Source organism: Anabas testudineus, chromosome 2, assembly GCF_900324465.2.
Source record: "Anabas testudineus chromosome 2, fAnaTes1.2, whole genome shotgun sequence".
NCBI classification, from domain to species: Eukaryota; Metazoa; Chordata; class Actinopteri; order Anabantiformes; family Anabantidae; genus Anabas; species Anabas testudineus.
Genome location: NC_046611.1, coordinates 29,971,251 through 30,547,966, shown reverse-complemented (window position 1 = coordinate 30,547,966; position 576,716 = coordinate 29,971,251). Strand labels below are relative to the sequence as shown.

General features: G+C 40.5%; 11 protein-coding genes across 19 annotated transcripts; 4 read left to right on the top strand and 7 right to left on the bottom strand.

Annotated features, from left to right (window-relative positions):
• Positions 1-82,586: 82,586 nt before the first annotated feature.
• Positions 82,587-84,733, bottom strand: LOC113162929 (C-C chemokine receptor type 3-like). The gene is made up of 3 exons (XM_026361191.1): positions 84,627-84,733; positions 84,236-84,426; positions 82,587-83,678 (listed from the first exon to the last, which is right to left on the bottom strand). The coding sequence occupies exons 1-3, from the start codon at positions 84,645-84,647 to the stop codon at positions 82,634-82,636; spliced, it is 1,257 nt and encodes a 418-aa protein (XP_026216976.1). The 5' UTR covers positions 84,648-84,733; the 3' UTR covers positions 82,587-82,633.
• Positions 84,734-92,122: 7,389 nt separating this feature from the next.
• Positions 92,123-144,487, bottom strand: si:dkey-225n22.4 (collagen alpha-1(XXI) chain). The gene is made up of 31 exons (XM_026361108.1): positions 144,456-144,487; positions 138,547-138,656; positions 137,916-138,052; positions 137,482-137,601; positions 136,347-136,463; positions 136,071-136,257; positions 135,220-135,385; positions 134,906-135,128; positions 133,640-133,813; positions 132,962-133,039; positions 132,834-132,845; positions 132,494-132,583; positions 131,616-131,669; positions 131,461-131,514; positions 130,987-131,040; positions 130,844-130,897; positions 130,460-130,513; positions 130,095-130,148; positions 119,396-119,449; positions 114,552-114,596; positions 112,338-112,391; positions 109,736-109,780; positions 107,861-107,932; positions 107,491-107,526; positions 105,718-105,762; positions 102,602-102,634; positions 100,735-100,890; positions 100,430-100,484; positions 99,537-99,731; positions 97,869-97,946; positions 92,123-97,438 (listed from the first exon to the last, which is right to left on the bottom strand). The coding sequence occupies exons 2-31, from the start codon at positions 138,626-138,628 to the stop codon at positions 97,251-97,253; spliced, it is 2,766 nt and encodes a 921-aa protein (XP_026216893.1). The 5' UTR covers positions 138,629-138,656; positions 144,456-144,487; the 3' UTR covers positions 92,123-97,250.
• A 5,102-nt stretch (positions 144,488-149,589) lies between these two features.
• On the top strand, positions 149,590-168,766 carry zcchc2 (zinc finger, CCHC domain containing 2). The gene is made up of 14 exons (XM_026361927.1): positions 149,590-150,583; positions 153,311-153,431; positions 153,953-154,023; positions 156,043-156,114; positions 156,240-156,340; positions 157,830-157,933; positions 159,182-159,244; positions 159,857-159,917; positions 160,157-160,280; positions 161,520-161,587; positions 162,086-162,162; positions 162,473-162,589; positions 162,686-164,350; positions 165,651-168,766. Exons 1-14 carry the CDS (start codon positions 149,741-149,743, stop codon positions 165,695-165,697), a joined length of 3,534 nt encoding a protein of 1,177 aa, XP_026217712.1. The 5' UTR covers positions 149,590-149,740; the 3' UTR covers positions 165,698-168,766.
• Positions 168,767-168,775: 9 nt separating this feature from the next.
• Positions 168,776-181,474, bottom strand: ift74 (intraflagellar transport 74). The gene is made up of 20 exons (XM_026361925.1): positions 181,314-181,474; positions 180,429-180,562; positions 179,568-179,709; positions 179,207-179,255; positions 178,990-179,088; positions 178,113-178,173; positions 177,889-177,948; positions 177,682-177,743; positions 172,477-172,615; positions 172,086-172,148; positions 171,720-171,863; positions 171,481-171,521; positions 171,301-171,380; positions 170,966-171,019; positions 170,292-170,389; positions 170,088-170,214; positions 169,812-169,975; positions 169,605-169,730; positions 169,411-169,471; positions 168,776-169,242 (listed from the first exon to the last, which is right to left on the bottom strand). The coding sequence occupies exons 2-20, from the start codon at positions 180,555-180,557 to the stop codon at positions 169,127-169,129; spliced, it is 1,815 nt and encodes a 604-aa protein (XP_026217710.1). The 5' UTR covers positions 180,558-180,562; positions 181,314-181,474; the 3' UTR covers positions 168,776-169,126.
• On the top strand, positions 174,340-177,131 carry LOC113163374 (leucine-rich repeat-containing protein 19). The gene is made up of 6 exons (XM_026361926.1): positions 174,340-174,390; positions 174,510-174,787; positions 175,191-175,302; positions 175,542-175,632; positions 176,351-176,560; positions 176,692-177,131. Exons 1-6 carry the CDS (start codon positions 174,340-174,342, stop codon positions 177,030-177,032), a joined length of 1,083 nt encoding a protein of 360 aa, XP_026217711.1. The 3' UTR covers positions 177,033-177,131.
• A 1,209-nt stretch (positions 181,475-182,683) lies between the features above and the next one.
• LOC113164650 (microtubule-associated protein 4) lies at positions 182,684-200,282 on the bottom strand. The gene is made up of 11 exons (XM_026364036.1): positions 199,501-200,282; positions 198,254-198,505; positions 196,874-197,054; positions 196,641-196,703; positions 195,195-195,502; positions 194,326-194,382; positions 191,823-191,915; positions 191,067-191,148; positions 190,246-190,358; positions 186,953-187,133; positions 182,684-186,693 (listed from the first exon to the last, which is right to left on the bottom strand). The coding sequence occupies exons 1-11, from the start codon at positions 200,185-200,187 to the stop codon at positions 186,686-186,688; spliced, it is 2,025 nt and encodes a 674-aa protein (XP_026219821.1). The 5' UTR covers positions 200,188-200,282; the 3' UTR covers positions 182,684-186,685.
• A 192-nt stretch (positions 200,283-200,474) lies between these two features.
• On the bottom strand, positions 200,475-267,402 carry LOC113164651. Its single transcript, XM_026364038.1, has 8 exons — positions 267,290-267,402; positions 248,513-248,701; positions 246,534-246,590; positions 229,333-229,446; positions 228,704-228,790; positions 227,124-227,312; positions 223,360-224,827; positions 200,475-200,582 (listed from the first exon to the last, which is right to left on the bottom strand). The coding sequence occupies exons 2-7, from the start codon at positions 248,697-248,699 to the stop codon at positions 224,178-224,180; spliced, it is 1,284 nt and encodes a 427-aa protein (XP_026219823.1). The 5' UTR covers positions 248,700-248,701; positions 267,290-267,402; the 3' UTR covers positions 200,475-200,582; positions 223,360-224,177.
• A 1,095-nt stretch (positions 267,403-268,497) lies between these two features.
• On the bottom strand, positions 268,498-448,073 carry kcnh2b (potassium voltage-gated channel, subfamily H (eag-related), member 2b). 2 transcript variants are annotated; one of them, XM_026362964.1, is made up of 23 exons: positions 447,682-448,073; positions 426,151-426,381; positions 358,375-358,530; positions 357,388-357,601; positions 356,766-357,112; positions 356,472-356,683; positions 289,913-290,092; positions 289,186-289,289; positions 288,946-289,084; positions 286,053-286,207; positions 285,579-285,673; positions 285,245-285,385; positions 282,415-282,614; positions 282,218-282,280; positions 278,914-279,166; positions 277,939-278,132; positions 277,592-277,694; positions 277,270-277,421; positions 276,958-277,102; positions 276,676-276,865; positions 274,716-274,821; positions 274,451-274,552; positions 268,498-274,073 (listed from the first exon to the last, which is right to left on the bottom strand). In XM_026362964.1, exons 1-23 carry the CDS (start codon positions 447,755-447,757, stop codon positions 273,675-273,677), a joined length of 3,957 nt encoding a protein of 1,318 aa, XP_026218749.1. In that variant the 5' UTR covers positions 447,758-448,073; the 3' UTR covers positions 268,498-273,674. The 2 variants fall into 2 exon arrangements, with proteins under 2 accessions (XP_026218749.1, XP_026218750.1); XM_026362965.1 differs by lacking the exon at positions 282,218-282,280.
• A 2,587-nt stretch (positions 448,074-450,660) lies between these two features.
• scospondin (subcommissural organ spondin) lies at positions 450,661-507,403 on the bottom strand. The gene is made up of 117 exons (XM_026363287.1): positions 507,351-507,403; positions 506,680-506,889; positions 506,210-506,292; positions 505,898-506,068; positions 505,514-505,737; positions 505,241-505,343; positions 504,970-505,128; positions 504,497-504,582; positions 504,107-504,232; positions 503,416-503,572; positions 502,973-503,225; positions 502,754-502,895; positions 502,540-502,666; positions 502,083-502,255; positions 501,692-501,910; positions 501,426-501,591; positions 500,838-501,096; positions 499,424-499,631; positions 498,870-498,964; positions 498,523-498,779; positions 498,303-498,437; positions 497,934-498,136; positions 497,693-497,820; positions 497,408-497,517; positions 497,159-497,308; positions 496,966-497,059; positions 496,649-496,858; positions 495,821-496,026; positions 495,493-495,607; positions 495,103-495,224; positions 494,848-495,021; positions 494,535-494,768; positions 494,306-494,428; positions 493,917-494,014; positions 493,381-493,612; positions 493,125-493,277; positions 492,454-492,591; positions 492,151-492,333; positions 491,881-492,031; positions 491,578-491,737; positions 491,434-491,482; positions 491,099-491,203; positions 490,883-491,010; positions 490,594-490,714; positions 490,318-490,445; positions 490,070-490,211; positions 489,811-489,978; positions 489,466-489,628; positions 489,192-489,255; positions 488,875-488,896; positions 488,648-488,768; positions 488,300-488,513; positions 488,030-488,171; positions 487,715-487,891; positions 487,303-487,491; positions 486,989-487,051; positions 486,739-486,894; positions 486,154-486,312; positions 485,903-486,067; positions 485,621-485,812; positions 485,351-485,473; positions 484,704-484,833; positions 484,323-484,448; positions 484,084-484,175; positions 483,625-483,801; positions 483,380-483,550; positions 483,029-483,284; positions 482,859-482,905; positions 482,587-482,757; positions 482,310-482,444; positions 481,847-481,983; positions 481,677-481,771; positions 481,549-481,598; positions 480,980-481,150; positions 480,399-480,569; positions 480,216-480,295; positions 479,205-479,374; positions 479,062-479,108; positions 478,710-478,910; positions 478,249-478,419; positions 477,610-477,810; positions 477,352-477,442; positions 476,971-477,191; positions 476,724-476,876; positions 476,421-476,587; positions 476,043-476,188; positions 475,511-475,731; positions 475,393-475,428; positions 475,035-475,199; positions 474,612-474,824; positions 474,099-474,266; positions 473,712-473,846; positions 472,630-472,867; positions 472,406-472,558; positions 472,250-472,296; positions 471,954-472,124; positions 471,612-471,788; positions 470,633-470,788; positions 470,246-470,370; positions 469,111-469,250; positions 468,805-468,851; positions 468,480-468,719; positions 467,053-467,214; positions 466,770-466,886; positions 466,554-466,692; positions 466,241-466,437; positions 465,903-466,073; positions 465,651-465,778; positions 465,405-465,559; positions 464,114-464,160; positions 462,643-462,807; positions 461,867-462,078; positions 460,826-460,921; positions 456,970-457,030; positions 455,067-455,197; positions 452,395-452,545; positions 450,661-451,103 (listed from the first exon to the last, which is right to left on the bottom strand). Exons 1-117 carry the CDS (start codon positions 507,401-507,403, stop codon positions 451,081-451,083), a joined length of 17,145 nt encoding a protein of 5,714 aa, XP_026219072.1. The 3' UTR covers positions 450,661-451,080.
• Positions 507,404-509,684: 2,281 nt separating this feature from the next.
• aoc1 (amine oxidase copper containing 1) lies at positions 509,685-513,477 on the top strand. The gene is made up of 5 exons (XM_026364082.1): positions 509,685-509,688; positions 510,014-511,552; positions 512,341-512,629; positions 512,847-512,979; positions 513,208-513,477. The coding sequence occupies exons 1-5, from the start codon at positions 509,685-509,687 to the stop codon at positions 513,475-513,477; spliced, it is 2,235 nt and encodes a 744-aa protein (XP_026219867.1).
• An 11,401-nt stretch (positions 513,478-524,878) lies between these two features.
• Positions 524,879-574,126, top strand: slc12a7b (solute carrier family 12 member 7b). 8 transcript variants are annotated; one of them, XM_026361648.1, is made up of 27 exons: positions 537,049-537,134; positions 539,097-539,172; positions 554,086-554,180; positions 554,925-555,056; positions 556,574-556,720; positions 559,544-559,598; positions 559,900-560,030; positions 560,153-560,394; positions 560,597-560,808; positions 561,600-561,767; positions 561,889-561,987; positions 562,178-562,235; positions 562,805-562,979; positions 563,072-563,190; positions 563,342-563,440; positions 563,893-564,012; positions 564,507-564,611; positions 565,120-565,288; positions 565,780-565,975; positions 566,159-566,328; positions 566,532-566,663; positions 567,057-567,164; positions 567,436-567,552; positions 569,455-569,630; positions 570,272-570,286; positions 571,043-571,176; positions 571,355-574,126. In XM_026361648.1, the coding sequence occupies exons 3-27, from the start codon at positions 554,166-554,168 to the stop codon at positions 571,444-571,446; spliced, it is 3,186 nt and encodes a 1,061-aa protein (XP_026217433.1). In that variant the 5' UTR covers positions 537,049-537,134; positions 539,097-539,172; positions 554,086-554,165; the 3' UTR covers positions 571,447-574,126. The 8 variants fall into 8 exon arrangements, with proteins under 8 accessions (XP_026217427.1, XP_026217430.1, XP_026217428.1 ...); XM_026361642.1 differs by lacking the exons at positions 537,049-537,134; positions 539,097-539,172 and adding an exon at positions 524,879-525,198; XM_026361644.1 differs by lacking the exon at positions 539,097-539,172 and having other exon boundaries at positions 536,555-537,134.
• Positions 574,127-576,716: the final 2,590 nt, after the last annotated feature.

The following is a 576,716-nucleotide window of genomic DNA, read 5'->3' as shown; positions in this document are numbered from 1 at the left end:
ATACACATCCACTTTTCGTGTAAACTTCTATAGTTTCTTTGCTTTGTGACAATGTCAATTGTAAAAAGCGCTATACAAATAAATTGAATTGAAAAATCTGTTGCTTTCAAAGGGTATAGACAAAATCTACACCTGTCCTTCAAAAGATTTGGACCAACTTGAATGTATGCTTTGTACAGTATTATGCTACCACCACCAACTGTAGGACGAGTTAAAGGCCTCTACCTTTCTTCAGCAACACAGCTCCAGTTTAGTCTCATTAAATCAAAGGCGTTTCAAATGTTAATGATCAAGATTCAATCTGGGTTTGTTGTGTGAGCAATGGAGTTTTTCTAGGATGGTGAATTTAAAATCCACCACGATGAAGCACCCTTACAACAGGCTCCTGTGCAACAGGAGAGGCCATTTAAATAATGTTGGCAGAAATCTGACTCTGACACCTGAATGTTGTTTGGTTTGGACTTTTGAGGGAGTTTTGGACACATACCTCTGTCTAACTCTACTGTAACTATCTCTAACTGCAGCAGAGAGGCTTGTGGACTATGTAGACAATGATGCCCACTCTTGATCTACAGGTCAACCTGTTTGTATTCATTGGGATTTACCAGCACATTATCGGCACGTAAGTGAATAAATCTTTCTAACCAAGTAGTTAATATTTAACCAATTGTTTTATTTTCATTTGTATTTTAACTCACACTCTTTAATAAAGCACAGTTATTTACTTTGATGCAATTTTGGAAATAAATCAGGATTCATCGGTTATTTCAGGTCTGTGTCAATGCTGTCCGGTAAATTTGATTATTAGATGTTTGTGTGTTTATTTGGTAATGCAATTGACCTTGACCTTGAACTTGATATTTTAAAACTTTTATCCCTGTAAAATTAGACCTGCTATATGTTGACGAACTCTTTTGCTATTGTATGAGCTCCATGGGTCAGCAGCAACAAAAAAAAGCCGAGGCTTGGCGTGTAAACTCACCTCACCACATGAAATGTGTGGCCACAATACAGGATTTACAAGAGAGAGGGGAAACTTTGAGTAAGATGCAAAATGTGTCATCTGCTACACAGGCGGGAAAACTAACCTCAGCGACACGGTGTGAGCATGGAGGAATCTGCCAGTGGCCCTATAGCTCCTGCCCCAAGTTGGATTCATCTCCAGCTAGCACTTATAAAAGTATTACAAGTTTATAAGAGGCACTGCTGGATAATAGCTCCGGTAGTTAACATGCTTCCCTTTTGTAAGTAGATATGAAAGACCTGTTTGTGAAAATTTTTTTTTATTGTTTACAATATTAAAACCACATACCCATAAGTTGGTGTAACATTACCTGTGGCTTTAAATACTGGTAAGCAACAGCCACATAGTTTTTTTCATTTTGCACTGAATTGTTTGCTACCAGTTTGTGAAAGCGCTTAATGTTAATTGATCAGTAAACATTTAGACTCATTGAATTGCATAGCATTGTCCCTTTGCATTGTCCAGTCACATCATATTACTGTTAATTCAGATTGCATTGAATTAAGATAAGAAACTTTATTAAGCCACTAAGGGAAATTCAGCTGGTCTTTAAGATAATGATGGTGAAAGTAGTGAGAAATCATCTGCTGTTGGCTAGGGTGTTGTAGAGCCTGATAACTGTATCTTTCAGTTCTGAAACTCAGTGAGGTTTGTTTGAATCTTATCATGTCGCACTGGACATTGCTGCATGTGTATCTTAATGCATCAAATCTCTCCCCAGAGATGCCCAACCCTACTATGCCTTAGAGGATCGTCAGTCTTAGAAACTGTGTACTAAACCCAGATTGAGAGTTTTTAACATTTCACTTGACCTTATGGTTTGGTAACTTGCAATGCATGCATGCTTCAGGTTAAGAAACTTAAACTTACATTGTCATCAAAGTAGCTGGGAAGCTCACACAGTGAATGAGTATTTCCAAATGGTATTTTTGGAAGTTCAATATGAATCTGTTTTACACTTACAGCCTCCAGGAAATGCTCATATGCTCACACAGTCTGACTCTGACAAGAGCTTTTGGTTTTTCCCGGCAGCTTAGTTTTTATTTGTAAGTTATCCCAAGTGCAATCTGCATTTTAAACTGAAAAAACAAAGCTACAAATCATGTTTCACAGTATTTTAGGTTGTTTTAATGTTTAATGGCCTGTCCTGGGAATAGATCTGCAGTGTTTTATTGTGTACTGAGAGTGTACTCTAGACTTTTGTCTTAGTGGTATATTGTTGCCACATTTGTTCTGAGTCAAAGACAATTTTCCACTCTGGTGGATAATAAAGTTCAATTCGATTCTATTCTGCTCCAAGTCATACCTATTAAACTCATTCATTCGGACATTAATATACCCTTGGAGGCAAATGTATACATGGAACTTAATTTAATTCAAGCAAGCAACAAACAATTGCATTTAAAATAGTAGAGTGTGTTTATGAACTTGAGACACAGTGCCTCAGAGTTAGGGCAGCAGGGTGGTGGGTCATTTCCTGGTTTCCGTAATATCTGACAGAATTTGAGAAGCAAGAACATACTTTGAAATAAAGGCATATATTCTATTAGAAGACAGACTTAAGTGTTTTCTAAGACTTGATCATATTAGAGTACCATATATAGTAGAGACTGTAAACTAGAGTAGAGAGTAACCTCCTATGTCATGGAATAGAGAGAAATACGTTTTAAGAATTGAGAATAGCTTAATAATTGAAATGCTTATTAATTAAAATATCAATTAAACAAAAAAAGTTAAATGTCAACCTCCCAGATCCCTGAAGCATACAAATGAATTGGAGTAAGCCTTTGTTTAACAAGGAGACACAATTAAGACAGCCTGTGTGGGCAGTTACTGTGTTGGGCTATTGTCCATTTTCATGTTAATACAAAGTTCTGAAGCTGAGTAGGAGAGTTGCAGGTAAGATGTGGAGGGATGAGGGATGAATAAGATATTGATTTGCATCTAACTCAAACCTGTAGACAGACATAAAACACATATTGATACATTGATCAATATATTTTAATATATATAGATATCAGTAAGTATTATAGTTTCTTTTATAATGTAATAGCTCAACTGGCATCCTTCATTTTTTTTTATTGCCAAAATGTTAAATAAATAAATAAAACATAATTTAAAAAGACTACCTACCTATGGTTCCACCATTCACACTGCACGTCAGGACACAAACCAAGTCATCACATCCTAGGTACTCTCTACAGACCTCCATGATTAAATTTTGTAGAGAGGCATAAAGGAGAAGAGGATAAAACCATTGAAGCTCTGAGTCTTCCCAGGAGCACAGTGGCCTCAACTGTGAAATGGAAGATGTCTGGGACCAGAAGGACTCTAGGTCTGCAGTCTTACCTTCGAGATATGGCAGGCTATGTTCCATAAAATAGCAAATTACATTAGATAAGTGAGCCAAAACAGAAATGCAAAAGTTTCCACTTTTTGGAAACAGAGCAACTGGGCAAGAACGACCTTTGTCAGGTTGTAGACAAGAACCTAACAATGCCTCTAACACAACTGAGGTGGGGAATCAAGGCAGAAAAGTAGATAAAAGGAGGCATCTCAGCAACAGGGAAACCCGAGACCAGTCATAGCTGAAGGATAAAGAGTGCCAAAGAAGTCCTTGAAGAAAACTGCTTTCACAGTGGTTCCCCTTTCAGCGTGACAACTAACCAAAAGATAAGGCTGAGACTACAGCGAAGTAGCTTCAAGACAAGTCTCTGAGTGTCCTAGTTGTTTAGGCAAAGCCCAAACTTAAACTCTATAGAGCGTCTGTGGAGAGGCCTGGCACATCACAGACACTTCCCAGTCCTGAATCAGGACGACCGGGATAAACTGCCTCAATCCAGGTGAGCACAACAAAGAGAGTAGTGAAGAGGTCTTAATACTTTCTGAAGCCACTGTCAGTCAGTCCAGTGTTCAGTCCTCCGTGTTGCAAGCAGTCAAAGTCTGTGCTTGCTCTCAGGTGGTGGTAAGGCAGCATGAGGCAGGTTGGCCCAGACAGACTGAAGGCCCTGGCCCATTTTGATCTAAGTGACAGGCCTGAGAAAAACATTTGGCTCTGACAGAAAACACTAACTCAAGGAAAAGTGCACCTCATCCCTCCCGTTCAGTCAGAGATGTACAGTGGCTGTCTGTACGCTTTAACACGGCCTGTTCCCATCACCAGCACTCAGAAACCGCACGGTGAGTGGGGCAAAAGATTTCCTGTCAGAGAGAGAGGGAGAGAGAGGAAAGTGTGTGTGCAGGCATGCGCATGTGTGCACCTTTTTTCCTCACCTTGTGCCTCACTCACCCTCCACTCCAGCTTCTCAGGGATTTCTTAATGACATTCCACTTTAAGCTTTCCTGTGACTCGTCAATCATGAAAGTTAAAACAAAAGCACTGTGCACTTGTCGTTTAACAGCAGGGCTCTTAAACTAATGTTTTTTTTTTTCTACTTCCAGAAGCACTTTCCCAGCAGATAAATTCCTCTTTCAACTAAGCAGACGCATCTTGCAGAAATCACTTATCTATCATTCTAAAATAGCTATCCCAGTCTCACATACAGCAGTTGGCATCCTCTTATTAAACAGGCACGCAGTTGTTTTTCTTCCTCTTTCACCCCCTGTGGACCAGCAAACACTGCGACAAATGTCTTAATGGCTGCATTTGCTCACTCCACAACGTCATGAATGTTAAATGGCTCCTGTTTAATTTACTGCTGCAGAATGTCTGATATTTTGCAGAAAATAGTGAGGGCAAGCAGTCTCTCTGTGGACAGCAAGAGGCAAATTTGGAAGCCGCTTTATCACTTGGCACACAGAAAAATCTCTGCTATTTGGTAATCAGAAATGCTAAGAAAACCTGAGGCATGTGAAAGTATCTCAGAGGACGGAGTCACTTTGGGACCTCCATCTGGAAGAGCAGATGCTCCATGTGCACCTGTCAGCATTGGAAATAAGCAAAAGTCTTGGCGCTGCTATGTTATTATTCTTTTACTTCCTCGTTACATCGTCCACTCTTTCCATTTCCACAGCTGCTCTCTGGTTTCTTCTGCTACAAGTTGGATTTTGATCATATCCCAGGTTTCTGTTTTGAACTGTGAAGGTAGAGTTTACTCTAGGTTCTTTCTGGCTACAGGAACTAATAGCATTTGTGTAGATTTGAGATGGGATACCCCAAGACAGTATCCGCCATCTCATTAGGAGCATCCCCCTGACGTTGGGCATACAAGCACTTGGGAGCCATACAAACTACGTAGTACCATTTTGAGTTGCTACAATGACATTGAAGAATGGACTAACCTGACAGATGATTATTTCACTTTCATTCTAGGGTATCTTTGAATTCAGCTGTCGGTTGATAGATTTCATTTCTATCAAACCGTGTGGCATCCTTTCATTCCTAACAAATTACAAGAAATAGGTTTAGATGACTGCCGTCACCAGTCTCTGTAAGTTTAGGTACACATTATGTTCCTGGCTGCCCTCTGTGTTACAGCTATTCTCTTACAGGTGCAATTAAAAGTGCCAAACACCGTTTTTATGCAACAGTTCTCAGTGTGTAGGCACGTGTGTTCTTAGTCTGGATCCAATGTCCTATAAAGTCAATCCACACTCTTTAAGTTGTTCAAATGTCTTTAAACTTGTTTCTGTGTGTGTGTGTGTGTGTGTGTGTGTGTGTGTGTGTGTGTGTGTGTGTGTGTGTGTGTGTGTGTGTGTGTGTGTGTGTGTGTGTAGTCAGTCTTGAAAAACATGAGTGCATGGGAAACACCTGTGGGAGAATTACTAATGCACATGCTTGGCGAGATGCAAAAAATAGAAGCTAGAAATCCTGTTTGACATATACACTGTACAGCTAGGTGACTAATCTAATTTCATTCTCAATTATGATCTTTGCTTCCATCGATAAGGAAGATTCTCATGATAACATGATTATTAGGTGGCAATGACTGAGTGACTCTAGTTTTAATTTCGACACGGCTGCTGGTAAAGCTCGCTGTAGTTAGAGACCATTCAGGTAGCAGCTGCTCATCTTTAACTGGCTTAATGTCATTGTTAAAAACATTAGAGATCAACTGTTGCTTACTAATGTTATTTCATTATTGAAATTGATGACTGGTCCAAATTAAATATGTTGCTGTCTGTCTCCCAAATTTTAATCCTATTGTGTCAATAAATCAGTATCAGGTCAGTGTTTGACCTACTTACTGTGTTAATAAATAAATGTGATTTATTACTAAGCATCTTTGCTACAAACATTTTTTTGAGAATAACTCATTTTCGGATTGTAAACAATAAAATAGCTGCCATTAAAATCTCTATTTTCAAGCCGCAGATTTTTTGTGTCGTAACTTTGATAAGTCGTAGGGTAAAGGTAACTAGGTTAATAGCTTTGAAAGACATCAGATTAAGCAAATTCAGGTGAATGAACCATCATGTGCTGTTGCTTTTGTTTTAAATAAATGATTCAGACTCAAAACACAGTTTGATGTACATTGATCATCATAATGATTATGGTCACAGATCCAGTTTCTTGCAGCAATTTGTAGTGGATGAGATAAAGTTTGAGTTAGAGTAAGACTGACACTACCTCTCTAGGTGGCTTAAAGGAGGATCCACACGGACCCCCCCACACTGGCTTGGTGCATTTTATACAGCGCAGCTGGGCGAAATATTGACGCAGTGAAACCACCTTGAAGAGGTGTTGTAAAAAAAGCCACAAAAGCAATAGTGTTTTTTTATGTACACGGAGTCTCTTCTGCATTTACACAAATCAGCTCCTCCAGATTCTTGCCAACACTTTGGATCAGACAAGTCGCTTTATATATAATGCGACACTAAAAGAATAAAGATGCATTCTCTCAAATGCGCACACGTACTTGGCTGATCTCTCTCTCTCACACAGACTTTTCTCTCTGTATTGAGACACTTGATCCAATAGTAATTGTTTTGTCATGCTGTTGTACACTGTTTGGAAGAGCTGATTGATTTTTCATTTCCACACTTCTGAGAGCACAACTTGCTTGTCTCTATTTTCCCTGCCTTTCACAGATGCTGCACATTAAAAAAAATCTTATTCAGCCATATTGCCAGTTAGGTTGAGAGGGAAACTTTAGACCCTACTCACATATTCTCTGAGCATTTGTGGAGTTAGGTGTGATGAATGGTGCCTCTGATGTACCACCTATCTGTACTCACCCTGCACAACAGGAGAGCATTATCACTGTGTTCCTAGCTGGTTGAACACACTCCTAGTCTGTTCCAGACATCATTTTGCGAGGTGAATGCATTCTGTTCCATCACACTTGTTGTTGCTATCAGATAATAGGGCTTTCAGGTGAATCGCGTATTGGAATATCAAGGTGTATCATCTGTTTGTATGGACAGACTTTTCCTTGCTCCCACAGACAGAGCGAACACTAAAAACCCTTAATTTTTTCGAGCACTGTACAGTGATTCCATTTCACTTACAGTATCATTGCTGTCAGTAACTAGAATGTCAAAATAGTCATCTTTAGGAAGGTGTCATTGTCTCATCTAACGCTAATAACAACTGCAATTTGTTCCACTTCTCTTTGTCAACTGAAACCTTATTGACCCAGCAGCACAGACATTAACACCCACTGCTTCCAGGTAGGCTAACCCCAACAAGCTTCTCACTGATATTTTTAGGAACTGCAGTCCAGTCCAGTCTAGCTAGGAATTCATTTTGGATGATTTTTCCAATGCACAATTTTGTTTAATGTTAACTTTCAGCAGGTGTGTAAAAAGCAGCGTGCCCTTTAAAAAGTAAAGTAGAAAGTTGGATTGGTGGATTGTTATGTGGCACTTCTGACCAACTAGCTCTCTCTGATCCATCTTTATCATATTTTATTATACACTAATGAGCCAGTGCTTCTTTAATTTTTTATTCTTAATGTTTAGATCAATCCTGATGCTCGGTGGAATGGTACCGTTTTTTTCATGCCTTTATGCCAACTTGGTTAAATAGTTGCTCTTATGTTGCTTTGCAAACACAAAATACCACATACAATACAACATATCACAAGCAGACCAGAGTCACAGTAATTACTAATGTCTACTGGTACTTTTAGCATTGTATTCATCTCGATTACACACTGACCCTACAAAGCAGTTAACTCTTTAATGCATGAATGATGAGAACTGAGTTTTTCATTCCTTTCTAGGCATAAAAAAACAATGCAATTGAAATTTTTTGCACGAATTACATGCGTTTGACTTTTCTACGAACCAGTAGCAGAAAATTATTTATTGTGACTGATTGCGATGACCAGTACATTCTTTATCATGGATATTTGACAGATGACATGACCATATTCCAGCTCCTTCAGCATCCACAGATTCACTGTCACTACTGCTATCATTGACTAATCTGGCAGCCATTCATCATCACTTCCACTGGCATCATCCTCACTTGCCTCAGATGGTACATGCTCCACTATCCTGTAGGGCTTCCTATCACGCACTGTACTTGGGCTCTACAAAATATAAAGACACTAATTGTTGCTCACTTTATGGAGATGTGCAAAAAATATTGATTTTGTTTTCTAAAAAACTGTTAATTACATTCTAATAACAAATATAAGTGGGTTTACACCGAAAAAAATGTCAGTGCAGATCAGGTTTATTAGAAACAGTTAGTGTAATTGTATGATTTGCTGTTAAAATATAGTCAGTGATGCATGGCATCATGGCATCATGTGACATGATTAATTGCAAATTACTTCCTATATAAAATAAACATTTGGAAATTTTACCAAATATATTAATTCTTAGATGTTAATCTAGCCATAGGGGTTGCGACCAAGGAGGAGATATATGGATGTCTTAACAGAGGACATGAGGTTGGCTAGTGTTAGGGTAGAAGATGCCCATGATAGAGTTAGGTGGAGAAGGATGATTCGCTGTGGCGACCCCTGATGGGAAAAGCCGAAAGAGAAGAAGAATATTAATTCTTAGATGTTACTTGATGCTAGCCTACTGTTTTTACCTGCTGGGGTGTCCTGCTAGACTTTCTGTCGGCCATCTTGGATTTGAGTTTAAAAAAAAAAAAAGGTGGCAGTGTAAGGGATGATTCACAAGAGTCCACTGTGTTGGCTGATGTGGAACTATAACAACAAAACCCATGCATATATAAAATAGCAGCTTTTGAATAGCTGTCCAATATAGTAAGCACTATGTATGAATGGGTTAAGTCAAGCATATCTTAGCTTATCTTAAGCTTAGGAGCTTTTCTTAATGTATGACATTGTGTTAAGCCAGTGGACTGTTTGCCCTCCACCACACAGAAATATTTAAAAATATATGAGCCATAGAAATGATCATATGATCTATCCTGCAATGAGTGGGCTTCACCGCCAGTTCCAAAGAAACAGAATACAGTATAAGGTGCATATTGTATACGGTAACCACAGCCCTGGCATCCTGTGACACTGATTTTCAAAAGTCACATTTGCACTTTAATTTGTCTAGCAGACAGTGGACTTCTATCTACCGACTGTGTGCCAAAGGGGTCCTCAGATCATAAAAGACAGGGTGAAATATGATGACTGTGTAACTAAAAAATTCATTGGTACTCATGCATAATTTAAGTTTTGGGTGTGCCAACAGATCTTGAAAGTCCTGATTTAACCCATATTTCTGTGAAGTAGTTGGATGTGTCTTATCCCCGTTGAATGGCAAAGATAAAAATAAGATGAAAGTGAGGTCACATAAAACACACACATATGCAGACATATAGCGTAAGACTGGTTTTAAATCTTATCTTCTGTAGTAAAACTTGTTCGATGGTTACAAAATCAATCTGGACAAACCTGGAAACCTTACTTGTAGATTAAATGTGTGCTATGTTATTGTCTTGCTTGCACAGCAACAGGTGGAATAACCAGGCATGGATTATGTTGTCTCTGGGTTATCATATAGTTTGTATGTCTCTGACCTCTAATGATTTATAGCACTATAGCTTAAAATAGCAAATAAAATTAAGTCACTTTAAACTTTACCCTAATCCTAACCAAAACTTTGTAAAAATGTCCTGTGTAAAAGTGATAGCCGTACAAACACACACACACACACACACACACTCACACACAGACCTATCCAAAGTTTCAGGTATGTCAAATATGTCTGTTAATTAATATATGCATCAAAATACCAAATGTTATAATGAGACTGAAAAAAACTGTCAAGGCCATCAATGTAATTACAAATCAGTAAGCCGGGGTTTCATAGAAACGTCAATACTGCTGGTCTATGTAATGACTGAGCTGCTCACAACTTGTACCTCTTTTCTGTGTTTATGACTAAACACTCAAATTCATCACACAGAAGCACACATTATTATTATTATTATTCAGTAAATTTTGTTTTGCATTCTGCCTTAATTAACAGTAAGAGTAACAGTAATTTCTCCTTTCTGGCAATGTTCTTAAAAAGTTGCAGTTGTGTTTCTGAACGTACCCCAGCAGGACCTACAGTTATGTTTAAATCTATTTTGGACCCAGCTGGACCTCTTAATACAAGACCTTATCCATTATTAAGTATAGGCTCAGAGCAGCTGCTAGACAGTGAATCAGCAAGCCTGCACAGCTATGCACAGAAAAAGTCCACCAAGGTCTCAATACCAATGCAGAACCTTCATCGACTGGTTATTTCGAATTTTAAGAGTTTTACAAACAAGCTGTGACAACTTGATATCAGTCAGAATGGTGTCACAAAGATGAACACTGGTGCTAAAATGAACACTGGTCATGGAACAGCAGCTCAACAAATGACTGAATGAATTAATGTAATCTGAATTTCCCAATAAACATCATCACTCTGTTTTCCAGGTACAAATCATATGACTATGCACCATTCTCCTGTGGACCACTGTCTAATTTAGCGCATGAACTTTTTTTCATTACCAGCTGTCCCTGTTACTCCTTGTGGTAGAGAATTATATTGCTTTGAGCAACGCTCTTTGTTCCATGAACCAGTTTTAACAGATCACCACTTGTACTTTCAAACACAAATGCTCGATGTGCCCCGAGAAGCAGAACCACATCAAACGTTATTTAGACACTGAAACCTTGCTACCAACTCGAACAGCAGGTCATCTGCTTTGTTTATGTCTTTGAGGGCAACGTTCTTATTCAGTAATGACACAGATACCAGAAGGCCTCGGTGCCTGACAGTGTGGTTGAAGAACCCTATTTAGGATTGGCAAGCAGCAAAACAGAAGCCATGCTCACCACTCTGAGACTTTCCAGTAATTGATCTCGGCAAGTGGTCTGTGTAGTCGTGATGTCAGGTGTGGTGGCTTTATGTCCGGGAGCCTGTTGTCTAGTACTCTAATGGTGTTGGGACTCCCAGCATAGCAAGGTTGGTCACTACTGCTGATCAGAATCTCTGTCAGCTGTCTAATCACGCCAAGTAAGCATGCATACGGTCTGTGACACAGCCCTACATTATGTCACCATGAGGTATATTTAAGAACGATTATGGACCTTTCTCTCTTCTGAAATGTCTGCTTCTTCTGCAGCTCGGCTCTATATCTGCCAGTATGGCCACTTCGGATGATAGTTTTTGGACTATTTGTACACAGGCGAGCCAACAGAATTGGAATTAATTTACTTTCCACCTTATTTTAAAATTTTGATGCATTTAACAGAAGTCAAAACTTCAAAATAAGGTGAAAAGTAAATTAATCCAATTAATTCGAATGCAGAGATGACATATTTGTTCTCTGATATTTAGATAAACAACATTTGCATTATCTGTTAATCTGTCTATCAGATGAATTGTATGACATCACCTCCCATAGTGGAAATCTTAGTCTTGTTTGCTTAATCGTATCAAGTCCTTGAGGATGTTATGAACACTTATATTAATAAAACACTTACATTCATCAGTGCTACATGTAGTACAGCCAAGTGGGAATTTGTATTGCAACACAAACATGCAGACCAGATCTCACCCTCATCTCCAGTTCTTCAATCTGGACTGAGTTTGTCCTCTTGATCTTTGTGGTCATTGGTGAAGGACGAAGCCTGAAGACACTCAAGCAGCATTAATAAAACAAGATGACCAGGTCAATCCCGTTACCAGAAGCCGACTGATGTGCAAAGAGAAAGACGGCCGAATGACTGCTTTTAGTGTTTGCATACTGACAAGGACACATTTAAAAACTTTACTGCACTTAAAACAGGAGAGCTCTTCGTATTTCAGTGTTGAGAAATACGATGCATGCATCATGGAGGAGGATGGCCACGCTGCTGTCTGCAGTTTCCTCAAATCACACAGTCAGCAAGCTACGTTAGCTTTGTCTCTGGTTTAAAGAACACTGCCTGTCTGCCCTTGATCAGGTAACATTTGAGGGGTCACATTTGTAAAGTGCTTCTGTTGGTGAAAAACTACATGTGAACTTCAGAGTTGTTCCTGTGGCCATTTTTTACACACAGGTGTACTCAGACCATTTAAATGACAATTTCAGATCAGATCTCACAGGAAGATAAGTGGCTTACTGATATATATATATATAAATATACCCTTACCTTAGTATCAGAAACCCCTGATCTGGAATAGCCTGGAAATGCAGGGCTTTCACACAGTACCATTTTAAAAACAGCAACATGTCACAACTTACAGATGTGATTTTGTACATTAAAAGGTTCACCACATGAATTGTGTCATCTGGATCTCACTGATACAGTATCTCACTGACTAAGTTGCCAATGCAGATGTGGTCTGCACGGGATGTAGAAAACCTAGCACAAACAAAAATAAAACCCCTTAAGTTCACCTTTAGTCTGATGTTTCAGCTTCACAGTACAGAATAATATATGTGCAGATTTTACCACTAGGAGGCTGTTTTCCCATTCACTTGCTGAAAGATGCAAGTCTCTCTGCACTTAAAGATGTGAACAGGCATGATTCATGATATACCAGCTAGTCTGGAGCAAACTGTGGTCCAGTATGCAATTTACACAAGAAAATGTTGAACCTTGAGGTCCGTCACAGAGCACACACACTGTGAGAGAACGTCTCACTGAAGGAGAAATATTTTGTCTAGCACTGAGAGAAACATAAAGAGAGACATATATTAACAATTCATATGATTGTTTATTTTATTCTCTTAAAACATGTTGTCATATAAGCGTGTGTGTGTGTGTGTGTGTGTGTGTGTGTGTGTGTGTGTGTGTGTGTGTGTGATTGTATGTGTGTGAAGTTTAACATAATCCTTTGGGCCATTATGTCTTGGCCACAAATGTACAAAGTAGAATACATCCTCACATTTGTATCTCCAGGATTTAAATTTAAACTGATTTAATCTCTGGCATAATTGTTGACAAACCCTGAAGGCATTTAAAAACTGTTTTAACCATCTACATACGTTATGCTACATTTACATCTATATTCAAGATTTAGTTTTCTATTTTTCACAAATTTAAACCTGAGTGTCCTCTTTTAAATCTTGCATGGGATAACCGACTGTGGCTTTAGGCTCTAAATATGATTTGTACTTTCAATTTGACATTCTAAAACTGAACATGAACATGAGAGACTGGTTTGTGAATAATATCATGGTGATTTTTAAGAAAACGTCACTAAAGGGCAGAATCTATTCTTGTGTCAATATATATCAGTGAATCTAAGCTAAATAACAGAAACACACCTCTGTGTCATTTTCCTGTAATAGCCAATACCAATGCTTAGGCCTGATAAATTTGTCTTCACACCTATCTTGTGATGTGGTTAAATCACTTTCTCCCTTGGTGTGGTTCATTTTGGCAGCAAACACACTTGGGTGTGGACTGAAACAGCAACGCTGAAACTGGTCTGGTCTCTGGGAGTGGTTTCGCTTGTGGTGGGAATGTGATCCAACGTTGATGTAAACAAACAGAAAACAGCATTTTTTTTCCTAAATGTCTTGTCTGAATATCTTCTTTACACTGTGTAAAGGTGTTTTTTTCCAAGTACATTTAGCATTCAGGTCTAGTTAGACAGGAGCAAATGCAAAACAGCAGTCGCTCTGTAACTTCTTCTTTTTCCTGTGTTTTCCATATTTTCTTTGAAGTTCAGGATTTGATGCCTGCAACACACTCAAAAAAGTAAACTGGGACAGATGAGGATATAATGACCTACCATAGGCTCAGTCTCAATCTGCAAGCAACGCTGGGTCATTTTGTGCTCAAATGCATGAGAGAATTGCCAGTCAATTTGAAAAGAAGAATTGCAAAGATAAAGTCTTTACCATTTACAGTACATAGTATGAAAGGATTCCTGGACTCTGGGGAAATTGCAGTGTGTAAAGAACAAGAGCAGAAACCACTGTTGAATTTGTGTGACCTTCAAGTCCTCAGGCAGTATTGCATGATAAACTCTCATCATACCATGATGACAAAAGTCTCCTAGGTGCACAAGTACCTTGGAAAAACATTTTTACTTAACACAGTACGCCAGTGCATCTCCCAATGCAACCTTAAAGCTCTTTTGAGGAGGAAACCACACGTCAGTTCTTTGCAGAAACGCTGTCATGTTCTGTTGAGATGAAACTAACAAGTGGCTAGTTTGTTCACATATTCAGGAGTTGTTTTTGGAAGTAAAGTAAAGAGAACCCTTGTGTACATGTACTTCTGTATTAATAAAAAGGATAATCATAGAGCAAACATTCAGAAAATACAGTTAATTCTAAATCATTTTGAAACTGCAGAGCAGGAGTCAGTGTTGTCTTCTAGACTCCCTGGTTGGTTTGGTGTGATTGTGTATGTGTCCTGAATAGAGCAGCAATTGACCAAATGCTATGACTGGCTCCACTAAACCTCAGCAGGCTGATTATGTCTACTCCAAACAAAGCCTCCAGTTCTCTCTTCAATCCTACCAAATGCCACCCGATAAGAACACTGTACACTCAATGCAATACTCAAGGGCCCACATGTGAGGAAGAAAGATACACTGCATCTTATTGTCCTGGTGAATCTTAATTGTTCTACAACACTAACTGGTGTAAATGGTATGAATATGACACTGTTTTAAAAGTTTCATCATGTTTGACGTCTTTACACAATCTATTGGATCCGTTTTAGCAGTCCTATCCATCTCATCTCTAACAGCCAGCCCCTAATGTACACAACCTGCTTCCCTTCAAACAGTTAACAGATTAAATCGAATTCAACTAGGTGGTTAACATATTGGAGTATTTACCAGCCAGATAGGTTTGTTATTTTGAGTTAGTGGAGACCACTCTAAAGGATCAGTGAATATTGCACTCAACAGGTGCTTTAAATGATGCTCTAAAGCAGACAATGTCAAAATAGTCACAGTTAGGCATCCTTCTAGAGTGTTACTCACTTTGAAATGGCCATTTCCAAATTACTGAACTGATGAACTGTATTATGCATTATGTTCTACAGTCTGCTGTTGCTTATAATTAAAAATCCTCACAGTCAGCCTTTCTTTGCTTTGCTTTTATTTTCTTTTTTGGTTTAAATCTATAAGAATATTCTTGCTAACCACAGCTGCTAGCAACTCGAAGAAGTGTGTGAGGAAATGTGACAGCAGTGTGTCACTTCTAAGAGATCTGAGTTGGGTTGCATCCAAATTATTGTTATGTTTATTGTGCACTCATTGAGTATTTAAGTTCTAAAAAGCTGTTAATGTTCCTCTTTATCTGCTGGATAAAGTTTTGCACAACCTCTGTAGTGTTAGTAACCAGATTGCATCATCATCAACTGAAAACAAATGATGAACCTTGGAGATCAAGTTCAAAATTGGTTAAGTCGCCCTATAAAACAAACTCCTTTTGAACCAAAGAAACCACTAAACATAACCCTATATCCTAAACTCCTCAGTCAGTTATATTTTCAGTACTGTGATGCTCACTGGTGCTCATGTCTCATAAATAAGTGAGATGGATCCGTACATCTGGCTACTAGGTGACTGGAGTTGAGGACACATGTACAGGTAACCTGGATAGTTGATCATTGTAAGGTGTTCTCATTGAATGTAGATAACTTGGTCGGATCCATGTAGTTGACAAAGCCGTGCGACTACGTGCACTCGGAGAGAAAAAAGGAAAGGCCACTAGGTTAATGTTGGAACAGCAAGTGTCAGCCCCTAAAACGTGTTCTTCTACTGTCTGCCTCAGCATCAATACAAGTAGTTAAAAACACAAGTTCGGCTGTGTGAGGAAATGTTGTCAAAAGCTGTTTCAGTAGATTGGTACTGTGTTTCTCCTCATGCATCACTTGATCTACATCCAAATAGAGAAGATTACTTCATCTAGTGTTATACAAGTGTGAATTTTATACTGTACATAAAATGCCTACAGTATATGTATATAAAAATATATGTGTGTCATTCTTATAGGTATTCTGTACAAGTGAGTTTGCCAAGTTTGCAGTGTTGATTAATTTAGTTCTGCTGAAACAATCTAAATGTAAATTGGACCTCTCTATCTGTGTCTCCCAGACTATAATGAGAAGAGAATTTAAATGAACTGGTTGCTTTTCATCCATTCTGACGCAAAGTTGAAATTTACAGAGAGACGACTTCTGTGTAAACAAAAAGAAATTATGTATAGGAAGAAGAAGACGGCTCCCAGGCTTCACTGGAGGCTGTACAGTAGAAAGTTTTATCAGGGATGGTGGTACATACCAAGGACTCTGCACAATATTCAATTCATTCCAAATGTGTTGCTGGATTTATGTCGCGCAGAGGTGGTAAGTAACTAAATACATTTACTCAAGTACTGTACTGAAGTACAATTTTAAGGTACCTGTACTTTTCTCTTGCATAATAATTTTATATGACTTGTGCTTTACTGCACCGAGGACAATACTGTACTTAGACTCCACTACAATAATTTTAACATCAGTTAACCTTTTCGTGATTCAATTTTATAACGGCCATTATATATTAAAGAACTGTGATGTATCATTTATGTATTACCTCCTGTCACTATATATTTCAAATCAGCCTCACTGTTACCAACTGCTGTTGTTGTTCTACAGTCTGTAGTTAACAACGCATGTAACCTTTGAGAATTTCTCAAACAAACCTGGATCTTTTACAGCAGGTTTTGGATTATCGTCCTGTGAAAATGTGCCAGTACCATGAGGCTTCCATCTCCTAACTTCACTGTGGTTATGTTATTTCAGAGTCACATGAAGAATATTACTCTAGTCAACCGTGGAGTGTAGTATTATCAAAACATTTCATTTCTGTCTCGTCTGACCACACCTCAGACTTGTGGTAATCTTCTTCCAACACTGCAAACATTATGTCTGGACATGGAAACAAATAACAAAGCACTTCACTGTATGACTGGGTGATCTAGAAGCTCACCCTTACCCCAGATGAACCAGTTGCTGTCTTTGCTAAGCTCAGAGACGAGGGGGCCTACAGTGGAGTACCGCCCACCATGTTTGTTGCTGTTAGAGTATCTTGCAACGTCCAGTATGAATAGTTTAAGTCTGAGGTCTAGAGGTCAAGGTGGGTTTGATGAGTTGAGGTTAGGCCATAAGAGTAATATGTACCAGAGCCAGCTGTTAAACCATCCTTGTTTTATCATCCAGACTAAATTATTGAGTTGCAATATTAAAAACACCAGAATTAAAAAAGCAAAGTGGTGCATACTGAAATACTAAAATTACAATAATTGAAATGTGTTCTGTTGACTCAAAAAACATTTGGCTTCAAACCCCCTGCATTTTCTTACCTTATATTTGAAAACATTCATCTTTTTGTTGCAATTCGCTGGTGTAGTGACCCAGTTTCTCCACATGGATCCGTGAAGTTGCTTCTACGCCAGACCCCATTGTCATAAGAACTTCTTCTACACACACGGAAGCTCCCTATCATAGCTAGTGCTGTATTTTTTAACGGCGCTGATGAGAGGCCTCCTCCTCCTCCTCCGACTGGGGACGTTTGACTCTGGTTTGCTGATAAATTGCAGCTGCTATTTGCTCCCCTCTCTGTGGGAAGGGACTGTGAATTCACTTCATTAAAATTCCACCGGGGAAGATGACACCTTTTATTTAAGGTCCCCCATTCTCTCCCTCCCCATCTCTCTCTTTCTCTCCTTTTCTGTGTTTCTCCCTCCCTCCCTCTGCTCTTTTTTTTTATTTTTACACAGGGGGATTGATGTGAATTTTAATTCGCCAGCACAATGTCACAGCGTATGTTTGTGAAATGAGGTCAAGGAGTGTAAGATGTTTTACAGGATCAATACGAGAGGATGTAATGTAATAAAGCAAAAATGCTGGACCTCTCGGGGCTTTAGATACATTCTTCCTATGGAAATATTACCAGCGATAGCATGCTGACAAAGCTATGGTCTTTTCATTATGTGCCTCTTTTGTAAAAGGAAAGTCTCATTAATCGCCATATTTTATTCAGTCAATATGAGGTCAGTCCGTCTGAAAGGCAGAACCACACACAGGGAAAAGTACAGAGGAGGATTTTGGGGGGAAATAAGGGCCAACCACCTTTATATCCACCAGCAGAAACTCAGCCTGTGGGATGTGGTGTGCGTGTGTGAGCTGATGATTGAGACAGACATGCTCAGCTAAGCTTCTGAGAGCATCTGGCCAATTCACTTATTACTGACTTCATGAGGCTTTCAAGTCCCGCTTGACCTATGCTAGCAGTCAGCGTGTGCAGTACTCTGTGGCTTTGTCGCTCATTAAATGTGATCCCAGCTTACTCTTTTCTCCATGCTGTGACACGAAAAAGCAGTTGACCGAATGTAATTACAAGGCGCGCCACATTATGTACTTCTATCAAATAGAACCACCCTTTAAAAACACAAATTAGCATATGCTGTTTGTGTGAAGCAGTCTGAAAATCACAGACTGTAACATACAAGGTGGTTTTAGTGAGAGACAAACACGTTTTAAGAAACGTCCTGATTACACACACAGTTACTCAGTTACACACATTTATACTGAGCAGGCCCTTTGCCTATGTTTGGACTTAGTTTATTCTTAGGTTTTGCTTTCTTGTCTCCCTCGGCCCTGTTTTACTCCACAAATACAGTTTCCACTCACCTGTTTAGGCTCCGTCTCTCACAAATAGCATACTTGGGTAAAGTCCAAAGACGTTCAGGGTTTCAGACCATGTGTGAAAGCAACTTAAAAAGTCATTTTGTTCTTAGCAATGTTAATATTCAGACCTTCCAACCAACACTCTATATACTTATTTCGTTCTCTGTAACTAGTAGCCCATTGCCCTGTTCAAATACTTTCTTGCCCATATCATACAATACCTTACTCTTGTTTGTTATTTTTAGTTATTCAGGACCCTGACTGTGTTTTATCTTTGTTTATTTACCAGTACTTTTTGTTTTTTCACTTCTTTTCTACTTACTTTATTTTTTTGTGTTTTCATTTTGCCAGCCATTAGCCTGAAACTGACAGACGTTGACCTAACACCGTCAAGGTGTACATTTATTTGGACTAAGTTAAAGTTAAGTTTTTCCTATTCTTTCATTGCACCATATTTCATTAAAACATTTTGAATGGGTCATGCCACATGCCAATGTGAAGGGCGGAACAGCTTCACAGCCTTTCAGATGAAGACGATCCTTGACTCCAAACCCTAGTTTCTGGATTCGCTTGTTATCGCAGTGCTTGTGGGTCACATAGCTACTTCACTGAGAGATGTAGAAGATAACAAGCACCTCTTTCACATCCCAGTCTGCACCCTGTACAACCTGCCTGTTCGAGCCCCCACGGGGTAAGCACCCTTCCTGCAGGAGTCTGCTCATGGATCAGTTGACTCTCCACTTGACAATCCCCATTTGGTTACTTTCATGTTTACTGTACTACAACTCAGAGGGAAATATATTAAGCTTTACTCCACTACATTTGATGACTTGGGTTACTTTGCAGATTCTTAATACAAAATATAGTCATCAAATAAATGATGATAAATTATTTTGAATTAACTGCCCAGAAAAGACTTAGTAGAAGAGTAAAATTAGTACAATAATGTTACTTTACTTGTTAATGTGTACTTTTCTTTACTTAAGTTCATTTATTTAGTATATACTACAACTTTAATAAGGAATTTACTATCACACTCACACGCTTTGATGCATTGCACACTGAAACATTTGGACACTGCCTGCAGCATTAGCCTGCGTTTCAATATGTGAGGTGTACGTGCCAGAAATGAGAGAGCAAAATAAAAAAAAATATTCTGAAATATGAGATGAAAATAAAGCATGATTCATTAAAGAGAAAACAAGGTAGAATAAAACCAAACACGCTCATAAAATCCTAACACTTTAAGGAAAGTGTCATCTTATTTTCATTCCAGTCTTTTTACGTATCCCAGGTGCTGTTTTGATTTGAAACTTTATTACTTAATTGGTGAGAAGAAGAAAACTTTTCATCTTCGGTTCACAGCTGAGGTTCATCTTTCTCGGCTTGGATTGCAATTACTGAGTGATTGTCTGACAAAGTTATGATGTGAATAGTAAGCACCAGCTCATGCTGTCTATTATTGTTAACCACACTGGAGATTGACCTGGACAAAGATGGGCTGGAAAATATCCTGCGGCCTGCCGTTTGATCTTCACAGACAATAAACTAAAGTCCTGCTGGCAGCCCCTAGAGGCTGCAAACATCATTACACTCCAAAATCCTAAAGTGTTAGGTAGAGTGAGCAAAATGCTGATTGTGATCGCACCATTAGGGCTAAATGGTGGGTACTGTAGAAAACAGTGGTTTGTCTCCTGAGGCTGGTGCCACAGAAGACCAGGGTTATTAAAAAGAAAGGGTTCACATGGAACTGTGAGTCTCCTTGTTGAAGTCATCGTATCATCCATCTGACCAAAACAATGCAGAAGCCTTCCTTCAAAGCAAAAAGTTTTCTGGCAGATATAACAGCCCACCTCAGTGACCTCAATGTCACCTCAGGACAGAAACGACACAGCGAGTGACCTCATGTCTTCAGTGCATGTTCTTCAGAGGAAGTTTAAACCGGACATATAGAAAGGCATTTTCCAGAACTTTTGGATAAAGCCAAAGGGGAAAGACCTGCTTCAGAGTTGTGCTGAGTTCCTGGAGAATCTGATTGAAAACTTCCATACCTGCTTTGAGGACTTAGGAAAACAAGTTCTACTGTGCATTGAAAATCTATTACTTGTCAGAAATGTCACCGAATGTTCACTGGAAGCACAGACGATCTGCCCCGGGGTCAGTGTGGCTTCTCTTCAAAGTGAGCTGAATGAGCTCTGAGTCTGTTTCTGCAGGAATCTAACTGTGTCACTTTCAGAACAAAAAAAAACATCCCAGCTGAAGACTCTCCTTAAGTGCGGATGATTGGCTGTTCATATCTTCATACTGTTCGCTTCAACAAGCATTTTAAACTACAATACAGAGAAGCACTCCTACAGCAGCAGACTCACTAGTGAACATGAACATCATAAGTCTCCACCTTATGTGTCTGATTTGAAGCATTTGGCTCATACAGTACATACTGAATTGCTGTTTATGTACATAGTTTGAAGTTATTTGCAACTTAAATATCATTAGTTCATAGACCCATAATCCCTCTATAAGTAGTCTGTTTCTACCTCCTTCCACTCCAGTTTCTCACCAGTGCCTCAACTGGTCAATTTTTGTTGTTCTCTTCATCATCCACTAATCCAACCATTTTGCAGCCATTGATCTCTTAATCTATCCAGTCTTCCCAGAGTTATCCCTGCTGGCTCTAGTGTCGGGGAAGAGGTAACAGTGTTCCCTTGCAATGCCATTCAGTCCCTTCTTGTGCAGCAGCCATTGAGGATTATGAGGGCCCTCATTACAACATGATGGAAAACCACTGGAAGGCCAGAAGGCCATCTCTCTCTCTACAGTCGTCCCCTCACATACACACGCTCAATTACACCCATACTTCTCCCTTTTTTAATGCATCTTATAATCTATAACTTGCGTTTTTTAGTGGGACGTGGACAGTGTTGTACTTTCATTACGTCTAATATGACTGTGATGGTAAAGATCTTGAGCAAGCTCATGTACTGTGTGGCGAGTTACTGCTGGCACTAAATCAGTTCACAAGTCAGACATTAGTGTCGAGCTTTATTGGTTCGTTAGCACATTTCAATCAACATTTCAAATCAAAAGTGTCACTGTCAGGTTGTGCTGCATTTAAAATAGTTCCACTGGAGCTGACTTCTAACATGTAATGAGGATTCAGGACAAAGAGAAGTGTTAGTAGCTGACCTTGGCACTAAGTTTGGGGTCGCTGTGGCTCCTCTCCAAAAATGGATCTAATCAATCACAGTCAGATCAGGCTCCCTGATTATCAGTCTTCTTTATTTATTCAGTCTGTGTCATCTGTATGAGACACCCAGACAGACTGAAGCACAGTTTTGTATGAATTAATTTAACTACACCCTCCTTCAAAGGATAAATATAAGACAAAAGAGCAACACTTCAGCTTTCATTTGCAGGTATTTATATCTGGATCCAATATACAACTTGTAAGATAGCAGCTTTTGTTTGAACCCACCCACTTTTCATGTGAGCAAAGGTATTGGAACAGATAGACTTAAAATAAATGAACTTTAACAATAACTGCATCAAGCCAGTGACCCACTGACATCACCAAACATTCGTATTCTTCTTTTGTGATGCTTTTTCAGGCTTTCACTGCAGCCTCAGATCCTTTCTTTCTTCAAACTTTAGCCTTTCCATCACTCTGGTAAAAGTTAATATTTGTCTCATCAGTCCATAAAACTTTACATTCACACATCTTGTTAATGCACCCCCTTCTTTGAGTGTTTGTGCCCCATTCTGGCCCATCCATTTAAATATTTGTTGAGTCACCCCTGCCTTCCAAACACACCTATACATTTTTAATTATTGTAATATGCACATGAAAATGTGGTTTGTCTACATTTGTGCCCTCATTTACACAAGTCCATCAAAGCAGCGTCCACAGTGAAGTTGTTCATGGGGTAATAGACCTTTTTAACATCTGACACTTTAACTTGTCTCAGCAGTTAAATCACATATAAAACAAATTTCATTAACAATGGCTCAGTATCCTAGTAAGTCAGTAAGCCAGTGAGGCAGCAATCCCAAAGCACTAGCTCACATATTGCGGCCGTTAATGATGTCATTAGTTACATTTCCGTCTCTGACATGACAAATGCCTGCTGTGAAAACATCGATTAAGGAAACTGAATGTGCTAAGAAGAACTGGCAGCTGTACATCAATGACATTTGTATTTTATTTGACTTTGTTGAAATAGTTTGATTGTCTGCTCTGCTCACGTGTGTTCACCACATCTAATGACACATCCACATTTGTGGATGTAAACAGGTGGGGCTCTGGCAGAAAGTACTATATAGCAAGTCAACCTATAGTCATAGGTTGACTCAACAAGACAAACATAGATTAAATGACCCACTGACTTACTGTTATTCTTCTTTATTATATCTCATTCGACTGCTTGAAGAACAGAATGAATTCTAAGTTAAAACTGTTTTGTGAAACCAGCCCACCAGTGTTAAAGTGTATCTGCAGGTCTGACCTAATCTAAAATCATAACTGGCCTGGTCAAGGGTGCCCACACTCACTGTCTGAATAAAAATGTGTCTATGTTGTTTTGATAACTGTCTGACAAGGTAAAAGTTGTAGATAAGCCTGGCGTGTGGGGATTTTAACTTGTTTTGACAGATTAGGACAAGCTGCCTGGCAAGAATTGCCTTTGGTAAAGACGGTTCTGTCAGTAGACCCTTTAGCAACAAATGACATTAGCAACACACTGAACAGATACCCTCCTGGCCAGAAACACGGCGTAGATGCTGAGGCTATAGCCTGGGCAGCAAGTGACTCCACAGAATCGGAGAGACGACGAGAAGACATTTGTTCAGAACTGAGTGCTCTGATGAGCGCTCACCCTCCTTGTTTCCCGCTGCCGAGGATGTGATGTGAATTCAGACTGGTAAAAGGTGTGTTCATCGTTTATCCACAGTGATTATATTGAGGTCTGTACAACGCTGTACAATCCCAAAACCACAAGTAATATCTGCAGGGACTGGCTGATAGTATCTGTGGAGCTCCTCCTCCTCCGTCACCAGTTTGAAGCTAGTTATTGTTGGGCCCTCTGCCTAGGCGTGATGTGTGATAGTTGGAGTCAAAAAGAGGAGGAATAGGATCATTGAGTGTTTCAGCATTCTACCTCAGCTATTTTTACCTAAAGCATCCTTGGGCCTGTTTGCTGTGTCGTAAATGTGGTAGATTTTATATAAATTTATATGAGGTTGCTACAGTATATATAAATGTCCCTCAATTTAATAAACTGCACAAAGTCAGATTCCCCCTGATGTAAAACTGTCTCTGACAAAGCTGTTAATCCTCAACTATTACTATATGCTCTCTGGTGGCACTTGTAAAGGGGATTAGAGGAGCTGATGTGATTGGGCGTTACTGAAGCGTGCGCCAATGCTGATACTGATTTACTCCAATTAATAATAATTGAATAATAAGCTCAATTTCACTAAATGAGTTCCCACCATCTGTCCTTTGATTTGAACACCGTAGTAAAATGCTAATCTAAAATGTTGACTAAATTCCTAATTGAGTTTAAAAACTTGACCCAAAAACATGATTTTATGTTGAAGCTGTGACTACTGTTAGTGATGTATTCTGTCAGTCTTAGTGTTTCTTTAAGGGACAGTTCACCCATATTACAAAAGCATTTGCTCATTCACTTCTAGTCACATCTTACCATTCAGATGTTTTGATTTGATTTGCCCAGGTTTGAGATTTAAGTTTCTTGGGGACTATAAAGCTTTTTATGTTATGAATAAAAAACAATTAGACTGCAATTAATAACGTATTGGATAATAATAATAATTATTATAATATAATAATAATTATTATTATGTGTTCTATTATGTGTTCACTTTATGTTTTTGTCTAATTATATACATGACTTTTCCTTAGGTCATGACCATTATGTCTGAGTTCAGTGTCTGATTGTGTCATGCGTAGAAGCAACTTCATCAGGTCAAAATATAATTTGTCGTTTATGACTAGATTACTGCAAATAATTACGGCATTAATAGGTGCTCTGTAAGGCTCCACATATTTTCCATATGTGGAGCCTTACGGCGCTCCCAGCGTGGGTGCAGATGCTTTAGGCCTTTCTCAATACAGAATACAACAATTTGCATACCTTGGAATATGGGCCGGCAGAGGAGAGGACCCAGTACACAATTTTGTAAAATTACAGTCAGAATGTTTTGAAAAACTATGAAATACATACTTTACCCCACAACAGCATGAAGATGACTGAAGACTGATACGACAGCTAAAAACAACTATGAGAAATCTGCATTAGAGCCTTAGTGCCGTACAGGGGTAACACCTGATAAGATCCTTCTTACTCTCAAAACTGCAAACAAAACATGATGCTAACATCAAAGGGGTCTTATATATCAGCATTGCATGTGGTAGTTGCCTGCACAGCCGGCACTTCTCAGCTGCCTTTGTGCATCCTCTGTTGTGTTTGTTTTGTTACTTGGGAATACATTACATATTCACATTTCTGCGGCAGGAGAATCCTTTGAATATTAGCAAGGCATGGATCTGTCTGACTTGATCAAATATTGCCCTGCAGTCGTTTCTTTATACAGGCCAGGGGTTTATTTCTGATTCAGTCTATGTTTTTCAAGAAAGGAGCAGAAAGAGCATATGTACTGTACATATGTGAGGCCCAGAAAATCTTTCATCTGACTAATACATAATTAATGTCCTGTGAGTTTGCAGTAATTGTGGTACTGTAAATGTACCAAGCGTGAAAAATGCCTGTATGTCCCTTGGTATACTTTCTGCTGCCTCAAAGGTTTGTATGTTTTCCAAGCATCTGAGGAAGTGCGATATTTTGAGAACATCATAATATTAACTGGATGAACGCTGCAAAGAGCAAAACATTTCACTTTTGCAGTTTTAAAGTAAAAATCCATGAGATGCCTTTGCTTCTCTTTATTGTCCCCATTTTATCCTGGAGAACAGGTAAAGTGCAGCATTGATTTCTTGGTTGGTCTTCCAGATAATATAGACATTTATTTTTCTGCACATCAGTCTCTGTCTTAGTTCACAAGTCATACATTTATACATAATACAGTGGCAAGAAAAAGTATGTAAACCTTTTTGAATGTTGTGGTTTTCTGCATTAATTTGTCATTATTTGTGATCTGTTCCTAATCTAAGTCATGAGTAGAATACTAACAAATATGATGTGCCAAAAATAATAACACAAACAAAATGATTTTTTTTTTTTTCGGAAGAACCATAATAACCTCATAGTGCTAGTGCTTTTGCCCTCAAAAAAGCTAAATGGAGTCAGGTTTAGCATACCTAAAGTTTTGTTTAAAAAAATGGTTTGTAGGTGTGGGCTAGAGCTACTGTCACTAACAAAAGTAGTAAATACTCAAACGTTTTGAGTAGAAAGTGCTTATGTGAGCTATGCCTCACCATATCAAGAATTCATTATTTATATAAAGCTGGAAAGGATTGTGAAGTGATTTCAAAGACTTTAGAAACTCACCAGTCTACAAATAGAGACCCTATCGGACTGTGGCTACTCTACCGAGAAGTGGGTAAGTGGTCAAAATGACCTCAACAGCACAACAAACACACGTTAAGAAACAACCCCAAGAGACAGCCAAAGATTTAAAGGCATCATGGGAACTGGCTAACATCTGTGTTCATGCGTCTATGTTCTACAGTACATAAAACATTGAATAAGCAGGGTGTCTATGGCAGGACACCACAAAGGTTACTAAAAAGAACATTGCTGCACGCCTGACGTTTGCAAAAGAGCACATTGACACTCCACAGCAGTATTGGCAAAATGTTTTGTGGACTGGCGAAACTAAGATTGAACTATTTGAAAACAAAACATTACGTCTGGCAAAAAAGGTCACTGCAAATCATTATGAAAACATAATTGCAGTTGTAAAGTATGGCAGAGGAAACATCATGATTTGGGCCTGCTTTGCTGCATTAGGGCCTGAGTGGCTTGCAGTGATTGGGGTGAAGGATGAATTCCCAAGTGTTTCAAAATATTCTTTAGGATAATGTGAGAATGTCTGTACGTCAGCTGAAACTTTATAGAAGTTAGGTGATGCAACAGGACAACGACACAAAACATTGGGACAAGTCTACAACAGAATGGCTTCCGAAAAACAAAATATGCCTTTTGGAGTGGCCAATTGAAAGCCTAGACATAAATTCAATTGAGATGCTATGGAACGACTTTGAGAGAGCCATACACATGAGATGTCCAAAGAACATGACAGACATAAAATCTGCAGGTCTGATCCACAACTACACAAAGCACCTGGTTAAAGTAATTGCTGCCAAAGGGGGGTCGACCAGTTATTAATTCCAAGGGTTCACATTCTTTACTAGACTTTACTTTTCTCGAATGGAATTTGTTGGAACTGATCACATACAACATCCTCCAAAGGTAGTGGAACAGTGAGGCCAGTCCCAGTATATTATGATCTTTCACACTATTAGGAGAAACTACTTCTCCATATTTAGATTTGAGAACTGATTTTGTATTTGTTCTGTTTTAAAAAAGACATGGCGGTTATAGCAGTTGTGGAAATTATGCTAAGGAATTGTAGAATTGAACAATCTGGAGAAATCTAGATTTAGCATTCAGAACAAATACAAACACGGTATGGAACACCAAACAACTAAGGTTAGAGGTGAATTAATACTTTATCTGATCTTGGCTAAAAATAATCTCAGCTAATCGGAGATTGAAATTTGTAGGAACCTAAAAACTAATATAGAGTAGAAATACTACAATATGGGTTATAATGCAGAGGTGCAAATTGTATGAGAATCAAATCATTAATTAAATGTCCAACTTATTTTTTACAGTGTTATTTCTGAACTCCCTTTGAAGCCTCAACTTACCTGTTGAGGTCATTCTTTCTTTTTTGTGGCCAATGCATTAGTGGTCAAGAATCTCTAACGAAATGTGTCTTGTGGGGGTACTAGGATAATATTGGATGGCAGGACCTTTTGGTTCCAGTTGCTGTTGTACTAAAACAAGAGTAAAATGTGCTTTCTATCATGGGTCATTCTTTGCTCAGAGCATTTGCTTGTTGCCAATTTCGTTGGTAATTTTCATGACAGAATCTTCCAATAGTATCCTCACCTGTGGCAGGCCCTCAGGAGCATTCAGTTGAGCAGCTTGAGGATTACATCTTTGCTTTTAACCAATAAGGTTCTGACGGCTTCATCAAACTGAGTGCCTGTAGAGGTGCTCTGCAGCCCAAATGTGATATGGCTGGGAAATAATTGTCATGTGCAGGGTGTCTGGACATGTGGTATTCTTACAGACAATGTGAAGAGCTTTATATCTATAAAGCGCTTGACGCTGTCTGTGAGACAGTTCTACAGTATGATTAGAAGTGCAGTGTCCCAGCATTTAATCTTGTATTGTTCAACCTTTAAGTGCACATTAATACACCATCAAGTATTAGGCAGATGTGTCCCACATTTAAAAAATGACAACTAGTTTATTTCAATCTGCCATATTATGATGACATTATAATTATGACCACATTACATTTTCTATTAACATAATGAAGAAATAAGTTATTTGTTTCCTTATTTGGCAAGTTGCAAATAAGAGATTTTTTTTTTTTGCCATTGTCATGATCCTGCCCTGCACTTGGCCCGTGGCTTTTATTTTGATATTCTCTTCCGGTCCCAGCCCTGTTTTCCCCTCTCCAGCTTCACTTATGGATTGCACCAGGTTGTTCGCTGCAAATAATCACCCGATCAGTTTTAACTGCTCTCCCCTACTCCTTTTTAAGCTCACCTCAGGTACCATGACTCTGCCAGATTGTTGTTTCAGTTCACTCTAGTTACCTCTGTACTTATCAGCCATTGATCTTGCCTTGCCTCTAGTCCTGTTTTTTATATTTAAACTTTTTTTTCCCTAGTATCCCGACCATGTTTCATCCTGGACCTTGCCTTTGCCTTCACCTAGATCTGACCTCCCTGGTCAGGAGACCGCTAGTCGGTCATCAGCTGCTCTAGCTGAAGGCGCTCGTCCAGTTAGCACCAGGCCAGCTGACCAAGCCTTACTTTCACAGTTTTTCTTCCATGCTACCACTCCTGATCCCGAGACTCCCATCACCTTGCTCTGTGGGTGCCAAACCCCCAGGAATTCGTCTCTAGCAATCACTGCCAACCTCGTTAGGGACGGAAAGCTCCCCAGAGCCTTGGCAGTCACTGCATCTCCGGCCTCAGCAGTCAGGGCTGGATTTCCTGCTCCAGCCTATGCAGTCAGGGTTGGGTTTCCTGCTCTAGCCTCGGCAGCAGCTCCAGCTCAGGTGCCAGCATATCCAGCCATTGCAGCAGCTTCAGCTTGAGCACCCACATCTCCAGCTTTCGCCGATTTTTGACCCACCTCACAGCATTTGCCAACGCCTTGACCCCAGACACACCCCTTGTGTCCACTGCAGAATCCCAGTGTTTAGTCCCAGTGGCTCTTGCTCACTCCTGTCATCTTTCCGACAGTACCAGCTATATGGTGGGACGATGACAAGATCGCCACCGCTTTGCTCTTGGCTCCTTGGAGGGAGGAAAACGAGGATGTTGCCATTTTGTAACCGGTACCTTGGTTGGGCAGTGACAGAGCGGCCGCCCCCTCATATCCACTGCAGGCCCCAAATATGTATATTATCTCAGAACAATGCAGTAATAGCAGAAGATCTGTCTTTAAACTGTGAATCTATACAGAATATAGAGACACTCAACTTGCTAGTTTGTCCTTTTCTCCTTTTCTGTTCCCTCTATTTCCTCTCATCATCCATCTATTACTGCAGGCCTCTGATGGAGACCATTTAAATGCAACTAAAATATTTGTATCCCACTTTAGGGGTTCGTGCCTCAGATGGGGAACTGTGATGCTGTAAGTCTTGTTAGTGACTGACCCTCAGGGAGGCTCACACAGGTGGGAAGCCATCAACATGAATCTGTGGCAGCAACATCAAGCGTATAGCTGCGTGCTTGCATTCAATTTACATCTGCTCCCTGTTACTCTCCAAGCACAAGAACATAATGAGCACAAACAACTCAGAGGAAAATGAGATAAATGAGGGCTATAATTGTGTTTGGAATTGCAATTACTTTTATCACAGCCTTTTGTCGCAGGGATTTAGTGTATCCAGATGTGCAAATGGGAAAGATTGCCATTGTTAGAGTGTGGTGGATCAGCCCAAGTCTGAGCTTCTAGCTCTATTGACTTCTAATTACTGATTTTTATTGACCAATCATCATTGGTGGTGAGAAAAAGCAATCAGTCTTAGTAGTGGTGAGATGATTCATTTAGTCTCAACGTTAAGTAAAGCCCTAACAATAGCAGTCGCAGCTTGAGGTAAATAAAAAAATGGCTACTCTGGGAGAGTAACCATTTTGTCGTTTACCTCATTTACCCGCTGTGGCGATCGACATATTTTACAAAGGTAAATTATATATATCATATGTGATCATGCTTATTATTGTACCATAATTATTGAACCATTATTGTTTACTATCACTTTGAAATGACCCAACGTTTATCTGCACATGAATTACTTTATGTAGTGTTAGCTAGCTTGTTAATATTGCATTAGAGATCAAAAATCCTTTCTTAAGACTAACTTTTTAGATTTTGCGCTATAAAAATGAATCTAGTCAGTAAAGTTTGGATATTCATGTAATTGACTACAAAGTACAGTTTTTGATTTGGTATTGAATCTCTAATCTTATTTTGTATATGCTTTATTTAAATGCTGACCACAAAATCCCCAGATTAATAAGGTTTTTATAACTTCACAAATTTTACTTATTCTCCTGAGTCTTCTGCAATTGTCAAAAACAGCTGGAACAGTTTGCTAATATCTGAAAAAGGTAAGTGTTATTTAGCCAAGCTATGGGAATATGATTTATAAAGCAAGGGTCACAGTAATATTTAATAAGAAGAATATCTTATTCTTGTTGCATTGCTTTTCACTATTTGTTTAAATAATTCGTTTCACGCAATTCCCAATAATGTTTGCTTAGATGGATGTCTGCTGTATGTTATTAGTAAACCAAGTCTACAGAATGAGCAAAGGACCTGGCGGATGCTGACTTTGGTTCTGTTGATGGTGAATTTATTAAAGGTACAAACCCTCTTGTGAAGGGTTTGTACCTTTAATAATGAATGCATTACTGCAACAATAGAACACTGTTTGTTAAAGCAATGGAGACATGACCATAGTAAATACAATTAGGTTTATGCACAAGAGAACATCTTTTTCAAGTGCACACAGTGATTGCATACAAGTGCTCTTGAGCAGAGATCCCTCCTCCAAGACAAACAGACATGAAACACTAGCATTTTAGCAAACACAGCAGACACAGCATTCAACACAGAAGCACAAATCAAGCTTAAGCCTTGCAGTCAGTTTGACCTTGTGGCCAAGCCAAGTAAAAAACAAGTATACTTTACTTTTTGCATAAAATCATGAAGATCACATTTGTCCTACCATAAAACTTTTCCACATCCTATTTTTATAAGCATGATGTTAACTTATTGTAAAATATTATGTGAGGCCTTTAGGCCAGTTTACATGTATATCTGGTTTACCTGCAGTGAATACCACTAAACTGATCTGCTTTAATTATCCTGCAAAGCAACACTTACTGTACATGCAGCAACCAACGACAGGCAACTCCCTTTATCCCCAAAGCCGACCATCAGTCACCAACATGCTGTTAGCAACTATTGAAACTTGAGCTAAATGCTCTCTTTGCACTCAATGTGACATGATGCCACGTGACATGCTGCCAGAGGATGTAATGATGTAATAATCACTGTTACATATTTTATCATTAGTTATACCATGACAAATCAACTCCCCTTATGAATAATGGCTTCTTTTGTATCTGCTGTTTTGTTTCTACTTTTCTATTTTATACTTTTTTGTTATGTCTTTGTGCTGTATTGTCCTTTTGTATAGTAAATGTATCACAGTCTGAGGTGTACCACAGTCCAAACGGAACAACACTGTTCAGACACCTCTGATACCAGAAAATAGAGTTAGATCTCCTGGGCTGTTTATGAATCCAAGGGTCATTTCACAGGTTGCTGTTTTACACTGTGTTTTGTAAGTTCTGGGATCACTACCTGCTCTTGCAAGGTGGAGAAAAAAAAAAGCATCACACAATGAAAGTCTCCATACAGCGAAAGCACTGAATCTGCTGATCCCTGGGTGGAGACAGATAAGACAGGATGGATGGGTTCTGTTCTGTGTGTACATCTGTTTCAAGTCTGTCCTTCCTGGAAGACAGATCTCTCCTCAGATGCTCTTCTTCATGTTTAGTCCTTTTTGTTTGGGCGGGCGAAAGACAGTTTATGTTCTAAGATCTAAGAACGGAGAGTGTTGTATGCAGGTTATAAAACCTTCCCTGGGAGAAATTAGTGGCACTTAACCACATAAATATGGTTTCATTAATGTGGACTATAATGTTCCACAATTAAGAAGCTAACAAATACATACAAATTGACCCATATTTACCACTTCTATTGTGTGATCTACAATGCGACATCTTAAGTGAGAGCTTTGACCACTTTAATGTGAGCAGAAATTATATTAATTGATGATGTGATGAGATACCAGAGTCAATAATATGACCCCCCCAAGGGCCGCATTGTGGCTGCCCAAAGTCACCAGTTAAAATGCACTGAGAAAATAAATTGATGACAAAGTAGCTTGATTATATTTAATTGGCAAATTATAGAATTATGAGTATAAACAAAGTCAAGTTGCTCTTCTTAGCTTTACTTCATTGTGTCTCCACAATAGTCAGTTTTTGTTGCAGTTTTAGGTGATAATTGGCCGACCATTTGTTCAGCATCAACAAACAGTCGTCATCTAGCTCTTCCACGCTAAACCTAAGAACACAGAATGCGTTCGAATCAAAACCCAGCTTAATTAAAGCCGTTGTTGTAATTTTCACAGTGAGCAGAAAACCTTTCATCAAGATGCTTTTAATTTTCATAAAGAAAGTTATAGTCCTTTTGGATAAGAACCTCGCCTTCAAACACACTGCATGGAATACAGCTGAAAAAGAAACATGTATTAAATCTTCATGTATTATAGAAAAACAACAAAAGCGCAACTAGAATAATGTTGACATCCACAACTGGGGCTGTCTGTTGCTCAGTAGAGTCCTCCTTACCAAAGTGCTAACACACCCTACTGAGAATTGACCCATATCATTAAGGCGGCACCGGGAGTAAGGGAAGGATTCTCCAGAGATCACAAATTCTCTCTCAAGCTGCTGGGAGGGTCGGCCATCCAACTCTAACAGGGAGCAAGAGAGGGCCTTTCAGGGTTTTTAATGAGGGCCTTCTTTCACCACACACACACACACACACACACACACACACACACACACACACCTCCATGATGAAAGCTTTTTGGGAGACTGTTTCATCTTGCTGTGCCTTTAGAGAGATAGGAAGAACAAGAGTACGAGTCTGAAGATATCTTTTTGTGTGAGGTCTGTGCGAAATGCGTGTGTGGTTTATGTGTATGTGTGTGTGTGTGTGTGTGTGTGTGTGTGTGTGTGTGTGTGTGTGTGTGTGTGTGTGTGTGTGCGCCCGTTTTCCTGACGGCCCTGAGCTAGCTCCTCACCAGAGTATGAGTTTCACACACATTTCATTTCCTGCAGTCAGCATCAATTCAAACCCTCCAAGGAATTAACTCTATCTACCTGCTTGTCGTTTTCGCCTGTCTCTCCAGGAGCACCTCACACACACACACACACACACACACACACACACACACACACATATGCACTCACACTTTTTCCTTGAAAGATTTCAGTGTCAAGAGAACTTACACTGATGGATGGTGTGCACAGTTGCCACACAACACTGTAGTATTAATGCATTATTGACTAATGCCTGTCACCGGCCTCCCACTACATATAAGTAGCCACACATGATCCTGCCCAGCACCAGCTCCATCCCCATGCTATCATTAGCAACTGACACTAACTCACGCCTGAAGGAGGGCATGCCACGATGTTAAAAATAGCCTACGTGGGAGTCTATAGGCTTGTGTCTGTGTTTTTAAGCTGAAGCTGCAGATTTAGCTCAAAATCCTGCTGATATTTTGTATCACTATTTTCATTTTGTTATTCTTTGTACAATCTTTCATATTATTTCCTCTAAATGTAACCTATGGATACAGTGAAGCTATGACAGTTGGTCTCAACTGATCAGTTTCTCCACTGCACTTTAGGGGGAACCTGCAAGTTGTAATTGCACTGTAACTGTATTTCTGACCCATATTCGTCCTTGTTTATTTACATTTTATTTTTCATTTTATGTATTGACTGTGTCTAATTTTATTCTAGGTTTTATTGCTTGCTAATGTCTTTTTCTGAGTTCCCTTTGATTTTGATTCTTACAGTTTGCCACAATCTTTATTAAAGTGTAAGGCTGGTGATTTTCTATATTTTTCTAATTGCAAGCAAATCCCATAATAAGACTTAAGCCAACAGTCGTCGTTATGACTGTCATGATTCATTCTTTCATCACCATTTTGTTTCTACACTCTCCATGTTGTCCCTTGGTTGCAGATCTACTCACTCCCCCCTGTTGGCCATGCACTTGTTGCTCATTCCCAGCCTGCCGCTCACTTTCTACATCCTAATTGCCTTATTTGCATCCACGTTTCCCTCACTTGGATCGTTTCCTTGTGTCTCAGTCCCTACTATTCCAAAATACATAAAGGGAACAGCTAAAAGGTGCAAGGAGAGAGGAGAGAGGAACAGAGTAAATGGATTATCATGAGATGCCTTTTTTCTCCAAACTGTCATCTGCTGCTACGTCTGTTGACGGGAGCTTAGCTGTGGATCAGTTGTCTGATTTCTGTTTAAAAACACACTGTCCAGGTAATCCTGACGATGCACAGATAAAACCATCTGCACAGTGTTCTTTATTTATTTTAAGTAAACATTCATTCTGTTTTTTTTACTGTATTAGATGTGTGCAATTTATTTTAGTCAGTCGTCTGGTGCATTGTGAGCTCATGATTGTCGATGGAAAACATGTTTATTTATTATTTGCATTACATTTATTGGTATTCTGTTTTTAAGTTCATTACTCACTATTCCATCTATTTGTAGAAATACGTTACCTCAAATCATTTCAACAAATGGTATCAATATATTGTAGGCTATATTTATATAAAACCTTGGGTGCTATTACTCTTATTAGTATTATCTTATCAGAGAATGAGCAGAGGCCTACAACCACAGATTTACATACTGTTGTTGATAATGTTGTCAACATGCTAACTGCTGCACAGGCGTTAGGCAAATTGCATTTGTGCCGATTTTTCCACGATGATTCTCTGAAGGGAAAGTTTTCACTTTTTATATTCCTCCTTAATTAGACTTACTTTACATTACCGTGCACTATAGATATAAACTTTTGTGTGTGTACCATGTTTCAGCACAAGCATACTGAGGTAATCAAACATTTGGCAATAGAGAGGGGAAGCTTGTGTCATAACAAAATGTGTTGCGCCGCTGTAAAGTACACAGGCAGGACACCGAACCTTACATGAAGTTGTGACACAATGTGAGTGTGGAGGCGTCTGCCAATGCCCCAGCACCCCTTCCCTCAGGTTCGGATTCATCTCTGTAAAGCAGACATGAAAGGCTGTGAAAGGTTGATTCATTTTTTTATTGCTCATAATACTTAAATTGCTTTCTGCTGCTCATTGTTGAATTATCGTACCTGCTGCTTAAAACTGTTACCCACACAGTTTTTCATTGTGCACATAATAGTTCTTGTTGATGTTCAGCATCCTCTATTCTGTAAGTCAGGTTTGGTAAAAGTGAACTGTGATATAAACATGAAACAGACAGAAAACAGAAAAAGGCCAGTTTCTGAAATGTTAAGAATGAAACTCATTTAATTGCATTCTGTAGCATCATCTCTTTGTCCAGTCACATCACATAGCATTGAATTACAATGTGTTGAATCATTGTATTGTGATTGGGATGTTTCTTGCATTGCATAGTACTGGACGTTGTTTAATGTATCATATTGCTATATATAGTAATATGAATCATATCTGCATTACATCAGCGATGCCCGACACCACCTAGCACAGTCCCCCTCACAGAATAAAGCCTGACAGAAGATGTGGCAAAGGCTCTCAAGCAAACAAAAATGGCACCTAACATTATGTCTGAGGACCAGACACCAACATTGTCAGTGAGTGCTCCACTGCATTAGCAGCTGCTTCCTTACGCAGAAACAGGTTTTGGCACTGACACACTAATCATGAGGGAAATTAAACATTTATAACAGTTCGGCTAAGAGATACACCAGCATGCAGCATGCAGACTCTTTCATTCTTCAGTTCTGATACTATGATTGAAGACAGTGTTTTTTCTTGAACATGTATTCCACTGTTATTACTGAGGCTGCACCAATTAATGTGATTAATTATACTATTTTGATTAGTTTGATGCTGCAAACACACGGAAATACACAGATTTCAAATAAAACAGTTGTGTACTTTGACAGTTCACAAACTTTCCCTGCTTTATTTGTTCAGTGATTTTCAAGTTTTCATGTTTTATGTTTCAGTGGACTAAAAACAAAACTGAACAGTAGAGGTTAGTCATCCATGAACTGCAGGATCAGCGGTTCAACTCCCGGTTCCTCCTGGTCATGTGTCAAGGTGACCTTGGACAAGACAGCAAAAGTGTCTGTGGATGGTTCCTGTACATAGCCAGAGATTGTCTCTCTAAGTCTCCCCCCTAAAACTCTAAAAGTTTTCTCAACTGTATTCAGCATTATACCTAAGTTAATGAGCATGTGTATATCATATCACTACTTCATTATATCTCATATCAATAGATAGCAGGATGACAAATTTATAATTTGTTTGTTGTTTCTTTGTTTATAGGTGTTTATAATTAGCTTTTGATCAAATGACAAATATGAATGTTGGGTTTTCCTTCTGTGTTGACTTCATTGCTCATATCCACAAAGTTTGTTAATGAAACCTTATTGTTTAAATTACTCAAAACAGTTGGAGATGGAAATTAAAAAGGATCCCTCGTCACTGATGGGAGAGTTACCTGAATCCACTGAACTCCATTGCTGGGCACACTGGAGGTTTAGCATTTCATTTCATGACTGTCAGGATATGTAATAAGCCAAATACATAAAGGGCAGGATGGGGAAGATTGCTTTGTGTTAGTTTTAGTTTTAATTAGTTAGAAGTAAAGATGCAGTTTAGCCTTAGTACTCTAACAATAACACAAATTAGTCACATACCTTATTTTCGATTACAACTCTCTAGCCAGTTTGCTAATCCTACTACTGAAATACTCCTGTGGTGTTAAGACTGCCTTTGTAGTCAAATATTTACATTTCCCGTTGTGAAGCTTGTGGTTACCCTGTATTTGCACGCTCAAAATGGAGCAAAGCAAACATCGAAAGGATACATTTACATGTTTAGAAATAAAAAAATATGTGGACTTGTGTTATACATACTGATCAATGGCGTAGACAGCATTTTAAAAGTTATATTTAGTCTGAAAATGTCTGGTCAGCTTATGCTGCTTTACTTTGCCTTGACTCATCAGACTGGTCTCAGTTTTCCTGATGCCGTACCTTCTCCATCAAAATGGCACCTGTACATCTTGTCTGACCATTATGTAAGCCAGCTCCAGAACCGTGACACAATATCTTCAACAGACTGTATTACACCTGTGTAAATGTATCTCCCAAATAATGCAGAATCCATTGGTATCACTTATCACATATCATTGTTAAAATAAAAGTGATCCAGGCCACTCACAGATCCTCAACTGAGTTCCTTCAGTGTGAAGAGGATGATGATTCCGAGGATATCTCTGTAAAGGTTCGAAGGGCCTTCTGAAGTCTTAGGAAGAAAAGCCTTGTCAGCAAAGACTTGACTGCACATCAGTGCTTATGCATAGAAGTCCATCATCTTGTAGTTTGTGCAATACAGTATCTCGCAATTGCTCCACTCTCTTCAAGAAAAAAAAGCAGAACTTAGTCCTGGTTCATAAGATTTGTCACTGATTTAAAAAAAAAAACAAAACAAAAGGCAATGCCAAGATAAAAGTATTATACATGTGTAGCTGAGTGGAAAAAATTATTTGAGTAATGCATGTAATGAATTACTTGGATTATATTTAAATGTAACTTAAAACAAAAAATGCATAGAATGTTATTCAAATGCAGGCGGGTAACAGGCAGTAAAAGAAATTTACCAAGAAGCAGCTTCTTGGTGATTAACATATAACAAGTAATTTGTGTATAGTATATGTAGTATACATTTTGTGATGCCTATGACACAACCTTTGACCCCTCAACCACATCCAGTTAATTATGTAATAGGATATCACTTATTAGACCACGATTTAACGTTTTGCTAGCAGTCAATTAATCGAATGAGAGTACAAAAAGGCCATAACTGAGTTAGCAGTTAAACTTGTGTGCCAAAATAGTGTATATGACTGACAGAGGTAAAAACACTGCCCTTTGCATGGTTATATGGCTGAGTTGCACTGTACATGTCCTGAAGCTCCATAACACACTTGGAAAACCTGCTGATGAAGTCTTCAGAGTCAAACAAATCTTCAGAGACGTTTGGGACAAAAAATCACTGTAGTCATAAGTGTAGACATTGCATACAATGCTGGACTCTATTAGTAGTCAGCATGAAGAGATGCCTCTGAGTGTTTTTGTTGCATTTTGGGTGTAAGGAGGCTACCAAGGCCCTGCAAGCATTCATTCAAGCAACCATTCACCTGACCATTGTGTGGCTGGAGCACCTCAGAAGTGTAATAATTTAAAAAGGACCCAGTTAAATAGCCAGAGATCACTTCAAGAAATAAGATTTATTGTACAAAGGGAACTGTGAAGTATGAACTGGGTCTCTGCTTAAAGGGCCAGCGTGGTGGATCTGGAGAAGAGGGGTGAGTGAATATTACCGTTACAACGTGGAGATTAATTAGTCTAAGGCAACTTACTTGGATAGGAGAAGAAAGAAAGGGGTGCCCAAGCTTCCAGGCCAAGGTCCAATAGCGGACAGGGAGGTGAGTCCTAGGAGATCTGGTTCCGAGTTCTAAGAGAGAGAGCCAGGATCCAAACACAGGGATGCAAGGCAACATAGTCCTTCATTCAGGGGAAAACAAGGATGATCAGAACACACACAAGGTAAATCAAGGCTTGAGGCAAAAGGCTGGATAGAAGGACTAAGTCTTTCAATCTGGCAGTTGAGTACTGAATGGGCAAGGGTATAAGGACATAAATGAGGAACAGGTGGAGGTGATAACGATGATTACAGTAAGATAGAAAGTGAGGGCAAGGTGGAAAACTGGAAGCAAACCAAAATAAAAGCATGGGATTGTAGGTGAGGAACCAGGATCATGACAAGAAGATACCTGCAGTCATCTTCAACTCACTCCCAAACTGAAAAGGCTGACGTTGCTTGGTGATGAGGCTGAAGGGATGAGCGTAGAGATGTGGGATGTCCTGTTTGTCTATGAGCGTCTATTTTAGTGGTTTTCCATGTTAGATGTTCATGCAAATCTACTTCAAAACTCACTTCATTAGTTTGTGGTTTGTATCAGTGTTCATGAGTAAATAGGTACCAGTGACTGAGTAGGATCACCTTACTATACAACCCATTCAGGTTATTAACAAGACAACACCCTCCTTAAACCCTTGAAGACTGTACCCTGTGGCCAATAGTGCTTCCTTGATGACTGTACCGTGTAGTGTGGGGCACTGGGTTTTTGACAGCTGCCACAATATAGTCAAGTTCTTTATCTTTCATTTTAGAGTAGGCGTCCATAATTGATTGACAGATTTTTTGCAGCCAGACATCCCTAAGCAACAAGATGTTGGGTCATCTAAGTGTACTGTATCTAGGAGTATTGATATGTGCATGACTCGTTCAACATCAAGCCGAAGTCAATGGCAGGATGATTGATGAAGCCTCTCCAACATTAAATCCTGCAGCAGAGCCTAAAGAGAGATGACTGTGTCTAAAAGACTCACAAATCATTGTTTCAATTTATGTATCATGCCTGTGAGCTTTAAATACTACTGTATAATAACAAGGCTTATTATAGTAATAGGTTACAAATGCATGTGCTAAAGGGTTAAGAAAAATGTAACGTGCAAAATGACTGCATTAAATCATACTTAACATGCCCCACGGAGGGATGTAGAGGATAATACAGCATGTCATCTCAAGTACTGCCAGGCTTGCTTATGTACTGGTGTCTCAACTTTTTCTTAAGTTTGTGTGGCCGCTGAAGAGAATTACCAGGACCCCTAACAGAATCACCAGTTCTAGAACTAATAAGTAAATCGGCAATGAATGGCAACAAGATGTATTACAAAAATCAAAATTACAAAATCCCACCAAACAGTCATTTTACACAAGCACACAAACACTAGATGTGGATGGTGGTGCAATAGAAATGAAAATCACAGTTCAATCTTTTGGAAAACATTTCAACATCTAATTGTGAAGTAACACCGACAGTAACCCCCCCAAAGTCTCAGTTTAATTGACCTCCATCAGCCGACGTATTTTAAATCTACAAGATTTGGAGCCAGACTATGCGGATGAACATAATTTGAATTCTATTTGAAATAGAAAGGACTGTAGTTGTACCCTTCACTCTCTCCAGACACACACACACACACACACACACACACACACACACACACACACTTGTGTAAACTACTTCACAAATTCAGAAACCTGATGGAAATCATGGATGCCACACTGGGAGCTTCTGATATAAGCAACATCATCAACTTGGTGGCATGCACATGCATACACACACTTCTGTATCTTCCCTCCTGCTGCCACAAACACACCGCAATCCCATTTGCTTTCTCCCTTCAGGAGAGAGGATAAATCAGCTGGTTTGAACCTGGCAGTGTTGGTCCTAGAGTTTTCCCTCTTGTCCTGTTCTACTTCCAGCTCACAGTCTGTGAGCATGCCGAGAGAAAGAATACATTCGAGCTCAAGTTTCAACTATGAACAAACATCCAGTGCTGATTCTGGGAAATGTAATGTTGGCACTAAAACAGCAAACTTAATGAAAGTGGAATTCCTTCAATGTTCTTTCTTTTTATTAGAAGTCATTATCTTAGCACCAATATTTAGCTTGTTGACTTAAATATCATGATGCATGGTTTTCGTTATTTTACAGGATTAAAAAAAGTATAAATATGAATTACTAGACATGATATGTTACAAAATGTTAACTTCTGACTTTATCCCATTTATTATTCTCTGCACTTCACCCAGATGATGGACTAGAGTGTGACTTTTTGACACAGTGCCAAACTCCTATTGAAAGGACATAGACTCTGTATTGATGAGATCAGCTGACCAGGTGGAAAACGTCCACTTTCAAAAGGAGGAAAGAGCCTGCCTCTGAATAAATACTGCAGAGATTAATACGTTTCAGCTGACAACATAGTAAGGGCAGCTGATGACCTAAATGTACTGAATGAGCAGGTTTTTCCAACAATACATTTTTTCCTCCCTGATGGCACGGGCATTTTCCAAGATGACAATGCCAGGATTCATTGAGCTCAAATAGTGAAAGAGTGGTTCAGGGATTTTGAGGCAGCATTTTCACACATTGATGCGAGTTCAGACCTTAACCCATTCAGATTTTTTGAGATGTGTGCTGAAGAAGTCTTAATGTAGTGGTATCCCAGTGGATCCCATCACCAATCCATGATCTTGGTAAGAAATGTTTGTAACTCTGGACAGAAATAGGTGACATCGCATGAGCTTATTAAAAAATGGATTTGGATTAATTTGTTTATTGTACAGTAAAATGAGACCTCCTGTACATAACTAAAAAAGATTGGGTCGGATTCAGAACATCTTTTTTGTCATTGCACCATGCACAGTAAACATTCTCCTGCACAATGCCTTATTGCATTTTAATATTAATATTGTACATCAAGTTCAAATATTGCACATTTTAACTGAGTTTGGTTATTGCTGGTAAGTATAAACTGTTTTTCAGTCTCTTTGTCCTTGTTTAGATTGATCTGTACGGTCTACCTGATGGCAACAGTTCAAACAGTGAGTGTCCAGGATGAGAACTATTATTGTGTTCTGTGCTTTTTTGAGAAAGATGGAACTTTGTAGTTCTTCCAGTGTGGGTAGAGGGTAGCCTACGATCTTCTGGGTCATGTAATGATCCTCTGAAGTGATTTCCTCTGAGCCACTGTGCACCTGGTGTAGCACACACATACAGCACTTAAGTATAATCTCAATAGAGCACCAATATAAGGACACCAAAAGCCTCTGGGTGATGTTCTTCCTGAGCACCCTAAGAAAGTGCAGTCTCAGAAGTGTTCACACTCCAGGTTATGTCTTCCTCAATGTGGACAATGTGGAGATATCTGCCACCATTTCCACATAGTACCCACTGATGATTAGTGGTGGATTGTCCGTTTTCATCTTCCTGTAGTCTATTATCAACTTCTTGTTCTTTGATGTGTTGAGGAGCAGGTTGTTCTTTACACCAATTAATCAGCCGCTCAACCTCCTCTTTGTATACAGATTAATCCACTATAGAGATGAGGCCCACTACCACCATGGTGTTGTCCGCACCATGTAGTCACTGAGGGTGAAAAATTTGGGTTTCTTGTGCAGGGGAACTATGTAGGAGGACTTCAGACAGGATGGGACAGGGACTGGTTGAAGCTGCTGTGGGCCAAGGGCTGCAGTACAGCTGGGTCCTCCTTAGATCAGGCAAAGAAAATATTCAGCTTCTCTGCCAGTGCAGCATCACCCATCGCTGCTCCGTGGTCGGTCTTGTAGTTGTAAATCTTGAGATTTACGTTTAAATTTATAGTCATTTCGCAGACATTTTATCCAAAGTAAAGTGAGGTACAAGGGATGCAACATATATAAGACCTTTAAGGTAAGGTGCTCTAGGAAGAGCTGTTTTCTTGTAAGCACAGTGTAAGAAGTGCTAGATTATTTATTTTTTAATTTAAGATTTAAGTGCAGAGTTTTCAGCAGGTTTTTAAAAACTGGGAGTCAGGCTGCTGAGCAACAGGAAGTCAGTGCAGAGATCTGAAAAGTGGTGTAACGTGCATCCTTTTTTGGCTGATCAAAAATGAGATGTGATGCTGCATTTTGGATCATCTGGAGGAGTTTGATGGTGCAGCTGGTAACCCCATCAGTAAGACATTGCAGTAGCCTAGACAAGATATGACCAGAGCCTGCACAACGAGTTGTGTTACATAGTCAGAAAAGTAGGGTCTAATCTTTCTGTTTCTTTTCAGTAAAGCTCAGTTGAACATCAATGATAACCCCCAGGTTTCTGGCAGACTTAGTGGAGACAATCACTGAAGACCCCATGTTGTTGCATTGTATTGAAGGTCTGGCTGAAAAGACAAGAAAATCTGTCTTGGGAAGGTTGAGTTGAAGATGGCTTTCTCTCATCCAAGCAGAAATGTCAACGACAGAAGGCAGAGACTCGTTATGAGACAGTGGAGTCATCCAGTAGAAAGGACAGGAAGGGCTGTGTGTTGTCAGCATAGCAATGATAGGAAATGCCATGCGACTGGATAATGGAACCTGGGGATGTAGTATAGATGGAAAAATGTGCTAGAAATAATTATTTTTAGTGCCCATGAAGAATAATGAACAGTCAGTGCACAGCTTGACTCACGTATGCTAAAGACCATAAAGCATGTGAGAATTACATGTAGCCATGGATGCAGTCCTACATTTTAAAAGTAAAAAAACAGCCATATGTCTCAGCAGAATTTAGAAAAATACGTCCTTATATCTAATTTCACTTAATGTCTGTACTTTATTACTGGCTTTCACCACATTAGCCCACTTGTCCTTTTTTTTTTTTTCATCGTTATTGTGTATTTCACACATCTTATATCTTAATGCAGTTTTGTGTTATTTGAAGCACTCTTATTGGCCTTGCTGTTCAGAAGTGCTATAGAATTAATCATTTCAATTCATAACCTGAAACACACCCTGATTAAGAAAAGTCTATTTTCTTCATTTGATTGTACCCTTTTCATCAGCTCCTCTTCATTTTGTAATGTCACCTCCACCACTTGAGCCTAGTGCACGTTCCCAACGTCACTGAGCACATAACCCAACGCCTGCACAGTATCAACCTAATGCTTTGTATTGCACACCTACATTTTTTCCTTTTTAATAAAGCCTATATTGATGGAAGCCCTGTCAAATACTATCAGGATACGGCTCTCACTCAAAGCAGGCTTTCACCCTGATCATGTGCTGAGGGTCTCCATGGATTTTAGAGCCACTTTAAAGCAAGCCCCACATCTATATACAGACAGCAGAAGAGCAGAAGCATCAAAGACTGTTTTTCACATGAACCTAAATGAAAATATTATTCTTTTTAAGTGCTGTGCTTTCTCTTCAGCATGTGGTTTTAATGAGGTCAGGTCACCTCAGTAGAAAATAAATACACAGAATTGCTGCAGAATTTCACCAGAGCCTATAATTATCACATACTTTGTTTTGTGCTCATTTACAACAATGCTATACTGTATTTGTACTGTAACAGCTACAGGGTATGTAATCAATTCCTGTCCTGATGATGTAACCATGACAGTCAACGACATAAAAATAAACATATCATCTAAGCTAGTCATCTTCTCTAGGTACATCTCTGTTTAAACATTCATTTAGGGCGTCAACAGAGAAAACAAAGAAAAAACTTTAAGCACACAACAGGTGGAGGTTTTAATGATGTGGTGGACATGGATAAGATGTAATACTGGATAAACATTTGTCAGAACATGCATAAAGGTAAATAAAATAAATATTAAAAGGTACATAATTACAAAATCTTACTTTACTTTCAACGATTTTAACTATTACTAAAATAAAGGAAATTAATTTACCTATTATTAATAAATAATTTAATTCAATAATAAAATATCATTCTGCTTCCAGCTGAAAATCTCCTCCAGATACTTTGTATTTCCCACAGATTACCACTGCTGATCATGTGTTTGCTGCCAGAGGTGATTTCCTGTTGTATGTGACAACAGAGTCGAGTCTAATGCCACATGGTTCAACTTTTCAATCGCCATTTCATCCAAGTCACCCAACCAGCTAGTGTTATGAAAGAGTTAATTTTCACAGCTTCACATTCTCATGAAAATACCTTAAAATAAACAGCTTTCTTCCACGGGGATATTGAACGGCAAGACATCAAAGGAGTGTGATGCATTGAAGGTGAGCGTGCTCCACACATTAAATAATACAGCTATGAAGATCAAAATTTAATGCATCTCCTACTCATCAAGACTCATTTGTGATTTAAAGCACTTCTCCAGTAAATAAAAACAGCCTAATTTGAGAATGAAGAGCATGCCCAGATTGCCTGAAAGAAGACAGAGTAGGTTTGAACCATTTTTTGTAGCAGAACAAAGGTAAGATATTCCAAATCTATTTTAGCGTCTCTTTGAAATAAATTAAGGTTTATTGATGCAGAACTTTTTGCCCTCCATATCAGTGCTTATTTGATCTTACATGAAGGAGTTATCTCCCCCAGCACTGGCTCTGCTTACTTTTTTATGCGGGAAATCAACAAGTATATCAAACACATGAAGCTCATCATGGCAACTGTTTCAGCCATGCTAATGCTGTAATCCAATTAGCAAGGTCATGTTTGTAGATAATGTGCACTCATTGTCGACTTTCAAACCATGTCAGACTGCAAACACACACAGAATAAAAAGAATCTGAAGATGATATCAACACTCACATAATGTGATATTTTGGCCCCACTGGTGTATTGCTGTAAAACATGATGTTTAATGATTCAGAGAGCTCCATGCTCACGTGTTGTCTTTTGGGTTCATCTTTAGGTTAAACCATTCTTAAACAGGAGAAGGGAGAGGCACAGATAGTGTAGCTGCTGCTTCACTATACTGTGCCATTACTAGTGCCTAACATGCTTTTTGTGGAACACATGGGGGTAGCAGAACAAGCTGAAAATGCAATATTGGTTGAGTGCAACCAGACTCATCATTTGATATAATGCAACATAATGTTATTTGGCACAGTGCTTCAATAGTCACTTAAATACACACAGACACACAAGTTATTTTGTAGCTCATCTTGTGAAAACTTGTAAACAAATTATGTCTACTGTTTACGTTACCAAACCAATATTGTTCCGGAAAGTAAAAAACATAATTTCAGTGTTTTCACTGAATATCTTAATTGTATTTTGAAAACATAGGAAGATACAAAGATGTTTTCATGAAAAGATGAGACAAAGAAATGACTACATCTCTCATTCTTGGGAATAAAACCAGCTCCCACTAAAAGCTCAGTCTTTGCGAGTACTGATGCCAGACTTAAAAAATCTAATCCAGATGTGTCCAATGAGGAGAGGGACCCAGTAAGGCTATAGGCTTTAATCTTAAAGCCTACAGCCTTTAAGATGAAATCAGTCAGTTTACTGCAGCCAATACAACCACAAGGGGGCACAATGTGTCATCTTGAGCCAGTCCCAAGTCTGGATGAATGCAACAACAACAACAAACATGCAAATCATCAACACAACATACTGGATCGGTCGTGGTGTGGGTTAACAACGATCGCCACCGGTGCTGTTGACCAACAGGGTGCCAGTGGAAACGGGGCTACTGTTGTTCAAAGAAGGAGAGGAGGAAGGTGTGTTTGCAGGCAGAGAGAGAAGAGGAAAGGTAAGACAGTAGGGACTTTGAATGGTGGGACTATGATGGAGAAGGCTAATGAGTTTGTTGACGTGATGCAGAATAGGAAGGTGGACATACTGCGTGCCCAGGAGACCAGGTGGAAAGGTAGCAAGGCTAGAAGGTTAAGATCAGGTTTCAAGTTGTTTTATCATAGGGTGGATGGGAAGGGAAATTGAGTAGGAGTTATTCTGAGGAGTTTGTCAGGAATGTTCTGGACGTGTAAAGAGCATCAGATAGAGTGAAGCTGGAAATTAAAAGTGTGATGTTCAGTGTTGTTAGTGGTTATGCCTCACAGAGAGGATGTAACTTTAAAGAAAAGGAGAAATTCTGAATTAAGTTAGATGCTGTGATGCAGAGCATCATAATAGGGTGACTACATCTTGTGCCAACATTGCAATCTGAAAAATATCAGTGACTGCAAAGTATTAGTAGGAGAGAGTGTAGCCAGACAACACAGGGTGGTGGTGTGTAAAATGGCTATGGTGGTGAGGAGGCTGAAGAGGACAAAGTGGTGGAAGATAAAAAAAAGAAAAAATGGTGTGTAGTTATCAGGGAGGAGGTGAGCTACAACTACAACTAATGTGATCAGGGAGACAGGTAGGAGGGTACTTGTGTCATATTAGGGAACAAGGATAGAAGGAGACTTGGTGGTGGAATGAGGAAGTCCATGTGTGTACTGTATACAGAGTAAGAGGTTAGAAGAAGTAGAACACTGAGAGGACTAAAGTAAGTATACAGGAGTACAGGGAGGTGCAGTGTAAGGTGAAGGTAGAGGTGGCAAAGGCCAAAGAAAGGCCATATGATGACTTGTATGCTAGGTCGGACAGTAAGGAGGGAGAGGTGGATTTGTACATGTTGATGAGGCAAAGACAAAGAGATGGGAAGGATGTGCAGCAGGTTAACAGGTGCCAGGAGTGTGATGGGAAAATGGAAGGAATAGTTATAAAAGAGTTGATGAATGGGGAAAAGGAAGTCGAAGAGGTTACTGTTGTTGAGCAGAAAGTAGATAGGATTAGTAAGAGTGAAGTGAGTAGAGCATCGAACAAAATCTCACAGTGTACACCTGCCTTTACTATCTCTAATGATTTAGTGGCATTAATAACCTTTGCATTCTGGAGACTGTATTTCATCAATATTTAAAAAATCAACTGGAAAAAAATCACTAAGGCCAGCCCACTGTTCCATACAGTAAAACACAGCCATAACAACCTGTAAAAAGTAGACAGTACAAACCAGCAATGATGCAAAACATGACTGAGAGACCAGCTCAGCTGGCAAGTTGACCTTGAATATATACTGTAGCAGTTTGCATAGCATACATGTATTGGTTGTGCTAACATAACTGCAGAAGAGTTTTCTAATGATCAGTTAATGACCAGTCGATAAATTTGCATTAGTAAGTGCTCTTAAAGGCTAAAATTAATTCCTTGCTAAGTCCTTGAGGACTTAGCTTCAGTTCTCCTTTCTCCGAACCGCTACAAAAGAAATAGTAATACCCACCTTTGAGGAAGGGTCAAAAAAAAAGCAGATGTAGTGGTACATGTCTTAACCACTCAGCTACTACACACTAAAGATTAGTGTAGCTTTAATATTACTGTTTCTCATACAACACAAGTTACTAAACAAGTATATGTCACTATGGACCATCATGGAAGCCATTTGATCTGCACTCTGCAGTGTGAGATAGCAGTGTAGAGATGACAGCAGACAAAGACATGTAGATGCTGTAGCTTGTAATTCCGCACATTATTGTTGTCATGTTTCAGTTGTAATCAAAAGGAAACTATATTTTTCCTAGCTCTACTACTTTAATTTCTTTTTTAATGGCCTAACTGACAATACAGTATTTGGTTAAGGCACTATCTCCTTTACTTTGTTTCCACTTTTCTTAAAGATCAATGTCAACACTCATACACATTGTACATTTCCATTCACACAGTATTCCATACAAAGCTATACAGTTATTGTAGATATGGCCAAAAAAGGAAGTGACAATTTGATAATGGTGACAAACAAAATCAAGTCAGTGGGGGGAATACAATGCATACATATTAAGATAGGGGTCATAAATTAAAGACTGAGACCTTGAAATGCAGTATGATACTACTACACTACACTAAATAGCAGGGGATGCAGCAAGAGACATGCATACTGATGACACTGTCAGTGACGTGCTCGATGAGCTGAAGATGACTTTGACTCAGTCCAACTTGACATCTCGTCACTTCCAAATTCAATTCTGCAAAAATACATTTCGAAAAATAACATTATTTTGTTTGCTTGCAAAGATCCATCATCTTTTACCTAAATGTCAAGTGTCATTACAAGGATACAGTCTATCCAGTGAAAAACTGGAAAACGCCTGCTGCATGAGCAGTGTGTTTATCAGATGACCTACATCTTCACCATTTACTCATTCACAACTTCTAAAGAACCAATCTACTGATTTCTCTATGCATAAAAGCAACTCTTGACACTAACTGAACACTGATTGTGCATGGCAATAAAGACAAGATTGTGATAAGAATTAATTTTAAACCACTTGGAAAGTTCTGGCAAGCAGTCAAGCAACAGAGGACAGGAAAGCTTGGTTTGGTTCAGCAGGGGAGGAGAACTGCTCACTTTGACTGGGGATGTCTTAGGTTGTTGTATTGCAATGATCTATTCCCTACCTACTACTGATTACTTGGATCAGGTGTTTTTACCTAATCACAGTCATTTCTGTCTTTATTGTTGTGTTTGTGGTGAAGACAAGGTTCACTCTGGTTCAACATTGTTTCTCATGGCTGTTTTAACCTGAATCAATAAATCCTCACCCTTTCCTTCATAGCGTTGCCATTTGCTGTGAAACGTGTGATGCTCTAATTGAGTTTCTAAACATCACTCCCTGATTCAAAGGAAGCGAAAACATGTAGGGAGGATGAAAGCGGAGCAAGGAAAGTCAAAGAGAGAAAGCATGTAAAATGGCAATAGAGGCAAAGGAAAATAAAGAAGCTGAGTAAGAAGAACAGCAAAAATGTTGAGAGAGGAGAAGCCAAAGCTACAGAATCAGTAGAGGAGGAGGAGAAGAGATAGGCGGAGAATATGATGGAGGAATACGGGGGCACTGCAATAAAACAACTTTAATAAAGATGTATGAACACGAGGAGGGTTCCACTCAAATTATCACAGCGGCAGACGACTGTTACAGAATTTCTCTATTATTTTGACACAAGTACGCCTCATGCCACCACTGATACTAACACAGCCATGACAAGTCTCATTTTAATAGAAACTACCTGCTGCTATCCGTCCAGCACAGCAGCATTCATATAAGATATATGCAAAAGCTACAAATAGAAGCGACGGTCCTCATCTTTTACAGTGACATCATCGTCTCGAGAGCTTAACAACAAAGGAGTGAGGCAGAAAAACTGCAGGACAGTTAAATAAAAAGGCAGCAGGTGGAGGGGGAGAAGAGAGAGGGATATAAATAAGGTAAAAGCTATGTGTGGGGGGAGGAAAGAGTGGATTGATTGTTGCCCTGCAGCTCAGGAAACAATCATGGAGCAGCAGCGTTCATGACCTCCTGCAGAAGGCTTTATTACTCTGTGTTATCTGCCGTAGAGAGGACCTCCCTGTTGCTGCTGGTGAGGCCGTGCTGTTCATTTCTACAAAGCATGCTTTCCTGAAATGTACTACAACCATGAGTAAAGTGAGTGCTGGAGTGTATTTGTGGTGCCCATAACTCAGGAATCAGGTGGGTAGCACTGATAAGTCCACTAAGAGATAGTAATATTTGTTGCTGGATACAGCCATGTTATTCTTCTGACCCTCCCAGATAATAGAGTTGTTTCATCTCAGGTCAGCCAATGAAAATACAAGAAATCTGCACTTGACATTTTAATTTGCCATATAGCTTATTGATAAAATGCTAATTATTTTTAGATTTGTTTAACCACATGTAAACCCCCCTGTTGACCCGATTACACATCTGTCTTGGTTGTTTTGCAGAGAAAGCGTCAGTTCTACTCCAGGCTCTTCAAGCTGTTTCATAACTGCCAAAAATCATCAGTCTACTTCCTCTTTTCTCAACATCCTGTATTTGCTGTATGAAGCAGTATTCTGACATTATTTCCAAAACTCATAGAATGGTCTTAATATGAAATTCAGACATGCGGCTTCACTGGGGCCTACTACGCTCAGCAATCTGGTCACAGCTCTGTTCTTATGAAGCTGTTTTAAAGAGCCAAAATAAACTTCTGTATGATGATAGTTTTCACTGTCAATGTCTCTCAGGTCTGTCAGAACCTCTAAGGGCAAATTCATGCTTTCTGTGGAAGGTGGTGTGCGCCTCAATTATGTCATTGTAGCCAGTGTGATGGGCCTGATGCATGCCTCTCAACTGTTATTAGTGCCTGCCCCCCCTGTTGGCGAAGACTCACTTCCTCCTCTGCCTCTTTCCAACATGTCCTGATATCTTGATTGCTAACGTAATTTTTAAAGACCAAACACATGATATAAGCAAATAGAGGTAAACACTGATCTGTATCGTTTCTTCTTCTTCTGCAGCAGCATCCTGTGTGCTCTCACGTTGCAGGCTTAAGGTTCCAGGTTTTAGGTTTTAGGTACAACTATTCTATTTCTTAAGGCAATAGGAAGCTGTTTGTGCTAATGAGCTAACATTTCAGAATTACAGATAAATACTATAATCATGGCTTTGTGTCTTTCCCATGTTGGGCTCCTGATTACTTAGCTGCATTCTCCTCATTATCTCTCAAATAAACTTTGCAGGTGACGTGTTGTGACTGAGTTTCCCAATCTATAAGGCTGATGTCTGAAATTTAAAATAGGAAATCTATCGACAAGTGTTGTCTTTCTCTGCACTGATGGGAACAAGTTTTTTCATCGATTTCACTTAACGGCTAAATTAATAAATACTTCAAAGGTTATCTGTGGTTTGACCTTATGTTCAACTCATTAAGATATTTTGATGGAGTTTTAGTTCCTTGCGGTTTGAATTCTACAGAGTCTGTATTAGAGAATATGCCACCCCAACATTTTTGGGAGTTTCTGTCATGAAAATAATGAACTATAAAATATAATATCAGCACAAAATATTGTTTTTCAGCATTTCCAGTCCATCTGTTAATAACTTTAGCCAGAACACAGTTACACCTCACAGTTGGAAACAGATTTGTATAGCCAGTCTTTTGGGTCCCTCTGTTCTTTTAGCTTAGGAGAAAAACTGTCTGTTTTGGAGAGAGAGGGAGCAGTGAGGGGATGTGAGAGAGAAAGAGAATGAAAGTGATGATTAATCAAAGCCAACACGCGTCCTCTGATGTCACAGTGCAGCATTATAATCCTTTTCAATGATCCACAGCTAATGAATGACACTCCTGCACTTGTCTTCAGAAGTGACAGCTAATGGCAGCGGAGTCCCTTGCCAATAGTTAGAACGCAGTGTGGAATATTTCTCTCTCTCTCTCTCTCTCTCCAACATGTCTCACTTTCTTTCTGTGCTTATTGCTTCCATCCTCTTTCATTTTGTCTCAATTTTCCCTTTTCCTCCTGTCCTGGTTTCATCACGTGTGGAGGACATGATGGGCGGGTTCTGGCTCAGGTTTTTTAGGTTAAAGGTTAAAACGTTTTGTGGTCAAGTTGAGCTTAAAGAATTAAAAAATAAAATTTGGATTAAATTACTATTTGTTAGGTGAACAGAGCTTGCCACCCAGCTCTGTGCACACTGTATAAAGGACAGATCCATTCGAATCTATCTAATTTATAATAAGAATCTTTAGAAAACACCACATACTGTTTACTTCTAACCCACAAACACACTAATACAGATCCTCGTCTGCCCAAGAGACCCGATACCAAAAGACAATACTGTGTAGCATACTTGTTAAAATGCATAAAAATGAAACCACCCTGGAGGATGAATCCTGGGACTCGCTAACCAACTTTCCTCAGACTGAAGAAACTTTTCTAACAAGAAAGAAGTTCAGTTGCCATGACTCAGCCTCCAGACAACACTTGGATCACTGAGAATCTTCATCCAATTTAGGTACTTTACTTAAATCCTAGTTTGTCAGCAGGAGCGGCCCAGCACTAATTCAGCTAACATTTTAGTATCACCCGGTCCACAAATGCAGTCAATTAAAAATGAGAAAGAGTGATCAACTCACGGACCTGCCCAGTATAAAGTTTTTGATTTATAAGGAAGTTAAGTTTGATCTAATAAAAGTTCAAATAAGGCATTTATGTATGATGACTGCATGGTTCATATGTCAACTTCTTCTTCTTCTTGATTATCTACCTTAGTTCAGAGCTTGCAAGCAGCTCACTGAGGGATTATACAATACTTTAAAGAAAAGTTCCACTCCAATTAGTACATGTATTACAGCCATCAAGAAGCGATGTCATGGAACTATACCAGCATCAGCTGGAGGAGTGATGGCGTCACACCAACAGAGAGTGAATATGTGGATTCAGTCACTAACTGTGTATTTTGTCTTACCAACATGTGGTAATGAGCAGTAATTACAAAGTGCAGTTAAGGTTAATGGGAATGCAGATAAGTATTGGACACATTAAAATGTTGGCACCAGATGAAAAGTCAGAGGATCAAAGTTATTACATTCACTTCGAGATGAACACTGATTGCAATGAAATTTCACAGCTTCGCTCTGCCCAGTCTTCTCTCTCCCTGCTTCAGCGTGCTCTGCTACGCTCATGCTCTGCCAGCACTTTACATATTCATCAGCATGAAATAACAATGAATGAGAATCCTCCAAAAATTACTAATACAGCAGAAATAATTGAAAATTATCTGATTGTTAGAAAGCCAAGTGTTGCTCATTTACAAGGGAATAGCTCTGCCCTGCTGCCAGGCTGTTGAATGAGCCTGGTTTGGGAGGCTTCTCTCCATACCTCTCCATATTAAAACAAGTTTTAGAGCATATTTCTATTTTTAAAAAAATCCAAAAAGCAATATAATGTAGTTTTCATGCTGGATTATAAAAACCCTGGCACTAGCAGAACCTACATGAGACACAGGGTTTGGGCAAGGCTAGTATGTTATTTCCTTTTAGTAAACCTTTCTTCTCATGATGTAAAAAACACTCACACTGCAGCAGCTATTAATATTAACAACAAGGCATTTCTTGAAGAGGATGCTCAGGCCTTCATTCATGTGGATACAAAGTGTCCTGGGGATGCACTATGTCTTCTTTTCACTCTAAAGAGAGAGAGAATTTTCCAGGAACTCTCAAACACTACTACACCTCGCTTTTTATAAGCATGTGTAATGAATTGCAGCTGTACACAATGACCACTTACTCAACATATGAAGATTATTAATGGACACCATTAGCAGAGAAAGGGGTAAGTTCAGTTCAGCATCTTCCTCTTAGTTTTGACATTTCAGAACCTCTGTGAGTGGATAAAACCTAAAACAGGGACTTCCCTGTCTCTTATAGGCTGTGACCACTCATTCTCTATGCAAATACATCTGATCCCTCACTAGTGAGCTCAGTTCATCTATAGGTGTTAATGCATGTTAATAATGTTATTTGACTGTAAAATGTAAAGCAACAATCAAATCACAATTTGACACATTTTAAAGTTCAGAGTTGTTTGTTTTGGACAGTTGACTAGCATCTGTATATGTTAATACATAATTATAACTTTTTTCTCCTCTGATAAAATTGTTCCAGAGAGAACGGGCTTGTCACTGTGGTCTACAGGGGCACCGTGCCACTCGTGAGACTAAATGTTTACTCTTGCCTTCTTCACTCCTGACTTCTTCCTGCACCTACTGTCTCTGCCTTCACTTTCTTTCTGTTTTCATAAACCCCACCTCATTGGCCAGACTGTGATGTACGGGCTTCATTAGAGACGCTCTCTCTCTTCTCTACAATGAGACATCAGGAATAAAGAACCTATTTGTATCCATGATAATGAGGCTGAGTGAGTCCATCCCTCCTGGTGAGCGTGAAAGCACACACTTTTACACACATACACACACAGCACAGGAACCAGCTCTCTACGCAGTGAGTCTACAGACCAAAGGAATATAAAATTCTCTCTTTTTTTTTTGTCTATATCAGGCCAGTTGGAAGCTCTCCTCGCTGGTATTTACTTTAGTAGAGGCTTTTCAAATTGAGAGCTTTATCTGCTGGTGATGGAGCTATAATTACAGGGGCTCAGCAGTCACTCCGGAGAGAGGCCCACACTGTTTGATCATGACTACAAGACCGGAGACTGGTGAAGCGCATCAGTGGAAAAAAATGGAAAGAAAACAATTATTGTGTTGAAGCATCAGTGTTGTTAGAAAGCCAAGTGTTGCTCATTTACAAGGGAATAGCTCTGCCCTGCTGCCAGGCTGTTGAATGAGCCTGGTTTGGGAGGCTTCTCTCCATACCTCTCCATATTAAAACAAGTTTTAGAGCATATTTCTATTTTTAAAAAAATCCAAAAAGCAATATAATGTAGTTTTCATGCTGGATTATAAAAACCCTGGCACTAGCAGAACCTACATGAGACACAGGGTTTGGGCAAGGCTAGTATGTTATTTCCTTTTAGTAAACCTTTCTTCTCATGATGTAAAAAACACTCACACTGCAGCAGCTATTAATATTAACAACAAGGCATTTCTTGAAGAGGATGCAGTGTTGTACAATACAATTATTGTGTTGAAGCATCAGTGGGAGTTTGGTCTACAGTATATGATATACACAGAAACAGTTCAACTAGCTGTGTAAACGTCCAAAGGAAATATTTTGGCAATTTGGCAAAGCTGAACCACCACCACCACCAACTCAGGTGTCAGATCTGATCCTGAAGACAATTTCAAAGCGTTGGCTTCTTGTGACAGTCTCAGAAAATACACTGCTCAAAAAAAAAGAGAGAACACTTGAATCACATGAAGTTGATGAACAAGTTAGTTGTTACTAAATCTACATTGTATAATTTGTATAACAATGGTCAGTGAAAACCATCATCACCCCTTTGAGGGCTTTCATCAAATTCACACTGAAAATCTAAGCAAAAGATTTTAATCACAGGCTCATTCAAGTTGCATGATTTTCATCACAGCAACCCCGTGTTTCTGAAGTGTGTATGACCCCTCGTGTCTGTATGCACTCCCAATAAGACCTGGTTATGCTCAGTCAGTGGATCTCCTTCCAGAGCTAAATCAGCTTCTGGACATTAAGTGGTAGGACTACTGTAGGTACCATTAGATGTACCAAAAAATATTGTCCCATAAGTGCTAACACAGTTGGCATGTGAGAATATGTGAGGCTCCCGCATGCCTCTATATCTCAACATACTGTCTGACAATCACTCTGTGCACTCAGTGTACCTCTGACTATGACATACAGGTCTGTGTGGAATCCCAAGGAAATGCCTCCCCAGACCATCACTGACCCACTACCAAACCGGTTATACTCAGTGATGTTACAGACAGCTTAACATTTACCACAGTGTGTCCAGACACTTTCACGCTCTGTCACATGTGTTCAGTGTGAACCTGCTTTCATCAATGAAGAACGGGTGCCAGTGGTGGATCTTCTAGTTCTGTTCTCTGGTGAGGCCTTTTTATCCTGTACTTTCAGTCTTGTGACTGCATTTATGGATGTGTCGTCTTAAAGTAACCGAACTACACCAAACCTGAGAAGAATCAGTCAGGATAGAAAAGAAAAGAGCATTTGTCTGTCGCCACTACATGTAAAAAACCTTCCTTGTTGGTAGTTTCCTTGCTTTTGTCTCTCCATTCCACCTGTTGTAAATTTCATTTGCACCAAAACAGGTGAAACTAATTCATTTTTTGCTTCATGTACAGACAGAGTTACCTCCCTGAAATTATACTTGATTAAGTTTTCCATTATTTCTGTAGTAGCAGTGTGAAGTTATGTGTAGTTTTTTATGTTGTTTCCCTTCCTCTGTTTATTTTATGGTAATAATTTAATTTTCCAGCAGGGCCACAAACCTGGATGAGGACATTTAATTTAAAATATTAATAAATCCAAAATGCTATTATCCAATAATACATATATTTGTGAAACATCTAATTTTGCCTGTTTGACGTTCAAACGGTGAAATAAAATACAGTAAAACCATTTAGAACTTCTATCAACTCTCCTGAAATGTGACAAGAATGTGGAAATGTATTATATGGTGTCAAAAATCAAAAGGTTTGAAACCACAGATTTGATGTAAACTGAATGCATCTAATGTAAAAGCATGTAATGAAAACTAACTTGTAAGTAAAACTGTTAAATACATGTAGTTGAAGAAAAAGTAAAATTTTCCACCCTGACTGGGGTGAACAGAAATACCAAGTCACATAAAATGGAACAGCACTTAATGAAGTAGTTAATATTGTAATGTGCTCAATAGTTCTCTAAACAGTCAGATTCCATCACTATAAACCAGGATTTTCTGTAGCACGTGACTTCAAAATGTCAACACTACTGAAAGAAAGGGTTAGGGCAGTGCTTCTCAAATAGTGGGGTGACGCCAGGAAACATGCTTTTTGGCCTACGTGAATATGCGCGTAGGCGCACTGCCCAGAGGTTTGAAGTGTAGTGAACAAACCCTCAAGAGACACGAAGGAAAAATATTTAAGAAAAAAGAAAGAGAGAGGTAATGAGAGAAACGAAAGTTGCCCGAAAGCTAAGACGAGGAAATATGACGAAGGTCATTTAGCGGGGGAGACGGGGAAAGACCGGTGGGTTTGATGTGTCACGGCGGGTGGGGGGGCCGAATGTATTGTTCTTCCTGTGAGGGAAGAGAAGCACTGGGTTAGGAGGTTAGGGTTAGTCAACGCTACTAGAAGAAAGGTTGCGCTGAAGGACAGGTGGATTTGAGAGAACTTGTTTATTATTTTAACATGGGTTTTAACAAGGCTACTTTATGTCTGATGTGCACTGATGAAGCTGCCCAGCTATTCAGCTTAGAAATGATGATTTGACTGCTAACCCCACTTAATTAGACATAGTCCAAACATTTTGATTTCTGCTTACTTATTTCTCAGAGTCAAGCACCACAAAGATCACATTCCATCAATGTGGTAGATGTGTACGATATCCCACAACAACAAAGATAGTCTATAAAACCAAGATGCATGTGCATCCTGTTTTGTTAACATGTCACATAGCTAAGGCAATCTCATAAAAATGCTCCCAGGTTAGTATGAGTGTGCGTTTATACACTGATCTATGTTTTACTGCTGCTTTTCAACAACTTTACTTTATTGGCCCTCAGATTGTTAATCAATGTGAGATGTGGGTATCATGCTGAAAGGTCTTTATTGAAAACTGGCCAAACCGTCCTCTATAAAAGTGACAAGAAGTGAGAACATTAACATTGTCACCCCACTTCCATGTGTTTATGAGATAAAAGCATGAACCAAAGCCAGTAAAGTGATATTATCACATGAATCCTCATGGGGAGACATTATGTATATTAAAGTTCTATGATATTCTACCAAAGTCAGCTTAAAGCCACAATTTGGACATATTGGAGTGGTGGTGTTGACTTAGGCCCAACTGCATAAATAAGTTACTGAATCCTTATCAAAACAGTTCATTTCAGTGGGTAATTGCAGATTTCCACCCTTTGAAAACAACCAGGGTGAAAATAAACTTCTTTCAAAGTCTTCTGTGTGGCAGAGGAAAAATCTATTTTTATAGGCCTGGGTTTATAGATTGATTGTGCTTGTGTCTGTAAAAGGTGCTCTAAAGCTCATCATTGTACAGTTATCAGATGTTCGGGGTAAAATACAAGTAAGAAACCACTGTATGTCCAAAAAAAAAAAAAAAACAGGGATCCACAATGCATGTGGTTCCTTTTCAGCTTACAAAACTCATTAATATTTAACCAAGGTCTTCAAATCAATGGCTTTTGTGACTTTAATGAAATGATGATTTGACTGCTAACCCCACTTAATTAGACATAGTCAAAACATTTTGATTTCTGCTTACTTACCTTTCTTGCAGGTGAACTCCTGAGTTTTAACTGCTGAGTATCAGAAGAAAGTGTACAGAAAGTTGTTCATCATATTCCACTAGTCAAACAGTCCAAACTATTTCAAAGTGCTGATTGAGGGTAAAGACTTGGTCTTAAAGTTAAAGATAGAATTAGCTTAAGGTAAGTGTAGAGATCAGGCATGTAGGTGTGATGCTTGTGGTTATGGGCTATACAGTGCATGATGTCAGTAAGTGTCCTCACAACTATTGAAAGTCTAAAGTGTGTGTATGTGTGTATCGTGAACTTTTAGTGTGTTAAAGGTGCGGTGTGTATCATTTTTAAACATCTCTACATCACTGTCAGACTATAGTGCTATCTCAGTACATTTACTGTGAACAAATGGCACCACAGTGAAGAAGATTGCTAGTCCTCGTCTCACAGTGTGGTATTGGTAATACTATTGTGCTGTGTTAATGCTTTCTCAAATTATCACACCCCTATAAACCCTGTTTACAGGTTTAATCTTCAGTCATAAATTCAATACTAAGAACTCTGTCAAGCATTAAGTTACTCTGCTTCGTGCAATTAATTCATTCATGTAATTGTAACAGTCAAAAAGCAGAACAATAATTAAAAGAGCAAGAATTAAAACACTATTGGCACCAAGGTTAATAACCTAAAGACTAAATTAACAATTGTTATTTATTTAATAAATTACAGAGTAATTAAGTGTCGTAAAATGTTGAAGTGCTTTTGAATGATAAAGTTTTACTTTATGGTAGTTCATTTATTGTAGGCTACATTCTCATAATAAACTGAATTAAATATATTTAAGCAGAGCAACAGTAGAGACAGATTTAATATCATATTTTGGTCCACTGTGGCTCCATCGCTGTTATGACAGGTCTGTGTGCTTCTGTACACTGGAACAACTGCACAAGTGGGTTTTATTTTTGTCAAGTTTGTTGGCTGCTCACATAACATATCCAACTGTATGAATGCGCTGGGATTTAACATACACCGTGAAACAGCTGCAAATATGTACAAACAATGATTTCAAAGAGAATGTTTCTCAATGCAAGACTGTAATGAACTTATGTATCTTCACCTCATGATGGAAAACCACTGCTGAGCAGTGCATTATGTTAAACCTGCAGCAACACGACATGAGAATCTATCATGCTACTATGATGAAGATGATCTCGTTCCATCTTTTCTGAGTTTGTTGCACTCATTAAATTGAATTTGCCAGTATAGCTGATGACAAGTATCCACAATGGTTGTCTATTCATCGACAAAGTCACAGGGATAATATAGAGACTCCACACAGAAAGGCACCCAGCCTTGGTCAGGGAAAAATACTTTATTTTTCATTTTTATTTATTTTGTTTTATATTAAATTGATTAAAAACCAGAACAAAAGTTTCATTTTGAAAAAAATCTTTTTTATTTTCTTTGTTCTTAAAAACAAAAAGAGAAAATTCCGCTCAACTGCACTTTTATAACAGCTGGGGAAAAGAGCAGCAGAAGTTCAACAAATTGAAGACTCCTCTGATATTATTTATGACTAATGACAGGGAAAATTATTAGGCTCGAAGTGCGTGATCATTCTCAGTTTGACTACAGGTAGAAAAAAATGGAATGCAGTCGGAGGGAACTGGATGTGCGTCATTTCCAAACACACCCGCCGTTTTAAATTGCCGGTCACACATAGGCAGCATTTTGTGACACATCAAACCACCTGCAGGTTCTAAAAATGGACTGAATTTCTGAATTCACCATTAAACAGCCAGATCTGGACAACTGTTCTATCCAAGCTACATGGGAGTAGATAACAGACCAGGGAGAAGATAACACTCACTTTAGGGGTGGCCATGATAGCTCAATGTGCTGTAACTTAACAAAGCACATGCAATATAGGCGAAATACAATCAAAACAGCTTCAATCACTTGAAGCTACACTTTCCTCCAGAAGTATTGGAACAGTGAGGCCACTTCCTTTATTTTTGCTGTAGACGGAAAAGATTTGGGTTTGACATCAAAAGTTGAATTTAAGACAAAAGATCACCATTTCAGCTTTTATTTCCAGGTGTTCAGATCTGGATCTGGTAAACAACTTAGATGATAGCAACCTTTTGTCCAATGCTTTTGGAGGAGGGTGTAGAAACAACAGGAAAATAACACTGCAAGAAGAGAATACTCAACCAAAAAAGAAAACGCACTGCAAAAAGCATCTACAAGCTGTATTGTTTCTAGGAGCATCAAAACAGTGACACACATGTACATAGATGCCTAGTTTCTTGTCCTGTAGACATTTTTGTGGTCATCTGTGCTATTTGCACAATGCTTTGTTTTCGGTTGTGTTTTCTCTTCTCGCAGACTGGTTTTCTTTGTTCTCTGTCTAGTCTTGTGTGCCTCCTAAAGGTAGTGGTGTGTCAATGTATGACACCACAGAGAGTTTACTAATGTTTACTTTTCCTCTGTCTATGAACTTATTGTTCAGTATTTTAACCATAGGGAATTTACAGAACATGTTCTGCACTAGCCATGGACATTCAGCAGGGCTGGCTAAAAAAAAGAGCCAAAAGCCTCTTCAGTGAGCCACAGGACACTTGAAGATGAACGCTTAAAGCACACTGTAAATATAGACACATCTTTACAAAAGTCTGTGTTCCTCTGGTAACTTCAATCTAAAAGCAGCTAAAAACCTTGCCAGGTAACCTCAGGTTGTGATCTGCAAATCAAGCACTTCAAAATAAGTACGGTATCAAAAGTGAATTCTCTCATAATATACACTGCTCAAAATAAACTTTGAAAAGACATTAGTTCTGCATGGTAAAGAAAAAAATCGTGGATATATATACTCATATGGATTGGGTAATGTGTTTGGAATGAAAGGATGCCACATCATTTGATTGAGGTACTTTACAATAGCAGACCTTATATCTTTAGACCTTTGCATCAAATAATGACATACATCCCAAAAAAAGATTTAACAGGAAAGAAAGATGACAGAAATCTCAGGAAGGCTCTTTGGTTTACCTGTTTAATGGCGTTCTTGTGTTTTACTGTAAATTCCTGCCTGGATTTATGAACTTTGGCTTCCATGTGTTTGTTCACTTGGATGGCAAGTTTGTCTTGCACTTCATTTCCTGTTCGTTTTGCATGACTGTGTTCACTTAGAAACTATTCTTTTGACATCTGTCTGCCAGTTTGCCTTCATTTTTTTCTGCCTGCATTAGTGTTAAAGTAAAGTTTTGCATTTTCAGGACTGACCAGATTGTTTTTAAGATCGACCACCTAGAAGAATCTATGAGGATTCATGAAATACCTTGTGAATTTGGGTGAGTGTTGTAAAAACAATCACATTCAGTTAGAGACAGTCGCTATGTACTGCTTTACAGGGTATCCTGAGAGCTGTGACTCAGGCACAACTAGGGGCTGCCACACAGAGTGTTGAATTCAAATATAATGAAGTATGGTACAACATAAATATACCTCTATATTCTGAATAGTTATAAGCAATCGACACACAACACATAGACACAATAACCATTTGTGAGTGATTCCATGATGTGTTTTATATAGATTACAGAATACAAAAGTCAGACTCTAACACAATCACTCTCCTGCTTCTCAGCATGTCATTGAAAAACTAACTAATGTTTCACTTTTTATAAAAAGAGTTTATAAAATTCTTGTAATCAGTTACTAAGCAACAGTGTCATCTCAATGCCACCAGTATTATGTATTGCATTTTGATGTAAACAGCAGCAGGAGTTGAACTGAAAAGGACAGAACCTTCAGAGCGGTAATATCCACTTGAAGTGATATTTACTGTCCTCTCGTTTTCTCATACTGTACTCTGTGTGTGGTGCCGTGAAACTTGCACTTCTTGACTGATTTTACAGTTAGCCGTGAATAAATGAGCCAACATCACACACACGTTTACACACGTTGGCGCTGTCTCTTTGTCACTGCTGTGCAGGTTCCTCGTGGAACAGTCAAGATGGAGCTTGATCATCTCCAATATCACTGGCTGCCCGTGCTCTCCAAAGCTCTATGTTGAGGAAAATAACATAGATTTATGGGTGGGGCGCTAACAATATCCTCAGTTATTGCTAGAAGCAAATGAATAAATCACCATGCCAAGATGCTTCGGCTCCATCGCCTAGGCTCATAAGAATTGAGTGTGTGTCTGTGTGTGTGTAAGTGTATTTGTGCATGTCTGTATTGCATTGTGTGTGTGTGCAAACTCATTTGTGCCTTCTCACAGGCATGCATCGGTGTGTTTGTGCATTTCATTTGAAATGTTTTATGAACCTGAACTGCAGCCTCTTTAAAGCTTTCCCTGTGTGATTTATTCAGTTGATTGCTGTTGCTTCTCAGTGGCCTGATGAGGCCCAGTGAAATGCAGCCACTTGTAAAACTCAATTGCAGTAAACTAAATGTAATTCAGTTGAGAAAAATCCCCCTTTCCTTCCTCATTCTCTTATTTATCAAGACAAGATAAGCATTAGATTCTGCAAAGCTGCTTAGCCAAAATGTTATAGGTATAAATCCTACTGGAGGTATTTATAGTCAAACATAAAATCCAAACAGAAAGGGGGAAACATGCATAACATTCTATTAGCTGGTATAATTAGCATCGTATGTTTTGGTTTCATATTTTCCACTCAAAGTTAAAGTTGCTTGTCTTGTTGTTAAGAAATATGTGGCTCCAGATGTGAGCCCTGTAGCCTCTGGCAAACATGTTACACATCAGCAAGAGACCACAGCTGGTAGCAGTGACTGATTGTAGTGAGTAGCAGTAGCTTTAATGGTCTGGTTTATTTACTGCACTTTTGTTTCCTCTGTTGTTTTCAGGGTGACTTATAACTTATCACTGTAACTGCACTATAAAGTCTTTTTAGACTACTATTATCTTTATTTTTAATATTTATTTTTGTTTAATTTTATTGTATCTAATTAACCAATTTTCTATTGTATTGTTACTTATTAATTAATTATTTGTAGTGCTAATTAAGAAATTAAGAAATTAAGATGTGTAACTTAATGTGAAAGCTGCAATACTGTAAAGAGTGTTGGTGAAATCAAATGAATATCCTCTGAAGTTACAGTGACATACCCACTGTCTCTTCTCTGTAATTATTGAGCTGTATATTTTTATATGTACAGCATGAATGGTGATAATTTGAGCTTTGACAAATTATTTGGAATCATCTGAAAGTCTTTCAGGTTCTATTTCATTTTAAGATTTAGTGTTAAGTTAGGGTTCAGGCTTGGTTGAGGATTAGGAACTGAGTTTATGATGTGTAATGTCATTTGTCTTGACAAGCATAGGAATATGGAAAATTTGTTTGGATCTACATAACAGGAAAGCAAAAAATACCCAAACCTATTACACTTGTTAAATTGTGTATCTTTAGAAATCCGAGTGTAGCAGCACAAAATTAGCTTCTGGGACAAATGTGCTATTTTTAAACTGGGCTTCTTACACTGTATCTGTAGCGATGGTTTCACTCATTTCCAACAGTAACTTTTGGAACATTCTTCAAAGTATGTGTGAAACAGCAGGATTTGGAGGATGTACTTTAAAATTGCTTTAATTTATATTGTTTTATACAAAACATGGCTTGAATGTGTTGGAAAGAAAAGTCCTAAGAGTGTCTACTGTCTCGAAATAGCCTGTATTTTGAAAACTACTCTGTGGATGTGCTGTGGACAATGAATATGAGTGATTAGTTACAGCTAGCCCAAGCTGCCACTAAGTGCAACATGAGTAATAAATACAATGCATCCAGAAAGTATTCAGAGCACTTAACTTTTTCAACATTTTGTTTTGTTACAGCTTTTTTACAAAATGGAATCTTGCAATGTTATATATAAAAAAAAAAAAAAAGATGGATCACATCTAGATATGTATTCGCAGCCTTTGCCATGACACTCAAAATTGAACTTTTGGTCACTTTTCACTGATACAAAAGTTTGTAGCTTGAGTCATCTTAGTCGGATGGTGCTGGATTAAATTTGACCCTTTTAAGAAGCAGCTCTCAATCTCCTCTTTCCTCACTTGTGCTCATGTTATCGTATAAGAAAATTGGAAAGAAAAAGTATGTCAACCTTCTAGAATTGCGTGGTTTTCTGCATTAATTTGTTACAATACAAGACCTGATCTTCATCTAAGTCAAGAGTATTAACAAATGACACTCATCAATGAGGTAAAGAAACAACCCTGAGTGACAGCCAAAGATTTGAAGGCATCATGGGAACTGGCTAACATCTGTGTTCATGAGTCTTCAGTAGGTAAAACATTGAACTAGCAGGGTGTCTATGACTGGACACCATGAAAGAAGCCACTGCTTACTAAAAAATAACATTGCTGCATGCCTAAAGTTTTCCAAGAGCACATTGACACTGCACAGCAGTATTAGCAAAATGTTTTGTGGACTGATGAAACTATATTGAACTATTTAGAAAGAACACACAGCACTACATCTGGCATAAAAAGGTCACTGTATGGTGGAGGAAACATCCTGATTTGGGCCTGCTTTGCTGCATCATGGCTTGGCAAGCTTGCATTGATTAGGGGGAAGGATGAATTCCCAAGTGTTAAGTGTGTAAAAAAAAAGTCTTCAGGATAATGTGAGAATGTCTGTATGTCAGGACAATGACTCAAAAAACCAGCGCAAGTCCACAACAGGATGGTTTCAGAAAAAGAAATTCCGCGTTTTAGAGTGGCCAACTCAGAACCCAGACCTCAACCCAAAACCATTATGTTACAAATATACATAAAGTACGTACAATGAAATGGATATCGTCCCAGGAAAATCTCCAAATGAAACTCTTAGTGACGTCTCTCCCATGCCTCCCCTCAAGCTCTATAAGGAGAAAATGTTATCTGCTAAGGCTCAAAAGCACTTTTTGAATAGTGGCCAAGCTGCATTTGTACAACTGAAGTGTTCATTACACATTCCAAAAACACATTTTACCATACGTAGCCATAGGAAAAGGGAGAGGCAGTAAAATGTTAAAGCAACACAAACCCTGTGAATTGACGATTTCTAGTATTTGATGATTGAGAAAAAACTAGGACACAGTCTTAACATTGATATCCAGTTCTCCTTCATGCACACATGCTGTCTAAACAGCCTTCCTTCCTGTTTTTAATGAAAGAAGTTCTGTTTGTCCTTCATGCCTTACTCTTTGAACCTCTTGCCTTTATTCACATTTAGTTGCAACACTTGAATAAATGTGTCAAGAAAAAAATCCATATGAGCTGCCAAACTGCAGAAAACAGAAAACATGCTCTCCTTCCCCCCAAAGCCATTCTTGATAACATATTGATTTAGCTCTGTCTTAGGAAAGACAATCCACGTGTCATACTACTACATTTTTTATTGTTCACCATTTGTCTTGATATATTTGACTGCACCGTCTCATTGTACATTTCTTAATTACATTTTGATTGGTATTTGAACCGAGATTCTGGGTGTGTGGGTTGAGGCGTTATCAGCTCTAGCAGTGACTTATCACCACAACACTATCAGTAATGAGTAGTTTAGTTGCTGGTACTGTACACCTCCCTTTTTGGGTCTTGCAGTGGTCTGTGCTCACATATATAGCTGATATAGTACAAACTACAAGTTAGGATCACATTACATTGATTTTAGCTTCTTTAAACTGGCTACCACTGCCCAGGAACCTTGCTACCCAATAGGACAAAAGAACACTTCATGTAGTCTGATATATCTGAGCAGTGGCCTTTTAAACCACCATCAAAGTGAAGCTAAAGGTCAGGGATCTTTAAAACTTACCTAGGACACAGGAACAATCTGCCTGAGAGGATCCACTTACTAGTGATGTCACTTTCAAACAGTGACGGAAATGGTCAGCATCAGCTAAAATGTAAAGTTGGTTGAATTATATGCACAGGATTAGACGTTTAAAGGTGGATCAGTTTCTCATTTCAGCCATGGGTGGGTTCAAAGAGAAGGTGTCTTCTAAGTTGTGTTTTAGATCCAGATGTAAACACCTGTTAATAAAAGCTGAAACGTTAATCTTTTGTCTCATATTCATCTTTTGATGTCAAACTCAAATGTTTTCAGTCTACAGCAACAATAACAAAAACTGGCCTCACTTTTCCAATACTTTTGGAGTGGGAGGGGGGTGTATGTGTGCTAATCTACCCAGAGATGAATCATTTCTTTGATGAGATCTTAAGATGCATATGCTTTACTAAAAGCATCCCTTGCACATTTGTGGTGTGAATTTTTTTAAATTAGAATTGGAATATTGTGCTTTTCTTTGACAGTGGCTGAAAGCTGACGCCATTGCAGACTTCTCTTAAAGTGCAATGATGCTGACGGCTGCTGGATGCTGGCTACAAAAAATGTTGGCTCCAGTTGAATCCCATTCTAAATACATCACATTTTCTTTGGAAATACTGAATCTTTCTTCCATGGTCTTAGTCCCTTATTTAATGCGTGTACCGGTAGTTTTTATTGCATTTCTAAGATTTAAAGGTTTATAGATGGCTTTGATGCTATGTGGGTGTTGACTGGCAGGTGTGATTGGCACTTGACAGTTTGCCGCCTGCTGTTCTCCAGCTGTGGCACTGATTTAAAAAACATAACTGAAGACAAACATCTTTTTGAATACTACTGATACGTACACCACTGCTAGAAAACCATGTGGGTTTGAAGGTTTGCTGTGCTCTTTGTTCTTTGCATGTCACTGCATGTGCTCAGTAGACCTAGTATGTGTCCTTGAGTACACAAAGGTCTTCCAGACACGCAGCAAAGTTGTAGCTAGTTTGAGCACAGTTTTTCTCATTAGTTTTATATAGTTAACACCTTAAATGCAATATCTCCTGATTAACTACTGTAACTACTGCTGCATACAACAACCAATGGTTATGGTATGTGATGATTTCAACCTCTCTTCACTGTATTTTGCAGGATTTCATAAAAACCAATTTAAACTTGCAGCTAACTTTGACAATTTCTGAAAGCCTGTGTCCTCCTTCTCAGCACCTCAGGTAAATTTGGAAAGCAGTGTTTAGAGCAGCTAGCAGCTGTTGAGTCTCTTCTAAGAAACTTTGTGGTGGGAAAAAGATATTTGACTCCCCTCAGGCCGACCGTCACCAGCACATTCAACAATAAAAGAGCCAAATAATTACTGTGCCTGAGGAGGTGATGTGTCTGCAGCCCCCAGTGGTGTTCTGCACAGTACTGACTGCATACAGACCTGTGGTACAGAGAGATATGAGGGACTGATAAGAGGGAGAAAGTTTGTGAAAGTAGTGAAGAAAACAAGGAAGTTGGAGGCAAAGAAGTTAGAGTAAAGTCCTTCATTCAAAATTATAATTACAGCCACACTATCAAATTTTACTACTGTTCTATTTTACATATGCTTTACCTTTATTTCTGTTTGCCGTAAGATATTGTATCAGGGAATATTTGGATGATCCTTTTATCAGAGGATAGGCACTAACTTGTAAATACTTGATCTAACCCATATTTATTTCAAGAAAATCCCTGCTGTTATATTTATATGTAGTCATTTGGCAGATGCTTTTATTCAAAGCAACTTAAAATGAGGTGCAGGGTACATTCAAAATGCAATAGTTTTGCCCTAGTTTTTCCTTTAAATGGTAATGAACAATAAAATGTTTTTAAGAGAGATCCTAAGGTGAAACACTGTTGAGTAGGGAGGAGGACTTTTAAGATGCTTTTTAAGATCACTTCTTACATTTCTTAAGCAGGAGACACAATGGTGCAAGGACAGAGGTAGAAGAAATATTCTCCACTGAAAGAACACTGAATGACAGCGTAGCTCACATAGGGAGAAAGTTTGGTCGATCTCATTAGAGATGTGCTCATACTGTATAACCCACTCAACACAGTGTACACTGTAACGGCAGAAACTAAACTAAAACATAACACACTGACTTGTACCATCAGCAGAGTGATCCGACAAACTAATACAGCACCTCCATAGCTTCATACTGTGACATACATGTACCTCATTTATTTCCACACGTGCAGGGGGGACTCACCCATGGCCACATGCAACCATGCACCATCAGAAAATTAAGATATTATGGTCTAACATCTTTAATTTAATCTCTGCAACTAAAATAGACTGACTAGCAATCCCTACCACTTATAATAGATTCTCATACTTCAGAGAAGTGATGAGTCAGGAAACAAAGACCTCAGTTCTATGGCAATCTCCATTACCCACACAAAGCCATGTAATGTATATTAACATTACTTTATGTCAACATGAACACTGAGTGGGGGCCACTACAGTAAATGCTACAGGAACCACCGTCGACATCAACCAGTCAAAACACAGTCTCAACACTGACTGAACAACTTGGACCTACAAATAAACAGACCCCAGAGTTCTCACAGCACAAATCATGACCCCCGAACCTTACCATTTCTTTAGATTTCAAGTGCTACAGTTTCACAATCAATCATTTTATATCACCACTTTTTGCCATTGTTGACGCCAATGCCATAGAGGCGGGTGTTTCTTTTGAATCTGATGTTCTTTTTGTACCCTGGTATCATTTCCTGGGGGGTTCTTTTTAGTTTTAGTTGTTTTTGTTTTAACATTTTGCATCAGGGCATCAGATGTGGACTTATTAGCTGACTTGTTTGTCCAAAGTTTAACAATTTCTTTATAAGTTTTAAATTATAAGTAAAAACGTTTATCAAATGATTAAGTGAAAAACGATGAGTAATGATGACACAAAGGACACTGGAGTTTCTATCCTCAACAAATTAGGTTTGGCTAAGTGACTCAAGGAATTAGCAAAAGGTAGTGAGCTACCTTGTCATTTTAACCAGAGAACATGTCAGCATCAAAGTCAGAGTTGCTGCATAAATGTACACTGGTTCTTGCTACAAGAAAGAGAAGCTAGTGTTGGTGGTTCAGTGACTCTGTGTATATTGTCAAGTGTGTTTTGTCTGACACAACTTTTTCACATTTACAGCGTGTTCTTCTACATTTTTTCACTGTATCACTGTTTTGATGCATTATGTGTGAAGAACATGCAGTACTGTGTAAAGGGAACCCCATACAAACAGCAAACATCCCAAGAGTGAAGTACAGTGGCAGGAGCATCATTATTTGGGGCTAAGCTGCTGCCTTTGGCCTTGGACAAACTTCATCACTGAGGAGAAAAGGAATTCTTAAGGCATCCTGTGGGATAGTGTCAGGGGGGCTGTCCAGCTGAAGCACTGAAGCCTCTGGAAGGACAATGATCCTTAACACCAAACTAAATCTACTACCAAATGACTTGAAGCAAAGGTAGTCAGCCAGCTGAAGCAGTCCATGCAGATCCCAGTCCTCAACCCAATAAACATGCTGTGGAATGAGCTCAAGAGAGCTGTTCACCCCAGACAAACATACACCAGACGAATATGGCTGATCTGAAGCAGTTCTGTAAAGAAAATGGACCAAATTTCCACCTACGTGCTGTGTACAGATGTGATCTGAGAGTACTGGAAAAGCCGGTTTGAGGTTATTGCTGCCAAGGGAGGTTCAACCAGTTATTAAATCCAAGAGTTCACTTACCTTTTCCACCAATGCTGAATCTTTAATGGTTGTGAAATCACGAATCTCTCCAACATAATTCCATTTTCAGGGGGAGGGTGACCTCTCTTTCAGGAAAGAAATATTGAGTATGGTAACTGCACTGCAAATTGCAAACACCTCCACCCTGAATATTGTCATATCCTTATCTAGCCTCCATATTACAGATGAGGAAAGAGAGAAGATAATAAGAATATTTAGACCTAAATATTACAAACATTTAAAGCTATATCCTTGAATGTTGAAGAGGTGAAACAGTTTTTGATAAAACTCCAAACAAAGTGGACAACAAATCATTTTGTCTGAAAATGTGTACATAATTATTAATACTGATTATGTACACAGGAGCAGAATCAATGCATTAACAAACTAAATAGGATAGTGTGAGGCAATTAACATGTTCTGAGGCACATTTCACCCATCTGATTTATAACTATCGATGTATTCTTCTCCCCACATGTGAATGGATAGAACTGAAATCTGTTAAATGAACTAAAATCAGTGGTTAAAAAAACTGAACTGCATTTCTGTTTCAGTAATTGCGACATCTAATACAGTATCCTTGAAATCATAGGAAAAGCTGAACTGAACTGATCACTGGGCAGCCGGGGTACTCACCAGCTTTACCACAGATGCCCACTATTGATCCAGGAAATATTTATTATTCCCATCCATGTAAGTAGATTTACTCACCTGAAGAGGTGTGCCACAGAAGCAATGAAATGGTTTCTCCCATATGGTTGCTAGTAGTCTCCTGCATACTAATGTAGGGCTGTAATTAGAATGTGCAACCTATCAATGGTACCACATGCTGGGGCAAACCCCTGTGTCCTTTTATTAAAGGCATCTGTGGTGTGTGTTCTCAGAGGATTTTCAGCAGATAGAACACAGGAGTCTTTTCAGCATCAATAATCAGGTGCATATGTAACAGCATGTGGTGTGATACTTGGATATCATTAACCAAAACCCACTCTACATCACTGAGAACATTAACCGGTAGACAGCGAGTGTGTATATCACTTAATCCCAAACATAGGATGCCCTATAAGTGGCATATGTTTTAAATTGTATGGAAAAAAACATATGATTCCATTTTTGACCCATGCATTTGAGGAACTGGAAAAGTGTTGGGTAAGCTGAGCAGAAAGAAAACAGAGTGTCAAATTTGGTCATTTGAGGACACAACTGTTATATGGAATTTGAAGATGCTGCAAGTTTATTGCTGCTTTATTGTTCCATAAAGGAAGAAATAAAACTCAACTAAAAGTTGGCACATTTGAAATAAGTGTAAGTGATTTTTAGGTAAAAGACACATTTGAATTATGTTCATTCAGCCAAGAGATTAAGCCCCATACTGTACATGGAAATATTCTGTAATGATTTATTAGAAAGAGGAGAAAATGTATGAAACATCATAACAAAATGCTTCAAATAGAAAAAAATACATCCAAATATGGACATGCTGGAGGTTGTGTTATCTGTTCACTGCGTGTCTATGTATCTGCTTGTGTTTTCCTTCCTTATAAATCTTCATATTCCACATTTGAGCTGTCTAATTTTAGATTTGTCCTCTGCATGTGTCACGGGGTGAACAGATTTTTTATTTGTCTTAGCATATAGTTGTTGTTTTTTGTTGTGTTTCTCCCTGTTGTGCATGTGGGTTTATTGATTTCACCTGTTTACTGCATGAACTACATGCTTTAACCCACCTGTGCACCGTTAGTGATCAACAGCCTGGTGATGAGGGTGGTGAGTGGATTTGGAGCCTTAAGGACTGGAGCAGAGCGCGATGAGGTCTTACCTGCTGTACTACCCTCTGTTGTTTCTTTCTACACACACCGGAGAGGAGCGAATGGCAGAGCAGAGCTGGTGAAGTACGGTGGAGGGCACCTGTGAGAACGGGGTGCACGACCGAGAGATGAGTGACGGGAAAGAGGAGACAGGGAGCGAGGATTAGAGACAATCACTGACACAGAGCACAACGCCTGGAAGAGTGGGCACGGCGGGGAACCTTTCTCTGTCCCCTGCTCTTTAATGTTGTCTGTTCCCGAGGTTTGAGGACCTGGTGGCCCACGGCGCAGGAAGACTCTACTCCCGTCAGGGCTTTATGAGAAATAGTCTAATTTTGTTGTTTTGGAAAATTGTCTGGACTTTTTTTGTTTGTTTTTATTGTCTTGTAAATCTAATTTTAGTAATTGCTTTTAGATAATAAATTGTAATATACAGTATATATTTGAATAGTTTCTCCTGGTTTAAACCTGCAGAGCTGTGAAAGTTTACCTACTGGTGTAGTTGACTACTTTTTAATCCTTTTTTATTCTATCACAATCACAGTTACCAGCCCCACATCATCATATGTACAGTTTTAATTAACACTCGACTTGACTTTTAGTTGCTTTCATGCACACTGTAAATATTACTGTCCATCTAATCGCACAGGAACTTTGGGTCCCCTGTAGGGAACGTGCAGTCCATTCCCTTCATCACTATCTACAGCACAGTACAGTGACTTACTGAGTGGTATCCTGGCTGTGTAAATGTATGAAGCCCCAGCTTTGTAGTTCATATATACAGTTACGAAATATACATTATACAAGGACAAGGACTAAACCGTAAAGTTAGACCTCAACATGTTTGCTTTCAAAAGAAATTCAAGTATCTAATATTCGCTATTATTTCACAACTTTGGTTAAGGTCAAAGGTAAAAAAACAAGCTGCTAATGTTTCTATTTGAAAAGATGCTGACTTAAACAGGGTTTCACTTTCATAAGGAAATGGTCTGTTGCATTAGTGTGGACACATCTTCACCAGGAAAAGTGTGCACTGACTACAGAATAATTAACAAGTTAACATTTGCAGTCTTTCGGATATGATATCCTGGATATGACTAATCGTTTTGTGAAGAAAGTCATTTATCTTGTTTTGTTTGGGCTCTGCCTAAAGGTAAAATGATTGTTTCACTAGCTCCTCAATCTCTATGTTGGTGCAACTTTTAAACAAAGCCAACAGTTTTAGTTACAGTCATGGATTGCAATGCCATTTAGAAATTATTCAGAGAGAGATATTCTAAATATTGTTGTGAAGTTTGAATGTCATGGTGCCTCTGTATACCAGAGTCTGAATCTAAATGTTTCAAGTGAGTACTAGAGATCATGCTCCTCTGAGGAAAGAAGAGTTCGGGGCACCCTAACTTGATGAGGTGTCAGGTGGAGGTAAAATATCACTGTCCTGCTGACTGCAGTGCAGATGCAATAATACCAGTGTCCCACTGAAAATGTATGGCACATGCTGAAGAGGAGAATCAGGTAACGACAACAGCAAACTGTGCTGCAACTTTTCTGCAGCACAAACCAGCATCAAACTTGTATTCATGACTAGAACAGAATTAATAATTGTTGATTTTTCTCCAACCCTGATAAATCAAACGTGAGTTTAACTTTTAACACATTATATAAACAGCTTTCAGTTGCAGTGTCAGTGTTTGTTATTATAAAGAACTCTGACTCCTGTTCTCTGCTGTTTTACGTTTAGGTTTGCTAATAATAATATAGGAATATGACGTAATTATGGAACCTGCACCACCTCTACTGGTAAAACCTAACATCAGCTGGAATAAACTGTGTACTTGCTTCCTTACATCCCAGTCTATGCTGTCTATAACTGAATACTTTAATAAAAGTGAAGTTATTTTAACTCTGAAAAAAAAAACACTGAGATAACTTAATATAAACATAATTTCACATGTTTAAATTGAAAGTTATTTGTTTAGCTAGTCCAGTTATCTTCAAGAAGTCATCTTCCAAATGTCAAGAATAACCCAAGAAGAATAAGTGATTGACTTATTTCAGTTGTGATTCAATGTGATGATCAATGATTGTGATTCATTTTACTGTATAAACTGCTTAATTTGAGACAAACTATTGTTTTTTGCTAATTTAGTTTTAGTCTCTAATAGAGGGTTTTAATCCTAACCCTAGACAGAGGTGATACCAGCACCACTGGGAGAGATTGCTAGTGTACATACTTCAAGGGCCCAAATATAGAGGTGTGATAGTTGACAGGTTTTTTTTATTGTTTGTTCACTGCTGGTAAATTCAGGAAACCATGTAACCGTGAAAATTGTGTCTCGCGCACAGGAAGTTTACTTTGTACTTGTGAATAGGGTGTTTGAGTGTCTTGAACTGTATAAAGCTAAAGGAAAGTGTCCTGTCTCTCCAGTGCTTTGTAAGTTGCACTCAAGCATTAAACATGCACCTCATAGATTCCAGGAAATCATTCATCAGATGTAACCAAACTTCAAGGTAACATGTATAAAATAGAGATGTGAGAAAATGGAGCTATTTACTTCCTCAAGTCAACAGTAATAACCGGCCAATTCAGAACGCACAAAGTGTTTTCCATTTAATTTCAGAAACACAACAGCGTGCCTGGCATTGCAGCACGGGGTGGAGGAGTGGGTCAACAGACACTCCAAAGACTAAAGATGACAAATCTCTTTAGATACAGAGAAACAAGTGCACAAACAGCGACGGGAACATTCTGCTAAAGTTGTTCTCATTTTACAACCTGGTCTGGACAGTGCCATTACTTACTCACTCTCTGAGGAAGTTATAGTTCCTGTTGTGGAAGTATCATTGGACAATGTGTCAAAAGCTGACATCTGGATTCTGCAGTCCACTGCAGTGTATTTTTAACTGCTGAGTGGAATTCACATTTGCAGTTTGGGGGGGTTTTGTATACAGCAGTCGAGTGTGTCCATATATCACGCCCAACTAAGCATTTTGTGGTGCATTTCATTTGTCTGTCATGACCCTTTGCTTCTCCAATTCATATTTATTTCTCACATCTCAGCTTTTCCCAGCATTGACGGGGAAAAGAGACGTCCCCAGGTACGGCTGTCAAAATTAGAGTAGTAGCCAAACTACTGCTATTAGATGCTTTTTATGGAACCGGCAGGGCATCACAGAATGTTAGTAGGCCGGGTTTTTTTACTCAAGGAACAGATCGGACAAGAGCATGCAATGTTACAAGGCTGGAAAAATGTTCTAAATAAAATCTCCAGTCACAGTTCGGATGATATCTGACATCTGCTTTAATGTCCTCTCACCTCGTCTCCTGTGAGACACATTTAAGCGACTGGAACATCCTTGATGAGGGCAGACAGTTTCTGGGTCAGGGTCTGCAGGACAATCAGGCAAGAAGCCGATCAGCAGAATGGAAAACAGCCAGAAAACGGCAGATTTCCAAAGGTAAGACTGGCGTTTTGTTGAGGTCACCACTCAGTTACACGCTGGGAGAGGCCGAAGCGCTCTAATGACCAGAGCGTGGAATATTCCATTTCCCTTTTTTTCTTCCCTACCTCTTCTATTGAACTTTCACCACCATAAAACAGATTCCAGCACTGTTGTGATGAAAACCATTCAGCTGTGTTCACTAAGGGCAACCGAAGTAATGATTCACTATCGCCTCCTGTGTTGTTTACTCGTGGCATTGTTGCACATGCTTTCAGTTCGGTCGGCTCTTCAGTTTTGCAGATTTTTTTGAAAAAAGAATTTCGGTTTTCTCACATGTAAGAATGAAATAACCTTGCAGCTCTGTCCTGATTTATTCCGTGTTGAAATGTGGACTTCAAAGGGAGTGGCACATAAATTGAGAGGAAAAACAGTGGGAGAAGTTCAGAGTGAGAATATCAAAGCAAACTTTGAGATTACCAAAGCAGATAGTGTAAAATCAAATCGCACTGCATGGACCTCTTACTCATGGGCACAGATTGCAATCTGAGGCTAAGTCCTTCAAAATGAAACCGTGGTGGGGAATGTTAGAGCAGAGCACTGAAATTAAGTCTTCACAAGTTAAAAGCCCAGCGAAATAAATATAAAATGGACTGTAATTACACAATCTTTAATCAGCAGACTAATCAAAGCACTTAATATAATGCAGTGATGGAAAAAGTCTCTAGAACTTAAAATAAGTGATTCCTACAGGACATGTCCAACTCTAAGTTCAGTTGTTATATAGCTGAGGCCAGTTCATGGTCTTCAGCTTGCTCATGAATGTGCATATGTCTAATAAAACCAACACAGGGCAACCAGCCATTGTTCATTCTTCAAATGAGTTAGATGGCACAGACAGGATGTGAACTACGAGTTTTAGCTTGTGGAAACCTGCTGCGTAGTTCTGAAGTGCACTGTGCTGTGCCACTTGATTCAGCTTTGTTAAAAATATCAGGAGGTGCGGAGCTCGATAGAAGTGAACTTGCCAGACAGCATACATTAGCTGCCACTAGAATAACACACGAGAAGCTGCAACAAAACAGTCAGTGGCTGAACTGCAGACGCTTTAGACCTCCATCACAATCCAGTGTATACCTGGTGAAACCGCTGCTTCTGACGAACAATTGTAATGAAGCTGCATCTGATGTTACGAGAGCAGAGTTTGCTGAAGAGACGGCACACAGTACGTTCACCTCTGCATCGCTCACAATGTCAGCGAGAAAAAACAACTCTAATCTCTAACTAAACCCGTTCTTATCAAGCGTTTCCTTCCTGACAGGTCGGGGCACCTCTGGAGCTCTCCTTAAAATTGACTCAGATGTGATTTCCATAGTTCACAAAGTTGATAAAAATGCTTTTACTCATTTTCTAAAAGTAGGACCCAGAATATATGTCCCGGGTTTTAAAGGGAACACAGCACAGCAGTGAATACACTGTTAGAAATAAATGCAACAGAAATATTACACTAATGCGAGTGATGTATGAACAGTAATAATAAATGAAAGAGTCAAATGTGATCTTTTAGTTTCCTCCTGTGCAGTGAGTGACTGCCTGAAGTCTGGAAGCAGACATCACAGATGTCGGGATGCTTCGCTGGTGATGCTCTGCCAGGCCTTTTAATGGAGCTGTCTTCACTTCCACTGCTTGTTTTTGACTTATTTCCTCCTCCAAGTGAAACGCATGCTCACCTGGATTCAGGTGATGTGACTGACGTGGTCACTGCACAACATTAAACTGTTTTGACTTTAAAGAAAATAAAAAACAAACGTGGGTAATTGAAAACCCGGCCGTCCAGTTGAGAGTTTCCACTGGTTTCCAGCTAGAGGTAAAGTGAAGTCTTTGACACAGATATCAACCTTTTGGGAGGTGTTTTTGATGCGGCCGACTGTGGTAAAGGGCTTTTAATTCACCAGGGAAAGAATTCTTCTGCCATCGACCGCAGTTGTTTTCAGTCGTCTTGCAGCCTTTTGATGTTCCTGAGCTCACCAGGGCTTTTCTCTGTTTGCAGGAATGTACTGTACCAAATGGTAGATTTGGCCACATGTCATGTTTTTAGTCTCTCTCTGATGGATTTGTTTTGTTCTTTTCAGCTTAATGATAGCTTCCTTTCTGGTTGCAACAGCTCTTTGGACTTCAAATTGACAAATAACAATAGCAGGTTCCAAATGGGAAGGCAACACTTGAAATCCAGACCTTTCATCTCCTCACTTGTACACGAACTGAAGGGAGCTCAACACACACACACACACCCGGCCAAGGATGATTTGAGCGGCCAGTTGTCCAAATATCACCACATACTGTCATACTAACACCAAAACTGGAAGTCCATGAATTAAAGTGGCTGTAATTCCTAAATGGTCCAGCCAGTATTTCTAACAATAGCTACAGTATATGTTGAAACTGAAACAGTCTATAGTGTCATGGCCAAATATAGCACATTCATATCTGAATACATAGGAAACATTATACTGTACAAAATAAAAAAGATTATATCCAGCCATTCATCTTTCACAAGAAATACAAGTAATCAAAAAAATTACCTTTCAGTTAGTTAACAAACATGACAAGATTAACACTGTACTGTTTGTACAAAGTTGTACAAAGTCTTTTGTGTTTCCAGTGGGAGCTGTGTGAAGGGCATTTATTTCCACAGGATCCTCTTGTAACTAAGAGAAGACCTTTTGTAAAATAAGCCTGTACAAATACAGAAAGTCGTGCCTCAAATTGAAAACAACTGCCCCCACTGTTAGAATGAGGCCCCATTAACTTTTTTATGCAGCTCCTGTATTTACTTATTTTTACAGACAAAAAAGAAACCTAAAGTGGAAAATACCTCTGTCCCATAGTGATGCTGTCATTTGTCAGCATTAAACACATCAACTTGTAGTTTTCAGTTTAGATGCTGTTTCCCAAAGACCAGCTCATTAATCAGCACTGAGAATAATATAAAGAAATAATATATATTTTAATATCAAATGCAACACTGTAATGGGAGAGAAAGAGAGAGAGAGAGACTCAGAGTCAGCAGTCAGCAGTAGCAGTACAGCAGGGCCTAAAGCCATGTTAGAAGTCAAGACAGGGTGCAGGGTGCATGTAGTTCTAATCCTCCAATTAATTCTTATTCCCCACAAGTGGAGGACCCCTGAGAGCTTCTTGACACTTCTATTAAAAAGTAAAAATGAAGCATAGCGTGAAGGTGAGAGATCCTCCTTCTTCTGTCCATCTCCACGGAGAGCTTTACACACTCTACAGGTTTCACACGGTTCTCGTCGAACAGTGACATTTGAATTTGTCTTTTCTTCCTACTTGTTCTCAGGAGGGGGACGACATCAATAATTATGACACATTCTGTGCAGTATAAGGAGAATGATGTGAAGGAGGTGTGGTTCAGTTGTTAGTGTAATAGTTGCTACCCACACAGAAGAAGTGACTGTACATGGTTGATGTGGAATATAAAGCAGTCATCAGGTTTTATAGTCACACCCAAGGAAGAAATCAAAGAAATTATTTAAAAACTACACTTAACAGTAAGTGTAGGTTTACAACACCAAACTCAGCATAAACCACTCACGTTCAACTTCTCTAGTAATTCGGTCATATTTCGACATAACGACTTTTGTTATTGTTTTATGACAGTTCTGATTGGACTTTCTGAGGGTTGCGTTTTGTGCAACCACCACTAGATCGTCTCATAATGTACCACAGAAACCTTTTTCTACTTCCACAACAAACTCTAATGTAATCTTGATGAATTATTGTGCGTTTTTTTAACCACAAAGCGACAGATGTGACAGACGTGCATGTACTAAAGCAGCTTACTTACTTTTTAATGAGAAACTGCTTCATTTTCTGATCAAACCATTTAACGGTATTGGAAACAAAGGCCTCAAATATTCCACAAATCCATAAACTATTATCCCTTAACAAGAGTTAGTGTGTGTGTGTGTGTGTGTGTGTGTGTAAACTGTATCAGGCACCTCTCATGCTGCTAGAGAACAGCTGTGTCACCACACACTAATATTTGACTGTGCTGCAGTTGTTAAAATGCCTCTAATTCAACACTACTTTGCACAACACCAAATTCAACTTCCTGTCTTCCTAGTTGCAAAACATGTTTAATCTAATAATCTAAAGTACAAAAGAGTACAAAAATGTAGTTAGTTCATGATGTACTGTACTGATGGAAAAGGAAGGTGGGACCTCTTACCTAAAACACAGTCTTTTGCAGCCCCTGTTCAATCTTTACTAAAGCTTGATTTTTTCAGCAGATATTTTAGACCAAATGTAGTAAAAAATATGCATAATTGTGTTTTGTGGTCTTTGTGTCCTCAGAGTTCTGTGGTCAGCTGTCTTCAGGGACAATTCTCTCATGCCTCCTTCCTCTGGAACAACCTCCCTGCTCAGTTCAACTCAATATCACCTAGAGGTTTTGAGATCCAAACTTTTTCTTGAGAATCCAATGAATTCAGAATCCGATTAAACTAAGTTCAATTAAAATGTTTCTGTTGTACTACCTCAACGTTTTTTAACATTCTTCATCCAAAAATCTAATTTTGTGAAAAAGTTATGTAAAGATATTATTATAAATATACACAGCTAAATGTAGGGTTCAATACATGTCAATCAAATTCAGGTCAGTTTTAAACCTAAATTGACTCAAAAACCAGAGGCTGCTAATGACCTTAAATTGATCATTTATCCAAGGAAATTTTGTATTAAATACCCAGTGAGACTGGATGTAACATGGCATGTTATGATGGAGGTTAGTGTTTCTTTTTGCAACCTAACACTGGATGTCAATAAAGTACTTGATGACCCCTTCTCCAATCTCATCTGATAGGTAGGCTGCATGGGTCCAGTTGTCTCTAAATGAAGTCTGCACCTGACCCAACCCTCTACATGTCTGAGTGAAGGGGTATGGGTGGGGCCTAGCCTCTGCTAACTTGTTACACAGTAAATGAGCCACAACATTACCACCACCTGGTAGTTTTAATGTGGACTTACAGGATGACTTGTCCCCTTCAGATGCTTTAATGCTAAAAGGACAGAAAGATAAACAATTTAGCACTAAACATCTGTTCGCATATCCAGTTGCTGTGAGTCAGCTGCTTCTTCAATTGTAGAATGATAATAAGATGGGCTAAGAAAAACTTCATTTTCACGTCTTCTTTCTGTTTTACCCACTACTCACCCTCTCTTAGTCAATTGTCCCCATTTGAGCACCCGCAAGATTAATATTAATGATTCTTTTACCCATTATAAATGATTTTTGCAGGTTATTTGATGTAGGCTTCCTCCCCACAGGGCCCATTAGACTCTGTAAATATGCCATTTTTACATTTCTCTCCACGCCACCATTGGCATCTGTGTGTTTTTCATGCCATTGTCACTGAACTGCTCAGGCTTTCTATTCAGCTCATCAGTTTTCTACAAAAAGCAGAACTGCAAAGCTTTATGCATGCAACATTAGTTTTCCAAGAAATGTTCATTTTAAGCAGCATTTAACCACAAGTTAAAAATGTGACTGCACAAGATGTAAAGACAGTGACAGGTTCTCCCACCACCTTTGATACTTCAAGTACATTGTCCTCAGAACAGTTTTGTACCTTTGTTTCAATACACCGTCTTTCTTTCTTTCTTTCTTTAGGGCTGTGAACACTGCAGCTTGTGCAGACTGCCCTGCACAAGTGTGTTTGTCCTCTTTAAATAATTTGTTCATTATTCATACTGTATCAGCCACATCCTTGCTGCTGGTGAGTAGCTGTTATAAATGTGAAGTAAAAACAAAGCCTCCCTTCCCACAGCTTCTACTGAATTTCTGTTGCACAACACTTCACTCCACTTCCTCCGCCCCTTATTTGCAGAACATTTCCTCTAATCGTGCAATCTCAATATAAAAAGTTCCGACTCTTGACAAGCCAGAGGAAAAGATAAGGACAGGCTGCTTCTCTGAAAGCAACACTGTCTGCTCAAGTCCCGCTCTGAGGTCTTAGAGCAGGTACAGTATGTTGCTGTTACATTTCTGTTGCCTTTTTGCCGTCACTGTCAATTCACTGATTCGTTGTGTTTCAATGTTCTGTCCCATTATACTTGTAAATAGGTATGATAAAAATAGTAAACTTAACCACTATGACCTCAATAGTTTCTATATTTTCATGGCAACCCAAAAGCAAAACTTTCAACAGTGGCTTATTTACAGCAAGCTGCTGCAAATAGTTTTCGGAGCGGGAGGCAGAGGAATACTTAAAAATCAAAGTTATCTGCTCCTTTATAAAGTTGTTGTAATGGGTGAAGTGACCCTTTAAACTTCAGTAGCTGTGTGTCTGGGCTTCATTTACTGTCCATGGTAAAGAAAAACAGTTGAGGAAACCAGTCATGAAATACTGTTGTATTGCTCTTCTTTATTTGGAAGGCTCAACAGCTACTGTCTAACATGAAGGTTTACTTGGAAACAAGTTAAAGAAACGTCATGTTTTATTCTGACAAACATGAAAATATGTTCATTCAAAAAGCTTCATTTCATCAGAAAGCCGTGCAAAGCAAAACAAGCAAAAAAGAGCCAAACACACAACACACAACCTCACTGTTGTCGTTCCATGTCACGCGTTATATAAGAGGAATCAGCCCGTTACATTATCATCACAGCTTCTTACATCATTTAAATTCAGTTGAACAAAGTTTATATCTCATTACAAACACAAAATAAAAAATATTTCAAAGGTCAAGGAAGAGCATACAATTAACAAGATCAAAACAAATACAGACCTAAGCAGGGATTTGCAGGCTGGAGGTTATGTGAACGACGTATGCTGAAAGTGCACTATGTGGACAATCTATACAATCTATAGCTGGTATTTTGACTCTCTTTACTGCACAAACCTGTGCTAAACCGCTTGTCTTAGTGATGAATAGTTAACAGTATGTATGAGGTTGATTACTGTACCAACCAGAAACTATCTTTGATTGGATTGGAAATCTGTTGGCATTGTGGTTGATGCACGTTGGCTGCAGTCTGTCATGTACAGGTAGCGTCAAGGGCGGCAAATATGTGTCAGAGCTGAAATCAACAGTAGCTGAGTTGAGTCGAGCATTTGGGTTTCCAGTACTCGCATGTGTACCTTTTGTGGATATATTTGTTCTGCTGTTTTCACTGACAGAAATGTGCTTCTTTAACTTCGGGAAGCGTCTAACCAGCAGCTGCCTAAAGTGGTTTTGGAACTTTCTTCCAACAAATGTGTAGAAGATTGGACTAATGAAAAAGTAAAAGTAGGCAATGTTACGCGTGATGTGACGCACATAACCTCTTCTCTGCATTTCCTCACAACTGGAATTTTCGCTGCTCATCAGCAGATGTATGTTGTATGGAGCCCAGCAGATGAAAAATAGCAGGACAATGATGAATATCAGCCTGACTGTCTTGACTTTGATGACTATCCTGGACGACATGACGGTGATTGCAATCCTAACGTAGCAGTATACAATAACAACCAGAGGGAAGATAAAGAAAAGGAAAAACTGCATGTAATATGTAGATGTTCTCAAATGGTACACAAAAGTAGGATCTAAGTTGAAAGGATGGTCTTCACAGTAGGTTGTGTTGCTGATTCTGAAAACAAAAGCATTTTGGAGAATCATTGGACTGATGCATGCCAGGCCGCTGACCAGCCACACCACAAAGCATGACACTAACGCATAGTTTGTGTTCCTCACTTGTCGCAGTCCCAGTGAGTACACAACAGTAAGGTGTCGGTCAAAGGTCAGAAGAGCTAGAAAGAGGACGGAGCTGTATAAGCCCAGGTAGTAGACGCTGCCCACGAGCTTGCACATAACGCTGCCGAAGATCCAGTTTTGGAGCTGCATGTAGACTCCCAAGAAGGGAAGGCTGCTCATGAAGATTAGCGAGGAAAACACCAGGTTCAGCAGCAAGATGTTGCTCACAGTGGTCAGCTTCTCAAACCTAGGTGGTGGTCATAAGTGAGCACTATTAGTGATAAATAGCGCACTATATATGGTCCAAGCATTGTTTACAGTGACGTTTGATACTATCCTGACATGGCTTTAGTGCATGTGTTGATTGGTGCAACATGAATTGTCTGTATACAAAAGGTACAGGTGCTTTGAAACCCAATTATTGTCTTTCTTTCTAATGATAGAGAAAGTTCTAGTTTTACTGCAGGAGCTTTTAGTTCATTCTGTCTCACAAGAGTGTGGTAAGAGAGGAGTTTGTCACCATCATCTGATTTGATACCACAGCAAAACCCAGAACACTTACAACACAATATAGATTGAGGAAAATTATATGTAGCACGCCACAACACAACACTTTCCTAAACAGTGCTAATACTGTATACTGTGTGTGTGTATATGCGTCCTTTTTTATCAAAACATTACTGTCATCTTTTTTTTTTAAGTGTAGCAACAATTCCCAGCTATCCCAGTTCCCAATTAGGTGCTCCTGCATTAATTAGTCAAGTGTTTTGTCATTTAGGCTTAGAGGATTTTAGTCTCACTCACCGATAGATGATGAAGAGGACCAGCCCATTACCATAGAGACTTAAGAGAAACATAAAATAGTAAATGAAGGACAGCTGAGCTCCCAGAAAGTTGTCATTGTCCCTACTACATGGTGAAGCAGGTGTGACCGGCTCAACGCTATAGTCATAATAATCAGTTGTATTCTCCATCTTGAATGTTGGCGTGGAAATCTGTCAAAAACATAAATGCAGCTCTCAAACAAAACATAAAACAACCTGCACTCCATATGAACCTAAATAATAAAGAGATTGGTACTTTAAAATAAGAAGGGCTCATAGACAGAGTGTTTTACTGTGAACCTAGGAGGAACACAGGAAAGTAAAACAGATTTTTGTGGGTATGAGGATCATGGTAAATTGAGCTGACTTACCGCTTGTGAGAGAGGAAACATCTGTTTGCTGTCTGCCTCTGAAGGTCAGAGCTGACTGACTTAGTTCCAAGTTAACCCATGATTCACAAGACACTAAGCAAGTAGGGAAGTACCATAGCTGGGTGCGTGTGTGTCTCTAGTGTGTGTGTAAGGGGGAGGGATTGGACACAGCAAAACATAGCAACACACCCTCTGAATCACTGAGCTTTTCGGTTCTCACTTTGAGCTGTCTTCTCATAAACAGGTCAAGTGCATCTGTCCTTTTTGTGCCTTGGCTTAAATAGGCTACCTGACCCAAGTGAAAACAGCTGTGTTAGATGATCACTGTGTCACTATGATAGAATGCATAAATGATTCATGAGTTACAAAAACGCTGCACAAAAGTTAATAATGTAATTAAACATGCAGTTTTTGTGGCTATGGAGAATACCATGGTGACGATTCTTTTGTCATGTCTCTCAATGATATCCAGGTAATTTCCTTAGCCAGAGGTCTACAACATATATTACAGACGTTCAAGTGTCAGGATGCGCATTAATTGAAAGGAAATTTACAGAAGCTTTCGTCGTTCAGGCTTATATCAAAAACAGGGTTGGATATTCCTTTCAGAGAACCCGGGAGAGTTTGACATCCGATTATAGGATCAAAGCCTCTCCTCATGGGAAACTAATCTACCTGGCATAACAAATGAATAAAGACGGGCAAAAAAACTCCTTAGTGGAAGTCAAGAGCATCCTTAGATGGAGGCATGAATTATCTTTATTGAAGATGCTTCTGAACAATAAATGCATGTAAATTCCCTGAAAAAAGCTTCAGCTGTGAAGTTGTATAATGTCTGAACGAACAAAGTCTCCGCAGCATCTCATACTGTGATACAAGAGATGTTGTAGAGTGGTCAGCTGGTTAGTGCAGCAGCATCTAGATTTTACAGTCTCACCGACATAAGCTCAGCAATCTAATGAGAGCTGGGAGGTTGAGTTAGCTGATGATACATGGAAGGATATAACTGGTATGAACCACACTGTGATGTCACTGATTGTGACTTCAAAGGGCACCTGTAGCATCAGCATTAAAACTCCCAGTTGGTAATCATGCGATGCTGTGGAAAGAGAAAATGTTCAATGAATTTACAGAAATGAACCAGTATTTCTAGGCCTGTGAGAGACCGAGCTGACGGTCGACCAACATTAGACCATCAGTGAGTGTTAGTATAATGTAACAATACCAAATAAAGGATTATCTATCAAAAGACCGTGCTGCCAGGACACCAGCGAGTCTACAAATCTCTTGAACTCTCTAGAAATATTGAAACTATCGATACGATCTATTAAAAGAAAAGCACGGCCTTGTGTTGTATCTTTCTTTTACTTTGAATCACTGGCTCAGGTTAAGTGTGTGCCATTTACTCCTACTTTACACAGTGTTTCACACACAGCTGCTGAAGCTGTTACTGTAAGACGTTACATTGCAGTTAAATGTTCTGATGACTCACAGTGAGCTTACTGCAGGAGGGAAGACAGAACATGGATCATCTGGCTCTAAAGGGTGTTTCCTTCTGATCCTTTTGCTGTTTCATTTCATTTGCGTACATTGGAAATTGAACGTGGCCCGAACTCGAAGTGATGATAGTGAGATTCACTGATATAATATCTGGTTCACCAAGCACTAAAAATGCTTTGGAGAGCTGTCGTGTGTGGCCAAAGCCACCATTCCCACTATCACACTGATCTGCCAGCATCTGTACTCCCTGCTGCGATGCAAATGTTACATTGTTGTTCGGCTGGATATAGCGACAGCCTCACATGTTGGTTTGTGGAAACTCCATCAAGACAAGAGGTCAAAAGTAAAGTCATCACAACTTCTAGATTTTACAACTGATTTTCCAGTGCTAGTTTTTTTAATATGCCATCTGATTATGATCACTCACACATACTGTGGCAAGGCAGCAGTACTATGCCTGCAACTGCAAAGTTAAAAAACAAACAACGTCAGGTAATAACTGATTCAGAAATTTGCATAAGAAGCTTTCTTTCTTTCTTTCTTTTTGAAATACTAAATACACACTTCTATCAAGTTACTACCAGAAATGTGCTTTTATTAAATCGTTGTAATTCAAAAATCAAAACTATTACAAGTACAGTTATTCAAATAATTGCAGGGGAATATAAAGATAAGATAAATTAATAAAAAATCACGTTGTAAACATTCCTCCCAAAAAAAAAAACATCCTTCGAAATCTTAGTCATCTCAGATGATCTCAGATACTGTTTTATCTGTAGAACAAACATACTGTTCTCATTAAACATGTTCTACAGATGTTCACATTAGGGACACGGGAAGAATTTTTCTCTGTATGTAAAAACTTCAATAGGAACTGTTGACACTGAAATCATTTCTTAACTTTAAAAAAGTAAGGCTGCATTTTTCTGTGTAAACAAATTCTACAAAAAGACCAAAAACCAATCATTTCCACTCTGACATCACTTGCGGTGTCTGTAGCATTAATTCCTAATGAGGAAGTAACTCAATAAAAACAGTATTAGCAGTAATATATATTTTTTAATTTTGCTTCTTTTTTCTTATCTCTTTTAATTTCCAAAAACATTTAGTCACTGTATTGATTTAAAAAAAAAAAAACAACAACACTTTTCCTGGAAGAAAATAGCGCATTGGTTGGGGGCTACTTTCAGCGGTGGACTGATACACATTTGTTCCTTTGGTGCCACAATCATTGAGCTAGTACCATTCTACACAGCGTCAGCTGGACCGTGACCTCCCAAGATCTGATCACACAGTCCCTTTACAACTGAGCCAGTGTGAGCACTGAACAACAGGAGGATCGCAAACAGGAGCGTGCAATGAGATCTCTGAAGTAGACTGAAACTTTTCAGTCTACTTCAACCCACTCTTTCCAGTGCCTGTGTTCAAAAGGTCGAGGCGTTGGTTGAGTCAGCAAAGTCACCTTGTTTTACATTGACGCCCACTGAGTAATAGTTGAACAAATGAACCATTTTAATAGTTTGCGCAGCTTGAGATGTTGAAGAGGTGCCCATGCTTTCCCCCATATAGACAGGCATTTAAACTTACAACAAGAAAACATGTTCAAAGCTGAGTGTATGTAAGAGAACTGATGGTGTGGTCTGAGTATTCCAAAATAACCAAGTCTCTGTGGGAAAGAAAACACGCTGAAAAAAATCTAATTACACCATTTTTAGTTACTTTTAGCTATTTTTTGTCACTAAACTGTTTGACTTAGGCTACATATTGTAACCTGCTGAGCTGAAAGCTCTATCAACCTGTCCCCGTGGTTGAAAAAGCAAACTCATGACTTAGGAATGAAAATGTTTGGTAGCATCCCTATACACAGATCAGCCACAACGTTAAATCCACATGGTGGCTGTAATGTTGTGGTGGCCGCGATTGACAGGTGTCAGAACAAGCAGTGTGTTTCGTGTTGTGTCTGTGCAGCTGCAGTCCAGTCAGAGTGCCCATGCTGACCCCTGTCTGCCACAACATTAAATCTCAGTGTGCAACGTGTTCACATTCAAGTCCTCTTAAGAGCATACTGACCTGTAACATGGAGCTCTGCCATTGCTACTGCGTGCCCAGATCCTCTGTCAACGCACAGGAGTGCAAAACCTCATGCAACAACTCTGAGAGGTTTACAGCACCACACAGCTATGAAAAATTAGTGCACAGTACTGTATATCGCAAATAAAACAGTACATTGAAACTGTCCAAAAACAGTTTCCACTGTAAAAAAAAAAAACACCTTGAGGGAATTTCTTGGTGACATTTATCATAATTTCATTTCGACAGGAAATCTACACACCATCTCTGAAGAGATAAAGAAAAGAGCACATGCAGCATCTCAGACACCATCAACACTTTGTGTAGGCAACATGAACTCTTCAGGTTGACACTGGTAAAAATTATTTGGTGCAGTATGTAGCTTAGTCCTACTCTTGCTTGTATTTTACATTTCGTCAAGCAAAGCAGACGGATGCTGAATTGACCCCGGTGATGTTTAGAAGCGAAGCAGATTAAACGTGAAAGCCTCCCCTGTGAGTATCATGAACATGCCTTTCAACAGCCATTGAATTATTGAGAACACACTAATATCTGCAGCCAGTGTGTTTGAGTGTGCCTGGCAGGTTCAGTGAATTCAGACGCATGAACTGAGCTGCTGGGAAAATAAATGTGCTTCTTAAAGGCATATTAACAGACTTAAATGAGGGAGAAAGGCGATCAGTGCTCCCTCATTAATCCCACTCTGATCTCTGTCGGCGGATTTGGACCAACAACCACACTCCTCCATTCTTCACCCTCCCTTGGGATGAATATTAGCTTGGACATGATAGAATTACTCAAAGGCGTGCATGCTCATATTTAACTATACAGAAAATTACAGAAACTAAAGTAGCTGTGCTGAAGTGTGGCGCGTGAAATAAGAAGCTAGACAAAGACAGAGAATTATAAAATTTAAGGTTGATATTTTCCTACAAACACTCCGAACTGGTCCTGTGAAAGGCAGAGCACTGCATTAGTCCATTTAACTAATAAATTGTGGCAGACATTTAGTGTACATAGTTTACAATGTTGACACCTAAAGGAACAGATCCACTGTTAAAGTCAATATCTGCTGTAAAACACTTTCAAGGCTTTGCTCAATGCTGACATTACATCCTAGACTGCAGAGGGTACAGGCTACAAGTCAGCGTAAGACTTCATGGAAAAGTACTGTAAACAGCACATATGTACATATATGTACTCCTGAAGGCAGTGCAGTAATAACCACATCTGAGCTCCAATCTGAGCTTTGCGAGCAAGAAACAAGTGTGTGATTGAACGAGCACCTTTAAATCTAAGTATCCACATTATTGTGCACAGGAGATGAGTACATTTGATTAGTAGTGGACCTTGATTGCTGGAAAACATTATCTCCTTTAATTAAAACATGTAGTTCTCAAAAGCTGTCCAGGCAAGAAGGCAGCAAAATAGCCCCAAATCATGACTCTTCCTCCACCATACTTTTGGGATGGTGTTTTCACGATGGTTTGCTGTTCCTTTTTATGGCATACGTAGTGCTCCAAAGGATTCAACTTTAGTTTCACTCTACAAAACATGTACCTAGCGGCACTGTGTCTTTGGTGTGCTACAATGTATTTTTGTAAGGTGGACGAGGTTTCTTTCCTGAGTGACGCAACAAGACAACGACCCTAAACACTGAAATAAGTTTACTACAGAATGACTTTTAAAATTCAGCTTTTGAAGTGTCCCAGTCAGAGCTCAGACCTCGACCCATTAGAGATGTCTTGGAATGATCTTACGAGCCATTTACACCAGAAGTGTTATTAAAACACTTACTTTTTTCTTCCTTAATTCTGTATATTTAATTTGTGTGCTCAATAAAGATACAAAGATCATGACTGTTCACGTTTTATCAGCTTAGAAATATTGTTTCTCAGTACTTTTATTTAGGAGGCAACAGCTAAACAGCATGCACTTAAAACCCCTGTCTCTCATCAAGATCTGTTTACCAATCTGCCAACAAGTAGAGCAGGATAGTTTGGTGTGCAGAGTTTTATTTTCCAAGCCATACCATGAAACTATGGAAGCTCAATTTTGCAGGGAAAAAAAAGAAAAGGAAAAAACATAGAGGTTGGTTATAATAAAAAAAACTTTTAATCATCAAAAAACAGCCAAACAAAGCTGTGAATGTGCCTCAAGGTAACCACACCACAGTGGTTCCATAATTGTAACCACATGTTGAGTGTTTCATATCAATAAAGGTCTAGCATATCAGCTGATTTCAGTGTTTTGCAAGAGGCCATTAGGCATTAGGGTGATATTTCAAGAGCGATGCCATGGCGTACCGAAGTTGACTACCGAGTTGAAAAGTCTTAGTGTCTTCATTATGTATAAGTTTATCATTTTATTTTATCTGCTGTGGGTTACAGATAAAAGACACACAAATATTCTATCCCCACTCTCATTCGAAATGGTTATAGATTGATTTTCAAACTAAATCTATGATAAGAGAAAGGAGATGAGCAACAAGAGCAAAGATAAAATCCAAGTCATCTATGATCATTCTATTTTTGGAAGCAAAGGGGTGACAAACCCTAGACCTGAGGGAAAAAGTATTTGCCCCTTTAGATATTACTTCCAAAAAGTGCTTTGGGACTCCACAGATCTACATTCTTTGATCTCAATAAAGGTCAAATGTCCAACTAGATGATGGTTTGGGAGACTGTTTTATGGACTGGTACGTAGAAGTCTTCACAGAGCCATCAGAAACTGACCTATGAAAGGCCTTCACAAATCTGATGTGTACAAATTAATTTAAAACAAAACACAGACCCAACCCGACCAGGGCCCAAACACAACCAGACCTGGCCTGAATAGAGCTAATGTAATAATACCCAAGTATAGCTGAATTAGCCCAAACAGGAACACAAACACTGGCAGCACAGATATGCTGATGTGCCTGTTTGTTTTACCTCCTTGTAGCCATTTTCCTTTAACTTGTTACAAACAGTATGTCTTCATAAAACAGCTAGCAAGTTTAAACGTTATCACATTGGTTGCTTTTTGTTTTATGTTGGTTTTACTACTTTTTGAAAAAAGAAAACAGAAAAAGAGCTGCTGCAATAGCTTTCCATTAAATTGGCGCAAACAATCTTATCTTAGAGACAACTGGCCAATGGAGTTTGTAGAAAATTTTAGGCTGAATCTCTTGAAACCAGATCAAAAACATATATTTTAAATTGGAGTTGGATAATTTTGTACAGTAAGTTTCACATTGCCATGGACTTGTGAACCATAAAATAGACTGAATGAACTCTCGAGTACAGCAGGATACAAACACAACACCCTGGAGTTTTTACTGCTTAACTTTGTGACTGATCACGGAACATCTGACTTGAGTGTCGCTGTTACCAGGTCAGTGGTAAAACCTTGATGAAATGATGCATATCCACTATTACATCTACTGTGTACAGTGAACTTCCTTTCACACCACAAACCGAAAGCACCTTAACATCAAACATAGAGTAACCTATCGACAGAGGTTTTCTGAAAGCACAGACCTGTGATGTGTGTGATAAGAGGAGATATATGTGTGAAACTATTTATTGCTGATCATCTGCATCTGCTCTGTAAGCAGACCCATACATTAAAAAAAGTGCAGCTGTATGACAGTTCCCTGTGATTAAATGGTTTATCAAAACCCTGTAGTGACACAGAGGAAGAGATAATACATGAAAATTGCATTAAAGACAGTAAAAAGTCAGTCTCATATAATTTGAGTTTTATTTTATGTAAAATAGTTTTACAAAAAAAATAAGAATGCATTGTATTTTCAAAAGCATCAAATGATGTGTATAGAAATAACAGTAAACCCAGCAAACGTGTATGAATATTACAGTTACAATAACTCTATAATTATCTTTCACAGACAGAAACGCAAACAGATTGTTTGTGGGGATGTTGTATTAAGTAACAAATGATACCAGTTCAACTCGACATACCTTATTTGACAAGTAACATCACCACCTGAACTGAAATATTAACCCTAGCACAGTGTGGCTTTTACAGTGAAGAGTCTTATAGGTCAGTTCTCACAATGACAGATGATAAACAGCTAAAAACATAGTAACCACACACAACTACACTTGTCATACTGTCCTAATAATTATGTTTCTGCACAACTTAACTGCTATTGCTAATACATTTTGCAGGGAGCATAGTTGCAATGTGATTACAGTGCTTTGTTTGTATTTTGACAATTAGAGAAAATGGGAACTCACAAATATGTTAAGTGCGAACATTTCAATGAAATCTGTTCAGACTTTAACATAGGACATTAACATGACATCCAACATAGATGATTCTCCGCAGATTCTCCAGTCTTGTCACGTTATGACGCCACAGGCCATGGCCAGCTTCTGCTGTGAATCAACTGCTATGTTACTGTGTGTGTTTTGTCTTGCCCGTTTTCTTTAGCGTGAAATCCACTCATCCTAATGTCAAGTTCATGTCTATTTTTCTATCTTACTTTCATTCAGCTTTCTTGTTAGCCAGGTTTACCATGTTCTCTGTGCGGTGTATGGTAGTTTGTGCTCTCGAGTCTACTGTTAGATTGGTTTTCTCTTCCTTGTTACTCTAATTCCTGTAACAAGGCTTAAACCTCTCTCTCGTGCCTTGCTGTTGGGTCCTACAGTAAAACTTAATCATGATTGCAGTTTAGTTGCATACGAACTTTTAAGAGACATAATAATAGTAAACTGATAAGCAGCTGTCAGTCATGAAAATTCCATCTCTGCTGCTGAAGGGTTAAAGATGAGTAGGGTCAGATGCTTGTACTAGATTAGTAAATGGCCTCAATGGCTTCTTAAGCTGGATAAACAGGAGAGTGAGACATGTTGTAAGCTGACAAAGGGGATGCAGATTTCTGATTGGACCTTGCAGACATAGGTGTACTTATACTCCAATCATTGAAATGCATTTAGTGCACTCAGCTAATCTCCATTTAACTTCTGATACTAACTGGCTGCACGAGTGATGTTTTTTTTGAGTGAATGCTTTTATTGTCACTTATTTTCAGTTTTATATTTTTAATTAATGTCTAATTACTGAAAGCCCATTTTCCTAACATTTTTGTAATAAAGAAAGACACATTCATATTCAGTGTTGTAAAAAGAAAAAAGTCACTTCAAAGGGGGATGAAGACTTTTTATAAGCGCTGTTATTGCTGCCAAAGGTGCATATGCTAAACATTGAGTTGAAGTAGTTTAATACTTTAAAGTCTTTCTTGAAATTTATTTAGATTACTTCACAGAGATCTGTTTTCATCTGCCAAATTAAATTGACCATTAGTCGGTGTTGTAAAAAATGAAAGGTGAAAACTTTCAAGGGAGCTGAATACTTGCTACAGGCAGTAACATACAGGAAACATTTCCACCAGTGAAAAGACTCAATAAAGAGCAAAATCTTTAACAGTTTCTTTTAATCAACAGAGTACTGTTTGTAATAAACAATCCAACCTCCAAGAGCTGCAAGTAAACCATTAAAGTGAAATCCCATAATTGTTGTAAGGTAAGAAAGTGGAGTCAGAAGCTCAAGACTAAATTTGGCAACATACATCAAAATAGTGTGGCATCATCATGTAGTAACATTATATTTACAATAACTTGTTAATATAACAATAGTCTTAAATAGTAGGATATGGCACCTTTAATTGAGACTACACAGCTGGCTACTCTTGCAGCAAAGAAACTTTGAAACCTTCCAAATGACACATTGAGATCCACAAACAACAGTTTAGAAACTGACAACTTAGTCTCTATTTGAGTCAAGCACGACTTGCTGAACAGCTCTCTTGCACTTTGTGTGTAGCTCATAGCTGTAGTCTGAATTGTTTATTTATTTTCTTAAAACGTTTTTACAGTTTATTTTCTTGCATTTTAAATGCAATCACAGTGATTGTGAATTGGGGTGTGAGCGCTTCCAAGTTGAGGATAACACTGTGCTGTCCCTGAACAACTCCTGGAGCATGGAGCTCATGCTACACTATGTTTGGCTTCATAGACCTTTTGCTACATGGCTAAATTCCCTTTGCTTAATACTGTCAGTTTACTTTAATACATAAATGGAAGGCCACCGTTTTAATTATCTAGGCAGCACAATAAAAAATAATACATACTCTGTTGTGTCAACAGTATTTTCCATACCAAACTTTTAAAATATTGACATATCATTGTAAAATGAATCCATCCATTCACATTGTGGGTATGACCTCACAAAAGTAAATATGCTCAAATAAATAGTTCAATAGCAGGTCCAAAAAAAAAAGCTAACTTAAAAACTAGCAAGGTGAGAATAAAAAAACCAGCCACATAGGGAAACAAACAAACAGACAAACAAATAACAAACAAATCTCCAATGAATCTAAGGTGTCCAACTGTTAGCAGACTGAGTTAGCAAGATCATAAGTATAGTTTTTTTTTAATCATTCTACCTCATGGTAAAATAAATCAATGCGCATATGTTAATGCCCTTACATTAAGTCAAACTAAAGTCACAGAATGCTGAAAAGATTTGTGCAGATTGACTCCCACATGTGAGAGCTTTGATTGCTGCGAATCTGTTGAATTGAATGGATTTTGCCCTGACATTTTGCTGTTTTATGATATGTATGATATCTGTTATATAATCTGCATATTCCATATTGCCACTGTTAAGATAAAAAATGCCTTTCTGTGCTAATTTCTGTTGGGATTCCTAGAAAAACCTAATTTGGCCTTCATTAAGATTGGTATACTGTAATGATGAAAGACTGTGTCAACTAACAGTAAAAGCCTCCTACTTATGGGATGGATTATGCCTTGCTTTGAACCACCAGGAGGTTATTAATGTAAAGCAGCCGTGCATAGAATTCCATTTGAATAGTGGTAAATTAAAGGATGGATTCACATTTCTTCAAGTGTGTCCTAAAATAACTGTCAGGTGCCCATATGAACACTGAAAGAGGTATTTCGTGTTCAAACCATTCCTCCTCATTCATAACAGTTATGGATAGACCTATTCCTTAATGCCATTACAATGGAGGTCCAATATTCACAGTCCTTGTTCTGTGCAAAAACATTTAATCGTGTATATCTAAAAGTAATGTGAGGCTACACTTTGTGTTTTAGTTTGAGTTGCAATGGAAAGATATAAGCACAAAATATAATTGATAATTTTGTACTGAGAAGGTCAGAACTTTGAAAGATATCTATCTAAGGTCTAACATTGAAGTCTAACATAACCTTCAGCAAAGCTTTTTAATACATAATTGCACAAAAGGAGTAAGTAAGTCGAGGTTTTCACACATTGACAACTTTGGACCTGACCCAAGCAGACCCCAGGAAACTGATTAAACTGTGAACTGTGATTAAACTAAACTTTAAAAAAGAGACCTGAATATTAGAACTGATCCAATGTGCGGTGTATCCCAACACTATCAATTAGTCAGCAAGTAGCCACGATGGACGAGCACACCATTAATTAATTAATGATAGCACACTGTGCTATCGGCACTTGATAATGGGTAGGCTTAGATCCTCTTAAGACTTGGACGTAGTGGCAAACAGACTCAAGACCTAAGAGAGTAAAAGAAGCCAAGAAGCCAAGATCTAATTGGACTGAGCAGACTTTGCATCCGACCTGATTCAGGTCCCCAGTTGGCTCTTGCTTCTCAATAGACCCATGAAGACCTAAACTTTTAAGCATCTCTTCAGCCCATATTGAGTGAATAAAGCAAGCAAAACCTGTTTCAGTGTTTTTATGGGAAATTCACTGACTTGAAAAATGCTGCTCTATCCTTTAATCTAGCTCAAAAGAGTGGAAAATGAAAGTGACTGTTTACAGTTTGTGGTAGTGTTAAAATCAGTAATTTGGAGCTTCTTTCCAAAGTGTAAGTTGCATTTAAAAAAACTAGGAATATAGAATTAACCTCTGTTAATAATATATACCTGCTTAAATATGCAGCTGAGGTAAATAAAGGCCCGCTTTTTGAGTAATCCATGAAGAGAAACCCAATGGAAAATACAGTAAGTCTACATAATACCGATAAACAAAAAAACAAAATGATGTAATGGTACATGAATTCTTGCAACCATGTCTGTGACAGTGATAGATTAGCACAAAACCTTGTGATAGAAGCATGTAACTAAAAGGTCCTCAACACTAGTCACACTAGCAGCAGAGTTAGAGTGAAAAGTGTTGTGGTTAAAGTGATTTCATCTGAGTTTTTTTTTTTCTTCTAAGGTTCTCATCTCTGACACACCTCAATTTTTTTTTACCTCACAAATTATGTTAAAATGTGTCCCATTCATTCACACCTATCCCAATTCACCATCAAGGAATGTACAGTATGTGTAAACAATCTTTTCTCTGAGGCCGAGCTGCACTGCAGGCAAATTTAACCTTGATGTATATGTACAGCTTAAAGTTTGAAGACAATAGATCCACAGCATGTCCAAAGGAGATGTCAAATTATATAGGAAAGCTGAAAATCTTATTTGGCTTTATTATGCATTAAAACTCTGTGTTATACATTTTATTGACTGGATTTGTCTATTTCTGTGCATGCATATTGTTGAAGTCACAAAATATTGTCTTGTTAGCAAAGCCATAAATATCATTAAAAAAGAGTAACTCGGGTAAAAAAAAATGGAGGTAGATATTTTTAATGCTAATACAAATCCAAATTCTCTTGCTAGTTACACAAAAAAATTAACTCACAAACATTTTGGTGCTCATCTGTCTCGATCTGTCTCGTCGTTTTGCACTGTAAAACCAACCTGTTGTCAATCTTAAAGTAGCTGTGTTAGCCTGGTAAGCTTGTTCTCTACTGTTGTGGCCATATTCAATCATGAATACCATGATCCTGAATCAGCGCCATGCCCATTTCTGTTTTATCCAACTCACAAGGTTATATCTGCCTCCAGTGCAGCTCCACATTGTGTCATCAAGGAGTCAACAGTGACACACATTTCAGTAAATCAGTATTACAGTAAATCATTTCCTTAAACCACTCGGGCGTTTGAATAAAAAAGCCTCTCCCACACTGCTGTGTCATCAAACATTGGGCCCTTTGCTGTAATGTTCTCTGAGGTTGTACGTCTGATAACACATGGAAACGTCACAAACCCCTGGTAGCCCAGGGCTACCCCGTTTACCAGGATATCCCGGCAGTCCTGGTTTCCCTGGAATTCCCTGGTTGCCTGGATGACCGATTCCATCAAAGCCGCGAGGACCCTGAATGCCTGAAATGTATCCAAAGTGATAAAATCTTGATGATATCTTTGCCTAATTTAAGTCAAGCTCCATTCAGTTTATATAAAAAAAGGTTATCTTTCTAAGTAAAATAGCCTGTGAAGCATTGTACTGCACACGATGAGTTTGTAGACTATTATACCTTCCAGAGACAAATACTGCACTTACTGTCTGTAACTTGCCTTCATATCTCCCTCACCCACCTATCGAGCTGTCACTTAAAATGTATTGAAAATGGCGTATAAACAGGATCCACCCACACACATTTTAAATATGTACAGCTACAAACAGCACTGACGGCCACGTCTGAAAGCTCAGCTGTAGTTAGGTGGCTAAAACAGCTGAAACTCATGAAGGATAATGGAATAATGGATAACCATATTTCAATAAAACAAGCTGATAAGAGCGGTAGTTATATACCTGGCTGTCCAGGTGGTCCTTGAGGTCCTCGGTAGCCTTCTCCTTTGCTGCCTTTGAGCCCCCTTGGTCCAATGTCACCTAGGGGCATTTTAATGAATGCCATTAGACCTACTATAAATAGACTCTCAGGATCAGATCAGCAGGACGCTAAAGGCTTTAAAGCACCAGTGTCCAGTCATGTGAAGGCTTTCATTCAAGGTTTGCACTACAGCAAAGTATTTCTTATCAGGTATCACTTTATAACATAGTGTAATAGTGAGGAATTTTTCTCGTATTTCATAAACCAAAATTTTGGGCAAATGAAAACTGTTTATGACATTATAATAAAAGTCAGAGATCAACAAAGCTATTACAATTCATGTAGCACTATTCTTGTATGCTTTATGTGGGGAAGATGAATAGTAACAAAAATAGTGGTAATATTACTAAAAACCAAAAATGTCAACTTGATAATGTTGATGTAGAAAAGTCAGGGAATCACCAGAGTCATCTGAATTCATCTTCTAGGAATCATGGATATCTGTGCAATATTTCATGGCTATTCATACAACAGCAGTTGACATATTTCAAAAGTGGTGGACAGACAGACTGATCAATTAACACCATCATCCCTAGAGCCGTGCCACCTGCAAGGTTAAAATGCCTTTGTATGCAGTTTCCGCGAAGGTTCCCGTAAGTGTTGCCACTTCCCAGCATCTAAAGGATCCTCTTGGGCGAAAATCAATCCAGATGGCTGACCATAAGAAAAATACAATATTCTTTCATTTGGTTCCTTTAAACTTTGTGTTACAGACTGACTCTACACAGTCATCATTGATTACAACACACTGTTTTCATGCTCTGTCACGGAACTTTGTAGACATAACACCAGTTACAGAAATAAGCCTTCCAAGAAGTTAGAGCAATGGCTCTAACTTCTTGTAAGGCTTTTGAGTCTCTGCTTCCAGTTTTAGCATCTAAATGTAGAAAAATTCTTGTGACATCGTTGATCATCTGTGTTTCTCCACCACAGATACAGGAAAAATTATACCAACCAACAAGGCATCTGTAAATTACATCAGTGCAATTACCCTTGTATGAATTCTGGGATTGTATGCATGCATAAAATATCATCCAGGACATACAGTACATAAAACATTATTCATCCTTCCCTGCTGTCAGCTTTCAGTCTCCTCCCTCAGCTTGACACCTCTAAAATTGCTGTTCTCCTGACCTAATGAGCTGAAATGGTACATAGCAGTGAAGTGGTACAGTTTGGCATCTTTCACAGCTGATTAGCCACTCCCTGTCTTGATGCGGTGATAAATCACATACAGCTCATTGAGATACATTCAGTATGTGTTGTCTTTGCTCTGCTGACTTTCACTGATGTTCACTTGTTTAATGATCTTGTTTTATGAGGTACAGTGAACATCAACACATCCAATTTGTTCATCGTAGACACTGTTTGGATTTTAATCGTTGATGAAAGCAACAGTAAATTTTGCCCTTGCTCTTGTTCATGAAGTTGTGTTATTATTTATTGTCCTTTTTTCATCAGGGCATCAAGAGATTTTGCCACAGTTTCAGGTATCAGACACTTTCTTAAAATCAGTATTGACTACAAATAACATAAACCCATCCTTAGCTGCTGGTTAATCCATTTAAAAAATATGATATCATTATCACCTTTGAGTCCTGGGGGACCTGGCATTCCAGGAGATCCTGGATAACCGGGAGCACCACTCCTGCCAGGGTAGCCTGGAGTTCCCATTGAGCCTTTGGATCCAGGTGCTCCTGGCTCACCTGGCGGCCCCTTAACACTCTGGCAGTGTTCGCATCTAGTTGGGGGGGCGAGGGTCTGGAGCAGTGCCGGGAGCTGGTCTGCAAGAACACAGCCAGAAGGCGCTGAGTAATGCAATACCATATTAAATATCAAGCCAAAACTGCTTCATTAATAGGGTTTGACCACATAATCTTGCAAGCTTATGCAAAACGTGTCATCGTAGACATTCTCAGCTGTATAGAGTGGGTGACGTTAGAGAGACTGTACTTAGGATTTCAGAATAATTAGGGTTTCTCCTGTCAGTGTCCACATAGTTACAATAAACTGCTTCTATATACAGTAATGTAGTGCTCTTTCCTCATGTTCTTAGTTAAAAAAGGAGAAGTTCAGTACAGCATGAGTAACTTACTCACTAACTGTTTCTTCATCTTCAAAAAAAAGTAAGTAAAAAAGAATCATTCATCTAACAGATGCAATTTCTCCATTCTTTCAAAGCTTGTTTCATGATTAAGGTTAAAAAACAGCAAAGACTCATACATACATAGTTATTTGGTGATTGATTATTTCTATTCACATTCATGACAGTAAAGACGATGGAAAGATACAAAAAATCCCATACTGTATATCATCTAGCAGATTAAGTTATTTCACAACCGGTTTGTCACATCAATAAATCGATCAGTGCACTTGAAATGTAAAAATCTCCACTTCAGATATCAGTTTTACACTGACTGTTGGGCAGTGTCTTTTCTTCTCTGGTTCTCAGTAAAATTACATTAAACAAACAGATACTTACTACGCAGTACATCAGTGCAGAGCTTTAGAAGATGTTCATCTGAGGGAGGCTTGCCCTGCAACACACAATTACACTTTGATTCAGCTGAATCCACTCTGGGACTGGGAAAACAGGCTCAACTTGTGATTGAGTATGTCTGCCGATTTACAGGATCCTCTCAACGCTCCACTCTTTGTCTTCACACAGCCCACACACCCATAGCACCATTACTCTCAAGCTCAACTCTCCCAATCCAGGCAGGAAATCACTGACTGTATCTCTCAGCCTATTTTTAAACTTTTTAATCTGCAAGGAGGTTCACTCACAGGTTTTCCTGGATATCCTGGCTGGCCTGGTTGGCCCGGCAAGCCATCCTGGCCAGGAAATCCCCTGGGACCAACAGCACCCATGTGGCCCACGTGGCCCATGTCCCCTTTCTTTCCTTCAATACCCCTCGGGCCCACATCACCTGGCTCACCTTTCTAAATAAGCAGGAGGAAGAACAGAAAATGACATGTTAAGAGAAACTGGGACTACTTTGCAGCAGTAAATCAAATGGTGTGTCTCATGCATAAAGATCAACTGACTATTCGGTTACCACATCTCCTAAACATTGTCATACACCGCTTATCAAGTTCTATTTACGTTTCATGACGTGAGGATTGTGTTTGTGAAATAGCAGCCAGCAACTGGAAAACTGTTCCCAGGCTTGAACTCGCTTTACAGCTCACACAAACTGTATGCACCAGTACAAAAACTGGTACAGGAGGTAGTGCATTAGCAGTCTGTAATCCAGTCATATGTATATGAATGTTATTCAAATGTCCAAAACCGTTACTGTTCTCCAGTACATGTTAATGGTTTAAGCAACTTTTTAGCCAAACTACACAATAAGTATGTATATAACCCACGGTAACCACAGGAAACAGATCGGGTACCTCACGTTATGGCATCCCTGTCCTGGAGCATGATTTAACTTCACATGCTTTATTAGATAAGCAGGATTGTGTTTCAACAAAACAGCAGTGTTTCATTTCTTATTTTTGTTTCATACATAACTGAAGGGACAGCTAGCTCCAGGGTGCAAGTACGATGCTTGTTTCACCTGCATGGACCTTTTGCTTCACCTTAACTCTTCAGTCAACTGGAAAGACTAAAGCTGGGGACAACATTTGCAACCATCTCGTGGGCTTACATTAGCTCAATAAGTTGCTAGCTATTGGAAGCTATCACAGCACAGTTGTCATTTGGTAGACAGGCTTGGCATCATGTCACATGACCAACCAGCCAATATTCCTTGATCTGCTACATATTAGTATTATTACAGTATCACTTTAAACACATACATGTGATATTAATAATATAGGACTTATTTCTGTAGTGTACAAAGTAATAAATTACTTTTTTACTTTTTTTACATGTTTACTAAGTTATATCAGTATTACAGTTAATCACTCCCCTTGGGATGTAAGCTGTGTCCTCATGCACTGGTAATGAATGCCAGGGAGACTGCGTTTGCAAAAATGTCCACAGTCAGTGTTGTTTTTTGCTGCTGCTGTGCACTGTGCACAGCTTGCAAACTTCTTGGTGATACTGGCAGTTAAAACATAATACTTTACTGTCACAGCTATCACTGATATTGCTGCAGAAATGTACTACCATGCTGCATGTGCTGAAAGGAATAAATTCACTAGCTGGTTAATCATGCAACATGATGTCACTCCTCCCAATATTTAGGAACTCGCATCTAACGGTTTCAATTCATTGGCAGTATCCCATGTGAGAACAGACATGCATTAAAAAAACATTATACCTGGTCAATCTATATACTAACACTCCAATGTTTACTACACTGTCACTGTTTTTACCAGTGATAAAAACATGATGTACAGTGTAGACACATTAAATAATATCCTACAATTGATACAACACAGCTGAGAGAAGCTATACATCCATAAATTGTGATTCAGCAGACAGTACAATGTGTTTGATATTTCAGATGTGTGCCCCTTCAGAAAAGAGCGCTTTTGTGATGCATATTTTTGCCCAGGGGGCCAGATTTCCCCAGGCCTGGAGGTATTGGCTCTGTAAGTCTTCTATAGCAGCCGTGCAGGCTTGACAGGGCTTCTCACTGCGGTGCAGAATAAGACAGAATGGATTATATCTAATACCGCAAAGTCTAATTCGACAAACCTCTCCTTTCCTTCCCCTGGGTCCCTCTTCGCCCTGACGGAAGAAAGAAAAGAGAGCAGGGAAGGATGGGGAGGAAAGAGAAGAGGGAGAAATAGACAGAGACAGTTAGAAACTTCTGCTTACATATCAAAGGCTGAGACAGTATGTCAGAGGAGCTGTGCTCGCTGCTCTGCATTGCTGATGCAGAACTGCTCTCTTTTCTGTCAAAACGACTGGCTTACAAAACATTTTAGATTGGTTATTGTAATGCATTCTTCTACAGCCCTTTTTTAGCCTCTTGTTGTAATATGATGAAAAATGCACCTGCTAGTGCCTAAAAACAAAATTCAGTGGTAACACCTATTCTGCAAGGCTTTTTTATTGGAGAATTAAGTACTAGCTCGTATCGCTGCTGCTCCGGGTGTGTTCTATTTCTCTTAAAGTCATCCTCTATGTTAAGTTTCTTTTTCAATTATTACAGTCAAATGCCGTTGTTCTTGCTTCCCCCATTATTGTGCATTTGCTATCTTTTTTTTTATTTCTTGCCGCCCTGCAGCAGAACTTCAACTTTGTTGAGCCTAAGCTGCAAATCATCATTACACCCACATTGTCACTTAGGAGACAAGCAGGAGTGATGAAGGACACAATTTAAAGAGAACATATCCTCTCTTCTCCTGTATTGCAGTGCACCGTTGTTTTTATTTTACCCAGTAGGAATTAGGAAGTCTGTCTGAAGACAAAAATATGTCATAATCATTTCAGCAGTGACACACTTGTGAGTCACTGCTGATGCATTTAGCCTTGAGAGATTGTCACATGGAAGTTGGGCTGCTCTCAACACTGTGAAACAAGTGTGAACAATAAGCTGCATACTGAGAAATACAATTGTTTTACCTATCAAAGACACACCTACACAACTGTGTCTCCATGTGAGGCGATAGACATGCCTGTAGTACATACACACAAACACCTATCCAATCCTTTTCTAGAGATGGCAAAATTGATGCCTCTACAATCGATACTTCCTGATTGATTCTTAAATGCTCTTCATTTTGTATTGTTCCTATTAAAATATCAATTAAAAAGCTTGAAATTGCAGATCACAAAGCAATTTGGGTCATTTTGTTTCTTCATTATTGATCATGATGACAATCTCAGCGTGAATAAGCGTATTAAATCAGTCATGCTGTACTGCTCCTTTCACTTTATGAAACCTTATTTTACCTCGTTGCCAAGATCGGACCATTCCTCACTGCCAAGTATTTCACAATATTTTCCATTTAGATTATTGGAATTCCATCTTTTCAGCATTAGCAAATGTTCTTCCTCTACTTTCGTGCTGATACAAGCTAAAGAGAGGCAACAAGAGAGAATATACGATGATACTCGCTTCATGCTGTGGGCAACTGGAGACTTTACAATTACATCTAACATTTTACTGATCTTTCATTAAGTGGATTTTCTATTTATAGCACTGGTCTTGTCATGACACTTTTAACAATGATTCATTATGAAGATTTTTCTCTTCCTCATCGTACCAGTAGTAGCACCTCAGGTTTCACACTCCTGTCATCCAGCTCCTGCACGCCTGTTTCTCATTGTGTCATAAAAAACCCACACCTGTCCCTTCTTCCCTCATTAAAGGAATAGTTTGACATTCTGGGAAGTGTTCTTACTCGCTTCTTTGGCCCAGGTTTAAAAAGAAAATCAATAGAACTGTCACTGCAGGACAGTAACAACAAAGCTACAGCCAGCAGCCAGTTACAGTAGCTTAGCACAGGCAGAGGGATGCTGTCCTGAGGTAAAAAAGAATCTGCCTAAGACTAATGAACATCGTATATATTGTTTGTTTAAACGGGAGCTAAGCTGTCATCACCAATGTTGAACAGTAACGCATTACTAGTAATTATCACGAACACATTGCCGTAATATTATTACTTTTTTTAGGAAGCAGTAAGTAGGAATTACAATTTTAATGTCAGTTAAACAATTCAGAGTAATGCTCCATTACTTTATGTTTTTGTTGGCTTGTTTGCGCATTGCATTTCCCAATTATGAAATACTAAGTCATTATTTTGAGATCCGGTCTCCAATATTTCCAATTTTCTTTTTCCATTTTCTTTCCATTTGTTAATGTAGGTTAAAGTTGAGTGTTGACAGATAATAATATTATAAGTTACATTTAGTTAGCAAACTTGTTGGTTTACTTACTACCAGCACAGAAGGTTCACACAATGTATTCCTGAAACGTATTACTACCTGTCTGTCATATTCAACACTCAGGATTCCAACAACTGTATTAATCCCAAAGGGAAATACTTTAAATATGCTATCTAACAACCAATCCTCTTTTACGGAGTAGTTGAACTCCTAAGGCGAAACTGCGGGAGGGTGCAGGAAATAGCGGGAGTAGGACTGTAAATGCATTTTATGATGTTTATGAGATTCATTGCCTGGGTATTCATTCATTTGTATTTAGTCTCTTTTCATTTTCTTAAATTTTAATCAACTCTGTTCCGCTGTTTGCTTGTGTTTTCTGTTGAGCCCTTTATTGTATTTTTATGTGTTATATGCTGCCTGATTTTAATCTCATGAAGCACCTTGTAAAGCCACTTTCAGATTGGTCTTTTATTACCAGAATTCATTATTATCACATTTATATAGCGATAAACTTTTACTGTGACTTGCATTAGGGGATTTATCTAATTAACTACAGACAGACAAAAAGTAAAAATCATTTCACGGGACATATATATATATATATATATATATATATATATATATATATATATATATATATATATATATATATTGCTATGCTGAATAAATTCTGTCTTAATGCTGGTTTGGTGATATTTTATATGTTCTCTTGTATTGCCTAGATTCTATTAATTCTAACCCTTCATTTATCCAAATGCCACTGACATCTTAACCAGAATCTTAAGTTCCAGCCCCAAATTAGCTCCTTGTAAAAGGGGACTGGCCAAGATACCAATCCTCATGCCCTTGTGGGGGTATTTGTTCCTTGTAACTACACACTAAGACACAAACACCCATCTAAACTCAAGTCTCTCTGCTAAACCTTGGAAACTAAGCTTTGCTGCCATCCAGTGGAAGCATAATGACTGATCACTTACAGGCACACCAGGAGTCCCTGGATCTCCATCTCTGCCTCGCTCCCCCTGCAAATAGATACATCATGATTAACTGAAAATTTGTTTACATACATAGCGTGTCCTTGTGTGCACATGTGTGGTTGTGTGTGTGCAAGAGATTAAACAACAATGTAAGAATATAGTTATATGTGTGTACTGCTGTGTGCGGGTCCATGTCTTCATTCGGTGTGTGTGTCAGTGGAGAAAAGGTCATGATTACCACTAGCAGCCAGAGCGGGGATAGGAATTGGCTACCAGTGACCTTTAACAAACCTGACTTTTTTTTATCTTATGTGTGGCTTTCCAACTGCATCCTGCAGCAGTGCAACCCACAGGCTTTTCCTTCTCTGCTCCTCTAGCCAGTCAAACTGTTTACCATTAGTGCATGTACAGGGAATTGCAGCGTTCATCAAATGCTTTGATTGTCGTGTTTGTGATTGATGCTGTGCTCGCAATAGTAGAAAGAAGAGCGTGGCTGCATCATGTTGCTGCAATGTGGATATTTAATGGGCTTATACTGGGACAAACCCCAGCACCTTAGTGAAAATCAGTGTGCAAGTATAGCTTATGGATACATATTCAACAAAGCAATTAATAAAGTGTACAGATCCTACAGTCCACATTTCCATACATTTCTTATGGAGTTGTGTTATTTCAGTGTTAGTTGCATGCACAGAAAAGCTCACATGTGGCTGAGTTGACTGAGAGCTGCCATTTACTTTGTGATGGTAGTTGGTTACCAAAATAAACAGTTTGGATATAATTTTAAAAAAAAAAGCATGTGTGCACAGAAAAACATGATAAAGATATAGTTGACTAAATTTATTAGCTCAGCATATCAGGTTAAACCACTGATTGTTATGGCCTCTATTGCAGATGTGCAATGAAAAAAAATTAGTTTCTGAAGCCAATGACATGTTGATCATTAGTCGTTGACTCACTCCAAGCCAAAAATGTATTTGAATTGAAACATGTTTAAAATACTTTCACAATGATGCACAAATTTGTAAAGCTCCCAAATACAACATACTTATTTTATTTTACGGGTAATAGTTGAGGCTTTTCTTTTTACTGTAGATGTAGGTTTCCATATATTTGCTGGGTAAATGTTTAGTAATTAGGGGTTTTTAAAAGGAAGGTATTCAATGAATTATTCACATATGATGATTTATGTATTTTCTTTTAATTATTAATTAATAATTATAGTAATTAAGAATTATACCTTTTAGAAGCTACATGTGGGCTGTTGTCTGAGGTCTCTTTTGAGACCAACAGATTATGTTGCACAGAACAGACTAGCGTGAACACGCAAGATGGTGAAGTGTATGTAATCACTGCAATAAGTGTTGCCTGGTTTCTGTAGGCAGCCTTTCACATGTTTAGTACACAGCCACTTATTATCCCAGTGTCACTACGGTTTCTCTGTGGATCTGTCTGGCATCTGGTTCTTACTGGGAACCAGAATTCTAGGTTCTAAACCAAACTATTTTACACTGAACAGACAGAACTTGGTCCACAAATGAAAACAGAACCAGTGCTTTGTGCTCGGTCAAAACGACAGATGGAAGAGCTTTTCTCTGATCACTCCCCCGTAGTATTCTAAGCTGCCATGTCTGCTTTAGCAACTATTAATACAATTGTTAACACAAAAGAGTTAAGGTTTAATAATATTGAAGCTATGTGACTCAAACAAATGAGTTTCATGACCCATGAACATGATTTTCCAATAGAAATGTGAAGGAAAAAGTACAATACCTGGTTTCCTTTCGAGCCAGGCTCCCCTGTCTCCCCCTAAAAACACAGTTAACATTAGAACATGTCCAACTTACATTCAGTTTTTTGATTTAACATTGACACAGTGGTATGTGAACGCTAGAATACTGTTGGAGAAATTGATGACCAGAAATATAGCACCAAAACACAGCATGTGAACAGACTGGTCTGGAACAGGATTGTTTGTACTATGTTTTTGTGTCTGTGTGAAGAGCAAGTATGTATAATGTTAAATATTTCTACAGTTCAACATGTGAATTGTGTTGGATCATGACCAATAAAGGAAGAAATCATTCGTAGCATGTTTTTATGTTGGTATAGTTGTAATAGACATTGACTATGGCTACCTCACCTTGTGACCTTTGAACCCTGGCAGCCCTATTCCACCTGGTAGCCCTGGAAAACCTGACTCCCCAATAGAACCCTGGAAACGTGGACAGTTATTGATCTTTGGGAAACACTGCATGGCAAGAAACAAATTCAAGAGAAAAGCTTTGCTGGAAGTAATATTCCTCACACACTGGATGGAAAATGTAATACCCATCATGTCTTTGTTTGGATTCCCACCAAGGGAGCATCTTTATCTGGCAGATAAAAGAGTGCTAAAATAAATTTCAGGTTTGTGTGTGTGTGTGTGTGTGTGTGTGTGTGTGTGTGTGTGTGTGTGCATGTGTGTGTGTGTGTGTGTGTGTGTGTGTGTGTGTGTGTGTGTGTGTGTGTGTGTGTGTGCGTGTGTGCGTGTGTGTGTGTGTGTGTGTGTGTGTGTGTGTGCATGTGTGTGTGTGTGTGTGTGTGTGTGTGTGTGTGTGTGTGTGCATGTGTGTGTGTGTGTGAGACTATCTATTCAGTCCCCTGTGACAAGTCCCCACGTTGTTGCAATGAAAATGTTCTTAGCCAGTAATCAAGCCTGAATAAATATGCATTATAAAGACATTTGAGTGAAAACTTTTCAAGCACTCCACAAAATACCCATTTCCTAAAAGCTAATGTAACATCTGCATCAAAGGAGGGCACCTTCGAAATAACAAAGGGTTACCTGTAATTAAATTGCACCACACAGACAACTCAGTCTTTTTTAACATTACAATGGTCGACAATTATGGGCGTAATTGCTCAGAAACATGTCACTTAACAAACAAGTGTAAAAAATGCTGCTGTTACTCATCGGTAAGCTTCAAACTAGAAGGTGGTGAAATAAGACTTGGCTGACGGGATAGGAGGAAAGTGACGGAGAATAAGGTTGGTGGAGAAAAGAGAAAAGGCAAAAGCTGTCACCATGATCACACCCCGATCCCTCAGGGGGAATTAGCTGTGCCCTCACTAATCCCACCGCCATGTTGAACTCTCTCAAACTTCTACTTTTATGTGGGCGGCAGTGCAGACTTGCGGGAACTGAAGTGAAGGGGGTGCAAATAGTTTACAGATAAAAGTAAATATATTGCAGTATCTTTGGCACAAGTATCACTGATGTCTTCTTTACTGACACTGAGTTTTAAAAAACACTACTAACAAAGGTTTAGGATGATGTGACTAACTATTGTACAGTGTACCAGTGGTGTGTACTGTAAGTAAAAACAGAATCATACAGTATATTGATACAAAATACATTAATGCAATTTATTTTCTGCCAATATATTCAATAGAAAGCTATAGTAGATATCTTTAGTAGATAAAGACATTTTTAAGCAAGGTGCTCCCTTTCAGAGAGGTGTATCTATTAGACACATCAGGGTTTGATCATGGCTGTATGTCCCACCTTGGTAATGCTGGCAGCTTTATTATTATTCTTTACTATTTTTACTGTTGATTTGCTGAATCATTTAATAATTGCTTTTACAAGAGTAGAGAAAAGATACTTTTGGTATTACAGTACTGTACTTTTACAGTCCAATGTCTCTGACAGATAATCATTATCGTAATTCAGGGTTTGACAAATACACTATTTTGTATACTATTATGTCACAGCTCCATTTATTTTGGTTTTGCAATATCAAATGGTAGTGCTTTGGACTAGCTGGTGAAGATTAGTTTTGCACTAGTCATAAGAATGTGAAAGAATATTACTATAATATCACTTTGAGGATATATTGTAACATTGCACCTGAAAACCAGCCAATGGCAACACTGGAAAAATAGACACTAGCAACAAAAGGAAGGTGCAGTGCTGGTGAAGACAGAGGTTAAAGGAAAAGATGTAATCTGGTCGACAACCAGCTGCTCTACTCACCTTCTGGCCCGGTGGACCAGCAGCCCCTGGATCTCCACACTTGCCCTAAATGAAACATACACACACCACATTTGTCTGACAGTACTGAATCTGATCCTCAACATAAGCCTCAGGGCTGTGTTTAACCATGGCAGAGACCTGCACACAGGTCATTAAGGGTATGTCAGAGTGTAGCTGATATTTGCACTCTTATAGGCGCAGTGCTGCATGCACAAAGAAGTGGAGAGGAATATAAATGACAGTATGTGGTGAATAATCATTATCCTCTCAGCAAGTCATATTAGTGGTCTCTTCCCTGGTAAACAGCCATGGCAGTCACAGCAGCACATCACAAAAAGGGCTTAACACATTTAGAGGATAGAATCTGAAGCATTACAAATACAGAACTGCACCTACATTTGTGGAGATAATCAAAGTCCAGCCATGGATTTGGAAAATAAGATAGATTGTTTTTGTCTAACTAGTATAAATACAAGCAGAAATGAAAGTTTAAGTAGTGGTTAAATGTTATGTTCTTGTACAGTGTAATTTGCATTGTTTTATTACCCTGACTGACAGATTATTAATTTATAAATAAGTAGTAGTAGTATTTCAATTATTTACAACCGGTTTAAAAATCTGCCACTTATACTTACTTTAAACATTAACACCTGAAAGTTTGTGAACGGTTTCAAATTTTCTAAATGCTCTGTAATAATATGACTTAAACATAAACACGTTTACGGATTTCAGTTCAGTTAAAGAAGAAGTTAGAGTCTGGGAGGTCCTGACTATCTGGTCTTGTATGTGTGTAAGGCTAAAATTACCATAGAAGAAATGCTGTTGATTCTAACCACTCTGGAAAGGGTCACAAAAGAGTCTGGACTCGAGCAGTCCACTGTTAGGCAGATCAGGCACAAATTAGATGCACCAGAATATGATTGTTATCCTCCCCAGGCGTAGCCAACCAACAAAGATCCCATCGAGAGGTCCAGGAGGTCACAAGGAACCGCAGAGTAACATCTAGGATAATAAAGCCCCCTCTTGCAGTGGGTAACATCAATGATTATGAGGTCAGCAACAGGAGAACATTGAACAAGAATGGTGTATGAATGCTGCTCTCCAAAAAGAATCACTGCCAACTCTGCATTCCAGCATATAACCTCATCTCACTGTGAATGACAGCATCATGATGTGGGTCTACTTTGCTGCTTCTAGACCAAAATTAAAAAGCCAACCAACTTCCCTGAGTAGAAGATTTTCTACAAAACAACAAACAAAAAAAGGACTAAGTTACCTCCAAGCTCATGTACAAAGGTGATGAACATTAAGATAGTTTTGATTGCTGCAAAAGCAGGTCACACCAGTTACTAAAGGTACAAGTACAAATACTTTTGCTACACACAAATATTTAGGATTGGACAATAGGTATAATTTTGGCTCATGCTTTTTTATTTAGATTGTCTTTATTTAGTTTTAGGATTATATTTTTGCACAAATAGAGAAAATTCTCTTTAACCTTTTTAGTGTTTTTTCCAAAGTAAAGTAAAGTACACATATGGGTTTGCGAATGTGTAGACAGCATGAGGGAGAACTGTGCATGTAAACAGGTTCCAAGTTCTTGCCCACCAGACTGAAGTACACAGAAATGCAGTGGTTTTCATGGCTGCAGTTGTAGGTTTTAACAGTCTTTGTAGGGATTTAATCAAGTTTATGAGCAGGTGTGAATACAGTATATGGAAAATCATCCTGGAGTCCATAGTATTTAAGTCTTGTTTAAAATGAGCAATTGTATATTCAAGATATTAGTACAAATCTGCATTTTTAAATTCATTTACTGGTGAAATTAGAGGTGTTTTTTTTTTTTTATTACTGTGTTTATGTGAGTTTAGAGACTGGCTGAATTATCAAGGACCATGCTGCTGAAAACAGCATGCCTCCTCCCAACTCCCATCTCCCACTCATGCCTCTCCTTCCATTTTTGTGCTGTGCGTGCTGCGCTGAGTATACAGATTCCCAAGGGAGAGGAAATGTGCATTTCAAGGTCAGGGAAATATGAACATGTCCTCATGTCCCTTGTGCTAGTCTTTGGGAAAACAAAAGCAGAGCCCCTTAGGGGACATGCCACAGAGTTTACACATAAAGGTCAGCTTAATGTGATTTTTGCAGCTTTTTAGGGAGTAAAGTGAGAATATCACAGTCTCTGTTGCTTTGCTTTAAAATATCTTTTGCAAAGCGCAGTAACAAATATGTGCAGTAGACCTTTAATGTGTAACTACTTTAATATATAACATATATTGTAAAACCCTAAATGCATAAATATCTAGAAAGAGAAAAAGTTGGTAAACTAGCTCTTTGAAGGAGAGAAACATATGCATACATTCACCAACAGCACAAATATGAACTGTCCTTGGCAGGATGTCATTTATCACATATTCACAAACACCTACAATTTGAGTACAAACAAGTTGACTCCCCCTCAGCAAAATGCCAATTTCTCCACAGGAACATCAAGAGAACAGAGAGGGAGGGTACAACATTTGAACGAGCTGAGAATAGTCAAGCAGCTGGGGAGCAGCAGGCCATTAGCATAATAACTAATTATAACGTTCAACGCACAGACCTTGGGACCATCTTGGCCGATCTCTCCGGGCGGTCCCTGGGGCCCCTGGATTCCCTGGACAGAGGGAGATATTGGAGGAAAGAAGGAAAAGAAGAGGGAGAAGAGGGAATGGATGAGAGAGAAAAAAGGGAATAAGAGGGAGAGAGAGAGAGAATGAGATGAAAGAGACAGACACAGTGCTTTGGGCTGAATGTGACAGAGTGCGTGACGGCTTAGTCAGGAGGCACTGAGGGAGAAATGAGATGGCTCAGGTCCACACACACACACACACACACACACACACACACACACAGCTCGCTCTTTAGTTGTTTAGAGGCTCACTGGAATACATTCCTTATATCTTAATTTTAACTTTAACCAATTCAAACCTGAGCCCTAACACTTAACCCTCCAACTGCCCTTTACCAGCCAAAATATGCTCACGACGACCGAGCCAAAATAAAATATGTCCTCACAATCTTAGAAAGACATTTATGCAAACTCATGCATGTCCACATTTGCACACTTGCACATGATAAAAGACACTACGTTGGCATATTCACCAAAGCATTCTGCTGTATCAAGAGCCCAGCTTGAAGCTGCATGTTCGCCGCTCCACTATGTCCTTAACATTGAAACAGGTGATGTGAGGGTTTTTCAAAGCAGCAAAGCATTAAAAATATGAATAATCAACATGTAGTTGATATTAATCTATCAAATAATGCTAACAAATACAATTAGTTGTTGAAAAACTCCTTAAGATGAATTTGATCCAACTGATCCCAATTCTAAATAATATAAAAAATGTTTGTTGCTTGTTATAATATATTAATAGCAAGTAGTATTGACTGTATTGTCAGCCAGAGAAAAAACTAAATTAAAGCTAACTACCAACTAAAATGTATAATGGCATTGTTTAATAATTTCTTAAGGTTTTGTAAGGCTAAAAAATACCTCAGGTATACTTATATAACTCAACATGGAGAAACCTGCTTTAATATACTTCATTACAGCTGCTAAGCTAAAATAACAATCACAGTTGGAGTGAGCATTTTATTAAACTGTAAATTATATTTTTATGCAGGCAGTGTTTCCAAACTGTATTAGTTTGATAGACTCATTACATCACCTTATTCAAAGGATTATTCAACACCTGTAAATCTGTCCTTTTTCAGAATTAGTAAATGCTCCTCCACCATCGCTGAACCCATTTTTATAGTCTTTGTATATGTACTGTCTCTTTGTGACCACTAGAGGGGAGCAGAGCAGCGAACACAGTGTCCAATCATCACCATTGAGGACTGTGTGTTCACAGTGCTCGGCTGTAATTGGCCGTGTGTAATCTTGTTTACCAGAGGGAGGTGCCCTTACTGTGTGTACAGCCATAACCCCTCACTCACTAATCTGACTTTGGTTCTGAATTAACAACCACTCACCGCCTTAATGGCATTGCTAAATAAATCAAATGGACTCATATGGTGCCTGGGCCAAATTAATGATCTCATTATGAGCCCACTGCAGAGACAGTAATGTGAGCAGTTTTATGTGTAGAGTTTGCTCAAAGATGAATGTGAAAACAGGTGGACCCTGTTGCCCACTTGTTACAGTAGGCTACATACAGCTGGTAACTATTGGGAATATGCTTATAAAGTTGGTGCTGCCATGCAGGTTAAATGACAACTAATTAGACGTGGACTGGTACTAGGATCAGTAACGTGGTCACTAGCAAAGTCAGTGTGGATCCTTTGAATAAGGTTTCACTTCACAGTCAGTTGCTTGAAACAAGCTGAGTTGTTGTAACCATAGAAAAAAATATACAAAAAAAGATTTGACTGACTACCTCAACTCAATGGTTTCCTTCAAAGTTCCACCTCACCAGTTTGCAAGTGCCTTAAAAAACAGCGTGATTATCAAGTCTAGCAACACCAGATGTGAACCTCTGCAAGCTTTCTGCCTGCAAACTGCTTCCTGAAAATAAATGAGGTACAGACACTGGGAATCAAAACCTCAGGTACAGTACCTGCAGTGGTGCTTCCTCTTAAAGTTCAAACTTAATTCAAGCCATGCTGCGTTGGCTACTAAAAACAGGTTTATGATTCGCTGACATCCTTGGACACAGTATAAAAGAATGTATGAATTTCTCTTCTAAAGTTTTCTGTATCTTTCTTGATTCTTGTAGATCAGTGTTGGTGGACTTCAGATTTTAAAAAGAGTGATGGTACAAGCCAGTGTTACCTTTATTCCAGGTATTCCTTGTGGCCCGGGCAAACCCTGCTCTCCCTAAAAAGACATGGAACAACACACAAAATAAACAAAAAAAGAGTAAACAGGTGAAAAAGATTTAAACACAGACGAGATTTTATTATGATTTCTCCTTTAAAAAATATAATAAAATCCAACATTTATTCTTGAAATATAAACAAGCTCTAATTTTATGTGTAGTGGTGTCTTGCTGGTGACCTAGTGATGCTTTCCTTTGGGACACTGAGGTTATTTCCTCCATTACACTGGTCTAACATCTTGATCTGTTTGGACTGTTGGATGTTTGTACATTCACATGTTGTTCTCTCTAACTTTGCAAAGCAACAAAACAGCGAGACATAAGTCACTGGCCTGTTCCTCTCATTTCTGAGGAAACAAAATTTGCAAAACAGCAACACTACAACACTAAGTTATTTAATATTACAGGTTTTTCACCTGCCCTATTTATTTAAATAAACTTACACAGCAAGAAAAACAAGGGCAACACAATTTGTAAGCCATACCCTGGCAATGAAAAAAGGAAAACAGTGAGGCCAATGATGTTGTTAACTGAATCACCTGCTGCTTAAGTCATTATTCTATTATCAACAGAGCCATGAGAGGACGTAGCTGTGTGTGTGGATAACACAGTGTCAATATGCAAACCATAAGATTCTTAATAGAATGTGCATTAATGAATTAAGTAAAAGCAAAAGTAGTGGGTTGAAATTATCTATTTCTGCTCCCATTAGAGTGAAAAGTATCCTGCTGTCAAAGTGTAGTACAGTAACTGTAACTTCCAGCTGCTATAGTTACCAAATAAATGCAGTGGAGTAAAAGCAGAAAATTTGACTCTAAAATGGTTTCACCACACATACTGAGTGTAGTGCTCCCTCAGTCAGTTTCCTAGGAAGTGGGAGTCGTCCTCAGCTTTATTACTCTGTGTTCTCATCGGGAAATGAGCTCGGAGAGAGTGCAGACAATGGGATCGAGCAAAGGGAACAGAGCAGCTCTGATACAGCAACTCACTGTCAGATATTTGTTACAGCGAGACCACTAGCACTGCAGGGCTTCATTTAAACCATATAGAGAAAAAAATGCACCACTGTAATCCCTCACGAAGGCGATTTCTCTTTTAAAGCACTTTCACTCCTCATTAGATTCTCTGATTGGTTACAGCTGTTCCCATCATTAATGTGATATTAACAATTCAGACAATTTCAAACTGTAAAACAGTCTTTGAACAGCAGACAAAAACAGACATAGTTAATGGGAATAGTTAAACATTTAGCAGCTAAAGAGCCACTAATTTTTCTGAGGAGTTGATTACAACCAAAGTCCAAGGAAAGTTGAACATGCAGCCAGTGGTGAGGTTATGTAATCTTAGTTTCCATAGAAACACAGTAATATGGTCCATTATTTCATTAGGTTTAGTAATATTGTTAAAGTTTTTTACCGTACAACTAAGGTAAGTAAGTTAGTCAGTCAGAGCATAAAGAGGGGAGTTATTAACTAGCTAGCCTTAGCTCAGAAAATACTATCACTTAATTAACATCAATAGTTTGTGTTTATTAATGGAACTGGATTAGGTTAAGGCTGTGTAACCAAAATTTCATGTTTCACTACATAATTCATTGAGCATTAACTTATTGAAAGAAAGATTCAATTTTAGATTTTTCTCTGCTCTTGTCATTTAATATGCAAACATAAAAAAAAAAAATTCAGATGGACAGAATTTCTATAGTTACAAAAAGGTTTTTAATTGTTTTAGAACTTTAAATTTGAAACCTAGCAGATGGTACTGATTAAAATGTACTGTATAATGTAAATATGAATAGGGTTTACATTAGGCAGTGATTTGCATTATCTGTCAAAGGTAAGCTTATGATTTTTGAGTGGTTAAAGGCTCTGGAAAGGCAGCATTGACGCTCCACCAGTCACGCAAACACAAATGGATCATACCGGAGGATCAAAGTGCTTCGGATTGAGGCTTTGTAAATCTGCACCGATGATTCCACTACAGATAAGTTTGCTGTGTGTGTAGGTGAGATAAAGTAAACTAAGAGTAATCCTCTGGCTTTAAATAAGTCTGATGGATCTGGATATCAGCAGGTGTCTGACATGGTGGCTTTGCTTTGGTAACAACATCAAGGCTTTTTAGCATCAAAAAGACATCCTGTGTGCTCTCTGTCTCCCTCTCTTAATCTTTCTATCTGTAAGAGATTTACTGAATGTCCTATTTCAATGTCAGATCCACCACATAGATTTTCACTTAATTAAAATGGCTTGTCAGATTGTGTAGGAAGGAAATGTGGAATGAATGAAATATGAGATGCATCATTTTTTTTCTGGTAAAACAGCACTGATCATGGGGATAACAACTATTTTACCGTGAGAAAGTTCACAAACACATTAGAGTGAAGCGGGCCCTGCATCATAACATTTATCTTACTCATCCATCTGTCACCAGTGTACCTGCAAGGATGTGGATGGATGAGGATATATGATTCTGGATATTGACATACCATTGGAAGCATTAGGTTCACTTCATCTTTGTGCGTTTCCTCGACAAAATATTTTCTGTTCCTGTCACTTCCCTTTATGATTTCTTCCATTGACCTAAACCTATGAGGACATGAGTTAGATCATTTATCAACTACAGAAATAGCAGTCAATGTTATACTGTCATTAAGTGGACAAACGTGCATTTCTGACAGCAACATTTTGTAACAAAAGCTACTTTGTGCATCATGTAAAAAGCTGTGGGATGGTTGTTAGTCTTAAATTGAATCGAATAGCATCTGGGCTTACTATATGTCACCAACTGTTCTGTAACTGTTTTTTCTTATCATGTTATTTTTATTTATTTAAATTTTTTATATTTAAAACTACAATATGCAACTGTCGGGACTTAATCAAGCCACTGATCTTCTCTGATTGATTAATTGGATGAGCCTTACTCAAAAATATCTCTGCACTGCTGCCAGGGTGCTGGCACAGGAGACTTCAACAGCACCTCTAAATTATAAAATGACAGCATTTGTCTACTAAGCAAACATTTTTAAAAAGTACTAAGATGTAATGATGATGTTGGTTCAGTACAAATACTGTAACTTACATGTAAATTTAAACTACTCTTTGTCTAGTATTTTAGGAAACGTGATGATTAATAATTCATCTTCATTCATTCAAGACCACATAGGCCTAGGGTGTGTTCGATCTACTAATAAGCAGTGGACATAGGTCATAGTAACCATCAGTGTTTCCAAGCAACTCGTCTTAACTGAAGCTTCATCATATTTTGCCGTTCACGTTTACATACAGTATAGTTAGAGTGTATACTATTTAAGTGAATAAAAAAGCTGTTCTGCAGATACTTTCAGTGAGAGGGAAGCTTGCAAGCCTAATTAAATGCTATACATTTAAGCATTGTTTTCCTGTTTGTGTCTTACTCAGTGATAATCAAACACTGAAATGAACACGGAGACAGTTTTATGCAGTCTCAGTTACAAGGCAATTAGAACTGGAACAATGTAGTATAGTAAAACTTTTTACCATAATAAAACCTGAATTCGCATTATTTGTTACTCGGTGAACCAGTAAACATCAGTTTGATTAAGAAGGGAGGGTTTAGTTTTAGGATGCAGTGGGAAGCTGCTCTGCACGCGATGCTGTGTCCCACTGTGGACTGACAAAGGCAGACATGCCCTACACAACAAGATGTGTGTGGTTCTGCAAATGTGCAACGTATGTGTACATCTCTACACTGTGAGAGAGTGTGCTTCCTTTTACATGCTGGCCACGTAAAGTGTGACTGTGTGGTTGTGGTGACAGTGATGAGTTTACCATTTGGACTCTTTTAGATTCAGGATTTAAGTGCAAACATATAGGATACATAAACATAGCACAACAACAGCTATGCGATCTAAACTTTCACCTTATACAAAAGGTTAGAAGAAATAGCACATATCTGTATCTCCATCATTCATTTGTAAACAACATTTTCAAGTGAGTACCTCACACTAATCTGAATAAGTTGCCAAGTAACAATTCTGAGTTACTGTCATTTAATCTTAAGAAATTAAGTCAAATCACCTTATTCAAAACATTGATTAAGTTTCTTTTCTCTACTTTTTGAAGTGCTGATAAAACCTTGGTGACCTCATTAAGATAATTTTTACAGATTTGACAAAGTTCAACCAGAGCCACACAAGATATGACAGGTCAAGGATTACTCCAGTCAACATTTTTATTTAGACATTTAAATTGGCCGAGTGCCCCTTTAATTTGATGACATTTGCAGTGGCCATAAACAGTCATAATAAATGTGGTTTCTGACAGTCAACATAAAACTGTAATAGCTTGCGCAAAAAGAAAACCTGGACTTCTTCAATATTGTTTCTCCAATTGATTTATTTCAACTGTTAAATTAAACTGACTTAGGACAGCTTTGAACCTGCTCTGTATGCATTTGCATGAGTGAGTGTCTGTGTTTCTGTGTGTGCGTGCACGTGTGTGTGTGGGAAGTGAATTTACTAGCGCACAGCAGTGCTTAAAAGCTGCAATGAATCCAAGCTCTTGTGTTTATGTCCTGATTACGCTTTCCTTCGAATCTTTATGGGACCACTTAATAACTAGTTACTTTATATCCACAGATTGCTGAGTTAACAGGAATTGCGCCTACTGTAAAACATTTAGCACTGAGTCAATTATGCTCTATTAACTTGTATGTAGTTCATTTTTATATGATAAATGATAAATGATAAATATTTGGACCCAGTTTCACTTCATGCCACCCTCCGTATAACAAATGGCAAGTGCAATCAGTGTCAACTCACCGGGACACCTTGAGCTCCAGCATCCCCAGCGAGCCCAGGGTCACCCTTCTCTCCCTGAGGAGAAAAAATATATGTCAGTGCCTTACTTTACTACTGCAATTAATAATCTGTTCTACAGGGTAGCATGTGCAAAACAGCATATGGACAAACGAGTGATTTGTGTGGGAGCTGGTTTCTGAATCCCTGGTTGCAACTTCTAGATGTCGATCAGTCAACCACTCATCCAGACTGAAACATCTCAACAGCTGTGAGACAGATCGACATGAACAAGAAGATTTGTCTTCATCTTAATGGCCCACTAAAAATCCTTTTTAATTCCACCATGTCCTGATTTTTCTTCAAACACCCCCATGAGACTAATATTTGTGGTTTTAAGTGAAGAACCACAATTAAATGGATTTATCTGATATATGGTTCGGGTTTTCATGTTCATCCTTTCTGGATAAATTCTAATTCTAAACACAGGTGACAACCATCAATTTTTTTTTTAGGTGGCCTACAGCTCATGACAAGGGTTGCCTACCTTCGTCCTCAGGGATTCCTGTCCTGCCTGTTTTCCAACTACTGGATCTGTTCAGTCAAGCAAAAGCATGAAGACACCATGTTAGATGAGGGTGAACTAGTGTCTTCCAGCTACTGATTGACTGAACACCCGATCCAGGGAATCAGCAGTACGTAGAGCAGGGATAGTTAACAAAGAGTTGGGAGCTCCTGGCTTAGGATCAGTGATTCAATCCCTGGCTTTCATATGTTGATACCAAGGTGAAGAATGAACTAGGATGAGCTGTTCCACTTCCAAACTTTGAATGTTCAAACATAAACCTAAAATTGTTTTCTCCTCAATACCATTAAATCTCTGACCTCTAATTCATATCTGCAGGAAAAGAACAGTGGTTCAGAATGAAGCTTTGCATTGTAAAAAAAAAAGTTATTTTTCGTTTCAGTCCTGTGAAAGTTTGTTGAATTTGTGCAATTTAAATTTAAAGGGAAAGTTTGGATTTGGAATGTTGTGCGTCAATCCCTGGTAGTGGTACAGTACTGACACAGGGACACAGCTTGTGGTGTGGCCAGTTTTGTGGTCTGAGATCCTGCAGTGAGCCAGCAGCTTGTTAAACTAAACATGAACAGCAACAAATAAAGTCATTTTAAGCCACACCACAACATGCAAATAAAAGTTTAAGCATCCACAAGACCTCTCTATACTGTTAAACTAAGTTTGTTGAACGTATTACAAAGCAAAAAGTATGTTAAACACCATGTTCCACTGTGTAATACACAGAAACTGGCAACAAACAACCTGTAAAACATATTCTGGTACTGCAGGACATTTATTTGCCAACAGCTTCAGTGTGGAGCTCTGACACAGGCCTGCTTAAATTTTATAAAATAAAAAAAAATGTATTTCCACATTAAAGATTCATCTAACTTGATGCTTTACTGTTTTTTGTCACTCAGGTGACCATACATTATAAATTAATAAATATCAGTTAAATATCAGTTTGTGATGAATAATTATTATATAATTAAAATATTAAGAATGAAGGGCTTTATATGAGGAGTCGGCATCAGCTGCAGAAAATAACAGCCATGCCTTAAGCAGTTGGGTGAATGAATGAATGAATCAACTAATTTATCTGTTTGATGAACTGAGCTTTGAAGAGATTTAAAATTGTTAAAAGAAAAGTGCAGTAATTACAGGTCCATAACTTACGATTCAATGACAAACTAGAGTGAAGATGCGGAATAATGTAGACTGCAGCAGCCATCCCCTCAGCAGCCCCAGGCGTTTCATACAGGGTTGTAAAAAAAGGTATTCAGATATGACCTCAAATCTTTGATGAACTTTAAGAGAAGATTTTGCTTCACACAAAGGCTCAACTATTAAGCAGTGACTTTACTGTATGTATTCTGTATGCAGCTGTTCCTGTCATCCTAGGATAATTACAGGTGAAGAATATTTAAACCAAACCCATTTAAACTCTTTTTTATTATTTTATCTGTCTCTGCTGTCGTGGCAGTCAACTCCCCTTTGCAGTGTCAGCCCTTTACCACCCCACCTCTAAAGGCCACATCGGTGGATCATAAGAGGGATCTACATTAGTTTACTCAAAGCGGCTGTGTACAATGTTTCCCTCAAATATTTTTGAGGTGCTGTTAAAGTCACTATTCAGCCTGGTATCATTTCTATGGGTTTTTGAGCAAAGCTCACCATTCTGGCTAACAATAGGTCAATTGCAGTATTTCTGTTTGACTGATAAGTTTGTAGCTTCTTATTAATTGTAGTTTCAAAAGACTACTAGTATACTCACAATGGATAAATACATGATTATGTTCCAACACTGACATGTATGTAAAACTAAATACTGTGAAGTAATATAATACCTCCTATACTGGACTAAGCTCTAAATGCACTTCCGGTTCAGCATAGCACTTGAACACTAGGAGGTGTAAAGCATTTTCCTTCTGTTTAATCTTTCTGCAGACGCAGAACTTACCAAGCCCCACCAAGATATATTTGAAGTGCAGAGCTTAACATGTTGGCAGTGAGGAAACAACTGAATTAGCTCTCCACTGAGTCTGTTTTCTTTTGAAGTGCCTCGCCATGCGAAACCATTAAGAGAAGCAGACCTCATAATTACACAGCCAAGACGCCTACCACGGCCCAATAAATGCACAGATGACATAAATCTGTGCATGTCTAGAACAACAGAAACTAGACCAGTGTTCTGACACGGTCCTTTCATGTAGGAAGGCTAATCTGCTACTGCTCCACATACTGCAACTACTTGAGGTCTTTAGACTGAACTACACTTGGATGAATTCAAGTAGAAGAGCTGAAAGAGAAGTCAATAAAAGATAAAGACAGCTACTGTAGCAGAGAAATACAAGAATACACAAGAGAGTCAATGTCTGACCAGATCCATTTAGAACAGAGAAGCAAACCAAACAGCAGATGGCTCAATCTGGCTCAAGTGAGTTGCTGTTTCAAGTGAAAGAATTCAGGATGTGAGTGAGGTATGACAGAACACGGGGCTGGCAGGCTGATTGGTGCAGCATAAGCAGGTATTTGGGAAATGTGCCTCTCTCTTGTGTCGAACAAGAAGAAAAGCCAGAAGCTGAAACTCTTGATTTACGTTCAACTCTCACAACTCTCAGCAGTGACAAGCCTGATTCCCAGAAGCCGCACAGTGTATATTTGAAAAGTGACCAAAAGAACAAAAAAGTGGTGGCATTGAGTTTGCTTTGTAGAGTGGCTGTGAAGTAGAAGGGTGGTTGATCTGGTTGAGGTGGTTTGGGCATCTGATAAGGATTCCTCCTGGCCTCCCTGAAGAGGTTTTCTGGTCACATCCAGATGGGAGGAGACACCAGAAAAGACCCAGAACATGCAAGAGGGATTACGCATCCCATCTGGACTGGGAAGCCTTGCAAACCTCACATCAGATGTCATTCCACCCTTTCTTCTAAAAATCCAGTCCTTGCGTAACTAAATTGCATTTATGTTTTATAGGAAAATGAATCACTGGATGAATTATGCTCCCATATTTTTTTTGTATGAATGAAGCCCTACATTTAAGGCAAAGAGTTGTGCTGGTTAACACCAAAGACCCATGTCTGATTCTAGAGTCTCAGTTTGGGTGAGGTTTAGGTTTTGTTTAAAGGGTTATGAACATGTTGTGTCTGAAGTCACTGCTAAGTTGTTTTTTATCAAGCCAGACTCTAGTCTTTCCCGACCTTAACAAAGTGCTGCGAGTCTCTAAACATGCCCAAATAATAACAGAAAGCATTTATTGTGTTAACACCACCAAGTTTTGCTAATCAGCTGTATGTGAGTCAGACTGTCATGCTGTGAGGTCTTGACTCCATAAACCACAGCCACCTTTAGTGTTGTGAGGTTATCTTTAGTTAGGATATCTTAAGTCAGGATCCACCAGCATACACTGTGCATCATCTCAAACAATACCAATGTCTCATTTTTGGACTGTTTCGCTACCAACTGACTTGTAACAACTGATCAAATTAGAGTTACTATGGAAGGATGTCATTATTATTATTAGGTATACCAGGCAGCTACTATAACACTGATTCTGCTAGGACATCCACCACTACCTCAAATTCCACAAGTGCTAAGTGCTTAAGTGCTCTTTTGGTATTGTTTATTTATATAATGTTATTGCTCAAAGAGCAGGACCAGTTCCACCAATTACTGTAAGTGTGTCTGGCTAAAACTGAAATTGAAAGGAGACTATACAGACTATATATTTTTCTACACTCAACATACATCATGTCCCCTTCCTGCTCTACAGAACATTTAGAAAGCCTGTCAGTAAAGGAGAGCTTGTTCTCCCTACATAACAAAAATAGATTTTTTAGAAAGGGGGACTGTCAGCAATTGTAGGCTTGGCTGATTATTTCTAACCTCAAATTATTTCATTTTAAACTAAGATGTAGGCATGTGCACTCTGGAATTATAAATATATTATAAATAGGATTTTTACAGTTTTAAGATACAAATCTCACGTTGTATAACATCACTAGTAGCAGAAGGTAAAGTTTATTCTTTGAAGAAGGCTTGGACATTGTTTCTATTTGAAATTAACAACTCAAACTCATCTCAACTCAACCTAAAATAACTGTCATGCAGAAATGGTGGAAAATCTCTGATAGGCTATAAGGGCGAATCTTTCTTCAAACCTTTTGGAAACAATCATTTAGAAGGCATCTGTACATCTGTTCTTGTGGTAAACAACTGAATATTTGGAGGTCTAAGAGCATGAGTACTGGAGAAGCTGTAAATTACAAGTGTAGTTCATGTTTTTAACCCTAACCCTGACCACAGTGAGTTTTTTATGGTCCATGTATGGGACTTTTCTTTCATGTGTTTGCTTATTTGACATAATTTAAAGCTTCAGACTATTCCTTTGTACTTGATGACACACTTCAGCTAATGTTTGTTTTATGTGGTCTTTTAAATTAGCAGATAAGAGAATTAACAGATAAGAGAACTTTCCCTGCCAAATGTATTGTTAAAGGTAACAGTTATATTATGAGTAATTACAAGGAAGAAACGGCACTGTGACATGCAGCATCTTTATGTGTGTGTGTGGTATGAAAACTTCACACAGCAGCATTGAAAAGTCCATAATGTAGGGTGTAGAAAACTCACTTCCTGATGATAAGAGACCTACTACTTACACAAAGCTGGTAATTTTAAACATGCTAAACATAAAAAAACAACAAAACACTGTCAAAGTTGACGTATGTTACTAAAGGACAGCAGTGTGTGTGTGTGTGTGTGTGTGTGTTTGTGTGATTAAAGAGCATACTGACAGCCCAAAGCCTTATACAGTATATCTAAGTTTAGGCCTCATTAACATTAAATGGAGCTGTCATGGATGAGTGGACAGAAATTATCTATAGTTGTTGGGAGCTGTTTCCTCAGGCGGTGACCACACTGAGAGCTAAATTAGTTCCACGCACATCACATCTGTTCTTTGTTTTTCTTTTGTCACTACTTTACTATCACTGAAAGTTCACTTCACTTGTATGAGAACTGGTATAAGGCTTACTTTACACAGGACCCGTGCACTCCTTACCCCTAAAATCCTTTGACTAGACACCAAAAAATCTTGTAAAGTACCTGCCTACATTGTGTAAAAATGCTTTCAAAAAATACCATATACTGTTTACTATAGACTATAAACTGTAAACTCCTCCTCAAGTCATTAAAATAACCAAAATTTCTAGAAACAATATGACCTTTGTGGCCTCAGTGTCGCTGAGGCAGACGTCCTGACTCACACGTGGACTCATACACTTCATGGTGAATAGAATCCAACTAGAATCCAACAATAGAATCCAACTACAAATGTCTTCTGGATTCAGGCAACTGAGAGGCCTATAGTATCTCTAAAATCTTGGCAGGCAACGGCTATTACAGAATTTAGTGATATTCAACCATTATAAGCTGAAATCATTCTATTGGGCAATTAACAGAAGAGTATCTGAAGGTACAACGCAGGACTGTTTATAAAAGGTGTTAGCACTGTCAATAGATCAGTCAAAGAAATCCTTGTAAAGTCACCACCAGACAACAGAAAAAATAAACAAAAGCTCATTCACAAACAGTGCTGAGGAAGTCTAACACAACCAACATGCTTTCTCTGATGGAGCTTAGTGTGATGAGTCACTTGCCTCTTATCAGTGTAAGAATACAGTATGTATCTATGTTAGGCATTTTCAAAGCATCAGTAATACTGTATGTAGCTGCCGCTAGAGCCACTTTAACAGTCTTCAGTCGGAAAACAATCTTGGCAGAACTCTGTCCTTTTAACCCCAACATTACACTCAACAAGCAATAATTCCTTACAGCTTACGTTGTTTGTCTTTACTACAAACTATTTCCTGTTAATCATTAGGTCGTCCAATGTTCCCTGACGTTGTTGAAATTCTTTCTCATTGTTGGTCTGTCCATACATCCTTCTGCAATCCAAAAGTTGTGCCCACACAGATCACATAACTGTACATTTACCATGTATGCCTGCTTGCACCATAGGTATGTGCTGTTTATTTCGACAACCCTGACACTGTTGTTGTTAAGTGTTTACACATAGTGTTTGCTGTATTTGGATGCCCATGTACCAATGTATAATCAATTGTAGCATAACTAGATGCAAATCAACATAATGTGCATATATCTCTATCCAAGGTCCCTCCGGATGTCCAAGCTTATCCCCCAAACTTTGCATGGCAGCTGAACTCTCACTTCTCACCACTGGTACATTGCCTGTTTTACTGCTGTGTCAGTTGCCTTTACCCTACCATTCAGTACATTTTACCCTCGCTCGGGCAGCAACCTGAAGTGAGCAATGCAATGTTTTCCAAGAATAACGCCTATCCCAGCTGCACACGGCTGCAAGAACAGATGAGAATCACAGTAAATGACATGTATCAATCTGGAAATGGTCTCTGGGACTCCAGTAAACCAAGGTGAGAGCCATTACCCACAAATGGAGAAAACTTGGAACATTGGTGAACGTTCGCAGGAGGGGCAAGCCTGCCAAAATTACTCAAGAGCACAATGGCCACTCATCCAGTAGGTCATAAAAGAACGCAGAACATCTAAACAATTGCAGACTTCAGTTGCTATCAGTATTCATGATTCAAGAATAAGAAAGCGACCGGGCAAAAATGACATCCATGAGAGAGATTTAAGAAAAAAAACACTGCTCGTCAAAAAGAACACAAAGGCTCATCTCACATTTGCCAAACAAATATCCTGATTATTCCCAAGACTTTTCTGCTTATATTCTGTGGACTTGTTAGACAAAAGTCTAGAACAGTTTTGAAGCTGTGTGTTCTGTTACACCTGCTGTAAAACTTAAAATAAGCTTTAGAACCTGGAAAACTTGTCATAATTGATGTAACTGCAAATTCTGCGCTCTACCAGAAAATCCTCAGATCAGTTCATGACCTCAAGCTCAGGCAGAGTTGGTTCAAAAAATCAAGGTTTTTGAATGGCCTAGTCAAATGACCTTGAACGGGTCATTCTTGCTTGAAAACCCTCTAATGTGGCTGAATTAAAACAATTGTGCAAAGAAGAGGCCAGAATTTCTCCGCAGCGATGTGAAAGACTTATTGCCAGTTATCGCCAATGCTTGATTGCAGTTGTTGCTTCTAAGGGTGGCTGAACAAGTTATTAGGTTTAGAGGGCAATTACTTTTTCACATAGAGCTTTGCACAGCATTTTCTCCTTAATAAATTAAACCATCAGTTTGAATTTGCTTTGGGTTATCTTTGTGTAATATTACAATTAGCATGACAAATATGCAAAAACATACAAAAAAATCAGGAAGAGGACAAATATTTTTGTACAGCTCTGTATATATCCTTTGTTCTTAATTGCAGTACTTGAGGAAACATACTAGCTTACTATTGGCACTGATTGGTCCCACAAGACCACTTATGAAAGAAGCGATTTAATGTGATTTAAGTGATTTAATGACTATCTAATCACCCTGTCTCTACTGTGTATGTACTCCTACTTTCCAAAAGGTATTTATGTGCTTCCAATAATAACATTACATAACTCAGAGAATATTTCCTAGCTTTAAGCAAACACAGTTTGAGCTTTAGTAGTGCTAAGAGAAAGAGAAAGCACAAAGTTCATACAGATACTGAGCAGACATTCGGCAGTCATACGGTACTCTGTGCGCAAGTAATGCGTTATGTTGACTGAAAAAATAAACTTGGTGCCAGTTTTCCTAAAATATATTTAAAGAAAGTAAATATGCTTATTTACTTTCTGGCAGAGAGTTAAATGAGAAGATTGGTACCCCTCTCAATGGGTTAATTTTGTTATCTTTGGACTGGATTTTTTCCAGTCTTCATGCTAAACTAGACTAACTTACTGCTGACTGTAGCCTTATGTAACTGTCCACCAGAAGAAGAGTAAGTGTGTGCACCACACCAGGAAATCAAATGCAAAATAATGAATACATTCTTAGAAGGATTGGCTGGATGGGAAAACCTCATCAGGTCACAGTTGGTTAGCAATTGGTTGATGTCAGTGTCATTCATAAAGAACCCACCTGGTTGGCTGCTTGCTGGCTTTTCTAGGCACATTTACCACAAATGGACACCAACTGTGTGCTGCTTCAGCTCTCTGTGCACCCCCACCCACTAGTTGGTGCAAAGCACTTCCAGATTCTTGGGGAAAGTAGTTTATTATGATAACAGAAAGAGTCCTAAATTACTAAGCAGGGTGGCTGTGAGTCAAACTGGTACACTCAGGGAAGTTCAGAGAACACTTAAAATAGCATCACACACTTCTCACATGCTTGCAAATGTGTGCATGTGCTCTTTTATTTAGCCACTTGTTCTTTTCAAGTTACCACAGGAGGACATCCCATATACTGTGTGTTTATGTGGCTTACAATCAGTGGTGTTAATTTCCTTAACTGACTGTTTTCAGAAATAGTGTGGGACTTAACATTGTGAGTGTAAGGGTGTCCGATAATCTTTTGTGTCTAACATGGGAAGAGATATTGTCTGAGCAATTGCTTGTTTTGCTTTCACACCGGACATTACTTACTTTCACTTTATAGTGTGCTACAGCTCCTCAGCATGCATACAGATAAGTATATCAAGGTTACGCCACTCTACACAGAGATTTAACTGTTTTAAGGCTCCTTTTATTTGCATTCTGAGCCTTTTTTGTGAAACTATCATTAAAATGTCACTGATTGGCACCGACTTAAGCAAAACTGATCTCTGATTACTTGTTATGGTTTTGACATTGACCACCGTACCATTTCATAATCATTTTTCTAATTTAGCCCTGACACAGTAAAGAGAAGGGTACACATAGTGCCCACTGATTGGCACTCTACCAAAAAACGGAGAATGTAAACCAATGGTTGCCTGGGAGGTGGGAAAAACAATCAATCAATCAATAACTTTGTTGTCTCCTGGGGGCAATTATTTTTGTAGCAGCACAGTAGCACAGAAAACACAGGCACAGTCAACATAAAGTACATAGTGGAAGGACACCTTTATCACCGTCTCCTCTCTGAGTTCACCAAACTGATCGCTGAGGGTAGTGTTTGTATCTACAGGTTGTGGCTACAGCTGATGCAGGCGGCAACAGATGAAGATTCACTTGCTTTGGGACCTTTGAATTAATTTTGTTTCAGGTAGAGAAAAAAATGTACACTTATTCTGTTTTCCGTTTACAAATCTACAAAAACAGACTGGAGGAAAAAAGCTGAGTCAGGTTTCTGAGCTGTCCATGCCAATTTCTGCATGAAAGGTACTAAGACAGTTATTTTAGATTGAGTTTAGTTAAGTTGACTTTATAAACACTTTATATCATTTAGAATTTTATTACTACCAATACTGATTCATATTTCAAAGGTTTCTTAAAAGCGTAAACTTTAACTTGATTCCGACAACAGAACTTGGAGGTAATACAATGTGAGATTTGTATCTTAAAACTGTAAATTCCCTGCTTTGTTGTGTTGATTCATCCAGGGGATGTTCATGCCCATCTAAAGATCACTTTTACTTAAAAAAACATGCATGCCCAAAACAACCGCTCCCACCTCATTAGCCAACTGTCTCCAGAACAATATATTATACTGAACAAGTGCAACAGTTACACCATCACATAAAGAATCAACCTATTTAATGAGATGATTAATCATGGTGATTATGGAAGGACATTAGGTGCAGTTCATGCCCAGCATTAGGGAAATGAGGCTCAACCCCTCAACACATACTGACCCCCACTACACGCACATACATACACAGTCAATGCAGTCCTAGCTGCTAGTCCAGTAGTCAAAATTCCATTTTTGCCAGGACTGAAAAAATACTTTATTTTCTGTCTGAGCACAACTCTAGACAACATGTGCTTTGTGGCAACACTTTGGAAAATACCATATCCTGTTTACTGTGTACAGTGCCAGTTTAGTATTTATGGATAAACTTGACTGGCATGCCAAGGTCCTCGCTTTCAACCTTTTGGGATGAACTAAAACACCAACTGCTAGTCAGGCTTTTTCAAATACATCATAACATATGCTGTTGTAACTGAATGGGAGCAAATCTCTGCAGCCAGGTTCAGAATTTTGGTAATGATGCAACTATGGGGCATGTACAGTAGTGTATGAGTCTGCAAGCATGTACAGTCCACACTGACCTTTGGTCCTGGAAATCCTGCCAGTCCGCTGGGTCCTGGCAGTCCTGGTCCCCCCTGGTTGACAACAAACACACTTTGAGGGATTCTAGTACTATTACAGAATCAATTTGTCTCTCTTCAACCACTGCATTGCTCAAACTGCAGAGACTCATGTGATATAAAGAAGTCTCTAATAGCCTACACACTCTGAGCCTCTCCAGAAAGCTAAACCATCACACTTGGTCTTCTTCTACTCATTCATGGTTTCATGTGATTAGATTGTTCAGTTTGATATGATGTATTATTTTCATAAACTCACAGGTATCAGTTAAGCAGGTTTAAAGCGTGTTGTATACATGTGACTGTTGAACAGAACTCAATCTTACCACTGATCCCACTTCCCCCGGTGGTCCAGGTTCACCTCTCTCACCAGGAAGACCCTGTGTTAAAACATAAAAATAAAATGAAATTTGATTGCTGGTAAATTAGCCTATTAATAAGACAACGAGTTAGAGTCACTACAAAAATAATAATAAAACTGTTGTTGTTTACCACTGATACATTTGAACAGTTGACACTGTAAATTTGTTATTAAAAAACATTTGATCAGTGATAGTACCAATAGTGGTATTAATATCCAGGAGGTGGTTACAGTTTATGGTGGATTAACAAAGCTGCAGGCTTCCATTTCAAATGTACACAAGAGCTAATTTAATACTGTACTACAAAACATCTAAATGTCCTGTTGAAATGAAGAAAAGTATGCTCACCTTCGGTCCAGGGGGTCCTGGTTCTCCTTGTAATCCTGGCTCGCCTCTGTCTCCCTGAGCAACATCAACAGGATAATAAATAACTGTAATACAGGCAGTAGACAAGAAAAGTCATTTATACAGCAGTTTCTTTAAGGTCTTACCTTGTCGCCTTTTGGACCACTCTCCCCTTTTGGTCCTGCAGGGCCATCATCACCCTGCCCAGACATCAAAAAACACAAATACTTGTGTTATTACTTTTAATGTTCATTATGTCTTCTGGTGACGTAAGAGAGCTGGTGAAAAACAAATCTTACCAGAAAATGAGGAGCTAAACCTCGACCTATAGGCTTGGACATTGTGCTGATCTTGTTGGAAGTTCTAAATATATAAAGTTAAATATTGTCTACACTCAAAGTGATAGATGACATGATGATATGATTATGTGCCGTAAAAATCAGGAAAAGGCAATTCAGATTCAATTCAATCAGACTATCAGAGACACTCAGAGTATCATGTCATTATAAAGTGTGCTAACTACTACTAAGGTTCTTGTAGATTACTACATGATTTTAGAAGCTCAATGTGTGCTTTAACAGACCCTGCAAGTTTGGAAATGACATGGATTCTTTATTAACCTTCATTCCTGGCAGTCCAGGAGGGCCCGGCTCCCCAGGCTTCCCATCTTTACCCTACGAGCAGAGACAGCGTTATGTGCAAACAGCTTGTGCTCTGAAGACAGATTATATGAGATAATGAAAAAAGAGAAAGGACGAAACTGATCAGGACTTACAGGCTTACCATCAGGCCCTGGTGGTCCTTCCCTCCCTTTCTCACCTTGTGAACCCTGCAGAATTATAGTAGTCCATTACAACACAGAGAAACTTACTCTGAATCACACATTTGTGTACTACTTAACAGTTTTTTGACAATCACTGGGCCAAATAAATAAATATTTTTTAGTCACATACTGTAGAGCCATGGCTCTATGAAGGGCAAATACAGGCAACCAAATTACAGCCTCAGAGAAACATATCTAGTGAGCTGATTCATATAATTTGATTTATTACTTTACTACTAGGACTTTGGAGGTTCTCTCTGGATGAACAAACACTGCTTAGTGTTCCTCATTAGAAGTGAGTCACTACATCTAAACGTCAGTAAGGGCCATTACTTGGGGACAGAAGTCAAATCTAGACATGTATTTTTGGTCAAATGCATCAATGCCACATCAAATACACACAGATTAGCAGTTTTCTAGTTTTCAATTTGCGCCTTGTGGTCTCTCCTCCCTTTTTCCTTACAGCCTATACCCCCTCAGATAAGTATCAGAGTAAATAACTACCACTGTGTGTAATGACCTCCAATATAATTACACAGTGTGTCCAACAGACTCCTGTTGGAACAGATTGATTACTGCAGAAAAAAAGAAAACAAGTAGCAGAAATACTGTACGTGTGGAAACAGCTGTTGAATTATCATAGTATCACAGCTGAGGTTATACTATAATTGATTACACACACACACAACAGAAAAGTGATGCATAAAGGCCCCAGACTCAAACTCACTAGGTCGGCATCAGACAAGGCATATTTCACGTTAGCTTTGAATCCTATAGGATTAATTAGTGTGTGCGAGTGTGTGTTTAGGGGAGGGGCGTGGGCATGTTACCATGCGTCCAGGCGAGCCACGCTGCCCCGGTGGTCCGACTACACAGCTGCAGCCTTCTTCCTCCGGCGTGGCTGTTCGATTCAAAGGACACTGAGAACACACAAACAATTTGATGTCTGCAGTATAAAGCACACTCTGCCTATTTCAATAGGTGGAAAAATTAAAAGGCTTTATATAAAGAGATTTCTCTCAAAGGTCAAACTCTCTATAGATGTTTTCCACTACATCTAATCACATCTGTTTGGGTATAATGTTAATTTTGCCAGTCTCCTCAGTAGATAAATACTTTTAGGAAACACCTAATTAAAAACATGAGAAACAAGATAGAAACTAGACTCACCCTTTCATCGCCCTGTACACCATGGGAGAGAGAGGAGAAAATAAAAAGGTTATTACTGTTGTTATAGCCTCGTACACATGAGTATACTGAAATTGAAATACAAAGTGTGATCACTGTTCAGTTCGTACCACAGAGTAGATCTCACAAGCTGTTTCTCTCTCACTCTGATGAGGATCACAATACAGACGCAGCTTCTGAATGTCAACCTGTTTCAAATGTAACAAATATCATTTGTTAAACAAAACAGAACAATTCAGTTTATTAGTGCTTTTAAATAGCAGAAATCAGACTTATGGTTAACACACTGCTCTGACATTTTGCTCATGTTGCCACATTTAGATATACCATCACTGATGGTTAGTCTCTCTACATATGTATTTTTAGACGTAACATGACAAAAGCACAGTCACAGAGTCATGATCGGCAGTAACAAAATGGTTTTGTAATAGGTGGGTTCGTCTTTTTTTAGTAAGTAGAAAATGACACCATTGTAGTTTACACTGTAATAAAATCTCTTCCCTAATTATCCTTTTCATTATGCGTAACCATCCGGTTACAAGCGCTACCTAACACTAACCCCTAATTCACAGCCAGATGCAAGACAACAACATCATACAAGTCACCTTACTGTAAGTCACAGACTCCAGCTTTAAATCTTAACATTATATTTCAATTACACATTTACATCTACTGAAATCCTCTCTAAAAGGATCTAATACTCTGTCAAGTGAGGAATTATCATCACACTTAATGTCTACATAAACCCAGGGCACTTTGACTTGAGTGGCACTGTTGTTTGTACTCACTGGAACAGTAACATCTGATCCTCTTGTCTTAGCCACGTGCGTCTCCCCATTGATGTAAATGGGCTCCGCCGGCTTCAGTATTGCCTGCTGAATCAGCTGGTCATCGAGGAAACTGGTAACGTGATGCGGCCTCACCAGGAGTTTGAGCTGATGCCATTTTCCATCATACAGAGTCTGAAAAAAGGCGCAAACATAGATTTCACGATTGTTTTCTCAAATATACTGACTATATAGTAGCTGCACAAGTTTGTTAATTTATGCGACTGAAACACATCTTTGTTCAAGCTTCTATTCATAAGCAAAGCTGCATGTGAAAACATGTATTAACTTGTCAAACCCTCTTTCCTGCAGCTTTCTGTTTCTGTTGGCAGTCTTAATGTGCGCATGTGTTTCATCTAATTTTGTCAAATGCTCCACAAATAGATATAACCAGCAAGGTATTACAACCAACGCCTTCCTTTTTTCCATCACAAACCTTTTTCTTAAAGGCTCAAGCACTCACACAGAAACAGAGCAGTTATTGTGTCACTGGGACTGTGCCATAACCATCATTTCCAAATGACAAACCACAGGCTTCTACCTTGTGCCACATCAAACCGAATCAAATCAAACATTTGCAAACACAAATTGAACATAATTACAACCCTCTTGTCGCATGGTGTAGGTGTGTGTGAGAAAGGGGGGTGGTGGGTGCTTTTTGGAAAAATAAAACAACCTGAGTTTTTCAACAAGATGTATTATTAAGTTGGGCTGCCATGGAAACAGAGGCATGCCATCCAAGAAATACACATCCCCCGACTAGTTTCCACAGGGCAAATACTGTGGGTTAAAGCAGGAAACATTTTCTTTGAGCATCCTCCTGGCTTCCATTGCATTACATCTACGTCAGTTCAGCTTTGTTATGAACTGAATAAGGGATGATGTTTAAATTACTGCTAGCCTGGCACTCTGCAAGTCATCCCAGTCAGGTTTGTTCATACAGTGACAACCAGCAGCACGGTAAACACAAGATTGGCAGCGACACTTACACAACACAAGATGTTTTTTCAGTGGCACTGCAGAAAAAACTACTGTGCAGCTGTGTCCAAAGACAAAGGTGCATGTTTCTTCAACTTGTACAAAATGTATGTTGGCCTAATGACAGAGATATATCAAGCACTTGAGAATATTGGAAAAACATTGGAAATCAAGGCTCAGCCAAAGGACATGTAGCCAACGTAGATATTATTCCCATATGTGAATATGGACCTCAATCCCCACACCAACCTGAAAGCCAGACTTAAAACTGACTCTTTGTTCCCTTTCTGTTATACTGGTGGTAGTGAAGGTGACGGTTTTGTCCTTCCCGCTTAGCGTCACTGCAGCCTGGATTTCTTTATCCTTTGACAGCACCCTCCAAAGGTCAAACATCAGCTTGCTGGAAGGCCCCTTCAGCCGCAGGGTGGCTACTAACACATAGGATGGAGGAAGGCCTTCGGGGAAGATGTCCCTGGTATAAGAATGGAGCAACACAACAGTAAACAAGGCCCATACTTAAGATGATTAAGAACCTGATGGCACTCTTTAAGGCGGTATACTACCTGGTATTCTCAGTAATGTCTGTGGAGGTAGTGAGGCTGTAGGCTGTCTCAGAAACCAGAGATCCAGGGATCTTCTTGGCCTTCTTCTGAATATTCATACCCACCATCAGCTCAAAGCCTTTCTCATCACGGGATGCCACTGGGATTCGCGTTGGACAAACAGACTCTAGACAAAAACAGGGACATTTATTTAGATAATGGCTAATTAAGAACCAGGGAGTAATTTCATTTCTTGCTCAGCTTTGGTATTGAATGTATTGATTTGTATTTTTGCAACACAACACAAGATGCCCTTCAAAATGCCCAACCAAAAATGGTTCAGTTCAAATGTCCCAGTGAGTCCTAGAGAACAAAACAGATTAAATGTAAAGGTAGATTTATTTATTTCCCTTCCTTTCTGTGTGTGTTGCCTTCTCAGTGAGAAATTCCAATTGAACTCGTGTTAGCTAACAAGCTACATGGTGATCTAAATGATTTGATGCTGACTTTTAAGCTTATTCAGTTTTTGTTTATAGTGAAGACTAATTTGTTGAAGAAGAGCATTATTATCATTCCCTGGTGGCCAGTTGAAAGAGTCATTCCACTCAGGATTAGCACATGGACTATGACTTTGGAGTAGATCAACTGTACCTATGAGCATCGCTGTGATTATGTAAGTATCTATCTTGCTCAGTGATGCTGTGATTTTAAATGTAACACGGCTTTAAATGTGTAAAACTACAGGAACCAGTACAGGAAACTCATTCTGTGCTTTAAGAGCAGCCAGCCACTGTCTCACTGTCAGTCACAGCCAGTGGTCGTGTTTAGTGGTCAAGACACGCGGATCAGACAGGTACACGCTATCTTCTGACCTTCACAGAGCTTCTGCTCCATGGAGTCTCGAATACGGTCAATGGTGGTGTAATCTTCAGCATACAGAACATAGGTGGACGACGGTTTGTTAGCTATGGATATGAGCTCTGAGGTGGTGATCTCATTGCCAACTCCAACTGCGAACACTGTAATCCCCTGAGCTTGCGCCTCCATGCTGGCATCCACCTAAAAGAAACATAGACCGGTGAAACTGAGTCTAGAAGAGAACATGCAGACTTCCAGTTTGGGATGAATAAAAGCAACGTGACATTTACCACATCATCCTGAGACTTGCCATCAGTGACCACCACAGCAATGCGGTTCTTGACTTGACTGGACCGCTGGGAGGAGGAGAAAACGTGGTCTACAGCAAACTTGATGGCCCTTCCCGTCTGCAAAGCGTCAGAAAACAGTGACGACCGGAGGTCAGTGAATGCAAAATGACACCATGCATTGAGGCATTGTGTGTGTGTGTGTGTGTGTGTGTGTGAACTTGACAGCTGCATCACAAGGTGCAAATTAAATTATATGAACACATAAAAAGCCCTTTTTTTTTAATCTTCTCGGAAAAAATGACAACTTCAGCAGCTTAAGACAGCAGTGGGAGACAGCATACGCAGTGTTTACCCAAATTGCAGAATTCAAAGAAGATGCCTTTTTATGGTTTTCCAAGAGCAAATGAACCAAACTTGTACTTGGCTGTATGTTTACTGACCAGTCCTCTGCTTGTGGTGTTGCTGTGTGGTCATGTTGCTACAGATGCACCTGTGGTAAGTAAATGTCAGTCTCTGCCTAAGTGCAGTTTGCCTGTCCAAAACAAGCCTCAGAGTGCTGCATTTATTAGTTCCTGGTTTTTCACAGGGGAGTAAAGTAGGGAAGCTGTTTATGGGATACTTTATAAAACGTTTTAAGAGTAAAGTTTGTTTTTTATTCTATAACCACCCTTCTGGATGCAGCTGCCTTGATCACTAGTGCAGTATCCAGGTCATGAAGCCTCCCCACGAGCACCGCCGAGCTTAATGCATCTATTTTATATTTGTTTTGCACAAAATAATATATGTTGCACAGAGAGTAGAGACTGTATAGCAACTGTGTGTCTACAACAATTTGCTGCTCAAACAGCGGAGCAGCTTTAGTCAGAGACTCCTCCAGCTCTGCTGTGATAAGGAAAGATACAGGAAGTCATTCCTGCCAACAGTTATCACCCTGTGCAATGACTATATTGAGGCAGTGGAGAACATTGTTTTCTTGGTATTGCACATTCATCTTTGCAATTTTGTTTATGTTTTGTTGTTTCTATCTATCTATCTACTTACTTACTTACTTGAATAATTGAATTTATACAATAAATTTACATAATAACTGCATGCAAAGTAGGACTGACAGAGTTGTAAGTGCATGCTGTCCTGCCTGTGTATTTCCCCCCAGATAGGTGATGCTCCGTATGGCCTCGATTAGCTCTGCTCCACCCTGGTGTTTTCCCAGCGGAATCTCCAGACGAGGTGTGTCACTGTACTGGATCACAGCCACCTACAGCAGAATGAAATGGGTCATTATTTACTGAAGCTGGGAATTGATACAAACGTTGTAACAGGCATATATGCTTAGATGATTATAAAGAGAATGGCCATGACTGTAGTAAAAAGATTTGATTGTAATTCTGCAAAATCTGCTGTGAAGCAAAAGGAACACAGTGTTCAGGGTTAAAGGAAAATTGCAGCTAAATGTCAACTAAAAAGAAAAAAGAAATCCCAGGTGAACTCCAGTTGGAAAATGCTAATAGAAAAAAAGCACCAGTATTGTGTGTGCACTGATGTTCATCAGCAGTGTGTACTGTACAGTACCTGTGTGTAGTGGGAACTGATGTCAAACTGGCTGGTGATGTTGATAAGCCACTGCTTGGCCGTGTCAAAGTCAGAGAAGCCAACACTCCATGAGCCATCAACAATATATACCAAGTCATTTACAGCTGTGCTGCAACCTATGTACATATGGATGCACACACACACATATAGTTAGACTTACACAGTGATCAAAGAAAAATATCTTAAAAATTAAAAATGATACAAATGTAAATGTCTTGTTAATTTTGATACTGAGGTGTTTAATGCTGCTGTAATTTAGTGAGTGCAAATATTTCATTTCTTTCTTTCTGAGGTTGCAAACAAGGGGCCATGCTCGTATGTAGTCCTCTGCTTGTGTTTTCATTAGTTCAAGCTGATTTGGACAATGCAAACTTGTTTTCAGGACTATGGGAGGATTGGGAATGTTTTATATTCTACTAACTAACAACCCACTTCTTACTGGGTTGAGTTCACTGTGTGAAAAATCTCCCTGGGGAAGGTACACAGGGCCCACACTTAATAAAGGCCTTGTATTTTAAAATTCATTTAAGTGCCTAGAATGGGCCGGTGGTTGTGGGCATATTGTTTTTCCTTTGTGAGTTGACTTGGGCTATGGCCGCGTCATCCCTACCTGCACGGACGTCATCGTCTTCCTCTGCAGCCTCCAGCTGGGTCAGTAGCATCACTGCAGTCCATACTGACCAAAGCAACATGGCTGGCTCTGCAGGAGAGCTGTCCAACCTGGTTAAACCACAGTTCATAATAAAGATTATTCCAAGTTGTAATTCAGGGAAAATCCTGATTCGTCTCACAAGCTTGGCGTGCTGCTTTTACAGAGTTCATTTACTATTTTCAGAAGCTGCTGAGAACTTGTGAAGCAGCATCATGGCCAGTCAAGGATGTGGCCAGCAGATGTCACCATTATCAACAGTGACAAAATATTGACTCACTCTTTCAGTAGGCTTAGTTTTCTCCATTACCAGTATTAAGTTGACCTTTCACCTGCTTGTATACACTGTGCTTTTTTCAGTTGCCTCGTGGTGTTAAGTTAGTTTTTTCAGTTTCAGTTTGAATAAATTAAAGATTTGTGTGCTCACATAGGATTTACAATAATCTAATACCTCCCTTTTACTGTTCACTTTTCCTTCTTGTCTCTGTGTGTGAGTGTGTGTTTGTGTTAAATTATTATGTTTGTGTTAAATTAAAGGCAAGTGTTACATTTTTATGCAAAAGAAATGACTAATTGTATTACAAATATAGCACATACACACACTCACAGTATATACAATACTAACATGAATGTGTTTCTCTTTCCAACAGTCCATAGAAAGTGAAATGAGTAGCCTGTTGTAATATTGAGTTGGCACATAGAGTATGATAAATGGCTTGACAATGAGATTAGTCTGTGTTGTGAAATCACCATATCTCTTTGTTGCTCTCTGCTATTAGTCTGCCGTCATCTTGCCTGTAAAAATGCCCCTGTGAGTTTTCATGTTGTGCCATGTAACATATGGTCCAGTGTGCTTTCTGTGAAGCTCTCCCCGTGTTCGTTTTTCAGCGCAAACATGGTTCCACCAACCACAAAGCTGGGCCAGAGAAAATAACAACGTGAGCACTATGTTGGGATGAGAAAACATGGCAGAGAGGGCTACAGCATGCTGGCAGAAGCTTTAAAGACAAGGGAGGATCAGTTAACTGAAAAGAGCACAGATACCACAACCTTTCTTTTACACACAGTCTCCTCCCAGCTCCGTAACACTAGCTCTATGTTTGACTAGTTATTATGGAATCTTATAACAATGTACTTCCACTTGTGACATTTTGTTCACCCTAAAACTACTGGTTAACAGTATAAAATAAACATTACAATAAGCAAATACTACAATAAAATATTTGAAAACAATACGCTAACAAACAATATATGTTACTTAAGACATTGGGTTTAATGTTTTCAATGTTTTAAGAGCCTGTAAAATGCTAAAATACCATATTATCATATTATTAATTTTACTCAAATAGTCATTTGATGGGTTTGATGGGTTAGAACACTAATGGAAAGCATCATTATATCAGTTTCTGCTGTATTGATCTTAAATGAAACTACATAAATAAAACTTTCTTCTGTTGAGCAACGCTTCAAAGCGCAAAATCTAAAAATTATACATTTGAAAACATTACACAGGAATTTTGTGGAATTAGTTAAGCTGAACTTAACTTAATGTGAATATATATGATTTACTAATTTCAAGTTTATTTGGCTCAGAATGTCTAGTTTTGATTTCCAGGCCCCTTTACAACTTACAAATACGAGTTGTTCTGACTTTTTCCAACTGGGAGTTATGAGTTGAATGAACAAACTTCTGAGTTGAGTTGAGTAAACATTATATCTTCAGTTAACTCAACTTGTTCAAGTTCAATTAATTTAAATTAGTTAAAATATAATAATTAATTCAATTAGTTTTACATTTTACAAAACTCAAAAAGAGGCCTTAAACCAGCTATTTAAAAAGTTTGATTCATTTGCATTTTCAAGAGAGAGGAGAAAATTTTGTTTCTTCTTTCAATAAACTTAACATGATTTACAGTCAAAATGAATAAAAAGTTTCTCTAACAAGTCATTGTTGAGCTGACATCAACTGGCAGATCAGGGGAGCGCGTCATCTCCAGTCCAGTCTTCTCAGTCAACGTGTACATGTGCACCGCATATGGATTCAGTGTGGGTTATAAGTGGGCCACAGGCTTGAAATGGGTACACTGTAGAGACCCAGCGAACGGCTAAATGTAGATGGTGTGCACTACACAAGACCCATATGTGTTATAAATAGTGGTCTCTACTGGTTTTCATGTGGGGAAAGTTTACATTACTTTAAAGTGGGCAAACAGCTCCTGTAATTTCACATTAGAAACTGTATTTATCACTGTTTAGTTAATTTGGGTTAATTTATTAAATCGATTTCAATTAAGTTATTGAAGTCCAGCAGCTTATTGGTCATGTATTTGAACTGACTGACATTCAGCTTTCTCTTGAAATGTATCCGAAACCAACCTCACACTGATACTCTCACCATTAGGTAAAGTTCTTAGCTGCAAATACGACTCTGAGACCTGTCTGCATGGATTGCATCCTTCTATGTTGGCTAAAAGAGCTGTTAATGTACATTTCCAGACTCTTCCTTATTCTGTTTTCTCCTTGTTTCCCTGTCTTTCTCAGTGTAGACCCTGGGCTTTTACCCTTACTGTTACCATTTGGGTGGGAGATCTACATCTTTATTGCTGTTATTGGTTTGTGAAAGTTGGTAATCTCATATACTGTAATTCCATCCTGACTGTGTGCAACCAAGCAAGAATCCATCAAAATTTATGACAACATATATATGACAACAACTGTAACTAACAAGGTGTCTAATTTACCAGTTGAATATTAATTGTTAAAAAAAATCAACCCTACTCCTGACCTGTCTTTCAGTAGACATTTCAGTACATATGCAGATTTAGAAGTAGGAGGAAAATGAAACTGCCCACCTGCCTTCCTTCAGTGCTACATTTAACACCATATTTTATGCCAAAACCTCATTACTGTCTAAGCAGAATCTACTTGCGTGGTAAAGGAAGAAGCTCATTGTTATTTTTCGTTGCAACACCCGTGCTTCACCTGCTATGACAAAACAAAGGCTACAGTATAAAAAAGAGTAGAGTCATTTTTGGTAGCATGTCACTAAAAATCAAGTCAGCTCTTCTATTATTACATTGGAGGCACTTTTTGTGAGAACACGGTGTCTAATCCTAACCATAAGATAATTCTAAACTAAGTCTTAACCTTCAGACAGCCACTGAATGTGATTGAGAAAGTGGCAAACACACAGAAAGTCCACACTGTCTCTAAATAAAAGTCAAACCTGTCCTCTCAATGTACACACATACAGACAGAAATTTACAGACTTTGTTTTCAGTTATTCCAACTATTACTATTTCCGTTTTTATAATGTGTGTGCGAGGCCATAAGAAAATGATTGACAGGCTGGTGTTAATTTCCTGTTTCTTAACCAACAGTCAGCGTTGGTCTCTTTTACCATCACTTTGATTGTTCCCTAACCCTATCCTGTGACTGATCAGGAAATGTTCCTCCTCTGTCTTAATTTGCAAGAAAGTTATATATTCAATTCTCTTGGTTGGAAGACTTCTTGGATAACGGCTCCACACACAGTTTACTATTCATACTGCTGTGTTTAGTGATACCTGTTTTGTCAAAAGACTGCACACCCTCCTACATTTTTATGTGGTCCAAACCAGTGCAAACAGGTGTTTAATTTTCATGTGTCTGACTGTTTCTAAAAGTAGGATTCTCGCAAATCTGCGTAACACTTTTTTCTCCCTTCCTCTGAACCCTCTATATGTCTTTGCCTCAATGCTTCACTCTTTCATTTTAAAGCACTTTAGTCATTACAGACACAGCGTAGATAGGTGGGTACTAAACCTGAATTCCTCCAAACCTCCCTCTACATTTGGCAAACCAGAGTCACAGTGCACCAACCACATCAACCACCTTCACTGGCTGCAGCATCACAGAGAATTCCTTGTGCGCAGATGTTGCTGCGATTGCTCAGCGCCTCTACTTGACTTACGAAACAAAGATGACTGCAGACAACAAGCCCAGTACTGCTATTACAGTTTATTCCTAACATGCTGCATTTCTGACTGATGACTGAGATGATGATGGTAGATGTAGCCTCCGATCTGCCAGTGTTTAGATGTAGAATGTGGTTTGACTACTTGCTTTCCATTCATTACAGTGTGACATTATTTATGAAGTTGAAAGTGCAGAATGATTCACAAAGCCTTGAGTTTATTAAAATGGAATGCTAATATAGTTTTAAAACATACTTTGTGCCTGTGGATTTTTTTATTCTGTTGTGTAATTTTAAGATGCCATTGTTTTAGGAGTACTAACATAATGCATGGACAGATATGTAATACAGTATCTGGTTGTGAAAAGCAGTTGACAATATTTTCTTTCCCCACGTTTTGATGTGTATAAACAAAACTGAATCAAAATGACAGAGACGTTTTAAAAAGTCAAAATATCACCAAAGCAGTTTTACGCATGGTTGAGGTGGAAAATTTGGAGTATTTACAAAAACAAAGTGCAGTAAAACAGGACTTAGTGATGATATACATGAAGCAAGTCACCTAACTTCATTCATCTCTATAGATGAAGGTAACATTTGTTTGAATTTCAGCGTAGTTTTGCATCATTTGAGATTTGACTGTCCCTCTTTCAGTTATGTCATCTTGCTGTGCAGCTTTCTTCTGCAATGGTTTAATGGCTCCTAACTGCAGAATTAAGGCTCAGTACTAACAACCCATAATATTCATGTAACATTAGTGGATGCAAACACGATAAATTAGCATGTTCTTTTGTCAATCTACTGTATTTTTTTATAGATGTCAACTACATTCAGATAAAAAATTGACCGTTTGAGTACTTGATTTGCAGTTCGTACTTGTCAAACATGCAAAAAGAGTGTGAACATACAATATTCTAAACTGTATTACTCAGGGATTTGGTTGTAAAGCGACCTTAACAGGAAAATTAACTACTACTGACTATTATTTACCTTTACAGCAGAGGGTTATTTCTTTGATACTTATGCAACTTCTGATGACAATTAATGGATAAAGGTAAAGGTTGTTGTGTATCAGTAATTTAATACAGCAATATGTACCTGAAGTTTGCATTCATTAGCTAATATTAGTAGTTATTACCGTTGGTCATACCAGACCAAGAAAAAAGTGAGCAAATGTGTTATATTGCTCCTGAGTATCAGTAAAACCTACACGCTGTACATGAATACCTAAAGTCACAAATAAATACAGTGACAAAATACTGGCGCTGTCATGTTCAGCCTACTGAGGACAGATAACATTCTCCATCATTTACCGCTTATTCAGTCTCTGCAAGTGCAATCATTTCGGATGGAAGACAAAGTCATCTCAGGCTACAGACTCAGCTACACAGCACAGCCTCGAAATGCCAAGAAACAGAGCAACGGAGAGAGACTGGCGCCTTGCACTAAAGCAGAGCACCTCGCTGACCCATAATCACAGAGGTTGATGTATGCAGTTATACTGTATATTTAGCTTGTCTTCTCATTGTCCTGATGGCTGGTCACTTGTGGCGCAACCAAACCCACTTGGTAACATGGAGTTTGAAAAAGACTAGTAAAAAACACTGATGCATAGACATCGTACTGTCTATACAGTCATGGCTTATGTTAAAACTAAATGAAATAACAACTATGAGACTAAGAAACCACCAGATCACTTGAGAGTTCACTTACAATGTCTAGATGAACTAGTTTCTAACACTTTCCATTGAGCTGCTGTAACACCACTGTGATATTGATTAGTATATAACAAGGTGCACATCACATCCTATAATCTCATCCAGAGCCAACACACCGAACACTCTGACTATTTAAGCAGCCTTAACTGTCCCTGAAATCCCTCCACATGTCAGCGCATGCAGCTAAGACGGCTTACCTTTCTCTGTCAGCTGCAACAAGCCAGTAATGAACGCCACTCAGCTCAGAGAGAAAATAAAGAGGGTGAAGCCCTGACTTGGTAGTGACTGTCCTCCCACTGGTTGGTACAGGGAGTGGTGGGAGTGTCAGGGCAGCCTTTAGAAGCTGTGGCCAGCTTCACCACAGAATTTGACACTACAGAGACTAATGCAGATCCAGCTGTGATTTACACACACACACACATCGGATGTGTGGACTGACCACAGTGTGAAAGGGCAATAGTGTTGTGTTGATAGTGTGTGCTTAAACGTGCATGCAGCTCTCAGTTTTCATCTGCCGCTCATTCATCACTCAACATGAGCTGAAAAACATGAGTTGATGTTTCGGAGGATTTTTCGGTCATTTTATGGTTTATACGAGGACAGAAACAGGCTAAGTAGGATTACAAGGCTTGCGACTTATAGGCTGTCAACTTGAACTTCAGCTCCTCCACTGGAATTAAGGGCTCATGTGTGAAGAGCTGAAACCAGATTCAGTCAAAGCATAAACGTGGGCGGCGCTGTGGTGAACATGTGTCTGCAGCAGCTGTGCAGGAGTTTACTTCAATTACAGGTTAACAAAACTCTGTGGCAAGAGATGAAACCTGTACCACGTACTGAATCACTGTAATAAAGTCACGATTTAGTTAAAGCGACAATATGCAATCTTTGGGAATCACCTAGCACTAACATGAGACTCAATCAACTGTGCTCGGGGCAAGCCCTGCCTCTTCCTGCTCCACCACGCTCCACTCAGCCCTTTAGGAATTCGTCTGATGACACTGCAGTGAATAAGAGACTGCAGAACTAGATAATAAGATAAAAAGATAATAAATATGTTGAAAACAACCCACATGAGGCTGAGACAGAGGGAGATGATGACATGATGCGTGACATTTGAACAGCCATTGATTGGCAGCCGCCCCTCTTCAAATGCTACACCTGGATCACCGGCACACCCTCACCCCTCAGTGTCGCCTCCCCAGTCCCTCACACCTCTGCCTGTCAAACAGGGAGGTGTGAATAGACTATTTAAATGACTGAACCCCTGCAAAGCCGGGGGCCAGCCTGTTTTAAAACTTTAGCCATTATTCCAGTTTCTAAAAAGGCGAGGATCACAGGTCTTAATAATTACAGACCCGTTGCCCTGACTTCTGTGGTCATGAGATATTTTGAGCGCCTCGTCCCACCCCAAGGACATTAGAGACGCTCTTCTGGATGTCCTACATTCACCTACAGACCCAGCAGATCTGTAGACGATGCTGTACACATGGCCCTCCACTTCATCCTCCAGCATCTGGACTCCCCAGGATCCTATGTCAGGATACTGTTTGTGGACTTCAGCTCTGCCTTCAACACTATTGTCCCAGCAGAACGTGACAGACTCACTGCAGGCGAATCATGGACTTCCTGACAGACAGGCGGCAGTTCGTGAGGCTGAGGAAGCATGTCTCAGAGACCCGGACCATCAGCACTGGATTCCCTTAAAGCTGCGTCCACTCTCCTCTGTTATTCTGCCTGTACACCGACCTCTGCACAACTGGACACCCGTCTGTCAAACTGCTGAACTCCTGCAGCTGACACCACGCTCATCAGCCTCTTCTCTGATGGAGATGAGTCAGCTTACAGAAGTGAGATGGACGGTCTGCTGTTATGGTGCAGCATAAACAACCTGGAGCTTAATGCACTCAAGACAGCAGAGATGATAGTGAATTTCAGAAAGGACCCAGCCCCCCTCCCACCCATCATTTTCTGTGACACTCTGGTGACCTCTGCCAAGTCGTTCCACTTCCAGTCCCTCCCCTCTGGCAGGAGGCTCTGCTCCATCAGGACCAGGACCTCATGCCAAAGGCGCAGTTTCTTCCCTGCTGCTGTCAGCCTGCTAAACAGTGCCCCAATTCCCCCCAGGTTACCCCCCTACTCCAACCTACTGGTCTCCCTAACCCTAACCCTAACCCGTGTCTGCTCCTGACATCATGACATATTCCTAGTGCTGTACAGTGTCCTTCACTGTACCTGGCAATAAACTGTTTCTGTTTTTGATTCGGATTCGGATAATCTTCACTTGCTGGTCTCCTGAATGTACAACAGGGCAGGACGCATGTTGTCTACATCTTAAAGACACCACAGCAGTGTGCAGGCAGGCTGACATTGGCTATTTTCATACTCTTTTCATACTGTGTTAGGAATGCCACTGGAGGCCAAGGGGTGTGTCTGAAACGTTGCTTAAGAATACAGGACAGCACTTAACAAAAAGACGAGACAGAGTTTGGAGGAATGTGGTGTAGAACCAACACAACATTTTCTCCTCTGATAAACACCACAACATAGTGCAGAGCTGTGGAGATAACGACAGCACAAAAAGGAACTTTAGTTTTAAACTCGCCATGCAGAGGAGCTGATATTGTATTTTCTTCTGTTTGACACTGGCTGCAGCGTATATATTTAACACAGTGTTTGTTCAGCAGTAGTGGCAGGTGAAGAGGTTAGTAAAGCTGCTGGGTTCTGTTCATTTGTAATGGTCACTTTTTATCTCTAGGTGGCAGCGCTGCCCACATAGAAACCTGTGGATAGGCCAGTGTTTAAAAAGACAGCTTGTGCAATTGATGGTACAGGTTGGAACACCTTTAGTTTTAGGATAAGCTGGAGATGGTCACACAATAGCTGACATTTCATTAATTTCAGTGCATGTACAGTGAAACAGGATATAATGTTTCTACTTTTGTTGTATCTGGTTTTAAAGTACAGCTCAGTTCCCACCCTTGATAAAACTCAGTTGACAGGTTTGACACATGTTAGCTATGTCATTTAAAAGGCAACAAAGTAATACACAATCCAATAAAATAATTTTCAAACTGTTTTTTGACAGTGACTCCAAAAAGACAGGAAGAGTGCAGTTGCAGTTGCAAAACTATTTGCAGATGGCGCCCTCTTTATACAATAAGATGATCTTCAGTTCACTAGAATTTGAGAATGACGTGTCCATCATCTTCCTCAAAGGCCACATATTCTATTGGTGTGAAAAGTAATTAGTTACTTACTTAATTACAGTTTTGAGGAACTAAATCTCTGTATCCCCATATTCTATTCAAGATTCAAAAGACTTTTTTAATCTCAGAAACTGTTTGGTCTCGTTACAGTCGCTCTCAACTCAGACAGAAAGAAAAGGAACCACAGCCAGAGAAGAGCCACATCAACAAAAATACACAATAACATCAATACACATTGATACAGAAAAGCCAGTATATACACAGAATGTGTGAGCTGGATGAAAATAGATCAATAATTATGGGACGACAACAGACAAAAAATTGTCAGTTCCCCCTCCCCTTACAGAGGGGGGAGGAATTGTAAAGATTGATGGCCACAGGTAGAAAGGACCTCCTGTGGTTCTCTGTGGAGCACTTGATGTTGATCAAGACCATAGATTTTCCTAAAGTCCATCAACAGCCTCCTTTGTTTTACTAATGTTGAGTTGAAGATGGTTTCATTCACCACACCTCTGAGATGTCTCCACCCTGAATACATCCTACTACTGCAGAGTCATCAGAGAACTTCTGAAGATGACAGGACTCTGAGTTGTACCTGAAGTCTGAGGTGTACAGGGTGAAGAGGATTGGAGACAGAACTGTCCCCTGTGGAGCACCTGTGCTAGAGACCACAGTGTCAGACACACAGTTCTGCAGGCGGACGTACTGTGGCCGGTTGTTGAGGTAGTCCATGACCCAGGAAATCAGGGAAGTGTTGACCTGCATGTTTTTTTATTTCTCTCCCAGCAGTGCAGGCCGGATGGTGTTGAATGCACTGGAGAAATCAAAAAACATGATCCTCACTAAGCCCCCAGGCTTGTCCAGGTAGGTGTAGGTGCGATGGAGCAGATGTATGATAGCATCATCCACTCCAACTTGGGGTTAATAGGCAAACTGGAGGGGGTCAACTGAGAGTTTGACCAGAGGTCGGAGGGACTCAGCCTCTCAAAAGCCTTCATAATATGTGATGTCAGAGCCACTGGTCTGTAGTCATTGAGGACTCTGGGACGTGACGTCTTATTCACAGGAACTACACAAGACTTTTTCCACCCAAGAGGAACTCTCTGCAGGTTGAGGTTGAAATACAATTAGAGAAATGTTGTACTGCTGCGTATTAAGGCGCATAACAACACAGCTATGCTTGTATTAACAGCACAAGAGCTTAATATAAAAGCGCAATCCAGTGAAACAGTGGCTCTTACACAGTAATACTACAGCTAATGAAGCTACAAATTAGTGTTCTGTTTGACCAAACTAACTGTGACATAGTGATGAAGGACAATTTTCAATTCTTCTTAAAGTAGACATAATACAGTCATTCATTTGTTATGAAAAGTGACCCTGGTTAAATCTATCCGTCTGACAGTTAGTGGAAGTGAAAAGCAATGGCAACACTGATAAAATAAAAATGTATCTGTAATACTTAATTGAGAAAATTCTGTTTATAAATGATAGGGACCAACCTCCAGATAGGATGATGTATAGAGAGTGGCATTTAACTGTGATACAGAGTTGTATAAAACAAGTAGAGACATTTGCTTTAAAAAACAAAAAGTTTCTAATCTAAGAGTCAACTTAGATTTAATTTAATATTGAACATTTTCCACAGTGGGCTTAATGATACAGCAGGACATCGTCTGTCCTTAAACTCCCAAATCAAAGAGAAGGCAGGGAGGAGATGAAAGAGCTGCACACGGTTTGGGCAGCAGCTGATTATACTTAAAATAAAGAACAAATAAACAGAGGGTTAGATATGTAGTAGTTTATGGCAGTAATGTTGTTAGCAACATAACATGGATTCAGACTGTCTGATGTCAGGGTGGAGGTAACTCTGCTGCACGCTGTATACATAGTCACTAATAGGCTATTAACATACAGTAGCTAAAATATTTAAATATATATAAAAAGCTGTTTACAGAGCAGAGAAGCGAATTGTGAGGATGGTATTAAGAGATTAGAACAAAAATAAAATAAAAAAAACCTCCATGTAGTCTAATTAATGTAGCCTTCTCTAGCTGACAGCAAGTCCACCAACAGCCACACGATGGCAGCATAGCGCTGATCTGACACTGTGTCGGAAATGAGGAGTAGAAGAAGAAGGAGGAAACGTAGGGGGGAAAAGAAGCTGCGATACCGACTACCTTCAGATGATTAGCTAATAGTAAAAACACTGTAAAACCACCGACTGTCTGCTTCTCTTCTCGGCAGTGCGACATATTGTAAGTTATCGATAATGTATGCCGGTCCGTTATTTACACTTTGACGCCTCTCTCGCAGCGCTGATAATGCTAAAAATGAAACTACCGATGAAAGCGGGCGAGGAAGGAGGCGAAGAGACCGCCGAGGACGAGTCATTGGATCAGTTGGAGCACCAACATATTCCCAGAGCAGTGTCTCCTTCGTCGGCGTCCGACAGGCTAGAGACGGAGTCGCCCAGACCTGTGTGCCCATCCCAGCTGGACAAGGAAACTGTTTTTGAGTGGTTCGGCCTTCACCTAAACCCTGCTAAGCGTGTCGAGTTCATGTGCGGACTGCTGCATATGTGCCAACCCCTGGAGCTCCGCTTTTTGGGATCTTATTTAGAGGATCTCGCTAGGAAAGATTACCATGTTTTACGGGACTTCGAGTTTAGGGCAAATAGCCCGAGCGATCTGGGCCTTTTAACGGACGTGATCGACCCAGTGGTGAGGTCCAAACTCCTAGTGTGTCTGTCCCTCCTCGGCTCTGACAGCAGAGAATGTGCTGGAATACTCTTTAGGATACTGAGACATGTGGATCCAGCCGCATTTTACAAAAACTATGACTACTCCCTTCCTCCATTCAGGGACCCAAACCCGTTTCACCCACCGTGTCCTGACGGAAATGTGTACGGGCGGTCAGAGCAGACCTGCGGTTTCTCCACTTACGAAACAGCGACAGGTCCTCTGGAGCAGCTGGCGCTGCTCTTCACCATGGCCTCTCTGCACCCAGCTTTTCATTTCCATCAACGGGAGACGGTCCGAGGGCAGCTCGACAAAATAGAGCTCGCTTTAGAGGAGGAGAGACGTCAAAGTCAGTGTAGAATAAACGCACAGACGACGGTAAGGTGATGACCATCGAGCCAACATGTTCACCAGCGAAAGCTAAGCTAGCTCAACACTTGCTGAACTTCCAACTTTTGTTCGTCGAGGGAGTTAAAGTTAACTCAAGCCTCTAGCATATATAGCTATGGTCGTATGTTTAGCAAATCTACATGGTTAGTTAACTACGTCTAAAGTTACACAATGTGTGCTTCAACCACTGTAGTGGGGAAACGTCCTTCCCCTAGCATGAGCAGTCGTCCTACACAGGACAGCTAAAGCAGCTAGCTACAATATCTAAGTTAGCCGTTCAACCAGCCAGCAGCTAAAGTTTAGCCCGTGCAGTTAACTTTATGTTTGTGTCGGATATGTATTGGCTAACACTACGTTAAAGGATTAGCAAGCTTACTAGATGCCAACAAGCTATATAATATAATAAAAAAATGTCTGCTCTGTGACTCTGTAGCAGCAGGTGTTTGACAAATCCACATGTAGCTTTGACACTCGCATCCCAGCTTAGCACTTGGGCAGCAGCTGATGAAAGTGACTCTGTCAGTTGCTGTAAAGGTTTTGTCGGATTAGCTGGTGTCGTGTTTGGTAGATTTAGTTTTGTTTTAATGATAACGTTAACAGTGTTAACTGCTAGACTAAGTTGCTGTTCCTATGTGATACCATTGATGCTATGTGATTCTTTAGAGCCTGTGAGAAACCAGAAAATCAGCTTGATGAGAGATCATTATTTTCAGTTGTATTATTATCGAAGAAGTTAACATTTCTCACAACTTGTGTTAAGTCATTATAGCATGAGTTGAAACGGTCCACCTACTAATGTCCAAGCCTGGTCACACAATGTTGTATTGTTGTTATCGTTTACCTGTTGCCACACAATAAAATCAATTATAGCAGCATATTACATTATCATATCAACTAGAAGGGACAACACATTGTAGACTAACATAGGCGTAGCATCTTCTGGACGGATATTAGAAGGCAGGCAGCTTTTTTAATAACAGTTTGCTGTGATAACCGAAGTGAATTTCCTTGATGCACATTTTTCCATCACACCATGTCCCATCACATATGACTGATCTATAATCCAGATAAATTCATGTAACAAGTCAGGGGGGTGTGGGTTTAGTGTTTGCAGCTATGCTTGTCAGCCCCTCAAGCCAGAAAGTCCATATTTGGCTGTAGAGCCTGGGTGGGGCTACTGTGGGTGGAGCAAGTAGTAACCTCCGGGGTTCAGAGAGAGACACCTGCCAGCCAAGAAATCTAACTCCAAATAGACCTCTGTATCACACAACTATCGCCTGGACACACAGTGGACCTGAACTCGGCAACGGAAACATAACTTGATTTTATGAAGTCTGGGATTTCTTAAAGCTATTATCTAAAAGCAATTTACAGAAGCTGCGTACTTAGTGCATTGGTGGTTTCTATTGGTTGGGAAAAGTCATTTTCTACACAGTATTCCTTGTCACTCAAGCAGTTATCTCACATTTCATCCCCTTTGTCATGTTTGTCTCTCTATTGTCAGCTGATTTAATTGGCTTTGGTTCTTCTGTAGAAAGATTCACTGTAGAGTTTACTTGAAATGAAACTGCGCACATTGTTGAAATGTACAGTAGGATGAATCACAAAGACATTACTGTATGGCTGTGAGGGAGTATTTTTGAGCCTATGAACACAACGTGCATGTGGCACTTTACATGTGGTATGCTCAGTTAAGCAATCATTGTAAATCAAATGTCGATATCAAAGTAGCCATTTTAACCTGATATAGTCTCACAGGAAAACCTACATAAAGGTGGCAATGATTAAACTTGTTCACATTTGTTATGTGCAACTTAAACAGGAATTTGACCTAAAGGATGTTTAGAAATGACCAAACTATCTGTGGTTGATGTTGATGAGAAGAATCTAAAGGCTGAAATTATAGTGTGTGCGTGTTTTTTAACTGTCAATGAATGGTAAAGCATTGCAACTCTAATCCAATGCTTTTCACACAATGAGTATACTTTTTACATGGCACTCTGCGGAGCTGTCTCTGTTCTAGATGAATCAACGAGGTCAACGTTATTGTGAATCAGGGCCTGGTCTGGTGAAGATGCACTGCTTTTAATAAAATCACACTTGCTGTTTTTAGAGCGCTGCTCTGCTTCTGGACTGTGGCACTGTCAAATGTAGTAAAAGACAGGAACACTGAGTGAGGGTTAGAAACAAACAGTGGTAACCGGTGTTTCTTTTTGCTTACATCATGTTGGATTTGTCCTTGTTGATTATCAGACAGTTATGCTTACTGGCTTTTTTTTAAAGCCCACAGGCTGTTGCCCTTTTGTGTGTTTTCCTTTGGTATTTGCATTACATACATGTATTAGCCATTTAGTAGCTGTTCACTGTCCTCCAACTATTATAGTGGGTTTGTGTAGATACAGTTCGACATCTTTCTACTGGTTTTGAAAGCGTCGGATATTAATAGGTTTACTTTCAGTTTGTTAGTCCTTGTCCCTGCATGTGGCAGAACTATATAATAATGCAGCTTTTGAAAAGCTGAATCATATACGACAAGATGTTCTTCCAGTACTCATGTTTAAAGAAATGACTGTGAAACACTTGCTAGTTGTGCTATGATTAAACATCTGAATTTGAATAAACTGTTTATGATTCGGTGTTATATAAAAACAAATAATTGAATTGAATAGTATGAACCAGTAACTAACTTGGTGTTTTTTTTTTTTTGGTTTCCAGGAGCTGACTGGTCAGAAGGCGGGCTTCTTGCCTTCCCAACCACCATGTGTGGGAGAGTGTACAGCCTCCCACCCTACTTGCCAGAGTCGACGCTCCAGCCGCTGGGCAACATCAAGAGAAGGTGCCTATCCTATACATTATTAGAAAAATGTATCTGATATAGTGGAACAGAGAAAGCATTGTGATTTGTGGATTCAGAGTTTGAGCAACCTTTTCGATGTACTCTGGGAAAATAGTGTTATTGTAAAGACTATACAAATATCTACCAGCATAACCAATTTCATCCAGAGAGCAGGTAAAGTTGTAACTATAACATGAATTCTAATATGTTTTAATTTAAATTTGGTAATTTGTTTCTGTGGTTACTCATAATGGTCACTCACATGATGTGTTTGTGTTTTTATAGTTGTAGAGATTTTTTATGTATATATTATTTTTGTCCCTTTTAAGTATTAAACTGGACATGTACAGTAAAACGTACTGATGGTCTATATTAGTTGCTGTAATAATAGTATGTTGTAGTTGGCAGTTGTATAAGCCAAAATATTTGAATATGACAATACACATAGTCATTGCAGCTGTGTTGCTCTTTTCCTGCAAAATGCATTCATAAGGCTTCATAAGTGGTCTCTGTTGTTGCAGCGGTGCATATGGAGGCGATTGTTCTCAGGGGCATCACTCGGACCAGAATAGACAAGGAATACAACTTTGAGGTAGGTAACACACACATATTCTTGCTGTTCCTGTAACAATAATAGCTTGAAGAAAACCACAGAGGTCTGTGGGTTAGTCATGGTTAGCAAATGTGGGGCTAATTTTCTTTATTTTGTTGCTCTGTTTTGTCAGCACTACTGCCAATGTAGTGTCAAGCTAGTGTCTGCTCTTTACTGCTCATGGCCCGTTTTTATCCCAACCTGAACTCACAGTAACTTATGGGAATATTTAGTGCTCATTACAGGAACTCTAATTCAGGAGGACAGATGGAGAGGAGACTGGCTTGGCTTGATTGAGCTTTGACAGTCAAGCCAACATTTTCACTCTCCCTCTGTTATAACTGGACAAAACCACTGAAAAAAAGATGAAACACAAATTCTCACTCAATACTTTGTGTGCGTGTTTGCGTGTGTTTACCCCTCCCTCATCAACACATGCCCTTGAACTGTTAATCTCTCTGTTCCAGTGGAGCTTCTCGCTGGCCACAGGTCTAGCTATGGTTGTACTGGGCAGCTTCCATGTGTGAATGTGATCATAGGTTGCACTCAGTAACTCCTCTGAATAAACAGAGGTTAAAAAAAGACACTGTACTCATGAGCTAAATAGATTCATTTCATTTTCCTCATTCAGATATAAAGGGCTTTCTGTGCACTATTTGTGTGTTTGTTAGGAGCTGTGTTTCCTGTTGCTCTCTTGAAAGAATCTCTCACTGCTCTATGGATGTTCTGATCAGGTTTTTGTTTTTTTTTTGGACCATGTGGAATAGGTCAATCTGACACTGGCTGTTTCCAGCTCTTGAGCATTCAGTAAGAGAAACTCTTAAAAAAAAAAAAAAGTTGATGGCATGTGTGGAGGTGCAGCCCTCTGGCATGTTGATGGCACAGAATTTGGCCTCTTTGGGGAACCTGCTCTAGATTAATTAGCCTCAGAGTTCTACTGGGGTGGCACTGCATGATTTCTAAAGTGGCTAAAACTTCTGCTCATTTCTGTACATCCAAGAATTAATGGTTTCAGAGTTAGTTATTATTCAGATTAACTTTATTGTTTACAGATGAAATCAAACACACCAGCACAGTGACATTTATTGATATGATATCATCTAATTTATTACCAGGCTTTTGGACCGGGACACTAAATGGAAAAAAAAAAATGACTGCAAAAATGAATTTCAGCCAGTTCTGAAAATCCACTGAGTGTCCTTTGGATGTTACTTCGCTATTTACAGATGTCTTTGTTTTAGAATAACACAGCAGCTGTTCCTTTTCTGTACTAATGTATTCGTAAGACTCATGAGTAAGTTCATGCAGCTCAGAAAACATCTTCTTGTGTCTCAATAGGACTACCGTGCAGTCTAATATCTTAGTTAGAACCTGCTCTTGTCTTTCTGTGGTTTGTTTATGTAGAATTTAGATGTGTTGTAATTTTAGATGTATATAGACATGACAATAAAATGTCCATAGTTGTGTGTAGCTGTGATTGCTATAGACTATTCAGGCTTTGAAATGAAACAGATTTATACTCTTACAGTCCCTGAAGATGACACATACACAAAGTGAACAATGGTTCAGAGTTTAAGGAGACACATCAGAACTCTGAAGCAGTCTTTACTGCTCATGTTCACTCTGTATTTCAATGACACTCTCATTGTTTAGTTGAAAATGGTCCATTCACTTCATGTTGAAAAATATGAGCACATTCAGTGATTTGCGTCCTTTTACCACCTTTATGCAAAACAAGCTTATGTGTTCCTGTAATATTTAATGGTTGGGAGGTGACCCGTTCTAATAATTTTTTGTCCAATGTTTTCTCATAGTACTTAATATGTTAGTTCATTATTTTGTTAGTTCAGTGTTAGTTATGTGCTGTGTGTGGTTGTGATGTCTCCTTGTCTTATATGTTTGTCCTTTCAGTAACCGATCATTGAAAATCATCGAAAGCCCAGTTTCTTTGTCACTTAGCTATATCAGCTTTCTCTTCATAGTCCATGTGGTGATGGAAATTGCCTTATGCTGTTTCAGGTGAAGTGGTCAGATTCTTCTTCTAGCAGTGTGACCAAAACCCATCTGGAATTGGAGAACTTCCTCCTTAAGGTACCAACATCGCTGAAGCTGAATTCAATTGATCTGATAAGTTTATATGCAGCCTGTTAATGGTAAATGATTTGTGCGAACCTGTCTGTGTGCCTGTTATTTACCTTCCCACTTTTTTTGGGCAGCTTCCTAAGGATCAGTGTACTGAGCCGTTTGCGAAGAGCATCCTGAGGCTTCTGAACCAGGGGAACCAGTATGAGAGCACAGAAGTGGAGAATAATCTCAGGTACATTGCATTTAATGAAGGTACACACACATACATTGCATGAATATTTCACAGTAATACCGGATTGCTGATCTTTATAATATGAATATTTACTACGATGACTCTTGCTTTAGAATTGAGGTATTCTCAAAATGGCCTCTTGAATCCTTCTGATGATTTTTCTGACTAGGTAGAGTAAAAAATAAACTCAATTCCAGTTCCATCAGCTAAGCATGATGGACTGCTGTGAACTATGTGTTGTTGCTCTCTGCCATTCACATCATAAAGGATCACATGAAAACATAACAAACTGCTGCCTTGACTGAGGACAAACTGCTGTCCAGACTGTGGTCATTTCATTTTGTTATTCAGATTCCTCCAAGGACAAGAGGTCAGCATCTGTCCCAGGGTCATTTCCTGTATGTAATAAATCTGGAATACATTCAGTCCGTTCTGTGTCACAGTTCACTTAGAGGAGAACTAGGAGGATTTCTAGCTCTGGGAGGAAACAAGCATATTTGAACAGCTCTGTAGGCATCTAGAGGAACCATAATTAAAGCAGTTAACTGATATACAGTAGGCATTCAATAATCGATGGTGTGAATGAGGTGTTGGTTGTCACACTAAGTGTGACTGTATATGATCTGTAGCCAGTGTTTTTCATAGTAAGATTAGAAAGCAATACCAAGAAAATAATAGATGAGAATCATAAATGAGTTGAGAGTTGAGACAACTTACACCTTATACTAAAATATAAGTGTCTCTCCCACTGCACATTCTCTCTCTGAGTTAAGCCTCCCTTGAAAACAATCTTTCAAATAGGACCCATGACATGCTGTATCGGGCATGATGGACAAGGAACATTTCTATTGTGTGTGTGTGTGTGTGTGTGTGTGTGTGTGTGTGTGTCTGTCTGTCTGTCTGTCTGTCATGGTTGGATGGATAGTCATCCACTTAGAATAGGTGTGGCTGATTCTGAGAGCCAGCTACTCCTTTTTTCAGATACACAGCTTACACACACACACACACACACACACCACTGTGTCCGTCAGTTTCATTTTCTTTAAAGGGAAACTGGAAAATGAAACCTACTGGATCTCTGTGAGTTCAAGCCTTTTATCAGTAGTCCAGTCCACAACACGGCAGCATTGCAATCTTCTTTAGCTACTGTCCTTACCTGTGTGAGGAGAAACTTTTATTATATAACCTACAGTATATTAGTGTAACTTCTGTATATTGATATTAGAAGAGAGTACCACAGATGGTTAGAAATTAAATTTTGTTGTCATTAATCACTGATTTGCCTCTGTAGTGTGGTCCATTATGGTTATGATAATAACCAGACAGAAAAAGAAATAATGTACATGTAAATATATGTAAGAAGTACATGTTTTGTAAGTAAATGTTTTGTTTTACACTGTGGATATGTGTAGCTTTTAAATATATTTGCATTGTATCGGCACTACTGCGAGGGAAAAAAACAGACACTCACAACCTTTACTCTCTTCAGGGAAAGGTTCCTGTCTGCTCCTCCAGTCTTCAGACAGACCAGAAAGGTCTGCAGCTTCTTCAAATGTGACTCCAGTTACTCTGCTAAACCTACTTGTTGCAGATGTGAGTATCAGACCAAGTGTGAATGTGTGTCAATTTTTGTATCCGAAACCAAAATGACAAAATGGATAACGTTTTGTTTTCTGATTTCCGATTTTGTGCTCAATCAATTAATGGTGGCTGTTTGAAAATGATCAGGAACATTACTTCAGTATCTTGCCATGTAAGACCATTGGACAAAGATACTTGGTGGTTTTCAAAAAATAGCAGTGTCGTATCGTATATCTTTCTGCAGAGTCAATTTGCTTTCACCAAGGTCTTTGTATGTGTTTAACTGTTAGTCTGTTTGGCTAGTCAGGTCAATGACACAGACAGGTGTTACATCAGTTAGTTCATAGAACAGCAGCCCTTTTCATATTTAAACTTGACAGAGTGAGTAATTGGTAATTAACCCTATCACCCACAACACAGAGAACATGTCGAGCATCAGTGGAGGCAGACTTTATGGTTCATGAAAAGCCAAGTCAGCCAAGTGTAGAGTTATTAGGATACTGTACTCTTCAGAAAGTGCTGCTTTTATACATCTTAATAGCATGAAGTTGTTGTAGAAATTGTAGCTATTTAAATTTTCGAGTTCTGTTTTACTCACAGCTGGTTGGACTGAGGCTGAAATGCATTTGTGTCTACACTGGATGTTTTTATTTGCCTTTTTCTTGCACATCATTCATAAATGTCAGATCAGAAGTTAGTAAATTAACAACTAAGGTATGTAATAAGTTAACATGGCATCATATAAAGTGGCCTCAGATTTTTATTTACGTGTTGGATTAGCTGAGGGTTAGGGTTAGGTTTAATTTTAAATAGCAAATTTAACAAATTCTTTATGGGTCAGAAAGATGTCTGTATATTCAAGATCCCACAAATTACACTGCATGTCAGGACAAAAAAAAACATGACTAAGAAACTGTCCGTTGTCCTCCACAATAAAATCATGTTGATAACATGATTATAACGGTCTCAGTGGTCTCAGTAAAAAAGGATGGAAGGTCCAAGACAAAGCCGGAGTGGCTTATTTAGCACCATTTATCTTTACACAAATGCTGCATGTCACGATTCAGTGCTTTAATCCATGGTTAGCATACACGTAGATGTGAAAATAGACACCAGACAATGAAGCAGTAACCCACATGTGGTGCAAGCAGTGCTCCTGTACAGTCATAAATCACAACAACATTTATTGACACAGAGGATGTAACACCATAACATAATCGGATACTGTTGTCAGAAACCAAGTGATCGTTTCCTTCACAGGCAACTGCCAACTGGGAAAGGCCTACCAAGGAGACTGCTCTGACGCCTCCAGTCAGGAGGAAGGTGAGAAGAAGTGAAGTTCTATTTACAATTCATTTCCCACTGTGATGAGTGGGGACTGGGGGGTTTTCTTCTGTTGAGTGTTATAGCGGCGGAGAGGGACTAACAAAGAGGACAAAAGCAATGCGCAGTGGCATGTATAATGAGTGATCACAGTGAATGAAGCCTAATTGTGTGCGCAGACAAAGCAAAGGAGTGGACCCACTAAGCAGCGATGCCATCAGAGCTTGAGCTACATAGTAAAACATGAAAAGCAAACGTGTTTATTTTTGGAGGTCGTTTGGAAACACTGAGACTGTTTCAAATCCTCATATTTCAAGGCTATATTTGAGTTGAGCTCTAGCAGTAACCACAGCCCCATATTGGCTCATGCTGTACTTCAATTGTTAATGCTACTAAATACTGTGGTTTGGATAAATGATATTCTCATTACTACTATTCCTAATTTAATAATTACGTTATTTTCAGGGTTAACATATTTCCTTTAACTTGAACTGAGCTGCTCTATTGTATATGTCAGTGTTTATCAGAGCAGCATTTTACACTATACTGTATTGTCCTTCTTGAATATTGATGAGTAGTAATGGTCCTTTATTGATTTTTCTCTATCTCTAGATGCAGAGTCATATGTTCAGGGACACAAGAAAAAGCATGGGACAAAGAGTCCATGTCAAGGGTGAGTAGACTATAATCTAGACCATTATGATGGAAAACAACAGCTAATCATCAAGAGTACAGACAGTGATGTTTCCTAACAACCTTAACAGAACATGTTGCATAGAGCTGTAGACAAGAAAGGATGGAAAAATCTGCATCGCTAAGTCCAGTAATAGCAGTGAAACCTGCTGAGACCATAGATTCAGTGATCTTCTTATGATCTTAGGACATCGCTTATGCTTCTGTCCTCTCCGTCAGTCTTTCTAGTGCCAAAGCTTCCCAGGGGGACAGTTGGAGGAGTGGCCACACCACAGAGCTCAATGGTCCAACAGAGAGGAGAAAGAAGAGCTGTACACCGAGGAGTGGCCAAGAGGCCGAACAGGTGAGGGCAACGGCCTACCACACAGGGTACAAAATAAACCTCTGCCAAGCACCAAATCCAAGTAAAAGTCAGAGGATTACACACTGGCTGGTAAATGTTTGTAGCAGTATTTGGGAATGGATATGTTCTCCTTTTTCTTCCATTGTAAGCAAACACATTACTGGCATCTGTGCAGGCAGTGTCTGATTCCGTTTGCCAGAAACACGTTGTCAGAAGCGAGGATATTTTCACCTACCTCACCTACCTTTTCACCTGCCTTGGCCAGTGGCTCTGGCTTTTTATGCTTAACTATTCTATAGCTCTTCTATATTCTGTAGCCCAACATCTACACAAGGTAAAAAAAAACAATATTATTAAAAAACATACATATTTTTGTGTTTTAGGTTTTAGGATGAGCGGTTGAGTTGCGAAACAATTAAAAATAAATATATTTAAATGATTAGAGGACCTTCAGGTCTTATTTTTCTAATATAGAATAACAGTTTACATAATCCTCATGTATAGTCATGTAGAAATATACATATATATATAAAGTATAACACCATAAATATAAAATAGAAGAGTGTAGTTACTACCATGGAGTTATTTTGAAGGTCTTGCTGCGATCAACTCTCACATTACAGCAGGAAGGCAAATTAAACAGCAATGGTATAATTATTAACTCTACTGTAAAGTTCAGTAGCACAGTTCATAATCTAAAAAGCCTGGTTAATCATTAGTGGGATTTCTTTGTAGCCTCCAGTGACTGCATGTGTTAGAACGCTGCCACGTGAATGTGAGTTCTCACAGCTAATCTCACTGATACGTCAAGACTGCATTGTGTGTGAGTGGAGAGACAGTACTCTGCTGACAAAGCAGCACCCCCACCCCTCCATCACTGTCATAATAGAGGCTTAACGCATAGTAAAAGCTTTTCTGGGCTGCTGGGCAGTGTTCTCCAAAAGTCTTTGCTATGGTTGTCATCGTTAATAAGAATTAATTTGTTTAATTTATGTAGTATTATTTTTCATTACTTTTCTTGGAAGAACATGAAAAATGTGAGTTGAGTTATCAGAATTTTCCAGAATGCAGGATTAATACTTTGATTTTATATGAATACTTGATTGTGAGCATTTGATTATCTAATAATATTGTAAAGATTTGACAGTAACAAAAAAAAATAAAAAAATTGTAAAAAAACCAAAGAAAACGCAGTATTGGTGTCAACAACTCATGATGTGACTCATGTTCTTGTTACAGCACCAGGACACTGAGAAAAGAAACCACCCTGTGACTAAAGTCAAGAGCAGAGTCCTACCTACAGACAGGTAGGTGAACAGCGATCAGAATTAGATGATGATGATGATGATGTGCAGACCTTGGCTGGTTAGTGTAGTGGTAACATCACTGCCTCCTATGTGGGAGACTGGGGTTCAAATCCCAGCTGTGGTCTATCTCCAGTAGAGGTCCTTAGGCAAGACCTCCTCTACCATTATAACTTGTACTGACTTGTAAGTTGCTTTAGATAAAAGCGTCTCCTAAATGACTAAATGTAAATGTAAATATAAATAATAGAAGATCAAAGATGAATAAATCATAAGAAATGCTTTGTCGCTTAGGGAGACAGAAGTCAGGCTTGCCCTCTATGTCACACAGGGTTTTTCTGTGGACTGTTACTTTTTGAAAGTAACAGTTGAGAAAGTTTCGATCAAGTCAGTGTGAGAGAGTATAATATGTCCTTGGCCTTGGATTTCTATAATCGGACTCGTTACATTACACATCTATAATGTTATTTTGCTGCTAACATTATTGTGTCCTCTTTCCAGGGACAAGGGGAAGAGGAAAGGAGCTGCCTTTGTGACCAATGGCACTATAGGACCAGCTCTGTTGCCTCAGAGGAAAGGTAAGTGTCTCAAGAAAGGAACATGTAGTTCGAGGGTTATTGGAAATGTGTGAAGTTGATATGAAATTACTATGAGACTGTTTCATGTAGTAGAGGAAGGAAGAGAAAAACATGAAGGGAGGATACTGTAGGAGATGAAAGAGTTGACACCCTTACCAGCACAAAAGTTAAAACTGCAGCAAGGGCTGTGACACAGATCACAGAGGGCAGGAAAATACTTTCAAACATTCAGTACCTTCTCACGCAAAAGCTGTTGTAGCCTAATACTTGAAAGCGTTGTCAGCAAGTCTTAACACACATATTGTTGCAGACGGAGGTTCTGGTGCAGATACCTATGGTGAAACGTCATCAGAAAGCTACAGTTCTCCATCCAGCCCTCAACACAGAGGACCAGAGAGCCTGGACAGTGAGGATGACAAAAACAAAGGTAAAACACACGTAAATGTGTAAACTAGACATGAGGAGTGCAGGCTCTTGTTGGCGTTGGATCCTGGTGTAACATGGAATCTGGTTCCTCCTTTAGATACAGACAGCCACTCTGATGACTCCAGTAAAGGCCCGGGCCCTGACATTTACTTCACACAACAGACTGATCCAGCTGCAGTGAGAGAGGTCTCCTCTGTCCATCCTCTGTCTTCCAACCATCACCATGCCCAGATGGAGTCCCTCTGCCCGGAGATGAGCACAGAGTTGCCCCAACTCTCCTTCATGCATCCTCTGCCCTACGTGCTCCCCAATGGAGCCACTGATTCTTCACTTCCATTGGTCCCCCCTCCCAGCCAAAGCATTGCACCTGATGGAAAACCTTCATCTGGGACACTGAAGATGCAAATGCCCATAGTGCCTCCAGCTGTCCCTGGACCCAGACTCATGGGAGAACCAGAGAAGAGAGACATACTTCCAACTTTTGGTATTCCACCTATTGGCCTCCATCCTCCAGGAACTCCTGCTGTACAACCTCTGGTTACAAGGTTCAAAACAGTTCTGTCTCACAGCCAGCGTGGCTCTGATGGAGCCTCAGTGAGTGGTTCCACACCTGCTGCTGCACAGGCTTCAAACCAGGCCCCTGTAAGACCCATCAGTGTCATGACCCCTGGACCCACATCCTTCCCTTCTACCCCTCAGCAGTCTCTGCCCTGCCAAGACCCGGCCAGTGCCAGCTCAGGTCTGGCCTCTTCTCGGCCACATGTGGAGACTTCACATGCCAAGCACCCCAGCTTAACTTTACCGTCTGCCCTGCCTCCCCCCTACACCCTGCCCCCTGCCCAAACATCTGTAGGAGCACCTGCAGCCCCTGGAGTAGCTCCATCTCCTGGACATGTGCAGACAGCACTTCCTCCAGCTGTGCCCACCCACACTCCTGGACCTGCCCCCAGCCCCAGCCCAGCTCTTACTCACAGCACAGCACACAGCGATTGTACATCCTACAGCAACAGCAGTGCTTCTTGTGGAATTGCCCCTGCTGCTCTTGGCAGCTCTATTCCTCTTCAGCAAACCCAGCAGAATCAAGTTTCCCCCCAGCAGCCAACACCACCACCCCAACAACAACAACAGCAGCAGCAGCAGCAGCAGCAGCAGCAGCCAATGGGCTGTGGGACCTGTGGCTGTCACAACAACTGCGGTGGGCGAGGCAGCAGCAGCAGCAACAATAGTGTCAGCGGAGCCTCCGGCTGCCAAACACCTTTGTTCTTCCCTGCCCACCAAATGGCGGCAGCAGCAGCACAGCAGGTGTTAGGCGTTCCTCCAACTCTCTTCCATCTAACAAGCCTGTGTAATAACAGCTACCTCACCCAGGCCCAGCCTCCTCACCAGGCCAATGGCGCTGCCACCCTGCCTCCGTTCTTCGCCACCGCTCCACCTCCTGCACACGCACCCCCTTACGGCCCCCTCCACACTCACTCTCACAGTCACGCGGACGTACCGTCGCACATGCTGAGCACCCAGGCTGTGGCGGTGGCGGCGGCTGCTGCGAGCTACAACCTCCAGCAGCAGATGGCGCCAGCAGCATCATTCTGTCAGCGCATCTACCAGCATGTGTACCCAAATCATCTGGCGATGCTGCCTGCTGCGACCCTCGGAGGAGGAGGAATCAATAAGAAGAACGGCAACGTGTCCTGTTATAACTGTGGCGTGAGTGGCCACTACGCTCACGACTGCAACCAGCCTTCCATAGACTCTACACAGCAAGGTAATACAGCAACACGGGACAGGCAGAAACAGAGGACCTTCTAGTTTTTCCCTTCCCAGAGCCCCCAGCACACCTCAGAGAGGAGATGTTAGGACTCATTTTTGCCAAGTATAGTTTGAGCTGTTTAACTTCAGCTCTGGTGGGCTACCTGCACCACTTTGGCTTGTTTGACCAGAAGAAACTGTAGCGCTGAAACATTCCAAGTGAAGTAAGAGGCATGAAGACACACATTTCTTATGTGTCGAGCGTCTGTTCTGCAGTGCGGTAGGGATCAGAATATGAGTGTTGTGAGGAATAACTCTATCAGAAGATACGTTTTGGCAAAAGGAGAGAGGTTGTCATCATTGATAGTGAGCACAAGATAACAGGGCTTGTTTTTGACTAAACCTCTGCAGCCAAGTCCAGTTCTGAGAGGTCAGCCCATGACAGTATGGTTCTGCTTTGTGTGTTATTAGGCTGACAGCATGAGAAGCTAAGAGGTGACTACAGCTTTTATAAGTGTTATCTGAAAGGTGGTGTTAGGATTAATTCTACTATACTGCCACCTATAGGAAAGGAAGGGATCCACAGACAAAGCAACACCTGAGTAGCAACCTCCACTTTCTGTGTAGCTGTTGTTATGAGTATGTTGTAGAGATTTCAGTGCTTTTCAAAAGTAAAATCAAACTGCTCTTTCTCTGCAGGTGACCGTACTGTCGTCACCAGTTGTATCTTAATCTCAATCGCTGCATTGGAAACAATCAAGCAAACAAGTTAAAACTCATAGAAAATCTCAGCAAGGCTTAGAGTTGCTAAACCAACCAATTTGAAAGTATTTAGTTTTTGCCAACGCTTCACTCAGCTTTTCTGTGGAAAGGATCTGACGCCTAATAAAGCATTTGTCTGCATTTGTGCAACCTGCAGATAATGTTAACAGCAGTTTATATTTTTTTTTGCTAAGCACTGGAAAAGCCCCTGAATAGATGCGGCTGTTGACTTTCTGCTGGACTTGGAATGAGAAGTTCATAATATTCAACATGACTGTTGTGCTATTAGACAAGATTAATAACACACGCCGCTCACTGTGTGTTTTCAAAGACAGATGATGTGAATGCAGAGCGGTGACTGAGTGGTACAGACACCGTTCAGTCAGCTCACTCAGAGAAAAGCAACTATTGTTCACAGTAAGACGGCAGCAGGCCGTCACTGACGTTAAGTAATGTTGAGAATTCCTCAGCCGTCCACTGATTGATCCTCCTGTGTATGTTTGGATGCATCTGTAAGCCTCTGTGTCGCCTGTGTGTTGGCGTTTTCGTTGCAGGTGGCTTCCGGTTAAAGTACGCAGAAGCACTTGACAATGCCGACTGAAGGAGGACAAAGAGGAGTTCCTCTGGTCTTGTTTCCACGGCGACGGTTCTTCTGTTCTTCCCCAGACACTACGTGTGAGCCGAAGCTTCTGTACTTCAGGAAAAAAGAAAACAAAACTTCTCAAAAAGAAGGAGTGACCTGCCAAGGGCTCAGCGGACAAAGCCTAAGTACTTGTGCCTGAGAAAATCTTGTTTCCGTGGAGATGATTCACTGTCTCGCGCACACTAACAGTCCATGTGACTCCCGCTCCCTTCCCTTTCAGTTTGTTTGTCAGATTTTTGCACTGAGGGTTGGAAACATTTAACTTATTACTTAACTATTAGGAAGTTGACAGATTTTGTGGAAATTCTGTTTTGTGTGGACGTCTCGACTGAAAAAGAAAAAAAAAAAAGTTCTTAGACATTTCTCCTTTTTCCTTCTTATTACTGTTCACCTAGGGTTTTATCGTCTGACAGAAGTGTACAGCAGTTTTCAAAGATTGAAACAATCAAAACGAGTTATGTAAGCAAAGTAGATTTTACGTTTGTTTTCATTTTCAGTTTTGCTGTAAGGGTTTTGAATGTAGACCTCATGTAAGGATTCAGGCTGTATCAAGAGTGGATGACTCTCATGCATTATTGCTACTTGATATACGTTTGGTTGGAAGGTTATTGCTGCTTTGTAATTTTATTTTTATTTTATTTTTTGTTCCTTTTTTAAAAATCGTTTTACTTGGTGAAATGCACTATTGTGAAGCAGGAACTTAAAGTGCACTAAACGAGTTCTCACCACAAACAAGATGACAAGATGATTCTTTTATTATTTTATTATCAAACTTGCACTCTGACTGTTGAATCCCCCCCCACATGGTTACAGCCATCATTTTAGAGTGGGTGTGTTCTCTGTTCCACATTCAACTGTAGCTACTGTAGGAATACAGCAGCAGAGTAAACCCACAATGGCTCACCTTCCCCTGTCATCGAGGTATCTCCACCACTACCTGGGAGGGTGTGGTTGTACTTGATAACCAGAGGCAAAGAAAACACTTAAATCTTTTGGTTAAATGAATGTTCTTTTATATGATGAAGGTTTTCTGTTTTGGACGCTCATAAGCTTCGGTCATACTCTAGACTTTAACCACTACTAGAAGGATTCTAAAGGCCTCAGTTTGCTTCACACTAACTAGACCGTCATGTCTGGCAGCATCTAGAGCGAAAAACAGTTCTACTTGTTGTGACTGCATCACACTGCCGCACTAACCTCTCCCCAAGAATGACGTTCTTTCTTTCTGTCACTATTTCTGTTTCTCTGTTGGAAGATTACGTTCCCGTTCTTAAAAGTAAAAATTTACCGTTTGCTTGAAAGCTAGAGACTCAAAGTTGGCAAACCAGCATTCGTTTTTTTTGCTGTCACCACAGCATTAAAACCAGAAGGTTGGTGTTAATGTTGGGGCAGAAACGGTAGCAGCAGTGAATGTGTGGAAGTGTGCATGAATTAATTTTATTGCTCAGAAATCCAGTATTGTATTTGTGAGGTGAAGAATGTGCTGTCTCTTCTTTCACTTGAACAAAGGAAACAGCGCGGTGAAGCAGCGCAGCCTGTCTGATCTGCCGTGTTCGCAGGTGGAAACCATGTGACGCTGAATAAAGCAAGCTTGAGTGAGAAGTTCACCAGCGGCTGTCTGACACGAAGTACACTGTCGCTCTAAGAATACAACAGTCAGGCTTGTGTTTCCTCTGCAGCGTCTGAATGTAGTACAGTTGACTAGGAAAAGATTAGCTGTTGCCTTCTTAGTGGACATGATGCAGTTCTTCTGAACAATTTGGACGGACTAACTTGTCGAGTGTAGACAGTCGCACTCAGTTTCTACATCAGATGAGCTCTTCCATTTGAAGTGGATGTTATCAAGTCCATCTGTCAGAAGGTAATGACTGACCTGTCCTGGACGTGTCAGTTGAAATAATCTGAAATGATGAATAGAGCCCCAGAGTTCAACAATATAAATAAGACATTTAACAACCGTGGGTGAAATAATTGAAGCAACATTTAAGTCAGTTATTTCATTTCTATTATCAGAGTCATTACATAAATTCCATATTTTGATTTCAAAATGCACTTTGGTGATGTCAATAAAAATGAAATATCATTTTAGAATAGTGAGTGATGTTGAATATTTTAATTATTTCACTCATCGTGTTTTATGTTGAACACGCGATCTGTTCCCTATAAGAAGGCAAGTTATCAGTTCTCACATTAGAGGAAAACTGCAAGACGACATTGAACATCTCATGGCCTGTGAAGTGTGAGTATGTTGTCTGGAGATGTTGCAGATGCTGTTTGTTGAGTTTTGGAGTGATACTCATAGTATCAGCCATCAGTTTCCTGGCAGCCATTTCTTTTCAGTGATACTGTCATTTCAAGTTTCTACTGACTGTGTCTGATTTAGAGAGAGAGGGGCCTTGTCCGGCTGCTCTCTGGTTGTGTTTGAGGTTTTGTGTTTGTGGACTTTGTGTCAGCCATTACTGCTCAACTTTATATCGGTGCATGAGTTAAATAGAAATCTATGCATACACCCTTGTTTTTCCTGAAGGCTTAAAGTGACTGTGACAAGATGCCAGTGGTGTAAATCTGTAAAGGGCGAACACCCTCAGACACGCCGCTGTTGGCTCTAACTTCACTTTGAGGATGATGCAACTCCCCCACAGCTGTTTCCTACGAAGTTCTTCTTCTCATAGGAGGCTTTGAAGTGGATCAGAAGATCCTGCTTAGTTCTCGATCCAGTGACCAGGCCAGATGGACCCGTCGGAGCACATCTGCTGGCGAAGGAAGCAGGTCCAGTGTACATACTGAAGATGCACCAAACAACCCAAGTGTAGTTTTGTTGAACTGGATGGTTTGATAAACATGCTGTACTGTACATGTGCGAGGGGTCACTCTGCTGCCACCCTTAGTTTTAATGTTTACTCTTTGATATCTACGTACTGGAAAGGTCAAATATATTTCTAGAGCAGAATTTGGATTTTATGCAAACTGTTGATCTGTTTTCCTGTAATTAAAAGCAATAAATATAAAAATGGAAGATGAACTTGTTTTGACTGCCTTGAATTTATTGTTATGTGACAGGACAGTGAAGAGTGAACTTCATGACCTACAATCAGAGAAACCAACACCAGTGATAATCTGCAGTTTAAGTACAAAACATAGTAAATACCTACAAACACTGACTAGACAAACGTATTGAGTGAAACAAGCAGCTAATAATGTTTACCACTAGAAACAAGTAGACGAGTGGCAAAATGTTGAATATCAGTGCTTTGTATCACGTAGCAGACCATAAACAGACAATCAGACTATCCTGTGTGCTGACCCACGCCAGTGAAGTGGGCTGTGATGCCTCCTTTTGTCAGACGGCAGACTGAGTGTTAAATAAAACCAACACTTGTCATGTGATTAACTCCTGTTGTTCTGCAGTGAGTCTACGAGGCTCTTGTTGTACTCAGCCACTTGTTGGGAGACGTTCTTCGCAACAGAGCCGTAGTCGCTCTCCTGGGATTTAGAAGCAATGACTGATGCCACAGTTTAGGAAAGATAACTACGGAGGCCCGTAGATAAAGCACAAACGTGTAAAACACAAATCCAGGAGTGGGACAGATTTGTTGTGTGTTGACATGATGACATGATGTTGAAATGATGAGGAACATTACAACAAACTAATTCAGGTTTCTGAAGGATACACTCTTTCATTACAAAGTTGTTCTGCTCCAAGTGTTGCCATTTCCTCTCCAGGTTGGTTAGCTACAACACAAAGTACACACACAATGTAAATGTCCCATGTCGTGGGGAAAGCAGCAGGTGCTTGTATAGTCTCCATGTGTAGAATAACGTTTGAAAGCTGTGAAGGTACATGTGATGTGTGACACTCTCTTACCTGAGCGTGAGTCTCGTTTTCTTGCAGTTTGGTCTTCAGAGCTTCATGTTTCTGATTCATCGTCTCCAGCAGCTGTTTGAATGAATCCTGACGCTGAGTCAGGGACACCCGGTCCTCCTGCAGCCTCTGTACCAGAAGAAGAAGAAACACATTCACTTGGGGATGTTGATGGAGTCCAGGTGATGTCTCCATCATGTCCTGCGTTACCTTCTTCTTCTCCTCGGCTGTGTGTCTCAGGGCGTCCAGGTCTCGGTAGGTGAGCAGCTCAGACTCCATGGTGCTGACGCGCTCCTTCAGAGTGCTGAGCTCTCCAGAGATCTTCCCCTCCAGCTGCTGCACCTTCTCCAGGTCCTGCTGCAGGCGCTGAGACTCTGGATGGTGACAGTTCACAAAGAGGCATTTGCTTGATGAGCATGTTTCTTCATTACTGGCGCACGTGTGTGTGTGTGTGTGTGTGTGTGTGTGTGTGTGTGTTTTACTAACCTGTTGTCAGTCCCCTGGCGGTGCTCTCTGATTGGACCACCTCTGTCTCCTTGCTGACCAGCACCTCCTGCATGTTCTTCAGCTCACTGGCTGTCACTGTATCCACCTGTCGCAGCCTCAACATGTTCTACACACACACACACACACACACTGTCAGTTGCCTGCTTTTCTCTGTCCATTTTTCACTTGTACCCTCCTTCTCACCCGGCTGCAGTGTTCCAGGAGGGAGACGATGTTCTCCTGGCTCTGTGCCATCTTGTCCTGCTCCTGAGCCCTCAAGTCCTCAAACGACTCCAGGAACCCTGGAACAAAAGACAACAACTATGATTGTGAGGTTTTCCATTAGTTTTGGCCCCTGCACTCAGAAAGGGTTATTGCACTACCTTTGTTTCATAATAGGAGGATGTTTTTCTACTGCATTGGTTTCTAACTCCACATCTAAACTTTTCTTTTGAAGGTTTATTTCCATCAGTAAAACCATCATAATGTTTTAAAAGCTACTGCTTGAGAAATGATAGGAATGTGAAAATAATATGTTAATATACTTGTGTGTAGGTGTTACTGTTGATTTTAGTGACATAGCTCTTTCAAAGTTCACCATCAGAACAGTTACCACCCTAACACAGGAGTGAACTATACTGTTAGCACCTTTAAGACGGGACAAGTCCCTCAGATACAGTCTATGACTAATACAGTAACTAATACAAGTCTGTTAAAGTAGTTTAGTGATAGTAACAACGTCAAGTCTCAGTTTCACCACCTAAATGTGATATTTAATGAAGGCTTTAAACGTCATACCCTCAGTATTATTCCATTTATTATCAAAGTTGACTACATAATATTAGCTATGTCTAGATCTACTCAAAAGTTCAACTTACGGTCAATGTCCTCCTCTTTCCTCTTCAGCTCCTTGTATTTCTGTTGACACTCCCCTTATGGAAAACAAGAACCAAAACTCAGACATATTAATTATTATTCAGGAGGCAGGAGTTCAGAAATAGGTCGAAGTTCAGAGAAACTAAAAATTTTGGTAGAGTTTGCACTAAAACATCAGGAACAGAAGGCCTTTAAATGCCTTTAAACAAGTGTTCCCATCATAATGTTCCCATCAATCCACAGGTAGGCAGGTAAGCACCAACCAAACAAAGCTCCAGCAAACTGCAGCACAGCAATGATCTACTGTAGAGTTCACAGCAGTCATCCAGCGTGTTACCCTGAGCTTCCTCTGAGTCCTGCTCGAGCTGGCGGATCTCTTCTGTGATTTGTCTGGTTCTGTCTCTGATCTCTGTGAGTCTGAATGAACACACACACACACACACACACAGCATTAAACAGAAGCATATATGTTTCACATTTACAAGCAAGTAATTAATGAACTGCTATAAATACATACTGTCTCTCCATGCTGGCGATTTCTTGGTTGTCTTCCTTCACCTAAAAAATAAAACACTTTAATTTTTTCTCAACCACCTCTCATCGACTCACCTTACGTCTGACAGACTCACCCTGAGGTCCTGCAGGGGACTGACTGCCATCATGCGTCAGCAGCACTAATGTTAAATCATTGAAATGGCTTTTGTTGCATCCTATCAGATGAACTATTTCAACTCTTCTATTCTTAATGAAGCTCACCTGTTTGAATAACTTCTCTCTCTCCTCCTGTGGGGAGCCCAGACTCTTGTGCTCAGCCTCCATGGCGTCACGCTTTGCCTCCAGCGCTGAAAGAGTCTCATGAAGCTGCACCACTTCCTGTTTTATTTGTGAGTGGGCCAGGTCCTGCACACAGGAAAAATAGACCTCTAGGTTGATTCTATGTACAAGTCACAGTCATTGGACCTTAAACTTGGTAATTATGTTTCAATTGGTTAATGCATCCATCCACTCATCTATGTATTGCTGCTCATCAAGGTCCAGGTCGTGAATGATTTCTTTCATACTTTGCCTGATGAGACCCTGTCCTCCATCCACACATTAACCCTTCTTTTCAACCCAACTCACTGCTTCATAGTCCTCCTTCTTCGTTACCAGAATGTCCAGCTCCTCCTGGAGAACAGTTAACTCCTACAAAACAAAAACAAGGAAATGTGGAAAAGGACATTTATTTAACCTGAAACCACAAACAGATGATCCTTGTTTATATGACACTGCCCCCCCACTTGAACCAGAGGGACCAGCTGTCTCTGTGGTGCCTTTGCCGGCTGTGTTTAATCCAATCCCAGATTGAGATGAATGGGGGTGTCTGCCTTTTTTCACACCTAGTAAAACTTGGTCTGAACAAGGCCCAAACAGATGATAGTTTAATGAGACACGTGATACAGTGATCAAGGTTCAGAAAATAATAACAAGACAGCAGTATTACAAAAACATTAGGAGAAATCCACCATTATACCTGTAGCAGCTCTTCATTGGTTGTTGCCATGGTGAAATATTTCTCTTGCTTTGCCGCTGACATTGACTGAACAACCTCATCAGCAACCCGCCTTTCCTTCCTAATCTCCTCTTCAATCGCCCTAATTGCCTCCTCTCTTCTGTGGAGCAAACATATAACAGGTTTTAGAAGTTTAAGTCACAGTTTTTAATTTCTGTTTTGCCATAATTTTAAATCAGCACAAAGAGGGACACGTGAAAAGGTCAGAGAGACGGAATAAATGAGGAAAGGCTTACAGTTACAAGCCCACAGACAATCTGCAGTTGAATGTGCCAAACGTTGGGTAAGCATTTAGTATGGAAACCCAGTAATTATGTGGAATTACGTCTTGGCCTATCACTGTCATATTGTCATAAATTTGTTGGGTCACATGACAGGAGACATCATTTTCTTGCCCTGAGACTGACCTCACATACCTTTGAGCTGATTTTAACTCCTATTAGTATAGTACATACTCTTCTCAATCTCCTGTCTATTGTACACTGCATTCGCTTGGGCTAAGTTTCGTCTAAACCCACTCCTTCTCCTTTCCTTCTTTCCTAAATCTGCTCCTCTTCCCTCTTGACTTTGTTGCTCTGTGTGTAGAATGTGAGGTATTTTCAACAAAAGATAAAAATCTCCTGAGAAAGAAAGAAAGGAGAGGAGATAGCGTTCATCAATCATAAATGGTTAGCTAGTACAGTGTCAGCTTTCAGGTTTTACAACAAGGAACAAAGGTTATTTGCTGTGCTGGCTCGATCGGAGTGACAGGTAAATACAAAACATCTTAGTGCACGTAGACGTACAGGTAAGTGCAGCTTATACTCCTATAGAATAACGAGAGAATAGGGTTAAACTCTGAGAACACAAACATGAAAAGAAAACAGCAGGTGAGGCAGATGTTGTTGTTCCATATGCAGGTTTAGGGTTATGTATGCAGCTTCCTTAAAAGGAACATGTCCGACACTTTAAAGAACTTTCCGTACTCCAAACTCTCCGTAAGATATTATAGATATATCAAAGTATCAAGTATCAAGTTGTATACACAAAACACATCAGCAGACTTGTCAATTCATAATATGTACACAGGAGACAAACAAGGAGCAGGACGTGATGTTCAGTGCAACATTTTGGCTTAATATCTGTAAACATACCTATGATAATGACCTTGACTAAATAGTCTGATTAAGGTGTTGATATTCCGTCACAGGATGCAGGATGTGACGGTCTGATCACTTTCTAAAATGCATATAAAATGAATTTACCCCACTGCTGCTATGCATGCTGCTCTTCTTTCAAACATGTTTTGTGCCAGTACAATAAATCAGCAATTTGATTATTACATGTATCAAACTAAAATACTTAACATTCTCTGTGTCTGCTGTCTTAAATGGGAGGATGTGTTTCTCTGATAATAAAATAAATTAAGATGACAAACATGGACATACATGTTTGTTGCAGCAGAGCTGAACACTGCTAAAATGATGCAGCAAGAAAGGTGGTTCTTGTCTTCTAGTTATTTGTGTGAATCACACAATTTGTGCAATTTGTAATGAACTGCAAACAACTTGGCAATAAATGTACAGACTGAATTAAGTGTAATCTGTGGTTTAGCACGTTTTACCCATAAAGCTCAACTCAAAGTGATGAAGTCGACAAACTGTAAAGCTACAGAAAGGTTATTTACAGACTGCTTGTTGGAGCTCAAAATTGAATACAATACAGCAGAAAAGCTATGGGAGGGATAGACAGGTAGACTCAGGTTACACAAACGAGTCTATGTTCTCTTCATAAAGTGGTGGTCACACCAAGTGTTCTCCATTTCTTTCTTTTTCAAGTAGGACAATGGAAAGGTTTCAACGATCTCTCCTATTGCTGTGGTTGACAGTAGTAGGAGCAGCCATGAATATACTGGCTGAGGCAGTGGAAGAGGATATACTGGTATGAAAAGATTTAGCTTTTATGATGATGTGGTTCTTGGATCCCACAGTTCTAATCGTCTGTATGTATGATAGTTAATCTCTGGTAATGACTGTAAATCCATCCAACAGGTAATGACCAACAAGGTTCTGAAGATCATTCCTCGTAGTAACAACAATTCTTCTGTTACCAAACTGGTGCTTGAGGAGAACCTCATTACTCTGAGTGAGGACGACCGACTAGCTCTGGCTAGTTATTCGGCTTTGGTAGAACTCCACTTGGATAGTAACCTGGTGACTGCTATACCAGCCAATTACTTCTCTGTAGTGCCAAACCTCAGAGTGCTATCTCTGTCCAAGAACAATATCAGCAGGTAAATAAAAAACGACTAACAAAGCTAAATATAGTGGAAATGTCAGATTCTTCAAGTAGTATGCAGTGTCATTCAAACGGATGATGCTGAGATGGGTTTAAAGCCGTCGAACCCTGTGTATCAGCACAACACCCAATGGTGCCTTAAATTCCCTAATTAGGTTAGGATATTGCAAAAAAAAAAAAAATAGTGTACAAAGCTGTTGTCAAGGAAAGCAGTGGCTACTTTAAGGATTCAACAATATGAAACATGTTTTGCTTAATTTACCAATTTTTTGCTTACTAAGATGTCTGATAATTGTCACTGCTGTTGTCCCCTCTGATGAAATGTGAGCAAATGATGCACCAGAGCTGGCATTCAGTAATTACTACAACTGATCGAAATAATGTGGGTGTTGTTACAGCCTGGATCCCAAGGCTTTCTCTAACCTAAGTGTCCTGACAGAACTGGATCTGTCCCACAACATGCTGACCAGTTTTCCTCCAGCCCTATTCAGAGGGCTTAATAATCTACAGGTAACCGCCAACTTGGTTGAGAAAAGTCTTTGACTTGTCTTAGTAAATCACCACGGTCTGAGCTATACTTTCAATCTGTGTCATTTGGCATAAATACATAAATTGAATATTTCAGAAATGAGGTAACATTCAAACTAAAACAACACCCTGTATATCTGATCAAGAAATGAGGTCCTCCAATCTAGCTGTGTGAACCAGGTAATTATTTAATCATTAACTGCATTATCTGCTCCCATCAGGTAGTGAAACTACAAGAAAACCCTTGGAATTGTTCCTGCCCACTGCTGATCAGTATTCAAGAGGTCAAAGAAGCAAATGTTAACATTGGTAACAATTTTAACTTAATAGTTTTAAAGTTTAGTAATGTGACTTCTTGTTCTGAGGTTCATTCTTTAGGGGTGGGTAAAAAGAGAGATGCTATAAAAGCTATACATTTAATATTACTCTAAACTAAAACACCAGCAAACTGCTCTTTGTTGACTGCTGGCTTATGCCATGTAGAGTACAAACTCTCATGGCTAATGTCAGCAGACGCAGCAACCAGTGAACAAACTCCACTCTATATAAGGGGTGTACAGATCAGTCTACACAGTATGGATATTACATGATGCACTGTTAAGTTTACACCTGACTCTCCTCTCAGTTTACTCTCAGCACTTCCTGTGAAAATAATCCCACCATCTGTGGAATATTAATTATATTAATATATTATTATATACAGGTTTTAGTGTAAGTTTCTCCCCCTTTTTCTTGTAAAACTTAAAATCCATTAGCCATGAAGTATAGAATACTATGCTGACCTCTAAAGGCTTGTACCAGTATGGTATTTCCAGTGATCTAGAAGTTTCTGTCAGGGTAGATTCATTCCTTCAAAGACATCCCTAATGCTGAATTCTAAACATAGAGTAACTAAGTATTTCAACCATAGAAACTATCAGCTATAACCTGCCACTGCTATGATAACAGCATTTAAAGAGAAGACATCTAACCTACTTAGCTAAGTAAGTTCTTATTAATGAAATTACCTCCATATGTAATGTTTGCTTTTAAGGACCAGAAGCCACCTGTGCTTTTCCAGAAAAGCAGGCTGGATATGATCTTTTCAACGCTACAGCTGTGTGTTACCCATCACAATTGCAAACCTTCACTAGAGACCCACAAAAATCACCAACACCGGTCAGATCGAGACAGTCTTTGGGCTCATCTACCGTGCTGACGACCACACTGTTGCCAAGTCATAACCACAGCATCAGTAAAGGTACAACAAAGAGAGAAGTAGATATGTTATTGTATTACAGTATGTACTGTATGTGGATGTACAAATTGACTATATTACAACATTAACACAATGGTCTCTTCTCCATATGTGCACCATACAACCCTAACCAGACCAGACTCCTGTGCTTGGTAACATATGGAAGTTCACAGTATGTGTTGGAGCATTAGCACTAGTCACCTCTATGCTCATCATATTTGCCATCAAGGGGCCTTCCTGGTACAAGCTTTACCACAACTACCGTCATCGGCTGCTAGACCAAAACAAGGATGAGGGGGAGGATGTTGTGTCAACGGATTTCTCAGAGAGATACCTTAAGCATCAAACATTCACTTTCAAGCAAGGCAATGGGCAACTAGAGGAAGAAGAAGATGATGGGGATGAGTATTTTGAGGATCCATACATTAAGAGAGAAGAGGTACATGAAGGAAAGGATAATTCACCAGAACCATGATGAAACACACATCAGCTTCAGTGACAAGAAGGCAGAAACTGCCTCACAGATATAGAAAATGTGTGTCATGCCTAAAAACCAGGTGATCAATGAGTATCCAAATAGAGGCAAACAAAAGATCATGATTTTTTTTTTTTTCTATCTGACTTGTTTTCTTTATTGTCCTGAACCTAAGAGTCAGGAAAACTCTTGTTTTAGTTCTGTGCCTATTACTGTGATTTTATGTTGTTTGACTTTTTAAGGTATCCACGCAAACCCCCTATACACAGTTAAGGATGTTTCTGCACCTCTCTGCTCCATTATGCACCAGGAAAGTGGTGCTGCATGCAACGACATACTCTTCACATACTTCATGAATGAAGTAAATTACCTAAATGAAACACAGCTGCATTTTCTTAACTTAAATCTGACAGAAATATCTAAAGCACTGGAGGATAATCTATACCATCTTGTATATAAATAGATGATAACACAAGGAAGTTCACATCATGTGTTTGAGTTTCAACTCAAACTTTGGCATACTAATACAAATCATTAAAAACATGTTTTTTAGAACATGCTTTCCGAACATAAACCTCTGCATAATTTCATGCAATGTGACTGCCTTTGAGAGAAGACAACAATAAAAATCATTAAAAAAAGTACTCACTCTCTCCTCTCGGTGAAGATGCTATCAATGCTTTCAGCCTCACTGTCATTCTGAGCTTTCAACTGGGTGGGAAAGAGCAAAGAACATAGAAGCACAGACAGTGTTCATTTAACACTGATGACTTTACTGTGTACAATCAACATGCTCCATCATATCTTGATTTCCGACATTTTGGATTTCAGGTGTCAGTTTACACAGTATACTTACAATGTTGTAATCGTTGATCATTTCCTCCATCTCTGTGTTGGTGTTTAGCTTGTCCACCAGCTGGAAATACAAACACAACATTAGAAATAAAGCATTTACAAGACTAGGCTACATACTGTATCTGCATCTGCATATCTGTATCTGAGTGTTTCTATACTCAGCCACCGTATAACAGAATTAGCTACCGTAAATAAAAGTTTAAAAGTATGTCTTCAATTGCTTACCATGTTGTAGTCAGCAAGCTGGCCTTGTAAATCCTTTATCTCTGCAGCAAGGCCTTCAGCTCTTATGGGGAAAAACAAAAGGTTAGTATCTGAAGATTTTTTACATGCTGTTACCCTATTTGTCTTTACCATATTAATCCGTTCTGCCCTCATTATTTGCATGTAATTTTGTAATATGGAACAAGTTAGATTTTTTTTGTCCAACACTTTCTGACTGGTAAAGAGATAATCTGTTTGGACAAAGTAATGAACATCACACAAATAACATAACTGCTAATCCTGACCAATTAGTCACAGTCACCTGCTGAGCTGCAGAAAGTGGTCATTTTTCAAATGAACTATTGTTATATATACTGTGAGATGTGGTTTTATTTGTTAAACATTTTGCCTCAAATCTGAATCACCATGCACATTACAGCAGTCTGAGGTAAGCAAGAATCAAGTGTGCATTTCTGCAAAAGATCGCCTTGTTTTCAATACAAATATTTGCTTTATGAAGAAATGTGTCATTTAGGGGATCAGTGTGGCTAGCTGATGCCTTTTTAATTGTTTCAACTGTTGTTTATGGCACAGATGAATGGGCTAATTAGTTGCAGACTGCATTCAATTCAATTCAATTTCATTTGTATAGTGCCAAATCAAAAGTCATCTCAAGGCACTTTACAGTGTAAGGTTTAAGACCCTACAAAGTAAAATTGAATAAAGAATTATATAGAAGTCTATAGTTTAAGAATCTTACACTGTAGTTATTTCTGTAGCACTCTTTTATAACCTTTTCTTTTCCTTTATCTATTTTGCTGGCTAATTATAATTACTTTCATCCTTTAAATCCCAAATTGTGCAGTGTCAGTGACAAACTAATAAAAACACCACTCACCTCTTCTCATAGGAGAGGTAGACAGAGTTCTCCTGGTTGTAGTTGTCAATCTCTTTGTGTAGTTTGCTGGTCTCTGTGGTCAACTCATTGATCTTACTTCTACAGCAAATATGAAGACTTACTTTTAAATGGTAAAACCAGCATGTGTTAAAAGGAACCAGTGCGGTAATGGCATACTGTGACAAATTTACCCATAAGGTGGCATTAAGAATCTTACCTGAGAAGGCCCAAGTAGTAGGACTTATCCAGAATCTGTCTCTGAGGTCCTTTTGTTGATGGGAAAAGAGGAAGTGAAGCCAAAGAGAGAAAGGTAAGACAATTCAATTCAATTTTATTTGTATAGCGCCAAATCCCAACAAAAGTCATCTCAGGGCACTTTACAGTGTAAAGTTGAGGACCTTACAAAATATAACTGTATACAGAATTATAGAGACACCCCAACGCTGATACAATGCCTGTTTTAACATGACTTACAGTAGCCTGTCTAACTCTCAGTGCACTCAGTTAACTAGGTTATAGTCTGCTTTCTCGTGTAAGCTGATTACTTGAAGTCCACCTAAAATTCAACTAAAACTTACCTTTCATGCCAGTCTTCATCCCACTAAGCCCCTGTTGGGTGACAGGCCTGTCAGTTACTTTGATCTGTGCAGACAGGACACCAGGGGTGGTGATGGGTATTCCACCCCTCATACCAGGATGTCCACTTGTACCTGGAACCATCTGTAATCAAAGTGGAAGATTAAAACTTAATGAGACTGTCTTTCTACTTGCTCAAGGCAGCATTTTATTAAACAATTGTACAACAGTTATGTAAAATGCTACCTAGGTAAATTTTAGGTTTACAATGAAACCTTTTTTGTACCAAAAACAATATAAACTTCCCTCCAGAAGTATTGAAAAAGTGAGGCCAATTCCTTTACTTTTGCTGTAGACTGAAAACATCTGGGTTTGATATCAAAAGATCAATATGAGACAAAAGATTAACATTTCAGCTTTTATTTCCATGTGTTTACATCTGGATCCGAACATAAGGCAACTTGCCACATAATCACATAATACTGTCAAATAATCCTGTATTTTTAATTGAGCTAAGAAGTGAAGTCAAACAATAGAGAAGGTGAAGCTGCACAAAGCACAAGAAATGCAACTGTTATGTAATGTAACTCTTGTTCAAGCATGCCTACATGTTGTTTTGAAGTTTAACAATTTAAGTATGTATTACTTGTTATTAACTATTGTTTTAAAAACTGTTAATTGAAAGCTAATTATCTAAAATGTGCGTTATTTATCTGTTTTAAAATGATTTACCAGAGGGTACTAACATATATTTGGCTTTCTGGGCATCCACTTTTCTAGCTGATATTCTGCTCGGGCTTTGCCAGCTGAAATTATCATCACGAAAAGAGTACTGACAAGTCAAAGCTAAATTGTTGACTTACCCCAGTTGCAACACGTATAGCTGTAGGAGGAGGTCGGATGGCCGTTGGGGGCCTTCCAGCTCCATGTACCACAGATCCGCTACGGCTCATTGGTCGGCCCATGCTTGATGGAGGCCTCTGGCTCGCCATGATGCCTAAAACACCAGAAACAATAATGTGTAGGAAATCAAACTTGTGGAACTGCTGGTTGGAAACTTCATACAAGCGGGTGTGTGCTTGTTAGTATGCCCACATCTCTACATTCTCTTTCTACACCCATCTAATGTGAGTAGAGCAGGACAGGAGGAGGTGACGGAGTGGGACATTGACCCTCAAGTGGAAGAGATCTTGAAGCTTGAATTCAAGAATGCAAATCCGTTCACAATTATTTGACTTTGCTTTTCACACAGTTTTAATTTCACGCATCTTGATATGAACTCTGTCTCAGCATCTGAATGGTGTCTAAGCTGTGTAACTAGCTTAGCGTTAGTTAGTACCGTGTGTATCAAAATCAACCACACTTATACAGTGATTTGCATCACGGATGTTAAGTCATACAATTCATAAGACAGTTCCTTCAAATCTGAGAAAGTAACGTCAACATTAACATTATTCAATTTGTTGTTACCAACATTGTAAGGTTTAGCTATGCAGCGTTTCCACATAGCTAACTTATTCTGTAACTTAGCGGATAACAATGAACCCAATGTAAAGTAAAACAGAACAATACGCGAACTATCGCTAAACTCGGCTGTTTTGAAAATACAATGTTAAGATATGTTCGCAATCACGTTTACCAAGGGGCCACCACGATTAGCTAGCAAATGTTCAGAGAAACCTTAGCAGAAACTCAGCTAGCTACTACAGTATAGCCCGAGTTAACGTCAGCTCGAATTTGTTTCGTACCTTAAAGTGAAGTGCTTTGCGGCCGTTTTTATTGACAGTCCAGGTCTGTAAAACGTCCAACTAAAGCGACTTTTCGGTTAGTTGGAGTAAAATGTTAAAACAATAAATCGGTGGCTAAACGAAATTCAGTAGCTGCGGACGGTGTTGACGTTGCCCCGGTAACCGTCTTCTTCTCTTGAATGAGGAAGCGCAGCGCTCACAGCATGTAGCGCTGCTTCTGCCCCCAACGTCCGACAGAGGAAAGTGCAGGAAAACCAAGAGTGAAGCAGGGTTTCTTACTAAGTTATCATGACTGGTTATTAACCATCACGGTTTAGATTGAGTTATTTGTACAAACATTGTTTATGTGCTACATATCTGCACTAGCATGCTCCAACGTGATCATAAAAAAGCTTAAAACGCCAGAGTGGGCTGAAAACCACTGAAAAAATAGACAGCACAAGTTTGGCTGGACATGAATCCTATAGGAGTGATTAATGAGATATCCGATAACAAGCGAGCACAGTATGTAGAGAATTATGGTAGTTTTCCTTTTCTTTCAGGACCCACTAGAGGTCAGTGTCTGTCTGCACTGAAGATGTGGGATCACAGCAAGCAAAGTGCCTCATTGATGCTGTACAGGCCTGTCCCCTGCTCATCTTACTGCTAATAACTTACAGGGTTTGGGATCATGTGATCATTTGTTTCCAAAAAATGTAGTTTAGGTTTTTAGTTGTGCCAACATGAATGCAAAAGCGGTTTCTAATGACCATTTAAACCTACAGTAATCAGCATGCACAACACACCACTGAAACAGAGAGAGTTTTAGTCGATTTTATTTCATGTTTAATAATCACATCACTAATTAACAAGTAATCACAATAAACACTTTTTTCCAAACCAAAAAAAAAAAAAAAAGAATAAAATGAAATGAAAAACAAAACAAAAAACACAAAAACAACGAGGAGGTTCTGCAAATAAGATAAGAAGTCACCCTAACACATCCTGCGGTTGTTTTTCAGCATGCTCTGCAGGTACAGGAGGTGTTCGTTAGCTAGTGTTACGCCTGCATGTCTGCTGTGAGTGCAGTAGCGGTGGATGAAGCTCTACAGCGCTCCTTGGGCAGATAACTGAGGAGCATTTATTACACAAGCCAAACCTGGCAGCTACAGTTAGTCTTAATTTCAAACCAGGATGTGTTGGGGTCTCGCCGTGTGATTCTCCAGGGCAGGTTGCTGCTCTCGAGTGCAATATGTAGCAACCGACATGTATTGATATGCAGGAATCCCACATTCTAGGCTTTTATATTGACCTCTAAAGCTAGTATCTGCTTGAACAAGAAATCCCCTGTGTCCACTGTGATATACACTGTTCCTTCAGTCGTATTCATCTTTTTTTTTTATCATTTGAACCTTCAGAGGTCACTGTATCATAATAGTGAATTATTTCCATCTCAACACAGGGCTTACGGGCTTGATTGATTTATTTTCTATGCATACATGTGCACTACAACTGTTGTCTTGTCTTTGTCTTGAGTTAATTGAGCCCTATGTTGCCACTTCAGCATTTCTACATCAAGCTGCTGCTACAGCACCTTAAATTAAATCTGATATGAGAGTTTAAAGACTTTACTGCTCAAATCTCACACCCATGGAGAAAATCCACAACGGTATGTGAAACTGACTATCCCGAATCAAAAATATAACCCCTTCAACCATGAGTGCACAAACATTACGAGGCTACAGGAACACAATGATAAATACATATACAAAAGTGTTGCATCTTTAGTACATTATATCTCAAAAGACATTCTCCCACTTCACCAGCCCCTTTCTAAGGAAAAAGGTGCCCTTTTCAATTTGTCATACTAATAATCAGATTATTAGTTATTATAGTCATGATAAAACTTAAATCCATTACAGGTACAACGACATAGAAGCTGGACAATCTTGAATCTCTTTACCAAACAAACCCCATCCGATGCAGTTGCTGTTTGTTCTATGTTTAGGGCCATAAAGAGTGCATCATCAATAAAATATCTATATACATCAGTGTGCAATTTAATGAGAAGCAAATAAAAGCAGTAAAAACTCTGGGGTAAAATCTATGTTAAACATTGTTGTGGCCAACTACAAGGAAACTGTAGGTAACAGCTGTTACACACAGTCAGCATTAGAGTATTTTTTTTTTTTTAGCAACACTGAATCCTTGAGTGGCAGAAAAGCACTCAGACATCTAAAGTTATTGCCCGTTTATGTAAATAAAATGTGATCCTGCTTATGCGTTTAATTATTAAATCCTGTTTAAACTGTCAGAACAAAATAATTATTAAATCTGACTGATTGGGAGAAAAAAGGTGAGGGTGTTGTAGCACACTCTCTCACTCTGTTCATGTCTTTGTGCAAAGTATTTAAAGCCCATTCAAAATTAACTCACTTAAGTCACATCAAAATGAAGAAAAGAGTTAGTGAAGTCATTTCATTGTTCAAAAAGCAGTATTTTAAATTGTTAGTTACAGACCATCACTCTAGGTCTCACACTGAGCCTTCTTCAATATATTAAAGTATTAAGGTGCAATTTAATTGTGTCAAAGCGTCTTTATGGATCATTATTAAAGCGACAATTTGGATTGATAAAACCAGGAGCATTTTTGTACTTTGATGCCATCTCCAGGGGGGAGTCTATGAAACCTTTACTTTAACCCTGATATATAAGTTGTATGCACTGAACATGCAAACACAAAAAGTACTGGAAAAAAAGTAGTGGAAAAAAGTAGATTTGTTTTATAACTAGTGCTGGGTATCAAACTTCAGGAGAATACCTGAATATGGTAATCACCGATATGTGTCCATAGCAGCAAAATTGCCGTTAAAGAAAAACAATATGTCTGAAACATTAAAGCTGCACATATCAACATTTTATATTAATTTCAGATCAAATGAGGATAATCACAAATATTCACCCAGCTTTGCAGTCCTCTTTACCTCTACAGAGCCCCCCCCCCAGCTTTTGAGCATTTGTCAGCTCAGTTTTGGTTTCTCAGGCTGCTAGTTTTGGTTCAGTATCACCACATCAACCGTGTTTTCAGATGCAGCAGGTCACTGTCTGCTTGGATAAATCTATCTGCCAAGCACCAAACCGCAGACAACCAGAATACTGGACTTAGGTAGGACAACTCAAAGTTAATGCTAACCTTGACATAATACATTGGCTACAAGTGGGTAACTATGCAAACACATTTGCCATATTACATGTATATGTCAAAGTTGTGTTTACAGCTAGTTCAGATTTCCCAAATTGGCAAAAGAAAAAATAATGAATGCAGCTTTTAGATATTAATGAAAGCACTGTTTCAATGTCAGTACTTACTTTATGATTGCAAATGATACCCAGCCCTTGTTATAACACGATACTAATTCAGAATGTGAATGTGAAATGCAGTCAAAGCTTGCAATAGAATAATGTAGATGAGATTGTAACTAATGAAAAAACCAAAACATTGGTTAAAAATACCACTCACGAGTAGTTCGTATACATTTAAGCCACAGAGTTGACACATAAAAATCTGCACCCAGGTTGGAGCAGTGGAATTAAAGCCAGACTAATAGGTGACACTACAATCATAAACTAGTTCTTCCCGCTCATCATCATCTGAATTAGCAAAACGTGAACTGTCTGCCCCAGAGATAAACATATGGTACCAAAGCACAACACTTTAGGTCATAATGCACAAGGGCTTTAAGCTCTGGGTGTGATATTAAAATATTGGTCATGCATTACGCCCTGCTACACACAACTAACAGGACAGAAATAACAGCTATGATTTTCTCTCTCAGTGAGCAGTTTTAGGCGTGAACCTGCATCATCCGCATTGACTCTATTTTTCAGGTAAGAAGGACAGGAGGCACATAGGAGACACACAGATCCTTTGACTTCAGAGACATTTCCTACTTGTCAACTCACCTTCCTCGGGACTGCATGCTCAGTTAAAGCTTCTCTACTTTCTGTATTGCATTCCACAGACTTCATGGTCTCGACACATCTTACTTTGTCATAAAACACACCTCAAATGCTTCGATTTTACCCTTCTAACAACACCTCCCTCGTCACTTTCTTCCTCCCTGTGAGTGTTAACTCTATCTTCACTGTGTGTCTTTTTTTTTACAAAGTCCTGTGCGTGTTTGCAAGATTTTCTGAGTGCTATCGGAAAGAAAAAAGGCTGTCCACCGTATTGCTTGTACAGCAAGAAACATACAATAAATAAGAAAAGAAGAAAACTTAAGAAAGAGAAATCAAGATGGGAAGAGAACACAATTACACAATGTCACTCAAACACGTCATCACAAACACAGAGAATTAAGAGTTAAACATCCTAGAAGGGTTTCAAACAGCCTACTTATTGTCTAGCTATTGTGTTTGTCAGCTTGTTAAGTGATGGTGATGAGAGAAGAAGTGATGATGAAGACGAGCTATGAATTACTATGATGTTATTGAAGCAGGATCTTATTATTGTAAGTGACTACTGGGAACAAACGGAGCCTACAGTCACAAGGAAAAGAGAAGCTGCGTGTGTGAAAGAAACCACAGGTGAGGCTAAAAGGGTTTCCACACTGCTCGGGTGATAAATCAACAGTATGCCGCTGTTGTTTGGGGTGTGGATGAGACTGGCCACCAGGCAGTGTAGAGGATCCAAGTAGAACCCAGTGTTTCCAGGTCTGTCGGCTTGGAGAAGACACAACCAAATACATGAAAAATTACCCTTCACATAGATGCCCACCAAGCCTAATCTTTATCCAGTTCAGCCAAATAGAGGAGGGTGGAGGTGGCAATGATGACGGCAGTGGCGCACGATGAGCTGTGATGTGACAGAGGAGGAATTACGTTGATACTAGAGGGACAGAATTATTAAATGTGTCAAGATCTGCAACCAATTTGCAATCAAGTGGGTTTCAGAGCTCGATGGGTGCAGTTGAGGTCAAGATTCTGTTAATGAACTGCTGTTGTCCCCCTGGACCTCCACCCGAAGGTTAAGCAAGGAGGGGGCAGAGGGGGAGCTGGCGCAGCCCGCAGAAGCCAACGATTCTATGAGGGAAATGCTGCGAGGAGTTGGGTGGTGGTTCTGGTGGTGGTGCAGGGAATAGGAGGAACTGAATGTATGAGATCTGCTGCTGTCCTGGAGGGCTGTCCAGGTGATGATGTCGGCGCCATGGTCCGTGCGAGAGCGAGCATTCTCGCGGAAGTTGAGCTTGAAAGACTCAATCTGCAGCAGAAACGTTGGAAAGAAAAAGGGGAAGGAGGTAAGGGACAAAGAAAAAAAAAAGAGAGGAGAAAACGGGGAAGGGAAGGTGATGTTGTTGGGGGGGTGGGATGAGGAGGGCAGAGGGACAGCAGAATTAGATGCCTGCAAGATAAGAAGTCAAAAGATGATGGTGTAATCAGGAGCGTTGGACTGCAGACAACATGAAGAATATAGTACAAATACAGATTTACACTGCAGCCACAACATCTTTTATCTCATGTGAGGAGATAAAAAGTCAACTCTGACATTATTGGTACATTTCCTCTGCCAGACGCTATATTTCAGATGCCTACTGGCAAAATTATATCGAAGGGCATCACTGGCCTTTCAGCAGACGTGGCTTGCACACACAAAAACTTACTTGTCTCTGGGATGAGTGAATCCAGAGCCTGGGGCTCCCGGAGGCCCTCACTATCACAGGGAGCCCTGTCCTTCAGCCCATTTTCCTGGGCAGTGGGGCCCCCAGGGTGCCCTGGCTCGGAGCCTGGGGCTGGGTTGCCACTCAGGGGAGTCCCCTCTGTTGTCTCCTGGGCCCCCTCAGCCTAGAAACACATAGCAGGGCATGTCAATTGGTGAGGATGGAGATGGATAAACCTGGCTCCAAATCTGTTTCACTACATTTTTACTGTTTTTTGTGAAAAGTAAGTTTGCTGAGTTACAAACAATCCATGGAAATAATTGACTTTGTGCTGGCAAGAATCACACAAGGCACATGTGTGCTAAAACACAAGATCTGGAGCCAGACTAGGATGGAGAAAGATGAGAAGAAAAAATAAAAACAAAAACTCAAACTAACTGATACGTATATAACATACAATAATAATAATAATAATAACTCAACATGTCTAATGAATGCAAAGTCACAAAAGCACACCACAAGAAAAGCAGATGCACTGTGAAAAGTGTGAAGAAATGGTTTTCCTGAACTGCAACCTGTTCTGTAAAATCTCATATAGCAATAAAAAGTGAATAAAATATAAAATGACCTCAAGCACTGCTACTTGTATTAACAGAAAAATGGCAAACATATAAAAACGTTATCCCACAAGGAACCAGGTAAAACACACTCAGAGAGGCCCAAAAGACTTTATACACACAGTTCAACAAGCCTTGCAGAAGTATCCAAGCTACAGTAGTAGACTCATATCTATGTGTCATCATTTGTGCTCACTATATAAAATCATGTTTTAATAAGAAGATTTTTTTATGCACGGCTAAAAGACAAGGCTGGCAACTTTAGCTATTGTTCCTATTGTCAGAGCAAAGACCTAAACCAAAAATGTGTTTGTTTCTTTTCAAACCTTCCTATCCCCAATCCTATCTGCAGTCCCCTTAAAGACTAATGTCTTAAACACTAGCTTCTGTACTCAAACTGAAGGAAGCCGTGCATTTGTTGGGGACTATTTTTTGTGGTGGATGAATCCACATTTGTTGCTCTAGCAAGCATACTGCAGTAGCAGAATGATTGTACAGTATGTGCATTTAATCAAAAAGCAAACTACACTGTATGTGTGTGTATGTATGTTGTGTGTATGATAAGAAAGGAACATGTCGCCTGGTACAACAGTGTGGCTCAGTGCATCACTGCTATACATCCAATATATGGACACCCACCATGTAGAGACTGTTGACAGTGACACAGTATGGTACAGTGTGTGAGACATTATATTTCTTTAAGCCTCATTCTCCACTACACATAATAATAATAATAATAATAATAGTAACAATAAAAAATAGATACTCTATGTCTGGTGACACATCCAACAAAAACAACTGCTTTTGTTGTTGGTACCTTTTAAAGACAGCATGGTTCAAATCTCTGCAAATTACATTTAAAAATAGACTGGTTATCAATCATCACAAAGACAATAGGTTTAAAAAAGCCTCTGCCAAACAGGTTGGTCTCTGTGAATTCTATTTTGAGCTGTTCCTATCACTATGCATCTTTGGAGGGTACAAGTTGGAGGGTACAAACGATGACTGGGTGGCAAAACAGTGCATGAAGATGAAGAGGATGTGAGTGAAGGATGTGATCACAAAACACAGATGGACTGTGATAGGCTGAAGGGACAGGTGACATCATTTCTGACTGGTTCGCCAAAGTTTTTGGTAATTTTTTTTTTGCAAGCCCATAACCCAGTCTGTAATTAAAGAATGTAAAAGCCTTTTGGAAATGTTTACATATGTTCAGAGCTACTGCCAACATGTCAGCTTTCTTTCTCTGCTGTTTCCCTATCTTCTCCTGTCTTTCCATCAAATGTGTTGGACACAGCTGAGCTGAGTTATACCCTGCAGGGAAGGGTCTGGACTATTTCACAACAAAAGGACACAAGGTCAGGAGAAAGGAGCCGATTGCAGGTGTGGAGGGTTTGAGATGTTTCAGGTTGCTGCAGATGGCTCGTGACAAGCTGTCAGCATCTTCAGTGACTGTAGCTTGAAGCCACGGCAAGTCTTTTGGATGTCATTATGAACACAGTGGCAGAACGAGACAAGCAAGTAAAGCCTGAAGCCGCTTTCTCCTTTTACTGTACATGCAGGTGATGAAGGAACTGAGTCAGCAGCAGAGTCCTTCAGACAACCTTCTCTGTAGTGAACAGTCTAAGACAATTCCTCAGTTTAAAAATGTCAAAAGCACATTATAGACCTGTAGGAATTCAAACCAAGCAGTTTAGAGCCGTTCCTGTACAGTCTGTTTGTCATTAGCATTCAGTTGTTGTTGATAATATGTATGAGTATAACAGCACAACACAACCCGTATTTAACGACCTGCTGTCATATTACCTATTAGCACTCTGAAATCTCACTGAAATCAGTGTTACACTGCCCACTCTGATCAAAAACTGATGTCAGTGTGTACTGACCACATGCTGAGAACACCGTGTACGTCACTGCAGCAGGAAGAGAACTTCAGTCAGTATTTAAGACCCCAAATCTGGTGTTATTATTATTATGGCTCTACACTAACACACTACTGTCTGCCACACATTTCTGTATCTGTATTTTTCTCACTGGGCTATAAACAATTATTGTTTGATCACTGTCAGTCAAATCTGATTAAAACTGACCCAGAGTCAGATTAGCTTTTGAGTATTAAACACAGTTAAAAAAAAAAAAAAGTCCAGCATACAGTTTGATCATTTTTATGATTACTAATTTATTCTTAGTTCATTAATGGTTCTTGTTACAGATAAAAAGATAGAGAAATACAATTTGAATGATATCACAGGCTTTAAGAAAGCTAAAATTTAATTATTAAACTGAGCTGAACATTGTAACATTACCAATGTACAAGAAACCACTGTGTTGCATAGGTGGATTGTAGAGCTTTTGTGTGATAGGAGGGACTAAATTAAATTTTGTAAAAGACTTTCCTCTGCTTCAACTGCATTTTAAAAATAAAATAATCAAAGTGAGTCATTAAGTGCACACTGTGTTGCCATGATGACTAAATCAAACAGTACCTGCTGGGACTGTATTAGCATGTGGACAGTGATGATTATTTATATGGTCTGCTTCCTTGTGACTGGCTGGCTTATATAAAAATATTCAGGAGGTTCACCAGTTTCAGAAAGCTTTGCTTAGTAACACCCTTAAAACAGCAGTTTGCAGGAAGTAATAGTATTGAACCGGGCTAATACATGTCGGGAAACTCACCTTGATGTTTCCTCCGCCAGGTGAATGGCTCACGTTGTCCATGGAGCCCACTTTGGACTGCGCCTTATCCTTAAAGTTCACTTTGTGGGATTCAATCTTCACGTCCCCACCGCCTGCAGCAGAAAGGGGTAATAAGTCTGAAGATCACATTCAGGAGCATGTGCCCAGCAGACAGAGCTTCTTCTTAGTCTTTAAACTAGCTCCTGTCATATAATAGAAAGTCCTATGTTTGTACTGGAGATGTTCCAAGTCAATCCTAATGACTGAGATTTGGGCTCATATAGCAATTCAAGATTCAAGACTCAAAAAACTTTCTTAATCCCAGAGGGAAATTGTTTTGCCTTACAGATGTTACAATAATTCACATTTGAATGGATTAGTTAAAATCCACCAGTTGAGCAACAAAATAAGCAAGAAATTGATCTAAACCAATATAAGTATTTAATCAGTGCTAATGGTGCTTGTCATGCTGAATTGGGCAACACTGAGGTTAAGGCCGTCCAGCTTAAAAGCTTAAGGCACCTTAATGCAGAGTTGTCATGTTAGCGCCAGCTTAAATTGCATATTCTAGTTTTTCATGTCATGTTAGTAAACAGACATTAATGTCTACTGTAGGAAACTACCTGACAGCCCTACAAAATAACAATCAAGAAGAATCAACGTCTTTCTGAAACAGTTTTGAAAGAAACTGAACATTCAGAAACAACAGATTTGAGGCATTATTGCATTAAAAAGGAACTGGAGGTTATTAGGTGTCCCTAATAAACTGGAGACTGACTGTACAGAGACAGTAAGGTCACAACATTATTTTCCCAGCTCACCAGGTTTGTGCTTGATGTTGTCCTTGGAGCCGCACTTTGACATCACCTTACTCACATCCACCTTCTTGTTGAGTATCTGCACCTGTCAAATGTCACACAGTCATTTTTTTTTTTTTTAAATCAAGCGACGATCACCACAGAGCTGTGGCAAGGACCCAGTGACAAACACTAGAGATTCAAATTGCAACTCTGTTGCTGTGTTCATCAGGAAACATGCTTCAGGCCTACTGTTACTGAACCTCTTCAGAAATACATCACAATATCTTATTGCTTGGAGATTATTTGATAGATGTGCTGCAAAGATTGAAGAGTACAGCAGAACAGTGTCATTTCAGAAAACCAGAAATCCCAAATCCACCTCTGTGTGGTGATATGACAGTCGAAACACAGACAGAGCCAATCAGGAGCCAGTGCTGACTGGTGTTTAGTGAGTTAGTGACAGGTACAGACGACACAGTAAGAGATTGAGGAAGCAAGGGTCTGTGAAGCAGGTTCTGGGTACGGGCTGGTACAGTAGGCTTGCTAACATGCTGTCCAATAATTCTACTGAATGGCTTTGAAGATCTGCCTTGAATCTTTTAAAGGCTGATGCATTTAAATTACTGCTTAATCATGCTAGCACTGAGGACTGATGATGAAGAAGAGATGAAAGGACAATATTCCTCCTCTGATGTTCTTTTTAGCTGTCTGAGTTGAATTCTTTGACTAACCCGCCCAGTGCACATGAGCTCTGGTCATGGGCCAGGCAGTACTTACATTCCCACCACCAGGAACATGCTTCATATTGTCCTTGGAGCCCAAGCGTGAGGTGACGTGGCTGAAGTCCAGCTTTTTGGAGACTATCTGAACCTATATGAACACAGCATAGCAGCAAGAGGGGAAAAAAGAGCAGGGGAGAGCAGGGAAGGGTGAAGAGAGCAAGGAAGGGCAGGGGGAGGAGGTAACATGAGAGGATGCGAAAGGAAAGAAGTGGAGAAGATACCAGAGGACAGGACCAGATAACAAAAGAGAAAAGGATAAAAAAGAAGAGAGAGTAGAGGAGAAGTCACCATCACAAGTAGGGTTAGAAATGAAAGGACAGGGGGAGGGGGGCCAGGTTCACCTGGGCAAAATCACTACAAATACTGTATGGTAGTCGAGCTGTCTGAAATGACAAATGCTGTGCTTGTGTTGCCATTGGAATAGTGACACAATTCTTAAAAAAGCAAAAGATATCCAAATACACTGCCCGTTCAAAAAATCACCTGGATTTAACAAAGCCAACAGGTAGGAGCCTCTTATTGATAATTACTGCATGGGTGACTATTGTTCAGCTGGCAATAAGTTGTTTAACGCAAACTGATGCAATGAGTAGCTTCTCTTTTCTTAAACTAACAAGATGTTGGGAGATATGTTAATCTGTTATAAATTACTGGCATCAAGCAAATAAAACATCTAAGGAGATTGATAAAACTACTAAAACTGATTTAAGAAGAAGGTCATGTGGTCTGATGAGTCCAGGTATAACCTGTTCCAGAGTGATGGGAGCATCAGGGTAAGAAGAGAGGAGGGTGAAGTGATGCACCCATCATGTCTAGTGCCTACTGTACAAGCCTGTGGGGGCAGTGCTATGATCTGGGGTTGCTGCAGTTGGTCTAGGTTCAGCAACATTATGTGTCCAAAGAATGAGGTCAGCTGACGACCTGAATATACTGAATGACCAGGTTGTTCCATCAATGGATGTTTACTTCCAAGATAGACAATGCCAGGATTCATCTGGCTTAAATAGTGAAAGAGTGGTTGGTGAATGCAACTCTGGACGAGAATAAATGTTGTGACATTGCAGTTAATGATTGCCGTCATCGATGTTAAAAGCGCTCCGAGGAAATATTAGAGTGTGACTTTTTTTTGGACGGGCAGTGTGTGTTTGACTTAAGTCTGAAGAAAAGAGAATGCAGGAGGGTGGAGAGAACTTATTCTATAGAACATGCAACACAACATGTAACATAACATATACACCTGTCCTTGTTCAGAAGAATTCAGTTTGACAAAAAGTGTTTAACGGAGACACAGTACATGTTTATTAGCACACCATAACTCAACACAGATTATTTGGATTATAACTGATTACACTCTTGGCTGTGTCTGAAATCACAGCCTATCTACTATAGAGGGCACTTTGTCGTGGTGTCTGAATGTTGAGTGTGTAAACCTGTCTACTGTATAGTTTACTACTGTACTAATGTTCCTCACCCGTTTTTAGACATAGGAAAAAATTCCAGTCATGCGGCTCCAACAGTTATTAGTGATGATGCAATATGAGGATGATTAGCAAATGTGAGAAATCTCAATTTAATGCTGACTATTGAGTGAACTACGAAGTGCACATCATATAAGGAGCAGTGAATGAGTGAATAGGACGTGATTTCAGACAGTCTCAGAGCTAACAGACCAAACATCACACACGATTGTGTATCCAAGGTTACTGTTGCAACCCTGGTCCAGATAGTGTATCAAGCATGTGTCGCTTCTTCAGAAACACTCACAACACTCACACACTGATTGATAGATAAGCCAGAGGTGTAGTCATTAGGGCAGTTTCCAGTTCCACCCAGTGCACATGGGGTGATGGGGAAGCACCACCACACAGGGTCCCTGCATCAGTGGGATGGTGTTTTTATTTATGTGCACCAACTTAGAACCGGTATGACTTCCTGGTGTTTATGTGTGTTTGCTGGTCTATTTTAAAACAGAGCACTGCTGCTACTTCAGAAATATCACTATGTAATACATACTGAGATATACTGTATAACAGTTTAGCATGTTTATCAGCTTTATCTGTACGAGACTTTAAAAATCTAAGAATTAAGGTCTGAGGACAGGTCTCTGCAGTGACTTCCCTGTATGCTGAAAATACACGAGCTGGGGGTAATAATGACAAATGACTGCACTGATACCATACCATATATGTATGATGAGTCATACTGTCGACATGAAGCCAAACAATCATTGTTAACTGCTTCAATCCTGCAGAGCTCTGTATGTATTTCTGTTTGAGGATCAGAGTGACTCATAGTGCATAAATGTGTTCTAAAATGTGGCAATACAAGTTACTATATGTGCTTTTATTACTCATAAATCTATAAATTAAACTAACTAAATATAATAAAACCAAACAAAAATAATGAGAGGTGTATAAAAGAAAACGGTAAAATATGTATGAACACAAAGGGTAAGTAATGATGTTGGTGATGGTGGGGTGGATGGAGAGGGAACTCACTTTGCCCTGGCTCGTTTCTTTGGAGACGACACCCCTGTTCTGAGAGGCAGATGAAACCTGGGGAGACAAACCCCAGCGCCCAGGGTCAGTGATAACGCCTTATAACAACACACGAGGAGAAGAGATGGGCGAGGAAAGAACTTGAGATGAGATAGAAAAGGGGTTAAGGAGTGAAGAATAAATATTAGCAGGAAATGCAGAATCGAGAAAAAAGAATGTAGAGGGGTACGAAAAGTTGTGAAGGAAAAGAGAACAGAAGGAAGAAAGTTCTAAAGGAAGGAGATGAAGATGAATAGTGGCCTCAAAGGAGTGGTTAGGTACGCAAACAGAGGAGGGTCTAGAAATGCTAGTGAAATCACTAAAAGGAAGTTTAACAGGGAAGGTCGTATTGTCATCTGAACCAAGCAGGCAACTGCCCACAAACGTACAAAGTTAAGTGCAGGACAGAAAAATGTTGTAATCATAAGGATCCTTCTAGGACATAAGTTTCCACATGCATCGTTTTAACCAGAGCTTTATGAAGAGTTGATGAGCAGAAGGAATGATGATAAATGAACATGCAGAAGACCAAACAAAACAAAAACAAATCAAACCCTCTAAAAAGTCTTAAAGAAGGTCAGAACTGTTTGTTACTGGAGCTGATGATTGTACGTGTACTTTAAGGAGTGTTTTACTGCATGCCAACAGGCGGACAGCTGGTTTAGCTCTAGCTAAAGTTGTGGGAAGTATACTTGGGTTATTTGTTCACAAAAGGAGCGTGAGAAGAGAAGTGATAGTGAGGAACCAGGAAGCGAGTGCCACACCGTCTTGCAGCTACTACATGCCATTGAAAGCACAGACACCTGTATAGCTGCAGATGATGAGCCTACCTTCCCTCCTCCAGGCTGGTGCTTCATGTTGTCTGTAGAGCCGATCTTAGAGCGGGCGTTGCGAACGTCGGGGGCAGGTGCTGAGGCGGGGCGAGCCGTGGTCTTCGAGGTGGTGGTTGTGGTGCTTAAGGAAGCAACCCGGGGGGCGCGTGGCACTGGCGGCTTCTTCTCTGGTACCGTGCCAGCGGTGGAGGATGGTGTTGCCGGTTTGGCTGATGTGGTACGAGCACGAGAGGCAGCAGTGGTGGAAGCAGTGCTGCGGGTGGTGGTAGTTGTGGTGGTGGTGACTTTGGGCTTGGCAGAGGTGGCTGGAAGGAAGAGATAAAGAGAGAGTGCTATTTCCCAAAATGTCAAACTATTCCTTTAACACAGTGCTTCTCAAATAGTGGGGCGTACCAGGAAATAATTGAGAAGCACTGCTTTAACATCTTATGTTACTGACTACCATGAAGAGGTAAAGATTGTAAGTTAAAGAAAGATCATACAAGTCAGTGAATTCAGAAACCAGTCAACTCCAACTACGACTTTGTCTCATTCTTTGGTATAGTAGTATGTTGTAGAACACCACCCTTATTCCTTAAGCTAACACTTTAGGGGTGGAGTCCTATATTTAAATCTGACTGAAGAAAGTTCAGCATCCTTTACTTCAGCACCCTGTGTCACACCACTTCAAATTTGCATTTTGTGGTATGTCAGCTCATTCTTTAGAGTTGTGTCCTGCTATCAATCCTCACTGAGAGCCTTTGGTATATCTCCAGCTCCTGTTAAGACATGTTTAATTGCGGAAATCCTCCCACTTGCCTCCATTTTTCTAAAGAGTAATTTGACTTGCAGGATGAACCCTGGGAGATTAGACAACACAAGGCTGTATCAGCAGAAGCTGCAAACTCCTGTCAACAGCAAGGGGGACAGTAATCCACAGACCGCTGCGGAGAAGATTTTTAACTCACCAGCGCCTTTCAGCACTAAAGCCTCACTCTGTGTTTGAGCCTGCCCAGCATTGTCATGGTTGGACAGTGTGTGTTGCAGTGTCACATCCTTGCTGACAGCTCTCCTGTTGCCAAAATGTAAACTAATCTGTCGACAGGAAAAGTAAAGCTGGAAGTGTGTAGAAAGAGAAAGAGATGAGGCAAAACTGAGGAAAGGATTACTGAAGAGGGAAGTGAAGAAGAATGAATATATGCAGAGAGTAAGAGTGCAGAGAGAGGGAGAGCAGTGCGGTGCAGGGTCAGACAGTAGCTGGAAATAAAGGCACTACTTGGTTGAATCCCAAATACTAGCCACTACTACTGTAATATGATTTCTGTGACTGTGTGCATAGAGCACTGTGTTTGTGCTATATTGACTCTTCCTACACATACTGTATATGCCTGTATGAGGTAAATGTTTAGATTGTTTCCTTGGGGCATGTTCAGTTTCTTCAAAGTGAAGAGAGTGCTGAGATACCTGTGGTAGTCTTCAGCATGCTGGGCTTTTTCTCCTCTCCTGGTTTGCTGTCTGTCTTTGAAGCTGAAACACAGAATGCGTATGCATGTGGCAAATTTCAGGTTTTGATAAATATTTCCAACAACATGATTCCATGTTGGGTTAATACATGTTCAGTCGACTTAAAGACAAATATTTGCAATATACATGAAGCCACTGCATGTATAGTTTGTGTGTGAGTGTGGCTGCCGTACCTGTAGACTTTTTGGCTGCATTGGTGGTGGCAGTGCGAGTGGACGCACTTGTGCGCACTGATGTAGTGGTTTTACTGGCTGCAGTGGTAGCACTTCCATTTTTGGTGGCGGTGGTGGAGCCTGTTTGATTCGAGGTGGCAGTGCTAGCCTTTGGCACAAGGGGGCGCTTCTCTGTGGTTGTCTGTGAAATATAAAAGCAAAGGCGACATCACTTGGACAGAAAAAGACAGATATGACCAGATACTTAAGAATATAAAACTGTGGTTTACATCATTACAAATCTAAAGTGGGTCATGATACAGCTTCTGTGTGCTGCTGTCATCAGTTCACACAAATCTTTAGTAACTTTGCGTGAACATGAGTCCAATGTGCGTCTTTATGACTGCACATTTTATTCAGGAGCATATTTCCCTCCGTGACCCGTAGGATGATTCCACGTTCCACATACAGCTGAGCCATTCTGCAACAAGCTGGCAAATGTGAACTGAGTCACCCTGCAGCCCCGGGCGCTCAGAGGCTATGTAGTGGTGTGGTGTCACACTAGTTTCAGTTAAAGAGGTCACTGAAAATCTACTGCATCATGGTAAAGCACATCTGTTCTTAAAGATCACTTTTTTTTGTGTGTGTGTGTGTGTGTGTATATATATATATATATATATATATATATATATATACTTGTATGGATTCAGACAGGAAACACGAGGAGAGAGGGAATAGCTTGCTGTAAAACAACCAGAACCAGTAAAAAAACAAATTGTGGGGAATACTTTCTAATAATGTAATGAATGTTTTTTGAAGTAGTTCCATCAAAACTAAACAAATGTTACTTTTAGACTCTTGCTTGTCTGTTATGTGCCACCCCATTCTTTCCACTGCTGCCCCTGTGCACTGCTGTAATGTATCTCTATTCTATGTTTTCTTGCACACCCAGCATTTACTTCCTTCACGTACAGCTTGTGCTCCGGCTGACCCTGAAGCTGAACTCATGAGGCTGTCAGAATACACCGCAGTGAGTTTGTGCACAGTAACTGGTAAAAAGACCAGATGGCCCTGACCAGTGAGCTCAAAACCAAACAAAACGTGACATTTTAGATTCTGGATACCTTTAAACTAAACTCACACTCATCTAGGTATGCAATTTAATGAGGTTTAACCTAAAATCGATCAGCTGTATTCTCTTAATTGTGTTGGTGTGACTTGATCACTTATGTTTAGAGCTGAGAGAGAAAAACATTAAGAGCATTTACAGCTATTCCTTGTGTAGCCCTTTTACTAGTCTGCTGGTGAACACTAAACTATCCCTTAAACCCTCTGTGGATCTAGATGTGCTGCTGCATATTACTCAGCATTCTTCAGCTGGATCTGACAGCTGACTCTTACCTTGGCTTTGACATCACGTGTAGTGGTTGTGGTTGATGATGACAGGCGACTGGTAGAAGTGGAGGAGGGCTGCTTTGGGCCAGCAGTGGCTGTGGATGGTGCCTTAGTTGTGGTTGTTTTTTTGTCTGAGGTGGCGATGGGGGAGGAGGGTTTGAGGCGCTTAGTAGGGGCTGAGGCTGAAACACCGCTAGCAGACGCAGAGATTGGCCGCATTTTGGCAGCGGTGCTTGGTTTGGTTGCCCTGGCAGCTGGCTGCGACGCAGGACCAAAACAAACATCATGGATGGAGGGCAAAATGAGGAGGGAAAGGGAAAGCAAAGGACAAGGCAGAAAATAAAATAAGAGCAAAGGATGATAACGGCAGCAAGGTTGAGCTTCACAAGAATAATCACAAATCATATAATAAAAATAATGTTGCAAAAATAATAATTAGCACAGGGACTGTTGTTGGAATGGTAATTCGTATTTATGATTTTAAATAGCTGGGGGAATGGTGTTGTTGTGCAGTGACAGAAGCAATAGCAGCATGAATCATGACTTGCTTCATCTGTTATTAAAACGTGTCCCCAAAATTCAACATGTCGCACAACTTGCTCTGAGCATATGACAGTATGACAGGATGACTTTCAGATTTGAAGATGTTTCGATTTTTCGAGCCAACATACTGCATATACAATATACACAGTATATACTTAGATGTACTGTAAGTGAGAGCTGGTTGAGTGTTTCTAAACTTTTTATTCGTAATTTATTCAAGGTTTTACTGACTGCTCTCTTTTTCAGGGAAGCCCCGAGCACACACTCACCGTCACATACCTGGAAGCTGTCCAGCACGGCTCTGCCATGCTGGCTCATGAACAACAGCATTGGAGCAGCTGGGTTTAAAGGTCTTGCTTAAAGGGCGGCTTTAACTTTCAACCATCTTCTTTTAGGTGTAATGTGGGCAGTATGAGTTGATGAATGGGATTAAACTTCCTTTTGGATTCTCTGTTTTAAATATCTCCCAGCTTCTACCTGAAAACCCCCTAAAGATTACATCATCTGGAGAAGTTTTTAGTTCAAATGATGTCATCAGGAGGAGCTCTGGAGGAGTAAACGGACCAATACTACAGCAACCAGGTGACATCATCTGAACATAAAAGCTCTTTAATTCCATATGTATTTATTTAACTATATGATAGATAGCTAGTTGAGTAGCTGCTAGTAGCAGTGAACATTATGTCCATCTATCATGTGATAAATCCTACCTTGGTCATCTTTTCTGCACCTGCCAGGTCTTTGCTGGGTGCTGCGCTGCTTCCATTAGCTGCAGCTTTTGCTTTTTTGGCCTTCTCTCCTGCATCTGTTTTTGCAGCCTTGTCCTTCTTGTCGTCTTTTTTCTCCACAGTCTTTTTCTCTGCCTGTGTTTTGTCAGGCTTCTCCTCCTTTTGACTCTTTGGCACTGCTTCTTCCGCAGGCTTCTCAGACACTTTCTCCATCTTGTCCTCTTCCTCTGTCTTCTTGGCTTTGTCAGCGTCAGCCTTTTCTTTCTTGGTTTCTTCTACCTCTGCCGTCGCCTTTGTCTCCATGTCAGCCTTCTTCTCCAGTGTGTCACGACTGGTATCAAGCTTGTCGGGGGTCGGCTGTTGCTCTGGAGTCTTCTCCACGTTGTTGATGTGCTGCTCTTTAATATCCATCTCGGTTTTCTTACCATCTTTGTTCTCTGCTTTTTCTTCCACTTTGCACTTTTCATTTTTCTCCATCTTTTCTACATTCTCTACTTTTTCTTCCTTCACCACTTTCTGTGCTGATTCGTCTGATTTGTTCACTGTAGCCTCTTTATCTACTTTCTGCTGCACTGACTCCATTTTCTCTGTATCTTTCTCTTTTTCCTTTTCTGCCTCCTTCTTAATCTCTTCTGCCTTTCCAGTGTGTTTCTCTGTCTCCTTCAACATTTCTGCCTTTTCTTTTTCCTCTTTCACTTTTTCTGCCTTTTCTTTCTCCTCTTTCACTTTTTCTGCCTTTTCTTTTTCCTCTTTCACTTTTTCTGCCTTTTCTTTCTCCTCTTTCACTTTTTCTGCCTTTTCTTTCTCCCCCTTCACTTTTTCTGCCTCTTTCTCTTTTACTTTTTCTGCCTCTTTCTCTTTTACTTTTTCTGCCTCTTTTTCCTTCTCCTGTTTTTCCTTTTCTGTTTCTTTCTCCACCTTAGCCGGAGTTTCACTGCTTGCAAATTCGACCTTCACACTCTTCTGCTGAGTGTTATCCAGAGGGTCAAACTGGTCCACCTTCTTTACATTATCCTCTAGCTTCTCGTCGTTCTTTTCTGCCTTCTCCACTTTGTCAGATTTTACTAAAAAGACACAAAGAAATCCAGGATTTGAATTAGAAAAAACATATTATAGTAAAAATTGTTTTCATCAACATACTTGGAACCCGTGCAGTCATTTACTGCCATCACAAAAATGTCCAACTCAATACATACAAAAACCAAGGATCTCGTAATTGACTGGCCCAATGCAAAATCCAAAACTTCTAAACAAATTATGAACACAAAGCCCTACACTGAAAGATTTCAGCAGGGACTGTTCTTACAAAAAATCCTTCCCCTTTTTTTTGTTTTGTTTTTGGGAACGAACTATAAAAGTCTGCTGTTACTTGAAAGCTGCACCAATATTTGGTTCACATCAGAGGAAAACCTCTTTCCACATATTTTTGCCACAGTAGTTCCACAATGACCTCTGTCTAGACAGATTCTAATAATTAAACTATTACAGAAAATCATCAAATTGTACCAATCTTTCTTGCATCATTTTAGTCTAGGTATGTACTTAGGAGAAATAAAACAAGAATTTACACGATGCCAACAATAATTATTGGATTTGTATGGGCACACTAAATATTAATCAATCTGTTTTTGATTCTGTCACCATTGGTTCTGGCTCTAGGACCCCTTTGAAAACCAGGAGATCCAGTCTCCTACAGCAACTCTGATTCTGACACACTCAAAACTGAATTGCGTTATCACTTAAATCAACTGAAAGATCAATTTCAAACTGAAAATACTAAATGAAATACTTTTACTGTGCAATATGTTATATCTCTAGCTTTCTGACTTTCTGCCTGAACCCAACCAGAAAGCAGATATCATTATTGTATGTTCTAATAGTCAGAGGAGAGACACAATTTTGTCATATCATATTCTTCCTTATTTATTTCTCTCCTCATCTGTGTTGACCAGTCCTAGAGACAGATGTGATCTGATAAGGCAGACACTGCTCATGATCTAATCAAATCATTTCCAAGTATGCAGCTTCAGCTATCAAACTAGGTGAGGATACAGGTAGTTCCGACATACAGTATCTGTTGAAGTTGAAGATGTCTTACAATATCAACACGCCACAATAATATATATTTCTCTCTTGTTGACTCACTGAATGAAACATATGCAACATCTGACCTGTGGTCATGATGTCCTAACAATGGGGTGAGCTGAACACAGTCACAGCTCCACACTCAAGCTGTGTTCCACTTTTGAGGCTGAATCGTCTGATGTCCACATGACATAACGGATTCAGCTCTGTTCTCCAAAGGGTACACTGATTCTGTTCTGCAGCATTGGAGCACAGAAGCAGTGGATCCTGGGCAATCCTCACAATCCACTGTGTGGATCTGTGTCACACAAATTTACACCACACAGAACCCTGTGAACCGTCACACATGTGTGGAAAGACACGCTTCCAAAGGCTTTGAGCGCTCTAAACAGGAAATATAATTTTGCCATGGATTCACTGAGTTGAGCTGGAAACTATGATATATGACTATATTTCTTTGCATTTCCTCCAATATGCACTATTAACAGTTACCCAAATTAATTACAAAAGAACTCATCAAAAACTCTTTCTAACCCTTTTTAAATATGAGCTTCAGTTTTATAGCTTCTTTAGAAAATGTCATAATGTCTAGATTATTTTGTCATCAAAGAAGAAGAAACAAAGGATTGAAGGAAGTTGATGGAGAACAATGCAGGGGGAAACACAGGGAAGGTGGGAATAAGGGTGTAAATCATGACTAGAATGTGCAAAGTGCACATGTGGTGCATCAAGAACCTGAAGCAGACAAACCTGAAGCAGGTTTACTCAAACCAAACTGGTTAACACCAAAACCAAAAAAGGTGATTACTGTATACAGTGTAGAAGAAAACAAGACAAAGGATAGGGGGGGCAAGAGAAGAGAAATGGAGCCACCAGTCAAGGCCTTCATTTCCTACACTGTTAACAGAGTCAAGAGTTCAACCTGATCCTCTAATTAGGGCAGAAACCTGATACGTGTCACAGCTGTGGAGGGCCTTGTGAAAATGGCTTCATTTGCGGAGGTGACACACCAGCCTAGACACTCCCGTGTGACTCTTTTCCACAATGCGGTGCCGTTCTTATTGCCCTGCTCCTGTGTTGATTTATCCACTTTTTATAATCTTGCTCATCCTCTTTTTAAATCCCATGGATCACAGACTTATCTTCAATGCAACAATTCTGCCCCTGTATTTAATTCAGCAGAGATGTCATTGGGTATAATTGATAAAAGCACAAGCAGAAGTGTAATTTAGTTGGAAAACAAAAAACAACAACAACAAAAAAACCTAAACAAAACAAGTGCACTGTGGATAAAACAAATGCCACCATTTCAGCTCAAATTGTTGTAAACTCTGTCTTGCCCCCTTGTTACTTGTCTCTCTACATCTCTCTATTTTCCCTAGTGTCTGCATCCTTATCGTCTTTCTCAACATTCTTCTATCTCTGTTTTTCACCCACTCTTGTTCTACTACTAAACTGAGAAACTTTAACCTTTGGGATTTTCTTATTGGTCATGAGTTGACCAGTAAATACAATTAACAAAAGCAGTGTAGACAGCCTTAAAGCACAAGAACAATGTGGCAAAAGGGAATCTGGTATTACATAAGTTCGAAACTGTAACTGTCAACATGAGGAGTAAAAGAAAAAAGCAATCATTCACTTCCCCGGAGAAAGACATGAATTATAGATAGAGCTTCTGAATGGAAGCATCAGTCAAGGACAAAGGATGCTTCCTAAGGGTGAGTGAAGAGTAATACAGAGCATTAGTAAGGGAAATAGTTAATCAGAACATGCTGGCAGCGTGGAGGTCAGGGATGATGTCACTCATTACTCATGGAGTGTGGTCAATGGTCTAAGATCATTTATCTTATCTTGTTCTTTGGTTCATGAAGCTGCTACTGTTCACTGAATGCTGAGTATCGAATGAACAGGTGTCATTACAGGAAATAAGATCTATCTCTAACTATTTTTATTCCCTTTTACTCTTGGGATTTTTGTGAATTTACATTTAGAGTTAGTACAGTTGATAGCCTGACTGGATTTATTAAAATAGCTGTTTCATTTCAAAACAGTGTGTTTAGGGGTATGTGTGGTATGTTTAATTGAATAACTAGAATGTAATTATTATTCAAACTTATGAATGTGTTTGCCTAAAGATTTACACTGGTCTCTTCTAATTTGTTTCATGACACTGCACTGTGCTGTATCTGAAGGTGTTTGTGATGACTATTCAAGCTACTGAAGTGAGAGCCTAAAAAGCCTTGGGAAAAGTTCAGTATCTTTCTCTTCCACAAGCAGGGTCATCTCAACGGGGGGGAGTGGGGTTAAAGAAAATAAAAATCTTAGCCGTTATGGTACTGCAACAAACACGCATGGACTCAAAGGAAGTAATTCGGCCACCATGCCAAAACCTCACCTCACCCCTTTGCAACCCCATGGAAACTTTTTTTCGCCACTGTCCACAAGGAATCCAAACCAAACAAACAGAGCTCAGGATGAAAGTTTGATGAGCAAAAGGCTAAATCATTAATTAACTATCCAGAACTAATTACTAAAGACTTCGTTTGGATCTTCAAGTGGATTATGTAAATCAGCTCTTACAGACACTGCCTCTTTAAAACCCTGTCACTCTTTGCTCCACAACACTTCTAGGTAAAGCAGAGATTCTCAGTTTTGACAAGCACACTGTGAGTGAAGTATAAGCTACACTCCATCATCACCCTTTGAAAGCACATAAGACACAGTGCACACCTTAAAGTGGTTGTAAAGTGGTAACAGAGTGGATCTCATGATGTATTGTCCTATCTGAAATGTGAGACCTCGTGGCTGTCTTAGTAATATTTAAGCCTCACTAGCAGCTCTGTTATGATACTGATATAGGTATAAGTAGCCACTATATTGTTTATTACCTAAATATACTATACTGTATATTATCATTTTTAGGACATTTAGGAATTCTCTGAGACTTGAGATATGAGCTTTGATTGAGGACACTTATGATCATATTTAGTGTATGAGTATTTTATGACCAACAATAATATTTGCAGAGTATTTTTCTGTATTTCAGAGATATGAAAACCATGTTAAAACATAAAGTGAAAAATATATACATTTTAATCGATTAGGACTGATGTGTCTGTTGATTTAGGATGAACTGTATATGTGAATTTGTTAATTTTTTTATGATTTCGATGAAGATAACAGTGCAATGTTGTCTTTGAGTCAGGTGAATTAGCTGTGGGCTCCAAATAAGCCATGTTGTTTGTCTAAAATTGAATACTGCATCATACAGTATAAACACAACACTGTGGCAGATCTGTTCCTTGGAAATGAATCTGCACACACAAACACAAGAACGTAGCTGAACGTGCTGGTTGATAGTCACAAACACATTTGTATAAAAAAACAAATACAAGCAGACAAACTCACAAGTGCGCTAACAAATTTGTAGACTGCGCTGCATGTCAGCACTGTGACATCAATTAGCAAAAAGCAAACACATGCCCTTGTCCAAGAGCCATTTACTACGACTGAACACAGGGCTGCTGCTGCAGAGAACAACTAATTTACTGTGTGCGATGGAATATTATGTGACAATTATCTGCTTGATTCTGATTGTGAAGGCAGCTGAAAATCTCCCTGAAACCATATAACATCAAGAGACAAAAATAATTTGTCATGATAATAGATCTCCACACTGACTCAGGGTGTCTGTTGAAATGTGAGCTGATGGACTGAACTCAATCCTCTTCTGGTTTAACTTTATTTTGATTGAAATTATCATGCTTTTTGCACTACCTAAATCCACTTCTCCTTTCCTTTACGTTCCTTTTCTTAACTCTGTTCTTCATGCAATCTATTTACTGACAGGTGGTGAAAACAGCCAGAATGACTAAAAGAGAGAAAAGGCATGAGTCATTAGAAAGCCTCACCATAGTGGACTGCACTCATCATTTGACGTGACTGTGACCTGCTTTCAGCCATCTTGGCTTCATGTGTCTTCAACAAGAATTGAATAAGCTTTTATATAAACAGAAAGATAGAAAGAAGAGCTAGAAAGAGCCTAAACGGTAGAAAACTGAAAATAAAGAGAGGCTGGAGAACGAGAGAAAAAGAGGCGGGCAAAGACAGAGCCTTACTCAGCTATAATGAGCTGTGTTGTTCTGACCCTAAATCTAAATGTCAGATGGAGTATCTGTACAACTTCATGCTGAAAGCTTTTTGCACTCTGTGTGCTGTTGTGCATGTGTGCATCCACAAGGGTGCAACTCTGGACCTGTATTATTCTGTACGTCTTGTTGTTTGTGTTCATTTCCTCTGAGCTTCTGACACAGCCCCCATAACAGTATCAGTAGTATTAAACATTTGCTCCAACCTGACCTATCACTGCACCAGTCTGTATCTTAATAAGTAACCATTTCTTATATAATTCTCATTTGGCTTTTAGCAGTAGTGAACATGTGGACATCACTGTGCATGTGTGTTGGTTGGTGCAATGGTTATATGTCATTGTGAATATTGATGAACTATATGTGAAAATTCAGCGGCGGTGCTCATAATTATGCAGCAGCTGTAATTGCATATAGAGGAAACGCTGGTGCTGCATCACACATTGTCACGTACATGAAGACTACCTACCTGTGTGCATGATTATAAAGCTAGGACAATATGCATTTTGTTCCAATACTTACACGCTATGAAATATATAAATACACACTGATCTAAATTTGGCCCTCTGTGCATGACTAATGAGGCAGATACTACCAAAATGGAATGTCAAATAGCCTGCGGGGGGCTGCTCCATCGCTGCTGACTTTCAGCTCATTCGTTCTTTCTCTTTCACTCTGTGTCTCACCATCTGACACCCCTCCCTTCAGTCTGCCTCTACTGATATTTGCATGTCTAGACCAGAAAGCCAAATCTGGCTAGAAACTGACTGGTCAATAAATAAAGCATGAGAACAATGAATCACTGCCTTTATCGACTGACCAAAACATACATAATCTTCACACATCTATCCTATCTATTGCAATGCAACACTGAATTATGACCACTTCGTATTATTGGTATCGAGCTTACTTGTCTGCTTTCATGCTGCATCAACAACCCTTTTAGGACCCAACGCTCCTTTGTTTGTGGTCTACACCCACATTATAGACATTATTTTTTAAACGTTGTACATATGTTGCACATATGCTACTAATGTGGAACATATTCACATGTTGACTTTCTGCTAGAATCCAGTAAACAGAACAGTGGGTAGTAAGAGTTCAACATACATATTAAATTTTCCCATACTGACATGTTTGGCACACAGCTGACAATTGGCAAATAAAAGGGAGACTGCAAACATGACCTCCACCTACCATCTGCTGTGATGAAGGGGTTAGTAGTGGAATTCAAGCCAAGGTTAGTATAGCAACCAGTGGCAAGGTCGCCATCAGTGTCCCCTGCCACTGTTGATTTGAAGCCAGTTCCAAAGACTACATCTGCACCGGTGCTGAGTTTTGTATAAGCTTCACTGCTGTCAAAATCAGCATCTTTAACCATGTCACATTTGGTACCAGTTTCCCCTTTGGTGTCGGAACCTAAAGTCACAGCAGAGCTGGTGTCCATGCTACTGAACCCTTTGGGGCTTAAGGGCACTGGAAGCACAATGCCACCAGGCTCTTTAAAGCCCTCCACTGGAGAGTCTAGTGATGACAGCAGTAGACCGGCACTGCCGTCCCTCAGCGGTGGGAATGGGGACAGGCTGAGGCGTGGTTCAGTTGGGGCTTGCCGCAGGTCGATGTGTGTGGTGCCCGCTGCTGAAAGGGTGGGTGGAGGGGTCTGGTGCTGATCTTCTGCAACAGTCAGTGAACGCTTCATAGAGTGAGGTGAGCGACGTAGACCATCCATGGGTGACGCAACATGATCTAGCCCTGCTCCATCACCACCTGGGTATTTATCAGGCAATTCTAAACTGGTAGGTACCAACAGGTGAGAACATTCAGACATTGCTCGCCGCATAGCTTTCCTCTGCTGTTCAGCGCGCCCCATGAAACAGGGCTCCAACTCCTCCTCCTCTTCATCTTCTTCCTCATCACTGTTGTCTCTGGAAGAACCATCAGACAACTGTCTGGTCCCCAGGGCTGCTCCTGCTCCAATCACAACCTCATCCTCCCTCTCCAAGAGGTTGTCCTTGACAACTCCTATAACACAGTAGTTAGGGGACACCTGGGGCATAGCAACCTTTGGGCTGGATTCAGTAAAACTGGAGTTGTTCCATGAATCAGATGGAGAGTCACCATCTACTGGCGATGCCTCCATCAGTGATGCTCCCATAGAGTATGCAGGCATTGCACTAGTAGGTGAGGACAGCTCCATACACCTGGCTGGGGATCCAGGAACAGGAGGCAAGGAGCCTCTGCTGGTGCCACCACATCTGAGGGCAGAAGGTAGTCTTCCTGGGGAAGCTGGAGATGGGGAGGATGACAGTGGGCTGTCTGGGCTCTCCCCTGCACTGCCTAGTGAGGCATTACCCAGTGAGGTGCTTCCTGAGATGCCCCCAACTCTCCCTGGCACCTTCAGCTCTGCATCCATGCTGCCTCTGCCTGGCTGCTCAAAGAAGCACAGCTTGTCTTCATCTGTGAGTCCGGTTGGTGCCAGAGGTCCATCACCTACTACCAGGCCCCTCGGGGTGCCCATACCTGAGGCGTGCTGCCAATCCCAGGTCTGAGCTGGCACCGTGGGTGACAGGGAAGGCACCTTGCACAGCTCACTGTACTCTGAGAAAGGAGAAGTCGCCTGCTGATCGGAGAGAGAAGACATGCTGTCTCTCCTTTCTCTTTTTCCTCCTGTCTTTGTTTCACTGTCTGTCTTTGTCTTAGTCTCAGGTGCCTTAAGGGGATTTCACCACTTCTCTTCCCTTCTCTCCCTCTTTTCTTTGTTGTCTTACACTGTTGTTCCCTTCTGTTCAGTCACTCAGATGCCCTCTGCGTGTCTGTGGATTCTCTGGTGGTGTCTCTGTTCTGAACTGAAACACACACTGAGGGTGAACTGGATGTGCAGCTCTCTCCCTTGTTCCCTCCCTCTTTCTGTCTCTCTCTCTTGTTCTCTCACTGAGTATCACCGTTGTCATGTGACCAAGTTGCGGCTGCCAATTGGGTACTGCCTGTTCCCAGATCCCACCCACAGTGGTGGAGTGAGTAAGCCCCCTCCTGTAGTTTTCTCTTTTACTCCACATCTTTCTTCTCTTAACCCCTTTTCAGCTGGAGAGTGGATATAATATCATGCCCTTTGATGACACACAATAAACATCACATAAATGCATGCATGTTCGCACACACGTATTTATGTGTCTTAGCAAGAAAGGTTAATGTGTAGCTATGTTATGTGGACATAATTTGTATTTTAAATCTAAATGTTTGTTTGGGTGGGAATAATAATATTAATAATAAGAAGAACGGAAGATGAGATATAAAGTCAGATGAATGAGGAATAAAACATCTGGTAAAGAGAGAGGCTGCATCTGGTCACTTCTGGAAGAACACACTGCACTGCCTCGCATAAAACACACACGCACATAGACCATTAAATACTGAAGCTACAATAATATATAAAAATCAACATGTTCTCAAGCATTAGGATAGGAACAGTACCACGGCAGCATGTAAGAAACATTACAGAAGGACAGGCATGCATAGATGTGCACAAATACAGTCATACACAACTCAGAGAAAGACAGACATGCTTATGCATGCACAAATACAGTCAGATACACAATGCACACGTAGACAGACATGCTTATACATGCATAAAGAGAGTCACATACACATGTCAGGCCAACTTAGACAAATGGACTGAGTCAATCATATAAGAATATAACAGGAAGTCAGTTTGGCATCTTCCATAGAAAGCACTCGAGATCATTTCGTTTTCCTGATCATTACCAATGTAATTTAATGGAACTAGCAGCAACGAAAACAATAACAAAAAGCCGCCTACTTCATACATCAACAATGTGAAATAAAAGCATTAACAAGGAATTCCAAAATACCATGAAATGCCCAAGGGTTGGTCAGACCTTTACTTATCTTAACTGCAGTTGTACATTAGAGAAGACCTATATTGTAAATAGAAAGTGTAATTTGTAGCACGAAATGTACAAGTGTAACTTATATGTGATGACATATTACATTACCTGTAAACTGATTCTTGCAAGTATCAGGTATGGCAATTGATAAAACACCCATCTGATAATTGCAAGACATGAACAGACAATGGCCATGTTAACACTGCAAAACTTGACTGGAAAACTGGAAAAATGTATATACTGAGAATGGTGTGCTAAATTAGTGGGTTCATAGACTCACAAAAAACACAATGAAAGTTATCCAGTAGCTGAAAGAGCATAGCTGCTCCTTTTCCTGAAAGGTTTATAGTGTGAAACGTTGGCAGGAAGGGTTTCACAGACAGCACTGTTATATTTTTGTCATTGTGAAATCAGCATATGAGCTATTATTATAAAGGTACTTCCAATGTTTGGCCAGGTTAGCTTCTAGCTTTTATTTATTCATGCCAGCTATTAACAAGCTATTAACATGCTACATGCCATACCTTGAAAAAGGTAATTTAGGCAGCAAAGTAAAAAGGTCACTATGTGATGAAAAAGTAGGGGCGGTCAAATAGGAGAGAGATGAGCTTGTTGTCTGTTGTGTGTGTGTGTGTGTGTGTGTGTGTGTGTGTGTGTGTGTGTGTGTGTGATCGTGTGTGTCCAGTGCCAGTCAAAACAGCCAACGGTTACAAGCGTTCCTGTGTCGGTTTGGACTGAAGGCTGAATGTTGGCAGAACACAATGATTTATAACAGGCAGACGGGTAAACAGGGACACAGCGAGGGATGGCGAGACTGAGGGTGAAGAGGATGCAGACAGATGAGAGCAGATGGGGGGTGAAAGGGCTTGGAATCACTGTAGAAGTAAGAATGGCAGCGAGGCACCATGGGTAGGAAAAAAGTACAAAAATGACGAATCATCAGAGCAACCAGATGAGGAATGAAACAGAAACAGACAGGATACGCATGCCGCATAATTGCAACATCCCCTGTTTGAGTATGGCTGTGGACCTATATTGCATTTCAAACCCTCTCCCCATTTTTCCTGTCTTCCTATTCACTGCTGCTGTTGTCAGGCCTTTATTTGATGCCTCTAAGATGAAATATTTTTAAATGAGAGAGAAGGAACAGTGTAAAGGACAAAGATAACAAGGGTAAGCAGAGAAGTTGGACTGAAATGAGGACAGTGGATATTTTGTGTGGGTACACATGTTGCCTCCTGCCATCATTACAGGACAGGACAAATCACAGGGCTAGGAGGTACAGTGCTTCTGTCTGCTTTTGTCTACTGCATCTTGCTTTTTACTTAATTCTGTTGTGCTATGTGGCAAACAATTCTGTACCTGCATGACCTTGGTGTCCCTGGGTGTATCCTAAGACTCTTGTAGGAAGTCACTCACTTCCAGCCAACCTTCTTGCTGACTTCTAGGGAATGCTTTTTAGCTTACTTGTAGTGTCAGTGACACAACATAAGATATAGAGCTGTTACTATCATGAATTGCCTGTCCACGTTGACCCAGTTGGTTTCTATTTATTTCCCATTCCAGATGGTCATTTGGGTTTCACTAGTTAACTGCCATATTAACTGCACTTGAACATTCCTATGAAAACCAAGCATTCATCATCACTATAAAGTATAACCTCTTTTTTTAGTAGTAACCCTATGGTGGAGCAGAAGTAAAATTATGTTTTTCATTTAAAAGAGAAAGTCTAATGTACAGTGAGTAAACTGTGATTTACACATTGCTATCTCATTACAGCAGCATGTAGTCACATGGTACATGATACTGTGATCTTAAAGACAACGTCTTTTTTATTTAGGCCAGTGCAGGTTAAAACAGACCAAAAAGGTTTTTTGGTTTTGAAGCTTCTGGAACTTTTCATCTGATTTACTATGTTCACAAGTGCAGAACAAAGTGATATGTTGTTGTTGTTGTTGTTGGGACAGCCCACAGTGAATGGCAGGCTTTTGCTTCAGGGAAGTGGCATTTTCATCACTGTGCATGCAGGTTTGGTATTTTGGTGACCCAACATGAGCTTGACTTCAAGGAAGTGTGAGGAGATGCACAGTGGGGGGAGTGTCAGCAACAATCAGAGAGCAGAGTGCAGTTATAGGGTCTGCACTCGAGTAAAACACACAAGTTCCTGGCCAGTGTTTTTACCAAGAAATGGCTGTTTTATTTAGGTCATATACAAAATTTTAAAAAAGTATTTAATGGATGACATTTTGCCTGTCGCCACAGTAGAAAGTAATTCCCCAACATCTCAGTCACTGTTTCTCCTACAAGGACATCACAGTCACCTCGTCTGTCATTTTTTTCACATCACACCTGCACAGACAGACAGGGGAGACGTGGACAGGCAGGTGGGTAGACATGCTGGAGGCTAATGTACTGTCGATGGCTGTGTGTCACATCTGTTACGTTATTTCCAACTTTTCTCCCTGTCTGATTTTCTGTTGAAGAACAAAACTGACGCCGGAGTCCCATGATGACAACACAGACACACGTTTACACACACACACACACACACACACACACACACACACACACACACACACCATCACAGCTAACTGCCTCACCCTACAGTATATATAGTCCCATGGGGTGACAGAAGCATTGTGCCCAAAAACTCACACAGGCTAAAAGACAAGAAAAGCTGTAGCCATTAGGTCTCACTTGTGAAAGAGATCTGGATGTGAGATCATCCTTCTACAATGGAGACTTGGCATCCCTTCCCAAGCCCTTCAACAGCTGTTAACACAATTATACGTGACCCAAACAACATACATAAAGGTCAGGTGGGACGAGTCACAGGGTGTCAATGATTTAACGACTCCCTGGAGTTTACCTAAAGCAGAACATTGATCAAACCAATAGCGCCACCTCCAACACCACACTGTGAAAAGCGAACCAAATACAATGGAAGTAAAGTGTTTAAACACAGTTAAAATACATAATAAATGTTTAAAATAACTTAACATCTCCATTCTGATAGGCTGTCTCACTTTTTTGCTTATCAAGAAGTTGTTTCTATCCCAACATGAGTGTTTTTAATGTTCTATTCTTTTAGACAAACATATATTTGTACATATGTGAAGTCATCTGAAGAAAGAAAAGAAATTCCTTTGCTGTGCCCTGAACACAGTCAGGGCTTTTTCTGTATGCCCCTAAAAGGCAGGGACAGGAAGAAGTAATGCTGAGCACAGATGTATGTGTGATGGAAGGAGACAGACCTTCCTTATCAACATCTATTTATAGCATGATCGTCTCCTTTGCTCCTCATCCTTGCTAAGCATCCATTGTTTTCTTAGTAGCCCCTCTTCCCATTAGTCGCCAAAGCAACTGCCTCCTGTTGCTATAGTAACTGGTTCCTCACCAGTGTACTAGCTCCAGCCATGTGGGAGCCTCGGGGAAAAGGTTTAGGGGGTTTGGTGGTGATGGTGGGGGAAGAATCTAAAGAATCAAGCGCTGATATGTGGGGGGGGGGGGGGGGGGGGGGGGGGTTTGAAAGCAGAGAAAGCAAACAGTTTGTGTACATGTATGTGTGAGGTGGGGGAGGATTATTAATGTGCTACAAACCCCAGGGAAGCTATTCGACCACGCTAATCTACTGTGTCCTTTGAAACACTAAAAAGACTTCACTTTAGTCTTTGGTATCTTTTTATTACAAACACAAATTATTCAAGAAGTCAGTTTTTAGAAACCAGATTGATCATTTCTAAAGACATTTAGACCTGACCAATCCACACAAATATGATGTTATAGACACAATACATAGAAATACAGATATTGTGTACATTTTTGCATCATATTTGCATCATCTGAAATATCTCAACAGCTAAAAAAAATGAGCACTATGACATTTTGTACAAACTGTTCACTAATCCACAAAATGAATTTTACCGCATTTAGTGATTCCCTGACTTTTTTTGATCTCTCAGCACTTACTTAATAGTTTCAGACTACAATTACATTTAGGAGACAGCACTTGTTGGTATGTGATTGTGAGAACATGAGTATTAGGAAATAAAGCTGTTGTGGATTTTACTTAAGTCCTTTCACATAGTGTCTGTACTCCATCTGTAACTATCTCCATTTATCCATCTTACAACAAAAAGACTACATCTGTCTTAGCAATACATAACAGAGAGATGAGACAGTGGCTCATTTATTTTTAATAATTAATGACATAATAACCAGAGGCTCTACGATTCCCTCAGTCTGGATCTCAGAAGCAGATGCGGCTGCCTGATCTAAGTTCATCATTCATAATGAATGAATCTGGCACCCTTAGCTAATTGAGAGTAATTTGATCTACTCCACCCACTGATGTCTCTGTCAGCGACAGGAAAATGCAAAACTTCAGATCCTTTCTGTGTTTACGTCTGCAACCACCATCATCAAATAGTTGTTGTAATCACCTGTAAACATGTAAAAAGACACTTACATCCAGCAACGTATGTACATTACATTACATTACAGTCATTTAGCAGACGCTTTTTATCCAAAGCGACTTACAAGTCATTACAAGTTACAAGGGTAGGCAGGGCAGCGTGAGGAGGTCTTGCCTAAGGACCCCTACTGGAGGTAGCCATAGCTGGGATTTGAACCCCAGTCTCCCACATGGGAGGCGGTGATGTTACCACTACACTAACCAGCCGCCGTTCTGTCACTCATGACGGACAGCACAGAGCAATTAAGACTAGCAACTAGCGGGTGTTGGTATCACTTTACCCAAGATTCATTCATACAGACAATTTTAAAATATGTGTTGAAAACTAAATCTAACTAAGTCAGAGGAGATGTTTGACATTTAGGGGTATATGAAGATTAGAAATCTGTGCGCAAAATAATGGAGAATAGAAAAGTTTACAATTGTATCAAGGAATCAAGGAAATACGACTATATATATATATATATATATATATATATATATATATATATATATATATATATATTTATATATTTATAATTTTATTTCTCTCTCTCTCTGTCTCTCTCTCTCTCTCCATATACAGTGAGGGAAAAAATTATTTGAACCCCAGCTGATTTTGTAAGTTTGCCCACTAACAAAGAAATGATCAGGCTATAATTTCAATGGTAGGTTTATTTGAACAGTGAGACACAACAATGACAAAAAAAATCCAGAAAAATGCGTTTCAAAAAGAGTTATAAATTAATTTGCATTTCCATGAAGGAAATAAGTATTTGATCCCCTATCCGTCAGCAAGATCTCTAGCTCCCAGGTGGATCTTATACAGGTAACGAGCTGACATTGGCAGCCCTCTCAGCTCATTACCTGTATAAAAGAGACCTGTCCACAGAAGCAATCAATCAATCCAGATTCCAAACTCTTCACCATGGCCAAGACCAAAGAGCTTTCCAAGGATGTCAGGGACAAGATTGTGGACCTACACAAGGCTGGAATGGGCTACAAGACCATCGCCAAGCAGCTGGGTGAGAAGGTGACAACAGTTGGTGCAATTATTCGCAAATGGAAGAAACATAAATTAACTGCCAATCTCCCTTGGTCTGGAGCTCCATGCAAGATCTCACCTCGTGGAGTTTCAATGATAATGAGAACGGTGAGGAATCAGCCAAGAACCACTCGGGAGGAACTTATCAATGATCTCAAGGCAGCTGGGACCATAGTCACCAAAAAAACAGTTGGTAACACACTACGCCGTGAAGGACTGAAATCCTGCTGTGCCCGCAAGGTCCCCCTGCTCAAGAAAGCCCATCTACAGGCCCGTTTGAAGTTTGCCACTGAACATCTGACTGATTCAGAGGAAGACTGGGTGAAAGTGTTGTGGTCAGATAAGACCAAAATCGAGCTCTTTGGCATCAACTCAACTCGCTGTGTTTGGAGGAGGAGGAAGGCTGCCTATGACTCCAAAAACACCATCCCCACTGTCAAATATGGAGGTGGAAACATTATGCTTTGGGGGTGTTTTTCTGCCAAGGGGACAGGACAATTGCACCGCATCAAAGGGAGGATGGATGGGGCCATGTACCGTCAAATGTTGGGTGAGAACCTCCTTCCCTCAGTCAGGGCATTGAAAAGGGTCGTGGTTGGGTACTCCAGCATGACAATGATCCAAAACACACGGCTAAGGCAACAAATCACTGGCTCAAGAAGAAGCATATTAAGGTCATGGAGTGGCCTAGTCAGTCTCCAGACCTTAATCCCATAGAAAATCTGTGGAGGGAGCTGAAGGTTCGAGTTGCCAAACATTGGAGAGGATCTGCAAAGAGGAGTGGGCCAAAATCCCCCCTGAGATGTGTGCAAACCTTGTGGCCAACTACAAGAAACGTCTGACCTCTGTGATTGCCAACAAAGGTTTTGCCACCAAGTACTAAAGCACGTTTTTCGAAGGGATCAAATACTTCTTTCCTTTGTGGAAATGCAAATTAATTTATAACTCTTTTTGAAACGAATTTTTCTGGATTTTTTTTGTCATTGTTGTGTCTCACTGTTCAAATACACCTACCATTGAAATTATAGACTGATCATTTCTTTGTTAGTGGGCAAACTTACAAAATCAGCTGGGGTTCAAATAATTTTTTCCCTCACTGTGTGTATATATATATATATATATATATATATATATATATATATATATATATATATATATATATATATATATCCATCCCTGCATACCTTATAAAATAAAGGTCAGAAAGTAGCTGCTTAAATAGATAATTATTTAGTTAACACTACTAGTCGTGTGTTAGCCGTGCTAACAGATGAAATAAAGTTTATCACAAACCAAGTTGCTGACCTATCCACCATCTCATATGGCCATCTGTATGGAGCTCCTGTTATTATAGAGAAAAACTGGAACTAGATTTAGTTTTTTTTGTCTACAGAGTATAAAAATTTTGATTTTCCCAGTTTGACGGGGAGAATTTTTATAACCATGGCATATTTATCGAATCTGGAAGCTTCCCAGATTCCAAGTAAAACTAAATAAAAATGAATGATTGGAGATTATGTTATTACTAGACTGTTGTTTGGCGTTAGTGGATGAAGTCAGTGCCCTGCTATTGTAGCAAAGTCAAGTCTATATTCAGCTTCAGCTGGCATTTCAATTCCATTCCCAGTCGGGATTAATCAACCTGTGTCACAGCCACACACTCATCAGGCAGTCACAGGTTGAAAAGAAAAGAAAAAGCACTGCAGCACCAGGCACTTTAGCATCGCTCCATCCTGCTCAACCTTCTCCAGGCTGCAGGAAGATTATTCTCAGTTGACAGCTCAGTCTCTGCCCCATTTACACTATTTCCCTCTCCTTCTCCTCCTCTTGTTAAAATACAGCTTTCAATTTCTGAAGTTGAATGTTTATGGTAAAAGGTTCCTGTTTCCTTTTAATATTAACTGACACACACACAGCTCGATGAAGAATGTGTGCAAATCTGAAGACAAATCTTTTCATCTTCATCTGTCTCTTTCCATCTCTCTCCATCTACATCCCTATCTGACTGCTGGTGTAGAACGACTCCATAATGCATTTACAGACAAATTCACCAGTGCAGGTCTTGTTTAGTTATTCTACATAATTAAGATACTCAAAAGGTAAACTTTGCTATTTTCACTGTCTTTCCCATGATTTTCTCATGCAGCATTATTGTTGTGGCAACAATAAATGACAATAATATCTGCAAAGGCATTATTGGTGTTAGAAAATGTTCAAAACACTAAGAAATGTACTCTACCTAGCTTACATTGTGAGTCCAATCAAATGTTACCAGCATAACACTGATCAGCAGTGATGTGTTCTACGATAATCGACGTATTTAGAAATTAAGAAAATAATGGGTCCAAGTACAGATCTTTTAGGCGCCCCCGAGCATACAGAGGATTAAATATGTTTCAAAACGTAATTATCATAATAATGTTACAGTATGGATAAAGATGAAAAAAGCAAAGGAAATGTGGATTGTGTATCAAAAGGTAGGCTTCTTCAACCTTCATACTGCAGGTCCCTAAAATAGAGATTTGATTTCACAAAAATCCCATCTTCAGGAGCAGTGGGCATCCTACAAACAGGTGAGAACCAGGTGGGTCACTATCAACTGAAAGTGAAAAGTTTTTTACCATTATCTGTAAAACAACTGCTAATTACCTGTAACATCAGGAAGTATGTTGCCAGTGCAGAGCCTCATTAAGTGCAGCATCTGTTGCAGTTCCTACACTAACAATAACTCACCCTCAATCTCTATAGCAACCCCTCCTCCCTGATCTTTCTCCTCTTGAGCCTCCCCCAAAAGCACTTCATGTCCCCATCCGTCCTCCACCAAAAACTTGAAAATTATAGATTGACCTTTTTTTTTGACATTTTATATTGAATGCAGCACACTCTGAAGCTTCCATCAACTAGTTCCCACCAAATGGACCTCTGTGTGACAGTTTCACACTGAGAGAATCACATTAAGAAAGTAAAATTCTGAGAGTTAGAAATCTGGATTCTGTGAAAATCAATTTGACCTTCAACATGCAAATATTTCTGATTTGAATGGTTTACAGTTATGTGTGTGAGAGACTCCACAGGTGTTGTTTTTATGAGTTTTATAAAATCAAGGTACTTAATCAGTTTTTCTAGTTGCTACATCTATACAAGTGTTTCTACCAACACTTATAGATACCAAGCTATATTTCTGTAAAAATTGTTGATATGTAGAGACTTTCCTCCAGTGCTCCTATATCATATTTAATGCACACAAAACTGACCCAGTGGTCCCATGTCTCAAATTACATAATGGGGTGTATTTAATGTATGTCTGTCTTTTGTCAGTGTTACAGTATGGTGGCAGTACAGTAAGTCTCTGGAAACTGCATGTAAGGGCTCTGTCTCCATCAATTTACCTATTTATATCCATGTGTAACATGTCTCTGCCTCCATAAATCTGTTCCTGCCTAAACCTTCCTGTTTATCTTTCTGCTTGCCTGTTGATCTCTTTCAAACCTCTGCCTCTCGTGCTTTTCTGGATACTCCTCTGCCTCCAATCTTTCTGCTTCATGTTTGGTTTTCTTATATTCTCTTAGTCTGTCTGAAATCAGCCTGTCTGGGAAATGGATAGGCTTCTTCCTCTTGTCAGATTCCTTCCTCTAAGCATCTATTTACTGAATATTTTTCCCCTATTAAGCAAGAGCTGTATCTGCAAAACAACTCACACACACACACACACACACACACACACACACACACACACACACACACACACACACACACACACACACACACACACACACACACACACACACACTCATCTACACTAATGATACTAAATACTTTTGCATTCTTTGCAAAGCTGGCATTTTGGAACAACCTTGGAAGGACACTGAAAACAGTACAGTCCAACTTGTTAGCTCACCTGCTGGCTAAGCACAGCTTGGAATATAAAGTTGCCTGACTAGAATGGAAATCAGGTCGACTCCTTTTAACACAAGAAAAGTTTTGGAAGACTGTAGAAGAGGCTATATGGGCTTAGTCCCTACAGAATAACTATCCAAGCAAACCTTTGAATTCACCTTTAACCCCAGTGGACCAAAACCTTGTGCTAATTAAACATCTGATAAAAGGGACCATGTATGAATGAATGCCAGAGATAAAATTAACGCAGTAGAGTGTAACAAGAAAATAATGATAAACTGTATGTTAGGAACTGTGGTAATGAGAGACATAAATGTTTGCCCACTCCACATGGAGTTTCAGCACCATTCATCAAAACAACAAAAGCAACACAGATGAATGACATGTACTGCATATTTGGATCACTTTATGATGAAGAAGACACATTAAAAAAGTGAAACGTTTCTACTGACTGAGTTTTTAAAATGTCAATATCAAAAGTTATTAAAATGCAGGAATAGCCCCCACAGGCCACGAGTGTATGTGTTGCAAATCTGTTGCTGAAGCTTAAAGCATCTTCTTGCTTTAAAAAAAAAAAAAAAAAAAAAAAAAAAAGGAGTCAACAAGGTGAAATCCAACACATCCCCCATAAGCTGTCACAAGGCATTAGCTCATTAACTGGTTTAGAGATGGGGCCTTACTGTACAAATGTCCCTCCTGGGTTACTATCTAACAAGCTGCGTCCCCAGTCAAAGTGCCCTAACCAACAGGAAAAAGCACTATGTGGTAGAAAATAGACCGCTGATACAGTATATTCACGCCTGCTTGCCTTTTGAGGATTTGTGTTTGTCCTCAAATGGCTTGATGACTCAGCTATGTATTGTATGTGTCTCAGTGTAGGGGAGACAGGACCACAGCGGCAGTACATTTGTGTCTAAGAGAGTAGCTTTAGTGGTTCTAGAGAACAGGTGTTGTTGTGATGTGGCCTGAATGTCGCCGCTGGTTGTTTCAGTGTCACATGTGCTTTTTTATTGTACTTTTTATGTTCTTAGTAGAATGAACAATAACAAGTTTGGATTCTGTTTTACATGTCTAATGACCTCTAGAGGTGGTCTGTACTGACTCAAAAGTCCTTACAAGATGTCTGATTACTGAAACTGTACTAGATGTCCAAATACATGTAAAAAGAGTCATATCCATACGTCTCTGTTTGGAATCTACAGACACAACCAACATTGTGTCTGGACCAACTGACGTGATATTCATACATCACATGCACATCTCTCCTGCGTCTGATCTGCTGGGACGCATTGTGTTTCATAAATGATAAGTGCATTCCTTTACAAACAGCACATAGAACCTTAATTTTCTTATTTAATCAGACTTCCCAATCATTTTTATCCTTAGCCTCTCTTTCACATGAACAACACGAACAATGTTTATTATTCCTTTCATATCCCTAAGTTTCCCTTAAATTATTCAAAAAAAATATTTGTTTTCCTAAATACACAACTGTGTTGTTTTCTAGATATTTTACTCCCTTTTCGCTGTTACACTCTACCCTCTATCTGTAAAACCCCCCCCCCCCCCATTCTCTTTTCTTGTTATTTATTGTGCTCTACATGTCTTCTTATCTTTTCTACAAGACTTAAATACTACTGTTGGTGACAAGGACCCACCCCTGAACTCTGACAAAACGTCTAATTACACAAAAGCAAAACGACCCAGCTGCATTTGCCACTGTGAAATGCTTTTTACAATTCTCTTCTATGTGTTCATATACACAGCCACATATACTGTGGAGGCACCAAAAAATGTCTTATAACATACACAGACAAATGCGCACATATAGAGATTCCCACATGTGACCCACGTTTGGTGGATCAGTGGACATAGACTATCACACAGTACACAACACATTTGTGTATTACAGAGATTAAAATGTAACAAAAAGCATATTATATCCAGTAGCATGTTCACACATTTCATCAACAAAGATGATTGATAATTCATTTTTATCAAGGTGACCTGGAAGCAGCAAAATTGCTAATGCAAGCCCTTCTGTTTCTGTGGAAGGACGGGGGGCATTGATCAAAGCTGCTTAATAGCTAAGTTCAAGAATTCACTGTTCCTTTGGTGAGCTGAAGGCTGGCTCCGTACTCATTATAGCCTCCAATGGGAGGCAGAGACAGGAAGTTTTGAAAGGAAAGACAAGGAAATGAATCCTCTGGAACTCTGCATGTCCATAAATCACAGCAGCACACAAAATACTTCGGGACTGAACACATTTACATTATGCATACACCCAAACACACTTTCAATTGCAAGCACGCACACTTGCACAAATGATAAAATTCACTTAGGTAAACACTTAATTAGACATATTGATGTGTCAGCACAGATGATGACACATGTACAGGTGACTCCCAGACATACACTCGACCACAAAAGCCAAGTGTCAGCTCATTCTATTTTTATCTTCTATGGCGAGCTGCTGTGAACATTATTCTTACATTTTTTACATAACACAAAACTTGGGCAGGAAACCGATTTTGACTCCCCCTTGAATCGTATTTATATCAGTTCACACATTCAAATTAAACTGTTCTAGTTTTAACTGCTCATCGCTAGCTGGCATAAATCTTATTATTGCCCAGTCAGCTGAAACCTCTTCTTAATGTGTCAAATCTATCCCCCACTTGTTCCAGTTGTTCTGTAGTACATTTTCACAGATCTGTCATCAGATAATAGTACACCAATTCCTCCATCTATCTTCTACCACTTAGGTGGGGTAAGGTTACAATGATGGAAAAGGAGTTACACAAGGCACCACAGATGTTCTTCTCCCTAGCAAGTCTTTAAACTACTGCTGGAGGACCCTGAGTCATCCTCAGACCAGACAGATTTGTAATTTCTGTTCTGGGCATGGCAAACTCAGCATATTCCCGGTCTGCCCCTCTCCTTCCAAATTGGCACTGTTTGAAAAGCTCTAGAAACATCCAGAATGGATCATTATCATACACCCAAACCACCCCAGCCATCTTCTTTTTGATTAAATAAACGCTAAATTAATTGTTAAGGATGAACTCACTCACCCTGCAAACTACTGAAAGCTCATACTCTCATAGTTGGTAAGTATTGAAAAAACAACTGGTGACATAGTACACAGATACTATCAGGAAAGAAGAAGATGGCACCCTTGTTGGTTTCCAGTGGCTACACAGAATCTAACTTAATGCTCAGAATGACAAGAAAGTTCTGGTTATGAGTGAACAAAAAATAGATGCCCCAAAGCAGCAGCTGAACAACACGTATGCACTCTGGCAAACACCTTGTTTCTGTCCTTAGCTCCAGTCACTTTATTAGTAAATATTGCACTAAGAAAGCACATAGTTGTTTTCCATTAATTATTCTGAAACAATCACAGGAAGTAGTGTAAGGATGCATTACAAAACACAACGAAACCATAAGAGGAATCAAATTAGGACTCACCTATGGTGGAGAAGCAGCCAAGGCAGCAATCATCACAGAACATGGAAAGTAAAATCAACAAAAACAATAATTACCATTTGACATTTATCTTATATTCAGGAGACACACCTGGATATGAACTGCTGATGCATAACAGACGTGAGTTGACAAGACACAAACAAAGCATCTTCCTTTCAGGTTCTTTTCTAGGGGAGTTGTACAGAAACAGGCGGCTAGTGAGGCAAACGCAGTTAATTGGATGTGGGAGAAAGAAGGTAGAGGGACACCTCACCCCTGGATGCAAAGGAAATGGAGCATGATTATAGTGTTAACACATTCACCTTGACAGAAGAGAAAAAGAACAGATTGGTTTTGATATGGTGAAGGCGCCTAGTGGTGTCACTAAAGAGAAAGACTGTGATTGGTTAGTATTTGCACACCTGTTTACAGCAACACTGTTAATTTTGAGAACATCACAGCACTGCATCATTGGGAATTAAGATACTCACATCTTAAAGTCAAGCCAATCCACAGACAGTTGGTAAAGACTTAAGCCTATATGTTAATCACTCACAAACAGACCAAACTGGACAAGCCCAAAAGCACCAAGCAATGTTTTTAGACAAAGGTGTCCATGCAAAGGACAGCGCAAAAGGCTCTTGTCCTCCATTTGACCCCAAATGAGTAAGAAACACCCATGCAATCTATTCTGCCCAGAAAGTGTATTTGGAATCGGCTTAAGTATTTAAACTATTCAAGACGAATGGAAAGATCATGCATGAGGCTACATGACTTGTGTTTTTCTCTTAGTTATGCTGTATTTAACTTCTAATTTGTCCAGGGCTTACAGCAACCAACCTTCAATGATGGGGGCAACTGGAGCAGCTGTTTCATCCATGGGATCAGCAAAGCTGGGAAAGAAGGGCTTAGCTGCAGGGTTGAGACCGGATCCTGGAAGAGGGGTGCCTGAGGGAGGGGAAGAGGGGCTAATGGCTGGGGATGCTTGTGTGGGGGATTTCTTAGCTCCTGGGGAGGTAGGACTCTTTATAGGGGATGAAGAAGTTGAAGAATGAGACTTCTTTGATTGTTTTTGGGATGATTTGGCATCTTTGTGCTCTTTGGGTTGGAATTCCTGTGCTGTGGTTTTTGGGGAGCGAAGAGGTGCTGGGCTTGGGGTATCAAAGGACAAGCCTAAGGGTAAAGGATGACCTGGGGTGCTTATGTTACTGAAGTCAAAAGGGTCTGTGTTGCTGCTAATAAGTGACTCATTCAGCAGCCATGAAGCATCGGAAGGCGAAAGAGGTGGAGCTGAGGCTAACACCTCACCTTTTGGAGAAAAGGCCGGGCTTGGCTGGGAGGCAGGGCTGAATGCCAAGGTGTCTCCTTCAGACTGGCCTTGCAAACAAGACTGTTGGATGGAACTGGTATTGTCAAATATCCCACTGTCAACCAAGTCACCACCCATTGCTTCGTTCTCTGGAGAGAAAGGTGGCGACAAGGCCTGGCTGTTGTCGCCCAAACTGACATTTTCAGTATCCATCAAGAGATCAAATGGATCATTAGGGCAAGGAGCCACGGGGAAAGAGCCAAGTGTTGCATTATTGTTGGTGGAGGGCATAGTGAATGGAGCCGCTGTGGCTTTCAGCTCGCTGTTTAGGACCAGTGGACTGACAGAATCAGCTGTTGGAGGCAAGTTCTGCGACACAGAGGCAGGCACCAGGTTTTCCTTCTGGGTAGACATCTGTTTGCCAGGGGCTTTGGCTAGTATCCATGTCTGTGAACGAGGCATCCAGGTTTGCTTGACTTGAACTCTCTGTATACATCATTACCTCCTCTGTGACCTGAGAGGTCGCTGCAGGTGAAGAAACAAATGGTTCTGCTGCCACTGCCCACTCCTCTGGAAGCTTCTTCCTGCTCTTTGCTCTCTTTCCCCTTCCTCCACTTTTCCCAAGCTGATCTTCCCAGCCACCATCTCCTTTATCCCGCCTCGGACCAATCCTGTGGTAGAACTCCTCTGCTGGTGGAGTGTTTTCTCCCTGCACTTGCATCTCAGAGTGACCCCTGCTCTCGACGTGTTCATAAGAGCCTTCATCTTTCTGTCGCCTTTTCTTCTTCTTCTTCTGTTTTCGTTCTGATGCATCTCCCTCTCTTTCATCACCTCCGGCACAGGAGGTGCTCTCTCGGCTAGGCCAACTGTCGGGTGGGTCCTCAGGGCTGGCTGCAAGATTGCCGGCATGACGACTGATCACCGTGGCGACACTGGGAGTGAAAGGGAGGTCTGTTGGTAGGCAGCTAGCCTGGTCTGGCCAGCAGTTGCCTAAGGCACCTTGTTGTGGGTGAAGAGGGGAGAGTTTAAAGATGGGGAAGATGGATATGTGCATCTGAACTGGTTCCATTAGTCTAACTCAAATTGAAAATAATAGTCTAACATTCTTAACACTAAAAAACAGAAACAAGTATAAGAATATTTAATATAAAAGAGTTTTCAAGAGTTTTACATTATTGCCATTTTTATTAAATTAGATGATAAAATTAATTGGACATAACAAAGAAGCCTTTGGAAGATTCAATCCAAATCCACAAATGCATGTTGTGAAGAAAAGCCTGGTATTAATCACTATGCACTTTGTGGACTTTCGGAGGGCTTTTTTGTGCTTCTCATGAATCTACCCTTTAATCAAAAACAAAAAGTGTGTTTTGTATCATTTTAAAATATAAATTTTAAATTAAATTCCTTTTGAAAATCCAACCCAAGCTGTGATGAGGTCTTTCATTCTTTCTGTGTTGACGTTGACTGACTGAATGAATTGTCTGTGGAATGAGGAACACATACATGTACACATCAAATTAAATAAATAAAATAAAACACACAAAGAACTGCTTAATGGTGCTGTAACTAAAACTGCCATTATTGGTTTGGCGACATGGTCTAATAAAGGTTTGAGCTGAAGTAAAGTTATATTGACTGGCAGCAGTCAGGTTGAAGAGAAATGTGAGGTAGATGTACGATAACAAGAGTGGAGGGTAAATTGCCCACTAAAACAGGGTTGGCCCTCTACTTTGGCCCAGTTTTTTCTAGTTTCTAGTTATATACACATATACAAATACAAAAGAACAGTTTAAGTGGAGCAGCTGTCAGGCCCCATACAGCACAGTGGCTCTCAAGAGGGCCATATTTCATATTAACAAACCCATGACAGAACTGTTTGCTATACTGTATGTGCAGTAATTGGGAGAGGCAGAAGATGAGCAAATAGATCAAAATGACTTAAATGCTGTGTTGCACAATCTTATTAAGCTGGGGGAGCATCAAATAGTGGCCATTTGATTCCCATGTACATATACTATAAACAGGCAACTGTGTCATTTCAAAAACAGAATAATTATAATCATCATAATAAGATTTACAAAAAAGAAGTGAGCAAATTGTCTTCAGTTGGATCCAAGTTTGATCTTTGTTTGCGACGATTTTGAGGTAAACTGCAGGAATAAATTTAATTAAAATGTAACATGCACGTGCAGGCATGTGATTGGTCAACACAGCACCTTGCTGGATGATGTCACGTCTTATCCATACTGCTTCAAATGGCACTGAAATGAAATAGTAAGTCTGTGCTTTTTCACCCAACTCGAGGTGAAAAAGCACAGCGGGAATGTGACTTAGACCTCTAGTCTTTTCATATACAGGTATACAGGATTCTGGCACCTGCTGTACGGCAGTGAACCATAAGCGTTCAACTGCTGTGATGCTTTGTACTTTGTACTTGATAACAGGGGATGTTAGCCTGACTCTTCTAGATGACACAAGCCACAGTATGGTGGCAACTACAGCTTCATGCTCTCTAAGATCAGATGTGCATTGAACTGGAGAGGAGCCCTGTGGGAGGGCAGGCCTGCTGAATGAGGGGCTGGTGAAGAGAGAGTGGACAGTGGGAGACACGAGCAGCTTCTCTTTGTGGGACAAAAACACAGACTAATCCACATAGATTCACAGATACTTGAGACACAGAGTATACGGTGACAAGCAGCTGTAGCATGATGGCACACACAGGACACGTCAGCATTGGATGTGCATTGACCTTGTGCTGTATGACTAACATCACACTGATGCTACAGAACAGCAGACAACTGATTACACAGCTCTGTGGTTGATTATAATGTAATATAAAAAGGGAATTAAAAAAGCCCTACACAATGCTATAAAATGTGTGTCGTTATGATTTAAATGGCTGTTAGCAGTCAAGAACAGGTAAGGAAACTGACTGTGGAAAATCAGTTCAGAAACATTTAGGCATAAACTGAAGCTAAGGGGTGTCCTAAATTTCATTTGTCTGTCCTTATAGCTATTTTTCATGTGTAAAGTTACCACTGATACTAAATCGTTGTGTAATGTAATGTAACTGACTGTCTCTTGTAATGGTGAAACCTTCCAGCAATATTCATAATTTGGGAAAACAAGAGCAGTGGTGGTGTATTAGTGTTATTACTATTATCCATTTACTGTATCAAACTGGCAAAATGTTGGTAGCTCTGGGTAGTTATACAAAGTCAAAGTGTGATATTTTTTAAAAGCAGCAGTTTTCATGTTACTAGATTAACTTATTAATCTACATGTGTCTTACCTGCTGACAGATCTTGAGGACTGCGAGGAGCCTGGGGTTCAGGCAGCATGGGGCTGTGCTCTTTAGGGGCATCTGACCCTGCTGGGGGTGTAGGATGCTGGGGCTCCGCTATACTCGGAGGTCTCTCTGCTTGGAGGGGTGCAGCACCCACCTCCATATTGATCCCCATCACTCCAGGCTGGGAAAAGCCTGAAAAAGTTCATGTTATCAGGATTAGAAGCAGTGATGCTACTGTTATTAAAGTTACAGCAACAGGAATAAAACAGTCTCAAAGAGGCAAACAGTCTCTAACACCCTGAACCTTGTTCCTAGCAGCCTGCAAGAGCACACTAGTACATTTAGAGAAACTGTATTGTACAATGAGAAAAAAAGGACAAAGTAAACAAGTGAAGAAAAGATAAGAAATGCAGCAGCAAGAATGACACAGGCAAAACTTGTTGTCTGTGACGTACAGCTCATGAGGAAACTGTAAAGGTTTGTATGGTCTGAGGATGCGAGTGTTGTCTGAATGAGATTAGTCAAGGCTGAGTGTGTGCGCGTCCATGGCGTGTAAGTTAAATTGGTGTAAAATGAGCTACTTTTGGGTGCATTCATGGATGCAAGTGTCAACTGTATCACTTGTTTTTTGTGGGAATGTGCTTGTGTGTTAAGGCCTGGAGCAATAATTTGGTGGCCCACAGACGACAGGTTTCATTAAGGCAACAGTGAGAATTGGATATGCAGCGGTTGGCATGGTGAAATGCATAACTCAGTCTCACAGCTTGTGTGTGTTTGTGTGTGTGTCACTCTGTAGATTAATAGCAGATACCAAGTCAGTGACAGCAACAGCTCTGCATGCAACTAACAAGCTTTGGCTCACCACAAACCATTCATCAGGGTGCACTTTAATATTGCAATTTCAAGACAAGTTGTTGGACTGAGCCGACACTGTAATATAATAAACAAAAAGTTTAGTAATAACTTTAGTAAGTTTTATTTATGTCTAGTGAAATGATGCTCAAACATTAAAAGTTAATGTACAGTAAACAAATCTTCCGAATGTTAACAGCCTACAAATAAAAACTAAAAATGTTAAAAAAGAATTTTAAGCATGTTCAAACATTATGAGTTCCTATTGGAATTACAGGCAGGGCATTTTAGCATAATATGGAGATTTATACTACACTATGTATTTGTGTGCATATGCTAATTGTTGTTGTTTTTTTGGCTTATAAAACTGAAAATGAAAAGAGATAAATGCATTTTACATCTTCAGACAGGTTAAGCAGACCTCTAACTTTAACCACAGCTACGGTGTTCATCTCTAACTGTGCTCGTCTCAATGCTCAAAGTTGACAGTTAAGAAACACATACTGTAGGCTTTTCTGAGCTACGGGCCCTTGGTCTCTACCAATAAATGTTGCTAGCTACCTGTTCTTACAAGCCGTCATTTGCAATTGCATGATACAAAACAAGGCAACAAAATAGCAAGAACAAACAAACACAGATTATGTGGATATCAAAAGTCAGTAAGATATTGTCATTAGTGTTCAAGTGTTGCAGAAAGAGAGGCCGTGTGAAGAAAATATTGCAAGCTATACCTGAAAAAGCTCCCATCAGGCCAGCATCCATCATTTGAGCAGGGCAGGTTTGAGAGCCCAGAGGATCTGAATAACCTGCCATGGAGGCTGGGAGGTGGGAGTGAAAGAACAAGAAAAACAATGGGGAAGAAAACAGTGGAAGAGTGACAAGGAGGAGAACGGATGGGTAGATGGATGTAGTGGAGAAAAAGAAAAGAAGCAATAAATGGAGTAGATGATGGTGGTTGGGCATGAAGTCATTAATAATAGAGGTTGAGACGGGCAACAAGGAAGGAGACAAAAGAAAAACAAACATCAATTAACTGTTTGTACATTTAAGAGCTCTGGTTTCACCCTGACAAAGTCTGAATCACTATACCGTGTGAAAAGACTAATCAAATTTAGTCTGACATTCATGTGTCTGTTTTTTATTAGCTGTCGTTATCTGTGTTCAAGTCTTAAGAGGTGATGACAGGGACCTTGTATTCGTCTACGTATTTGGCAAAAAAAGAAGAGAAATGACTCATTATTGTGTTACACTACGTAACAACACAATCTCACTAATGCTCTATCACAGAAGAAATAGACATTACAGTGAGAGGAAGCAACTAGGAAGTGTCACTTCAAACTGCTGTTCCTGGCATTCGTACCTGAGAAAAAGTCTGTAGCCGAGGCCTGCTTCTGGTCAAGTGAGTGTGGCCGTACCTCTCCTTGCGGCTCTGGGTATGACAATGATGTCTGTCCCCCCGAGGTCAATTTACAACCTGCAGTGACAACATGGACCACAGGACATCAGTTCCCCTTCCTCGCTGAACATCCCTAATTTAATGACACGTCTATTATCACGCTCGGCTGAACACAAATACACACACAAATTACTCATGCATAAAGCAGACAAGCAAACATACACAACAAATGTACATATAGTGGATTCTATTAAACACAATTCGCCCACATGGACCAGTATGAACACACGCATATACACTCGTATCCTCACCTGCCAAATTTCCTCTCAAAAGCAGAGATCTTTGTCCCATTCAACTCAACATTCAGTGTTTGCTATTTGCTGCTCACTGCCTCTGTCTCTGTCTCCACTGCAGCCTCAGCTGGCTCTGAGCTACTAACACTGTGAACCTGCAGTCACACACACACACACACACACAATTGCCACACAGTGACACACATACAATTGCCACACAGTGACACACACACACACACACACACACACACACACACACACACTAGAATGCAATCACAGTCGGGGAGTCTGGGTTTGGTGTGACGTCTCACTGTCTGTCTGGTTCAGGTCCTGGGCCTCGCCAGCTAGCGCCTCCCCTCCCTGGCAGAGTGCTCCCTCTCTCTCTACTCCTGCAGTCACCCTTTAACTCTTGCGTCTGTTTTCCAACTACAGGTCCAAAGTGGACTACACAGGCAAGATCCCCGACTGGCTGATTTAACATTGGCTGCTTGGGTGTGTGAGGTATGTAAGGAGGAAAAAGGGAGAGATGAATGGAAGAAAGAGAGAAAGGAAGATGGATAAACGTGAAGGCTGAGGAACTGAGTGAGGAGAGGAGTGGAGGAAAGAAGGAAGGAGGCACCAGTGGCAGTCCTCTCCCAGCAGCATCCACAGAGGGTGACAGTAAGGCAAACAGACAGGATGCCACCCAAAGTCACAAACGCTTCCATATATCAGACACACACAGGGGCCATGGTGGGGTGTGCATCGTCTGTCTCGACAAGGCGCACAAAACACTCCGTGGGCAGGGTCACCTATTGATTCAAAAACACGCAGCGCTACTCGTCCAAACTGTCGACATTTTCTGCCTGTCTTTGTGTCACTCTGCCTTTTAAACACAAATAGGGGGAAATAACATGAGACGTGCATAGGCACTGCTAATCCCCGAGGCTAAGGTGGACTAAACAAGCTAAATGTGCTGAGTGCTAAATGAGTGAAGCCAAAATGTTGCAGGAAAACAGGTGGATTTTACCGGTGCTGTGCTAAAGTCAGACTACGTAGCATTTAAAAGCCAGTCAGGAGCACTGATATGAAAATCAAGTGCCCCACATGTCGGCAAAATTATTCACCATATTAGCAGGCTTCTCTTAGAGAGCTAAGGGAAGATAATTTAGTGGCACTGAGAAGGATTATTTCAGTAGTTACGACACCATACTAGCACAAAGCATGACGTTACTGGCTGAGATATGAGAAAACTGAGTCAGTAGGCAAACACAAGCAGTCAGTATTTGGAATAGAGGGGCAATAGAGGAGCAAAAAATAAAAAACAAAGCTCTTCATTTCACTAATACATGAATCTTTAAAGGATAAAAACTGAGAAACTGATCATTTTACAGTGGTCTCTTGTTTCTTTTTAGAGCTGTAAGTCGAAAAAAGCCTAAAATGTCTTCGGTGGATGAGGGTGCATTGAGAGAATCTGGACCATTTTCAAAGTCTGGCTCAGTATTCTTCTGGTGACCAATAGTGAATGACTGAAAGTACCAAAGGCACTGTAAGGGACCAAGCAGCCAGTGGAAGAGGAAACACAGGTGGATTATCAAAAAAGTTTTATTTATCACAAAAACGTGAGAGGAATAATTACACAAAATATTTAAGAAATCTTAGGACCCATAAAAGAGGTCAACAAAAGAAACCACATATAACAAAATAGACTAGACAAACATAACTTCAACTGAATAAACAGACAAAACAAAAACCAACTGACCTCCCGAAAGGAACACACGAGGGAACATATATAATGGCTGATCAGACCATTTGACACACACAGAGGGGGTAACTACAAACAACTAGTACTAACAAAACCCCAAAGCCCACTAAACATAACAGTCAGTCTTTTCAGTTGTAAATAATTAAACAATTAATCAAAAGCAACTCCCTCAGCAAAGGACTAATATTAACATAGACCAACATAGTATACAATATGCCAACCTAAATCCCCCTCACAGGTGGTAGGCTATGGTTCAGTCCAATCTTCCTGTATAAAACAGGTCTGTATTCAGGGCCGCGTCCTTTGCCCTCGGCCTGAGAAGAGGACGAGCAGCAGCAGCAGCAGCAACAGCAACTAGCCTCGGCCACCTCTGCACTGGTAACTCAAAATAATATAAATTATCACATGCAAGAATTGTTAAACTTAGGATAACAGTACAGAAGATAACTACAAACAGAAACTAATGTACTGGCAAACAAACTAAATAAAGTATATTAAATTAAATTTGACTGTTGTCTTGCTTTACATTCTACGGGTATAAACTTAATCTTTCTAAATGTATAAACTGAATATGATGGTTAAGGTGTATAAATCCAAACCAATACATGAGGTTACCCATAGTTCACTTGTGTGGCAGCAAACGCAGCCATCACAGCCACAAAAACAACTCAAATTGAATCAAACCATAAATATAAATTAAGTCAATTTTATTTAATTTAAGCTAATTAAGACCTAAGGTTAATTTAAAAAATGATGAAGGATTTCTGCTTTACACACTCGAATGTGTTAATGTACCAGTGGTGAACTCCTCAGCTTGAGAGAGGTAGGGAGGTCAACTGTGATGCATCATATGTGAGTGTGTACTGTGTGTACCACCATAACATAATTGTTCCTAGTAGGTGAGTCAGTGCTTGAGAGAAGGCTTGTCACCAGTCATCATGACTACTTGACCTTTAACAAGTGTCTCCTTACAACCCAGAACAGATCCTTTGGCAGAAGATTTTCACATCAGGAGCACATACAGACACTTTATACTGACTGAAAACATTGCTGGTGCAAGACTTTCATCAAGTCAAAACAGGTGACCTTGGCCTCTAACAGGTAGTACTGCTAACGTGTGCTTTCTGCCACTACCAGCTAAAAACATGATCCTACATCTATTGTGAATTAAATGTTCAAATTATGTAAGAACTGCTGCTGCTGCTGCTGCTGACCTCACTATAAGGATAAAGTATTGTGAGACAGACTGGAGCAGCTATCTGTCTGACGGATGAACTTTAACATCTCACAGGGAATTCAAGGACACACACACACACACACAGCTACTCTGCTGTGGCTGCACTAATGTGGACAAACAATTGTGCAAGGACACACATACAGCAGTATGCAATGAAGCACACAGTAGCACATATAAAACAGACTGAACATCAGACAGACGAACACGAACATGCACAACATGATGGCAGACAGACAACGACAAAGTCAGACAATCTTAGTGGACAGTTGGCTGACCTGGCAGAATAAAATGGATAAATATAGCATAGAAAGAACGCACACTCTTGTGTTGGCTTAACCCTCTGGGGACCAGGGTATTATTGATTTTGACTACTTTTAATTAGTGCTTTATAATTCAGGTTTGTCATGTCAATGTTTGGTATAATTCTTCAGCACAATCTCTGTGTGTGTGATTTTACAGTTATTTCTTTGTTTTGACTGTATTAAACATTAAACCTAAGAAACACACAAGAAACATAACATTCTAATAGAAAAAGTACATTGTTCAATTTGCTTCTTCCAGCAACAGGAAATGACAGAGATACAGAGAAATGCTTTCTGGGTCCGTACTCTTTATTGCTATTTAATAGATGTGTGAAACATTTATCATAACTCCGGTCTTAGTTGGCCCATCAACACCATCTTTTAGTATGAAGTCCAAACTTTAGACACAAATTGAAGTCGAGGTTATACATGCTGCTGTCTTGCTGCTACTTCGCCTTAAATTGGTCACATGACTTGGATGTGCCGGCGCATCAGCGACCCCAGGGGGTTAATCCTACTCACGCATGGACAAGCTGAAGAAGTAGCACTGGAGCGATTTGAGGGTTGTTCTGAGGAAAGGCAGCAGATTTGGGAGCAGCAGTGGAGATGGTGCAGTGGTTACTGGGTGTGTGCTGCGATTGTAACATATAACATATGGCAACATCCCGGCCATGGGCCTGCAATTACACTCTCAATTCCAGTAACATGTTCACTAGCTGATTACACCTTGATGTTTGATAAAAGCATCAATGTTTGCTCACTTGAAATAGTGTGTTGAAGGGGATGATGATACTGAGACACACAAATCTGCTCGTGTAGCATCAGAATGCTACCACAGCACACACATATACTGATTTAGGAGTGGTAATATAGATGTGAAAGCCATTGTATGAAAGGACTGGGTCAGAAGTCAAGGCAAAACCCAATTCAACTCCACACTGCTACAACAAGACAGTGGCCCTGTCACTCATACACACACACACACAGACACACACACACACACACACACACACACACACACACACACACACACAGACACTGTACACACTAAAGGTCATTACCGATTACTTAGTGTAGCTCTGATTAGGTTGTATCTAAAGTAGATTTTTTAAGACTACACTTTTATTGTAGAGAATACAATAAAATCAGTGCTGCAGTGTTGCAGTGTCACTTAGTCCTAACGTTGACTAAATAAGTGGGACCTACATATGTGTGTCTCTCCATCCCATCTGCTTATCAAAGAGGATGAGAGCTGTGCCACTCTGAGACCAAATCCTACATCCATGCCTAGAATAACAACTTCCTCCTTCAACCCTAGAATTATTAAATTGGAGGGGTTTTCCCTGCACCCTGAAGAAATGAGGAAGTGGGAGAATCTTATCATCTTATCATCATTTCAATCTCATTGAGCTTTCCTTAAATTATTCAGTATTGAATGTGCCTAATGACCTGGGGACCACTGTCTGCTCAGAGCACATTATGCACACATACATCTGCACGAATGGCCACACAGTACAGCATCTCTTAACTTTTGTGTCCAAGCAGCAGGACTGCTGCACTGCATAACAATCTTCACTGCCTTCCCCGTCAACAGAGATTTTACTGCCTGTGAGGTTTCAGATAGATTACCAGTCAATCTATATAATAAGGACTAAAACACTTCACAGGAAGCATCAACAACACCCTTTACTAGAAGATCAATTTCGGAACATATTTCTACTTAAAAAATGTTACACACTGTAGCTTTTAGTGCAAAAGTGCTAAACTATTGTTGCACTGTTAGAATCAGTATTTTGTAAATATGTACCATCTTAATTTTTACATATTTTACAGGTAATTCTACTCCAGCTCAGTTATTTTTATCCTACATTCAGGTTGTGCTCTTAACTTTTGTGAGTGTGAGAGGCAGAGACCTTGAGAATTCAACTTATGGTTAAGCTTAAGGAACAGGTAGTATCACATCAATTAACCTAAGCCCAACAGCACAATATAGTTGATCTTAAACTGGACTTTACAGTACGATCACTACTCAGCTAAAGTCTGTGCTGGCCTATCCCAGCTTCTATTCCAGTCTTATGTTCTTAAGTTCATATGTTGGACAGCCAGAGGGCTAATCTCTGTCCTCCAGCTGACCTGGGCTCAGCGCGTCCCCCTGCCCCACTGTCCTCTCACAGAAGGGACAGATGAACCACTACAGGACCAGGAGCAATAACAAATGAGAACACTAATGGCTCAGAGTCAAAGCAGGATAACCTCTGTTATGTGGTAAACACTCAGTAAACCTCAATAAATATGATGGTTCTGAGAAGTACATGTTGTTGCAAGTGTAAATATATCAGCTTAAATATCAGTTGTCTTTCACCAGTTGGGTGCCCTCTCTTAATCCGTTTGATTCTATTAGAAGCCAGGTCATATGTCATATGATAAGCTTTCACATGAACATTATAAGTAACCACATCATACATTTAACTGAAGGAACAAATATTACAGAGGTTCTTTCTGAGAGTCTCAACAGAAATCATCTCATTTCAATGAATTATCATAGCAGCTTACTAGTATGTAAGCTTAATACCAAATCTGGCTGAGTTTCAGTGATTTCAGTCCTTAGTTCACCATGGCACCCTATGGTTTGTTTTACCCAAATGGTCTAATCTGGGATGAGCCAGTGGGGTAGACTGAAGTCCTGCAGCTGTCCTCCAGCTGACCCCAGTCTCCCCTTCCTCCTTTACTTCAGCCTCAGCTCCTCGAGCTGATACAGACACGATGAGGTGGCTGGGTTAGGGTCACTGCAGCACCACAGACACACAAGGACAGAGTTCTATTCTGTGGTGTGGACAAACATACTGAGTGTCCTCTATAAAGCTGGTTAAAATCTGAATGCCGAGGTTTTACTTTATAATTTATTTGTTTTTAAGAACTAAGTTCAGTCCTTGTCCTTGTAGCAGTTTGCAAACTGTAAACCAACTTTCCTCAGACTAAAGAAACTTCTTGGATGACTAATGAAACATTTTGACCATATGACCGTACCTACAGGAATGTCCAGAAGAAGAAGTCCAGTTGCCATGACTCATCTTCCAGTTATACTGTAAAATAAATACCAAAATACATAACCTAATAAAAAAAAAAGAAGAAAGGAACAGTACTTAGACAGCGTCTCTGAGGTAAAGCAGCGAGACATTCAAATGGTGTTAGCTCAGTCATAAATTAAGGGGTCTCTCCTTGTACTTACAGACCTCCTCAATCAATCAACAATCAGCCTCAGGGATGTATACAGGCTTCAGAGTTTCTGTGTGTAGGTTATTAGAGAAGATCAAAGCTTGACCTGGTTTTATTTAATCCAGACAGCAACTTAGCCAACGTTTCCAACTCCTGCTGCAGCTGTTGAACCATGTGGACTACACAAAATTAGATGATAAAACCCACATACATGGAATCCCAAATGTGTCTTTTGAGACAATACAAGGGGGAATTCTCTAGAATTCTTCTAGTGACATTCGAGCACTGATGTAGATGAATCAGGCAGAAGAAGTTGAAAAGTGCACACTGGCTGCTGTCATGGAGAAATCCAGATATATCCAGTAGTTAACACTGATTTGTTCAATGATATATGGAGATCTGTTGATTTGTCCATTGATGGCTGCTTCAACCAGCTGGAAAAGAGTCAACCAATCTGTGCTTTGTAGGCAGGAGAAAGATCTGTCCAGATTGGTAGGCGGCTATCTACTGTAGTTACTTCCATGAAAAACAGCAGCAGAACATTAGTGGGTGGATATGTCACCCTCTACTGTCTGATCAGAGCAAAATAAAGCAGATGCATTGAAAACAAAGAAAAGGGCAAATGTATCAAATCTATGTGCAAATGTACTAAAAAAAAACAACACAGTTTTGCAAGCATGACAGGGTTTTAGTGTCTTGTCCAAAGTCACTCTGGTCAATCAATCCTGTCTGTGAACGACAACTGAGCCACACATCGGTTTAGTGATTTAGTGATTGAGCTGATTGAGGTTTTTTTTTTTTGGTTCACATAACTCGATCAAATCTTTAGTCCTTGAGGGTGCAGTATTTATGTGTCAGTGTGAGGTACAGTATAGTCACTTAGGACAGTATTCAGACCCTTGTTTTGTTGCACACTTTATTGTATTTGAAATTTACCAACTGCATATACTGATAGAGTAAAAACATGTTCTTGCAAATGTATTAATAATCACAAATGGAATTAGTCTCAGACTGTAAAATCAGTACTTACTCTGGCAGCTATTGCAGCTTTGAGTCTTTTTGGGTAAGTCTCTTAAGACGTTGCTTAGCCAGATGTTATCCTAGCTGCATGCTGGTCATCGTTGTGCTAACTGTCACCCCACCTGACCCAGGTCTCCTGCTCTATGAAGGAGGTAGCCTTTAAGGAGTTTAGGATGGTATTGGCCAGTTACACAGAATTACTGTGATGATTTTAAAGTATGCTGAGAGGGAAGGAGACAAGGGTGCGCAAGGTGAGAAGTCAGGAGGCTAATGCTTTGATGGTATTAATTCAGTGTGAGAGGGTGATGTGCACTGACAGGATGTGAAAAGCAAGGTGCATTGGATGTGACATCTCTGTAATTCGTGTTTGTGTGTGTGTGTGTGTGTGTGTGTGTGTGTGTGTTTGTTTGTGTGTTTTGTGTTTCCAGAAGAAGAGGATGAATGAGAGGACCTGCAGGTATCTTCTACTAACACACACACACACACACACACACACACACACACACACACACACACACACACAGCTGCCTGTGAAACCCTATTTGTCTCTCCATCCTGGCTTCTTTTCTTTGAATCCTAGCCTATTATGCCATTGTATCTTCCACACCTCCTTGTCCTAGCCTGAAAACAAGGCTGTGCTTGTCTGGAAAGAGGAAAACAACACTGAGGCAATCCCTCAGAGGCTATTTTAATCCCAACCTAACTTTCTCTTGACCTTCCTCACATCAATGTGTGATAGTTTTTATTGGCAGGATTAAGGAGCTGAGCCGCAGCAAAGGATTTTCCGACTAACCTTGGTATTTTGTTTGATCATATTTGCATTCCAGCTGTCATGCTTTCAAGCACTCCTCACTGTCATGGATCTCAATTCATTCTACAGAGCAGGGGAAGGGGACTGCATTTAGCTGCCACCAGAGGGGATTGTGCAGTCAGTGCCTGACAAATCAACAGATGAAGTGAACAAGCATACACTTCAAAGTGCAGCAGAGAGGAGGAGAATCACTAGTTACCCATGTTGATGTTTCCTATCAAGAGCATTTCACATTTAAGGCTTAGAGGCAAGTCTGAAGCCTAACACACTCATACTATATTTTGACATGTGGCTAAAGAGGAAGACATTTGTTCAGGCACACACGCACACAATAACATAAGCACTGAGAGTCAAACACACACACACCTCTGCATGTGAGGAACAGCTCTGTCTACAGAGAAGACACCAGCGAGGGGGGAATTATAGGTTCTCTCCCAGCACGGGGATTTAAGCTGCGTCATGAATATTTATATTTAGGAGATTCATCCAACATTTCTACATTTCTAATCACTTCTCAGAAATAAAACTGGATGACAGAGAGAGTTTTTTTAATCATACAAAGACGCCAATATGCTACAAGATAGGAGTTACTGTGTTTCAATCAAATATGAAGATAAGACGCTGACATAACTAGGGTGAGTTTGACTTCTGGTGGTATGACATTTCAACAGGGATCATTCATTTTACAAACATCACAGTAGACCTTCAGCATTTTGTACTGTTGTAACATGAAAATTATTAATGGAATTAAACAGGCAGGATGCTGAAAGTCATTAAAGCATTTTGCAAAAGTGCAAAGTCTACAAGCAAGATTATGGCTCTGTAATACTGTGATATTCATTGTTAAGAACACAAAGTCTAAAGAAGTTGGGCTACTATGCACCAACTGCCCACCAGGTCACGTCAGTGTAAATGTGGGAAAACAGAGGCATGTCTCCAGGATTCACATAAATCCTGTAAGAGTGGATAAAGAAAGTTCAAGACACAAACAAGTTCTGTAGTGCTGCTAGCACAACATGGTCAGACTTAAACCCCAACACAGATGAGCAAAAGACAACACAGTGTTAAAGTGAAACAGTACGCCAGCCACATGGGTCTATTTTGGTTTTAGACAGGGATGAAGAAGCACGGCAGGACGAGAGGTGCTGATGGCGCATGGCTAGGTAGGAAGGCCGTGTTTGAGAAGAACGACTGTTAATTAAAAGGGTATCTGCTTATGCAACGCCAGCTTCCAATGATTTAGTTAGGGCAGGTCATGTGTATGTTTTAAGCACAGCTTTCTCTGTTTGCAGTGAAAAATACAGCAACATTTACCCAGTTATTGCTCTAACAAATATTTTCCATGTATTATATTATTTAGTCTTAGCCTGTATAATGTTTCATAAAAACCCATGCAACAGTCTGTCATCAGTTGATGATGTAAAATGATCCGAAGTAGGTCAGTAATGTATAAAGAAGATTGTCGTCCTGTTAAAACATAAGTCAGATGATGCACATCTTCTGTGTGTGTGCAGATGCAGATAAAGTACTGTACTAAGGTACGGGCTCTTGCATTATATATGTGTTATGTACACTGCTCAACTGTAAGTACTGTTGTCTTCATCACCCTCTTTTTAAGGAAATGTAGGACAGCTGTTCAGTGTGAGGCTGTAGTGTAGTGTGTAGTGCTGGAAGTGTGTGTGTACTGTAGAGTACACTTGTAGGGGCACGGGACGTCCCCCCACTAAAAAGCGTATCTGCTTATGTAGAGGAGCTAGTCAATTCATCTCCTCCTCTTTTTCTCCCTATATAACCCACATGGCAACTCTAGGTAAGTAGGACACGAAGTAGGACACGCTGCCCCATATAGTCTTAGACGCACAAAGACACACACACACACATGCTGACAGAGAGCATCACACGGGTCAGGGTGATCTCTAGAGGTTACGGTATAGTGGAGGGTAATGTATGAGCAATACAACTACTCATCTTGGATCTATGCTTGTGTGAGTCTACTCAACAAGGTCATAGTAAGTAGAGTACATTTAAAGGGGGCTCCAACTAAGAAATAGTTTAATTATTAAGTATTATGTTAATATTCTTTTCATTAAATATTTGGTTCACAAATGAGTAAATCTACTGTTCACTTACCAATTATTGTTTACCCAGGGATGTTTCGGTGAATGCAAGATGTAGCTAAGCCCTTGGCCAATATAATGCCCTTATATTCCTCAGCAAAGCTTTCATCAAACTTTTAAATAAATTCAGCAAATCATCCAAATAATTTAATAACCATTTCTACAAAACACTGGTACCTAAATCCTGAAAGCTACAGACAATACCACTGTGTCAATGTCCAATCACTTGGCAACACACTGACAAACAGCCTGTTTTGTTGTGTGGGGTGGTGGACTTGCTTCTTTGTGTGGATGATTTTAGTGCAGCTGAGCACAATGCAATGAGGTTTTATGAAAACTAGAGAAGATGCAGATACAGGCTCCGGTTGTGCTACCTCCGTCTCTCGTCTACTCCTAAACCATCCTGAGTTACAGCTCTTTCCAGCTATAAAATGCTTATAGCTACCAAATAACTTAAGAAAAGGCAAAACTACCTTTAATAACTTCTGTTTGTGTATTTTTAGTCCCCCCACAAAAAAAGTAACAAAGCCATATGTTTAGTAACCAAAGAGGCACATCTCTCAGCAATAGAGATACATTTTCCTTGCGGCACACACTAATCTCTAAGCTTTACGCTGTAAAAACCCACCGCCTTCAAAGGTTACAGCCAGTATGACTAAGCTTCCTATTTTCTGAGAAAGCTGCTAAGTTATAAGAATATCTGAAATAGGAAACAATACTGCAGAGAGCATAAAAGGCTGGAAGGGACAGAAATAGAAAGCAGCCGAGAGAAGGGAAACAAAGCAGCAGTCAGACATTAGATAGAAGGTTTAGTTCAGGTTGGTTAGAAGAAGCAAGAGAAACCCCAAGCCAGATAAGTGTGTTATATATCAGTTTATTAGCACAAGGTGCAGACAGACAACAAAGAGAGACACATCTATAAAAAAGACACTCTGGACTGTGACACAGGCTGAAACATCTTCTTAGCATTTAAACAAATCAAATTCACAGTACAGTATATCACACTATAGGGTGACAAATCTTAACACCAACCTCCAACCCCTAAAGAAACCTCCTTCAGGAGGTCTTCGGTCATCACTTCTGTCCATTTACAGCCATGATAACATCAGACGAGTTTCATAAAAGTTCAACTAAAAGGTGCCGTGGCAGATAAAGTAAGAAAACCTGCGGCAAACAGAGCAGGATGCTAGAACATAAATATGTTTTGGTAATGAGCCTATTTTAAGAATGAGGCCCAGCTACTCTTTACTCATTAGAGTTAGCTGCACTAGCCTGTTGCAAACAACACTTCAGTCATTTTTCAGTGAATTTGAGTGTTTGACTGAATTTACTGCTGCTGTAATAACAACATATATATATCATCAGTCACAGCTCATGAAAGTAAGGTAATAAAATCAGCAACAATATGAAATGTACAAGAAAAGATCTGAAACTTAAACTGAAACTGAACCACTCATCAAGAGTGAAACTGAACAAAATACAAATACAGAAAGAGCGGAGGGAGGCCTGCATTCTTCACATTAATGATTGTCCACTGAAGGTCTAACATTAGTATTAAACTCTCAAACCAAACTAGAAATACAACAGTGAAAATAGTGCAAAGGAGATGAAGAGGATCAAAAGCAAAAATGTAGGAAAAGGTGAACAAAGAGTTTCATTACAGGAGAAAAGACATAATAGAAAATACAAATAGTTCTCTGGAGGGCAAATATGTATACTTGTGTGTTTGTGTGCAAGCTGGTTTCTGGGTGTTGATGGATAAGGCCTGCAGCACTGGTAACTCATTCTGAAAGGTTTCAGACAGGACGACAAGGGCTGGCTGCTGGATGGTGTCTGTGCCTTAAAGTGTGTGTGTGTGTGTGTGTGTGTGTGTGTGTGTGTGTGTGTGTGGACATAAACAAACATTACATTTTTTTTAAAGGATAAGGCTGTGATTTCCATGTTTTTGTTATTGTCAACAGATCCCACACAGACTCAAACCAACAGTGAACTGTATCTGCTTTCCGCCAAGTTTGTGAATTCTGAACATGCTTTTAGCTTATTCGACTGCCAGTGTCCACTGTTGTCATAAAAAATGTGCGTAATGCGTTTTTATGCTTGCTTCTTGTGCTACAGAACATTTACAATGTCTGGGGACAGAGTCTAACACACAAGAAAAGATTGCTGGATTCAAAGAAGCGTGAGCCAGAGTCTTCACAAGAGCAATTTTAGTAGAGGTGATGCTGATGAGAGACAGATGTCAACAGTGTTGGACACAACGCATCAAGCATCCAAAACAGCGGAGACTAAGTCAGTCAGTATTCAGCGATGCCAATCAAGGCTGATATAACGAACGGGACATGGTGGAGCTTGAACGAGACCAGAGAGAAGTGGATGAACTTTGACCACCCAGGCTTCTCAGCATACAGTAGCTGAGGCCCGGGGCGCTAGTCAACTAGTTTATGTTGGACAAAAGGTACACTGACTGATGAGTCAGCAATCACTTCTTGATAATGACATAATTAGACTGGGATTGCATTATCACTTAAATGCAATGTACATATGTTGTAACTGTGCACAATAAACAAACAACAAATGATCACATTTAGAATTAGTCACTGAGTATGTTTAAGCTAGAAAACTAGTGTAGTAACCCACGTGTGCAGTTGGATCGGTGTAAAAAGTGGTGGTAGATATTAGCCTGAGAAGAAAAAAAAAGCTACAATAGCTACATGTTTTTGTGAAGAAGAAACACGTGAGACAGTGCAGCTGAGTGTTTCACTGATGTGTTCTTAACAGTTTTTGAACAACAACGAAGCTCTGACACTGACAAATAAGCCTACAGACATGTGAGGGACACAATTTATTGTTGGTATTAGACTCTTATGGGATTTGTAGAAAATAATAATAAAAAAAACACAGTGTCACCAACCTTATTATTTAAGACCAGATCAATTAGAGAACAAATAAAAATAAGAAAACATTTCATTGGACACATGGGAATATTGTTATTCTGCATCAAGAAAAACTTCAGACAAAAACAAAACAATCAAACTCAATTTCAGATGTGACTCTTTATGTATGTGCAGTTTGCCCAGCAGAGTGAATCACAGAGTGCCAGCACATTATTAGTAGGAACAGCGTGTGCTGAGGTCAGGACAGCATGGCGTGTCTGTGTGTGCAAATGTGCGTGTGCGAATGTTTAATGTGGTTTCCTGCCCACAACCTCAACTCAGACTTTCTCCATACTGGATCAAAGGAACCGCGGGTTGGGTTGAGATAGTGTGCATGACCATATGTGTGTGTGTAGGTTGCACAGGAAGAGGGAGGAGGTGCACAGAAGCAGAAGCACAGCTGACTGACAGTGGTGGAGACGGGTTCTAGTCCTCTGAAGCATTGGGATTGAAAACGGAGCAGGAGAAAAAAAATGAGAGCGAGAAGAGTGAGGTAGAGTAAAAGGATGATGAAGACAGCAGTATAGAAGAAGGGAAGAAGGAAAAAAAAGCACAAAATGCGTTCATTAAGAGAGAGAGAAGATTTAAGGTGGTTTGAAAGAAGGAGGAATAAAGATAAAATTAACGAATAAAACATTGAGGAGAGGAAGGGACAAGGGGAAAAAAAGAAGAAAGCAGGTTAGTAAAGCGATCACACAATCAGCTGCAACTCATCCAAAAACTGTCAAATTCATGACCAGCATGACAAAATCAACATGTACAGTTTCTTATTCTGAAGGTCATTTACCAGATATATTGGTGTTTGTCAAACATTTGGGAAGATACTCTACGCCATGCATTTGTCTTTACATGCCATGCAGAGGAATCATGCAGCATCCCAACACATACACATCTGCATTTGCTTTGTCAGGATTCAGCTTACGCTCTCAATTCTCTGACCCAGTTACTACTTATACCACCTGCGTCCTCTCCCTGGGGTCTGCCGGAATAACAATGATGAATGGAAGCAATGCACCTAGACAAGGACAGATGCTCTGTCGACTGAAGGTAGGTCCGCGAAATATATTTATATACATATCACATTTCACACTGTACTTTGGTGAAGCTCTGATTTAATTGCTGATGCGGTGTGGAAAATGACAGAGAGAGCAGCATCCATTCAACTGTTTTTCTTATTTGAGACATTTAAAGTGACAGTATTCAACCCTTCACTTTTTGCACATTCACTTCTTCTGGATCATATTGCCATTTGTGTATGTTAAGCTACATTTAATTACCCATGATGAAAAAGTGATGACATGTCTAAACGTGTCTGAAGTGTTTCCAAGAGAACTGTGGTCGCCTTAACTATGAAATGAAAGATGTGTGAACCCACCAGAACTCTTCCCGGAGTTGGCTGTCAGGCTAAACTGAGAAACTGGACAAGAAGAGTCTTGGTACACTGAGTGCTCCCAGCGATTCTGATAATGACCTGCACTCTGTACAGTCCCTGAATGCCTCACAGAGCTAGTGCTGACAAACCGCTCACACTACACCTTTTATATAGACTGTGATACTTCACAAAATGTGTACTGTACTTATGAAGTATAAGTATAGTGGGAGATCAACTTACTGCAGGACAGGAACAAAGGAAATATCAGATTTCGAGAGTACTGTAAATACAGGGGAGATTAGATATCTGCAATGATGAAGCGTGAGAATAAGATTTACCCAAAAAGATGTCATCACTGCCAAATGTAATAACTGAAAAAAACTAAACTGAGGTTCTGGAGATTTCTGAAAAACAGAGATTGGTCATTTATTTTCTAATTTTCAATTAGCAAAAAACATTTAATATTGATTGTAAAACTAGTGCCAGAAAGGGAATTGTCTTTATTTACAATGCAAGTACGCAAAAAGCAAATGGGTCTGAATACTTTCTGGAGTCACTGTACGTGGAGCTCTGTAACCATAGTAACACAGGCTACCCATGCCAAGCAAACAGACACAAAGCTAAGCAGCGACCATGCCAACACAGAAGTCTGATTTACATGCAGATCACTACTCCCACTGTCACCAGCATCCCCATCAAGCCTTCCAGTCATCTCAGTGGAACATCAACAGAACATGAATATGGCAGTGGACACGTCTAACAGCTGATGCTTTGTCACGCTGCACACCTGTGTTAAACAGGTATGAGGTGCAGCTTCACTTTTTAGCAGACAACTGCTGTTAGAAATGCAGTCATCTAGATTGAAGACAAAAGGCTGCTAACCTGCTATTGTCCTGCAGTTATCACCACAATACAGTGACACTCTGACGCCTACTGTGGTTGAGCTTGTTCCTGTCAGTTCTTTCTTTAGCCTATGCATTGGGCTGCATTTAGGTTTTAAGCAGTACAAAAATAGTTCACAGTGCTAATTTCATAGCAGCCAATAACTGTAGTGCTCGTTTTACAACATATACACAGTTTTCATGAAGCAGTTGATGAAGGGTATTTCGTAAGGACTGACACTTCTAGAAAACTAGGATGTTCACCCTCATTCCTCATGAAAACACCTTTACAATTAACTACTACTAAAGTCCACATAGGATCAAGGGCAGAGTTACAGGAACTCATAGACGTACCAAATGCAAATCATATAGATCTATTCTAGTATCTGAGTGATGAGGAATAAAGCAAAAAGAAGACTATTAGCAAAAAAGAAAGTCAGATGAGCTGATTTTCAAATTGGACAACACCTGCAGAATGAACACCGAACACCCAAACACAACAGAAACAGTCCTTTAAGTCTTTCTCAGTGTCAACAGACGGTCTGAAGGAAGGGCAAATCGTTTGTCCCTTTTGCAGCTAATTAACTCCAATACTGATATAACACTAGGACAGTTTATTTGCATCATAAGCAACAAAGGCACTGATGATTAGAGACTTGTGTAATTTTGTTCTTTTATTAAAAGCAGTGCCGCTGATGTTATCAAGGTGACAATTTGACAATACCCTGATGTCAATATCATTAACTTTAATGAATTCATTATGCAAAAAACCTCATTTCGATTTCTCAACTGATTGAAAAGTCATTAAGTCTCTCCACTTTTACTATGAACTGTGTGTGGAAAGGAAACAAAGCTAGTATTCTATTCAAACTGTCCTCAAAAGGGTGGCTCTGTTTTTATTCTTTTACAGATAGCTCCTGCACTGCTGCACTTTCCTTTTAGTTTGAACAGCTCAGAAAATCTTTGAGAGCAGCAGATTTGAATTTAAGAGGACCTTGAAAGGATGCTGAAAAGCAGTGAGGACTGCTCACATCCTGCCCTGAACAGTTAATAATAAAACGGGACAACACACACACACACACACAGACACACAGAATCTGAGTGAGATGAAAAGCAAGAAGGAAGTAAATAAGGCTGAAAGAAAAGATAAGACTTAAAAATGATGACTGGAGGATGAGAATAACCAGAAGGCCTTTCCAGACTGACCGACGGCAGAAGGAACTGTGTGATATGTCTTACCAGGCTTTTGCACCCCATGAGCTTCCTGCTCTCCATTCTCCAACGCAGTACCCGTGGCTGCATACATTTACATATACAAACAAAAACAAGCAAACACATTACTATCCACGTGACTGCTAATGGCTTACAAAACAGAAAATCTAATACTTCAGCGCTGTATTAGTTACAGTACACGGAAATATAAAACTGAAGCTGAATTTAAATGAAAACCACAGACCCAGACTTTACAAATGGCACCTCAGTTTGTGTGCACTAGGAGTGTGTGTTGTCTGCTGTGTGCCTGTGGGTGTGCTTGGTAATACAACTCAGGCTAATACAAGAGTCACACATACAACGCTGATTTCTTCGATCACCCACAGACTCGCTATTCACACAGATGACAGTGAGCAACAGTGTCAAATCCTCTATGGTTCATATCAGCTCTTCTTGTTCTTGCTTTCACTCGCACATGCAGACTAGTAAAAATGTATGCCACAAATAAAACAATACGTGTACACAATCAGTACACACAGCACATTCACACACATTGCCATATAACATGTAAGCAGAGGCATGCAAATGTCCAAAACCACAGATATCCATGCAACACCCATACACATAGTAGGTATGAGCCAAATGTGTCCACACAAATAAACACAGGACAGTCACCAACCACACATCAGGCATCATGAGTGCACATTACATGTTCAGCATGGCATCAAAACAGCAACTCTGACAGAAAAAATGACAAAAACAAATGTGTGCCTCCTCCATCTAGCGCTGCTGCTGACAGAGGACATTGACTTGCGGACTGCCTCGCCCTGCTGCATGGCACTCAGCGTGTCAGCATGTCTGCGTTTGTCCAAATGCACACAGTGTGCCAAACTTGATCACTGGCAACACCACCCACGGGCCGTCCTGCAGCCGGCTGTCACTGACGAGTGCCCACACACAGTCTGACTGTCTGACCAGAGTGTCTGGGCAACCAAAACAGGCCCGAGAGCTGAGTCATCCCTGGTTAACTGTCACTTCCATTCATCTGGTTATTTGCTCAGCTGCTTATTTGATCCAGCTCGTGTACTGTTATATGTTGACTTGCTTTCCTACATAACTACATTCATTTGTTTTGCTTTGTAGAAAACCAGCAGATGTTACACTGGAGCCAATTTTAACAGCTAATGCTCATAGAACAAATACGTCATACGTAACCTTTGATCTATTTTCAGAAAGGTATACACACACACACACACACACACACCAGTGGATCTAAACCACACTTTCTATTTAGTTCCTCAATTTAACCAGTGTGTTAGGATATTTAAAGCAGTGGCCACTATTCTGCTTCTCCTCAGGCTACTAGCTTCCCTCTGGCTGAGTGACACCCCAGCAGATCCAAAATGGCAGCCAGTGTCCAGTGTTGCCTGATACTACCAGTCATTTAGGAGCAGCTGCAGTTCATGTTACATAACACAGATTCTCCTCATGTTTAAGATACTGTAGATGAAATCAGATACAGAGGTCAGACATGCAGACACAAAAACACAGTGTCATTCAGGAACATTTAAGTGAAGAGATTGGCTATCTTTGGTATTGTAAATGGAGGAATATTGTGAAGTTTGAAATTATTTAAGTCAGTTTAGCTGGCATTACATTTTTTAATTCAAACTGGATTAAACTGTAATGTGCATCACTTGTCACTTACAGTGATGAATACCCACCCTAGTGTCATGGAGCTAGTGCCTGCTTGTAGTAGTCAGGATTTTTTTAAATAGCTCACTGGTGTTTTAGCTTGCAAACGCCACTCTCTGTCCATCCACAGCAGAAGACAGCTGTATTCAGTGATAACACCCCAATAAACCCACTGTGCACATCTCTCCAGCTCTCCTCAGTATCAGTTCAGTCCAGACAGTACTGCCCAGCATCCTCGCTGTCTCATATTACTCTGCTTATAGTAACGACGAATTACCCACGCTTTACTCTCAGTATCACACCATTCTCACCTGCCCTGGTGTCGTCGTTGTCCAGCAGGGGGATGTAGTCTGTCTTTACCACACTCTCCCCAACCTTATCTTCAAAGGGCTCTGACTCCAGCTCAGCAACAAAGTCCCGCTCCACCAGGTTCTCTGGCCCCGGCTGGGGAACGCTGTCCGTCAGCGCGTCACTCAGACTCAGGTCTAATTCTGCCATGACTGCCCGTGAACACAGGGACACAGGAGGAAAACAAGAAAACAGTTATCAGTTAGTTATGATTTATGAATAAATCTAATCACTGCATATTCCATTAAGAGCAGGGAAACAAAAAAATTAAAACTAAAAATATAAACAATAAAATAGTTTGCTTGGTCTACTGCCATAAAACCATTGTTTTAGCATTTACAACACTTTTAACTAAAGATGATCCTCGTCTCTACTGTGAATAAAGTGGATAATATACCTATGAGATGAAGAGAAAATACAGTTACACTTTAAAATGTCCCTATTACAGTAACATTTCCAGAAACTATTTACAGTTTAAGGACAAAATATTTTCAAGATTAATAAACAATAGGGAACAGTGCAGACTCTGTAAATACGAGCAGACAGCTAAATAAGTGTCTTCATCAGGCATGCAGACTTTCATATCCACATCACAACAGCAGGACTGACTGCAGAGCAGACATACATAATGTTACTACTCCAAGTCTAATTACAGTGCTGCTCTAAACCATCATCACTAAACACTGGTCTGCAGTCCCTGTAGCCATATCTCTTATTTTGGAAGCCACCTACTGTTTTATACATTATACTTCTGTTGTTACTTTAACTTATGCTTAAATTGTTTAAACGTATGTTTAAATATTTTGAATGTCCCTAAAAACCTGGTTACCAGCTCTAGTAATAATGTGAAGCCAGCTCAGTAAAAGACATATGCAAAAGAATATCTTGGATATTCTCTTAAAAGATGATTCTGTAGGGTCGGAGTACTTTTAACGTCCACAATTACAGCATGTAGGAACTGATCTTATCATGAGTAGCTGTGAGTATTGCCACATAATCTAATCCGTATGGATTAGCTCGGGAATCACAGGGGAAAACATAAAATCGGAAAAGCCAGCACATTCCTTTAATTGTTAAAAAAGTAACATTTTTAAGAGTGAAGCTCAAATAAAGAGAAACATATAAAGAAGGTGGAGTAAAATAAAGAGGATGAGCAGGGAAAAGAGGAAGATACAGACAGACAGAAATGGAGACACATAGTTATGGGAAGTGAGAGGGCAAAATCACTTTTAATCCAAGACCCATTCAATGACAGTCTGGGACATTTTAGATCTGACAAGCATTATAAATGAAATGACTAAATCTATTTGTTTCTGGTGAAACAGAGGAACATCTGATGTGGACTGAACAGGGCCACAGGTTTGTGTTCTGAGGTGGGACCAGAGGACCAGAATTCAAACTCGGTGCTGGCAGGCGTTCATCCTGTTGAAGGGCCCCTGAGCAGCACACTGAACGCCCACGAGCTGCGAGGCCTGAGCCTGATACATCAACATGCATTACAACTTCTAAATTAGTGATGGCACAATGCATGTAATACCACTGTCGACCATTAAGAGGCACAGTTTCAGATGGGTTTGAGCTGCATGAAAGCGACACATGCAACCCTGCACGGAGGCACAATCTGTACCTAAACAGGGACACACGTCCTAGCAGCTCATATGAGAGTTCATCTGACCAATGGCTGGAATTCGCAGTGTCATGTTGTGTCATCTGCCTACCATAATGCCAGATTATCTTCAGTGCCAGCAGCAGCCAGCCTTTCTCTGCTGCTCTGACTGGGTCTCATCTTCATTTTACAACTCTTCTTCTATCCTCTACACTGCACTCAACATCCCAGGCACGGATAAAACATTGCTAAATTGCATCCTCTTTGCTAAAAGTCATATTCTTAAACTCTTGAAAGAGCAGGTTAAAAGATCAAAATCGAGGATAAGACAACATATTTGTTTATTTCAGTTTCCTTTCTGCCTCGCAGGCCTGCCAACCACACTTACATCCACACAACAGGCACCACCACCACAATATATTAAACCTATTCAGCCACACTGCATGCAAACACATTTTATTACAAGCACACTGGTCTGGAGCCCAAACTAACAAAAAGGGTTTGCGAATTTGAATGAAGACATTATTCATTGCACAAATGCCTGTGAGGAAGAGAAGGGATTCTTAAACCGAGACAATCAAAACACAACTCTACATCCCCATCTGCTGGATCTTCTATTCACTTACTACAAGAACAGCTATAGGTATACTGCCACTGGTACTTTTGTGTACTTCTGATTATGTAATTGTGTACTGAGGTTGATTTTCATGGTTTTGCACAATGTTTTCTTGTTGAAATTCATGAAATGTGCAACAATATGTATATGAATTGACATGGGCCTTTCACTGTCATTATGTGTGTATTAAACTCGTAAAACCCATTTTAAACACAGAGCATGACTATGAAGTCCACCAAGTCCACTTTTAACATTTTATTTATACTGAGTTTATTTTTCATTTTTATTTACATTTACTGTAAGAGTATTTACACCAACCCGTTCTCCCCACTTTGTGTCAGCAGTTTGGGTAAAACACTTTCCTGTGACAACACCTCATGCACAAAGCCGGGTCCATCATTTTCTCTGTTTAGTGTGGAAGGACTTGAACGGCCTGCTCAAAGCTCGGACCTCAACCTCATCCAGCACCCTTGGGATGATTTGAAAGACCATCTGGGAACCAGGTCTAAATCAGTACTGAACCTCACTAACCACATATATACAGTGTGACTCCAGTGTCCAGTGGAGGAGTGTTCTACAGAAGGCACATTTAATATGATATGACCACACTATAGTACTGAACTGTTTACAGTATTTAAGAGTTTTTTTACATTGGAGGAAGATAAACTGGTGAATTCTTCACAGATCCTTTGGATGGTAGAAAAGACTAATGGGAAAAGCCCATTTTGTCTAAATCCATACATATCCATATATAATTAAAGTGTCCTGAATCTTTAATTCATGTGAACTGTCAAACAATATAGGCTGTTAGCTCAGCCAGCACACGGTCTTCACCAGCTGTAAATCCAGCATATAGTGAGCTCTGGGAGTGATGCTGTTTCCACTGGAAGGTCCAATATTGCCAATGAAATGACAGTATGTGTGTGATGTTTTAGCCTGTATATTAAACCAAAGCTTAAAATGCATTCAGGTGCATAAAAAGTGGAGGGTCGGTGTGTTTCCTCTGCAGAACAGTGTCATCAAATGTATTGGTTATTCGATCAGTAAGTCAATGGGACAATCAGTCAGTCAATAAACCTGTCACATGGACCTCTATTCATCAGTCAGTTAGATATTAAGTTAGTCAATGAATCAGCAAATCAAATACACAAAGGTTTTGTGAGCTGTATTTGTATATTGAACAATAGGTAATTACTGAGAAAGGAATAGAAATAAACCTTACGTACAGCAGGCATACTCATTACACAGCTGACTGCCAGTGTATGTGCAGCAGTGGGTGAGCCCCCAGTGCAGAGGCCTGGGTGTGTCACAGCAAGACTACTGCCTAGTGCCCCGACCACAAAGCCATACTGGTCAGAGACTCTGCCCCAGTTTCCATAATTAACCCCACATAATCTGTGTGTGTTTAGTATATAGTATGTCATCAGTGCTAGCTGCAGAGTTAGACAGGTGATCTGTGCCACCCAGGCCCCCAGCTCATTTGATGACACCAATCACAGACACGAAAAGCTCAAAATAAAAAGAAAAAAGTTTGGTTTGTTTGTTTCCAGCGCCTTCGGGTCCCCACTAGACCACAGCAGCAGAGCCTTTTCATTAGTCTGGTTCTGCAGAGGGGTGGATTTGGGGTGGGAGGTGTTTTTTTTTACCCTAGCGAGGTGCTTTAGTTTGAGCTGAGCTCCTGTTTTCCACCTCCTGCTCTCAACGTCGGTGTGTCCACTCGGAAATAATCTGGATTCAACAAAGGAAGGAAATCCATGGAAAAGGCCATTTCTATTGTGCTGTCTGTTAACAAATGCTCGAGTTGGTGTGTGGATTAGTCATGTGCATTTGTTTGTGTGTGTGTGCTTGCAGTGGGTGTGTGCCCTCCTGTGGCTCCCAAAACAGCAGAGGTGAAGGTTAAGCCTCTTTTTAATCTGCTTTAACACACCACTATTGTATGTAAACAATAAAACACCACGACAAATGCACTTGGGGATGATAATTCAGCAGAAAGAACTCAAGTAACCTGACAGATCACAAGGCCTGAAAATACTGGGAACAGTTTGCTGAACCTATCCAAACTATATCATTTCTTCTGTAGTTGCTGCTTAGATTCCATTTCATGCACCATGAGTGTACAAAGCATGATCACAACTCTATCCTGTGTCCTGCTGAATTGAAACCAATAGTGCAGGAGCTCATCAGTTCTACGCCTGACTACCCCTCATTCAAAGATTCAGCTGACACCTCTGTACTACGTTTAAGCAGTCTGTTGATAGACTTACAAGACAAAAAGTGTTTCACTGCCCCAAGTCTTAATTCAGAGCTCTTAAAACTAAGATGCTGAGTGCTAAAACATTTAATAGGAGATTCTGACAAGACTATTCACCACCCCCAAAACTCCACATCTTCCAAGCTGCCAGCTTGGAGAATTTGACCTGAGGCTTTCAATCCACTCTGCACTCTGCATTTTAACGGAGTTGTCGGCTTGCTGCAACCCAAACTTACTTACTGATATAAAGATATATAAGAGTTATAATAATGGTTTGAAGATGCAGACATTTGGCGAGCAGCCTTCTCCAAGCTCTGGATGGTGACTGATTTGTGCCCCTTTGAAATCTTTTACCAAAGATGGAGTGAATCAGACGACATTCAAATCGACAGTTTAGGGAAGTGAAACAGAGAGAGAAAAATAGGGGCTGTGTATGTAGGGGGTTTCCAAGATATATCAGTGCGGCTCTTTCACCGGTTGTCAGAGTGATGGGTGGCATAACACATTAAACCTAATCCCAACAATCAATCTGCATGTTCTCTTCCTCCTGTTCCTTTATTAGACAACAAAAGCACATAGCTGATGAGCGTCAGAGCCTGTTCTGGACATTTGACCATGGTGGATCCTGTCTGAATCCAAGAAGGACCCATGGTGTTTACAAAAATCATTACCACCCAACCATTTCTCAAGTCAGTTTCAAAAATCCAAAAGGAAACACGGCATGTCTTGATGCCTGTGCATTTCAGCTGCTGATTTGAAACCAGAGACTCGCCAACTGTTATAGCGCGCTCTAAACTGTGCCGCCGAGCAAGGCACTGCAGCATTAGCTGCTCCATTGCAACTATAATTATCTCAGCTATGTGAAAAGGACAAATGTCTCTTCAGTGGTGTAACATGTTTAAAAAAGCAGGAGAAAAGTGAGAGTGGCACAGTGTGTGAGCTCACGTCCCTTAATGGCTGCGTGGTCACCGTCACTGTGCTGCTGGATGGCTGAGACCATTGTGCTGTTAGAAGTAGATTTGAACAGAAATTGTCAACATTTGCCTCCAGCTGGACTAACTCCACTCCTTTACAGGGTTTGGAAAGTCCATTTGGAGCTGTTCACTGTCCAAGGACAATGTGGCTGTAAAACAACTTTAGGACAGTTTAATGTCCCACATTACCAACATGTGGACCTATGATTATGAGAGATCACGTGGACAAGAGCGCTGAGGGAAATGCTGACCTCACTGGAGCCTGATGACAAGTATGATGTCACCCTTTGGACAATGGGTGGGATCCATGCAGCAGAAGGTTTGGCTTTAAAATAAACAGGGGAGGAAGGTTCACTGTATGGGTGAACCAGCTGAAGAGAGAGATAAAACCCATTTTTGGTTCAAGAGAAATCAGATATTCTGATATAACTTTTTATTTGTTTATCCTATGGAAATGAAAGCGAACTTGTTGTCTTGTCGTATACTTTGCAACATGAGTAAAGACAAGTACAAGGCAGTTTTTTTTTTTTTTGAAAAAACTACTCATAAAGATTATTAGTATTATTAATAGATTAATATTAGAGTACGAGTGTAGTATATATCAAAGCGAACAGCCTTGAAATGGGCTGGAAAATCAACTTGCAGAAGCCTGGGCTTGTAGCCACTGTGTGAAAAGCTCACCTCTGATGTCACTTTCTAAGAGAGGTGGGACACTTCCTCTAACTAACACTCGGCTTACTCAGTTACTCTGTGTGTGTGTGTGTGAATGACAGAATGGGAGCTGGCTTGCACTGCTGCTGGACTGAATGGGTTTCAGGCTCTGTGGTTGTTGCTACTGGCTTCATTGCTTTTTTTCATCACTTCACAGAGCCAACGTAATACACAGAGTGAAGAAGCATTGCAGCATATAATCTCCACTGACCACTAGAATCCTCCAAAAGCTAGCATAGGTCTGCAGCTAATAATAACCTGAACCTATGACATAATTGGCACAACAAGTAATCACTATCACAATATCTGCTAACACAAACTGAATTTTCCTAGTCATTATGAAGCAAGATCAGTGTCCTCTCAGCGAGTCTACAGAGCCCGGTTTATCTATCTTTACTGGGAAAGAGGGTCCAGTGCATGGTATGATACTTTGGTTTTTGTTTGTGTGTGTGTGCATTTAAAGCCATTTCCTCATTTTCTTCTGCAGCGACACTTCTGTTTTTATTTTCACTAATATACAGAGACAGCTGACGAGGAACTTTTAGCCACCACATTTTTCCCTTATTTCTCTCAACCACATAAATGTGTCTCATTTTTGTGTCTCTCACTAACAGAGGGACAAATGCCCCATGTCTCTTATCTGGACTAGTTGTTTTTTAAAATCTTGTTTTCCTCTCTGCATCTTGAAGAATCTAAAGGAAGAGCTGTTAAGATGGTATGTCACACTACAAGTTTTCTGACAGGGTGGAACCACTCAGAAACCATTAGTTTGTTTTTGACCACAAGCTGGCCTTCTATTAACATCCTTTGCTTGACTAGTTTGGCAACCACTTGTGTGATACTATATGTTTCAAAACCCCAGTGTAACATGGTGTTATTTAAGTTGTAAAGAGCTTCTTTTTTTTTTTTTTTTTCGTTTTAAGTCAGACCCTGACACACTAACTGGTACACACACACACACACACACACACACACACACACACACACACACACACTCAGCACCAGTGTCTGTGTTGAGGAACAAAAAGCATCATGGACATCTGAGGAAGGGTATCATTACTCAGATCACAGATCAGATCACATTTTATGACAAATTAATGCAGAAAACCATGACATTCTAAAAGGTTCACATACTTTTTCATGCCCCTGTAAAAGACCTGTACTCATAGACACTGGCTTATCTGACACCTGACCTGTTCACACCTTGTAAATAAAAACTCCAATCTGTCTTGCAGAGGTATCATATAACAAGTCCTTCCAATGAAGAAAAAAATAAAATAAAAAAAATCATACCGGTTGTTTGTCCTCTGATAAAAGCCACATGAGTGGTGTCGAATATACCGAACCTCTTGTTGTTGTCGTCATACCAATAACAATAGCAATAGGATATTGCAGTTTGGTTAGGTTTAGGCACAGAAACAACAGTTATGATTGCAGATCCTGACCCTGATTTAGGTTTAACAAATACTTTGTGGAAGTTAGAGGATCTTTGTCATGGTTATAATCATAAACTTGCACTTACAGTATGGTTACAGAATGATCTTCATGGCTGAAAGAATCAACACTGACTGCCTTTTTGAAAAGAGAAACAAACAGCAGCTCAGGTCAAAGTCCTATGATTTGTCCACCCGTCAAACCACAATGTCACGTGACCCCTCCTTTGCTCCCATCATAATTACTAAGTTAACTAGAGGTTCCTTAAGGCTTCTTTCAGCCAGTGTCTGATTTAACTCAGCCCCCTGCATTAAGACAGTAGGGGGTATGTTTAAAGCTTTGTTGGATGCAGCTGCAGAAGTGCTACCATGTTCAGCTCTGAAATAGGAAAAGGTTACTGGATGGAGTTTGAGTTGGAGTAAGACTGAGGTCTGGTTAAGCATAATAACACACGACTGGTTGCAGGATGTCACCTAAAAACTGACCATGTTCTTCTGTTGCCTCTTCTGTTCTCAATGTCTGATCACTTAAATACGTTGTTCAAACCAAAGGTAATGTCACATTAAACATTAACATAGTGAACACAGTGTATGACTTTAGATCAAACCGCGTAATAAATGCTGTTTCTCGTGTACGTGGAAGAGTCTCAGACAACACAGACAACACATGTTTGAGGAAGCTACATCTTTACAATAACATCTGTCAAACTATTTAAACTCACAGATATGTAGTGATTGTCGGGATAATGATGTCAAATAATAAAAATGGCACATCCCTGAAAATGAGCAATGTTTACCTGTGTGCAAGTGTGTGCATATCTACACCGATGGATGAGTTGTCCCTGTGTCCAGCTGCCATCACACTAATCTGAGAGAAATGCTATCTCAGACATTCCTAACGGGCCATTCAGTGTACTTCACCAAGGCACACAATCACAGCACTTTGTCAATACATTGTAAAACACACCCACACCCACACACATACCAAATATTGCTTGGTGAAAAAAAAAAATCTTCTCTACATCCCGAGTAATCATTTTAATACTACTTTTAATAATTTGTCAAAAGCTTCTTTAACACTGAAGGTCATTCTGCATTTTCAAATCACACCAGTTTTAAGTTAAACGTTTTATTTTCCTTAAAACATCTTCTGTGCTAGTTCGATCACACCTAAGCCTTTGGCAAAATCACAGTGAGTATTCCCAGCTATTACAGAGAGCTGTAAAACCTGCAAGGAAAATGTGAAACTGCTTTCTATTGGCAAGCAATGCAACCAGGAAGCACTGTGAAAAAGCTGGTTTTCAACCCTAATGTTTCAGATCAGGAAAGTGATACCAGGAGTGAAAGTCAGTCATTCTTTGAGTACAAACTAACAAAAAAACCTTTGTAACCTCATAAAAAATTGAATTCACTTTGTAACGAAACCCTGTGCTACCACTGAGTATATTTATATGCAGTAAATATTCACAGATACTATAATTCAGCACATAAAATGAGGCTGCACCTTTAATTATGGCACATTTCCTGACATGAAAGTAAAGCAGCGTATCAGTGTGCACATTCTCTGCCACACCCCACTACACACACCCACACACAATAACTCACAACTACACATGATCTCTGCATCGCGGACACTTCTGTATATAGGATAATTGACAAACACACTTGTCACATTGCACATTTCACCACCAACACTGACAATCAGGTAATATCAAACTATCCAACACCATAACAACACATTTCCCAGACTCTCTCTCAAACACAGTTGGTAATGTAAGCAGCCGATGGTTTGTTCACCATGATTGTTTGCAGCTTCTAGGACGACTACGAGTGATGAGATAAGTGACAGAGACAGAGAGGTAAAGAACGAGCCACAGACAGAGACAAAGCACACAGACCTCTGGTTTGTCATGTCATACAGGGAGCAGGTGGCCCCAGGGAGGTAGGTGTGTAGGTGTGACATTCACAAAGACTGTTTATTGTAATTAGTCTCAGGAGTCATACTGGTACAGTTCAGTGATCCTACATCACTTACTCTAGTCAGGCACTCGAAGGCGTCTGTGTACGCATGTGTGTCTACATGTTCAGATGCAGAACTCAGATAATAAGACACTTTTCTGTTTAAGAACAACAAATACTAGGTACTAGGACTTTTGGTGCCAGGGCAATAATTTCTACTCTCAGATAATTCCTGCTCCTGATTCAGGACTTTCCAGTGGCCTGGAATAGGTAATTTTGTGAAGTTAAGAGTATACTAAAATATGTAAACATGAGACCATGGAACAATACTGTGATCCAGGTGAACTGTTATTGAATACTGTTGTTGAACTACATATTCAACTACCTGCAATGATGCAGTCACACAAATATCTTTTTTCTGGCAGGATCCTGTCAAAAACAAAGCTCACATATTATGCAGATGACACACAGTTTGAGGTCCTGTCTCTGCTTTTCACATTGAGCTCCCTGCCCTCAACGAATAAGAAACATAAAAGAAGCTATAAGTTCCTATAAACGATTGCTGACCATTTCTATTTGATCCAAAGATCATAAGTTTACATGAATGTCAACAAGCTCCGGTTCATTTGACTATCGCTTAGTGACACATGGAAATGTCAGGGCTGATTGAGACACAACAGCAAAGTACGCAGGTAGACAGAGAAGGACAAGAGTCACAGCCATAAAAAACTCAAATAAAAATATGCTCTCTCTGTGAACTTTGCTCTTACATTTGCTATTTGCTTGAACACATACAGATGGGAATGTGCTGCTTGATTTACTGATAAAGAATTCATACTGCATGAAAAAGAGGTCAGAGCAGAGAGGACGCACACGTTGGGAAGCCAGAATTGGAGGAAAACCAATGAAGCCTGAAGCACAACTGAACAGGCCACAAAGGTGTGTTATACTGTATGAGCGTTGTCACATTTTTTCGAGGCCCTGTGTTCCCACATTAGGTGCCTCCCACTTAGTAATGATAGAAAAATGTATTAAGTCATGCCCGGTGCATCCATCTGCACTAACAGGCCATTAATAGTCATGACACTTTTAGCCGAGGTCTTGGTCAGGTTGCACCCATGTTTTCCAGCTCCTCACCTGCTACGGAGTGCTGCGTGTGTTGACCCTGGGATAGAAACATAAATTTGTTGCCACATGGGCTGGTCAGTGGTGCTCAGCAGTAAGTAATAAACTGCTCTGGCCTGCAGTCCCAATTCACAGACACACACTGGTCAGACGAAGACCATACTAAGTGATAAATAACATTTTCCAAGTCTGTTTTTATCTTACTCGAGTAGGTGTTTACAATAGTGCAGTAATACATTAGCATAAGTGATAAAAATGAGGGGTGTACTTTTATTTTATTACTTTTACTTTTACTTTTGATAATTTTGACTGGCACCAACTGAGACATGAAGATATTTTTACGCAATCTTCGTGGCAAAGAATGAGAATCGGTTCAAATTTGTGGTTAAAAACCAAATCTCAATTCTCTAACTGATGAATCATTTTAAAAAATAAATCAATGACTTGGCGAGGCAGTGATGTGAAAACACAACGCTGCATTACTTTGGATGACGTAAGACACTGATAAGAAGTGACAAGAGGCAGCAAGCTAATGGGCGCATTATACTGCATGTTCATCTGTGGCTCTGTGTGTGTGTGTGTGTGTGTGTGTGTGTGTGTGTGTGTGTGTATTAGAAGTATACAGAACTCTGTATTTTTACTGGTGACAAAGTAATAAATCAAACAACCAAATGACAGAAAGAGGAAGGGAGAGGAGAATGAAGCGAGAACACAGGATAGATCTATTGATCTTTGGGTGGAAGAAAGAGATCAATCGTGTTAGGAGGTGGTGGCAGAGTGGTGGAGAGGAAAGAGGTGTGGTGAGGACACATGAGAATGACGGAGTAGAGAATGAGTGACAGATGAAAAAAAACATACATGAGACAGACAATACATAAGAAGTATAAGTACATATATGGTGGGAAATGTGGGAAGCAGACTCTGTCCATCATGACCTATCAGAAGAGCCAAGTTCTCTGCGTGTAAAGTGAAGTCCAACACCCACAGTACAATAAGTAAGAGCCACTAAAACGTTTCTGTAACGTGAGTTTAGAACACTTCCCTCTGTTATTTTTACGTTGTATCTTTGCTGATACCTAGATGTTTTTATACTGCGTATGTGCGTCCTGCTGCTTTCACATCCACACTAGAACAGAGGGCCTGTGTGAGGCCTAAGTGAAAGAGCTAGTGTTTGACCATGTGTGTGTGTGTGTGTGTGTGTGTGTGTGTGTGTGTGTGTGTGTGTGTGTGTGTGTGTGTGTGTGTGTGTGTGTGTGTGTGTATCACTGCTGTGTTCCTAATAGAATTACTGATTACTCTCAGGATATGTTTGTATAATTCAGCAGTCAGAGAGACAAACAGGTAGTCATGTCCACACTGTCCACGTCCTCCCCTCTCCTTCTCTTCTCACACACACACACACACACACACACACAATCCCAGGGACTGAATGACTTCCCTTTATGTCCTCGTGTTCTCGCCTACACACAGTCCAAAGCATAGACACAGTATTTTTTTGGGAACTATGCCCTATTGTTGCAGAGCGAGGCTTTACACATCGCGATGGAATGCAAAGCAGCATTCAGCACTCAGACGGACAGAAGGGTCAACTCTAATCCCAAAACAAACCCTGTCACATGCAGGTAGTGGACACACACTCACCCAGGACCAGGACATGTCAGAAGGTATTCAGTAGCATGTGTGTATACACTGCTGCTCGGTCCGCTGGCCCAATACAAATCACAACAAAAGTAATTCACTGGCCTGTTGCTCCTGAACCTGAACGTGAACTGTGAATGCTTCACATTCCTGATGTCTGTTTACTGTTTCCCAGCCACATCTCCATTCCTCTTCATATTCAGATATTACTAAATACTATATGAAGCTAATCTGAATACATAATGATATTAAAAGGACAGTGAACAGTAAATCAACATTGATTACTGTCCTACTCTATAATATAATACGGGAACTCACATAAATAATCCTACTTCTAAACATTTGACACCCAGCACAATAAAACAGGGTTAATGTGTTCTTAGTTCTACAGCAGAGGTCAGATCTGTGTCCTCTGCTCATGGATTTATATTTGACAAGGTGCAGTTTAGTGCTGAGCTGACAGTCATATACTGCAGTCTGTATGATGCAGGACAAAAATGGTTAAAGGAGCAAAAATAGCCCTGAGAACTCCAGAAGAAGCATCGAGGAAGCAGCACACATTTTTCTTCTCTTCTCTGAATATTTACAACATTGGAAAATATGCTGACTTGCTCACACACGTAACCTCAACCTAGCAGCTGGCACCGACAAGCACTAATGATTATTCTGCTCTGAATGTGGGCAAACACAGAGTAGAGAGTAGAGAGTCCTGAGGCTTGAGCTTGAAAGGTTTAATTTGGCTCTGAAAAGGTGACTGGACTGTCCAGCTGATTGTTTCTGTCTATAAATTATTAGAAATATTTATTTGTTGCCATAGACCTGCTGATATGTGCTACATACTGTACCTCCTGTGTGCAGCTTTTCTGTGCTTCATATTTCACATATATTCAAACCTTTTCTGTCAAATGACTTCCTGCTGGCTGTCTGTCCTTTTCTTTGGATTAAGTTACTCTGAATTATTGAATTTAGCATCGAGCAAGCTAGAATCACACCTCATTGTGACCTCACAAAGCAGTTAAATTGCAGTTATATTTAAGGCCATTTTAACAGTGAATAACAAGAACAGATTTAAGTACTGAACTTACAAATGTGCAGTGAATAAAACGTACAGGAAAACAACTTCATAGTGAACATGTAGTTTGTATATTTCACTGACTATTTCAAACAACTTTCTCAGGCTTCCTGCCTTCTTATGTATAAATCACGCCTCTTAACCACATGTATCCATCTACAAATCCACCCATCTCCACAGCCTGCTGTATAATTCTCGGCGGCGCTGACCGGCAGTAGTAAAGCCTGTTTGCTGACACACTGTTCCAGCTGCTACTGTTGTGAGGGGGGATTACAGTGACCGCTTCACTCTGTACCATCCCATTTTCGCTCCCCGCTCTCTATCCCTGCATCATTTCATTCATTCAATCCGCCACTGTCACGCAATCTCAGACTCCACCCCTCCAGCACCGCCACACATGAAATGAACATGAACATCTGTGTGTGTTTGGCTGCCTACGGTGCTTCAGAAAAACCACATGATAAATCAGAGGAGGATGCGATGGATCGCCCCGTCACTTTAAACAACTACTAACTTGACTTAATTGAAAAGAATGTGTTCCCGTTTGTGTGTGTGTTTTGTACGTGTACTCTGTCAGGCACAGGTTCACTCTCTGGTTAAATTAAATCTATTTCACCTGATCATGCAACACTGCATTTCTGAAGATGAATGTTGCTTCAACATGTTGCTCATCTCTGTCCCGTGTGTTTTATCATGAATTCAGACTTGCTGTCAGGTTATTTGATGCTCAAATTCTGTTGGTTATTATTGTGTTGAGGCCCGGTCATACCTGCATTTATACAGTAAAGTAGGATGATGAAGAAAAACAACAACACGTTGTGATGACTTCATGAGTGATGTTAGGATTTCACAGACAGATCAGCCTGGATATAGACTGATAAAGTGACTAGCTTCATGCAATTGAAGCACCTCAGAACAAGAACAAAGAACTTGAAAAAGTCGCGCTGGGTTCTGGGAAATGGGATGAAGTACATTGTACAATTAGATCATATAAGTCATTAGCTGCATGTCTTAATTGTTTTATAGATGTCGGTCCACATCTAATAGCTTGCAAAATCAATAATCAGAGATAAAATATTCATTAGAACCTGAGTCAAAGTGTAGATTTTCGATCTCCTTCCTCTTTTCCTCCTTAGAGATTCTTCTCTTATATCACACTAAATCACAAGGCCATACGACATTAAAAGACAATAAATACTCGATGGAACAAACACAACCTCCAATCTGACGAGGCCCTTCTGAACAACTACTGTAGCTACGACCTAAATATTTGCTAAAAAAAACAGGAGGTTCCCTGAGCTTATACTGATGCTTCAATGCAAAATAAATTAAGCAAAGTCCATCCTGTTCAGGAAATCAAAAGTCAATACTGCCAGAAAGCTTTAGAGGCACTAATGGAGCTTTTAACCATTGTGTTGTTGAGAATTAATTACTAGTGATCGGAACTGTTTATACTTAGTCGATTGAGCAGATGGAATCACTAATCACATGACAGTCAGCCAGTCCTGTACAGTTAACAGGCTACATGCACATTAAGAAACTACTACTAAACCACCTCACCAACAGGGCTCAGAGGCAACTATTTCAAGAATTGATTGTCTCATTGTTCCTTTATCGGGGAAACATCCGAACATCACCTTGTCTCAGAATCTGGATCTTATGTGTCTCATTTCACAGTAAAATCACTGACATGTTACCACAAGGACAAAGGTACGATTACAGTTTTTATAACTTTATGATAAAAAAAAGCATGCATGTTAAGTTTGGACAGTAATGGGCCAGATGGTGACAGGGGACTTGTTTTTCACTTCTTAAATGTTCATTTCCTCCTAATAAGGCCCCTGGTGAATGCAGCCTGCCCCGTGAAAAAAAAGAAAGTAAATTACAATGCAATAAGTCTGAGTGGCTTAGAAGAATGATCATGTAGGACAAATAATATGGTCCTTGTCCCACATTCAACTGCCCTGAGTAACAACATTGTGTTGCAGCACAGGAGCACATGGACGACATGTTTCCTCTGCTTCCAGATTCCTAGACAGAGTCAGGGATGGTGTATCCTGCTACAGTGAGGCCGACCCCAACTGTGGAGCCCAGATCAACTTACCAGCACCTCTGCTTTGAACCCGAGTCCCCCCTGACACACGAGGTCAAACAGCTGCAAAGCACTGTCTCACACGTTTTCAAAAAACACACGTTTGAAGGTGATCTGTGTGTGGTGTCCTGATACGGTGTAGGAGAGAAGGAAACCACAGCAGATTATCCATCGTGAAACCAGTTTGTTGTACGAGTCTAGCTGCAGCGCAAAGACGTTAAATGGCCCTCAGATCCAGTGAACTGACTTTTCACAGTCCAGGAGGAATTCAGGATCTCTCCAGCTGAGTAACTCTAGGAACCTGTTGGTTTGCTTAATTACTTCCTCCCTCCCTTCCTTTCTTCTCCTCCTCCTACTATAGTCATGGTTTCCTGACTTACCCTTTCCTTACATGATTTCCTCCTTGAGACACCCTTCCTTCATGGCCATTTATTCCTGAGTTGATAATTGTCACAATATGCATTCAGTTTCTATAATGTATGTCACACTTACTCATGTGTATGTGTATCACAGACAAAGAAAAAATGCTTATTCAAAAACTGTTGACTGCACAAAATTATTTCTATTTCCCTGCCCAGAACTTCCTGAAAGAGAGACAAGGTAGAGCGGGTATGCTCTGGGCTATGGTCGGCTTTTTTATTTAAAGAGGAGCACATCCAGAAAAAGGAAAAACTAATCATTCCTTTCAAAGACAAAGGATATAAAAGCAGAATACAATAAATAAACATCTGCTCTACATCCATCCTTCAAATGTTAAAAGACTGATACAGAGGAGTGACGCTGTGACTAGTCCAGTGAGTCTGCAGGTATGAAATAACTTGATGACTCCTTCGTCTGTGTGCTGATTTATCTTTTACTATTAGTCCCTGACCAGCTTTTGTTTTGTATGGGAAACTAGACGACCACTCGCCTCGTCCACTCTACAATTCCACCAACAGAGTTTAATTTCAAGGTTAATTTCAACAATCAATTTTGGCAAACATGCTGACATGCTTTGTTTTGAAAGGAGTAGCACAGCTTCTCAAAATCCATGTTGAGCTTTAGTAAATGTCACAGAAAATCAGTTTTAGTTGACTTTGTGGCTTTAGTTGCCACTTACACAGTGGGATACTAAATGGACTGACACAGCACAAAGCAAAGCGGGCCATTGTTGAGTTATTTTACCTTTGCAGTGCAGAACACAACTGTCTACAAGTGTCCACATCCATAAAACTACTGAGAGCGCCAAGGCAAGAGGCTACCGAGCATTAAACTTAAGCCAGAGTTGAATAGACTTAGACAGCTGTACTGTAGGAGAAAGTGAATAATTGGGCTGATGTATATTTATAACAGTGAAGGAATTAAACAGATGTTCTTCTTCATCTGTGGAAATAGCAGTTCTTAGCAGCACCAGACCTGCTGCGGTTATTTTTTTATGAAATGCTGCAGTAAATGCTTTTCAAGGTTGTTTCTCGAAGCCTTCAAAATAAGAGTCTCTGGTGGAAAGGCCTTTTCACTTTGACCAGAAATGTTTCTGTACACACCCAGTAAGGAGCTAACAGCATTTTCAGGTGGGATTGAATCCCTGAGCAGCAAAGCGTGTGTTTCATCACTCGCTGGAGAAACTTTGACATCACACAGAGATGCTGTAGCTGTTAAATTCAGCAGCTCAGGGACAAGTCAGTATGGCAGCAGTCAAACATGTGACCTGTTTGATAACTGTCAACCCTGTGGCCTAATACCTGATCACTTTGGTGGGCTTACAGAGAGGCAACGAGCAATGAGACATTTGAGAGATGTGACTGGATCAGGTCCATAATGAATTCAGGGCCTTAGATCAGTCCCACCTCTCCCCACTCAGTAATCTGGCTGTGGAGGATTGGAGAGTAATCTAGATAGAAGGGAGGGACACAGGATGGGAGGGAGGGAGTGGGACAATCCTCTCTGCTGGGACTCCTCTTTATGTTGTCAATGTCTGTGGCGCGATGTACCATGATGCTCTGGTGCAGGTGTCAGTTCTGATGGAGACCGTTCGTTGTTAGATAACAGAGTGTGGCGGGAGACGTGAATCTTATATAACATTCAGCTCAAACGTATCGTGATGCTCTGACGTAACCGTGTCCATATGAATCACTCTGAGCACAGCCGACGTGAAAACTGAATAAATGTGTTGAACGCCGCCATCAATGAGTGTTGACTCACGGCTTGTTGACGTACAGATGTATCCCATGAGATGGTACAACACGCCCTCATCCTTCCACTGCAGCTCAGCAGTGGGTTTTCTTACTAACAAGACAAGACCATATCCACCAAGTCACACTGCTGAGGCCTCGTATTAGCTTTAGATACACATTTCTGCACAGAACAACACTTGTGGATGTTGGCTCGCGTCACTTTCACTGCAAAGGCCCAGTCATGCTTTCTGTGTCCATGTGTCTACCACAGCAACTGTGATGTCAATCTTGTGATCTTCCCATTCTGGGAGGATCCAGATGAACTCTCCAAAGCATCTGATTGCAGGCCGAAAAATCAATGTCCACAGGGACAGAGGCTTGTAACGCGTATGACAGCATCACTGACCCTGTTCGTGTGAAGCAGTTTCACAGTTGCACTTAAATGCAACAAACCTCGACTCGATGCTTCCGTTGATGTTGAGCTAAATCAGCAGCGCTGCAGATGGTAAGGAAATATAACAGTGCTCCTCCAGATCTGACCTGTAATCAAACTGCCACGACAAACACAGTATCGCACCACTACTCAGCCAAGCAACTGTGACGTTTTGGTGAACAGTGTGTGTGTGTGTATATGACAACAGTGAAAACCCCAGCTAGCTTGTGCAACTTGCCGCCCGTGTGTGACAGTGCAACTTCACTGTGCGCACCCATGCCGCCTCAAGCGCTGTCGGACAAACAGCGAGCACCATATTCAGCCTGCGACAAACACCCACCTTTGCAGGACGCGGGGGGGGGGGGGGGAAAGTGGCTAGTCCTGGAGGAGAAACAAAGGTCTGTGACTCCCAGTTAACACACAGAGGCCGAGCACGTTACGTCTGCGCACCCCTCCCACTGCGAGAGAGTGAAAGTTTCCGAGGAGCACCTGAAGGCAGCACTGTCCTACAGCACCACACCGTCGCTGTGATGAGCGCGCGCCGCGAGATTACTCATCCAAAATCACCGTCGTTTCACTGCTACGCGGGCTCGAGCCGGCCGCACGCTCGCTGCGAACAGCTCGGCCTCGTCGCACAGCGGCTGAAACGCGGCGTGTGAACTTCGCATCTCACTCACCGTTAGTTGTCCGCGTTTCACAGTTTGTCGGGACTCTCCGAGCGTCGCTGTCACTGCTGCGGTCCGCCCACCCAACACTGGAGCTCCGCGGGCTGCACGCTAACGTGCTCCTCCCCGCGGAGGCTCTACTCCAATCACGCTTCGAGGACACCGACTGGCTGTTATTAGAACCAATTACAGCCCAGCTAAGCTCTGAATGACAAGAGGATTGTCCAACCGCAGCTGTCCCACCTTCGGCAGGCCCTCCGCCCTCGCTGTGTGGACCTTTGACTGACACCGCGTCCACACAATGGAGCAGTTTGACTCCTTTTACGGAGCCGAGTCGGTCCAATGGCTGCGGGAGACTGAGCTCTGGAGACGGACACGGCCCAGGAAGACGCCCTGAGAGGAGCGGAGTGGATGGAGACCGCCCAGATGGACATGACACTGGGATGAGAGGAATTCTTCTACTATTAAAAAGAGTTTAGTCACAATGACCTCAGATCACGTTCACGTACATGGAGACAGACCAGGGATCAATCGATCACTTAACATAACATAACATAACATAACATAACATAACAAGTATTGAACAAACCCCCACAGTTCGTTAACTTAAAGGAGTCATGCATGAATGCAGGTGCTGCTCTGCTCAGTCTGTACATGTCCACACTGCGTGTTCACAGGGACGTGTTGAACTGATTCCTCTGTTTCTCCCACCGATCACAACTTTAGACGCCACACAGGCCGAATGTAAGTTTCTAGTGACACCTGGCGACACCAGCGGCCAACCTCAGTTCCTCTGCTGCACCATCTGTGTGTGATGTGGCACTGTGGGCTTGCGTAACGAACCCCCCCTGGGTTTTGCGCTTTTTACGCACGAAGTCATACAGTTAGTTGGGTAACGTTTGGTGCACATGGATCCTTCATAACTAATGCTTGGAAACTGCAAAAATATACGTTTGTCTTACAAGGAGTTTATGTCACAGCTACTGGGGACTTCTTCATCTTGTCTTATGTTACTATTCATTTATACACAGATTAACAGTCACACAGTAAAAGTAAATGTAGTCTGAGGCTCCCCAGGTTGAAGTAGCTCTAGTTGTGCTTATAATATGGTTCATAGTGAGTATGGGGGTTGAGTCCAGGAGGTTGATCAAGTCAGATCTTCTACAACAATTCCTTCAAGACTCACAAGAATCAGTCCAAACATGATGATGTTGCTTTCAAAGAGGTTTATTGAAAGAAATATTTTGAAATGTTATAAAGTTCAACCACTGATAATGCGATCACATAATCAGAACCTGGAGCGTCACCATTTTCCCATCTTCCTTTCTTCAACATTGATATGAATAATCCAACAGACAGCCCAGCATTATGAATCTATGATTAACTCACGTTTCCCAGGCTGCCACAGAGCACACTTTGCTATTTTCAAAACATTTGGGAGAGTTTCCTGAGGACATCACACCGCTCAGTACTTCTCAGCCAAATGTGTTACCAGATATTAACACACCATACACTGAAAAGTAAGATGTGGTCGCTCAGATGTGTTGAGAACAGTTAGTCTTCAGTCTGTAAGTTGTAATATATCAGGTGCACATGATTTAACGTCCAAAACATTAGTGGACACACAGCTCAGATAAAGTAAATCAAGCACTTCTCAACATTTCAGAGACAATCGTGTCCAGGACTGCCACACATGCATCTCTCCATTACAGTGGTTTGCAACCAAAGATACAAATATACAATATAATATTGTATCGTCTAGGATCACTATAGTTGCAGCTATTCAGTACCCCTCTCTTCCATGACCTGGAAGTAGTATGTAGATATATGTATATATAAATATGACTCTCCCGTAACCCGGAAGAATTCAGTGTTTCACTCTACACACAGTTTGCAAGCATACAGCAAAAGTCGGCTGCTTAACACGTCAAACCCTCTTAGATTTTCAGTGCAGCATGCAAGTAAAAATGTGCACAATATTTTAAGTCTTTAGCTTCATCACCCTCATTACCTCTAATATCCATCCTCATCATCGTCACATCCATTGTCACCAGCTTTTTTTCCCCCAATAAGGTGATTAATTAAATAAGAAATTAGAGCGGACTTCATTTATTCAGTATATTTTCCTCTATAGTATTCTGCATTTCAAAGCATGCCAAAGAAATGGTTCAGTTTCTGCATAGTGCTGGCTATACGAGTGCCAAAGAATTTGATTCCTTTACAAGTAGTGGAAGTAAATATGTACAGGCAAAGAGTGACAGAGCAGATCCAGTGTTGTGTAAACGGTACCAAACCTCCCCTCCCGTCCCAAGTGCTCAAAATATCTACAAATACAGGACCCAGGTCTGTCGGAACTCATAGAAAGTTGAACAGAGCTGAAAAAGAGCTCAGCAATATGGAAGAGCCATTAAGGGAGGTGTGTGTGTGTGTCTTGTGTGTGTGTGTGTGTGTGCTGAGTTTCTCTGTTTGTACTGTACATGTGTGCCAAAATTCAAAAGGGGAAAAAACACCCGAACACCCCCCTCCTCCCCGTCCCCCACTGTTTATTTTTTCAAAGTGCACCCTCTACTCCTATAATATGCAGTATGCATTACATAAATGTATTCTATAGCATTGAATAATCCACTAAGGTGTCACATACAAGGTAAAAGAGTCGACAACAACCACATTCTAGTTTTGAGGTCATAGTTCTGGATGTTAAGATACAGTTCAGGCCACTAGGTGACTGTTATTGAACACTAACAAAAAGACTCGCTACAGTACGCGAGATGGCAACGAGAGCCCGTATCTCTCTGCACTGCACTGTAAAGAAGGAAAAAATGGAAATTCACTGGTTAAAAACTTCAATAACACCTGCTTCACTTTGTCTTTGACAGGATTTTGTTATGGGACCTTGTTCCAGGTGGCACCAGTCACGTGAGAGCAGCTAGAATTATACTTTTTACAGTGCACAAACCGTTTTACAGTGACTCTCTGGACTCTCTGGATCTCTCGCTGCTCTAAAATCCACATTTAAAACTGCAGTTTCGGTCAAACCATCGTTTTCAGCTAACATTCATGTTGTTTTACTTACAAACTGGGAATTACATGTCGATTTCAAATGTCACCAGTGATCGTTTGTTACAGCATCCTCTTGCTTTGGTTCGATACTCGAGTTAAACGCAGTCTGATTGCTGCACATGCAAACACATGATAACAGGAGAATTGGGCCATGTGCACAATATGTGCAAAGTGTGGCTTTGTCTGCATTTGGGAATTAAACTGTTTATTCATCAAATCCTTCATTCCAACCTTTCATCAAGCATCCAGACTCATAAACAGTGAATAAATATTGAGAGTAGTTGCACAAGTGTCAACTTCAGGAACGAAGGACACGGCCACGTGGGGAGAGCTGTGTTTACACAGTAAGTCTTCACTTGCTGTTCATCAAGCCGAGACGTCGTAGCTACAATCCACAGACACATAGAATAATCCTACAACAAATAAATTAAATCGCTTTAACCAGCAAGCAGCAAAATACAATCATAGCAATTCTGCATTAAAGGGAAATTCCACCAAAATGAACGTTTAGAAATTTCTGATTGGTTGGTTTTGACTTCTGAAACAAAGGAAAATGTGACATTAGTAACACGTTCCTGAGTCTTTATTAAACAGCTGTACTGTTTAAAAAACAAAGAGAGAAAAATGAACAGATGTGCTTAAGCTGCTACGAGTCTCAACTACTTATTACTTACCTACCTATTGCACTTTAACAAGCTTCCACTCTTCTGTGGTGACTCCTCATTGTGTGGGACAGAAACGGTCTGTCTGTGTAATTTAGCAACGGGGAAGACAATTAGGCGATGTCACAGGTTTTTATTATCTGGAGCCCTCAAAGCTAAAAACTGGATTGATTCTGTGGAAATCTTCACTTATTTCAGCTCCACTTTAAGAATGAAGCATTGCACCGGCTCCTGTCATCAATCTGTACATATGCGCCCGCCCTGTAAACTCCAGACTGTGCTCATCTTAACAGTAGCACTGCTGCAGACCTCCTCTCCCAGTGTTCACCTGCCGACTGCTGGATATCTATTCTGAAAACTCAGAACATTTTTGCGTACAGTAATTCTTGTGATTCTCTTGATATTATTGGATTCTGAAGGAGCATAATCTTCTCATCCATCCTGCTCACTGACCACACACAGCAGGGCTGAACTCAAAGGAACATTTGTAAACAAAGAAAATCATATTACTGACTGTTAAGGTGCTGTCTTCTTCACGTGCACGGTGGCAGCTGAGGTGTTGCACTGCTTTGATGAAGCTCCACCTTCCACTGAAGTGAAGGAATAATATGTTGGAGCCTGGACCAAATGTGATTTGCGTTCAGTGTTCTACACATCACCGTTCCCTTGTTTGATATCATACAACAGGCGGAACAAACAGTTTCTGCACTTTGCCAAATGGAACCTGAGCAGTGATAACTTAGAAACGTTCTTGCTTCTAACTAACTGTGATGTTTAAGGTGTAAACTGCCGTCGTCCTGGACGCTGGCACGGTGTCATGTGGATCACGTTTTCTAGCTTACACGCTGCGTTTCTTATTGATGTGAAGGGTCTAACTCGCTAAGACCAAATCTTGGTTAACGGTCTGCTGGTAAACACCTTCACACCCCAGAACCTGCGTCGGTGAGCTGGTGGCTGGCAAACGAGTCGCGACACTCATCACGTGTGTATGTGTGGAAAACCAACCCACAAATGCTCATTGTGAAGTCTTCCTCAAAAGGAGTTGGCAATGTACGTTACAATTTCATTTGAACTGAGCACTGTTGAAAGCGTTTCCACAGACTGTTATCTGGACCTTGTATATGTGTATATCTACATTGTAAAGGGTTTTTGTTTGTGCTGAAACTCTGTTGTTTGCCTGTGTAAAAAACAAAAAGCCATTAAAACTAGTTTAGGGCAAAATGAAAACATTAGAGTCCAGTGATCCTCTACAGTGTGTGAAGCAAACATACTAGGCCATGCTTTGCTGACTAGAGGACACAAACACGGACAAACACACGTAAAAAGCTTTGGACCTGAACTTCTCACACACACATAATAAGATTAAAGCACGCTCACTCTTCTTGCCAGTGTTTGCATATTGTACTGTACATATAGAATAATGGCGCATTCGGCTGGTCATTGTAAACTGGCAAACTTGTATATCACATGACAAACTCGTATGTACAAGGTAAAAGCATTCTGGGTGTTTTCTCAGGTGAAAAAAGTAAGGACCAATGAAATCTGAGGTAGCAAATTCAACTATGAAAAACCAGATTCACTCAGCTGTTCCTTCTGCGCCTGCTTTGATTCCACGCTAGAAATCGAGGCGGGCCCGTCTCGTGTCACTGCTGACGTCATCATTTCCACGTTCTCTAAACGAAAATCACAACTCCTCGCTCGTGAACTATGTAAGCTGGGATTTCCTGCTTGTTTCAGTATTAATTAGCTGTTTTTGGTGCGCTGTTCTCGCGGTAAACGTGTAAGTTTGCCAGTTTACCTGTGTGAGACACCACCTAAGCGTGCCATGTGTTCTTCACTCACCAGCAAATCTGTACATGTTTATGACAGGGCGGCTGATATGTTCATCGAGAAAATTCATGGCTTTTAACCCTCCAGTTCCCGCCCCTGAGGTGCAAACCAGCTAATCCAGTGTGCTCTTGAAAGGGGGGAGTGTAGTTCCACCTCTCGGGGCAGGAGAGCAGGGGGGAGGAACCAATGACAAAAGGGGACAGCAGGTTTCCTGTTAGGCCAGCTAACACTACTATTTACCAATCAGTCTGTAAGTTTATCGGAAGCGCCACGGACATAAAGAATAGCATAATCAATATATCAATAGGATTTTCAGTGCAAGACGTAAATGGCTACTTGTTTCGTCGTCATTCTATCCGATGCTGTCTTTGCTTGTTCTGGTCAGTCATCCAACAGTGGATACAGCAGTAAAGGGATTCTTCTACAGGTTAGCAGTCGTTCATGTGTGTGAAGCTGGGTCACCCCTAGCGGATGACTGAGAGGTCCAGACCAGACTGATCCGGGTTGACCTGGACTGTATTCATTAAGAGGCAGAGCTCCTCTCTGCTCCGCTCGTGGTTTTGGTTAACGGTTGTAATCTTGTGGAGTTCAGAAAGCTCCAGATGTTTCATGAGGAGAGGGGGTGGGGGGCATAGAAAAGAGTGGCTTTCTGAGACACCCCACCCCCGCCGGCCCAGCTTCGTGATCTCTGAGCGGTGTCTTTACTTGTGAGGTCGACGGTGAAGATACAGTAGCTAAGTGCCATAAAGGGTTCTGGTGGTGGGTACATTAGGAGCAACTGCAAAATCAAACATCACTCTCTGTATCCTCCCTCCATCACACTCTCCTCCTCCTTCACCTCTTCCTTAGCTCCCCCCTGGGTCGGAGCTGTGTCTCTCGGGTGTCCGTGAATCCAGGGGTGTCTGTGGTTCTTGGAGGGACAGCCTCCTTTGGGTATCAGGATTCAAGGCAAGAGTCCCTGATCTAGCCCTGATGCATACCCCTGAACCAAAGTCTAACCCTGCTCCTAAGCTTGAGCCCACTGCAGCCCTGCTCTCTGACTCCAGCCCTAAACCTGAACCTACCACAGGCCCAGAAATAACCCCAGCTCCAGTCCCCAGCTCCAGCTCTAGATGCTGCCCCAGGTTGTCCAGTCCAGAAGGGGCAAGCTGGCCCTGGCTGGTGTTGATCAGAGAAGAGTCTTTATTCTGCACAGAGTCAAGAGGCTTTGCTGGGAACTCCTCGAAGTCCTGGGAATCCAAGATCTGCAACAAAAGAAATCTGGTGGTCAGAGGTCATTATTCAGACGTTTGAGTGTCTTCATTCTTCTACATGTATATGCAAAAACATTTCATAAGGTTTTATACAGTAGTTTAGAACATAGTGAATATTGAATAGATAGGCTTTGCTTCCATGTACTGTATTCATGTACTGCATGTACTATAGGTGATACTCTGCTAGATGCTCCAGCTGCTTATGCTATCTGGATAACTAATGTGTTACCTTGCAAGATTCAAGGATTATTCTGATGCTTTGTGGGTTTCAGCATATTTTTACTGTGGCCCAATGACAGCAGTCAATCAGGAGAAACTACAAATGTTCTAATGCTAAAGCAATCATTTTAGTACTACAGGTGTTTAACCTGTGATAAAGAAGCCAGCGTGTCTGTCTCCAGAGGTGTAACAGGTTGAACCAGTCTCTCTCCTGGACCCGCTCCTGGACCAGGACCAGGGTAGGGTGAGGCCTGTAGAGAAGAGAAGGTATCTTCATAATCTATGTAAAGTCAGAAACTAATAATATTCCAATAAAATAAACTCCCTCCTTCTCACGCTCTCTCCTGTTGATAAGGTGCTCAAAGACCTCCTGCAACAGCAAACACTGATTCTACACAACATGTTTGTTGCTACCTGAGGAGGAGATGAGACGGCGCTGTAGGCAGGAGGAACCAGGGACATCTGTCTCTGCAGCAGCTGCATGATTGCTCCGATGTCAGCCGACATGCGACTCTCCAACCTGCACGCAACATGTGGCACAGAGCAATTTATTTACACACATTGTTCTTAATACCAAACTCTGTTACTCTGTAGAATCAATTCCAAATGATCCAACTGCTTGATTGACTGTAGGTATGGCTTAAATTGAGGCATTTCCTATGTTCTTTTGTGCAGGCAGCTTTTTTGTTGCAGGGAAAATGGGAAGAAAAGGAGACTTAACAGACAGTGAGAAGACAAATCAAATATGTTTCAAATGATGAAGCAAGTGCACATAGTAATCATGTCACACTGTAGATATGATGAACTGTTCACTACATCCAACAGACTGTTAGTTTCTATTAATCGTATCCTTTAATATAAGATAAGATAAACTTTATTAATCCCCAAAGGGAAATTCAGGATGAACACGGTATTGTCTGTAGACATTATCTAACATTAATGTATTCAATATTGCATATGGAAATGAAAAGTGTGCTTTTCAGCATCCAGCATTGAATTTCATCCATCATTAATGTCACTTTCTATACAGAAGATAATCACTTCAAGTTAATCACAGAGATTTGGAAATAGAAACGTAAAGTTTAACCAGGGAGTTGGTTTGTAAAATGTACAGTAAATGATGCTTAACAAACACAGTGCTCGTGGTGTGCAGTACCAACATTAAGGGATTTTAAGTAAGTAAGTAATCGAGGCAGCTAACAGTAACATTTGCATATACATAGTATATATTTCTTCCATTGCAATTCTTTTCACTTTGTTTATCTTCTACTGCATTTCTCTTCCTATCCAGTGGTTATTCTTTAACTTTCTCCACAGGAGTCAAGTCTTTATATTTTTAGTAAGCTAACGTCTTTGTCCACACACACACAGACACTGTGGACATAGATAAACACACTACCAGAAGTTTAAATTTTACCATCATGTCCGCTAGGTCCTATCCGAGACTCACATCCAATCTAGCAAAAGCATTCACTCAACAAGCTTTAAAAATGAGCATTCAGCTGGAGGCTCAGCAGGCCTTATAGCTATATCCCATCACAAAGACACACAGCCTTTGATCTGAACGAGAGCTTCATCCATCTAAAGGTACGACGGCAGAAAAACTCCTTCCATCCACTGTGATAGTGAGAAAAAGCTCCCTTTATGAGAAAAGTGAGTTAAGCAGTAAATATCACCAAAGAATCAACAGACTAATGTCCACACTGTTACTTAAATGTTTTTTTGTCATATATTTTGAAAGAGAGAACAATTATTGCAAGTCAGGGTTTAGTTAATCAATGTGATGTCAATGTGTAGCTCTATCAATGACACAAGATTATCCATATTATTAGATATCCATGTTGATATTGTGGCTGGATGGGAAACACTGCTAAGCATCACGCAGAATCAGGCTGGTGAAGCCAGGGGCAGATACTCTAATGCACATGTGCAGTGAGCTGCACGATGTGGAAGCAAACCTAGAAGCTAGAACGGGTTTCTGGCTGATGAGCAAACACTTTTCATTCATTCATTTAAGGGTCGATCCACTTCCCCTTCACACATCGATGCTCATGATGCACTTTGAACAGGTCTGATGCTGCAAAGTGAAAGTGCAAACAAACAGGAAATGAGAGGAACGGTTGGGTAGGTAAGCATGACTGTGTTGTGTTCATCAGAGTATGCATCAGTAGCTGTAAGTAAGTAAAAGAACCAATCTCCCTGGATGACAGATTCCTTACAGGGCTGCCACGTTTTAGCGGGCACCTCTGTTGTAGTCTTTCAACAGTAACTGATCGATCCCAAGACAAATCACAAAAAACAAACAAACTAAAAGAAAGCCCAGTGCACATAGGCACACACCGTGGATCCCACTTAGACATGTAACTATTCGTACCTGTTGAGCTGCTTCTGCAGCAGGTCCAGACGTGTGTCCAGCTGGTTGCGTTGCTGGCGGCTCAGGCTGTGCATCGGCGTGTTGAGGGGTGGTGGGGAGGCCAGGCTGCAGCTGGGAATTTCCTGGTATTGACCACCCCCTCGACTCTCCCCCCAGAAACTAAAGATGTTAGACACACCTGAGAATGCACCTGCAGGAGAAGAGGACAGATGGAGGTGGAGAGGATGAGTGTTTGTTTGTGCAGACACAAGAGTATGGGGATACTCTTCTCTTCTTATTTACCTGACAGGGCGTTGCAGGTGTTCCCAGTTTTCGGGTCAGCATCACCGTCAGTGTTTTCACTGAAATTCATCGGTGTGGCCTGAGGCTGTGGGTTCCCCAGCATTGCACTTGCAGGGCTGAGGCCTGTCACAACTCGCTCCTCCCCCTGTAACAGACGTCAAAGAAGGGCATTAAAATAGTTTTTTATTGTACCAAGGGATTTTTTTGGATAACAAATAATGGACAAGAACGGCAACCGCAAAAACATTACTTTCAGTGTAAAAAGCACTTTTAATTGATGAATAATGCATTAGTAAAAAACTGGCGTTTCACCTCATCACCACTCGAGTGAGACGACACAGAGCTGCGATGGGTCTCCCACTGTCTCTTCGGTGCCTCCTCCTGTTTTTGGTTGTTGGCTGTTTCCCTCTGTCTTCGTCTCATCGACTTACGGGACTTTTTAATTTCTCCAGCATCTGCATCATCTGCACAGGAGTGTGCAAGGAATATTAAAGCATGATTATCATTGACGGAAAAATTACCACTAAAGTCACATTTCTTAAACATAGAAAACCTGTAATAACCTGGATTTTTAAAATATATAATAACAAAATAAAGGATCTAAGCATAACGAGAGCCATGGAGGATTCGTTACCTTTTTCTGTTCGGCGGCGGAATGATAACTTGCGTCTGCGTAATTTGTTAAATCCCCCGCAGTTGGAGTCGTCACTGCTTGGAGAGCCTGGGATCATGTTGGTCTGAAAGAAGAATGGACCAGCATTACATTAATAATTATGATAAATAATAATTATTATCTTTTCTAAATTAAACACTGTGGGGATGCAGAGATATATTGTATTAGAAACTTACAACAGCCTAGAGAACACACATTCAGTAATGTACAAGCATAGAGAGAGAGAATATTAAGCTTTATTAATAGGACTGAGAGGATAGTATGTTTTTACAGAGCTTCAACAACAACATCTAGGGTTGTAAACTCACATCTCGGAGATTGAAGGTGATTTCTAGATTGCTCCAGAAGTGGTCTGCAAACTCAGGATACATGTCCAGCACCTCCAGAACGTCTTCTCTCAAGATCTTGTGGAGGTCGCAGTAGGTTAGAGCCCTCACGTCAGCGTTGGATTTACCTGGTCGGGAGTACAGATTGATTGGCTCCCCGAAGATGTCATTCTTTCCTGGGGAAAGTGGAGATAAAAAGAAAGAAAAAGATAAAGCCAGTGGTGGACAGTAACAAAGTATTACAAGCACTGGACTGAAATACAATTCCATGGTGTTTTATGCTACTGCATACAGTAATTCTACTACATTGATAAGACAGCTATAAGCTAATCGCCTTTTTCTTGTCAGGATTTTATATAAATTTCACCTTTAAAAGCCTGGGAAGTTAAATTCATTTGTCTAAAAGGCTGTAAGGTATGTGAGATATGTTTTCTACTTTTGAAAGTATGTAAAAGACATAAAAGCAGTCAAAGCTGTTAACTGGAGACAATAATACAGTAGCATCACTGAACTATTTGGACTGGCACTGTCCCTACCAGTAGATGGTGCCACCAGCTAATGCAAACAGAAAGACAGCAAGACTAGAGTGTTAACACTGTAATCTAAGGAGAAGTACCCACATAAGTACTGGACACGAAGGAGCAATGGAGAACTTGTGCTTCAAAATTCAAACTACTGTCCAACTCATGTGAAGGTGCCAATATTGTTGCAGGGCTGAGGGAAGCAGTGTTGATCTGTGCACAGCACTGAAGTAGACCTGTACACTAAAGTGACAAACTAGAAATACAATTCCAACCTTCAAATTAAGCTAGTTTATCGTTCCAAGACATAATCATTTCCAGACGTCACTGCACTTTTTTCAGATCCATTAACTTTCTAATAACCTGAAAGAATGAGACAAAGGCAACGTGGGAAATCCTTAAGATATGGAGGAAATGAAAGCTTTAGTGTATTTACCCAAGATGGCTACCACCACGTCTCCTCTCAATATCTCTATGGATCCCCTGGATATAAAGTAGAGGGCAGTGAGGACGTCCCCGGCATGGACCAGTGTGTCACCCGGAGGTGCGTGGGTGGTCTTGAACTTCATGGCCAGCGCCCTGAGGCAGCCCTTGGTGGAGCCTTTAAAAGCCTTGCAGTTCTGCAGCAACGTCCGGTTCAGATGAAGGCAGATATCTGCCTGGAGACACTCTGGGAAACCTTTCAACACCTGAGGAGAGGGAGCGAGGAAATGAGGAAGCAAAGGGAGGGAGGAGACAAGAAAGGGATAAAGGATAAAAACAAAATGTTTTAAATCAGTTAAGAACAGAAAGAAAAAGAAAAATAAGAAGATAGGAAATGAGGAAAGGTTAGACACATACAATGTGCAAAGAGTGGGAGAAACAAGTGCATGAATTGATAAAGAAAGTTCACATCAGCATCGATGCATGCTGTTAGCAGCGATTGACTATGATCCCAGGTCCAGAATACAACAGTAACGTCTGAAGAGTGTCACACATTACAGACACTAAAAGGAATAATAAAAAGTGGCGCCTTTACTGTCCTCATTGACTTTAACAGTCATGGGACATTAGCCTTTCACTGTTACTACACCATTCTACAAATGAACATGACAAAACTAAAGCGCCAGACATTTATCAGAAGATATTGGTTCTAACCATCAAACCATTTACGGCTTGAATCGACTTTTGCATGTTTTTAACCTCTAAGTCAGAGACAAGTTTTGGCAGGCTGGGCTGCTCACTCTTTAAACCAGCCTATGCATTCATTGTTAGACGTTCACAGAATAATCCTTATAAACTGGGGTTTCAGGGCCTACTGGAACACACTCAGCTTGTAGCCATTGGAGAGTTCCAGCTCTTTTAAGTGGCAGGCTATGGGCTTCTCTTGTAACTTTCTGGCTGACTGCACAGGACAGAACTGTACTTAAAACACCCACACTATGTTTCTTCCTCTCGGTTTCTCTCTTTCATCCCTTTTCTTCATTTCAGCCTTCACTGGGCTCCCTCTTCACATCAGCCACTGTCTGTTCCTCTCTTACGTCAAGCGTCTCCGTCCTTTTTACATTTCCCATATCCGCCCTAAGTTACTGTCTTTTTGCAAGCCTCACTGCTTGTCATCACCACTCCTTTACTGTTTTGCTCCAATACTCCTATCTTTTTGTAGTCATACTTTTTTCTATTCACTATTAGCTTTTATTTCTTCGTGTCTCTCGTCAAAAATTTAAAGACGTACCCTTTACCATACAACCTCTTTAAAAACTTCAAGGTCCGGTTGGATAGAGAATAAACTGAATGAACTCTCTCTACATAAAAAACCCTTGTTGTGAATATGAACAATCCACTATTACGCACCGCACACAGTAACATTTTGTTGATTTGTAAGGTGCCAGGTAGAATCCCAAAATGTGCTGAAGACAGACTTTACAGGCCAGCTGTGTCAGGTCTTCTCTTGAATTGTAGTTTAATGGTGCATTTAGCAGTCGCTGAGCTGCTGACTTTCAAGGCCACACTGTTATTGTTTTATATAAATGTTGGGCGTCATGATATATTACTCTATACTGTGATGTTCCAGTGAACACAGTGCGGTTTAATGACATGTATGATAATGTATTTAAGTGTTTATCTTCCTATTGTATAAAACGTAAGGTTAGAAAAAAGTTACCCAGAGGTTAGTTATCGTTAGAAATTACACCTTTATTTATATTATATTGTGTTTTCTTTTTGTCCATGTAGTAAAAATAAGTGAAGTTTAAAAAATATAGTGCACATTTAAACCATCCATAACTTACAAACAAACTTAGAAATCTGAGCAAATACTGAACAGGCAAAGACTAACTGTTTTCTGTTTACTGAAATATTTTACTTTCCTGTACGGATTAGATATTCATGGCCCCCAGGTGATGAGCCCCAGTAACTTTGGAGACAAGTTTTCTGGAGTAGTATCAAGTCATGGTGGTCATGCTGGCTCCCTGTGTTTTTCCCGTGCATTGAGGGAAAGTAATAAAACACTGCTACATTGACAAACACATTTGCTTTGTGTAACCTTTCCACATTAAAAGCATAAGATAAGATAACAATGAGGTCCTGTGTTAAGAACTACTGTGAGCTGCTTCTGTGGGCAGAGTCAAAGGAAAATACAGATATGAATTCCATGTTATTGATACATGCCTGCATGAAATCCACATATTCACCAACCTGGGAGGTCGTAAACATGCAAAAGATAAAATACATCTCTTTCTCACGCTCTCACCACAACAACACTTCCAGTTTCTCATCAGTGCTGCATTATTATTCTCTCCCACCTTCAGAAATGAAAGCGGTTGCACCTGATTGAATCAGTGGTGGAAACTGACAGGGCCTACTCAACACAATCATAATAATCACTACAGTAAACATTCGCTAATCCAGTCTGCTCACACACTTCTCTCACTGCACTTCACTGGGCCTTAAAGAGAGCAATGAGGGGGAAGGAGGGGGCTGACAAAAGAAAAGTTCACATCAGATTTGTTTCCTGTCTACTTCAATAGCTCACTTGTTATACTGAGATGAAACATGATTTCCCTGATTGGAAACAACAGTATACTGGCATTAAGACACTGGCACTCAAATACAGTTAAAGTTTATCTGGATGCTGGAAAAGCCTCCTGAAGGTTATGAGCATTGATTTGTATAGTTAGGTGAACTTAGCTAAGATAATGAAACAGCTTGCAATGCAGTCAAACTTTACAGTTGAAAAAGATACCCATAGTCCTGTGTACACACTCACAGATACATGCATTTAGTTCACATACACTACACATGACATATGATTTGTTACAAAAAGTGAGATGACAGTTGACATCCACTGACCTATGCAGAGCACTGAGTGTTGTGTAACATTCAGCATTAAGTGCAAATCTTAAGTGTATGGCATCCGCCTAATTACAGTTGTGTATGTGGTTACACGCATGTTTCAAAGTCACATCTTAGGGCCATGTTGGAAGCACTCCTTCAATCTGTGTGTGTGTGTGTGTGTGTGTGTGTGTGTGTGTGTGTGTGTGTGTGTGTGGACAGGTATAACTCACTGTGTTTGTGGGTGTTGCTGTGGGTCTTTCTACTTGTGTGTGAAATCAGCATGTGTGTATAGTATGCAAATATAAAGTGCATTAGCCTTCATGCATGTAAATAGAACAATCTAATTCCGTGCATGTTGCAAATGTTCAAACGTATTTACTCACGAGTGTGTGTGCGTGTGTATGCACATTATTTATGATACTCACATCATTCCTATTTTGTCGGATGATGTCGGACCATGCATGCTGAGACAAAGTCTTCCGATCATCCTATTAACGTACAACGCAGGCTCAAAATACTCCTCTAGCCTTTGTGTGTGTATTCATGCGCAACACTCATTCATGAACATGAAGAGACTCAGTGGACACACACAGGATTTGGGTACAAGAGGACCAGTACTCACAGCATTCATGTCAATGCCATTGGTGTAGGACCAGGCGTGCTGGAAATATTCCTCCAGCCTCTGCCGGAGCGGATTGGGGATCTGGTGGAAACGGATGAACTCCCTGACTCTCAGCATCTGGGTGTGGTAGCGGGCTGTTCCTGAATACAGCCGCTGAATGATGGCTGACACATTCCCAAAGATACTGGCATACATCAGGGCTGGAGGTCAGAGAAGGGGACAAGGGGAGACATGAAGAAGGGTTTAGGAGTGTGAGGAGCATATATTACTGAGAAAAAAAAAAAAAAAAAATATATATATATATATATTATGATGCTTGTCAACCTTGGGTGATCTTTGATATGGAAGGTAAAGAGAAGAGGTAAAGCAAGAAAAGAAGAGAGAATGAACCTGAGCTAGCGGCATAATAATTGAAAACAACAGAGATTTGCAAATTTATTAGCAAAGATCTAAGATGGGTGGTGTTTCCAGTGTATCTATGCAGAGATATATACATCTCAAGTGTCTATAAGCTACTGACACTCTGCAAAGAGCTAGTCTGGGTTCCTAAACCTCTGATTTGCTAAAGGTTCATTTCAGTCACGGCTCCAAAAAGTTCAAAGGCTCACAAACTCACTTTCTCTATATTTTCAAACCAAGTTCCATCAAAGGAGAGAGTGTTTTATTCTGTACAGACTATATCGCCCTATGGGAAAATGTGCAATTTATGATCTTGACCTGCTGTATTTAAATAAAAATGACTTGAGATGACTAAAAATGACTCACTTGACTACAGGGCTTAATGTGCTACATGCATGAACTGATTATGTAGAATTGGCTTTATGTAGCATGTGCTGAAGACATTTAAAATACAACCTACAACAACACTTTGTGTTACTGTCACTCTGTTACACATTAGAAAGGTTGAAGAATAAAGAAGATACTTCACGTTAAAAATAGGGGATACCTACTTAAAGATGGTCCAAGTGGGTTAGTAGATACCCGGTACTAGATTTGTCTTATTTGTACTACACAAGAAATTGTGAATCAGTTTCATCTCCTTTGGTGCAAATGAAAGTGACAGATGAAATGGAGTGGGAAAAGCAAGACAACCCCCTACAAGGATAAACCAATGACAAATGCCCTTTCCACATCCTTCTTGACTGATTCTTCTCAGTTTGAGCTTTGCTAACATACTTGTCACTACTGGTAGCATGAGGCGGTACCTGCAACCCAATCAGGTTACACCAGTAGTTGTGTTTGCATGCAAGACCTAAACCCTATTGAGCACCTATGGGACATTATGTATCGGTGCATTCAACACTAAAGAGCACCCCCACAGACTGTCCAGAAACTCACTGATCCCCCCCCCACACACACACACACACAAGCACACCCAGGCATTGTTAGGAGTGCATACAGGCATGCAGGGGCCAAACACACTTCTGATTCACCTTATTTCCATTTAGTCATTTGGCAGACGTTTATCCAAAGCGAGACAGGGTAAGCGTAAGGAGGTCTTGCCTAAGGACCCCTACTGGAGGTAGACCTTCCCCCTGCATGGAGGGCAGTGATCTTACCACTACACTATCAGCCACCATTACGAGATGCTGTGATGAAATCCACGCAGATGAGCCTGCGATTTCATCTTTTTCACTTTGATCTTCCATGTGATTTTGAATCTAGTCCTACATGGGTTAAATATTTTGGTTTCCATTTAGTGTTACAATGTCATTTTGTTTGGAAAAAATTAATCATGTACATTAGTAAAAGTGTTCAACTTAAATAATTCCTTCCCATCAAGATCTGATGTGTGCTCTCTTATTTTCTTTTAACAGTGTCGAGCAAATCTGTTGTCGAACAGATAGAGCAGGAGTTTGATCTAAAAGGGATTTGTCTGTAGAGGACAGAGTGTTTTGTGTCTTATCCTTGATGAGCTTTACTGTTTTGTTCTGATGTCATGTTGGATCCTGCTATCCTCTCAACCTCTGTCAGCTTTCATCACCATCTACATCATCCACTAAATCTGCAATGTGAATGAGGGTCTAACTGGGTATTTGCACCTGTGACACAAAAGACTAAATTGATCTTTGAATCTACTGAATGCATTTTGATAATGCTCATTCCAATTTTGTGCACTTCAATTTCAAACCAACTTAGCATTGCATTGGAAGTGTTCCAAGCCTCTGGTCATTTTTCTGCCAAGTAAAAACAAACTATGCTGAGGAGGACAGCAACACAAACTACATAAAAACAGAAAACAGCCTTGTTGAGTCCTCCAGTCATTGATTTAACCCCTGTTTAACTGTAACTACAGTCAAATACGAATTGCATTTGTTAATTTTTGTTTGTATGCACAAGACAAAAGAATGAGAACTTCCCCTCATTACTATCTAGTCTCCTTTTCTGTGAGTTTTCATTTTGTTATTCTGTGGTTTGAAAGGAAGTTGAAAGATGATAAGCATCGGAGGAGATATTACAATCCCTGCTGATGGATTATTATTAAATAATCATTAAGTGATACGCTTTCAGAATACAAAATATGATCTATGACTTTGTCCAGCTGCTTCAACAGCTGCTTTAATTATATGAATATTTTAGGAGAAAAGAAAAACATCTTTCTGATGTAAAAGACACTGTGTGTCTAATTGAAATGTAAACTCTAATCCTGTATACCTTTCTTTCTAACCTGCTTAGAAGACTATTATGAGTCTCATCCACAGATTTAGTTGATGTTGCTTTCTGGTTCTTTTTTGGTAGAATACTTCACCTTACCCAGGTCCAAAGCCAACCAACAGTTATAACACTCACGGTACATCACATTGCAATAATATCTACTGTATGTACTTACATCCTATGAGCATGACACAGATGGAGAAGATCTTCTCAGAGTTGGTGTTTGGGGAAACATTGCCGAATCCCACGCTAGTCAGACTGCTGAAGGTGAAGTACAGAGCTGTGACATACTTGTCTTTAATGGAAGGTCCTGAACCTAATGTAGGAATTTAGGAGACATTAAAAAAAGCTATTAACTTACCTAAATGACAGATGATCAGTGATGATCATTCAATCACCTATTTTGTCTTTTTGGTCAAAACGTTAAGATCTAAACTAACTAACACAGGTAGTACCACTAACGTGTTTCTAACCTGTATTTGCACAACATAATTTTTTCTTTGTAGTACCTGGGATGGAGTCATTGTAGTGTTTTCCCAGTTGGTCGCCCAGTGTGTGGAGCCAGCCAATTGAACCATTTTTCTCTACATTACCAATGGCATACCTGCAAAAGATAACAACAGTTGCAGTTTGATTATATTCTCCATACTCAGCTTGTTTATTTAAGTTAACAAGTCAACATAGATCACATTAGTATTGCAAAAAAATTTGACCATGCAAGTCTTCATGATCTCTTCTGTGAATGTCTGAGTTTCCTGTAATCTAAAAAAAAGGAATGTATGAACAAGCTGACACTGTGTTTGACGATGCACACAGTATATACAGTTTATTATATAGTGTAACGTAAGCTTCTTTATGTGGTATTGACATTTTGAATTTTGAGATTGTGTCAAGACATCACAATACAAAGTCTGACAAATGCAGACAGAAACATGATTATTCCCACATTATTCTTGAGTGTCTGTCTTATTATAGCACTGTACCAGATGCAGGCCAGCCAGTGAGCGATGAGGGCGAAGGTGCACATGAGGAGGAAGAGAACAGCAGCCCCATACTCTGAGTAGCGATCCAGCTTTCTAGCTACACGGACCAATCGCAGGAGACGAGCTGTTTTCAGCAGACCAATTAAAGTGGTGGTCTGGTGGGAGTGGAAGAGACAAAGAAAAGTGTTGTAAAGCATGCCAGAAAACAACACTGCTGTCACACACACACACACTTACACACAGTTTTAAACATACAGGTGGTGCAGCTGTGGCCTTGTCTCGATGTTGTTCGCTGTAGATGCAGTAAATCCTGGCTCCCATTCATTATTGTGGGCTGTCTATTTCTTCTCTTTTCTACTTGTATTGTGCTGGCCCCTTCTGTGTCCATACAACCAATAAATAACAGGCCGATTACTGTACTGGCAGAGAGCCTAGTCCAGCTCTTTGTGTATGTCCTCACAGTAAATAAAATCTCCACTTTCTTGGCTCAGCGGCCTCCCGCAGACAGCGTTAGTGAAGTGAACCTTGGCAAAACTTTCTCCAGGCAGGATTTAAATGTTGGGGAGTTTCCACATGCATCATTTTTGACTTGGTGTGTGGCTTAATCCCCATAAATAACATAACATATGTTTCTATTACTTACATGTGTCCTGTTATTTACAGATGCATTTCAGGTAGCACTTAATCTGCCAATGGATTTACCCTTAGCTGAGCAAAGTCAGTCTACCAGCCTTGTTCTCAGTGGTTTTATTCACAGTGTACATGAGGAAGTATTTTCAAAGAACAAGAAACAACTTACAGTGCACCCCCCTCGCTCCTTCCATCCTCTTCCCATTCCTTTAATTCTCATATCTTCCTCCAGACACTAGCCTCTCTCTTTCTTAAATTCTGCAACCACCTTGATCACTTCATTCTACAACTGTTCAGCAAACCAGAGGCTCACTAATCAGTGTGTCTTTGAATATTTTGCTTGACTGAACCACGCTGTACTACGAGTTACTACATGTTTATCTTTGGTATATGTTGCATTAGAGATGTAACTAGCGATGTGTGTTCATCATTGATAAAACGGTTACTCCACTGATGTTATTCAACAAGTTCTGTTTATTAATCCCAGAGTATTGCTCAGTCTTTGAAGACATTTGCATATTTTCTTGTAAGCCCCTGGAGTTTCTTACGTTTAAAAAAATTACCCGGATGATGTCAGATGATTGAGACGAGAAGAATTAGACAGAAGTTGGCATTTAGGAGGTAGGTGTTAAATGAAGCTATCATGTTGCATTATAGGAAATCTGCCTTCTTCCACCTGAGGAATATTGGGAAAATTATGAGCATCCTGTGTCAAAGTGATGCTGAAAAACTAGCCAATGCATTTAAAAAAATATCCAGAATAGAATTAAAAATAGAAAAACACTACTCCTCACGAATAAAGCACTTAATAATCAGGCTCCATCTTATCCTAAAGACCTCATAGTACCATATTTTCCCAGCAGAACATTTCCCAGTTCAGGTTAAGGAGGCAGATACCCTCTCTACATTTAAGTCTAGGCTTAAAGCTTTCCTTTATTTTAGATCTTATAGTTAGAGGTGGCTCAGTTGACTCTGAACCATATCTTAGTTCTGCTGCTATAGGTTAGTTTGCTGGAGGACCTCTACTGATACACTGAGCTCCTCTCCTCTCCTCTCTTTTCCTCTCCTCTCCTTTATCCATTCAAATGCTACCATTGCATATGATTAACTGTGTTTTCTCTCTCCTGTAGTTGTGTTTCCTCCTCTCTGTCTCCCTCTCTTTGTTCTTTTCTACAGGTATCCCCGGCCTTGGAGCTGTATATTTCCAGATTAAAGCTACTCGTCCTACCGACCTGCCCAATGTTTTTCCTGCTTATAGTTGTTTTTTGTTGCCTGCTGTTCTTTTCTCTCTCCTCTTTCCACTTACCCCAACCAGTCGAGGCAAATGGCTGTCCACCCTGAGCTGGAGGTTTATTTTGGTAAAAGGAGTTTTTTCCTCTCCTCTGTCTCTGAGTGCTGCTCAAGTGGGGTTGTCAGGTTTTCTATATAACTCTGCACACGGTTATATTTTGTAACATCTAAAACCTTTACACTATATTAACTATCTGACTCTGACTGAAATGTATGTTCTATATAGTGCCTTTAAAAATGTCTACATTGAGTCTACAGCATGGAAACTATGCCACAATATAATTAGTAGTGATGCAAAATGGCTCCTATGGCAGGAAGCTCTACTTTTTGTTCACACTAGTGTCTGTTGTGTAAGTGTTGGTGTCAGACAATGTGGTCCTTTGCAGGAAACATCAGAAAAAATTACCGAGAAATGATGGACATGTAAAGGAAGTGTTACTGAAAAACAACACTTTATCACAGTCAAACGTCTGATTATTGATTGTTCATCAGTCTAAAGTTCAAACACATCAGATTTACTGTGATGAAGTAACTGGAAGCAGTGAATGTTATATCTTTATGAAAAGTGGTGTCTCGTTTTCTTTCAAACTATTCTCTGCTTAGTGTAACCACTGTGTCATTAGCATGATGTAAAGGGAGCTGTGTTGTTTTGATACGCAGCCACGGCTGACTGCAAATCAACTTCCCAATGGAGACAATTAAATTATGAAACGAAAATCTAAACCACCTCTGCCTCTCCCTGTCTTCCTCTTTATCACCATACCTCCACCTCCCCGTCTCCCTCTTCCTTCTCTTCCTTTCTGTCATCTCTCAGTTCATCATCCTTTCATTTCAGCAGATGAAGAGATAGTAGACATGATGTCAGTGCAACAACAGTCCTCTGTTGTTTTCTTTATTCCTCCATCACACTGTGGCTTCCTCCCTCTCTCTATAGAACAACAAATCTTCGACTCTAAAATCGACTCTGACATACCTCCTCTCCGTTGCGGTAGATGAGGAGGTCAAAGGGAATAGCAGCCACCATGTCGATGAGGAACCAGCCTTTGAAGTAGTGGACAGCGATACGCACTGGGTGGCTCACCACTTCATCATTAGAGTTCACATATGTTGTCCTGAGAGAAAGAATGTTGTTAACAACCACTGCTTCTACTGCAGCAAATGACATTCCTACTGTGGCTTTTAGTATTACTACTCTATGTATGTAAGGTCAGACCTGAAGTTGATGAGGATGTCAATAATGAACATGATATCCACTATAAGGTCCACCACGTTGAGAGGAGAGCAGGAGTAACCACAACGCTGCATGGCTGCCTCTTCCTGTAAGGAGGGGAGAGAGATAAGTGAAAACAAGAATAGAGAAAATTCATACATTTGTAGATAAAACATAAGTAAGTCACACAAAACCAGGGCATTCAGCAGAAGTGATAGGGAGAGGCAAAAGCTAAAGCTTACTTTTTATTTCATGAGACAAACATCGTTCAAAGAAGTGCTGTTTATTTATCTAGTCATTTTCTGTGCCATGGAAATCCTCTGTGTAGAATATTGCCTTATTTATCAGCTACTCAAAGCATATCCTCACAATGGGAGCCCCATTGTTTCCTGATCTCCTCTGTTCATTTGCTCTGGGAAGAAAATGTTGATGCTAAATCAACCGTTTCTACATGTGCTTGACAATAACAGTGTTTCAGTGTGAGGGCAGTAGTACAGTAGGTCTATTAGGGCTTTGTATTGGCATAATATGGTGATTTAATAAATATAATGGAGCTATGATTTAATATGTTGTGAAATAGAGTGATATAATAAATAAGGCACTATTATGAAAACTATAGTATAAAGCATCTAAATGATAAAAACACACAATCAGACATTTTCATGACTTTCTGTTGGAAAATGAATGGCCCCGGCTTTTTGCATATCTGAGAATTCCAGTGAGACCCGACCTGGTAATTAAGGAGGAATGCAGCGGAGTATGGTGTCAGGATGGCAGTGTAGATAACCAGCAGTAGGATGAGCCAGTCCCATACTGCTTTGAAGGGGCTGTAGTGCAACACTGTCCACTTGTGGATACGAGGAGCCTGGAGCTTGTACTCTGGCAACACATCTGCACCCAGTGACAGCACCTGCGTAGACGGAGGGGGTCAGAGCAACAATCAGGAAGCAGGTCAACTGATATCGCAGAGGAATTAAAAAGAATGACTGATCGAAAGCAGGAGGCCTCCACGGTGGTTACAACAACATTTAGCAATTACAGTGATAGAGCCAATGTCCACTGAAGATGATGAGAACTGTTCTGAAGGCACTGACCCTCTTAAGGTTACCCTCCTAGGCAGCATGCTACATGCACACACACTTGTTCTAGATATGCTAATGCAAGAAAACACATAGAGGGATTTTACATGAACTCTTACAGTGGACACACACACTCTCAGCAGCAGCAACTCCAGTTCCATCTTCTATTTCTTTGTACCAGTGGCTCTGACATGAGGGCTTTAATGCAAAAGTGACAAGTGAAAAGGAACTGCATATAAGCATATTTGAAATACAAACACACACACACACACACACACACACACACACATACACACACACACACAAATCCTTTTTCCTCTGTCTTCTGCCTCACACATAAACCCACAGCAGGAATGCAGGAATGAAATCTTGGGTATTACGGTGCAGTTCTAAGTAGCTTTACTTGCAATAATGTATTCCACTGTCTGCACAGCACTCACCCTGGATGAGAACAGGAATGAATCAGTATAAAGATGTGCTAGCACAGCCTGCCTTATGCCTCTGTCTAATAGAATCACTGCAGAAAAAGTGAGCGAGTGACAAATCCAGATGTGGATTTTCCCTGACTTTAAGCATTGTGTACTGTACTCACACAGCATTCAGAGTGGCTGTACTGTCTGCACCAGCAAACAGTGGAGTTACTAAATGTAGAAATGTGTTATAAGGTAGTAAAGTCAAATTGCCACATGAGATTACCTCTGGCACACATGAACATCATACTGTAGGTTCTACACACTGTGGGTAGCATGCAAACTACAATGCAGTCATATAGTATTGGAAGAGCTCTAACTTTGTTATGTCTTATTTCTTAAAATAATGAGTCTAAGGGAATTTTGCTGAATTCTCATACTAAACAGTTTTAGATCTTCAACCAAATTCAAACGTAAAACAGAGACAACCATCTTATTACTTCTGACATAAAGCAAACACAGAACTCTACATACCAACATCACACCTTCAGTCAAGCATGAATGTTGTGGAATACTTTACGATGTCCAGCAGTGTCCTAAACTTAAAGGCTATGAGCCCTACATAGTTTAGCCAATTTAAACCGATTTCAAACACATTTCATGCTACAGACCAGCAGTTTAAAATAATAAAAGCCAATGTGCTTTGTTACATATTTTAAAATAAATTCAGCGGATATTTATGTTCTTGTATGCTCTTACTTTTTGCTCACCGACTCGGAGCCTTCCTGGATGAACCATAATTAGCAAAACATTTATTGAAAAAGAAACAAAAAAAAAAAGATTTATTTTACTGTTTCTGTAGATAGAGTTGACCTGTGTTTTTACAAGAAGCAAGCAGCAGTTTCAACACAGTCTCAAGAGGATGCGCAGTTCTCAATCAATACTTTTACACTAATAAAAGGAAAAGAGGGAAAATAATCAGATTCCATAAAATCCTTTAAGAAGATGAGACAAAATCCTGTCCTGTATTGCTAAATGGCACACATCCTTCCTTCCTCTCCTCTCACCTCTGCATTTTTTAAAAATTCAGCCCACTTCACTTCCATTACTCTTCCTTCTTCTTCCACGTTGCCAGCAGCTCAGTCACTTTTCATTCATCCTGTTACCTATTCCATTCATTCTACCTCCGGTCTCCCCTTTCTTCTACTGCTTCAATAGCTGATTTTTTATTCTCCTAACATCCCTTTCTTCCTTCTTTTTTCTCATTCACTCTCCATCTTCTACTCACCCTTTTTTTCTTTTATACATATATTCTTTCATCTTTCATCCTACTTTTGATATCACCCTTTATATGTTCCACTAGCTCCTCTTCACCTTCTGTGGCCCTGTGGCAGATTTTATTTATGTGCTTATATTTAAACCATCCCTAAATCTTCCAATAGTATAAAGGAATGGGAGATCTCTCATTCTCTCTCATGTTATACAGAAAGAGTGTTTATTCTCTCTGTAACTGAGCAAGCTGTTCAGGATCAAGTATTTGTATAATGTTGAGTGCACTGATATTTCTTTTTGCTAAACACAGTAATGCCCGTTTGGTTTATGTATGTTCATTTATCAATTACCAAGCATATATTTACACGTCATACAGTTTATGGATGCTTTAATTTTGCTCAGAGGACAGCAGTAATCCTAACTCTACTCCAGAACAAGTCGACTATCTTGTTGATAATGCTGCACCCTCACCGAACAATACTCGACCAATACTCGATACTGTTGCCCCTCTGAAAAAGAATCTAGTGAATCAGGTACAATTCACAAATCTGTAGCTTAAAGCAGACATCGTGTAAGCTGGAAAGGAGGTGGAGTTTGACTAATTTAGATGAATCTTGCCTAGAAGGGAAAGACAGTTTAATAATATCTGAAAAAAAAGCCCTCTGTAAAGCTAAAACCACATATTATTCCTGATTATTAGGCATAAATAAGAACAACCCCAGGCTTCTTTTCAGCACTGTAGCCAGGCTGACACAGAGTCATGCTCTTTAACTCTCAGTAGTATTGACTTCATGAATTTCTTTACTGATAAAATCATCTGGCATGGATGGAATCGCATGTACAACAGCTCTAGACTCATTTGTCAGACCTCACTCGTACTTAGACTGCTTCCTCCCCATAGATCACGCTATGTTTTTTAAATAATTAATTCATCCACACCACCAACAAGTCTGTTAAATGACGGACTTCTCTTTATACTCGTTTTGTTAGATCTTAGTGCTACATTCAACACTATAGATGACAACATTTTATTACATAGACTGAAAGATGTCACTGACCCAAATTCAATCAGCACTTATTTAGCACATTCAAATAATGCTGAGCCTTCCATAGAGCTGAGAAGAAAAACATCAAACAAGACATAAACAACAGCTGGATTTTTTTATCTAATGTTTTGTGGTAAGGGAATTTAGTCAGTGCTAAAGCTGATTCTTTGACCTGGCAATACTTCAGCATCAACACCCAGAAAAGGATGTGCATGAAATACTGTGTGAGCTCTGGTATTTACTGTGTGGGTATTAACTTTTTACAACCAGGCCCTGTCAGCTTCATAATTTCACCAGTTACTATACTTTGCAAAACACAAGTTTAAAGGTGAGAACCTGTCTTAAAACTTTAAAAGTTTGTTACTTGGTGTAAAGCGTATCAGCATGTCTTTAGTTCTTCATGCATCAGTAGTCTTCAGTAAACTAAATATCTAAGGGGTTGATAAGTGATAGCAGCTGTGGAAACCTTTCACAGCTTCTGTGAACCACAGTCAGGACCCCTAGTGTGTTTACCCCAGAATATATTTTTAGTTTAACTGAACTGAAATGAACTGAACAGAATAAGTTTAAGACATGCCAAAGACTGAGGAGATGAGATGGTATACCAATATTACTTTTATGGCATTTCCTGTGATGCTAGTTCATAGTTTTCTCTTGACCAAAGCTTTGCCTACAGTCGGCTACTGATCCAGTTGTTGTTATCACACACAAATAATTTTTATTTCCAGTGAATATATTTGTTATACTTTACTATCCTCTGCTTTTTGATTTCAGCCATTGTAAAAGCATTGTATGGATAGAGTAGTAGTAAGATCACTGGGGTTCAAATTATTATCTTTATGCAAGACCTCCTTATGTTATCCTGGCTACCCTTGTACCGTTGTCTCACTTGTAGGTCGCTTTGCATAAAAGTGTCAAATGACACTTATATAAATGTATATCTCAAATACCTATTGTTATGCTGGCTATTGAAAGAGACAGCTGTATCCACACATGAACACATAAACACAAGATTAAATGTGTGAGCAGGCAAAACACTATTTGCAAATGCACATGTGCGCACACAGACCTACAGTTCAGTCAAGTGTCCCTCTCAGCTGTGCATCGTCTCCTGGGGTATCCTGCGGATTATTTTTAGCCATCTGTGTGAAACTAAAAAAACACTGCCAAGGGGATTGTAAAAAGTGCAGATGCTAAGACACATTCAAGTGCCAATAGGACAAAGTTGTATCTGAAGGCAACACTGGAAGGTGAGGACCTAGGGCAACAAGTAATGCAGAGGGATTTATGAACTCAATGTTTTTCTTAATATGCCCACAGCATGTTGTTTCTTTGTGTCACCAGCGTACAGCAGAATACTGACAGTAGTACTATCTATGAATTCTGCACATCATGTTTGCTGGATATTAATTTCTGAAACTAAAGGGATCTGACAGACAGTGATTTCACAAATTAAATATTTTTAAGCCAAGAAGTTGAGTTAAAGAACATGAAGCTCAATCAAATACAAAAAACTGTAGTTCCACAGTTTTATTATTTTAATTATTAAAATAATATATATATATATATTTTATATTTTATTTCAAGGCTTTTATTCAAATTACAAAACTAACTAAATAAATGTTTATCTAAATGCACAAGAATTTTGTTATCACAAGCATAAAATCACAAACATTTGGGCCAGATTTACTTCAGTGTGCAATAATTCCCCAGTGTTTTGACTTACTGCCTGGAGCTCTTTACCCATCACTCAACAATCATTGTGAATTAACTCATCACTCGTCAAGTGCAGTGTCTAAAAACTATTGGTAAAAAAAGGTCGTAGATATTTTAGATATGAGTCATTTTTTGGCCTTGCTAAGTCTTAGTATGGGACACACATAACCCAAACTTTATTGTTTTTCAATCAAAGATCAAATTAAAATCCAAGTCTAAGCTCAGACTGTCTATTCCATTGCTGCAGTGTCAGTTCTACTTTATGACTGTTCAATTCAGATTGACAGGAGAGCAGATGAGAGCACACAAGGTGACTTGTGTCAAGATCCAACTTCAATTTAAACCCAGAATATCAGATAAATGGTATACACCATTTGGCATACACCACCATGCTAAACCATCAAACCTATCAGACTTGGTTTTCTTTATGAAATGTAACAAAATGGCAGTATAATAGAAATAAAAAGTCTGTTCCAACAATTATGATGCTTTAATGAGACAGCAGGATACATGTTTTCAATGTAGATCGCCATTAGTATACCACAACACTATGGGGGCACCAAAGATTGACACACGGTGCAGTGTCTTCTGAGTAAATATCATGCATAAGGATTTAAAGGGAAGATGGAGGGAATAATATTTACTGGATATACAGCTTGAAGAAAGGATGACTTATAAGAGTGTGTGTTTCTACCTTTACACTATTTAACAATCCCAGAAATCAAAAATTAAGTAAATGTTTTTGTAAGGTGAAAGGTTAAAGAGCTACAACTTAGCACAAAGATGGACGAGGTTGTAATATTTATTGAATATGAATATGGATATGAATCGAAGTTTAAATGGCACACGTTTTCTCTCTCTGTGTCTCCCTCCCTCACTCTCTCTCACACACACACAAACACACACACACACACACACAGTTAATCAGTATAGCTGCCGTCCAATGACTGAAAAGTCAAAGCCACTTCTATCATTAATCTCTAATCAAATCTAGCATCAATGCAGAAGACTGAGGAACAGGCACACACAGATGCTGAGGCCTATAGAGAAAGTTTTGCACACAAAGTTGCAACATCAAACGGTATGTGAAGCTGGAAGTTGGAGGCTGGTAGCAAGTCTGGCCCACTAATTTCTGTAGCTTCTGCATGGAAAAGAAATCTGCTGAGCGAGAATATGCAACCAAAGTAAAGTTGCTACCTTCTGAAATGTACAGAAAAGTACAGATGCAGACTACATGCAAATACTTGTACTGTCTAAAACTACATACTATACTGCTGCAAGCTTCTGTAAGCTCTTAAGAAGGTTGTGTTTAATCTAAAAAAGAATCAAATCAAACAGGGTTTAAAAATGTCTCTTTTAACCCTCTTCAGAAGTAGCACAACAGCATCTCGGAGTTCAGCTCTGCAGCTTTTTTCTGTCTTGACACCTTGCTTGAGAACTTTGTCAAGTTCACAAGGGGGGCAGGCAGAGATGGTATGACGTTAATATTGATTTTAAACTACTTACTATTATTAATGTCATACTAGTGAAGGCCCTGGTAAACTTGTTGGACAGCTGCATATAACAGAGGATGGCGCTGCTACTGGGGTTTTGGTGTCATGTCTTAGGACACCTAAACACATGAGGGGCTGGGAATCAAACCATAGATGACTCCCTTATCAACCGCGTTACAGGCACCCCACTGGCAGTGGAAGGCAGCACACAGCATCCACCTGCTTGGTAGGGATGTTGATGGTTTTGGGAAGCTTCCATTTCTCATATTGGTTGAGATTCATTTGGCAGGGATGCTTGTGTAGATGGGTTAAACATAATTACGGTCCAAGTATGCAGCAAAAGGATACAGAAACGACAGATGAAAAAACCCTCCTCTGAGCTCAGTTGCAGTGATATTTTTAGCCAGCCATTAATTACCATCTTTTCAACTGGCTCTTTGTTTCAATTCAGAACGATTCAGAATGAGAAGATTTTCAATCAGCTATATTGCAGCAGCTCAGCCATTGTTGGCGTGTGTGTCATATGTAAAGCTCTCTAAGTTGCTGTGGTCTCGGATCAGTCATAGGAGAGGTGGTGTAATTTGAGTTAGTACTCATTCTGGGTCGACTGCATTCTCATGCAACACATGCATTAACAAATGCAGAGGAGTGGTGCACTACTTTTCATAACAGATTTTGAACCCTGCAACAAGTACTATAAACCAAGGGTTAGAGTGTTTATCACACTGTTTACTTAGTACATGGTCAGCAATGGTATCTAAGTAATATAGAAATGATTTCATGCAGACTGAATTGTCTGCATAAACAAGACAATACATTGTTGTTTTGGAACAGTGCTATTGTGGAGGTGCTAGTGAAACTGCCTCAGGGCTAAGTGTGAAGTTACACCATCACTTTTACAAAGTAAAGAGACGATGTTAGAGGATGATGGAGGAAAATAAGAGACAATCAGAGAGACCTGAGACAATGATAGAAGGACGACCAACTACTAGAAAAAAAAAAGCTTAAGAAAAAAAAATGTGTGTGAAAGAGAGAACTAGTGACGAGACCGGGAACGATGGAGAAACAGACGACATGGAAACAGCTAAAAAGTCAGAGAAAAGACAGAGACACAGCTCTACAAATGGTCAGAGTGACGCTTCATACACACACATCAATTCTAAAATAGCAAACGTTGGTGTGCTTCTTATCCGGAACATTTGGATATCTGTAGAAACTCAGTGATGCTTTGCCAACTTAGAGTGAAGCATTACCACAACAGGAAAATACTGTGATCACACTGCTAAGACTGACTTTGCATTCTCACTATTTATTCCAACAAGTTCTCATATCTAAATGAGAAAAGAGACAGTATGTACAGTACATACATCCTGTGTTTACGTGCTGTTCTTTATGCTTCAGTCATGTTTTCCGTCACTCTGCTTCCTGCGATAAGATGCCTAATAAAGAGAACAAGAACTAAATAGGTTTTGTCTCAAAGGTTTCCAGTTCATTACAGTGTGCTTCATTACAACAGCTTTCTACTTGTGGTTCTTACTGGTACATTTCTTGAATCTTTCCCAGCTGCAATGGAAGGTCTCAGCAGAATCTGAGCAAACAGTCAACATTTCACAATGAGCAACTGGTCAATATTTTATATATAGTCAAACAGTGCGGCCAGACTCAGTATTAGGAGGAGCCTTGTCTGTCAACGTTGACCAACAGCAAAAGAAGCACATAAAGATTTCAGAGACTCTAATTTCTACTGTAAACAGAGTGGGCTGTGAACCACCAGCACTGAAGATGTTATTTTGGGAGCAATAGCTCATCTGTTTGATACCCGTTTAATAATGCAGTATCAAATTAAGTGTGCTTGGCAAAGGTGTGTGTGTGTGTGTCTACTGGCTCAGTCTACTAACAACTACACACAACGTCTTTCCACAAGAAATTTGCTTCAGTTTTATTTTAAAAGCACACATAGTCCCTGTTTGAAGCAAGATAGTTCCAAGTTCCAATATTCAAGCCCACCTCTGGAGGAGGTTAAAGACACATGTAGTGCAAATGCATTAGATCACCAGTACATCTATATATGTAGGCACTATTGACAATTTTTGTGCAGGAATCGAACCAGAAATCCCATGTACATCAAACAGGTGGCAGGGAGAAGGATGCCTGTCAGAAAGGATTGCTGAGAGATGCTGGAGAGTGGAGGACAGGTGTTCAGTGTCAGCATCTGAGGATGGAAATGTTCCAACAGTAACTGTGTATTTCAGTCTGTTTCCTGCATGACATGAGGAATGAAATCTTGGCTTCCAGTGAGTTTTAACGCCAACACGTTTTAAAGCAGCTAGAATTTGGATTTAAGATTTATTGTAATATAAAGAGACAAGTACACACAAATCTACACAAGGACCCAAAATATTTAAACACGGACTTTATGGCATTGCCCTCTCCTGTCACCCAAACTTGAGCCTGTCAGCTAAATGGATAAATCCCATTCCAACCTTTTATCAGTCTTATTCTAACACTTAGATTTCGAACAACGTGCTGGATTACTTATTTTTTTTATCACTAATACACACACTAAAGTGCAGACACATTCATGCACACAGGAAGACAGGAGGTTCTGACACTGGCCAGTGGCTTTACCTTTCACCAAAAGACTTCTGTGATATCATTAGATACCGTTGCCTGATAAATTCACAGTCAGTGGACAGAGTCAGCTTTTCAGAGAGAGCAGCCAAAGCTGCCTGGACAATGCAGAGGGGGAACAATACTGAGTTATTCTGGTAAAATATAGATGAATGAATACATCTACAAAACACGGCTACAATAATGTCCAAACCTTGTAGTCCTGTTAAATCCCCAACAGTCCCCTACGTTTTTAAAATGAATGAGAGCAACTTCCACTAAAAAAGCCGTTAGCTTTAAATAAGAGTGGAAAAGCCATGTAAATGTCAGTTTCTCCTAATCTGCAGGTTTTTAGAAATATTACAGATTTTCTGCAATTATACAATTATATAAATTCAAGTTAAATCTCACAATGATATCTCTGCAGCTGCAATGCATCTGCATTTCTCTATTTGCTAGATGAAATAGCAAATAAACAGCATAAATGTTTAAAGGGAAAATCTATTTCAGAGGATAAATCATTTGCTCATTTTTCCTGTGCCTGCTTTTCCTCAAAGCTGCTCCATTTTAGCTCATAAGGGCAGCTCTTGGTTTGGATTCTAAATCCTCTCAGGCACCAACACTGTTCATTTTCCTTTAAATGTATAAAACAGACTAAGACTTCATGTAAATAAGTGTGCCTCTGTTATTAAATGGTCAGAGGCAGAGGTCATTTGATTTTTTTTCTGTTCAGTACTGTAGTTAGCAATGACGCGTCTTTGAAAATAGCACTAAGTTAGATTTATGACTGTATGTATGTGTATGACTGTGTATGTGACAAATAAAATTTGAATTTGATTTCTACACTATGTTAAGTTCATTAGCCAGGCATGAAGTGTCTACTAGGTTACGACTGGACCACTGCTGTTAGAGGGAGAGATACAATGCTGATTCTGCCAGCAGTTAGTCTGGTGTCACCTTCTTCACCTCCTATGAAACAACCTTTGTACATATACAATGTTTGGGCATATTTACAAGCATATTGTATTTTGTTTTTATTCTTGCCTGTGATAAGGCATTTGTAAGTGTAGGCCTGCATCCCTCTGTGTATGACACAACTGGTTTCCCAGCTGACCTTTTTCTGTCCAGCTCTGACAGTTACCATTAAGATATAACAAAAGAGCACATTTCCTCAGTCCCCTAGTGTCTCTCTTTCCATCTCTTGCCTCCTCCTCCACACCACAGCCTTCTCCTTCAATGTTCATCAGCACCATCAGCGCTTAGGGAGGTTTCTCACTCTCTCTGGATATATTTTTCTCCCCATATCCCTATCTTGCTCTGCTTCTGTCTTCTGTTTTTTTTTTTCACCCTCTGTGAGCCTCCGTCTTGATCCTTCTCTGCATTAATTTCTCAATCCTTCTCTATCCATCCAGCAGAGAGAGGGCTGAAACAGAAATGCAGCAATGAAATGCAACACTGCACAAGCAAGTGCTGTAGGGCTGCTGACATATGGTCAGCACACAAATACGCACACACAATTGAACATGCATTTCATCTATGGCATAAGGCGACTTCAGGACTCTCAGTTTATGTTTTTAATCTCTGCTCTTTGTATGTGTGTGTGTGTGTGTGTGTGTGTGCAAGTGAAATTGCTTTCATCTGTCATTATTGTATCAGAGATCCAATGGTCTTAAGTCCAAAATCTGCGGTTCAACACAAAGCCATCCATGGATTTAATCTCTCCTGACGAAAGCAAACATCCATCAGAGATGCCTCTAATCACTTTCTGGGAGATACCATTGCAGTATTTTCCAGGTTTTCATAAAAAAATAAAATAAAATCTTACAGTTCACTTTTATATAAAGGTCAAATATTCTTCAGTAATTAGCACAAACATTCTTAATAAATAAAAACAATGTAAAAGAGAAAAACATAAGAAACTTTACTGATTCAACACTGGGGAAATTCACACGCTACAGCAGCTTAAGTGACAAATAGATCCATAAAAGAAGAAGGAGAAAACTACCATCACAAGATAAATAAGAAAATGATCATAGAACAACTATCAGCAGAAAAATGGGTCAGGTCAGAAGCCACAAGCTTCTTGGATCTCTCCAAATAACAGAAGTAAATCCAAGAGTAGGTCAAAACAGATGAGAATCCATAAAGTTTCACAGTCATGTCAATGCATCCATGACTTGAGACAGTATAAATTTACTTTGAATCAGTCTATATAGTAAGTTAAAGCATTTAACTTTTAACAAAAGAAATCCAACAAATACTATCTAAAATCACAGATAGAACTTACTGCAGAGCTAAAGCTGATTCACGTGGCTTTAAAAAGAAGCCGCATGTAATCAGAGGATGCCATCATGAATGAGATTCAAACTATGGAATCAGGCCATTTGTATAAAAGATGCTGATGTATGAATTTATAGAGGAACATGCACATACTCAGTGTAAGACTAATAGTAGGTTCCACAGTGTGTATCTGTAATGGGCACTGCAACAATAAATGCATTTATTATTATGATTATTATTATTATTATTATTATTATTATTATGCATCTTACAGTGCATATTTTATAACTATGCAGCCAGATGCTTGCTTCAAAAATGTAATGGAAAGAAGCCAGTGCTGTTTTACATTTACAGTATATTGTTATAGCAAATACACAAGATTTTATAGACTCATGAATGAGTGTCTCTCTATCTTTTTGTAAACTCATATCCAGAACAACAGACATCCACTACAAGGCTGTACAAGCTTGGAGAATAATTCTTGTCTGACATGGATGTAAAAAAAAAAGCTGTGGTTTCCTCGTCTATGATATTTATCCTTGACCCCTGGTTCTCATACTGTTTCTAATGGTCAAGAATAAACACTGACTGGTCAAATGATACTAAGAATAATATCAATTAGAATTTACCACACTTTAGGTATTTTGCTCTTTTCTAAGCCCTGTTAGAATGTACCTAGATGCAAAACATAAGATGGTGGAAGCGATGTTCTCAAACTCCCCTTCCTCGTGTACATGTACATCTCCATGATTAGGAAGACAGAAAGTAAAAAAAATCTGAACTCCCACTCCTGTCAGCCCCCTAAAGCCCCCCTGTAAGATGAAAATCCTCTTGTACTGAGACTACTTACCACCTACACTGTGTTTTCCCCATGTAACACTCATCAGACATACAGTGTAGCTGTATGTGGATCTCCTTGATCAAAATTTATGTATCCTCTTAGGACCTGGTGTACACACATGTGCACATCACATTTTGGGTTCTTGCGCGTGCATGTTGATCGCAACTGTTACACAGCCTTTCACAAATGGGTGTGGAATAGAAAAGGGCATTGCTAGTTTTTAATGCTAAATGTTGTGAATGTGTTATAATTTGTTGTTGTAGGCTTATGATGTCTTCGTGAAACTGTTTGTGAAAAGATGATGCTTAGTTTTTATACTCTATCAGGTTCCAATAAGCCCAAATAGAAAAGAGAAATAAAAAATGCATATCAAATTAGAGCTCGGGTCTTAAGAAGGTATAAACACGACTAGCAAAAATGCTGTTTGCCCTGCACTGTGTAGAGGCATATTATTCTGTGGCTTCTGTTGTTCAGCCACACTAATTTATACTAATTTATAATTTCCAAGTTATTTATGTTAATATGTATATTATCTTGCTTACATCTTTCTGAATTCCTTGTACTTGCTACCTGGTGAATACATATAATAATGATTCTGATTCTGTTATGCCTGTGTGGATGGTCACACTTTTTCTGTTCTCAAAGGAAGATGAAAGAAGGTTTACCTGAGACATGCACATAAATACTGCATGAAGGCCTACCAGACACACAACTAACTGCCCAACTAACACCAAGACTAACACCAATCATTAGTCTAACCTAAACCTAATTGCCAAAGCAAAGACCTACTGTAACCTCAAGCATACATTTGAAGTAGTGAGTAAATGTCTTCACAAGGCAAAAATGTCCATATGTACAATATATATTGGGGGTCCCTTATTGCCTAAGGGGTCCTTAGGCAATACTTTCTTACACTTACCCTGCCTTTGTCTTGTACATTGTAAGTCCCTTTGGATTAAAGCATCGGCCAAATGACTAAATAAAAATGTAAATATAAAATATTGAGGTATGGGTATAAACCTCGTTCACAGATATCTGTGTTCTTGAAAGAATTGAATTCACACACCCACAATTAATTCACGTCTCTAAAATCTATAGTAGTGTTTCATGTATGTACACATACATGAATGAGTGTGGAAGATCTGTGAGATGCTGATCAGCTTCATTTTGATCTCTGTTGTTGTTTCTCACTCTTTCTCACACTGCTTGTTAAAAACTACTACTTGAAAAAAACTACACCATCCTAACTTCCTTTTTCTCTGTGCCTGCCTCACTTCCTGTTCCTGTTCATTTGTATCACAGAACATCAAAAAGTTGGTTCTCTGCTTTTCTCAGCTGGCTACGGTAGTTGCATCACATCTTGTCCACAGACATGCAGAACGTTAATCCTGGGGTCAGGATTGAATTTGGTGGAACATTCAAATGATACTTGTAGGTGGGGAAGTCATATATGTAATAATCCCAGCAGCACCCAGAATCAACAATCATCTTGTCTCACTCAGCATCCCTCCCATCTCTTCCATCATCCCCTTTCTGTTGCCTCTCACCAGAAAATACTGTTCTCTCACAGTTGGGTGACAGAGGCAGGGTGCATATTAAGTCTTCTCAGTGGGTCTCCTAATCCCAGCCAAGCCAATCCGAGCCAGGAAAGCATGCAGAGAGGATAGTGTGATTTGCTTGTCATTATCAACACCTCCACTTTGGTGAGGGATAAGCCAGTGATGTGAACATACGCACACACAATATTCAACTGCAAAGAAATAATTAAATAAAGACATGCATATCCTTTTTCAAACTAACAGGAAAACACCTACATATGCAAACAGCACACATTCCCAGGAATGACTGCTCATGCAGCATACAGTACACTACTAGCTGCACTGATCCCACCACGGCCCTGACATAACTTGAACAGCAACACTGGATTATTCTAATTAGATCCACCTATACTGTAAATACAACTGGAGTTAAATAACAGCAATACATGGGCTACTACAATGGCCACTGATTGTATATAGTCGTTGACATACACACCTGGTAGAACTGGCAGGTAGAACAGTAGGCCTTTGCAAATCACTTCAGGCAAGTGAACAGTACAACATGTGTGGGAGTGAGGAAACACTGCAGTTACAGCACTCACTCTGCCTTGGTGTCCCAGAATCTCTCTTTCTATGTTCTCGTCCCCTCCAACCTCACAGCTATATGTTATAAGCTTTGTTTTGTCTCACTGAGGTTTGAATATGTATATGAGGACTGAATGTACTTTGTAAACATGCTATCATAATGTAATCCAGTGTAGTCTATTGTTATAGGTACTTTATAAATGTGGGGCTGTTGCAAAATGTGTTTTAATTTCACAAGAAATAACTCGAGTAAACATGGTATGTTTGAGCTGAACACTCTTCTAAGACAGAATGTGGAGTGTAATACTTTGTATTTTCCCCTTGTGTTAACTGTTAGACACACAGTTAACATGGCTACAACTATTTATTTACATTTACCTAACCAAACACAAATAGTAAGATTATTTTGTGGTTTAAACAGCAGGCATAATCACTTAATGACCAACTTAATAGATCAAAATAGTCACATGACTAGAAAACCAAACATTTAAACTGTGAAACTGTGAAGGAAGTAATTTCACTGGGAGAGTTTAGGTCAGTATGGGGTTGTGTCGACCTTTGTAGCCCAGTTTTGGTCTTAGTATTGGTTTAGCTAACAAGGCTTAATGCCCTCTCCAGAGCTTTACAGTAATATGTCAGTATTTTATAAAGTGATATTGAATTAGTTTGTCATGAATAATAGCTTATACTACAAACAGGATACCCATCTATGGTCAAAGATAATGTACAATTGTGAGGGTGGATTTTCTTTCTAATTGCTTCAAAAGCATATCACATGTAATGTGGATTCACGGCTCTGTCCTATTTTTGCCTTTGCCAATCTCTTGCATAACTTTTAACACTTGCAGCAGGTACATTTAAAACTAAGGGTGCTTTCAGGTGTCAAACAGAGCCCATCTGAAAGCTGTGTAGGAGGTAGAGAGAATGAGAGAAAAAGCGAGAAAGAGAGGGAGACTGAGCCAAAATTGGATATCTGACAGCCAGTCTGTATCATGACTACATACTCTGCAGAGTAGGTGAAAATGTGCTCCGTTTGACCATTGATCCGTGACTGCTGGACATATTTGAGTTGGGAGACAGGAAGATGTAACCTCAATTTGTTGTTTGTATTTCTATTTGTGGATAGAGCATTTACTTTGCTGGTCAGCAAGTTTTAATTATTATGTAACTTCTTCACTGTTGACTCATGTGTAGTACATTGTTGATGAGGCCAAATAGGCTGCTTGCTTGATCACTGACTTCACATATAGTCTAATGTCAACTTCAGCTACATGGACTACAGGAGGCATACACATTTACACACACAAATGTTGAAGACACATTGTTACTGGTGTAGGTTGTTACTTCTGTTGTACATGTATAATTGCTGGTCATTTCACGGTTTATTGGTTGCATCCAGATTCTCCATTACACACTGAGTCAACGTTTAATTGATATCAGGTCACTTCAGAGTTACCTTCTCTCTTTTCATTAGAAACATTTGCTGTAGGGCAGTGGTTTCACTTCTTGTTTGGTCCCTGATGTCCCACTGGTAAATCTGACATGATTGAAAGTGACTCCATTTAGCTTGGGGACATAGCAGACCAAAGAATCAACCAACAGCATGAAGGGACTAATATCAACACTTAAGCAAAGGAAGATCAAGCTATCAAATTTTCCTATAACATCAGTGTATTTCTTCAACAGATAAACAGCTCATTTGCAACTTTGCAAAATAGTTCAGCTTCACTGTTTATGTTTTGGTGAGGATTTTATTATTGTCTAACTTTGCCACAAACTAGACAGATGGGCTGCCTCCACGTTTTTTCTGCGAGCTCATATGACCACAGAGAATGAAGTGTAAAATGAAATGGTCACTGCAACAGAGTCTAATTTTGTCTTCAGTTGAGAAATACAAAAGATGTGCCTTCAACTATGACATAAAAACAAAACATTCAGACGGATGGAAAATGCCCAATAACTCATACCAGAACCATACATTCTTCAGAAGTGGCTTCAAGCTGTGCACTGACTCAATGTCATAGACAACAATCTTGGTTATTTAGTATCTAGCACTAAGAAGGAGTTCAGAAAATAACTTATTATTTCACACATAATCAATTCAAGAATTCAAATATGTTTCAACAAATAAATGATACCTCTGCTGTTCTTAAGATATGAGCTTATAGAAGTCATAGCTTAAACTTTCTTGTGCTACTTCCTCATAAATGTAACAGTCATAGCCTTTCTAAATCTTGTTCATCATGGCTTCACATACACTTCATCCTCTTTTCACAAATACATATACTCATCAACACTCAGCACCCGCCTTTTCACTATTCCTGACCTTCAGTCACCTCAGATGCCTCTCTTTGTCTCACCTCTCTCCCTTCAGCAAGATGTCGTGGGGGCTCTCTTGCCTCCCACTCCCGGTGGCAAGAGAGTGACAGGCCGGGCGTGCGCGGCATTACAGCAGCCGGGCAGCAGGAAGTGCGGCAGCAGGGATCGGTGACAGTGGCTTTGGTGAAGGTCGACTGGCGGAGGAAGACGTTAAGGAGTTTGAGCAGCGATGGCAGGACCATGGTCCTCAGCGGCAGCTCACCGCGGCAGGGTCAGGTTCAGGGTGGCCCCACAGATTTTTGCGACAACCCACTACAGGAACCCACACTGAGATTTTACTATGTGGTGCCGTAATGACGAGGGTGTGCAGAAGTAGCCCTAAAGGCAAAGTGTGGCATAGACGATGTCTCATGCCTGGAGATGCTCTCTGATATCACTTGCCATTGGGATGATCACTCCATTCTTTACTTTGTAGAGGTCCTTCTTCATTCTTCCATGTTGGCTTTTTCTCTCAGCAGATCGCAAATCGAGGTCTGTTAAACATTCCACTGTTCAACAGCTTCTACCCTGGTGTAACTGAACCTCTGCGCTGAGTCGGAGTCTCTGCTCTGCCTTCTGTCTGCGTGTCTCAGATCACTTCTTGACTGGCCCACGATTCCTTAGGAAACCACCACCGGCATCACTCAACATCTCAATGAATTTCTTCAACTGGCCTCCCCCAACAGCATCAATGCTGATGGCTGTGTGGCTGTTAAGTCCTCTGAATCATTGAATAAATCAGCATGTAATATTAGAGAAGAAAAGGAGAAGAAAACAGAAACCCAAGACGGCAACAGGAGAGTTGGTTTCCATTGGTTGTAGATTGAGCTGGGACGACGTTCAACTGCTGCTGGTATTCGTACTACTACCACGGAAAAACAGTTTGGTGGAGAGAAGGGGAGGGAGAATTACAGAAGGAGAGAGTCAGAGAAAGGAACCATGTTCTGGTAAAGTGTTTCGCTAGAAGAAAAAAGATTACCCTCTGCACAAAAGGAAGATGAGATGTTCTGTTGAGGATAATCAGAGAGGAAGGAGAGGAGGGAGCGAGAGAGAGAGAGAGAGAGAGAGAAAGAGAAAGAGAGAGAGAGAGAGAGAGAGATCCAGACAGAGGGAGGGAAATAGAGAGAGAGAGTTAGAGAGAGTCAAAGAGGCGAAGACAGCGAAGTAGAAAATAATGGCAGACACTCTTACAACAGACAGTGGTGTTTATAGACGTTGTAACAATTTTGTAGCTCTCTTATATTGTTCACACATCATAGACAATTCACAAAATTATGTAAGCATGTGCAACAATACTATAAACTATGGCATCCAAAATTATCATGGAGCTGAATAAAAAGCTCTAATTATGGTGTCAACAAAAAAATGTACTTTGTCATAGGGCTGTCATTTGTCTTATCATGCAGGTATTTATACAACTGTGCCAAATGTCTTTACATACCGGTACCCTAATTTACACAATAACTGTTACATGTATGTGACAGTTACAAAGATAGATGAACAAGGATACACCATAAATATTAAGTGTATGTTTTTTTTATGCATTGATAGTTGGTATTTTTTTAAATATTGTAAATTTCATGATTGATGTTTGAGTCTCTGAAGCAGAAATATACAGACGGGTAACAGTTGAAATGTCTGGGTAACTGGACTAGAGACTAAATTAAAAATAACTGTGGTCAGTAGGAAAGCCTCACAGCTTCAACGATTCATACCAGCTGTATATTTTCCTCAATATATCAGTTTAATAATACTGTAGGCACTTAGACAGACAGTGACAGATCCAGAGTCAGAGGAAAAAGGCAAGGGTCCTGTCAACTGCCAGACTGGGCTGTTTATTGGGGCAGAAAAGACAGCCAGTATTAACGCATTATTCCCCAGCTCAGTGGCTCTGCCTTGGCAACCAGGCTGTACAGTACTGCCTCCGATGGTAGAGACAAAATGGGAAGCAGAACCTGACATAGCAACAGTCAGTGTGGAGGAGATGCTGGAGTACAATTATTCATACAATATTAGTTGTAAACAATGGCATAGATAAATGGACAGAGGCTGAGTGTGTGTGAGACAGTGACCCTGTTACTGCTCTCTGTCCATTTGTGTATGTATGTGTGTTATGTACATGTATGTGTGCATATACACCACAGCCATGGCCTCACACAAAGTCCTGATAAAGGTCACAGAGCAGTTGCTGCTTGGCACAGGCCCCTACAGGCTAGCAAGCTCATTATGCTCTGCTAGTATGCTAAAAATAGGTTCAGGGAGATATTGCCCCTTGTTGTGCCACCCAGGAAGACTCCCTCAGGATTTGAAAACTCCTGCTCCATGCTGACTGACAAGAGGCTACACCTAGCCATTACCTATCTTCAACCATTCAAACTCTTAAGCATTTGATTTGTAGTCCTTGTTGGTTGTTAGTGAACCTGCGAGAGAGCGTTACCTAGAGCTGCACATGTTGGTGAAAAAGTCTTATTGGAATTATCGTGGACAATAATGCAATTTCCAACATAAAAAACAAATGGCTTCATGACTCTTTTTGCTTGGTTATGAAAATGTAATGTAGAAATACAAATAAACTATCCCAAATACATACATACATAAAAAAACCTACCCTTATGTACTACTAGTATATTAGTAACTACTACTAATACTATATATGCTGTCATCACCTCAATAGGCAGACAAATATATTCTAATTTCAATAGCTAATTAAATTCGGTGTTTAGGTTTAGTTTAATATAATAAAAGTAGTTAATGTCTGCTAATAAAAAACTAGTTGCACTAGTTGTTTTTTTCAGAAATAAAAAGAAAGTCAGTTTGCAGAGGTCAATTCATCTAATGACAGAGGAGCTAAACTGGAGACATTGCACAAGTTAAACTGACTAAATAGAAACAGACTAGGCATCTTTCTATTGGGGTTGTAGATGGAGAATTGGTTGTCATGTTTACACGTGTAAATATCTACTTCATTAAACTGGAAGTTATTGTATTTATGGAACTTTACAGACTGATTTTGCAATTGCAATTAGATTTATTTTGCTGCAATGTCTTGGAGTCTCATTTCAACTCAACTTTAACAAAAAGGTCTTCAGAGCAGGAGTTGTTTCCTTGCTGCTTAGTTGCACCTGTGTTCTCTCTGTTCAGTCACCTTTAATCACTGGTTCAGTTTCACCTGTTCACCAGCCTCCTTTTATAAGTCTTGTTCTCACTACACTATTTGCTAGTTTGTTAGTTTTTGCCAGTTTTTGTTTCGTTAGTCTTGCAGCACATTTTTTACAGTTTGTTCAACCTCATTTGTTCCTGGACTTGCCCTACCTTGCTTCTCCTCTTGGATCTCCCCCTGCTCTTCTATTTGTGACTTTTGCCGGCACGTTTTGCAGTGATTTTTGGTTATTACCTTTTTTTGCCTCGTGTCCTTTTGTTACTTTGTGTTTTTTGCCTGCACTTAAGCAATGATTTTTGGGTACTTGACTACCTGGTTTACTAGATTACTATAAAAGTAGTTCACTCGTTGGTTATGTGAATAATTTAATGACTGGTGGTGTGTCCATGGTCTCCTAGTAGGCAAACAAGCTGTTCTACAGGCTGACTGCACTGTTGTCTCTTTGAGTGCAGCGTGCAGCTCATGACTCCGGGGCAAAATAATGCCTGGGGTTTTCTGGGTCAGAGCATACACCCCCCACCACCCCTACACCCCCTTTCTCTCTCTCTCACACACACACACACACTCACACCCACATGAGAAATCTTTGCATCTTTGACCATAGTGCATGAACAAAATGACACAGAAAGACACACAGCTGAAGCAGATGTACAAAACAACGTAAGGAAAGAAAGAAAGAATAAGGAATAGAATTAGAGGAAAGGTTGAGCACGGCTGGTTCGTTACTTATGGGGGATAGGTTGCCTGGATACAGAGCAGAGAAACTCCCATCTAAATTTAAACCTGGAGAGAAGAGGAAGGAGAGAGAGTTAAAAAAAATAAATGAGAGGTGGAGATTAATGAAACAGGGCAGAAGAATGCAGTGAACATCACAGTGGACAGTGTAAATGATACACACAGAATACCTCCTTCTATAGACAGATACAATAGATGCACAGAGAGAAGATGACAGAAAGTGAGGTGGGTTAAGAAGTAAATCTCCTGCAGCTAAGCCTCTCATAAAACTTGTATTGTGATTACAGCCAGCTTCTGTCTTCTTATTTTTCTGATTTCTGCATTTTTCTTTTTGAATGTATGTACTCAAGAAATACAGAAGTACAGAATTACGCTTCCTTAGTTGGGTGTTATAACCATATATAATGTAAGAACCTTCACTAACAAGGTTAGAATTTAATATGTTTCTACACACTAAATACACGCTTTAAAGGGATAGTGCTCTTTTTCAAAAAGACTACGAGGACAACACACCTAAATTGTGTCCTGGGCATGATGTTGTGGGTAGAGAACAACAAATCAGTGGTGGCATTGATGAATGTCTGTCGTTTCCAATTGGATTGAACACAGAGCTGTGCTGGGATTGTTTCTATCTGGAAGCCAGTAGCTCCCCTCCTTGGCTGGGAAATCACAACACAGCATGTAGGCTGATCACTGTGAGGGCTGGGAAAGCTGATGAAGTTTCAGCATGTTGCTTCCCTCTGTTTATTTTGTTTTGCTTGCCTTGTTCCTCACTTGTAAGTCGCTGTGGATAAAACTGTCTGCCAAAAGACTAAATGTAAATGTTTTCCTCTATTTTGTCTTATTTTCTTTACATTTCTGTGTGATGGTTTATGCAAACTCAGGGGTTGGGGTTTTGGACAGCTTGAGGGTTCAGTGTCTTCTAGGTTGCTAAAAATGCTAAAAGTAATGAGTATGATACAGGAAACAGGAAGCTAGTAGGGTGCCAAGATGGCATTCACTGCAAGGCAGGGTGCTAAGAAGAAAAGCACAAGACAAAAGTGCAAAGGTCAAAGTAACACCAAATTACCAAAACCGTGGTGAGCTCAATCCAAACTAGAGAAAGAAAAATGAAGACACAAAGTATCAAACAAAAACTGAAAATTAAAGTAGCCAGGTAAACAGTAGATACAAATGAGTAAAAAACAAGATACAAAACGCACGGCAAAAAAAAAGGGCTGGGGCAAGGACAAAACATGGTTGGAAAACTCACACAAGGCTGGGTGTATGGCTGTATCTGGCAAAAAACATGCTGAACAGGGTGGTGCTTATAGAAGGGGAACAATTAGACACAGGTGAAAACGATCAAGGTAATGAGCGACGTGGGAGAACTGGAAGAGAACGCAAAGAAAAGCACAAGACAGGAAATGGGGCAAGGACCATGACAGGTAACATTTCTCTGTGGTGGCCCAGCACGCCAAAACCTTGATTGGACATGATTTGGAAAGGCATAAACCTGTCTATATAAGGCCCCACGGTTAACAGCTGTATGTCAGAGCACAAGCAAAGCAATGAAGTCCAAGGACTTATCAGACAGGATTGTATCAAGACACCAATCTGGGGAAGGTTTCAGAAAAAATTCTGCAACATTTAAGGCCCCAATGACCACAGTGGCCTCTATCATCAGTAAATGGAAGATGTTTGGAAACACCAGGACTCTTCTTGAGCAAGCCGCCACCAAACTAAGCGATTGAGAGAGAAGAGCCTTGGTCAGAGAGGTGACCAAGAACCCAATGGTCACTTTGAAAGAACTCCAGCATTTCTCTGTGGTGAGAGGAGAACCTTCCAGAAGAACAAACATTTCTGCAGCACTCCACCAATCTGACCTGTATGGTAGAGTGATCAGACAGAAACCAAGCCTCAATAAAAGTTAGCCAAAATGCGCCTAAAGGACTCTCAGACAACGAGAAACAAGATTCTCTGATCTGATGAAACAAAGACTTAACTCTTTGGCCTGAATGCCAAGCGTCATGTCTGGAGGAAACCAGGCTTTGCTCACCACCTGGCCAATACCAACCCTACAGCGAACCATGGTGGTGGCAGCATCATGCTGTGGGGATGTTTTTCAGCAGCAGGAACTAAGAGACTAGTCAGGATGGAAGGAAAGATGAATGCAGCAATGTACACAAACACTCTTGATGAAAACCTGTTCCAAAGCACTCTCGACCTCAGGCGACACGGTCAAGATAACAAAGGAGTGGCTACAGGACAACTCCGTGAATGTCCTTGATTGGTAAAAAATGGCTGTGTACTGAAGATCGCTAACTAACCTGATGGAGATTGAGAGGTATAATATATACCTATTCAGTTATTGTTAATAAATTTAAGTTTGACACTGCTTTGCCTGTTTGGCTTCTGCACCTGGATTCCCGGGTGTGTACCAGGTTCTCACAGAACACACTAGCCACTATGGATCCAGCAGGATAACAGAAGGCTTGGCAGTCTCAGGAGGCTCAATTGAGCCAGACACAGCAGCGTGTAGAGGAGAATAGCCGTAGATTAGATATGTTGTGCAGACGTCTCGAGCAGGCGCTCAGCGTATCCAGTTTTTCCGCCTCCTCCGAGTGTAGGATGGCACCACAGGAACGCATTCCGGAGACGCCAGTAAGTGCCGGCCTTTTGTTTCGGCATTGTCACTCTTTTTTGATCTGCAGCCCCTATCATATCCTACGGAGCACAGTAAGGTGGCGTATATCATTTCCCTACTCTCGGGGAAGGCGGAATGGGAAAACAGGTCAGCATGTTGTCAGTCGTTTGAGGCTTTCTCTAATGAACTAACTTTTGTTTTCAACATGTTAGCACCTCGTAGGGTGGCAGCTTTAAGCCTGTTCTCGTTCAGTCACAGACTACACTATTGAGTTTCGTACGCTCGCCGCCTCTACCAACTGGCGTGAGGAAACATTGTTTGATAAATATTACGAAGGTTTAGCCGGTCGCATTAAGGATGAGCTGGCGGCTCACAATCTCCCCTCCTCCGTGCGCAGTCTGATTGGGCTGGCGGTGCATATCGATCAGCGACTCCAGGAATGTCAGAGGGAGCACGGCTCAGAAGGACGGCCGAGCCAGCTTCGTCGGGCTACGGACGCGTCCTCTGCTCATCCCGCACTTCCTGTGCCCCCCCTAGCCGAGATTACATTCCCTCCCGAGGAGCCCATGCAGGTGGTGCGGTCGCGGCTACCAGCCAGCGAACGACAACGGCACCTGATCGGAAGGTTGTGTCTCTATTGTGGGGAGGCCGGTCATGGAACCCGTCATTGTCCGTTAAACAGCAAGGCTTGTCAGCTAGCAGGGGGGGGGGGGGGGTAAAAACGTTCCACTCAACTCAGCTCCCCAAGTCGACCCACTATACCAGCCCTCATCACTGGACCACAGGCATCCAAGGAGTGTCCTGCCTTTATTGACTCCGGCTCTGATGCCAACTTCATCGATGAGGCGGTAGTTCGTCTGTTAGGGCTGGAAGTTGAGGACCTCCCAGCCAGACTTCAAGTAAAGGCTCTTGATAACCATATCACTCATCACATTCAGTCTCTTATGAAGCCTGTTAGGATAACGTTGTAGGATAACACTCCACTACTGTAAGATTATGGGCTGGAGGCCTTTTTGTCTGGCTAACTGTTTACGTGGCGTTGAGTCTCGTCCTCATAAGGCTGTTAGTGCTTCTGTGGAAGCCACTGACCTGACTGTAGTTCCTCTTGAATATCACGACTTAGCTGATGCGTTCAGCAAGGTGCGCGCTACGTCATTGCCTCCCCACAGACCCTATGACTGTACCATTGAATTGTTGCCTGGCAATACGCCCCCTCGAGGTTGTGTGAGACTGCCTTCAAGACCCCCAATGGACATTACGAGTACCTAGTCATGCCCTTCGGCCTAACTAACGCTCCTGCTGTCTTTCAGGCCCTCGTCAACGATGTCCTCCGGGATATGATTAACAAGTTTGTATTCGTGTATTTAGACGACATTCTCATCTATTCTAGCGACCTGAAGGCACACAAACACCATGTGAGGACCGTGTTGCTACACCTCCTGGAGAATCAGCTATTCGTCAAAGCTGAGAAATGTGAGTTCCATACTTCCTTGACCACTTTTCTAGGGTTTGTCATCTGAGAAGATTGCTATGGACAAAGGGGAGATTAAGGCAGTAACAGCATGACCAGTCCCAGCTGACCGGAAGCAGTTGCATCAGTTCTTGGGCTTTGCTAACTTTTATCGCCGTTTCATTAGGGGCTACAGCACAGTGGCGGCATTTTTTTGCATGCCCTCACCTCCGTCAACACGCTTTTCGTATGGACAGCGGAAGCAGAGAAGGCCTTCGATCACCTCAAGACCTTGTTCACCACCGCTCCTATCCTCACCCTCCCGGATACACAGCGGCAATTCCTTGTAGAGGTTGATGCCTTTGGTATGGGAGTGGGAGCGATGCTGTCCCAACGCTCAGGGGTGGACAACAAAGTGCATTCCTGTCGTATCGCCCAGGATCTCGAAACACTAAACCTGACGCCCTGTCGCGCCAGTTTGGCTGCGAGACAGACTGTGACGCGCAACAGGAGACCATTTTGACGCCTTTGGTACTGGGGGCGATGCGATGAGACCTGGAGAAGAAGGTAAGGGATTTTAAGGACATTAACCCTGTTCCTGCTGGTTGCCCTCCGGGGTGTTTGTTTGTTCCTGTGTGTCTTCGTCAGCAGGTGCTGCGGTGGGGGCGCGATTCTCAACTGGCCTGTCACCCAGGGACCACCCGAACGATAGCCCTTATCATGCAACTGTACTGGTGGCCGGCCATAAAAGTGGATGTACGTCGCTACGTGAGTGCCTGTCCAACGTGTGCTAAGAACAAGGTTCCCCATCACGTACCGGCTGGCTACCTACGTCCCCTCGCGGTTCCTGCCCGGCCATGGTCACACATCACGATGGACTTTATCACGGGGCTGCCTCCCTCTAACAGTAAAACTGTCATTTGCACTATAGTGGACCGTTTTTCTAAGCTGGTGCATGCTATTCCCCTTTCTAAGTTGCCATCGGCCTAGGAGGCCGCGGATCTGCTGGTGCATGTCTTTCGTCTCCATGGCTTACCTGTGGACGTCTTGTCTGACCGGGGACCGCAATTCACAGCTGCTTTGTGGACAGAGTTTTGCAAGGCACTTGGGGCCATAGAAACTATGTTGCGTTGCATGAGTGGTCATAATCCCTCCACCTGGGCTCAACAACAGGCTTGGGTGAAATATGCACATAACTCTCTGCCGTCATCTTCTTTAGGATGCTCGCCGTTTGAAGCAGCTTATGGCTATCAACCACCGCTGTTTCCAGCCCAAGAGACTCAGGCGGCAGTTCCCTCAGTGAGTGCCTACATTAGGCGCTGTCCCAGGATGTGGGGTCGCGTGAGGCACTTCCTTCTGAGGGGCCAGCAGAGGATAGCCCAGTACGGCAACAAGAAGCGGACCCCGGCTCCACCGTATACGGTAGGGGACAGGGTGTGGCTTTCGGCCAAGGACCTCCCATTGAAGGTGGACAACAAGAAATTGGCGCCCCGGTTTGTGGGTCCCTTTACCATAACTAGGATCATTAATCCAGTGGCTGAGAAGCTGCAGCTGCCCCGCAGTATGCGGGTCCATCCCGTTTCTCATGTTTCCTGTCTGAAGCCTGTCCAGGCCTCGTCGCTCCTGCCCTCCGCCCGCCCGGCTCATTGGTGGCGCCCCGGCCTATGCTGTCAACCGCATCTTCCACTCCCGGCGCCGTGGGCGGGGCGTGCAGTACCTGGTGGACTGGGCTGGTTATGGTCCGGAGGAGCAATGCTGGATTCCCTCCCGGTTTGTCCTGGACCCTTCCCTCCTTGCCGATTTCCACCAGGCTCATCCGGACCTGCTGTCCTAGGTCACCAGGTGGTGCCCTGGAGGGGGGGGTCCTGTCAGGTTTTGGGGTTTTCTCTCCTTTTGGTAGCTTTTTGTTTTTGGCTCCTATGTCTGTTTTTTCATCTCTTGTCTGTATGTGTCCCCGCAGTCCCCCTACCTGCCAGCAGAGGCCTTTTCACTACCTCAGCCTGTCTCCGGTCCCTCTTAGCTCCCCACTCCTCTGCCTGCATCGCTCAACACACCTGCCTGTTATCATCGCTTCACCCCCCCGTTATAAGCACCCTCATATCCATTTGCTGGTTGCTAGTGTGTCACTCATGTTCCTTGTTGTGTCCTGTTCCGTCTGTTTTCCCCGACCTCTAGCTTCCCCACTGAGCGTTGTTTAGTTTTGTAGTGCTCTAGGTTTGTGCGGGTTAGGTTTTTATTCCTCTCAGTTTTCTCCTCCTACGTTTTTGTAGTGAGCGTTTTTGTTTTCTTTCCTTTTGTTTTTCTGGTCGGTTTTCCTCCTAGAGAGTGAGCGCTTTTTGTTTATTTCCCTCAGCGTGTCTGCTGTGTATCGTACCTATTCCGTTATTGTTAATAAATTTAAGTTTGACACTGCCTTGCCTCTTTGGCTTCTGCACCTGGATTCCCGAGTGTGTACCAGGTTCTCACAGCAGCTGAGTGAAAAAAACTTTTACACTATTTACACGGTTTCATTGTGTCAATCTGTCCCTTTATATCCTTCTTCATGAATACTGGTATATGTGCCTTTGTTTAAACGGTGAAGCTGGCAAAGAAAGCATCAATCTTGTCCAGTGTAATATGCTTGCTAACCACAAACAAAATGTAACAGTAAATATATAATGTATACAGACTATTTTCTTCCCATGCGCCAGTCAAAGTTAGGATCATCATTCCATATAATTCAGAAGAGCAGCAAGTTGAGCTAATGAAATCTTAACCAAATCAAATTTGTTGCTAACACATGCTGCTAAAACAGCTAGCCTGCTAAAATACTCAACACTGCTATACAGCAACTGATGCATGGACAATTCTTACCAGACCCAGTATCCTAGTGTGTTATTTAGAAAGTTGACTACCTTTGCAAACCACAAGATGCTTAACTGGTTGCTAAACCTCTGTCGACATTGGTTGATCTGCCTTATGATCAAAAACCACAACTTCACTAACACAACCACACATCAAGCAGGTACAACAGCATAAAACATATCAAGTCAGCTAATAAGTTACTAGTCCAACAGCAAGAACACCAGCTCAGGCATCTCCTCTGCATTCTTTGATCTCACCAACGAGTAAAAGTGAGCTGGAAACTTAAAGTACTATTGTCGAGTCTCCTGCTTGGTTACTACCTCTTTTTCTCATCATTGCTTCCTGGAGGTCTTAAACTTCTAGCGCATACTAATATATTCAATAAATTGGTTTGGTCAGGAAACAATAGCTGAGTGTTTTCTGTTTGATGTGATATGTTTGTCTTAAAACAGTGCATATGAACGGAACAGTCACTGCAAGCCAAATGGATTTGACCTACCTTTTTGAAAAAAGCCACAAAAAAGGCTGATTATTTCTATAGTTTTCGTGGAAACAATTTGTCTTTCCTACAAATGGCCCTTAGCACCTACCTGGGGACATGGAGGTTGTGAAGTATATCACAAGGAGAAAGACCTATAACTATTTTTCTTCTGTATGTTTTTGAACATGTAGGGACTAAATGTTACATCCTATTACCCTTATTGGTATATCTTTAATCTGTACTGCTGTACCAAAACCATTTTTAGCAAGTAGAACCACAAGTATGTTAAACGACAAATCCACAACCAGAGAACACACAACATGGTATACCTAACTTAGTTTCAAGGACAGACATTATTAATATGTCTGGGCTGCTACTTTGTAAGCAATCTCCTAGGGTCATGTCAGTGTCAGTAGTTGATGGACGAACTGTGTTGCATATGCATGAAATCATCCATCATGGAGAGTAGGTGAACGAGCAAACTACCTTCCCCTTAAATGTCCTTATGTGTAGGGCACAGGCCTCCTTGACTTGACAGCCGTACACTTGTGGTGGACAGGGGTCAAAATGGCAATCTGACGAGTCAGTCTTTTGTTTTCCGGCCTTATTTCAGCATCCACTGTCAACATAGTTTTAACACCTTATAGAGTCACTGGACAGAACTATTGCTCTCAGCAATACATAATCCTGTTCTTGAATGGGAGTCACCACAAATATCAGAGACTTCAAACAAGGCCAAAGATAAGGTTTTAAACGCTACATTAGATGATAATGAAATATCTTTTCAAAAATATAATCTCCATAAACAGCTGTGTGTCAAGACTATTCATGAGCAAACATGAACACATACATCCAGACAGACACTGGAATAACCATGATTCACTCAAATTCATATCCACATTCTATGGCCTGGGAGGAAGCTAGGCATCCTCTATCATATGCAACAGTAACACTTGCAATTCACATTAAGTCTGCTCGTATTTTATTCTGATAAACTGACAAATATGTGTTTGTGTTCACTCATAAATACTCCAAGAAAGTTGGAGTCAGTTGAGGGTATTGTTGGGGGGGTTGCTCTGTTGGAGTGTCAGTCAGAGATGTACATTTTGTTGCGGTATGACACATCGTCTCTTTGGCATTTTAGGCATGTGGGCGGATGGCTTTTTAGTGGAGTGTGTGTCCCTGGATATTGCGCTGTGTCTCGTTATTTGATGTAACCAGAGTTGATAACTGAACTAAAACACATAAATGGATAAGTGATGTTCCACTCAGCTACCTACTCTATGCAGCTCATACTTCAAGCATCTGTCTAATGGAAAGAAAAATGGAAAGACAAAGTATACTGAAAACAAGTTATTGATTAGATTTAGGTTCATTAGGTTCAAGCATGAACAATAACTAGCTTTCTCAGTCAGTTACATTTCCATATAGACAAAGTTTTATAGGGTTTTCTTGATGAAGAAATCACACACAGTCATTATATTGACTAGTAACTATTCAATAATTAGTTATTCTTATATATATATATTGTGTATATATATTGATATATATATTACTATATAGATATACAAGTCAATCTGAAGTAATTTTATTTGAATTTTCTAATTTAATTAATTAATTTACACAGTACAGGGAGAACTGAAAGGAATATCTCTGATTCATGGCTAATATCTAGCAGAGCTTGACAAGCTCTGATATCATCCTATGGCACACCTCACCAGGATGGACAGAACACCCCCCCCCATTGCACCATTTGTCGCTTTGATGAATGGGTACGGGACAACTGGCAGCCTTAACAGTGAATCGGAGTCCTGTCACTGAGGTTGATGAACGGCTGCACTGGCGTCGCTTTTTGCGACAGGAGACCTTGCCCAACAACCTCCATAGAAGAGCAGAAACTCTTACTGTCTGGAAGCCAGAGCCCCTGAGCTCATCCAAGAGCAGTGTCCATCATTCAGGCGAGACACCTTCCTCAAGTCAGGGCAGGTTAACAACTGACCTGCCGGCAGGCAAGAAGAGAAATCCTGAAATGAGGAATACTCCTATGAAATGAGTGCCTTAAACTCATGATGAGCTAATTTTAGTATGTCCTTGAATGTGCTTCTTGAAACATATTTTATATTACAGAAAAAAAAAAGTAAGAATATGCTTGAGTGATATCTAGTGGAAATCTGCAGTGAGATTTCAGTGTTGATGATGTAAGATTGTATCCCAGTATGGCCCTACAAATATTTAAAACCAGACTAAGCCACATTATCATGGCAATGATATGTATTATGAGCTGACACAGGAACATTTACTGTGCTTGCAAAGCACACTAGAACAATATGCTGACTGGGAGATGATGCAATAGCAGCACTCAGAAGTAACAGAAGTAAAAGCTAAAACACCAACACACATCTCTAAAACACAGAGCTCATTTGCAAATCCTGCAAACTGGCCAGCTTGTAACTTTAATCAAAACAAGTGCCATGACAACTAACTGTCAAGCAAACTGCTAAGAGTTTAGAGGTGAAGTGAAACACTAATTGGGTCCGTGTGGCCCTTGGTCTGTGTTTGTGTGGCACTTAGCCCACAAACGTAAGACCTCACAATCCACACCTGGTACCAAATAACAATAACGTGAGGATCTGGAACAACAAAGAGGAACAAATGTTGAATGTGGACTCCCACAGTGCATTGCAAAACTGGCACTATTGACCAAGTTGGAATGAATCAGGCTGCAGCAGCAGAAGACGCATGTCTTTTTACATGATTTTACTACTACCATTCTTTTGATGGTGAATATCACTCATTTGCTTTATTTTTATTTTATTTTTTTTATTGTTAGTCGTTTTTGCTCTGTATCTACTTTTAGCCATTTTGTTTACTCAGTTACATCTTGCCTCATTGATAATGGCTTATTATAATGCAACTTCATTGTTTTGTAGTTTGGCCATTGTCACTGTTGATTATCATAAAAATGTACCCAGCAAAATAAATGATCTATGAAAACGTAATTGTTGCTACAATAAAGTCTGACAGGACAAGAAATGGGAGAACTAAGACAAACAGACAGTTGTAAACAAGCTTACAGCTTCTTTTTCATTTTCCTCCCCAAGTTCAATAATGTAATTGTATCTAAATAATTTTATCTAGAGGAAAAACTGGTATGGACAGTGCAAGTAGTAGTTTTAGCATTAGCACTACAATATGGCACGACGTATGTAAGAATTGTTATACGACAAAAGATAAGTAGTTACTGAACTCGAAAGCAAGTCTAAAACACTTACACAACGGCAAACACGTGCTTCCCCTCTACTGAAGTCATATGTCAAGCTGGAAAAGTGTTATACCACTAAGTTAGTAAGTACCAAGTAAGATAGAAGTGCACTTTCTTTTTCCTTCTTTTGTCAGATTCAATATGGCCTGCTTTTCTGTCATAGACAGCTCTCAGGTTTCCATGTTTATTTATCATTTTTAATAATAAATGCAGTGTTTAATGTGTGGGAATTTAAAGCTCTATTCTATATGCTGTGTTCTATATTGGTGTAATTTCTGTTTATTTTATGTAAAATAGTCACAATAGAACGTGATAGAGCAAACTACAGGCAGTACCGGGAACTGCCAGTGACAGGGTTTTAAATGTGTTATTAACATGGTTTGGATGTTTTCATGTCTAAGTAAAATTTGGGATAAAAACAAGCTAATGCTATTAGTTTAGTCCTAGACTTTTATCACTTGACATATGCAAACACATTTTGAATGAAAAGGACTTTTTATTGATAGATAAAAACCCACAGAAACGATTTCTGATGTACAGTACACGCAGAGCACACGCTAAAATCAAATTGTGATCTCAACCAGGCCACATCTGTCTAGCTTGCATTGTAATGGGATCTTGGCTGCAGTCAGCTAGGTGTAAATTTAATTTCAATAGCTTGTTCAAAAAAACCTATAGCACCTGCCCACAAGTTAAAAACTGTGCATCATCAATTCTATAGATAGCATTAACCCAACCTACATGCACAATTATTTTATACACTAGATTACAATGAGGACAGACTTTTTGTTAATGAGAAACAAACAATAAAAAGCTGTATAATAGGTGTATAAATAAAGGCAAGACCCAGACCATTATAGAGATTATGTCTAGGTTCAGGCTGCATTTTTAATGCCAGGTATGACTGTGGTAGGAAAGACAGGCACAGAGAGGACCAAAAGGAATGAGAAATGAGGTGTGAAAAGAACAGGGAGGAAGTGCCAACTCTGTCTGTCTGTAAGTGGTAGAAAGACAGAGGAGAAATCGTGACCGGTGTGTAATTATTACTAAAATGTTCCCCATTCCCACTTTGTAGCTGGAGTCATCTAGACAGAGAGGCAGAGATGTTTGACTAGTTAGAGTCAATTACAAGTAACTGGGTGTGTGTGTACGTGAGAGAGAGAGAGAGAGAGAGAGAGAGAGAGAGAGAGAGAGACCTGCCAAGGACAAGTTATCATCATCAGTGCAATGTGGGAGGCAGCTAGACTGACTATTGATTGGATCCTAAGGGAGGGTCTCTGCCGCTTTCACTGAATGTGTGTGTAAGATTATTTCTATGTGTGGGTTTTACTGTGTGTAGGCGTGGAAGTCAGTGAGAAAGCAACACAAAGAGAGACTGTATAGAGTAGAATAGCCTGTCTGTGTATATATTATGTCTTGTGTGTGTCAACTGTGTGTGCACATAGCTGAGAATCTGATGCACATGCAATTGTTGGCAGCACCGTTAGTCTGGCCAGCCTCTGTGTGTGCCTGTGTGTTTAACGCATCTTCCTGTTTCTAACACCACCTTCTGTCTCTCATGAGGGGGATGCCTTGAATGATAGGACTGCGAAAAGCCGGTTGGTGTCAGTTTATGCACACACACTGAACCACTAAATAAAATAACAGATATGTGAGGCTCTACACGAATGAGTCGGCACCAGCATCCAAACACAAACCTGCACACTCGCACATTATCTCCCACCTCAGACCCCACACACTGGAAGCATTTGCACACACATTGTTAGGTACCTGTTAGGGTAATTAAATCATGTAAAATGGTGATTCCATCTCCTGTCTTGTTTGATCTCGATTTGGAGTTGAGCTAACCTGCAGCATTGCATAAACTACTGTCGGTGTAAACAAGTGAAGTGTAAGGGGGGTTTGAAGTGCCACTAATCTATGTTTTTAAATTTTGAATGAATCAAATTATTTTGTAGAAGGAATGAGACAGAGAACTAACCCACTGACAGTTATTACACAACTGCTTTTTTCTTTCAGATTTGCTGTGTGGTTTACTTCCACAGCCAGACCCTTATGTCGTTTTCCAGTTCAGGCAATTCAGTAAACAAGACTCCAAGAGTCCTGCTAGTGGTTCTGCGACACTGCACTAAGCTGAATTCTAACCTAAACATGCTAAAATAAAAATGCCTACACGTTGATGTTTATGTCTACCATGTTCAAAGCATTGAGTATACTGTTGTTTAGTTTTTGGTCACAAGCTTAAGTTAAGAACAAACTAACATTTTGGCCTGGTGATGGTTGAGATATTTCACTCAAGACCACAAATGCACACTGATATCTCAACCAAATGTCAAAACAATACAATGAATAGTTGTTAAGGTATGTTAATCGGGACAGCAGTTGATGGCCAGCACTGACACTGACACTGCCACCCCTACATCCATTCTGCTAGCTACAGATATAGTGTAACAACGTGTGGCACAAAGTGCAACATGTAGTAAGAATAAAACAGACTAAAATAAGAGGACACCTAGGATTCTATTTTGTTAGAAAGGCAGTATAATAACTCTAAATAAATACTAATGTTGCTCCCTCTACTGGATATGTAAATGAGTAACTCTCTTCATATCCCCTTTGTAAAGGATCACTTGTGGCTTCAGCTCTTGTGGCCCGGATATCAGCACAGACATTCTTCTATATATACACTGCAACTGAGGTACATGTACAGTACAGTATGTAGATATGTGCAGCCCACAGCAGATATGGCAACTTCTTGATGCCAAGAAGAGCTCCTGTGTTTGTTCTATTTGGCTGAACAACATGAAAAAGTGAATAAAATAATAAAAAGAAATGTGCAACTATTTAAGAATAGGATAAAGAATGAGAAAAAAACAATATACACAGACACAAACAGACGATTAATCTTTAATCTGATTTCTGCTTATTTTAAACTGTATAGAGACAGTAGACAATGCTTCCTGGGTTTTCTTTCTTTCATCTTTTTGCGTGTTGGAGCAGACAACCTAGTAACCTGGTTGCTTAAGTGCATGTAAACCCAATGAATGATAGAATTTACATAATCTACAGACTTACAGACAAGTGGTTGCAGAAAGCAATAAATGGTCAAGAGTGTGCACATTATTCTATAAGTCTAAATGATGTTTTTTTTCCTTCACTTAGGGGAACAGTATAGTGGAAAAATGCTGCTTCACTTTGCCTTAATTGCAGTTTTTTGGTCACAAACAAACAACAAATATAAAGTATCATCAGCCAAATCTTTTAAGAATGTTACAGGACTTAATCACTCTCTGTCAATTTAATCCTCAAGGAAGGATGTGATGTGGATTGACTAACTGCTGTTTACATGTTTACATGTTCTCATTTTTGCACTATTTGCAGCTTTGTATGGCAAAGTAAGAAAAGTATTACATCACACTGCTTCTCTTAACAATGATTGACAATTCAAAACACAGCGGTTCATCTGCTTTAAAGAGTCCCATAAATGCTAAAAAATTCAAGCAGCACAGTTCTTCCTCATTTCATTTTTATTAAAATTTAAGGGTTGAGAATTGTGCTTTGATTTCAGTTTCATGGGGTCTGTGATGAAAGTGAAGAAAATATCCAGTTAAACAACCTATAATAAGTTATAATTTGACACAGTCACAGCATGCCAACTGTTAAACTCATCAGGGATGTTCTACTAGACTGTTATTGAGTGTGGTGTTTACAACAACCACACATAATGACCTGTACTGTAAACAAATTAATTGTACTGTATTGATTTGTGCACAACCTCCCAGGCAATTGCCGCTATTGCATGTGCAGCAAAAAAACACTACACTACATGACATAGAAAGACAAACCAATAATCCAGGCCAGCTTTCCCTACTTGGCTAATGCCTTTGAAAAGTCAAAGAGCAAGTGTCCTTCGCAGCCCTTATGCTTCAAAGTGTCCATCTCCTGGCTTCCACACTCCCTGGAGCACAGCAGACTAATCAGCAGGGAATACAACAACTCTCCAATCAACTTCCAGAGATAAACAACAAAGCAGAAAGAACGTGGACAGAGAGAAAACAAAGATAGAGGGGACAGGGCCAAGAATATGGCACCTCTGGGGTGAGCCAAAACAAACAAACAAATAAAAAAAAGGTATTCCTCAAGGGAGGTCACTCACATGCTTACAGACATATGTATGCACAAAAAAAAGGGAACAGAAATAGACAAAGCTAAACCGAGGGGAATGAGGCATGGATAACTATCACTCAGGCTACTACTACTCAGGCTAAGGAGCGAGGAAGGGTAAGAAAATAGCAAGAATAACAACGTGAATAAGAAATGTGAAAGTGACGTCAAAAAACCAACTGGACGCCACCTGCAGTTTGTATACAGTCATGTCTGTTTTCAAGTTTTCCACAACGTACTACTTTCATTCACAACATCCCAACTGCATAACAGCAATGCACAATTCCAGTTCTCTGTGCATATATTTCAACGTGTATGCAGCCATTATCATATTTGTTGGTCTTATTTATCATGGGGGGAACTACACTGCTCATGCACAAATCCACTTGAGTGCAATAGGAAAAATCAGCTGCTACATTGTTTAACGTCAAGGGTTGGGCCTAAATCATGGAGAACAGTATAAAATTCAATTTCAAATTAAAAATATATCAGAGTCCTAAGATTGAACAGAGAGCGAGACCACTACCAACCAAGGTGTTCCAAAGATAGGCTGAGAGTGTGTAATGTAGTGAGGGGGCAGCATTAAAGGCAGAAGGAAAAGACTCCTGATTTATTTGTCGAGAGCTAGCGATTGCTGCATTCAGGAGTATCACTGTTAAAGGTGATAGATGGGAATTGTTTGTTTCACTTCCCTTCTTTCCCCCTTTCCACCTTTCTCTGTCTTCATGATCAGACACTCCTAGAGACTGCCAACATAAGTTTTCCCATGGGCAAGAAAAAAAAGAGAACTGGGCTATAAAAAAAAGCAATTTGTCATGTCGATTACTGATTTATTTTGCCCCAGTGCAGTGCAGAATGGAGACTGTTTGCGCTCTGCCTGAAGGAGAGCATTTTTTTATTTATTTATCTGTTGTCGGAACAGAAAATTTGATCCCTAAAAATATCTCATCACAAAGAATAGATTTCTAAATGGCTGTAAATATTGATATGCTGCTGTGGTGTGTATTCTTTGAAATCATGATAACACACACAGACAAACTGTACTCTAATGTAATGGGAAGCACAGACTGTATAACCTCTATTTGTGTCTTTAATTTCTCCAGCTCTGCTGAAACAAATTCATAAACACACGCACACTTTAATGTAAGAGTGTGCTGTGTGCTGTTAGCACCTTGTCAGCCACACGAGGTCAGGTTCGGACAAGTAATGTAATAAACACACACACACAAAGACATGCACGCACTGACACTTTTCTGAGATGAAAGAGCTGAATTGGCTACACTCAGTAAAAGAGGTTGGGGTCTGTCTGTTGGACAGTTAGTGTCTTTTAAAAACAACAAGATATTATTATTCAGCTGTCAGCTATTATTACCACACCTATTTCACCCTTATTGTTTCTGCCTATTGTGTCTGTTACCATCAGAAAAAACATCACATAAAAGAAGCAAACAGGGCAGTTTGTCTGCAGTGTCACTCGTTCTATAAAGTACAATAAATCTATTGTAAAACTATGAGATCCTGGTCATGTGCTGAGGTTGTCAGATAATAATAATAGTATACCATAGCTTTTGTGACAGCCTTTCCAGTTCGGTTACTGTCCAGTTGCTACACTTCACATTTAGTTATCATTTAACAAGCAGGTGAAATGGGTAACTTCAAAATAGTAATACAAAAAGTATCAATATATTACCAATCATTTATTGGCTTTACCATGAAGTTATGTTACTGTGTTCAGTAGCAAAACAAGCACAGTCAATAGACACTTTCACACATATTGACCAGAAACATGTGGACAAGCAGCCGAGTGCTTGTTTGTGTGTGTCAGAGAGAGAGAGCTAATGTGGCCACAATGTACACTCCACCAATTCTTAGATTGTACCTTATGTAAACACAGTTGTTTGTATTGATAACCCAGAGCTTGCCAGTGTCCCGCTGCACACTGTCTGCTCCAGCACGCACATCATCCGTCAATACACACATGCGCACATTGATACACACACACATACACACTCATGCACACAAAAAATACACTTGCTCTTCAAACTCTTAAAAGTAGTTGGTTTATCAAGCTATGACCAAACTTTTGTTAATGCAATCTCTTTAATCAAGTGACATTTGGAATGCACACTTTTGATGTATGAGTGGTAGCACTCCAACATATGCTGGTGATTTACATAAAGAGAAAAATTCATAAACTAGAGCCATTTACATACTGACTTGCTCCCTTCTCTTCTTTCATTTCCATCCGTTGTCTCTTTTCTTCTCTTCTCTTGCTTTTTTATCTGTGTCTTTCTCAATGGCAGCAAAACTCCAGTGTTTACAGAGCTGCTGAACAGAGAGCTTAAATGGCAACATTTGAAGAATATCATCAATAGCCCAGCTCGAACTTCACTTTCTCTTGCTCTCACTTTCTCATACATAAACACACACACATACAGACAGAGGCACCATGTTTACTTGATTGCATTGCCTTGCTAAATGTGGAGAGTCCCATTTCACACTGTTCTACTAGAGGAGAGGAGAGGAGAGGAGAGGAGAGGAGAGGAGAGGAGAGGAGAGGAGAGGAGAGGAGAGGAGAGGAGAGCAACACTGGACAGGAGAAGAGTTGGGTTCAGTGCACTCTTGGACCCAATGTTCCCTGATACTTTGGTGCAGATGTGTTGCCTCTCTCCACAGACAACTGGGGGCCAAACACATGGACTTACAACACATATAACTACTACTACTAAATATGTGCATGAAAGTGTTAGCACAGAAACATTAAAGGGAAGATCTACCTGGGACGCATTCTCTCATTTTATACATGGTTAGCCAATATCCTCCATGAAACCTTGTATTTAAAAATGTAATTTTTTGTACTGTCACAGGTAGCTGACCTTTTCTTTGTGCCTCTTGGGGGTAAACATGAATAAACTATCTAGAAAAAGCATCCAGGACGCTTTCAACAAATGTGCAACAGTTCAATTACAGATGTGTCAGTACAAAACAAGACATACATTTTCTCTGCAGACATTCTGACATGTCATAGCTGAAAAAGCATTTGAGCATTAAAAAAAACATCAGCGATGGCTACATTTAACTGAAGGGGAGGTCCTGGTTTTGTGCATGCTGGCTCAATGGTGTAGCTTAGTGGCACAATTACTAGAATTGAGCCGACATTCATTTTATTAACACCTTTTCATGTGAGAAGTCAAAATGTCCCTGTGAAAAAAATACCTATTATTTATATTTGATATTTGTTATTTGTTATTATCTACTAAAACAATTCTACAATGTTACAAATGTAGCATACTGATTTAAAATGGTCCTGAAATATGTACATATTGATGTCAGAGTCTTCAGGTTTGGGCAAAAAAAAAACGATGTACCATAATCTCTACGGGCTGTAGAATATTGTGATTTGATTTTCACTATTCTCTGTTAGACCATATAATTAACCAATTTATCTAGAAGATGATTGTTAGTTCCAACCCTAGCATTCTTAGGTTATTGTGACAGTGACTATACTAAGACCTAAAGCTATTCTTGAGCTGTCTGTACTTGCTGAGTTAGAGTAGACAGTACAGTCAAAAGGACTCTGGCAGGAGATGCCCGACATTGTTCTTGTCCAATGTCCCACTACTGCGTCAGTCCACATATACATTACAAGAAACCAACAGTGATGAGGTTAAGGGTCACATGTACCAGAGCTCAGACCACTGATGAAATAAATTCCTACACACATCTGTATTCCACATACACAGTGTATGTCCCTGATTGCTTACTGTGCCATGCTCTCATGTACTCACTCATCTCCCACTTGTCACAAACTGAGCCTTCCTTCACACTTCCATTTTCTGATTGTGTAATCTTCTCCTGAACCAGATACTACACACACACACACACACACACACACACACACACACACACACACAGCTCTACTACTCACCTCCTGAGCCACGAGGGAAGAAATGCGGACAGCTCTTCGGACCCTTGCATTCCTTCCTCCCTCCTGGGGGAGGCTGTCTCGCCCACTCAGTGACATCTCGCTCATCTGGTCGGCCCAGGAGCCCCGGCCCACGGGCACCTCCCACCGGGCATCCCTCGCCCCTCCCCAGCTGCCCCCTCGTGCCCGGCCACCATCCGCACTCCCCCGTCCTGCCACTCTGTCGGCCGTCCTTCCCCCTCCGCTCTCCCCCAGAGACGGAAAGGGCGAAGGTGGCACCACAGTTGGCACCGTTGGCACCGTCACCGTGCCCCCAAGGCCTATGCGTTTCCTCCTCCACCTCCCCTTTCTCCCCCTCCTCCCCCCTTGACTGTGCTGTCAGTTGTTGGCCCCCAGTGCTCCAACAGCATCTAAGAGTTTGGCTCCTGAGCTTCGTCCTCTGCCTCCCCTCTGTCCTCTCCTGCTGTTCTGGTGTCAGTCTGGCTCTGTCTTCCTGTTTTTCTCACTCTTTCTGTTGGTCCGTCTTTCTTTTGCTGGCTGTCTGTCTCTCTCTCTGTGTCTCTTGGGACTGTTAGGGAAACAAGAGCTCGTATCTGATCCACAGCTGTAGCCAGTCTGACTGAGCGCTCAGCCAAACTGCTGCTGCTGCTGCTGCGACTTCCCTCTGCTCTCAGCTCTCTCTCCCTCCCTCACACGTTTCTCCGAGCTCTCTCGTTCTTCCTCTACACAGGTTCTCTCTCCCTCTCTCGTTCTGCCGATCTCTAGCTTCAAACTCAACTTGCTCTTTACCCAGGTATTCTTTTTGTTCTGTCTTTCAATACACCTGATCTCTTCGTTCCTCCCTCTCTCCATCTCTCTCTATGGGGTGTCTCTCAGTAGCTAATTTCTGTCCTTTTGCTTCTTTGTCTCTAATTCCCTCTGCATCTCTCTTTCATCTCTCCAACCTGAATCCATTTCTTGTTCTTTTTTTCTTTCACTGTCTCCTACCATCTCTTTCCTTCTGTAATAAAAATGTGTGGACTAATACAAACTCAAACTTTTACAGTTCTAGTCTAAAATCAACCACACATTGTGCATATACTGCATATTTCTTTCCTTGTTGCTTTGTTCCAGTCGTTTCTATTTGGTTGCCCCACTGTTTCTTATTTCGGCTGTATCTATTGTTATTATTTTCCAGGAGATGCACAAGGTCCATTTTGGAAACTACCGGAACCAAATGGAATTTGAAAGTTGTATTTAGCAATCCCACGAGCCACAATAGCCACAAAAGTGCCAATTACAGAATGTCAATAAAAAAACGTGTCTGTTTCCACTTTCAAAGACTTTGTTTAGTAAAGTGTTTCTTCAGCTCACACACTGCTGTTCTCTTCCCCTCTCCCTCTATGGAAATCTGTCTCGTTGTCAGTACTAATTGCTATCCTACGTAATGAACTCTATCTCTCCCTCTGTCCATCCACTCACCCCTCACAAACTCTCAACCCCCCCGTTCTCCAATCTCTCAGCCCCTTCTGTTCGCTTCTCATTACTCGACATACAGCTGGATTAGTGTCTGTGGAAGTGTGTTTTACATCGTTAACCAGGACTACAGCAGCTTTTTGGGTCTGTATGTCACTTTCTTTATCTCCCTCAATGAGCTTCACTTTTCCTCACTTAGTTTTCATGTCACTTCAGTGACTACAGTGCCAAAGCTTTCAAATAAAAACACGATGTCTAAGAAATTCAGAAAATGTCAGATTTCTACTGTATATTTCAGCACTATATTTCATATTTTGTATTCACCATAAATTATTGTGATTAAAAACGAACAAGCACGGGTCATTTCCAAAAACATTATTAATGCTAATTAATGAATTGCTAATAATAATCGTCTTCATGTGGGGTTTGCAAAATCATCATTTATCTTCCAAAGTTTAAGTCACATCTCAGCAATTCTCCTGAAGTGCCTCAGACATGACAATGACTTCCTGACACTGTGCAGTGCTGCTCTGTAGCTGAGCTTTACCTCTGACCTCTTTTGTGTAAGCAAGTGAAAAGAGGATTTCCCTACAGGGATTTAAAACAGTATTGGACAATGATTTCCTAAATTATTAACACCTGCTCCTCTGTGAAGTAAGCTCTGTCACCCTGGAAGGTCCTTAAGTCCAACTTAAGGTTAGACTGTTCTGATAATAATGCAGTGAGAAGAAAATTCTACCTTTTGGAGGGTGTTTCTTGAAAATAAAGTATTTTCAATAGAAAAAATAAAAAATACATCCTAACGCAAAATCATCAAGACAATCAGCAGCATTGTTGAAGACGTATAAGACAGATTAAAAACACATAAACTGCTGATAACCTGCTAACATGCTTGCTTGCGTCACATCAGTCAATCATCTTAAGTAGTAGCCGTGCTTCATATTGATTTGTTGTGAGCCTATTTCTATAAAGTAGGTTATGATTCATAACAAATGACGCTGGCTTCTACTGACCTAGTTTGTGTGTGTGGAGGTGTGTGCATGTATATTTGTGTGTTTACATCTGTATGAATCACAATAAAATGCTGTTTTTCTAACACTCGTAGATCGTTCTTTGACAAACCTAAAATGAACCGAGAGGTGGCAGAAACACTGGAGAAGAGTGTACTGTTTTGTTTTGTGTTTTTTTTTTCCTTTTTTGAAGATTAAAAAAAGAAAAAAAAATGCAATGGCCTGGAAATATTACTTTATGAATCACACTGTGAATAGTGTACTTTATGGGTCTCATTACCAAACCAAAATTGTTTCAGGCAGATCTGTGTGTGTGTGTGTGTGTGTGTGTGTGTGTGTGTGTGTGTGTGTGTGTGTGTGTGTGTGTGAGAGAAGCACTCTGACAAGTCCTGGTAATTATTTGTAGTGAGCGGTACACGACACACATGCTGGCACTGCATGATCAGGGAGCACAGAGTTCCTAGCTTAGAGCAGCTACACTCACAGTTAATACAAATGCAAGTGCACACATGTATGAATGTAGTGTAAAATACTACACACTAATTTTACTAATTTACCCAAATTTAAGAGCTTACTGGAGGAAACAACACTAACAGAACAGGGTTTTGACTCTCTGTCAATATCTGGGACGACCTTGTTGGAATTTGCAACCTGAACAAGCTGTACTTGCATTCTGTCTCTTCTGGCTCCAAAGTACAGATATTAGGTACACCGATGTACAAACTATACAGTATATACACACAATCAAACACACGTGCATACTTTTAACTTAAGACATACCGTGTAACTGAGAAATTCTTGCAGCAAGCTTATAAGATTTATACTTTATTAATTTATTAGGATACACTATGACACCATACAATTGTACAAGTAACCCATGAAGTTCTTATTGAATTCATCAGTGCCTATAACTCTGTTTTTATGTCTTTAAACCCAAACACCCCTGCTGGTACATCAAGCCTGTCAGCTCATCTTTCTTCCAATCTGAATGGATCTCTATGTCTCTTTCATCTGGGGAGCTTCATAAATAATAAACACAGCAGCAATGCGGACCTATATGCCAAAAGAGGATGGTTGCTTTGATGGATGAGACAAAGTTTACCCTTTCTGCCTTTGTACATATGAAAAGTCACAGTGAAATAAAGAGAAGACCTTGACCGGGGATCACTGAACATTTTAACAAGACGAGTGAGAGTTGATGTTTGACCCTGCTGCTCCAATGATGCTTTGTGTTTATGGAAACCAAATGCTGCTTGTGTGTTGCTCATGCTCATCACAGTACTGCAAGGCTTTGAGCTCCTTACCATTTTTATATTTTCTTCCCCCATTCCTGACTGTTTCTTCTGTAAACAAAGCCATATTTAGATGATCAAATAAAGCTCGCTTCTCACACTCCCATCGAAAACATACCCAACTATAGACATGGTTTATTTATTTCAGACCACAAATCCTCTTCATAAGTTTCAGGCAGGCAGTGCTAGTGCAGTTGACACACTCCACAATCTTAAAGCAACAGTGTTTGCCTCATGCTGTTAATATCTAAACAAGAGGTATTAACATTGAAGTGAAGACAAGGCTAAACAGATAAATACCAGTTAACTGGCTAAGGACGGGAGACATCAGCAGAAATAAAGGCTGTATAGAATGAGTAATTTCACAAGAAAAGCTGGAAACTATGGCTGACAATGGCAGATCAACGCATGTTCACAAAACAGGAGCTTGTCAATGAACAGCTAAGTAAAGTTTTCATATGAATGGATGCAAAATGCTACAAGAAACATAAATATGTCCCCATTACATTTGGATGGCAAGTATTTCAAACATTACTCAAACATATTGCCTATGACTAGCTGTATGTGATGTCAGATGCAGCAATAAGCTTCCTCTCTACCTTTCTTTCATTTATCATTTGAATTATACATTTCTCCTCTCTTCCTTCCACTCCACCAAACCTATGGCAGCTCTTTTGTTCTCATACAGGTTGCCAAGCAGAATAAATTCACCTTTAATCACAGAGATTATGGTGACTCCCCACTCTCTATTTCTATTACCATGCTCAGATGCCTCCTAGACATCACTCTTCCGCAGGGCGGAGACAGAGAGCAGACTTATTAGCTATCATAACGCTATCTTGACAGAGTTAGAATGAAGTGCATGAGCTGAGGCGGGCCAATCAGAGCCACATCAGTGGTGGTTGAATCAACCTTGAAATGAGCAAAATAAATTGCAGGGGATGTCCTTCAAATAATACATACACATGCTGTTCTAAAAATGAGAGTGATGTGATATTTCTGTGTACGCTTCACATGTGTTGCCTTAGCCAGGGGCTAGGTTCTTTATGAATTTTTAAATGAGCAAAAACTATCTTTTTGGACCTCTGCTCAAATGATAGTAAATGAAACCTATTATTGACTCTGTCCCCACTTTCATTAGGATGCATCCACCGAAGCACTTTATTACTTGAGTAAAAAAACTGAAAGAGAAGCGCAACAGAGTCCCAAGTGCTTCTGCAGGAAGCAATTATTTTTCAGGATATTAGATTTATCAGAATATGTAATCACACTTCCAATTTCATCCTAACTATGGACTTCTGAAAAAGCTGTTTCTTTTGTTTAAGAAGGTAGAAGAATAAGAATGAAATGAGCAAGTGCTCTAAAACCACATCAAGTGGTTTAACAAAAAACAAATGTGGATTACTTGGATCCCATTACAGCTCTGTTACTGAGCTTGAGCGTTTGTTTTATTCTAAATCATAGTTGAAATTGTTTATTTGTTTATACTCACATATACACAGTGTACATACATTTTGTATGTACACTGAAAACAGAGTTTAATGAACATGCCAACCTTGAAATAATATTTTGTATATTTAACCCTTTTCTAAACTCAACTTCTTTTAGCTTTTACCAAACTTACCCCAAATAAATACCTGAGCTCTTGGTTCAAAAACATAATGTGCTGGGGATCCACACGTGAAGCAGGAATGCCCCAAAGAATGCAGCTGGGTTTTGCTGAAAAGCAGGGAGGAAAAGCTCAGCAAATCTCTCCACATTATAAGGGTTGGTTAATAAACTGACAAGACATGCTGTGAGACCACACTTCAGTACGGTTTGATTAAAATGTCATTATAAAGTAGTTGTTGTAAATGGCTGGAAGGTAAAGTGAAAGGTGGCCATAATAAAGATTTTCTCAGACAGTTGTCATTGGAAGACATTACTGCATTAATTAGTTCACACCTGCCATAACTACAAACAAGCAAGATAAAGAAATACAATGCCTGGCTTCTTTCTAAACTACTACTTCTTAAATCTGCATAGGTGGTTAGTCATAGCATGGAGTAGGTGTGAATGTCAAAGTGTCCTCTGATGCTAATACCAGAGCCACTGGATCATGAAAGTTCACACACACAGCTGAGTTGCACTGATTTATAATGGTGCCAGATAACATGCTACTTTACCACCATTCAATCTACTACTGCAATAAAAATACTACTTCTAAGAGATCCTGACTGTCCCACCTTATAATTTGCCTGACGTCTTCTTTTACTCCGGAGTCTGAGAGAGGCTGAATCTAGACAAAACACTGTGTAACACCTGCGGCTTCAAACTTTGACTGACGTAATAATCAGTCCATCAAAGGACTTCAGTCTTATAATTAATCCAGCAGTGACAAATGGTTGGAACTTCACCCGCACACACACCCTGTGTCCCTGAGACTCGACAATAAGTCATTTAGAGCACAAACTTTTATTGATTAATCATTAAACAATACTTAGTGTGTGTCTACATGCACCAGAGAACAATTTATGTATACGAAAACCCCTAGCTTGTAAAGCACTTTTCATAGTACAAAGTACAAAATATGTGTTTTAAGATGAAACTTAAAAGTTGACACTGACTCAGACAGCGGGATTTCCCTGGGCAGGTCATTCTAGAGTTTTGGAGCTGTGAGAGAAAAGATTTAGGCTTGTCTTAATATAGAAGAAGAATGAAGACAATTCAAAGAACATGGTGCCAGTGAAGAATGCTTTTTAAATTGTGAATAGCTGTGGTATATTACAAATTATGAATATGAATATGAGACAAAAGATCAACATTTTAGCTTGTATTTCCAGGTGTTTACATCTGGATCTGATATACAACTTAGGAGATAGCACCTTTTGTCTGAATCCACCCATTTTTCATGTGGAGGGGAATGTATGTGGCAATGTCTTGAGTCATGTGTCTTCTGAAAGAAGAAGCTGTAATTCAACTATGATTTGAACACGTACCACCACTTGCAAAGTGCTACCCCATGTTCCTAACTAATTTTTCAGTGTTACTACTTCTCTGGAATCACGGCGTATTTGACAGATCTGGGACTTCACAATCTTATGTTGGGGAAAAAAAATGTTCTGCAGGCCAGGATGTGAAGCTAGTAGTCTCTCATGCTCTCTGTCTTTGTGTTTCCCTGGCATTCGTCAGCAAGCACTTGTTACTGCTACCATTCTCATACAAAATGGAACAGGCAGCCATAGTTAATTAGCTTGGGGGGTGGATTTACACAAACACAATGGACACATCAGTTACTGCCTTGCTGGCTTGTCACTGTCTCCCTGGGTGGAGGCTGCAAGAGGGATCGTGACAAATGATGTGTGACTGCTGCTACAGTGACAGTCATCAGACAGGTGTGTGTGTGTGTGTGTGTGTGTGTGTGTGTGTGTGTGTGTAGCACTCACAGTCAATCACAGTATCTTGTACAGTGATATAGGCACATATGTCAAAGGAAATAAATGACAAGTGTCTATGTCTGTCTTTTGTTGGGCAGATGCACAACACCTGGTCCACATGTGTCATGTTGTGCGAGCCATGCCATGTTAGTGCTATCAAAACAATATACATGTTTCTCAATTTACAGTGTATTGCAATTAAATTAAACTTTAATGAACTGGCCTAGCCTGTAAACATTAATATTAACATGCATGATTATATTCATGTTTATTTATTGATCAACCTCTGTTGGTAATGCTAATGTTCCGATCTGCCTAAAAGGTCTATACTGATTTTTATGTTTTTATTTAATTGGAGAGCCAAAAATGAAATCCTCTATGTTTTATGCCTCTAGTATTTTCTGTAAAGTCTAGTAATTATTGCAGTGTTTGGATTTTTAAACAAATGGCTTGGAAAGACCTTGTGAGGTTATACACTTTAAAGTAAGGACTGCCTGTGCCTAATTGACTGTGTAAAGAAAATTACTGAAATGAAAATTAATTTTGGTGTGTCATCACAGTTTTATGGCACAATTTTCTTTATGGTGTCAGAAGGCCCAACTTGTATTGATTAAATGGGAATCTTGTCCTTAAATAACTTTGCACCTTCTTAAATTAGATTTCATGAACGAGAGATGAAGACCTAGGGACAGACATTGCAATAGATTTTTTGGATGGCTTTCTTTATTAGATTTCCATCTATCAGTGTCAGACATTAGTGAAGTTGGTTGTGACAGAGGCCTGTATGCATCGCATCAAAGATGCTGCAAAAAGTAGCAGCAAAGAGTGTTGGTGATCAGACAGTGGAAAATCTCTTAATAACACCTCCGCACAGTCTGCTAGTCTTGAGCAAGACCATAAACCTTTACTACGTGCAAATGACCTCTGGGCTTTCTGTTGACACGTGGACAGTGGTGGAATACTGTCTAAAATGTATATTTTTAAAAAGATTTTAATTGCAGACTGAACTGGTTCACAGATAGCTGCATTCTTTATGTTCTGCACTGCTGGCTCATGTACACACTCCGAAATCTCCTTAAACATCTAACTGGAACTTATGCTTGCCTTTAAGAACTTCTTTAAAGAAGTTGCCAAAATGCAGTAAAGTATTGTACATTGGCGACAATCAGCCACAATTTTCCCACTACAGTGTCAGGGCACAATGGTAAATCACACAAGGAACAGAGCAAAACATTAGAACACATTAATAGAATATAATACAGGAATCTTACTGAGAAAACCAAGCTGAGCACTTTAGAAAGAATGCACTATAAATGGATTGTTTCTAATGAAGTACACAAATTATCTACAGACATCCAAAGAAGTGAACCTCAGAAGTAGTTAGTCCTGGTCGCATTGGTTCAAAGTATGAAACAGAACACATTTCTCATTACATTGTGGCCAATAAAGCACAGTCAACTCTCAGGCAATAATAAATTAGATAAAAACCATTAATGAGAATGAGTTCAGTGAATTGAGGGAATGGGTAATAGATAAAAAAAACTGTCTGACACAGGTGACTTCAAGCAGTAATGCAAAGGATATTCTTGGTTCTTAGTTTGCCAAACACACACATATACCAGGCAGCCAGCCCCCCACAGAACTCCACAATGATCTCTGATAACAAATGACACCATTACTTGTCCTCTGTAAGGCTGGTGTCCCACTTTATGTTTGCGTATTGCTGAGGTAGGCAGTGGAATCACAGCCTCAAGTAACAGGGTGGAGAACAGACCCCCGGATCATACATCTTCTAAGGTATCCTGCAAATGTAACGCACACGCTTGTGTCTGTCTCCTTCCTGCCTGCTTGTATGTCCGTGTGTGCTTGAGTTTTAAAGAGGCTCAGCATATGTTTGTACACGTGTGTATGAGTATTGGCTGTAGAGGTTCCAGTTGTGGACCAGGTGCTCCTAATGGCCAATATAATGTATGATATTGTGGCATCAGTGCTAAATATGTCCAAGGTACATGACCTTGTACTTCAGCAGATTGAGCTCATTTGCTCTTTTTTTCAAAAACAATGCTTTATACCATTTGCTTTTTATACATTTTGTAGTTGGCTGCTACAGAGCAATAAAGGTGCCTTTAATAAAATGTGCATGTGTCTGATGTCAGCAACAGTGAGCAGGGCATATAAAAGACTCATTCTTAAATGACACAGCTGAGTTATCTGAACTGCATTAGCGTACTGTATGTGTGCAATAGTACGTCTGGGTGTGTATTCAGCAGGTGTATGACACCAATGTGAGAAAACTGGATACTAGAATGAGGTTGGCACTAGTATCACTAACAGACCTACTGGAAGTAAAGTAATTAAAAGTGATGATTATCGTCACACTGTCTTTATCACTACAAAAAAAAGTAAATCAATAAAAAGGTAGATAGTGTAGATAAATAAACCCTCATTACCTGATGATGATGGTGATGTGTATATGTTAGCTGGCAACAGATGGGAATTACAGTAGCAGCAGTATGATGCACAATGCAAGGTACCCTAAGGACAGGCAAAGGACAACCCCAACAATCCCTCTACCCTCATTAATGACATACACAGCAAAAGAGGGAGATATGGGTGGGTCGGGGGGTGCAAAGGAGAAAGTGATAACAAATGGATTCCACGGTGAAGGATATCTGGACTCTGGGGAGGGGGCATGAGGGACGGATTGGGAAGGATGAAGAAGAAGATGATGGTTTGGTGACGGAAAAAGCTCCAGGGAAATAGGGGAAGGAGAGGTTGAGGTCAAGGGTTGGCTAAGGGCAATGCACAGGACATGTGGAGTATGAGAGAGCGATGCATGAGAAAGACACCTGGAGCTGGATAACAAAGCCTGATTATGGTAAAGAGAGCAAGGCAATGAGTAAAGCTACCCCCTCTGTTAGTAATGCTGATGTGCCCTTGTGCAAGGCCCCAGAGAATGAGACCAATGACAGACATCAAAAGGCAGCTCACAAAAGTTGGAGGGGAATTGTTTGAAACTGTAGAAAATGTGTTTTCAGCCGGCTTTTCCTGGATGAATAAAAAGTTGAAAGAACACAATACAGCAATAACTAATGGGACAGGAAGAGCAAATGTGCTGACAGTGACACAACAATAATATATCTAAAACCTATCAACTACTCACAAACGCAGGAGAAAAGAATAGATATATAGAATGAAATTTACATACAATAAGCTAAAGGAGATTAGCACATAAAAGTCAGAAAATAAAACAAAGTCAGCCAAAACACAACACTGAAAGAAAAGAAAAGAAAAGAAAAGAAAAGAAAAGAAAAGAAAAGAAAAGAAAAGAAAAGAAAAGAATCAATCTAAACTGTTCAGGATGAAGTATTTTAGGGATTCTGTTAAACTTACCACCGGCTCACAGCTCTGGTGTCATTACTGATGAAATATTACCTAATAAAGTAGTAAAATATAACTGTGTAATCTAGAAAGTGAAAGTGAAAAAACTGGGAAGCTGAGGTAGGTTGTTTTATGAGGATGAGAAATGCGCAGAGCGCGGAGACACACGCACACAAAGCTTAGATCTTTTACATCATCTCTTCAGTGGGGCAGGACACTATGAAAGACAGGGGACTTCAAAATAAAACAGGGGTCAGACAAGCCCACTCCATTTAGGAGTAGTATATAAAAATATAAGTTAGTTAAAATAAGCTCTAATAGTTTCCATCTCGAAAACAGCTCCTAGGTGAGAAACCTCACACTTAATTATTTTATTATAATCAATAAAAAACCTTTAATCCTTTAGCAATGGTAGATTTTACTGCAAAAGGATTTACATAATTCTTCAGAGGGAGTTGTGTGAAATCAGTTGGGTCTGAAGACGTTTGGAAGAAAAAAAACAAACATGTCAGAGTGTGGAGTTAGGAACACATGAGCTGATCAGAGCTTTAAATCCAGTTCCTGCCCACAGGGAATAAATACTGTCAATTGGGAGTGTAACAATGTGAGGACGCACTAAATGAGTTTAGTACATCAGGTGTAGGGCAATTTGTTAACTGTTTGCCACCTTAAGTGTAATTCAACATTACTGTCCCTGATGACAGCGAAACTACTGCAGTGTTTCAGGTCATAACATTGTTAATGGTGTATACGTGATGTAATGACTGACATACTAGGATGAGAGGGGATGTAGCAGACAGATTGAAAGCCATGCTTTCAATGAGAAGGGCAAAAAATCAAGAACTGGTTATTAGGTGAGAGTGGAGTTTACAGTATAATCAGTATGATGTGAAGCTACCACAAAAAGTTTAGGCATTAGTATAGAGTGGCTAGAGGAACTTGAAAATGAAAAACACATTTTGACCAAAAGTCATGAATACCAGTTTTAAAATAAAATATACTGTAATCTAATAACTCCTTAATACACTCTGACATGTTGTAAAGGTTATTAAAAATAGACATACTACAGAAGCCAAATATGTTCCCATGTCATAACTGTCCCACATTCCAGTTTAAGAGACCTGTCTGAAAGACAGAAGCTCACAATAGAAAATGACGCTTCTGTTATTTTGGGAAAATTGTCAGTCCACTGCCGACTTCTCACTTGGGAATATCTCACACATTTATTTGTCATAAAAAATGTCAAACTGTGCTTATCATATCATTTGGTGGAAAGAGGATACCTTCATGTAATTTTGTTTATGTACTAATGAGCATGCAAGCATGTGCTTATTTCTGAAGAAATGTGTGCTAAAGCCAGGCAACTGTGTGTTGAGCATCCTTTGCCTAACATATAAAGGTCAGAGTTGATTGTGTGTCAAAGGCTAACTGACACAAGACCTTTCCTAATAAATTCAAGTACAGACAATATTTAGGAACAGTAGTAATGGGAGCAGCAATCTACATCCATTAACAAATTTCACACACTTTCTCACAGAATCCCACTTGCATGTGCCCATCAGGCTCAATACTGAGTGACACACCTATGTTACAGCGGGAAAATGTGCACCTATCACTTGTCAGTTGCAGATGCATAGAAAACAGTAAAGCCCTTCTACATTAAGACATGAGTAATACTAATTCAATTATATAAAATGTAAAAGTATGACAGTGACAGGGAACAATTTCCTACATTGAGTACTTTTACTTCAGTAAAATATGTGAATACTTTCTCCAACACTGGTGCTAAATATCTTAAGTTTTAATTCCTGTTAAGTGTAACTGTCACTGATTATAATAGTTAAAATCATAATAATTAAATGGGCAATGCTGTATACTATCAAACCATAATATTTTTTAACAGTTATCATACCAAACAACAGTTCTCATAATGTAGTCCAACTGTATAACCTTCACCCTGTCTCTCAGGTTCAGCCAACTCATTATTTTACCACCAACCTCTACAAATTATTGCTACTGGCTAATTCACTACCAACTATTTACATCACCTGGTTCATTACAGAAGCAGTGACAACATGATGACTCAACTTCTTCATTAGTACAATGAGTTTGTGTGTTTAAGGGTGTATATGTGGGAAGCATGGTTGAAGACCCTCTTTCTCACACACAAACATACACAGAAATGTGGGAGATCCTTAATGAAAGCCTGACTTCCTATTAATCTGAGAAGCCCATTTGGATGCTGTGGTTGGATTTGTGAAAAAAAAAAGACAGCATAGCACAGTGTATCTTTGCATGTTGCCTGGTAAGAGATGTAGACTCAGCCAATAAAATTGGCATTTAGTTACTATTAAAACAGAAACCTTGTTTTGTTCCTCTTTCAGATGCCAATATGCTTAATATTGTGCTGTTACGTTTATATTTCTTTTTATGTTCAACACCTGCTGAAGGACTGGCAGCTAGGTAGATTTAGGTAGGCAGGTAGATTTTTCCTAGAGATCTCTGATTACTCTGCCATGTAAACGCAAACTGTAATCGGCTTTTTACAAAAGCACATGTGCAAAACTAAGGCTGCAGATACTAGCTCCTATGTTAAAATCTGTGAATGATGCTTTGCTTACTCTTTTGGTGCAAGTATACTTGGATTTCCAGTAACCAGGTTACTTAAGTGCATGTAAACTCGTTCCATGATGATGAGTGTTATGTTCCTCTCCTATTATACAAAAATGGGGTGTCTAACCAGCATTAGCCATGTTCCATGGTCCCAGTTTTGGCGACTATTTACACCAAATACCAACAAATTTCAGTGCATGCATTTTCTTTACTGTAATTAAGATTTATTAAGTATGCACAGATTTTTGCAATGATTAGCATTGTCATAATCACAGGAAAAGTTAATCAGACCTATCTGTTTATGGTATTCACAAAATCCCCTAAATTATCCACCATAGGCACACAAACACACACACACACTCTCTAACAAACACAATGACAGATGGGGTTTGACAGTCCACTTTGCGTGCCGCGCCAGGTGGGGATGACCTTTTAAGACAACTGGCAAACAGAGGGAGCGAGCAAGAGATAGGAAGGAAGGAAAAAGGACAAAAAGGGTGAAGAGAGAAAGAATGGAGAGTCCCACAGAGAGCAGCTGAGGATGTGATGGATTTGCTCTTTTAAAACTGTGAATTGGTGGTCTTTGTGAAATACCACAGGATACTAAAATGTTGCTCCTCATAGCTAATCTAGTGGAACAAAATACTTTTAGTTTAGATTTGTGTTTTTGTCTATTCAGGTCATTTTTACTCCAGGTTTCTGTAAACCACATTAAACTGGCATTTGAGAAGAACCCCTTATGAGTATACACAAATTATCATAACTATTTGTGCATATTCGTGCACTAAAACAGAAACTTTCAAGCACCACTGTAGGTAAACAAATGAAATGTTTTATCGCTGTATCATCATTCTGAACATTTGGCCAGGCACATGTGGAGTTACCTGCTGCTTTTGTTTGAGGGCCAGCTTTGGTTCACTGGATTCTACTTCCTTACCAATTGGTATATGCTACTGCCAAAATTTACCACCATTCAGCTGGCATTTAAAAATCATCTTTTAGTTTTAGCTGACTTCTATTCTGTCCTGTACCTTGTATTGGATGTGTTTGTGTGCTTATTGTGCCATTGTTACATTTCCACATAGCAAAATGAAAGGATACTAAAAAGTGCTAACTCAAGCCAAACCCACACCGTCCACATCTGTAAAGTCAGATGTGACATACTTTGGAATGATGTTAAAGCATTTTAAAACAGCTAAAAGTGCTGATGGTTATGACATTGCACACCATTTTGCTTGCCCTTTCCTGGGAAATGGCTCCCTGCCATGACAGAGTCAACGAGGTGTTTGTGAACATTCCCACGGGACACCATTACAGTATGCTAATAATCACCAAATGTAATTATAGTTCTTCATCGTCTTGCACTGTCAACAATCTCATTCTTATACACAACATGGATAGCCAAATGAATCTGGGGCTTGTTCTATTGCTCGCACTGACAAAGCTGATAAAGCGGGGACACAGACAATGCATGCTAAGCAGTGTCGTGGTGGAGGTATACTAAAAAAAAAAGAGAAATACACTGATACTGTAACTCTCCTTGGGGAACTGGCTGCACAGTCCATACCCCTGACATTTTACTTTCTGCTTTAGTGGACAATAACACAGCTTTTATAGAAAGAGAACAGGACACAGTGCATGAATGGGATGAATTAACTACTAAATACAGATTTAGAGAGAGTCTTTTTAAATGTACATCACACAAATGTCAGGTACATAAATCAATATATAAACAATACATTATTACAGTATTTCAATATTTAATAATGTAGTTAAAAACATTAATTATTTCACCCACAAAAATATCCTGAAGAAAAAGCTTATACAAGTACAGTCCCCAAATTGCCTCTAGCAATTCTTAATGGGGTCCTTTCAGAACTTCTGCCCAAAATACCCTTACAGCCAAGTATGCACTTAGTGTAAGTTCTCAAAGCTAACACTACTGAGGATTAAACATGCCAAATCTTCTTTAAACTGTCCCTATTTGTCATTAATACCGTGGAAACTAGCAGATGCAGCAAAAACTATTTCAGCGCACTACAGTGTGCTCCATAAGTATGTATTCAGCAATTTCTGCTTTAGCTTTCATGCAGTCATTATAAAATGACTTTGACTGTGAGGTCAATCAGAATTTCAACATGAATACAAGGGTATTTTCCCTGGTACTTCTTCAAACATCTGTGATGCTTTTTTTTCATTAGTATTTTACATAAATTTTACATTAACCGAGACAACATTTTAGCCTTCTTAACGTTAAATACATGAAGACGTCAAACTATAGAGAGACAAATAAATAAAACACAATTTACATGTATTTAATACACATTATCCCAAATGTTCCCAGTAGACATGGAGGTATTGGAAGAAGGTAGACAAAAACACCAGGAAGGGCTGACATCTTCAATAAGCCTGAGCTATGACAGCTGTGACAAGGGCTCCCAATGGATTACACACATACGCACACAGACACACACAGACACACAGATACACACACACACACACACACACACACACACACACACACACACAGTCCCACAACACACATTGCAAACTCAGACGTTCTCTCTTTCACAAGCGTGCGGGTGCATGCGTACACACAAACAAACACATGTCAAGTTGAGAAGCGGTTCATTAATACTGCAGGATGTCTTAGATGTGTAGATGGAGCTAATGAGGGTCCAAAGGGCTAACAGAAGCAATGGGCAGCCATTAGACGTGACAGAGGACATTACACCTTTGGATTAAACAAAGAACCACACATATTCCAGCTACAATTTGTTGTAATGTAACAATTTGTTCTCAATCTGTTCATTTTTAGACATTACCAAATTTTGACAGATTACCAACAGAGATGCTGGCACACATACACATACTTGTGAGTTGTGAGTATTTTCCACAAGCAAAAATCCCAGAACTCACCATTATGTCTGAACCTTCGACAGGCTGCAAGAGACTGCACAGACAACTTCCTCACTATGACTCCATGTGCCAAACAGTAAAAAGGCTCTTGTCGCTGCTTGGTGATATTGTTGTTCTTTGTTGCTGCTACCAGTAGTACACCTCACACCTTACTATTATTTCATGTATTGTTGTTGAGACAAAAATGATTAAAACCCAACTAAGAAGCAGTCTTTCTGTCATGATGAGGAGTAAGTAGACTGTTAAGAAGAAGCAGAGGGAAGGCACATAAATAATGAAGTAACCTTGCCTTTGTAGCTAATCCAAAACATATTTTTGCAGTCCGCCTTTGCCTCTTGGTACTGTTACCGACATTCAGCTGTGATATTTTCCCTATTGCACTGCAGCCTAACTTACAAAAGTGCACAAGAAGAAGTGGAAAAAAATGCAATTTGTAATTTACAAAACATGGGCACACACACTATGAGATTAGAAGATGAGGTATAGTAAACCTTAAATTATAGTTTTCTTTAAAGAGGGTTTTGGGTTCAGTACAAGATCTTCTGGAGGACGTGAGGTGACTTAGCTGTCTCAGTTATCCTATTTAGTGAACAGCAAAGCAGTGTGTATTTACATGCACTCAAGTAACCAGGTTACAGTTGGCTTTCATGTAAAAGATATATAAACGGAAAATCTGGTTACCACATCCGGGATAGGAGATTAGAGAAAACTGATTTCCTGAGGCAGAGAGAGAGAGAGAGAGAAAGAAATGAAAAGTAACGATGAAACGTCCACGCTTCCAGCCCAGGGCAGAGGAGAAATCTGATTATTCTTTTGCTGCATGTATACTCGAATTTCCAGTAAGCTGGTTACTTGAATTCATGTAAATGCACTGAATGTCGTCAATGTCCTGTAATTACACTGGACAGGGTGAAATTTCGCCAATGGCTGTTTTCCTGTTCAAATTCAGCCATGCTTTATTGTCTACTTGGCCTCGGTCCATTCTAAAGACAATGTTGTCTCTCCTTGACTCTGTGAATCCTTATGAAACTCCTGCTCCTTAATAAAAATAAAAATATACGTTCAAAATGATTCAAATAAAAAACAAAGGTGAGAGGTGAAAACAGAGAGCAATAAAAAAAAATAAGAACAGAGAAGGGGATAAATTGAGAGAGAAAACAAGGGAGATGGATCTAGTGAGAAAAAAGCTGAAAGAAAGGGAGTAAATGAGAGCGCCGGGAACAGAGTAGAGTCTCCTGCCGACTTTAACTTTTCAGTCCCAGCAGGTGGGTCGACAAGAATCTCTGGACAGAATCCCAGCTCCCATGATGCTCTGCAGCAGTTCATAATAAGAGCGACATGGCATGACAAACTGTTACAATGCTGACAAGTCACGTTCAGCTGCTGAACAACCTCCGGCTTTAGTAGGACACACAGAGCTGCTCTCACTGAACTGGCCAGGTGGTGCTACCATCTTACACACAAGCACCTGAGATGAGACGACCCACCCCGCCAATACTCCTGCATGGATTGGTCTGTTTCACAGTTAGTGAAGTTGTGTGCTAAGCAGTTTTCTGTACAGGAAAAAAAAGCTAACCTGAATAAGATACAATAAGAGGTTATTTCTCATTGTGGTGTGTCATACTGGGGCCTGATTTCTGTGTTTGTGTATACATTAACAGTATGTGGGGTGTATGTTTGTCTGCAGGAGCAGAAGATTATTAATGTGACGTGGGGGTGTGTGTGTGTGTCTACATGAAGTAATTTGTTAGCACACAGATGAACCAGAAACCTTGAAAACAGGAGCTGCTCCATGCAAGCTGCACATGCAGATGGTCGATTCACAAGCCAATGGGCAGACACTGGGGAAACACACACACACAAACACACGCATACATCACCATGCCTAAATAAATATGAAAGCACTGCCTATGATCTACCGTGCCTCTTCTGGTGAACATGCTTTTAAAATACTGTGTTTTCTAAAGCAATTAAAGTTTAATAACATTCTTACTAAGTCTTATCAACATCAAGTCTAAAATACTATTGGGAACCTAGAAGCCCCGTAGACAGGGTGTCTTGCTTGAAGGCATCTATAGTTAAACCCAAAATTATTAGGCGCCTTTATGCAATCAAACAAAATGTTCAATGCCAGTCCAGTGCAGTGAAGAATGCTCTGAGCTTTACATTGGAGAACTAAACAGCCACTACACAGGAGGATGGCACAGCACAGAAGGAGTAACACCTCAGGACCTACGTCAGCTGTATGCCCTTATCTAAAGGACAAAGGACAATCATTTGAGGACAATGATGTTCACATATTGGACAGAGAAGATACGTGGTTTGAGAGAGGGGTGAGGGAAACCTTGCATGTGCAAATCAACACCCCCTCACTCAACAGAGGTGGAGGACTTAGACGCAACCTGTCTTCTATTTATCATGCTGCCCTTTCATCCATCCCCAAAAAGATCAGGCCCAATTCACACCTGCACCACGTTGGACACACCTAACAACCCACTTCAGGGGGTAGGAGGGGTTGGCAGAGGTGTGACTATTACCTCTTTTCACTCCATCCCCTTCCATTGTTTTACCCAACAAGCCTACTCAGGCCAGATGTGAAGAAAAACTAACCTGAAAGATAAATTTGTGGTCTCTAACCAACTATCTTCAGAGTGAAGAACTACTTGGATGAGTAGTCAAACATTTCAACCTAACAAGAAGGAAGTCCAGTTGCCATGAAGGTGATAGGGTTCAAGAATTCTCCAAAATTATCCTACCCCCCTTGGATCTCACTCAATACGCAAATATACAAATCAGTATAACTCACAGAAGAGGCTCTTCATAACTGCCATTGTTCAGCCATATACAATATGTATATGTTGTTTGTGCATGACTAAAGTTATATATTGCGCTGCAGCTGTGAAGCATGTCTAGCTGCAGTTCTGCTCCACTGGTATTGACATGATATTTCTGCAGGGTGGGAGGTCTGGACCAGGGTCATGGATAATGACTAGGTTTAAATGGCAGCCTCTGCTTCCACTCCCTGGCAGCCGCCAAGCAGTCGACGCTGAGCAAATCTCTTGAGAGATGCTGTAGTCTCAAGAGGAACTCCTGTCCTCATACTACTGTAGGTAATCGCTTTGGTGTGTGTGTGTAAGACAGAGCCACATCAAGTCGATGTTGAAGTTAAAGGGTATACCTTACATGCTGTGTATAGTCTTACTATTCGTGATAGTGTTACAGCAAGTGAACAGTATTAGTAAACATATAGGGAAGATTGCTGTCACTGCATTAATTAGGAAATCAAAGACAGTGATGTACAATACTGCTATTCTATCTGTGTTACCTTACTTCTAACTGTTAGGGCAAACTGAAGGTTTAAACACCCAAACTACACCTCATACAGTAGAAGTGGTGAGAATATATAATACAGAACTGTGGAAACTATCTTCCGGCTTAACTATAGGTGTGAACAATAAAGGTTGCATTTGTGTACGGTTGTGTGTCAGTGACAGAGCACCTTAATGCCTTCCCTGGTTTACTTCACTGACTCCTGAGATGAGCCAATTTCTATGCTCTGCCCTTCCCCTCCACACTCTTTTTTGAATTGGTCCGAGGTAGGTCCTTCACTAACCTCATCTGGAAGTAATCATTTGCCATGGAGTAATGAGTGAGTGTACAGTACAGGATTTTCATGAAGGTCACAAAGGCTGCATAATAGAGTCCAATGATTTGACTACTAACCTAACCAATGAAATAAATAGCAATTCTGTTGAAAGACTGATGGCTCCTCGTGGTTGCATTAAAACCACACTGTGACAAAAAAAGCTTGAACAATCTTATATTTACCAAAGTAGAACACAAATTGGGAACTTACTTTTCTTTACTGTATTTACTTTTTCCTTTTTACTTCTTTTCTGATATTCCATCGTTTTTTAAACTATAATTGTTCTTCTACTCCTTACCTCATTCTTTCATTATACCGTATGTACTGTTTGGCAGCAAACAGGGGATGCATCCAGTCATGTACCACATAAACTGCACAAAACTGTAATACAGCACTCTTGGTCAAAAAGATGCATTCTCTAGCAAAAACAGATATATCTCTGTTATCAGACATGTATCCACATCATACCCAACCATGGCGGCCAAGTCAAAGAAGCAACCAGGTCATACGTAAGTAGGGTAAATGATACACCAATCAATGGTTCCTTATTCTTAGGACCTTGAGCCCTCTCTGATTCCATTACCTGATATGATGAGGAAGGGCAGCCAGGCAGTGAGGAAGGCAGGCCAAGCCCACTACACTGTGATTAATGGGGCCAGGGCCAAGGAAATGGGTCATATAGACAGAGAGCAGGAGGAAGCAGGGGAGAAAACAAAGAAAAGAATAATTATATGCTGAGGGACATGAATGGAAAAGATGGGAAAAGGCAGAAAACAGCAGGAGAGAGGAGAAAGGATAACGAGAGAAAGTAAAAACAAAAAGAATTGAATGAGAAGGAGCAGTGTGCACAACATGAATAAAAAGGACATGACAGGTAAAAATAAAAAAGGAGAACAGGGTGTAACAGATGTGTAACACAAGATTTGTAGAGAAAGAAGAAGAAATGGATAGAGAGATAGTCAGAGTGGGTGAAGACTTTGTGGCCCCGAATGCCCCTTGGTCTTTCATCTGCTGCTCTGTAATTTTTTGCTCTCTCTCTTTATGCACATCTTCCACGTCACTCTTACACTATTATGCCACCTGCCCAGTCTGCCATACACCACACGTGAGTCTGTGTGTGTGTGTGTGTGTATGAGGGATGGCAGGGAGCTACCCTGCCAACCATGGCAAAAGGTGTTCAATCAGACTGCAAACAGATTGAGAAGGCTTCCTGTCTGGGTGTGAATTAGAGCTGGACAGATTCAGTTACCCAGTCCCTGCTGAGCAAGTACATCATACAAACACACACACACACACACACACACACACACACACACACACACACACACAAACACACACACACGCACTCAGAAATATAAAAGGATAAGGCTGACAATAAATAGTGAAGAAAGAGAGAGGCAGAAACCATTTCATTGTTTAATTTTTAAATTATGAAGTTGTGACTTTAGTTGTGGGCTAAAGTCTTTTTATTCTAACTTTTATTAACATCAATGAAACTGCATAACTGATGTAGTAGTCATTTATGTCATTTATATTCCTGTACATAAAACCTGTAAAACTTTACACTAAATCTTCAGAAATTGCACTTCCCTATTCCTCCAGCATTACCACAGATTTCTATCACATGTACAATAAGTGGTGCTTGTCCTCAGGCTGCTGTTTCAGAGACGCACCAAAAATTACTTGTGACCAACTAATGTTATATAGAGCGTTACAAATGGCAAAATCAATGTCTGTTTAACATTGTTTCAATACGATGGTTCTCAGCACCAGGAGGGAAAAATAGATTTGTCAGTTATAGATTGTCTGGGGGACAACATTTTCAAAGTCACTTGTGACATCACAGTGAGTTAATATTAAGATTCATGGATTACTTACAAAACTTCAACTGAGAAAAGTTTAACTTTTTACCTGAATGAAGTCCTTGATTTGTATTTAAGTCCCATATTATATTCATAATGACTAAATAATAGAAACATTATGCAGTTGTATCCCCTAAATATTTAATTGATGACAGATGCAATGGGGAAGATTTAAGTGAAGTTAAGTTATTAAGTTAAGTAAATTCAGTGGTTCATCCATTTTAACTCATGACAGTGGCTCATCTTAGCAGCATGCAGGACCAAAGTGTCTGTTTTGAGTGATTGATTTTACATCTTAAAGCAAGTGATATAAATGTTCCTGTGAGAGATATACAGGGTAGCAATGATTAAAGTGAAATATTACAAAAAAGCACGAGCCATAGAGGCACAACCTACCCTGATTCCAGAGTTGTGCAGTAAAAAGTTAACAAAACTGAACTAGTGTCAGTTTTACCACAGAGAAGTGGGAGTTCATCAGCAGTTTATCACACAAATTATATGGGCTTGGCATTTTGTGTGTGAAATGCTGGTAACACTCAGGGAAAGAAACAAATGATAGATCTTACAGCATGCAAGGTGTCGAAAGGTGTCTGGATGATATTGAATGACCCAATTTTCAGATAGGATGTCTGTGAAAAATAAAGTACACAGTAATGATCTGGCCAGCACTGTTATGACTGTGTACATCTGAAGTCTACATGTGATTACTAAACATTGTAGAATCTAGGGGCACCTGAAAATATTATCTTTTTTAAATATCATGTCTTTGTAGTGACAAGTTACTTTAAGGCACCAACAACATGCTTCGCTTCTTTGTGGTCCATTGAACTCACACAGAGGAAGCACTCAATCAATTTGAGGTATTGAAGCAGAGCCGCTGAGCAGTCAGCTAAATTACAGTCCTGCAGGTTGAGTGTGTCACATGATTCCAGACTCTATTCCAGTCCATTTAACTGACAGAGCCAGGAACTGGCAATCCAGCACATCTTTCTCCAAATCTTACAATATTGTCATATTGGAAACTGCTCGTCAACGACAAACAAATCCTGATAATTAGGAGGAAACAGGGCTATCTGAATGATAAAAGATGATTTAAAATACATGCCATGAAATATGGCACTTAGTGTCATTTCTGTATAGTGCATAACATTCTTTTTTTACTTAATGAAAACCACTGCAAACACAAAGTTTCATTGTTTTATCTGCTGTTCAAAAACACTTTGAAGACAAAACAATTAAAAATGTTAAATGTTGAGATGTCATAAAATGTTGACATATGCAGACTAAATTGAAAGTGGACACAGAGAAGACACACTTTCAGATGTCTTTGAAACTATCTCCTAGAGTGATTAACACATCATTTTGCAGAAGCCCTCATTTCTACTAATTTCTGTGCTATTGAATGGACACTGCACTGCTGGAGAACTTGGCCAGAGGCGCTCATCTCACCAAAAAAACCACTGCGTCACATTAGAGCCCTGCCCCCTTGGCGCTGTCTCAGCAAAAAACATGTGCCACTGCTACAAATGCCTTTTTTGAATCATTCACGTCATACACTATTTAAAGAGTTCATGCATATGCATAGGACTCTGGCTGGTGGGCAATTCAATTGATAGAGTAACAGGGACTGCAGTCGCTAACAAACATTAATGAAGTAGTGTCATACAGGGAAAATGAACACTGATCAAAGCCTCTGTTATATTTTTAATCTTCTGAGAAAGTTCACAGCTGTTTTCCCTAATGTATAATCAAAGTTTAACTGTAAGACTGCTCTAGTTTTTACACCACACTCCTTCCACTCACTGAAGAATCTAAACTCAACTGAGTGGTTGACTACAAAGCTAACCCTAACCCTGCCAGTAATGAAGATATTGTCTTAAAAAACAGAAGTCTGGGAATAAATTAATATGCGTTCAACTGTAAACATTGTGGGGTCTGTAATTACAGGTTTGCAGTCATCCAGATCATGTTATCTGGAAACTGTCAGTCTGAGAAAAGTCAGTAGGAGACCTTACATTCATAATCATAATCCATTAAATGTTCATTTAATTTCTCACCTGGCCTAAATGGGCTTGTTAGGTGGACAATGAAAGTGGGGATTGTGAGTTTAAAATCCTAGTTTCTGTATGGCTTTGACACTGACTGACTATTACATTTCACTATGTTCTCCAATGAATCAGACAACAGCATCTATCAAAGTGCACAATTTGACTGTCACACTTTTTCACATGCGTACCAGTTCAACATCTCAGACGTAACCTACAAACATGAATGTGAAGCTTCAGTATAAAAGACCAAATAAAACCTCAACTGGGCATTAAGGCCCGTAATGTGAACACTGCCTAAAACACTGTTGACAGCCGGTGCATCAAACCTTCAAATTCTGACACAAGCTAAAGTGATTCTCTGTGAGATTTTAAGGAGATGGAGATGATTCCTACCACTTTGCTGCTGGACACCGTGTGTGCCATCCATTGCTCCATTGGAGCTCACTGTGGAGTTAGATGTGACAGGCTGCTTGAGTGGAAAAGCTGTGTGCGGGGTGGGGGGTATAAGAGAGAATCAGGGGGTTGTGAGTTTGCCCTACTGTGTGTGTATGTGTGGGTGTTTATAGTGCATGTTCACGTCTGTAAGTAGGCCATGAATGGAGCTTTGCGTTTGCGTCAGGGATTTCGTATGAGAATGGGCAAGTGCGGAGTATATATCCTAACCCGTAGCCAATCAAGTGTGCCTTCTAGGACCTGACCATAGTTCCATAGCAAAGTGTGTATGTGTGTGCAGTGAGGCATGACCCCAGTTGTTTCTATACAGTTCAGTGGTCTACTCATCCCTTAATGCCTCTCCAAACACTAAACATCCTTCTCTTTCTTAGCATCCTCTCAATCCATCCATCCCCTCAAGCAATCTATCCAGCAACCCCTATCACACCCGGTAATGTGTCAATCATAAGTGACCAGCACAAAATATATAAAAGCTAAAACAAAGAGGCAAAGCTGTAGGGAACAGTTTTCATTGACTGTTACCATTTGAAATGCTGATGCTAGCATATTTGCATTTAGAGACAGCGGAGACATTTACATGTGCACAAAGCAACATTCATGAGTCAGTGTGAGTGGAAGAAGATTGATCATGCACACAGGAGGCACAGGAGGCAAGAACCAACATGTTCAGAACAGAGCAAGGGGACAGTGCCACGAGTAATTCTAAAGCCAAGAGAAAATTTGCATGTGCTCTTGCTTAGGGTGTCAGATGTTTTATGGAACACCTAAATTATTCACTTCTCTTTGCCTTTCAACATCACCCTCTCTGCCTCTCTGAGGGTTTGCTGGGGCCCGTCATCTCACTATCAAGAGCTGCCACCTTCAGGACAGAGCTAATAATGCAGCTGATCTTACAACAACAGAATATTTACTGAACAGAACAACAGAGCTCAGTGGTTGCAAGCTTCTCTCTTTGTAGTTAAAGGTTAACTGATCACTGAAATCAGCTGGTGTAGCTGAATGAAAAGCAGCTGATACTTGAACTCCACAGGAAAGTCAGACATTCATAACTTGAGCATTTCTTTTTCTTTTCTATAAATCCTAATAACCCATACTGTAATTACTTCAATACACTCCCCAGTATGAAGTCACACCATATGCACATACATAGAGTACACACTCACAGCTGCCGAGGACTATGATCTGACATTGCCAGCTGCAGGCAGAATCTGGCTTATATTGTGGTGCCTTATCGAGTCCAGATTATTCTCTGTTTATGTCCATGTTCTTACTCAGACAGAAAAGATAACATTTCTCAGTAAGGCACTATGAAAGAAAAGCTCATTTATATTTCTCTGTAGTAACTTCGTGGAGGCTACAGTCACAACCGAGAGATTATCTTCAAGCTTTACTGCTCTTTTGTCATCTCTTTTCTTACAAAAACGAGAAAGAGACATAAACACCAGACTGTCAACTTGAGAATTAATGTCTATGTTGGAGTTTAAATACAATAAAAATGACCTTTCAATGCCTGTCTGACGGTCCACTATAAGACAAAATGCAAAAAAAATCTAATCCATTGCGTAATTTATCATAAGACTCAGAGAGTTAAACATTATTTCTCAAACGTTCTTATTACTCAAACTCTTTGATGAATGGCATGAGATAATGTTTTAAAGCAGGAAAATATACTCTAACATTTTATTTCCAATAATAAATTTGACCATCAAATAATCATCAAAAAGACAGGTAATTAAAATCGCAAACGCTATTTTATCTTGTAACAATTCCAAGACCCTTTCTGATAAAATAGAGACATTTAGGTATATCCAATCACCATTCATTTCACTCACTGCAATAACTGTCTGTTATATCCTGTTAGTGCTTTAGGGATGTGAGATGTTATCTTTGCCAGACGGCTGTCATTTTTTAAGTTTATGGCACATTTCTCTCTTTAATTGTTTCCCCCACTGTTTCAAGTTTCATATGAGGAGATGTAGGCTTTAAACTGATTCATTTACAGAGATCAGATTGATAACATGGCAAACTGACTCAGAATCTCAGAAATCACTGTTGACTGAATGCATGCACACATACACACAAAGGGTAAAGTAAGTAACTTAGAAAATCTATGTAGAAATGTACAACTATATAGCAAATAAGTGTGTGATTCATCTCTAACACTTGATTTGAGAAAAATAATTCATGTTTATATTATACAGGCACATTTTTAAGGGCTAAGGACATTTCTTTCTCTGCTCAATAAATGAAGACAGCTCAAAAACTCTGAGCACAGTCTAAAATAAGAAAGAACAATGGCCTGTGATGGAACATCCTAATTAACCTGCTTCTTTGGAAGACATCTTCCCCTGATTAAAAAAAAAACTCAACACTCAGTTAAGATTTCTACACAAGTAGACAAGAAAACCTTGAAAAAACATGGAACCTTTTCCTATAAATTATGTTCTTATCTGGCATCCACAAAAATATTTTATATCCCTGGTCAATTATTTACTTTTGTTAAATGTGGCTGCTATTTTGTGCAACAGAATAATCACCTAGGTAAGATAATGAAGCCAAAGCACAGTCCTTCTCTCCAAGACTCACATCACATGTATCCTGAAACGCATGGAGTAATTTCTGACTTTATCATTTTTGTCAATTAAAGACATCTGGTGCTCCAGTTTCTTTTGCATTTCTATTTCATACAACCTAAACGCAAACAGCTACAGGGATTGGCACTGTACAGAGTGTTCTTGTTACCAGGTGTTGACTATATAAGACAGAAATTTAGGATATCTACAGAGAGAAGTTGCTTTTTTGGGAGCAATTAGGGTGAGAGAGGTGATGAATTTGCCGAGACTCAGCTGTTCTGTCAGTGGAGGGAAATGGGAGTTGGACAAAATAAGCTTGAGAGAATGTGAGCTAATGAAAGCAGTGCTTCACAACATGTCCTACATGTCCTTTCTCTGTTTTTCCCCAAGTCAATTACTGGTAATTGGAATGCCGTCACTCCACTCTCCATCATCATCAATTCATCAGAACTCAATTCTCTTTCACTGATGCTGGTTCTACAGTCATTATCTCCCAGGAACGACTACAACAATCAAACTAGCCTGGGGGAGCTAAGTGAATTAAGCTGAGCTAGTAACATCTCTGTCATTGATCAAATACACACGTGAATATTGTTTCCTTGCACAGGTGTAGCCATCTCAAGTAATTAATGCCCAAGGTTCAGTCTAACACAACAATGTATCAGCAGCCCAGACAGTTTCAGACAGACTGAAGCCTTCACAAATTACACAAGCATCACAAACTTTCCAAATGTACTGTGTCCTACCTGTGTGACTTTCTCTGTGACGTTGTGTGTCCGGTCAATGAGTTTACAAGGAGCTATGATGTCCATCTCCCCAGTGGGCAGAGCGATAAGTGGGTCAGGTTTGAAGTCCACAAAGTTGAGAGTGATCTGAGGGATTTTGGAGATGGTGCGGTACCGCATGAGGTCCGAATCTGACGTGGAGTTCAGTATGTTGGACTTACTGTTTACAGCACCTGCAACAAGCAGTGAACACTAAGGTAAACATCTAAGAGAACAGTAGAAAAGGCCCTATGTTATTCACCTCCTCTTTCTCACCAGTGCTGCTGCTGCTTGGTCGGATACTTGCTCTCCGGTTCTTGCGGTCCCAATCGGACCTCATGGCCTCTATCTCGTCGACAGAGGATGCGCGACGCATGCTGTGGAAGCTTTCTCGGGAGCGGCTGTGTGACAGGGAGCAGTTAGAACCCGATGCGTCGGGGTTAAGGCTGAGGCGATGATGGGTGGGGGCTACGCAAGGCGACGACTGGGTAAGAGGGCCAACCAAGTGAACTCCGTGTGGAAGAGGTGGGGGTGATGGTGGAGGAGGGAGTGGAGGAGGCTCAGAGCCCAGTAAGATCCGCTGGTCCTCCTGGCGGTCTTCCGGCCACCTCTGTAGAACTGACCTAAAAATCAGAAAGGAATGTAAACAACAGCAAGTGTCTGTTAACCAACAGTGGCTTTTAACCTCACCGTAGGGGGAAAAGCAACAAGGGAGTTCCCATGCAGGAGGTATTAAAGATTCATTTTCTAATGGAAAGTTGTACTGTGCTCAAACGACTGTCATATACCTTTTTACAAGATTAATGAATCTAATGATAATGATTGAGTATGATGTTCCACCGCAACAGTAAATAAGCTCTATCCATCTCTGTTTGTCCTTAACATGTCCTTGGCCTACCTTTTCCCACTGATTTGCTCTTGGCGGTCTGGTGGTAACAGGGGAATGGGCAGAAACTCCCCCAGGCCTAAGGACTCAGGATTGTGTTGGTCTGGACGCAGCGGTAGCGGTGTAGCAGTGGGGATGTGACCAGCCTCCGCGTCGTCCAGAGACACTTTACTGTTGGACAGGGAGCGCAGCAGGGGAAAACGCAGCTTGAATCCCCTAGGACGACCTTATGGACAGAAACAGGAGAGAGGATGAAGGATAAAAGTCAGTGCCTGCAGAAGAACTAGTGGATTTCTAATATTAAAGTGTGGCAGAGACGAAATAGGTGTAGAAATATGAAAGAAAAGAGAGAAACAGGCAAAGATTATAGGATGACACTCTAGGTAGTGGAGGTCAAGCTAGGACAGAGCGAGGTTTGAAGCACATATTACTGAGCCCAACAGACACTGGAACTACAGTTTCAAACCAATCTAATGGGATTTGGGTCAGTAACACTGATTAGATTTAATGTTAAAAACAAGGAATTTGGATGAGCGAAAGATTTAATTTCAAATCACTGTCCCCTGGGTTACGCCTCTGTACACAGACAGTTCATTAAAGAAAATAGCATTTTGTCAATCCCAGGAGTCACAGGAGTAAATGTCAGGACCACCTGGTCGGTCTGCAAAATAAAATGAACAAATGATCCATGTGAATTAAAGTGATGGTTCTCGCTGCTCGCTGACTGAACATATTAAGTCCATTTCAGTTATTCAAAAAGCCCAGACCCAGTGAAATTTACCAAAAGTGGTCTTCTGTACAGTGCAAATACTGTATTGATAACTACTTCTTTTCTATTAATAGGTAATGCCATTTATTGTGTCACTGATTTTTTTTAAGTTAACTAATTCAAAACCATATTCAACTATAAACATATATATAAAAAGCAGTTGCTGAAACCTTTCTTAAGAAGTACAGAGCAGAGAGAAACAAAAGGCAAAGGGTATAGATATATGCTACCAGTGACAAGCCAGGTGGGCAGGCGGTGGTTGAGCTCCTGTTTGCGGTCTCGAAGTGTTTCCTCTGTCATGACCTCGAAGTTGAGGATGAACATGATCACCAGGCCATCCTCGTTCTTCACCGGCACCACATCCACCATACACAGAAAGCACTGACCTGCGTAGGCAGAGGGATAGATCAACAGTTCAGACAGACTGATGTATTTGGTAAAGGCTTTTATACTAGGCCTTAACACTGCCTAATAGACAGGCATACAGTCTAAGACAGGGGTCGGGAACCTTTGACACGCAAAGAGCCATTTGGACCCGGACCCACGAAAAAAAAACACTGCGAGCTGCAAATACTTTTTGACATCCAAAATGAAGATAACACTGTAGATATAGTTTTTTTTACCTTTACTCTTTGTATAAACAACTGCAGTGTGTTGCTTATGAAATTTACTAAGTGCTACAGAGAAAATTACATTTAATTTATGTCATGGACTCTTAAAAAAATAACAAACAAACAAAAAAAACATTTCTATCTATCTATCTTTTGTTCTTCCTGTCACTTAAACAAAGATGCAGTGCAACTTAAACATTATGTTCTTTTTTCTTCTGCTTCTCCTCTTGTCCTCTGTCAGTTACTGGTTGCAAACCTCCTGGTCTTCATTGTGACTGATTTGATGCAGTGGGGGACCCCGTTCTGTTTCAGGGATGTGCATCCTCTGACCCCAGCTACATTTGTCTGATATATGTGGTTACCACTAATACCACTAAAGTAAAATCTTTGAACTGCATTGTTTGTTGATTAGTTTTATCACAATTCATTTGAAGATCTTCATCAGTTGTTCAGTGAACAAATCTCTCTCTTACCAAGTCAATCATTTAGTCTGGACCTAAGAAATGCTGCATTCAACATTAAACATTGAATTTATCAACTGTATTTCTAATAGACATCTTTTCATTTCACACTAAGAAGCAGTCCCACTTGTGCTGTACTCTTGGCTACATTGATAACACAGCATTTCCTGAATCAGTCCAGGGCTGTAGGTTGAGATTTTTCAGTTACTGCTGTCAGACAGTCTGAACATGTTGAAGCTACGTCTGGATTCCTGCAGTAACTTTTTACACAGTACCGATCACTTTGATTTGATTTCTATTCTTCAGCTTCATTTCTAACACCATGTTTTCATCCTGACAAACAGTCGCCCTTGTGTCCTCTTGATGCTGCAGTTTTGAAAACAGCCATCAAGAGCCAAGTGTTGAATAGACTGAACAACATATTGATAATCTGGATTTTCTTACAGTCCTTGTTTAAAATGTAACATTTATCCTGAAGTTGACGCTAAAGAAAAAACTAAGATCAGTTGAATCAATAACTGTTCACTTATTTTACTGTACTGCTCCCACTTCAACTGCTCCCAGTTTCAGTGATCAAAGAAAATACCACTGAGGTTTAATCGAGTATGTTTCATCAAAGCTAACAAAAAGAAAGTTATCATGAGTTTTAACTCTCTGATGTTACAAATGTTTCTTTACAAGGTTTGTTAACTGAGCTCTGTGCAGCGGTTTGATTCAACTCAGTCAAAAAATGTAATGTCAGTGGTTTGAAAAGTAGAAACTACACTTTAAGATTAATTAACTTGAAACTAATAAAACTACAAGAGCAAAGATACAGAAATGTATCAAAAAAACGTGTTATAATCTAGTTATATATAACTCATCTCCGTGACATCACAGTGTCATAGTGTAAGTGCTGTGCAGACCAAAGTCTCACTTCAGATTGATTGTCCACAGTGAATACATGAACCTGAAGCCACAGAGCTGAAAGAAGACAGAGAAAAGAAAGAACTGAAGAAACTCAACAGGAGAAACCAGATCCTCTGAAGATCCCTGCAGGCAGAAAGGTAAATGGACTTTACAGTGAATTGAAAAACACATAAAGGGGAAGGTTCAGAGAGTTTCTTCAGTGTGAACAGGTTGGTTAGCAGCATCTGCTCATCTGTCCTGATTTACACGGACAACATCTTAATGTGTTCATCCCATGGAGTAAAAACAGACGAGAACAAATTGCCCACAGCCTGGTCTCAGAGGTCAAACCTGCTGCATCAGAAACCAACGAGCTGCTGGAGCTCGTCCACCTCTGGGATGCATCGGATAAAATGTGCCACTGAACAGGAGCTGTAGGAAGACTCGGCCAATTGTTCTGCTTGGCACAAAAAGTCTGTTAAGCACGCCTGAGATGGAGAAAACCAAGAGGTCAACTACTGCACCTCCCCAGCCAGGTCTGAGGTCAGTACCAAGACGTACTCTTCATGGGGGTCCAGTCCCGACTCTGAGTCCTGTGTGTGCTGAAAACCGTGAGGGTGCTGCCAACCCGACCCCTTCGGAGGACAGTACTGTTTCATCCTATTCATGGGCGACTGACCTGGAAACCGACGTCTCTGAAGTTTACACACCTGACTATCAGAATGTCGGTAAAGAAATGAAAAAGGTGTGGCACTACTATGAGTGGGGTGAAGACCGTGATGGTGCCGCCTCCCCAGCCAGTCTGAGGTCAGTACTAAGACATACTCTTGGGAGTCCAGCCCTGACTCTGAGTCCTGAGGGTGCTGCCTCCCCGACCCCTTCGGAGGACAGTACTTTGACATGTCTGACTTTGAATCAGACCTCTCTGAAGTGTGTACAACTGATGTTCAAGATGTCAACCAGATCTTCACCCCTCTGAAGGTAAAATGAAAACATAGTTCAACCACATTAAATGTGACATTTTTTGTCACATTTTAATTTCTCTACGTTTTAATTAACATTGTTTAATTTAAATTGTTGAAAAGGATCAGAAAGACCAGGGCAAGGCTCCAGCTGAGAACCAACAACCTGCTGAGTCTCCTCAAATCAAACCTTCAGAGGACGAAGACCACATCGAGAAAAATACATAAGCTAAGATAAGATAAAGCTTTATTGTCATTGCACAGTCACACGACCTGCACACACACACAAAGAAACTGCAGTGCGGCCCAATTTGCTTTGTAAAATGGAAGTGGCAGGAAAAAAGACAGGAATTGTTGTTGACCTTTTAAATTGCCCTGTTGCCCCATTACTCTCCAATATCCCCCCAGCCCTTTTTCCCTTTGCCACCCCCTCTTTTAGCCCCCACCCCTCCTATTAGTATTTATATAAGTATTAATACATTTGACTTTCATTAAACATCCTGCTTCTCTGCCCTGACCCCTGGTCTAAGAAATAAATCCCCCAACACTTGTCAGACTATTGGAGGTGGAAGCCTAACACACTAATCCAAACATAGATTTAATGGCTATGCAAAATCAGTCATTTCATTGTGGACATAGATGCATTTTTGTATTCCACACTGTGGCTGTAAGCATATATATCTGCATTAATTATACAGGCTCACTTTCACACACATTTTTCCATTCTCTCTCATTCTTGAAATGTGCATCTGTGCTTCATCAGCTCACACACTCTCGCTCATGTGCTGCCGGGCACATTAACTAATCTGCGGCATGAGAGCCAAAACAAACGTCTGATCTCAACGTCATGGAGTCAGTCTGGGATTATACGAAAGGACAGAAAACACTCAGACAGACTAAATCCACAGAACGACTGTGGCAGGTTCGCCAAGATGCTTGGAACAAACCGAACTTCCAAATGCCTTGAAAAAATATTGCAGATTTATGAAATCTCTGTTATCTCTACTTTTCTCCCGATCCAGTCGTGAAAGTCATTTAAAGTATTAAATAATGGTAATTTAACTAATTGCACTTGTAGAAACACTACCACTTACATTTGGTGCTGCTCAGACTAACATTACAGACTATAACAGTGGTTTTTCAGTGAGCTGCTTCTTTTCTGTCTTCACCTGAAGTGCTTGGTTCGAGGTGCGTTCAAAGACCTCTCACCCTGACATACTAACCTCAATCTGGGCCCCGAGCTTCCTGCAGCTCGCCCTCAGCAGCAGCAAAATACACGGATAATAAAAGCATCTTCAAGAGCCGGTTCACGAATTTCAATGACTTTTCAGGCCTGGAAAACTAGTCTACTACAGTGTTTCCAGGACGTGTGGGCACCGTGTCAAAACCCATCTCTAGCATCCGTGTTGTCATGTCACAGATCCTTCAGATCCAACTTAATGTGACTCCTAACGTTAATGTTAAATAGCTGGTCGCACATCTCGCAGCATGCCTGGACCAGGCCCGTCCGTGTCTTACCTGGACGGTACCGGCGGCAGCCTCGGCGGGTGCGGCAGTGCGGAGCGGCTGCGGCGGGGTGCGGGTTGTCGTACAGTATGTCGGCTGCATGTCGGCTGCATGTCCGCACTACTCATCTCCCATCAGCACAGAGTGGGCTGAAATCCGATTGGACAACTGCGTAATCCGCTCAGGAGGAGCAAAATATGAAACACTGAGAAAACTGAGGGATTACACCATCTGGCCATATCTGGCAGCGTGTGTGTGTGTGTGTGTCTGTGTGTGTGTGTGTGTGTGTGTGTGCTAATGTGCACATGTGCAGGTACATGTCCAGTCCTCTGTTCATTCAGAATTCACTGGGTTATGTCCATTCATAGCTGTTTTCATTAAGAGCCGGTGGTGACACTGCATCTGTCCAAAGCTGATTTCCAGAGCTCAGCTTGCACGTGCAGACAAAAGGTTTGTATGAGAAGACAAGAGTGATGGACAGAGACTGACATGACTTCAACGACCGTGGAAAAACATCCAGTAAATAAAACATTTGTGTTCAGCTATTAAGTAAAGTGATGGTAATAAAAAAGTCAAACCTACATCTAGTTTTACCGGCTTGTTCACTACTGGTGGACATATTCACAGGAGACCTTGTCAAAGAGTCTCTGTTCCTTTTGAGACTCAAAGCTCAGTGATAAAGTATATATTTGTGGATGACATATGCTATTTGCACACACACACACACACACACACAAACAGGCATCCATACAACAGCACAATCGGACATTTATTGTCCTTTAGGACGAATGCTTTGTAAGTATTTATAGTCAATTCTTCTTGGATCTGGGGCGTTCACAGTATAATGTTACAAACTGCTTTTAGTTTATATATCCAGTATATGTAACTGAGTGCTTACTTCAAATACGTAAATGATGAACAGTACTTATACATGTAATCGTGTATACAGCAATCTATGAGTGTGTTGCACTACTGTACTCTAAAACCTGTACAAACATGTACAAACATCAGTGTGCACAAGGGTTTATCTCTGTGTGTGTGTGTGTGTGTGTGTGTGTGTGTGTGTGTGTGTGTGTGTGTGTCCTGAATATAGCAGAGTGGTGGAGATCAAGTATTAAGCCTCCATGTTTTAGGGACAGAAGACCTTCATGTTGTTGATAATTATTCCATCTCTGTCTACTGGAAAGGTTTCCTCTTTCCTCTGAAACTACCTGAATTCTGACGTTAACAGTCCTATTTCATCAAAATGCTCCTGCTGGGTCGTATTCCAATTCAGTGTGTACCAGTTGCTAATCTGATTCAGCATTGCTGACTTTAAAAGCTCGGAGAGATTACCGCAGTGCGCTGAAACACATCCAATAAAAGCAGAATGCAAACTGCTCGTGATGGAACGGGGACTGTCCAATGGCAACACAGCGTGTCCAGAGACAAAGCCCAAAAGACTACCAAATAATCCATTTCAAGGAATTTGTCATTATGTAATGAAAGCGTTAGCTCCAATCTATAGCTCTAGTCTGTGGATGTCACTACGTAAATGAGAAGCTGAGCCCTTGAATCAGATGTCAGGCTGGATTATTTGTGGGTGGCTGCTATATAAATGTAACAATGTGACATGAAAATAGCAAATAACATCATCAACAAATGGTTCTCTGTCCACCAAAGTTTTAATAACAATATAGAATTAAGAAATTTGTCTAAACAAGTCAGAAATGACATTTCTAAGAGAGATTCAAAGGGATTCCATTACTATCCACTGTATATGCTTTACACGAAGGATGACATTGTCTTAGACCTACGGTATCACACAGATGGCTTCAGCATTATCTTTGAACTAGGATCCATCTTAGTCTAAGGCATGTGTGGAGGAAGGAGGCAAAAAATGATAAGACGGATTAGTAAAATGTTTGATTAGATGGGAGGTTAGAGGAAAATTCAAGGGCAAAAATCAAAAGACAAGGAGGAGAAGGTGAAAGGAAATGTAAAGAAGGGAAGAAGGAAGGATAATAGAAAAACTAGAAAGAGTAAAGCAGGGAGGAAAGAGTAAACCAAGGAACGGGGACTAGCCAGACAGGCTGACCTACATTCAATTCGAAGGAAACTGACTGAAACCCGCAGCAGACTGTGCAGGACACCGTCACTCGCTGGGTTTAGAGACCTAAAGTTGGAAGGATTAGCTGTTCAGGAAAACCTTAGCAGGAGATGAGAGGGGATTGGAAAACAGCAAACAGAGATCTGCCTCTAACCTGATGTCAGACTTCAGATAACTGAAAGAAAAGTTCCTGCAATGTAAGAACTCCTAAGGAGGTCGAGTGGGGGTTATGTTTTAACCCCTTCGAGAAGAAAAAGTAAAAGATAAGCAGGTGAACCAGTGCCACTCTGTTCAGTGTCTTTCCTTTTTAACCACAGAGCGCGGGACAGTGTGTCGGATTAGAAGTCAGGATCATAATCTCAGCCAGGGAACAAAAGGATTAAAGGAAAACAGATTAGAGCGTGATCAGCCAGCTCCGCACATCTGTACAGAGGTGAGGCAATTGATGGAGGCGCTTAGATAAAACATAACTAACATCTAGGTACATGTTTGCATGATCTCAAATGAGAACAAATTCACATTTACAGCATAGAAGATCGATTTAACATTGTAAATAAACAGTGAATGATTTCAGACACAGACTGGAAGAATGATGTGGTCAAATCAAATCAATAAAAATGCAATGTCAAAGCCCTGAATTCCTGCCAGCTACAATGATGCAACTTTGTGAAGTCACTGGGAATGAAAAAGGAGGCAGAGGGACTCCTCCCCTGGAAGAGCAGAGTAATGAGTCTGGTTTTATCAGACATTTACGAGCCTCGACTCTTGTACCTCGTGTCTTTCTCACAGAAAAAGAATCCTTGCTGGGATTTTAAGTGGTTCCCCCTTGAAACTGTTTAACAGTTCGAGGGCAGAGACAGTCAACTACGTATTCTCTAGCATGCCTTAGGAGTTCAAGCATGTTACCTGTGCATTGACTGTGCAGGCACAAGCATTAAACAATGAAAGTGGAGGTAGTTCAATTCTAATTCTAATTACAGGATTTACTTTTTTAAAATCAGGGCGTTGTTTGCTCCATGTAATAACTGTTGTTAACATCGGCTCAAGCAACAGTACATTACAGTACATTACAGCAAAGAACACTGAAGAGATAAATGAAATACATGCAGAATAGGTGTCATGTTATTAGGAGAAGAGTTGAGATCAGGTTGTGGTCTTCCTGCATCTATTTGTTCCACAAACTAATCCTAGTAAACCACTAGGTGGCAGGACAGAACAACTTTTCCTTGTTATTGTTCCGACAAAAGTGGAAAACACCAAACACACTCACTGTCTTGCTGTTGAGTATTCAGAAACAGAGACATGGAATTAATCTGGCTATACCACACCACAGCATCATGCAGCATCATGCAGCATCATGCAGGTGTGTTGCACTGAGAGGGTTGGACAAGGAGCTGGGTGACAAAACGAAGAATAAGGACGGATTACTCCAAACAACGATCCACCCGCCTCCCTCACCTGTAACAGAGACAAATAGCTCACTTGTGAGCTCTGTGCTTATGTAGCTGGTGTGTGTCTGCTTTTATGTGCATGATGTGTACATGCACTTGCTATTGAGTGCCAGGTACACCTGTACAATAGAATCCAATCCACTTCAGCAGCTCTGCCATGAATTCTCCTTTTACAAGCCTGTCACTTCCCACATTTTCTGCCATATGTTGATTATGGAGGACATGGTGGGTGCTGGGGTCATGCTGGGGTGAATTTCACAAAATATCATGAGATGCTGGACCTGAGTTCTTAAGAGTTTGAAGTGTATTCATCCACTCAGCCAGGTCTGATCAACACATGACTGACTGTATGTTGTGATCTGCTAGAGACGCACGTTTGTGGACAGGTGTGAATGGTGATGTGGCTCGGCTGTCCATTCTGATCACCTAATACGCCTGTTAAAACCTAGTGTAAGTGGGGTCTATGTGACAGAATAATAAGCCACACGTGAAGGATCAATAGCCAAGCTGTCTAAATGTCTCACCCAGTGACACTGTGTGACCCTGTGCTGTCAAACACATACAGCGCAGTCAGCTGGATGTCACGTTCACTCCACTCTGTTTATGTCACACACGGTACCCTTAACAAATTACATGTCAGAACTGACGCACAGCGATACATACATGTACACAAGTAGATACACATGCATTTCAAAGTACGGACCCCACACCACAAACATCACCGTGTGTACGAAGGTAAACACACACCTTCATACAGATTACGAGTCAGGAGGTTTGACAGCACCTGCAGTGCATGCTCTGAAGACAAAAAAGGTCAGAAAATGAGAGGGGATTTATACTGCACCTTTTACAGTACAGTTGTATCTATAAATACTGTGAATGGCAATGTAACTAACATCTCTCTGCACCAATAAGAAATCCTGTCATTGACACACTTGATTTTTTAAAGAAGAGAGTGAAGCTAGAATGAACTTATGGTGCCAAGAACATACATAAATAGCTTGAAAGGATAAATTCCTTTAATGACTTAAATGGCTTCAGACCGGCCAAGCTGGCACAGAAGACCAAGAACCCCTGAACCAGGATCATTACACATTACAGTATTAAACTACTATATACTCTACATACTTCCAAACTTAAGGTTATTTTTCCAGTCTTTACACCGACCTACACTGCCGTACAGTTTGGTATGGACACTTGTGACCTAAATACATCATCAGTTCAAACCTGGGCCAACATCTTGACCAAGTTTCTAAAAACTAGGTGTTAGTGTTATTAGCTATAGTTGTAAAAACCAAACAAATAGCAGAAAAAATGCTGCCATAAGATGTGTGAATATTAGCTGATTCTTACATTAATACAAGTTATTTCTTTTTCCCAGCAAACAATTAACCTTTTCTGGCCCATGACTCAGTTATGACCTTTTGATAATGAAGTGCATACACTCATAAGAATAAAACCTTTCCATGACACCGACAACTCGTTCTCTAAAACACAATCTCGCAACTAATTTTACATCTTCACACTTTAATTTTGTCATTACATTGACAGTTGGATCTCTGTGGCCATCTTGTTTTTGAAGATAGGACCTTGCAGAATGAGACAGGTGGAAGAAAGCTGAAGATTTACCAAAAAAAAAAGAGCAGTGAAGACAAGCTTTTCTCTTCCTGACTTGTGCTGCAGTTTTTTAACACTGATGATTCCCATCCTTCTTCGTCCCTGTCTGCCGGACATTCCTGCACTTACACTGTTTACAGTAAGCTGGAAGAGGATGTACACCGAGAATACCAGAGGATGAAGTGGAGAGAACCTAAAATGAAATAAAAATGACTTTCTGAGTGTTTCTACAGTCCTCAACCTAAAACAGCTCCCAGCTGTTATTCAACAGAGCTCATTCACAGTTCAGAGAGGAACTGGGTTCATAGACAAAACCACAAATCCAGGCGAGCAGCAGCCACAAGAACATGCAAACATGCTGTATACACAAGCAAGAGAGTGTGTGTAAGTGTGTGTGTGTGTGTGAGAGAGAGAGAGAGAGAGAACTGCAGCAGAGCCCAGGAGGTGTGGGTAGTGTCATTTTGAGGTCAGCTTAGGTTATCTGAATCGAGGACGGGAGTTTACTTGAATGGAAAATTCTGCAGTTTCACGGGTCCTAGATGGATTTCTCAATGGAAAGACTTGGCCTGAGAAATGTGTATTAAAACAAGCAGAAACCTAAATACATATGCACTTGGACGGTAAAGGCTGTATCTGTGACTTAATTGAATGCATGTCAGTCTATTATATGTTGTATTTAGGCCTTACTTATGCATATACCTGTGTTTACGGACCTACTTTCCATAACTGGTGAGCTCCCTCTCCATTTTCCTTTACTTCTTTGTGTGCACTTTTCTGCCCGTCGCGTTGCCCTCTCCATCTCTCTCCCACTCTCTCCCTCCCTCTCTGCCTCTTTGAATGTGGTTATGTAAGATCTCAAGATTTCTCAGCAGTATAGGCTGCTGAAGAGAGACAGGATCAGGGGGAGGTGCAGACGCTTTCAGAGAAGACTCTCTGATGTTCGTTTCCACCTTCTCCCCAGACTCTCTCTGCATCAGCAGAGTGGGAGAAAGTTGCTCCCCCCCCCCCATCCACCAACCCGCAAAAGCGCTGCTAATTTCCAGCAGGAGGTAGAAGCTTGTGAATGCAGCCCGTGTCCACCGCTGTGTGCCGGCGACGCGCTCGTTCACCAATCAGCCTCTTCAAAATGCAGTCTCTTCTTAATTGCCTCCTCTGTATGGAGCTGAGCCACTCTGAAAACAAAGTTTGTAATTGTCAGGCTCCGCGCTTTGTTTAAGAAGCCAGATGAGTGTTTCTGGCAAACGAGGAGCAAAGCTTGTTAACCTTAATGAGCCAATCGTGTGCTTTAAGGAGAGAAGAAGATAGTGAGAGAGGAGGAGGAGAAGAGGGTCAAGCAGCAGGGAGAGAGGAGGATAAGCTGAAGATATGTGAAAAGAAATTGTAGCAGCAAAGATTGATGCTGTGTGTATGTAAAGGGAGAGGGCAGGATTTGGCCAGGGGTGAGAAATCAGCTGTGGCCGTACGATGACACGGGGCCTTTAAAAGAGCCGGTGACCGGGATATCATCATCTATTTATTTAATTAAAGATGAAGGGACGGTTCAACAAACACCATCCACCACCTGCTTCCTAACTCAAAGGGACAGCTTCATAAACTGTGGGGAACTTTGTTGCCTTGGTAACAAAAGGGGGCGGGAGGGGAGAGCTAGTGAAAGAGACAAAACAGCGAAGGGGGACTACTGTCAAGCTTTGAGGAGTCTGGAATGGCTGGATCGTGGTGTTTTACAGTGCTCCTGACATGCAAGTGCAGTGTGTGTGTGTGTGTGTTTGTGAGCGTATGATACTTTATGTCTGTCACCAGCCAGCAGGATGAAACACGGAGTGTAAAAGAGCCACTGTTGCAGCTGTTTCTTTTTTCAGACAGTCACACACAGTCACACACAGACACACATCACATCCATATTCATCCTGTCAGTCTTTGTGGCTTTTTTCTTCTACTATTTTTTGCCAACCTTTCCCTCACGTCCTTCTCCATCTGTGGCAACAGAGCAAGGTTAGCAAGACCACATCTGTCCAGCTGTGCTCATATGTACATGGATGTATATGGACAATCCTGAATGCCTAAGTTTGCCTCTGTATATGCACTAATACTCTTGTATTTCAATAAACAAAACATCTAAATGACAAATATATTGTCCTTTATCATTCACTGTCATGACTTATCAGCGCTGACACAAGCTGACAAAGATGAATTGTAACTGGTGTGGTATGAAGAGATGGATTGTACTGCTGTACGCTGCACAAACAGACACTCAGAGCGACGTTCCTGTGTTGAACTCTTGGTAAGTGTTCACAGCTACTTGTATTAGTAGTGTGATGCTGCGTGTGACTGATGGTTTGCCACTCTTGGTGGAGTGGCATGTGTTGCCTCAGAGTATTATGTTATTGTGCTGCTGTCATATTTTTTATGCAATTAGAGCATTTATTTACACACAAAACACAAAATAATAAAGATAATGGTTGATACTGAAACAATCATCCATCCATCCATCCACCCAGCACCCTGAATTCAATTCCCAACCCCACCCCAAAGTTTTTTTTAGGGTAGCAGCAGCTCAGTTGGTGGAGCAGTCATTCATGAACCCCAAGGTCAGTGGTTCAATTCCTCGTTCCTCCTGACTACATGTCTAGGTGTCCTTGGACGATACACAGGAGCCCTGTAGTGGAGCAGACATGTACTGTGTAACAGCTGTTCAACAACAATCCCAAGGCGATCAATACAATATGTTATTAGCATTATGAGGCCCAACAATCCTGTCCACATGATTGTGTCTCTATTCTTAAAATTTCCTCTTGAAACCTATTTAAGTAGTTTTCACAAAGATTCTGATGTTCACCAATGTTTTCTCATATAGGATTTGTTGTTAGTTAAAAACTAAATCCATGCACACTCTAGCACACTTCCTTTGCCGTTTACTGTCAACACTTCTCTTCCCTCTGAGAATTCAGCCAAAGGGATCTCTCTAAGTGAAGGAGGATTATATATGTAACAGAATATACAGTGAGTAGTAGTGTCCCTGCAGCTAGTTAGCCCACAGGAAACTGTTTAAATGTGGAAGGTGAGGAAACTTTGTCTAAATACTTTGTCTAATTTGTTTTTTTTATGTGATACAAGTCTTCTATATATTCACACAAAACAACCAGAGCTGCTGTGTCTCCCAACCTGCTGAACAGAAGAACTTTAATTTGGATAGAGGGCTGGGTTCAGGCAATACATCACAGCCAGGCCTGATGAAACCCCAGCAGCAACAACTTATCGTGGGTTGCACACACACACACACACACACACACACACACACACACACACACACACACACACACACACACACACACACACACACACACACACACTGTTCGTAGTGAGAACCAGTTCCTATGTCCTGATTGTTTGCTTGACGGCTTCACAACAAATAACGAGAGCGAGCCTTGTGTGTTTGTACCATCACAATCGTCTTTTCAGTTGGTAAAGTTCTCCCAAACTTTACACACACACTACAGCGCTCACTGATGTAATTGACCATCGCCTCACAATGGCAGAACTAGACCCACAGATAAAAATTGTTGCAGCCGGATTCAATAATCTTTTTAGAAATGACTTGTTGCAGCCTTAGCAGTCCAGTACAGTGTTTTACAGACAAACTTAAACATTCAATATGTATTAATAGACCACTTAGTATAGACAGAAATGTAAATACTAAAATGTTAAGAAGGGTCCTGCATTAAATCTACTTTCTGTGCAGAGGAAAACATCTGGTGTACATACAGCACATACTGTAAATGTTTTTCTATATATTCTATAAATATATCCGTTCCTCCCTTGTGCCTTTGTCTCTACAGCTCTCTCTCCCTTTCTCTCTCTCTCTCTTTCATGCCTGTATGTGTGTATTAGAAAAGCAGAGCTGTGTTGTTATTTCTAATAACAAACTGATCCATAATTGGCCTCAATGATCCACAAACCATATCCACGCTGTGTGGCTCATTAACTTGATGAATATGATCCTTATTCTAATCAATAACTGACCAACTAATGAGTCAGCCAACCAAGCATGGGAACACAAAGACATGAACAAATTAAGCTCAGTACAAGCATACAGCTGGAACTTCGCTACACACACACACACACACACACACACACACACACACACACACACACACACACACACACTCAGCTACTGTATGATCATCTAACATCTCCGTCAAGGCTTAAAGTTTATTGTGTATTGACTGTAAGTGACGCAGTGACATGACAAACAGTCAGTCTAAGGTCTCTTTACACCTGGCAGTACTCCAGTGTACATTCATGACTGGATCAAACCACACAGTGAGCATTACAAAAGTGTAATGCAGTGTAAAGATACGAAGCAGTTTTCTGTGTCTCTACATACATGTCTAGATAACTTCCTCTTCCAAGTTCCCAACTCAAGGTCTGGAAGTGCAGAACCTGTATTTATGTTCTCGTTAATATCACCTTTCTATTTTCAGAGCCTCTAAACCAGCCAGCAGCTGAGACAGGTCACAGTTAAGCACATGTGTGATTTAACATGAGCTTGTGTGAGCTCAACCAACAGCCATGTGCACCGCCAGTGCGTGTCTGTGAGAGGAAGTACTGATGAGTGAGAGACAGAGAGCTGAAGGAGAGCCTGTGAGTGAGCGCATGAGTGACTGTGGTTGTGAGAAAGGGAATGGAAGTGTCGGTGAATTAACTACTGAATGTGGGAGGGAGAGAGAGAGACAGAGAGCAAAAAGTGAGGGAGTTTGTCAGTGAGTCAGAGCAAGATTGAGGTAAGCAAGGCCGAGCAAAAATGTGAGATCAAGTGTTCAAGTGTGTGTGCGTGTGTGTTTGTGTGTGCACGCGCGCAGTAAAGGGTTCTGTAAAACATCCAACTCCGTAGGTCATTCATCAGTCTACAAAAAGAGCACCGGCCAACTACATGCTAGATAATGTGCTTTTCATAATGGCTGCCAACAGTAAAGGATATCACTGTACACTAGAATGACACACCCACGTGCACACACGGCAACCCAATACATCCAGGTTTAAATATTTACGAGGAGCTCATGCTACTGTAGACAGTGGACAGGGATACTCTGGGGTGTGTGTGTGTGTATATCTTGCACGTGTGTGTGTGTGTGTGTGTTTGGATGTGAGACAGCCCAGGCCATGTGGAAAATTGCCTCCTCTCACTCCAGTCACACATCAAAGTTTGCAGTCTCCATCTTAGCTGTGTCAAGCTGTAAAAGTGTTGTACAAGAACAGATTAGAGACCAGATTCAAATATTTTTTGTAAATAATGCATTTAATGAACTTATAATTAATGACAGCACATGGCGCTATAGGATTGCACTTTCCATCCAATCTAATAGTGCAGCTGTGGTATGAGAGGTGATGCAGAGTGAGCAAGAACGGTGGTGAGGGGGGTGAGTAAAGGGGAGGACAAATAGAGTTGACTGAAAAGTGGTGGGTCAAAGAGCAAGGGAGAGCGATTAGACGAGACAACAAGGTGGGAAAAGGGACATCTATTTCAGGCTTTAGTAGTGGGCGGTAGCAGCGACCTTTAATTACGTTTTGTTTGGTCAGGAGCACCTTTAGTGTCAAAGTACTTTCACGCACAGTTACACAAGTGTATAGAAAGAACAATGATTTTGCAAAAGTGTTTTGATTAGAGCAGGGGCTGTGTATTGAAGAATGAGGAGTCAGCTGGACACGTGATGCCGGGTCAGTCAACCTGTGAAATGGCTGGTTTGGGACATTTTATGGAGCTTTTTTGTTTTCTGAAACGCTTGTTTGGTGCACACACAATGGTAAAGCCTGTTCTCAAACATAACAAATATTTTAACAACTGCTTATGCAAATAAGCTTGTACTGGTCTACTCTGTATTTGACTCAAACACATTACTTTCAAAAGTAAGTGCAGCCATGCTGCTGCATTGTTACAACGTAAGGTGCTGCATGACTCAGTCGCTCACTGAAGTGACATAACATAACTCACAGTTATATAACCAAGTTAGCCCAAACAGTACTGATGGCACAGTGTGGGATGAGGAACACAAGTTAGTTAAGCAAGGAGACCTGAGATGGCTTCATAATATTATAAAAAGGAGAAGAGAGGAGGGTATAGTCAGCAGTCACATGAGAAATGACTAGTGCTCCAAGCTGGACAGACATACACAGCGTCATTAAAGGTTAGACGCTGACCTTTAACCTCAGTATGTACTGTACATCTGCACAAGACAAAGTGCAGTTTATTTATCCATGCTTACTTTCAACTGTGTTAAGCCCCCCACTTGGGGTAAGCATGCTAGCAGTAATTACAGAGCTGCTGAGCTACTCTTAAACTGTGTGCTGCAAAGCAACAAGAGTGACACCCCTGAGCATTTACTTTCTCTGTCAGTAGCAAAGTTTAGCCTCCTGTTCGACCGAGTGATATAAAGCTTTTCAAGACATAATAATATGGAAAAGCTTGAATATACCATGAGTTTGTGCTCAGAGAGGGGATGGAAGGGCAGTTATTATTATTATTATTGAGCAGTGTTTCAAAGTTTATAGTGACATGAGCTCTGTTTGACGTTGGACTGCAGTGAGACATCACAGGACTGTGTCTGTGTACTTGACCACTGTAGTCACTCTGACACACACGCACGCACACACACACACACACACACACACACACACACACACACACACACACACACATACACACACACACACACAGTGTGTTTGTGATCCATCATCACCTGGCAACAGCATTAACAATATTAGTGCTGCACAGACAGAAGGGATGGAAAATTAATCACGATTTTTATTTGAATTATTTAATGATGCAACAAAACATATGGTCACTATGTTGTATGTAGTGGTTACCTGTAATAAACGGTTTAGTTTGAATATCTACTCTTACAATGTACACAAACTATAGTTTGATTTAAAAAGTATCACAGTCAATAGCTACTATCTGATCTTTCTGAAGTCATTGATGTCATTGATTGAGGGATGAGTTAACATATAAAGTTCACTTACACAATTCTATATTTTGGTCACATGCTAATTTCGGAATGAACATATATCATACATGCAGTACATATGGTACACAACATTGAAATATGCATATATATACAATATATGCATGCACATACATACTATGTGTGCATAAGTATACTGTACACATATATACTGTAATGTGCAGGCACATGTAATGATACTCAGCAGTTTTAGCAAGGCTAATAGAGGGTTGTGCCAGTCAATTCACATCTCAGAGGAGAACACAGTGCAAACAATGCGCAGGGAAATATCCTGGGAGTACACACACACACAAACACACGGTCAGCAACATGGACACAGAAACTCAAACACATAAATTTCTAATTTAATGTTGGTAAAAAAACAATACACACTATATTTATTGTTCTTGATTATGGAAATGACTATAGCCCAACTGTCAGTGATGGATTAAAACAAATACAGAAATTCGGTGCTTTACACTTTGCATTCGCAAAGCATGCACTGTAATGAAACTGGTCAATAATTCAACATAATGACTTCGGTGAAGACTGTGAAGTCAAGATCACTGTGCTGTGTGTCACACTGCAGTATGATAGTTTTCTCATTGTACTAAGGACGACTAAGAAAATGTGATTTCCTCCAGTTAAACGGAGGAAACGATGCACATCTGAATATTAACAATAGGAAATATTGATTAACTAGGGAAAATAGTTTATGTTTATGGCAGAGTGTCATAGAAAACGCACCCTGATGACTATGAATAAGCTCTGTTCTCCGCCCTTTTTCTTTTCCCCTCTACTGATTCTGCTTCTTGCTCATCTAGCAAGAGTTACAGCATCTCGTTAGTGCTGATGAGCCAGCTGCTTTCAGAAGCTTAATGATGACAAGGATGGAGCTGGATGACCTGACCTTGACCTCTCTTGACTGTTCTCCATAGCTTCTCTACTCTACTGTAGCCAGGAATTATCCAGTACTTCTCAATTTGTCCTCAGAGGAGCATTTATTTCCAGTATTTTCTTTTGCCGAGGTACACGTTTAGCTCACTGGCATTTAGTCTGCATTAAATCCTGTCGCTATTACCCTGTGGTTTCTAACATTTCAGCGCAGGCCCTGACCCTTGTAAAACACAATGAGCCATTGAAAATACATGAGTTGTCTGAGGCTTGATGGGGTCATCATTAATCTGCTGGAGGGAAGGAGATGATGATGCCAGTGGGAGGGCGTCTATCTCACTCTGCAAAGGGAAGGGGCTTGAACCCTGACAAAAGAAGAGGCCATTATGATGTGAACGGCTTGACGTATTTATGTAGCTCTGGCCCACAGCAATTAAACCATTATTACAATGTCAATGATTGCGCTACAGGCTATCACATTCGCTGTCCCTTGATATATACTGTACATAGGCAGCAACTTGATCTGAACACTTAGAGGCTGATAGCAGAGCTAAGATCAAGTGCGTGTGCACTCCCGGTACACTTCACTCGTCTTTATTCTGCTCAGCCTCTCCCTCTCCAGGGCCCTGCCATAAGTTTCACTCCTATTCTTTCTTAGCACCTTCTCTCTCACAACCTCTCTCAACCCTGGGCTCTGTCTTGTCTATGTTTTTGTGAACTCCTGGTTCTCTCTCATACTTGCTTAAGACACTGTGTAAGTCATACTACTGAAGACATGCCTTGAAAAAACTCAGTGACTCACTGTCCTGTTTTCAAAGGTGACTTAAGTAAAGTGGATGTTGTGTTTTGGGGAAGAAACAGCTATTCTTGCACTTTCCGGGATGGTATCAGGTATTAGATGTGGGCAAAATAAGTATATGCACACCACTTGCTAAAAAAAGGTAAATGAATCGAGGCCCAGCTTTAGAACTACTTGGATTGCTTCTTGAAACCTAACCCAGAGATACTGAAGACACTGTAGAGACATTTAGCAGTCCCGGATGCAATGAGTACGAGGCCAATCAATGTCAGATGTTATTTATCACATATCTCTTGTTCCCTAAAGTGATACAGAACACTTAAAGTACTTCTCCTTTCAAACTACTTCCACTTTGTTCTACACATGTAAACAGCTAGATCCTAGTTGTTTACATCAGCTCCACATTAACGTGCTGTTCTGTCGTTATGTCCCGTCTTTCAAATGATCCCCTGGAGCTGCATTTTAGGGGGTTTCCCTGTACCTTTGAGATAACATTTGCTCTCTAAGTGAAGTGAATCAACTTATAAACAACAATAAAAACAGACATCTTGATCTTTGCTTCAGTCATGTGACTTAACAGGGAAGAGCAAAAAGCTGATGGAAGCTGAAGCGAAAGCTTCACAGAGTTTACTGAGAATTTTGATCTGACGATCAAACTCCACTGATGTGGGCTCATTACTGAGCTCTAACAAAATGCGTATGGAGATCCAGAAAGCTTTGCATCAAAAAGCAGCAAGTGAGCCCGGGGGTAACAGTGATACAAGGATCACTCATGCTTTAAATCATAACTTGATGTGTTTCCAGCTCCAGTCATGATGCTTGATCCTTGGCTCGGCCTGGCCTGGTCCAGCTGGGATACTGGTTACTCATTAAAAAAGCTCACTGGCCTGCTTGACTGGGCCGGTCCCATTCTGTCAGTCGGCCTGTCTCTTACCTGGAACCTGATATGTGGTGGGAGATAGGGTGACAGCTGGGGGAGTCGCCATCCCCCCCATTAATTCTGGCTCCTTCTCTCCATCCATCTCCCTCTGTTCTTGTTCTTTGCTCCCTCCTTTGCTTAATTGTCCTATTATTTCTTTACTAGTTCCCTCTTCCCATCGTTTTCTAGTGTCCTCTTCCACCTTTGATCCTTCAAATATCTCTTTTCTCCAACATTCACCAAAATCTGCATACAGCTGTTAGCCTCGCATTTTTCTTACAGTACTTCCTTTCCTTTTACTTCATTTTAATTAATTCTCCCTGCCTCCTTTTCTATCCCTCAGCCATCAACCTCCTGACTCTTCTCAATATTTTCATGTCATCTGAACAAGAGGAGTCAAGACCTGAAGTGTAAAATTCTTTCCCTGCCTCCTAATCCCAGCTGCCGATCTCCTTTGAAGCAGCTTTTAAAACGGTAAATGAAACCTTTTCTTACGGGTGACTCAGGTTTGCTGAAAGCAATCAAAAGTGCTGAGGCCCCACTTAATGTCTGATTACGTTCAGAGATTCTGAGATACATTTAAATGTCCTGTAAGTGATCCTGTCTGTGTATGAGGGGGAACTGTGGTCTTGAATCCCGGCCAGTGGAGTTCATAGGTCAGCGCGCCAGTGTGAAAATGGCACTGATAATGGTAACTCCAATCTCAAAGCAGCAACTTGACCCTTTTGTCTGTGTTTGATGAGTCAGGATACTTTTAAGAGAGATCTCATCTCGCGGCCTATGCTCCTCACTCAGTGACAGGCCCAGAAGGCTTTGCATGCGCCATGTGTGTCAGCATTAGCCGAGTGAGCGATCTCTGTGTCATCGTCCTCCGCAGCCGTAAGCGAGCTGGCATGCCGACTTGGTGCCCGCTTCACGAAGGCCGCAGTTGGCACCTGTCAGTCAGTGGGCGGCCAAGTGTGGCGCCCTCCATTAGCCTGGCTGACAGCCGTGGACCCGGGGCATCACTCACTCCCTCGCTTCATCGGCTTTACGCCACCCTGCCAGCACTCGCTGAAGGCCATTCAGCACAGCGCACACGAGCACATGAATGCAAACACACACACGCACACATCTGTGCCGAGAGCCACTTTACAAGAAAGTAGTGACCTGGAGGGCAACAAATCACCATGACAGACTATGACACCTGCTCCCTTCTGTCACTCTGTCCCTCTTTTCGTCTTTCTTTCCCCCCCTTGTTTAGTCCTCCCTATTTTTCTTCCAGGACATCTTTTCCCTCCATCCCTTCTTCCATCTACTCCACCACCCTCTCCTTCTTGTCCTCTGAGGTCCATGCTTAATTCATGCAGTTCTTGGCTTTGAGACAGGTAGCCAATAGCCAGTCATTTCATTCAACTTGGCCAGGCTTCAAGGTTGAATGGGGCACACATATATCCAAGATCTTCTGCATGCCCACACACATAGACCCAACTGTTTCTCTTCAACCTCCATCCACCCCAACATCTCTGCCCTCTCACTATCGGCTACAACAACAATTTGAAAGACCATTTATTGCTGTGGCTTATTTATGGTTAAAGATGAAAAGATCCTTAAGGTTGGGTTAAAAATAATGTTATTGCCCTAATTAGGTCAAAACCAAGTTCCCCAAACTGCAAGAAAAGCCTTGCCCCTGTTTGCCTTATAGCTTCTCTTTCTAGTTAGTCGCTCAGGACCAAAGAGCCTCAGATCAATATTCACCTTCTCAAAATTCACAGTGCCACTCAACAGAGGGCAAATACCTCTGTAGTGCTGCCACAACTCCAATCCCTCGTCTCTCGGTGAATCGATACATTTCAATGATCCAGTAAACACCTATGACACTGATGTAGGACGTCACAGCGCATGTTCGTGTCAGTGCACGTTAACACACTGTGTAGGGATATACAGTTAAATACGGAAAGATCTAAATCAAGATGTGTTGACAGCTGCTATTTACAGTACATGCATGCAATAAATACTTCACTATACATTTTAGTGTGTGTGTCTGTGACAGAGAGAGACAGACTGTGTGAGCTCTGTCCTTCTGTCTGATCAATGGAAACATGTGTTAATGAGTGTTTACTCCACAGCTGACTGGACCATCACCATACAGAGCTAACCTCTTCTGTTTGGTACAATTACTGATGTAATTTAGGAGCAGCCTGTCTCAAAGTGATGCTAAGAAACTAGTTATTTGTCAGCTCTAGACCGGACTATTGTAATTCACTATTAATAGTTTGTCCCAATAACTCCTGAAAAAGCCTCCAGTTAATCCAAAATGCTGCAGCCAGAGTTCTGACTGGATTAGTAAGAGAGATCATATTTCTCCAACGTTAGCTTCTCTCCACTGGCTACCTGTAAAATCCAGAATAGATTTTAAAACACTTCTTCTCACATATAAGCACTTAATAATCGAGCTTGTCTTCTCTTCTCTCCTATCCTCTCATCTATCCATTCAAATCCCACTGTTGCATGTCATCCACTTTGTCATTTCTCTCTCCCTTGGTTGTGCTTTCTCCTCTCTGTCTCCCTCTCTCTGTACCTTTCTGCAGGTACCTTCGGATTTGGAGCTCTATATCTCAGTTACTGCAGTTACAGGTCCTACCAACCCAGCTGCTTGTTGTCGTTGTTTTCTGTTTTTCTTTCTTGTCTTTCCACTCCCTTCCACCCCAACCGGTCGAGGCAGATGGCTGCCCACCCTGAGCCTGGTTCTGCTGGAGGTTTCGTCCTTTAAAGGGAGTTTTTCCTCTCTACTGTCGCCTATTGCTGCTCAAGGGGGGTTGTTTTTTTTTTTTAATATATATATATATATATATATATATATATAATTCTGTATACACACACACACACACACACACACACAAAGGGGACGTTTTTATGTATGTTTGTCTCCTACAACCACACCCTGGGTGTGTGTGTATCTCTTTAGAATCGTTACGTACAGCTAGCATTGCCATCTCCTTTCGGTGTGTGTGTGCATACGTCTTGACATTTCTCTCCAGTTTGCTTCTAAAGCAGAGTGTGGGACAAACAACAGCTGTGTTTACTGTATGAAACAAACTGAGCCATATATGCAGTGGGTGTGAAATTATTAAAGGTGCAGACAATGAAAGGAGATATGTACTCAGAGCTTATTTAGTCTTTTTGCTGGTTCTTCATATTTACTAGCTGTCTACCTAAAAGGTTATCACTGGCCATTCAGCCCCACTGAGGTCTGGCCACTGATACCCAGTGGCACAGTGTAAATGTCAAAATATGGACGACTCAGAGGCTTCTTCGGTCATAAAAATGAGGAGCTGCTTAAACATGCTGGAGGGACCAGCTCTTTGTTACCACCATCTTTGTGTGGTTCATAATGCAAGTTCTGCAACAAAATGACCTACTAACATTGAAAATGCAACCAAAGAGTTAAACCTTCGGCTTGGTCTGTCTCTGTATTAAAGCCGCACAGCCAATTGCTGTGCACAAAGATTTGAATTTAGACAAAATTTAATTACTTAGAATAAGTATGTAATGTTTTCAATCAATGTGAAGAAAAAAGATAAATGGTGAGTTCAGGGACTGCATCAGGAAATGACTAGAGAGCTGTGAACGTGCATGCATCTTAACATGCTCAATATGCATGTGTTAACCAAAAAGAAATAAAAAAACAGGGCATTGGCTTAATCAAAGCCGATGGCCTGGACTTTGAAAGGTGGAAAATTTCCCAAGAGATACAGCAGTAGTCGAATCCAATTTCCCACTAGAATAACCGACCGTTCACACAAATTATAATTCAAGGAGACAGTGATGTGATTAGAGAGAGCTTATCCTCTCTTGTACGCTAGTTCAACCAAGACAGTCAACAACAACTAAGGGCCCAAGCGCTCCATGTTGACACTTTAAATTGTTTGATGAGCTGTTGACTTCATGCAGCATGTGTAGTGTGCATGATCCATATGATGTGTTTGGAAGGCTATGGGTAAGAAACTTCTACAGAAAACTGAAGTTTTGGATCCTAGTAGGATTTCATCTTGTGTCAGATATGATGGACTGAAAAAAGCTGCAAACACCACTGATGCTACACACACGAAAATAAAATGAAAGGAAAAACACATAGACAGCATAGTAACATTACCTACTGTGCACCCACTGTTTGTTGGTGTCCACTGCTCTATGTGCTAATATTATGTGTGAAAACAAATACGTAAACACGAGTGTAAAATGGAGTCTTTGAGGATGAGATAGTGATGGGCCAGTGAAGGACCACTGCCTGGCTGATGTCTGGGGAATATGAACTGGAATGACAGTAGCAAAATAAAAAGGATGGGTTATCTTGCAAGTCAGTTAGTAAAAAACACTCTATTAATTTCTACCAAACCATGTACAGGAAGCATGTGGGTTTACAGTTTAATGAAAATGTTTAGGTCAAAAATCTGATGTGATCCACTCCAGCTTCTGGAATGAAGCTGTCTCTCTCTCACACACAAATACAATACGTACTCATGCCTCACTGAATCCCAGCTTTGGCTGTGGGTTCGTCTCTGTCTCTCTTGCTTTTTTATTTTACCTCCTGGTCAGTGTGCTCAAGCCCGTATGCAAATAAACGACACTCCCAATTACTCTACAACGTATTTACAACAAGGCCAAATAGTGTGAAATACTGTACTTTGCATAATAATGACAAAGGTGGTCTCAGAAGAGTTGACTTTAAAAAGCCAAAGAGCTTGTCTAAGGGCAAAAGAAAAAAAGAAACAGGTCAGAGTAGATCCATGGACCCAGTGTGACTGAGATGTTAGTAGTTCATAGATTTATGACTGATCATTACCAACGTAACTGATTAACATATTAGTGGTGATAATGAAGAAGATGTATTTTTATGAATGGTGTGTCCCATTTTGATGCTGTTTGCTACAAAGCTGCACACCACAACAAGCTTATCATTTCTGAGGTCCGGTCTCAGATCCTGTGTACAATCACTGGTCCAGCTGTTAGTGGCCAGTAAACAGCTGTAGCTCCATAAACTGTTTAATGAAAAGCATGCCTGTTCAAAGTTTCAATCTAGATATAGAGAACGGAAGCAGATGACAGGTGTGTATGTTTCATCACCCAGATCCGACCTCTCCATGGGTTTCTGTTCTCCTTTTAACACCGGGGATAGTAATAGAGGTGCAGAGAGGTAAACAAGCTACACTTTGACATGTTTCTACAGTGGAGGACAGAAACTGGGTGAGCTGTTTGTGATGAAGTGGAGAAAGAGACTTCAATAGCTGTCATGTTTGGGATAATTAGATCGGCCCGCGATCGTCTCGGGGCTTGACTTTCTATAAGCCAGCAAGATGTTTTGGTCGATGCAGTGAGCAATTAAGTGGCTACAAGTCACTATGCAAGGCAAGACCTGTTGCTTTTGCCGCTATTTCTTGTGTCTTTCTGAGCTCTGACATTTGGAAAAAGAAGTTAATTAAGAAAGTGTATTCTCACAGTCTCTCTGCCTCAGTTTTCCCTCTGTCATCCCCTTTTCACGTTTACCTTTAACATACAGTACTGTGCAAAGGTGTTAGGCATTAAAAGTAAAGCGAGGATTGTCGGAAATAATGTATTAATTAACTTCATACTAATTGGAGAAAACAATGTTTAATCAATACTCGGTGTGACCACATGTCTCTTTAAATTAGCACCTATTCTCCTCTTTACACTTGCATCCAGTTTTTCACTCTTCTCTGTTCAGGTGGTTTTTAAACTCAAATAACTTTTATTATTCCACTTGTCTCTTAAACATCCCATTGTTAACCCTGTCATTTTATTGTTTCGACTGTCTCCTCTCTTTCTTACTTTAACTAGCTGTCTGTTCCTCCTCCTTCCTTATACCTTTTCTTCATTTAGCTGACGTCAACTGATTTCATTGGTCAAAGTCAAACAGCAATATTGCCAAAGCAGGAAGATGTAACCTGCACATCCTACTCCAGCCTCCCTCTCTACATCTTCCCAGGTAAAAGAGTAGACTGTGGGGCGACGACATGTGCTGAGCCCGGTGAAACCTGAAGGTGAAAGTCAGTCATCCCGAACTGTACAATTAAATCAGAGGGTTGCAGCGTGAATGGGCTGCTCCCCTGGAGGGCAGCAGATAAAGAAGGGTGGCCGCTCTGCTGGGGAAAACGACTTTATGGTTTATGGAGGTCCTACTTAAAGTACCAAGAACAGAGTGACAGATAGAGTGCCACTGTCCAACGGGTCTGCCCTGCCCTCACCTTTAACAGCTGCACATTCCCTTTTTCTGTCTCACACACATCTCATTGCTCACTGACATAAATAATCTTAGCAATCCAGCAATATCCATTGGTCCTTATATGTACACATATGTAAATCTTTATATTTATAACTGTTACTGAGAGGTCTATTATCTCTAATTGGTCATTCATACATGTTCATCAGAATAAAAGTTATGTATCCCAGACAAATGGAAATGCTAAATTCATATCTGACACCTACCAAGTTGGGCAGTTTACTGTGTTTTTGTTTCGCCCAGCACCACCTTCTCTCTCAGGCAGCCCTGGCTTGAGGGGAAACCACGTTGGTGTCTCAGTGGGTGGAGTCAAACCCACTCAATTTAAATGGCTGTGAAATTGGGTTGGAAACGAGCTTGGTTGTTGAACGAGCCGAAGTAAAAATCGAGGAGGTGTTGAGCAGTGTGTTTGATGGGGCAGATCTTATGGAACCCAGCACTTTATGTAAATGTGAGAAGTGAAGAAAGAAGGGCAATAATGCATAATCACCCCTGACATTACAGCTTTCCCACCCTGCAATAACTAATAACTAGTTACCTATTAGTTCTGATAAAAACTCTTTAAGCATGCATTATGTTAAGTCATCAATAAATACCCCCTAAATAACATACAATGAACATTTCTCTGTTGTAAATTTATGAGGCTTAGAGGGACATTCCCTTAGGATTTGTAGGACTTGTGTCAATCTACAAACTATAAGCAACATTATTATTCTGAATCCTATTTTTGTAAACTCTCTTCCTTTATGTTTTCCACAAATAAGTGAGAAAAAATAATTTAAAACCCCACAGCGTGTAGAAGCCCTCACAGTTTCAGCTTCTTTGTGTCATTGCATCTGCATTCTGCTCATTTCCAGCATCCACTAGGAGTTTTCCATTACCCCATTAAGCCTTGTTGGACAGATAAGGCTGTGGGCAAGTTCTCCTGAGCTCCCAAATACATGCACACGTAAGTACCAAGCTCCCCCCACGGAGGCCTTGCTGTTGTCAGGAAGAGCATAAACATACACATTTGGCCTCCCTTGGCCGGTTCTGTCTGGTGTGTATATGTGTGTGTTCCTTCCTGTGTCGTCTTGTGTGGTCTCTCTCTCTCTCTGTCTCTGTCCCTAACCTAAGAGCTGTTGTTTATCCTCGTTATTGCTCTTCTTGTAGCCATGCTCTTAAGTTCTGTTTTAGGAGCATGAGGAAGATACCTTTACAGAGGATAAAAGAGAATAAGCTAGAAAAAACAACGTTCCAGTAACCCAGAGTATATTTTATATATATATGTGGAGAGGTGCTGCTGAAACCTCCTGTGACTCTTTGCATACTAATGCATAATAATGCTATCTGAAGTTCCACACTGCACCTTTAAACATTAAAAAATGGGCATTGCCTAACCTTCACACATTGGTCGGGCAGAAAAGCAAATTTAAAGTCAGGCTGCTGTCACTGAGTCAAAGGCATCCTGCAGCCCTGCAACACCTTCCAACCTGGACAGAGGGAGTTGAGCTCTGAAGACCCGGCTATTATGCTGGACTTTATTTATAGTCAGAGCTGGCAGTGTGGTATAATATACACTGACAGAAGTCAAGTGTACCAAGGCTAGAGATAACCAATGTACAATATGTGTCACTGTAGACTCCCACAAAAGACACAGCTCATACAAAAACATTATCAGTGGTGTCCAGCAATACTGCTGGACTTCCTCCATCCTGCTCCTGGTGCCTGCCCAGGGGGACAGAGAAGGATGAAGACTCAGTATGTTAGACTTCAAGTAGAGGTTTCCTGATGATCTACTGAACATCTGTTTTATCCTGTGATTCAAAGCAGAAACATTTTAAAGGTTATAGACATTTTCCGTTACCCTGTGCTACTGAGTTGTTGTGTTGGTCTCAGTTATCTTGTATTTTGTTTTTATTAGACCACCTCTTACCACCCTGTCCCTGCAGAAAAGTCATTAGCGTAGGTATTGGGTTTTTCTTCTGTTTACTTAACTAACAGCACTGCACTGCAACTGAAGTTTTTATGGCATCATCGTACAAGGATTGTCACTTTATTTGTGAACCTACATTTTTCATAGATGTAAATGTGAGCATAAACAGCTGGTTGACTCTTTGTCGCCTCTGTGATGGTATGCACGCTCTCTCAGTCAGCGTCAGCTGTATCCCTGCAACCCTCTACAAGTAGGAAGTTAAGTTAATGGATGGATATTTAGTGCCTGAATACATTTCTTATTCCAGTAATTTACAGTTGTTGGCAAAATAGACTCATTAAGCTTAAGGGGGAAATCAAACCAGGCAAGTTGAGCATATTGTTGGGAGAATGCCACAGAAGTCACTTTAAAAAAGACTGCCTTCACAAATCTTTGAGCAGAAAAGGGCAGCAGGGAATTAAGCTCACAATATCAGTACAATGAAGATTTCAATAAAAGAAAACCAGACTGCATGACAAATAATTTTGCTGTGGGAAAGCAGTATGAGGCTGCTAGAAAGACACAGCATTAAACAGCATGACATTCCTTCAGGCAGTTTGCTTGTGTTTGTTTCTGCTTGTCTATGTGTGTGTTTGTATTGGGCCCCGGAGGCTGTGTGTGTGTCTGTAATTGTGTGGCTCCCCATGGTGACTCATGAGAGTAAGTGGCAGTGGGCAGCTGAAGGGCCACTAAGAAATGGATGGCAAGATATGCACATAGACGTGAGGAGTCAAGGAGATAGAGGCTGGTAATTGCCAGTACATTGAGAAAGATCGACATTAACAAGAGGAAGGCCTCATCATTAACAGCAATGTGCTGGTGGGAGTTTAAGAAAAGAAGAGAGAAAGATAAACTGGCCAAAGTGGTGGTGGGGGAAGTTCTCAAAGACTACCAAAAGTTTCTCTAAATGAGTTTGAGTCAGACTAAAACAATTTCCTCCCTGGCCATGATGATGAAAGCTCACAGAGGAGAGTTATTAAGGAAAAGAACACTGGAGAGGAAGCACTACTCATGGGCAGAGAAGAAGGGACATGATAAGCAGTGTTTGTGAGGGACCCAAAGGACTCAATATATACAGCAATATCTCCAATACACAGCTGATTGAATTACAGAATACCATTACTGGAAGTAGTCAGGCAGTGTACATTTCAGAAGGAGACAGACCTCAAAGTGAGAGGCACAGGGACTAAAGGTGCCCCGAGGTTGGCGGCTAAGATATATAACTGGGACCAGAAGTTGAATTTAAGGTTAGGTGAGGAAATATAGCATCCCGACCAACACATCTCCTCTTCCTGTTTGTGTTATGTCTCTGTGTAAATCACTGAGAGAAGTTCTACTGCTGTTAAAGTTGATGATTACACTCCAGTCAATACACGATTTAGTAGATATGTTTGACATAAATATTGTTAGACCTTTTCACAGTGCTCAGGCAATTTAAATCCACTTGCCAAAAAGCATATAGTTCGAGTGGGTTTTCTCAAAACATGTATAACGAGACCATTTCAACGAGAGGCTGATGACAGCAGCTTCCCGGGTTAAACAGCAATATGTCGGAAATTGTATGTCAGCATGCTCACATCTCCCCACTCATACACACAACCCTGGAAGTGTGACAAAAAGATAATGAGGACACTTAACAGGCAAGAGATAAGGAGAAAATGTTACAGCTAACCAGGAGGGCTGTAGGGAGATCTGGCTTGACAAAGCATGGAAGTAGAGCTGGCTGTAGGTAAGAGGGTTGCAGGTTCCCAAATGAGTAATTAGTAAGTAATTCATTCTACCCTTTATGTAGAGACACACGTCAATAACTGCATCCCAGACATCTTTTTGGGTTCAGACACAGACCTGTTGATAACCACTGATGTAGGCCATTATTTAAGTTTCAGAATGGAAATAAAACACTATGACAACTGTTCACTATCCAAGAGCAGCTCTGGGTTTGATCCAGATGGTTAAAAGGGCTAGGTACAGGTAAGATACATACACACCCCATATTTTCTACTTGAATACAGAAAACCATACAGAGGAGACAAAGCAAAATGTAATATCTCCTGACAACATCTTCATGTCCTTCAAAGTTCTTCTAAGTGGCCCAGTCAAAAGCTTTATGTCAGATCCTATTGAAAGGGATTTTGCAGCAGGTTTTATGATTGTAGCTGGCTAACCCCAGCAGGAGTGAGGTGACGGTGGTGTGGGACACCTTAACTGTGCACTGATTAACTGATGGATGACTGAGGAGATGGAGCTGACCGATACAGATGAGAGCTGTAATGGCTCTGACAGGGAACCAGAAGAAGGCAGCCACCAAAGAAAACAACAGCTCATGGTGGCTGCAGTTAGAAAGATCAGGCCTGAACATGCTCCAAGGAGCATGCTGACTTGTGATGTAGAACAGCACAGCTTCACGTGCTGGATGAGTTATTTTAGATATAACTGCTTCTCCTAGTGCAAAAAATGGGTCCCAACAGAGTTCAGAGGTTCCACTCATTAATGGAAATGGTAACGACTGCACAGAGACAGACAATGATGTTACAATCCGCATCATCACTTCATGACAGCTTCAGCACAGCATTTTAAGCAATCAGTGCCCACACAACGTCTCATAGCTGTGGAAGCTCATGATGCACTCCCACTTCTCCATTTTTCCAGTCAGTGTACCTATTTGAAGGGAGAAAAGTCCATTAACTTTGAGAGACCTGTAGGATCACTAGTGACATTTTGATGGAGGCTGTTCACCTTGACCATACAGTGGGTTGCATTCCCAAAGGAGCTGCAATGCTGAATCCACAGACTAAAAATGTCTACCTCTGCCGTGTCTGCCACAATTACCTGTCATATATTCCCAGCGGTTGTCTGCTGCTTACATCTACAGATTTAGTACAGAAAGGGACAAGGTTAGGAGTCAAAACTCACATCTTAATTACAGCGTGCCTAAGCCATTCTCACAAAACGCACAGGTAAGCAGGACCCAACCTGTCTCCTAAGTCACAGGTAGGAGGACAGCAGTAACAAACAATATAACAATGACAAGTGAAGGTGCTCTACCTCCAGGAATGTGGCTCTGTGATGTGATTCAAAGGCAAAAAAACAAAACAAGAACAATTTCAGTTACAGTAATCTATGATGCTTTCTCACAATTCATTCAAATAGAGCAGTAAATATCTAAATGTACTACTTCCTGCAGAGCTTCAGTGCTATGAGAAGCAGACATGAAACCGGAAAGTGCATTTAACAATTAGTGATGGGATATACTGAGAATAGGGATTAATATCTGAGAGGTGAATTAGGCTCTTTATGTGGATTGCACAGACATTTGGATGCTTTTCCTTTTTATTGGTACAATACACATGTATTCACTTAGAAATGCTAATGCTATACTATTGGTTTTGTTGATTTTGTTTTTGTCAACAAATAAACTCACTTTACTCATAGGTTGTAGTGTTCAAACGTGAACACTACAACCTAACTCAGACCCCTCTGAAGTGAACCACACTCAGACCACCTGAGCTTTCAGGGCCAGCAAGAAGTGCAGCCACTCAATAACATCATTCAGCATTTGACCCGTCTGGCATCGCCTCATGCTGCCGCACATCTTGTGGTGCTTTTTATGTCTTCTGCAGCACAGTGAGGCGGCGTATTGGCACAGTACAGGACAGGATAACATTCATTCATAAAGACAGATATAGGTTCATTCTTCTAAATAGACTTCTTTATAGTTTGTGCATTGATTTTTAAAGTGGAGCTATATCTGTTGTTTTATATTATTTTTAATTAATTAGATACAGATACAGACGTACAGGCAGGACACTGTGGAAGAAAACCAGTATGCAATCAAGTAGCTATCCCTCACATTTAAAACATTGTTCATATCTGAACCACAGGAGAATAATAAATCCACACCACTTCTAATAAATTAGAAGCAAAATGTTTTTTTTAAATCAGAAATTAGTGAAAAACAACAGACATAATGTGTTTTCACATTGACAGGTGAGGCTGCAGCTGCTGCAGCACAAATGAACTATGGTGTGAACAGGAAGAGAACTGAGGTTTTTGAGAAATATATGTGTAAACACCCTCAGTAGCAGGTGCAATACATCCAACACCTGGAGATGTGGGTGGTAATAGACAAACAAGAATGTGCAGAAAAGACAGGATTCCTGCTGTACTGGCTGCCAGACAAAGAAATACCAACTGGAAGAAAACATGGCTGTTTACAGGCCTGCTTGTCCAAACCTGAAAGAAAAGAAATACTGAGCTGTCTCTGAGATTTGAGCAGCAGAAGCCTTGAAATACAGAATAGAACTGAGATGCATGAAGCAAAGTTTGACACAAATGCAAAATCAGAGTGCTCTGTGAGACTTTGCTATGTGTGTGTGTGTGTGTGTGTGTGTATGAGGGAAAGAGAGAGTTAAAGAGAAAGACAGCAAGAGCAAAGTAAGTTTTGATCCTTTTCCAGGTGGGAGACTGTGAGCAGTAGGTAGGAGAGTGTGAGAGCCATTCAGAGTGTGGTGCAGCAACTCCGCCAGCTTAATTACCTGCAAGGACACCAAATCTGCATTTCCACTATGTGTGTGTACTTGAACAGTCATTAAATGAAAGGGAAGCACAGAAGCAGCCGTTTGCTCCTTCCTGCAACTCAAGCCGACTAGGCACAAAGACAGCAAGTGTAACTCGGCCCTGTTTCCGTGTCCGTTTCTGTGAGAAGTAACAGAGAAATGGACATCATCAGGGACTCTCATTAATTAGAGTGTATGCAGCAGTTAAGATGAGGCCTGTGACCCAGAAAGTGAGGACAGGTTTCGGAAATCAGTTCTTAAAGAATCAAACTAGACTTTTTAATGGGAACTCAAGTGACTCTTCATAAAAGGTCATTTAAGTCAGTTCTACAACATCCTATGTAATCTAGGTACGTTCTCTTCAAGCTAAGTTCTACATGTACAGTCTTCTTCTATTGTGGTAATTTTTAGAAACTGAGGACAATGTTGGTACCTTAATGCATCCCTGAGTGGAGCTGAGAGCTTTTATTGCATGTAAAACCCTCTCTCATGTTTCTTGTATGCCTAAAAGACAGATAAAGGCAAAATACTGACATATTGCTTTATCCTAAACCAGAAAAGCAAAACATCCTATTGAGATATGAAGGGGGACATTCAGTATTCTATGTGGCCAATCGGCGTCTCTGTAAAGAACAGCTCATCCTCATATATGCACACAAACACACGTAAAGAGACAAAAAGCCAATTTGCCTAATTAGGAGTTGGAGAGGAAAGAGAGGGATCAAGGAAGAAATAAGATAAAAGGAGACAGTGCAGAACCAAATTTCAACAGCAGTCGTCAAAGAGATTAAATGTCTTTGATCTAACAGGGAATCAATATCTCACAGCCTGATTTATAAAGAGTAGAAAACCAGCTGCAAGAAGGAATGGACTGAAGCAACCAGAGACCTCATAGGACGCAGCAGAGTTCTATATTTTCCCCGTTGTGTTCTTCATATCCAGCAAAGATATTTAAGATTTAATAAATAGCTCTGTTTCTACACCTCTGACCTCCAGCAATGTGCTGCTATTTAACAGTTCCCACACAACACTGTTGTCAGCCACCTCATTCTAAAAACGCGGCCAGGCAAAGGATAAGATGGGACCGAAACACAAAACGGGAGGGAGTGGAAAAATACGACTTTTATCTTATGTAACAAATCAACAAATCACATTACACTTGTGAACAACCATGATACAATAATAAACCTATGATAAACCAAACATTATTTAAATAGGATAATGCTGAGAGTAAGGTGTAACATTACATCTCACCTATATATTTAAACAGCTCTTAGCTGGTCTCATGTCAACTTCAAACTCTTTGGGCCAATCATTAAACAGAAGAACACAAAGGTCGTCTTCCTGGGTAATTACATTGGCTGCTATGCGAGCATTGAGGCACTCCCTTGAAAAGCTCAGTGTTGCCTATGGGCCCCCTCTCTGATAGTGTTTCGATTACATTAGTATTTCGATTACATTAGTAATTGTAACTTATTACTAATTACTCCCTATTTCTGACATGTTTAGAGGTTCTGATGGTGCTGGATACCAGTAGAGATGAGGTCTGATCTCAGGGGAGACTGCACACTCACACACTTTTAAGTCTTAGGAACTAACGTCTACCATGTTTTGAGTGTGTTTTCTGTACATATGGCCACTACTGTTTTTTCTTTTATATTTGTTAAGGAAAGGAAAGCTGGAGCTGTCGGTGGGCGTCTCAGTTTAATATTCCTAACCTACACTGCTGTATATTTTGTGTGCATGTGTACTAAGAGACTAGACTGAGCAGACTGAGTGTGTGGATGTCTTCAGTTTAGTTTATGTGTCAGGTGAAATTAACCTTAAAAGTATGTTACTATAAGAAAAAAAAAGGGGAATTGTCTGTTTTAATCACTGAAAGGGTAACAAATAAAATCAAGATAGCTACAGAGATCCCCCAGCTTGCTGTCTCAAACATGGCAAAGAGTTATAAAGCTATATAGAATAACTCTAAACCCATGAACAACTTACTTTGCTGTTGTGCTATATGGACTTACTGCTGCGGAAGACTTTGCTGATGGCTTTGGAGAATACTTTAATCTAACCTGTCCCATGCCTGTCGACCTAACTGTAATGGAAATAAGGAGAGTGATGTTTCAATAGAATCCTGTAGAAAATCAATTGTGAATGTAGTATTACATGCCAGAAATACAAATGCCAGGGGTTCCTTCCTAGGAACACATCGCCAGGCTGAGCAGAGATAATAAACACTGGGTTAGGGGGGGCATGAAGGTGGGGACCATGAAACTAAGGACACCATCATCACCCTGAAGGAGGGAGAGATGACATTTATGATGAAAGAAAAACAGAGAGGGGGATGAAACCAAGAGGGGCAAAAATAATAGTGACATAAAGGATGGTGATGGAGGGAACATGGAGAGAACAGTTGTATAGAATAATTCATTCTACACTCACATTTAATGTGATTGTAAATACAGATGGTTGGTGTTAAACAGTGTCACGCCTCCACCGTTATTCTATTCACGTTGGCTGGTTTCAATCACCTATTAAATGTTGAGGTGTGTTTAACCCCGGTGCCGCCTTTCCAGCGTATACAGTGGTCTCAAAATCAGAGAAATAACCTGGGCTTTATGAGTTTCTCTGGATTCTACAGATTGTTTTAGATTCACACCGTCTAAATGCCATTTCAGAGAATTCATTAGTATTGAATAAGGTGGGCAGGCTGAACGGCTGACAGTGTAGCTGTTGTCTCACACACGTCTCTGTCCCACAAAGAATTTAATAGTGGGTCCACATATTGGATTTGTGCTCACAAAATTGATTTCTCACCATCTTCCAAAAGCTCAGTCTAAATCTACAGGCCCCATAAAGTGTAATGCTATTTAAGGTCATGTTGGGAGTGATTCAAACATCTGTCTGTAAAACTTCTAAACTGCAGACTTTTCATGACACAGCTCTTACAACTGGGATACAACTGTGGTGCTGCGCTGCTAGTGCACTGGCGTTTCCCACCTTTACCAGGCCAACACAAAGCATTTAAAGGAAAGACCAGAATCTGTTATTTGAAAAACAGATTCTCCAGAGAACAAATTTATTGGTAGTTCATAATGTCATAAGGAAAGTGGGAAGGCTTGGGAGACACACAGCGCCTTCACTGTTGGATGGCTCTGAGCCTGGACAATGGCAGCAGGTTCCTGTTGGCCAGGACTACTCGACTTCCCCCGGTACTGGCAGACACAACGTCTGTGTGTTTAATTTGAGCGTACATGTGGATAAAGACAGTCTTGTACAAGTGCTCAAGTTTTGTACAAGGTCCAGGTGATTATTTAGTTGCTGCCATACTTGCCTAACCTAACCTGCCCCATACTCCCTAACTGTTAGGGAAGTATGGTGCCACAGTATTGCAACATGGTTTGAGTCCCCCTTTCCTGTCTCCAGAGTCATACTGTTCTGTCATTAGAAGTGGCAGTACTAAAAGGGAAAACTGTGGCAATTGTGTTGCCAACCACAATTCCTTTTCCACAATAGCAGCCATTTAAAAAGATCAAAGTGGAGTGAATCTGCCTCCGCCAGCACTTTGCTGATTTACCGTGCATAAGGCCTGTAGGCTGTCAGAAAAATAAGTAAGAACCCAGCTGTCTCTGCAAGATGGTCAACTGTGCTACATTCTGCACGGCATATCCCCGACTCTCATATTCATTTGAGTTTAGTTTCATAACTGCAGACGCCGTCTTTGCTGTGATCACTGTCAACACTCAGTATGAAGATCGACTAGTTTATTGACCCATTTTCATTCATCTCACATATTCTAGTGTTGTCTGTATTGATGTTACTGTGTATTTATGTTGGTGTGGATCTCTCCTGGTTGTGGTTTCCTTTCTTTCTTTCTGTGTTGAGAAATGTAATGTAATGAGGAAAAACAAGTTCCCTCTGGGATAAATAAAGTTTTTTGAATCTTGAACCTTGAAATATTTCATATTTGCCAGTTCAGGTGTTCTAGACTACGTAGTTGTTCCTTACCTAAGCAAAGGGAAGTGAGCAATTTGTTTTGTAAAGTAGGATAAATGAAAGGCAATGCACAGCAGGGCAGGAGAGCAGTTTATTACTGACCACAAAGTCATGAGTGTCCAAGCCAACTCTGCTGTACATTACCTGTAGACTTGTGTTGTGATTGTGAAATCACTGACAAAATATAGTAAAGCTACATAACACAGGGATTCTGGCAGTGCTCAACATCAGCAAAAAGGGTTTTAGAAAAAACCTGATGTCTGTCATCCTGCCTCTTACAAACATTGGCTGTGCTTCCTAAATAAAACATAATAAAAGTAACAGTGGTCAGTATAGTTTTGTCTTATGAACTTGAGGCACCAATCATGACCAGCAGCCAGTGTTCATTTTTCACCCACTGCCTCCACGCCCTCTCACTGGCCACAGACAGCTATATGGAGCCAGCTGTTTACCTTTGACCTTCAAGACTCTCCTCTCTCCCCCCAACAGTCACTCCCATAACGCTTTGATCATGTGCCAACCTGCCAACCATCACCACCTGCCCTTGGGTCATGGAGTGATGCAGAGATACAAGCCCCTGCTGGGTGTCCTGTTACTGGGGTGAATTCAGTGAAGCACTAGTCCATTTGTAAAGTTCCAAGTCAGGGATGCATGTCATTGTATGAAACATATAATGACCGCCTTGCTGTCATGGTCCGTGACACACTACAAAAAACTAATTGGAAATAATACAGGAAGCTGCAGCACACACTGTACATACGTGCTAGTGTCTGCTTCTATATCTGTCTCATTCTGACAAGACAACCGCTGGGACTCAGTTGAAGGGTGAAGGAGAGGCAAAGGAGAGAACATTAACGATGAGCTGACATTATGATGGAGGAGATTAAGCTGTACGGCAGACAGAGATAGACAGCTGCTTATCTCTCATCGAAGATGCAAGACAGATGATGTGACAAACAGAGAGGGAAGAAACTTTCTAGTGAGTATCGTGAGCTGCATTTTACTCTTCGGAGCGTCATGCTTCTCTCCAATACTATCTAAAACTCTGCTAACTCGCTGCAGAGCGAATGTTGCCTAGCAACCTCATCTTATTTAACACGGAGGGCCAGTAGCTTCAGTAGCAATACAGCTTTAGACAGGGAGCTCTGGAAACAGTGCACACTCAAAAACATAAACAAGTAAGGAAATGAAGGCAGACAGCTGGCAGCCCCAGCACTCTGGACTACTGCAACATGCTGTTAGTTAATGTCCTATCAGAAGCCCAACTGTGTTTGTCCAGTCAATATTTTCAGCAGGTTCTACAAGAAAAACTTAATGTTTGGTTGTAAATCCCTCGTGTGCAAAAAGTGCTTCAAGTCTTCCTCTTCATCCCTACTGTGTGGAGGCTGCTGGTGATGTCACCATTGTTTTGGTGCGTTTCTCTCACAACACTTCAGTTGTTTTCCTTTATCATGACAAATTGTTGCAGTGGCTATGCCCAGTGTTTGGACTTCTTCCTCACAACTTCTTAGCACCTGCATCTATCAGATATAAACACTTCAGAGGAAGTATGATTTTGTGTTTATAACTAACTTATAGTGTGCATGTAGTGACAGCCTGGCACACACGCATGCACACACACAGAGGCACACACAGATGCTGTCTTATTAAACCCTCAGACTGTATAATATAGGCACTCCAGCCTTCTCTCTTTTTCTCCTTCCTCCCTCTGTCTCTCCACCCAATTGTCCTCCCTCTCCAAGGCCACCTACTGACTAGCAGTGAAAACGATTGCACTTTGAAAGAGTAGTCTGCTGTAGAACAGGAATTGATGATCTTTTCACACACTTACTGCACACAATATAAACAGAACTTATACAGTATGTGGCAGCCTGAATGACCTTCATAAGGAAGAGGGTGATGGAGGGAGAGAAGCTGAATGGTGAGCAATGGCTGCTCAGTTTTTAAAAGGCTAAAAAAAGACAGTAAATGGAGTAGGGAATAAGGTGAAAGAAACAGAGACTGAAAGGAAGATGCAAAGAGAAGAGCTGTGGGAATAAAGAAGTGAAATGCTATAGAGAAAGAAGTAGAATAATAAAAAGGAGATAAATGTTACATCTGTTCCAGGAGCCACAGCTGGAGAGCAGGGAAAACAGAAAGAAGTGGGAGGAATGTGTAAAGATGGAAGTGTTTTTGTTATTCCACAGGGGTAAATCAAAATATGGAAGTATCACAGATCTGAATCCAAACTGTTTGCTCCACATAAATGTGCATTACGGCTGCCTACAGCAGAGATTCACCAGAGTGATACATTATTTCATCTCACCAGGAGTGCTGCGTAAGCCTCACTCCCGTCCCGGCCACATCTGATTAGCTACGAAATTCATTCAAAGTGGCAATTCTGTCTCTTTCATAGAGAAGATACATGATGATGAACGCAATATCAAACATGTCGAAAAATATATATAAAGCTAATAATCATAATGGTCACGTCTTGAGTCTTCCTCAAAACAAACAATGACTATTAAACTCATATAGGAGAGATACTGCAGGTACTGAGAGTAGTGCAACACGATAAAAACTTTTAATATTGTTTTAAACTGCTGTTTCTGCTAATTATCCAAACTGAAACATGTTTCAGATAAACGTCTTTTGTCATGACAAGACCCAAAATGCCAAATGGCTTCATTTAGGTCGTTACAAAGTGAACTTCTCTAGATCCCTGACAACAGAGCAAAGTTCATCTGTGAGTGAATTCAGCACCACGGACAGAGATAGTGACAGCGTGGAGAAAATGATGAACTGGCTCCAATGAGCCTGAAAAGAGCAGTTTACACCGAACTATCACACAGTCGATCACAAGAGAGACAAATGCTCAGTACTGACCACACGTCCATGAAATGACACTTTAAAGTGGAAGGTTACACAGTGTGCTGATGTTTGGAAGGATGAAAAGATGTAAGTAGCCCCTTGAAGAAAACAGACAAACAAACCTTCCAGTTGTAAAACACTCAAAACTTCATTAACTATGTCTTGATTTAGAAGGTAAGTAAATGATACTAATAAATCAATAATCATTAAATGAAATGTCATCATTGTTTGCAGAATAGAGTCATTAACTTCTTATAGAGGTACTACATTTATGAAATTCTAAAATGAATGTAGGGATAAAATAAGCAGATAATGACCAGGTGATACAGTAAATACAATATTAGTTTTAATTTCCTGCCTTTGTCAGACACTGAATGCTTTTTGCTTTACACAAAAAGATTAGGAAATTTTATCCTTTGGGAAAAAGGAAGTAAGGACAACTACAGGGGCTGTTATATTATAAATATTATTAACTTCTACTAGTAATGCTCTGAAAGCCATGAATGGAGTATCTGATAAGGTTAAGGATAGAGGATAAGGATACAACACTAGGATAGATTTGCTTGAGAAATGTGCAGTAAGTTGAAGTAACAGCACACTGAAAGGTTTAATTTGGTCATTTTATCACATACTAAATTAAACAAGCTCTCTTTCAAACATGTCTTACATGGACTATATGAAGACAGCGTTTCTCCCGTCATGTTGTAATAAATGATTACCCTGTCTCTGAATGAGATAGTTGTAATATGCTCCTACAGTTCATTCAATTACCTGTCTCTGTCCAAACACACTCGCCAGACTCGCTGTGTCAGCCCAGATTTATTTGCACAGTAACAAGTCAAATTTAATTACATGCACTCACAGCAAATGGTGCTTAAGCAATGATGGTGGCTTAGGGTCACAAGAGTGTAAATGCCTGGTAAACATGTAAATATTTGCTGTTTGCTGGAGATCATTCAGCAAATCCTCTCTAGTTTTTAATTTCACTGGAATGACCCAGGATTTGTCAAAAGCTACACACTCACGATCAAATATGAAGTACACACACGACAAAAGAGATGCATTCTGATCCATTCACTGATAAGAGAACCATATAACAAAGCACTAACACCCTTGTCTTCCTTATGCTACTTGTCATGAAAGACAGGGGACGCCACCTACGCCGATCACCTAAAAACAGAAGTTTAAATTAGCTGGTGACTCAGTCAGAGTCTCTCCAATCCCTCTGTGGTTATGATGGCAGCACTGTGTTCAGCTACTCGCAAGGAGACACGTCTCATTATGGTGGAAAATCACACCGGCCCAGCCGATGTCATGCCAGGCGAGACAGTCACATCGACTTTCATTGCAATTTAAACATCTCGGAGACAATTGGAAACAACGGTGGCACTTCAGATGATTACGAGCAGCGTAAAACAAATTGGACAGCCTGCTTTTCGAGTCTGTATCGAATGCTCTGTTAAGTTTTAATGTGCCCACGGAGGGGAGGGATGAGGCACTTTAGAAAATGCCTGATAAGACGGATGCTGGCTACACTTTTGTCCACACACTCCTCATAATCCCCTTATGCAGACACACTGTAATTACACATAGAAGCTGTGTGTACACATTTTCTTTTCATATTCCTTCTGATTCATCCGTCTTGTTTGGTATATTTGGTGACTTAAAGTGACACAATGGGTGGTGAAACTGCTTTTTATGAATGAAACTGCAGAAAAGGTGCCGGCATCTAAATGATTCAACAGCTGTGAAATATTAAGGGGCTGTAGATCAGGGTGGAGGAGACAGCGAGGAGTAGACCTGTAACTTTAACTGAGCTGACGAGCCGTCGGCTAATTAATAACACAAGAAGAGAAGGGGAATAGGAGAGAGGCAGAGAGAGGGAGGGAGAGGTGGGGGAAAAGAGTGAGTTTGACAAAACTGGAATAGAGAGCAAGAGAGCGGAGACGTTTAAGTGAAGAATAATGAGGCACAAAGGGGAATAAGAAACATCAGCGAGAAAGAAAAATGCAAAGAAAAAAAAAGGCAATGACCTGAAAACCCCACAGCAAGAGTAAACAGTGAATGAGAGAACATCCATCCTGTCATGGACGTATGGCCAGGATGGATATGTGAACACACAGTGTGAGGTACTGTGCATACATGCGTCTTTACACGGTCGACCTTTGTCACAGCATTTTAAAATATATTTGTAGCATCTCAATCAATGTAGCAATCAATCAGTGTATTCAGTGTTACTGTGTCACATGTCATCCAACTGTTCATGAGCAGGTGTTCCTTTAATAGGAGAGAGGTTTTCGTGTCTCATTTGGTAAGAGGAAGTAAGAATGACTACAGGAACCTGTTAGTGACTGTGTTAAAACATATGCAGCGTCTCTCCTATAAGCACTACCCCCACAAGAACAACCAATGAGAATCTATAGGACAGTCCAGTGCCAATAGCCAGTCAAAGACCACTGAGCAATCCTGCTAAACCCACAACCACATTAAGAGGAAACCACTAATGGAGTGGGGGGGCTGGTTGAGGAGAGGAGAGGCCTCAACCTGTGCAGCCACACAGTCCTCACCGTTGACCACACCACTTGGTCAGAGTAGCTGTATTGAGCGATGGGAAATAGACTTTTCCTCCTGTGATGCATCATTTTAAGGGGCTCAAAGCCACATTGTAATGTACTGTGTACAGGTGATCTGACGTTTCATCTCTTTGTTTGTTACCCGGTTTACTTGGATGACATTTGGAAAGACTCCTTCAGATTTGCCCTAACAAAGCTTAAACAGACAAAGTGAGGCTTCATGTGGAAACAATAATTCAGTGCTTTTCTTGCACATCACTCTCTGATGTTTAAAGTTGTCATAAAATACTTTAAATAAAGCTGTTTTCCTTGAGACAGCTCAGGCAACTCCACATCACACCTTCCATCACGCTGACATTTTTAGTTTTCACTTTTCGTTTAGAATAGAAATAAACGATGTACGTCTTCTTAAGTTATACTGTTTGTATTTATGTGCCTGCAAGTCTGTCTGCGCTTGTCTAGGCCTGTTGTCTCTTTTAGCCATTACTGATTTATCAGGAAACACGAGCACATCATTGTAAATCTTCTAAAAATGGGTCTGGGCTGAAATAATATCTGGATAATGATCTGTTTCATAAAGAGCTTTCGAAACAGCTGTTGTCTGACATTACAAGCAGAGGCAACGCACACCCTACCTCACGAAGAAGCACATATATCAGGAGAATTACACTGGTCTATTACCTAATCAAACATGTTCAACTAAAACTCCATATGTGCAATGAGCAGCATTGTCTCTTCCTCTGCTCTGCACTCTCATATTCCTGACGGCCAATTATCAAAGTTTCAGAGTGACAGCAAGGAAAGGTGTGTTGTTATTCGACAAGGACGAGATAAGAGATGGATTTTGCAGATTTGTATTATCCATAGTGAATTAACAGGAACATGCTAGTACATACTGTAAAAATACAGTAAGACTACAGCTTTCCTACTGCCATGTACCTTAATCTAATAAACAGTAATCTACATGCCCTGTAAAATAACAGTAAAATACTGACGTCCCTGCTGCCAGTTTTTTTTTTTATTTTAAGGTAAAATTCTTTACGGTGCACATATGAAGTATTAATACACTGAACATTTTCTACAGAGCAAACCGTCTGCCCTTGTTTCAGTCCTTGCCATTTTCCCTCTGGATCTTATTAAAGTTTTCACAAGTCCAACAAACATCGCAACAGCTGGAGAGGCCAACAGTGAGAAGAGGGAGGGGTGTGAAACTCAAAAAATGAAACACAGAGTTGCCGCCTACACAAGACGAAACCTTGATATTGCAGTTTATCTATACACTTTTCAAATGAACATAGTGCTTTTTTGGGGATACAGTGGAGTAAGATTAGGTTAATTAGAAGCAGACCGGTGGAAGAGGTGGGTGGAACCAATAACCTTGACTACTAAAGAAAAGGCTTGTTCTAACTTGTCAGGGCAGCGGGTACAGTCCAGAAATGGCAGTTGAATAACAAGCTGATAATGTTCACATACCTGTATAACTGGTGATGTTATTTATGTAGACAAACAACACTTGATACATCGTCTCCTGGTCAGCTGTTGCCTGCTGATGACTGACTGTGTATCCATGGATCGAAAATGATTACAAAGGTACCAGCACCATATAGACAGGTGGTGTGACTGAATAGCAAAGGTCTGATAATGACATAGTTTATTGATCCCCTTGGGGAAATTGTTGTTTGGACAGCTGCAGAGGATGACGTCGCCACTGTGGGGTTTAGGTGTCGACATATAGCCAGGAGGAACCAGGAATCTAACCACTAACCCTGGGGTTTATAGACAACTGCTCTACCAACTGAGCTAACTGCCGCCCAAAATAAAGCATGTACTTGCATCATAATATATAACAAACGTAATTTAAAACAGCGTGTGTGAGAGAAGAGAGTGAATGAGAAAAGGGAGCAGATGAGAGACGATTTGAAAACTCACACAGACAGAAAACGTGGTTACTGTTGCTGACTGCCCAGTGTCATTGATGGATCAACCCTGGCGCACCAGCTCCAATCATCTGGGCTGCACTGTGGAGCCATTACAATGGGATCTACTGAAAAGCTGGCAATAAGAATGAATGGGGCGACTCTGCACCCTATTAATTAAGGAGGGTGTCTATTGAGCCCCGGTGGCAGCCATATTAAACGCAGGCCTAATGTCATCAATCAGAAAGTCAGACTCATGTGTGCACACCAACACATACCAGGTTACTTGCAGACTCACAAGACAAAAGGCATGCATGTGCACACACACAGTACACACACTCTTTGACTCTGACAAAGAGTGTGCCATGTTCAGCCAAAGCCCATCCAGTGTCATCTCCACTGTCAAGAGGTTGGTCCAAAGATTTGAGAAACTTCATTTTATTGGTCCTCGGTGTTCTCTGTCCTTCTGGCATGTTTATTAAGAGCAACAAATGCAGCTCTGGCAACTGTGAATAGAAAACTTCACTTCTTGTTACCTTGACATTATTGTTGCAGCACATTTTATGACAAATTACTGCAGAAAACCACAACTTTTCAAAAGATTCATATACTTTTTCTTGCCACTGTATTTTATTATATTACATCATATTAATCAATTTTAAAGAAAGGAGACATTCATCTGGGGTTTACACACATAGGATTTACTTTAGAATTAAAAAGTTATTAAATCCATACCTTTAGTTTTAGTGAATATGATTAGTGAGATAAAATGTACAATTCTATTAGACAGCTTATGAGATATTATTGTAAATGCTGAAAAGTAATAGGGTCTCTAAAGCATCATGTGGCTAGAGAATACCTGTGTAGTATCGACCATGATGTCCTCAGTATGAAGATATAATTATGTAAAAGCCACAGTGTAAATAGACGTTATTCAAAAATATAGTTGTGAGTCTTTTCGGAGCCCATCCCAACTGGACAGGGTCCCACCGGAGGCCTCTGATTAAGAAAGAGAGAATAAACTCTTCTGAATTGGTCCTTATCTTCCTGACCGTAATGCAATCTCATTTCCTCTGTTCCAAGATACATCAGATAACATCAGTACCATGGCTGTAACCGTGAATTAAAAGCTGTTCTGAATGGTATCGCACAATAAAGTATTCTCAGTCCAGCAACCAGGCCAAGTGCATTATCCACTGAATTGGCACATTATCTGGTGCGTCCATTGACACAACCTATGGTGGTGACCTTTCTAGCAGCGGACGCCCTGATTGAGGACTGGCAGGCTTCAAAGGGGAAATCTTGCTGAGAAAGGTCTGTCAGTTGTGTAAATCTGACCTCACTTGTTTTTGCTGAAGCAGTGTGTCAGATTTTATCAGGTCATAAGAATTCAAGACATAGAAGTGAAGGGATGGTTTTTAGTCTGCTCAGTGTGATGTCGAGCCCATAGAACAAATGATTGAATGTTGTAAAAATAAGGTAGATAGTGATAATAATAACTAATTAATTAGTAAGAATTAACAGGGAGGGCTTTGAGTGGGCCTCAGAAGAAGATAGAAGAGGGAGAGTGAGTGAGAGGGCACATACAGTAGACAACACTTCATTTACAACATCACTGCAAATCATTATCAGCAATTAAACTGGTGACATGGAGACTCATGCAACTACACTACATTTATCCAATAAATGAATCATTCCAGGAAAAACAATAAACTGGAAGCTTTCTATATATAAATATATGAGCAAGAAATCCCCCTCTCGCTCAAGTGAAGTGAGAAGTGGGTGGAAATGTGACAGAGGGGGGGAGAGGGATGAGAGAAACTGTTTTGAAGGACAGGAGGAAGAAACCAGAGAGATAACAAGGCAAAAATCAAGAAGAACAGAGAGAAGATAGGAGGAGATATATCAGTGTCAGTATCAGTGTCATATCAGTATCAGATTAGACGCGACCTATATGAAAGGTAAAGAGACAGAGTGAGCAAGAATTACAGGGAGGATTTTATGGAGTTTCACCTCCCAGCGAGCTCATCAGCAAGGATGGACCACCCAGAGGTTGCTGAATAATGTCCCAGAAAACCTAGAGCAGATGGAGAAATTTCTCTCATTTCAACTTTTATTCATGCAGCCGGGAGTTTCTAGACCTGATACCTGCTCTGTTCCAGCAGCCACGTGTCTCACATTCACACTATGACACATTCATATGTGTTTGCTGTCATGTACAAACACAATATTCAACTGTGAAACATGTAAACAAGAAGCAATATGAAGACCGGGCTAGACTGCTACACACATAAAGAAAGGGAGTGAGCGGGAACAGGAAGGGACATCAGTTCAATAGAATAATGGAGTGTTAATGGCTGTCCTAATTATAACCAGGCCTGCCATTAGCAGATGCTGGCTGACAATCTGCCACAGCTGAAATAATGCTGGCTGACAGTGGCTTAAGACACACACACACACACACACACAATCCCCGTAACACAACATTAACACCATCAGGTGAATTTTCACAGGATTTCATACAGCTGGCTGTTGTACTGTGTGTAGATCACGCCACACACACACAGTGACGCGGTGCGGCACCTCTGCGTGGACAGCCATGACTACTGTCTGTCAACAGGAGTGATGTTATACACTCCTGTTTTGGTTTGCACGTATAAATGTGAGTTTGTGTCTGCGTGAGTGTGCATCTCATAATTACATCTTAACACTGTCCCCAGGGTGCATGGGGCCTCGGGTGCCCTGATCCTAACATCATTACCACCATATCAACGTAGTGCTTCATTATTTCACTGCTTAGACAGACCACACTAAGTTAAACCAAGGTTAACAGCCGCATACAGTGCACACCGTGTACAGTAGATTGTGTGTGTGTGTGTGTGTGTGTGTGTTTTCTGCTCTCCCTCTCCTATACCCTCTCTGTGTGTGTTAACATCAGACTTGTCTGTTGTGCTATCTTTCTCTGTCTACTGTTACAGTAGCATTCAAACCAAGATGGACTATGAGTCATCATGGGATGGGCTGCCACACACATCAGTAACACTGATGGTCACATTACCCTCAGTCGTCCCCTGAGGCGCTGTTACTTGCCCTTCTCTGCTTTCACACTCCTTGTAGAGTTAAGTTCGTCAGAGAGCTGGTTGTTGAGAAGAGGATGAGTCGGGGGCCAAAGCCAAACACTGTCAACTCATTTATAATTCTGGGGAAAAACTACATGATAGCTTTATATGGATAATTCTTCATTACTACCTTGGTGAAGTGCAGATGATAACAGTGCAGGCCCAAATCTGTGGAAAGTCTTAATTAAAGGCACAAATCAAGCTTGGCCTATTAGATGGAATGAGAATAGACTGCGTAAAGGAGCAAGAGCACAATGCAGTGTGTGTGGTCTCTGTGTTAGCCTGCATACTGTAGATAAGCATGCATGCTTTTGTGTGAATGTACATGGTATTAATGCACTCTTGTAGAACACACAGAGCGCACACACACTTTCTGAGGAGACTTAGAACCATCTCTTAGTTACACCACCATAGACTTAGACTGCTGGGTACCTCGCCTAAAACACTGAGCTCCTCTCCTCTCAACCACCGTTTTCTCTGCTGCTTATTGTTGCTTGTTGTTTCTTTCTTTTCTCTCTCTACTTTCTACTCGCCCCAAAAGGTCGAGGCAGATGGCCGCCCATCCTGAGACTGGTTCTGGTGGAGGTTTAAACCTCCATAAGAGAGAGCTTTTCCTCCCAATTTATAATTCTGTAGGGTCTTAACCTTGCTATGTCAAGTGCCTTGAGATGGTTGTGGTCTTGATTTGGTGCTATTCCTGCATAATAAGAACTGAACACATGCACACACACATACAGCACAGCAGGAGATAGTCCGACTGACATATGTTCCCTCTCAAAAGAAAAGTTTGATTTCGGGGTGAGGGGGTGATTGCTGTGTAGAGTGTGGAGAAACGATGTGACGCAACAACCGCACAAATCAATAGTGTTTTATGTACTGCACATCAGTAGAGCAAGTCACATGACCATTATTCGGCCATTTTGCAGACTATGTACTTCTTGGGGACTTGCAGAAGAAAGTCGGGGTAAAATCCGAGCTGAATAACTTTTAACATTTGCGTTTTCACATGCAGCTCATTCGGGTGAAGTCCAGACATGTTCTGGTGTCAGTGCATGCGTGAAAGCCTATGTGTGGCATGTCTGACCTCTCAAGTTGTCCAGCAGGCAAAGGCTAATCAATTGAGTGTTTCACCTGTGCTCCCCAAAGCTTGATGCTAGCTGAGCAAGAGCATGGAAGTCAGATTTGCACTTTACCAGATATGTTCTTGTCAGCTGAATACTCTGGAGGGCAAAACACACACACACACACACACACATACAAAACCACCAGTTAGGTGAAAATTCGGGACTCCATAGGAACCAGACTTGTGTGTGCAGAACATTATCTCAATTCTTTAAGGACTATCAAGCAGAAATAAACAGTTCTTTTGTTTTAAACTGGTGGTAAATTATGCTCTACATTTGCCCGTGTGTGTATGTGACCAGTCATTGTGTGGTAAATTGGATTAGTGTGTATGGCTGTAGCTTCCTACAAGCTGAGCATGCTTATCACAGCTCATATATAATATGATTGGATCTTTACATGGGCAGCAGATTAGTCACCTTTCTTTCTAAATGAATGAAATTTGCTATCTTGTTAATCTTTTCCTTCTAGCTCAGGTGGTGGAGCAGTCTACAAACCCCAGGATATTATTATTAATAATATTATTATTATTGTTGTACTGTACATTAAGGACAGTGCAGGTACACACACCCAGTGCATAGACAGTAACATGTGTGTTGACAGGTGTTAATTCAGTATTAAAAATTATATAAATTGATAGGTAATGTAATCTGCCTCTGTCTAACAACTGGTATAATCTTCAAAGGCAATATTTCCGAGGTTATTTAAAGAGAAGACATACAGAAAATACTGGTCAGAAAACTCTCTTAAACACTTTTAAAAGGCTTGGATGGGTTATCATGATCTGTTTCAGCAGTCCAATCCAACAATAACTGCTCTGGTGCCTGACAACGCTCGAACTTCATGGCAAACTGTGGAGAGTTTGTTATGAAATGTCCTCAAAAACCTTCAGCCAGGTATGTGTTTTACGACACCTCCTCTCTTTATGGAGGGTCAAATCCCAGTGCTCCATACAAATGATAATGGAGACAAGGAGTCACTTCTCTTCTTCACATGCTTCCCCTATGTATGACACATTTTTATACACTCAAGTAAATGTGAAAAAAATGTGAAAGAAAACATTGGAGACACCATAATATGAAAGAGATAAAATGACGACCTGGTCATTTAAATACATCAAATAATGCATCCGAAACTACCTGAGTGATGAGTGGTAAGACAATTTCAAAACAACCATTATCATACCTGGTATACGTCTCAGATAATATTTGTACACAGTCCAAATATTGAGTCACTTTAGATGTTTAGATTCATATCCACTGCAGAATATCAGCCATTCATCCTGCAGCTTCACATCAACCTCAATCATGCAGCCAGCTTTGCACCAAGTCCAGTTTGGGAAGGCCAGGCAGTAATGGCAGCCATGGGACAGAGCGGAAGGGGATGGAATTATCTGTCAAAGCGACAGTGATGGGTGTGAGATGATGTGTGTGAGATAGAGAATAAACATCATCACTCTTGATCCGGGCTCGGTGACAAGTAGCCAGTGTGCGTATAATTTGTTCCTACTAGAGTGAGGAGTGTGTTTGAGTGTGTATGTTAGATTGAAGTCCTAAAATAGCAGAATAAAAGGTAACACTATGTGACCAACAGATGTGGCCCATCAGACCAGCATGCAGCCAGCATGCTGTGTGAGAGAGAGAGAGTGTGTGCATGTGCAAAGGAGAAAGAGTTAGAGAGATACAGGGAGCGATTAATAGATGCCAGAGTGTTTTCTTTACATCAGACCAAATTTTTGTTTACAGATAATTAAACAAAAACAGTTTATGTGACTTTATTAGAACTCAGAGAAGCCCTTTCCCCTAATATATGTGTAGCTAATGCCCTATGAAGGAAACTTTATCATTTAATTAAACTAATGTTATATGAACTTGTTTATGAATATTATATATATAACATTTAATATGAGTACTTCATTAGAGGAATATCCACACTGGAAGACAAAGCTCTAATGCTGTATAAGGTAGTTAGCAACAGACATTAAGAACGTTTAGATCACCAGGCAACACAAAACAGAACCAAGAACAACATAACATGAAATATAAAAATATATAGGAAAAACACTGGGAGGCAGAAAAAACTAAGAGCATCAGTCACAGCAATCACTGAGGCTGTTTGATGGCTTCTTATAATTAGTGTGACATTTTATAATTATGCGTAAACTATTGAATGATAAAAAAATAATTACAGCATGACTTCTGTATCTTATAATCACTTAATCTCGAGAAAGAGACGGGGAGAGGTGTAATCAAAAGAACTGAAACTTTAAAAGAACCAGTACTTATAGAGGTTCTCCTCTTACAGTGTGTGTGTGTGTGTGTGTGTGTGTGTGTGTGTGTGTGTGTGTGTGTGTGTGTGTGTGTGTGTGTGTGTGTGTGTGTGTGTGTGTGTGTGTGTGTGTGTCTGTGTGTGCGCGTGATGCATCAACTGGAGGACAGAAAGGCCTAATTACAGGCTCTCGGGGCTGGAGTGTGGGCCTGGAACACTTCAAACAAACGCAGAAAACGAGCTAGAGTGACACCAAGTGCTGAGCAGTTAAGTAATATCACAGCTCCACCTGCACATTTACAGCAGGCATGTGGACAGACGTGTGTGGACTGAACCTTCGATGAGAGGTTATACATCCATCACAGTGCTAAACAATCCATTTCCAAAGATAACAAGGTTCCTTGCATGAGACATCAACCTCAGTTAAGCTCTTCTGTGAAAGCGTGTTTGTTAGTTGCAGGTAATATATTACATATCCAGTGTATTACATCATGTCCAGACACCTGTTTGCTTTCATCTTCTATCCAGGACACAGTGCTGCACTAACTGTTGCTGACCCATTTTCCCTGTGTGGTTTATATGACTTTCTGTATAGACGATGGATCAGAGACTATGGCCAGGTCCATTTATCACCGCAGCTCTCAGAGGCATATGGAAAGTCAGCATCAGCACTAATGTTGTGATCAAAGGGTGGCTCAACTTTGTTGAAATGCGAGATACCAATCAATACTCCATTTAAGATCACAGGTATAAATGTGACAGTGACTCCACCTACAAATTTCAATGAAGGTTTTGTTATATGGCAGACTCATTTAACCTCCACCACCGAGCAGACTTAGAGGTGGTGATCACTAACGTCTGCAACAGATGCAGGGAGAGACATTAATGCATGAACATTCAATTAAACTCAGTCAAATGTCTACATCAGAATGGTTAATGCTCGAGAGACCACGAGTGTCATCCAACAGCTGAAATGTTTAGGTCTTGACCCGAGTGTGGAGTGAACAACTACCTGACATTACCACTAGCAATGAAATGGCAATGAACATACTGTACTAACATTTCAGCTGTGAATAACCTCAGGGTAGCAGTTAACACCCAGGAAGCAGGGTGCAAAAATAATGCAAGACACAGTCCTTAGATAATGAATACAGAGCAGACTGAGACATGACTTTTGTTTTTTAACGCACCATCACAACAGCTACGTTACAACTAAAAATACTAGTATAGTATAACCCATTTAAAATATGAAGAGGTCAGAGTGAAGCACTTAATCAGCCACAAACAACAAGCAAGCACTCAGATTTCTCTATATTTGTTTTTGTGTAATACGTCAAGTTTTCTCTGGCTCTGCTGTTCACAAATATCCATCCATGACACTGACTTCTTTATTGAACCACACGTGTAACACATGAGATCTGCATTACAGCAGCACAGACGTGACGTTATTCACTTCTTTCTCTTTCTTAAGTACACTCCATTTCCCAGAAGTATTCCCAGAAGTTTCTGTTTATTTTGTAAGCAGTGAGTGGCCAGCGAGCCTGAATAATGGTAGATCTGGACTCCTAATGCTGGAGATGATTTAAAAGACTTGTCTCTGAGACGACCATTATCTCCATCCTGCAGACTGGTGAGAGTGCCACAATGACAGAAGTGCTCTTCCATTAAGGGATGGACGAGGGCAGGCACCTAGATCAATTCTCTCGCTTCTCCACTCCATCTCTTTCTGTATTTTCTTTAACCATCTCAATATGGAAGTTATTTTCAGATGTAAAATAATGTGACTGTGTTTTATAAAAGAATGCGTGAACTAAAAGATGTAGTTCAATAATTTATTTAAAATGTAATTTCAATGGGGCTCAATAGTGAACTCAAAATGTTTTTAGACTGTGAGGACCAAAAGGAACAGCAAAGAAGGAGAGCACAGGAAAAATAGTGGGAGAGGGAATAGAGGGAAGATAAGGATAGTATGAGGTGGGGGGGGGCGGGGTGTAGAAATGGATGAGGGAAGTCGGTCTTATAAATGTGTGATGTACTGCAGCTGTGCTGAGAGAAGTTTGGGGGCAATTAGGAGAAACCATGGCCCTCACCCTTTAAACCGGAGAGGAGAGCTCAGCCTTTGTTGCTTTAGCTCTGTGAAGATGAGAGGATGTCTTAGCTTCTCTCTCAGGTACCTCTCTCCTAACTTGGTGTCAGAAAAGCCAAAACAGAGCAGGACTCAGGTTGGATTAGATCCAAAGATCAGGGGAATGTCACAGGGATTTAGATGGAACAGCAGCACTGACTAGACAAGACATGGTTCCTAATACGATGTTATATGTTCAGGAACCGTCACTGTAAAATGTCCTCATTTATTTCCTCAATCAGTTCAAAACCAAATCCTGCTGTTTACATTAACAATAGATTTTCAAAAGACAAATATAGTGCTGATGCCTCCAACAGAGAGCTTGCCTCTAAACTGTATGGACTGTAAAGCAATTAACGATACTGTGTCATCTGAGACAAGTTGGCATACAGACAGTACGAACACAAAAGGCAGGCATAGCTTACAATGACAAAATAATGCATGTGGTGCAGAGGCAATCAAGGTGTAGCTCATAGCCAAACCAAAACCAAAATGGATTTACCATAATTGAATCTTTAAATGGCAAAAATCACAACAAGTTTCATTTTGTAAAAGCATGAGTGGTATGTAAAATGTTTGACTGATCTACCAGGAATGGTAGCGTTGGTAGAGCATTCATACAAATATGATCTAACAGTATTAACAGTTCTTAAATGACAATGGATTAATCACTGATCCCTATCATGAGCTTCTAGTCTACTTGTTAAGCAGTCACAACTTCATTAACTTGCCTTTATTAACTCATTAGGACTTTCAAGGCAGGTCGACAGTCGTCAGTAGGAACTGTCAGATGATGACAAACGGCCTGATAAATTCTCTGACAGTTCAAACCTCATGATAACAATCAGCAACGACTGGCTCCTCTAATCAACTGACTGAGCATCTGACAATGAAGCTGACTGATGCTTAATGTCCACTAGTCAGGACAGGCTGTGAAAAGATAGCAAAGTTTCCAGCTTAAAATCATTATGAAATGACTTCAGCTCTGTCAAGATCAAGAAAACCTTCAGACAAAGCAAAACGCCCATATGATCACAAAGAGACGAAGGCAGCGTTAGCTGACACAGGAGTCATGTTGCTCTGCTCCACTGGGAGGGAAGAACTGACTCCAGTATACGTAAGCAAATTCAGGATGCAAATGTTATGGAGAGTGAAACCGACCGGCTTCGACAACATGACAATGTTTCACAGCAGACCTCAAATCTAACATGAACCACAGACAAGATTTTTTGGAACAGCAACTGTCCTTTGTAAATCTGTGCTTAATGTAGATCATGCAGAAGTTATCTGCAGCAAGAGTGTGTAAAAATCCTACATGTCATCAAGGATAGAACGACTCTAAGTTACAATCATCAAAAAGATTTTTATACTTTGTTGGTTGGCCAAACCAATTTTAGATGGTCTCTTATCTCTAATCTAATAAACAAGCAGCTGAATGTATTACAGTGTTGGGAAGTCGGTTAGCTCAAGCTGCACTATCCCAAAACAATGACACTGACAAAGTCAAACAGATCATGACATTCATGTGCATGAACTTTCAAGCCTCTACTAGTTAGTGAGGCAACAGACTCTGACGCAGTTTCATGAACTATAACAATCATTTCAGTTAGAAATTATACACAGAACTGCAAACGCACACATGTGCACGGAGATGTTTCACTCACATCGGCCTGCACACAGGGAACTATTGAAGTCAGACCATTAGAGATCAGGGATTTTGAAGTAATTGACCTTTAGTCAGTGTGACCAGGTGAACAGTTTCTAGTATCTCTCCTTATGTCTGTGTGTTTATATGTTTGTTTATACACAGCTCATGACTCAGGAAATGCCGGCAGATTGTGTTTACATGTCACAGATGGATAATGTGAGTCTCTTAATATTAATATATATAATAAATTTTTTACTTTTTACTGACCAACCTTAGATCATATCCCTTAAAACCCCTGTGCCCTGTGTGTGCTCCCTACACTCATATTAATAAAAAAAACATTAAGTAGATTTCACTGCCTGCTCTCCATTAAAACATTTTAACCTGAGGGCAAACACAGAGTGGGACTCCCTCTGTAGCCTCTGTAATACGAGCCATAGGTCCCAGGAACCATGGCTTAGCTGGACCTGGCTGTCTGTGGTGAATAATGCATGTGAATGGAGCCCCAGGCAAGTCGTAGTTCTCATGTATGGTCACTGTAGTGAGGCCAGAGGCAGCGCTAGGATTTCACCGGGCATCAAGGGTTATCTGTTGATCTGAAGTCGGCAGGGCAGCTGACCAGCACTAAGGTTTCAGCTGGTGCCAGGAGGTTATCTCACTGACATGGGGTCAGATTCAGAGTGAGTTAATAAGTCATTTTGAATGCAGGTGCAATCCCCTGGACTGCCCCGGAGCAGGAAAGAAAGTGATAACATAGACAAGCATCAGCTCTTTTTTAACCTCTCTATCTGACCAGGAGTTGTGTTTCCAGTGATGCAGCTCCGGCCACTGGAGATGACAGACACTCACTAGTTACCAGCAGTAACTAGTGGCAGCAGTAAAAGCAATAGCAACAGTCCTGGTAATCAAAATGGTACGAGACGTGGACACAGTAATGATAACATGTGTTTTTAATTATTTAGCTGGACATTAATACTTATTAACTTACTATTTTTAATTACAATAGAAGAGTTAAAATATGATTTAATGGGAAGCCACTGGAAACAGTCATGTCTGTGTACTAGAGTAGATTTGACTGAATATACACTCGTCACAGTTTTGGGGTCATCAACACAAAAACACTGAAACAAAATACACCAAATTGTGCACAACACAAATGTATTTATTCATTTTTTTGTTTTTTTTTATTATTGCTCAGCAGTCAGGCTTTTTCTCTCCCACCTCCTTTTCATAACCTTCTGTTCTGTCCATCAGCCTCTTTCCATTTCCTCCTTCTGAACAGCGCAACATTAAGTCCTAATAGCATTGGAAAAGACATACTACCCAATAACTTGGGCGTGTGCAAGTGGTATTTATCCTTCTCCTCTCTATTAAGTGCCCAAATAAATATCCCTGCAACATTAAATGTGTTTCGTTTGGTATTTAAAGCCTAAACAAGAGTTGAAGAAGCAGCTCCCATTTCATCATAACTGACAGTCATTTTGTCACAGGTTTGTATGTTCAGAGTATTTTGCTGACAGTCATCCACCCGTAATGAGCAACAGCGCTGTAAACAGTATCACTGTAAATAAACAGAGACTTCAGTTGATGAAAATACTATGGAGTCAGAAACCACATACGTAAAGATGCACACACACACACACACACACACACACACACACACACACACAGGTAGAAATACACAGAAATATTCACAAACAAAATTGAGGTTGCTGGAGCATAATAATACGGTACATGTTCAACATCATTAGTTGTGCTGGGTTATTAAACATCTTCCTAACGGTCTTTCACAATAATATGTCTACACTATCTATCAACCCTGCAAAGATGAGAATCTGGTTCTCAGTGGGGTTCGGAGCAACACAGCCAACAACTTGAAGTTTTTCTTTCTGCTGTCCCAAGGTTGAAAGTTGGACCATGAGTGACACTTTTACCTCTCACTCTGTGACATTGCAATCCAAATCAATATACATTTTGAACATATGAAACATTAAACAAATGACATTTCTTTTTATTACTGACAAGCTCTTGTGGTCACTGATAAAAGTAAAACTCATGATAGAGAAACAGGTACATCTAAAGTACATACATCTCTTCAGGACCTCAGAGGGAGCCCCTGAGTTGTAGTCAGAATAAACTTTGAACTCACCAAACCCAGATGTACAAAGCCCCCTTTGTACAGACACACTGTGTTTGATGTGATGTTTTTAATCAGATACCATAAGATGAAAAACAGATCACTGCTGCACCTCCTGTTTTCACTGAATCGCTCACAAACATCACATTTGGCTGAGGTGCATAAACTAAACATATTTCTCTGCTGAATACTGTTCACCAATCAGACACAACAACAACCAGCTGCCCAACACCTTACATCTAATCAAAAACTATTTAAAATGCCCTGTTTAAACTCACATCAGATCAAATTATTCTAGTTAAAAATCGAATGTACATTGTAACTTGTTCACAATAAAATAAACTTGTCTAAATCGGCAACTGGTGGAGGGCTTCATCCAAGTTGCATAAATTTAATCAAGGCACGACATAATGTGGATCAGATCAGTGTATAGCCCCGCACGCCTGTATGTATGACAATACTGTCTGGAAGTCTGCTGGGGGCATCATGTAGGTGCTCCATTGGATTTAGGTCAAGGAAATGTTTAAAGGTATAATATCTATTACTAAAGTGTCCTGAATTCAGAACAATTTTCTAATTTTAAACAGCTCATCATCATCACCACGGCCATTTAATAACTTTAATTATTATGTCAAATAATAACAGCAACTATGCACTTTGTGTCACTTAAAGTGACGCTTGTACAATAGCTAAGAAGAAAGCATATCAATACCACAGGCACTTTAAATACTTAAGTAAGTTTTAGAAAAGGTCTGAAGTAAAATCATCACTGACAGGCAAATTAAAAAGGAACAATTTCAGGAGGACACCATGTGGTGACCATGTGCTGGCCTGATGAGTGGGTAGACTCTTAAAAGCAGTGAACATATTGGTCTAAAAGCTCTGCTGAGATGGTCTCTCAGGTTGTGTGACAAAATTACAGGATGATTCACTGGCTGTCTTGCAGGTCTAAAACAGGAGACAGAGCATCTTTAGCTTGCAGTTAATCTTGCATTTTAATGATTACGAGGGTGGACAGCTGGGTCGATGCTCCATGTCAGACTTTCTTGCCCCACCTCACTAATTCGCCAGTAAGCACGATAACATGAATGAGAGACAGCAAGAATTTGAGAGAGGTTTAAGAAAAGGAGTTTGGTGCAAAAAGAGGCTGTGAGGAGATTAGAACAGACAGACAGAAAGAGAGGGAAAGACTAAATAATAAGGGGAACTAATAGCTTATGTGGGAACAGAGAGTAAGAGGAGATTGGCCATTTTCACATACTATTGTTTCCATTAGCATGTTGAATGAACAGGTCATCACCCACATACTGTGTGTGGTGAAATATATGTGTATTATCTGAGCAAGCTTAGACAAATATTGCACAAAAACAACAGCAAGAAAGTAAAAAAGCGAGAGAGTGAGTGAGTGATGAGAGGAGGGACAGTGAGGCACCATTATGACTGGGCTGACAAAAAGAAAGCGGGAATGAGTAACAGCGCTGTGTTATGTTTCAGACTATTTCCTTGGGCTGCGTCACGAGGGAATTATGGTCTGCGGTAATTCTAACTAAGATTAAACTAATAAGCCAGGCCCACAATAATAATGGATGTGCACTGTATGTAGCAACAAACAACATTAATGCTGTCTGGAAGAGAAAAAGCAGAGAGGGAAAATGTTTAATGCGCTCACAATGAAGACTAACGGCAAGCGACAAAAGAGAGTGGTTCCGATGAATGCTGCTTTGATGGGGGCCTTCGATTTTATGCTGAGAGTGAAAGCCATGGGGAGTCACTGCTGTGTTACTCTGTGCATCACATACTAACTGTTGTGTTTGTGGTCTTTGGCAGTTCCTAAGCAGCAGGGGCTCCTCCCATTTCTAGGAATTGACCCGAAGAATCAAATGTGAGACAACATCGTCTGGCAAACAACTGTAAATATCTCTAACACATTTAGTCCCGACATAATATTTTTATTTGTGGTATGGATCCTCTATATTTTAAGGACACCGAGCAGGTGGCCAGAAATGGACAAATGTCATTTTAACATCAAAATTGTGCTAGAAGTGCTAGAAAATATCACAGCAGCCAGAGTCTACCTGTAGACATGTGATTCTGTTAAAAAAGCTGCTTAAAAGTAGTTTGAATTGGTGTTATTTAATAAATACTGGAATATAATTACAGTATATTATATTTATGTGCAATTTATAGGAAAAACTTTTGGCATTTCTTCAAGACAAGACAGCAAAAAACAAATCAAGACTATAATAATCTCCCCCTCCTTCCTTTTACAGTCTGGGAAACTACAAAGCTGAAATATTCTGTATGCAGTTCATTATGGTCGTCACAGCCTATTTGGAACTAAAAATACTTTCTTCAGTTACACAAACCAAGAGACAAGCAAAGCCATGCTGCTTTGATCTTTAACCAGTTTCAAAGGAGTGCAACAAAACACGGTGTGACACCCCCCCCCCCCCCCCCACACACACACACACACACACACACACACACAGAAAAGTATTTACATATCCTTTCCCTCATGTCTGCTGTGTGTAACTGTGAATGTGACACCAGAACCAGACCAACTTTTTCCACTGGTACCAATGATGCACCAGCAGCAAATCTAGGTAAACAGGGGTTTCATGGTTTTCCAGATCCATGGTTCAGTTCATACCTCAGTTTTTGTTTTGCTTTTTTTTTTGAGGGCCTTTGAAATACGGATGAGCTACACCATCATACTGTATATGATTATAAAAATATGGGGCATTTATATGCAAGTCACATCTATTTATAACATCACACTGTCTCCAAAATGGTGACAGTCTGGATCCCTGCCCCCCTCCTCCTCTATACATTAACCTGTGATTTAGAATACTTCTATAAAAATGGACCCACTTTATCCATTCACCTTATTAGTGAGATAACACAGCTCTGTGTATCTATCACTCTTGATGAGTGCTATGCTACAGTAGGCGAGTCAGGTACACAGCAGGACCCACAGGTCTCCTCCGATTTTATGGAAGAGTTCCTAAAGAAAGGTCTAGAGCAGTGTAGTGGAGACAGGTCAGCCAACTGTCCAGTTACTTTTGAGCCTCAGAATGAACCATCAAATGTGTAACATTATAAATGATTATTCTTTATTTACTACACTATACCTGCACCTCTAGCACCTCTAACATAACCTAACACAACCACAATGCACGACCACAGTGCCATACTGAACGTGGAAATTCAAATATTATTTTATTCCATGTATTTGCTACATAAGATTAACCTTGTATATGATTTGTGTAGAGTTCACCAAGTTACATTTCAGACTTTTCAGGCCCTCCTCAATAAGAACACAACTGCTTACAGTGGCCAAGACACATGAACCAACATATTCTGGGGTCTTCTTTCAGCAAACTACATTTAAGTTAGTGTTTTTACATTCAAGACTCTATTACTGTACCTCGAACGGGTCACTTCAGTGACAGTAAAGCAGTAAACCATATCAAAAATCAATCAATTAAAGTGAATCAGAGAAAACGATTTTAGGACAAAATGGATGCTTAATGCGCTTAATTGATGGAATTAATGTTAACTATGTGTAAATAACAATAACCACTATATGCACGGAGCAATTTATTCATCCTATATAAAAATTAGCTCAACACTACAACTGGCTCATATAAAGAGATATGTACATCTGAAGTGTTTCTGAAGATTAACACACTGACTCAGTATACTGTATATAGCTGGTCCCAGTAACTGGTTCAATTTTAGATTCAGTTTAAAGTTAGTAAAATACCTGGATTTGTTAAAATCTGCAGCCAATCAAATGACTAAACACACAATTTGGGATTCAGAACCAGATCCATATTAGAACGTGTCATCAGACCTTTTTTACTAAAACCTCTCTTCCTTTCTGTCTTTCTCTGTAACTAAACTCTGACAGATAGAAAAAAAAAGTTACACGCTGTATACATGCATATTCAGATGAGCTCGGAGTGGGAAGAAACAGACTGCCAGGATAATAAACGTGCTTTGAATTTCTGAATTGTCAGATGAATACATTTACAGCTGCATCCTGTAGTCTGGTAATGTATCGACAAAATTCAGGAACTAGTACAAGAAAGAGGGAGAGAAAGAGAGATGAAAGAAGGATAAAGGCCGGAATAGAGGAATAAAGGTCAACCTACTGTGTTGTACTGAATTCACAGTGAAAGAAAAACGACAGAAGACAGGTGTTATGTATGTGGTGTGTGCATGTGTGCAGAGGACATTTCGTCTTCTTAGAAAGCACAACACTACAGGGGATTCCCAACCAGCAGCACAGCATTTAGATGTGACCTTCTGTTATAGATTTATTTTTGCTTCATGTGTGTCAGTACTGCCCTAAAACATAAACACAATGACTACAAAAATGAGGACCTCCTATGAGTACTTTCATGTTCTCATACTTTCTCATACTGTTTGTCTGAATATGTCTTCCTTTGGTTGTGTAGACAGATCATAGTTACTGATGGTAACTACTGACGCCATTACTGCCTGTACAACTTCAAATGGACTTAAATATTTCTAATTAAAGTTATAATGAGGTTAAGGTGAGGGTAATATTAGGGTCAGGTATTTTGCTATGATGCTTAAGGTTAGAGTAAAGGCGTAAGGATTAACCTGGACGACTGGGGATCTATCGAGTAGTGACAAAGAATTCCAGTGTCTATCAAATGATCAGCTTCTTGGCAAATCAATCTGCAATCAAGATAACGGTGTTCTACCAAAATAAGAGCAACACACACTAGCCTGTGTCAACGGGTACATGTTCAAAAAACAGGGTTTAAATGTGCTTAAATGATGACCTGTAAATAATGTAGAACCTTGAACATTTTTTTAATGTTGTGATTTAAAAAAATTCTTAATCCTCAAACATTTACAGGTTTATATGAAGAGATCCCAGATATCACATAAAACATCTGACTGTGGAAAATAAAAAGATCTTCCAGTTTGTTTGAATCAAAGATAGTTTCATATCTGTCACTTTTCCCCAGCAGTATAAATCAAAAACAGACATTACAGCAGTAAAACACAACACAATTTTATTCCTGTTTTAATATTTTCAGCATTGTTTACAATACCAAAAATAACTGATCCATGATTTTGGATGATTGATGATGTTAACTACTGTTACTGATTATGTTTGACAGGGTCTATAATCAGTAATACAGCAATACAACCAGCATACGCTTCAATGTTGTTTCACAAATAATTATAACATGTAAAATAAAGAAGACAAATTCTAAACTTAATCTAAGACAACAATCAGGTTTAAACACATTTCATAGATTTCCCATAATGTAAAGATTCCAGACAAAAGGTTACTAAATGAACCCTTAACCTTGATAAATATGAAACAAATATAGATGCTGTACTGCAGCACAATTCATTGATGAGTGAAAAGAGTTCTGATTGTCAGAAAACAAGCCAATGTGACTTTGTTAGATGGTCAACAAAGTTTGCAAATTCAAAACAGGGGAGTTAATAGGAATTTACATTATGTAGGGCTGAACAAAAAAAAAAAAAGAGAGAATGCATGAGGGTGTAACCTAAAAAGAGGAGCGGGAGGCTCTTAAAGCTCTAGAGTAACGAAGCCTGTCCACATATCTGGAGAAAAACACTTGTATAATGTATATGTATTAACAAACTTGCACTTGTAGACACACAGAAAACAACAGGAAGCCCGTGTGAGTGTGTGTGTGTGTCTGTGTGTGTGTGTGTGTGTGTGTGTGTGTGTGTGTGCGTGTCAGTTGCTGGAATCTTGGTAATACATACAATATATTCTCAGTAATCTTTTTTTTGTGGCTTAATGAAATTACACCCGTATACAGTACATTTTGTGATGTGGGGTCCCTCTTCACATACAAGCATCACGTCTGACTGAAGACTCATTCTGACTCATTGTAGGGACCCGCTGAGAAAAGCAAAAATCACTGAACCTGAAATTCAATTAGTTTCGATACAATCTTTGACAACAAGAGGTTCATGTCCAAAGCACACAGAGTAGTGTGTACACGAGAGGCACAAAGCTAAAGTGTTTTTCAGGTACATATAAGCAGAACACAAAAACACACTATGTTCACTATGTTTACCAACTCAGGTCAGCTTGGTTGGATTTTTCACATCACAGCTCTGATTTCAGACCAACCGAGACAAAAACTCATTATGAAAACATAGTGACTAAGGAGCCATCGCATTAGTAACTAGTAGATTACACCAAACCCCCATGACATTCACATGAATTGTTAAAAGAGCTGGGTTTTTAGGTTCCCTAATCTCAGTTAAATGGGTTGAAGTGAAAGATCCCCATTAACTGTGACCATAACCTACTGTTTCACTCCCAGAGGCACCTGCATACACACACACTAACAAGCATTACTTCACCCTTTACCTACCTGTTACCTATGATGGTTCTACTGAACCCATGTGTGTATGAACATGCAGAGCAACTGGTACAACACACTGATCGAATGAGGTGAACATATTTTGATGAGTCACAAACTGACATCCCAGTACAGAGATTTCAGAAGAGTAGAACAAGAGGAATCTAACTCCATCATGATGCTTCTCTACTAAGGGTAGTAGGTGTCCCTGATTTCCCCTGAAGCCTACTTTTCACCTTCCTCCTCTCTTTCTCCTTCTCTTTCCTTCCCATCTTTCTTGTTCTCTATCCTCTTTCACCACATACCAAACTGCAAATTCAAGTTATTATCTTGTTCATTTGAGCTGAAACTAAACAAAAAGCTCACTATTTCTGTTTTAAACATGATGTCTCCTTTCAGTTCAAAAACCTAATGCAACTTATTGTTGTGTGGGCGACAGCTGACAGCATTAGTCGGGTTTGTGTGTGTACGTGTGTGTGTGTACGTGTGTTTTGTGCTCTTAGCTGGAGGTGGGATCATCCACAGTCATCAGTGTAGAGTGCTAACCTCTCCTGAGAGGCTTCAGGTCTTTACTAAGTGCTTTGCTTAGCTACTGCTGCTAGGCAATCAAGAGTCCCCCCGTCGCACAGGACAACCTGCTCCTCTGGGCCCAGTGCGTTGTCACAGCACAACGCTGTGAGACCACTCGCTCTGTCTGATAGACACCTGCCTGTCCTCAAGCACTAAAGACAGACTTTCTATAATGCATGAGGTCGTTATGAGTTCAGTTAAACAAACTGGAGAAACTAATACCTATATCTTTATGGCAGAAAACTTGCAGAAACGTGCTGCAGGAGGAAGGAGGGATGATTGTGAAACAGCTTAGATCAAGTAAAGAACACACCACTGTTGACACAGCTAAATTTAGACCTTTCTTTCTTTTTTACAGGAAGTAACTCTGATGGATTCAGTTTGTTCCCGAGGAAGCAAACACAGAGGTTCATCTAACTGTGACTCAACCTATCTCTAAATGAAGTCGGACTCATTCTGAGTTGATCATCACAACTGGGCACTTTCAGCCACGACACCAACAACATTGAATGCTCTGTGTGTGATCCAGCAAGAGGCCGGCGCTCTGGGCACTCGGAGCTTCTCTACCAGATGTCAGATAAACATGGGGAATGCTGCGTAGTGCAAGTAGCCCTATGTGGACTGAAGGTGTTTGATTCACATTAAGGCAAAGCAGAAGAAGTAAAGCATGGTTAAGGAAAATGTTTAAGGATGTAGAAAAAAAGGAAATTAAAAAGAAAGAATACAATATTAATGCCATAAAATTGAAAGCAGTGAAACTGAATAGAATCAACTAGCTGTATAAAGAAATGAGCAGCACTGCCAAAAATAAATGAGTAGATGAATTTGGTCACCATGTTTGGTCTGTAATAAATACTGCCATGGTTACAAGCACTAGTTATATGTATTAGTATTGCTAATAGAACTGACTCAGCTTATGTATGCATACCTGTCATTTCACTCGCTCTGTGTTATGTACAAAAATACTCTGTGGACTTTTATAGGAAGAAACAAACCATCTGTCGAAATAGACTTAGCTTCAGCAGCTCAACACTGACAACAGTGACATGTTGGAATTGATCTGTTGTAGCTGATGATGGCCGTCTTCATAAAGACAGCCTGTGGTAGAACACTGACACTGTTTAACAGTGACGGCGAGCTATGTTCCCTCTCTCCTGTGGAGGGACAGTGAGAGATGAGAAAGTTAAACCAGGTGTCAATGACACATGAGAGAGGGAAACCTGCAGATCGGGAGGACTAGAGCCAAGGAGCAAGTAAAACAAAGGAGACAGTGAGACACAATTAGACTGAGAAGAAGAAGATAAGAAACATAAGGACGGACAATGAGTCACAGAGGAAAAAAGGAGAACGGCTACACAGTTAAAACAAATCCTGGGTTTTTCAAATTTCCTTCTCGTATCTATCAGGGTTGCCTAAATAAAAGGCTTAGACTCAGCCCCTGTTTGTTTTTGTAGAGCTCCTTAAGTAATTTAGATGACATAAGAATAATAAGTATGAATAATAATGAAAGTCGTCCAAACCAACTTCCATGTTAGTCCAAAATTATGTCAGAGGCTACTGTGTTACATCTACAGCTGCTTTAACCATAATAATATCTCATCATTTTGTTTCATAGCCGATTTCTAGAAGTGCTTAATAACTGTAGTTAAGTAAATCACTAGAGTACTCAGTTCTCAGTTCTTAGCTTTCGTACAGCTGTATTCGACCAGGTTTAGGAGGCCTTAGCCTTAATGGCTCCACTCTACTGGGCCAGTGGAGCAGTAGTAGTTGTGTACGGAGAAACTCCAGTTTACCTGGAGAGCCTGATTGATTTTGCTGGTGAGCAACTGGAGTTAGGCAAATGAGCACAAAAGCAAGAAAGGAGATCCATCATCGTGAAGGCTCATGCCTGAGCCTGGCACGAGATAAATGGGTTTAGAAGAAGCTTGAGTCTACACAAAGTGTGTGTGTGTTGTGGTGTGTGTTCTCTATATGGATGTGTGTGTCTGTCATGGCTACACTGTCTAAGGAGCAACATACCATTTCAAGTAAAACACACACTGTTTTTCAGATGGTGTGGAAGGCTGCTCTTTAGTTTTCCTCTGCTGCAGAGTGAGGACAGAGCAAGAGAAGGAGAAGGACAAGAGGAGCTAGCATACTGTTTCCTTGCTGTGTGCATTATGGATGAGGTGTGTCGACGGGGTTCGATCAGTGGCTCTCCAATGACTAGAAGGTGGCCTGCTGGGGTTACCTAAGACTCTACCATGTTTGTGTCTTTGTGTGCTCGACTGAGAGGAAGGAGTCACTAATGTCACACCTTTCACACCATTCCTCTGAATTATTTTTTATTAATTCATTTATAACTTTTCTTCCCTCATTATAAAATCAATAAGGATTATATTGGTGGCAAAACCTTAGGTACAGCACAAAGACAGCGAGGAGGCGTGCCAAAATAGACATTCTTATACCCAATCAGAAATGCATCCCTTAGTTACTGTGAAAGCAGGATGAGGGCCTCTCTATCTCCATGGCAATGGGACAGACACAGCTCCCCATTTACTGAGAAACGTATGCCTGGTGTGTAGGTGCAGTGTGTGTGTGTGTTATTCCAGTTTTATGTATTGTCTGCTGGCCTCAGTCACATTGTCATAGCATAGAACTGCACTTAACGCTCTTCAGTGCTTTCAGGATTCATCACTTCCTTACTGTGAGCAGCCCAACATTAATGACAGAGACCTACAGTCTTTTGAACCATTCACAGGTCAACCTACTAAAATTGAATGGTTGTCTTACTGGTTAATCCACTTCAACTCACAAACTGATAACCTGATGTTGTCTTTCAGGACTTATTGGTAGAGAGCAGAATTCACGTTTCATTCAATTATGGCAAGTCACCCTGGCTCTGAAGCAGCAAAGCATCCACACAACATTACTCTGCCACCTCCATGCTTGACTTTTGTAGAGGTCAACCACTTCTGTGACAGTCCACTATAGTTCCACGTCTTCAGAATTTGTAGATAGTGTCTGTTATTGTGGATCTGTGGAGATTTACAAATAGCTGTGTACCTTTTCTAGACTGATCGGTTCAGTTTGGTAATTTAGATGTGATAATAAGGGCAGTGAATACCGTTGGTATTACCTTTCCCTTTTTGATTGAAAAAAAAACAATACAGTTATCATTTAAAAATCCTGTTTTGTGTTTGTTCAGTATTTGTTTGTTTTATGTTTGATTTTGTTTCACAAATTGTCCAATAATCCTGCAATAAAAATAAATCACATCACTTGACTGTTTAATCAAGAACAATAATGTTCTCAACCTTTAGTACTCTTTACAACCTACTTTAGTAAAAGTAGGTTGTATATGGTTGTTGAGTGCAGCCCTGAATCATATTCATACTGTTTTACTATCTTCTGTGCAACTGGTAATTCTAATCCCACCCAGAATGCATTACTTACTGTTTATTCCTGGGCCAAAGAAGCAGACGTTCGAAACTTACAGCCAACACAAATAATGCCATGAGAATTTCTAAAAGAACATTTCAATTATTTTTTGTTATGAGAAACTCTACGGAAAAGTTAATGAGTACATCGTGCTGTCTTTATTATCTCTCTTAGCTCCAGGGTCTGTGAAAAGGAAAGGTGACATTGTATGAACGTTTTTGGAAACACCAAGCATGCTCAGTTCACTTCTTATGGATAAATGAACTATCAATGCAGCAGTCAACAAGGAATCTAAAGACAGAGCTGCACTGTAATGTTAACTTACAGAGGTATAATCAAATGAACTCATGACAAATACTGCACACTTCACTTCACTAGCAAACTATCTATACCAATAGGAGTTTCATGGTTAGGCCTTGTAGGTATTAAATATTGCTGTTTCCAAAGGTTTTACTATGTGTTAATAGCATGGTGGACTCTCGTTAACACAGTCAGCTGGACAGAAACGACAACAGCTCTGTAATTGTATATAAATGGTTGTAGTTTTTTACTACAGATACTTTGTGGAGCAGATTACTTGTATGTCGCAGTCACACACTAACTGTGTGTGTGTGTGTGTGTGTGTGTGTGTGTGTGTGTGTGTGTGTGTGTGTTTCTGTGTGTCTACATCTCAAGTATAAACAGTGGAAAGTGAAATGTGCAGGACTGAGCTGGCAAAGTGCTCCTCAGAAGTATCAGAGAGAGGAGCCAGCTGGCGCCATCTCTCTGTACTCTTTCACCCTCTCTCCTTTATTTTCTTTCTCTCACCACCAACAACTCTTTCAGATTTCATGAGAAACTCGCTTTCTGACAGTCAATGTTTCACCCTCCTTTATTCTCACTTTGATTCTCCCACCTCTCACCTGCAGGTTTTTCCTCATGTTTTAGAGCTTTACTGTTTTCCTTCCTCATACGACCCTCCGCTCCCCCTCAGATTTAAGATCTGTCCTCCACCCTCCTTTTCCTCCATCTGTCCCTTTCTTTCTCTCTCTCTCTTCCCTGTTCCCTCTTCCTGCTGCTCTGGTGTCTGTCTACAGGTGGAAAATGTCCAGCAGATGCTTTGGCCGTAGCCCAGGGAGTTGCTGTCTTTATTACCATGGCAGCTCTTTATCGCTGTGGAAGCTGTGTATCATTGCAAAGTCTAGTGTCCTGTTACCTGGTCCTGGGCCAATTGGCATGTGTGAAAACCTAAATACCCTCCTGCCATTGGAGAGAGTTCTACAAGGATTTTCACCATTTACTTTTCACCAGTACATTGTACTATAAAGGCTTCCTCAAGTTGCCTTCCCTGCTTTATGAAGGTATTCATTCCCAACTGTAGATGATCTTTCTTTAAATATAAACTGGGCACAGACCAAATGTACCATTCAGCTTTTTATGCACTTTCATTCTCATCTCTCTCAAATACGAAACTACAGAGTTGCAAGAGACACAAGGTACAATCTGGACTTTTTACTGAACGGTAATAAGGTCACTCACGTATAACAGCTCGCACATAAACATGAGCTGTTGGGTGCCAAATATTCTGTAGGCATAAAATGTGCAACACTACACATCCATAGTACTCTTACCATACATGTATAGTAGAAACATTCACTATCACAGAAACTAACATGACGACATTTTACATTTAAGAACACAACAACAACCTCCTCCTCCAAACACATTTTAGAACAATCAATTTACAGCGAGCACACTTTTCTTCCTAAGCATTCACAGTGTGCTGACCTCACACACCAAACAATCCTCCCTCTACAGGCCATAAACAGCTACACACATCCTCTTCTACATCCACACAAGCACAACTAAAGTCACTTGTGGTGAAACAAATGTTTTTTTTTTTTCCTACCATCTTTGTGGTAAAGATTGATCTCCACTTTCCTCTCCTCTGATCCCAACAGAGCCTGCGCCATCTGGGCGATAGCCAGTCGCTTGGTATCAGGGCCGTACAGGAAGTTGCACGTGCATGGTTTCTGCATGATCTCAGCACGCGAGTAACCGCACATGTGGCAGAAGCCATCGTTGCAGAAGATGATGGCACAGTTCTCCACTCTTGCATTGGCGATGAGAAACTTGCGACCTGTGGGGACAGCAGCAATACAGTTTAATAGACTAACAACTCAAACTATAATATAATTATTTTAACATTTATATTATTTTAGCAAAATATAACTTTTGGATCTGCAAACTTCACAATAATCTTCTAGGTCCTTAATAATGTGGATCATCCACAATCGAGTGCAAAGTGTCACCTTTCAGTGAATAATAATAATGTAAGGGGCAGAAGAGGGATATACTTGTTTTCCAGAGGCAGAAGTTGGTTATTTAGTAGAGCAGTTCATCTACAATACACAGAGCATCCTGAATGGCAAGCGCTCCACAACAATAATTTCACAGTGGATCAATAAAGTATTTAGAAAACAACATGTGGCTATATTTACACATTAACAGTGGTGACGTTAATACTCATACTCATGTTAATACTCATGTTAAGAAATTATACAGTAAAGGTGACATCAGCTTTCTGGAGACTCACATCTCTTTTACAGACTTAAATCTAATTTATAAGTTAGTGTGTGACTGTGGTAAATAATGTGGATTGTTAAACTTACATTAAATAACCAAATCCTATCCTGTATTCAAATTGGATAACTACGAACACACAATGGTCCTAAAATGAATGTAAGCATGGAGCCCAGCTTTCCCATGAAGACTAGTGCCATTCACTATTTATGTTTTTCCTTTTCAGGCAAGAAAAATGTTTTTGGACCTTTACCAGTTTGCACCTCTACAACAGAATGACGTAGTTACTCTGTGCCTGTGAGAACATTTACTGTCATCTGTGGCCAAAATAAATATGGAATATAAACACCTGAGCTGTCCCAGCAAAAAAACGGTGTACCCCCCTACCTCCAAATGTTACAATGAAGGTATGTGAGGTGTACACTGTGCAGTAGGCTTTATTTTACCTTTAGAAAGTAACAACCATTTACATGCACCACCTGTGCAGTTTATAAAACCAATCTCTCAGGTAGCCACCAAAGACCCACACGGTTTATAAGTCTGCAGTCAAAAGTGATGAAGCCTTCTGGATAGAAGGTGAAGCATCAAGCATTTAAAGTAAGTCCAGTTGCCATTAAACTGATTACTTTTTGGGATAAACACAAGTTGGAAGACTGAGAATCTTCACAGATACATTTCTGAATGATTGTGAATTTTATGGTTTAAGCTTTTAAAAGTTGAAGACTGTGGGCGGCACGGTGGTGTAGTGGTTAGCACTTGTCACAGCAAGAAGGAGCCTGGTTTGAATCCACGGGTTGGGATGTTGGGGGTCTTTCCGTGTGGACTTAGCATGTTCTCACTGTGTCTGCGTGGGTTCTCTCTTCCTCCCACCTCCACCAATTGGCGACTCTAATGCCACATAGGTGCCCATAGGTGTGAATGTGAGTGTGAAGTGTCTCTGTATGTCTGCAGAAGGGGGGTACACCCTGGAGACATGCCCAGGATGTACCCCGCCTCTCACCCGTGACCCTTTAGTGGACAAGTGGTTCATGAAAATGGATGGATGGAAGTTGATGACCATAAGCAGCTGCACATAAAAATGATTGAATAGTGGAGTTTTGCATTCAAACTAAAGTATAAGAAATAAAGTCACTCTTCCTGTGAATCCTGTAGTATATGAAACCTGTAACAGTAAAGAGAAGAATTTCAAGAAGGGCATTTGTTCAAATGAAAGGACAGCCAACAACCGGTGAGGACAGACCTCGTAGGTGTAATCAATAACATTAACACGGACATCATTCCAATTAGCCTCACCAGGCCCGGGGCCACATGGTACAGAGCCGCCATTAATTAAAGTTAAGAGTTTTAACAAGTCAAATGTCGGCCGAGCTAAAGCTCTGCAGGAGAAACCATCAGGTTTCAAACTGCATATTAGATATAATATATTATAATTATATTATATAACATATAACAACACACCTGCAGTTTTATAAACATAGTAATAATAACATTAATAATAATAATTCTAATTTAATATGCCTTACTTGTTAAATGAATGTACGTGTAATTTATTTTAACCTAATGCTAACTACACTAAGAAGCTACGTGTAAGCATTGTAAACGCTGACTTTAAGACTGAATAAAATCAATAATGTCACTATATTGTCCACTGTAAGTCGCAGAGTGAAGTCTTATGCTCTTTCCATCCAGATGCTAAATAATAAACAATAATATTGTTAGCATACCAAGACGTCTGATTTTAAAATAAACAAGACAAGAAATTCAACAACAAGTTTGGGGAATAAATAAGTCGATAAAAACGACACCTTTGGCCATTCACAGGGCGACTGCAGCTGCAACCTTGATAGCTCCGACTCCCACAGAGCTCTGATGTACGTCTCTCTCTAAACCACTTCCTGCAGAAGGAGCCATTTGGTTCCAATGGCCTCTGCTCAATGTCAAAAGATGATCTTAATGCACTCGGAGATGTGCTGTTATGCTTAAACACACACACAGACACACTTGCACATACTTCATTACTCTGCACTCTGCCTCTCTACTTCGATGATTTGTGAATAAACCTGTCTCCAGTTTGTTCAAAACGAATCTCATATGTGTTCCCATAAGGAATTTTTTATGTGGTCGCACACAAAGAATATAAATATGTGTGTGTGCATAAGGCCTGTGTGTTTGTGCTGCATCAGGGCGACGCGGTGTGAGTCAGGCTGATAGATAGCCTCGATGAAAGAGTTTAAGCTTCTGAAGAGCTCCAATGTTTCCTGTTACTTTCATGTAATACTGGAGCCCATGAGGAATACTGCTCTCATAAATAGTCAAATGAGACAACAGGAAGACTGAATGAGGATGAATACAGGGATGGAAATGGCCGGCAAGATAGAATGAGTTTAGGAAGGATGAATTACAGAAAAGAGTAGATGCAGAGTTTGATGTTTACAAAGCTGACAATGAGTGGAAAACTGGAGCAGAATTACTGAGGAATGTAAATAAACAGTTGCAATCAGATAGGAACAATCACACTGAATCATCTCTCCTGTTTTGGTTATGCAGGAGAGCTGGGAATAAGTATATGTAGTGCTGATATGCAGCATTAGGACGGCTAATCTAACATCTATGATTACAACTAAAACTCAGTGCCTGCATTGCATCTCTCAATGTTAACCAGAACATCCTCCTCAGCTATGTATGGGCTCCAGTTATATGAGAAGCTCCACCACCACCATGTAGTTGCACCTCACCCCCCACTTTCCACAAATGGCATCATTCAGTCAACATTTTTTGCACCACGCTGATAACGATAAGAGTTTAGGAAGATCCGGGATTTCCGCTCTGTCTGGTCCTGTCTACTAAGATAATGGTCACTCAGAGAGACTCCGAGCACATTGAAAAGCCACTAACAAGGTTACATTTGAAACAAGACGTGTCTTATAATGAGGACAAAGGCTTGAGGACGGAGAAATAGATTTCTCAGTAGAAGGCTGCATATAAAAGGTGTTCATCAGAGAAGGGTTTGTTAGTTTCCTTGGCTAAATGGCACAGTCGTGGACATTTTTTAGGTGACTTAGATTCTGCAACAACATTATTGTTTCAGTGGACAAGCCGAGCAGATCCGTAATGCGCCCTGGGTCTCAAAATAACAGGCTGACACTTTATGTAATTTCCATTCCATGTTGGGAGTTTCTCACAAAGGCCGCCAGTGATAAATGTTCCTCAAGGACTCTGGGCTGTGAAAAGGGATGAGTGCCTTATTGCAGCAGTGAGCTTGGAGAGATTGTGTTACTGTAATTGCTTCTTACACAGTATGTCAGACTTCAGACCTTGATCAGAGTGTACCTAAAACACAGGGCCGGTGCCTGGGAAGCTGAATGTGAACTGTAGGTGTGAAGTGAAGGATGATCACCATATGTGTTTGTGACCTTTAGATTGTCCCTAAAACCAAAAGAGTGAAGAACCAGGTGTTAAATAAATGTCTGGAAAGGAGAATGCTGATACAACCAAGCTTCATTTGATAAATTAAAGATGTGCAATTGAGCTCAGATTAATCTGTGAATCTTAAAGAAACTGGATGAAAATATAATCAATAAGTTTGCAATCAGTCAGGATAAGAACTTTATTAGAGGCCCACATCACAATCAAATTGAATTATGCCAACAGTGCAGTGAGTATCATGAGCACTATACATCAGGCTGTGCCATCATAAATCAGAAGGACCAGCACTGGTGAATAGGATTGATCAGACAACTTAACTCATAAACACTCATATAGAGTCATCTCTGGGGTGAGGGCCGGCCAACACTGTGCCATTATGGACGACCTCATAAATCATCTAAGTGGGAAAGTAAGTGAGATGTATAGTATACTTTACAGTACGTGTGCTGTGGACTTTAAAGCCTTCATGGAGGACAAAACTTAATACATTCAAACAAAGTCTTGAAACAGTGAGGGATCTTATCTTTATTGTAGAGCAGCCTCTTAACAGAAATTATCTGCATTTTCAGTTATTCCACGGCAGCATTGGCCAAGTAGTGACTGAGTTCCCTTGATCTGAACAGAAATATCCCCTGTAAACACAAAATGACAATGGCCAAGAGCAGCATAATGATGAGCAGGCAACAAAAGCCAGAGCAACTAGATCAACGCTGCAGACAAAGATGATACTGAGGACACCAAGATGTTACCAGAGATATACAAGAAGTGAAATCTAACAGACAAATATAGATTTTAACATTTAAAACAGAGCAAAAGGAAGGGAGAGAAATCCATCTCCAACGAATCTCATTTTCACCAGACTGGGTGGTGTGTGAACACGTGGTAAAACTGGACACTGGAAGTAAACAAAATCATTCTTCTTTCCGTGAAACAACAAGTAATGGTGGGAGAAAGGCTAAGTGAACTGGAATGTAGATCAAGGAGAAATGATTTTCACATCAGTGGAGCGGCAGAAAGGGAAGAACTCAGTTCCACGATGCCTGTACGCTGCTCTAACACGAATCTTCTTTGTCACTGGATTTGAACCTCAAGATTAAAAGAGCTCGTCAATCTCTGGCTGAGACAGCCAGAAGCTGATGCACCACTGAGACTCATCATTGCTAACCTGCAACCTGAGAGAAGTGGAGAAGAAACATAACTAAACTAGGAAGAAACCTGTCACCATTTAACCTTGGCTGTTCAAATTTAATACACAGGAGGAATACAATATTTGAAAAAAGTGTGCGGTAAGATGGAATCCAGCTCCAAACTCCTTTAGCGTAGCAGTTCTGAGGTAGTGAGACTCCCAAAAAGCTGCTCAGAATGGGACATGTCACATGTCAAGGACATTTTTTCCCTATCTCTATGGGGTATAAATAAGAAGTGAAATAAAGAGAACCGGAATCCTCCTTTAAATATGGTGACAGTAGACAGTCATTATTGGCCGTAAATTATCTTCCAGACGCAGTTCACAGAGGTGATGTATAGCAATGCCCTCTGCAAACATTTTATAACCACTAGTCTGCAATATTCACCCATATCTGCACGTTTTATTTCTTGTCCTACTGGTAAAGTGGAATCCTGCATCTGCACCAACTCTTCGTGCACCGCGTTGTTTTGTAAGACTCGTGTCTAGTTATTGTTATGCTGGAAGGATTTTGGAGGCTGCGACTAAATGATTTATGGATGTTGAAAAGATTTGTTCTTGTATTAACTGCTGCTGTAGCCATAACTTGAATATGTGGGGTATTGCTGTATTGATTGAGTGCATTTTTAGTGTGTGTGTGTGTGTGTGTGTGTGTGTGTGTGTGTGTGTGTGTGTGTGTGTGTGTGTGTGTGTGTGTGTGTGTGTGTGTGTGTGAGGATGTGGGTGCTGTGTTTACTCTTTCAGCTGCATGCACAGAACGTGTTTCCTAAAAGAACAGAAGATGATGCATCAAACAAAAACTCAGAGTGGAGAGACCAAGGAGGTAATGGAATAAGAGGGAACGCAGCTGGGCATATTCCGACGTGACCCTGAGATAAAAATCCAGAGACACAGCATGTACCTCTGAGTTGGATAAATAAAAGGCTTCTAATCAAGAGAGCAGTCAAGTAGGACAGACACAACACACTCAGCCAGCATGCTAGGAAGTATCAGCACTTGCAGGCTGGCCTACTTTTCTAAACAACGTTAAATCTATTTGCATATAATTAAATTCTGAACAAATAGGCGAATGAAGGCAGAATAAAAACATTAAGGCGTATGTGTCCAACTTTGTTATTCAGATAATCTCAAAATCTAATAAAAGATAAAATATCCTCATCAGGCTATGTGGCTCAAATCAAGAGCATCTGACTCCTCCATGTTCCCGTCACAATTTTCAAACCTGTCACGTGCACATAAACACAGAGACAGGTCTTACTTGCTGTAATCAGTCCTTACTGATCTTGAAGAGAAAGTTTCAGATGATGGGAGCCAACATCTACAGCCCTTGTTTTGTCCATAAATGTGTTCTAAGCTAATAAGAGGCTTCAGCAGGCTGAGGTCATTGAATGTGGTGGATAGTTTCCAAAGTCTTGTTAGTACAACTTGCCTCTCTGTGATTCCCTGGACGGTGTTTCCCTGTTGAGCTGCAGTAGAAGGACAGTTAGTGTGACTAATGTAGGAGGTTTGAAGCCTTTTAGTGTCTTTACATAAACAAGTAAAACCTATTTCAGGGTTCACATTAACCTATCCTTTAGACCCAAACAACCCTTAAGTATAGAATGCTGATGCGATGTTTAGCAAGACTATGACAAATTGCAGCATATTGTGGTGATGACAGCGGGGGGCATACATCCACATGAGCTCACATGGATTACACACACACAAACATTTCTGTAGTGCTCATTTGTAATGTTTAAGAAAGCAGTGACAGATGATCTATCTTTCTGTTCATGGTGGAAGACTTGTTGATCAAAGGCGTGTCCTCACAATCTATTTTACTGCTTCCACTTAATCCCATGTTATTGAATCCTTTCAAAATGAATTTTTCTCTGCCACCGCCTAATGCAACTTATCTATGTCAAAATGCCCACGTCCTTTAGGCATTTTCCAGTAAAAACAAAAAACCCTGTTTAGACAGTATTATCTGATATGATGTCCCAACATAAATGTCAGTAGCTTCCAAATACAGACAAACAGATTGATACTGCATGTTTAATGTTGGTTGTTTCTCTGTTTCTCTGCATTCAATTCACCAACCTGCAGTTAAAACCTCCATAACTCACTGTTCAGCTCTCCACATGACACTGATCAGGTCGACTGGTCTACCTTTAACCACACTTATAGGCGACACTCATAGGGATTTACTGAATCCAAATCCACTTTCTCTCCCTTCTCAAAACACCCATCCATCAAAGTCAGGCCACGAGAATCAGAACTGACTTCAGCCATTTCTTCAATGTAAAGCGAACATCCATCAACGCAGTGTTGCAGAATGAAAACGTCTGTACCCATTTCTCCCAGCATTAAGCACACGATTATCACAGCCCTCCCCCGCCCCCACCCCTTCCTTCATGAAAAAGACGTATCGTCTATCACAACTGTCCGTCCTGGACTCAAGAGGCTGTTCGCAAGGGAGACATAAACTGGCAGAAGCGCCTGTTAAGATATTCATGAAAACGGAGCAGATCAGATGTGTGGATGCACTCGATAGTCTGCCTTCATGAATTAGTGGCAGCAGCGGGTCTCGGGGGCTCATAAAATTTGATGGGTTTGACTGGCTGCAATGAGCACTGAGTAATACAAAGGCAGAGGTGTGTGTGTGTGTGTGTGTGTGTGTGTGTGTGTGTGTGTTTTGTACATTTCATTCTCATGCAAAGTAGTTTTCAAACAGATCGTGTGGATGTCTTTTCCACTTGTTAAACTCTTAGAAGAGATGAAGCATGTATGTATAAATGTAGTCATTCCTCGGATAGACACACACACACACACACACACACACACACACACACACAAGTAAAGCTGCAATAATAAAGCAAACTTAATTCTGACATACAGTACAGGTGACAGCAATTTAACTCAAAAAGAAAACCACAGGGTATAAAAAGGTTAGAGATACAAAAAATAAAAGATTCACACAAAATAAAAGAAGAACCCCTAAAGAGTTCTGATTCACATGAATGTGATGGACGTTCAGCTTCGAGCTTTGCTGGCGTAGAGACATAAAGAGAGCAGGAGAAGGGTTAATAAGAGACATGACATTAAAAAGGGAATGACAGCACAAATGTACCAAGATAAAGACGTAAGGATGTAAAAAGGAAGACAGAGGAAACTAGCCGGTTCATGTTTGTGCTGCACAGTGTTCAGGCTAAAGACGCACACAAGGGAAAACTACCATTATTCTGCCAAGGAGGGGGTCAGGGCTGCTGTTTTATTACACTGCTGGCATTCAGGCAGGAAATGCAGGAGATGACAATATTTGGAGGCAGCAAGAAAACAAGAATAATGGCAGGCTGAGCTATTCACAGCACATTCCCATTTTGCTTGGTGCACGCTCTCCAAGGTGCTTTGTAATCTCAGTGCATGTGGCGAGATTCTTGACTATTGTTGGGTTTTTTTTTTTTATCAGTAACCTGCAGGTGTCTTTGCTATTATTTAATTCACAAGGTATGAGGGGGTGAATGTGTGCGAGCGTTTAAACAAGTGTACAGTAATCTAAAATGAAACAATGACATTTTTCAAGATGACATTTTAATTTTATTACTGCTTTTATTTTAAGTTATTTTCCCAAATGAACTACAGCAAGTTATTGAATTGAAACATATTGGAATCAGAAATAGGTGGAGTATTTTCATTTCTCACTAACATTTATTTGTTCTAAGAATGAGTTGTTAGAATCTCTGTAGCATTGTTTCTGTAGGTATGGTTAGGAAAGGTTTGTGGTTAAAGTCAAATAAAGTGTGATAAGATGCAAATTTCATGTATGAAAGTCATCCTCCCTTTACACCCTCACTTCCTCCTCACTGCACTGAGGGCACACTTATTGACACTGGGCATTAATCGTGAGGCGTCAACTTGCCCAGCATAAGTGAATATACTTAACATAACAGGACGTTTTGGTTTTTTTTTTCAGATGTGGAGGATGCCCCCCCCCCTGATTTTTGTAACAACAAACTGGGATGAAGTCGTAAAAATGAATCAGCACTTCACAGGCAAGTATCACAATCATCATCAGCGGTATCGCAACAGCTTCACAAGGTGCTCGGCCACTGTTAAGAATGAGGGATTGCGACATCAGAAGCATGTGCCCCACATATCACAAGTTAGATACTGTAAATCCCAAATCCTCCATCCATCACCTCTCATCCAGCTTCTGATGACATCACTGACCACTTGCTTTCATCCTGCAATTTCCTTCTAATGAGCTTTTGAAGCCAGACAGGAGGGAGCTGATGGAGAGGCTGATTAAAGACAAGCTGCTGCTGCTCAGAAAGAAAACACCATTTCATATTCCTACTGACACACACACACACAGATTGATGAAACACAGACAGCCAAACGCACACACTCATATAAGATCTTAGATGCACATGCACATTCACACCAACCCCGGCGATGCAGACTGAATAATTCACTAAGAACAGACCTTGGGGCTTTGCAGTCTGCGAGTTTGTGCGTGTGCGTGCATACGATGTGTTTGTGCGGGCCAGTGTGGATCTGTGAGTGTGAGTACTCTGTGTGCTTGGAATCTCCCTGAGTATGCTGCGTAGGCGGATAAGGAGGGAAACCCATGTGTCAGAAGCAGAAGATAAAGGGAGGGAGTGAGATTAAAGACAAAGGAGACAGAGATATGAACGGAGAAATAGACTGGATGAAAGGGTGAAAAAGAGAAAAACGAATGAAGGAGGGAAAATCAGAAGCATTTTGATGAGGGTGGTTTACTGGTGTGGACCAAAAAAAAAAAAAAACAGGGACAGGCTGAAGACTTTCTTTTTGTTTCTACCCAATTCTAACTGTGCAATTGCCATGGAAACTGAAGATTTGACACATGCTAAATTCTCCAACACAGTGAGCTGACACTCAGTCTATTCAGGCTAAATGCAGAACCACCACTATATATATATATATATATATATATATATATATTTATGCAGGGTCTCTTGTAGCAGCCAGTTCATCGCTGTATAAAAACACAAACACTCATTAACGTTGGACAGTATTTCTTGCAGTGTTTGCAATATCTCATCAGCCATGTTTTCACTCTTTCCCCAATCCAGCGCTGTAGATAAATGTTTCTGCCTTGTTCGCCACCATGACGACACAAAACAAATGAACTGTGATTTGGCCTCTAATGGTGCAAATCAATTGTACAATGAGATTCTTAATTACAACACTAAGCTGCAGCTCTCCCACTTCTACTTAGTGTGCACACCCACATTCAAACACATTTGTATTAGTTTGACCAAATCATCTTCAGATGGTCAGAGTTCATTTATAAGGTTTTTCCACCGCTTTCAAACATGTTTTTGTCCTAAGTGAATAGCTTCAGTTTAGTTGTTTCATCAGGTGTCATTCTGTGGCATGATGTGGGATCATAACTCTGTGAGTTTGTGTGGGAAAGATGTGAATGGTCGAAGACCTTTGACCTCATCCCAGTGGACGCTGTGAGTTCATTTAATCCCTTGTCCAGGATCCATCTTCTAATCTTCTACGTCAGTGGACCCTGGGATTTTGCAGCTAATTTCATGATGCTGACTAAGAATGACTATGTTACAGATAGAGCTCATTTCACAGCTGTGTCTCTTTGCAACCTCATTCTTCCAGTCGCTTCCCAAGGCTCATGACATTAGGAGTAGAGCTTGGGTTGCCTGTGATGTAATGGTTTAGGGTGTAAGTGCTGCAAACTGTGGTTAGATGTTCTGACATAGAGAGTCTTGCTGGGATGTTCCTGATAGTCCATCCTGGTCTAAATAACCACAGGAGATGCATTTAGTATTTTCTGATGAAGACATTAGTAAAGGCTGCAAGCTCCAGAAACAGTTATTAAATCTACTATTCGTCATTTCTCACTGTTTCTCCACTGCCTTTGACTGTTTTTGCTACAACCACTGGTCCACGCTATAGAGAGTTCCAGAGAAATGATGGCTAGGACTAACACAGTCTGTTGAGTCATATGAAATGTAAGTGGGTGTTTCCAGCTCAGTGCTAGTATTTTCTCTGCAGCCGTGAGAACTCCACAGAGAGAAGTGATGAGTCATCATTTGAAAGTAAAGCCTTTGGTAAAATACAACTAAACGTTCTAATTGCGTTTGACAGCATTTTTGCTATAGACTGAAAGGGGTTCGCATTTTTTTATTTACCAACACCCACACTGAAGAGTCATGTGCCAGTAATAGTGAGCACCCAGCAGTAACGTAGCTGTAAATCAACCCAGCGTCCAGCGTCTCAGCTCACACGTGAGACTCGTCCCCGTCCGAGTCAAGATCCTCCTGATTATCCAGTCAGTCAGACTCTTCTCCCACCTCTGTCACAGTAGCAGAAGAATAATTACATCTAACCCTAGACTGATGTGCTGGACCATTACAGTGGTTCCCCTCAGAATGAAAATGCTGCCATGGCAGAATGTAAAAAGATTTACTCATGTTTCGGTCTCTGTAGAGATGCTGACCGGAAACGGCAAGACACAAGTGTGTGCTGCTGGAAAAGTGCTGATGTCATCAGCGTGAGACAGCTGACAAGAGGATGGGGTGGTGGTGGTGGTGGTGGGGGGGTCCTGTCATGTTTTGACAGCTCAAGCATTTTCTTTTTGTCCACGTTGTGTTGGTTTTGGAGCAGCTTCAATCCAATTTATTATTTTATATAAATAAATATCCTCCAATATTCTTCTATTCACTAAGTGAACAGAACATTAAAAAAAATATCTGCTGGCGCGTTGTTTTCTGCGTCAGCCCATTATTATGGAAGAGAGACATTGGCACATATCCTGGGGAGACAGGGACTGGGTGGCACACTGTAGATAACAGAATACTTCTACTACTGCGGAAAAGTTGCACTTGACTCAACTCTTCTTGCAACGATCTGCAACTTATCTGACAAGTTGCTGCACCAGCCGCTCAATGTGTGCAAGCATACATTAGCAAAAAGCCTATACTGGAGGTTATACTGGAGGTGGGCAGGAGCCAGGATTCAAACCCCGGTCTCCTGCATAGAGGACAATGTTCTTATCACTGCACTATTCAGCCACACAGTCTCCGCAAAACCTTCTTTGTGGGCATTTGTGTAATTGCAACGGTAACTTGACGCAGCTATAGAATCTAATGTGACATCTTTTTCTACAAACTACTGTATGTAGCTCGGCTTTTTTCCATTATTAGTATTGTGAAGCAACACTTCCTGTTTTGTAGTAGTTCAGCAGTAGTTCTCCTGCATCCGTTCGCCAGCGATGGTCTTTTGTTTGTCCTCTATGTTTCAAGTTAAGAACCCTTTTTTGGAAAGGCCTAAAGTCCTAAATGGTGAAAAAAAAGGCTGTTTAGTAAAATTTACAGTGTGTGTCACAACGGTGCAATAATCACAAAACGAAACATGAGGTCCAGCTTACAGTTTGAATTTAAGAGCTAAGCAGGAAGTGGAAGAAATCATTTAAACAAATGGGCCACCATGTTCGTGTTCATAATCCATTGTTAAATGCATCCATGTCATCTCTGCTGTAAGTTACTTGATATAATTTTAATGGAAATAAAAACACGAGCAGGAACAAATCCCATGCAAATGCAATCCGAAGGTCACCTGACTCGAGGCAAAGCAAAGCAGGATTCCCTCCTGTCCCGCTGCTTGGGATTCATTCATGCGATGTCACACTTTTCAGAGAGTACACACCAGTCCAGTCCCCCAACAGTCGTTAGGAGTGATAATCCCATAATCAGTGCAATCCTTAATGGGTTGTTTCGCTCTGAAGTGTCTCTGGCTACAGTGTGTACAGCGTCTCCCTCTGCCTTAACAAGGTTATGCAGATTTATGGTAATTCGGTCTAATCCCCGGGATGCTGGGACTTTGGGGTCTTCAAGTCGGTTAGTTGGTCTTTTCTGTGCCATTGCTCTCCGGGTGGCATGGGAGTCGCACTGAATGAGCGATGGAAAAGGTGAGAGGGACATGAAGACAGAGAGAGAGAGAGAGGTGTGATGAAGTTTGAGAACAACCTGGAGGAGGGAGACTTGATGAATGGGAGGATGAGAGTGGAAGGGCAGCTGCCAGGAGATAAAGCAGTGACAAATAGCAGCACGAGCAAAGGGCTGAGAAGAGAGAGACGGGAAAAGAGCTGGGAGCTAGTGGAGCGCTCAGGCAGTGTCGCTTTGCTGTGTTTTGCCTTTATACTGTGACATCTTTGGATTTAAAATGATAGGAGGTCATATACAGGCCCTCCCACACATTTAAACTACTCAGCCTTAAAAGCCAGAGAACTATTGATCACAGCACTCATATTAGAAGATGCTAAATGCATTTGGTCTGAAATGATTATCATTAGAAAGGTGTTAGTCTCAGTATGCTGCAAAATAGAAAACTCTTCAGTCCTGTTTGCATTAGTTATGACTAAAATCAGCTGTAGGTTTATATAACTTAAAGTTTCAGTATACTAAGATGAAATGCTGTCATTGTGATAAGTTATTAAATATCAGTATTTACTGAAAGCCAGTACTACACAACACAAAACAACGCAGCACTCACTGTCTCCTCTGCATGTTCATTTTGCACTATTTGTTTCTTGGTTCGTCTTTGATTTTCTTTTGTCAGTGAAGAAGCTGAGCTTTCCCCAGTTTTACATCAAGGTGTGGAATAAACATCCTGATTGCCTTTCGAGTCTCTGTGCATCACCTGACAAGGTGCTGCTGAAGTGCTTCAGCTCGTCTTGTCTTTTCATTAAAGCAGGCAAAAAACAAACCAAAAAAAAAAAACCATTGAGACGTGTTTGATGCTTGTGTCTTTGGAGTGCGAATGTTTCCACTACTGCACAGCCAATTAGAGGCTGATGATGTGGAGGGAGGGAGGTGCAAGTAATCGTCTCAGGGATGCTTCTAACATGTGTCTCCTGATCTGTGACAGCTGATTGTGGAGCTCATTTTACTCCCTTTACTTCACTTTAAAAACATGTTTTCAAAGCTGGTTTCAGGGCATCAGCAGCTTTTGTATGTTTCCCACAGGGGGGGCGGGCATGGTCTTGGCTTCACTGAACAGAGAGAACAACTTATTGTATTGACTGTTGAACTTGATCACGCTCAGCGTCAGAGTCAAGTTTGTACAAGAGCTCTAAACTGCTTATCCAGTGACAGGAAGGGTTCGTTACAGGAGCTCTTGGTTGCTGTTTGTATTGATAAGACATTTAGAAAAACAGAGAGCACATTTGTATTTGCACTTACCCCCTCGTCAGCTGTTAGCTGGTGATGTTACAGCTTCAGACCTTTTCTCACAGCCAATCTACTGTGACTGTCATTAGAAATATGCAGGATGTAACTGTGTTCGGTGTGTTTAAGTCCATTTTGACAGCTATTAGTCACACCCTGCTCCTTTTAGGATCTCTCGGCACAGCCAATTAGCAGCTGATGGGTGAATCCGTGCAACAGTTTCACTCGTCACTTGTTCAAATCAACCCGAATAAATACAAACATGCACAGTGTTAGGTTCAGTAGGTCCTGCGCCTGACAGAGTCTTAATGGCGGGAACTAATCGAGCGATTCTGGGTGACAACAGGTGAAACACTGAGAAAACAGACACGTAATTGGAGCGAGTGTTTCATGTCTCACAACCACAAACTGCAAAGACAGTCCAGCTATTGAAGCTGCAAAGTACAAATTCGCTTCCAAGTCGACTCTTTTAGCAGTTTGTAAAGGAAAGAGCCGGCGGTTACAACACAAAACCTAGACCTGAGTGGTACACAAGATTCCTACAGGTCACTGCAGCCTGAAAGAAACGACCTCAGAGCAACTAAACAAGTAAAATGTGTCATAAATACATAATTAAAGACACAATTTGACTTTTGCATTTTCTTACAGTTTCTGGGTGAAATTTAAAAAAGCGTGGTGGGTCCACGCTGGACAGGTCACGGACCTGCATGGACCTGAGTGTCTGTGTGTTGAGTTTGGATGTTTTCTGTGTATCACCCAGAGACACACAGCTAGGTTGATCGGTTACTCTAAATTGCCCATAGGTGTGAATCTGAGTATGAATGAGTATGGTCTGTTTCTGTATGTGAGCCCAGTGGTGGACTGGTGACCCGTCCAGGATGTACACTACCTCTCAGCCAATGACAAGGCTTCTCACACAGGCACAGTGAGAACATGCGAGCGCCACAGTGTACAGCTGGACGTTCAATAGGACCTAACGAGAGCAAGAGCCAATAAACACACCTAATCTATGAATATACTGTATCGTATCAGGACACAATCTCTTTCCTCTTAGAGGCATCAGCAGATGCTATCCTTCCTACTTGGATACATGCCCATTTGAGATCAGAAGGCAGTTAGGCATGGCAGCACAGCGGGCCCCTACTGGGCACCAGAAAGATGGAGAGAGTGAAGGGGGTGTGCGGGGCGGGGGCGGGGGCCAGGTTGTCAAATGAGACAAAGAGCAGAAAGACAGAAGGAGCAAGGTGCCGAGGGTGGGCAGCGAGTCACAAGAGAGTTTACAAGCTCCGAGAGTTTACAAGTATGTGCTCGCTTGCGTCTGTGTGTGTTCTTTTGTGTGCCCACTCGCGCGGCAACGCGTGGGCGTGTGTGTGTGTGTATGAACGAGAGAAAGGGAAGACGACAGCAGAAAAGACAGAGAACCAGCAAGTGTGTGAGTGAGAGACGAGCGAGTTCACACCAATAAAGTGCAATGTGACTCACTCCTGACTCCAGCACTAGTGGAGCTGCGTCGCTGTGTTTACACCCTCCGAGTGAAACAGATGGAGGGAAATAACTTACCACTGGAGAAGACCCTCAGTATTGTATTTGTTCTGCGCTGCTACAGTAGCTATAGCAACTACGGGACTCTTTGTGTAATAAAAAATTGATGTTGTTTGATTCTGGGGGACGACCATGAGGTTATATATATATGTACATACAAGATCAATCGAAGCTCCAATGGAATCCTCAAAGCTGTCCTCACATGCAAACCAAGCTACGTGTGTGTGAGCATCCATGCGCTCAACAGGGGTAAGTGTCTTTCCACAGAATAATAATTCCTCCCTGTGCTGGGAACATATGTAGCTTGATATGAAGATGTGTCGCTTGTGCAACTCAAGCCCCTCAAAGCCTAAGGGAGCACAGAAGCACTGAGCCTTTAAATTCTCAGGTGGAAGCCCTAATGCTGCAGAGTGACTCAGGATGAAGAGCAAGACTAAGGAATAGTGAAACCTCCCCTGTTCTTCTACTTAGTGGTTCCTTTGTAAAAATGTACATTTTGATAATAAATTATTTCTCAAGTGATTCTCATTATATTATTCTCATTCTTTTTCTCTGGATTCTCTGAATATTATAATTCGTCTGAGTCGGAGAAATTCAAAAGTGGAGCGAGCTGGTCTAGATTATTACCTGTGTTACTGCTGATGCACAATAAAACCTGAGCATTTAACTCTCCAGCATGCAAACACACATTCACCTCACCTTCAGTGTATATGTAATACATGTATTCAATAATGACAATAGCTATTGTGACTAATACTCCAACCTCGATGGGATGTTACTTCACGGGCTACAGTACATGCACCTACTAATATTTTTCTTATTGTCCTCAAATTCAAAGCAAACACCAATACCAACATTTTAGTCTGCTTGTTTCTAATTTCCCTACTCTTGCAACAGTGCACCTTTACCTGCTCTGTATTTGTGAGTGTGCATGACAGTGGGTGGGTGTGTGGGTGGGGGAATCGGGGGGGCAGTTGCTATGGAGATGAAGTGTTTGTACTTCAGCAGTAGAACGGTACCATTCTCCCCAGAGGACAGTGGCTTCAAAGCTTGTAATTGGGCCAAGCCTCCTCTAAGGAGTGCTGAACAGACAACAACATGCGACCCGAAAAGGTTGCTGTGACCTCTCATTGTGGTCAAGTACGTCGCTGGTTGTTGTTTTGGAGGCGCGCAGTGTGTCTGCCTGTGCAGTCCAATCTATATGGAGCTGCACGGATATCAAACATGGAGGATCACTGTACAGTAAACAGAGAGGGTTACACACACGGAGGATCACTGTACAGTAAACAGAGAAGGTCTGAAGCCAGGGGATAACGGTGCATGAAGTACCTGAGCCTCAGGGCTGGATTTCAGACTGGGCTCCTCTAAATGCTCCATCTACTGATCTAATTAGTTTGGTTTTTAAAAATGACTCACATTTATTTATTGCTGCAAATACAGCAATTCAGAACAAATAGAAAACAAGACAACGGTGAAATGTCCCCCCCCCCCACACACACACACATGAGTTATGCATTTCTGTCAAGGCCACCGATGAGCGTCTCCAAACAAACAACACATGCTTTGGCCAGAAACAAGAAGGACGCTGTGTTCAAATCGAATTATTAAATTCTGCCTACAGATTGGGATCACATACAGATGATCAGTGCAACAACTACTTCCTGCAAAAGACACATAACAAATATGTGAATAAATTATAAAAGCGATTTCAACTCTGAATGCTCTTTACTCATATACTGTACATAAATCAATGACAGATGATTTGACAATTAAACTATCTATGCAAAGGAGTCTGAACCTGGTCTCTTGTTCATGTTGCATCAATAATCTAATAAACATGTGCATTACAGAAATCTACTTGTTGTTCTGTTTCTTGTCTGGTTGTTCTGTTCTGGTTGGACTCAAGCGTTGGACAGGTTCTGTTAATGTCAACTCATGCATCTGAACATACGTTACATAATCCCTTTTTATGGAGGGCAAATTTATTTTACACTCCCGTGATGTATGAACAGGCTTCACAGCCATCTTTAGCTATGTGCCTAAGGATACTGTATGTACTGTATATACACTGCCCATCCAAGAAAAAAGTCACAACCTGGATATAACTAAACAAATAGGTAAGAGCCTCCCACTGGATAATTACTGCATGGAGGATTATTGTTCAGCTGACATCATGTTATTTAACCTGAATTGATGCAGTGAGTAGCTTCTCTTTTCTTAAAAAACAAGTCTGAAGACACATCCTGTGGTCGTGGAAAAGATGTTAATCTGTTTTAGAACAGTCAAATTATTAACATGAATCAAGCAAACATCTAAGGAGATTGATAAAACTACTAAAACTGATTTAAGAAGAAGGTCATGTGGTCTGATGAGTGATGAGTGTTTCAGAGAGCATCACACATCATTTTCACACATGGATTGGCCACCACAGAGTCCAGACCTTTTTTTTTGGACAGGTGTAGAAGTACTCTATCAAATGATGGGAAGCAGTAAAATCATGAGCAAAGAGAGGCACACAACTGTCTGCAGATAGCAGAAAAAAGTTTCTGAATGAAGGATCTGAAAAGAAAATCTGAAAGAAATGTCGAACGAGAGGTTCCTAAAGGGTTCCTCTGGAAAAAGAAAAGAGCTGTGTATTTGTGTTGTACCTCACCAAGATTTTAACAGAAGAAAAATGCAACAACAAAATATAAAGATCTTTTATTCTGACAGAATCGTATTTCACCACCTCACCAAAACCTGTTTTGACGCAGGACTGAACGTCCTGATACCCACTAAATGAAAAATAAAATTCACTATAAAACTAGTATTTGTTTCTATCAAAGACGTTTAGGGAAAAACTAATGGATTGACAAACTGCTGACATATTTTAAAGACCTTTTTTTTTTCCCATACAGTACTACGCTAGAATTTCTTGTTTGTCAACTTGAAACCACTGTGTAAATGAAATTCAGCAGAAATGACCAAGATTGACTTTTGTCCTGTAGTGGCACCAGTGGGTTTGTGGAAACACTTTATTGTCCTTTTAAATGACACTTAGGGACCTAGTTATAAGACCATTTTAAACAAAGTTAAGTTACATTTTTCAAACAAGATGTGACAACAGTGTTCTCCAAGTCTAAGCATTAAGTATCCTCAGCTTGTCATCTTACCACATTATTCTAAAACCAGTTCTCCTGCAGAGGAGATGGCTCTGTCCTGCTCATTCTACCGTCAAAGCTGCTTTATCCTCCTGAGTTCCTCATGAAATAGGTCTCATCACGTGCATGGGATAAGGTCTACTCTTGATTAGAACTGGTACTCAGTTGCAGTAAAACAACAGCAAGGCATCAGATGAATTAATGTGCACTGCACTGCTGTGTGGACGCTCACAACACGCGCTGTCTTTCATAAAAGCTTCTCAGCTGTAGATAGTGGAGCTGTGGGGTCGCAGTGGATTCAGAGGTAGAGCTGGGAGGACTGAAATGAGTTATTCAGATGTGAGCAAATCTTTCCACCATGCTGCAGTTTAAAGTTCAGTCAACAAGTTTGCAAGTTTGCTTAAACTGTGTTTTTTACCTCAACGGCCCTGAAATTAATGAGGATGTCTAAATTGCATCTAGTGTCCGCTGATGCTGTCCCTCCATGCACGCCTGCTCATTACCCTCAGCCACTAGACGCATCACCTGCATGCTTGGTCTGCCTGACCAAGGCAGCCTGCAACAATCAATAGAAAATGATTCTACACATTTGGCTCACTGGGACAATATTTGGAAAGCACTCAAGTGAACGCTGAAGCGTAACGCTCAAGAGCTCTTCTCATAAATGATCATCCAGTGCACAGAGAAGCTCCCCGTCAAACGCCAACCCATCGCAGTTCAACATATCAACACGGTGGAATGAGTTTGCAGCATTCCCGTGAGCAGGGGAACATGTTCACCTTTGCAGTATTATCCACGCTTATCAGGATGGAAAATGAAGTTCTGCAGGATGAACGTCAATAACCCAGCTCCCATGTCTGTTTTCAGCTCGACTGCACTTGTGTGGAGTCGCTTCTATTTGCACCTGTGTGTCAGGAAACCTGTGTTCAGCCCTCGTTACATCCTGTCTGAAGCTCTTCTGCTGCCGTGTCTGTTGGGGTGTTAGGAACAAAGCAGAACACTTGATGCCTTTTGAACTGCTCGTCCCAGGAGCACATGGTGTCTGGTGAACGGTGGTTGTTGTGTTTTATAGCCTCTAGAAAAAAAAAAGGTACCTGAAGAGTTGAACTGTTGGAGCCACAGTTACTTCACTGCACTACGGCTCTCATCCCGTCAGCGACTGATGAAACTGACTGACATTTGGATTCCATGAAAAACAAAAAGCCTTTAAAGCCACTGTCAAACCTGAGCTGATAAAACATTAATAGTGCTCATCTTCCACTTTTCCCTCCCTACACCACAAACAGCCACCATCATCCTCGTCGTCTCCATCACCCCTGAGGTGGATCTCTGCAGGAAATGTGCCGTAGCGGCTAAAGAGGCACGTTTCAAATCTGGTCACACATTCAGAGAAGGGGAATTAAAAAAAACAAAAAACACACACACACACACACACGAATGATTTGCATCTAAGATAACAGCGCCGCAGGGGAGAGAGGATGGACGCAGCACGGGTATTTTGAAATATGGACAGCTTTGAATTTCATGCCCCTGGGCTCTATGAAATATTTAACAGCTCAGATATATGGTTTGTTTTGTTCCCTCTCATAAGATTCATTGATAGGATGCAGATTTTCATTCACACTATTGTCTGAAAAGTGCAGTGAAGTAGATGTATTGAGGTGTCCAGTAGCTTTTGCATAAAACTATTTAGCATATCCTTAATAACCGAGCAACAGAAAACTGCACGGCCTTAAACGAACCTCCAGCCTGTGTCTGTTTCCTCTGACAAAACCAGTGAAGACAGCAGCAGCATGAGACGTTTCTGGTGACATTAAAGCCGGGGAGGATGTGAAACAACCTAATGTGTGCTCTCTTTAAAGTATTGCGCTGTAACCTTTCAGAAAGACCCTCATGTGGCCTCCTGCCAGCATCAGTCCTGAAGGACAGATGTGTGTGCTGCAGCTGCACAATTCAGATCCCGAAATGTGAGACAGTTGAAATGAACGTGTGATCAAAGATGTGTGTGGAGGAACCCTTCACTGCCAGCATCACACTCATCAGTAGAATTACAGTAAAAACACACTTGTGTGTGTCTTTCTGATGCTTTACTTTATTTCTGGGTTGATTTTCCTCAGTTATAACCCGTTTCATATTTTATAGATATATTATAGTATTAACCATGCAGCAGGAAACGTCTTTATTACGCAAAACAACTGGTCATGTGGAAGCTTAGATGGTTATAATGTCATTTTCGGACAGTGACGAGTCAGCAAATCAATGATTAATCGAGCTTTAACGAACCAAATGCGCACCGGGAACAGGTTATGTAAACGATCTAACTGACACACGCCAAACAATCATCTTACTTTGACTGTCGAATTTCCTAATGATGGTGTCCAGAAAGGTGTTCTGCGGAGCCACATGGCCCCTGCGGACCGGCATCTTCGCTGTGGTGGCCCCTGGACTCGGAGAGACGACGCAGGACTTTGATTAATATCTACGTTTCTCCTTTTCTCGCAGCCGAGCGCACGGTGGTCACCGCGCTCCGTGCATGGACGCTCGACGCCGGCTGAGACTCGGGGGGCAGTAATCCCGGGGGACAAAGTTTTCTCAAGTTGCTCAGAGTGACGGAGGTTCCTGATGGAAACACTGAGAAGACGACAGGTCTGGAAAACAAGAGTCGCTGGATGCGCGGAAGGTCTGAGCCCGTTCCAGCCTCCAGTTTCCAGGTTGAGAGGAGCGATGGTGTATGTTTCGGTCCCAGGAGGGGAGGGGGGGGGGGGGGGGGGGGGTCAGGTAATATTCCCCTCTGTCTCACAGTCGATGGAGCACAGCACACCTCTCATCCTGCGCTGCAGCCCGCTCTCGTGAAGCGGACTCAAGCTGAAGCTGTGGGAGCAGCGTCACCGGAGCCATAGTTGAGGCGCTGTGCTGCGCTTCTTTATCTGTTTCCCAGTCCTCCACCTCCTCCACCTCCTCCCTGTGCCCGTGAAGCTCCGCGCGTTTATCTGGGGAGAAAAACAACACAACGATGCTCAGAGAGGAACCAGCAGAGCGCAGACCTGCGGGCTGGATCGTCCGGAGCTGGTTTTTGGAGGTGCTCTCTGTAGCTCTGCTCCTCGCTGCGCGCTCACCCGGATGACTTCAGCTCCACCGGCGTCTAGCTGCGCCTCTTTTAACCCTTTGCTCACACTTTTCAGATGATGAACACCAGAGTAGACGCGCTCCCGGCTCCCCTGACGCTAGGTTGTACCGGGGGCTCCCACAGTGGGGGCTCCTGGTTTTCTAAAGGATCTGGTTCAGTCGATCAGTGCTCATGAAGGCGGCCTCGTCATCAGTCCAGTTACCGTCCACACGTCACGTGCTTTGTGTTATCACACACCTGCGGTCTAACGGCTGTTAACAGGTGCGCGGCCTCACCTCTGTCTCTGCAGCCTATGGGATGGATTCACCTGACACACACACACACACACACACACACACACACACACAGGCTCTGTCTGCTCCATGTGTACCACCCTGTTCTGTTTGGTAATAGCAGGCTACCCCCACACCCGCTGCTGATCTTTACCTGCTGCACCGTCAGGTGTGTGTGTGTGTGTGTGTGTGTGTGTGTGTGTGTGTGTGTGCTGGGGGGTGAAACGCGGGTGAGACGCTGCTTCATTGTGTTTCAGGTTGGATGGGGATTCACCACTCAGGTGACGTCACACCGCCGGGGTTCCCCCCTCCGCGGTTCTGGGGATGATGCCTTCGAGGGCTGTCCGATATTACAGTTTCAGGTGAAGCGCACACGGATGACTGAGACCGAGCTGCAGCTAAAGCAGCCTGTCAGTCCGGTGACGGCCAAATGATCCTCCATCAAGAGGATGATGTTCAGTTTCTGTTGAAGCGATTTGTAATCATTAGGGTTGGTCTGCATTATTTAGTGGGGGGTTTGTTATTTAGCTAATGGTCGGTGTATATTGTCTAAATGGGTGGGGGGGGACTAAATACCAGAAACACCTGTCAGTATAATGCAATTGAACTGAACAGCAGCACAAACTCTATGAAGTCAGTAAAAACTGACAGTAATTACCTTTATCATCACTTGATGAGTGCAGGCTCCCTAATAAATGAATTAATTTAATATACACAATATAAAGTTAAGCTGAACCATCCAGGGAGTTCCACTTCTCTGTGATGAAGTTCGGTGCAGCAGTGGTGGGAAAGTGTGTTTGAACAAATTAGGTTAAATTAATATTATAATACACCTTAAATAAAATAAGTAAAAACAAGATGCAAATCCACACAAAAATGAAATTGTATGATTGTTAAAACACTTCTACTGGCTGGCATTTGTGTGTGTGTGTGTGTGTGAGAGAGAGAGAGAGAGAGCGTGTCCTGCGGACAGTTCTTGTTTGTCGGACCGCACTTGAAGGCAGCACAAGCTCAACCCCCAGGCTTTCTTCAGTCCCTTTAAAACCATCACAACACTGTCCTGTGCCCACCTCAGGACTGTAACAGGCCTTGGCTGGACAGGCTACAGTCTCCCTGTCTCCAGGTGTCAGGTCCGGGTCTAAAGCATCGCATTTATCAAACAGACCCGCACAGCTGCATGAATGCATTCATTTCTCCAGCGATCGGCGTTTTAATGACTAGTTAGACATGATGAATTGCAGCCTTGCAATTGAACGAGGCCTGAAGAACTATCCATCAAAATGCGACATTTTGGTGTGAATTAAAAATGCATCAGCTCCCGCTTATTACATCCAGTAGTATTTACTACAGCAGCTGAACGCCTGAGGAGGCGTGCTGGCCTTATTCTCCCTTGTTCAGTCAGCAAAAGAGGGAGTGAGGAGAGAAGGAAGGAAGGAAGGAAGGAAGGAAGGGGGGCACAAGAAGGGAAAAAGACAGCAAAGGACACTTTCTATAGCCCAGTAATAAATAAATGTCTGACTAAGGAAGTAACAAAGCTTGAGGCGTCACTTTGACAAATCCATTAAAAGCTACATCTTCTTATAACCAGTCAGTCGTTTGGCACCAAATTAAATGCTGTCATCACAAATTTCCCTTTCTACACAAACACAAAAGTGTTTTCAATGTAGCCATTTTATATATTAGCCAAGTGAGGCAAAGAGGCAGTGACCAGCGGCAGAGAGCCGTAATGAGCTTTAATGTGTAGGACCTGACATCAAAAGTTAGTGCTAATGGAAAAAAGGGAGAGGAGACAAGTTCAATAAAAGCAGACAGAGCGTCACACAGCAAAAGAGGGTGAAGGAACAGTCTTGAAAAAGTTTACACAGTCCGCTGTAGGTAACAGGAGAACGGCAGAGGAAGGGCCAGTCGTATCCCACATGTGCAGAAAATGTTTATTGGCTAGTCCAGTGGAAAACTACTAAGATATGCAGTACATCGTCTTTGAACATACAAATAAAACATATATAAATGCATAATAAGCCTTACATGGATTGTATTGTAGATCCTCTATAAATACATATACAGTGGAAAAAGGCTCTACAGGCTGAAGAATACACAAAGTTTCAGAACAGGAACTCTATGATCAGCATTAGCATCCAGTCATATGATGACTAAGGACTACAGAACAATGTGTGCATCAACAGGGACCTTTCGTAACATATTCCTCTCTTTCATCCACCCATCTATCCATCCCATAATCCTCCATGTATCACCCAGCTGGCTGTCAGCGTGGCGCTCTCACCCGGCTTGGCATCGGTACTCTCTCTTGTGCATACACACATTCACACAAACGCACTCATCGCACCGCCTCAGCGTCTGGACAGGTCACCTCCTGTGAAAAAGAGACACAGTGAGACTGATAGCGTCATAATTCACAGGCATCTTGTGTAATCATTTAACACATGCATCAAAAAGCAAACTGCTTCCTCTGCAGGATTAATGGTGGAGCGTCTCCAAAGCACGTCACCTTCACAACAAGGTGTGTCTCAACAGAGGGAGGTTTTTAACAATAAATTCGCTGTTAGTATAGCAAATTACATGAAATACATGTATTATATGTAAAAATGTATCCAGTCTTGTGTCTTTAATAGGTGTGTGTATGTCAGGGGAAGAGCATCAGATGAGAAATGAGAAAACTTGCAGTGGCAGCTAATATGTCTAAGTGTGTGTGAGAGCACGACCACATGCTATCCAAGATTGATCACCGTAACAACCGAGTCTGTCAGACATGCTGTCTGCTGGAGCAGAGCACCGCAAGGGGAATATGAGCTAGGGGGGATGTTCTCTGTCATATGTGGCTACATCCAATTAACTAACACAATCAGCCATGTTGATGAATGGATTAACACATAATTGCAGAGGTGAGACCCTGCACTGACTCTTTCGTTGTGAGCAAAGGAAAACATATGTTTTACTACGTGCATGTGCGTCTGTGAGTGTGATTACATATCTGATGGAAAGTGGACAAAAGCTGCAGCTACAGAAGCAAATTCTTCCTAACTGACCTTGATTTAATGGTTGATTTGACAGCTAATAGTTTGAAGGTCTTTACAGCTGGATAGATAAATCACACTGGACGTTTATTTCATGATGCCAAATGATGGATCCAGACCACTGCTACGACCGCACAGCAACAGTTCAGTCAGACTGCTGAGATTTAAAGCCATCACATCCTAATGTTAAATGACCCTTTGGACAGATTTCCATTTAGCCTCTGACAACATGACAGCATTGAGACACCACTTTACTATGCTGTAGATATTTCAAAATCAAAGCCCTTCTTTATTAATAATTAACAAATTAACGGAGTAACTAACTATGTAAGTAGCTGCAGGAGAAATGTAAGGATGTTTGATAGCTCACATATGACAGCCCTCTTCGACGAATGACTCTGGAGGAGCAGCAGTTTTCTTATAGTTTGAAAACTATGATAAGCATGTAATGAAGTTGTAACACATCTTCCCTGCCTTTCTCTTTCTGGAATACATGTGTCTGTCTTCTGGGAGCCTGGAGCATGTACACGTGTCACGTGCAAACATTTTTACATATATTTACATCCTTAGTTCTCACATCGACATAAGAGAGGTAAATGCAAATCCATGCGGCCTCACTTTAGTCCTCACCTTGGCAGCTTGTGCACTCGCAGCTGTGTATGACAGGCAGGACGACTGGCTCGTTCTTTCCGCTTTCACACGGCAGACTGAGGAAACGGACCGGGTTTTCCGGATCCAAGCGATAACTGCAGCACTCACAAACTGACTGGAGGTACGGTTCCTGTATGGCGAGAGGGATAAGAAGAGAAAGAATGAGGGACATGAGCGAAGCCAAAGCAGGAGAGGGGATGAAAAGAAGAAGGATTATGCTGTGAGAAAGCAGTGGAGTGATAATGAGAGAGGGAAAATTAGAGGAGAACAAGGCTTAGCAAGAATTCCAGTGGTGAGGAAAGTAGAGAATAGAGAGATGATGGATGATGGATGAAGGATAAAGGAAAGGTGAGATAATGTGAGGTTGAGGAAGCTGAGAAAAGGAGGAAAATCAACGAGGTGAGGAGGAACATGGAGGCAAGCCGAGATGAGGAAGTATAAACTGTATAGAGGAAAATAAGAAGCTTGAAAGAAGGGTGACTGTAAAATATACACATTTCCTGTAGTGCATCAGAGAATATTAAATAAAACCTGAATAAACTTAAAAGAAGCACTTTCTGTAAAAAAAAAAAAAATAAATCAAATGATTCCACTAACAGGCTTCTTACAGTCACAAACTTATAATAACTTATGAATTATCATCCAACTCCCCAAAGCACTCAGTTTTTTGGCCTCGTTTGGCTCATTCATTATAGTTTTCAGACTAGAAAAGTCAGCTTTAATAAGCCTGTTGCTCAGCATCAAACAGCAGACAGACACAGTTAGCAGAGTAAACGTAATGCAGAGTTTTGCAACCTTTTAGTACAGATCAAAACAGAGCCAAAAGTGAATATCAAGGTAAATAAACTCTAGACTGGATGAGGAAAGACTTTTTTTGCCATTGTAACACATTATTCATAATAACAAATTGCTAACAAATGATTAAAAAATATGTTCCAAAACTTTGTTTAATGTGGAGATATTCTGAAATCCTACTGAAGACATATTAATTTCAAAATGTTTTCAAGCAAAACTCATCTTCTAACTTTAACGTGAAGCTCAGAGCGGAGTACAGACACAGTAAGGTGACATTGTCCACAAAAAGTTGCTCATTTACACATTTAAAAAACTTGGAGCAACATTAGCATTTATTTGCAACTCTATCTAGTAGTTACCAATATTACCTCTTCTTCCCCTGTTTGGCCTCCACCAACTCTTGAAGGAAATATTTAATCTTTCAGTTGCTTTGAGAGCTACACTATGTTTACCAGCTAGTTTCTAATTCAGGACAATAAAAGAGAAGTTTTCTGGGACACAGCTCGGAGTTCTGCTTTAACACAAGTGTAGCAGCGAATAGCAGGAGACACAGAAGACATGACATTTCAACATTACCTGGACTCTGTACTCAAATCTATTGATTGATGCTCTGCAGTTAGCCTACACTGGGTTAATCTCTGCCTTTTCACAAAAAAAAAAAAAAAAAAAAAAAAACTGCAGTCTGGTACAGCTGGAGAGAATACTGCTCAGAGCATATCAACACACATTAAAGTTGCAACTTGCAATGAGCAAGGTGCTAAGATGATTCATAGAGCTGATTGGAACTGCAGAATGTTCAGTAGAGACATCTCTGTGAGCAACAGCTTTCACATTACTCAAACAGATGCCCTCTGAGACATTTAAAAATGAAATATTAATAAGAATGCCCTTAATTTAATGCATATCTGACACAATACAAACCAAGTTCGTAAAAATAAGAACCTAATAATCTAAAACACAAGCACAAATGTGGGAATTAGGTAATTTAGCATGCTAGACAGCAGCTAGAGGTAGAAGCTGTTCTCGTGTCCAATTAGTGCAGGTGAAGGAGAGAGCCTGTAATAAAGTACAGTGGATGGTAGCAAAAATTGATAGGTAATAGGAGGGGGAGGTGAGAGGAAGGATGGGGTTTAGGATCAAAAACACCTTCAACATCTCTGAAAAATGGCACTTATTAGTACTTCACACACTCGGAAAAGTCCACAGTGTGTGTGTACGTGTGTGTGTGTTTTAACACTGTAGCTGCTGGTGAGAAAAGGCATGGATTTGCTGTAAATTCCTGCTTCTGCCAGTCCTGCTGATCAATGAGAAGGTAGCGTCTCTGTGCTGCCTAGTCACCAGTTACCATCCCCGGTTGCCACAGTAACAGGAGGTAATGACACATTTGGCTGAGCTGATGTTTATTTTTACTAATCTCCCAGCATGACTCATTCTATTTTTACAGGAGAGATGTATGGATGCCAATGAAGAACAAAGTCGCCATGGTGATGAGGTGATGAGCTTGCTGTCTTACAAGGATGAAAAACACACGTCGGGGCAGGAAAGACAAAAGAAACACAATCACTAACAGGCTCCATGTGTGATCCCTTCATAGGAATCCTATCCAAAACATCTATATATAGATCACTGGTGGCTCATCTACTGAATTATTTTTGTTTGTTTACCTTCTGTCAGTTGTGATTACACCTTCTGGTCCTTTTAAATCTCCTTTGCTGCATGTATTGATTTCTATTTTGCTACCAGTGGTCATAAAGTGTTGAAGTCAATACTTGTCAGTGTTGTCTTAAGATGTTCAGAGAGCAGCTATCCTGTGTGTGTGTGTGTGTGTGTGTTCATGTCTCTTCTCTTCTCCATACCTCCAGGATGGCATCGGTCCTGGACAGACAGCGTCCTCTGCAGAAGCTGACCTCCACGTTGTCAAGCCGACAGTCTCCCTTGGTGATGTTCCTAAGCTGCACATAGCGACGACACTCTGGCAGGGGCTCACCTGATGCAAACACAGGGAGGAGGGAGAGGATGGAGGAAAAGAGGGTAAAATTAGACAAAAGGACAGAGACAGTGTGAGAAACCAGAAGCTATAATTGAGAATTTCTTTTTGTATTTTCATAAAAAGAAGCATAAGAAGAAGGACAAAGGAAGAGACAGAGCCAGAGAGTTCCTTCCAGAGAGAACAGTGACATTGTCATGCCCCCTTGCAGCATGTGACATTTCCTCCACTGGGAGAGCGATTGCAGTCCCAATGTAGGTTAAGTAATGTAATCTCTCACTAATTGGGCACTGCGGCACTTGGTTTTTAGCTTCCCATAATGTGAACTATAGAACATTCACATAATGTGGTATGGAAGTTGTAAAATATGAATATCTGGGGATATACATATTTTGTATTGAACACAAATAGTACGTAGATAAAAACACATTAGTCTATGATGGTGTGGGGGCACGCCTCACTAGCAGGGAATAAAGACAGGATGAAATGTGTCTGCTTTGTGTCTTTCTTCACTAATTCTACTCTATGCTGGCAATAGAGATCATATGCTCAAAACAACCACACACACAAACAAAGAGATCATTAATCCATGGAAAATAAAATAACATCAGTGTGGGGACTGGGAGGAAAAAGTGGTTTTACAGCAGTGTGTTAATTGAGGCTGAACGATATCAACTATTTTTCACAGAGAGCCAACGTCAATGGATAAATTTGTTACAAGGACCACAAAAACATTAAAAACAGGTGAATCAGTGCCAGCAGATAAACACAACACGGTAGGCCTAATCAACCAAAAACCAAGCCTAGAAGAACATATGATGAGGTCTATCCTGCTCTAAGACACTTGAAGACAACTCACCCCAGTTAATAAGCCACTCAAACACTTTAAAAAACGTAAACTGGGAGCAGCAGTGAAACTACTAAGATCTGCATCAGTGACCTGTGAAGACCTGTGAAATGGCCTCATTCTTTTTTTTTGCCCAGTGCAAAAAAACAACTGAGCAGCTCACTTCCTGACAGTTACCTGATGGAGAATAGGTGGGGTTTGAAATCCCCCCACCCAAAGTGGGAAATGACAGAAAAAGTTTGAGAACCGCTGGTCTATGGCATTTGGGTTTTCACAGAGAATTTCGAGATGATGGAAGAAACGAAATGAAATAGTCATGAGCCTGGGTTTAAGATGACAACTGAAGAACAGCCACAGAATAAAACAGTGGCTTTGAGTTTTATTGACTTTGCTCACATGCTTATCATTACAAGCATTTGTTTTACCCTTTCAGGCACAATGCCCAAAGGCTCATTGGTAACACTTTATAGAAAGGCTACATGAACGATCATGAATTTATGAATACTACATGAATATCAGGACTTCACACAAATTAACAGTATCACATGGATGAATGGATGCAAGAACAATACATAAGTTAATGCTACAACTAAGCTATATGAATCATCACAACTTCTGAGTTATTAACGTTGTTCATGTCTTCTTCACGGTCGCAGTGGTGTATGAGTGATCATCATTCACTTCTTCATGTTTGTGGTCCTCCTAATAATAAAGTGGGGACATGCTGTTCATGCTTTCTACACACACATCCTCCTCCATAAAGTGTCACCAGCTCATTAATTAATGAATTATTTATTAACTTGATGTAAATGGCTTGAAAATGAGTCTACACCTATCCATTTTAAACAGTCCAGAGGATTTCAGATTTCTAAGTTGGTCTGCTGTCTTTGTGCTGTGTTTGTTCTGCATTCTGTGTTGTACTAACCTGGAAACTGCTTTCGACAAACTGGACAGCAGCTGCCTGGTTCCTCCACCTTGACCTCCCCCTGAGAAAGACATGGCATTTTTTCATTTGATTTAGCCACAATGTCAACAGTGAGTTTATCAGTCAGTTATATTTGAAGATCTGGACCAGTTCAGTATAAAATGGAAGAAATCAGGAAGGTTGAGTAGTTTTTCATAGCACAGTATTCACTGGATGAGGAAAGGAACAAAATAATGTTCCATCTAGGTGAACCAGGACCACAATAATATGTACAATGCAACTTTTAAAATCTGTGCAAAGTTCAAAATGTGATGATTAACTTTAAGACCTAACTTAATCAAGATCCATTATATATCCCCAACAAGGCTACAACACAGAGAAAAGAAAGAGAAATAAGGAGAAAAGTGAGAGACAGAGACCAAAAATAGACAGAGAGACACAGAGTGACGTAAGGAAACACACAGGACAGCGACAAAAAAAGTGAAGCCACTGAGGAGGAGATCCAGTCTAGAGAAAAGCAGGGTGTTCCGTGGTGTTCCTGTCTGAAAAAAGCTGCTATTAGCGTGCAGCCTGCAAGGCGGCTTCAGTTCCCCCCTAAAACGGCACCCAACTATACCATTTCTCTAACATGCTCCTGAACACACACACACACACACACACACACACACACACACACACACACACACACACACACACACACCTCACTGTTCACCCTGAGGACTTCTCCTCCCCACTCTGCACTGCCACCAGCCTCCACTCACTTAAGAGTGTGGGAGTTCATGAAGACGACTATTTCAAGTGCTTTAAGTTAAGAGGCAGCATGAGTCTGTGTTTCTGATGTGGCACTGGGTAGAAATGGTGCAAAGTGTGGATTCTCGTTTTTTCAAAGAAAAGGGCGCTTGGCATTTTAAGTAAAGGGTACAGGCTTCGAGATGGAAATCACAACGCTCTTAATGTCTGGTACTGTGAAAAGGGGGCTGAGTGCTTAAGACGAAAACATCCTGAAAGCCTTTTATCACCTGATATGATAACAGCAGCTTCAATACGTTACCTTAAAATGGGCTCCCAGCACAGCAGTGGAGGCATGTTGGGAGACTTCGGTTTTAAACAAGCAACGCAATTAACTGTAAAATGAGTCATAAACAAGAGACTGTGCTGACAGTAACCAATTCTGAGTCTGTCAGCAGAGAGAACACAGTGCATTAAATGACCTTTTCATATTGGCCAGGATAAGGAGTGCTTTCACTGCGGCATAACTTAGTGTAGCTGGGGGAGGCGAGGGACTGGAGAATGCAAACAGAAATAGCTACACAACTCCGAGCCCCTCCGGAGACAGAGCACTGGCACACAGACCTGTGTACACCACGGAAGGAACACTTGGTAGACTGTCTACTCAGTGGAGCTCGCAGTGCCACCAACCTCTCCTTTAAAGTTCGGCATGTCAGCAGAAGGTATTTTTACCCTGGCCTTTATACGGCGCTGCTGTACTGAAGATATAAATTCAGCTTACTGTGTCAAGGATAAGACAGTTGACTTTTCTCCATCACCATGTACCATAGAGAGGGGATTATTAACTAATGTTTGTGGTGCTAAGTAGCAAACATACACACACAGTTTGGGGTGAAATCCTTCAGGAAGTATTATATGAATTTATGCAAATGTTCTCAATCAAAACGAGCTGGGACACCTGTCCTGATTCCCACTTTTTCTCTATTGACTTTATTAGGTTATATCTGACCTTTTATTTTAACACTTTGGTTCAAGATCAATTCTTCACATCACTTTCAGCTGTAGCTTGTGTTTAGAGTTACATATTAAATGTTAGCATGCTAACGTGCTTGATTAAATAACAATTATAATAATAATAGTCACTTCAGACAGACAGCTGCATTTAGGGCAGCAACGGTTCGGGGTCCAGTGTCCAGGGACACTTCAATATGTGGTCAGTAGGAACTGGGAGTTGAAGCACCAATCCTGGGGTTTATGGAGGAACATATATAGTATGTAAGTTGTATACACATTTTTTTTACTCAAAATATGTTTTAAAACCTTTATATGAAGAGGTGCTTTCAAAGCTTGCTGTGTCCCAGACTCGCTGACAGCAGTAAAGATATGTTTTTGAGCGAGCCCTTCTAGAAAATCTCAATGATAACTACATTATTAATACATTTTGGAGCATTCTTACTTCTTGTCATTTCATAACGACCACTACCTTAAGTGTCAAAGAATAAGAAGTTGATGATTGTAGCAGAGCAGGAAGAGGTAGGCCTGAGTGAAGCAGAGTGGATTGATTTGAGTCACACGCTAGTGCTATTTACATTATCAAAAAAACTTGCAGCCTCAGTGGGTTGCCACAAACTCTGTTCATTTTAATGCGGTCATAACCTTCTCCTCTGTTGCTCTCTGGAATAGACTGGACAGAATGTGAATTTGTACAGTACCAAAAGTTCCACATGCCTGAAGGACTACAAAAATGTATTCATATTTTATGTGGAGTTTATTTTTTCCTCATCTGCCTCTAGTTACAGAGAACATGCATAATTGACTGAGCTGAGCTCACTGTGTCCAGCAAGATGACCGGCCGTTTACCACTCGCATGTGCATGACTACGACATTGTCACTGGCAAAGTCTGTGTCATCAGCACTGACAAGCATGTACCTATAACTCCTCACGCCTGACAACACAGCTGCCCAAACTATTTGCAAGATATTGCTGCAAAAAGTTAATTGTTGAATACTTTAAAACTCCAGAGGTTGTTCTAGCTGATTTATAATGCTCTTTAAATTTCATATGTAACTAAAATAGTGCTTTCCACAGTAAATATGTTGTCATACATTTTGCAGAACAGGTTTTAACTTTTAACAAAATAGTGGATATGTAGCAATGAATCTTAATTATGCTTAATAAGGTAAAGCAAAGTGTTTTACAGGAGGTAGAAGGGCATGGTAAAAGACAAGAGTGTAGGTGCGTGGGAGGTTTGGTCATTCAGGTATTGATCTACTTCAGCCAGCGTCTTACACATTTGTGAAAGAGCAGCATCTTGAGTAATTGAGGTGTGTCTGAAGACCAGAGATGCTATGTGAACTACCATGGTAAGACAGATAAAGAAACCTTCATGTGCAGTATGTTTGTGTGTAATTAAAATGAAATGAGATGGAGATACAGAGACAGTTGGGTGTACATCCACTCCATTAGAAGACACCTGCATCTGCCTAGAAAGGGAGGCAATTTGAGTTGAACGCTGAGCATTAATTAGTGGAGTGGCCTGGTGCAGTTTGAAGCTGGGAAGTGGAGCGAGCAAACAGTGCGTGAGTGAAGAGAGTAAAATCTCACGTCTCCACTCAGCTCATGTCCTGTGTCTAGGGAGGACAGATTACTATTACTACTAGTACTATTTATATTACCGTAATGCGCTAAAAACAAAAAGATGCTCATTCCTCTCAGGGTCCTGTAAGGTCATAAGTCTACTTACTCATGTTATATAGTATGTAAGGTAAATTTACTGATGTTCATTTGAAGTCTCTCAGGAAGACTAACAGAATAAATAAAACTTAATAACTAACCTGAGTCATATTGTATTTAATTAAACTACTTTGTTATACCTGTACTAACATGACAATGATGGTATCAGGCAACATCAGAACAATCATTCAAGCAAGAATTCTTAGTACAATAAAAAGTACCATGATTTAGAATTAGAAATTCCCACTTAGCCTTCCTGTGTAGGGAGTAGTATGAAGTATACGTAAATACAGTGACAGTATAGAATGAATTACTGAATACTGAATGCACAATCTTCTGACAAATCAGACAAATGTCAAGTAGGCTGTGTCAGCGTGTCTGTGTGGATCTCACCTCATCACAGTGGAGTGGAGGACACCTCAATTGGCACATTTTTTTGCCATTCTCACAGTGGCAGGACTCGCAGCCTTCGTCCCACTCTGATCCCGCCTGCCTCACACACACAACAACAAATCACTCTTAAATGTTTCGGAAATGCAGAAAGTACAAGTATACCTCAGCAGACTGCTGCCCTTTCTCTCATACACCTTTTACATTTCTTCATCAAACCCAGTGAAGCCCTGGCTGCATTGTTATGCATAATTTAGCTTATGGACACAAGTTATGATGCATAGCTATGGGACATAAACACTGGTGAGCTGTTACCAGCATAAAAGCACCCACTACGGGAATGGCTTTGTTGGTCACACTGAGCCATTTGGTGTAATAGGCATAAGGTGGTTGAATAGAAAGCTACAGAGGCTCTTAGCTATAACAAGCTGACAGGCAGAGAGGAAAGGAGAGAGAAGAGAGGGAAAGTGAGATCATGGACAGACGAAATGACAGAGCCAAGGAATGACAAAGCGAGAGGAAAAAAAGACAGAGAGAGGAAGACTGAGGCAGAATGGGGATAAAAAGAAATCCTGTACAGAAATCACAAGAGAAATGTGACAAAAAAAGCAGAGGTACGAGAGCATGAAGAAAGAAAGAGAGAAAGCAAGAAGAAAGCTAAAGAGGGAGAGGCTCTGACCTGTTGTCAGTGTATGATTAATTCTTATAATCCTATAATATCTCCTCCTTCATAAATAATTCCTGGCAGGCTTGCCCAGTTGTGGCTTCCTCCATAATTGATGAGGTTAAGAGATGGAGAGGCATTGTGGTGTAATGTGACCTATGGACCACGTCACTCATCTTCTAATAGCCCCTTCTTTATGAGTAAATAACACAATGGGAGTAAATGGGAGGGAGAGTAAACACCACAGTAATAATGACAAGGTTCAGACAAACACCACAGTTAGGCAGGCACAATGGGTACTAGCTGCCAAGTCAGCTGGGCAGCAGTTGTCTGTTTACCTGGGTGTAGGCCAACATGTGTGTGTTTGTGTGTGTGTGTACCTCCCGTAAGATGCCCTGGTCATGGCAGGGGCAGAGGGCGGGAATGACACACACGCCCTCCGTGTTTCGGTAAAGCCCCTCCTGACACAAGCAGCCCTCGGCGGAGTGACTGCAGTTGACAGGAGAGGAGGCGTAAATGTCCTGACAGCTCCTCTCACACAGCAGGGCCCCCGCTGGTACGCTCCTCCGCCACTGCTCGCCGTTAGGACACTCTGCAGATGAGTAGATGCGTAGGAGAGGGACAGGAGTGAAATGAGAAAAAAAAAAAAAAAAGCAGAAAATAGAAAGAGGAGGGAATGAAACAATCCAACAAATCCATCCCCTGAGGAGCAGCAGTGTCCAATAATAGCTTAGCGGAACCTGTCTTTATGGCCTGAACCACACTTATTACTTTTTTCACGATTAACTGGTGCGACAGCTGACTTGTTGCCTGTGACATGCAGTTTTAGCCTCCATCTTCTATATCAAGTGCATTTGTAATCCCTTTTTTACACCTTACTCTTGTCAGCTGGAAACATCAACATAAGTCATGTGAAGACAGAGTTTAATAAAATCTACTAGCGGCAGGTATGGTTCAGTTGCTTAAACCTGTTTCTAAAATCAAGGAAATTAGCAGAAGCTCAGATGTAGCAAATTTAACTATGACCTTTACATTTCTTTAACTGAGACATTTACACTAAGGTGGTTTGAAATGTTTTTTCCTTCCCTGTTTTCCCTAGAACACTGTGGTGCATTTGAACAGTGGCCTCTCCATCAAATCCTGTCATCTTACTCACCACAGTCAGGGGCCATGCAGTTTCTGGTGCGGTGGTCAGGGCCCTCACACGGGGCCCCTCCATACTGGGTAGGTTGCAGGACGAGTCTGGTGGAGGTCTGTCTTCCTGTACCACAGCTGGCTGAACATGGACTCCACTGGGACCAGCCGGACCACTCACAGTCCACTGGTGGAAAAGAGAGAAAACCATTTTAATGCAACAAGTAATTATTATTATCTAGGTAAGTATCAGACGATACAGATTTAGTTTCAGAAAAAAAGCAGAGATAAAGGCAGGAATCGAGAAGACACACACACCAAACCAAATATTTGTTTATATGACCCCTCTTTGAGTCAGCCACTGTGGGGGTTAGAGGAGAAATCTCAGTATTTGTTAGTCCCCATGATTTCTCTCCCTGCAGAACAGTCCAGAAAAAACTCACATAGGCTAGTTTCTTTGATTCATGGGCATTGGTGGGCCAGGAAACAATGCCCTCCAATGCTGCTGACAGTGGAACAGCACGAGCATGTGAGAAGATGTTTTTTGTGTGATAGTGTCCAAAGTGTAAGATGAAGTACATGCTTTTTTGAGTTTTAATAGTAAGCCACTCTATGTTAAAGAGAAAAAGGAACTACTCCATAAGTGCTACATTGTTCACTGTAATAGCCACGCATATTGATGGAGCCAATATTTGGCTCCAACAGCCAATTTATTCCCAGGCTGCTAATTTCAGTGCTCACTTTCAGTTGGATTCAGAAGTGCGTGAGGTGTTTTTTCTTAAAACAAGAGTTGTGATTTGTTTTACTGCTTATTTTTTCATTTATTCTTTTTTTTATGACAGCAGGTTCCTCTTGGTTACTTTTGTATTCAGTTTTTAAGGGCATTTATTCAGACCTCCCTCTTGGGAGGTATAGATGCTCAGTGTGTTGCAGTCTTAAAAAAGTAAAAGTCTTTTACTGAATGGAAGTATAAATTGTTAAATAATTGATAGCTACAGTGGACAAAACACCTGGACCTAAATTGCATTAACCACTCTCTTTGAAAAGGAACTTTGCTGCGAGCAATGAGACAATTCTAAATCTAGAGGAGAGAGGAGGCAGGAGGATGATAAAAGGCCGTGCTGATCAAATGATGACAGATAAAACAGGTCAAATCACAGAGCTATTTACACTTTCATGTCCCTTCTGAGGATACGAGCTGTGACATTCTACTCCCCACCGTCATTCAGCTCTTTTTCCCCTTGCTAGCCTATGATTTGTTTATGAAACAAACACCCAGTTACGGCCCTTTTAGAAAGAGATGGATGAACTGCTGCTAAGTTATTTCAGCCAACTGTTGCAGCAGCTGTTCCTAACTACAGACACAGTTCATTTTGTTGTATTTATCATGGCTCTGATGTTCCATAGTTTATAGATAGTTTGCTGTTGCTCATGCCTCCCTTTCTGAAGGAGAGATGTTAAAAGACATTCAGCTGTGACAGAGCATCACTCACCATCACAGAGCTCTGAGGTACAGTTGAAGATTCCACCTTGACAAACACTGGAGACAGTTGGAAAAAACAAAGTCAAGTGAGTGAAGCAGGATGAAGGAAATAGTTATTATATTACTGAAAGCCAAAGCAATTATCATGTCACACAGTTGAGCCTGTCAGACTATATTAAATGAGTATCAAACCACTGTGAGGAGGATGAAATGACTTACGGCATGTCTGCTGTATGCCAGACTATCTACTGCTGTTACAGATATTATGGTCACAAGCTGAACAAGCTTCTTAATTTCAAAATATTACCATCAAATTCATTTGTGTTATCTTATATTACATTATGCATTAATGGTCAATAATATGGAGGCCATAATCAGCTTGACAGTGAGCTTGCCTATTAAAAGTTAAAAACACTGTTCCCACAAACCCCCTGTGCACACTGTTGCAAAGACAGCTTGTTACTTCTTTTCCTTTCTCAAGGGCGTTTACATTAACTTTAGGAAATATGAATTAATGTCATTCTTACATGATATATTCAGATGCATATGACTTTAATCTGTTTTACCAGCTAACTCTTTGAGTTATGCAAAACATTTCAGAAAAGATGTTTGGGCAGATGTGTGCTAAAAGTGCCTGGCTGCAGTTTGAACAGGCAATATTAATGTTTTTTTCCAATTACCACAATCATCATCTAATCTTAACCAAGTAGTCTTTGACTCCTACCATGTCAACATATTATTACAGACCAAAACATTTTAATTGTAATTATTTGTACTAATGACACTAGTGACATTAATGACATTATTGGTAAATTCAAAGGTAAATAAGTTTAATTACTGTCAGTTTCATGTGAATATACAATCTACTGTAAACAGGGCAATAAGACAGACAAAGCATAGCCGCAATTTAAATGTGTCACACTGTTCTTTAAGGGATGAATAATTACATAAGTTAAGGTGCAGAGATGCACAAACTGCTGAGTTAATGAAAAGCACAGGCATTTCTGGTGAAAAAGACTTACTGTAAATGTCTCTGTAGCAGAAATATAAATCTTCACAGTGAATTAGCTTCTTAGTGAAGTCAAGTTCAAGTTCACTGAGCACACACGACTATAATTCTCCATCCGCTTGGTGTTAAAAAATGGATTTTTATGTTGCACTTGCCTTTGTCTCCTGCCCATATGATATTTATGGAGTAAAGTATCAGTTCAATTAATAACTTGTCCTTTTTTTTTTTAGATCTCACAGACCTACAAATCCCAAGAACCTTCATATTCGACAATCCAACCTATTATTATTACCATGTGTTGCAGAGGTGCTGAATGGCTGTGCCAGGTGGCAGAAGAGCTTCTGTGCTCTCCGCCGTGCTGACATTCCAGTTTTGGTAACCAGTTGGGAGGGAGAGTGCTGAACAAGGACAGTCAGCATGGGACACACATGAGCCTCTATGTAATACCTGTAAGAGGCACAGACAGGCTTAAGAATCAGATCTGCTACCCAACCACAAAGACACACACACACATACACACACACTGAGATTTCCCAACCTGGCCAGAGGGGCAGGTGCACCCAGGGTTACAGGGTCCAGGTAAACACTGTGTGTGTGGCCAAAGGTCCTCACAGGTATATGGGCAGGATCCTGAACAGTCACTGAACACCTGTCCACTGGGACACTCTTTAATACACGTACACAAACATACAGATTGATTCAGTGAAATTTGCATTCACCCCTTAAACTTGCTGAGACTATCTTTTAGATTTTTTTTAATGGTGTGTGTGTGTGTGTGTGTTTCTGTTACCAGGCAAGCAGCTGTTGGTGTTGCAGACAGTGTGCTGTTCAAGTGGTCCAACACAGACCATCCCACCTGGCTCTGGCTCTCTAAGCACTGTCTTGTTTCGCACAGACAAACCACCACCACATGTGGTGCTGCACTCACTCCACTGTGACCATTCACTCAACAAACAACCCACTGGAGAGTGAGGGGGGGTTAAAGATGGAGGATTCACACATATTAACAAAGTGAGTTAACTGTAACCTTTTAACAGTGGGTAGGATTATATATCTGACCAGAAACAATTCACTGCCTAATTCTGTGTCAAACTAAGTAATAAAAAGGTTCAGCCTGGCATCTCTGACCTGGACATGATGCCAGTTCACAGCTCTCTGTCTGAGTTGTGTCAGCACAGGAAGCGCTGCCCTCCATTTCCTGGCAGAGGCGTGTCCTCGTCCTCTGGCCATGCCCACATGAAACTGAGCAGGAGCTCCATGAGGTCCAGGGCTCATAAACTGGGCAGGGAATCTTAGTGCACTCCAGAGTGCCATTCTCACAAACACTGCAGACAGAGGGTATTTCAACAGGAAACTTAACTTGCTTGGCATCTGATTTGCAGAGGAGTATAACAGGCCTGACCTATTGCAGACAAGGTTTTATCTAAAATCAAGTTCTCACCAAGTGTTACAGTCAACGGTCAGCTCTTCTTTAGGGACAAACTCCAGTGTCCCATTGCCTGATGGGATACCACAGCGACACTCTGTCACTGGCACACAGTGGCCATCCTGCAACAACTGTCCCTCTGGACACCGGCAACCTAAGAACAAAAAAACATAATAAATCAAAGAAAAAGAGACCTGTCATTCTGGCTTTTATTAAGAAGAAGCTGCTTACCTGAGTGACAGGCTCCTTGAAGACACTGCACATGCTCCCATAAGTCAGTGCAGCTGCGAGGACACTGATTGGCACAACTCTCTTGGTAGGTCCGTCCCCTGTCCTCACAGCGCTCACCTAGGATCAAGGAGAATTATTCTTCAGACATAAAGATACAAGCAGATTTAATATATGTATGCTGAATGTACTTGTTTCATATAACATATTTGCTTTTCTTGTGACATTTAAACCAGTTGTACAAAGATCGACGTCAAAGTGAATATAAAACAAATTCCAGCTGCACCTGGGCAAAGTCCCGTGTTGCAGCTCTGGCTCTGTGTCTGTTGGCTTCGACAGTGGGGTCCTGAAGGGGAGGCCAGCGGCCGTCTGTAGCGCTGCCTGACTCCACCACTGCATGGCTCTGCACAGGCAGTCCAGCTACTCCACACACTCCATTCACACAGATCTGGAAGAGCAGAGTGATTGTGATAAGCACCCTCAATTCTATTGCCACCCTAATTATGATGACTGCAATTATCATGATGACTGCTGTAGCCATTTTAATTGTTATGATGCTCATTATTGTCGACAGTAACAAAAGCGTATTGCCAAGACTTGCAAGTCCACTTCAGCTGGTAAGATAACTGAATTGCATGTTAGAGAGCAGAGGTTATAGAATTTATTCAGAGTAAAAGCTGTGTTTATCCTAGCTGAGACGTTTTTATATGTCTGCATCAACAAAGATACAAAAACAAATCTGACATGCAAATCGAACCAAAAGGAGTATCAGTGACAGTAGTCATTCAGAGCCAATCCTAATTTGTATGTATATGTATTCAGATGTAAAGGGCTGAGAAATGGCTGAGAAGAATAAAAGCCTGATAAAACTGAGTTCAGGAAGAATCAACACCAAAAACAATCATCTTCATGTGTCCGCACTTTTTCAATTCTCCCTCCCTTGGGACGTAGCATGAATGGGACAGTGGAGATCCACATTACACATTTCACTGCGGATACTGATGTCATCTTTTTTAAACTTATCGACTGATGGTGAATATTAATCTAAGCATCAATCTTCACAAAAACCAGTGGAACTGTGGTACAAAACATTTCAGATTTTAATAAGAGGTTCCAGACTATGAAAAACTTATCTGTTTCAAATATTTCTTAAAATATGCTCTATTAAAATGTCAATAGATTTTCTGGGACTAGAGATTTTTGCAGGACTTTGTGCAGCTTATAATTATCTTGTATTTTATTTTATTCACTGATATCCTGTCCATGTTATCTTAACTTTTTTTTTGCATAAAGCTCTTTTGTGTTGTGTTAAATGGTGATTTACAAATATGCCTTGAATTGTATTGTAGCAACTTTTCACAAACAAAATGATCTGCCTCCTTTCTCCAGAGAAAGTCATGCTAGAGTTACTTCATCACAACAGGCACTGTCACAGGCACTGTGACCTTAACTGTAATTTCTTCTTCTACAGTGCCATGCTTGTCTACTTCTGACTAGTTCACTGCACTATCTGCATACATCTTTTGATGGGAGCAATGTGTCAAACTGTTACAACACTCTGAGGAGCTCGGGTGAAGCCAAACTGTCCCATTCACTACTGCCCCTTACTGTGGAGCTTCAGAAGGAACTAGAGCTTGACAAAGACAGACTGAGAAGCTGACAGCCTTAATGGACAAAGACCCTCTTTTTGTCTTTTTGGACAAACACCACTACCTCTGCAGATGTTAGCGTCTGGACAGAATTTCTCCTCTACAAGTGGCCCTGGACATTGGCTCTCCTCCTGTCCAGAGACTGGAAGACCAGAATCCAGGTCCAGACAGGCACGGAAACGCCTCTGGACTGAGACCATTTTAGTGCCATTGATAATCCCTGCTTGGGAAGTGTTGTGCTGCAGGGAAGAAGAAGGTACACAGGGAGAACACGACGTCCACTCTGACCACTCGCTGAGGATGACTAAAAAAGATAAAGAAAGAGGCAGGATAACAAGACCTATTCAGGCAGAAGCTATTCATTCATTCCTTATAGTCTGCTTTCTTACCTTCACACTCTCTTGTGTCACACTGCAAAGTCCCATCATGGCAAAGACTGGGGGACAGAACAGCCAAGAAACACATACAGTAACTGAGTCATAGATCCCAGATGAACAGTTAAGCTGAGAGCAAATAAATAGTGGATAAAAAGAGAAATGGCAGAGAATGATTTGGGTGCAGCACAGATAGAGTGGTGGCCATGGCAGGCACACATATTGTTCAAAGTTAGTAAAAGCTCAAAATCAACCTGGTGCAACAAAGGAAAGATACAGAAAACATTAGCTATAACTTTAACAGCTTCTGTGGGGTCTAACCAGGTACTGCAGCCTATGGTGACGGTTGAGCCCTGTGGGATAGTGACAGGTCTAGGTGGTTGTCCTGAAGCTTGATGCTGCAGGTAGATGCAGCCACATTCATCTGGAGGAACACAGCTACCGTTCTGCTGCAGCAAGCCCTAGAAGGGAGAAAGAGAAAGATTTGGTTTTAACATATGTCCTAAAAATTGTTGTTTAAAAAGGTCACAGTTGTTTTCCACTCTACCAACAGTAGAGCAGTTGAAATAGATTGAAATATGTTGCTAATTGTAGAGCAACAAAAGTAAAACAGATGTTAATTGTGATGTTAATTGTTGTATCATCACACCCATCATTTAAAAGTAATCCATATTTAAATGAATGATGGTGTTCTACATCACTGGTGATTTGCTCTCTGTTCCACATTTCAGTATCTCCCCTCCCTTCTGTTGTATGGGGGTATCATCACTCTATCACAGAGGGTTTTTCAAGTTTCTGCAATAAATCAAACTCTCAAATTGCTCTCAAACTGAGTCGAACAACATCGTTAAACTGTCATCGCAACTCATGTGAAAGTGATGTATTAGTGACAATATGCAGCACAGCACATTTCACTTACTAAATTCATGTCTGCATATTTTTACTCTGGACTTGTTCAGACACACTAGTCAAATCCAAACACAGCTTTGAAGTACCATTGCTTGTCTAACCAGGGCCCTGTTTTATATTAATAGAGTAAATATTACTTTAGCAACTGTGTTCACATGCAGACTGCAATTATATCAGAATCTTAATTCAAAAATATGTTTCAGTTGATAATTACACATACCCTCAATGCAAATTTATTGTTTGAAATAAGTGTTAGGAGAAGAAGCAACACTTCTAGACAGACAGAATGTTTTTTGATCGTTCACATCAACATCGAGTAATAATATCTAAATATAGAATGTGCACTGTGAGGCGGGTGTGAAACATTTCGTAGAAAGAAGTGATCACAAATATCAGCTTTCACTGCACTGCACACATCTCATGCTGCCTAAAACTGTCACGTTTGTTCTACTGCATATGACCAGCAATCACAAATGTGCTTTTTTGTGCATACTACAGTATATCCTGTATACGCTATATGGCAGACGCAGGCTAATGAGAAATTCACCTGTGGGCAGTAGCAGCCAGGTGTGCATTCCCTGACACCTGAACACAGATCTCCCTGGCCCCGCAGTGCACACTGCTTTTCACAAGGTGCACCACAGTCTGAGTACACAAATGGTGCCTCACAGTCTACAAATGAGGAAAAAAAAAGGTTATTATAACATACATAAAACCACACAAACATATGCATATAATTGATAAAACAGGACAAGGTTTGACTAAATGAAAGAAACACTGAAAAGGTGACTGTGATCATGTCATCATCATGTCAGCAGTAATTTGGCTGTTTAAGGACATGAAAAGAAAAAATTAAAAGAAGCTTAAGTGTAAGGTCTTGTGTAAATAACACATAATTCATACACACACACTTTCACAATGAACACCAACTCACCATCACACTGGCTGAGGCTGCATGTCCTGCTCTGCGTTTCAACAGGAGTGCACTGTTGTCCCCTGGTGGCAGGGGAGAGAGCTACACGGTAGCGCTGCTCCCTCTGAGACACACAGGAGCACTGAGACCAAACACTCCACTGTGACATGGGGCAGTCTGCAACAATCAAATACATCAACCAATGTGGTGCAACACATGGGTTTACACAAAGACTCCTCTTAGCTGTGCTGTGATCAGCACTTGAACTTGCTATTAATGTGATCCGGAGCGGATTTAGACAAGTAGATTAATCAGTGTATAAATGATCTATTCTACTGATCTATCTAATGATCTATACACTAAACATTGGTTATCTGCTTTTACAGATTGTCTAGTAATATCAGATATCTTATTTACTTAATTACACAAACCCAACTAGATCCCAAACGCTAATAAATACAATTACAGAAGTTTTTGTCCTGATGTGCAACATCATTTAAACTGAAATCAAAGAATAGATGATACATTAAGAGCTGCAGTGAAGCGGAGCATCACAAGGGAAGATACAAACCATCTGCTGTTGTCTACAGATCGAAGACTTTAGGTAATCATTGACTGGAGATTTCCCACAAAATATTAAATACGATGACTTTGTTTGACTTGGTTCTCCAATTACATTTGAACCACTATATTTTATTATATTGGCACTACAATAAATCATACTTCTTTAAATACTGACATAATCCCACTCAAATTAAAGCTGAGACTTAGCACTCATGTAGTATAAATGCTGTATAAATATGCATTTCAAACCAAATTCAATACTTCTCCAATGTTTAACTGGCACTGATTTGGGACAAACACACCTGGACTGAGGTATAGTTCATACAGCAGTAGTAACATTCACACTGGTTTTGGTATTTGATTCTGGCTCCACTAAATGAAGCTGAAAAAAGTTAAGTACTCTTGAGGTGTTGAGCTTTGTCTCTATGAACAGTACCTGGACAGGGCTGTTTGTAACACAGCTGTGTCTCCTCTCTGTTCCTCTCAGTCTCTACCTCAGTGGGACATGTCACATCGCCTCCCTCCTCACACACGCACACCCTGTGCCGCGTCACAGACCCTGCCCCGCAGCTGCGGGAACACGGTGACCATGGCGACCAGGGACACAGGTCATCTAGAGACAAGGAGTTAATACAATTGCAGGAAATATTAACAGTAGCCAAGGCTTACTGGCAGTCTAATCATCCAACATTATGCATACATTAGATAACAGAAATAAATTACATGTGTCTGTTGTTTTGATACTAGACAAATGAGCATAATTGCAGTGCATACAAACCAAGACAGGGAAGTGTATAACAATTCTGGACATCTTTCTCTGGCCCACTGCAGTAGGACCCATTGTTTCGTGGTGGGGGGTTGATGCATGCCCGTGTTCGAACCTGTGTCCCCCTCCCACAAGTCAATGAGCAGTCGGACCAAACTGACCAGAGGGTCCAACCACCATCCACTAACAACAAAACAAAAAACTTGGTCATTTTTCTTTCAGGCTGAATGGAAGCCATGAACCCAATTTATAATTCAACACTTTTGCAGCACAAGCCATGTGTCTTTAAAATGAATGTAGTAACACACCTCTGCAGTCAATGTCTTGGCAGTAATCTCCCTCTGGTGTACAGGTGCTGAGAAGCAAAATAAACGAGAAAGTGTTCTGAACACAAAGCTTAGTTTCTCATTTCCTTTTTAAACTCCCTATCACCCAAATAATGGTTTCTTTTGTATGTGTCTCACCATTGTTTACACTCTCCCTGAAGCCAGGTGTCTCCAACAAAGAGCTCGTGGTGGTCATGGAGACACAGGGGTGGACAAGGTCCTGGGTCGCAGGATTTATGTTGGACTTCCTCAAATTGGCAATTTGTTCCTTCAGTCTCCGCGATTAGAGACCTGATATAAACATGTATTAATACATACAAATGTATTAAAGTTATTATAGAGTTATTAGTATTTATCTTTACCTGTATCTGGTTCTCTGGCCCTGCCCACAGGAAACGCTGCATGACGCCCAGCTGGACCAGGAGCTCCAACTGCAAGTAGCCTGGCAGCTGTGATTGGTGCAGAGGAGCTGTCCGTCAGAGCAGCTGCAGTTGTTACAGTCCACCTCATGCCAGCTGCCGGCCGCCCAAATCTGTCCCAGCGAGTCCACGCAGTCACACTGCCAAAGCTTCACACAGGCTCCATCCTGCTCCAGCTGGCCTAGATACACACATACAGTAGTCATTAGGCACCACTCATTACAACACAGCAGGTTTACATCAGCAGGTTTGCATCACTGAAAATGCAAAAAATTGAAAAAGGTAAAGCTATGTCTTTTTTTATTAATCCTTTTCCCATCTGAGAAGTCCAGTAACCCTGATTAAAGTTGAAATTACTTTAATCAGGGTTACTCTGTTAGAAGAATGTATTTTCAGTAAACTTTGCAGACACAGAGGTCTATGACGAATCACTTTTCAGCAAGACAATGAGGCATACATCTAAGACAATGCTAGAGTGGCTTTAGCTTCAAGTCTCAAACTGTCCCAACCAAAGCCCTTACTAGCCATCCAATCTGACAAAGCTTGAGAGGACCTGCTGGAAAAGAATCCAAATCCAGATGACTAATCCAAGAAAATGCTGCCAAAGGGGCTTCTACACAGTACTGAATTAATGATCTTTATACATTTGTAAAGGAGTGATTTTGCTTGTTTAATTTTAACACATTTGCAAACTTTTAACATATATTGATGAAAAAATGCAGAATGTTTCATTTCAAATTACAGTTTGAGCAAACGAGAAGAAGTCTGAATATATTCAGTGACTATGTGTCAATACCATGTCATTTGGCTGCACTGACCCCGCAAAGTGTATTTAAAACAGGTCATTGCTAGTTCTGGCTTAACAGCACCCAGCAAATTCTAACTCTGCGTGACCATAAATACAGAAGTAAATAAACATATAAAGTGCTTATCTGTTGAATCAGTGTAAACCTGACCTTTGGGGAAGAATCACTCAAATATGCAGACACAGACATGCACACACACACACAGACAAGCTTCTATACCTTTAGGGCATCGACAGCCAGACTGACATTCTGCGTGGCCCTGGCATTCGATGCCCTGCTGGAGGTCTGAGCAGCGCTGTGGACACTGGTTGGCACACAGCACAAACTCCTGGCCTGGCGGGCAACCTTTCTCGTCTGACAATACACAAACAGAAGGTCATGATTTTCCTATGATGCTGCAGGCATTTTCTTCGCCTAACACAGACAATGCTGACCACAGGCTATGATAACTTTGAACACAAACCTATAGAAAAAATATTCAGCCATATGCTAAATGAATATGCATTCACCCATATGCGGGATGAACTAACCCTATGGTAAGTTTTAATCGAAACACAATAAATGCTAAATAAATAAATGCTAGTGAACATGTTGGGTCTTTCTCACCACAGGGTTTGGTGTTGCACGGTCTGACCTGGTTCTTCTCTCCTTCACACTTTTTCCCACCGTTCTTGGGTGGAGGGCTGGAGCAGGAGCGGGTGCGTATGGATCGCCCGCCACCACAGCGTTTATCACAGCGCGACCATGGACTCCATCGGGACCAACTTCCATCCACTACACCACCCAGACACAGAAATAAACATGACCACAAACACAGGGAAGTGAAACAAAAACTCGTAAAGCCACATCAGATGATACAACCTTAGTGTTGACATCTGCTGTGTGAAGCATGATGTAACATTTTGTTCTGAATAAAGTTTTCCAGGCAGCCATTAGTTCCCATTTCACTATAATAACAATTTGTCTTTCATAGCTAGCAATGCAATTGTTAGTTCAGACTAATTTGAAATGTCTGCATTAGATTATTACACAGTTCAATAACAAAAACTGTGGAGATGATTCTGAGTGTAAAGAACTTACTATTTCAAGCCAAACTTTAACAATACTTTACATGCTGACCTCTGCAGGGCCTGATGTTACAGAAGCGGTGGTCCAGGTTTCCTCCGAGGATGTCTTGACACCATGAGCCGTTTGTCCCGGGGCTAAGGAAGGTTCGGACTCTCTGCTGCTGACCAACTCCACAAGACCGTGAACAGGGGCTCCACTCACCCCACTCTGTCCAAGAACAGTTCCTCTGCTCACAATTGGCTCCCTTACACACCTCGAATCCATCTGGGAACAAATGAAATTATCATTATTATCATTATCAGCTTCATACTTCCTGCTGTCATCTTTGAGACAGTGGCAGTAAAAATTACAAATGAAGCCACTAACAAATTCTAGCAGAAAACCTACACATGAAATGAAATCCAGTTTGTGAAGAGATGTTTTACATTGGAAATGCATTTACTGAAATGAGAGGTAGCGTGGTGCTGGTTGTACCTGGACACTGTGGCAGATTACAGGCCTTGTCTTGGTGAGAGCTTCCAGAGCAGGGAGCTTTGATACACTTTCGGTGACGAGACTTTGTGGCTGGGCTCAGAGCATCAGTGCAGGTCTTAGCGCAGGGACTCCACGATGACCAGGGAGAGAAGCTGTCATCCTCATCTGATAAAGGTGAGCAAGGAACAATGATAAAAAAACATAGAGAAAGCAGTTTCACTGACTCATGAACCAGAACAAATAACAAACATTAATATTTGGGCAGTAAGAAGCAAAAAGAGGAGAAAATTAGGAAAATAACTGAGAAGGAAATATGAACTGTCAGGCATCAATTTGGTTTTATGAAAGGACAACTTACCTGGTAAAACTGGTTCTTCTGTAGGACCAACAATCACTGCCAATAAAAATAATTTATCAGTAAATCATGCCTATTATACTGTACAAAGTACCTAATCAGCCTGAATTACCCCCTGTACCTGGGCAGTCAGGGGCTTGGCAGTAGGTGGTTTCCTGACGTGGCTCCTGGCAATCTCTCCCTCCATGTGCTGGGGCAGGCTGAGTGCAGCTCCTGGTGCGGGTTTTGAGTCCTAGACCTCCACAGGACAGTGAGCATGGGCTCCAGGGGCCCCAGGGTGTCAAGCCGCCATCAACTGGGCAATGCTCCAAGGAACAATTCCATCTGCCATGGTCACAGCCACTGCAGGAAACAGGAGGGAAAAGGGGTTACAGTGTGGAGTGGCTGGAGAAGTGTGTTTAGAGCAGTGATGATGTGAGTGAGAGAGTGTCCAAAAATTAAATGAAGAATTTTGCAACTATGTGTATATTATTTAACAGTATAACAGTTAAACCTCTAAATGAGGATACTGCATCTCATTTCTTGAATGTTTTTAGATTAAAGGTACCCTGTACCCTAACCCTCCAGCAGTAAAAGAACTTGGGTATAATAGGGATTGAATGACTTTATGAAAAGCAGCGTAGTTGCAAATATTCCCATTATTCTCTGCTCACCAGGTGCTGCAGTCGTGAACCAGTGTTTCTCCAGACTGAAGTTCCATCCCCTCAGAGATGTTGAAGAGGAACAGAGACGAGACAGGTGTGACAGAGACACTCTCTAAGGATGTCAAGAACTCACTGTCGACCAGACACGGACACTCCTAAAACCAACACACACACACACACACACACACACACACACACACACACACACACATACGACCACAGAACCACATTATATTAAAAAAATCACACATTTTTTCACTGTTGTGTGTTAATGTGTTAACTACTACTTCATCACTTTGTGTTGTATGTTTCAAAATAAGCACTATTCAGATGGAACAATCATGAATATATCAGAATGCTGAAATGCTCAGAAAACAGTGAACCTACCTGCAGGCAGCCTCCATGATGTTGGTATGTGTGCAGGGGACAGTGGCAGCCTTCCTCGCAGCCATCTGAGTAACAGCCCTCCCTGCCGCTGACCTGAGCGCAGCTGAATGGACAGCCTTCACCTCGTTCGCACTCCCTGTACAGCCGGCCTGGAGGGCAGCCCACTTCTGCAAAATATTATAAGTTCCACACAGTGAAACTCGTCAAAGTAACAGTAAATGATGCCTAGGCTAGATTTTACCATTAAAATAACCTTGATGCCATGGTCATAGATTCTACACCGTACAGGAACCAGGGACTCACCGAGGCAGACTTGGGTGTTGCAGGTCTTGCTCTGGCGACTGAGGCCGCTGCATGGTGGAGAGCTGCAAAGACGAGAGCGGAACTGCTGCCCTCCACCACAGCTGACCGAACACACAGACCACAGAGACCAGGGCTGCCACATGCCCACTGAGTCTGGAAATTAGGATACAAGACAAAAAGATTGATATATTAATTTCTTAATTAGGCAAAATATGACATCTTTTTCCAGGCTGTCATTACCGAGTACCTATGCATGGGTGTATGTTACAATTTTTCAGCTGCTCAGTGTTTCCTACACAGCCTCTTCCACCACTCTGAGGAGGTGGATTATCACATTGGCGTTTCCTGGACTTGACGCCTCCGCCGCAAGATTGGGAGCACTCAGTCCAGGCTCCCCATTGGCTCCAACCACCATCAACCCGGCAACCAGGGACTGATTGACACTGCAGGACCCCAGCCTTACATGAACTAAGATTAAGTGGAAAAAACAGCAAAAACATGATAACATAAAAACATAAGATAGCAGATTTTTTTTACATTTAATTAATCAATATATATTAAATAAACGCATTTTGTAATAAATTTTATTTCAATGAATGAATAAATAAATAAAACTATTGTGCTGTACCAGTTCTTGCAGTCGCTCATGATGTTGTCTCCTGGATTTGCAAACTGCCAATCAAATCCACCAGGCCATACCCATGATGTATTAGTGGAATCTAGGTCACCTGCTCGGAGAGTAAACCAAAGCGCATTAACAAATCAATAAGCAGAGAAACATCTACTGATGAGACAATAGGATGATCTCTGCTTCTTCTAACACAGTTCATATACAAAGTCCCTACTTCCAATCTCACGTTGCATATAAACAGACTGTGTATCTAACCAGTAGCAGAGCTGTTGTGGTATTTGCAGCGACACTCCTCCCTGTCCACACACACTCCATCCTGCAGAACCATGTCACCCGGACAACCGCAGGTCTGGCTGCACCCGGGGGAGTCCAAGCACTCTGTGTCACCATGGAGATCTGAACAGGAGCGAGGACAGGGTTTCCCACAAGGCCATTCCTCCTGGCCTCCACCACAGTCTTCAGAATAAAGAAGGAAGCACAATTAGAAGAGAATTAAGACATATATTAGAATTACAGGTTGTATGGTCTAGTTTGCTTTCACAGAGCAATTTAAAGAAAACCTCAAACTTCACTAGATACACTGGAAAGGCAAAAACATGTAATGCTCCAAAGGCATAGGTCAAATACTGGTCTCTCAGATGGACAGAGGTGTGTGTCAGCCTAATCAATGACTAACTAGTGCGAAGAAGAATCTATAAAACTAAAAAAAAAATCCTTTCCTTTCTGAGAAACATAAATATAATAATATAATTAATGAATTATTAATTTCTTTCCTCACACTCTCCAGAGCTCAAATTTTGCTTTTCATTTTCTTGTTTTATCTTCGTCTTAACCCAGTAACCTGTGTTGGAATTGGGATGACACCATTAACATTCAATGCTTTATTTTGCTGACCTGAACAGATGGTGATGTTGTCATGGCAACTACGTGTCTGCCTAGCTTCTCCAAGACAGGGCAGGCCACCAAACCTGGCAGGAGGACTGTTACATACCCTGGTGCGAGTGGACGATCCGGCGCACCCATCACAGTCTGACCAAGCAGACCAGGTGCTCCATGAGCCATGGACTGAATGGAGAGTGAGGAAAAGAAAATTATGGAGAGAGGGACACAGGCAAACAAAGAAATGGAATGCACAAATGAAAACTATAAAGGGGATGAAAAAGACAAACATTGCAAAAATAGAATGAGAGATATAAAATGCAGAGGAAAGACTTGCATCTAAAACAGTGAGGGGCTAAGGGATCTGGGAGTCTCTGAGCTGGGAGCTTCTGACTGCCTGATCAGTACACACACTTTCTACTTGAGATCTTTGCAAATTCATAAATCTTCTACTTAAATGTTTCTGCCAGTCCTACCTGGACAGAAAGTAATAACAGGACAGGGTTGTCTCTGGATTTGAACTCCAACTCCATTGTGTATTTCCTGTTCTCCAGAGCAGGCCGCTCCTCCGGCCTTGGGTTCAGGGCAGCTACAGCTTCTGTAGCGGGAGACAGACTCTGCCCCGCATGTCCTGGAGCAGGGAGTCCACTCGGACCACTCACACCAGTTACCTGATACTGGAAAAACAAAGCAGCAAGTACACGACCATTACCCAATATGACTTTCTCTTGCAGTTTTTTACCCAGGCTTGAACCTAAGTAAAAAAAACTATTTTTTGTGCATAACATACAATTGCCAAAATACACAAAGACTTAGAACTGGTCTTACCTGGGCAGGGGTATCTGGTGCAATTGAGTCTCCCACCCTCACAGGTGCTGAAACACATGAAATCCAACATATAATAATCTCCCTCTTCTTTATCTCTGTGTGAAATGCAAATATGGTCTGTGCGCATATACTGTTATTCTGACCAGTTGTTACAGCCATCATGGGCTTCAGTGGTCTCTTCTGGTTCCAGCCTGCGTCCGCTGCTGATATCCAGACATGGACAGTCTTCTCTGTCCACACAGACTGTGCCATTAGCAGACAGAACCTTTCCCTCTGTACAGTAGCACCCTGGCTCACATCGCCACTCACAGTGCTTTTTAATTTATAGTGGCAAGGAAAATGTGTTAATTAATGTTAATTCATGGTTTTCTGCATTAATTTACCATAAAATGAGATCTGATCTTCATCTAAGTCAAGAGTATTAACAAATACAATGTGTCTCAAGTAATAGTAAGCAAAAAAAATTCAAATCTTTGAATGTCTATTGAAAACAACCATAAAAACTTCAAACTTCAGAAAAGCTAATTGGAGTCAGGTGTTAGCATAAGTTAGAGCATTCAGAGGATCTACGAAGATCAAGAATTTATGAGTGATGTCAAAGTCTAGGCAGTTAGGCAGACAACTACAAATGGAGACACTTTGGGGCTGTGGCTACTTTACTAAGAAGTGGACGGCTTCAAATATTTGAAGGCATCATTGTAACTGACTAGCATCTTTGTTCTTGAGTCTACAGTAGGTAAAACAGGACACCACAAAGAAAGCTGCTTCTCACTATAAAGAACATTGCTGCATGCCGGATGAAACTATATTGAAGTGTTTGGAAAGAGCACACAGTACTACATTTAGCGTAAAAACCCTAACCCTAACCCAATTGTAAAGTATGGTGGAGGAAACATCATGAGTTGGACCTGCTTTGCTACATCAGTGCCTGGCCAGCTTATAGTGATTGGGGGGGAAGATGAATTCCCAAGTGTTTTAAAACATTCTTCAGGACAATGTGAGAATGTCTGTACGTCAGCTCAGTCAACCAGTTATTTATTCCATGGGTTCATACTTTTTCCACTAACACTATGAGGTTTTTAGGGCTGTTCTCAATAAAGATATAAAAGATCAGACCAGTGATTATAGTGACTTATGTCTGGTGCGATACTTACTGCAAGGTCATCACACGAACGAGGGCAGGAGGGACCACAACTACTGAATGCTGTGCCTGGTACCTGAGAACATGGTGGCACTGTGAACACACAGTTGCATGGGGTTATAACACAGACATAAAACCTGCTGTACTCTACTGTGAACAAAAGTCAAGATTCAGTTTACACACTCTGTAAACAAACCTGGACAGTGGTTAGTGTTACAGGCTATGACCTCAGTTCCCAGACCCTCGCAGTAATTTCCCTCCCCCTCTGGACTGGGACTGTCACACTCTCTCCTCCGACTCTGAACGCCCCCACCACATGACTTAGTACACTGTGTCCAGTTACTCCACTGACCCCAGCCACCATCACCTGGAAAGATCATGATGCACTTAAAAAAATTAAAAAACAACTTCATAGCAAATCAAGAACATTGTGTGTCATATTAACAGCAGCTACTACAAAAATCAAAATCTTAAAAAAATCTGTTGATGTTACATAGGAGTTGATATGATAATGGTAACAAAAAACGACTGATTAACTTAGGCCCTAAATGGGGGACTTGGAGAAGCATTTTTCATACATAGTGTGAAATAATGCACTAATCACAAAAGAATGAATCATGAAGCTACACATTAAATTAAACAGCAGAACCTGGGCTGAAAGACCACATATGTTTTAATACATGCACCAAACACATATTGTACAATGATTTGGTACAATTTTAGAGCTACAGCTGCATCATCCTGTGTTAATAGTCCTGTGAAAACTGACACACTCACGATCACACAGGGTGATGATGCAGACTTGGTCCTCTCTGTGAGGCCCCAAACATGGCAGGCCACTCCCAGAGCGCTGAGGGCTGGAACAGAACCTGTACCGAGACTGGAGACCAGCTCCACAGGACACTGAGCACTGACTCCAAGGAGTCCACCCTGACCACTGGCCGTCAACTGCAGAGAGTGAGTATGTATGTGTGTGGGGGGAGGGAGCAGAACATGAAAGTTAAAGTGATGGGCAATCCGTAGGTAATGAGGACATGACACAACCCTGAATATAACCCTGTTATTCTTACTACTTTTCCATGCAGTTTTGCATCACTACAGCTTCACTGCCACTCAGCAGCAGTTATTTACAATTCACAATGCTTGAAAAGGTAAATCTTAGAAATATAACCTGAAAAGATTATATATAATATTTGGATTAGACAATCAGTGGCATGCAGACCACTGTTACTATTATGCAGACTACATGAAATCATGACTTTGCTTAGCATATGATGTTTAGTAAAAGACACAAAAAAAAGCACCAGCGACTGTATTAAAGATAAATTCAATTATCTCTTGCCTACCATTGCAGCTGTCCCGAGAGCAGTTTACAAGCCTCCCGGCTTCACATGTACTGAAATATGAAAACATTTAAGTTAATTCATTAATTGAACACTGCTGAGGAAGTTGTTCATTGTTCAGTTCGACTTACCAGTTGTTGCACCCTGTGGGAACAGTGTGTCCCGGTAAATATTGTTCCCCATCCACATCACAGCGACAGTCTGACTCTTGGACACATACACCATCCTGGGAACACGGATAAGCATGAATATGAACATAAGCTAAGCATGATAGCTGTTTGTGTAGAGCCATCTCACCCACCTGTTGGACAGTGTTGTGAGGACACTGGCAGCCTGGTGTGCAGTTCCTGCTGAGGTTCATTGTGAGGTCTGTACATGACACTGCCCCCCTCACACACTGCTTCCACTCCTGGCCTGGAGGACACACCTGGCCACCAGCTAAGAGTGCAAACAGAGATCAGTCAAAAATACCAATATGCATAATTTTTTGTTGTTGTAAAAAACTGATCTCAGCCCTTATTTCCTAAACATAACACATATTTTGGCATTTATGTTCTGGCTTTTCTCTTTTTAATAAATAAAACTTATCTTTTTTTTTTGTTCATCCCTCTTCACACAAACAGCTATGACTTTCTGTTACCCAGCTTGTCATTTTAATATTGCTTTATTTATTACTCATGTTATGTCATAAACAATAGCAGTAAAGTGTATCCCATTGTCATCATGAAAACACAGTGGTATTGTTAGATGAGTGAGTGCTCTACCACAGGGCTGCAGATTACAGGCACTGAACTGTTGAGCAGTGCCGTGGATTCGAATTGGCCCACGCGTCCGTGTTCTGTAACCTCCTCCACATGTCACTGAGCACTCTGACCATGCGCTCCATGGCTCCTTCACACCTGGGACAGATAACAACTGCATAAACCTAATCCATATTATATGTATGAATAACTATAAATACAGTGTTATAGCTCTGAATGTTTTTACATTCAAAGTGTGCATTTTATATATAGTCATGAACAACCAAGTCATTTTACGAACCAAAGCAGGGTTCAATACTACACGTATCGATCCCAACGCTGTCTCCTTGGCAGGGACGACCGCCGAATGCTGGAGGAGGATTGGTTCCTGAACGATACCTTCTTCTCACACCAACGTCACATGTTCGACTGCAGCTGCTCCATTGCGTCCAGCTGCTCCAGCCACAGTCCACTGAGAAATACAAGGAGAAAAATAAGACAAAAAGAAGGAGACAGAAGATGGAGTAAGAAAGTTGGGAGGATATGAAATGTGCATGACAATAAAGCACCAACCAGGGCAAGGAGCTGTTCCACACTCCATGTCTCCATTAGTGCAGGTACTGATAAAGACACAATACAAAAATAAATTAGTGTCATTTTATTTTAAAAATGGCATTCTTTATGATACCAACTGCATCTCTAGATAATTTTAGGCAACATTTGATCTATTATCATGACAGTACCAGTTATTGCAGGCATCAACGACCAGGGAAGCTCCAGCTGGGTACATCTCCCCCTTATGGTAACATGGACATTGTGCTAAGGGCACACAGCTGCCGTTGAGCAGGTAGAATCCCAGGGCACAGTAGCAGCCGTCATAACAGGTGGTCGCACACTGCACATTTGTGGACGTCATGTCCAAACACACCCTCGGACACGCACCGCCGTGAGCTTCACACTCAGCTGCTGTCATGTACACCATGCCCTCTGGACATTCACCTGAGAGGAACAGGAGAGGAAATAAGACTTGTACATGCACACGTAAACTCACATGACTGATGAAGTGTACATAATTAGTAGACATCATGCAGCACCTGAGCAGGGGTGGGAGTTGCAATCTTTTGTCTGTATCTGTGGCCCAGGGCAGCTGCTGCCCCCGTGCTGTGGTGAAGGTGAATTGCAGAATCGCTCTCTTGTTTGGACCCCAGAGTCACACTCAGATGAGCACTGAGACCACGGTGTCCAGGCTGACCAGCCACCATTGACTGAAAGTACACAGCTAAAATCAGCTTTTTGTCTCATAGATTTGCATATATGACATATCGCTAAAAGTCCATACCTGAACAGTGTACCATGTTGCAGGGCTCTTGCTCCTCGCTGTCTCCATCACAGGTAGATTTTGTGTAGTTGCAGCTGCGGAATCGTTGTCTGATTCCTACCTCATTGACATGGCTGAAACATGTCTTACTACACTCGGACCAGCTAGTCCACTTACTCCAAACTCCATCTAATAAGACTGCGCAAGGAAACAGTAAAGACATCAGTCCACCTTGATACTTGCATTTAAGTATATAAAGAAAGATAGATGTTTTTTTAATTAACTAACTATTGCAGAACTTATTATTAAATGTGGACTAAAAGCATTGCTAAGATGGTAAGATGGTAAGATACAATGCGTCAAACATTCTAGCCTCATGTCAACAGAATAAACCTAATGTTACAAATGATTATTGCTTTGATGTTCTGCTACAAAATTCCTGATCCCACACTAATGCTGTCTTTTAGGGTTTGAGTATACCAGGAAGGCAGGTGTTGGAGCAGCTGCGGGTTTCAGTGGAGTCTCCTGGACAGGGCTGGACTGTGGCTGCTCCTGTTGAGTTCACTGGGGACCTGAGGAGTCAAATGGATGTTAGAATTATTGATTTAATTCAACTCAGTGAAAGCTGGTCTATTTTAAAAATATGCGATGAATTGAAGAGAAATGGGCCTGAGATAAGGCACCGATAGATTTACAGATGCTGAATTAAATAGGCTCACCTGTAGCGCTGTTGTAACCCCAGACCACAGGTTACATCACATGGTGACCATGATGACCAGACTGACCACTGACAGCTTGCCACACAGCTGGAGGTGTCGCAGGTGACTTGTCCATCTCTGCACACGCTGGTGGGGCATTTCTGATGGTTAGTTTGGTTTTGGTACTTAGAGCATTTGAATGGTTGTTTAACAATTATAGGGGGAAAGTAGGACATGAAAAGTAAACCCATAATTTAGCATAACTGAAGTTAGAAGTGATTTTAAAAAGTGTAACTTTGGTTAGTTTGCATTTTAGAAATGTCATCAGTTATTATTAAACAGGCTTGCTTCCAAAGAAAAAAAAACACAATGTCTGGATCTCTCTGTCTGCCTCTCTCTCACCATGTGGCACACTGGCTCCTGCTGACTGTCTGTCCTGGCTGCAGAGTTTGGCCGTTCCAGTGACAGACACATTGGCTGGCATTTACACATCGCCCCTCCTGAAGGAACAGACCAGCAGGACAGCGACACCCTGGAGGAGGCATAATCTGTTTTAATCAGTGTTTTAACTACCACTGAATGAGCCCATGTGAGATACTATTCTTGTAGCAAGAATAGGTTTGCTTTATAGTCGGAATATTTTAATACAGTGTGACAAATTGCCAACACACCGAATCAATTAACAAATAATGAACCATGGAGAATTTCATTTAGTCTCTATGACCTAGCTTCCAGTGCAGTCTTCCATTCTCATATTTACTCATCTTAATGTAAGTGGAAAACATTATTTGAATTAATTTTCCACCAAGACTAACTGAAGAAACCCAAAATGCATCTGTAATGTGACTTTATCTCAACAATTAACAATTAGGCATACTGAAGCCAAATAACAATATGAAGAGGTATCATTGTGTACTGCTGCATTTGATTGCAGCATCCACAGTAACTAATTGTGAATGGCTACAAGCCTTGTAGTTTACATTTTCACAAGGTGCTTCCCAATCAAATGCAACAATACAATATAAAACTTCATATATACTGTGACCTACCCAATATACAGGCTGCAGTGCAGTTTCCAGTCAAGCTAAGATGTGAGCAAGTAGGAGGACAAGGCTCAACTCTCCCAGCCTGGCAGTCTGCCTCAGTCACAAGCACCATCCCACTGACACAACCTAAGCATCAGTTCAGTTTGTTAGTATGCTTACACTGAGCAGAGATATAATTTAGACAGTTTACAAACAAGTTGATCAGGTAGAGAGAACCAGACTAAATATTAGCTTTCAACATCTTCTTCATAATTGAATGTTTGGCTGAGTCACCTGTCTGTGTACCGATGTCTTTGGTGCAGGGTTGGCTGTTGCAGGTCTGGCTCTGCAAGGTCATGCCCTCACATTCTCGACCACCGTTTTTAGGAGGTGGAGCAGTGCAGGTTCTGTTTCTCTGCTTGACTCCACCGCCACACTGAGCATCACACTCCGACCACTCTGTCCACCCTGACCAATGACCATCAACTACAGGAGGACACAGGAGAGGATGAAATAATCATTCCATCAGAACCTGGGCACTTGTGAAAGATGCATCTCATTCTTCAAAGGACAGACCTGGACACGCTCGAGGGAAGCAGGCTCGACTGTCAAACTGCGTGACACCACAGGCCCCTCCAGGCAGAGCCTCCCTCAGTATGTCCCTCTGGCGAAACAGAGAGCCCAGACCACATGACACACTGCATGCGCTCCAAGCTGTCCATGGGGACATGATGCAGTCCACTAAAGGTGAGGAGAGGAAACGTATTTGAGACATGTATATTTCAATTTGGACCAATAACCTATATTCAAGCGAAAGTATGACTTACCACAGTCTTTCTCATCTGATCCATCAATGCAGTCTTTCTGCAGGTCACACCTGCGGTCCAAGTGAACACACTCCCCACTGTCACAGTGGAATTGCTTGGGAGAGCACGGGCTGGGTAACAAGTGGGGCTGGGAAGTCAACAATGGTTTGGCTGTGGCGCCTAGTGAGACATGGTAATATTGACAGACAGTGAAAAACATAAAGATCTATCTTCATCCACAAGAAGAACAAAGATTGTAGCTTTAGGTCAGGGATTAGATGAAGATACAGAAAACACTACAACAGCCTAAAGTTACACAAGAACTTGGCGACTTGTCCAAGACACTTGGAAAAATTTACTTTGACAAAGTGCCTGTGCTTAAATATGATTATGTTTGAATATTTCCTTAAAGTGAGACAAAAAATGACAGGCTGTGCCAGAACCACAGAGCTGTTACACTAGTGGTTAAATCGTTCACTGTCCCCTAGGACACCAATATCACCAGAACCAACTTTTGTATTTCACATCATTTGCACAATCCAAGTTCTTACGGCAACCCTCTATACTTTGATGCACCCTGCTCCCTGACAGGGGGCTGATGCGTACCACAATGTTCCTCATCTGACCCGTCCAAACAGTCCTGTCTGCCGTCACACACCTGCGCAGAGTCCACGCAGCCAAATGAGCGGCATGCAAACTGGCCCTCCACACAAAGCACCCTGGGTAAGCCACCATCGTGCAGGGTACTGGTAATCAATGGGGCTAAACAGGAAACAGAGTCAAAAAGTCTATTCAGGTGTTGATCCATGGGTTCTGCCTGTTGCAGGATAAATAGCAAGGCTGTAGACTCCCACACCTTTAGTGGTTTGTAGACCAGGCTTTCCAGGATGGGTTGCAGTGAGGTGCAGTCCAGGTTGACCTGTGGTGACCCCTGGGTAGATGTAGGATGGCCGAAGACAAAGAACTCAACTCAAAAGTTCACTAAAAATGTACAGACCTCAAAACAAAAACAAAAAAAACAGCTATAAATAAAACACTAGTTCCACTTTGTAGTGATAAACAAGTGTTAAACTCTTTCATAAAACTGCAACATTTAAAGTTGTCAGCTTCTTAAAGCAAAGTTACCAACACTGAGAGATGTGACCAATAGCTAATTACACTCGCTGCTACTTGGGATTGTAGTATTCTGAAGTCCAGGCTGACCTGTGACCCCTGATGTAGCCACACCAGGAAGGCCACCTTGAGATCTGGTAGTATGGAGGCCTGGGACCCCTGTTATACCATCACCATGGATGCCTGGTCTCCCTGTAGAGCTGGTCTGATTCTGCAGCCCTGGAAATCCTTTGGTTGAAGCTGTACCTGAAGATGATGAGAGAAAGACATGAACAAAGACATAGTAGTACCTGAAAAATAAGCAAGCGGTAGGAACACTTGAGAGTCCAGGAGATGCTCATTATTTATACAGTTACTCTTTGACATGTAAACTGTTTTGGTCACTTGTCCTATGAAGACTACAGGTTGGTATACATAGTGTGGCATGGCTCAAAAGAATGTTTGTGGGTAAATATCCAGCAGCCCTCACCACAGTTGATCTCATCAGAGTCGTCCTTGCAGTCCGGACGACCATCACAAAGCACAGAGACAGGGACACACTCTTCACTATGCTGACATGAGAACTGGCCTGGTTTACAGCGAGGCACCGTCACTTGACCACCACCTGAGGGAGATGTGGTCACACTGCTGGGTGTCACCAGCTCATCTACAGAAGCAGAAAAATGGATTCCTACTGTCAGTAATGTGAAGCACAAGTCCTGGAAAACAAGCCCTGGAGTTGAAAGTCTTCTCGTCCTGATTTTGATTTTCTCATTTCCTTATGTACTTAGCTAAATTCTAATACCTCCTCTGCAGCCAAGGATTTCCACACGCAGGTAGAAGGTGTGCCTGAACTCCACAGGGAGGATGCGAAGGTAACGAGCTCTGACCAGCCGGTCCAGCCAGCGGGTGACAGGAGTGCTGCCGACCATCCTCACCTCAAACACCTGTAACACAACCATGAAGACATTTATACATGCAATGAAAAATTTCTAAGGAATGGATTTCCAACCACTGATGAATAACACAAATACAGAAATAACCTGAAAAAATAAATTCTAATTATTACAAATACCTTAACAGGGCCACCAGGTTTTCCATTCTCAGTGTAATCTGTGAAGACGCTGCTATGCAGTGCAAAGGCCAGACTGTATTTAGTGAGGTAACCCTTCATGCGTTCACTGCCCTGCGTCACCAACCCTGACACCCATGTGGGCTCCAGGAGGTCCACCTGAAAATATGGCTGAGCATCTGTAGGTAAGGGACTCCATCCAGGCTCCATAACTGGACTGCACAGAAGACAGACAGTAGTAGTATGTTTTGTCATTTTCTGTAAGCTTTACTGAATCGTATGTTATCCTCTTTAATGAAACAGCACAGATTTAAAAGGACACCAACAGCCATGTTCACATGTATTACTCACATGTTAGGAATGATGTTTATTCGTCCAGCATCAGCAGGGTTGTTCTCACGGTGTGAGGATGAAGTCAGCTGACCATATCGAATTCTCCCATCCTCCAGTCCAAGGGGAGAGGAGCAGATGCCTGGAGAATATGATAGAATTTTAACACTATTTACCAAACTGAACACAATACATTGAAGCATTTGGTCTGCAGTAATAATAAATGCTAAATAAGGTTTTACACTTACCACGATATCCTGGACCACCATCCTGTAAATACATTAGAAAATGAATTAAGAGTATCTTCATAAGCACCTATAAAATTAACCTGTATAAAGTGGATCTTCTGATAGTATTCTTCAGATGCTGTTCTTATACTTGTAGATATTTATATATAGTTAACCCTCTCTGATTGATATGTTCCATAATGTTTGCACAATTTAAATGCTAACATCTGATTACAGAGGTTTTAGAAAAAAAGTTAAAAACCAAAGGTTCTATTTGATGTCTAAACACCGGCGACAACAGATGTTTCACTTAAATGGTTCCTTACTGCTGGTGTTACTGCAGGACGAGTGACAGCAGACATGGATGGAGTCCTGAGAGGAGCAGGGGTGGGTGTGTGTGGTCTGTAAATGGCCACAAAACAACAAAGGGGAGTAAATTCAATACCTAAAATCCTATCTTCACTACTTTACAACACAAGGAAATAAATAAGAGCCAAATAAACACAAATTATGAAAAAGCAGTCCAGTAATTAAAATTGATTCAGAGTTGTAATTATGTTAACACTAACATAAACACTAGAAATAAAAACAGACCCCCGTCACCTGTCTGACTGAGTAGTGTTGTCATAGCAGCCAGTTTCATCTTCTCCTCTTGGACAGTGGGGGATGCCATCACAACGCTGTACTGCAGCAATGCAGCCCCCTGGTAGGGGACAGGAGAACTGACCAAAAGGACAGCTGCGTGGACTGGTGGCTGTAGGGGACAGCTGCGTACCTACATATGGAAAGCAGTTTTGCTGAGTCAACATCATTTCTATATAAAATAATATTCACATCAGTAGACAACATTAGTAGTAATATGTGTGTAAGTGCACTTTGTGGAATGTTAAGCACATGAGGGAATTAAAAGGAAGTATGCATTACATCAATAAATGTTTGATAGACTGGGACACTCACCACAGTACATCTCATCTGATCCATCCCCACAGTCATTGACTCCATCACAGATGACTCCCAGTGGACCTGCTGGCACACAGCGACCATTGTTGCACTGGAACTCCTTCACTCTGCAGCCACTTGGGGACACTGGGGAGGGAGGGATTGAGGTAGCCAACCAGAGATCACCTTTAAGGGAGAAGAACATCTTAGAACCCACTATGAGCATAAATTCACCAACAAGGCAGCATTAAAACTACTGTGCCTAATGTCAACTAACCATCGCCACAGCCCATTATCTCAATTCGAAGGTAGATGCCATTCTGGAAGTCGTGTGGAAGCAGGCGAACAAACTGAGCCGACACCATCCTGTCCAGTCTGCTCTCAGCCACCCCTTGGTCATCATGGTTACCAAGAAAAACCTGGAGCGAAACAGGTTAAGACATCCCCATCAAAATCTAAACTAAAGCAAAGTGGGCTTCAAACTTGAATGTTAGAAAGTTACTTGGATTTGATTTTATGTCTGACCTTGGCTCTTGGGCGGGCATCAGTGACGAGCTCTTTATAAGTGTACCACTGTCTGCCATCCTGGCTGAACTGGATGTAAAAGCTGGACACAAATGTACTAAACACTCCACCACCCTGGGTGAGCACACCTAGAAGAGAGTAGAATAAATTTGATTTTTTTTTTACTTCTAGGTATACAGCATGTATACTAGAACACACATAGGAATTCACTTTTACACAGCACACTAAATGCAGGTCAGTCTGTGAGTGTTCTAAGGTGTCTCTTTGAAAGATTACCAGTGATGTTGTATGGTTTCAGCAGGTCTAGCTGCAGATAGGGGCTTTGTGCTTTGCTAGTGTGTCCTTCAGGGCTCCGCTGTGGTAGGTCTTTATACTCCTCAGGTTCTGGACTCCAGCCCTGCAAATAGTGTTTTGGAGAAGCACATGCTGCTCAGTATTATGCTGAAAATTGACTGTCAAATAGTGCTGTCCTCCTATATGCTCCCAGCATGTTCATACAGTAATTAGCACTAAAAACAAAGTGCAGCTATTTCGGCATAAACCGAAAGATTATTTATAGGTATACCTGGAGGTCTCTGTGGGGGTCCCATGCATGGAGGCGAGCTGCCTCAGGAGGGTGACCAGTCTGCTGCGATGAAGCACTGAAACTTGAGACTGGGAGAGTCTGGACACCCAGGGGTGACCAGCACTCATCTGAATACAGAGGGACAGAAGTGAAATTACAATGAGTATCTAACTGTGTAACTACATGACCAACTGCTCATATTACAAAGAAACTTACCTCCAGGAGGAAGTGGATATGTTGGAACCAGGGGTGTAGTGCCCTCTTCTGGCTTGGAGGTTACACCAGCAGGGCTAACTGTCACAAGAATAGTATCATTTCCTCCTACATGCAGAGATGATATAGAATACAACGATTAATGAGAAATCACTTTATTATTGCAATATTTGCAACAAACTGGACCTCATGTTTGTAGAGCTGTCATTTTTGCTGTTGAGAGACTAAATGAATATGATGAGTAGGATCACAATGTCATCTCTGATAAGTGTCCACAGAACAAGAACATTTGGGCAGTTCATTATCAATGTATACAGACAGCAACAGTCATGATTTACCTTGGCAATAACAACACTGGTCTCCCTCTGCAGGCACCAGATTTTGGCCCTGTACAAACAAAACACTTTGAACAATAGGAGCCACTAACTTATAAGAAATAGACACATCTTACTCACACGTAGACACATCATTTCCTCTCGTACCTGAGGGCATCCAGTGACAGTGTATGGACAGTAGTGGGAACACTGCACTGTAAGGTTGGGCAGACAATGACATAATTGGCAGTAGTCTGACCTCCATCTCTCTCCCACAGCATGGGACTGACCTTGGTACTCACACTCATTACAGGGGTCTGTCTGACACCTGTGCAGACAAACAAATATGACAGATGTATGCTGGAGGTGAGACAATGCATATGTGTTGTTGATCTTGTAAATGCTTACTGTGACATGCTTGGTCAAACAGCATCACTGAATCACATGAGATGAGATGAGAGGCCTACTAACCTGCGGGCTTTCCTGTAAATTCCTCTGCACGTTCTCCCGTCTCCATGCTTGGTTGGGTTATTCGGACTGCGGAAAGACCACTGAACACTCTGAACACCACAGGGCCCCAAACATTCTCCCCACTCAGACCATGATGACCAGCCACAGTGTACTACAGTAAGACAAAAAGTGACTGTGTGTGGATGCTCATGATTTATGGAACACGAAGAACAATAACCACAGTGATTTAAAATAAATATCACTAGAGTTTGTGTAAATTGCCCGAGTTACCTGAGCAGTCTGGGTTGGGCTGACATCTCTGAGGTCTTCCTCTCTCACAAACACAAATCTCACAATCCACTTTTATCTGCTGTCCCGGCCAGTAGAGCACACCTGCAACCTCACATACACACTCTTCTGGTGGCACGCACTGCTGCATATGGCTCATCACCTGTCCCTCTGGACACCAGCAACCTGAGGGTGGAGACACGTTTGGGAGGAAAAAAAGTGAACAAATCTCAATACTGAGATAACATCAGGGCAAAAATCAACTTATTGTAGAGCACAAGATCTTCCATATTCCTCTCAACTGACCTGAGAAGCAGGGTGCTGCTGCATCACAAGTTGTCCCACTGCTGATGTGGGCACAGGACACTGGACAGGGAGCACAGTTGTGTCTTATCAGCCCAGTGGGACAACTGGTATTGTCACATCCATCATTAGGACATGGGCCTGGAGTGAAATAGAAAAGGAGTTATGTTTTGTTATCCCATTTACTATTTGCTCTTCTCATTACATTTCATTAACATCTGGTTTTTAGATTGACCAAATTTGACTTTGTTTAAAAACAAACTTTGCTCTTTGTCATTAAAAATAATTTAAAGGTGTCTGTTTTTATGTTTTAAAAAACAAAATTCCAGTTCACTAACCTTTTTATTAATTTAGGATTTTGTATTTCATAATACATTTGTTTTAATAGTGAAGTTTTATTAATAAACTTTCATGCAGATAGACTTGGTCTAGACGCACCTTTTCTTACTAAGTTTCTTGACTACACTAAAATTAGAAAAACACAAATTGTCTCTTGATATTTCTGTACGTTGTGCAGATAGTTCAGGTTTTATTTGTTTAGGCTGAGGTTTCTTTCTCCCCAATACAACAAGCAAAAATACTAAACCAATCATTTCAAGAGGTATTTCCATATTTCTATTGTGTGTCTAGCATTGATGTATGTCAATCAAAGTTAGTTTTCAGACAGCTCGTACTGATTTCCATGGCTAGGTTGGATGATTCAGGGAGCTGAGAACAGTCTCGGCCTCCGTAGCGGGGAGGGATACAGCCTCTGTGTCGGATCCGCACTCCACCACAATCACTGGAACAGTTGGACCAGCTCACCCAAGGCAGCCACTCACCATCCACTGGATGGAAACACAATAATAGTAATAAATACAATATGGTATACACATTTAACTTTAGGTCCTTTCATTCTGAAATATATTTATTCTGTGTCAAACTCCCCACCTGGGCAGGAAGTGTTGAAGCATTGCTGCCTTTGAACGTCCTGTCCCCGACAATGACGCAGCAGGTCGCCTGGAGGGCAGGTTCTCTGCCGGCTCATGGAGCCTGTCCCACAGGAGGTGCTGCAGGGGCCCCAGGGACCCCAGGAGCTCCAAGTCCTACAGCCCTGCTCATCCGTGGGGCTCCCAAGTGGGGTTAGTGTGGAGTCTAGGCAGTCTGCCACACCATTACAAACCTGGTAATAGGATGGTGTAAACAAACAGGATTTGTCTAATATGTATGCAGTATCTGACAAAGTTAAGACAATTTCCACTTTTGTTTTTTGTTTTATGGAGAATGTACTCTCTATATTGAATATCTATAAGCAGGAGATGAATGATGTCAACATTAAATTCTCATTAACATTTAGTATGATACTATATCATATATCCATATTCCACATAAACGTGCAGTTTGTGAATAATTCTCTACATTTTCAGATTTACATGCAAGCCATGCCTACATGCCTTATTTGGCACAGAAAAAAAAATAGCTCCTACCATGGAGAAGGGGATACAGGATCCATCCAGACAGCTGAATTCATGGCAGGTGACCGTGGTGTTTTTACCTCCAGGGGCCACTGGTGAAACAGTTTTATCTGGACAGACCGAGATGTGAAAAAAGACATTACTTAGCAGAAATGATAAATAAAATCATCATCAAAGCTATGAACGTGGGACACTGAAGAGTACACACACATGATGTTTGTTTGTTTATTTTTGTTCCATCCTGTCCCACTGAGTCTTCCATGATACCTCTTATGTTCGCTTTTAATTTCCATGTTTTCAGTTCTTTGAAACCTGTTTAAGACCTTTGCCTTTCCCTTACTTGAGCTTTTCCCTTTATCCATCCTCACCTCTCAAATTCTACTGATCTCCTGAGAACTCACCACACACCAACTCATCGTCGCCCCGCGGACAGTCTGGGATGCCATTGCACACTTTTGTCATGTTCACACAAGTGCGGTTATCACATGAGAAGCTGCCTGGACATGGAGGTATCCGGGTAGAGCCTAGGGGACAGATAGATGTAGTGTCAATATGCAGTAGCACATTTTCAGACAAAGCCTATCATTCCTTTGACAATTGAAAACTCTTTCATAATCATTTTTCACCCACCACAGTTGTCTACGCTCTCATCTGATCCGTCCCTGCAATGTAGTGTCCCATCACAGAGGTGCTGGTAGTCAACACATTGGTTCCCACTAAGGCAGGTCACCTGACCAGGGCCACAGGGGGCAGTACACTGCTGCTCATCACTACCATCCATGCAGTCTGTCTCCCCATCACAACGCCAGGCCTGAGGCACACACTGCCCACCAGTGGCACAGCTAAACTCATAGGACAGACAAGCTGGAAAGACAGAGGGCGGTCAGAAACCAATGAACACTGAAGATTTCTTCCTCCTGAATTCCTAAAAGATGACTACTACCTGATGTGGCCACAGTTGGGGTGACCGGCAAAGGTGACACAGTTGCAATATCAGTGAAGCAACTGGTTCTGTTTTCATCTTCTCCACCTGCACAGTCTGATGTTCCATCACACAGCTTAGTTGTAGCAACACATGTCCCATCACTGCAGGGAAACTGGTCAGGAGCACAAGTCACTGCCACACAAAAGAGGATGACTTGAGTTTAAAATTCTTTAAACTTTCTTCACAATTTTACTGTATTATTATTTTCTGTACCTTTATTTGGACAGACAGCTTCATCTATTCCAGAGGGGCAGTCTCTATGTCCGTCACACACTCTGTCTGCAGGAACACACTGATCTCCAGGGCACTGAAACTCCCCTGGAGCACACAGGCACCTAAAACCAACCAAAATATTAGATAATTAGGGCATCATACACTGTCATGAGTGGATGAGTGCTGCAGATATTGTTTTCTTCAGCTCATAGAAAGTGCAGCAAAGAAAGTGTCAAGATTTTCTGCTGCATAAATGTATAAAATTCTGCACCCATTAGAAATCCTAAGCACAAAATAAGCTCTGGAAAGCATTTTTATGCATACTACTCTATTTAACCAGTAACCACTGAGTATTCCAAATACCAAAATGTGGCAGAATTGAACACACACCCCCTCTCATCACTGAAGTCCCCGCAATCATCATGTCCATCACAGCGATGGAGATAGAGTATGCAACGTCCTCCAGCACACAGGAACTCCCCTTCATCACACACCACACCACAGTCTGGGCAGAACAACAGCGCAGTCACAAACATACAGAAGAGTAAAACAACGTTTAAAAACACCTATCAGTATGCTGATTATGATTTCATTTTGATTTATGATACGGCCTTTCTTGAAGTAATGTTGACAGTAAAGATGAGTTCATCTGCTGTCTGACTCTTGCTCAAATGAGTTTTCAGTGAAGTACTCTATACTGTTATTGAGTAGCACTGACCTTGCTCATCGGACCCATCAGCAAAGCCACAGTCCAGCCGTCCATCACATACCCGACCGGCCGGCAGACATTTCCCACTGGCACACTGAAACTCCCCCACTGGGCACAAGGGCACGGGGGTGGCAGGAGCACAGAACTCCTCATCTGACAGGTCGGCGCAGTCTGGGTGGCCATCGCAACGCAGAGCCAGGTTCAAACATGGTCCACTGCAGAGATGGGGTTATTTTACTTTATCCACTGCACATTTTAGATTCTAGCAGTGAGGAGTGACTCTTAACATGTGAAAACCTGCAGTCTAGTACTAGAAATACTGGTAACGCTGTAAGGTTGTAATGCTACAGACCAAAAATCTAATTGTTAGATATTTAAGCCAATGCTGATACCATTTTGTAGAGTTAAGTGTTACAACCTGAGCCAAAAATGGAGCTAACATTTAGCAACACAATTTAGCCTGTGGCATTTAGCATGCTAACAGTGTAGAGTATTTACCATAGGCAAATACACATGAGCGTTAGCATGTTGTCTAACCCTGTGCGTGTGTGTTATATATCTGTTTGTTTCATGGCCTGTTTGCCATTTAAAGGACATGCCTAAATTAAAATAAGATATTTTGGATGACATTAGAAATAAAATGTCCATACTACTTAACTAACTGCATGTTAACTTCATAGTAATGTTAGACATAACTCAACTAGCATGTTTACATCACGTTATTTACTTGTTAACACGTAGCATATAACTAGTTAGCTAGCATATTAACATGCATTGTACCATTTAGCATCTACACACTAACTAGCCGAGGTCACGTCTGTGTACTTGTGGCTTCACCTCGGTGTGCTGGTGCAGCGGAACTGGTCCGGAGAGCAGGTGGACGGGCACAGCTCGTCTGAGCCGTCGCCACAGTCGTCCTCGTTGTCACACACCCACTGGGAGGGGATGCAGCGGCCCCGGGCACAGCGGAACTCAGACTGCAGGCAGGGAGCAGAGGGAGCAGGGCAGGGCACCCCCTCACACCGCCACACACCATCCTCACAGGAGCTTCACACACACACACACACACACACACACATCCCACAGACCTCAGTCGTAATGATCAACTTCTGAGATGATCTTAAAAATAAAAGTATCATACTTTACATACTGACCAGTTTTGACAGTTCTGAGTGATGGTGGTCCCAGGGGGGAACATGGAGCCTTCCCACTCACATGGACACTCAGTGGGAACCACACAGCTGTCTCCTACAGCATACACAGTAATAATCTTATTAAACTTGAATTACAGAAATGTCTGAAATGAAAGAAGTTAAGCATAGAGTAAGCGTGGTAGGTCTTTCTTACCGTGTAGCACGCTGCCAGCAGGGCAGAAGCAGCCCTCCACACATGAGAGGCTGCCACACTGGGAGTGAGGACTCTGCTGAGCGCTGGGACAAGAGGGCGAACAAGCTGGACCGCAGGGGTCATACACCAGCCCGTTATCACACTGCAGAGCTGCAGGGAACAATGCAGACAGAGAGAGAATGAACATAACTAACAAGAGTTACAGAAAGACACTAAGACAAGGGGTAAGATGCTGCGTGTGCGACATACGACAGAGATCCTGGGACCTCCAACGAATATAGACTCCTCGGCGGTTACACTCCTCAGCGTAGGCAGCAATGGCCGTGCAGAGACACTCACAGTCCCCACCTGAGTCACATCTTACACACATACAAACACCAATATGATACTATAGACAGGACACGTCATCTACAGTATTCATCATGTATTACAACTCTCATGATGAATTGATGAGTGTTAGTGTTTGCTCTACATAGATGCACATTTTTTAAAAAACATTTCAAACCATTGTTGTAGATCAGTGCAATCACTCACCCACAAGCATCAAAGACACACCAGTCATAGTACTGCTGGAAAGGCACCTCGAGGTGGCACCGAGAGAAGAGTTCCTGAGTCAGGATTGCACACTTCTTCCTAGCCCACGTCATTCTGTGGGGGTTCAGCTGAACATAACAGAGTCACTTTGAGTTCATGTGTCATGGGTATGAGCAAGGTTAATTTTCATTGTGTGTGTGTGTGTGTTTGTGTGTGTGTGTGTGTGTGTGTCTGAACTTACAGCACAGGGGTCTCGCAGGTCCTGATCTGCCACGTCAGGGCAAGAGGGGCTGACCTTCCAGGAATTTCCAAACAGCTCAGGTGTAGACTCCACAATGCCCTGCCGTGTAGTGAAGTCATTCTCTGTATTGCCATCAAAGTTACCGCACAGACCCCCGACCCGACCCCGCAAGTGGGCGGCCAGACGCACATACACACGCATCCCTGGAAATAACATGTGAAATAGTAACATCACTGTAGACACATCTACAGCCTTGGACATACTGCTCTGATAACTACTGTATTTCTACAATGACAGTCCAGTGTGGAAATGTAAAAGAATATATTTTTGGCAATAACAGCAGGGATAGCTAAGGTAGATCTACAGTACCTCCATCCCATAGCAGAGTAACCCCAACTCGGGAGTAGACGGACACATACAGGCCAACTTTTTCCAAAGTCAGACCACTGCCAGTGTAGGACTTTGGTAGAGTAACAGGCATCCCGTTTACTGTCACTGCTTTACCTACAGAGACAAGACAAGTGTGAATCTCAACAGTCCATCATCCAGGCTCTGCTTCCCTCTGTAGACCACCTCCTCTCGCTCCTACCTCTCAGCAGGTGTATGATGGTATTTCCTAGGCTGAGGGTGACCGACTTTGTGCAAGTGACCCCGGTGCTCCCACAGGGCACATTCTCCGCTGTGACGCTGAACAAACCACTGGTCTCTCTTGCTAGGACATACTGGCAGTCACCCAGGAAAGAGTAACAGCGGCCATCGAAAGTCACATAGTGTGGATCACCAGTGGCCACACAGACTCCAGCACATGCTGATTTGCTGCAGTGCCAGCGGCGCTCTTTACACACACTAAAGAGATGGATGAAATATACTGTAGCTGAAATAGTTCATGTTAAAGTGGTATACAATGTGATGTTATGGGAAAAATGCATACAGTACCATGTGTTGCAGTCTTTAGTGATGGTTTCATTGCTGTAGTAAAGTCGGCCATTATGGCGACATGGGCACTCATCTGGCAGAACACAGCGTTCACCCTAGAGTAAACCAAAGAGGACACAGTGTACAGTCATCAGAACTCAGACACACTTTTTACTTTTTTAGGCATCCTATATGTAGAAGAGGTGAAATAAAAGACGTGACTTTCAGGCAGAGCCATATGATTTCCTGTGTAAGCTCATTTCATTCCCCTGTAAAAGTGTCTCTTTGGCTATTTGTCCAGCAGCATGAAATACCTTATTTATAATAAGACATTTAATGATTTAATGTCCTGTCAGAGACTCAGTTTCAAAGGAAGACCTCAAATGGCTGCACTTCTGAGTCTCACTTGGATAGATCTGACAGCCCAGCAACACAATCCCAAATAATTAGTAATACTAACCTCACATTTACCTAATTCCTGTGAAAAAGGTCTATAATCACTAAATTTCACATTTTGACAATGTATAATATATATATATATATATTCAAACATTTCAATCTAAAGTGTCACCCACTAGTAGAACAGTTCCCTGGGGACACACACAGCCAGACAGGGGCTCTTTGCAGCCTGAATGTGCAACACCGTATTCCAGCTCGCCAGGAGAGTCTAGGCTGGAGCAGGTGAGGAGACAGGACCGTGGAGAGAAGATCAAAGAACCTGGACATGGGTTCACCTCCTCACAGTGCTCCTGAGTGCAGTTGAACAGTCCCCGCTCACACACACTGTGAAGGGAAGAGGAGCGTGAGCAGCATCAGTACTAAGAGTCTATAGAGTGTACTACCGTGTGAGTCAGTATTACTAAACTCTAAACAATGGCTGTAAAATGGGCTGGATGGCGTAATGAAAATCATTTCACTGGAATCGTCGTCAGGACTTATTATTGGATGTACTGTGTCTTATCTCGTCCCAATTTCACATTTGCTAATAGCAACTAATCAGTGCAATGGTCAGTACGCAGCCAAATCTCAGCTGTTTCAACACAATGAAAAGGAGTCATGTACAAAAAGGCACTGCCGCAGACGTGCACGTACACATACAATAAAATCAAACAGGCAAGTGTTTACTCAGCTCTGTTGTACTACGGTGACTGCTTCGGCTCAATCATTAACACACAACTCTGATCCATATAGTGATGGTAAGTGACGTTATGCAGTGAAGAGATGCAATGAAACCAACCTATCCTGTAGCATGGAGCAGGAACATAGGAAGATTTCATTAGGTCTCTTACACCACCAGGGTCTCACTGGGATTGATCTTACATGCAGTACAAAGGCAGTTAATAATGACTTTTTACTACCACAGTGGCCATTTGATGTGACTTTAAAACACCAAAGAAACAAACTATTAAACAATAACAGGATAATCAAATCCAAAAAATCAGCAACTCCTCTCTTTACTCTCCACAGAGCCAGAAATATGTATCAACACACAGTGCGAGGCTCGTTCGAACCTTATACTGTAGCTGCATCAAAGCTGTGTTGTACTGACATTGGCAAAAATGTGCTGACTCCTTCAGGTTTTTTATCACAACTACCACATGATAAAAGCAGCCTGCAGATAACACAACACACAAAATGAAGGTCGTGTTTTTATGATGCGCTGTAAAATTGTCTAACAACAGTAAGAGCCTGTACTGACTTCACCTGCACCGTGATGTTTCCTTTTGACAGGTTTAGTGTGTTTGCTGTTCTTTGTTGCAAGAGTACTGTATCTGTATTGTGATGTTAATGGTTAACCTGTGGAATAAGTGAAATTAGCCATCAGCCAAGAGTTCAATGAGGTTCTGTGGAATGAGCAGATAGCACCGAGGACAACTCCAGCAAAACCTGATTCAACAGACATACAGTGTATAGAGTATTTTAGCCAAAGAGGAGATTATTTGAACACAAATGTGAGATGCTAGACACAAGTTTTGTCAGAGGGCATACCAGGTGTTACAGTTGTTCTGAATAACAGTACCAGGCTGGTACATTTTGTCGTCTTTCACACACGGGCACATAGAAATGGGCACACACTGGCTCCAGTGGTCCTGCACTAGCCCTGGTGGGCACTGGCAACCTGGAACACATATCCTGAGGCCCATTCCTCCGCTGTCATCGCAGCTCCAGCCCTGCTGCAGGTCTGAACAGGAGCCCCCACATGCACGACCACACTCCTGGTACACCTGACCCCCTGAACACTGGACAGCTGGGGAGAAAGGAGAAGTCGTTTGAAAAACAAACACAAGGTTGGTAACGGGGAAGGGTTTTTCAGTCCTGATACAGCAAACCTCAGTTCTCTGGGGGCCCTTTAAGTACTGTAGGCCAACAAACTGAACTCTAGCCTGGGGTTTGACCCAGAGTTTGACTTGGGTGGATCACACCCAAAGAAAATGTCACAGTCCTATCAGTAGTATATCAGATGACTCATATGACAAATGATGAAGAAACAAATAAAATGAATGCCGAATGTATGAATGCGCACTAGATGACCAAGTCCCTTTTATTGACCTCAGGGCCGGCGCCCTCCCTACTTACGACAGAAGGTGTGGTTGTGCCACTGGACTGCAACACCCTCTTGAGCACAGTGTTGGGCATACGCAGTGAGGATGGTGCAGTGACAGGCCTTTTGTGGAGCACAGCCACAAACCTCGGAAAGACAGAGACGGAAATAGGGCTCCCTCTCCACCACATCATGGCACACCTGCAAGATTAATGAGGGAGGAGCAGGTGTGAATGAATGACAGGGATACAGACTAAGATGAACTCATGTCTGAGATAGTAGGAGAGTTTATATACACCACCTGGAAGACAGTGCTGTGTATGATGGAGCACACTGACTCTGCGTAATGTCTTCTCTGGGTGTATGTGGCACAAGGATCAGGTGGAACCCCGCTGGGAACATTACAGTGTTCTGATGTGAATTTCCTTGCAAAGGACGACACACTGTTCTCCACGTCTCCTTCTGGGGTGGTAAAGTCATCATGCTGGTTCCAGGTCAGTGTTCCACACAGGCCACGCACCTTAAATACAAATTAAATACAAATTGCGTGACTTTATCTTGAGCATGAAGTTTCATCTTGTGCCCATTTTGCAGTTATTCTCTTTACTTAAATGCAGCATTACTACGAACTGAAGGCTTCTAGGGTCCCACTATGATAGCAGTTAATGAGCCATATGAAATGTGAAGGTCACCTTGTTTGCAAAGCCAGGTTGCAATGTGATGAGTGCTAAGGGTCCTTCTAGGTACCAGAGTAGCTGGGCTCCAAAAGCCTGGATAAGGAGAAATGAAGAGGAGGCCCTGCGCACAGCCAGGTCGCCTGTCACCACAGGCAATACCTCCCTACGCCCATTCAATGTCACTGTACCTGGAAGTAACAATACTAGCTGTCAGCATTCAAAATGCAGGCAGTAGACAGTCTCATGTATTATCAGCTTTTGACAGTCTGGTGAATAAACAGCTGCTTGTGTATAATGTACATCCAGCACACATGGAGCAGATACAGAGCATTAAGCATTCATCTAGAGTGTTTACAGCTGCTGAACTAATGTTATATTCATTACTCTGCTGGCTGCATTTTGCTGTTTTGGCCTCATTTCTTAACTCTGTAGAAATACCTAGTCAGGTCAGAGTGATAACTAACTAACTCACCAGTGTCTGTGATGGTGACTGTGGTGCGCAGTGCTGTGACTGACACCTCCCTCAGACAACCCAGGCCTCGTCCTGCTGTGCACTCCCCACAGCGCACACTCACCACCAGCTTCCTGTCGACAAAGTCCTGAGAGCACACGGAGCATAAGCACAGGGAGAAGTGGCTGCTACACACACGAATGCAACTTGCATGTTTTCATTTTCTGTGTCTCACCTCCACGGCGGTGAAGGGACAGTCTCCTCCTTGTAGTGAATACCGCTTTTTGTCAAAGGTGTTCACCTGTAGCGCCCCCATAAGGCTGCACTGCGCTGCGCACTTCTCCCCAGTACACTGCCACTGGCCTGCTCTGCACACACTGGAAACAGAATGGTTGGTGTCAAACGGGAATTTGAAGAATAAAAAGCAAACCAAAGAGACATATTTCACCCCCACCAAGTATTGCATCTCTGCTGTATCCTGTCCCCTGACTGGTAGGTGTGTCTGCGATGGAAACACGGACAATCATCTCTTTTCAGACAGAGCCCCTGGTGCAGGTAGAGGCCTGGAGGACACTCACAGCCCCCAACACACTCCTCCCTGCACTGGCCAATGGTTGCAGCAGATCCAGGGGGTTGGGGAGATGCACAGGTGGGAGGACAAGAGGACACGCAGTCTGAAAACACCTGACCTCTAGGACAGACACGAGCTGGAAGAGAGAGAAGGAAACATAATCCATGCATTTGATTAGTATTGCCTTCATTTTTTATTTATTTTCTGTGAGTTGTCTTTTTTTAATATTGCACTGACATCTTTTCAGTTATACTGTAAATGCATAAACTGGACATGAACCTCCAGCTGTACCAACAGGGTTGCCCTAAATGATTATATTTCATTACCACAAAGGGTGGCTGTCCTCCACGTTATGATGACGTGCTGCTGGGCACACTCTCGGGCGTAGCTGGCTAGAGTGTCACACACTGCGCCGTCCCTCTCTTTGGGTGGCAGGCTGCAGTACAGGTAGAGGCAGGTGTCGATGTACGCTGCTGGGTCTAACTGAAAGACAGAACCACACTGATGTCACTTTATAATTAAGTAGCACGCAAACATCATCTGATACGATCACTAGAGTCTCCAACATCAGAAATGTACAAATGCTGTGCAAAGTGGCCTAAATCAGCAGTAATACACAGTACTGACTATAAAGGCAGACTGACTCCGAGGCAGGAGGTGGCCGGTGTATGAATTCATTGTCGTGTGCAGGGATGAACAGAACAGGCAAATGCATTAGGTAAAATCACTAATACTGTAACTCCACTCATTCATTCAAAAGGGTTTCTAGGAAATGCTAATCTAGGTTGAACTAGTTCTGCCTCTGCCGGCTGTAGCTGTCATTATCACTAATGTGTCTTCAAAACAGTTCCCTGTGAACGAGTCGCTTTAAGGAGTGTCTTGATTTACAGCTCATTAAAGTCATCACCGACTTGGCTTTCAAATCTCTTTTCTTATCTTCAAAACCACTCTGGGATTCAGTAGAAAACAAACAGTGGTACTGCCATGTGACTGTGACTAGCATCAAAGGTGTCTGACCCGTGGATGACAGTGTGTAAAGGGGTTTTCCAGCAGCTGGTGACACACAGATTCTGCTTCCCTACGCAGAGCAGGGTCTCCTGAAATATCACAGCTGTGACCAAATTCAGCTGCATCGCTGCAGCCCTGAGAAAAAGATGGAACACAGAGATACTTAGTTACTGGAGGAGGCTGTCAGAAATGCATTTTTTGCAAACTAAAGCATCATTAGTTTTAAAGCCAGTGTCACAAAACTCTGCATTAATAACAAAACAGATGTTGAATCACACATGACCTGCGTCTCATAAAGAATCAAAACAGTAGCTTGTCATCATATCAATCATGTATTATCAATCATAATATAGCTTGTATCTGTGTTAAAAATGGAAATGGTAGTGTTCAGTCCATTACTTCATTCTGTTGGTCAGGTACTTTCCATGAGTTGCCAAAACTGGCAGCAAACTGGGACACAGCTCCACCCACTGTGGTGAAATCATCTATGAAAGAAGAAGTAAATCCATTGCTGCATCTGCACAGTAGTGAACATGTTTAAGATGAGTCGATTTAAAGCCAAACCAAGCCTGTGTCAGAGACCAAAGTAAAGTTTTAAGTCTCACAATGAATCACATGTAGTCTTACTAATATCATTGCTATATTATATATGCTGTCAACAGTTTCCCTACAGAGACTAAGACCAACAATGAATAGCCTCTACTCACCATAAGATCTGTCAATCCTGAACCTGATTTTGACTTGGTTCACAGAGAAATATGCTAAGTAAGGTTTAAGATTGAATCATAGTACGGTATTTGTTCTGTCTCAGTGTGGGAAATGTTGACAATATTTGAAATACAGATGATAACAGGCCGTGTCCTTTCCCTCACCATCAGCCTTGTTGTTGTAGACTCCACAGAGGCCCCTGGTGGCTGCCAGGTGCTCAGCGCTGACTGTCACGTAGACTGTATTGGCCAGATCAAACTTCACTCTCACACCCAAGCCGCTTTCCACAAACACAAAATCCCCCAACCAATGGATACTAACTCCTGTAACAAGAGGAAGGAAAAGGAAGAAAGTTTCTTTTTCTGTTTTCTATTGATCTAGTCTTGCCTGGTTACCAGTATCTGACCGGAAATGACAGCTGAAAATAGTTTTTACCATTTTGGAAAAGTGGTTCTCCGTTCCGAACAGCAAGGTTGTTCAGTGTTAAGTTCCTGTGATGGATGGAAACCAAATCCAGACCCAGCATCATCCTCAAAGCCTGAAAACGGACAGAGAAACATACAATTCATGAATAGCACAAGTTATCATCAGATATTTTCATTACACAGTTTTTTATATCTATATATTTCATTGGCTCCACAGTATCACAAAGAACACACTGCTAATAATGGAGTTTAACTCAATAATGGACTTTAACCTACGAGTTACCTTACTGCAGTCTCCTCTACCGTCGCACACTGTACTGATGTAGACTGCCCATGTCCCATCAGAAGATGAGGCTAGTACATAAGTGCAGCTGCCCTGGAAGTGGAAGTGCTTCCTGTCAAAGGTGCGGTAGTGAGCTCCCCCCCAGGACATGCAGGTGGCCGAACCCTGAGGCACCCTGGCACTACCCAGCAGACCACTGCGCACCAGTGGGGAGGACTGCGAGTCTGGAGTCAAGGGAGAAGATGATGACTTGATGAAGATACAGCAAGGCAAACAGAGATTTATGTGGATTTGTGGGTCAAGAACTAAGTCAAGGACTTCATTCCCAAATTAGAAACTACTCCTTGTGCGTATGTGTGCATATGTCTACGTGTATTCTCTGACCAGGAAGGAGCGTGTAGGTACAGGACAAGCAAGTCTGGTCAGAGGCATTTTTCCAGCTCAGCCCCCACAGTGTGCTGCAGCAGTGCTCCATGGGCATAAGGGATGAGTTATGAATCCCAGGGAACTCCTCACAACTCCATGTGGAGTAACAGTGACCTCGCACCCCCACCCCTGGGAAGTCAAAATCAGAAAGATTTGAAAAAGGATGAGGAAGCGAGAGAAGAGTAGAGGAACATGCAAAGGAAACGTATGATTATACTGTTTAAAGGGCTGTCCCATTTGTTCCAAGTTGTGTTGCTTTGTCATTCTCACCCTCAGAGCAGCGTGGTCCACCCCAGCCCTCACAGCAGCTCCTCACTGTTTTGTTCACCATCTGGCTCTCTATCTCTGGAGGTCTGAGGAGGACACATACGAAAGCCCAAATATTCAGAAATATTACATATATTACACGACTAATACTCAGTTTTAAATAGACTCCTGCCCTTTGAACCTTGTCAATTCATTTCATCACTGAAGTGTAACACAGTGTTCATACTGAATGTTTAACATAGAAACAGCACTAAACCCACAATGATCCTTCACAGTGTTCCCACCACAACTCGTTACTACTGGAGGTAATGTGATCCGTGTAAATGCTTATCCAAGATGGCTAACGCATCAGATCGAAACCACTAAGCAATACTGCTTTTGAACTTAGGAAAATCCCTTTAATAACCTGGGAAAAACCTGAGTGATTGAGCTGCTTATGTAAAAACACTGTATTAAATAGAGCTTTCACTTACTTGTACAAGAAGCAGGATGCTTTAGGCCCTTGTTGTCTGTAGTACAGTGCGATGCCGTCATCACCACCGTGACTGACACGCATCCTGTCCACATCCAGCCTCCAGCCCTGTGTGTTATACTGATACACCTCTGAACAGGTCACTTCAATCTGTAGACGTGGAGACAGGACTCGCTCCACTCTGTCCTGCACCACGTATTCACACCAGTGCCTAGAGATCGATGTACAGTTGTACAGATGTACTCTCTTAAATATACAGTTGTGCATAAAGAAACTTGCACTTGACTCAAGGTCCTGAACTGATAAAATTAGGATCCTAAGCCAGGAGTTACTTAAAAAATATCACCAGTTACCATGTTATTTGATATTATATAGTATGCAACAGATGTAAAACACACTGAGACTGACATTTCTTAACAGTGGATCCAGAAAGTATCGTCGTCACTTCCACATTTTGTTACTTTGTGGATGCATTGTACATAGAAACCATCCCAAGTAAGAAGTGCTACATTTATATTCATAAACAAATTATAACTAACTTTAAGTTCTGTTGTGAGTTTTTACTTTATATATCTATTAAAGTGAGTCTTTATAATGGCACCGAGTTGGTCAGTGGGTTAGGGCTTGGAGAAACAGATGCACTATATTTCAACTGGTCTGAGTCACACTCACCCCATTCCCATCACTGTCTGCACTCCAAGTAGAGTCAGTAATAGAGTCTCCATGGTTCTGTCTTCAATGTTTGCTTAAAATTCCTGTTAAAAAGCATTTTTACATATAAATGACTAAATGATAAAACACACATTTTCTCAATCTCATCATGCTGCTACACCCAACAAAATGTGCCCTTACCTTGGTGCTTCTGGGAGCTTGTTTCCGTCCTTGGCTTGTTAATCAATAATTATAGGTTTTACTTTACTATTTTCTTCAGTTAGTCTAGCAGTATATGATACAGTCCTCAATGAAGAAATATGTTCCCTTATAGGGCAAGTGGAGCTCTAGAAGCAGTGTTTTAAATGTGGGGGGTGACCCATGGGATGTACAGTAGCATCTGAACCTGCTGCCATTGGATGTAAGGGTCACAGCTGGGAGAGCAGCTATTGGTCACCGGACCTTTGACGAACACATCCTCTGGCCTCACCTCGTCAGTCAGACATTACAGGACGCTGACTGCGGGGGTGGTGGAGCCTCAGTCACAGAATAAAGAGGTGTTTGTCAGAGCCTAATCCTGTAAAGAGAGACATTTTGGGAAGGATGTTGGAAGCATTTATTCAATGAAGCATGTCAACAGACATGGGGACTAAAGGCTTTTTGACTCACCAGAATCCCCAGTCTGACCTTCTGACCACGAAGCAAGGAGGCTCAAACACAGCTGTGACCACAGTACACTTTAGCTTGAACTGACAGTAAAAGGAATGAGCAGCTATGGTTATCACGAAGTTTTCGCTCTAATGGCACAGGCAGAACAATGTGACTTTTACTCCTTGTCTACTTTACCAATTCAGCACTGAAACAATTAACTGAGTCACTGTGTTAGTTCTTCATTATGATTTTTGGGAGGAAATGTGTAAGGAGGGGGCTAGAGGGAGGGGGGAACTCAAAATCAAGTCATAAAAGTCAATTTTCCAAATTTGCACAGTGTCACAGGTCCAAAAAGATTGAATTAAACTAATTATGCACACGTATTTACTAAAAACTCCATAACAACTGAATGTATCCTGAGCATATTTCCATGTTAATCACAGTGACAGGTTATTTTACAATTCTCCATGTAGCTTGACTTATCTCTGCACTGCACAAATTAAATTGTGTTTTTTTTTTTATTACTCTAACTATCTAACTAATCTATCTAACCATGTTTAAATTTGTGTTGCCATGACCAAATTTAAATAGTGTCAATATATGGTTTACAGTGAAAATACATTTCTGGTCAGCTTTGTGTTATATTAAAGTTGAGATTCGTATCTAGCACTGCTCTGGAGCTACTGTATGTGCTACATAACAGGCCTCCAAACACCAAGACAAAGATGTCTTTTCTCTGTAAATGCAAATCCATCAGGACCTTTGATCAGTAAGATATCAATTTACACCACACATTCCATGTTTTACAATACATGACAAAGTCATTTGGAGGCATGAAACCTCTGCAAATGAGTGGGACAGCATTAGTGGACCTGGGAACCTGGGATAACACACAAAGAGAAAAAAGACTGGTTACTCCAGGCGTCCTTTTTCACTGCACCACTGATTACTATAAAATCTGGTGTTAAAGAACTGTTTAAATGTATTTTACTGTACATTGCTATTTGTCTCTTTTCCTAATGCCATCGGTGCCTTTTTGTTTCAGGGAGCAATACTGTACAACTACACTTGTCTTGGTCTGTGGAATTAATGATCTAAAAAGAGCACCTGTTATTTCATCATATTTACAACCCGCTGTAGACCAATCAGTCTCTGTCACAGTAAAGTAGGAGGCTCAATATAAGCAGGTGTGAACTGAAGTGCATGAACTTTAATTGTGAAAGCAGGAGGACTGCACTGATCCACTTTGGTTTACAAAACGAAGCAGGAGGATGATTACAGGTACAGTGACTTTGGTGTTTGTCTCTGTTTCTACTACATAGTGTTTCTCAAAGGACAGAATTACTTCACAGTAACCATGAAACACAACATTACTGTACATTGGCTTATAATAAAAAACAATTAATTGTGAAAACAAATTACATTGAGAACCTCATGGAAATTTCTAAATTGAGAGTGCTAGAAAAATGTTGAAAACCAGAATAAAACCCGAATGGTACATTTAAGTAAGTAAACAGCTGCAAAGGGTTATTTCTTCTCTTTCTTCAACTTCTTTCTTGATCATTTATATATTGATTAGAATAATTCTTTAATTTTTGCTATGAAGTGTTTTTGCAAATTCAGCAGGTAGAGCACTGGGATAAGTGCTGGGCAAGGTCAAACCACTGTAGGTGAAAATCTGTACTTGCAAACAGTTGCACAAGTATGGGTGTGTGTGTGTGCGTGTTTGTGTGTGTGTGTGTTGCTTCTGATCTTGCAACCAGCATTTAGACTTTACATGAACAAGTAAGGTGTAACATAGGAAGGGATTTATAAAGGAACAATAATGATTAATTAACTAAAAAATAAGAGCAAATAGATTTGATGGTTTGATAATTTAGTCATGGAGTAGCGAGTAATGCATTAACAACAAAGCTCTCTCTTTTCAAAGACTTCAGACTGTTAAAAACTAAATTTGGTGGTAATCAATATATCAGTTTATCACCTTCATCTAATAAATTAATGTTCAATATTCTTTTTTAATGACACCACAGCTGTGAGGCTTCTCTGCCTGCTGCAGCTGGTCAGTTTGGCTAGTTGCAATGCTTCCAGATCAAGAGACTGGGCTCATCACGGCGCTCCTATGTTTGCCGACCTCACAGTTCGTGAGATGAAAGCTGTCCGGGCCTACCTGCATGGTATTCCAGAAATGGGGCTCACTAACGCTCGTAGCAAAACTCTGAAGAAGAACAGCATCCTCCTGATGGAACTCCATGTGCCGAGGAAACATGAAGCCCTGAGAGCTCTGGATCGTGGACAGGCCAAACCCCCGCGTCAAGCCCGTGTGGTGATCCAGTTTGGGAACCAGACCAAGCCCAACATCACTGAGTACGTCGTCAGCCCTCTGCCATCCCCAAACTCCCATGCAGTCAAGACCTTCAAGGGTGACAAGCCTATTGAATTTGACTCAAGGCCTATTACCTATGTAGAGTATGAGCATATCACTAACATCCTCGAGAAGATCACAACTGAAGCTCACAAACTTCTGTTTGAGACCACAGGAGGATTTTCCTTCACTAATTGCTCTGACCGCTGCCTGACGTTCTCGGACATAGCGCCCCGTGGGCTGGCTCCAGGAGAGAGAAGATCCTGGATCATGTTGCAGAAGTTTGTGGAGGGTTATTTCATTCACCCAGTTGGCTTTGAGGTACTAATCAACCATCAGGACCTTGACCCAGAAAAGTGGACTGTTGAGAAGGTTTGGTACAACAGCATGTACTTTGACAGTGTTGAGGAGCTGGTACAAAAATATGAATCAGGAGGTGTGGAGAAGGTCAAACTGCCCGATCATGATGACAGTGACCTCTTCGCCACCTATATCCCGCGGGGCCACAGCAATACTCCAACTAATATCCATGGTCCAAAGCTTGTGGAACCTCAAGGGGCTCGCTACCATATTGACCACAACTTTGTTGAATATGCTGGTTGGTCTTTTGCCTACAGAGTCCGCTCATCAGCTGGGCTTCAGGTGTTTGACCTCCGTTTTAATGGAGAAAGGATTGCTTACGAGATCAGCCTCCAAGAAGCTATTGCCTTCTATGCTGGTGATACACCTGCTGCAATGCAAACGAAGTATATTGATGCTGGCTGGGCAATGGGCAGCTCCACCTTTGAGCTGGCTCCTGGAATCGACTGCCCAGAAATTGCCACCTTTGTAGATCTTTACCACTTCTTTGACACAGATAAACCTGTGCAACACAAAAATGCTCTCTGTATTTTTGAGATGACCACCGCCATGCCTCTCAGAAGGCATTTCAACTCCAACTTCAAGGGGGGATACAATTTCTTTGGGGGGCTGGAAAACACTGTGCTGGTGCTGCGGACAACTTCAACAGTTTATAACTATGATTACATCTGGGACTTCGTATTCTACCAAAATGGGGTGGTGGAGGTAAAGGTCAGCGCCACTGGATACATCCATGCCACTTTCTTTACACCTAATGGACTTCACTATGGTACCAAGGTGTACAACTATGTGCTGGGTAACCTTCACACGCACCTTGTCCATTATAAAGTGGACCTGGATATTTCTGGTGAGTGTTACAGTTCGGTCATAGTTTTTTCTTTTTAAAGCAGCATCATTCTATAATATATTCACTAGTGACTGTGTGGTCATCGAAAAAGACAAAATCCATAAATCTGCATCTTGGCATTACCCTGCAAATTGCAATTTGTTGATTTATTTACTAAAACCACAGTCTTGTTTCACTTGTAACCATGTGCTTCACTGGCATTTCTCATCATAATATTAACACCACATGATTGTGTTAATGTTGCCTTAGACAGGGGTCAACATGATCAGCGGTTTTCAGAACTGCGTCCTACACTGTTGCATATGGGGCCGCAGAGATGCAGACCTGCGTTCATTCTAATGAATGTCCTCATTCATGAAGCTATGGGGTTATAAGTGTACCACTGTTACATTGTTTTTAACTGGTGAAGTATTATTCCCTTTTATAGGTCATAGGGTAAAGGCGGTTAAATGAGATCAAAAGAACAGTCATACAGGAACTAAGCTCTGTTCAAGTGCTTTATTGGTGCCAGTCGAGATAAAGTGACTTTCTGGACTTCAGCCTGTCATAAAGGAGAATTGTCCCATTAACCTTATGCAACTGTTGTCTTGAAAATTATACCAAAGTCAACAACACAGGCTTGTAAAACTTGTCTATCACTTTTACTTTTTAAGAAGTGCTACTGCTGAAAATAGGAGTAGCTGAGAGTGACTGTGCAAAGCTTCATGCACTGTGTAGTATCTCAACAGATGCATCGCTCCATGACATAAAACTTCACCTAACTTTTCTTTGCCTTCAATCTGACACAGGTCGAGAGAACAGCTTCGAGACCATTGACCTAAAATATGTCAACTTCACAAATCCATGGAGCCCGAACAATTTTGTTGTCCAGTCCAAACTCCATAGGACAGAGCACAAGACTGAGCGAGCTGCAGCTTTCCGTTTTGGCAAAAAGTTCCCACGTTATTTGCACTTTTACAACCCCAATGAGAAAAACAAATGGGGGAACAACAAGGGTTACCGTATTCAGTTCAACTCACATGCCCACAGTGTTCTTCCCCGAGGCTGGAGAGAGGAAAATGGCATCAGTTGGTCAAGGTAACAAAATATTTTCCCATTATGTTTCTTGAAATGGGCAAAGTATGCCACGTTTTATGTTTGCTTTCATTTAAGATGTTGAACCCATCACCTTTAACAAAATATCTTAATTCTCTGTAGGCTATTTAGCAGCTTTGGACTTTGGGGTCTGTGCTTTTGAGTAAACTTTGTACATATACCATATTTTGCTCATAATGGTTGACTGTTCATAATGCAGGTATCCTCTGGCCGTGACTCGTCATAAAGATAGCGAAGCCACCAGCACCAGCATTTACACCCAGAATGACCCCTGGGAACCTGTTGTGTCCTTTGAGGACTACATTCGCAATAATGAAGACATAGTCAATCAGGTACAGTAGTACACATTAATTTAAGCATAAGGCTACATTGTGCGCATAGAATAAAGGTCGAGGAACACTTGTTCTGTACACATTGCTCAGACATGATATTGATACTGTTCTAAAGTAAACCAACCTAGTTTCTCTCTTTTAAGAGATATCTTGATCTCAGTGAGATGACCTGACTGATGAAGCTTGACTAACTAACAAACTAACTGGTGTTTACTCTCCTGTGGGCAGGACCTGGTTGCCTGGGTGACAGTTGGCTTCCTGCATGTGCCTCACTCAGAAGACATCCCCAACACGGCAACACCAGGAAATTCTGTAGGCTTCTTCCTCCGACCTTTTAATTTCTTTGATGAAGACCCTTCACTGGCATCCAGAAGCACTGTCATCGTCCGGCCAGGCATGGATGGTAAACCTAAGATCCAGAGGTGGACGCCTGAGGTCGTAGGTCACTGTGTGACAAACAAACCATTCTTTTACAATGGCACTTATGCAGGAGTCTAGGGGTGTTTTTCAGAAAAGTCTAATTTTGCTCAGCTGAAGTAAATCAAACAATAACACATAAAATCAGATCTCTGTATGTTTAAGTAATGCCCAACATGGGGACAATATTATGATGGGGTTTTTTAAACATCAAAATTCATGTAAAGGAAAAATAAAAGAATATATTTTCATGGAGAATTGATATTTTTTCAAACATATTGCCTTCTATCTTATGTATAACTTTTTAACACAATTAGTTAGCTACAAACTGTAAACTGTACTTTTTCTTGCATGACTTACTTGTTTTCTGTCTCCCTCTAATCCTGTTGCATCAAATAAAGAAGAAGAAAAACAAATGGACCTAAAATGAATCTTAAATAAATCACACTTAATCAAACTACACATGTAACTAGGAATGGGTAAGGAGGAGGGGGTGTTGCAAATGGTGAATTTGGCGAGGCCTTATGGCCTCCAGTAATCCCATGTTGGGTTTCCATGGATCAGGTTTATCACCAGCAAGCATCCAGGATGCAGGATGCTCTGTGTCCGCCCTGCCCGGCGTAAGCTGCTGTCCCCCAGCATGCTCCACTTGCCGCTGTGTTGGGAATGTTTTTGCTGGAGAAACAGGCCTTACAGAGCAAACAGCTTGACTCCAGATCCTTCCCAACAAACAGTCCAGGATACCACCTGGCTGAGCCGTTGCCCCTGGAAACCCAATTTATAAAGACAATGTGACAGATGATGCACAAAATATCAGCAGTTCATGTAACTGCTTTGTCCTTTATGTATGCAACAATGTTACATTACTACAGTTCTCATTTCCCAACCAAAGGGTTTTATGAAGTAACAATTAAATTTAGCTGTGGTAGTCAAATTACATTTTTCTTCTATTTAATTAACACTGAAATCTTTATGTACTGAACAACGATCATTAAACACTGTGTTTACATTGACCAGTTAACTTTATATAATTCCGAGTAGAGAGGTTGATTTTGCAGTACCAAAGTTAGTTTGTGTGAAAGGTAAAGAAGCATTTTTGGAGTGGGGAAAAAGAAGAAGAAGAAGACTGTCAGGGTTTTCACAGTCTAAGCACCCATTTTATAAGTGTGTGCCAATGTTTTACAGTGCACATTACAGAAGAGGGATGGTATAAATGCTCTGCATGCATTACTGAATGAATGGTGTTGGGGGTTGGTGCTTAGGACAATGTGAAAGACAATGTGATTTGAGTAACAAGCATTCCTTTGGGTATTACCATGGCAATAATGGACTTGACGTGACTACTGACAGTACCAAATATAACACAGTTTATTCATTTCAGCAGTGTTACATGTTCGAAAACATAATTGTCACTCTGAGATAAAAATATAATTGCTTCCTTGACTGACAAACAATATTGATTTGCATTTACATAAAGTTGTTTTAAAGGTGGAGTAATTTCTGTAGTGTCTCCAGGCATGTTTAGCAGCACACAAATCAGAATTTCATGAGATTATTAAAAAAATAATTAAAATGTCACCTAATAATAATTAAAGAGATACTAACATAAAGAGAAACCCACAAAGGTTTATGTGTCACAGAAGAGACTAAATGTGTAAAGGTGCTGATGTTCTACTTTTGTTACTACATAAATTACAACACATTTTGATGATAATAGCCTAGTTAAGGAGAAACTAAAGTTAGGCTTCAATACAAAGTCCAGGTACTTAGGAGTCATTGCCACCTAGTGGTTTCTTGAATAGTTGGGCCTTTGTGAGAGACCTAGTCTAGCTCTGAAAATATAATGTCTTATTATGGGAAGTTAAGTGCCCAGTGTTTTTGAAGCTTGAATACAAACTAAAGACTGTAAGTGATGTAGGCCTAATAAAAAAATAGAGAATGACTGACAGTGGTTTCTCTGGTCTACTTGGGTTCAGGTAAATTACAGCTCACTAGTGAATTGCCTGTCAGATCACGATAACTAAGGACTTCCAGTAGCAAAGCTTTATTCTATTCTAGGCAAAACTGTGTTTTTGGTTTCTGAAGGCAAAATGTTCTGAATGTCTGAATAACATTTACATTATATACATTACACTGCCACAAAGTGAAGCCCTTACACCATAATCATGATCTTACCAGTAAATCTCAGCTAACCGTCCCAAAATAATTACCACGGCAAATTATAGGTCTGGAAAAAACCAGTAGAAACTGTATGAAAAGCAAAGGGTCACTCTTGTGTATTTGTACCCACCAGAATAAACTTGAAATTACCATGTCAGTATACATAAATACTAATGAGATACTAATTCAATAACAGCAGAACTTAAAATGTACTCAACAATACTGAACTGAAGCAGTGAGTAGCTTCTCATTTCTTAAACAACCATGTCAGAAGATATATTCTGTGGTCACGGAAAAGATGTTGATCTGTTTCAGAAGGGTCAAATTATTGGCAAAGAAAACAAACTGGAAAACATCTAGATGACATCTAAGAGACGACCTTGTTCCAGAGTGATGGTTGCATCAGAGTAAGAAGAGAGGAAAGGTTGTGACTGGGGCATGTTTACCACTCAGTTCACCCCTCTCCATTTAACTAGCCCACACCTTTTGTTTGAGAATTAAGGACAAAGAAATGTATCCGTTTTACCAGCCAAATATTTTTCTGCTCTTACCTTTGGACTCCTGATGCTGCCTCTGGCCTTTGCTATCACCTATGTCTGTCTTCTGGGTCTTTGGACCTTTTTCTGGAGCTGAATTTCAATTTCAAGTTAGTTATTTCAAGTTGCTCCATCATTGAGACCCGTAAGTCAGAGCTTGTCAACTCTTACCACACAGTCTTCCTCATGTCTCCAGATCCGGAACCAGCGCTACCTGTCAGAGGGGAGGCCCCCTCTACCTACACTGCTCCTCACCATCCCAGTCTCATCTCCACCAGTGCTGCCTACTTGTTTTTTTTAAAAGATTAGTAAATCTTCCTTTACTATGATTTGGTGTTTGTGTGCTTTCCTTTTAAATTCATACATATAACAGAACTAGATGAAAATATAAATGCGAACTTACATACTAAACTTACATGAAGGCATAGCAAACTGAAGAAAACTGAAAAAAAACTGAAGTGCATGACATAAAGAAGGTGAACCTGAGCTGAGGCTACAAGGCTTGGACAAAGAATAAGTAAAAGCAACATGAAAAAAATAACCTGAGCCTAGAACCCAAGAAAGCAGACAGAAAAACAAAAAGTTGGTCCATGATCCATATTACAGAACTGACTAGGCATGAAACAGTCTAAGAGTCCTGAGACCAGAGAAACATGAGCCGGGAAACAGGCAGTGTGTGGATGAAGCTTGAAGACATAACTGGTCCAAGCAGGGAACAGCACAAGACAGGAGCAAGAACTGAAACCAGAAGGTGGCGTCGTGTCAACGCGGCCCGGTGCAGGAACAGAAACTGACAAGGTGGTGGCGTCAGTGCAGCCAAGGGTTGGAAAAAGACGTATAGTGGCAGCGTCAGACTCAGGGGGTGGTGGCACGGACTAGAGTTGGAACCAGGGCTTGAGCAGATCTTGGGGTGAGGGCAGGGGACTGCAGCTGGAACCAAGCCTTGAGCAGACTGGTCATGGAAGGAACCAGGAGTTAGGAGGCTCCCAGATGGAAACATCACAGGTAGGTGGAGGAAATGTCCCCAAGGCTTCTCTCCTAAAGGCAAGGCAGAAGAAGAATCCAGCATCTTTCCTTAATGAGTTTGTGCTTCCCCTTCTATCATTCATCAGTGGCCATAGATGGATGATTAAAACCCATTCATTAAAGCCTTGGTGTGAATCCCTCAGTGCGACTTGGGAATGGAAATGTCACATATGTTTGAATGAGCTGACAGTTTAGTTCCGCATCCTGTTTGAGATCCTCTCGCACATACGCATCATACAATGATGGATCAGAAAAACAGCAACAGTATTGCTGGTGGTGTGTAAAAAAAGCACTAAGAGTTAAAACAGCAGCACTAAGGGAAAGTATGATTAGACCACATGTCCAGTAGCTGAGTTCCAAGTCTCCCCTCCATGATTTAATGACCTGAATGAATAATGACTTATTTAATCATTTAATATTAAAGATGGATTAAATGACTATGAGAACAAATGGCCCACACCTCACAACTTTATAATTTTCTTAGTGGTTAAGTAAAGATGCATTTGTCTGTACCTAACCCACTGGTGGAAGTTAGCACATCAACAAGCAGAGCTTGCAAACCCGTTAATGAATAATACTGGTGTGGAGTTCCTCTTATATATCTTGCTATAAAGGAATTTGTTGGATGAATAAAGTGTAATATTTTATAATTTTTTGAATATAAGAAAGAAGCCATGTTTTTTTTATTTTTATCAATGTATATAATTTCTCTGTTATCATGGTTACACTTTTTCCTTTCCAATATGTATTTTCTTTTATTATGTTATGTGACATAAATGTATATATGTGGGTTCATAAATATATATTTCTTATATAAACCATATCATAATAATTATGTGGTTACCATGAATAGACAGGATAAATGTAGAGTATACTTATCTTTGTAAAATAAGAGCCACAGTGTTTCCTCTCCTCTTGCATCTGGTCTTAGTTTCAATTTGTTTTCTCTTGTTTCTCTTGTCGTGTATTCCTGCTGGGTGTGTGTGAGTGACAACACACAGGATAATCTGCAGGACATCAAACTGGCTGTAAATTTGCAGCACATGAGTCTGTTGTTGTCTTTGTTCTTCTTGTCTCGTCTGGATTCTTCCCTCTTTAACAGACAAATGTCAGATCAGAGGAAAATAACAGTTATTACCATCAACACTGGGTTAAGTGGACTACAACATAGACTACTGATCAATTCTAGTATTCTGATAATAACATTGAAGTAATATATATTTATCTATTTTAATGAGATGGTTTACGCTGCATGCTGGTCTGGTATCTCGTCTGGTCTTGATCTTACATTGTAAATCATATAACTAGACTTATCACTATTTTTGTCAAAATTCTGTATTTTATCATCTTTATTGTTACAGTATAGAATTAGTAGAAGAATAATACTGTTTTCAAAGCTGTTCTGTGCACAGTTCCGCACAAACAGGCAAACACAACAGACATTTATGGCACTGTGCTCTGGCACTAACAGCGCCAACAACAACACAGAGCATCGACTATTCACAATATTTTGTGTAATCCCCAGTACACGACCAAAATACACAAAGCTGTAAATGTTGAATAGTGAGGCTATTGATCCAGTGGCATACACCTTTTAAAACTCTGGATTTTGGCAGGTGGTTTATGTGATAAAGTTGGAAAACAGAAATGTGTGCAGAAAGAAAATGAATAGAAACTTGGCAATGACCTACAGTAGGTAGATAGTTTCATGGTGAACAGATCTTTTTAAACATGAGTGAAGGCCTGAAGGGATTCATATTTACCTGATGCTGCGATTCGTCAAATGTCCAGAAACACAGCCTCACTTCTGTTAGATGTCTTTGGTAGCAGTTTATATGAACTTGAGCTAATAATAAGTGAGTATTGCATGTAAAGAGAGAAAATATGTATATGTAATATGTATAATGAACTTAAAGTACTCCCTAAAGGGGAAAAGGTCAAGGTGATCTATCTCGAGTTTAACAAAACATCCTATGACAACAAGTCTGCCCCTTATCCAGCAAGTATGTGTCCAAAGCATTTTTGTGTGTGCATGTACAGGCCTGTAGTCAGATGGGTGCATGTTCACGTGTGTCCCTGCTGGTATGCCGACTATGCCGTTCCTCTGTGTTCACTTCTCAAGAATGTTCCCCCACGGCGAGAATAAACTTCATACAGGCAGACCCTGCAAAACACACACAGAAGAGAGACAGCGAGAGACAGACGGAGACAAAGACACAGGGTTTAAAGGTGTGAATGTCCTCACACGTGTGTCCCCTGATAAACGGTGTCCCCGATGGATTAGATTTTGTCTTCTTTTTGATAAAAAGAGACAAAACTGTAGAAACAGCTGATTATGTTACTATACTTTCATTACTGAGGGCGATGTGCAAATAATGAAGCAGACAGGAATAGTTGTCTTTAGCTGAGTTGCATTAGGTAATGTAAAAATACCCTGTCACTGAAATAAATACGCTGGGGTCATTGCTGGGAATGTGTTACTGAGTCAGCAGCTGTAACATGTATCCGGCCAGTCCAGGCTGGGGTAGATAAGAAGGGCGAGGGGCAAGGCAGGACGAGAGGGCGAGTGAAGGGCAAGCTGCAGCGAGGGAAACAGGGAGGTTTGTGTTATTCCAGATGCCAGCTTCCCCATCACTGCTCAGTAAATGATCAATCACTCAAAACAATAAATAGCTTAAAAATATATTTAACTTCTCAGCTCCGCCATAATTAAGACTGAATTAAAAAGTAGTTTTTCCTTTAAACCCCTTTCAGATATGCACATACACATAACTGGTGAATCTTATGTCTGATTGAGCACTGTAGTCACTATTATGTAAAAAGCACAAATATTCTTTCTGTTCAGAGACACCAACTCAACACACAACAACAACAAATGAGTTTGTGTACTATGGCAGAGGTGGGAAGAAAACACCAACAGAGTAGCAGCATAAGGTTGAACAAACAGAGAGAAGGTTACATGTTTCATCTCATCATCACTGCACACATAAGCAGCAAGAGACACTGCAGGGCCACATTACCTAGCATTTTATCATTTGGAGTTGGAGGTGTGCAACAGGGAGGTGTTTGAATATTACTGCGAGGTGTTTTTGTATCTGCTCAAAGTGAATCTGTGCATATCTGAGTAATGTTTTAGAACTTCAGTACCTGACTTTCTCAGGGGGAGAAATCCATCTCAGAGGAGTGTACCCAACATTAAGAGAGACGTGTGAACATAAAACCCAGCAGAGGGCACTGTGAGACCACATATCACTCTCATTTTAAGCACTTGTGTTTTCCCCACTGCTTGGCTGATTGGCATCAAATCTGACACGCTGAATCTGGGGCCGTATGGGTGTGTTGTAATATGATATAATGACATTAAACAACCTAACATTATGACAGTAATTCTGTCATGATGTTTAGGCCACGCAACTAGTTCAATCTGCACAAAGAATAACAGAAATAACAGCTAAAACAAAAATATGAGGTTCCAACAAAAATCTGTCCCAATAATAACTTTGTAAATTCAGTATATTATCACTGCATCCACAAAAAAAAGAGTCTGAAGGGCAAAGCAGGAGAGAGAACAGGATCCAAACCAAATCACATCAAGGCTGCATCTATTTTGTCTGCATCATGGTAGATGTGACATCTTTTATATTTTTAGCTGCCCGGCAGTCACTGACAGCACACTCACACCAGCTGTGCACACACTCTGCAAACTGTTGCTGTCACACACAATGTGACTTTGACACAAGTCCAGATGTAAAGTGTACTTATATTCCCAGTGTCTCTTAGTCGTTCACGCGTCCCTTATGAATAGTGCCACCCGTGGGATCTTGTTACACATAATGTACCATCTGCACGCAGACAAAAACAAGTTCTTGTTCTACCTCTTCTATAATTATACCCTTTCAGCTTCAGCCTCTCACCCCCTGTGGAGTCTGTTTTCCACTACACCTCTGATTCCTATCATTCCTTCTAGTGTGGATAATGTTGCAAATCATCATTGATTTCATCATTGATTCATCTGCCACTTATTATTATTATTTTGTTTAATTGATTAATCAGTCTAAATAAGTATTTTAAAAAATAAGTATTTAAAAATGGCAATAGCAGCAAATTTGAGAAGCTTGCCTTAGAAAATATTTGGCATTTTTTACATTTATTCCTTGAAAGATCACTAAAAAAACGTGTTAAAAACTGATTCCAATTGTTATTTGTTAGTCAATTAAGACATGTGTACATGTTGCACAGTGTCTGTTTTACACATTCATACAAAGGTTTAAAGTTACGTTGACATCTTCATCACCAGATGGATGGATGCTAATGTCTTTGAAACAGTTATGAACATATATTCCAAATATAAAAAATCCATAATTGTTCATGTTCTTATGTTATTTCAGTTGTTTTACAAAGCCATCACATTATATATCTATTTATCTCTTTTGTTATAGAAGCCACAGTTGACAAGTTTGAATTGTGCACAAGCACATTCATAAATAAACAGCAGTTTAAGCTTGTACGACTGTAAAAGTGTGATCTGGGTGTGGCAGCTGGGCCCTCAAAGCATCTCTGTACACTTTTACAATCCTGTTCCCCATTGTGAAATCTGTGTAAGACTACAGAACCAAGAACCATGGATGCTCCACTGATGACCCTGCACAGTCTGTTGTGACAGGGACAGCACAATGACACAGCAGCAGGGGGCTTATTTCAGAATAAAAGCTCTCTTTTTGTAATATAGCGCTGACCCACATATGCTCCATGCGTGCATGCATCGTTGGTTCCGCAGCTGAAGCAGACTTCAAGGAGCCAGTGACTGAGTGCCTTACAGTAAATGCCATGGAGGAAATGTAAACAAGGAGCTGGGAGAGCTTTGTGTAACTGCCCACCACTTTAGATTTGGAAATATAGAGGAGTAAAGCACAGGTTGTTCGTGACGTTAAAGCTACAGTATACAACTATTCCAACTTGTTTTTGAAGAAAATTGCACCAAAACTCATGTTAGCGTGTTGTCAAAGTCTTTTTCAACCCAGACTTGTTGAACAGTCTGAAAGCTAAAAACAGGGCTCACCCTTCTAACCAATCAGAGTAGCAGAGCACAGAGTGCTTAGGCTGGCAGAGAGGAGTTGGTTGATTGATGGAGTCACATCTTAATTCCAGCTTAAGTCCCAAAAGCTGCATAGCTGTAACATGAATAGGTTGTGTGAGACAATAATTTGTGATTTTTGTCTTAGATGTGGTTATCTGCACTCTTGAAGACTGAAGTCAATACTGAGAAAATACCCAGCTTCAAAAAAACAAACAAACATAAAACTACAATGATAGGAACATTAAACAAAAACCTCAACAGATGTGGAAGGATTTCAGGGCAGGACTACAAATCATGTCACAACTTTCCCCACTTGTCACTGCTACAACAAAAAGTGAGGTCAAGAAGGAGTATCTGATTCAAGCACCCTGGCAACAGCTCCACAGTTTCTTCAGTTCCCTCCCAGAGGACACCGCCCATGACAACAAGGTAGGCTGAGAGGATCCATTTTTCTAGTACTGTAAGTCAAGCATATTGTGGTCAACTGATGTAATAACAGCGTAGCTAATGACAGATCTAAGTGTCTTTTTAATTCAATTTACATCATAACTAGGACATATACAGGTGAAAGTCCAAACATATGAGCTAATTTAAAAAGAAATCATTACAGCTCATAATATATTGCTGATATGCAGTATTTTGAGGTTATTTGTCAGAGAAAATTAAAAATAGAAATAAAAATAGAAAGTTAGATATTATTATATCAGAATCATGATTGAATTTCTCTGCAGAAGGGACCGTGCACTAAGAAAGGCAAAGATGAAGGCTGACATCGGTCACCCTGAACACTTGGAGCTGTGGCAGTGCCCCAGAGGTCACATCTGTTCTCACACAGCTCGGGAGAGTAATCTGCATTTCATTTTGTCCAGCCCGCAAGTCCTTCTGAACCGGGGTGATGAGTTTAGCTGCCGATGAGTAAAACAACATGGACATGGAGGATTACAATTTACTTTGTCAACCCTCTATTTCGGTCTCACGCCCTGTGTCAGATGCCTCCACCCTTTCAGCTTTCATGCGTTCACATTGAGAAAAGTACATTACAAATATGTACAGTATTAAAAAACTGCGCTGACTTTCATTTGTAAACTGAACTTTGTGTATTAATGCACTTCATGGTGACTCTTCTGTTGTATTTAATCACAAAGTGAACTGAATTGACTTTAACTACTTACGTAAACACCCCCACCCCCGAAATCACCACTTCACCCCCACTTAACCCCCCAGGCCTCGGTCATCCAACTGTCCTGCCAGCTGTCTATTTTAGCTGTCCACGTAACAGTCTTCAAGCAATTACTCTCTGAGTGGTCTCCTGGAGTTCATCCAGAATATTCTCTCCTAAGGAGTTTTACACGGTTAAAACATAAATGGCCGATGATTTGATTTGGTTTACATGCAATCTGAGAAGCTTGAAGAGGAAGTGGCTGCTTGACATTGCAGTCTATTAGACGGGTTGTACTGGATATAGAACAATCGAGAGGGGCTTTAGAAAATTATGAATGGGGGAGCATTTACATTAATGAAATATATATATATCATATATATAAGTATAATAATATAAATAAACTCAGAATGGAACTGAAAGACTCCAGTTTAAAGCTCTTTTATTAGAAATAAAGAACTATTAATTATTAATTAGTTTATTCAATGTAATAAACCGATGTCAAATAAACAACCTTAAATATTTTTTAATGAATCTATCTACACTAACAGAGACACAAAACAACTACAAATGACTGGGTGTCTCTCTGTGGTCTGATTCCAACCCCAACAGCAGGGTTGTGTTTCCAACCCAATTTAAGCGACTGTGAATGGATTCCCTTTGAATTCAGAGAGCAGATACGTCCTTGCCCTACTGTAGGAGCCATAAATAAAATTGCGCGTCATTTTGAATTTTCCAGCAGTTCAACAGAAACTTGATTTAAAGCAGATATGTTGGTTAAAACTTTTTTTCTTTTTTTTCTTTTGCAAAGGTGCAGCATGTTTTGATTAATTAGACTGAAAGACATACAATATAGTTCCAAACATGGCAAGCTCTTAATTTATCTCCTGGTTAGCAGTCAACAATTTTGAGACCTGTCACAATATAATCTATGGCCCAAAACCTGCTGGGAAACATGAGAGGTAATTCTATCCTGAGTTATTGACAAACTATTTGGTCTAGGCTGTAAAATACCAAGGTTATTATGGTGAGGTGTCAGCATCACTGCTTTTTAAATTAGAATAATTTATTGTTTCACAGAGAGTGTTAATTAGCCCGTCGTTTTGAAACCCTTAAACAAGCTGGTAATGACTTTGTTGTGTGACATGCCACTACATGTGCTCCCTTATGACAGCAGGGCTCTATTTAAGACTGGCATCTGTTTAATTGCACAGTTTTGCTACTTGGCCACGATTTCAAACTAAAATAAATAAACGATACAATTGTAAAATATGTGGTTATGTAGGCCTATGTCGTTTTAAAGCAATCTGTTTGGACTGAATGATGTTGTCTTGTCAACGATCACAGGAAAAGTTGGTGCACGTTTTACAACCCGCTCATTTCCAATTAAATTTCAACCAGTCTGATTTGCTTCTGGAGTTGATTGACAGCGCTCCTTGGCCCTCTCGGCCAATGAGCGACGGACGGGGGTGGGCGCGCCCGTACTATAATCCATCCTCCGATCGGCACTCGAGCGTGTGTCCGTCGTCGTGCGCTCTCCCGTCGGCTCGCCTTGTCGAGTGAGACCCGGCAGAGCTGCACCGGGCTGCGTGTGGTCCTTCCACCAAAAGCGTAACAAGAGAGGAGGAGAAGGAGGGACATGGGGGAAAGATTTGTGGTAGTGCCGGTTGACGGCGGAGGGGAGAGGGAGCAGTCAAACGCGGTTGTTAGTGACCCGGCTTCGGACACCGGCGGCGGCGCCGGGGTGGAGGAAAAGGAGTCGGAGGAGGACTCGGTGTTCGAGCCGCAGGACCCAAAAGCTTCGGTTCCTATCCTGAAATACAACCGAGAGCCCAACAAGTACGGTAAGACAGTTGTCCGTTACCAACTCCGTGTCCCACTTCTAATCTCATCTGTTTACCAGCGGATTATTATCTTCCGTGGTGCGCGCGGTGTTGTGGTAACGTAGCGTTAATTCAGCGACGTGACCGCAGCGCGACTTTAACAGCTTCTTTAACTCCACTACACACATTTCTAATAATACCTATACTTTGAAGGAAGTCTTATGATGTGAGCTGTCAGTAATCAGCGCTGTTGGTCAAGAGAATGAAATATGTTCGTTTTCACGACAAATAGCCAACATGTTCCTAAAATATCCAGTCAGAGCTGCGTGTCAGTGTGGCACTCAGGCTCTCCACATCTATTTCTGCAGCTCCTAATGTTCAACTACTGCAGGACTGACTCCACATTACACATTATACTGAAATAAGCAAATAAACTTTTTAAAATTATTCCTAACACTAATAACTAAGAACTGTTATTAGACAACGATAATCTGCATTGTTAATCATATTCCCCAACCTAATAATTAGGGTTTCATTTGGCACACAGTGTAATTGACACCTGGCATCCTGTGTGTATACTGTATTCACAGTACCTGAGGCAAAACAGTTATATTTTATAACAAACGTAGTCTCACATAGGTAAGTTAGTGTAAGTTGCAGTATAGAGTTACAAGTAAGTTCCTATCCGGCATGAAAATAGGGATGGACACCTAAAAGTGGGCAGTGGATGTCTATACTATGTCTCAGTAGTGGTGCAGTACTAAGTCGGCAATACCACTGTTATTCATGCTGTCAAGTTGCTCATGGTAAGCATGGCTTTTTTTACTTGCTGACTGTTGTTGGATTAACACCTGGTTTCTTGAAAGAGTCCACATCTGTGGTATGTGCTCTACTTGCAATGAAGTGATGAAGTTTTTTTTTTTTTTTGTCATGAACTTGTAGTAAAGGCCAATAAGATCTGAGCCGGCTGGGTGTGGTCATCCTGATGTGGGTGTTTTTGTTGTTGCAGACCACAGCCCCTATTGCTCACAGACAGATAACGCTTTTACATTATCTTTAAAGACTCTGCATAGTAGGGGGAGGCGACTGGATCAGGTGGTAAGAGCAGTGGTCTACAAACCCCAGTGTTGCTGGTTCAATTCCTGCCTCTCTTGATTCTGGCCTCATGTCTACTGCCTCCTTGACTTTATATGCAAGTAGTGGTGTGGTTAGACAATCAACCCACAAGCTTTAGTCTTATTCTTTGTCAGAATCATCAAACTAAATCGTTTATATTTAGTATTCAGCAAAGTTTTGCTAAAATGGCTGGAGAAAAAAAACATGTACAGTAATTTGTACACATGTCACTCTTGTCATAAATTGGGCAGTAGATTTGGGGGTTTTGTATGCTGTTTTCATCTTGACTACTTGTTTGTTGCTGCAAGTAACAGTGAGTTAACACTAACAGCAACATAGTTAGCTGCTTCAATTAATTAAAGTAAAATTTCTGCTATTTATTGGTTTTACAAAATCCCAACAAATGACATAAGAAATAAAGACGATTCTGTTAACCATCAGCTGATAGACAGTGGGTGATATCTGTTGGATATTGTGATGGATCTTTTCATCTCAAAGTTTGGTTCTAGTCTTTAGTTTCGAGGCTTGCTCGACCAGTTGCTCATAAACAAGGTGCTTCTATAGCAACAGGTTGGGGGTTAGAAGCTGGTGCAGTAATTGGCTGCATGCTGGCCAAGCAAACATGCTAAATTGCAGTGTGCTGATGGCTTTCTGTGTGCATAGACAGTTTGTTGTATGGATTGATTGGTAAGCATCAGAGCACACTTTTTGTGAAACTGTACTCAGCTCCTAAAATAAATTGGTGTTTAATGTAGCAGGGAGTAATGTAACAGTGAGTTTGAGGTTGTTTAGTTTAAGATGGGTCCCAGTTGCACCACTGACAGAGTTTTGAACCCCTAAGAACCGGGGTTTGTTCACATGACCTCAGTGGTAAAGTTTTGGTGAGGCATACATACACACACACGGTTATGACATGGCTCAACTTGCATATCTGCTTCTGCTAAATGCTCAATAATATTGATTAATGATATACCTCATAACGGTAGCACCAGGATGAATTGATAGGTGTTTTGTCAGTCATTTTACAGAGCAATCCATCAAAACTAATTTGGAGGAGCTTTATCTTGCAGCAAGACAATTGCAACACTGCCAACTTAACAAAGGACTTCAACAGGAGGAGGAAAAAGGTGGAAGGTTTGAGGTTGGCCAAGCAAGTCACCTAATTTAACGCAATGCATCACCAGGCTCACGCTGCGCGGTCATCTGCATTAACCGGCTGGGATGATTGGAAAGAGAAAAGAAGCACAGGAAGAAGAATAACAAGCAGCAGACAGTCCTAGACAGACGGACCTAAATACTCTTAACAGAGCAGAGTAAATTTTTCCAGTTATCTAAAGCCCACAGAGATTTTGACAACCACAGTATACTGATGATTGAGCTCTCTAGATCAAGAGATTGGAAAGGTATTTTAGAAAACTATATTAAGTGATTAAACACATTGCTAATATATTTGACAGTATAGATGGGACTGGGACTTTGTATTATTTGTGTTAATGAGATTGCAAAAGAAACGTTAGGGTGAGGTAAATAACTAAGTTTGTAAAGAGGAAGCAGTGGTTATGAAGTCGTTGAAATGAGAAAAAGGAAGAACTTACTGTTCTGTGAATGATAGTGGTTGTTTTCACATCATTCCCTCCTCCTAAAGCCTTTCAAACCAAAATCTGACAACATATAAAGTACATATTGTATACTGTAAAGTCTCATAATAATATTTTAATAGTTAAATTACATTATACTGTTTGAAGGTACCACAGAGGGTCCACCCTGCTGCCTGCCACGGATACTACAGATGATTAAGATTTATAGGAGATTATGCAGGCAGTGAAAGATAAATAACATTCCACAGGAGTCTACAAAAGGTGTTGGATTTAAACTTGATGCTGCGTATGCAGAAAGAGCCTGTCAGTCACTCAGTGCACAAAACTAGGTTGGGAAAAACTATGACATGCTACCTGCAGCAGCTGAGGCAGTGTCATATGGTTCTTCTGTTCAGTGCCACTGCTTAATCACCATAACCATTATCTTGAACTACTACCAAATACATTTAAAAGTGAAAGAAATTCTACTTTTGCCTTTTAATACTTTATTGCAATATGTTTTTGGGTACCGTTAAGTGACAGGTACAGATCCGTCAGATTTTACAATACCGTGTACAGTACAGGTCAGCTCTTGCATGATGTCTTATGTGGCTGTCAAGTCAGAGAAAATAATCCTAATGACATCATAAAAGCTATTTTGGTTTGGGCTTGGGTACTACAAATACTTTTATGGAAAGCCTGTGTAACAAACAAGGGTGTGGTATTTAAAAAAAAAAAAAATCAAGCAGTTTAACAGGCAGGATGTGTCTAATGAAAATATGCCAGTAACTGCATGTGTGTTGCAAGTGCACGAACATTATCTAAATAAAGTCTGAGTACCCCTTTATCCTATATGAATGCCTGTAGTTGTTTTGATATGTTTTACTTGACTTTTTGGCTCCAAACATATCTCAAAAGCATCAATTTCACAAACTGGGGAGATAACCTTAATGTGAAAGGTAATTCAGAGATTCTGGTGGAGGCAAAGGTTATCAAGTAAACATGGTATAGGCGTTGATCATTATTTGAGGTTGGGACGGTATGAATGGATTGGGATTAGCATGTGAATGTGGGTCTTTAGAATGTCTTCACCCCACAACATTAAATTAGCATGCAACTGAGTGCATTCATGTTTTAAAAAAAGTATGTACACCTAGGGTATCATCTGCTGCCCTCTGCTTTATTTGGAGTCCTGCAGTCACCACATGGACACCAACTGGCCCTTGGCATTCACTATATCTGCTGCTGCTCCAGTGCAGCCTCCCTGTCTGCTGCTTCCTCTGCCAGCCCTGCATGGGATGTTTGTTCCAGTTGCTGGTTGTTTACACGCAACGCTTAGGAGGAGGGGTGTGTCCATTTTCTGGTCACACACAAGGCTTTTCAGAGGACTTTCTACCTCTTTTGGATCATAGGCATAGTTTAGTCCTTAAAATACCTTAGTTTGTTTTCAAATGTCAGCAGTGCTTTCATGCCATGCATTCAAAGACATTGTTTCAAGGGCAGTTTTAGAGCTTACTTATCCCTTATTAACCATTAATGGTAATGTAAGTTTGACCTTTCTGTTGTGCACATTTGTTAATGAGCTTCTTTTTCAGCTTTCTTTTTTAAATCTGAATTTTTTTGCCAGATGTATGTATGTTTCATAATATTGTATTTTATCAAATGTAATTTTATTCATCAGAATATTTGCATAATTCTACAAATAGATCAGGAGCAATGATTTCTCTTTCGGCAACTGTTGGTGTCCTAGTTGACTGCCTAAGTGGCAAATGCCTAAAAAAGGCCCCGGGAACCTGTCAAATGCCTATTTCAACTGTAAATACACTTACATAGCCATGATCTGAAGTATGCAGGGATACATGGCTCACATCTTACAATTCATCAAGAGGTCACTACTCAAAGATTCTGCAGTATTCCTTTTAGCAGTTAAGTAAGATCCTTTGTTAAATCCCTGTTTTGACATCCTGCATTAACTGTTGTGAAAAGCAAGTCTCTAGAGTTTACATAGGTGAACCATTGCTAATTCAATACACACATTTCTTTTTTTTACACTGTATCATAAATATTATCTTTTTTTTGTCACATTTATTAGTTTTACAGAATGTGTAGTACTCTGTTATACCATGTCTCTTTCTCAAGCTATCAGTGGCTTTAAAAATAACCCTGTGTTGTCCTTTTGAAACACAGGGTGAGATGCTTATCATCATCTCAAGTCCAGCAGAGGAGCTAACTGTGCTGCTCCTGTTTTCTTTTTTACTATACAGTCAGAAATTGATCATTAGGTGTGACACATGGTTTCAGTTGTTGACAAGATATGGTTCACATGTGTACCTCAATACTGATATGTATGTTTGGGAATTTAAAATCTACTAAATCTGGTAAAAATATAAACAACTTTAATTTTTAAATAAATCAAAGATATATAATTTCAGATATTTGTCATATATTGTCATTTTTTATTTAGGAAATGTCAATCAATGCAGTGGATATGGAAACGCTGGCATAATCAACCTGAAACCATGTTCTTATCTCTTCTCAGGCTCTGTACATAAAAGTGCAGCTAGTGTTTATTTCGGTCACACAATGCATGTGGTCAGACTGATAACACCAGCAGCTTAAAGCCACTGCTACTGAGTAGACAGTGAACAGACGTTGTGGGAAAAACGAAATGACCAGTTTTTCCTCAGGAGGTTCTGTGCAGTACACTGGGAGTTAGAAGTCATGGGGTTTTCTAGCTCTTGGTCAGCAGTACATCAGTATGTGAAAAGCTAAGTAAAGCATTAACTGTGAGTCATTTGGGACTTATTATCTTTTGTATTGCCATAACTACAGCTATTTAAAAATGAAGACAGAAGAGGTCTGAGAAAAGTAAAGTAAGTTTTAAATTACATGAGGAGCTGGTAAAGTATTTACGTTACGATACATAGACTAAAATCACCAACATGAAAAACATGAAGAGGTGATGTTAGGCCTCCTTTCTGTAAATTAAATCTATGTATAATTTTTATACATACAGAAAAGACAACTACACATATTGTAGTAGGAGTTCCTTGGTGGTGGTGTTGGTGGATATCAGATGTCGGATATGTGTAGAGAAGCTCCTCGTGTGAGTATCATGTTCAGCTTGTCTCTGAATGAAATGCTTAAGGATAACCTTGCTGACCCCTTGTCACAAGCCTAAATGACTGTGGTCAAAATCCACCGGTGGAACCCGGATAGTGGAAGTTCACTTATAGCCAGTGTCATTCGTGACCTCTACTGAACTGTCTGCCCAAAAAGGAACTGAGCTGACATGGCAACATACTCGCTAGCTGAGACAATTTTCCAGGTGCCTGTCATTTTAACAGATAAAAGGAAACATAAGAGAACCCACTACAATCTCCATAATATGTCCAACTTAACTTTTAAACCCAGTTAAGTGCTCCTAAAACCTAACAACTCTTGGTTTAGAAAGCAGGGTTCCAAAGGTTTTAACATAAGCATTGTTTCCTTCTATTGACTTGAAACTGAAACAAACATCCCCTGAATTGTTTTGGACTATTTTAGGTCACATTGTCCACTCTCCTGTGAACTTTGTCAGTTGTCTGAAAACCAAAAAGTGAAAATCTGAAGGATTATTTTCAGTTTTAGCAAGCAGATGATATGTGTGTTTCATCTAAAATGTGAGCAGCAAACATGTTTCTAATGTACATGCAGGTCTAAAATTAGAAATGTAATGTTAGTTTAAGTTGTGAAGGATCTAAAATGATCCCTGATTACAGGTGCAACCACATTTACAAAGGATGAAAAGAAATACCCCAAAGAGATCTCCAAAAGTAGAAAACATCCCCTGAAGCTGTTGTTGTGTCGTACACAGTTTTTAATGGATGACAAGGCAAGTGCGCTGTTACCTGAGATGTCAGAGGCACCTCTGTCCATGTGTGCAGTAAAGTCATTATCACTTTCATATGGCCTTAAAACATTCAGAGTGGTGTTTACCCAGAGCTGATTGTGATTAGTGGAACTTTCCGTCATTTGTCATCACCTCAGCTCTTCATTATATAGATTTTTCTTAGAATCCCACCTCCAACGCGCAGCTTAAGGTCTCCTTAACTGACCAATAAACAAATGTCATGGAAATGTTTCAGAAAGGAAACTTCAAGGTTCAGTCACCATTTTACAGTCAGAAATTAGGAAAGTCTGACTGAATATGATGGCTGGCATTGTTTCCCTTTAGTTTCACTTGAGTCAGTGCTTGTAAAAAAAAAAAAAAAGGAAAGATGTTTCCATTTTCCAGTTTACACCTAATTACGTGGGTTACTGTTAATACTGCTTGTTTTTTTTTAACGGAGCGTCTTTGAATACTGCATTGTGACCTGTTAGTTTACATTTGAATAAATTACAGAAGAAAGTATTACCATATTTTGCTAGTGGTGGTGTAATCGGTGTACTTCTGAGTGTGATCAAATGGGGGCAACAGAGTGTCACTATTAGTTTTTAGCTTTGGGAGGTGAGAAGACACTAGTGAAAATTCAAAAACAGCCAGACATCAGCCAAACTACTGCAGAATATTGTTTTTGCATTCAACAAATTACAACAGAAATGACTGCAGGTAGATACTCTTGTTTGCAGCAATTGCAATTGATATAAAAGAGGATCTTATGTAGTTTTATGCTTAGATGCCTAGATTAATAAAAGTTTATAATGTTATACATCATCGTGTATAAAAGTGTAGTTTCCTTTTGTCTCGCCTTTGGCCTTTGTCAAATATCATTCACTGCAGTTTTAAGAAAAGGAGGAAGTAATGCAGCAAAGGAAAGATGCCATGTGACAAACATCATGACCCAGACTCACATGACTTGATAAACAGATGATATTCTACTCATTAGCCACTTTGATTTCTTTTAGCCTTAGGTAAACTTAGGTAAAGTTTAATCTATTTTACACAGTTTACACAGTGTATTGAGCCTCACAGGGAAGTTGTCCTTTCTTCCTCCTCCTCCAGAGGGCACTACCACCTACTGGTGGAGATTTCGTGTATTCTAACTGGCTATTGAGCAGGCTGGTAATGTCATAGACATTTAAAGTGATGTTTTCTGACTACCTTGGTTTGGTCAGAATATACAGGTACTATTCCAGTTCCAAAGAACATTTTGTAGTTATATTTAAATACTATATCAGTATTTGTATACTTTAAAATTGGGAAATATTGAATTTGTCTGTATTAAACCAAAATTCTGTAGTTGTTTACTTGGAATACTAAAAATGTAAAGTTGCTGTAAACAGACTTTTATTTCCAGAAATTTCAAAACTGATGTTGGTGCCCTGGATACATATCACACCATTGTGGGAAAAAAAGAGCATGGCTCCTCTTGTGTCCTTGGGAGGCCTCTTCTCATCTTCCCTAGTAGAATCAATATGCCTATTTTGGGATGGGAAATATGAGCCTATGGAGAAAAAGTTTAGTTAAACAGAACAATTTTCTAGGCAGACAATTTCATGACTATCTGTGTACAGTAAAAATTTACATAAACCTTTATTGTTTGTTTGTTTGTTTGTTTGTTTTTGCATGACCAGTTTTCTCAGTTTTATGTGTGTTTTATGATATTGAATATTTTTGGAATGGATCGAACATTGGATCGAAGACATTTGAAAGGTATAGGTGTGGACTACTAACTGAAACAATATTAATCTAATACTAATCTATAATGGTGACTTTTACCAGTTAGATCCACACTAAATAAATTAAAATACCTGTGTTTTCTTTATTGTTTTAATCAAATTATCACTTCTATACAATGAAATAGCTTTACTTAATCCTCATGAAATATTGTTCTATCAAATATTGGTGGAGCATCTTGAATGGTATTTGGCTGTGTAATTTAATGGGGATCCAGCTAGTGTTTTGAAGAACACACCCTTTGCAGACTTCATCTTCAATATTTAAAAACCTTAGATCAGCCAGTGAGTATAATACTAAGTCATGACACCTGCAGAGTACTCTGTGCTCATGCACATCTGCCAAGAACGATTCCTCACACATCTTCGGATTGGAACTACATAAACAGGAAACATAAATGCACATTCAGTTCAATTTCTAGCTTCCTGAGCTAAATTTGTCTCCCCCGTTTTATGCCTCTGCCAAGTCAAATCACGGGTTACATACATTATATTTCCGTCCAGACTCATAATCTAATTAGTTCATCCATGAGTCTAAGTGGAAATGTTATGCCACATGTAATAAATTTGTGTTCAGGCGTTCATTAGTGATTGCGTTAATGAAAATGGGAAAGATGTGAGTTCTGAGTGACTTTGACCTTGAACATCCAAATCTAATCACTTCAACATTGAGTGTCTGGACATTTGTGCCATTTGGAAGAAATCATCAGAAACTAATTAGCTGATCTAGAATTCAAGTGGATATGAGTGCAAAAAAAAAAAGGGAAAGAATTCCCTTGTTGAAGTCCCCACCAAGATATTCTTGAGAGGTCGTGTTCACCACAGTGGATGAATGTGAGGTCACAGTGACCTTTGCTGTTGATCTTTAAAATCTGATGTGTTCATCATGGACTTTTATACCAATTCTGAAGAAACCCCTATGGTATTATGTTAACAAGAATGGGACAGACAGACACCCAAAAAACGTAATACCTCCAGCCATGGCTGTCACAGACAGTGAACCATAATAAATATAAATACTGGTAGTTTGATCATTTTTTTAAATTCTCTACTATGGTTTGTAATTCTTTTTTACATTACGTCATTCTGGTCAGCTAGATCCCCATAGATGTGTCTGTGTTCGACAGTAAAAAAAACACTGATTAGAATATTGCATCAGACATGAGCTGAAAAAAGTGAAAAGTGTTTATTTCACAGCATTTTATCCCAGTTTTCAGTATGTATTGTTGTAACCTCTCATAAAAGGAGAATTGTCCTTCAGGTCTGGATGCACCGTCGATCCCTGAGAACAGTATGACTGTCTGAACACTTAATCAGTGCATACCAATTACATCACTGCTCAGTCACTGGGGTGGGTGTAGAGAAGTGTTCTTTGTTACCTCAGCAGCACCATTAGTGAACATTCAGTTCCTCTGTCTCTGAATTGGTAAATGCTTTCCTTGCATAGAAACATTCCCTGGGAATCCAGAAATTGTAGTTGTTTGAGACAGTGTAGTAGGCACCAGTCATGTTCACTATATCTTTAATTTGCCTGTAGCCTGGATCCAGTGCCATACTTGCAACCACACCCATTTACTGCATCCATCTTTCATTGAAACTTGACCTGCAGTCTGCTTAAACATTTTAATACTATTCAATTAGAACTTCTAGTAGTAATAATCTTACTCTGGCTCAGTCTTTTGTAATAATGTTTAAGACTTGCTTAACTCACAGTGCTACAAAACATGCAGTGTTTTCCTGTAGGTTGGTCACTCTGTCTGCCTATCTCTGTGCTCAGTTCTCTTGTCTTCAGCTCCACCTCCTCTCTTCGGGTTTCCTGCAGCCCCCTGCTCTTCCTAGCCTGTATTGATCTTGTATGTCATCATGTTGGGGAACTTAAAGGGGCGAGCGCAACTCTCCAGATATTAAGCAGCCAGATGAGGCTCCAGGGCTGCAGCATTAGTACTGGATATCTGCCTCTCATACTGTGACTTTTTTTCTCCTCCAGTCATGTTTCTTTTAGCATTTCCCATCACACAGGGGTGTTGGTTACTTGGTATGACCTAAAACCTTGTATCAATTTTAATGCAGTTTTTATTGATGGTGATACACAGGCTATATAACTGATGTGAGAAAACACACTGGGATGGGAGAACGGTGAATAAAAAATAACAATAACACTCTATGGTGGCTTTATTTATGATCCATAAATGAACACACGTCTTGGTGAATAAAGCAAATCCTACTTTTTCAGTCTTTGAATCTGATAACACATTCATTTCTGAGGTTGCACTAAAGAGTTAAAAACCTGAACATGACACTGATTCAGTTTTCGTTTCTCACTATGCCTATGTCAGTGTCCTGTCCTCATCTCTAATTGTATGTGCAGCACATTCACAAAAGTAAAAGAAGAAGTAGCTGAACACATGTATGCTAGCATGGTTATACCCTTGTGCTAACCATCTAGAGTAGTGATGTTCTGCTTGAAGCAGTATTGTCCTTTAAAAACAGAGGTATAGTGGTCTATTTCACAACTCTAGGCCACTCCAATGAATATTCAGTGTGCCATGGTTGTATCAGAGATGTGTCATTTTAAAGATCAGAGAGACTTCTTAGTATCTAATTTAATGGGGTCTGATTTCGTAGACACTTTATTCAACAAAATAACACTAATAACAGCATAAGGATCGCTTTTATTCAGACTGTGTCTCCGATTATTTCAACCCCTGAAATGGAATATCAAAGATGTGCTGTCTTTTATGACCGTGTCACATGCTTCGAAACAGTAAATCTCTTTTGGTACAGTTGGTTCAATTTGATCCAGTGATTCAGAAAGCTTTGATTTCTCTAGCACTAGTCCATAGAGGTGTGTGTGTTAAGAATGGCTGTATATGTCTTTAAATCAGCCCTGCCCACTTCTGACTAAACAGTTGGGGTCAAATAACACAGCATGGGAAGTGAGGAAATGTATATCTGTGTATCTGTGTGTGTGAATATTTTCCTCAGTGGTGCAGCTCTGGGCTTCCTCCTCTCTTTGAACAAAAGCTGACATTGCCGGCTTTTGTTGTGTGTGAGACGGAGCAACATTCCATGGCAGAGGTTCTGACCTCAGGCACACAGAGAGCAGTTTATATGCTCTCACACACTCATGAGCATGTAATTTCTCTGCTAGTGTGTGTGTTTGTGTGTACTGCGTCCACTGGGCAGGGCAGTCTTGCTCTTCCTTATTTGGACAGTCAGAGCGGGGGGGTCAGGGTCACATGGGTGTACAGCGGAATCCTAGCGATAGGAACAAAAACTCAGAAGTTAGACCTGACGTCTGTCCAGGAGTGTTAAGCACACCAGGGCAGCAAGTCAACGTGAAAAAGCAAACAGCTGAGAACAAGAGAAGAGTGTTGGACGGAGGTAGAGACAGAAAAGCAGAACGGAAAGGCAAAAGGAGAAGAACCGAGAACAAGATAAGAGTGTGACAAACGAGACGCTGAGAGGAAGCACATGGTGTAAAAATGCCCACCAACTTCACAGTGGTCCCGGTGAAGGACAACACGAGAGAGGCAAAAGATGGAAACGAAGATGAGGATGTGGATGACAACAACATGCTGAAAGAGGAAGAGGAGGACACGACAGGTGAGGTTAGAGGTTGTTTTATGTAGCTCCATCAGGTGGATGATTAACACAAATGAGCCAATCTGTGTGCTTTTGAAAGATGGAGCACGACTTTACTTTGCTGTAGAGACAGTAAGCAGTTCTGAAAGGTTCTAGACTTTACTTATAGTATCCAGTGCAAGCTTTATTTGGCTTTATTGCATGGGTTACCATTGCCTGCTCTTTTCAGAAAAAACAGTTTATGGGCCGTGTGTGGGTGTATAATATGTAAGAAAGACAGGGAATTTTAGGGAAGGCTTGCTTGTTTTCCAGCAGCTGCTGAGATGAGGGTTTACCTCACACGCTACAGCCACTCAGGCGAGTATTACATGAATATTTGTTTCATACCAACATTTTCCCTTTGGTCCAATCTCTCTCCTACGTCCCGAGATCCCAAATGTTGCCTGGTTATCTGTGGTTTATTTTTTTAAAAGCAAAATATTAGATATTCAGTGCACTTTGTCGGTCCTCTTTCTAAATGAGCCATTTGCCTTACCATTCTATTCTGCTCTGTTTTATATTCTATTATTACACTGTCACATTTTCTATTGTTGTAGTAACAAACTCAGTGACAACACACCTATAGTCCATCTCTCCATGCTGATTACCATTGACATTCGACATCCAAAATGACTCACCCTCTGAAGACCCAGCGGTGAACTTTAGTGTGTAACAAACAGGATAACAAAACTTTTACACTATGTCTTTGTTAAGGAATGGTATATATTGTATTCCTATGTAAATACTATTATACAAAGACAAAATACACACCTGTGTGTGTATTGCATGGGAAGTCTGCAAAAACCTGATATATTGTACAGTATACCCTGTGTTTACCAAGCTGACAGTTGGTAGAAGACCGGGTTTGTGGACACTGTGGATAACAGGCTAAACTTTGCCCCAGTATGTGGATATATTTTTCCTGACAATCGGGACATTTTTACAGAGCTTTAGGTCTTGCACTATTCATTCTAGCTGGACATATATCCTATATGTAATCTAACATCAGACTTCGAACTTAGCCTTGTTTCTCCCCACTTTGTGTCAACCTAATATCAACCTATCAACATTTATAAACACCCTGTTTTTTCTTTTTTTGTCAGAATATTCAGCTGAGAGGAGTCATGGAGTGCATATTTAACAAACTCCTCTCTAACAGTCAATTTTTTTTTGCCAGACTGTTGCTGCTTTTACAGCACTTCACATGGTGCTGATCAAATCAGTTGCCAGTATTTAATTTTTGGTGTGGAGCTGCAATTACGGGATATTGTACTGTGGCGTGCTTTAGTTTCCCTTGTGCATGTTTGTTTAACCATTTCTTTCTTACAAAGGCTGTAGCAACAACAATAACCCAAGAGCAGGGGATGACAAGTCACAAAGACCATGCACTGGATCTGAAGCCACATGATTATGTGTTGTAACTTGTCTTGTAGAAGCTTCAGGACCACATACATTATTTTGTTTCAACTGACACTGTTTTAGCGTAAGTACTACTGTTGTCTACACAAAATCAACAGGTAATCTACAGTAGATTCAAGCATATCTTCACCAGGAGAACTTACCAAATCTGTATGCTTTGTTTTGTCTTTCTGATTTGGTGAAAACTTGACATTTAAAGAATGGATAAATGATAAGACAGGCTGCATGGACCAGAGGGAGAGAACAGAATGGTTATATCTGTCAGCTGTGTGTGATTTCTTAGGAAGGGTCCTTGGTAGCATGTTGTTTAGAGAGGACTGAGTCTAATAGCAGTCAGTGTTATTGATTATCCCTCTGGCTTGCTTCCTGTTGGCTGAGTGGGGGGAGGTGAGACCCCACCCTCTTGCTGCAATGTACTAACCTCCAGTTCTTCTCATGCACACTAAATCCAAACTCTGTCTTACTCCCTTTTTTGGGCTCTTTGTATTCCATATGCCATTGTGTATTTCCCTCCTTTTATCTTAGGTGTCCTAGCTAAGCCTGTATCTCACGAATGCACAACGAGGATGACCTGTTTTGACAAATGGTGGTTAAGCACCAGGTCAGTGATATCATTAAACAGATAAAGAATGATAAAGGAATTAAGCTTATTCTTCTGTAAAAGTGAAACAGAGGCTGTTTTACTGCCCCCAGTTCAGCCGCATAAATGCAAATATAACCAAATGTCACCAAACCAGGCTTCCTGGCCTGAACCTTGGCTGTTTTTAATCTGCACTCCACTTACACAATTTTAGGACAAACCACTAAAATCCAAACCATAAGCTGGTTTACTGTTGACACGTAGTAAAAGTGTTTGTGGCAAGTCTGTCACAATACATCTTCTGTAGAAGAAAACTAAACTTAATTAAAAAAGAAATTCTCAGCACTGCAGTGGTTTAGAGGACAAGTAACAAATGTTCCACTTTAAATCACATCACATTAAATAAGCGTGACTTATTGTACTTATTGCCAGTGAATCAGAGAGAGATTAAGCAGCGTGTTTGATCCAGTTGCATTTTAAAAAAAAAAAATTGTTTTGTTGTGGTTGTAGAAATGTCATGTCTGTAGGTATCACTGTGTGTAAATAGAGTAGAGTTCTTAATGAGATAATATATTGCTCATCTGTCATGAGAGTATAGTTATGTTATTTTGAGTGCAAAACCCATCAAGCAAATTGTTAAGTGACAAAAAAATTTAAATATCTTTTTTATTGCATTCATGCTTATTTTACCCAAAAAAAAAAAAAATACATTTTATTATTATATTTAAATATAAATTTCAGCATTCAACATTCATCATGTGTTAGAAATGGGTTAGATTAATCAACTTTATGCTTTGTGTGTCTTATTTTGCCTACTGGACAAGAGAAATCAGATTCTCCATGGAAGTGGGTGGGGTGGGTGAGCAGGAGCGCACATAATGTTAAAAAATGTTGTGGTGGTGACCAATGTACCGTGCAGACCTCTAATATAAACTCCCCAATGTTGAATGTAAGCCCTTTGGCCATGTTAGTGCCTCAGCTCATTATTATACTCAGAAACCCAACTCAGTCAGGACAAAGCTACACAAAGATGCACCTTGTGAATAAATGGCACACAGAAGTTATGAGGGTGGCACAGGGGAACAGTGGGTAATACTCTGGCTTCACAGCAAGAAGGTACTGGGTTTTAACCCTGTCAAACTCCTTTTCCACTAAGCCAATTCCATGGCTGGTTCAAAGCCAGTGCTTAATTTTGAACTAGTTGTTTGAGTTTCCACTGCCAAGGAACTGGCTCTCATTCTGGAAAACTGGTTCCAGACTGGCACCAACTTTTGCTGGACTATAACCAAGAACTGCTTGCATCAGGGGCTGAGGACGGGATCCTCACTAACAAGATCATCTAGCTAAGAGCTAAAGCTAACAAAGGCAAACACAACACATCAGTTTTGAACAAAAATCAAAGCAAATCGAACATAATCATGGTCCATAGTGAGAACAACGAGCAGTGCAAGTGCGTTGAACCACTAGCACCAGCCCAGAACCTGCACCTAGTTTACTGTAGGTTAGTTAAATAGGCATCTGATTGGCTGAACATGCAAATTGAAGTTAATTGCCGACTCTAAATTGCCCATAGATGTGAGTGTTGGCACAAATGGTTGTCCGTCACTATGTGTGATGTGCTTCAGTACCTTCCGATCTGCCCAGGTAGTGGTTGCTTGTAACTCACTGATTAATTACTTGCTGTCAGTGTTACTAGCAAACTTGCATTTCAGTGTGTTAAGCTGAAACTAAGCAGTTGATCCAGCAGTGTTGCTGCTGCCTCTGTCTATTAGTCTGTTAGGAAACACATGTCTGGGACAGACATGTGTTTCCTGTTTATTTCCCAGGCAGGTCTGGTTGTGCTTAATGCTGCTGTCTGTATTTTTGTTTCACCTTGCACACTTGTAACCTCTCGTGCTCAGTGTTATACAAACTATATTTTGTAAGCTGCAAAATTAAAATGGGTTCAGAAACCTGTGATATTAGCATAATGGCTGTCAGATGTTCAGGTCAAAAGGACATTTTTTTTAACCTAGTTCTATCTAGTTGAGTAACACACTCAACATTGCCAATCTTACCAATTAGTGTTTGAGTAGTCATATAAAACACTGAGAGTACAACATATTAATACAGATTACAGCCTTATCCACATATTCATAGAACAGTAGACCTAAAATTACACAGAAATTTAGAGAAACTGTTTTTAACGGCTCAGATTGTTAATTGTTGTTGATAATTGACTAGTCAGCTAATCAACCATTATTTCATCTCTAATGTAGCTACTGCTGCCATGATTGACCAATAAACTATATCTAACAGATTAGAAAACAGAGAAATCTCTCTCCCAGTTTCTTCCACACAGGTTGTTTTTATCTGAGCACATTCTGTACTGTTCCTGTGCACTCCTTTAGCACGCCAAGCTGATGTAATGGCTTCAGGTCTGCCTAGGTAGTGGTCGTTTGAAACCTGCTGATTAATCGCTTGTTGTCAATGCTACTAGCAAACCTGGATTTCAGTGTGTTTAAACTTTCTCTGTCTGTTAGTCTAATAGACATAGGCAGGAAATATGTACACAGAAATGTAGTATTACATGTAGTATTGTCATCAGCAATGGCTAATGATGAAATAAAGCAAATATTTGCCCAGAGGCAACTTCTCTAAACTCACTCATTCAGGTAACTCTGGAAGGGCTCCTTCATTTTGTGAACAACATGGCCACAATGTTCTGGGTTAGTACGACCTGTTCTAACATTAAGTTTAAATGGAAATAAAGCTTTGAGTTTATAAGCCAAATATATCTGATAACTAAAGATAAAAAGCAAACTTGAGCATTATACACATGATAATAGATTAGATAGGAGGGTTGAGATGAGGGATATATCACTGTGTTTACATGGCAAGCACACACAGTGTTTTTTTTATATATATATTTCAGTAGGGCATGCCTCAGTTGAACAGGCCAATCAAACACAAATTTATGAAATACATTTGATCTGATCGGATCTGATCTCCTTTTGTCTTAAGGAAATTACCACATTTATCCTGTAAAAAGCTAGTATGTACTGTTGCGAAACACGAGCGAGTACAGGTCATCTGGCAGTCCCCATGTATACAAACCAACTGTATGAGGAGAACAGTTCCTATTGATATTCCTCTTCCTCCTGGAACCAGCTTCATGTAGAGTACATTTTCAACAAAATCTGGTGAGTCACATATGACTCTTTTGGATATTACTCTTCTTATTTTATTTCAGCTTAGTTATCATTAGATTATACCATCTTATTTATCTGTTATTTTACAAATTTCAAATTTTTGGCTTTTGTTGACTGCACTGGACCCCAAGACGACTAGTGACCACATGGTGTAAGCCAATTAGTATTCACAAAAAAAAAAGAATAAGGAGTACCTAAATTGCTATCAGTCAGACCAGGATGGTACCATGATTCTGGCTCAGTAGGATCAGGCATTGAAAATGCAGGTAGTTCTGGTGTCAGTATCTTGCTCTTGCAGACCTCTAGGTACAGTACAGTTTGGAAACTCTGTTTTACGTTATTTAAACTGCGGTGTGAGCTTAGTCTGACCCTGCGGTGTTGCTTAACTTTCTGTGCATATTTTTATTGACCACATCACCTAGATTTGCAACACAATCAAATAATGTTATTCAGTGTCATTAAGGAAACATTATTTGAAGATAATTCTTGGAAATGGCATTATACATTTTTGCTGGGCTCATGGTTGTCCAAGTCTTTGTGGGTGTCCTACGTTTACTACACTGCTTAGATGAAACGATTAACAGAAAATATGAACATCTTGTTTTCTGTAAGAGATCGATAAATCCATTGCAACAAAAAGAAAAGGAAGAGGCGAGGGAAATATTACCTCAGGAATGTAGGGAGTGAGTGAAGTCATGTAACATGACATTAAGATGTATTTGCCTTATCAAGACGAGAACAGAGAAAACTAATTTTTACCTGGTACTAAACCAGCTGCATTTTTTAAAGGGGGAAACATTCCCAGCATAAATTATCTTCACTGTTAGGCCCCAAGTGTTTACTTAACCTTTAAGTTGACCTGTAAACATTGGCCATACTTAGGAGAGTGAAGAAACCAAAGTAACAAAACAGTTTCTGTGTACATGTCCATCTGTCCTTTATCTTAACTGCATAACCTGTTTAGGAGGCTGGAGCTGATCTCAGTTGTCATTGGGCAAGAGACAGGGTACACCCTGCATATGACTGAGTACATAATGTACAAACATCATATAGTACTATCACAGGGGATCCCTAGCAAAGGTCCAAATGTATAGTTTTGCTCCTGCTCATTGGATGGTTTAGATTGATTGCTCCTCTGGGTTCCCTGGTCTCAATATGGTGTCTCTGATAAGGCTTCAGCCAATAAGCACACACATTTCTGTGACTTTTGCTATGCTTGGTCTGTCAGTTGTAGTTTGTATGAGGCCCCCAGGGTTCCAGTTGGTTTTGTTACCAAAGTTCATGGGCAGAAACTCCCCAGACTCCTTTTCTTTTGACCAGGCTTACAAGAATAATAGTTTAATCCAACTTGTTTCTAAGGTGTTCCACTCATAGAGCTCTGATACTTCAGCTTTAGAACAGTTTACTGGACATTAATACTGTCTGCTGATTAATGTCAGAAGACAGCATGACTTTGTTCCAATCATAAAACCATTAAACTTAATTAAAGTAGCTCTTTGGTAAAGGTCTGGTTAAAACCAAGCTTCATTTGATAGCTATAAAATGTTGCTATTAGATGTGGTTACCAACAATATCTATTAGCCATGTTATTGTCTACAGCCTGCATTTCCATTATCAAATGGGGGTGTTCACTCACACACAGGCACACACATATATGCTACACCCGGCTGTGGTTTTGGACATTAAACAGTTGTTGAGAAGTTGATGCTGAGTAGTTTTGATTTACTTGAATGTCATACACCCATTTGATGTGTTGTCTTTGATTTGCAAATCATTCTATTTTGTTTTTATAAAACTTTACACAGCATCCCAACAGTTTTGAAAATGTGGTTTTATGGGCTTTGAATTTTTTGTTTGTTTGTTTGTTTTAATGAGGAAGACAATCTATCTATACAGAATGACTGGACTAACTGTTGTGTTCTCACTAATTGTTTACCAGCTCTATCATTGCCGAGAAGCTAAGAATTGTGTAATATAGGAAACACAGGATATGATAATCTCTTACTAGTTCAAAACCAGTCATGAGTCTCTATGCTGGAATACAGTGTTTCTTCTCCACGGTATATACAATCTACGTATGTGCTTGATGTTGAATCCATGCCAGTTTAAGAGCTGCTGTTCTGTAGCTAACTTCTGACCTCACTATGTGTGCAGGTTAATTAAGACAGTTTCTCTGTGCTGGTCATTACCCTCAGCTTTGGCATTAATGGCTGCAGCTGCCGTTGTAGTTCTCTGACTGGTTGGCTTCTTAAAGAAAAAAACTTTCACCTTTTCCATCTGATGAAGTCAGTAAATTTTAGATCATTGTCTTCCTGCATGAAAACGAAGTTCTGCCCCATTAATTTTGGTGCATTTCTCTGTCAATTAGCATGCAAACTATTTCTGTACACCATTGAATTCATTCTGCTTGTATTAGTTGCATCATTAAAGATTAGAAGTTCTGTTCCAAAAGCAGCAGTGCAGACCCGTGCCATGACTCCACCTCCACTGTTCACAGATCAACTTGTATCATTTAAATCGTGAGTAGGTCCTTTCTCCCTTCACACTTTGGCTTTTCCATCACTTATTTTGTGGTTAATTAAACATTGTCATTGTCTTTGGTGGGTCATCTGTGTACCTTTCATTAAATTCCAACCTCACTTTCTGATGAGGGGTTTATATCTTCTGGTATAGCCTCTATACTTGTGCTTATCAAGTATTGTTCGAATGTTGTATTGGCATACCTTTACCCCTGTTCTGTGGAGGATGTTTTTTCTGGGGTTCTTCTTCACTGTTTTCCTTGTCCAACCGTTTAATGTATGCTGCTGAGGACACAAGTGGTTTCTTCTTTTCACATTCCAAGGCGTTGTATTGGTAATGCCCGGTGATTGTGCAGTGCCTTAGATTGATCTTCCCTCTTTTCTCACATTGAGAATGGACAACAAATTGACTAAAACCAAGAGCATTTAGAGCTATTTATTGTTTGAAAAAACACATTCACAGGACACCCCTGGTTAACAAAAAACAACTGTCAGCCACATCTTGCAGTATTTCTGCTTACTTATAATTTTTGTAATCAAATAAAAACTTTGTCGAGGTATAAATATTATGGAAAAGAGTGGAACATTTTCGATTTCTGAACTTTTGTCTTGTATCTTGTATTTTCTCTCTCGTCTATGCTGTTTGTTGCATAACAGACAGTGTTGTTTACTTGAAGGATATCCAGGCTTAGGGCATCATTAAATACAATGCACAGACAATTATGTGAACAGACAAACACACAAACAGACACACACAAAATAACTATATCAGCAACCATCTGACATCAAGTGGAGCTTTATACTACTAAATCCTTCCTACTTTGTGATTTGATAGCCCCTCTATCTGCCTTGTCACATCTGTCAGTTTAATGTTGCTGGTAGTGGATTTTCTGTTTCGTCTTCATATTCTAGTGACCCACGCAGCTCCCATATAGTGACAGCTGGATAGAAACCACTTGTAACAGTTTGTGACAGGTAGTATCATCACAGTCAAGGCTATCTGTGCGTATAACCCAGCCTGATCAGCATAGCTATGTTACCTAAATCAATAATAAAACAATGTTTCATCCAGTTGAAAGAAACTCACCCGAGTTATGGGCAGCCATTGCCAAAACTGCTGTTTGAACTGCAGCTTTAAGCGGTATCTTCCTCAAGGCTGGAACCTCGACATGACTTCTGTTATAAAAAGTTCAGGATTAGCCTAATCTAGTTAAGTGATTAGTGCCCACTTCATAGTGTCTTAGACGGACAGATTAATGGGCAACCTAAACAAAGGTAGACTGCAGAGTACTAGGTTGACAAAATATTTGATACACTTGTAGGCCTGTAGCACATCCTTGGCTAAGAGATATGAGAGATAGAGCTCTTTCTGGCTAATGTGGGATGCACGATGCAACAGACAGGATGGCAGTTCTTGTACTGCTGAAGCTAAAAGCTAAAAGTTTTTGTACTTTTTAAATAATGATCCCCATGGGAAAAGCTGCACATACTTGATGACACTACTTTGGGGTTTCAGTGTCCTGTCCAAGGGCACATAGACATGCAGCCAGTAGGAACTAGCAACCAAACTGCAGCCAAACTACCAATTCTGGGATTTAGGGATGGCTACCCCACCAACTGCCCCACAGTTACAATTATTATCATAAAAATGAATTAAACTGCATGTTTCCATAAAAGAATCCTATAAAATTTGCTTTATTGTCATAGATCCTAGTTCTATTGTCCTGTGTGCTCCCTGTGTTTTGTTGATTGATTTAAAATCTACACCTATGGCACCCTAGAGGTCAGAGAGGAGGTCAAATTGTAAATTAATCTGCTTACTCAGGCAGCACCTGCAGTTCAGTTTAAAATGGTAAACGATTATTGATTATAAGTGATATGCAATGCTTTTACTTTAAATGGCAAGTGCTTTTAGCTTCCTTTTGCTGTTTCACTCTCTCCAGTTGGTTCTACCTATATCTACATCCATCCATTCTTCTCTATACTGCCACACTTCTGTAAAATTGTGTCTCTGTGTTACTGGTGTTTTTTGCTTCCCTAGCTTTCTTTGTGCCTGCCTGTGTGTGTGTGTGTGTGTGTGTGTGTGTGTGTGTGTGTGTGTGTGTGTGTGCGTGTTTAGCAGGGATCAGAAACTCACAGAGGTTGAGGGAAGGGAGGTGTGTGTGCACAGGTCTGTCGGTGGGAGGGTGAGGGTGCTCTGTGATGCATGGCTGATGTCACTGACATCGTCGTCACAGGCCTCTTTTCACACACACACACTCTCTGTCACAGAAGTAGCTGATCCTCACATTATCCACACCACACCGGCAGCATTCCTGACTTGTGCACCTCACTAGCGGTATCTGTATATTTTGGCCCCCCATTACTGGAGTTCCCCAGGGACCACTACTAGGACCCCCTCCCTTCCACTCCCCTTTTTTGCCCTGCTCCTCAGAATGGAGCACAGGGGAGGCTCTCGACGGAAGGGTAAGTTTTCTTAACTAAAGTCCTCTTTCAGTTGAGCTCTACTAGTAAAACCACATTTAGAGATTTATTTGTTTGTGTTTGAGAGCCTGTAATATTCATATTTTGATCTATAGCAATTTTCTGTTTTATAGGGCAGGTTTATAAGTATAGCTGCTTTATTAATGGGCTTTCTGTAGGGCACCTGCAGTAGAGCTAGTTTTTTTTTGTTGTTGTTGTTGTTGTTGTCTTATGTAATGATTCTCCTCAACATAACTTGTTCCACCAAAGACAAATCCAACTTTAAAGCAGGAGTCATGTCTTTGCACTGTATTGTAAATTGAGTAAGTGACAAATAACTATTTTTTAGCATAAAGATTTGCAGTGTTTCTGCTGTTAGATACTCTCAAAGTCAGAAGTCAGGATATTTTAATGAACTGTGGTCTTTTAAGAAATAATGGTCAGTACAGAGCATACTTCTAAAGAGCATATAAATGAAATACATTTTCTTTTTTTATTTCTACTGCTTCTTAAACTTAGTGTGTTTTTTATATTCATTTTGAGGTGAAATTTCACCCACAGTATATGTACTTGCAATGCTGTCCCCATCTTTTTTTTTCCCCTCTTTTGTTATGTTTTGCTTGATATAGTGAGTCGCAGGCTAAGGCAGTGTTAGGCAGCTTACAGCGTTGTCACTGCGTTCAGCTTAATGGTTATAAATAGGACGTGTGGTCATTTATTACCACAGTGACCAGAGAGGCTAAGCTTAACCACCAGTGCATCCTCCCTGTAACTGTACTTGGCCAATCTGTACCAATCATTTAGCAAAGAGCTGATGAAGTCTGATCTTAGTCTAAACTTCTTCACAGTTTTCTTAGCCATGAAAATGATCACAAACACAAAACACTGAGAGGAACTTTGAAAATACGTTTTGCTGGAAGAGTTTGTCCAAACGAAAATGACATTATGTGGCATCTACCGATTGGATTTATAACTATCCTCTATGGTGCAGTGTGCCACAGCAGAATCCACAAAAAAGTCCCAAATTGTACTCTTTGATACTAGATGTTGAAGCAATGCCATATTTTCAAACCATCCAACTGTATGCACAGTTATGCACATATGCACCTTTGTAGTAGTAACAAGTTGAATTGCACTGTGTGGTACTTTGGTGTTTATATTGCTCTTGAAACATGCAATGTGTAACATCTGGTGAAATTACCATGTTTGAAATAATTTCAAGAGAAATAAATAGCTCTTAACATTACATTACGTACATTACTTATTTTGAAATTTCCTATAAATATATTTTTGATACACAAACCACAGATGTAATTACATACATCTGCATATAGTTAAATTGAAATGTATCCAGATGGACTGATTTGAGCTTTGCTTGGCAGTTTTGTCTCGTTGTCATACCAAGGTGTCTGGAAATTATGGGAGAAGAGGAAGTTTGGGCTTTTACCAGAGACACTTGATATAATCAGTGTTAGTTTAAATATGATCATCGTCTCTTACATAGCATATACCCTCCAGCAATGTCACATGAGGGGTCACCTAGAGCGCTGTATCTCTCCTCACCACCTGCTGAAATGGAACGTGTGCACATGCGCACACACACGCAGTTCTCTCTATCACACCCTCCATCTTTCTCCCTCTTTATTAAACCCAGACCACTGGGTTACTTGGCTTCTGTGTTTTCAAATATTTGTCCAGCTGTATATGACAAAATTGCATAAATCATCTTAAAGGACAAATCATGTCATTTTGGCAAACTGGTTTGATAAAATGAGACAATAATTAGTTACACACACAGAGCTAAAAAAACAGAATTTCCTCTAATGAAAGTCAAATAAAGCCACATAGGACAGTTTTAATGCATTATGTTTACAGTACATTTACACTATTTAACTATTTAATTTTAAACAGTCAGTCATTTGGAGTTTTGGTGAATGGTGAATAACAGAAATATCTAGCTTATTAGCAGATGTTTGTATTGTATCTTTGTTTTATGAGAGCTTTGCTGAAAATAGATAAAGAAGTGAAAGTAAACCGTGTAATAAATTAGCAAATCATAAAGCATTGTAGAGCTGCAGAGTTGGGTCATAATTCTCAGTGGGTTCATTATTCCAAGTTACATTTTCAGGTACAGGTTCTGTCATGTTTTACTGTGTGATTTTGCAGTTAATGCGCAAAGTGAATTCTATCCACCACCACTGAACACTGTCCACAAAAACACTTAAAAATCTGGTTCCAGGCTTCAGCATAGTCTCAGTTTTAATGGGATTCAGAGAGGTGATGGAACGGTCTCTGAGTTGCTTCTAGTGTTATTTGTGTATAAGCGTACACATACCTCTCTTACAGTATACGATTCTATAGAGCACATATTGTAGAGCACATAAAGCAGAGTCTCATGAGGGTAAGTCTCATGAGATCATTTAGCTAGAGATATTGTTGGGCTTTAAGGACTAGATGTATTTTTCATCCACCATTTAATTTCAGCATATCACACTCACACACACATCTTCAGCATTACAATAATGAATCTTGTTCTCTCTTTCATTTTCACCAGCAGGCCAGGTGTATATTTCCTAGCATTTACAAAATTGTTATCCTTCTGAACACTTTTGTATATACAGTGCACCTTCAGCATTTCTAAACGGAGATAAGAACAGCTGATGTTAGGACTTTGGGTAATGCAGAATAGGAAATAATGTCAAAGAGAAGGCGGCAGCATGTAAATGGTCAGTCAGTGTAACTGAGATGGATTTCTCACCTGGGCAGAACTGGACTGGGTTGTTGAAATTATTTTGGCTCAGCATGAGCTTATCCTCTTGTTTCACAAATTATATCACACAGTAAGGGACAGCTTGCTGCTTTTTGATAGCTTAAACCAGAATACTACTCACTTTCTTCTTGGTTGATATCCATGTTGTTTTGTTGAAGGTCAGTCATCCTTCACCTCTCTTTTGTTAACTAGTACTAATGCCCAGATGTTATAAAGTCCCATTTAGTGGGAAAGTGCCATCCCACTGGATTTGATCATTCTTGGACATAAACATGAATTTCCATGAGGCTGAGTGAATTAGTCAAAAGTAAATGGCAACATGTGTAATGTGCACAGAGGCTAACATCTGTTAACTAGGCCAGAGTCTTGCCACTGCTACTGTATATGAATCTGGACCATGTCCCACAGGACTGTTTGCTACAGCACACCACAGCACACTCACACCTACGCACACATGTTGACATTTGCCAGTCCAGTATTCCACTACGTTTCTTCAATGCTTAGTGTACAGAAACATTTACTGCAGTAATTGCAGTATTTGGCATTTACCAGGAGGATATGTGTCAGCTGGCACCTTTGCATTGTATGGTAATGTGCAGGAGAATATAGAGGTCACTGGAGTCGACCGGAGGTGGGATAAAATTTGTTGTTACACACCAGATATTTTAGGTATTTTATGCTTACAGGGGCAACAGATCACAGCTTTCATTGGAACACGGTTACCACCGGGTCATGACATTTTCATAACATTAGCCTGAAACATGCAAGATAATGACTATACTATAAAAGTATAGTAAATGTTGTTCTTGTTGTTCCATGTCAATAAAAAGTCTTGTGTTGGAAGCTAGCCTCTTGTAAGCAACCAGATGTATACCTCAGTAAACATTAAATGCCTATCACTAACTAACTAACTATATATATATATATATATATATATATATATATATATATATATATATAGATATATATATATATATATATATATATATATATATATATATATAATGTATTGACTAATTGTTCCAGCTCTGCATTAGACATAATAATTAACTAACCTAGCCATTTAATGGAGGAAACATGTGCTGCCCAACAGCAGTAGTAAAGCATGCACTAATTTCTGACTGTGTCAATGTGCATTCAAATGTACACTACTACAGTATGCAGTGTATACAGTATAGCAACCTGGTGATTTTAATCTTATGGTAGACAGGCCTCAGTGTTGATGCTCTGACCAGTCTACAGCTACACGGCTCCATACAAAGCAAGTTGTGACACTGTCACTGTCTGTGACACCACATCAGCCATAGCCAGCATTACATTTTCCCAATGATGACCTCCAAGACCTCTGTCCACTACAGCACATTTGTGAATGATCAGTGTATTTTACTGTAATTTAAACACTGAAACATATTTTAATGTCTCACTAAATAGTGTATATTCCTAACTATACTGTGAGACTTTTTGTTTAGTATACTAATTATACCCTTGTGCTATGTCAACCGTGATCACTTCCTGACTGACGTCTGAAGTACTTTGCACATAGGCGCATAGTTCTAAAGCGGAAATGTCTCCTAATATAGAAACAGTGCTTCTAGTTTTAGCCTGCTGCCGGGACTCAAAGAGGATTTAGCCAGTGCTGTTTAAGACAATGATCGCATGTGGTGTGTAGCATCTACAGAGCTAATCGATTTCTGTCAGATTAACTCTTGGCTCCATCTTCACATTACCAAACAGAATAGTCATTTTCTCAAGTTCATTTCCCATAAAACAGTCTTGCTGAAGCACTGTTCCCTTACCTAATATGTTCTGCTATCCCACACAGACAGTTTTTTTAAAGAGCCACACAGCACAAGGACATAGTGACTTTCCTTGTGATTACCAGCGGCTAAGCTGTGCTGCAAGCCTCTTATTCTCTCTGCAGCTGGATCAAACAGTGAAAGTTACCCATGAAATCCCCTCTGCAGTCAGAGTTCACAATATGCACTCATGAATGAAGAAGACCAGGCCACGAGCTGAGGTTGTGTGACTCAGCAATGTAAGGGGATGGAGAAGAAACAAGAAAAAATATGTTCTGGTTAAATCTTTATTTATTCTTTTTGGCTAAACATCATATACCATGCCAAACATTTTCTGTACATTTCTGGCATGGCTGCTATGAACCAATGTGATCGGAATTTAAAATCCATTCGTTTCTTTCATTACATTGAAATAATTTTAGTCAGTATTGAGGATAAAGACAGACATTTCCAGACATTAATCACACACACCTCCAGCTTCTCTAAATTAAACATTTTGGGCTTGTTGTGGCATTTTACTGACTAAACAACAACATTAATCAGTACATTAGGAAAATAATTGGCAGATTAAGCAGTAGGGAAACTGGTTTGAGTGAGAGTCGGCTAACTTTTAATAGAATTGAGGGTTTGATTTTATTAAAGGTAGTAGAATAAGTTAACAGTTCAGTGGTGATGGGCTGTTTCAGCTGCAGGAATCACTGTATTTGCTATTTGTTTGTATCCCCCTGTACAAACCTTTGCGTGGTTGCTCTGGTGTGGAATTCACGCTAATCAGAGTCAAGAGCTTTATATAGTTACCACCTTTGTTTTTTTGTTTTTTTTCCCCTAGCTATAATTTTCCTCTTTTATTTTGTTTAAACTCCATCTTTATTGTTTTATTGTTTTTCTTATTCACTTTTATTTATAGTATTTTATTGTCCATATTTTATTGCCCATAAAACACAGTGGAACATTTGTGTGTTTGGTTTGTTTTACAAAGGTTTTTGCCAGCAGAGTTTTATTATTACACATGTCACATGGCAGAACTGCTTCAAGTACAGCTTAAGACAACCAAAGACTTTATTTTGTCTTGTACGTCTTTTGAATCAAGCTGACAGTTTTGATTAATAACACTAGAGATAACTGTTTCTTCCCTTTTTACACATCTTATCAGTTTGGTCCTAGGCTGTCCTCTCTGAACATGGCATGGTTCCTGTATTGCATGGATCAGATGAGTTCTGCTAGCATGACATGAAATTGAAATATAAATCCTCCTCCTTGTTTTCTATTAAAGAGGACATATTATGTTCTATGATGTCCCCTAAAATGTCCCTATATATTGTCATGCTGAAAAACTGTGTAAAAACAACTGCAAGGTGGAGCTTTCACAATCCCCCACTATTTGCTCTTTGCAGATGCAACTGTCACATTTGTCAACAATGAATACAGTAAGAAATTAAAAAAAAAAAAAAGGTTTGCTACAAGTTCACTACTGAGATCTGAGATTGGATCACTGAGATTCTGTGGTAGCAACAGCTGAGCTGAACTACCTTTTAACAGTGTCAGATGAACATGCTACTTTACCACCATCCAATCAAAAACTGCTGCCATTTCTAGTTCTATAAGTTTCACACAACATCCTGACTGTCCTGCTGCCCGAAAATTTCTCCTTGTCCGGAATCTAATATTAGCCACATCAACCAGGTATCATTACAGTGTGCAGCTAACGTGTGTGAGTCAGAATCAGTCCATCTTTGAACTTCACGAACCAGTCTGAACCTCACGCACACACACACTGCTTTGTCCACTTAATATGAGCTAGTATGAACATTGTAGGACGAAATATTTTTATCCCATAAATGGAAAGCACTGATGCCTTATATTCTTCTAAAGAAGAGCTATTTAAATTGTAGGTTATGTGCATGCTAGGCTTAGTGCAATCTGCAGCTTTAAAGAGGATTAAATAAACGTTGGGGATTTAAAAGTGAATAATATTCAACATTAAAATGTATTGATTGTGTGCAAAATAAAGGGTCTGCAAACCTAACACCATAAGGCACCATTATTATCCTTTATGTAATCACTTTATTGTAAATATGGATGACAATAAAAACTATGAAATGTATTTGGGAGCCACTAGCCATGTTTTGCTTTGGTTATTGTTTTGGTTACACTGTATGCTAAATCCATATTTAACCTGTGTTGTGTTTTCACAGGTGATGGCGTCCCAAAGGAAAACAGTCCCTTTATCAACAACACAGAAAATGATAAAGGCAGCAGCTATGATGGCACCAACATGGCTCTCTTTGAGGTAACCATTCAACGGTTTTCTGCATCATCAACTTGATATAAGCCTCATACACAGGGCAGAGGGATGTTTTACTAAACACAGCAACGTAGCAGTATTAATTATTTTGGCTTGGTGTTCTAAACCATGAAGGAGCAACTCTAAACTGTGGGGTAGAAGCTGCAAATACACCAGTAACCTTTTCTTTTCAAGGAAGCTTTCACTGCCAGAACTATATCTCAAGTTTAAGTTAGACCTAGCTCAAACCATTCATTAATGCACAGTCACTAAAGCATCAAAGCAGCTGAATAAATGGTACCGGTAGGGGTAAAGTTACCAATCTTCTCTTAGCTTAACAATTTACTCATAGAGTTTATAGAGTCATAAAAGCAAGTGTGTTCCTTTAAGTTAATTCAGCTGACCCTTTTGCCGTGTACTTTGCTCTGCCATTTGGCAGGCCCTGCTGCTATGTGGCCACTGGCCTTTGTATAGAATCAATTAGGCACTGCGGCTTCTCTGTTCACCACTCTGCATGAGTCTGATCCAGCCGTGTTATTCTAAGATGCTTTGAACTCTTAGAGAACTACATTTTGCACTTTTTATTTTGAACTTGAGAGAGTTATTATGACTTTATGACTTTTTTATTTTTATTTTCCATACACATTGTTACTGTGACATGTAAATAAAGGATCAGTTATTTAAAAAATGTATTGTCTGAACTTTTATGTTGTTGCTGTTATAAAAAACAAAGATGCTTTTGTATTGCAGGAGGAAATGGACAGCAACCCCATGGTGTCATCTCTTCTCAATAAACTGGCAAACTACACTAATCTCACTCAGGGGGCCCACGAGCATGAGGAAGCTGATGATGATGAGGGGTCCAAGAAGAAAGCTGTTAAGGTACGTCATAGCCTTGTTTCAAATCACATCTGTGTTAGAGCTGTTAAGGTGCAGTACAGGTACTTTACAGTTGAATATTAATAGCTGCTTTTTTATACCTGCTGAACTATAACTACAGCCCTGATAGTTATTCTTTCTTTCTAGGTATATGCACCTTCCTGTCTTTTCTAGCTACAGTATTAGTGTTTAATGCTTAATAACATAGTTAATAGTCATATTGTGACATTGTAAAAAATATAAATGTCAGACTATTGTAGACAATGCAATATTAAAATACACTGCATACAAGAAGTAAATAGTCAATATCCTGTCAGTTGCTGGTTTACAAATTAAATCTTGGAACAGAGGAATACATTCAGTCAGTAAGATTATTTATATTGATTAAAAACTCTTAAGAGTCAGTTTTGTTAAGAAACAAAACTCATTATTATTTATCCTGTGAGCTCAGGGTTTTGTGTTGCCTTTGTCCCTCAGACCTTTTGTTTCAATTCTCATGTTTTAATTTTCTTAGAAAAGAAAAATTAAAAGAAGCCACATTGCTTTCATGCGGCACATAGATGCTTCTGAAACCACAGCCTCAGTTCCATGCTGCCCCATTCTGTACCCTGCATGGAAATAGGCCCCGGGCACCTCCCTTTGGCTCGCAGGGCATCTTGTTAAAAAAATAAGTAGATGAAGCTGATGGCATCGTTGCCCCTCTTTGTATGGACCAGTGGGACTAGTAATAGATGATAGATCACTAAAAAGGTAGCTGCCTATCAGTAGGAGATGATCGATCAGACATGTTTTTGTTTTTTGCCAGAGAAAGATAATATATTCCTCTTGCCTGTGTCGTTTTACATGCTGTTGCGAAACTACAGTTTCTCGCAAGGAATGAGATCTTGTGGAGTGAAAGGACTGAAGGATTTTGTTACTGATGGCTGGATAGCATAAAATGATTTACTAAACTATAACTTATACAATCTCTGTCACTGGGATGTAAGCCTTACAGTTTCTAACTACTCATTTTTATCAGAGCTGCTTGTTTGGGAGCACGATCTCCACACGTTGCTAATAGCAGCAGTTTTTGCTTTGTAAACAGAGAATTTCCTTGTGCATTTCTGGTGGGAAGGTAGACCATTAATCGGGATCTTCACTTTCAAATACTACATTTATTGTGTAGAAATCAAATATAAAGGAGCAAATTATTGACTCCTTTTATATTTAGTGATTTATTTTTTTTTATTTAAATCTAACCAACAGCTGCAATTAAACTCTATATTCCTACATTGTTTACTATGTTGCAACTCTAAAATTAGAGATTTTGGTCTCATGATTTTATTTTTGTTTCCCTTTAATTTCTTTCAAAACATGTCTTTGTTTCCCATATGCCACATACAGTATTCCTTCTTTGCCTTCTTCTCTGGTTTCATTTGCTCCTGATTTTATTTGTCCTATTTACAGAGCAACCTTGTTGAAAACCTCACCACATACTGTATTTCTCTTTTCCACGTCCCTCCTTACACTTTCAACTACAGAGCCCACAGATGGGGACCTTCATGGGTGTCTACCTCCCTTGCCTCCAGAATATTCTGGGGGTCATCCTGTTTCTGCGCCTTACCTGGATTGTCGGCACCGCCGGAATCTTGGAGTCACTGGTTATAGTCGGCTTGTGCTGCTCTTGTGTAAGTGCCCATCTATAGTGACCTACGTAATTTGCCTCCTTGCTTTTACTATATTTCATCCACCATTATGTAAGAGTGAATCTGATGTGCATATCCAGTGCTTTCATGCATTATGAATATATTAGTACATGAATATAGCTCTATCTTGCGTGTTTAATGGCAAATGGATGGAAAGGTTGAATTGACGGCATTAATGAGCAACTGGCAAGTTGACTCAGTGGCCACTGATCCCTCCTATATTTAGCCACTGTGACTGTCCATTTCCCATACACTCCAGTCCTAGCCTCTAATGGTACTTGGCAGCTTGATGTGTAATCTCTCCATCTGCAAAGTGTCAGAAACATAGTAACATGCACGCCCACACTGCGGCTATATTTGCCAATCCCACAGCAGACAATGGATTACTTCAGCTTAATCAGGGAAAGTAAGAGCAAACCTCTACATACTATCAGATGAACTCTTTCTGCCTCATCATGCAATGCTTCAAGGACATAACATGATCAGTTTCACTAACAGTAGGGCTGAGACTGACAAAGTAACCACATTCCAGCAGTGGTGGAAGAAGTACACAGATACTTCACTTAAATAAATGTTTCAATACCACAGATTTATAACCTGCATTATAAATAAAAGTCTGGCATTTAAAATCTACCTAAGTAAAACTGCAGAAGTGTTATCAACAAAATGTACTTGTAGTAAAACACCTGCTGTGGCTGATTTGTATTAATATATACAGTAAAACATCATTACTTTGTTGACAGATTTTGTTATGTTATGTTATTTTTTTTACCTTTGAATCTGAAAAGTAACTGCTAGCTAAAACTGACTATGCAAAAAAACTGACTAAAAAGACTATGTAAAGTCAAGAATCAAACTTTATTTTCAGTCCTATGCAAATGAAAGCCATCAATCCCAGAAATGTATTTATATTTTTATTTACTGGAATTAGCCAATAATCAGGGGAGAGATGGAACCCTGTGATATGCCATGAATTAATATTATGTCTTTTAAATTTAGGAACTGTTTGCCTAAAAATCTGGAAACTCCTTTTCATATATTACAATCTAGCTGAAGTGCGTTAGCAGGGTGGAGCCTCCACTGCATCACTGCTGTTACATAATAAGAGATCTAGGCTTAGACAAACAGATTAATGTTCATTTTCACTGCTTAGCTCACATCTGATTTTGCACTGATGGTTCCACATCTGCCACCAGCTTATGGGTCAGATTTAGTGCACTTTAGGCCCAACACCAGAAATGTCTAAAAATAACTTACAGGGAATTAAATTTACTTTGATTTAGAGCAGTTATTGCATATTCTGTTCAGTTCAAAACACGTTTCTAGTTCTCTTTCATTCAGTCATTTCCTGCATTCACTGTTTCTGAGTAAATTAAGACACTTACTAAGCATCATCATTGTGCATCATTAATGGTAGCTGTGGAGTCGTATAACAGCAAGGTTTAACAGCAATGAGTGTTGTGAGATTGTTAGCAGAAAGTATTGTTGTGTGTATGTTTTTTTTTTTAAGAGAGTACTCAAATAAAACAGAGAGATATGTTCATTTATGTCTGAAGATGAAAACACAGAGGACCATGGCTCATAGAAACATATTCCAAGTACAAACACACAGACACGTCTTTAGACATTTTTATTAAGTGCCACTCTTTCTTCAGTCCAGTACACAGCATGTTACACAGAATACTTTCCATCCTGTCATGATTAGTGTGTTCTTGTGTGTGGGCTGCGTATTACTCGACGACATGTCTACAGTAGGTGCTTTTTGTTTATAGGTCAGTGGCAGCACCTGGTTTTCTAAAATGTGTCCTGATCAGCACTATATTCACTATGTAACACAAAAATAAATACTTGTTCAAAGTGGATCGAGGAGGGAATCATTTGATTTGCTTTGGATTACTAACATCATATTGTTTTTTTTGTATGAAGAACTGCATTAGTCAAGTTTACTTTACTATTACTTGTCAAGTGTTATCAGTGAGGACATGAATGCCAGTACTTTTTTTGGTTTAAATCCTATGTCATCTGTGATCCAGTCCAAGCTGCTGTGTATAGTAGCTGCTTAGGCTTTCAGTGGAAGCGGGAGTGAAAACTGTCAGGTGACTGGCTCTCCTCCAGCTTGTCTGCCACTTTAAATCAGACACCGGGCAAAGAACACAACTTTTATTTTGGTTCTGTCCTTGCTCCCCTTTTCCACTTCCTCCTCTTTTCACTTTCCCTCTGTTCTCTCACTTTCTTGCTTATTCCTCTTCCTTCTTTCTTTCACTCAATGTCTTTCTCACTCTTCCTTCCTTTATACTTCTTATCCCATGTGTCCCTGCCCTTCTCCCTACCCTGTCCTTTCCAAGCACTGTTAGGTAACAGGCTGATGTAAATATCCTCAGCCACAATGACTGATTTCACGGAAAAGCTTGTATCCTTTACCAATCTTAAAGATTAAAATAATATAAACCCATAAGAAGTAATTTAGCAGGCTGAATGCTAGATTAACCTCTACCAAGGAGGATCTTATTTCATTCAGGGAAATAAAGAAGTGTTAAGTGGGCAAAGAGGTTTATGTTGTCCCATGGGAGAAAATAGTTTTTATCGTATCGTATTATATGACTTTGAAAGGGTGGTAATGACATCACAATTCCCCTGCAATTCAGGTTTTTGAAATTATTTAAAGTCAATAGTGGGTATAAAAATAACACATCCAAAATGAACATCATTGAAAGTCGCTGCTCACAGGTATTATAGAGAAATGAGTCACACCGTGTGCAATGTCTTTAACTGGATCCTTTTGTTCCTTACGTCCTCTCTCCACAGACCATGCTGACGGCCATATCCATGAGTGCAATCGCTACAAATGGTGTTGTGCCAGGTAGGATGCTCTAACAAGAGATACTGAATTTCGAATAGAGGAGACTTGTTGCTGTGTTGCAGTGAGATGCTGATGTTGCCTGTGAGAATGAAATGATGTGCTCTGGCTGCAACAGTTTTACTTTACATTTTATTTACACACTATGGATTTCAGCAGTATAAAATGTTTTGGTCATGTCATTAAAACAAATTTCCTTGTTGCAAATATCTGTGTGACTATTACAATATCTGTAAGTTTGTGAATTGTTGGCTTAACAACACATTTCTCATAAAAATCATTGCTGCTGTTTTTTTCTCTGCAGCTGGAGGCTCCTACTATATGATTTCCAGATCTCTGGGTCCAGAGTTTGGTGGAGCTGTAGGTCTCTGTTTCTATTTGGGGACAACATTTGCAGGCTCCATGTACATTCTGGGTACTATTGAGATTCTACTGGTGAGTGAACCTGTTTGGTGCTTTGCTGTATGTTTATGTAAAAATAAGGTGCAAAGTATAGTTTCTTCTTACTGTGGCTGACAGTTGTATTATTGTCTTTTTCTTGTCCCCTGGCATTTCAGACCTATATTGTGCCTAAAGCTGCCATTTTTGTAGCAACGCGAAAGGAGGATGAAGTGGACGCCCTGCTGAATAACATGCGTGTTTATGGCTCATGCTGCCTAGCAATGATGGCTGTAGTCGTCTTTGTAGGAGTGAAATACGTCAACAAGCTAGCTTTAGTCTTCCTGGCATGTGTCATTCTCTCTATCCTCGCCATCTATGCTGGAGTCATTAAGACAATCTTTGAGCCACCAGACTTTCCGTAAGTCCACTCTGTATGCAGCCTCTAGTTTTCTAATTGCGTCAGTCGGCCATAATATGTCACAATAATAGCATATTAACATGCAGTCATACGATATTTTTTACTTAAGTTGTCCTTAAAACATAAAATATGAAATAGCATTCAAAAAGCATTTAAGTCATTTAGGGTTGTCTAACTGTTTTTTTTTTTTTCCTCCACACAGTGTTTGCATGTTGGGGAATCGCACTCTGCAGAACCACAACTTTGATAAGTGTCTTAAGACAGAGGTTATAGACAACATTACAGTCACTACCAAGCTGTGGACCCTGTTCTGTGAAGGGCCTGAGCTCAATGCAACCTGCAATGAGTATTTCACCAACAACAATGTGACAGTGGTTCAGGGCATCCCCGGGCTGACCAGTGGAGTCATTTCAGGTTGAAATGCAGTGTTTTTCTGTAGGATTTGGAAATAAAAAAACAACTACTTGACGTATATTATTTCGTACTCATAATACAGTTATCTCAGTTAAATAACACACAGATAACTATGTTTAACTGTTTGAATTATTTACTTTCTCTTAACCTATAGATACCAAATGTCACTAGCTACGTCATCTGTGATCAAGCCTGTGCTTGATATAATATCACTATCAGAATACAACATAGTAGAAATTTACACAATCAGGAGCAATTCTTTATTAAATACATTGCAAGCTCAGATTTCTTTCTGTTATGTAACTTTTGGCGTTGCGTCACCCCAGCATTCAATACTGACATATTTCTATTCAAACAATAAGGGCCTAGATGCATCTAGAACTTGACTGAAATCCACAAAATGTTGCAAAATGAAATGAATTGGACATAGATTAGAAAGACACACACCTGTGCATATAAGGAACCACAATTTACTGAATGTCACTGAGGTTTTCGGCTTAACAGTGAAATACTGGACTCAAAAAAAGGCAATTACTTTTACTCTTTTTTTTTTATTCAATATTCAGATTTAGCCAGACAGGAAGTGAATGGAACAGTTTTTTAACATTACTGTTTCACAGTACTCTTTGCAAACAACTGATGTTTCTTCTTTCATGATCACTTTATCACTTTACCATGCTCCTAATATTACCTACTGGGGGACTTGCAAACTGCTTGACCTAACTCTTTTCACAATTTGTGACTTTTTTGTAGTTTGGAGTCTAATTATTTTGTTTCTTCATCTCTTATAGACAATATGTGGTCAGAATATGGCCCTTTAGATATGCTGGTCGAAAACAAAAAATTGCCATCTTTTGGGGGAAGTGACCCTGCCAAGGACATCTACATGCCATATGTTGTCAATGATATCATGACCTTCTTTACACTGCTGGTTGGCATCTACTTCCCCTCTGTTACTGGTGAGGTTGCAATTCCAGTGAAAATGGGGCCCACACACATCCTAATGCATTGCTCTGTGTAAAAGCTGTGTTTCATTTCTAAATGTTTGGTTTTCTCTTGTGACACCCCCACCCTGTCCAGGTATCATGGCTGGTTCAAACCGGTCAGGCGACTTGAGGGATGCCCAGAAGTCCATCCCCATTGGAACCATCCTGGCGATTGCTACCACATCTGTCATCTGTATCCTTTCTGTACATTTTGTGTACAGTAGTGACATGGCTGGAACAGTTTATTTAAAATATATATATATATATATATATGATATACATCAGTATATATTACATATAGTTAGTTTTGTGGATAGTTGCTCTGTCAAATAAAAATACTACTACATGCTACAACATCTGCTCTCCTGAACGGTCCTTCTCAGACATCAGCTGTGTGGTTTTGTTTGGTGCCTGCATTGAAGGTGTCTTGCTTCGAGACAAGTAAGATTTTCAAACAGAGCAGATCCTGTAAAATTCAGTACACATGTACAGGCAGAAAATCTGCTATATGTTTTAATAAATGTGATTTTAAAAGAACAGTGTTCATCATCTTGGGCTTTATGTTCCTTCTAATCTCGACAAGATGCTTAGACTCCTTCCTGTTTTTTATTACATAAATCCTAACATATGTGATTACACCAGAACCTTGTAAATGCTGAGAAGCACCATACTGTAGATTGTGTTAGTATCTTAAGGAGGATGCTTATGTGTATTAAATTAATGTACAAGCAGATATTACATCATTGTGTAGTATTATTATTATTATTGTTGTTGTTGTATTATGTTATATATATACACATATATTTTAAAGAATTACTGTAGTAGGTAGTATACAGTTTAACCTGCTGATCCAGAAGCATGGAGGAATAGCATAATTACGTTAAATAGTACTTTAGTTTCTATTAATTGTAACTGTATCAATTGGAGTTGTTAACAATAAGAACTTTATTGCAGAATGCTCAATGAAACAATAGGGCTTTAAAATGTATATGATTGTTTTTGCTTTGCAGATTTGGTGACTCTGTTAAAGGGAACCTTGTAATAGGCACCTTATCCTGGCCCTCGCCCTGGGTCATTGTGATCGGTTCGTTTTTCTCCTGCTGCGGGGCGGGTCTGCAGAGTTTGACTGGCGCCCCACGCCTCCTACAGGCCATTGCACGAGATGGCATTGTGCCTTTCTTACAGGTTAGACACACACAATTAACTCAAACACTGTCAAAGCAGTTTTCATTCTCAAATGGTCGTCTTCAGATTTCACACTGGACTGTGCATGTTAGGTGTTTGGTCATGGGAAAGCTAATGGAGAACCCACCTGGGCTCTGCTGTTGACTGCTGGGATCTGTGAGATCGGCATCCTCATCGCCTCCCTGGACTCTGTGGCTCCTATCCTCTCCATGTCAGTATCTGTTTGCATAGTAATATTACATGCTCTCCTTCCATTAAATCAAATCACCAGATAAAGTCTATGATCCCGTGAATATTTCACAAAGTGGAGATTTAGATGATGAGTGAGTTGTTATTCTTAGCTCATCTTCTTGCTCCCACAGGTTTTTCCTCATGTGTTACCTGTTTGTGAACCTTGCCTGTGCTGTTCAGACACTGCTGCGAACACCCAACTGGAGGCCGCGCTTCAAATACTATCACTGGTAAGCCACAAGTTATATGGTATGTTTTCTCCCTGCAGCACATTCTTTTATTTACTTTAATCTTACAATTCCTGAAGGTTCATTTGAGGCTAGCTAAGTCTTATTTAACCTGATTCTGTCTTTATGAAGCTTTTCAGAATTCACACATCCACAAACACAGGACCACAGACATACTGTACCTGTCTGTAATGTGGTTAGTGAGATGATGACCTTTACTGAGATTAGTTCCACAACAAAGGCTGAGCACAATGCAGGAGGCTGCTATTGTTAGCAGAGGATTTTGATTCATTAATTTTAATTTTACTTCAGTTTTAATCTTCTCAGCTGCCTGCTCTGGTTTCATTTCATTAAGACAGTTTCATGAATGTGCAGACAACCTGTAACAGTTATTCATAAAAAATAAAAAGGATGGGTATATAGTTAATTGAATGTGAGTGTGTTTTCTCCTACAGGGCTCTGTCCTTCCTGGGAATGAGTTTGTGTCTTGCTCTGATGTTTATCTCCTCCTGGTATTACGCTATTGTTGCCATGGTCATCGCTGGTTGCATCTACAAATACATTGAATACAGAGGGTAAGAACTCACTTTGTTCACATGCATTCCTTTCAACAGGGTATACAGAAAATATTTGGCAAGGAAAAGCTCAAATGTGCAAGTAAGCACTAACTTCTACTTTATGTAATACTTGTTATGAATGTTGCTGATGTTTGGATTATCAGGCATACATTTTAAGGATCATCCACTTTGTTTTGAAAGGATTTTAGGAGTTTTTTTTTTTTTTCTATGCTACTAAAGGGCAACATGAGAAATTTAGTTACAGCTGAGTTTTCATATTGTGGAATTGCAGACTCTTATAATAACATTCTGTACTGAAGATCTGTCTTGTTTTACTGACAAGCTAGCATGTAATATTATTTCCTAGAATTAAACTGTAAGGCTCAGGAGCAAGCACAAGAGCTGTTAAAACTTCACCAGTTCATGTGTAACGACAGCATGAGACTTTTCTCTAAAATCCAGGCAGTGTTGTTCTGCATCATCCTGCATGTGTTTCTTTATGCTCACTTCAGGGCAGAGAAGGAGTGGGGTGACGGCATCCGCGGTCTGTCACTTAATGCAGCCCGCTACGCACTCATTCGCCTTGAAGATGCTCCACCACACACCAAGAACTGGAGGTACAGTATATATATATATATTGTGTGTGTGTGTGTGTGTGTGTGTGTGTGTGTGTGTGTGTGTGTGTGTGTGTGTGTGTGTGTGTGTGTGTGTGTGTGTGTGTATGTGTGTGTGTGTCTGCATGTGTGTGTGTGTGTCTGCGTGTTTGTGTGTCTGCACGTGTGTGTGTGTGTGTGTGTGTGTGCCTGCATGTGTGTGAATTTCCACACAGATCTGGTTACAGTTGACACAGTGCCACCTGTCTCTGTTGGGGTGCACAAAGGAGAGACAGGAATAGACACAGAAGGAAAATTTGATTAATCTCTTGGTCCTCTACCTAATCTGACAGATAAGGTTGATAAGCCTTCATACTGTACGATGCCTGCACTGACTTCAGCAAAGTGTGACCTTGCAGACTCTCAGTCCAAAAATTATTTTCTAGCCACGCTGAGTGCAAATACTCCTTTTAGGTGTAATTTGTTTTGATCTTAACTCTCCTTTTGTATTCCTTTTCTTTGATGTTTTCAGGCCTCAGTTGTTGGTGCTCCTGAACCTGGACTCAGATCAAGGAGTCAAACACCCTCGTCTACTGTCCTTCTGCACTCAGTTGAAGGCAGGAAAAGGCCTGACGATAGTGGGAAATGTTATAGAGGGAACTTATCTCACCAAAGAGACAGAGGCTAAGAAGGCTGAGCAGGTATAGTGGGAGTACAGTGGGAAATCAGGGCGAGCCAGTGGCTGATAAAACACCAAACTAAAAACTAAACATTTTATTTTATATTCTGTCCATCAGTGGCTCAGCATTTTAGCAAACAGACTGACCACTTCTAAAGGACAAGCACTGTACGCCCATACTGCAGATTAACTCTGCCATCTACTGGTGGAATTCAAAAAGTAATTTCTCTTTTGCAACCTGATTTGACATGTGTCCTCAAAAGCATTTTTAATCAGTGGATTACTTTTTCTGTGAAAGCAATCATGTGTAGGAGTTGAATCCCAGGTTAAACACACAGCTATCTTTATGGGCATAGTTTAGACTCATCAGTATGAGGTAATGATAAGAGTGCTCAGTAAAGTTCAGCCAGCGTTCATATTCTAACTAATCAGTGGATGGATTACTTAGTTGTGAGTTCTCCACAAATATATATATATCAATTTCATATTTGTTCTCTTCCATGCTTTATCCAGAACATTAAGGCCTCCATGTCAGCAGAGCGGACCAAGGGTTTCTGTCATGTTGTGGTGTCTTCAAACCTCAGAGACGGGGTCTCCCACCTCATTCAGTCTGCAGGGCTGGGAGGCATGAAGCACAATACAGTCCTTATGGCCTGGCCCGGAACTTGGAAGCAATCCAATGACCCGCAGTCGTGGAGGAACTTTACCGGTAAAGAGCTGGAGACCTCTCAGAATAAGCAGGAATACATGTTGGTATAGAAATGTAAAGGATAAGTAAGGTGTTACACCAGAACTGCTGTAATGTAATTGTAATAAATATTATATTAGTCATATAAGTCATTCTACAACACTCTACTACATTAGCAATCCTTCAATGACTCTGTCCATCCAGAGACAGTGCGGGAGACCACAGCAGCCCATCAGGCTTTACTCGTGGCTAAGAATGTGGACAGTTTCCCCACCAACCAGGACCGCCTGGGTGAGGGCACCATTGATGTGTGGTGGGTGGTTCATGATGGAGGCATGCTGATGTTGCTGCCCTTCCTGCTGCGACAGCACAAGGTGTGTGTTTAGCTTGTATTCATGTCAAATGTTAAGGTTCAATTTTGTATTCATGGTCTGAGTCTCCGTCTCTTCTACATTATAGTCCATCTCTTTCATGTCCTACCACCATTAGAATGAATGTGCTAATGAATTGCTATTCATTAGCACATCTGTCTAGCCCGAACTGAATCCTTAAATAAATGTGTCTTTCCTCCCACTAGGTGTGGAGGAAATGCAAGATGCGTATCTTCACTGTGGCCCAGTTAGATGACAACAGCATTCAAATGAAGAAAGATCTCCAGATGTTTCTTTACCACCTGCGACTAAATGCAGAAGTGGAAGTAGTGGAGATGGTGAGAATCTTTTTGACAAAGCTAATGTTTTGGTCTACTTTCCATAGATTATAATGTCTTGTTGTTGTTGTTGTTGTTGTTGTTGTTGTTGTTGTTGTTGTTGTTGTTTTAACCTATTTTATTCTGCGGTTAAAATATAGATGTGTCACAACCAGAAATATACAGTGCAAGGACTGTCACATGAAAAAACTAAGGATCGGGCCATCTTCTAAACAGCATTACATTCTGCAAATACATTGAAGTTATGAACAAAAAATGTAAAGATGTGTGAAGCAGGTTTAAAAGCTAGAGAACTCTTTGGACACAATGGATGTTTTTCCCACACGAGTTTCCTTCTAGCTCAGGATTGTATTGATTATTCATCAACTGATGTTTCTGTCCCTTTCTCTGCAGCATGATAATGACATCTCAGCTTTCACCTATGAGAAGACACTCGTGATGGAGCAGAGGTCTCAGATGCTGAAACAGATGCACTTGTCCAGGACTGAGAGGGAGAGAGAGGTAACGCACACTTTATCCAGCTGAACACGGCCGTGCACTCACAGTCCCTTTATCACTAGCTGGATGTCAGTTCAGCACAAGTGAATGCTGAATGTACAATAATATAAATATTGCCCACCTATTTGTGTTCTTTCCATAACAACATAGTTAAATGACAACAACAAGTATCTTAGTTGCCGCTTAGTGGCCGCTGACCACTGCGTTGTATAACAGTTGGCCCCTTTCCCTGTTCATCTGTCACTGCCTTTCTGGGCCATGCCACACTGCTCAGATTCAGAGTATCACTGATGAGTCACGTAGCTCGATCCGAAGGAAGAACCAAGGTGCTGCCCAGAGCACGAACCTCAGCCGGCAGTCCTCACCGATGGAGGACACGCAGGAGGATGAGGTAGTCAAATTTGTCACCCCCACCGTCCCTCACTGTTAGGCCCGTCTTCACAAAGCTCGATCTTTGGCTACAGTTGTCGCCTCTCAATTTGTGTGGTAACTTTGATTATTTGCATGGTTTAAAATCTTGACTCTTAAAATTTTATTTTATTATCATTGTGCCAAAAATAGATGTCTCAAGCTGTCAGTGTTACATTGTGACCCCTTAGTCTGCCATTAGTGTGAATACAAAACAGTGATGTGTATACAGTTTAACCAATCCACAGATAGAAAGGAATGATGGAGAGTTACTAATGTGAAATAAGACCGTACCAAGAGAATAAAGGTGCTAATCAGGAATCAGTAGTGTTTTCTGCTCATGTTTTATGAACCAGGTCCCTAAGTATGAAAAAGAAACTTCAGAACTCTTTTAAAGAGTTTGAGCTTGTTTAAGTACTTCATGCCACACTAAGAGATGACCCAGAGTCAGTGTGGAAGCAGAAATGGGGAAACGTTCTGGTCTCTGGATGATATGTTTCACTTTTGTACCTTCTGAATATGAGCTTTGTCCGCTTACCAATCTTATGAACAGTTCAAAAAGTTCATGACTCACAGATAGCCTCCATCCTGTACATCTGATATTTAAACAATAAGTCCAGATTGGCCCAACAGTACAGTCACTAAGAGCTGCTTTGTGAATACCAGCCTGCAGCACCCTGCGACTGCAGCCCAGCCTCCCTTTACCTTCATCCCACCTCACCCCCAGTCCCCAAAAACATACAATATGAGTTGAAAGAGTGGACAGTATTTCTCTCAGAAAACTCCCAACTGTGCTTATAGGTGCTTAAAGCAGATTAAAACAATCTGTGAGATGTCCTAACTTCCTTATTTTAGTTAACAACAAGGTCTTTTCTTTATCATCAATGGATGCCATTAAGATCTCAGCAAATGTCACTTCAGGCATCCCTAGTAACAACCTTGACAGCCTCTTTGAACTACTAGGTCTTTACAATACTGTCTACTCTTTATTTAATTTATTTTTTTTATCTTTCTTTACTCAGTTTAACATCCTGTTCATTAGCATGTGGAAATTTCACACCGTCCCACTCTTACCTTTAGCCAGTGTCCACACTGTACAAACAGAGCTTGTGGTGAATGTGCATAACAGGCGGAGCAGAATACCATCCAGAATGAATGAATGTGAGTGTTTGACTAGCACAGCACATAATGCCTTTATCAAATATGAAATTGTACTAATAAAGAGACCTTCATATATGTTTATGATATAACAAAACACTGACTGTGGTCATATAACTGTGGACAAACGCTCTGCATGTTGAAATCAAATGGTATTTTATTCCAGTAATGATTTATGTTAGTTAGTCCTACTGTTGTGCTGTGCTGTGTTATTCCTGCACTGTCCCTGCATTACAGGCTTTAAACCTGCTTTATATTTAAGGCACATTTTTTCTGTTGTATCCTATATACAGTTCGGTTGACACCACCACCTTACCTCTGTTGTGTTTGTCCCTATACATTTTGTGTCAGCTTCTACTGGAGCCTCCAGCACACCCATAGAAACCTTGTCTCATGCAGCCCAGTGTAAATTTGTTCTATATGGTCCATGAATGTTGTAAGTGGTTTGTATTGTATTGATGTTTATAGAAGGAAACATGTTGGTTTCCTGTTTTATAATTATCCATTATGTTTTATTCTTCTTCAGCTTTCTCCAATGAGTCTTCCTGTTTTTCTCCATTATATTTTTGTCTCCCTGACATTACCTTGGGCTCTCAAACCCTGATCACCTGCCCATCATTTTCTTCCTTTTCTTTGTTACACTACATTACTGTTATTCTGATCAGCTCTTTTCCATATAATGTCACCACCCAAACCTCTGTCGCTTTAATCTCTCCCTCTTCTCCAGGCTCAGCTCATCCATGACAGGAACACAGCGTCTCACGCTACGCTAAATGACAAGGCCGACACCGGGCCCGAGCGTGTTCACATGACTTGGACAAAGGATAAGCTCTTCACAGAGCGCAATCGTAACCGCGAGTGCAATGCCAACATGGCTGTGCGCGACCTGTTTAACATGAAACCGTGAGTACACTTGTTTAAAAAAAGTTTTAAAACAAAACAAGAAGAAGAAATAGAAGAAGTGAAGGTTTTGCCTTTTCGCTCTATAACAATAACAAGTTACAAGTTAAAGAGTAGTGAGAGGAAAGTCCAGTCTACATGAAACATGATTTAATTGCATGTGCCTTATCAGAGAGGTTTGCACCATTTTGAATTTTTTTTTTTTGATTTTTTAAATCAAATATAACACAAAGTTGAAACCATGGCACAAACTGAAAATACTTCAGGATGGTGCCAAAGCCTCAGCGCAGCAAAGCCACGTGTAGTTGTAGTGGTAGCCTTACTGAGTCAGGGTGAAATGGGACAACTGTGTGCATGGTGTGTGCATTCAGGCTGCATTTGGTTTGTGTGCGCATGTGTGTACACGTCCAGCCATTTCAGTCTTGGTGCATGGCCAGACCACATGTACAGTACACTAACACTTCTTCATCCCATATTGTCGAGACATTCGAATCAGAAAAGTCACAAAACAGGAGTAACTGGAGGCCACTGTACACTTCAGACGCCTCCTGGGATTTACTTCTGACACCTTTGGGACAGTTGGAAGCTGACTTGGAAGCATCTAAACCTGTTTCTGTTGTTCTGTCCCATTTTCCTCCTTCTAGAGAGTGGGAGAGTCTGTAAGTCGCATTCTCTTTGCCCTAGGCCATATGTGTGTATCCTGCTGCTGTGGAGGCTGTAGCTTTGTGTGTGTGTCCTCCATCATGTGCTTGTGCCTCTGTGTGTGTTTGTCTATGTCCTAATACGCATGGATTCTGTGTACCTGCAGCAGCATGGTGGGGAAAAGCCTCTATTTAATTTGCATGTATTATTTCTTACATTGTATGCATGTATGAGCAATTTTCTACTTTCCAGCTTTCCACCCTTATCATGGTGATTAGTAAATACAGTGTTGAGCGTTGCCTTGATATGAAGTGGAAAGCAGAAGTTTGTGAAATAGCCTTGTTTTCACCTTAATATACTTTAGCTTCTGGCAGGTTATATGTGCTTTACATTATGACCTTGTGCACTAACATTTGTGAAGGTGATGATAAAGAGGCAGCATTTAAAGAGATAGATGCCAGTGGGAATTATTAATAAATAGCACTTACAATTGATAATAACAAAAAAACATTTTGTATAAGCCATATTCCATGTGTCTAGAAATGCTGCATCTTTATTCGTAATTCAGTATGTTTCAGTCCCCTAACCACGCCTTTGTCTACTCATTTGTGTTCGAGACTAACTTATAGTATGCTTTAACTAAAATAGCCCTTGCCAACATGTTATTGATAAGTAATAAAGATAATATTAGGCCTGTTTACCGGTGAATAAATGTAGGGTTCATGTCTTCTTCAGCCTTTTCTTTTCTTACTGTGAACTTCTTGTCACATTAGGAACCAGTCTAACGTTCGCCGCATGCACACAGCTATCAAGCTGAATGAGGTGGTAGTGAACAAGTCACAGGGAGCTCACCTGGTTCTGCTCAACATGCCTGGACCCCCGAAGAACAGAGGAGGAGATGAAAACTGTATCCTGAATTAGTACCGTACAGGCTCATTTTGATGTAACTGGTGTGCAGCTGTTACTACTGTTGAAAGGAGGTTAAAGAGTTGAGAAAAGCAGGTGGTGTAAATCAATGTGCTGTCCTGTAGTGTTGAAGTGTAACGCTCTCTCTGTCTGTCACGCCTTGACTCCTCTCTTCTCAGACATGGAGTTCCTGGAGGTTCTACTCGAGGGTCTGAACCGGGTTCTCCTGGTGCGAGGTGGTGGCCGTGAAGTCATCACCATCTACTCTTAAAATAAAAAACAAAAAAAACAAAAAACATTCATGGCCCATCCTGCACTCATGGGCCGTTGCCATAGAGACCGGTCGCTGGGCATTTTGTGGGGAAGAAGCCTGTCTGGGTTTTTAAGAAGGGCGGGGTTTGTTGGAAGGCGGGACCACTTGTGATTGACCGATGGTCTGAAGAACCTCAGGATGCAGAGAACTGTTAGCGTCGAGTCCGCAGACTGGTTAAAAGAAGGAACACAGTGTGTGTCCACGCAGGCCACAGACCTCCTGCACGTGCAAGAGAATAGACACTTTATTTTTTTCATTTAACTTTGAAAACGTGTTCTGTTCTGTTACATTTTCATATTGTTTCCCTCCTGTGTTTATGTGGTCGAGTTACTGACACTTGCAAGAAGAAGTGAATCTGTACTGTTGCTAAGAACCTCGTAGTCTTTTGTATGTTGTCTGGTGTAGTCAACTCTGGGAGCTGCTGAGACGTTTGCTGGTCCAGAAGAAAGATACAAACCTTACTAATTAGAAAATATATAGAGAAAGTTAGAAAACCCAGAACAACACTCTACGGCAAGAAGCTCACTCACTATAACACATACTGACTTCCCTAAAGAGATCTGCATCACCTTTGTTGCTTAAATGTTCTCAGAAACTCTTCTTCAGTGTGACCTACAACTAAAACTGATGGTAGGCTTGTGCCTACAGTTCCTAAAGCAGAGCTTGTAGTTGTAGTGTTGTTGCCTTGTCAAGACCAGGAGGATGCTGAACGCAGCCCAGATGTTGGTCACCTTCTGTTTCTTGTGGGCGCGGGAGTCTTTCACATGCTAAGTACTTTTTAAAGAGATATGCTGTTATGATAATAGGGAAAATAGCCATAGTTAAGATTCTAGTCTTCGTGAGCTTTACAGCATCACATTTTAAATGCACATGTAAGTTTGTTCTCAGTTGGGAATATTGTAGATTTTTCAAGTTGAAGGCTGTTTGACAGCGTGTAGTAGCTCAGTAAATTAGTAGACTGGCCGGTTGGTTCGCACATGAAATATTAAATTTGCCTTCAGAATGGTTGGCATTTAACAAAGCATACTTTTTAAATGTAAAGGCACAAATTGACCGTACTGTTGACTTTGCACTACCAATCGTTCAGCACTTAAATCATTGTGGACTCTGTCACACTTTCTATTGATCACTACATCGAAGGAAAAAAAGACAGCAAGCAGTTCCAAACTATTAAATGCTCAAGTTGAAATGTTTTTTTGTTATTTTTTTATGTTTTACCAAACACAAATCTTGAGTTTTGTGCATTGAGCTCCAGAGTGAGTAGACAAGTTGTTCTATTGTTGTGAGCATGTGCAGGAGAAAAAGTGCCAAAATTCCATCAACAAAGGAAACTGTGGAAGTGTTAATAATGCTTCTCCTAGTTTGGGCACACTGTAGCCAAGGATTTTTACAAAGACAATCTGAAATCTTTTGGAAAAACCCTAAAATTGCTAAATACTATATATTTATTGATAACGCTCATCATGTCTGGATGAATTCTGCAAAGGAATGATGCAGAAATCTTTGCAGTTTTCAGGGGAATTTCAAACCCCTTAACATGGGCCGAACGCTGTAAAAGACGTATGGTCACAGGAAAGAAGGAAAATGATCGAACCCTTTCACACGTTTCTCCACGTTTTTCTCAAACGTAGCTCTGCAGTATTTCATAAAGCAGAAGGTTGTATTTGCCCGCAGCTCTTTGTGGGCAGATGTGAACTTTTGATTGGCAGTTATGCAACTTCTGTGTTTTGTTGTGTTTTGTTTTGTATGCCTGTGGAACTATGTAGTAATGTAGTGTTTAAGATGAATCTTCTTTTACTTTAAGTGTTAGTTTTCAATGTGTTTTTATGGGAGGAGGCAAAGAGGGGAGGTATGTGTGAAGACAACATCAGTTGTCAAGTTTGCACAACACACAGGACTGAAGACCCCTCGTGATGCAGTGGCATCCTGGACTGAAAGTACTGTCAAAGTACAGCAGTGAGGACAAAATGAATGGTTTATTCTCTTTTTCTTTGTTCAGTTTTATATTTTAGCCACAAAAGACAAATACATTATTATGTAAATATAACCTGAAATCACCTAGTCCAGTGAATTGATACACGTGAAGGTAAATTAATCACAAGAGTTTCTTTTTGTTTTCTATTTGGTTACTGAGCTGAAAAGCAGTACTGTAGCTGTGCATAAATGAAATAATACAATACAGAAGATGCTTGTTAAGAACATGTTCCTGGAGGTTCATAGGATTGCAGAGGATCAGCAGAGTTTGTTTCACAGCACAAAGGTTTGAGGTGACTGGAGAATGTTATCTACCTCAACTCGTCACTGAGGTTCAGCTGAGGATATAAGGACGTGTTCAGTCACATCTCTGTCGGAGTCGATGCTACGTGTGGATCCAAGAGAGGAAAAATAAAGCCTCTGCTGTGAGAGAGGGCCGGGCAGTCTGCGTGTGTGTGTTTGTGTGTGTGTGTGTGTGTGTGTGTGTGTTCCAGTGAATACAACTGTGAGGTGAAGCTGTGTGTGTTTCTACTGTTGTCTGACTCAGCTGACAGGCCATATAGGAACAGGAAGTTACTTGTGGGCGCATATGTAAAGGAAGTAGCCCTGTAAATTGTATTTGTGCCTCTCTGAGTAATTATTAAAAGTGCTGCAATAAACCAACGTGTGTGTGTGTGTATGTGTTCTCATTGTAGTCACACACTGGTTGGTCACAAACTTTGGGATCAAAGAAGGAAATTAAAAACAGGTACGTATGATAAAGTATTTTTTATCAACCTTTAGTGGCTCTTAGAGGTGATTGTTTGATTTTTATTTTCTTGGAGAGTGCCTGTGTAAAAGTTGACTATTGGTAGCTTAGACTTGTTCATACTGATGTAAACACCCAACCGTTCTCCATTTTTAGTGAACAGGGCTTATGGGAAGTGGTGAATGTACAGAAGCAGTTCTCCACTAGATGGCAGCCTTGCCTTCTACCAAATGTGTTTTTCTGCTGCAGCTTTGATGGCAGCCATTGAGATAAAAATGTATCTAACAAAGATCCACCTTCCTGGATCAGATTAACTCCAGAGGCACAGTTCTGAATACATAACAGTAAAGAAATTCTGGCCCATACCAGCCACCATCATCTTCCCTCTGTTGACAGATTACCATCGTGCCTTTCTGCTGTGTAAGGTGTCAGCCTCCTCCTGCTCCTTCTGCACCTCCCCTCCTGTTTAAAGGGACAATCAGCTATCCAGCACTGACAGGCCTGACCCCGGCTGGTCACAAGGTGCCTGTCTGACACAAACAAACCATACCAGCATCTGATTCAATCAGAGCGTGACGGTGACAGACACTGTGTTAGAACATGATGCTTTTCATACTGGCACCATTTGTAGTTCACTATTCATAGTTGATCCTAGAGCTGCTGTTGGACTTGTCTTCCATATGCATTCATTATACATGGTGCAGATAAAAGTATTGACCTTTGTTTTTAAAAGCTAAAAGACTCACCCAAGCTTGAGTGCTGTAATTTCAAGAGAATGTTACATACAGATGATTACAGCAACAAGCTGAACCTCCTCTGTGTTTCTATATGATTCAGTCATTCAGAAATCTCTCAGCTGCTGGTTTTGATTCCAGAGGGCTGCGTATTTAAATGATTTTCAACTTTGTGAGCAGCCACACATCCTGTCCAAAATGACTTGACGAGAACACCCTTGAGGGTTGAGCTGTGGCCTTGAATGACCTTTGACCCTTCTACAGCCTGCGGTTGCCTTTTACCTCTTTCTCTGTACGATCTGCTCGTCAGCCTCTCTCCTGTTTGTGTTGACCGAATCAACAGGGGAGACGTCGCAGTTGTGTTGAATATGAAGACGAATGGATGTGTGAGACTGAGTCTGTCTGTAGAACACACGGAAATCTCAGACATCTCTCCACTGTTAAGTGACGTGTGCACTTCAGCGTATTGCTGCATGCTTTTGCCATATTGATTTAAGCTACGACGCTCAGCTTTTTCCATGTATTGAAATGTCCATCGACCCCATCAGCTGCAGGTCAGCAGAGGCCCTGCTGTGTCGTAATAGAGGCAGGTTCAAATCTTTATTTGAAAGAAAACAGAAAAGATCATACAAGCAAAAAGTGGCTACTAGGTAAACTCTAGTTAAATATTAACACAACAGAAACTGAACAACTGATTTAAAATATATTGTGGTTTAAAATACTAGTTGGTACAAAGCTCAGCTGACATAACATTTTGGCCCGATGATAGCGACGATGATAAAAGTAACCACTGTTCTTCCTCTGGGGAGGAGTTGTGTTTTTAGTCTGCTGGGTGCAGGGGAGGACCCACAGGGTGGCAAACTGTGATAAACATGCAGAGTCCCATTTACTCACATGGAATCCCAGGCGACTCTGCCAAACCTCATGCCACCCTGTGTAAAGATGGGTGCAGCTGTCACTCATCTGACTGCCCCAAACAGTACAATGCAGCATCGACACAGCCATTCAAATACGTATTGAACATATACACAGATTTGAAAAAAGACTGTGTCCCACTGCATCAACTGCTGTGGTAAAATCCTGTATGCACTCAGCCTCAGTGAAACTCAGGTCCTCGCATCTTAAGGCTGAAAAATGCTGTCTGTCCCGCTATCAGTTTCTGTCTCGTTACATCCTGTCAGGCTGTGTTACACGGTTCTATGCGGTATAACGGGTGCAGACCACTGTAGAGTTGGGGGGTGGGGGGGGTTTTGGTTTGGGCGTGGAGGCTGAGGAGAAAGTGTTTTCTTAATGAGATGTGTCTGACAGAAACCTGCAACCTTCAGCAACCAGAGAAAGAGCGGATGAAGTGGAGCACATTAAAGCTGCTGGTGCTGTACGCTGAGTAACACAAGAGAGAAGATAAACACAACGTGTGGCTCTTTGAATATAAAGACTATTTTACTGTGGCTGAGCAAATGAATAAGAAAATAAAGAAAACACCAAACACAGTGATCACTCATTCACCTCACCAGACACATCACATGAACATGAACATGATAGGATGATGATTATTATTATTATTATTATTATTACCTTTGCTGTTCTACTCAGCTTCTCTTTATTTCTACTGTATAACTCACACACAGAGCAGCTCCAGGAGACAGTCAGTGGGTCAGGCTGCTCCATTCTTTCCGGGAGCTGAAGGGTTAAAGTGGGAGGAGTGGAGGAGTGGAGCAGGGTGAGGTGTAGCAGAGCTGGAGAGAGAGGGCCCGGAAACAGTTCAAGGCTGC

Excerpts from the sequence above, each read along its gene's own strand:
- LOC113162929 (XM_026361191.1), bottom strand. The coding sequence starts at position 84,647 with ATGTTTCCTCTCTCACAAGCG. Across the intron at positions 84,427-84,626 it reads TGTTTCCTCTCTCACAAGCG|ATTTCCACGCCAACATTCAA; the intron begins GTAAGTCAGCTC and ends TGTTTTTGACAG. Across the intron at positions 83,679-84,235 it reads GTCCTCTTCATCATCTATCG|GTTTGAGAAGCTGACCACTG; the intron begins GTGAGTGAGACT and ends ACCACCACCTAG.
- si:dkey-225n22.4 (XM_026361108.1), bottom strand. The coding sequence starts at position 138,628 with ATGTTGCTTTGGTCAGTATGGACTGCAGTGATGCTACTGACCCAGCTG. Across the intron at positions 136,464-137,481 it reads ATCTGGGGGGAAATACACAG|ACGGGAAGGGCCATCAAGTT; the intron begins GCAGGACAGCAT and ends GACGCTTTGCAG. Across the intron at positions 112,392-114,551 it reads AAGGAATACCTGGAATAAAG|GGAATCCAGGGGCCCCAGGG; the intron begins GTAACACTGGCT and ends CCCTCTGTCCAG.
- zcchc2 (XM_026361927.1), top strand. The coding sequence starts at position 149,741 with ATGCCGGTCCGTTATTTACACTTTGACGCCTCTCTCGCAGCGCTGATA. Across the intron at positions 150,584-153,310 it reads GAATAAACGCACAGACGACG|GAGCTGACTGGTCAGAAGGC; the intron begins GTAAGGTGATGA and ends TTTGGTTTCCAG. Across the intron at positions 159,245-159,856 it reads CGCCTCCAGTCAGGAGGAAG|ATGCAGAGTCATATGTTCAG; the intron begins GTGAGAAGAAGT and ends CTCTATCTCTAG.
- kcnh2b (XM_026362964.1), bottom strand. The coding sequence starts at position 447,757 with ATGCCGGTCCGCAGGGGCCATGTGGCTCCGCAGAACACCTTTCTGGAC. Across the intron at positions 357,602-358,374 it reads GCCCACCTGGCTTGTCACTG|GTCGTCCTAGGGGATTCAAG; the intron begins GTAGCATATATC and ends TCTGTCCATAAG. Across the intron at positions 277,103-277,269 it reads CTCACTCGAGTGGTGATGAG|GGGGAGGAGCGAGTTGTGAC; the intron begins GTGAAACGCCAG and ends CGTCTGTTACAG.
- LOC113163374 (XM_026361926.1), top strand. The coding sequence starts at position 174,340 with ATGGAAAGGTTTCAACGATCTCTCCTATTGCTGTGGTTGACAGTAGTA. Across the intron at positions 174,391-174,509 it reads TGTGGTTGACAGTAGTAGGA|TTAATCTCTGGTAATGACTG; the intron begins GCAGCCATGAAT and ends TATGTATGATAG. Across the intron at positions 175,303-175,541 it reads GAGGGCTTAATAATCTACAG|GTAGTGAAACTACAAGAAAA; the intron begins GTAACCGCCAAC and ends TGCTCCCATCAG.
- ift74 (XM_026361925.1), bottom strand. The coding sequence starts at position 180,557 with ATGGCGAGCCAGAGGCCTCCATCAAGCATGGGCCGACCAATGAGCCGT. Across the intron at positions 179,089-179,206 it reads TACTACTTGGGCCTTCTCAG|AAGTAAGATCAATGAGTTGA; the intron begins GTAAGATTCTTA and ends TATTTGCTGTAG. Across the intron at positions 172,149-172,476 it reads CCAATGAAGAGCTGCTACAG|GAGTTAACTGTTCTCCAGGA; the intron begins GTATAATGGTGG and ends TTTGTTTTGTAG.
- slc12a7b (XM_026361642.1), top strand. The coding sequence starts at position 524,994 with ATGGGGGAAAGATTTGTGGTAGTGCCGGTTGACGGCGGAGGGGAGAGG. Across the intron at positions 555,057-556,573 it reads CCAAGAAGAAAGCTGTTAAG|AGCCCACAGATGGGGACCTT; the intron begins GTACGTCATAGC and ends TTTCAACTACAG. Across the intron at positions 561,988-562,177 it reads TGCTACCACATCTGTCATCT|ACATCAGCTGTGTGGTTTTG; the intron begins GTATCCTTTCTG and ends GGTCCTTCTCAG.
- scospondin (XM_026363287.1), bottom strand. The coding sequence starts at position 507,403 with ATGGAGACTCTATTACTGACTCTACTTGGAGTGCAGACAGTGATGGGA. Across the intron at positions 498,137-498,302 it reads TACTCTGCTATGGGATGGAG|GGATGCGTGTGTATGTGCGT; the intron begins GTACTGTAGATC and ends TGTTATTTCCAG. Across the intron at positions 468,720-468,804 it reads TGACACAAGAGAGTGTGAAG|TCATCCTCAGCGAGTGGTCA; the intron begins GTAAGAAAGCAG and ends TATCTTTTTTAG.
- aoc1 (XM_026364082.1), top strand. Across the intron at positions 512,630-512,846 it reads AATGGCATCAGTTGGTCAAG|GTATCCTCTGGCCGTGACTC; the intron begins GTAACAAAATAT and ends TTCATAATGCAG. Across the intron at positions 512,980-513,207 it reads ATGAAGACATAGTCAATCAG|GACCTGGTTGCCTGGGTGAC; the intron begins GTACAGTAGTAC and ends TCCTGTGGGCAG.
- LOC113164650 (XM_026364036.1), bottom strand. The coding sequence starts at position 200,187 with ATGTTGAAGGAGACAGAGAAACACACTGGAAAGGCAGAAGAGATTAAG. Across the intron at positions 197,055-198,253 it reads CACGTGATGTCAAAGCCAAG|ACAACCACAGAGAAGCGCCC; the intron begins GTAAGAGTCAGC and ends TATATTTCACAG. Across the intron at positions 191,149-191,822 it reads ATGTTCCTGGTGGTGGGAAT|GTGCAGATACTCAACAAGAA; the intron begins GTAAGTACTGCC and ends GACATTTGACAG.
- LOC113164651 (XM_026364038.1), bottom strand. The coding sequence starts at position 248,699 with ATGGCAGAATTAGACCTGAGTCTGAGTGACGCGCTGACGGACAGCGTT. Across the intron at positions 246,591-248,512 it reads CAACGACGACACCAGGGCAG|CCACGGGTACTGCGTTGGAG; the intron begins GTGAGAATGGTG and ends AAATGTATGCAG. Across the intron at positions 224,828-227,123 it reads TCCTCAAGATCTGTCAGCAG|GTGCCTTAGGCAACTGCTGG; the intron begins GTAAGACACATG and ends ACCCACAACAAG.